The following is a 576,716-nucleotide window of genomic DNA, read 5'->3' on the forward strand; positions in this document are numbered from 1 at the left end:
AGTGTGTTTATATTCCAGTTTTCTGTGATTCTTGTCACTTCCTCCATATATTTATAAGCACTATTGCATGATATTAACTTTTTGTCTTTTTTGTGTTTTGTCCTCTGGAGATATTTCTGGCTCTGGAGCTGTACAGGTTTGATCTGTAGCTACTGATTCCCCCAGTCTGTTCAGTATTTATGGCCTCTTGTTTGGCATTTGCTTCTCTGCTTTCCTTTTCTTCTTCTTTCTTCTTTACCCCGAACCATCAGCCCAAACAGCAGATCTTCTCCTGTTAAACAGGAGTTTTTCCTCCGGATCGTCACCAATAATGAGCTCATATATAATCTCTGGATTCATTGAAGTCTCCATGCATGAATTTGTAAAGTCTTAGCCTGTTAGATGAGTTGGTCAATATTGTTAGCCCATATAGTACCAGTAAATATATATATATATATATATATATATATATATATATATATATATAGTAGATTCTTAACCATAACATCTAAGTTAGTCAGGTTCATTTGTACTTAGGATAGTATTGTAGGAGCTTTAACCTTAGCATTTAAATAAGTCCAGTATATTTGCATAACTAAGATGATTGCCTGGCTTTCATCAAGACATTTAAATGAGTAAATTTGTATTTTATATACTACTTTAGGGTTTGCAGGTCTTAACCATAACAATTAAGTAAGTATAACAACATTGTAGCGTTTTTTAAATCAATATTGACCCTTTTTAGGTAAATTCATAACACCAATCTTATTTCTCAGCTCGAAAGCACTTTGGCTCAACAGCTATTGTTTTAAATATGCTTTTTTTTTTTAAGTTGACTTTATTAATCATATGTGTTTACTTTAATTATTCCACTTCTATTCATTAATATCGTCATTTTCTAAATTTGCATCTGTAGTTTTTTTTGCTTGTTTTAATCTCATTTTAGTTGTTATGTTGCCTTCTGGGCATCCTGCGTTTGCTTTGTCTGTCAGATCCCCTTAAAATCCTTGATTACATAATATATACTACATTAATACAGTTATTGTTATAAGGGTTTACTTAGTGATGGAGATGATCAGATTAACAATGATCATATAGTCTGATCTAATCTCTGGCATTATTCACAACATTTATCAAGTGTTTAGTTCTACAGAAATAATCTATAAAGGCAGAGCCGTTGTGTTTAATTATTGTGCTGGACCTGATTAGTGCAGACAGTGTTTTCTTCCTATTTATCTAAAGCATCAGTTGACATGAGCTTGTGTTAGCCGATCTGAAGCCAACGTGTTGACTGTCACAACTCACATGACCGCGGCTCAGGCACATCCATCAGCTGATTACATCTTCTTGTGACAAATCAGAGTGACTCATATCGGGGTGGGTGCAGAAGATAAGGCATTCAAGCATATCAGATTCACATTTTAGGTCAGCTGGCCTCCCAGCTAACGGTAGCCTTCATGCGCATAATGGCGATAGCTAACAGGCTAGCTAACAGACTAAGGCTAGCTGCTACTTTCTATATTTCTATCTAACCCACAGCACATTTAATCTGGTTTTAATGTGGTATTACTAAACCAGTTACATACCAATAATCATCTGTAGAGTGAAACCAGAGGCGGGAGAAGAAAAATGTTATATCATCAGTTATATTTCTGCGTTGTTGCTACGCTGCTAGCTAGCTACTTCATTCACAAGCTAGTTAGCCTGAGCGCCAATGCAACTAGCTGAACTTAACATTCATTTTGTCCACTCACCATGTAAACCACGTTCAGGGAACAAAGCGCATTTTTGGAGCAGGTGAAGCCGCCACAGACCATATTCGAAAAACCTTTTTTCGGCGGAGTCTGGATGAAGAAAAAGGTCGAGAAGAGACTCTGTTGGCCAGCTGTGAGCGGCGATGATGTCTGGACACAAACAGCGGAGAGGGCGTTCCGCTGACGTCAGCTGACGTCCGGGAGGCCGCATACGTCATTGGTGTGAGGTCTCAGAATGTCTGCTGTTGTTTGTTAAGACACAGATATGAAGTTACATGTAATTAACAACAATAAATCTGGTGTTACGGCAAAAAGTGATCACCACTCAGTTTACATCCACCTACAGCTGCTTAAAAACTTCAGAACATCCCAATTTTTCTGGCTTTATAGAAATTAAAATAGTTCAAATCCAATGAATAGCTTGAAATGTTACAAAGGTAAGTGATGAACTGCCAGAGGTTCAGAAAAAAGGCAAGGTTACCCTAAACTGAAAAATAATGTACATTTCAGAATTATCAGGGAACAAGAATTGGGTGAACAACTTAAAGCTGTTCTGCAGCAATGCAGGTTGATCAAGACTTGAAAGTTGGTGCTACCAAATTGTACAGGTGTCCCAACTTTTCTTGATGACGTGCAGCTTCCTCTGTTTGCATGAAAATATTGTTGGAACACACCGTGGCAACATACCATAATGCGGAAAGTAGTGTGTTGCTATTAAAATGGTGAGGAAAAGGTAATTGACAACAGAAGAGAAACAGACCTTCATAACACTTGTGATGAAAGTCTTTCCTACAGAGAAACTGCAAAGAAAATCAAAGTGTCAATGAGTACAGTTTTCTTCATGATCAAAAGGCACTCAGAAACTGGAGGAAACTCTGGCAGGAAGAGGTCTGGAAGACCAAAAGGTCGAGTTGCCACTGGTCTAATGTCCATTCCTTGTGTTTCTTGGCGCAAACAAATCTCTTCTGCTTGTTGATTTTCCTCAGTAGTGGCTTCTTAGCAGCTGTTTGACCATAAAGGCCTGATTGGTCAGTCTCCTCTGAACAGTCGATGTACAGATGTGTCTGCTACTAGAACTCTGTGGCATTTACCTGAGCTATATTCTGAGGTCCTGTTACCTTGTGATTTCTAAGGGTGGTGACTCAGATGAACTTCTCCTCAGCAGCAGAGGTGACTCTTGGTCTTCCTGTCCTGGGGCGGTCCTCATGTGAGCCAATTTCATCGTAGCACTTGATGCTTTTTATGACTGCATTTGGGGATAAGTTTTTGCAGTTTACTGAACTGACTGACCTTCAGTTCTTAAAGTAATGATAGACTGTTGTTTCTCTTTACTTAGCTGATTGGTTCTTGCCATAATATGGATTCTAACAGTTGTCAAATTGGGCTGTTAACTGTGAAACAACCTGACTTCTGCACAACACAACTGAAGATCTCAACCCCATTAAGACGGCAAGAAATTCCGCAAACTAACCTTGACGAGGCACACCTGTGAAGTGAAAACCATTTCAGGTGACTACCTCATGAAGCTCATCCAGAGAAAGCCAAAAGTGTGTGAAGCAGTAATCAAAGCAAAGGGTGGCTATTCTGAAGAATCTAAAATATAAAACATATTTCGAGTTATTTCCCAGTTGCTTGTTTGCTACATAATTCCATATATCTTGCTTCACCATTTTGATGTCTTCAGTTTGTATCTACAATGTAGAAAGTAATAAAAATAAGAATAATAAAGAAGAAAAAACATTGAATGAGAAGGTGTGTCCAACCTTTTGACTGGTCATGTACACTCTAGTTTTATTTCACTTCACTTTACTTTTGCTTTGTTGTGACTTTTTTCTTTATTTCTACCTTGTAAAAGAAATGATGGATTGCAATAATGAAAGTGACATATTTTCTTTATTTTCTCAAGATTGTATATATTATTTATTGATATTTCTGTTGTTTCTCTCCAAACAATTATGCACATTTGTATGTGTACACGGGTACACTGAGTGATTGCTTTATGAGGTACATGTGGGAAATGAAATGCAGCCAAATAAAGCAGCTCTGTGCATGAATTCTACTTTTATTAAGCTTCTGCATTATCAGTTTTTGTTAATGCTGCAGAAGCCTCAATTTTGGGTCACAAAATGTAAAATACACTCATATTATTCTTTTAAATAATGTTTTCTTAGGTGTATTTGGAAAACTTTTGAAACTTCAGGACTTCATTCTGCTACAGACAATCTACCAATCGTTTTGTTTTTGTGGTAGAACTGGTCAAACCTGCTCAATCAGTTATGAAATTTCAATGAAAAAAAGGTGTTAATTTTTCCTGTTTATGACCAAATATGTCATATGTTAAAGAATGTTATATCTTTAGTTCTGTATTAGTGTGGCATGCAGCTACACGTGGTTCAGAAAATATCACGAGTTGACTTCTGTATTGTCAGTGTTTATGTTATTATGAGCTCAATGATGGGATTTTTCATGAGGGATGCACTTTTTTCATATTTTAACTCAGCCAAAATCAGATTTGATCTACTTGTCCAATAATGAAGATTCTGAATCAATGACATGATGAGAAAAAACAGAGAAGATTTCCTTTTTATTATCTCAAATACTTTGTGAGACATCAAAGTTCAGTGTGAGAAAAAACCTGCTGAAAATGGATCATGGGGTAAATTTAAAAAGATGAATCCCATTGATATGTGAAGCTAGAATTTCAAAAATATCTTCATAAATACCTGTGTTTATGCTATCAAATTTTATTCAAATGAAAGCTAGTTGAGTAGAAACTGTTCTAAAGATCTGAATGATCCTGTTGGTTGTTGACATCAAGCAGGTGCTGAAGATATGACTGGCAGATGACTGTAGTTTTCTTATTTGTCAAGTCGCAGCAGGATTTAATGATATCAACATATAGTGTTGACTGAACCCCAGACTTGAGAACTTGCGGCTTCAGAGGACCCAACAGGTTTATGTGAAATCTACTGTGTTTATTAATAAAAGGTCAAAATATTATTTATCATGAAGCTTCCATTAATTTTGGCACAAACATGGAAACATGGATCGTGATTAGAATAGAATAGAATAGAATAGAATAGAATAGAATAGAATAGAAAGCCTTTATTGTCATTGTATAACAAGTATACAATGAAATTGGGAGCGCTGCTCCATTTGATGCTTAGAAAATATATACAATAAAAAATACAATACAATAAAGAATAATTAAAAATAGAATAAAATACAGTAAAAATACAATAAAATCCAATGGGAAAGAGCGGCAATTGTAGAAAAACAAGAGCATTTAGATTGCACATACATGATAAAGTCACTTTAAGAGATTCCCATACATGATTAAGTGGTCATTGCAGATACTTTATGCATCAAACAACAACAGCAGTAGTAATATTACACACTGCTTTGTTGGACTGCCTTTAGCTTTGAGTATGGCACACATTCACTGTGGCAAGCTTCTGTAATGTCACAGCATTTCTTTCTGTCCTGAGTTGGATTCATTTTCTACCAAGATCTTATATTGATAATGGGAGAATCTGACCGCTGCACAAAGTCTTCACCAGAACATCTCAAAGATTCTCAGTGGGGCTGAGCTCTGGACTCTGTGGAGGACAATCCAGGTATGAAAATGATGTCTCATGCTCCCTGATCCACTCATTCACAATGTGACCCCATGAATCCTGGCATCTTCATCTTAGAACATCCCCATGCCATCAGGGAAGAAAAACTCCACTGATGGAAAGACCTGATAATTCAGCATATTCGTTATTTGGAAACATAACGTTGCTGAACCTGACCAACCCCAGATCATAACCCTAACCCCCACAGGCTGGTAGGCACTAGCCATGATGAGTTCATCACTTCATTCGTCTCTCTTCTTACTCTTATGCCGCTATCACTTTGAAACAGGGCATTGTTTATGTGGAAATACTCTTACTTTCACTATTAAACATAGCCATGAGTTCTACTGTTGATTTCCTACCATCATCTCAGAGTTTGTTCCTCAAAGATGGTGGTTGTCCACTATCCTTCAGGTTTTAACAATGTGTAGGATGGTTCTTAACCCGACTTTAGTAGTTTCAGAAATCTCCTTAGTTGTTTTCTTTGCTTGATACAGGCCAATAATTTCACCTTTCTGAGACTGATTAACATCATTTCTATGACAACAGGATATTTTTCCGACATGGTTGTTTAATAAATGAGAAGCTGCTCACTGCATCAGCTAGGGTTAAATAAGTTGTTGCAGCTGAAACATATTCATCACTGCAGTAATTATCCAGTGGAAGAATCTTATCTATTTGCTTAGTTAAATCCAAGTGGTGACTTTTTTTTTGGCCATTCAGTGTAAAACATCTGCACAAAAAAACAAAGATTAGACCCTAAAACTACAACACAAAACACAAAAACTGTGTCTCATAATGTGATGTTTTTGTAAATTCTGCAGCCTCAGACATCTTTCCAGAGCTGTTACACCTCAACACTCAGAGCTGCCTGATAGTGAAAAGTTGGTTTGAAATGAGGAAGTGAGTTCGGCTCAGTTCAAAACTGCAGAGGAAACTGAGACGCACATTGCCGTGATGTGACTTTTGTGGTCTGGAGAGCGACAGAGAGAAAGAGACACCCTGAGCTGCTGTCGCTTCTGTTTCTGCTACATCTTCGCATTATAAGTCCGACTTCTTCCAGTGGAACCAAACGGTTGAGAGTTCAAATGGGCTGAAGCGACTCTCTGCTTCGGTTCACCATCGATTCCAGGATGAACAGCAACAAATCGGTGAGCTCGGCTGCAATAAAAGCGGAGATCAAGCGGCACGGTTCTCTCCAGAGTACCATCAACAGACTGTACAAGCAGTTTGAAAGAGTGGAGGACCAGCAACTGCGATCAGGCCTCAAAGTTTACCTGCACAGCATCCAAGGTCAGAACCTCTTTATTCAGACGTACTTCTGCTTGTTGCACAGATGGAAGTTAAATATTACCTGAAGGGCAAACAGGTTGCCATTTTAACACTTTAATGCACCTGTTTTTATGACAAACAGTAGAAATCTTGTGCAAACCGAAGCTCATCACCTTGCTGAGGTTCAGTTTTGGGGTGTGGAGGAACTAGACGGTGGAGATGATTGTATCTTCCTCTGTGCTTCCTGTGTTTTTTCCGGGAAGATGTGTTCATTTTTTTCATTTCTAAACCTCCCATCCTGGCGGCCCATACGCTGGTGGCATTTATTTATCAGTTGGCCTCGTGGACACTGAGGCCGACCAATGGCGACGTCCTTCAATAGCCATCGCCATGGTAGCAGGATGAGACCTGCTGAGCGGCCTACTTCCTGGCTGCCAATCTGCAACTGCCCTCAAAGCCACTTCCTCTCAGACAAACAGGCTCTTTACTTGTGAAGTCGATCACTTTTACATCATTTCCTCATATCTTCACTTCCCACCTTTTCTTGTTAATGTGACACAACGTGTAATACCGTCAAACACGTCAGGTTTCTTTTCATCTTGTTGCAACACTGATATACAGATTGGTGACACGTTTTTAACACAAGATCAGAAAAAGAAAACTCCTTTGTTGAAATAGATTTTTTTGAAGGAGAATATTTATAAATTTGTATTGTATTTTGTCCTTTAGCTTGAAGTAGTGAATGACTCTAGGTGGCTGTTTTTATAAACACTACCGTTCAAAAGGTTGGAGTCACTTAGAAATATGCTTATTTTTGAAGAAAGGCAGTTTTTTCAATGAAGATAACAATAAATGAATGATAAATCCAGTCTAGACATTGTTAATGTGGTAAATGACTATTCCAGCTGAAAACAGCTGATTTTTAATGGAATATCTCCATAGGGGTACAGAGGAACATTTCCAGCAACCATCACTCCTGTGTTCTAATGCTACATTGTGTTAGCTGATGATGTTGAAAGGCTAATTGACGATTGGAAAACCCTTGTGCAGTTATGTTAGCACATGAGTAAAATTGTGAGTTTTCATGAAAAACATGAAATTGTCTGGATGACCTCAAACTTTTGAACGGTAGTGTATGTCAAATGTTGAGTCAGAAATTTCATCTATGTGAACTGTTTATCCATTAGTTATACCTTGTTAAACAGTTTATACGTTACTTTTAACAAGTTAAAGTGTTTATTTATTTCTGTTTAGACTTGCAGCTAACCGTTCCTTTTAGTTAAGAACTAACCAAGCTGTTTATTCTTTTGCTAACTCCTTCAGATGTTAATTTTAGCTATTCGAACTGTTTTCAAGATACATAAAATTACTACAAAGAAACACAAAATAAATATAAATAGACATAAAATGAATGCAAGAATGCTTACAATGGTTCTTTCCAGGCATTACTGTGATATGCAGATATATAATGGTAGTAAAAGTAAAAAAAATCTGATCAACAAATACATTTGATGTAATATTATAGACAAAAAAGTTAACTTTATTTATCCTTGAGGGAAGATTTGCAAGATAGCCAGTAGATAATATAATCACCTTTACTAGCTTTGTGAAAGTAGCAAAAGTGATGAAGGCCCTTTAAAAGCACGGGTTCCACAATGTGAAAACACTTTATTATATGCAAAAGTCCTGATTTCAACTTTTGTTTTATCACTAAAATGCACTTACACTAACAAAAATAAAACTCCTTACTGTTCAAAATGGTGTAAAAATGTTTCAGTGTGTTTACATAGGTGCTACATTCAGCCGCTTACTGGACTATATTCATTTTTCCAGTTCAATGTATTGTTATTTTTTAATTGTTAAGTCTGAATTTGTTGGAAGGGCCAGGTAGATTCTCATTAAAATTGCTAAATTACGGATAGCTCACATTGGAATTTTGACAAAATGACACTGCAGATGCCTGCAGTTATGTCAGTTTACTTGAAACACATCTGCCACTGAAACCACAAACATGACGAGTAGTTTTACCATCTCGTCCGAGCAGCTTGAACAGGAAGTTCAAGGGAATTTCAACCACAAATCTCTGATGAACAAAGCTCTCATTCTCCATAAACTCTTCACTGATGAACTCCTGTTATTTTACAGCATTTCTTGCAATCGTATCACCCACAACGGCTGCCATTACGTCTGCTAACACTTTTAAAATGCTTAGGTTTGCTGCCAGTATACAATAACAAACCTCAAATGAGCACCATAATTCAGATGAGTCAAAATGACTCATCTGTAAGTATTTATTTTGACTGAGTAAAACTGAATTACAGAGTTTCTAACTGTCAGTGTAAGCGGTCAGGATGATATAGACGTCTGAAATAAAAATTCAGACTAATTGGGGTAACTACAATGAGTCAAAATGATGATTTTTGCAATTTTAATTCTCCAACAAAGTTAAACTAAACTTTATTGTTAGCAGAATGCTGATTCTCATCTTTTCATAGTGTACAGAAAGAATAATATAAATGTACAATACAAACACAAAGGATGAATACAGTGCCAACAGTATTTTCATTTACTAAATGTTAAAGAAGCTGAACATTTGTTTGGGATTTTGTAGGTCACTTGGGGTCTAGCTTTACATAAAGCTGATACAAAAGATTAATGTAACCACACAATGGTGTCGTGGACCATTGTTTTGAAGCCTCCAGTTTGGAATATGGCCGTCGCCACCTTGTTTTCATGCAGTTAAAAGTGATATGCGACTATTTTGATCTATATGTTACCATAATTTACAAACTAAACACCATGTTGTATTGAAAAAGACTTGTAGCTAGCAGCTGAGAGCAACATTTACATTTAAAAAATGATATGTACGCTTATTGTTTCTTAGAAACAAATGATTAGTAACTTCTAGCTGTTTCGCTAACTGGTTACCTACTATTTTTTTCCATTCAAATTGCCTGCTAGCATGCTTTAGCATCGGGTAATTAATAAAGTTATCCATCAAAACATGAACTTACCTTGTGAAAAAACTACAAATGTCCCTCTGAATGTGAGTGATTACAACATCGGACAGTTGTCAGACATCTCCATACGACTTTTTTTTATAGCATCAATCAACTTATCAGTGATCAGAAAAAAACTTTAAAAAGGGATTTACTTCAATTTTTATATACAAAGATTATATTGTTGTTTTAAGATTAAAATTAATTGTTAGTAACTACTGGCTATAGTGCTAGCTAGTTAGCTACTACTTGTTCCCACTCAAAATGGCTGTTAGCCTGCATTAGCATCAACTTACTAAATAAGTCAGCCTTTAAAGCACCTTAATTTGCATAAAAGACTGGAAAGGTGCCTTAAAATGTCAGTTATTAGAACATCAGACAATATTGAACAGACATCTCCATAAAAAGTGATTAGAAAAGTCTAGAATCCAGCCATTTTCTGTTTTTGAACTCGGAGGTGACATGATTTTTCTCTAAATTTGGCCATCATCTATCTATCCATTCTCTATTCACTGCTTTATCCTCACTATGGTCGCGGGGGGTGCTGGAGCCTATCCCAGCTGACTTGGGTGAAGCCAGGGGACACTCTGGACAGGTCACCAGTCTGTCACAGGGCTACATATACAGACAAACAGTCACACTCACATTCACACTTACGGACAATTTAGAGTCATCAATTAACCTCAGCATATTTTTGGACTGTGGGAGGAAGCTGGAGTTAAAATTGGCCATAATTTCCAAAATAAACACCATGTTGTAATAAAAAGATTTAAAATTATCAGTTGATCATATGTTTTACTTTTTTAAAAACTATACGCTTATTGTTCTCTGATTCATGATTAGAAACTGCTAGCTCTCTTTTTACCTACTTATCTACATTTTTTCCTGTTCAAACTGACAGTGTTATGAGCTAGCATTAGCTTTAAAATGACTAATTAAGTTAGCTTTCAAAACACAACCTTAATTTGTGTATAAAAAAACACTGCAAAGGTATCTTAAAGTGTCAGTTATTACATCACTGGACAGCTGTTTCACAGATGTCTCCATATGCCCTTTTTATGGCATTTAATAGCTAATAATTAACAAAGTGATTAGAAAAGTCTGAAGTCTGTAATTCAATCATCTTGTCGTTTGAACTCGGACGTGACATGAAATAGTTTTCCTCTAAAGTTGACCATAATTTTTAAAATAAATGCCACGTTGTATTGAAAAGGCTTGAAACTAGCAGTTGAGACCGTCTTTTATTTTTAAAAAAGTACGCTTATTGTTCTCTGCATAAAACAGGATTAGTAACTAGATATCTGGCTGCTGAAAAGTCCAAAATTCATGTACAAATGAAAGGAAATGGTTCCACGCTGTTACTGTCTAGCAAAGGATGTGTATAAACTTAGAAGCACCTAGCTGCAATGGGAACACGCTCTTGTGGTGTTTCCCGAAGAAAGGAACGAAGGAAAGAAAGGTGAATTTGTGTTCAAAATAAGGCTGGCGGCTGAACGTAAATAAAGGCTTTGTGAAACATCGGGAGCTTCAGAACTGTCTGGTGGGTTTGCTGCATTGCGTGACCTAAATATACACACGTGGACAAAATTGTTGGTACCCCTCAGTTAAAGAAGGAAAAACCCACAATTCTCACTGAAATCACTTGAAACTCACAAAAGTAACAATAAATAAAAATTTATTGAAAATTAAATAATCAAAAACAGCCATTACTTTTGAATTGTTGATTAACATAATTATTTAAAAAAACAAACTAATGAAACAGGCCTGGACAAAAATGATGGTACCTCTATAAAAGATTGAAAACTATTTGACCAGAGTGACATGATTAACTCAGGTGTGTCATTTAATTGACATCACAGGTGTTTCCAAACTCATAATCAGTCAGTCTGCCTATTTAAAGGGAGACAAGTAGTCACCCTGCTGTTTGGTGAAAAGGTGTGTACCACACTGAACATGGACAACAGAAAGCGAAGGAGAGAATTGTCCCAGGACATCCGAAAAAAAATGATAGACAAACATCTTAAAGGTAAAGGCTATAAGACCATCTCTAAACAGCTTGAAGTTCCTGTGACAACAGTGGCTCATATTATTCAGAAGTTCAAGACCCACGGGACAGTAGCCAACCTCCCTGGACGTGGCCGCAAGAGGAAAATTGATGACAAATTGAAGAGACGGATCGTTGGAATTGTATCCAAAGAGCCCAGAGCAACCTCCAAAGAAATTAAAGGTGAACTCCAAGGCCAAGGTACATCAGTGTCAGATCGCACCATTCGTCGTTGTTTGAGCCAAAGTGGACTTCATGGGAGACGACCAAGGAGGACACCACTGCTGAAAAAAACTCATAAAAAAGCCAGACTGGAATTTGCAAAAATGCATGTTGACAAGCCACAAAGCTTCTGGGAGAATGTCCTTTGGACAGATGAGACCAAACTGGAGCTTTTTGGTAAGGCACATCAACTCTATGTTCATAGACTCAAAAACCAAGCATACGAAGAAAAGAACACTGTCCCTACGGTGAAACATGGAGGAGGCTCAGTAATGTTTTGGGGCTGCTTTGCTGCATCTGGCACAGGGTGTCTTGAAAGTGTGCAAGGTACGATGAAATCTGAAGACTATCGAGGCATTCTGGAGAGAAATGTGCTGCCTAGTGTCAGAAAGCTTGGTCTCAGTCGCAGGTCATGGGTCTTCCAACAGGACAACGATCCAAAACACACAGCCAAAAACACCCAAGAATGGCTGAGAGAAAAGCGTTGGACTATTCTAAAGTGGCCTTCTATGAGCCCAGATCTGAATCCCATTGAACATATGTGGAAGGAGCTGAAACATGCCATTTGGAGAAGACACCCATCAAACCTGAGACAACTGGAGCTGTTTGCTCATGAGGAGTGGGCCAAAATACCTGTTGACAGCTGCAGAACGCTCATTGACAAATACAGAAATGGTTTAATTGCAGTGATTGCCTCAAAAGGTTGTGCAACAAAATATTAAGTTATGGGTACCATCATTTTTGTCCAGCCCTATTTCATTAGTTTGTTTTTTTAAATAATTATGTTAATCAACAATTCAAAAGTGATGGCTGATTTTGATTATTTAATTTTCAATAAATTTTTATTTATTGTTACTTTTGTGAGTTTCAAGTGATTTCAGTGAGAATTGTGGGTTTTCCCTTCTTTAACTGAGGGGTACCAACAATTTTGTCCACGTGTGTATATGTAGCAGGTGGCAGGAATTGATGGGACTCAGAAACACCCCACAGTTTAATCATTTGTTCGTTGTTTGATTTCCAACTGATAAATAATGGTCATTTTGTAGTAGGATCGCAATAGTGATCATCAGCAGGTAACTGACACAGTGTTCATGTCATAGTTACAGCGAAGCCTTGCCGGCAGCTATATCTAGCAATGGGAAATCCTAAACAAAGCCATCAATCCAGACTATAAGCCATATCACTGTGAAAATTGAATGGGGTGGTCCTTGTGTCATTTCTGATTTCCCCTGAAAATTTCATCCAAATCCGTTAATCCGTTTTTGAGTAATGTTTCACACGGACAGACAGACAGACGGATACACAGATTCACAGAGAAACGTACACCAATCTTCACATAACTCCACTGTTCCTTGGCAGAGCATTGACAAAGTGATCAAACAAATGTGATAAGAAGAACCTAATATGAGAGAAACCACATTTCTGTTTTTTAGGTGACCAGTTCAAAAAAAAAAAGTACAAGAGGTCATTAATTCCATTCCTACAGCACAACGTAACTTGATTTTTGCCGTTGTACAACCTGCAAATGCAAACAAAGCCTTCTTATATACATATTTGTCCGTTCAGATCACCAACTGGTTGTAGCGCCAAATTTGTTTTAACGTCGCAAATGTCATATGGAAGAATGATAACACAAAACTTTCTTAATAAATTCATGGGAGACCACAAAACGCTGTAAGTAGAGGACGTCGTAAACCGAGGACCTACCAACTTCCCACCGCTGCTGAGGTCTAAACAAGCATCTCACCTCTTAATGCATCAGTTTATTTGTTAATCTGTTGCCCTGTTTGTCTGTGAACTGAAGGTCAGTCGGCTCCCTGGTGGATTTGGGCGAATTTTCGAGGTCTTTTTATGCCCCGGCAGCTTCTGACACACTCTGAGAGGCTTCCCCAACGTGTAAAAACATTCAGCTGAATAATTTTCTTTCATATAATTAGGCTTGTGGGGTGTAGTGGTGAGGATCAAAGCCAGAGAATCCTCACAGGAGGCCTGGATCAGTGAGTGTAGAGTTCAGTGGTGCTAAAAAGAGAGCCACCGCTCTGTTTGGACTTAATAAGGTGGTGGAGGCTGCAGAAATGGAGCTCCTGGGAGTTGAATGAAGACATTTAAATGTGAATCTGACGGTGGTGATCGCTGCAGCGTGGCGGCAGAGGAGGAGGAAGATAGCGAGGGCAGCTCACGGTGAAGGAGAAATGAAAAATCACCCAGCATGACCACTGCCCTTGGCCAGCGTCCATCTGACAGCACCTGACAGCCTGTGTGTTGCTTTGTCTGTATATGAATGCGCATGGACGCCTGCATGCGTCTGATTTTCTGTCATACGTGGGTGTTAATGACATTCACCGTGCAGCACTGCAATCTGCTGCAACCTTACGTGCACTTTAACTCACACAGCCGCCGCTTTACAAATGGATTCTTGACGCTCCAGAGTGTGTTTTGGTTTTTAAAAAGGAGCCAGTCTGAGGTTTCACCGGCGTCGGAGGCTGCAGCTCACAGGTCGAACGTTTTCCCCTTGAGCCAACTCCGGTTTTGTCGGAGGGTCTTTGGTATTCAGTGCGAGTAGTTGTTGGCCTCTCGCTGACTGAGAATGGGAGGAGGGAGCAGGCCGAGCAGGTGGACAGTCACATCCTGGATGATGGAGGCTGCTGCACCGAGGGGGAAAACACACTCTCTGATTCCACATCATCAAGGCTTTTCTGGGATCAATTAACATGAAATTACACCCGGTAATAACTGGATGTGTAATCATGTTTACTGCAGTGCTGCAAACAGCATCATAGTAGAATTCCTCCTCTGACTTTGGGTGTACTTTCAGCTTACAACATAAAAAAATGTGTGTGTTTTTTTTCACTCATTCATTAGAAAATCTATTTTTCTCATCTTGCATTGCAGTAAAGTGAGTTTTAAATAAGTAATGCGACTGAATGTAAAAACAAATGAGGAAATTGAGATGCATCTCTGGTTAATCCATATTCTCTCTCTGTCTCTCTCTCGCTCTCTCTCTTTCTCTGTTATTTTTTTTTATCAGAGATTAATTAACATGAAATTAAACCTGGTAATAACTGGATGTGTAATCATGTTTTCTGCAGTGCTGCAAACAGCATCATAGCAGAATTCTTCTTGTGCTTCTGGGTTTATTATCAGTTTGGAACATAAAATTTGGGTATTTTGAAGAACATCCCACGAGAGATTTCATTCCCCTCATCTGGCATAGCAGTAAAGTGAGTTCTGAACAACAGGCTGGGCTTAATATGACTATGAGTGAGGAAATAGTGATGCATTTACTGGTATTGCACACAGAATAATTGCAGCAGTTCCTCTTGTGTTTCTAGGGGTATTATCAGCTTAGAACGTAAAAATTCTGTATTTTTAGGATAATTTCATGAGAAAATCAATTTTTATTGTCTTGCATTCCAGTAAAGTGTATTGAACTATTAATTAAACTAATTGTGACCATAAATGAGTAAATTGTGATGCTTTTTAATTTTTTTTAGCAATATAAAATACATAGATATATAATATCATTACTATTGGGCTACAGTCAGCATAATAGCAGAATTTCTCTAGTGCTTTTGGGTATAATAATCAGTTTAGAACTTGAAAAATGTATTTTTTGGCTCATTTCATTGGAGATTTTGGTTTCCTTGTCGTGTATTGCAATAAAATGAGTTTTAACTATTTGTTGGTATAAATATAAGAATAAATGAGGAAACTATGATGTATTTTTGGTACACATTTCCTCTGTCGCTTTCTCTCTCTCTCTTTTCTAAATCAGAGAGTGATTGGTAAATGGTCTGTATTTATATAGCGCTTTTCCACCTACAAGGTACCCAAAGCACTTTACATGATACGTCACATTCACACACTGATGGCGGAAGCTGCCATGCAAGGCGCTAACCACAACCCATCAGGAGCAGTTAGGGGTTAGGTGTCTTGCTCAGGGACACCTCGACATGAGCATGACGGGCTGAGGATCAAACCGGCAACCCTCTGGTTGCAAGACGGCCACTCTACCCACTGAGCCATGCCGCTAACACTAAACTACACCCGGTAATAAGCGAATGTGTAATCATGTTTGCTGCAGTGTTTCTGGTGTTGCACAGAGAATAACTGTAGCAGTTCCCTGTGTGCTTTTGGTGTATTATCAATTTAGAACAGGAAATTTATTTTATTTTTAGGCACATTTCATGAGAGATTTTATTTCCCTCATCTGGGATTACAGTGAAGTGAGTTTTGAACTATTAATGGGACTAAATATGGCAATAAATGAGGAAATTGTGATGCATTTTCGGTTAATGCCCTCATCCATTTTCTCTCTCTCTCTCTCTCTCTCTCTTTTAAAATCAGAGATTAATTAACACTAAATTACACCCAGTACCAACTGGATGTGTAATCATGTCTGCTGCAGTGTTTCTGGTGTTGCACACAGAATAATTGCACCAGTTCCCTTTGTGCTTTCGGGTGTTTTATAGGTTTAGAACAGGAAAACTGATTTGCTTTGAGGAACATTTGCTGAGAGAATTTATTTTCCTCGTCTTGCATTGCAGTAAAGTGAATTTTAACTAGTAATTGGACTAAATATAACAATAAATGAGGAAATTAGGATGCATTTTTCGACTATTTTTAGTTTGTACACTCGTCCATTTTTAGTTTTCAGTTTCTGGTGTTGCACAAAGCATAAATGCAGCGGTGCATTTGTGTTTTTGGGTGAATTATCAGTTTGGAACCAGAAAATTCATTTCTTTTGAGGAACATTTCATGAGAGAATTTCAGTTCCACGTCTCATTTTGCAGCAAAGTGAGATTAGAACGATGAGCTAGTGTACTTATGACAAGAAATGAGGAAACTGTGATGCATTTTAAAAAAAAAACAGTTCTCAGTTTGCTGCAGTGTTTCTGGTGCAGCACTGAGAATAGTCTTCAGTTTGTTTTGAGGAACATTTCATGAGAGAACTTCTTTTCCTCATCTTCCATTGCAGTAAAGTGAATTTTGAATAGAACAGAATTCCTTCAGCGATCCAGTCACGCAATCAGACATTTTTAAAAGTGCACTAAGAAATGCACGAGTACTTAATATAACACAAAAATAGTATGTGCAAGTGTATCTATGAAAACTGTTGGATTTAAATTAGATTAAAGATTAATTATAAAGAATTAATTGAGCTCAATATCCCTCTGGGCAAGGACACTGTGGTGCATTTTTCACACTTTTGAGTTAATATTCACAAATAATCATTGAAACATACAATATAGCAACGTTTTGTGTTAAATTCTGACTTTTTTACACTCTGTGGCCCAGATATTGATGAAGGCTCATGCTGTGACCCCACTTCTGTTAATGAACACATGCCGTAGAAGCCAATGGACTGCGGATCGATACACTCCCAGGGAATCTCTTTCACTCACATGTACAACACACACACAGAAACACCATTTTGATATCCTGGGAGCGATACAGAATGTACCAAAGGCAGAGGAGGAGGAGGAGGAGGAGGAGGAAGGACATGGAGGAGATGATGATGGTGCCATCAGAGCCAGGAAGATTGTAACACCTTAGCAACAAACAAGCCAAACCTCCCACTGAGGAGGAGCCACACAACCAGAACACACTCCTGCAGGAGGCTGATGAAACTAATCTGGCTGCTGCCCTGATAACAAATCTGGAAATCACACCCAGTCTGATGCATGCATCTGTCTTTTTTTTTGTTTTTTTTGTATTGTAATCTGCAAACATTTAGCAGCTCATGTGTGCTGCTGCTGTTTCACCAGCATCCCCCACCTCCTGCTCTAGAGGAAGATGGATGGGAGGGGACGAGCAGTAAAAAGCAGCAGAGACCCCGCACAGGCTGAGAGGAAATAAAAAAGAGCTTCTGCATTGTATGGATCTGCTATCGGAGCGAGGAGGGGCCTGTGGAGGGAGGAGATTCCTATCAGTGTGTGCGAGGGCGTGTGCGTGTGCTCGGACTCGCTGAACCTGCGTCTGTCGGGAGGCTTCGGAGCCGCCTGATGCGCTCGGAGGACGCGGCGCGGCCCAGGAGACGGAGAGAGGGGCGGGATGGCCGGACGCGCCCTCGCTCGGTCGTGCGTCTGCAGATATCCGCCCGGCTCGGCTTGTGTCGGCTCCTCCAGCCCCTCGGCGGTGTCCTTCCTGCGAGGCTGCCCGAACGGATGCTGCTGTCAGCGCACATGTGAGGCTTTTTGCGGTGATCCGGAGCGGAGCGCAGAGCCACGCTGCTTCACGGTGACACTGATGCATTTTTAAACACTTTCACCTTTTGCTGCCGATGACGTCTGATGCGGGCCAGTTGTTATTCTGAGGAAGGACTGAGCAACATGTAAGGTGATGCTGCTGTTGCTGCTGCTGCAAAAAACAGCTAAATAAGGTCAAGTAAATAATTACCACCAGGAATGAGGCACCAGACTCCACAATGAAGATCTATTTGCCTCAGCAGCTGCACACATATGCAGTGGACAGAATTTAATTGGGTGTTTTCGAGGAACAAAAGAGCGGGTCGGACTGTGAAGGGTTGTCGGAAAGAGTGGATTTAGTGTGAAAATTATAGTGTGAGTGGAATTAAAATCAGAAACAAAGACAAATAGGGATTTTGGGGGATGGATGAAAGCGGCAGACGCTCTGCTGTTGTGTCTTCCGAGGAGAAAGTTAATCTCCCTCCATGTAAGTTTTTTGTCTCCGTCACGCCGTCAGATTCTTCCACATCCCAGCAAACTGGCAAACTGTCAGTTGTTCATGTCGCTCCGTCTGGTTTCCTTCGTGTGCCGAGTGTCCACTGAAGCCTGACCTCATGAGCGGAGGCGGCGCCCTGCAGCAGCGCACCACCTACCTCATTTCCCTCACCCTGGTCAAGGTAGAGGCCGTGGAGGAGAATGGAGGGGAGGCCAAGACCGGTGCGCAGGGGAAGGAAGTGGAGGCCGAAGGTGGAGCTCCTGCACGGGCTGAAAATGGAGCCAGGGTGGTTTTGGGGCAACCACAAAGAGTCGAGGACGGTGGCGTCATTGGGAAAGGAGGCGGTGATGAACTCAAGGATGGAGAGAGGAAGAACCTGAGTCCCCTGACGGACAAACTTCCCCCCAGTGGGAATGAAAAGCCACCGTGCAACCTCTCGATCCCGCTTCCTGCTGAGAGAATCCAGAAGTCTTTAGTTGAGCAGACCACACCAGAGGCGAAGCAATGCAGGTCTCCAACGCTGACAACGACAGAGGCGGTGGAGCCGAGCCGCACCCCGACCAGGACCAGCCTCCCCATCCGGCCGGCAGGTCAGCGACCAGTGAGTCTGCTGAAGTCTCACAGCTCTGTGGCCACCCGAGGTCGAGACTCCAGGGAGGGCCGAGAGCGAAGCCCGACATCAGCCCAGAGCCTCGACCGCAAGGACTGCCGGGTGGTAACACGCTCGCCGGGCCCCTGCAGAGCCTCCTGGGCTGAGGCGAGCCGGCCTGAAGGGTGGAGGGACCTCCGGGACGAGGGTCAGGGTGGGATACCGCTGGAGATCGGAGGTGGCATGGCTGCAGTGATGAGGGACATACCCAGGAAGGAGAGGCTAAAGTCAGGGTCGACCTCCCTGCCTGCACCTCCCAGCCAGGCTGCGAAACCGGCACGAAAGGGCAAAAGCCGAACGCTGGATAACAGCGACCTGAACAGCCTGTCTGAAGATCTGGGTCTGGCCAGAGAAGCCCAGCAGGCTCAGCAGGGCCAACGAGGCTCCGCAAAGGACCGGAAGATGCTAAAGTTCATCAGTGGCATCTTCACCAAGAGCAGTTCGGGGGCGGCGGGGTCATCGTCCACGGCACCTCCGGTTTACATCCAGAGAGACTCCAGTGAGGAGGAAGGTAGGAAACACAACATCTTCAACCATAGAGGCGGCTGAGGTTCAATGCCAGTCCTTCTGCATGCTGGAGTGTCTTTGGGCAAGACCCTGAACCTCAAGTTGTAGCTGGTGACAGGCAGCATCTTGCATGGAAGTTTCTTTGCTGTTGTTGTGTTAATGTATGAGAAACAGAAAGTGCTTTGAGTACCACTAAGGTAGAAAGGAACCATAGAAGTGCAGACCATTTACCATTTAAGCCAAATTTTCATCTACATCCAGACGGAAACCTTCATCTGTGCAGAGGCATTTAGAACCAGTCTACCCGGGGTTGGGTGGGGTTGATCTCATTAAAGAACCCAACACAGAACACATTTACAGGCGATAAATCGGTCACGTGTCGAGGAACGTTCCTCCCTGAAGCCAAACTGACGATAGATGAAGTTCTTTGATCTGAGGACTGACAATGGAAGCGTCTTGGACAGTTTTAATCTAATTCCCCTCAGAGCTCGGCCCGATTTCACACCGCTGGAGGGGTAATCTGCACACTGACACTCAACCCCACACAGACACACTTAAGCAGCGTTTCCCAGCACGGCTTTAAATCTCATAATGAAGCCAAAGGGGAGACGGAACCAGTGGCGGGATCACAGATGGATTGCACCGCTCCAGCTGATTTCTGCTTTTTTTTCTTTCTTTTTTTATCCACAAAGCTGGAATGGCTGCAAATTGGTGGTGGTGAGGGGGCAGCAGAAGACATGATATGTGTTCACCCACGTCAAAAAAAAAAAAGGGGAAGTGAGGATCCATCCACAGCCAATCAAGAACATTTCTAATCCTGTCTTTTATATTCCACCCACTGCATGTTCTACCGGCGTTTTTTCCCTCCAAGCTCACCGTCTTTGTTTCGTTTTAGATTAAATCCTGAAGTGTACATGCGGCGCTTTAAGATGCAGGATTTCTGGCTCGTGTGGGATGCCTCTTTTTTTTCTTTCTCTTCTTCAACAGTGCGTCTCTTTCACAAACGTGTTTGCTCAACGACAGTGAGTGTGTTTGTGTGTGTTTTCTGCATCCATTCATTCATTGTGCATTCACACTGTTAATACATGCACACTGTGGATTCACTCAAGTAGTGAGACAAGCCCTGCCGACCACACAACACACACACACACACACACACACACACACACACATACATTCATGCGCACACACACACACACACACACACACACTCAGGGCAGGAGGAAGTGTTGCCATGGCAACCGGCAGGACTGCTGCTTCTTCTGCTGCTGCTGCCTGATGAAACCGAGGGGTGGAGGATGATGATGGAGGATGGAGGAGGAGGTGGTGTTTTAGTGCATCAGTGAGGATTCTGACAGGGGAAAAAGAAAATGCTAAAAACAGAATTAAGTTATGAATTTGGCACCCTGGATGTCAGCTACAGGCTACGAACCGGGCGGCTGCACCTGATTGGTTTGGAGCCGGCGCTGTGGATAATTGGCTTTTCCATTTACTGTGTGTGTGTGTGTGTGTGTGTGTGTGTGTGTGTGTGTGTGTGTGTGTGTGTGTGTGTGTGTGTGTGTGTGTGTGGAAGCAGCAGAAGGGTCGCGCTGTCTGATCACTTTTGGCGGCGGCAGAAGGGCCATAAAGAAAAGCTTTGAGTCACAAGGACACACAAAGACAAAGTCAGTGTGTCTCCGTCGCTGCAACTCGTACGTTAAAAACCCCTTTTTGTTTCCTCCGTCGGCACTGCCGGCTGCATCTGGGCGATGACGACGGCCTGCGTAGATTCAGAGCCAGGCTCGAGTTTAATCGTCATCTGCTTTTGAAGGACACATCACAGGTCCACGTCGACTGCCAAAAACCTTCCTCTGATTTATTTGTTCCCTCATATTTGTGTTTTGTGATAACGGCTTATTATTTAACACAAACAGGGACAGAACTCTCGCCGGGTGGCTTTTGGATGGAGCCGGAAACATGGCACCGTGGGACAAGTTACAGATAAATTCAAAGGCATTTATTGGTATTAAAATTTAAAAAGCAAATATGGCCACAAATCTAAATACAGCATCTCACATTGGCAGCAATTGAGCATTAAGATTGATAAACATTAATTATTCATGTTCGGTACATCATCTGCATGTGTTTACTGAGTGTACGTCCACACTAAATCCATTCTAAAGCACATAGATTCTCCTAAAACATAGACTTTTAACCCTGTTCCAGTCTAAAAACTCCAACTTATGTGTTCTGGATGAGCAGAAACCGAGACTTTAGGAAACTGTAGCACAGACAGATTCACTTCCTGGTTGGGTTTTGTCATCAATTGCTGTTTCCTGATTTGTCAAACGAGTTCTGGAAACAAGCACCAGAAGTTTAATTTAACATGTATCATGAATTATAAGTGTTGCTGAGCTTGTTTGCAGCTGTTGTGTACTTAGTTTTTGCCATTGCCATTCCAATGACCAATACCAAAACTCATCTGACTACTCAATTGGTGGTTGGAATAATAGCCCTGGTCACACCTCACAGAGGTTTAAAAGCTGAGGCAACACCAACCACCACCAGAACTGAAGAAGCCTCTTGGATGAGAGGTGAAACGTCTTCAAGGAACTTTCTTAAAGTCCAGTGGATTGATTTAAACTACTTTGGATAACCATGACCTGGATGAATGAGAACCTACACAGATATGGCTCCTGGATGTTAAATCTTAAAGACTCTCGTATTACACTTATTTGGGGTTTTAAGTTAAAATTTATTAGTTATGATTATTTTGTGTAAAATTTCACAGATTTTTCAGATTTTTCCTTTAGCCCGTCATCAGGTTAACATTTAAATTTGTCCATGACTTAGTTTTACAACCTGCAAAACTGAAAATATCCTCACACTTTCTGATTAAAACTAATTAAGGCTAATTAAAGCTACTAGAGGCTAATGTAGCAGTTCATCAGTTCTTGTTTGGCGATAATGAGGCGCAACTGAAGGACTGTAGTGTTGGACTTAGCCAAGTGTACTTAAAAAACTGTCTTTTTCTGACTCTTCTGTAGCTCTTGCTATTGTGTATTTTCTGTCTTGTTGCTCTGAAACTGCAGCTGGATGTCTGATGTGAACATCACACCACATTAGGGGCAGATTCCTCTTTAGCCCAGCAGGGATGTTGGCTCAGCTGTGTGCAAACTGCAACCTCGCAAGCTACACATATTTTACAGTAAAATGGCACTGGCAGCTGTGGCTCCAAGTATTTTACTGTATTTTAATCAAACAGTTAATTAGAGATGAACATTGCAGTAGATTATGAGGTTAATATTGTTTAATATAGGAACTAGACTTTTCAGTAATAAACTGTTTTTATAGTGTGTGAACTGTAGTTGACTATAAACTACAACATTTTATTCTTTTGAAATAGATAAACTGTGAATTGCAGAGTTGTGCTCATAAATTTACACACCCTTGTAGAATTTGTAAAATATTCTTTGATGAAAGCATGAATGAAGAGAGCAAATACAATTGTGTGACAATAAATGACTTTCTCTGGCCACTAACCATAAATGAAAGAAAATTTTTTCCATAATCACACATATTTTCTGAAAAATAAAAGAATTCAAATGAGGTGTTTTCCTTTGCATTTTGCATGCACATAATGGCTATATAACACACCAAAGCAGAGGGGAAAAACCAAAAAGTGCAACACCACTGATGGCCACTAGATGCTGGCTCAAAAACTCCAGCCTCCAATTGACTCCTATTCAAAAAACACCAACTTCTCTCTAAAAATACTAAGTTAATAGCTGTATTTAATGAGTCATGAAGCTGTAAACGGCTTGCTCTAGTGGTTATTTTGGATATTATTGCTCCATTAATTAGACTTGAAGGTTTACAGAAGGACTTCACATCTGTTTGGGAGTTCTGTTCTTTGAGAATAAACTGGAATTTTCATTTTAAGTTACATTACTGTATGATCAAACATTTTCTGGAAAAAATGGACAATATTTCACAAATTTTGCCAAGAAATGTAGACTTATGTGCTCAACTGTATCCCAAAAATCGCCATCAGTGCCTTTAATCATTAACATACAGAATTAAGATCTACTAACTCTGATTAACATTTAAAAATGCATGTAGCACAATAAAGGATAAATAATGAGGCAAATTATATTTTTATGGATTGGGAACATTGATTCAAATCAGCAATGCATGACAAATTGTATTCTAATAATCATATTTTAGAAAGCAAGCCAAAATTTAAGATAAATTTGTTAAAATAGCCGTCAATGTAAAGTTGTTAATAATATTTTGAGCTGTGTGTCTAAACAGCACTTTGTGTAAAATGTTACGCCTGCTGTTCGTGGTCATTTTACAGGTTTTAAAAATAAAATCAGTAGACTATTGTTAGAATTGAACTGTATTTTACTCATTTATTACACTTTAGTTAAGGTTCATGGACTTTCAGCTGTGTAACATTGAGAAAACACCCTAACATTTGATGCAGGAACATTTTTACCTGTTATTTTAATATTATTTTATTTGAAGATCATGACAAATAAAAAATAATGCGGAAAAGCAGCAGAAAAAATGGGGTTATACTGTAAAAACCTAATTGTGCATGAAGCGTAAAGAACCTTTCTCACATAGTGGAACCCTGTAAATAAGTTAAGAACTGCTAAAGTAGAGATTTCTGACTCAGATTATGAAGCAAAAAATGAATTTGAGAGGGAAAAGTATTGTATTTTAAATCTACACAAAAAAATACAAATTTAAATGTCTAAATGTTTATGTTGGATGTTTTCTGCTTGTCTGAAAAAGATGTTTCATAGATGCAGAAAATCCCAAAATAGTTAAATTGAGATGGATAAAACTGTTTTAAAAACTGTTTGGAATCCTTTTACTTATTGAAATGTAGAGAGACAGATTAATATATTTAATATTTTAGTGAATATGTAAATGTGACAACACCAGCTTATTTCAACTTCAAATGTCATATTTCCCGTCATTTTTCTTGCTGTTTGTTGTTCACTTTGTGTTTTATTGAACCTCTGGAGCTCCAGTTACCAAATTAATAATATCATTATCAAAAATAAAACCAGTTTACCAGCCCTTCAGACATAAATGGAGGTCTCAGTAGGTCGTTTCCAGTGAAGCCAACTGGATAATGAACATGTGGCTGCAGCTGGTCGGAGCCCCGCAGTGACTGAAAGGTTACGTTCATTAAAAGCCTTGTGTGATTTATCGGCTTGCTGCAGGACGTTAAGATGGCTGCCACCGTTTATTTATTATGCGTGATGAATCTGACTTTTTGTCTGTTTGTCTGCAGTGAACATCGCCAACAGCCAGGAGTGGACGTTGAGCAGAACCATCCCAGAGCTCAGACTGGTGAGATTTACTACATTTGCTCACCATTATTTAAATTTCATTAACAATTCTTCTGCAAGACGACAACAGATTTAACACGTTTTAAGTTGCATAGAGGTGGTGAGGAAGCTGAGATGTTTTCACTTTCAAGCAAATTATTATTTAAATATACCGTTCAATTAAATTCAGTTTTCTTTACATAGCACCAATTTACAACATATGTCATCTCAAAGCACTTCACATTGTGAGAAGGTGAAGATTTTATGAATGCTAAAGAACAAAGAACTTAACAATAGTCAAATACTTTTACATGTAGTGGAGCATTTTTACTTTTATCTTGTTGAAATATTTTGGGCACAGTATTGTTTGGGTGTTTGCAGCCTGAAAGACAAGACTCAGGGCCAGAAAGATCCTTGTGCACCCCCTCCCATCTTCTCTCCAATTCACTGTAAATATTTTAGTAAGATAAAGATATGGTTTGGCCATGGTTTGTCTGGTTCTGTCACAAGTTTTTTTTTGTCCTCCCCGTTGTTTTTTTTTTTTTTTTACGTGGAAATTTGAATCAAAGAACAGAGAACCCAACAATCCAAAATTGCCTTTGGATTCCCTATGAGCGAGCAGCTGGAAATTTTTGATGCAATATTTTTACTTGTAGTGGATTTTTACTTTTATCATATTCAAATGTTTAGGACACAGTCTTGTTTTGGTGTTTGCAGCCTCAAAGACAAGACTCAGGGCTGAGATAGCTCCTAATTGTGCCCCACCCCAACTAGTCAGTGCAGATTGCTGCCTTCCTTGACCTGCTTCTCCAAATTCTTTTTTTATCTCCCATCTTCGCTGACTGCTTGCTGGTTAAAATTCGGACATACAATATCTATCTATCTATCTATCTATCTATCTATCTATCTATCTATCTATCTATCTATCTATCTATCTATCTAAAAACAAAACATATAACCAGGCCAGGCGTGAACTAACCGTGACCCGTTGGTTTCAACGCCGAGAAAATGAAGCCCGGATTTTGGTACTTCCTGGTCTCCGTTTTGGATTTTTTGGAGCCAGTGACGTAAAAAGCGTCATCAAACAGACTGGACCGGAGAGCAACTAGGGGCATGATTGGCTGAGGACTCTCTTATCCCGCCCACATTTTACTGCAGAGGCTTCTGTTGCTGTCAATCAAGTATAGCCACGACCCCTGGCTCCGCCAACTTTAACGATTTATTTAAAATTCAGTATTGATTTATTTTAAGATCGGCCACCTGATCTCTCATTTTGACCATGAAAACTAACGGGAAAAAAATCCTGAGCTGTAGAAAATCAGTCTATCTAATTTTATTTTTTCCAAAAATGAATTGGGGTCTATGGAGCAAAAGCTTTTTGGAGCCAACCCTAGCGGATGGCATGATATTGCAAGTTTTTGACACTTCTGGGTGGGCTTTAAATTTGGAGCCAGATGCTACAGTGCCTTGCGAAAGTATTCGGCCCCCTTGAACTTTTCAACCTTTCGCCACATTTCAGGCTTCAAACATAAAGATATAAAATTTTAATTTTTTGTCAAGAATCAACAACAAGTGGGACACAATCGTGAAGTGGAATGAAATTTATTGGATATTTTATACTTTTTTAACAAATAAAAAACTGAAAAGTGGGGTGTGCAATATTATTCGGCCCCTTTACTTTCAGTGCAGCAAACTCACTCCAGAAGTTCAGTGAGGATCTCTGAATGATCCAGTGTTGTCCTAAATGACTGATGATGATAAATAGAATCCACCTGTGTGTAATCAAGTCTCCGTATAAATGCACCTGCTCTGTGATAGTCTCAGGGCTCTGTTTAAAGTGCAGAGAGCATCATGAAGACCAAGGAACACACCAGGCAGGTCCCAGATACTGTTGTGGAGAAGTTTAAAGCCAGATTTGGATACAAAAAGATTTTCCAAGCTTTAAACATCTCAAGGAGCACTGTGCAAGCAATCATATTGAAATGGAAGGAGTATCAGACCACTGCAAATCTACCAAGACCCGGCCATCCCTCTAAACTTTCACCTGGAACAAGGAGAAGACTGATCAGAGATGCAGCCAAGAGGCCCATGATCACTCTGGATGAACTGCAGAGATCTACAGCTGAGGTGGGAGAGTCTGTCCATAGGACAACAATCAGTCGTACACTGCACAAATCTGGCCTTCATGGAAGAGTGGCAAGAAGAAAGCCATTTCTCAAAGATATCCATAAAAAGTCTCGTTTAAAGTTTGCCACAAGCCACCTGGGAGACACACCAAACATGTGGAAGAAGGTGCTCTGGTCAGACGAAACCAAAATCGAACTTTTTGGCCACAATGCAAAATGATACGTTTGGCGTAAAAGCAACACAGCTCGTCACCCTGAACACACCATCCCCACTGTCAAACATGGTGGTGGCAGCCTCATGGTTTGGGCCTGCTTTTCTTCAGCAGGGACAGGGAAGATGGTTAAAATTGATGGGAAGACGAATGGAGCCAAATACAGGAGCATTCTGGAAGAAAACCTGTTGGAGTCTGCAAAAGACCTGAGACTGGGACGGAGATTTACCTTCCAACAGGACAATGATCCAAAACGTAAAGCCAAATCTACAATGGAATGGTTCACCAATAAACGTATCCAGGTGTTAGAATGGCCAAGTCAAAGTCCAGACCTGAATCCAATCGAGAATCTGTGGGCAGAGCTGAAGACTGCTGTTCACAAACGCTCTCCATCCAACCTCACTGAGCTCCAGCTGTTTTGCAAGGAAGAATGGGCAAGAATTTCAGTCTCTCGATGTGCAAAACTGATAGAGACATACCCCAAGCGACTTGCAGCTGTAATTGCAGCAAAAGGTGGCGCTACAAAGTATTAATGCAAGGGGGCCGAATAATATTGCACGCCCCACTTTTCAGGTTTTTATTTGTTAAAAAAGTTTAAAATATCCAATAAATTTCATTCCACTTCACGATTGTGTCCCACTTGTTGTTGATTCTTGACAAAAAATTAAAATTTTATATCTTTATGTTTGAAGCCTGAAATGTGGCGAAAGGTTGAAAAGTTCAAGGGGGCCGAATACTTTCACAAGGCACTGTACGTCCATCTTTATATACAGTCTATGAACCAGGCTCAGGGAAGGCGGCCATCTGCCTTCATAGATATATATATCTGTGTCTGCCTTGACTGGTTGGGGTGGGGTGTAGAGGGAAGCTTTTTCAGCCCAGAGCATTGTCTTTCAGGCTGCAAACACCCAAACAAGACTATGTTTTAAATATTTTAATAAGAAAAAATTATAGTTTGCCCATGGCTCACCAGGTTCAGTCGAAGGCTTTTTGTCCTCCCTGTTAAAGTTTTTTTCTTTTTTTACGTGCACATTTTAACAGAGAACCCAACAATCCAAAGTTGCCTTTGGATTCCCTATGAGCAAGCAGTCGGCAACTTTTGATGCAAAACTTTTACTTGTAATGAGGCACTTATATTTTTATGTTATTCAAATATTTAGGACACAGCCTTGTTTTGGTGTTTGCAGCCTAAAAGACAAGACTCTGGGCTGAAAAAGCTCCTAACTACACCTCTCCCCAACTAGTTGATGCAGATTCCCACCTTCCCTGAGCCTGGTCCTGTCAGAGTTTTTTTTTTTTTTTTTTTTTTAACGTCCGAATTTTAAACAGCAAGCAGTCAGCAAAGAAAGGAGGGGGGGAAAAAACATTTTTATGATGCAAAGTGTCACAAAAAAAGTAAATTCCTGAAATCCAGCTTTTTATACTCGGTTATACACAAGCATTGCCTGTATGTAGCCTGAAAGGTGAAACACAGGACAAAAAAGCCCCAGAAAGCTCCTTCATCACTCACTGCTGCTTTTTGCTGGTTACTTTAAGCCAAAGAAAGAAATCAAATCAACTCAGATGTGTTTATTCAACACTTATATCCCTTACAACTTTCTTTTTTGTGCATTATTGTGGCTGCACAGTCAGAGGATACTGAAACTAGATACCCCTAGAGCCACAAAAGTTCTAAAATGTGGTGTTTTTTATATTTTGCATGAACAAAGTATCTGATTTATGTGCATAGTGAAAGTAATTTGGCTGGATTGAGTGAAAAATATTGTGTTTTTTTTTGGGTGCAAAATGCTTTAAGTGACAGAAAACAAGACAAGGGTTTTGTTTGGTACTGCTCTCTGTTGTGGTATCATTTTAAATGCAGTATTTTTGTGCCCTTTCATAGTTAAACTACTTCCTTTTTTCACCTCTAACTGAACATTTGCAACAACAGATGACACATATTCGATGTCAGACAGGTTAAGCAGACTACATGGAACCAAAACGTATTGAATGGAGGAACTGAGAGTCTGTGTGGGATTTATTTTCATTTAGTGTCAGAGTTATATTCAATACATGACAGTAGATACCCTGTGAATGAACTCGTCATGCTTCCTTCCCTCTTCTCTCAGGGCGTTCTGGGAAGTCTGAAGAGTGGCAAATCGGCGCTGGTGAACAAATACATCACGGGCAGTTATGCCGCTCTGGAGAAGCCCGATGGTGGGAAACAGTCACACAAACACTGTTGAACAAAACAGTTTTGTATTTAATTCATGATTCAATCACTGAGCTGTCTGAGCACCCTCAGTAGAGCCTGAGTAACCGGTCTCTTCCCTGTCAGGTGGTCGCTATAAGAAGGAGGTTCTGGTGGATGGTCAGAGCCACTTACTGCTGATCCGAGAGGAGCCCGGACCTCCTGATGCTCAGGTGAGCGGTCAGGATGTAAAAGTGTTCACACCTGCAGGTTTTCCTCCTCAGACAGCTGACGTCTCCCTTCCTTTTCCAGTTCAGCAGCTGGGTCGATGCGGTGATTCTGGTCTTCAGTCTGGAGAACGAGGCCAGTTTCCAGGAGCTTTATCAGCTGTACAGTCAGCTCAGCTCGCACCGGTCGGACATCCCGGTTATCGTGGTCGGAACCCAAGGTCAGACACAGATCATATGGAAATTAGTGATGGGGCACGTTTAAAAAAAAGTCGAATTGATTAGAAGCGTTGTGATAAATTAATCACATTTTTGTTGAATATAAATATTTGGCACAATATGTAAAGTTCTTCAATTAAAATAAATTTTGGTTGGCGACTGAATGGATGAATAGAAAAATACGTGAAGATAAACAACAAAAATGTTTGTTTCATTTATGTTTATCTGCATTTTTCATCTGTCTACTACATTCATGGGTTACTGTGAACTCAGAGTCCATTTATAGTGATTATATTCAACATTTTAAGAGTTTTTTTAAACTCAGGCACTTTCAATGTCTTGAAAAGTGGTCTGTTATGGGATGGCTACACCGTTTGTCTGTACCAGGACTGTTGTTGTTTCCACAGATTCTGTCAATTTCTCACATCCCATTCATTATCTATGTGGAACGCACCACATTGCATGCTGGTTGCGTTGCGACACCTTTTGAGCTGCGTTCCAGTGTGTCATTTACATAAAGCAGTTTGACTTCTACTTTTTGTAAATGAGGTGTGGGGAGTGGAGGTCCAATGCACTGAGTAACTTTGGTCAAACATCTAAACTGGCCGTCATTTAACTAAAATAAAGATGGATTCAGCAGCTTATTTCTTGCCTCAAATGCTTTCGGAAATAGTTTTTGCTAAACTGTTTTCATAATGAAAGAGAAAGCTTGCAAACCAGCCACCATTTTGGTCCGATGCATCTACTGGACTGAAGGTCTGAAGGGCTGTCATGTCATCACCTGGTGGTCAGGAAGTGACCCGCCCACCCAGTAGTGATGCGACGTGTTTCCGTGCGAGAATAAATGGCTCTGTGGATACGTAGCTTTCGCTCTGGTGTCTGTGCTCGCAGCAATATGTTTTGTATTGAGTTGATACCGTTGGCTTAAAGTGCTGCAGTGATAAGAAAATTTATTGTTGCACAATTTGCACACAACCACGCTTTTATCCAAGCTGACATCGGGACGGTTTTTAAGAGAAAATTTTCCGCCCAACAAGCTCAATGCGGTCTTGTCTTCCTTCACTGTTCACCAAACTTTCTTGTGGGCTGACATCACTCAGTGCGTCCTGTGGATCTTCTTCACAGCTGGAAAACAGACTTTAGGCTCATTACCGCCACCTACTGGGCTGGAGCGTGCATCAGTGTTACCAGTGTGCCAGAAATTAGGAAACTGAGAAAAATGCAATTAAATGTGTTTTTTTTTCCCAATGTGTTGTTTGTTCTGTACTTAATCAAAATAAGCACTTTGAAGTCCCAGCTCTAACAAAAATCTAAGTTTCTCTACTGCCTTATAGATGCAATGAATGGTTTAAGATCTTTCTCTGTTCATCAAACAAACTTTCACATGTTTTTACAGTTTACGAGTCTCTTCTTCAATTGAACTACTAAAGCCACTCTATACCACATTTAGTGTAAATACAACATGCAATACTGCTTCTCGCCACCTTTACCTCACTACTAATCATCACGGTGCAGCAGAAGACTGTTAACCTGCTGATTTTTCTTTATGCACCTTAAATGTAATGATTTAAATCAACTTTCACATGTTAAACTAAGTAATGTATATATAACATGGCTTCAGCTTCAGAGCAGTGGTTCTGTCAGACTGTTTCTGTCTGATGCATACGTAAAAGAAGCTTTTTAGAGTTTTTTTTTGTCCAAAGATGAAGTGATTTTTGATTGACTATTGCTAAAAATGAAGGAAAATGGAGCCAAGAGATTAGAGTACAGATGCTGGAAAATATTCTCAAGAATTCTAAAATACGTTATTGATCCCTGAGGAGAAATTGCTTACGTTACAGTTGCTGTCATTCAGACTCTTAGAAATATAAAACGCAAAACATATATAGATACACATATGTAGAAAAATGTCTTAAAAATAAAAGCATAACTAGAAAATATTTGCTAAAAATATAAAGATAAGTAGAAAAAATTACAACAAATACTAAGATAAATAGAAAAATATTTGCTAAAAATTTAAACATAAATAGAAAAATACATCTATGCTTTATTTACTTGCATACATAAATGTGTAATTTACTATTATTAGTAGTAGTAGTATTAGTATTAGTAGTAGTGTTAGTACGTACTTACTTATTATTACTTTCAACCTTGTCTTTATAGTTTTGTCCTCGATTTTTTATTTTAGCTATTGGTTCATTTTATTCCCTTTCACTCTTTATTTATTTACATATAAATTTCATTTATTTTTATTATTGTTATTAATTTTATTATTACTTTAAGCATTTTATTTATGGTTTTATCTTATATTTTAACATATTTTTTATTATGTTTTTAATTTATTTCTATGTATTCTCTTTTAGCCTTTATACATTTACTTCTTCATCTTCTTTATATTATTATTAATATTATTATTTATTTTTTAGCATGGTGTTTCTCTTTATTTTCTACTTTTCGACTTGTTCTTTTTCCTTACTTTGATATGGGATTTGCCCTTTTTTCTGTCTTTATTTTACTGGCGTCATCATGTTGATTTATTATGAAAATCTTTTACTATGTTTAACTACATTTCTCCACTTTTACCTCTGTTTTATTCCTTCGTTGCTTAGTGTGTTTTCTGAGTTTGTTTTTTTTGCCCTGTTTGTTAAGTTATTATTGTCATTATCATTATTATTATTATAATAACTCTGGCAGCACAGTTTCATCATAATTTACAGTTTTCTCCTCAATGTTCTTGTTTGTTTACTAGATAAAATCAGCAGCACCAACCCCCGTGTGATCGAGGACCAGCGAGCCCGACAGCTGTGCATCGACGTCCGCCACTCGCTGTTTTACGAGACCTGTGCCACCTACGGCTTCAACGTGGACCGAGTGTTTTCAGAGGGTGAGTCCAAGAGAAAGGCGTTAAAGACGGGACTCGCCAAGAAAATTACACAAAACACCTTCAGCCACAGAAAAGCTCTAAAAACAGAATCTGTTTTGTTTTTCCAGCTGCTCAGAAGATCGTGGCTCAGAAGAAGCAGGCGGCGCTTCAGGCCTGCAAATCTCTGCCCAACTCACCGAGTCACTCCGGAGGCTCCACACCTGGATCGGCTTCGTTCCCTGGACAGGTAGAGCCTCCTTTTATTACTGATAGACATCTGGCCGACACCAGAGGGCTGAACTACGAAGAGAAATTAGTGGGTTAGAAGGTATGTGGAGCCTAAAGTCAGAGTTTTCACTATCAAGGGTGCTAGATCTGATGCTGTAGAGCTATATCTCCATGGTGACTGATGCTACGGTGCTAGATCTGATGCTGTGGAGCTAGATCTCCATGGTAACTGATGCTGTGGTGCTAGATCTCCATTGTAACTGATGCTGTGGTGCTAGATCTCCATAGTAACTAATGCTGTGGCGCTAGATCTCCATGGTAACTGATGCTACGGTGCTAGATCTGATGCTGTGGAGCTCGATCTCCATGGTAACTGATGCTGCGGTGCCAGATCTCCATGGTAACTGATGCTGTGGTGCTAGATCTGATGCCGTGGAGCTAGATTTCCGAGGTAACTGATGCTTTAGTCCTAGATTTCCATGGTTACTGATGCTGTGGTGCTAGATCTCCATGGTAACTGATGCTATGGTGCTAGATCTCCATGGTAACTAATGCTGTGATGCTAGATCTCCATGGTAACTAATGCTGTGGTGCTAGATCTGATGCTGTGGAGCTAGATCTCCATGGTAACTGATGCTATGGTGCTAGATCTCCATGGTAATTGATGCCGTGAAGCTGGATTACCACAGTAACCGATGCTGTGGAGCTAACCCGGTCAGGTTCTGTTCAGAGTGTCGACTATAAGCGTCTCCCTTTCACAAAAATGTTTCGTGATGATTATATATGAGTGATACAGATTCACAGCTGAGGGAATAAGTTTTGTTTGCAAACACCTTGATCTGTACTTAACTTAAAAATCACTGAATGAAGCCATGTAGCTCCAGTATCACACACTGTATGCATCGCGTTGCCATGAGAGCCTACATGTGTTCAGCTGGTGATGCAGAAATCTTATGAACATCTTAAGTTTAATCCAGATTTGCTGCCAAGACCGTTTACACTGCAGCTGATAGAACACTGATTAGACCATTGAATGTTCTACTGGTTTTATTACAGAGAATATTCAATAACTAACATTAGTTTCTCTTTGATTTGGTGACTAATTAAACTGATTTCTTTCATTATGAGACAGTGTCAGACCTCAATACACTTCAGTGCAATATCATGTTTAAATATAGGAAGTTTAACAGCTTTAATAACTTTGTTGTGCAGCTGCATCGATAGAATCGATAAAATAAATACATTAACACTCATTTCACATTTTTTTTACCAGCATTCCTGTATACTACATTATTTCCAGTAGCAATTTTTCACCGTCAAACATTTTATATTCCTCCTTGTTCTCTATTAAAACAACCTGTTGACAGGTTGCACATGATTGATTGATTTTGAGTCTCCTTTGATGTTTGAAGAAGAAAGTCTGAATTAACAAAGAAAGCTGAGAACCACCTTCAAGATACCCGTTAGCTCTGACTGAGGTTTTAGTTTTTTTCAAGCCGACTTACACAAAGAAAGTCTGGATATGTTGAACTGGCTTCATAGTTCAGCCCCCTGGGATGATACAAGACACAAAAGCAGAAGAAGATGAGTCCCAGTCGCATCTGCACAACGTTTTGTACTTTCATTTGATCTGCTGGGTCAGTTTTTATTTAAAAAAAACAATGAAAGGTGTCGTGTGGGAATTTCCGCTATAGAAGACAATAGTAAACGAAACGAAACTCATTTTCATTGATCAGATCCGCTTTTCATTTTCAGACTGACTCAGTAGCAGACTGTCATGTTTCCCCACAAACTGTCTTCATGAAGAGTTTCCTCTCTTTGAGACGTTGAAACTAAAGAAAACGTTAACTTTTTAAATGCTGTTTTGACCAGAACTTCCTGGAAAGAGAAATACATAAATAAATGAATTGGTGGGTTATGTGATATTTTTCAGTTGACCAAACCATTTACATTAAAGTTTTACCTGAAAATCCAGCGATGCACATTAGCTTGGAGGACTTTTAAACATCTCAGAAGAAAAAACACGTGGATTAGAAGTTAAATTGAAGCTAGAATCTGGTAGATTAAACTCAGCTGTTGGTATGTGAACAATAATCTGTCAAAGTCTGACTTTTACAAGTGGAAGGGTATCATCACACAAGTCTGAGGATGTCAGAAAAAGACCATTTTTGCTGCTCATTGTGCAGAATGGAAATTACAAACCATCTCAGTTGGTGACTGTAGGTGTTAGTATACAGATCTGCAGGTACAAATGGCTAAAGTAATAAGAAATAAGTTCTACAAGCTGATTGAAAATGAGCAAAATGGTGCTAGCTTTCATATCTGGTGTTCCTGGATTGTTTTGAGACATCAGTGAAGCTCGTTTAAAGTTGTCACCCTCAAAATATGTTGGTTTTAAAAGCTCATTGTTGCTGCATTTTTTTTTTAAATTCTTGTGGATGCAGGTGAACAAGATTTAGTAAACTGCTCTTAATGTTTTATAAATTCCTCTGAAACCTAAAATAATCCCTAAAGGTAGAATTGACAGTTCATTTTTAGGACTTGAAGCGAATGTGAAGCTACTTGTAGGGCACATATGAGACGTTTTAAGTGCGTATATAACAACTACTGCTACTACTACTACTACTACTACTAACTATAGTAGTAATAGTACTACTTTACTACTTTACTACTATTGCTATACTACTCTTTGTATTGCTACTACTTTTACTGTTACTGCTCTTCCTGTTAGTATATTATTATTATTATTAGTAGTAGTAGTAGAATTATTATTATTATTATTATTATTATCATTATAATTATTATTATTCCCTTTCCTTGTTAGAACTCCAACTACGACCTTTGTTCCAGCTGAAATTTCCAACTGCTTTGACATTTAAATGCAACGCACTTTTACAACCGCTAACATCAGTATTAGCATTGTGAGCTTGTTAGCATGCTCAAATAATCAAATCAGCACATAGGACACCAAAGAAAAGAACATGACAGTAAATTCCGTCAACACTCAAATGCCAGTTTAGCTTTTAGCTCAAATTGTGACTGTAAATGTAATTGGCTTCAGCTGGTTTCTGTTGTGTGCATTAATTTTAGCTGGTGTATCAAATGACCTGGCAACAGTGCATATAATCAAAAAAGAATGAAATATATTCTGCATAAAAATATTAAACAATAAAATATATTTTAGAAAACATGACATAAGCAGTGGTGGAATGTAACTGTACATTTAGTCAAGTTAAAAAAAAATTATTCTGCAACAATTCAAGGAAAAATATTATTTTTACTCCACCACATTATTCTGACAGCTGCACTTACTTGAGTAATTAAAACATTTGGAAAGCACATAAAATAGGATGTAATGTATATGATATGACATATCTGACTTCACTTATTGTGGATTTAACCACAAATTTAGCCCAGAATTGAAAAACAAACAAACAAAGAAAACAAAAAAACGCTCTGAAACTGAGTAGCTAAACTTTCCAGTAATAAAGTCCCCGTCGACATTTCCAGGTTATTTTGTCATTTAAACCTCAACATTATTTCTAAAATGAATTTTAATGCATCTTTTGTTTACTGTTGGCCAAAAATTGCACAGACGCTGGATTTTCATAATAAAAGTAAGAATGTAGAGCTCTGTGGTGTTGAAACATGCATTTTAAAGTGACGTCTAACTGTCAAACACCATCTCTGAGACGGTTCATCACCTCCTCTGCATCCATCGCCTTCGATCATGATGATCGACGATTCACGCTGTCGATCATCGCCTTGTTTCTGTAAACCAGCTTCATCTGTCAGCCCATCCTCACTGTCTCCACCTCCATCTTTTCCCCTCTGCATCCCGACCTCCTGACCTCCTTCCAGGCCGTTAATGGCCCCGGGAGCGGCTACGCCTACTCCCTTCCCTCCACCCCAGTGGTGGCTCACCGGGAGCTCCGGGTGGCTCAGGGCGAAGGGGGAGGTAGCATCAACGCTCGCTCCCTGAAAGGCATCCCCAGACGGCCATCACTCTTTAAGGTCAGTGGTCACCTTCCCGTCATTTCACCGTCATTTCACCTCATCCACCCCTCTGCGACCCTCTAATGATCTCTTGTAAATCCTCTAAATGTCTCCCTACTGCTGGATCTGTTTCAGAACCGAGAGTCGGATAAAAAGGCTGGTGATGCTAAAGGAGACCTGAGCGGTGTGCGAGGCGTTCCAATCAAACAGGTCTGATTTTTATTACAACATAACCCCAAAAATGTTCAATAAAATGAACTATTTAACTTTTGCTGGGGTTCCAGACTGTGGTCAGGTGTAGCCTGTTTGCTGTTAATAGTCTTGAGATGTGTCTAGAACTTGACTGAAGTTCTCCTGTGGCAAACTGAACATAATATATATATTTTTAAGGCGTCCTTGAGGATTCCCAACAGCATTTGTGAAATGAAAGATCATTTTGAAATGGAAGAAGTCGGAAAACACTAGGGCTCTTCCTTTAGTTAGTAACTGAGTAATAGGGCAAGAAGAACTTTGGGTAGTTACCAGACCCAACAGTCACCTCCTCTAGAGCTTCAGAGGTCCTCAGCACAAATTAGAGAACCTGCAGGAAGGATGACCATCCCAGCAGCACCTCAGCAACGAGGAATTATTTTAAGAAGAATTTTTAAGTAAAAGATGCTGTCGTATCTGCTCTCAGATGTACTTCGCTTTGGATAAAAGCATCTGCTAAATGAAATTGTAGAATTGTACAACTGTTTAAATGCTACAGTTCCCCTGCTAGGTGGGAACAAAAGTGCACTATTTATTTCGCCTTACATAAGCTGTACAAAAAACTGTTGTTTCATCCTTTTTCAACCTTTCTCAAGGGTGTTCTATTAATATAAACGCTCCCAGCTATTGTTGTCGAACTCTTTCTGTTCTGCTGCTGCACTTTCTGGTGTCGACGCTAAATTTAGGAGGATACATGGCATCGTTTTGTGACCTTGGTTTGCTGTTTTCCACAGAGCATCCTGTGGAAGAGAAGTGGCAGCTCTCTGAATAAGGAGTGGAAGAAGAAATACGTCACCCTGTCCAACAATGGCACGCTGTCGTACCACTCCAGCTCCAGTGTAAGAAAACACCGCAACGACGATCAATATGGCAGTAAAACAGCAAACAGCCAGCAGAGGAGAGAATATCTGCAGCTTTTTAGACTTAACTGCACTTTAAGATTCATTGTGTGGCTCAGCTGTAGTTCTCTGCCACCTGATGGATTTTGTTTTTTACTGTAGTCTTCAATCATGATGAATTTATTTGATTACTGTGGCAACAAAATACATTACATGAGCCATCAGATGCTGCTGCAGCTTAAAATGTGTTCAATGCATTGAAACTTACAGTAGTTGGAGATCCTGTCTTTCTTTACATTCCCTTTTTCAATCCTAATTTTTTTAGCAAGCCATAATAACATTCAATTCAATTTAATATCATTTCTATACAATGATATAAGTTTAATTTACAGTTTAAAAACACAAACATGAAAGTTTATATTTTTCATTGTCATACTAACACGGTCTCACGGGGATTCGTGAAACTGTCACGTCAGTTTTTGTTTCGGTTTCGTGCGCACCAACACGATGTCGTCATGTTTTTCGTGCCGCTCACCACGAGCGAAACCCGCTGTGGTAATCACATCTGAAAGTGGTTTATACCGGCGGATTCATGACGATCTAAGCTGTCCATCGGCGTTTGCGGTGGCCGCTGCGGCCGCCGGACATTCTTTAAATCCCTATGCAAATTCGGCGGATTCATGACGATTTAAGCTGTCCATCGGCGTTTGCGGCCGCCGCCGCCGCCGCCGCCATTGCGGCTGCCAGACATCTGGCCGCAGCGGCGGCCGCAAACGCCGATGGACAGCTTAGATCGTCATGAATCCGCCGAGTTTGCATAGGAATTTAAAGAATGTCCGGCGGCGGCGGCGGCGGCCGCAAACGCCGATGGACAGCTTAAATCGTCATGAATCCGCCGAATTTGCATAGGGATTTAAAGAATGTCCGGCGGCCGCAGCGGCCACCGCAAACGCCGATGGACAGCTTAGATCGTCATGAATCCGCCGGTATAAACCACTTTCAGATGTGATTACCACAGCGGGTTTCGCTCGTGGTGAGCGGCACGAAAAACATGACGACATCGTGTTGGTGCGCACGAAACCGAAACAAAAACTGACGTGACAGTTTCACGAATCCCCGTGAGACCGGGCTGACTTTTAACCCAGTAAGAGTTGGTGTTTTCAACCAACTATGTTGCTAACATTATCTTGACGGTAGCCTCTGTGCTTCTATTGTTAGCCTAATAAGCTAGCTAGCTACAGATTTTTATTTTAACCGACAAAAGTTGTCATTGTTGGCTATAAATAGGAAATTATGGTTCTTGTCAATTGAAAAATGATACTAAAACCTTAGATTTTCAATGTTTTAGCTTTTGTCATTGTAAACTACTTTGTGTGTTGCATCATAACTAACAGTTTGAGCAGGGACAATGCTAAATGCTAAAAGTAAATTTTAGCACAAATACAGAGTAATAAACTGACTCAGTGACATATAAGTAACACAGTGACTTTGTCATAAGTCTGTTAGTATTAGCCACCAGCTAAAGAGGCAGGACAAGAGTGGGACAAGGCAGAAAGCTAAAGCTAAATTTTAGCATAGATACAGTACAGTGAAAAACTGACTTGGTGATCTGTCAGTAATAGAATAACTTTGTTTGAAAATTACTAACGTTAGCTAGCCAACAGCTAAATGCTGTTGCAAGCGCTACCTTTTATTTCTCAAACTTTACCCTTTCCAAGATAATCAATGTCAGTGCTAAACATGTTCCCAACTTTGTCATTTACAGGACTACACACAGAATATCCATGGAAAGGAAATTGACCTGCTGCGTGTGACAGTTAAAGTTCCTGGGAAACGTCCTCCAAGAGCTGTTGCACCTGCAGGCCCCTCGCCTGTTCCCCCCAGCTCCACACCTGGAGTCAACGGGCTGAGCAAAGAGCCAGCCGCCGCTGATAGTACCAGCACAGGTATGTGCAAACACGGAAACAGAGTATGCATACTTGTTACTGTGCATTAAAGTGCACAATGAGTAAGGTGATTTTACTGTGTTTACACTTCTCATTAACAAAGACCAATAATACTTTCTGACTTCATACTGCTTTCTGTTGCTGCCAGACCAAAAAAACCTTCAACCGATTTTCTATTAAAGATTTAAATCTTTAAAAAATAAAATAAAAACTGTAAAATATATACACTACTGTTCAGAAATTTGGGCTCACACAGACAATTTCATGTTTTCCATGAAAACTCACTTTTATTCATGTGCTAACATAACTGCACAAGAGTTTTCTAATCATCAATTAGCCTTTCAACACCATTAGCTAACACAATGTAGCATTAGAACACAGGAGTGATGGTTGCTGGAAATGTTCCTCTGTACCCGTATGTAGATATTCCATTAAAAATAAGTTGTTTCCAGCTAGCATAGTCATTTACCACATTAACAATGTCTAGACTGCATTTCTGATTTTAAAAAAAAATTCTTTCAAAACTATGGACATTTCTAAACAACCCCAAACTTTTAAACTGTAGTGTAGTTTAACTCATTATAAAGACTCAACTTCTTGCAATATTGCACATGCATACATTGCAATGTCAGGGCGGAATTATCAACATCCTGCAACAAACTGATAAGATAAGACTGCTATTTTGGGGACAAAAGTGCAGAACTTCACATTTTACAGCTCTGTACAGCGACAGACAACATGATAACAAAGTCATAAACACACAGCTATGAAGCCCCACATATATCTTCTCTTCTCTTCTCTTCTCTTCTCTTCTCTTCTCTTCTCTTCTCTTCTCTTCTCTTCTCTTCTCTTCTCTTCTCTTCTCTTCTCTTACATTATCTTCTCTTACATCATCTTCTCTTATCTCATTTTCTCTTCTCTCATCTTATCTTATCTTATCTCATCTCATCTCATCTCATCTCATCTCATCTCATCTCATCTTTTCTTCTCTTCTCTTATCTCATCTCCTCTCATCTTCTCTTCTCTTAATTTATTTTATCTCTTCTCATTGTCTCCTATCTTTCTTTATCTCATCTCATCTCATCTTCTCTTAACTTAACTTGTCTTGTCTTAAAAAGACAAAGTATATCATTTGGAAGTTTGTGCTTTATGTGATCATGGCTCCTTTTGTTTTGCACATCATGAAAATATGATCTACTGCATATATAACCCCTTCACTTTCACTCTTGTCATCAGTTCCCCAGCTATGTCCAGCCACCCTGTCTGTGGTGGATGATCGGTCCGGTGGTTTGTCTCCACAAGGAGGTGAGAGAGGACTTCAACGCTGCCCCTCCTCACTGTCCACTAAAGCACAAAGTGTCGGTACGTATAGAGAAAAGCTAAACCTCTTAGTCTGTGCACCCACATCAAAAACACTGTAGCTCCCTTACGACTGCACAGATTATTTAATATTTTTGCCCCAAATGTCAGATGCCCTCGAAGGGACGGCCAGTCCTTTTGCTGGAAAAGACCCCGGCCAGTCGTCTCCTATGAGCGACAGGAAGAAGAACAGGAGGAAGAAGAGCATGAATCAGAAAGGAGACGCAGCCGTCGGACAGGCTGAAGGTAAAATAGATTCTACTGAGCAAACTGTTTCTGCATGACGTCAATCTGGTGCTGCAAGGAGTAGCATTAAAGTAGACTTTTTTGCTGTGTAAATAAACACACAGGAAGTATTTAGATATACGATGAGCAAGCAGGAAAATAACGCATTAGTTTGTTTTGGGGGCTTTATTCCTGCTGTCATCAGTTGTTACAATGAACAGCTTGAACATTTTAAAAAATATGCTTGTATCATTGTTTTTCCTGGCTCAGAATGCCTCTGGGGGGTGGTTATGCACGACAGTAAGCATGATAAAGCATAATTTGCTGAACAAAAATGTCTAGTATGCCTTACCACACACATACACGCATATATAGTTTTAAAAAATCGTCATTTCTTATCTTACTATAATTGTTATTAAAATTTCATTAGTACTTTTTTAGAAGGAATGACAAGCTGACTGTAAAATTTCAGTAATACAGTAACTCTGAAGTTTGCTAACAATAGCTAACATTAGCCAGCAGCTAATGAAGCAGAACAAGATGCTAAAACAAAATTTAGCACAATTACAGGGCAGACACACCCAACTGAATGAGTAGTAAGTTAGTAACACAGTAGGTCTGTGTAAAGTTCGCTAACATTAGCCACCAGGTAATGAAGCAGTGTACAGGTGGGACAGCGCTAAATGCTAAAACTAAATTTTAGCACAGATACAGAAGAATGACAAACTGACTCGGTATTATGTCAGTAACACAGAACCTTTTTCTAAAGTTCATCAACAACAAACATTAGCCACTAGCTAATGAAGCAGCTAATGAATACTGAGGAATAACAAACTGACTAAGAGATATATTAGTAACAGTAACTCAGTGTGAAGTTTGCTAGCATTAGCTAACATTAGCCACCAGCTAATAAAACAGGGAAAGAGTGCTAAATGTGGAAACTAAATGGTAGCACAGATACAGTAAGTGATAAACTGTGTAGGTAATATGTCAGTAAAACAGCCTTATCTGTCTAAAGTTTGATACATTAGCTAGTATTAGCCACCAGCTAATGAAGCAGAGCAAGGGCGGAACAACACTAAATGCTAAAACAAAATTTTAGTACATATAGTTGCACATCGAATGAATAGACCCTTTATTTGTTTACAAACATTGTGACGTTTTTTGTGGGCGGGGCTTATGCTGGAGGCAAAAGCGGAGCGAGAAGTCAAGCAGGACTGGGAGTATTTAGTTTGCGCTGGGAGTTTGCGCTGCAAACTCGAGCATTTTTAACCCGTTATACAAACAAATTAGTAAGTGTACCGCCGGCGGTACACTTACTAATTTGCATAGGAATTTAAAGAATGTCCGAAGGTTGCAAACGCGATTATATAAACACTATATGCCGATGGAAAGCTTAGATTCTCATGAATCCGCCGGTATAAACCACTTTCAGATGTGATTACCACAGCGGGTAATATAAACACATTTGTCCAACAAACAACGAATATCCATCCATCCTTTCTCTGTACGCGGCTTTAACGTACACAGCGCGACTGACATTTCTGGGTTCATTATTACACACAGATGAAAATATTCCACAAAAACGGCCATAAGCTAACCTTGGTCATCCAGACAACACAAACCAGTAAACTATTTTGTCCAAAACATGTCTTTAAGTCGGTATATAATCCACGAATCGGACGTTTTCAAGGAAATGCACCTCGCGATGCGCGTCCAATATTCCCTGTATTTCTCGTCATATTTAACGGGTTATTGTTTTTGATTGTATTTTTTTCTGTGTCTTGTTGTGTCCTTGTTCTTATGGTGTGTGTATTTGGACCCAGTGTCTGGAATAAAGCTGAATTGAATTGAATTGAATATTTTTTTATTTACAAATAGAATATTAGCGATTTATTGTACTGAAAATGGCTGGAATTGACTGCAGCTGATCGTCTCTGTCCATTCTTTTCGCCTCAGTGAATTTAACCACAACTGTCTTCGTTCCCTCTGAGCACGAGTGTTCGGTGGAATCCTATAAAACTTTAATTTGCGTTCGCCAATGTCATTCCTCCTATTCTGGCATCCAAAAACACAGCAGGACGACATTTTAGAAAAGTTGATAGAGCCTAGTCCCTCAGTCTTTCGCCTTGCTTCCTCTTTTGCCTCCAGCTAAAGCTGTGACGTCATTCGTGACGTGGGTCATTAAAGGGTCTATAAGCAGCAAATTTTTCTATTGGTACATTTACATTTAAGTATGTTTTTGGGTCTTCTTGAAGAAGAGAAGCACTTATTTTCTGATATCTTCACTTGTTACTATGAACAGCTTGAACATTTTAATATATTCTCATATATCTGGGATTTTACTGTCTTGGAACACCACTGGGGGGTGACTGCACTACAGTAAGCATGATGAAGCATAATTTGATGAACAAAAATGGCTGTTATGCTTAAAAAATATTCTCAATTCTTATCATTTTGACTCTGGGGATTTTCCTGAAACCTCTTTGTAGGTTGTACCAAAACTAATTGTTTAAGCAGCAAAAGGCCCTCATTCTGACAGTTTCCTATTTTCTATCTTCCTCCTGGGTATCTTCTGTGTGAATACAGATTAGTGAATTTGTTTCTCTTAATATTTCACAGCAGCTTTTCTCTTAACACTTGTCTCCTTATGTTTCTCTTTTTCCTTTTCCTGTGCTTATCTCTTGCTCTGCAGCCAAACGCAAAATGTGGAAATTAAAGAGCTTTGGTAGCTTGAGAAACATTAATAAGACAGGTAACATGCGAGGCTGATGGATTTACACACGACATGCATGCTTCTCTCCGATTGTTTTGCTTTTCCGTGTGTCTGACTCCCATTATTTATATCCCAAAGTTCATTTGACTTGTTTCCAGTTTAACAACCCAAAGATTTCTCCGTTCTCACCTTCCATCAAGCAGCTGTTTTGTCCTGGTTTGCATTTTTTTTTTTTTTTATTCACTGACTGAATGCTCCGTAGATTAATCCGCCGTAAATCTGTCGCACACCTGCAGATCTCACTGGACTTTCTTCTGCTTTTATTTTCCTTGCAGAGGAAGAGAATGCCGACTTCATTGTTGTGTCGTTTACCGGGCAGACGTGGCACTTCGAGGCCCCAAGTCTGGAGGAAAGAGACTCGTGGGTGTCAGCTATAGAGAGTCAGATCCTGGCCAGTCTGCAGTCCTGTGAGAGTGGCAGGAACAAGGTAAGAAAAAGTCAGAAAACACATTTTCTCGAGTCGTTTATTACAGTTAATATTCGGTCTTGGTTATCTCTGTTTAACCTATGAGAAAGAAGTACATTGTTGACTTGTGCAGACACATAATTTCTTGGAATTTAAACAGACTTTATGGCAAAATCTGCTACCACACTGTGTCTTTAAACATCTACCTGAAGGTTTGATTGATTGGAAATACACCAGTCAGCCACAACATAAATCCTACTGCTGGAAACAGTGAATGAACTAGACTCTGGAGTAGACTGTCATGCAGAGACGGAGGAAGATTTAACCTATAGTTTCTGATTTGTAAAACGGCTGTTCTGAATTGGAGATTTCACTGTTCTTTTTTTGCATCTAGACCACATTAAACCAGGGCCATATCTAAAATGAGGTCCTTAGTCATCTCTGGAATAGATTGTCGTACAAAGGTTAAAGACTCTTTAAAAAATGCATATTGATATGGAAAACCAGATAAAAAAAACAGTGAGCTTAGGTGGGTCAAACCTTGAATTGATTTTCGCACAAAGGCCAAAGACTCTTTAAACAAAAATATATGATGTGTAATCCATGGATACTTTTTGAGGTCAATATATAAAGAATAAATTGACATAATCAGTATTCAGGCACTAAATTAAAAGTGTCCTATATAGTATACACAACATGAGCTAATTAGCATGCTAATTCACACGTTAGCATATCGTTGCTAAGTTCTTTTTAGGTCACAGAGCCTTTTTCTGTCCTCAGTGAAACTCTTTCTTTGAGTGAAATGATGTTCAGTCCCAAGAATAAAATGCCTACAGTGCTTTTTAAAGGTGGCTCAGAGAAAAGAAAACAGAAAGAAACTCAGAAAAATGTCTTACTGAGTAGCGTTAGCATCCGTTTGTTTGCGGCTAGCCACACAATTACAGTGTGCCTCTTTGTTTCTTTAGTCATAAATATTTAATGGTAAAAAAATTTAAATTTAAAAACAGATTTGTAATATCTTTAAATATCGTCTGTAGATTATCCAGCTCTTTTTTAAAAATGTATTCGCTACACACATGAGACTGTTCAATCAATCAATCAATCAATCAATCAATCAATCAAACAATGTTTTACTTTCCATGCAAATGAAACATAACACAGTGATTTATCGATGAAAGGAATAAATATGCAGCAAAACTATTCACACAATGAGAAAATACCAGATGAAATAAAAATAATGAAAAGAACTAAAATAAGATATAATATCTATAAATAAAATATAAATAAATATATGGGTAATTGGAAAAAATAGAAACCAAAATTCCAAAAAACAGAAGAAGAAAATATTTTTTGAGTAAAAGAAAAAAAACAATTCAGTGAATTAATAAAATATGTTAATATCTGCAGATGTAGAAAAAACAATTGATAAAATTTGTTTTTGAAAGAGTGATAAATACAGTCCAATAAATCGATACTAATCAATACATGTTACTGTTCAATACATCCACATAGAGACAGAGGTGGATTTAAACAGAAGTATTTAAAACTTTAAATACATCCAGTCTGTCATGTCTGTATTGTAGTTTTTAAATGTAATTATTATTTTAATTTCTGAAGGCATCCTATTAATTTATTTGTCCTTTTTATTTTTCATGAAGTTATTTTTCTTATTTATAAAATTATTTAAAGTTTTCAAAATATTATTATTATTTCTATTTATTGTATTATCATTTATTGTTAAATTATTTTATTGTTATTAATTATTTAATTTTCGTAAATTCTTAACATTAAATAGGCTACACCCACATACATATGGCACATGTATAATATAGTTTTTGAATGTTCAGTTAAACAATTTTAATTACTGACAGGATCGTTTTAATTTTATTTATCCTTTATATTCTCATTTACTTTAAGATTTTTGTTCATTTATTTTCATTCCATTTAATTTATAGTCATTCTAATGTCATTATGTTATCTTGTGTGATGTGTAACTATTTGACGTTATGAAATATTAGCTCCAGAGGTTTTATAATACTGTCAAGTATTTGTATACTAGTTACAGACTCTTATAATTGAAATTGGTGATAAATATATTAATAAACACCTGCTTACAACTACATTATTTATTTAAGTGAGTTAAACGTTGTTGTTGCTCTTCTGTGTGCAGAGATGGAATAAAAACACGGTGTGTTTATGAAACACAGTGTGGATGTAAATAAATGATGTTTTGTGTTTGTTCAGGCCCGGAGGAGCAGCCAGAGTGAAGCTGTAGCGCTGCAGGCCATCAGGAACGCCAAAGGCAACGGTCTGTGTGTGGACTGTGAAGCACCGAGTGAGTTTCTAAATGTCATCGTGTTTCCTCAGGTTCTGTGAAACCAAATGAGATTAGTGGTTTTAGCAAATATCTTGAGTCGAAATCAGAGTTTTTAATGTCACAAATCTGCTGGATTTCTATGGTAACTGATGGAGCTAAACTGGTCCGGAGCAGGTTCTGACCAGAGCTTAAATCTGCTGGAAGAAGCGTCTCCATATAAACAAATCATCTCCTGATGATTTAATGAGCAATACAGATTCACTGAGAACTGTAGCTATGTTCTTTGAGTCAGAAACTGTCTAAAATGCTTGGAAATGGTTTTAAAATTGCTTAAAAACTGTACCCTAGGACCCAGAATTTCCAAAATTATTTGAAACCTGTCCACATCGAGTTGCAAACTATTTAAAAGCTTTGGAAAATGTCCAAAATTACAAAAAAAATGTCTAAAAGAACCCAAACCTGTCCAAATGGACTTGAAACTCAACCTAAATTTGTTAAAAATGATCAGAAATGTTTTAAAATGTGTCCAAAATGACTTCAAATGTTTCTAAATGAATCAAAATTTATCTAAAATGTCTTAAGACATGTCTAAAATGATTTCAAACTTGTCCAAAAGGACTGAAATCCAGTTCAAAATGACTAAAACCTGTCCGAATAGACTTGAAACTCTACCTAAGTTAGTTAAAAAATGCTTTGAAACGAGTCCAATAGGACTCAAAAATTGTACAAAAGGACTCAAAATGGTGGAAAAATGACTGGAATTATGTCCAAAATGGGTTCAGCCTGTTTAAAATGTTTTGAAAATTGACACAAAATTGTGCAAAATGACTCAAAACTTGTCCAAAATGTCTTAAAATATGTCTAAAATGAATTAAATGTTGTCCGAAAGGACTCAATATTGACCCAAAATGACTAGATTCCTGTTCAAAAGGTTTAAAACAGTTTTTTTTTTTTGGGACGGGCAGTGTACAGCAATCAGTCAAATTGAAGATGGTCAGACGTTATCAGGTTTACCTCCAGTAACCGGTTCTCCTCCTTTGCCCTCAGATCCCACCTGGGCCAGCCTGAACCTGGGAGCTCTGATCTGCATCGAGTGTTCAGGGATCCACAGGAACTTGGGGACCCACCTGTCTCGTGTCCGGTCCCTGGACCTGGATGACTGGCCAGGAGAGCTGACCCAGGTCCTGGCCGCCATCGGGAACCACATGGCCAACAGCATCTGGGAGAGCTGCACCCAGGGCCGGACCAAACCGACCCCGAACGCCACACGGTAGGTTCAAACAGAACATCTAATTATTTTAATCCACGCTCCAACAGAAACAGGCCTCTAGTTGCTGTTACACTGATCAGTTTATTTACCAGCACAAATATTTCCTTTTAAACAAAAGAAGTAAACAATGCAATTAATGAACTAAAATATGTAAATGCATAATTAAATAGAGAAATCAATAACAGTAAGTGTAATAAATAAATGAAAACAACACTTTCTTATCAGTCATTACTAATCAATGTTTTGCTATAAAACTTTAATACACCCAGTCTGTCACATGTATATTTTAGTATTTAGATGTATATTCCATTTATTTTCATCCCCATTAACTTAACTGTTTTAATTACTAATGAGGTACAGTTCATTTTGTTTTTTATTTGCTTTTTTATTTACTTTTAGTCCAGGTATTTTTACTTTTGTTTTATTTAATTTAATCTGGTTTTATTTTAATTTATTCAATTTAATCTAATTTAGTATTTTGTCTATTCTATTATAATTTATAGCTAATTTATTATTTACATTATATTATCTTGTGTGATGTAAAATTATTTAACTTATTATGAAAAAATAATAATGATAAATATAAATAAATAAATACATAAACTATTAAATTAATTTATAGGGATTATATCAAACTTTAAATACACCTTATATGTCATATGTATGTTTAGGTATTTTAAATGTATTTTTAACATTGATTTAATTATTTAACATGCTATTTTATTTACAATTTAATATTTGACTTAATTCAATAACACATTAAATGTTGTGATATTCTGTTGTCATTATATTATTTCTGTAATAATAATAATAATAAGAAGAAGAACAAAAATAATAATAATGTAAATATAAGAAATAGCTTTTTGTCAAGCTATTGTCATTGTATTATTTTGTGTGATGTAAAATTCTTTGACTTATTTGATGATGAAATAGTAATTATGATAAATAAAAGTTTTTCAAAAATTAAGAAAAAGGATAGATTTAATATTAGCTACAGCTGTTTTATGATACCATCAAGTGTTTTTTCCACTAGTTACCAACTGTAATAATTCAAATTTGGAAAAAAATAAATCTAATATTAGACATTTAAAATTGTCCTTATACCTGCTTACAATACCATTATGAACCATTTATTACAACATGAAGTCAAAAGTGTTGCAGAAAAGCTGTTGGTGCTTGTAGGACACAAATTTCATATGAAGTATTTCTTACACATACAGATATATTAATTCACTTGTTTATGTTTATCATTAAATCAACTAAATCACACAAGATAAAGGAGCTGTGAGATTAAAACTTGCAGTGATACAGACTTCAAATTTAATCTAAATTACATAAAAATCTGACTATAAAACACCCATCAAGTTAGATTTTACACCTTGACATCCTATTTTTATTCTCCTCTGTGTGATTCTGTTCCATCAGAGAGGAACGGGAGTCGTGGATTCGAGCGAAGTACGAGCAGCGAGCCTTCGTGTCTCCTCTGCAGCCTCCGTCAGGACCGAACCCTCCAGATGACAACATGCCGGTCTGGTTGCTGTCGGCCGTGACTGACAGAGATCTTCCCCGACTGCTGCTGCTTCTGGCCCACAGCACCAAGGACCAGATCAACGCTCCGCCGGCCGGATCGACCTCGACTCGGTCAGCTCTGCACGCCGCCTGTCAGCTGGGAGACGTGGTGATGACCCAGCTGCTGGTCTGGGTGGGTTTGCTTTCATTTTTTACCCAGAAAACATTCACTGATTCATCCAAAATTCACTGATACCTGCTTCTTTACAAGGAAAATTGGCCAATTTTTGTAATTTTATATGACAAGAAACTAGGCATATTTAGATTTTTCACTGTTAGTCGGATAAAAACAAAATTGAAGGTGCATCCATATTCAGATTGACAGAAATTTTTTGGCAATAATTAGCCATTTTTTAACCACACATTCACTGATACCTGCTTCTTCACGAGGCAGATTTGCTCATTTTTATGGTTTTTGTATGACAATAAACTCAACATCTTTTAGTTTTGTCACTGTTGTGTTTTTTTCCACATGTAAAAGAAAGAAACAAAAAAATAAAAATAAAAAAAATAAATATCCACAAATCCCAAATTCAGATTGCCAGAAACATTTCGGCACTAATTACTCATTTTTTTAAGTACAAATTCACCAATAGTAGAAATTACATAAAACTCGGTTTGGATTTTTTTGTGGGTTTGACTCTTCTAACTCCCTCACTTCAGCTGCATTGTTAGCTGCTTTCTATGATTTTGGTTGTGTACTTAGCTTATGCCTGTGTCTTTAAGTATGTCGTTAGCATTTTTTTTAAGTTTAACTTTTTCAGTTACTTTAGCTGTGTAGTTAGCTTCTTTCTATTAGTTTAGCTGTGGAGTTAGCTTCCGCCTTTAGCTGCAGCTGTGTAATTACCTGTTTTTCTATTACTTTATCTTTGTTGTTGGCTTCTTTCTATGACTTTAGCTGCAATGCTAGCTTCTACCTATAACTTTGGCTATGTAATTAGCTTCTTTCTATTAGTTACGCTGTGTTGTTAGCTTCTGTCTATAACGTCAGCTGTGTAATTACCAGTTTTTCAGTTACTTTAGCTGTGCTGTTAGCTTCTTTCTATTAGTTTAGCTGTGTATTTAGATTCTGCCTATAACTTCAGCTGTGTAAGTGCCTGTTTTTCTATTACTTTAGCTGTGTTGTTAGCTTCTTTCTATGACTTTAGCTGCAATGCTAGCTTCAGGCCATGACTATGGCTATGTAGTTAGCTTCTTTCTATTAGTTACGCTTTGTTGTTAGCTTCTGTCTATAACTTCAGCTGTGTAATTACCTGTTTTTCAGTTACTTTAGCTGTGCTGTTAGCTTCTCTGTATGACTTTGGTTTTGTAGTTAGCTTTCTTCTATAACTTTAGCTGTGTAGTTAGCTTCTGTCTATAACTTCAGCTTTATGCTTAGCTGTTTTCAGTTACTTTAGCTGTGATGTTAGCTTCTGTCTATGACTTTAGCTGCATTGTTAGCTTCTGTCTATGGCTTTGGCTATGTAGTTAGCTTCTTCTATTATTTTAGCTGTGTAGCTAGCTTCTCTATTACTTAGCCACATTGTTACCTTCTTTAATGACTTAAGCTGTGTAGTTAGTTGTTTTTCTGTAACTTGAAGTGTTTGGAAGCAGAGTGGTCAAACCCACTTTCTATAATTTTTGAGAAAAATGGGTTCAAAGTTTTGTGTTTTCAAGAATGGTCTAATATTCGAAGTTTAACATTTTATTTGGGTTGTGGGTTAGACCACTAAAATCTAGACCATAAAATATTACGGAAATTATAAACTCAGTTATGATTTTTTGTGGGTTAGACCACTCTGCCCCTTCAAAATACACCAACTGTCTTCAGTTTCAGCTGTAAACATAGCTGCATTTCTCTGTTCACTGTCCTGCCCTGTTATCAATACATAATCGATATACATGAAATAAATAAATATCCCTGTTCTGGCTCTGTCTGCTCCTCTGCAGTACGGCATCGACGTGAGGGCAAAGGACAACCAAGGCCAGACCGCCATGATGATGGCCAGGAAGACAGGGAGCAAAGGCTGCATGGACATCCTGCTCCAACATGGCTGCCCCAATGACACGTCACCCACCGCCGCCGCCACGCCCATCCTCGCCCGCCGCTCCAGCACCGCCAGCCTGGGCCGAACCAGCTCCAGGAAGCGGGTGTCGTAGCCTGGACCGGACCGGACCACATCTAGTGTAATGATAGTACGAAGGATTAAAAACATGTTTTTCCTCAAGACTGAACAACATATCAAACAACTTATAAGCAATATCCATTCAGTTTGTTGATGACAGACATATTGCTGAAATACTGTGTTGTGGTTGACCTTATCTCAAAGCGACTCCAGTAGAACTGTAGCTGTCTTCTGTAACTGTAGAGCAGAAAAACTCCAACCTGCTTCTGTTCCACTTCCTCCAAAAGAAGTGCAATAATCCGGCTACGATGACGAAAAGCAACAAGTTTTAGTGTCGAGCGACTGCGCTGACAGACGTGGAGAGGTTGATGCTTTTATTCAGATTTTTGTGACTGGACCAAAACTGCTTTTTGTTTTCTTTCTTTTTTCTCTTTTCTTTGGCTTTACAAATAAAACCTACAATATGTCATGTTGTTAGTTCTGTGTCGGTTCGACCAATATAAACTGTTTTTCAGCGACGAATCCGCTGAGATAATTCTGCTTAGACTAGAAAAATGAATGGTTTGGAATATGAAATATGTCAGTGTTACAATCACAGGTCCAACATATGCCGTTTTAATATACTGTAAATGTATCTATACTACATACTTAATGTTAAACTGTATGAAAGACACAACTGAAAAACCAGACTCGATTTTTGTAAATGATTTCTTACTGGTAGTTTTAAACGATACGTTGCTTGATTTTTCATTGTCTTTTATAATTTCTTATTCTCCTACATGTCATAAAATAAGATGGTTTTGCATATGTGGCTATTTGTTAAAAGTTTTATTTGGGATTTAGCCGAGAGACTTTACATGGAGACATTATTCACATTCATATTACTGTTGTGTAGGTTCGATCCCATGAGTTTACAGTGAAGTACGAAGAGGTTACAGGTGTTCTTCTGTGAATCCCTCATGAGCTAAAACAAATGGTTACAGGAATAAAATAAACATTTTTTAATTAGCATTAATATGATCAGTCTTTGTGCTTTATTTTGTGATTGTATGTGGGCCCAAATTACAATTGAAATTGGCTTCCTGTGTCAGTATTCCTCTAAATGATCAAAACATTTGTTTTTTACTAAAAGAAACATTTAAAGATTTACTACTTAAAATTAGCATAAAATTTGTGTTTTAGTAAGTCAGCTGGCAGGATTTGTTAAAGACAAAAATTACAGTTAAATGACACGAGCTTTAAAATGGACTCTTCTTTATCATCTATTTTACTGTAAATGGAACCATAAAATACAAAAACAGCATCATGCTGGATTAAAGGAGACTTAAAACTACTGATTGAGACATAAACACATCCAAAAAAGTGTTTACTGAGGTAGTAAATCAAGTGAGAAGTAGGTTAACTCTCTCATCAACATCTATACAACTGGAGGTCTCGCCCTCTGCTGGCTACTGGAAAAAATGCATGGTCCAAAATATGTTTAAAATTTGCTTCCCGTGTCAATATACCTCTGGAAAGTCAAAGTTTTCTTTTATTAAGAGAAACATTTTAAAATTTACCTTAAAATTGGCACAAGATCTTCAGTAAGTGAACTGACAACTGCTGATTGAGACAGTAAATTTGTTACAAAAATGTTTCCTGAGGTAGTAAATCAAATGAGAAGTTGATGATTTTCTTATAGACTTCTATACAATTGGAATCTAATCGTAACAAGAGAAGTCACCCCCTGCTGGCTGCTGGGAAAACTATATTTAGCTAGCAGCCAGTTTGCATCCATTTTCCCTGAAAAGATACAGAAAAGCAAAAAATAAAAGTACATAGCATACACATAAAACAATACACAACTTAAAAGTCCAGCGTGAGATGAAAAATAGAATTAGTAACTTCAATAAATAAAAGGTAATCATTGGTGTTGACTTCAGCCAAACCTTTCGACTACTAAAATTTCAACAACAGAGTGAAAGATAAAATTTACTCCACTGAGCAAATTGTGTTTTTTGTTTTTTAGGATATTGCTGTAATGATGAACTTTTGTCTTTTTGTCTAATACTTTAAGGATTCCTGCGCGCTATTTAAAGGGTCACCTACATTGCTTAAAAATGAAAATGTTAAAAATACAAATTAGCATTAGTTATCTATAAGAAAACAACATCTCACTCCAGTTAGTAGCTAAAATTTAGTAATTCTGGTCCAGCTTCATGTTTATTTTAGCCACAACTTCTACATATGATTAGATCTGTAAATCATTAGTAATACACCTAATTATATTTCTTCTTATTGTGAAGGAAACATTACTCTCTTTCCCTTTACTAAGATATTTCCTTGCAGCTGTTAGCTTAATATCATGCAGGCTGCATCTGTCAACTACAGTCACCTTCAATCATCCTGTACATCCAAGAGGTCACCTCAGATTATCCTAATGTGAACCTGTGAGCAGGTTTGGGCCTATTCTGCCTCTGATGTGACCCTGAGAAAGGCAGATGCTGAAGAAGAACATACATGAGAGAGACACCTGCTGTAGGAGGAAGATATGTCAGGACTCTAAGACCTGGTCAAGGTTAGATATTGTCTAGTCTCACGTACCTGAGCAGATATTTGTCCCCATGCTAGGCTGTGATCTAAATATGACATTCCTCCTAACCTAATATATATCTGAAGGTCGAAGAGAATCCTCAGAATTGATGCTGGCAATGTTCACATGAATGTTATATCACTTTTCCTGAGTTTAGTAAACCTTATTCTCAACTTAAGCCATCTGAGTCTCCAGAATGTCTCTGTGTCTGCCTCCTCATCCTCTCTCAACATCACAGAAATTAATTACAATAATATAATAAAAGACTTATCATACTATATTATTATGATTTGTAATATCCCAGTTTGCAAACAAGCCCTGTGACAGACGACCTGTCCAGGGTGTCCCCTGCCTTCGCCTGAGTCAGCTGGGATAGACTCCAGCACCCCCATGACCCTAGTGAGGATAAAGCGGGGTATAGAGAATGGATGGATGGATAGTTTGCAAACAGTTTGAGAATCACTGGCAAAACCATCCTGCACTCAATATGATATTAGTGTGGACTAAGCACATGAATCAGAGTAGGCTTTAATGGCCCAATATGTACACAAGTAGGAATAAGGAAAGAAAATAAACAAAAAAAATATATAGAATGAAGAACAGGGAAAAAATAGTAGTAGCAAAAATAAATATAACACCATATATACAGATATTTATAAGCTAGAAAGGAATATATAAATACAGTAGCACAAAAGGATAATTGCTAGACTGCCATACAGTGCAAAAAGCAGAATGCTGTTCTTATTGCAAAAGTACTGTAGATATCCATTGGAATACTGTATATTGTCCAGGTGTGGAGGAATTGCTCAGCTGTTTATTAGCAGTGGGGTAGAAGCTGCTCTTGTGTCTGGTGGTTTTTGTGAACATGACTCTGTAGCGCCTGCCGGATATGGTGCAATAGGAGTGCCAAATCAAAATATAAATAAATAAATAATTAAATAAATAAATGTGGAAATATAAAGAGAAATAAATAAATAAATAAATAAATAAATGTGGAAATATAAAGAGAAATAAATAAATAAATAAATAAATGTGGAAATATAAAGAGAAATAAATAAATAAATAAATAAATAAATGTGGAAATATAAAGAGAAATAAATAAATAAATAAATAAAAAGGAAAATTTTGTCTTTGCTTTTACCTTTTCTGTTTTTTCCTTTTATTTATTTATTTATTTATTTCTCTTTATATTTCCACATTTATTTATTTAATTATTTATTTCTCTTTATATTTCCACATTTATTTATTTAATTATTTATTTATTTATTTCCCTTTATATTTCCTCAGTCCACCAAGAAAAGGAAAAATGCAAATCAGTTTGCTCTGGGCGGGGATTCTGAACACAGGAGTCCTGCCTGACACCAGCTCCCAGCACGGCTGAAGTGAAGCCATGTCACCGTTGAGCTTCGGCTTATTCTGCCACTGATAAGAAAATAAACATTAATTTACCGAATTAGCAGCCTCCTTTCAGTGTCTGATGGCAGAATCAGCCGAAGTTCCACGGTGACACGGCTTCACTTCAGCCGTGATCGGAGCTGGCGTCAGGAAAGAAGCCTGTGTGCGGGTACGACTCCCCACCCTGAAAAGGAAGCCCCGCCCAGAGCAAACTGATTTGCATTTTTCTATTTCATGGTGTCAGGCATTATGAAATAACCACCAAGAAATAAAATGCAAATCAGTTTGCTTTCACTTGGTGGACTGAGCTGTCAATCAAATGGCTCTAGGCGGGGCTTCCTCGTCGTTCCTGATCACAGGTCGCTGAGAGGGGCGTGTCGTGTCTACTCTTCATATGCCTGTGATCAGGAACGATGAGGAAGCCCCGCCTAGAGCCATTTGATTGACAGCTCAGTCCACCAAGTGAAAGCAAACTGATTTGCATTTTATTTCTTGGTGGTTATTTCATAATGCCTGACACCATGAAATAGAAAAATGCAAATCAGTTTGCTCTGGGCGGGGCTTCCTTTTCAGGGTGGGGAGTCGTACCCGCACACAGGCTTCTTTCCTGACGCCAGCTCCGATCACGGCTGAAGTGAAGCCGTGTCACCGTGGAGCTTCGGCTGATTCTGCCATCAGACACTGAAAGGACGCAGCTAATTCGGTAAATTAATGTTTATTTTCTTATCAGTGGCAGAATCAGCCGAAGCTCAACGGTGACATGGCTTCACTTCAGCCGTGCTGGGAGCTGGTGTCAGGCAGGACTCCTGTGTTCAGAATCCCCGCCCAGAGCAAACTGATTTGCATTTTTCCTTTTCTTGGTGGACTGAGGAAATATAAAGGGAAATAAATAAATAAATAATTAAATAAATAAATGTGGAAATATAAAGAGAAATAAATAATTAAATAAATAAATGTGGAAATATAAAGAGAAATAAATAAATAAATAAATAAAAGGAAAAAACAGAAAAGGTAAAAGCAAAGACAAAATTTTCCTTTTTATTTATTTATTTATTTATTTCTCTTTATATTTCCACATTTATTTATTTATTTATTTATTTCTCTTTATATTTCCACATTTATTTATTTATTTATTTATTTATTTCTCTTTATATTTCCACATTTATTTATTTATTTAATTATTTATTTCTCTTTATATTTCCACATTTATTTATTTAATTATTTATTTCTCTTTATATTTCCACATTTATTTATTTATTTATTTATATTTTGATTTGGCACTCCTATTGCTCCATAGCCGGAGGGGAGGGGGTAAGCAGTTTATATCCAGGGTGAGTGAAGTCTCATGATGTTCCCTGCCCTCTTCCTGCAGACAGTGGGATGACCTAACTTTACCTTGAATTTTATTTTGAGACAAATTTAATTTTCTTACAACTAATCAATGAAAATTTTCCATATAAATATTGTTTATGTTGGGAAACAGCCCTTAACTAAAATCCAAATAAAGATATAAGTAAAGGTTGTGCTGAACCTGTTCGCTCCACTTCCGCCTCCAGCCTGCAGGGGGAGACGTCACGCCTCTTTGTTGACATACGTCACCAACGTGCGACGGACAATGAAAAAAGCCTGTAATTGTAAAATGTAGGAGCTGTGGAAAACCACCGGAGTCCGAGTGAAAACTAAAGAAGAGAGACGATTTTTCTCCGTCTACACACGATTATAAATGGGTGAGGGATAATAACGATTTAAACTAAGCGTCTGCATTTAAAATGGGATAATTATTTGAAGGAATAAATGTGTAAAATGTGTGTTTTAGCTGCTGGTGAACAGAGTTGCTGTGATGTCTGGACTGTCTGGGACAAAAACTGTCTGCTGTCTGAGCGCAGATATCTTATTAAAACTGTTGCAAAAAGCGGATAATTAAATGTAAATTTAGATTTTGAAACTACAAACAGGTTCAAATGAAATATAAATGTTTGATAGTTACCGAGTCTGTAGTTGGTTTATTTTATGTTCATGAAAAATAGGATCTTTTTTTAAATCAAGTATTTGTCTCAAGTGTTAAAAAAACAAAAGTTTTAAATACTGAATCCTTAATTGTTAAGTCGAGTTGACAATTAAAATACCTAAATAAATATAAATGATCTGAACAGCAACCTAAAACTGGTGTTAGAGCTATAACTACCAGTTAATTAATTAAGTTAACAAATCATAATTTTGGTTCCAGTTTCTCAAATTTCCTACGTTTATCTGTTCCATATCAGTTAACTGAATGTTTTAGTGTTTTAGTCTCTAGGTAATCTGTTTGAAAACATCTTGTGGGGTTCTGTAAAATAATACAGGATTTTTAATGTTTACTTAAGTGAACACTTAATAAAGAAAAATGCAACAGATTAATTGATAATGACAACAATCTTTGTAAGAATCTTTGCTATATATCAATAAACCCAATATTTTTAACATTTAGACTGTGGATTGGACAATGTTGATGATATTAAGAGCTCAGTTTGGGACTCTGGAAAATAGCACTGTTTTAACTAATTTGTATTTAACTGGCCAATTGATTAAAAAAAAAATATGAACAGAAAGTTCAATAATGGTAAAAATAATTCATAATAGCTTTATTTGCATGAGATTTTTCCCTGATTTATCAGAACTAATGCATAACAGTTATATAAGGGATGTTTGTGACAACGCAGTCGATTGACTGTAACACACTCATTTACATTAGGACTTAGCCGTTTTTGGCATAACAAACTCATATAAGCTTTTGCACTACAGTATATCTCAACAAACTGCTACAATATAATAGCATACACTATTAATAAAAGATAATCCCTTATTGCTCCCACGCCAGGGGAATTTTTTTATTGTTACAGCAGCAAACATATTTACATCAGCAAATAAACATAGCAATCACTTCAATAAGCTGTACGGCACGGCCACCAGTGCATGGGCTGATTTTTATATATTTTATTTATTTTCCTCTATTTTATTTTTTATATTGTATTTTATCCTCTTTTAAATGTATGGCCCTGATACAAAGTTGACTTTTAGTTCCTGTGTGTGTCCCGGATATATATATACAGTGCCTTGTGAAAGTATTCGGCCCCCTTGAACTTTTCAACCTTTCGCCACATTTCAGGCTTCAAACATAAAGATATAAAATTTTAATTTTTTGTCAAGAATCAACAACAAGTGGGACACAATCGTGAAGTGGAATGAAATTTATTGGATATTTTAAACTTTTTTAACAAATAAAAAACTGAAAAGTGGGGTGTGCAATATTATTCGGCCCCTTTACTTTCAGTGCAGCAAACTCACTCCAAGTTCAGTGAGGATCTCTGAATGATCCAATGTTGTCTTAAATGACTGATGATGATAAATAGAATCCACCTGTGTGTAATCAAGTCTCCGTATAAATGCACCTGCTCTGTGATAGTCTCAGGGTTCTGTTTAAAGTGCAGAGAGCATCATGAAGACCAAGGAACACACCAGGCAGGTCCCAGATACTGTTGTGGAGAAGTTTAAAGCCGGATTTGGATACAAAAAGATTTCCCAAGCTTTAAACATCTCAAGGAGCACTGTGCAAGCAATCATATTGAAATGGAAGGAGTATCAGACCACTGCAAATCTACCAAGACCCGGCCGTCCCTCTAAACTTTCACCTGGAACAAGGAGAAGACTGATCAGAGCTGCAGCCAAGAGGCCCATGATCACTCTGGATGAACTGCAGAGATCTACAGCTGAGGTGGGAGAGTCTGTCCATAGGACAACAATCAGTCGTACACTGCACAAATCTGGCCTTTATGGAAGAGTGGCAAGAAGAAAGCCATTTCTCAAAGATATCCATAAAAAGTCTCGTTTGAAGTTTGCCACAAGCCACCTGGGAGACACACCAAACATGTGGAAGAAGGTGCTCTGGTCAGATGAAACCAAAATGAAACTTTTTGGCCACAATGCAAAACGATATGTTGGCGTAAAAGCAACACAGCTCATCACCCTGAACACACCATCCCCACTGTCAAACATGGCGGTGGCAGCCTCATGGTTTGGGCCTGCTTTTCTTCAGCAGGGACAGGGAAGATGGTTAAAATTGATGGGAAGATGAATGGAGCCAAATACAGGAGCATTCTGGAAGAAAACCTGTTGGAGTCTGCAAAAGACCTGAGACTGGGACGGAGATTTATCTTCCAACAGGACAATGATCCAAAACATAAAGCCAAATCTACAATGGAATGGTTCACAAATAAACGTATCCAGGTGTTAGAATGGCCAAGTCAAAGTCCAGACCTGAATCCAATGGAGAATCTGTGTAACCTTGCCAGCAAGTTGATTTCTCGCGATATTTGTGAGTTCACAAATCTCTCAAGAAACCATCTTGCTCCGCTCCCGCATTCACTGTTCGTACAGAACCAAGTTGGTTCGGGCCAATCACGCAGCAGTATTCGTGTGTGGGGCGGGATAATGTACGGGATATCCGGGTGTGACGACAACACCAAGCGCCAGTAGATCAAAACAAACATGGCAACGGAGGACAACGATCGCAGTGTTTCCCCTGGGTTGAAATGGCTGTGAGGCGGTGGGGTGTAGGCAAGGGCCAACGTGGGGGGTGTGCGTGCTTGCGTGGTTTGTCCCGGGCAGACGAGCGGCGGCAGGTGTTAGCCGACCAGCTAGCGAGGGAGACCGGGGGAGAGCAGCCGGCGGACCCGCACAGTTAAAAATGACAGCTCCGGTGGCTTGGTGCTTTCCGTTTGTTTTTTTTTTGGGCGCGGACCAGTGAGGTGGCAATTTCGGCAAAATTGTAGTGAGGCGGTGGCCTATACCAGCGAGGCGGCCCGCCTCGTCGGTCATATAGGAGGGGAAACACTGCGATGGTGTAGATGCTGCTATTAAGTCAGTTTTACTTTGACCACACCATAGCACCTGCACGCAACCCGATCACGACATATTAAAGTTTGCCGCGATTGGCTAAAAACAAACCTGTCAGAGGCGGGACATACTGTTGCATTGTCCAATCCGTGCCTCTTTCCTCCGAACGGATTTACATTGAGCGGTCCCAGACTGATATTGTGGAGTACTATCAAATACTACACAATTATTAATCTGGCTATTGCCAGGTTAGAATCTGTGGGCAGAGCTGAAGACTGCTGTTCACAAACGCTCTCCATCCAACCTCACTGAGCTCGAGCTGTTTTGCAAGGAAGAATGGGCAAGAATTTCAGTCTCTCGATGTGCAAAACTGATAGACATACCCCAAGCGACTTGCAGCTGTAATTGCAGCAAAAGGTGGCGCTACAAAGTATTAATGCAAGGGGGCCGAATAATATTGCACGCCCCACTTTTCAGTTTTTTATTTGTTAAAAAAAGTTTAAAATATCCAATAAATTTCGTTCCACTTCACGATTGTGTCCCACTTGTTGTTGATTCTTGACAAAAAATTAAAATTTTATATCTTTATGTTTGAAGCCTGAAATGTGGTGAAAGGTTGAAAAGTTCAAGGGGGCCGAATACTTTCACAAGGCACTGTATATATATATATATATAGAGAGAGAGAAACTGACAATAAAAATATTCTATTCTATCCTATATTAATTGAACTTTTGAACTGCAGAAAATGAATCTAGAAATAATTTGTGAAATAAAACTGTCAACTTTCTTTATTTCATTTCATTGTGTTCTGTTGACTGGAAAAAACAGGCGTTTTAAAGATGTCACCATATTTTTTGGAACTTGTTGATGATGGATGTTTTCTAGACAATAGATGGATCAGTACTGAAAACAACAAATAGAAACTGTATTTTCGAAGTTTACAAAGTGTGTTTATTATTTCCACATGTATACACTACTGTTCAAAAGTTTGGGGTCACTTAGAAATGTTGGTATTTTTGAAAGAAAAGCATTTTTTTTCAAGGAAGATAACATTAAATTAGTCAGAAATCCAGTCTAGACATTGTTAATGTGGTAAATGTTTATTCCAGTTGGAAACGGCTGATTTTTAATGGAATATCTCCATAGTGGTACAGAGGAACATTTCCAGCAACCATCACTCCTGTGTTCTAATGCTACATTGCGTTAGCTAATGGTGTTGAAAGGCTCATTGATGATTAGAAAACCTTTGTGCAGTTATGTTAGTGCATGAATAAAAGCGGGAGTTTTCATGGAAAACGTGAAATTGCTTCTGTGACCCCAAACTTTTGAATGGTAATGTACATAAATATGTGATTCTCGTGTTGTCTGATCCTGCAGTTGGACTTCAGTGAGCCGGAGCTGCAGCAGCAGGGATGAGGATCCGGCTGCAGGGTCCCGGTCACGCTGCCAGCCTTCTCGCTGAGCTCAACCGCTGCCGTCAGAACCGTCAGTACTGTGATGTTTTCCTTCAAGTTGGGAACCGGACGTTTGCCGCCCACCGTGCGGTGCTCGCCTGCGCTGGGACGTACTTCCGTAACCTCTTCACCAGAACTCCGGCCTCGTCCACCGCCGCCTTCTCTCTGGAGTTCATCTCTCCGGCCAACTTCGAGAAGGTGCTGACGTTCGTCTACACGGGGGAGATCCTGACCGACCTGATCGACGTCGGGGTTCTGTATGAGCTGGCTGAGATGCTCGGCGTCAGGGAGCTGGTCAGGGCTTGTCACGCCACCTTCCCCGACCTGCAGGCTTCTGTCACTGCCAAGTGTAAATCCAACAGTCCTGGAGATCTCAGTCTGGACTCCAGCATGGTGACTGCAGCGTCCAGAGTGGCTGCAGCCTTCGTTCCTGCCTCCTCCATGTGTTCGTCGGCCACCTCCTGCTCCTCTCTGTCCTCATCAGCCGGTCCGTCTGCTGCTCCGACCCCTGCTGCTCCTCCTTCGCCGGTCTTCCAGCCCAGGGCAGCCGCAACGGGCCGAGAAACACAGACTGGAGCTCTGATTCTAGACCTGAAGGCAGAAGACGTCCAGTCTCACATCGGCTATGGTCAGATGACAGATCATCAGCTCCCAGGTCTGTTGACCGGTCAGAGTGAAGGGATGCTGCCTCCGGCTCCGGTGCTGCAGCTGAAGACCGAGCAGGTCCTGGAGGTCCGGGAGGCCGGAGGCAGCTGTGAGGACGCAGATGGTCAGACGGTTTCTGAGAGTGTCGGCGTCAGTAATCCGGCACCGTCCTCCTCCTGCTCCCTACCGGACTCCTCAGCTCAGCTCGGAGCGGATTCCTGCGCCCCGACGTCGTCCTCAGGCGAAGCTCTCGGCGGCCTGCAGGTGGCGCCGGTGGAGGATGTCCAGAGAGACGGCAGGCTGATGTTTGGGGAGGTGGAGGAACGCGAGGCTGAGGAGGAGAGGGAGGCTAACGGGGCGATGGAGACGGAGGAGGACGAGCAGTGGAGGCAGCTGGCCGGAGAAATCATCGAGCTGAGCGACGACGAGAACTTCATGGAGGAGGCAGAGGAGGAGGACGATGAAGACGACCTGGTGTGTGTGGAGAACGGAGGAAACACCAGCAGCCAGGTAACGTTGGACTGCTGTCAGAGCTGAAAGTAGCAGCTAATGAACTGATTTATTAATATAACTAAATATCATTCTGGTTCCACTTTCTCAAATATCCCAGATGTATCCGTTTGACATCAGTAAACTGAATGTTTTTACACAATGAAGAAAATTACAGCAGATGAAATGATATCGACAATAATCTTTGTTAAAGGCTTACTTGGTCAGTTCACAAAATATTGTCATTTTTGTCAGTCTGTAGATTTAAAATAAAACAAACATTTGTCCCAAAGGTCTCAAATACTTGATTTGATAGTTGAGTCACAAAGGCAATTAAAATACCCAAATTAATGCCCATTTTACAATATCCAAAGAGTGGCTTAAAACTAGCAGCCACTAACGGATTAATTAAGTCAACAAGTAATAATTCTGGTTATAGCTTATCAAATTTATAATAATGGATTAGATTTATGTAGCGCTTTTCTGGCCACTCAAAGCGCTTCACAATGGAGCCATTATTCACTCACTTACACATTCTCACTCTGGTGGTGGTAAGCTACATTTATAGCCACAGCTGATCTGGGGCAGACTGATGGAAGCATGGCTGCTAATCCGCACCCCACAACCACCGCCAACATTCACACACCAGAGTGAGAGCAGCACTGGAGGCAAGGCGGGTAAAGTGTCTTGCCCGAGACCATGAACATGACTAGGTCAGAGTGGGAATCGAACCGCCGACCCTTTTGATCATTGGACGACCCGCTCTACACCTGATCCACAGCTGCTATTTACCAAATTTATCTGTTTGACATCAATAAACTAAATGTTTTTAAACTAATTTGTATTAAACTGATTAAACAGTTAAGAACATTATATCAGATTAATTGATAATGACAATAATCTTTGTTCAAAGTCTTATTTTTGACTTTAAAATCACGTCAAAATAAAACATTTGTCACTACATTTTTACATACATTTGTCCCAAAGTTCTAAAATCAGTCGTTTTGTTTTCGCTGTACTTACATCAGGCAAGTAAATTTGTATTTTGTTTATTTTAAACATTATTTTAGGGCATTAACCTTAATATTTAAATTAGTATTTTATATATCATATAGACTACTGCAGGGTTTTCACAATAATATTTAAATTGGCCAAGTCAATTGAAATTTTAAACAATATTATAGGGACTTGACTTAGTCAGATAAATTTGTATTTTATTTATTTTATGTATCCTTCAGGTTTTAATGATGCGTAGGACGGTTCTTAACCTGATTTTAGTAGTTTCAGAAATCTCCTTAGTTGATTTCTTTGCTTGGTGCAGGTCAATAATTTGACCCTTCTGAAACAGATTAACATCCTTTCTATGACCACAGGATATGTCTTCTGACATGGTTGTTTAAGGAAGGAGCAGCTCCTCCCTGCATCAGCTACGGTGAAAGACGTTGTTGCAGCTGAAAAATATTCATCACTGCAGTAATTATCCAATGGAAGGCTCTTACCTGTTTGCTTTGTTAAATCCAGGTGGCGACTTTTTTAAATTATTATTTTTTGGACAGACAGTGTGTCTTCCTGCTAAATGTGACTTTAACGTTCTTCTCTCCTCCAGGTTCCAGGGTCCATGCTGTCCTGTAAATCCTGTGCGGCTCCTCTACTTGCCGACCCGGCCGCCATCAGGAGACACTCTGAGACCCACCTGACCGAGCTGGGCCTCTGCAGACTCTGTGGAGCTTCGTTTCAGGACCGAGCCGCCGGCCTCTCCCACTGCCTCTCGCATGTTGGGGTGCAGCTGTTCACCTGCGACATGTGTCAGCTGCAGTTCTGCAGCCAGAGCAAGCTGCTGCGACACCACCGACACTCGGCCTCCAGCTACAGCCTCCCACAGGGGGCGCTGACGAGCAGCAGCCCCGGTTCTGAGCTGCAGTGCTCCGTGTGCACCAAGACCCTCAGCAAGGACTTCCAGGTCAGTTTAAGAAGGGATTCTGGACTGAATCAGACGCTTTTAAAGACATTTTCAGATCAGTTTGATGCATAAGTTCCTCTGGATGTTGGAATCTGTGGTGCACTGAGGTGGAGCTTCAGTAGAAAGCAGCTGGACTTCTGGTTCTGACGTCTGCAGACACCTCCAAGAAAAGTCCAGTTGCTTTTCACTGAAACTGCTATGATTAAAATGACCTGTAGGATGGAGAATCTATCATTTGAACACATGTGCATATATATATATATATATATATATCACAGTATATTTTTAAAGTTTTTTTTAACAATATTTAAATTAGTACGGTATAGTTAAATTATATATAAAATTTGGATTTTTTTTCAATATTTATATTAGTCAGATATATTAAGTTATATATAAAATTGTGTGGCATATTTACAACATTTAAATTAATCAGGTATATTAAATTATATATAAAATGATAGTTTTATTTAACAATATTTAAATGAGTCAGGTAAATTTAAATTATACATAAAATTGTAGTTTTTTTCTCAGTAATTAAATTAGGCAAGTCAGTTTATATTTTATATAATACTATAGGGCTTTAACCTTAATGTTTAAATTAGTCATTTTATAGACTATAAATTAATGGAAATTCAAGGTGTCCAGTAGCTTTCATGGTACATTTAAGAAAAAATTGAAAAATCACGTGCAGATGATGCTGGGAAAAGAATAAGATGCACAATCCTGCTGGTATTTATCAATAAAAAGAGTTTTAAAAAGCCTAAATACAGTTTAACAATAGATTAATAATAATAAGCATGCAGCATCACTTAATACATTTTAGGACGCAGTGCTTTTGTTTTGAAAATGGTGGTTCTAGTGCTAACCCTCTGATGTTTCCTTCCTGTCCCTCAGAGCGTCAGGAACCACCTGCTGGGTCACGTCTGTCCTCAGAGCCTCACCTGTTCGGTGTGCCACCTCCCCCAGCCCTCCCTCTGCTCCCTGCTGTACCACGCCCTCACCCACCTGTCCTTGCCCGTCTTCACCTGCCCCCACTGCGCCCGCTGCTTCGTTGAGCGCCCCCTGCTGGACCGGCACATGGTCGTGCACGCCGAGGAGGCGGCAGCAAAGGAAAGGGAGCGCTGGACGCTGAGGGCCTTCAGAGTCGGGTCGGACGGAGGCGGAGGCGAGGTGGAAGAGCTGCACTGCTTCCTGTGTCCGCAGACGTTCAGGTCATCCTCGGCCTTCCAGTACCACCTCAGCCTGCACTCCGCCGAGTCGCCGAGTTCTGGAGGCGCCATCGGAGGCGTCGGGGGTCAGGGTTGGTCGGGGAAGCGTAAAGCCGAGCAGCCTCTGGAGGGACCGACGCCCCCCTCGCCTCCGCGGGACGTCGTCAGAATGAGCAGTCTGGGTTTAGGAAGCTTCAGCTTACCGGAGAAGTTCTTCCAGGGCCCGCCTCCCAACCTGTTCTCTGGGGTCCGAACCAACGGGACCTCCGGACCTGACGGGGCGGCCGGGCCGGCTGGGGTCCGGGTGAAGTGGTACCGGTGTCGCTACTGCGGGAAACATTTCGCCCACTCGGGGGAGTTCACCTACCACCTCCGCATCCACACCGGGGAGAAACCCTACCAGTGCAAAGTGTGTCTGCGCTTCTTTCGAGGCCGGTCCACCATGATCTGCCACCTGAAGACGCACGCCGGCGCCCTCATGTACCGCTGCACCGTCTGCGGACTTTTCTTCTCCACGCTGAAGCTGGTGTCATCCCACATGGAGCTGCACAAAGACCACCTGCCTCCGGACTTCAACATCGAGCAGACCTTCATGTACAACGACCACTCCAAGGAGCCGCTGGCCGCCGTGGACGCCTGAGGACCTCAGACTGATCAAAGGAGACCTGGACTGCAGCTACACATAAATTATTAGTGATAAGATTTTTACTGGTCATTTAGTTTTTAAATTGTCAGAAAAATTATTTAAAATTTGAAAATGGCATCTCCAAGTTGCTGCCAAAACTATCTGAAAATTCTCACCTGAACCCTAACCCTTTATTTAATCTTTTTTTTTAAATTTTCAGAAAAAATGAAATGAAATGAATATATATCCAATGTTGCATCTTCAAATTACTTCCACAACACAAAAATCTGAAAATTCTAACATTTTATAAGCTGCAAAATACTTTCTTGTTTCTTACAATTTAAAAAAAAAAGGGGTTTTGACAGCCTCAAGTTGCTTTTAAACGAAAGACAGCAAACCTTTCCTTTCAGTTTAAAGGCTGGAACCAGAGAATGTTTGGCATTTTTGCAAATTAATTTTAGACTTTTTATTTTCAGAAATAAAAAAACTAAATAAATAAAATATATATCCAACGTTGCATCTTCAAATTACTTCCAAAACACAAAAATTGACAATTTCTCATGTTGGCCGAAACCAGAGAGAGATTTGGCATTTTTGCAAAATAATTTCTGACCATTATTATTGATTTTATGTTTATTATGTTTTTACACTTTTAGAAAATGTTAGAAGATGCGTTCAAAGGGGCTTCTCCAAATTGCTTCTAAAACAATGAAAATATAAAAATTCTTGCATTTTATAAGCTGGAATCGGGGAATAATCGGGGAATAATCGGGGAATAATCGGCCTTTTTGCAAAACACTTTTTAGATTATTTTTGTCATTTGTTTTTTATTTAAGAAGTAACAAACACATATATAAGTCCACAATTTATTGCATTTTAAAAGCTGGAAACATAATTTATTTGGCAATTTTGTATGTCGTCGAAATTGGGTCAAAAGTCACATGCGCGTAACACGTACCGCACGCAAGCGGAAAAAAGTCTCCACGGGCGCAAAAAACACTCTGCGCGCGTGGCAATGTCTCCGCGTGTGCAGACCAAGTTCCATGCGTCCAGTGTCTCACGAAACTGTCCTCCTGCGTGCGTGGAGCTCTGATCTACGCACGCAGGGAGAAGACTTTTGACCCTTTGTGGGCAGATACCAGTGCTCACCACAACCTCCCTATGATTGAAGAACTCACCCCCCCCCCCACGTGGGATGCCACTGTATACAAGAGAGGAAATGACACAGTCCACTGGAGCCCCTTTGATGCTGCTGCCACTGTTCTGCTGTGCTCATGGACTGCAGCTCCGCCGAGCACACAGAACCGAGCCCGGATCTCCAACTGCCGGTGGGTGAGTGTCTCCACGTATTTCTGGCTCTAAACGGGAGGTCTCAGTGCTCCATTGTGGGGCTGTCAGCCTTTAGTACAGCGATTAGACGTTAGTTAGCTCCATTGCTAACAGCAGTTACCCAGGTGGACTGACCAGAATCGGCCCAGAAGCCCAGCGTGTCTACTCCAGTGATTCTGACAGGGAGTTTAAGAGTGATTCTATAATTAGGGGTACATTTCAAGTCCATGAGGTGTAGACACGCTGGGCTTCTGGGCCGATTCTGGTCAGTCCACCTGGGTAACTGCTGTTAGCAATGGAGCTAACTAACGTCTAGTGGCAGCAGCATCAAAGGGGCTCCAGTGGACTGTGTCATTTCCTCTCTTGTATACAGTGGCATCCCACGTGGGGGGGGTGAGTTCTTCAATCATAGGGAGGTTGTGGCGAGCACTGGTATCTGCCCACAAAGTGTCAAAAGTCTTCTCCCCGCGCGTGTAGTTCAGAGCTCCACGCACGCAGGAGGACAGTTTCGTGAGACACTGGACGCATGGAACTTGGTCTGCACACGCGGAGACATTGCCACGCGCGCAGAGTGTTTTTTGCGCCCTTGGAGACTTTTTTCCGCTCGCGCGGGGTACGTGTTACGCGCATGTGACTTTTGACCCAATTTTGACGCCATAATTTTGCAAAAAAAAAAGACTAAACATTTTATTTATTGATTATATTTTATTTTATTGTTAAATCTTTAAAATGTACAGAATTCCCCCAAAATTAAAAAAAAAACAACATTCACTTTGCACGATCTAAAACACTCACAAATGCTCAGATTTTTAGAAGCTGGAACAAAGAATATTTGGCAATTTTGCAAATATAATTTCTGAGTAAAGCTTATGTTTTATTTATTATTTTGGATTAATTAGTTTTAAATTGTTTTATTTCAAAGTGTAAATATCCATTAACAGCTTCCAAAACACGAAAATAAAACAATTTGTATTTTCAAAGCCTGAACCACAGAATTTTATATTTTTCAAAATCATTTCTGACAAAACTTCATGATTACATTTTTAATTAACTGTTAAGTTTTTAAATTTTCTTTCTTTTTTAAAAAAAAATATATCCCAAGTGCCAACTACAAAATGCTTCCAAAACACACAAAAAAATCTACAAATTCTCAGTTTAGAAGCTGCAACCGACAATATTTGGCATTTTTGCAAAACCATTTTCTAACCAAAGCATATTTTTGTTATATTTTTTGATTATTTAGTTTTAAATTGTCAGATTTTTTCTTTATATATCTAAAGTAGCCTCCACTAATTGCTTCCAAAACACAAAAATTAAAAACTGCATTTTCAAAGCCGGAATCGGAGAATATTTGCATTTCTGCAAAAAAAAAAAAAAAAAAAAATTTGATTATACTGTTAATTAACTGTTTAATTTTATATCTATCTCACGAGTTTCGACTACAAACTGCTTCCAAAACACAAAAAATCTACAAACTCTCACATTTTGGAAGAATATTTACCGTTTTTGCAAAAATAATTTCTGATGAGAGATAATTAAAGATGATTGATTATGCTTGCCAAAGACTCTTAAAGTTTGTTTGCCAAACATTAATATTCGTGTTACACAAAATAAAACCAATATCTGCAAACTCTCTTATTTTAGAAGCTACAATCAATCATTAATCAATTTACTTCCACAGTTATACTGATTATCAGACTTAAAATTACATTTATTACTATTTTTTGATTATTTTTTGATTAGAGTTTTAAATTGTCTGATTTTTTCTTTAAATATCTAAAGTAGCATCCACTAATTGCTTCCAAAACAGAAATAAAACAGTTTGCATTTCCAAAGCCTGAATCAGAGAATATTTGGCATTTCTGCATATTACCCAAAGTGGCGTCAACAAACTACTTTTAAAAAACAAAAAAATCTACTAATTCTCACACTTTAGAAGTTGAAATCAGTTATTAATCAATTTACTTCAAAAGTTTGTTTTTGTTTCTGACTTAAGATAACGTTCATTACTATTTTTTCATTGTTTAGTCTGTAAAATACCAAAAAGTGTCCAAAGTCTCGTTTTTAAATTGGTTGTTTTGTTCAAAAGACACAAATATTAACTTTACAATCATACAAAAATCTACTTCAGTGACTGTACTGATTGTAGAAAGCGTTCCTGGTGAGTTTTCTGTTGATCTGGCAGCCCTGCGTTCGGTTTAGACGTTAGAATGTAGCGGAGCTTTTATCTGCTGAGAGGAATCCAGTCAGCGGCAGCGTTTCCTGACAGAAGGGAAGCAGTTATTATCTGAGTCTGTATCTTTATATATCAGGATAGTTTCAGTGCTCGATATTTACACTGTTATTAATGTAGCACCTCATTGTAGCATAAAGATTATTTTCTTATATTTGCAGTCACTTTTTTCACACTAGTTTTTTATGTGTCCTTGAAGTTTCATGAATTTCACTTGTCCCTGAGACATAAAAACAAGTTTAGCAGCCTTTAAAAAGACGCCCGTTCAGATGCCGTGTTGTAGAAACGTGATGTTGAAGTGCCCATCTCCACATTTATGTCTTACCTCATATTTATGACGAGTATTTATTATTGTTTTTGTGCCTTTATACGTGTCATTATCTGTTTCTGAAGCTATCCGTGAATGTTTTTATAAGAACTGTTTTTGAAAAGTACAAAATAAAAGCCTGGAGGAAGACTGTTATCACCCCTGGGTTATTTTTTAAGACACAAAACTCATCTCTCATCAGAATTTCAGTGATGAACTTGCAGAAATCTGCTTCCAGGCCTCGTGACCTTTAACCTTCCAGAGCCTCGACTCTTCCTGCTATTGTGCCATCTGTGCACCGAAAGCCAAGTTTTTTTCCCCCCACTTTTTCTTTTTTTCCTCTGCCTTCTTATCACGTAAACTGTTGAACACATTCCAGAAATGGAAGCGAATGGGACAAAACTCAGCAGCAGGGAGATAGCCGAGTGCAAGGGCAGCAGAGTGGCTCAGAAAATAAACACCAAGCTTCCAAATCTGTGCGTTTTTCTCTGCGCTACCTTTCCACGATGATAACGGCACAAAATTCAAGTCAGCTTTTCCAGCCTGGGATGCAGAGAAACAGTGATGGAGGCAGTTTTATTGAACAAACAGAGACAGATACATAAGCACTGAGTAGTGTGAGGAAAACCGTTAAATTTTCACATTTGCATGATGTTTATATGGATTTGACTCCGCAGCACATTTGTTTACACACATTCCTGGTTGTTGTGAAGCATGGCGATATGAGATCCCAGAATCAGCCACAAAGGGGAGACTCTGACAGAACAACAGCTAAATAAGGGAACATTGTGATATTATAACCTGTGATTTAGGATCAGATTATGCCATAACCTAATGAATGAGTGTGAACTAACCAAGTGTCTATTCTTACATTCTTTAATGTTGAAACAGTGTAGAGGTCAGAACAGCAGCTCACTGTGAAAAGTGATGTTTTTGACAGATTTGACTAAAAAGAGGAACTTATGCTTTATGAAATGGGAATGCTTTTAACAGTTTTGATTACTATGAAACTGAGGTGTTTTAGAAAGAGTTTTGACTACTGTTATGAGGTGAGAAGTCACGACTAAAGTGAACTCAGAATAGATTGGGATTTTTTAATAAGTCTGTACACATTGTCCAAAAGATTGCACAATGGGATGCCAACGACAGTTAGAGGCTGACATCCGCTTTTCCATTTCCTGATCAGGAACCTGTGCTGAGTTGCAGACAGGAGAGATCAGGGGGGGCAAGATGGGCTGTCTGGACAGTCCAAAACAGACAGTTTCAGTTCCTTAAAAGTGGGGGTGATCATGCGGTCAGTGTATGGGGCAAGTGTGTGAGTTGGGAGGGGGTAGAGATGAAGTTATTGCTCAAGTTAATTTAGTATGAGATCATGGAGTCATGGCATATGCATAAGGTTCAGTAAACTATAAATTGCATCTGATCGAGATGCAAGTTGGGAGATTGTTGCGGGTATCTGCCTGGGTGCAATCCAGACGTCAGTCTGAGCACAGGGGATGATTACCACGTAACTCGGACAGGGAATTCAACATGATCTGCAAAGGAATAACTGTTCTGATGGAATTATGGACCAAAGTACTGCGTTTCCTGCAGTGTTGGAGGATTACTGAACTGTGATCTGGAAATAATGCTGTCTGAAGGAACATTACTGAACTCTATTTTCCATGTGAGGAATACTGGACCAAACAACAAAAATGGATATATGCAGATCTAAATCTGGTCCGGATCCCCGTCCACTTCCCCCTGGGCCCCGGCGGGTCTCAAACACTTGTCGGGTCTCAGGTGAGCAGCCGGGTGTGGCCACACCGAGCTGCTCTCCCTCCAAATTATGTAATCTGGGTGAATATTACTTCTCTTTTATGAAAGCATAGTTCCACTAATGAGTCGTGTTAAACAATTGAAAGAATAGTGATGTTTGATTAACTGTCTGATGATTTATTGGCTATGCTTTTGCCCTGCTAAAACTATATTAATAAAGCATTATTCTGCAATTAAAGACAACAAATTGCAAGTGCTATTTTTATCCCTGAATGAATACTTATACATCTAGCTCTGGATGTAAAAAGTCAGATTACTGCGTGCATAACAATAGCAAAGGTTCTGAAAGGTTACCTAGTCATAGGGGTCAGGTTGGCCCAGTATAAACATATCCTAGAGGTTGTCTATATGTCCATAATCTCTGAATTAAACCTAGCAACTTACCAAGTGCCAGATCTATGAGAGGAAAAGCTGCCGTTAACAGGTGTGTCTGGTGGTTAAATTTAACTATACCGAAGTGGCTACTCGGTTAAATTAATTATCAGAGGAAGCAGGGATAGGCGTCTGGATGAAGGCAGTGAGACAGCTAGGCGAATTTTCCTCGTCAACCAGCTTAACAGTCCTGCAGCATCCCTCTGAGTAAGACCTCAGGGGGCAGTAGGACCGGACCCGAAGGATGGAGAGCTGGTCCGGTGATTCCCTGACAGCTGAATAAGTTAATCAGGGGGTCACTGGCCCTGAGGATCGACATGGTGCGGCACAATTCTTGGCCAGATTTCAGATGATGCCACGGGTTCCGGTGGGATTTGAGCAGCTTTGTGGAAAATCATCAAACATTTCCTGCCCTCGTCCATTTGAAACAGCCATCAGATACATGCTTTTAAAAAACGGGAAGAGGATTATGAGGGGAAGGTGTCCCAGTCGATGCTCTGAAGGCTTCACTCAGTTCTGTCAAATTTTCACTTTAAAACAAAAAATACCCTAAAACCTCCAGAAGCCAACTGAATTCTGAGCTTCTTCCTTACGATCCGACGTCGGACTGGCTGGTGCTGGCGTCGCTGATCTTGCGCTGCTTCTCCGGATTTCCTCCTCCGTTGGGACCGTTGGCTTTGGAGGCCGCTCCCTCCGGCGCCGCCTCTCTGGGGATGTAGTTCACCACGGTGTTGATCAGGTTGTTCCTGAAGCTCTTGCTGAGGAAGTTGTAGAGGAACGGGTTGGCGACGCAGTGGAACAGAGAGAGGCTCTGGACCACGCTGAAGGAGAAGTAAAGCACCTCCACGGTGTTGCAGCTGAAGATGTAGGGGTCCAGGTCGTCGATGATCATCAGGAACATGACCATGTGGTAAGGCAGCCAGCACACCACGAACACCAGCGAGTAGACGTGGACCAGCCAGACGTCCCGGCGGCCCTGGATGTCCGGCGCCGTCTGAGCCGCCCGGGCGATCAGGACGTTGCAGGTGATGATGATGGCGGCGGGTCCGAGGAACTGGAAGAGCAGGCAGAGGAAGGCCACCGACACGAACCACTCGGTGAAGTGGTGCTCGGGCAGCATGTAGCAGCCCGGTTCCTCCCACTCCAGCAGGTCCACGTGGACGTTCTCCATCAGCGCCAGGAACAATGACAGAAGCCACAGGCCTCCGCAGAGAACCCAGCGCTGCCGACCCGCCACCGGGAAGAAGGCCGGAGACGACGGCCGGCTCAGCGCTAGGTAGCGCTCCAGCGTCATGAAGGCCAGGAAGAAGGAGCTGCTGTAGAAGTTGACCACGTAGATGAGGTTGGTGACCTTGCAGAGGAAGCGGCCCCACAGCCACACCTTGTCCATGGTCACCTCCATCATGAAGAAGGGCAGGATCACGATCACCATCAGGTCCGACAGGCTCACGTTGATGATGCAGAACAGGACGCCGTTGGCCGAGTGGCGCCGGCGCCAGTTGACCCAGACGACCAGCAGGTTCTCCAGCAGCCCCACCACGAAGATGAACAGGTAGATGAGGAAGAGGGCGATGCGGCGGTAGTTGGCGTCCAGCTGGATGGTGCACTCGAAGACGAACCATGGCGTCCCGTTCAGGAAGTCCAGCGAGTGGTTGTGCAGGTCGGCGCTCATGTTCTGGAGCGAGAAGCAAAAGGAAAGCGTTTGATATTTGGACGGAGTTTAGATTTACTTTGGGGTTAATCTGATTATGTTTTCAGACATTGCATAACAGCAGCAGGAGGAGGAGGAGGAGGAGGAGGAGGAGGAGGAAGAGGGCGGCAGACATGCTGGGCCCAACGTTACTCAAACGTTGTGGAGAGGTGGATGCTTAAACTGCAGAAAATCCATTTCACAACCTGCAGCAGCGAGGAATTCAGAACCGTTTGAGGTGCTGAGTTCAGGCCTGGAGTAGTTTAAAGTCAAGCTGCAAACTTTTTAACACTTTTCATTAATTGTCTCATTTAACTTTGCAGTCCAATAACATTGTTGGACTCAGTGGTTTCTTCAAAAAATAAAAAATAAAATTTAAACTGATGCAGCAGAACCAGTTGGGGAGAGTTTTATTCTATGCATTCTGATGAGAAAATCTCCCACTGAAGGGTTGGGCAGAGATTCAGGTGTGTTTTACCAAAAAAAAAAAAAAAATATATATATATATATATATATATAAAATTAAGATTTTAAATTTAAGACAAAGTGAAATTTTAAATAAAAACAAAATTTGAAAAAAGGTAATATGATGTAATCAAACCTGAATGAAGACATCAAAAAAGAAAAAAATGGCATTTTAACAAAAACTGAGACTTTAAGATTAAGATAAGCTGAATTTTAAACTTGAAAAAATTGTCAAAGCAAACTTAAAATGGAGTCTGTACATAATCCTCATGATCACAGAAAGGTTGGTATGAGATTCAGGTGTGTTAGCAGATTAAAAAATGTCATGAAAAAAGTTAAATTTAACTCATAAAATCTATTTTGAAAGAGAAAAAATTGCTTTTGACAAAAAAAGAATTTAAAATTATGATTAAATTTTAAATTAACTAAAACTTTTAATTAAAAAGAAATAAACCTCGAAAAAAAATATTAAATCAAACTTAAAGTAAAGTCCCTACATAATCCACGTGACTGCTGAAAGGCTGATAAGAGATTTCAATGAAAAAATGTAAATACAATAAAATTTAAATTTTGAAAAATATATCAAAGAAAAAAGCCGAGTTGCTTTTAACAAAAAAGATAATTAAAATGAAGATTTTAACTGTAAAATAAACTGAATTTTCTGAATAAAAAATACAAATTTACAACATTTTCAAATCAAAAATAAAAAGAGAAAGTTCCTGCATCATCCACATGACCAGTGAAAGGTTGGATAAATACATGTTATACTGGCAGCTTGAATACAATTAAATTAAAAAATTATATTTAATTAAAATAAAATCTAAATAAAAAATCTGTTTTGATTTAAACTATTATGCAAACTCAAATGTTAAATAAAAAAGAATAAACCTTCAAAAATGCAAAATTTAAAATATCTAATTGTAAAAATTAAAATATTAATATTTAAAATACTAAAAAATAAATTTTAAAAGAATAATAATACATTTAATGTCTAAAACAACAAATAGGACTTTATATTTAAGATAACCTGTAATTTTGAATAAAAATAAACTGTGCCAAAATGCAAAATTTAAAATATGTAATTAGAAAAGTTTAAAAAAAGTATTAAAATTTAAAAATACTAAATTAATAAAATATAAACAAAAAAATAATATGCTTAAAGTATAAAACATTTTTCAAAATGAAAAATAGACTAACAAAAAATATTAAAAATGTAAATTAACAACCTTAGTATAAAATTAAATAAAAAATCTAAATAAATTTAAAAAATGAACCATTACATAATAAAATGAACAGTTTTAAACATGATATTAATAAAAAACCTAATATTTAACAAAGAAAGAGCAGGTCTGAAAAACTTTTTTCTTACTAATGCACCAGAGACAGTGGAGCTTGTTGTGTAAACTACAAGGACATTTATCAGATTTATCAGATTTCATGCAGTTTTATGTGGAGCCACAAAAACCTTCATGCAAACTGTTTTCACTCATGCAATCATACTTTTAACATGTATAGACAGAAATCCACATTGAAGCCAAACTCAGGTTTTAACACATTCAGAAACACAGAATACAGGATGTTTTCGTACCTCGCTATGTTCTGACTGCTGCAGGTGAAGAGAGCAGGTCTGAGGCCTCGCTGTCTTCTGGACAGTTCTCAGTTTTCAGCAGACAGATTATGAATCCTTCCAGCTCTGCTTCTCAAGACTATCTCAGGATCACCAGCCTCCAGTTTCTACTCTCCCACTTCCTAGAACTCAGATGGATCCAACAGGACGTCCTCAGAGGACTGGGAGTGGAGCTCAGTCCAGAGACATCCCACTCAGCTACAGAGGATGTATAACTGCAGTAAATATCCTAAAAGCTGGGATTTTATATCTAATGACTCCAAGCTAAATACCATTGTACTGTTTTACCCAATGTCAGCTGGAATTAGCTCCAGCCTCCTGCAACCCAAAATATGCACAGACTGACATTAATGAATGTTTAATTTAATTACAATGTCTTAATTAATTCTGTATTTTGCTGGTAATATGTTGCTGCAAAAAAAAAAAAAACCTGCCTTTTTAATTTAACCAAGCGTCTTGTATCTTTCCTATATTTCTGGGATTTGTAACAAACCAAACAGTTAGCGTTTAAATCCACCCTGGCAGGCTAACGGAGAGCTAACATCCACAGTTAGCTAAATGTGATGTAAAGTTATGCTAACACATGAGCAGTGAGCTAAATGTTAGAATCTCGCGATGAGCTGCTATATATTAAAGTAATGCTATTATTCTCACTAAATGTTAATGTCATGCTAATGAATTAACAGAGTGCTAAATGTTAAAGTTATGCTAACACTCACGGTGAGGTAAATATTTAAGTTGAGCGAACATATTCACAAAGGGCTAAACATTTAACTCATACTTACAAACTCACAGTACGCTAAATGCTAAAGTTATGCAATCAGACTTGCTGTAAGCTGCTACATATTAGTCATGCTAACACACTAAGAGTGAGCTAAATTCTAAAGTAATGCTTACACACTCACGGTATGCTATCTGTTAACATCATGCTGACACACAAACAGGAAGCTACATGTTAGTCATGTTCATATACTCAATGTAGGCTAAAGGATAAAGTCATGCTAACATTCATGGTGAGCTAAATATTATAATCACGCTAATACATAAGCTGTGAGCTAAGTGACTGTAACAGAGAGTATTAAACATTCAGAGAGGGATCAAAACATAAAGACATGCTAACACCCTCAGAATGAGCTAAACATTAAACTTATGCTAACAAAGTAACAGTGAGCTAAACTCTAAAGCCATGCTAACACACTAGTAGTGTACTGAATGTTAAAATCATGCAAACATACTCCTGATAAGCAGCTAAATGTTGAATTCATGCTAACAGTTATACTGAGCTAAATGCTACATTCATGCTAACAAACTCACAGACATTTAAATTGCAAAATCATGCAACACACTCACAATGTGCTAAATGTTAAAGTCATACTAACACATTGGCAGCAAGCTAAATGTTTGTCATATTAGCATACTTGCTGTGGGGTAAACCTTAAAGTCCTTTTAATACAGGCACAATGAGCTAAATGCTAGAGTCATGCTAACGTTCTTACGATGAGCTAATATTAATGCCATGCTAACACACTCGGAGTGAGCTAAATACTTAAGTCATGCTAACATAAAGCTAAATGTCACATAAACAGGCTTGTTGTGAGCGAATTAACACACTCACAGTAAGAAAATGCTAATGTCTTGCTAATGCGTTAAAAGGACACTGCTAACATGTTAATATTAGCCAAATGTAATGTTTACAATTTAACCATCTTTATTTGGCTACTTTGGGACGACTACTGAACAAAACTAACTTTTGGCTTAACTGCAGTTTTGAGGTCATAGTTACTTAAGAATTTTGTTTGCATTGTACTTTTACTCAATTACTTCTCAGAGATTTTTTTTTTTTAAGTTTTTACTTCATCATAATCATTTCATGATACCTTTTTGTACTTTACAAAAATGTACATTTTTTTCAAACCAAATATACTGAATTACCAAATAGTGAGAGCACGGCTAACAAGATTAGTCATTTGACAGTAAAGAAAACTTCTTAGTTTATACATGAGTAATAATCTAATATTATGCAATATACAACAGGATATCTATGACAGAAACCCTTTTTTCCTGCATCTACCCGATTATACTTACATATTTTTTTTACAATGCAGGACTTCTAATGGAGCATTTTTACAGTGTAGTATCAGTACTTCTACTTCACCAAAAGGATCTGAAAACTTCCTCTGCTGCATCCCTAAAGCCATGTGACAAATGCCGGTAAAAAAAAAAAAAAATCATTCGTGTTTGCTTTCCTCACAGTAACATCATCCACCTGTACTGGATCCCAGGTAGTTTCGGTTTCACTGGAAAAACAAGCATGTTTGTAGTTTACCTCCACTCTGAGATGTGAGCTGCTTTTTGTGAATGACTTTATGTGATCCTGCATGTGTTCAGCTGGTAGGATTGGTATGAAAGCAGTAAAAGAATAGGCCCCACATAGCTGAGAACAATGCTAGGAAGCCCCCCCTCTGAGCCGTGAAGGGTATAGTTGAAGGTGGGAGGCCTGTGGCACATCAAATCCACTGAGGAAGAGGGCTCTTTACCACGGACATCCTCATCATCACATAATCTCAACGTTCTCCAAACGTGAGCAAATAAGTGGCGTTTTATTTGAGACTTGAGGACAGGTGCATCACAAGTAGCAAGTGCATCCGTCGGATAAAATGATGCTATTGGGGAAGCTGCAGCAGCTGACTGAGCCCAGATGTATCCTTGCTTCAGGGACATGTGAGGTTAAAACCGAGGTCAGCGTCACATGGAGGGAACACAGGAACGTTTGTGTTGGCTGCGATTCACCCTGATTAATGGGATCTGCTCTCTGGACCTGGTGTTCCTACGGCTTCTCTGGACCGTCAGCAGTTTGTCGCTCGCTGACCCTTTCAACTGCTCCCTCCTCGTCTTGCTGCTCATCCTGTCTGAACACTATTGTCTGAGTAGCCTCAGTTTTCTGGTTAACATGGAGGAACCGGTCAGCAAATCTGGTCCCCACTGATGAAACAGGAAGGAACCGGTCAGCAGAAACTCATCTTTGGGGATGAGTGAGACAAAAAGCAGCCCCTGACCCTCAACATGTGAGCTAAGAGCAGCTATAATGTCCGAACCTGCAGTTTACCTGATGTTCTGACCTGTAAAATTCCATTTGGCACCTCTAAAGTTATCATTTATTAGCCCTGTTTTATGTGGAGAAACCTCAGGGATGTCAATTTGCAAAACCAACCAGTTCCCAAAGCGTATGAAAAGTAACCAAAAGACTCTTTCATGTCAAAGTAAAAACAGATTTTAGGTCAATAAAAGTATGAAATGTAAAATCAGTGACTGACTCACCTAATTCAACACAATTGCAGCCAACTGATGACTAAATTAGTGAAATGGAGATCATCTGAGTGCAGTGAAAGTGTCTCAGTGATTGTAGTATAAAGACTCCTGTATCTGGAAGGTCCAATCACTGACGGATCAATACTCCTGAATAGAATGACACCATGAAGCCTGAAGAACACTTCAAAAAACTCTGAGAAAAAGTTAATGGAAAGCATCAGTCAGAAGACCAACTTAAATTCATCATTAAGAAATAGAAGGAATATAAAATGTGTAAATCTGCCTCAAAAAATTTACAACTGGGCAACTAAAGACTAATGATGGAGGCCACCAAGACACCTATGACTCCTCTGCAGGAGTTCCAAGCTTCAGCAGCTGAGATGGTAGAGTCTGTTCATGCAACAACCGTTTACTTTTCTTCACCGGTCAAAGTTTTATGGAGACAAAGAGAAAGATACTGTTGGAAAAACCTAATATTAAATCTGGACTAGAGTTCACCAGAAGACATGTGGAGACTCTGAAGCCAACTGGAAGAAGGTTTTAAAATTGAGCTTTTTGGTCATCAGAGTAGACGCTTCTTTGATGGACAACAAATACTGCAAATCATCACAAAACAACTTCATGATTCGAAGCATGGTGGTGGCAGCATCATGATGTGAAGCATGGCGGTGGCAGCATCATGATGTGAAGCACGGCGGTGGCAGCATCATGATGTAAAGCATGGTGGTGGCAGCATCATGATGTAAAGCATGGTGGTGGCAGCATCATGATGTAAAGCATGGTGGTGGCAGCATCATGATGTAAAGCATGGTGGTGGCAGCATCATGATGTGAAGCACGGCGGTGGCAGCATCATGATGTAAAGCATGGTGGTGGCAGCATCATGATGTAAAGCACGGCGGTGGCAGCATCATGATGTAAAGCATGATAGTAGCAGCATCATGATGTAAAGCATGGTGGTGGCAGCATCATGATGTGAAGCACGGCGGTGGCAGCATCATGATGTAAAGCATGGTGGTGGCAGCATCATGATGTAAAGCACGGCGGTGGCAGCATCATGATGTAAAGCACGGCGGTGGCAGCATCATGATGTAAAGCATGATAGTAGCAGCATCATGATGTAAAGCATGGTGGTGGCAGCATCATGATCGGATTGTGATTTATTATGTATGTTTGTCTTTTTGTTCTTTATGACTCCTGTTTGGATAGTTTATATAAAAAGTTACTGATAGATAAGTTTGTGTTGCCAGACCTACTAGCTGTGCAAAAATAAATAAAAATAATATATGAGGACACCACTCGCAGCTGTATCTGGTTTATCTCCAGATTAAATCATTTCACACCCCCACACAGTCATTTACCCAAGAAGAAAAACACTTTCCCAGAAATTGTTTGTAAAATATATTTTGGTCCAAAAGCTGATTTGCAAAAATACAACATGTGCAATCATTGAAGAGGTGAGTGTTTCTGCTGCGTCATCTCACGGCGTTAAGGCTAAGCTACTGAAATGTAGAGTTACTGTCAGAGATATCTACCACTGTTATCGCTAAATCTAACAACACGCACACTGTAGTTCCCGCTGCTAATGTTTCTACGTCCTAACCTACCACAATGATCCACATATCAGCCGGTCTAACACACAAAACACTACGAAAGGAGTCGAATGGATAGGAGGTATACAGGCTAAATGACTCAATATGTTTATCTATTTTTGTACAACTTAAATTGTGATTTGGCTGTTCTGCATGTTTATAAGGAAATGTAGCAGAAAGTTTGGTAGAAAACATTATAATCCATGAAATTGGGTTTTGTTGAACTGCTCTGCCAAAAAAGTCGAATTAACTGCGTGCAAAGTGCAAATCTGGCTTCAATTAAAGCTTTGATAAACACATGTTTGGCACCAAGCATTCAAGTGGCCCCGCTTCTATCGACAAATAACATTATCTTCCAAGTGTACCATCTAGACTAGCATTATATTCTAATCCTCATTAAATAAGAGTTGAAGGAAAAGCTTTTAGGGAAATGTGCTGCTTCCTTGCAGAGAGTTCGATGAGTCATATTTGTACAGTGAATATGAAGCCACGGCTAGCATCTGTTAGCTTAGCTTACCTGTGTCCACAGGAAAAGAGAATAAAAACAGCTCAAAAGTTCACTAACTTAACAACTTGTAAAATCAAAATGGAGAGTTTTATCTGGGTTCTGTCCAGCCCTGACAATTCACATAATTGACAAAAATGTTCACATTCTCTTCTATTCACCTTCAATTATTAAGTGATATTTTATCCCTTCTTCAGTCCTGAACGTTGCTGCAGCTCCCAATAATACTTACAGAAAAATTAATAATGCCAAAAAATATTACAAAGTTTGAACAAAAAATGTAATAAAAACCCAATAATCTACTAAAATATCCTCATCAATACTGTCCACAATATGTTTTTCTGGTCACATAACACCTTTTTTGAGGGCTATATTTGATGCAATAATTCTGACGGATGATGTAAAAATAAGTGACCTTTTATTCTTGTAAATGTAAAGTTTCATTAAGCAGCATTTTGGTGAAGTCAAGAGGAACGTTTAGGGATCAGTTATTTGGTTTTTCCATGCTGCATTTTGGATTCTTACATAGTGGGTCAGCGTCTAATCAGAAAGACCAAAATGCGTGTCTGCACTTTAATTTAACTGTGATTATTATATTCAAAATCCAATGTATGTAGAATAAACTAAATCCTTCAAACACAGTTTAGACTGAAAAAACAAAAGGATTACAATATTTGTAAAAAGTCTTAGTGAATAAAATGACCAGTCTTCAAGGTATTACTCGTAAATGTGTTACTAGAATATCAGTAAAGACATTTTATAACATTTTTGATCAAGTTAAAAAACAAATCTTACTACATTTATAGTCAATTATTAGATTATTGTTGCTATTGGAGGTTGTTGGATGAAACCTGAAGGCATCATGGACATCTTTCAAAGTAAAAGTCCATGTTTTTTTAAACAAAAAATTAAATATTTTTAGTTGAGAAAAAAACCCATAATCAAACCACAGAACCTCTTAATATAACTGGTACAAATTTGGAGTAATTATGTATTTTTATTTGCAAAAGACTTAAACATAACATACAACTTCACCTACTATCTTCCACAGTATCTCTTCTTTTTATTTTAATTATGCTGCAATTGTTATGAAAAGGATGTATTCAGATCTTAACTGTATTTACACATTTATTTATTTTTTTTAGATATACACCATCAGTTGGGCTCAGCAGCTCAAGTTCCTCCATAATTTTTAGAGTTCAAGGCAAATACAAGAAAATAGAGCCTAGAACCCACAAAGCTCAGGATAATTAATGGGTTTTAATACATTTTTGATCAAGAGCAACTTTTACTGCATTTTCAGTAAATGACATTATTGGTGCTACTGGAGGTTGTTAAAGTTAAAGTACTTCGTCTTGTCTGCATGTTTTTGTAGATTATTAAAAAAAAAATCGGTATGAATTTGTATTTTAGTTTAAAAGAAAAGCTTAATTAAACCACAGAACCTCTTAATATAACTTCACCTAAAGGTGCTAGCAGGCCGGGTTTGTTTGTTTGGCTCAGGCTTCATGCTAAGCTAACTGTCTTCTATATTAACACTGTACAGACATGAACCTCTGTTTTCATCTGACTCTCTGTAAAAAGCAAAAAAATATAAACAAATTCTTTCAGTTAATGCCTGGAAAAACCAGAGCCAAGTGGAAAAAAGACAATGTTTGATGTAGTTTAACACTTTCAACACTGATCAACAGCAGTTTGCTTCCAGAGTTATTCTGTTAAGAGTGTTTAATATCTATAGAAATACATCTTAAATCTTAAAAATAAATATATGCATCAGAAGTAGTACATGATATTGCTACAACGTAAAGTCTCGCCTCAGATCACCACATTTCAAATAATGATCCGTGTGTGCACTCTAAGTTTTGGTTCTAAGACTTTTAGCTCCCGGCTGGAAATATTCCAGCTTCACGCGAAGATGTTGGAGATGAAGTCACGGAATCGTTTGGCGTACTGCTCGGGGTGGACTGTGGAGATTTCAGCTCCGGCCTGCATCAGAAACAGAAGAGACAAGAGACAAAGAGCAAAGAAAAGGTCATTGTTTTGTTTTATAGATGAGAAGGAACAGAGGGCTGAACTAAGAAGTGAGATTAGTGGATTATTAGGCATGCTGAGATTAAATCTGAGTTTTTAGTGTCACAAAGACTTTTAACCTGCTAGATCTCCATGGTAACTGATGCTGTGGAGCTAGATCTCCATGGTAACTGATACTGTGGAGCTAGATCTCCATGGTAACTGATACTGTGGAGCTAGATCTCCATGGTAACTGATACTGTGGAGCTAGATCTCCATGGTAACCGATGCTGTGGAGCTAGATCTCCATGGTAACTGATACTGTGGAGCTAGATCTCCATGGTAACCGATGCTGTGGAGCTAGATCTCCATGGTAACTGATGCTGTAGAGTTAGATCTTCTTCTTCGTTGATCTGTACATTACTAAAAACCACTGAATGATGCCGTGCAATTATTATTGCCTCTTGCTGCCATGGTAACCTACATGTACTTAGTTGGTGATGCAGAAATCGTTTGTGTTTTTATGTTCGGTCTGTTTACTCTGCTGGTACTGCAGCTAGAAGACAGATTATTAAAGAGAATAGTCAATCAGTAACATTAGTTTCACTTTGATTTGGCCACTAATTCCAGTGATTTCCTGCATTATGGGACAGTGTCAGACCTACATGCACTTCAAATATATGAAGTCTAACAGCTCTAATGTGCAGCTGCAAACACTCATTTTTATGTGAGTTTGAAGGAGAAAGTCTGATGAACTTAAAAAACACCTTCATGATACCCGTTTACTCTGACTGAGGTTTTAGTTTTCGTCGAGTCATCTCACACAAAGAAAGTCTGACTACATCTAACCTGCTCCCTCAGGTGGGAGCTTTAAACCGGCAGCAGCTACTCACCCCATGTTTGACGGTTTTTGCTGCATGAGCTGCTTTCTTCTTCGTGTCGTACTGAGTGAGGACGTCGATCAGGCCCATGAAGTAAACCTCCCTTTGAGGGGCTCCTGGAGGCACAACAACTGGGTTAATTTACTGGATCACAGGTCTCATATGGTAAAAAACAAGGAAAAGACTTCAGGGAAAAAAAGCTTTGGATGTACAGTTAGCTAAATGGAGCACATTGAGGCTGTAGAAAGCACTATATAGCATAAATCTGCTGATCATTCTCTCAATTAATTCTAGTTTTTGTCAATTAAACATCTCCATTTCACCTTTTCTGCACTTCATACATTCACCCAAGTTTAACAGTTTGTTCTCAGTAGAACAATGTGGTTTCAGACTTTTTCTATGCTAATATGTGATTTACTCCAACTTCAGGTGCAATATCTCATGATAATGTACACTGTGATATTACTCTAATACCTCAGTATCATTGTCAGTATTACTTTCTATTCTATATCCTCATGGTGGCTTAATTATAGTATTTTCAGTCATGTGTCACATCTTACACTTATTATTGCTTTTCTACCATTAGGAAATATTTATGCTGTATTTTGTTGCGGCACTGCAGCTTCATATGAAAAGCGAAACTCTGCTCCAAGCACCAGTTTAGAAAGAAAAAACCTCATTCAGCAAAACACAGTGAGTACAATGTCATTTTAATGTCATCGTCTCCCGTGTTGATGTGCTGGTTTTCCACTCAGGAGTCAAAATTTTGTCAATCTAACCGCTGCCTAAATTAATAAAAGCCAAACGTGTGAAAAGAGCCTATAACAGAAGAAAAAGTAAATACAAATGTAGCAACAAAAACTAGTGGTAGAACACGATTCAAATATTCAATCACAATTAATCCCATTGCTATGCGTAAAATTAAATAATGAATTTAAGGTAGTGTATTGCATACTTTTATTTTGAAAGTACTGCTATATGAAGAAAAATGCATTACCATTTGGTCTGCAAACACTTCAAAGTGCATTTTAACAGCAGCATTCTCTTTACACAACAGCTGTTAATACATTTCTAGTCAATGTCAACTTAAACATTAATATAATCAAACTAGTGGAGGGACTTGATTAAAAAATGTATCTTATTAATTAGAGGCTTTGTAATTAATCACGATTCATCACATTTTGTCAAATTGCAATATTCAACACAAAAAGCAAAGTTTTTCAATTAAATTTTGGTTTACGACTGAATTGATGAATACAGATATATGCGAACTTCAGCAACAAGAATGTTTGCTTCATTTCTATTTAACCTTATTTTTCATCTGTCTGCTACCTTCACAGATCACTGCAAACTCAAAGTGCAATTCTAAAGATTATACTTGACATTTTAAGACTTTTTGTAAACTCGAGCACTTTCTATGTCCTGAAAAATGGTCTATTATGGGATGGCTACACTGTTAGCCGGTAGCAGGACTGTCGTAGCTAACCTTAGCTCTGATGCTAACAGCAACGTGTTTTACACTGAAGTGATGACGTCGGCTTGAAGTGCTGCAGTGATCAGAAAACTCTTTGTTGTATAATTTGCACACGACCACGCTTTTATTCAAGCTGACATCGAGAAGATTTTTAAAAGAAAACTTTCTGCTCCACAGGCTCAATGTGGTCGTGTCTTCCTTCACTGTTCACCAAACTTTCTTGTGCGCTAACATCACTCAGTGCATCTTTTTTCAGCAGGCAAACAGACTGTAGGCTCATCTCCGCCACCTGCTGGGCTGGAGTGATCATCAGTGTTACCAGTGTGGCAGAAATTAGGGAACTGAGAAAGATGCAATTAAATGCGTTATATTTTTTTTTTACGCGTTATTTTTTTTCTGTTATTTTAATTAATAGAAATGAACACGTTAAAGTCCCAGCCCTAAAATAAAGTCATTTTATTTGTTTAGGAGACTTTTTAAAAAAATATTCATTTTGTGCGTGATGACCAATCTGTAGAAAACTGTCTGACTTGAAATCGGTCTGTGTTGTAAAAAAGCTTGGAGGATCTTGTGGATTCCTATTTATTATCTGGAGAGTCAGAATGAAAGTGTGGTTTTCACCTGGGCAGCTCCCGACAGCGTACACGTCCACGTAGGGGTCGAACTCTCCGGGTCCCAGCGGTTTGTAGGACGACATGTAGCCGGCGATTCCCTCCGGAGACGTTCCGTAAGAACCCACCGTGGCCCCCGCCAGGCCGTTCTCTGCCTCCGGCTCCTCCTCGTTGGACACCTCCTCCACCTCCTCATCCTCACGCTCCGCCCGGCCGATGTCGTGGATGCCAAGCAGCAGGCTGTAGTCCATGATCTTCAGCCTCACCAGGAACTGATGGACAGAGAAGTTAGCGGCTTAACGAGAATACTGAACATCTATACTGAATAGCTTTATCCACATTTTTAACTGTTTTCTGACATTTTAGAGACCAAGCAGCTGATCCATTCATCCACAAATAAACAATAACTAAACTAATCATTAGCTGCAGCAGTAACATTCATAAAACAGCAAAAAACAGGAAATAAATGTAACTGTTTGCAGCTTTAAGCACATTTTAGGTCACTTTTCTTATTATTGAATTACTATCCACAAATTTAGTGAACAAATATTTGAGCATCAAGTCACTCTTGAAGCAAAAATTACTTGATTTTCTGCTTGTTTCTTGAGAATTATCATTATTTAAAGTCATAAAATTAACACGACAAACGAAACATGATGTGGCAATTATTTTCTGTAATCCTTGTTTTATAAATAAATACAAGCAAACATATCCTGCAGCCCACAAAAATGAGCTAATTAATGCGTATTAATACATTTTTCATCAAGTTAAAAGCAAATTATATTATATTTTTGGGAAACATTACATTATTGGAGGTTGTTAAATGGACACTTTTTCAAAGTATTTTATCTTTGTTGCATTTTTTTCATATTTTGATTAATTTAAACTTGCTATTCTAAACAATACTTCCATTTTTGAAATTTTGTTTTGCTATTTGGTAAAGGATTTCTTTATTTTCAATTAATTTAGACATTTATTTTTTAGATATTTACACTCTGTAGGGCCTCAGTAGCACAAGTCTCTATTTAATTATTTTTGTCAAATGTAAGAATTTGTTTCTTTTCCTGAGAATAATCATGATTTAAAGTAAAAAAAAATCTTTCAATTGAAACATGCTGTGATTTATATGAAAGGCTGCGAAAATTATTTAACTAATAAACACAAGTAAGTAGATCCTGTAGCCCATAAAAACAGGTTTAATTACATTATTGATCAAATTAAAAGTAAATTTTACTACAGTTTAAATAAATTATTACAATATTGGTGTTACAGGAGATTGCTGAAAGGACACCTTTTCAAAATAAAAGCATTTCATCTACTTTGCATGTCTTTTAGGTACAAAAAATGTGGATTAATTTGCATTTTTCCATAACAAAAAATGTAATTGAACCACAGAACTTGTTAATACAATTTCACCTACTATCCTACATAGTGTTTGTACTTTTTATTTTTGCTATACTACCATCATTAAAAGGATTTATTTATTTCCAGGTAAAGGCAAATGTAAGAATGTGATACTTTTCCTGAAAATAATCATTATTAAAAGTAAAAAAAAAAATGTAGATGTTAAATGAAACATGCTGTGATTTTTGTAAAAGGCTGTGGCAATTATTTACTGAGTGTTTTACTAATAAATAAAGTGCATAAAGTAAATAGATCCTGCAGCTCACAAAAATTGTTTTATATACATATTTAATCAAGTTAAAAGCAAATTTGACTACGTTTTCAGTAAATTATTGGTGCTACTGGAGGTTGGACCGTGTTGGATGGAGCCTTTCACAGAAAGAAAAGTATCTGCATGTTAGTTGGATTAGGTTCATTTTGTCGTTATATACTATACAATACTGTTACTTATTTAAAACCGACAATTCAGAAAGAGTTGTGTTACCTTGACATGTTTCAACAGCCTCTGCTGTCTTCATCAGAGCGTCATCTGACATCAGCAAACGTCAGATGACGCTCTGAAGAAGACAGCAGAGGCTGTTGAAACATGTCAGCAAGGTCTGCATCTGTATGTTTTTTTAGATATTAAAAAAAATTGAAATAATTTGCATTTTTTTAGTTGCAAAAAAATGAATTAAACCACAGAACTTTTTAACTTCACTTCCTACCTTGCATAATATTCTATCTTCCCTTTATGTTTTATCACCTACACAATGTGTTGGTTTGTGTCTCGTTTTTGCCTTTTTGTTTCATTTTTTTGTTTTGTGTCTCATTTTTGTCATTTTGTGTCTTGTTTGTGTCGTTTCATGTCTTGTTTCTCATATGGAAAGGATATAATATTGAAAATTTATTTCCATGTGTAATTTTTTAGATATACAATCTTTGGTTGTCTCATTCTTTTCTTTCTTTAGAGGTTCTTTCTTTAGAGAAAAGTATTTGATACTTTTCTTGAATTAATTTCTATTATGTAAGAGGCTGCAACAATTATTAGATGTAATTTGAGTTTTCCAAATAAATACAAGCAAATAAATCCTCCAAAAATGAGACATTTACAACAGGACCAGCTTCTCAACCAAATATCCAGATAGCAGATTATTCTTCTCATCTATGCTGGTCTGAATATCTAAGCTTCCCTCTTCACTGGTAAACTATTCCACATCCATCCCAGTGCTGGTGTGTCTTGGTGTGTCTCAGTGTGCTGATGCTGCCGCTGTGTGGTGAAGCCGAGCAACAACAGCAGCAACGCTTTAAAAACGTCTCACAAACCTCCACATCTCTGTTCAGCTTCTCCATGAACTTCTCCTTCTGCTCCTCCGTCACGTAAACCTTCTGCATGTTGTTTCTGAAGTCCATGTCCTTGAAGGTGGGGAGCTCTTTTTCCTTCAGGATTAAAAAAACATAAAGCTTGATTACAGGACAAGGCAGGCACAAAATAATGAGATGTAATACACTAAGAGGTCCAAAGTTTGGACACACCTTCTCATTTAATGGTCTCTCTTTATTTTCCGGACTATTTACATTGTAGACTCTCACTAAAGACATCAAAACTATGAATGAATACATATGAAATTATGCAGTAAACAAAAAACATGTCAAAATAAGTCAAAACATGTTTTATATTTCAGATTCTTCAAAATAGCCACCCTATGCTTTGATCACTGCTTCATGCATTCTTGACATTCTCTCCATGAGCTTCTTGAGGTAGTCACCTGAAATGGTTTTCACTTCATGTGTGTGCCCTTCAAGGTTCATTTGTGGAGTTTCTTGCCTTCTTAAAGGCATTAGAGGAGATTTAATTTCCTACGACTTTGAACGTAGCATACGCATGCACACATACAACCTCTCCCTCACCCCCCTCTAACCTCTCCCCTCTTAACATTTACGAAGAAACGCCCCCCTCCAGAAACTTGCGTAGGACTCGTGAAGTTGTCTTTTACGGCTGGGTCCCCCTGGATCTTTATCTGCCATTATGTAAAAAAAGATGAGCAAAACAAGTCGCCAGCTAACTACGAAGCTATACCAAAGCAACACATACAGAAAACACTTAAGTCCAAGGCGTACGTAATCTACGTAACTAGGCCTGAGCCGGAAGATTTTTGATTGACAGGAAAGGGAGCAAACCAAACGCCTCAGTCCGAGCGCAATGATTGGCTGATGTTTTTCAGGTCCTGCCATGTCCACAGTTATTTTTTTTTTTTTTTTAGAAACCATACATACAAGTCCACTAAAGGCCAGTATATTCATTTTATGTGAATCCGACAAATTAAACAAACAAAAAAAAGCTTTTAATGGGGTTGGGACCTTCAGTTGTGTTGTGCAGAAGTCAGAATGGTCCACAGTTGACAGCTCTATTTGACAACTGTTAAAATCCATATTATGGCAAGAACCAATCAGCTAAATAAAGAGAAACAACAGTCCATCATTACTTTAAGAACTGAAGGTCAGTCAGTCTGGAAAATTGCAAAGACTTTGAATGTATCTCCATGTGCAGTCACAAAAAACATCAAGTGCTACGACCAAACTGGCTCACATGAGGACCGCCCCAGGAAAGGAAGACCAAGAGTCACCTCTGCTGCTGCTGAGAAGTTCATCTGAGTCAACAGCCTCAGAAATGCAAAGTTAACAGCAGATCAAATTAGAGCCCAGATAAATGCCACAGAGTTCTAGTAGAAGACACATCTGTACATCAACTGCTCAGAGGAGACTGACCAATCAGGCCTTTATGGTCAAACAGCTGCTAAGAAGCCACTACTAAGGAAAATCAACAAGCAGAAGAGATTTGTTTGGGCCAAGAAACACAAGGAATGGACATTAGACCAGTGGAGATCTGTGCTTTGATCTGAAGAGCCCAAATTTGAGATCTTTGGTTCTACCCGCTGTGTCTTTGTGCGACGCAGAAAAGATGAACGGATGGTCTCTACCTACCGTGAAGCATGGAGGAGGAGGTGTGATGGTGTGGGGGTGCTTTGCTGGTGACACTGTTGGGGATTTATTGAAAACTGAAGCCACACTAAACCAGCATGGCTTCCACAGCGACATGCCATCCATCTGGTTTGCATTTAGTTGGACCATCATTTATTTTCCAACAGGACGATGGCCCCAAACACACCTCCAGGCTGTGGAAGGATTATCTGACCAAGAAGGAGATGATGGAGTGCTGCTTAGGTCAGATGATCTGACCTCCACAGTCACCTGACCTGAACCCAATCCAGATGGTTTGGGATGAGATGGAACGCAGAGTGAAGGAAAAAGGACCAACAAAGTGCTCAGCATCTCTGGGAACTCCTTCCAGACTGTTGGAAAACCATTTCAGGTTCTACCTCATGAAGCTCATCCAGAGAATTACAAGAGTGTGCAAAGCAGTAATCAAAGCAAAGGGTTACTATTTTGAAGAATCTGAAATCTGAAACATGTTTTGATTTATTTCTCACTTTTTTGTTTACTCCATAATTCCATCCGTGTACATTCATAATTCTGATGCTTTCAGTGAGAATCTACAGTGTAAATGGTCATGAAAATAAAGAAAAAATATTCACTGAGAAGGTGTGTCCAAATTTTTTTGACTGGTAGTGTACGTAAGAGGGCGAGAAATTTTCAGGGTTTTTTTTTTTTTTTTACCCTTTCTTTGTCGCTTGCTTCACGAGCCACCAGAGAGCCCTGCAAAGAAGAAATATTCTGAATATTATCATATATATTAAACAAGAAGAGTCTGGAAAAGCAGAAAACATGAATGAGGGTGGCAACCAAAAATATTAACATTAGCAATTAATCTAGTGTTTGAAAATACTAAAAAATGGACATTTAAAATATGACAAAATAGTGTAAAATGTCAAATAAGCAGGTCCAGCAGCCCACAAAAATTCAGCTTTAACAAATTTTTGATCAAAAATTTACATAACTGATGCTACTGGAGATTGGAGGATGTTGAATGGACACTTTTCAAAGTAAGAAAAGAATTTTATCTTCTCTCCATGCTGTACAATTGTATTTTAAGTTAAAAAAAATTTCATTAAGCCACAGAAATTCCTATTATAACTTCACCTACTACCTTTCACATTATTTCTACTTTTTTTTGTTTTGAAAATGTAGGAAATGGACGATTTTCTTGAAAATAACCATTATTTAAAGTCATAAAATTGCCTTGATAAAGGAAATACGTACACTGTGGTTTATTTTAAAGCTACAACAACTACTTACTGTAAACACGGTTTTATGACTAAATACAAGTAAATAGATCCTGCAGCTGTCAAATATTAGGTTAATTAATGGGTATTAATCCATTTTTGATCAAGTAAAAAGCAAATTTTACAGCATTTTTAGCAAATCATTAAATAACTGACGCTACTGGAGGTTGTTGTATAGACACCTTTCAAAATAAAAGTACTTCCTCTTCTCTGCATGTCATTATAGATTAAAAAAAGGAATAATTTGTTTTTTCGTTACAAAAAACAGAATTTGATCACATAAATTGTTAATAGAATTTCACCAACTATTTTTACATTATTACATCATATTTCTACTTTTTGTTTTAGCTTTACTACCATTCTTATGGAAAGAATGTAATTATTTTACATTTATTTGAGAAAATAGTTCATCAAAAATAATCTGTTTTAGGATGTCTTCTTTCCTGTATCTTAAAGTGCAGGGCCATTAATAAAAAATAAAACAAAGCTTCTTTATAGAAAAACCTTAGATTTAAATAAACAAAAAAAGTAACAAATTACCAAAATAGTTTGAAAAATCAACAGTGTCAGGTTGCTTTCTTTCTTGCATCTCAAAATGTAATGTCACATTATAAAAAATAAAAACAAGCTTGCTTATAAAGAATTCCCATATTTAAGTTTTTATGTATATTTTTGTAGTGTTGAAGCTTTAAATTAGTCAGAATTAATAATCTCAGCTTTAATATCTTTATTAATTGGGTTAATGTCTGTAATTTATGATAATGTAGGGTCTTAGCTATCTTATTTTATGATTAAAATTTATAAAAAATAATTTCGGTAAATAATAATGCTGTAGGATATTAGCCTTAATATGCATTATATTTAATTAAACTGCTGTTTTATTTATTTTGTGAGTTTTTTTTAAAGCTAAAATGTAAATCAATAAGGCAAAACAACACCATAAATGACATTATAAGATCTTAAACCCAACAATAAACCTGTTAGGTTAACTTTTTAACCTCAAACTTCTTTGATTTTTTTTTTTTTTTTTAGTTAAAAGTGTTTTGATGCAAGAACTGTTGCTGTATAAAAACACTGACTTCACTGCTTTGTTTATATTGCATGTTTGACATCCTATTTGTTTGAATATTCTTTAATTATTTCTCTAATTTAACTTATTTTTATTGTAAAGCAGTTTCTATTTTTTTGTTTAAAAGGTGCCGTGCAAATGAAGTTCTTCTTTTCATTATTGTTGCGTTGGAAAAACCTGATATCTGCATGACTTCCTCCCCGTTTTGAGAAGTGGGATTATGTGAATAAAGGTCGGACTGTTGGCCGCCGTGTTACTTCCTCCTCACCTTCAGGTCGTACTTCCTGTGCACCACCAGTCTGTGGCTGAACATGTTCCTCATGACGATCAGGTAGGTCTCCTCGCTGTCCACGGTCACCCGGTACATTCCCAGGAACTGAGGCAGCAGCGTGCTGCCGTGACACTTCACAATGTGCTGCAGGGAGGAAATCAACTGTCAATTTGCATGGAAGCTGCAGGAAGAGCTTTATTGTGAAGGGCAGAAAAACATTCTCAGAGACCAACTGTAGCAGTTAGTACTGGGTGACACAATAACAGCAGTACGTAGGAGAAAGAACAATGTCTACTATCTTTGAATATATATATATATTTGATGTCAATATAATATGTGCAGAACAAGCATTTAGATTTAATTAAATAAACCAGACTGCAGCGTTGTTATTATAAAAGTAAATGTGAAATCTTTGAAACGTGGTAATTTAACCTCACAAGTCACTTTGATCAATACAAACTTGTTGTTCATGTAAAAAAAAAGAACTATAATCTCTTTAACTGTAACATGAACATTACATAACATACAAAAATTATTTCTAATTTTTCTTTTTAAATGGTTTTATTATTATGAATTAATTTACAACTGAGTGACCTACAGGACAAAAGTTAAAACTATATTGTATTATCATGGATATTTCAGTTCATGACATTAAAAAAAATACAAAATCAGCAGAAATGTTTGACTGAAACGAGCAAAGAATTCAAGCTACAGCTAGCTGGTGATAAAGCACGGTAATATAGCATAACATTACTATTTTAACATAAAGTCAGCTAGCTAGTTAATGCTACAGCAAGCTAATATAGCATAATATTATTAGCTGAACATAAAGTCACCTAGTTAGCTACTACAACAGCAAGCTAACATAGCACTGAATTATTAGCTTAATATGAAGTCAGCTACAGCAAGCTAATATAGCATTATACTATTACTTTAACATACAGTTAGCTAGTTGGCTAGTGCTACAGCAAGCTAATATAGCATAGCTTATTAGTTTAACATACAGTTAGCTAGTTGGTTAGTGCTACAGCAAGCTAATATAGCATTATATTATTAGTTGAACATACAGTTGGCTAGTTGGTTAGTGCTACAACAAGCTAATATAGCATAACACAACTGTCTTAAACTACAGTCAGCTGGTTAGCCCATTAGATAACTATTTTTCTACTAAATTAATTAATCATAAATTGAAAATTAACAACATATATTTTTTTTAATTTTTAAAACAACATTAATGTCCATGGGGATGTGTTCTCTCAAAAGTCCTGTGCAGATATTGTCGCTCACTACAGAAAAGGTTTTCAATATTTTTGCTCAAATTAAAGGAAAATCCTCCACATGACTCTCACGGTAACACTACAGAAAAGTTTGCTTATATGTAATTGAGCTACAGATGGTAAATGTCCATCCATCCATCCATTCTCTATACACCGCTTTATCCTCACTAGGGTCGCGGGCGTTGCTGGAGCCTATCTCAGCTGAATCAGGGCGAAGGCAGGGGACACCCTGGACAGGTCGCCAGTCTGTCTCAGAGCTACATATACAGACAAACAACCACACTCACATTCACACCCACGGACAATTTAGAATAGTCAATTAACCTCAGCATATTTTTGGACTGTGGGAGGAAGCCGGAGTACCCGGAGGAAACGAACGCATGCACAGGGAGAACATGCAAACTCCATGCAGAAAGATCCCAGGCCCACCAGATGGTAAATGTATTTTCTGTAATTAAAGAATGAAATCTGAAGCCATACGGATAGTAAAAACATTTCCTAAAATTACGGTCTGCTATGGATTAAATTTTTCCAGTTTATATTTGTGAACATTTATAACTTCACTCAGGGTTTGTTTTTCCTCAGAATTGGCCTTTAAGAAGCGACTACTCATGACAGTCAGCATGATTGGTTCACTTATAGTAAAACAATGAGCCTGTGTTGCTTATTTAATAGAAACCTGCACATTTTTCTGTCATTTCTCACCAGGGCAGGAAAATACACAAAAGTGTCTATTGTGCTCAAGTAAATGAAATCTCAAGTTTCAAAACTGGTGAAAAAAAAAAATCGGTTTTATCTAGATTTTCATCATTTTGCTGCTGGTGTTTTTCCTTCAGAGCTGGAAAAAAACCTCAGTGGGAGCTGCAAAAGGTCCTCTATACAGGAACAACCCACCAACAGTCTGACGTTACTGAAGCACCAAACTCCAGCAACAACAAACAAGACCAGCTGACAACACATACTGAAATAACTCCGGTGCAGCAGGTAGTGATAATACACCCCACTCCTATCTTTTTCAGTCCTTTATACTTGGAAAATGATAGCACATGAATTTCTGCTTTAACCAAACATTTGACAGTTGATCAGCTTAGTTGTACTTCAAGGACAGTGGGGTAAGACGAGTTTATGGTGTTAGTTGAGGCACCTTTGTTTCTAGAGAAAACTGAAGGGTTTTGGAGTGGTCAAACCCACTTTCTGTAGTTTTTGAGAAAAATGGGCTCAGAGTTTTGTGTTTTGAAGAATGGTCTAACATTTACTGTCAGACTATATTTGGGTTGTGGGTTAGATCACTAAAATGCAACGGAAAGCTTAAGAATTATTTTTTTGGGTAAGACTATTCTACTTCTAACTCCAAAATCAGTCATGTGACCAAATTTTTCTGAAGAGGTATCCAAGGGTTTGGAGAGAGCTGAAGCAGAAGTATAGAATGGAAAGTCCATACGTCAGGTGGCAGAGGAAGATCTACAGAATGACTTTGAAAAGATTCATGGGCTAAAAAAATAAATTAAAAAATTGATAAGTAACCGCAGGGTTCAAGAGAACAGGATCTGCCCACCAGGTCTTTGATGAACAAATGAAGACAGATCTTGCATTACATGAGGTATAAAATTTTCTGTTTTACTTCAACATGATTGATGTCACAATTTACTCTGACATCATAGGAGCTTTAGTGGAAACCAACTGGACTTCTCTTGTAGGTTTTTGAACCTACAAGAGAAGTCCAGTTGGTTTCTACTGAAGCTCCTACAATTACCATGACCTGGATGACTGAGAATCTACAGAAATATTACCCCGACATATTTTCTCCAAAGGCTCAATTTACCCTTGCTGAGAGCAAGAGAAGACGAGAAAACCTTTTTTTTTTTTGGAAAGCCTTATTTCAAAAACTGTTTATTACTCCACCAAGGAGCACGGTGGAGGTATGTGATGATCGGCGTATTTTTGTCGTCTGTTAGCAACATTACTCAAAAACAAACAAACGGATTTGGATGACATTTTCAGTGAAGATCAGAAATGACACACGGACCAAGTGATTAGATTTTGGCAGTGATGCGGCTTATAGTCTGGATCCACAGATTTGTTCAAGATTTCAGTATCACTGCCAGCAAGCAGCACAGCATCACTGTAACTATGACAACATGTGAACACTACATCAGCTGTCTGATGACGATCACGTGATTGTGATCCTACTACAAATCCACCGCTGCAGACTTATCGGGACTTATTCATCATAAATGCTACAAGGAACAACTGATTAAATTGTGGGGGTGTTTCCGAGTCCCATTAATTCCTGCTGTCCACTACATATTTAGGTCATGTGATTCAGTATCTGTACATAACGTAAACATGCATAACGCACACCTCTATTTGCACTTGTTTGTGGGTGCATCTGTATTAAATGGCCACATTCTATGTTGCTGTGATTTCTGATCATCAGTAACTAATAAACAAATGCTGCATTTCTGACAATGCCACATAGAGGAATGAACAGCCTTGGCAGAGTACTGCGCTTTCTGAGTGCTTTTCTGGTTTTAGATCCAAACCAATTATTCCCAGGGATGCCCCACATCCTGAAATATATGTATATGTTTTATTTTCAGACATCACTGCCCTGCCTTCACTGTAACAACACCTCAAGTAAAAATTGGACCATTTCACCCCACTCTACCCTACAGGACAAATGAAGCTCCAAAGTCAACGCTGGCTCCTTAATTTTCAACAAACCGACAATCGTTTGGAATCGACAAAGAGTTCTGAGAGTCAGACTTGATTTAAATCACGAGATCGCCAAAGGTCCACATCCCTGACATCGCATCTCAAAGGTCGCTTTGAAGGCGAACCAATTACTTTGTGAATCCAGGTCAGGCTTTTAGCTGTGCTCAGCAACTCCCCCGTAGCAGTTCGTTAAAATAGACGCGTCCGACTGACCTCGTTCAGTGTCCCCTGATAAACACTGGATGAGCAGAATGTTAAAAAGACATCATTCCTAATAGCCAAACTCTGCTTTTGTACGCTATTTTTTTTCAGTTCAACCTGACGGGCACCAGTGCAAACAACTGAACACCATGAATTCATCCAGGAGACCTCGAAAAACAACCAGAAACATCAGGAAGTTGATCAATCAACATGTCCTCACTAAAAGAAACATCCATATTAGTTGGATGTGGCATCAAAATATGTTTTTGGGTTTGGAAATGTGCTTCATGCAGCTGTTGAGGTTCTTCTCTGAGAATTTAAAGCTGTATCATGATAGTCAGGCCCCGTCTAGACATAACGAGCATCAAACTCATTTTCGTTCAGGGGCCACATGAAGCCCAGTTTGATCTCAAGTGGACCGGAGCAGTAAAATCAGAGCATAACAACCTATAAAGAACCACAGCTACAATTTTTTCCTCTTTGTTCAAGTGCAATGAAGTACATTCTGAAAATGTTCACATTTAATGAACAATTATTTTTACAAAACATTATGAACCTGAAATTTCTTTTAAAAAACACACACACACACTTTGCAAAGTCATCTGCATGTCTGATGTTGAATTGGACATTCAGAAATATATATATATATATATATATATATATATATATATATACACACACACACACACATACACATATAGTTGTATAGTTCATCTAAAGTCAGCTATTTACCCTTAATGTGAGATATTAGTTATATTTTTGTTCTAATCAAAGCGAAATTAATGTTTTTCACTGCATATTCTCCGTAATAAATACCAACAGAATGATCCATTTTATAATCTGCATGCTGCAACACAAGTAGTGTGAAACGAACTTGACAGCAAATCAGATGCAAAAACATATTTACGCTTTTTGTGCATCACCAGCTGAATTCATGTTAGTTCTCATGGCAACACAATTTGTTTTGCCATGAGACAAACAGTACTGCAACTTAACACAGAATCTGTATTGCTCATGAGAATCCTCACTAACAAATCATGTTAATGGAAAACACTTTTTACAGTGTGACAAGCATGCATCTCAGAAACCGAATATCACACACTGCAACTTCCAAACTGTCCCGATCTCTGAGAGAAGCTGCACTGCATGAGCTCTGATAAACAAGGAGTTCATTCAGGGCCAAGCGAATTAAAAAAAAAAAAAAAAAAACACTGAGACAGAGCTGCCATTTTCCTCATCTCCCTCCCGGTTTTATGTAGGCTGCCTAACCACAGGCTACACATTCCACCAAAGGCTCAAAGCAGCCAAAATTTTGCTCAGCGGCTCGTTTAGCCTGAAGTGAGACCCAGTTTCTGAAGTGATTCAGCCAGCAAATTGAGAAATAAGAAACAAACAAACCAGAGGTGAAAGTGTTGCTCTTATCTGCCCTACAAATGTGCTCTACTGTTTACATGATGTGTTGATATGAATATTTGAATATCTTTAATAAACCAACAGTCATGAAGGTGTTCTGTCCTCTGAAACAGAAAACTAACCTCGGCTAACCTTGGTGATTAGAAATGCTGCTTCGTTTCCTCTGCAGAAGGATTTCATCTCCCAGGTTACACAGAAGCACCTTAAATTTCAGGTCTTGATCAAGGACAATTCAAGGCAACATGCAGCCGTTTTCCGAATAACTGCACCACTCTGCTGCCAAATCTATAAATAGTCATATTTGGGTCGACTTCCCTAACCTGGTGCAAACATTGTTTCTAATGCCCCACAGGGAGTGCTCATTACATGGACTCCACGACAAATGCTTGTAGGTTTTTTTTTAGCTAAAAAAAAACCCCACGTCCTAACAATTGTTACATCAAAAAATACTATAAGTAGGACACATGCTGTGAAGGTGAACTTGCAGTTCAGAAAAGCAGACAACAGATCATAGAGGGTATAAAAAAAATGGATGTAGCCACCGGTGGTTTGTGGATTACCATTTTGAAGCCATCTAGCTTTGTTTTTTGGAGTCTGGAATGGTTATATTTGGAGATAAATGTGGATCTACAGTGCTTATTTACATTGGAGAATGTTTCAGTAGGATAAAGAAGCACTATCCTAGTTTATCAGCTCAATTCAACACTTGTATGTATGCCTGAGGTTAGTCAGCCCCAAGAGAACTCTCCATCACAGTGCTCCTTTACTAGCTTCACTCAGAGAAGTCTTTATCATAGTGCTCCTTTACTAGCTAAACTCAGAAGTCTCCATCACAGTGCTCCTTCATTGGCTAAACTCAGAGACGTCTTTGGCACAGTGCTCCTTTACTAGCCTTACTCAAAAAAGTCTCCATCACAGTGTTGCTTTACTGGATTCCCTCAGAAGTCTCTACAACAGTGCTTGTTTACTAGCCAAAATCAGAGAAGCCTTTAGTGCCCCTTTACTTGCTTCAATCTGAAAAATTTCTATCAGGGTGCACCTTTAAAAGTCATGTGCCATGGCTGCACATTGTTAGCATCTATCCTAAATGGCCTGGGTACTGTGGTAGTAACTTCTCAGTTATAAAGCAGCTTCACTCTAAAACACATCCTGCTTTGTCGTCTATTTTCCTCTAAATTGGAACGTAATTTACAAATTAAAATACCGTGCTGGATTGAAGGAGACCAAAAACTAGCAATTGAGACCATAAACTCATTAGGAAAATGATCACTGGCGGAACAAATAGAGTGAGAGTGTAGTTAGACCCTCCAGAAAAACGCGATTACGCAATCGCATGAATTCCCGCATTAATCACCAAAATGCCGCTGATTATGCGGGGGTCAATTATTCCCCAAAAGGCTGCATAATCCCCGCAAAACAGCGCATAATTCCTGCAAGAATCTCACATTGCCACGGAAAAAAAAAAAAAAAAAGAGAAATATGCGGGTCCCGCTTGATTTCACAATTCCCGCATAAAATGACAAAACTATAAACAATATAAATGGAGTTGTGAGTGAGTTTTTATGTGACGCCCGGCCTGACGTCATCAGTTCGCGCATTCACACAAACACTAGAAGCACAAGCTGATGCGGAGTGCGGCGCTCAGAGACGAAAAACAAGAATGGCAAATACTCAAAGATCACATTTACCTACAAATATTTCAGCCAGAGACCGGGCAAAACAGTACCCAGATTTACTGCACGAAAGTGGGGGGAAACTTTTTTGCACCCCGTGCAACATCCTTCTGGAGCACCGAAGAAAATCAACCGTGTTGCAGCACCTCTCCACGACTTCTCCAGGGAGTGTGCTGTGTGAGTGCGCTGTGTGGGTGTGTGTGTGTGTGTGTGTGTGTGAGGGAAGGAGCACACCGGGGTGTGTATGCGTGTGTGTGGTTAAACCCCAATTACAATTTCTTAAAAAATGAATAGGAAAGTGTTTTAACCTCAGTAAGGGATGTGTGTGTGTCCTAGTAACATGATATAGGAGAAGAATCACCTTTTTTTCCCCCAATTCTTACATATTTCGCATCTTTTTGCATATTTCACAACTATTCGCATACTTTGCAACTTTCTGCAATTTCCCCGTATAAAATGGCATAAAACCCCGCATATTTATTCGCATAATCAAAGATTTTAGCCCGCGGAATCAAGGATTTTTGCTCGCGTTTTTCTGGAGGGTCTATGTAGTGTAATTTTCTTGTACACTTCTATATAATCAGATTTCTGAGGAGTTGCCCCCCTGCTGGCCACCATGAAGAATACAAGTTTAGGTCACCTCAGATTTCAGACTTGGAGGCGACGTCTGTCCATTACATTCAGTCTGTGGGAGACAAACTCTGGATGGATGACTCACTGAAGTCAGACAAGGAGAAAAAGGACCGAAGATGCTCGTGGGGACATTTATTTATAGCCAGAGCTTCACTGCAGGATTAAACAGGAGCGACTGGGAATTACTCCAAATTTCATGTCACCTATTTATTACACCGCTTTTCCTGCAGCTCTGAGCAGGCATGCGTCAAAATTGTGATTTAACCAATTGGTGCATTGCGATGTGAGAGGTTTGAAAGTTACCGCAAGGTCCTATAAAATGTCAAAAACCTATGAACTGATCAAACTCACACGTGAACTTTAAAACCTGATAGATATGTTTACACTTTACACGCTGCATTGTTTTGTATGCTGCTGTAACGGAGAGAATTAGCAAACAAAGTTTCTTTGTATAGAAATATACAATGACAGCAGAATAATCTATCCATCTATCTATCATCTATCCATCTCTCCACCTATGTTAGCAGGATGCTAATTCAAACATAAAGCCCACTTAGCAGTCAGTTGCTCTTAGATTTACAGTAAGGAGTGTCTAAAAGAAGCTAATGTCACTCTGGAAGGATCATCTTGATTTCTGATGAGGTCGGTCATCAGAAATCTCTGACCGACCTCTGATGAGGTCGGTCAGTTCTTCCCTGTTTTATTCTTAAAACAGGGTGTGGATCATCTGTATTTGTGCTACTTCCATTCTGTTGGAATTTACACAGAGTTCAGATGCACCAACATTATGATATTCAGCTTAAGAATAACAGCCAATAATATAAATAACTGAGCTTGAGGTATTTTTAAAGCTGCTACACCTTGTATGTCAACTGTCACCTCTTGCCATCACAAAATGCTAATAAGTATGATACAATCTAGTGACATCTCGCTACTTTTCAAACAGGTTTTAGCTGCTTTTCATTGCAAATAGTGGGAGCCAGAAGAGACAAACGAACATATTGTTGCTGTTTTAATGACAGCAAGAAAACTGCTTTCAGGGTCCAGATGTTACCTGGTGATACTCCGACAGGATGTTGTGCATGTCGGCAACATCCTCGCTGGAGATCTGCTTGACGACCAGCGCTCGGTCGTAGGAGTTGAGGAGCAAACCTTCACCCTGATCATCGACGCTCCTCATCGGGGAGCTGCGAGTCAGTGACACCTGGAGACGGTCGTAATATAATCAGATTAATAAAAACCAAACAAACAAAAGAAATAAGGTTCAGATTCCAGCCAAAAAAAAATCTGATTATTATCAACACACACCTGATAATCCAGATCCTCGATACCAAAACGTTCCCTCAGGTTTCTGAAGACCTGAGGACAATATTCTTTGAACTTGAAATGCCCCGGGAGGTTTTCTCTGTGAAAGGAGACGACGCAGGAAAATTATTTCTCGAGCTAAAACACACACAAACAAATCATTTATCTTTGACCAAACCTACAGTCCACCAGACTTCAGGAGTTTGTCACTGATTAATATTCTATGTGACACTTTTTTATGTGGAGAAGTTTCATGAAAAGCCAAGAAGTTACATATTTACAGGTGTCATATGTGTTTATTTATATACTCGTGTGTGGTTCTCACTTGTTGAAGAGGTGGTTGTTGACTTTGATCTTAGTGTTGGCTTTGAAGTCGTCGGGCAGCAGCATGACGGGAACGGGCACCTGGTTGAGATCATTGATCTGCAGAGAAGAGAATCAAACAGCCTTTAATAAAGTCAGAAAATGAGCTGCAGCTGGTGATTATTGTCATTTTTAATTACAGAGACAAAACATGACAAACTAGAAAAGCACTCGGAGAGCGCAGACCTCCGCCAGGCCATCTGTTTGTCTGTCTGTTAACAGCATAACCCAAAAAGTTATGGATGGATATTCACCAAATTTTTACAGAATGTCCGGAAGAGCAAAAGTAACAATCGATTAGATTTTGGAGGTGATCTGGATCACCGTCTGGATCCAGGATTTTTTTGAAGGACTCTGTACAATTGAGAGATGGGGTACAGAGTCCTTCAAAAAAAATTCCTGGATCCAGACAGTGATCCAGATCACCTCCAAAATCTAATCGATTGTTACTTTTGCTCTTCCGGACATTCTGTAAAAATTTGGTGAAAATCCGTCCATAACTTTTTGAGTTATGCTGTTAACAGACAAACAGACAAACTCCGATGATTACATAACCTCCTGGCGGAGGTAATAATGACTGAGACTGTTCATTTTGTTTTTTGCTGTTCTTCTCTATTTTTTTAATATTTCACTGCTTTATCACTTTCATTGTCCACTGAGGTCCAAATCTTAAATTAATTACAGTTTTCCAGATTCTGTTTCAGGTAAACCTTTGTGCTGCCTTCCATCAGCACAGCTCTAGCCACTGTGAGAGAAGCTAATGTCCTGGTTTTTGTTTCTTGATCAGTCTTTGCAGGTTGTGCCTCTACTAAAGAGACAAATCTGTCAGTTTTAGCAGATTCATAAAGTTAATTTTACTTTAGGAAGATTCTACGCTGCTCCAGACAGGCTAAGAGGAGCAGGAAACCTCATAGCAAAAGCATTAGCCTAGGCTTAAATAGCAATAATCACAAACAAGTAAAATATCGGCCTCAAATTCTACTTAAAATGACAAATATCAACCTCGTGGCTGCTGTTCTTCACTGTTTTATCACTTTTATTGTCCACTGAGCTCCACATCTTGAATTAATTATTGTTTTCCAGACTCTGTTTGAGGTTAATATGTGGCTTAGCATAGCATTAGCCACTGCGACAGAAGCGACTTTCCTGATTTGCGTTTCTTGTTCAGTTATTGCAGGTTGTGCCTCTACTAAAGAGACGTGTCTGCGAGTTAGAGCAGATTGTTAAAATTAATCGTATTTCAGGAAGACGTTACGGCTATCCAGTCAGGCTAAGAGGAAAAGCAAGCCTTCTAGTGAAAGAGTTAGCCTAGGCTTAAATGGCAATAATTGGAAAAAAGGTCGAGTCAAATATCGGCCTTGATCGCTACTTAAACTACAAATATCAAACTTGTGACTGCCATTCTGTCACTTTTCTTGTCTACGCAGGTCCAGATTTTTTCCATGATAGTCATGAAAATAAAGAAAAAAACATTAAATGAGAAGGTGTGTCCAATCTTTTGACTGGTAGTGTACATGTTTTAGATAACACTACTCTTGCTAGGCGGCATTCTTTCTCCTTTCAGATTCAATGAAATGATAAGAAGAGTTTTACTTTTCCTTTGTTGGACAGTCGAATACAAAGACAGACAGGAAATACAGGACGAGAACGGGAAACGGCACGCAACACGGCTCCTCAGCTGTAAATAAACATTAGATATACCCATTCAGTGCTCCTACTGTGCTACTAAATAAGGGGAGTCCAAGGTATATTAGTGAAGCTTTCGTGTGAAACATAATGTTCAAATGTGATCATGTCTAATAGGGAGTTAAATTAGTACTTTACAATTAAACCATCCAGCATAGATGAAATGGAAAGTAGATGCAAGAACCTAATGACATTTTATATATTTATATCCCCCACTGTATATTTTTGTCAGTACCAAGAATGTGCTAAGCTGTCATCAAAGCAAAAGGAAGAATCTGAAACATAAAACATATTCTGGTTTAACACTTTTTGTTTACGACATAATTCCATATGTGTTCTTTCATAGTTCTGATGTCTTCAGTATTAATCCACAATGTAGAAAATAACTAAAATAAACAAAAACCATTGAATGAGAAGGTGTCCAAACTTTTGACTGGCACTGTGCTATAATTTGAGGTCAATTCATCCATTAGCCGCACAAACCATTTTCATAATCGACTATTCATTGTTCAAGTAAACATTTAACGATTCCAGCTTCTCTAATGTGAGAATTTGTCCTCTTATCTTGTACTACATCATGGTAGGTTGAATATTTGAGGATGTTTCTGACATTCAAAGGCGTCTGAAGTGGTGTCGAACATTTTTTTTAATGTTTCTCCAATTATGCCACTTGACTTAACGACTAACTGATAATAAAAAGAATCATTAACTCCAGCCCTGATAACTATATTTACTTATATTTTTCAGAGTTTAATCATTAAACAATACCTGGATCTGGATAAGTGGTAGAAAATATATGGACGACAACATAGAAACAATCAGAAATATAACTAAATATGTAAATGCTGGTTGTCAATGATCAAATAAATCAACTATTTTACTAGAATGGTTAACTAGTTTGGTTTTGTGAAATAAAGTGTAAATTTCAGCTTCTTAAATGTATTTGTCTGGTTTCTTTTCTATCTTATGACAGTAAACTGAACATCTTTGGGGTGGTGGATAAAACAATTTCTCATCTTGGATTTTAGGAAACACTGGCTTATATTTATATTTTGCACTTTTTTTTTTTTTTTTTACATTTCATTGACCAAACAACTAATCGAGGTAATAATCAGCAAACTATTCAACAATGAAAATAATCATTAGATGCCGCCTTATTAAATGCTGGTTCATTCATGGATTTTCACGCAAGTTCAGAGGTTTAGGAAAACTTAACTGGGAATTTATCAGACAGTTTTTATTGGGAATTATTTTTGCAATAGTGTTATTCTAATATTGCTGGCTACAGCAGGCCAGAAATAATATTTTATGCCTTTATATATCAAAGATAAGACTTCTCAAAATGTGCAGATACCATGTGTGCAGCAGGAACAGGTAGCAGATGTGTGTAAATATGTATTAGGCTACTAAACACAGATGTACAATACACCTCTACTACACTATATATGTACTATACCCCTGTACTACTTTATATACACACACAATACTCCTGTACTATATTGTATATGTACTATACCCTTGCATATCCTATATATGTACAATACCCCGGTACTATACTATATATTTACAATATCCCTGTTCTACACTACATATGAACAATACCCCTTCCTCTTTCGATGCTGTAACTCCAAGCACAGAATCTCATTATTCGATTAATCGCCAGAATAATCGATAGAATACTTGATTACGAGAATAGTCAATAGCCGCAGCCCTAGCACAGACTTCAAATGTGGATTTTGCAGAATTCAAAGATTAACCATTAGCGTATTTTTAAAGACGTGTATAGACAGAGAGAATGAACTGCATCTGTGTTTTTTATATGTCAATTAAAAATCAGTTTGTACAAGTTTTTATGACATCAAGTGTGTATGATTTAGGTTTAGCTGAAGCTCTCATACAAACTGTTTCAGACTGTAGGGAGGAAACCTTATTTGAAGAGCTCTGGAAACAACAACAAACAATGAAAGATGGAACCAGAACGTGCAGCCAAAAGACAAAACTAAAGGACGGATGGACTCAGATACAGCAGGGGTGTAATTAGCAGAATAAGGACACTTTCTCTACAAGAGCCTTACTGAGGCTGAGAAACAAAAACCACAGCAACATGTACCAGCAACAGACACTTCATCAGCAGCAATAAGAAAACCGCTCGACAGAACAATTAACTAGAATGCATTAGATGTAAACCGCTGTGAAAACACTCAAGAAAAACACAGACTTCAGTTGCAGATCTCCTCAAGCATCATAGTCAAAAGAGACCCACCACCTCACACTCTTTATTTAAAGCACACCAAGGTGAGATCAGTCCTTTTTTCCTTGTTTAATATACTTTATGTATGGATTCATGTATTTGTGAATCTTTTTCATGACTGTGTTGACTTTTAAAGGCCCCATGTTGCGTTACTCTTCAGTAAAAGTAAACTTGTCTTCTAGGTTTTCAGTTCAAAATACAGCAAAGATGATAATCATTAAACAAGACCTGGATCTGAGTAGAAAACAGACAGATGAATAAATAGAGACAATTCAAAAATATAATGAAATAGGTAAATATCAAGGCAGCAGCAACTGTTTGTTAACTTTTAATAACTGTTTAACTAGATCAGTTAACTGCTTGGTTTTGTGAAATAAAATCTAAATTGACATGATTGATAACTGACACGTCCTTGTTTAGTTCTGGTCTAAACAGACTGTTTTGCTTTGAAAAGCAACTAAAAATGGACAACTATAGGTTAGTCAGGTGTTGTTAAGGTGCTCCTGGGCCAAATCATTACTGGCTTGTAGGGATGGAAGGTCAAATAGTTGTGGGGAAGGTCTGAGGAAAGGCAGGAGTGGAAGACTGAGGTTATCAAAGCATTTACCTACATCATTCAGTCCCTCATCAAAACAAAAATAAACCAGAAATCTAATGTTTTTATTCTCCTAATCTTGTTATTGTCAATTAAAAGTTCTGAAGGAGCATATTAAGAAAAACTAGAATATTCCTTCACAGTTGGTCCTTAGGCCTAACTTCATTATACCTACCTGTATATTCACATATGATTTATGGCCCAGAATTACCAGTTACTGTGCCGCATTCTTACATAATCTTTGCAGATATTCTGAGTCATATTTACAAAACGCCCAGCACTTAATGGCCTGATTGATATCTGTAACATTTAAACGGTCACTTTTGCATTGTTTCTCGATGATCAATGTAGAACATCAGGGGTGTCAAGTTCACTTTAGTTCAGGGCCACATACAGACCAATTTGATCTCAAGTGAGCTGGACCAGTAAAATCAGAGCTTAATAATCTCTAAATAACAACTTCAAATTTTCCCCTTTGTTTTTGAGCAAATACATCTTGAAAATGTTTTTACAAAACATTATGAAGAACCTGAAATTTCTTAAGAGAATAAGTGCAATTTCAACAGTAATATGCCTCAGTTTAACATTTACACACTACAGCTTACAGAGGGTCTACAAAGGCGCAAAACATTTAGTCACAGGTATCTGGAACTGAACAATATAGTATTTTACTTTATGATCAAAACTAATTGTCTAGATCTACAAATTGTTTAAATAGTGTCTTCTATGTAATTCTTATCCTTTGCAAAGTCATCCCGTGGGCCGGACTGGACACTATGGTGGCCAGTTTTGACCCACGATCCGTATGTTTGACAATCCTGTACCATATATACAACAAGTGCACTTAAGTAAAGAAATTTTGAGAATAATTAAATCATATCAGACAACAGCTTTCTTATTATAAAACTAAATGGAAAATCGTTTAAATACTAAAAAGGGAGCAACTTAACCTCCCAACTCACTTTGATCAATACAAATTTGTTACTGATTCTTAAAATTAATTATATTATTAAATTAAATATTGTTCTGTATTTAACAGCAACATAAATAACAGATAACGGTAAAAAAAAAAATCTATTTAAAATTGCTTGATTAAATTATGTACAGCCTACAGGTCAAAACTAATAACTTCACTATCATTCATAAATATTAGGGACATAAAAGCAACATCAAATCAAGAGGGATGTTTAGCCAACCGTAGCAAAGAATTCAAGCTAGCCAGCTAAAGCTACAGCAAGATAATATAACATAGCATAACATTTTGAGTTTAATATAAAGTCAGCTAGTTAGCTAATATTACAGCAGGCTAATGTAGCACAACATTCTTAGTCTAACACTAAGTCAGCAGATACTACAGCAAGATAATATAGCATAACATTATGAAATTTAAACAAAGTCAGCTGGTTAGCTAGTGCAACAGAAAGATAATATAGCATAGCATTAGCAGCTTAACATAGTTAACTAGGTAGGTAATGCTACAGCAAGCTAATAAAATATAACATATTAGTAAACCCTTCAGTCAGCTATTTAGTCTTTTAGACAGTGAATAACACAGTTGTTTTGTTTTTTGTTTTTTTTTTTACTGCTGGTTACCCTGTATGTTGCTGTATGAGATGAGAGATTATAAATGCAACATTAGCAAGGCTGGAATTTTGAAAATCAGTGATGTCAAGGGGGTGAGGGGGTGGGGGTGGGGGCTTCTCCCATCAAAGGTCATGCTTTGACATTTTCACATATTACTGAAACCATATTTGTTAATTTTTGTTCAAACTAATGAGTAATCTTCTACATGGCTATCAAGATTTTTTTTATATGTATATTACTACAAAAACAACACAGAAGCCTATTTTCTTGAGTCAAAATACTGCATCATCTGACCTCAAAACCACCTATTCTGATTTCCTCAGTGAAGTAAAATGAGTTAAATACCATTTACAGATTTATATTACAGTCAACTGAGAAAAGCCCTGAAAATACTCTGCTGGCTAAATCGAGCAATCGGGAGGGAAATATATACATATCATGTATATCTTTAATTTCTGAACATGTTAAAAAAAACATAACTTTAGCAATTGTTCCATATTTTTAATCAAGTCCATGGCATAAATTGACCTAATTATACATATGAGCTGTGATGTCCTTCTACGTGAGTTTTTTCTGCATAAACAAATTATAAAACTGTGTGGCCAATAAACTGACTGCGATGAGCTACATAATGAGCATTAAAGAGATATTATATCACCCTGCAGTGGTCCCAACCTGCTCCGTCTGCTAACACCCTCCTCACCTTTAGCCGCTAACGATGCTAGGTGAGCAGCTAATCATTAGCATTTACCGAAACGTTAGCTCCCATCGACTCACCGAGTGATTGACACCCCACATGAAGACGCTCAGGACCGGTTCGCTGGCTCGGAACACCTTCACCTTCTGCTGCACGAAATGCTTCTTTTTCGTCTTGGTCTTGGGCGCCAGGATCACCATGGGGCTGGAGGTGGCAGCCATGGCCGCGGACTGTCTCCCCTCGTCCCCCTGTGCGGAGAGCTGAAGCGGCAGTGACACTTCTTCTCCCTGACGGCGGCCGTTTCTCTGGCGGCTCGATCACACCGACGACCGCAGCCAAAGTTCACCGGCCCGCTCCGGTTTCTGCTACACTGACGCAGTTTCTCCGGAGCACGATTTAACGAACAACCCGGCGGGATGAATCATTACTTCCTAACTTCAGCCGGGCGTGAAGTCCTGTCTCTGGATAACAGTCCTCCACCGCCCCCTCCAGCCCGCATATGTTATCATCAACCACGAGGGCATCTTATGAGTGACATCCGGCAGCAGCCAATCAGTATCCAGACCGTGGTGTCAAGTGACCTCATTGTGGGCGGGAACATCCTGGTCACGTGGTGTATTCAGTCGTCGACAGTTGGAATTATAAGAATCAGAATCAGAAATACTTTATCAATCCCAGACGGTATATTGATTATAATAGTATTAATTATTACATTGCACATTTTTAACAATGATAACATTGTATTAGAAATTTAAGCAGCAGGAAAAATAGAACATAAACATGAGTATAAAAATATCTCATAAAAATATAAACATAAGTGGAAGATCATAAACATAAAATATATAAATGTACATTGTACTAGGAAATAAAAACAGCAAGTGTACAGTGTAATAATAATAATAATAATAATAATAATAATAATGTTATATGTATACAGTGTAATAAATAGCAATTAAGTTATAAACATACAGACTAATAAATAATTAAGATGTTATAAGAATACAGCGGTGTTAGTGATGTTTTTTATGACACAAAATGAAGCATTTTAAGAAGGAATCGAGCAATATGGTTCTTTTTCATGGCCAAAAACTATTATTGGTAATCAAGAAAAATCAATCACTGATATTTGTATACATTAAATATTCCATATTAAAAGTATTATTGTACTAGGTTTCTTCATTATTTAAGCTTACTATAGCTGAATATGTACGATAGCAATAGAAGTGTCTATTAAATTAATTGGATTAATTGGTTAATTGATTTGGTGAAATGAAGCCTAGATCCTAATTTAAGTTTCTTAACTTTTAATACTGAAGAACAATAAATACTGAGCAAACTGCTGGACAATGCAGGACAAGTCTTACTAAGAATGGGCAATAAAACAATAGCAAAACATACCAGTAATGGCACTTTGGATAGTTTAATTTGTTAAAATGTGTTAAATGTATTAAAGGTACAATGAAAATTCAAAACAAGAACATAAAATCTCTGTTGTGTCCGTCAGAATTCAGGAAATGTGTAGCTACACAATCCAAGATTCAGTTCAGTTTTTATTCAAAACTACCTGAGAGCCAAAGAAAAAGATAAATTTAGATTTCATTCATCTGCAGAGAGAAAATCCCAAAGAGCCAAGCTAACCATCTCTGTTGGTCTTAATGTCCAGTTTCCTTCAGTTTCTCCTCCTCGTAGCAGTTTGGGCTGAGATGTGACAGAACATGAATCAACATGTATTCTCAGATTTAGATGAATAAACTTTAGCTCACATCCTGCTGCTCTTCATCCACGTCAACACTTGTTTGTTTTCTTACGCACCTGCATGAATCACAGAGTTTGCTTTGTTTCAGGGAATCTGATGGCGTCACCTTCAGGGACATCAGCAACTTCCAGAGAAACTGATTCAGGTTTTAACAAGACGTGAAGGAAGTCCATAACAGAAACATGTTTTTTTTCCCATCTAAAATATCCCCTGATTCAGTTATAAACCTACTTTGGACAACCTATCAAAGTCAAATTTAATGTCAATTCTGCCATTTGTGTGGGTTGTTTGTCTCAGACCCAAACATGCAAGGCATTGTAGAAAAAAACAGAAAAGACAGTGACATTAAGAGGGTCATTCCAGAATTGGAGGACATTTGGTCTTCAAAATTTTTGAAAAATAAACCTTCTCGTTACATATTCATCAATAATAGGTAATAAACTATTAAAGGCTTGATTAGCTCAGCTTATACATCAGTGGTACCATTTAATTAGTCTTTTACTGATAATATGAGGTAGAGTGAGACATTCATTGAAGGCTGACAATGTTATGAAAATATGAAAAATAGAAGAGAGGACATAGCTTTGCTCTACCCATTCTTTAGGAAAACTGTCTGATGATGTTAATTCCGGTGTATCATGTGATTCACTATTTCAAAAAAAAGTTTTTTTTGAAACTGTTTTATCTGAGATCCAATCTGGTTATCAAAGGGATGGGACAAGAGAAAAATGCAATTTTATGTCGAACTCTGCAGTTATTGTGAATATTGTGCAAGTAGATATTTTCAGATTTAAAAGCTTTGCAATGTAGTGTAATTAGTGCAGAATAAGATGCAGCTGATGACACAGCAGGACAAGTAGTGGAGCCAGCCGATGTGTTAGCTGTAAAAAGGCAACAATCAGAACATAACATTTGGTTCATCAAGACGACATGGAAACAAATTGTGACTTTGCACACATTATAATATAATATAATATAATATATAAAAAAATTGCACAGCAATTTTTGTCTCCTATCAATGAATCTACTTTAGTGTTTTAAAGAAAAATATACTAAAGTACAAAATGCACAATGAAGTGTAAAATATACTATGAACAAAACATCACTGCCATATGTAAAGAATGTACAAATGTTGAAATGCATGAGGAAATAATTGAATTTCATGTGCTTAATTTTGCGTGATTTCACTCAAAATATCTGCCATGTCTCCTTTCCGGTTTATGAATCAAGGTGTTTGCAAAAATTTGCACTTTATTACATTGTTTTGCAGTGAATTTGTTTGTGACACTGATCCCTACATTTCTAGTTTTCATATAGTAACATTTTTAACCTGTAGATGGCAGAAAAGTCTACAGAAACAACCTGCTGTACAGCAACCGGCACAGTTTTAGATTAAAGGGATGCTGCAGAGGGTTGGATGTTGCACTTTTATAAAACTGTGGGAAAGTGGTTAAAGAAAGAGAAATGTGTGAAGCTGAGTTTGACACTTTTAGTCTTTAATATGCGCTGAAATCCATAAAACCACTGGGTTTTAATATAAACACTTGAATGTTCCTGTTGCATCTTGGAAACTCCACATTAGAATTAAATCTGTGTGAAATGCATTAAAAACCAGCTTAACAAATAATCTGCATGAATAAATGGACGTTTTCTGAACTTTAAACCCTCCAGAAATGAGTCGGATCCATCTGCAGACGTGCTCTCTGTTCAGACAGAAGTAGGACATGTGATGCTACAAAGGATCATGTTTCATGCTTCATTTTCTGCAAGACCTTCACAAGTCATATTATGCATTTTACAGATGGGATGTTCTATGCTGTTACCTTGGAAACAGGCATGTATCTGGTCCCCGAGTGGAGAAGCGGGAGAAAATTATCCTTTATGCGCCGACTAATGGCTTAAAAGCAGCATGACTCTAATGTGCTCTAATGTGGGATTTCGGTTTGACTGCAGAAGGGGATTCTCGCTCACTGAGAACAGAAATCTGAGCTCAGTACAAGTACACGGCAGCCTGAGGATATGCAGGTGGATACAGTACATGTAACCTCAGTACAACCTCATGCAAATAGGACAGGATTCTCTATTTTCTGTGTTTTTTTAGCATTAGACTGGAGAGTTGGTTGCAAAAATCACAGCCACTTTAGTACAAATCAACTTCTTTTTTTATTTCTGTGGTGCAGACAAGGAAGATGCTGGGTTGCTAATGAAGTCATAATGTTAGGGATAAACTCATTTTTGGTAGTTTGGTTGATATTTGTGCAACACGTCTGTCACAGAAATAAGAAATACTCTGTTAAGATGTGTTTTTATGTTGATTTTTGTTTTTGCAAAGAGTTACTTTTGTACTGTTGAATGCAATCTCTTTTTTTTTAAATTGTCATATAAACTAAGAGGTCAAAAGTTTGAAAACACCTTCTCATTTAATGGTCTTTCTTTATTTTCGTGACTATTTGCATTGTAAATTCTCACTAAAGACATCAAAACTATGAACGAAAACATATTGAATTATGAAGTAAACAAAAAAATGTGAAGTCAAAACACGTTTTATATTTTTGATTCTTCAAAATAGCCACCCTTTGCTTTGATCACTGCTTCATGCATTCTTGACATTCTCTCCATGAGCTTCATGGAGAGAATGTCATGAGCTTCATGGAGCGAACCTGAAATGGTTTTCACTTCATGTGTGTGCCCTTCAAGGTTCATTTGTGGAATTTCTTGCCTTCTTAATGGGGTTGGGACCTTCAGTTGTGTTGTGCAGAAGTCAGAATGGTCCACAGTTGACAGCTCTATTTGACAATTGTTAAAATCCATATTATAGCAAGAACCAATCAGCTAAATAAAGAGAAACAACAGTCCATCATTACTTTAAGAACTGAAGGTCAGTCAGTCTGGAAAATTGCAAAAACTTTGAATGTATCTCCATGTGCAGTCACAAAAAACATCAAGTGCTACGACCAAACTGGCTCACATGAGGACCGCCCCAGGAAAGGAAGACCAAGAGTCACCTCTGCTGCTGCTGAGAAGTTCATCTGAGTCAACAGCCTCAGAAATGCAAAGTTAACAGCAGATCAAATTAGAGCCCAGATAAATGCCACAGAGTTCTAGTAGAAGACGTATCTCTACATCAACTGCTCAGAGGAGACTGACCAATCAGGCCTTTATGGTGAAACAGCTGCTATGAATCCATTAATAAGGAAAAGCAACAAGCAGAAGAGATTTGTTTGGGCCAAGAAACACAAGAAATAGACAGTAGACCAGTGCAGATCTGTGCTTTGGTCTGAAGAGTCCAAATTTGAGATCTTTGGTTCCACCTGTCATGTCTTTGTGCGACGCAGAAAAGATGAACGGATGGTCTCTACCTACCGTGAAACATTAAGGAGGAGGTGTGATGGTGTGGGAGTGCTTTGCTGGTGACACTGTTGGGGATTTATTGAAAACTGAAGCCACACTGAACCAGCATGGCTTCCACAGCATCCTGCAGCGACTTACCATCCATCTGTTTTGCATTTAGTTGGACCATCATTTATTTTCCAACAGGACAATGGCCCCGAACACAGTCTTTGTAAGGGCTATTTGGCCAAGAAGGAGATGATGGAGTGCTGCTTAGGTCAGATGATCTGACCTCCACAGTCACCTGACCTAAACCCAATCCAGATGGTTTGGATGAGATGGAACGCAGAGTGAAGGAAAAAGGAACAACGTGACAAAGTGCTCAGCATCTCTGGGAACTCCTTCCAGACTGTTGGAAAACCATTTCAGGTTCTACCTCATGAAGCTCATGGAGAGAATGTCAAGAGTGAGCAAATCAGTCATTAAAGCAAAGGGTTACTATTTTGAAGAATCTGAAATATGAAACATGTTTTGATTTATTTCACATTTTTTGTTTACTACATGATTCCATATGTGTTCATTCATAATTTTGATGCATTCAGTGAAAATCTAGAGGATAAATAAGTATGACAATAAAGAGAGACCATTAAATCATTAAATGAGAAGATGTGTCCAAACTTTTGACTGGTAGTGTACATGTTCATGTGATTCCTTTTTTATTTTTTTTTCCTGTGGAAGATTCCACAGTCAGCTTGTAGGTGGGACTTCCTGCATCATTTGTCTTTTGCAGAATTAGTTTCTGGTTTTAAATCCAATATTACAACTTCCTGTTGTGCATCACAGAATAGTTTTATCGTGTTTGAGTTGTTGGGTGAGCTGGTGTGCTCGAGTCTGTGAAGTTATGAGGCCTGGTAATGATCTAAAAAGGAGAAAAATGGTGGACCATCTCCAATTTTACGTTTTTTATTTATCATCAGATATGTATATGTAAAGTAGCCTCTGCAAAATTTTAGCTTGATATATTAAAACAGTTTCTGAGATTTTTTTTTTTCCAAAACTACCCGTTGACCCACTTTCAGCAGGTATTTTCTCACATTGAAATTTGAAAGTGTTTGAACTACAATATCTCAGAAACTATTAAAGATAAAAGCCTGGAATTTTTACTCTTATTTCTCATCATGTCATTGATTCAGAATCTGTAATAGTGGACAAATAATTTTAACAGTCTCTAAATGTAAGTGAGAAAGATGTGAAAGAAATGAAGCCATCACTAAAGGTCCAATTTTTAAGCACATTAGCAATAAAACCAATAACACAGAAGTCAACTAGAACTAGTATTTGATGTATCAAGCTAAGATTTCGCAAATAGCTTTAGAGATATTGATAGTTTATGATAAAAAAAAGGCAAATCAGAGATGGCTGACTGGAAATTATTCAAAAAATGTGATAGTTAGCGATGGAAAGACTATATATCTAATTGTATATTGCATTTTTGACATTTATCTTCTGCAAAAATAACTTGCTTTTTTGTAAATGTAGTAAAGTTGTAGTGCAAGCACCTCAAAAATCATGTTTTATGTCCAATATTTAAGTGGATATACTTTGCTCCTGTCTGTTCTTTGCAACTGTAACTATTTTTTCTTTGAATATTTTGACCAGGAAAGCCTTGAAAGTTGCTCTCATTGAGGCTCTCATGGCTTACGTGACTCGACCAAGCTGCTTTACAAGCAACATATTGTCTTTCTAATAAAAGTGAATTTGGCAGATTGATCAGATTGATCTGTGTCAGAAAAGCATCTGTAAATCCTATGTTTGACTGAAAACACAAATAACACTACAATAAATGACCACAACAGAGAGCACAAAGGTGCAGATAAACCTCCTTCTTTATTTCATTTTTGCATCCAAGCTTGATCTGTGTACATTTTAATAGGCTGAAGGACAATTTTGTTTAGAAGTTTTCTGCTCTGAAATATTGGGACGTTCCCCAGGAAGGTCTGCAGATGCAGACTTCTAGAAAGAAATGCACAGTGGCAAAGAAAGGTCAGAGTCTGGATGTATTTAATTTGACATTAAGACAACTCTGAGCTCTCATGCAACTAGCAGGAATGCACAAAACTTTATGAAAATATAGACTGACATAAAAAATATAGACTCTTGTCCCACCTCACTGATGACCCAATTCAATCTCAAATAAAACAGTTAAAAATTGAAATCTTCTTCTTTATTTTGATATCTCTAGTAATTGTTTGGGGGCTGCACGGTACTGTAGTGGTTAGCGCTTTTGCCTTGCAGCAAGAAGATCCCCGGTTCAAATCCCGGCCTGGGCCTGGGATCCTTCTTCCTGTGGGTTTTCTCCGGGTACTCCGGCTTCCTCCCACAGTCCAAAAATATGCTGAGGTTAATTGATTACTCTAAATTGTCCGTAGGTGTGAATGTGAGTGTGACTGTCTGTATATGTAGCCCTGTGACAGACTGGTGACCTGTCCAGAGTGTCCCCTGCCTTGCCCTGAGTCAGCTGGGATAGGCTCCAGCACCCCCCCCCCGCGACCCTAATGAAGATAAAGCGATGTATAGAGAATGGATGGATAGTAATTGTTTGGACATTTTATTTAATCGACATAATATTTTAAATAATAAAAACCCTGTTAGCGTAACAGAAGAAGAACAAAACAGCGAATCCCATGATATGCTGGAATTAACATCATCAAAGAGTTTTCCTAAAGAATGGGTAGAGCAAAGCTATGTCCTCTCTTCTGTTTTTCATATTTTTATAACATTGTCAGCCTTAAATGTCTCACTCTACCTCATATTATCAGGACCAGACTAATTCTTTTTACTGTTTTCCATCTTGGTCAGCAGTAACAGCTAGCTAAATATCTAGCTTCTACTCGTGAGAAAAAGCTAACATTAGCATGGATTAGCAACCCTGTTACTGTGATTAGAGTAGGGTTAGCAAACAACAAATAAAACATGGAATAAAAAGGGTTCTATTGATGTGTAAGCTGAGCCAATCAAGCCTTTGATAGTTTATCACCTATTATTGATGAATATGGAGCAGAAAATTGTAAAAGGGAAGGTTTGTTTTTCAAAAATGTTGAAGACCAAATGTCCTCCAATTCTGGAACGACCCTTAAGCATTTTGATAGGGTTAAAAAAAAAAAAAGAAAACAAAAGGATTTTCAACAGAAAAAGTCTTCAAAATTCTTCATTTCATGCAAGGAACACACTCAACACCAGCTGTTATATTAATATATGTTTTATTCTTCTCCATTTTTATTATCATTATGTTTTATTTTCATATTTGCAAATCTTACAGGTCCTCTGTGCATGGACCTTTCAACACGGCACACACATTATTGGCACAACAAGATTGGTTCAGAAATAGATAAATTCTAATCACACTTTTAATAGCACACAATTTCATGACTTTTGCAAGGACTCGGAAAAGACAGACAAGAACAAGAACAAATTTGACCACATTTTTTTCCTGCTTTTAAATCAAGAATTTATAGTTATGATGTGAGGAAAATAAAACATAATAGTAACATGGACATTCTCGATTCTCAAACAAACGAAGCATAAATAATAATTTTTTTAAAAAAAGGAACTTAAAAACATGAGATATAACCATAAGATGTACAGCAGTTGAATAGAGCTCTGATGAATGTGATGATTTTTGCCATAAAGGCGCCTTTAAAGCACAACACTTCCCCTAACATGAAATAAAATAATCTCTGTCTTTAAATAAGAAACTGCTGACAATATAAAAATACATGGCATTGTACTGTAGTTCATTAAATAAACCAACAATTCATATATAAAATATTATATTGACGTGTATAAAAATATGCCTTACAACTTTTTGAAAAGGGTAACAGCCGTAAGCTTTTTGTCTGCCACTTCAGAACACACAGTCGACCACAAAATTCCAACATATGTACAAACAATCAACTAATAAGCAGTCAGAACGCTAAATAAAATGAACAGAAGCATCCAGGATCATATTCTAGGTTTTTTTTTTTCTGACTTGACATTTATATAAGATACTGTGAGATTCAAGCAGTACTTGATGGAAATACAGACTCAAAAATAAATTAATAGAAAAAGAAATATTCTGTCAATTAGTTGATATCAGTGTATCTTTGGAGAGAGGGAGAGAGGACGGTGAGGGAGACACATTTTTGCTTTTTTTTGTGTGTTTTTTTTTGTATGTGTCGCATCACCTGCGTAACAGTATTTCAGCCCACTGAGATCAGAACAAACACAGGCAGTGTCAGCTATCCTAAAGTGGAAAAAAGGAACAAAGTAAAATCTACCAGAAAAGCCGGGACAAGAGCCAGGGGATAACAGAGATCATTGGGAGCGATCACCGAGGCTGGATGCGAGCATGCAGCACGCCGCCGGACGACGCAGAGGACTGCAACTGTTGAACATTCAGGCAGATGTTGCTGCTGCTGCTGCTGCTGCTGCTGCTGCTGGACTGTGAGAGTGTGTGAACTGGTGTGTGTTTTCCATAGGAAGTGGTTTATCCCTGCTACCTCCTGTCCAGGCAGTGTCTAGCACATGCTAAAGCCACCCCCTCTCCCTGTGCTCCTGCTCCTCCACCTCCTCCTCCTCCTCCAGGCTCAGAGCAAAAGGACGGACTCATCCCTCACTCCCCATCGCATGGTAAAGTGCCATCCTCGCTGGCATGTGAAGGGACGGGCGTGCCGAGCTCGTCCACGCACCAGCAGTGGCCACGCTGCATGCCCTTGGAGGAGCGGCACTGTGTGAAATTACAGGAAAGAGAGGGAGATTTTGGAGGTGGAGAGGAGGAGAGAGGCAGAGAGAGAAAATGATATGTCATCATAGCGCAGCAGTGATTCTCACAGAGCAGGAAGGTGTCAGTTATTCTCAGCCCCTGTGGTCAGACCTCTGGATGCTGCAGTGTGTTCACGTTTTCACAGCAGCTCCAACAAAGTTCCACTATCATGTTTCACCGGCGGCTCAGACTCTACCTGCTTTTTCCTGTAGAAGCCGCGGGTGTCACAGTTGGGTATATAGATGTCGCGGTCGGACTGGAAGATCGTCAGCTCCAGACCCCTCAGGACGCTGTTGAGCAGCTTGCGACAGGGAGCCTGAAAGCAGCAGCAGCAGCAGAGTGAGACTTGAGGCATCACCAGAGGAACCTAGTGAAGAAGAGCTGCTCCCCCCCTCAGGTGACTGACTGTGGTGGCAATAATCCTCTTTGATCACTACACATGTCGATGCAAATCACCAAGGATTAGCCACAGTGATGCAGCATTACAGCCACAGGCACACAATACGTATATTTATATACATATCAGATGCCACATATTGTATAACATTATATAACCGTTTTGTTACACAATGCTTTGGCTTTTCAGGTCACTGGATGGTTTGAAGTGACTGTGCGTTTTTTTTGTGTCACTTTCTCAGATTAAACTGATCATTTAGGGGACTGTTGCTGCTGTTTCCATGAATTAGCTGAAATGATGCAGATGAAGCCGAGTCGCCAAGTGAGGAATCTGTAGCAGCAGCGGCCGACTCCAAACTTTCCTGATTCACATCATGCTCAATTAGTTCTGCCGCATAGCAGCACACACATCATGCACCATAATGCATGGCTCTGAAGCCGAGTGTGTACATGCCACTGCAACACCCCAAACAGCACAGCATCTATAGTAAAAACTGTCCGTATGTGGCCGTGTACATCACAGACAGGGAGGAACAACACAGATTCATCAAGCATCAGCGCCATCTGATCGGCTTCACTCATCAAAGGTGGTAAAATAAGAGCGTGAACTTACTTTTTCAATGTCACCACTGTGCGAGGGATGTGGACCTGAGAGGAAAAGACACAGCAGCGTGAGAATGTGACATTAAAGCATCGATTCTGTCAACAACATCCAGCGTCAGATCACACCGCACGTCGCGGATTCACACTTTAGTTGTATATCTCGGAATGCATCTTACGTGAGGCTGGGGAGACCTAATTTCCACCAGTACATTTCCTTTTTCCACACAGTTAATCGCAGTATCTCGGTTTGAACAGTAGATGGAGATCACTGCAATAAAAAGCAGCTCCACCAGGATGTAGGTGACACTGTGACAGTTTCACATTCAGCCTAAATTCTCCACAGTGACTTGTAGGACACATCATTGTCATGCAGCCTGTCATTGAAATGCTGCATAAATCACATAAACGCAGGGTTCACTTACACGCCGATGCAACAACGCTCCCTCAGTGCATTCCCACATCATATTTTCGGTGCTTTTTTTTCTTTTCTCTCCCATCATTTACCAAGAGCAGGACTAGTAAAGACAATTGACATTTTTAACAAACAGTGCCGCGGAGGAGTATCGGATGCTGGAATTCATTTGCGGTGCACGAAACGCAGCCAGGCTTAAATGCCACGCACTAATTGGCCTTTCTTTTTGATGGTAAGTGACACAGCATCACATGCAATTTACAGCAGCACCGAGGAGGGGAGGCGGGGGGTGGGGGGACGACTCACTGTATAAAACACTGTACACGAACCTGCATGCAAGAGTCTGTGGATGTGTGATTTCATGCACGTGTGTGTGTGTGAGTGTGTCTTACCTGTGGGGTGGGGCCTCTCGGTGGGACTAGTCCTGCTGTGCTTGGCGCAAATGCCCCTTCCCTGCAACAGAGCCTGGAGGGGGCTGTGCTCCCTGGGTGGGGGGACACAGCGGAGCCCCTTGGCACAGCTCAGGGTGTAAACGCCACAGGGCTCCCCGGAAGCCAACACCGACGTGCTGCCGGCAGCGTTGTGGTCCCTCGGGGGCCGACCTGCCCCCAGTGGATCCCTGCAGGAGGGACAGACCTTGAAGGGGCCCAAGCGGTTCGCCCCGGTCCACGATCCGCAGTGAGCAATCAGCAACAAAACAACGGTTGTTAAGTTAGAAAGGATAGGCATTTTGTGTCCAGGTCTCAGGTTCTCCACACTGTCACTCTCTGTCAGTTTAAATGTGGCTGATGCTATTTCTGGATGTATATTTCTCTCTCTCTCTCTCTCTCTCTCTCTCTCTCTCTCTACCTCTGTCTCTCTTCCCCCCTTCTTTTTTTCCTCCTTCTTCCTATACAGTAGCTTCTCCTTTGGTGCTTTGCCGGTTGAGTCCCCTGCAGTGCCAGAGGAGACAAATGGAGATCGAGAGAGACACAGCAAAGCACCAGCTTTTAAAGATCTGAAAGGCGGTGATAGAGAGTGAGAGAGAGAGGCAGGGAGAGGGAGAGAGAGAGCACAGTTATGACACCTTCAGGGGCTGGGACTCAGAGAGAGAAAAGGCAGAGAGAGAGAGGGAGGTGGCAGGGAGGCAGAGAGAGAGCAAGTGGGGGGTGGATTATGTTCCTTTTCAGAAATTATCAAAATCTCCCCACCCTTTCCTGTTAAATACTAAAACCTCCATCCAGCCCTTCTTCTTCCTCTTCCTCTTCTTCTTCTTTCATACACTTAAGCTCAACATTACACGTGCACAAACACTTTTCTTTCCAGTGTCAGAGACCTTTCTGGAACAATATTTGCCATGGTAACAAATACATGTATATGTGCTTCCATCAGCGTCACCACTGCGGCGTGTTTTCTGCTGCCTTTTTTCCTCTTTCTTTTTTCTTTCCTGTAGAAACATGTAAAAACCTCCAGCTGAGCTCCACACCTGCAAACCTTGAACGTATCAAAGTTTACAGAATGTTGATTTAATGAAGCTGAAAAGAAATCAAGCGAGTTGTCGTCTTGCGTGAAGTTTAATCGCACCGCTGCTGGGATCTAATCCAGTCTTTAATAAAGCCGGTCAACTTCTAGATTACGTTTCATCTGATGTTAAAGCGGCGGCGGAGCTGCTGTTGCTCGCCAGCTGTTTGAATTGGAAGAGTAATCATCTGGATAATTAGCAAGAGGAGGAGGAGGAGGATTCCGTTTTGCAGGAATGCACATCAACCAGCCCGAGCCGAATTACTAATAATGCAATCCATCGCTCCACTCAGCCAGTTAGGATTTTCTACATGGGTGCCATCTTCAAATGATCACAGTGATCCCTTCAGACTTCTTTTCAATGTGCAAAACTAAACTAAAATATTCTGATGGATACAGATTATTTAATGGATTTAAATCACTTTAGGCTCACAGCTCAAGACGGATGTATAAAGAAACTTTGCAGCACACTTCAGTAGGAACTTTAAGCCTCCTGTTTTCTGTAAAATCTGCAGTGTTATGTAACTATTTTATCTTTTATTTGAATAATTTTGAGGATGTATTATTTCATAACCATGGGAACTTTGGGGTGGCAACAAATCTATCTGAGCAAAACATTTTAAAGATGTGCTACCATCCCTGCAACAAATAATATCAATGGAAACAAGAAATACTCACACAGAAGTTCAAATAGAAAGAGAAATTGAAAGCAAAGTGGAGTTTCGGCACAAGAAAATCACTTGTTGTGGTTGGGTCTGTTGTCCTAAAATGTAAAACGTTTGCACAAAGATGCAATGTAAAACCAAAAAACTTGAACAGTAACATAATTTGACTCATCATTGCTTTTTAAACACGTTTACATGCAGCACACATGACCTTAAAGTGTTAGGGTACAAAACGTGATTCTGCCACTCGCAGTACAGACACGACAGACAAACTCACTGGCCTTCCACTCACAGGAATTCAGGGCTACATGAGGCCAAAATCTGCCTCGCCATCAGCGGCATGTTGTTCTGATTAATCCTGGCAAGGAGGGCAAAAATCACCTGCCGTCTTGTGTTCCCATCAGCCACAGCACTCGTCTGTTTCCACACATCAGGAGAATGTTCCAACACACTCGCCAGACCAACAGGGGCTCGTTCTTTTCCACGCTGCCCTGGATTACTCATTTCTCCTCCACCATGTCAGCCCTCTCTGCTCCCCCTAAAGTTCAGAAACTCTTTCTGCTGCCACCTTTGCTGTCAAACCAACCCTCTGACCTTCTGCTGAGCTGACCATGACTCATATCAACTGTTATATCAACAAAGGATAAAGAGACAGCCTGTCGAGAGGAGGAAAACTGTAATGTGGGGCTCACCAGACAACGCACGTAGTAAAACAAGCTACTCAATAAAGTGTGATGGAGGATGCATCAAAATAAGACCATCATCAATCGTATTTATCTTCTTCTTCAAAACACTGAATTGGTGCATTACTGCCACCAGCTAGTATGGGAGGTTGGTCAGACTACTCATAACATTTGTTTAACAAAATTCCTATTCGTCTAACATACTGAAATATGATTTACTATTTGTTTTTGTTTGTTTGTTTGTTTGTTCTTGCAGAATATCTGTTATATTAAATAGCACTTTTAACTTTCTGAGGTTTTGGATCAGATGTCTTTTTTCTGACGACATTATTTATTTATGTATACATATCTTCCTATTATGTTTAACTACTTGAATCTGATTCCTGATTTTACTCCCTCGTCTCTCTTGCCTCTTCTTGCATATTTCATATTTCTTTCTGTCACTTAAAGTCTGTATAACCATCATTCTTTCCTTTCTTTTACCACTTTTCTTTCAGTGTCTGCTTAATAAAACTCTTCATTTCTCTTAATTCCTGGTGGTACAAACTGCCAAATCTGGAATTAGTTTTTACGGTTTCTTTTGCAACTTTAACATTCAATCAATTTCTGTATAATATATCAATATATGCCAGTACACACAAAGACAGTTACGTAAGACTTACCGTTTGAATTCTGCATGTTTTGCTGTATTTCTGTCAGATTATCTGCTCTTCAATCTGAATAACAGGATTGTAAACGGGTTAAGTCTGGAAATATAATTACTCTCTTGTATTCTCTATCATTGCTAATAATATTGTAGCATTTCTCCGGTTGAAACTAATAATCCCCCAGAATATCAGTTTAAATACATGCGACTTTACCATGACGCACACATGCATCCGGGAGACGTGATTGGCTGAGCGCTTGTCACCGTTTCTGAAACCTCGCTGTGATTGGTTGTTTAAGAACCGACGGTGTGGCGTCACTGGGAAGCGCCGAACTCTAGTTTCCAAAGTTTTCTGTCTGGAGCTATGGATAGCTGATGGCCAAAAGTGAGTTTCTGCCTCATTGACCGCCTAATTAACAGGTAAGCGACTGACCTGCCGATAAACGTACCTATGATGAAGCCGAGTTCCGTTTTTCATTTATAGACACACAGCCTCTTGTTATCCTCCTGCTAAGCAGCGAACCTGCAGAGAAGCTAACACGTTAGCCGCTATGCATGCTAACCCCTGTTTGTCTTCGGGACTAAACTGACCCCTTGTGATCATCTAATGAGCAGATAGTTATCATCTTGTAGTGTTATTTAATTAACACAAACATGTGTGCAGCTTTCAGTTAACTGTTTGGACATACATGCTATTTTAAAATGAACTAGCTATGTAGTTAGCATGGTGGCTGGAGGCACGCTAGCTTGCAACCCTTGACAGCGTTAGATGTAAACATTGGCACGCCCCCTTCCCTTCGTCGTGGAAATGTTCCACTTTAACTGGAGTTTCACGTGAAATGGTGACACGGATGTGCATGAGACACATGTTTTGCTGGTGTGATTCGTGTGTACATAATGTTCTCTGCTATTTTTGCAATGTGTTTTTAATATATTCTCATATTGCCTTTATACACTTGTCTTTTGAACTGCTGCAACGGTGAACTTTCCTTACTGTGGGATCAATGTAGTTGATCTTATCTTACATTATTGTATTTGTAAGGACCCATGTCAACTACCTGTGTTATTTTGTTGCAAAATTACATTTCTGCCCATCTTGCAAAGTACAACATCACAACAGTCTACTGTTGTGTTCATTGTGGTCTATTAGGGCTGGGCATCCATCCATCTTCATTTGGGCTGTAGAGGGGCTAGAGTCTATCCCAGCTGAGTTAGGCCAAGGCAGGGGACACTCTGGACAAGTCACCAGTCTATCACAGGGCCACATAGAGAGACAAACCAACACTTTTGCATTCACATCAATGGACAGTTTAGTGTTACCAATTAACCCAAGCATATTTTTGGACTGTGGGAGGAAGCTGAAGCACCTGGAGAAAACCCACGCATGCACAGGGAGAACATGCAAACTCCATACAGAAAGATCCCAGGAAGGTGGGGACATGAACCGGAGATTTTCTAGCGGCAAGGTGAGGTGTGCAAGATCAAGGACTTCCTGACTAACAGACCCCCGCATGTCAGAATGGGCTCCTCCACATCCTTCACCATCGTCCTCAATACTGGTGTTCCTCAGGGCTGCATGCTGAGTTCAGTCTTATACACACTGTACACTTATGTCTGTATTGCTACTCATGGCTGCAACACAGCCATCATACAACTGTTGTGGGCTTCATCAGCATCGGTTATGAGACACCATACAGGGAGGAGGTCCAAGCACTGGCGGTCTGGTGCAGTGACAGCCACCTCAACCTCAACACCAAGAAGACAAAAGAGGTCATTATTGACTTCTGGAAGTCGAGGACCACACCGCACTCAGGCCTGAGCTTCAGTGGGGAGGAAGTGGAACGGGTCACCAGCTTTAAGTTTCTTGGCCTGCGCAACTTGAAGGACCTGGGCTGGACTGTGAACACCACCCACATCATCAAAAAGGCCCAGCAGTGTTGCTTCTTTCTGAGAACACTGAGGAGGAACACACTCCTTCTTCTACCACTGCACAATAGAGAACGTCCTCACCTATGGCTGTACGGTGTGGTGCTGCACTGCATCTGAAAAGAAACAACTGCAGCGGGTCATCAAGACGGCTCAGTGGATCATCGGCTCCCCACTTCCACACCTAGAGGAGATCTATTCCAGCTGTCTCCTCTGACGGGCCACAAAGATCCGGAATGACCCTGCCTATCCAGGACACACTGTTCACCAGCCTTCCCTCTGGCAGACTCAGAGTCATGAGAGCCCACACCAACAGACTGAGACACAGCTTCTTCCCCATGAAGCTGCCGAACGGAATTTCATTGTTCCTTTGCAATGACAATAAAGCTTCCTATCTTACCAAGCCACTTTTCAGCCCAGCGCTGTTCAGTATAGCTGAAATTTTAGAATGTTAAAATGGATAGCTCAACTGGTTGAGTGGGTGACCCATGAACAGGGGCTGTAGTCCCCAATGCAGTGGCTTGGGTTCGAGTCCAGCTCAGGGCCCTTTACTGCATGTCTTCCCCCTATTATTTTCCCTATTTTCCTGTCTGCCTCTCATCTATACCTGTCTAATAAAGCCATATATATATATATATATATATATATATATATATCTCAAGTCAATAGCCATAATTATGGTTAATTTTTATGCCTTACTTTTAGGTTGAATTCACTTTACTTTGAATTAAGCTCTTTAACCTATTTATCAAGATACACAGGTTAAAAATGTAATGTCAATACGGTACAATGTTGGAAAGCACACATACATAATATGTTACATATAGACAAAGTAAATAAGGATAAAGGAACGATTTCACCATCATATACTTTGAATAACGAAAGCAGATAAACCTGGAGGGGCAGAGAGTGACCATGACAAAGATGATGAGTTAAAGTTTCCTAGTGACCGACAAGGACCAGGTGTCTTTGGATCTTAAGTCCATCCACTTTCGCCTCGCCAGGGTAACTGCTGGTCTCCACCAACCATACACCAGGGGTGACGGGAGGCTCAGGTAGCTGCAGAGTAGACTGCCTCAGGAGGCCTATGAATCAAGGAGGGAGCACACTTGAGGGTTAGTCAAGCAACCAATTGTTGTGTTTCCATTATGTGCTTGAACGGCTGTTTGTTTGTGATGCATTTAAGTGAAATTGCTGAGCATTCTGTTGAACAATTTTCTTATTGCTGTTGATGTCTGTTGCCAGTACATATCTCTATTGTTTTATTTTCTATGGTCTAGACAAAAATACAAGGTGTTTAAAATACTCATTTTAAACATCATTCCTTGTCTGGTCACATGAAAGAGAGAAACTAAATGTGCATAATTCAACCACTGAGGTGTTCACTGATGACTTTAAATGCATGCTGCTAAGAAATCAAGATAATATATTATAATTAGGGTTGGACCTGAATATCCTGAATATCCGAATATTCGTTCACTACGGCACTATCTGGATATTAATTTGGCATCCGAATTCGGCCCTCCCCCGCCGTCGGACGTCACCGGGCAGAAAGAATATGCAGCTACTGTCTTCCCTCCGCCTTCTGCCCACATCGGCTCATCTCGTCCTGTGATCACATAAACATATATGTCTATAACATGTACACATATGTCGATGTGATAACGCTTCACTTCGTTGCATAAACACACGACAAGATGCTGAAGACCGGTGTTTGGGAATTCTTCAGTTTAACTAAAGACTAAACAAGGGCAAAATGTGGACCCGGGAGACCAGACGAACGGATCCGAATATTCGGGCCGTCCCCCCCCCCCCCCCCCCCAGTCGGACGTTACGGGGCGGAACGAATATCCGGATATTTGTCTTTAATAGGGCCCGAATATTCGGAGGCCAGAAACCACTATTTGGGTCAGGCCTAATTATAATGGTCACAGTGTTCAGTTTATTCTAACAGAATTACTAAACTATGCTTAGTAATGAAGACATGCTTCAAAAAGCCTTGTGTAAATGCCATGTTAGGTTGAATTTTGATATTACTACACTGACATACAGTACTGTCAATTTTAAAGCTTGTACTTGGTGTTAAACATCAGCAAAAATCTAATCTAATGCACCCCTAGAGAATATCAACAATGGTGAGACAGCAAGCAATGTGATTACAACACCTTCATTTTACGAAATTTTTTGTTCTGAAGTTAAATGGAAAGTATAAATTAATTTATGAACTGGTTAATGGAGATATGACAGCTGAGACAACAAACTTGGCACAGACCTTGTATTAAAGTGTTTATTTATTAATTGTTATCTTTACTCAGATGGATGACATCAATGTGCTACACCACAGATGCCTCCTGAATTTGAGGCGTCGAATCAGAGATATTGGGGATGGGCGGCCAGCACAGGAGCGATACATGAGGCTGCAGAAGGACGGAGACACACTCAGGTCAGCCTGGTCTTCAACTCGACGTGTCGGGAAATTCATCTGAAGTGATAGCGTGGCTTGTTGGATGAAAACAAGTAATTTCTATCAAAGGATCATTTTTTTTCTATAATATATTCCCTGCATCTTAGCAGCCATTTGTATTCAGGGATGCAGAGTATATCAGGTACAGTTTATTCTTTAATTTCACTGTAAAGTTTCCAGTGACAGTCATTGCTGGTTGTTACTGTAGTCTGGTATCAGTGTGATACTCTCTGTTGGTACATGGCACAACAAATACTTAAATCACAGTGTTTTGATTTACAGTGACTAGCAAAATCTGCTTTGTGTCTTTGTAACATGTTTGAAATGTGTTTCTTGTGATTTTGAGAAGAGAATGTAGTCATTGTCTTGTGTAGTGTAATGAGCTGCAGCTTTTAATACATTCAAAAGAGAAATATTGTTCAGACGCTATAAATAATTGTCTACAATAACTTTTGTCTAGCTCAGCAAAACGTTATAGGTGCCCTAAAATGAAAAATAACATCTTCATTGAATATACACTCAACAAAAATATAAACGCAACACTTTTGTTTTTGCTCCCATTTTTTATGAGATGAACTCAAAGATCTAAAACTTTTTCCACATACACAATATTACCATTTCTCTCAAATATTGTTCACAAATCTGTCTAAATCTGTGATAGTGAGCACTTCTCCTTTGCTGAGATAATCCATCCCACCTCACAGGTGTGTCATATCAAGATGCTGATTAGTGCACAGGTGTGCCTTAGACTGTTGAGCGTACTTCTATTAAACATAGGAATCACCCACATCAAAACATTTAAGCACATGGAGTAATAATGTCATTTAAAATGTAACTATAAATCATGTTTTTTAATAAAGTGCCATTAAAATGGCCTGATTGACTTTAATAAAGCCTGTCTGGACCTGAAGACTATTTCACAACATGGTACCAAATCTTCTGACAGTATTATTTGCTTGAGGTGTTTTGCACAAATACACACTTTCATATATAATAGTCGTGCTCACTACTTCTAAACGACATACAGAAAAATTGTGATTAGTTACATGCATGCTCTGAGATGAGTCCCAATTTTAACCTGAGTGGTAGTTTATACAGTTTTCTATTGAAACAAATGTAATACAGATGATGTATTTATTTATTTTTTCCTTTGGTCTGTAACAAAAAAGCATGTTCCTGTACGTAGTTGCACCTCACAAAATTTGGATATTGCTCAAGACCTTATTGCGATTTTGAAGTGTTTTTTTTTTTTTTTTTGTCTTTTGGTGGCTTTGTTAGACAGGTTAGTGGAGGCAGACAGGAAAGTAGGAAGAAGAATGGGGGGGAAGAACCCATGCCGATGCGTTGGGGATTATAGCCCCTGTTTGTGGGTCTCTCACTCAACCATTAGAGCTATCTGGGTGCCCAACTTAATCGCGATTTTGTTAATATGTTGATAAATTGGTGACCGTCAATGATACTGTATATATGATATAGCTTCTGTTGTTCTGAATTCCTTCCACCAACATTGGCTAAGGGAGATGCAATTAATTAGGGCTACAACCAAAACTTATGTCCATTGATGAATTAATCTGTCAGCAATTTTCTTGATTAATCAGTTAGTTGTTTGATCTATAAAATGTCAAAAAATGGTCATCAGTGTTTCCATCTCTGAAGATGATGTCCTTGTTTTGTCTACAGCCCAAAGATACTCGCTTTCCTGTCATAGATATACGAACAAATCAGAAAGTATGTAAATATTACAAGCTGGAGTTGGATAAGTTAATCATATTGTTGGCAATTAATTTAATAGTTGACATCTAAATGATCAGTTGTTGGTGCTCTCCTTTTTTTTTAATAAGTATTGATAATGTTATTCACATATATTTAGATTAATCTGCTGTTCATTATTTTTTTTTAAATTTAGTTGTCAGATTAATGTTCCAAACAGAAACAAACACAGCTTTGTTTTGTGAAACAGGAATGTGCACATATTACAAGTTTGACAGGCCGGTGTGTGGCCGAATATTAGATCCTTAAATATGAGACACTTGTCTGAGATGTAGTTTCAGCTGTAATGTAAAAGGCTTCCAACTTATTGCTTAGTTGCTGACTTGGTTTAACCCAAGTATGTTGATATCTGCCTCCATCAGTCATGAATCTGCTTTCCCTGTCTTCGTTGTTAATGCTGTCCTTTGTATTCTCTCGTTTCTGTTGCACATGTCGATGCACGTCCTCCTGATCAAACGAGGAGTTTCTGAGACATGAGATGTGTATTAGAACTCACCTATTGTTAACCTGTAATTTCTTCTCTTTAGTTACCAAGGGAACTCTGAGGAAGTGGGTTGCTATGTGGCTGGCCATCCTCTGTCAAAAGGAAACTGCTACTTTGAGGTGAGACGCACTGATAGAGGTTCTGTAATTTGCTGTATTGTACCTGAGTTGTGACTAAGCTGCACCGCCTGAACGTTTGCTCTCCAGTGATTTTTCTGTCTATTATGAATCAACGCGATTGCTAAAAACTACATTGCTGTGTCTGCTGTTGCTTTTCCTCGAGTGTGAATCCGACACAAGGGAGGTGATCATTAGAAACTAAGTGTAGTTTTAGTCTTTTGGACAATTATTTAGAAATGTTGGAAGGAGGAGTTATTCATAATATGATAGGCCACATACCACATACCATCGTCCCTGGTTGTGCCCAAGATTGCTTTTCCATCCAGCCGGCAATTTTATCCCCTGGAATCCCATTGCTGACAATTTTCTCAACTTCATATTAAATTCTGAGTGCCCCCCTACAGTCCCAGTTCACCAGTGCAAAACCACTACCTCAAAAATGTCCTAGCTGCATTGGAATGAGGGATGGGGTGTGGGTTAGGTGGTATCTCCGAGTGCAAAGATTAGTCTAACACACAGTGTTTTCCAGCAGGCCGACTGGCAGGAGGAGAAAATATTATACATTTATTTAGCGAAGCCGACGCGCCAGTCTGTTCTAATAGTCCTCATCCTTACAGAGGCGAGCGAGGAAGAAGAACCTCGCTGATTTAACACAGGAAAGTTGCAAGAGTTCAGTCATAAATTGGGCTCTGAGGGCAGCAGTGTGTTATTTATGAGCCGGCTTACTTGGTGTATGTCGGAGCAGACTTTGTGACACGTGATCAAGAGGCAGCAGGTGATGCAGGGAAGCTTCCTTGACTTGGTTTTGAAGCTTTGGGAAGAAACTGTAGGCTGTATGTTGTCCAGTGAACCAGCGTCATTCTGCTGCAAATCAGAACACCAGAGCTATACTAAGCCCTCCTGATTTGTGCCCTCAGCTTTGTTTTATCGAAACTGAAGTCATGTTTTCAGACATATGTTGAAGTAGACCTGGGGAATAAAACTAAACCGATGTGTGATGGCAGGGCTCTGGACTGTGACCAAAATGGCTGCATTTGCAACCTTTTTTGGAGTGTGTGCAAGTTAAAATTTCCAGTGGTCACGTTGTGTTCGTGCATGATGATCATTAAAGCTGTTTGCCATTGTGAGATGGACTTGATGTAGCCGCTTGTGCTGAGGCTGGTACTGGTGTAACAGGCCAGATAAAGCCCCCGGCCAACGTATACCCCAGGCTCTGGAATAGCCTAACCCAGAATATACCTTTCCAGGCCAAAATATACCACATGTAAGGCAAGATTACATCACATATTTAGGCAAAAATACAAAGACGTATTACGCTGATATAAGGATTAACTTATGGAGCACAGATCAAAGATAATACAAAGAGATGATATACTGAAATCTGTTACACAGAAACAGTTGAAAGTATCAACAGCCAGTGTCGATGTTCTTTGATAATGTTTTGCTTACAGCGTTAATTTTTCAGTTTTTCCTTTGATTTCAAATGTTTCAATTGTTCTTTCATAATGATTTGCTTGCTGAGCATACGTCTTTGTCAAAATACACCTAAATAACTTCACAATTAATATGCTTAATCTTTACGTGTTAACAGGTATAAACAGGCCTTGGCCAAAGTATACCGGGGTATAGTATATATTCTCACTGTTTCGGATGCCCTAGGCCGGTTTATGCCCCGGGGTATACTTTGGCCAAGGGGTTAATCTGGCCTATAACAACAGATCTTGTGTGGATATATCTGGTCTGCTTCATCCACGTAAATCCTTAACGTCAGTGAGCTGTGCTGGTTTCACCCTGGTTGCCCTTCAGTTTTTATTTGCTTCCTCTGTTGAATGTGTTGGGTCCTTCCATTATCCTTTATATCTGTATTTATGTGTGAATTGTTGTGGTAACACTTAAATTCAAACTAAATGTGTTTAATTCTGACTTTTATTAAAATAGGTGATTAAAAGTCATCACTAATTACCAATATTAGCTGAAATGAAGTGTTTTGTTGTGATTCAGATTTTCAGTTGTGTTGCCCGGCTCTATGATGAAGCATTTTAGATCTACGCCACTAAAACTCTTTACAGGTTGATGCTGTGCTTTCAGATTATTTATTGTTGCTGTGTGCTGATGATGTTAAACTCTCATCTCACCACCAACTCTCTCTCTCTCTCCCCCCGGTCAGAAAATCTGCGGGATAATATTGTTTATATTTAAATGAGACTCGCATTTGGAGCCCGGTGGGTCTGTTTTGACATTTAAACTGACAGATTTTACTGTGGTCATTACCCAGAGGTTTACGCTGCATTATTCTCCGCTCCGTGACGCACGCGCTGTCAGTTTCCCAGATATCTCGAAAGTTTGTGAGCATTTATTCTGATAAAGGTCAGGCTTCTGTCGACGTCTGCGTCACTGCTCTGCTCGTGTTTCTCCTTGTTCTGCTTTCATTGGGAATCCATCTCACCTCTGTTGTCTGCGCCGCTGCACTTTCTCCTCTTTTCATCAGCTCTCCTGCTCAGGTCCAGCCAAACATCTGCAGCATTCCACTTGTTTTAATAGATTTATCTGAAAAAGCCGTACCATCATAACTTAACGGCACATCAGGAGCACATTCCAGCTCTTTCCCAGTTGAAGCCATCTCATATTTTAATTTTTTTATATATAATATGCACACACAAATGGTATTTCAACTGTATGAAAGGCTAAAAATTCTTCAAACAAAGCAGCGGTGTGAAGTATTGTCCTTCGAGTGCTGATATTGAGCAGAAATCTTTAGTAAGTTTGGTTTTACATGCACATAGCAGAAGGAGTGATCTGAAGCATCTGTGATGAAGAGGGAGGCGAGTATTTAGAGATGCAGGTGAGGGCAGAAGAGGGAAAAACTATGTGAATAATGCCAAAAATTTAGCAAGGTGAGAAATAACTTGGAGAGGTCATAGGTCAAATAACCCATCAAATGCAGACACACACCGGATGGGGCTATTTCCCTTTATGTGGCTGCATTACCTTTCACCTAATTCTGCCTGGAAGTGTGTGTTGTTGTGCTGTTATTGGGTTTTTAGCCCGCGGGCAGGCGTCATGTTTGAGTGGAGGAAGTGATTGTGGATGTATTTTCTGCTGCCTCATCTGGATGTGTTGGTATAACATTTTCATATAATCTCATATATCCGATAACCTTTTATTAATCCCACAGTGGCGAAATTTGCTTCGTTACAGCAGCAAAAGGCATAGTGCATACATTTAAAGAACGCCAGTAGAAGGAAAAAGCCCCAAAACATTAGGGTTTTCCATGAGGATATGGAGTAGCCAGCTGTTTGTGGCATAAGTGGGACCTGTACAGTATTATGCATGTGGTTTTCATGTTACAGCTGATGCGTGTTTATTCAGTGAAAACAAACAAGGCTATCTAAGAGGGAAGATGTCTTATCTGGCTATGTATTGGTTTCAGTTCAGTTCATTTTCAGTAAACCCCTTAAGCTTCAGTGTACCGCCGGCGGTACACTTACTAATTTGCATAGGAATTTCAAGAATGTCCGACGGCTGCAAACACGATTATACAAACACTATACACCGATGGAAAGCTTAGATTCTCATGAATCCGCCGGTATAAACCACTTTCAGATGTGATTACCACAGCGGGTGAGAAAAACACATTTGTCCGACAAAAACGAATATTCATCCATCCGTTCTCTATACACGGCTTCAACGCACACAGCGCGACTCACATTTCCGGGTTTATTATTACACACAAAAAAAAAGATTCCACAAAAAACGACCATAATCCAACCTTTTACATCCAGATGACACAAGCCAGTAAACTATTTTATCCAAAACATGTCCTGAAGTCGGTATAAAATCCCCGAATCGGTCATTTTCAAGGAAATGCACCTCGCGATGCCCGTCCAATATTCCCTGTATTTTTCGTAATTTTTTTTATTTAAAAATAGAATATTAGCGATTTTTTGTACTGAAAACGGCTGGAATTGACTGAAGCTTAAAGGGTTAAACATATGCCATAAATGACAAAGCTAAACCCGAAATGTGAACCCGCTGATGTAACTCAGCTTCTGGTCATCTTGTAAAAAAAACACAATATACATGAAGTCAATTCATTCATTTAAAACATAAACATCTTTGTAGTGTATTCAGACTAAGAATGAGACATTTGGGGGCATGATCAGTTTATGTACAGTAAAGTCTGAGTCACCTTATTCAAAAGAAACCTGCACATTTTACCAGTATGTCTGAGTATTTGTTAAATTAAACTACAAATAACAAAACCATTTACAAAAGTTATTCTTGGTTTCCAGACTTTCTTTTTGGTGCTGGCAAAGCCTCTATGGTGGTTCCGCTATGCATGAAAAAATTGTAGTATATGGATAATACAGTGTTTTTGGGGAATTTTTAGTACTTTCTGCACCAATGTTTTCCAAAGAAGCGCACCTAATGAGGATGTCCTTAGTCTCTTTGCAATCAGTGGATTTCCTAATGTGTTCTGTCATCAGTTAATTTGCTAATATTTTTCAAACTCTGAAGATGAGTGTTTGCTCTCTGCCTTTTTAGATATGTTGGGGTTACGACTGATCCAGACAAATAGCCACGTCTATCAGCATGCTTGCTGTTGTTTTGAAACAGAACCTTATGGTCATGAAGCGTATACACACAGTGAATTGGATTTTTTCAATCAAAGCTGTTTAATTAAAATCTATAGTTAATATAACAAGTAGTCAGTTGTTGGTTGTCAGCAGATGTTTATGGAAATTTAACTTGAAATACTACTATTAATGCTAAATATAGTAAAAAATCTTTTGCCATAGTTACTATGGATTCAAGTAGTGGACTGTATTGGACACTGCAAGTTAACAAAAACACCTTTAAGGTAGGTATGTCAATGATTTAATGGCAATGCGATACAATTACTTGTGCTGATTAACAATATATTAACCGATGAGGCACAAGACGAAGGACATGCATGTCAGAAAATGTATTGTAGATCGGCTGTAGTACCTGTTTGCACCACCAGGTGGACTCTCTTACTGTTTAATACTGAAGAGACCGGAGGATGTGTCATTTGGACTAAAGGTACTGTAGTTCCATGCTGGCAAATAGAGAGCATTGTGAGGGTTTAGCCTAGCCTAGCCACGCTAGACCCATTCTCTGAAGACGCAAGGGTCTAGGCACGCTCGACAGGGAGGGAGGCGGGCTAAAAGGTTGTCTATCAAATCCCTCTGCAGCAATTGGGTAGGTATACAACCAATCAGCGCAACGAATAGGCTCCTAGAGCGCTGGAAATCAGAGGATGCGGTAGTTCGGTGAAGCCTTATTTATACAGTCAATGGGTGAAGCTCAAGTATATTACAGACATGTTAACAGAAAGATTATTCAGAGTCGGTGCTAATGGAGCTCAACGACTGTTGTCGTTTTTGTTGTCGACCCTGGCAGAGAATTAAATTAGTTGCCGTGGGTTGTCTAGCACGGCTAGGCTAGTTGTTTCCGGTTGTTTCTGTCAGAATTGTCACGCCTCTGTCGTCACTTAGTTATGCCTACCTTCTGACTCTACACTTCATGGTGATTCGTCCGGCCAGTTTTAGGAGCATCCAGCCTTGAGCCTTATGGAGGGTAACTAGACCCACCCTGGCAGAGAATTAAATTTGTTGCCGTGGGTTGTCTAGCGCGGCCAGGCTAGGTTTAGCCAGCAGTGTGCACCATGACAAAGGCTTCTTTGATGCTTAATGGACTCCGGCCAGAACTCATGTGTTTAAGACATGAGATCAGCTGAACTTATAACCCACTAGCACAGAATTATGTATGGGGTTTAGTTAGTAAAGTGCAGCCATGACAAAGTCCCATGTGACACTTAATGCCTACCAACCAGAGCTCTAATATTGTTTGCGAGCTAAAATGTGCTATGACAATGGTGCTTATATCGGATGGTTTGTTTCTATGCCAGATTAGCAGCATGTGGAATATGCTAAGGATGCTGCACAAGCCACGTGATAGTTATCGCATCCAATGGTGTCTTCTGAGTTCAGTTCCTGCTACTGATTAGTCGACTGATGACTGAAAAGGTTACAGAATATTGATTAAAGAAATTGTTCAAAATCTGCATCCCTACATCTAACAAAAGTTTGAAATTTAAGACCGCTGACTGGAAATGATTTCAAAAGCATCTCTGCATCTTCGTACATGTTGATTCCTTTTGTGTGTTAATAGCTGTGAGTTGTTAGACTTTGTGAATGGAATCTACAGACTTAACTGATGCAAGGCGCCTCCATCAGCTGTTGTGGGATAATGTTTGCCACATTGTTATTGTTTTAATTGCAGGCATAATAGTCTTTTGTTATAATGCTCCAATTAAACCTAATAAACAATGCACACATGCCCACCCAAGTTAGATTGAGGACTGTATTAGTTGAATTTGGCCCAGAAGGGACACTTTTCCATCTAGCACAGATGGAACACCATAACCATCTTATTTGAGTTGTTTTTCTGGCCACCTACAAATGTAAATCCAACATCCATTCTCCTTTTCTGTTTGCCTCTTTCTGCTCTGTTTAAGACTCCAAAGAAGGGGAAAAAACAAATGTCTTTAGCTGCTAAATGTTAAATTGTTTGCCAACTACTTTCTTTGTTTGGTTGGGATATTTAAGGTCTATTTTGGGGGTTTATGAAGCGACCCGGCAGTCAATAAGACTTTGTGTTGTGCAAGAACATTACAATAAGTACTTCCTGATGGGTGTGATTGTGCTGTGTTCACAACCACCTTGGAAAACTGTATTTACGGTAATAGAAAGTGTAAACTAGGTTACTGGCACAAAGGGGAAGCTGTTTTGACATTTAAAAGCTGGACTGATTATATATTGCAGGGGGAAAAACTCTTCCTAGTCAAAAAGGACATTGCAAATTTCCACAGTGGCATTGTTCTAACTATCTTCTCAGATTTCCACATCATCATTCTGTCTGGGACAAATGAAATCACCTTTTATATTCAGGTTAATTGGGTTTCTCATGGTAGATATCCGCAGCTAAATTATGACTAGTCAGAATTTGCTTTTAGCTCTCTGAAACTGAAATTAATATAATTCAACAAGTAGATTAAAATATCTAATTTGCATCAATTCCAAGATTTCTACATTGTCCTTTTGATATCTTAAACTAATATTTAATTAGTCAAAATGATGAAATAGATATCTCAAATTTGACTTCTGCCAAGTTAAATAGCAACTACAGATAACCTGAGGCAGAAGTCTGTCTTTGGCAAAATGATGTTGCAGCTACATCAGAAGCTACAACAAGCAGTTTTCACAAATACTATGGGTCAAGAACTCTACATTTTCATCAACTGTTATTGCAGAACAGAAGATCAGAACCCCTTAAATATTTAAAGATGGTCTCAAATATACAAAGCTCTTACTCTCTCACAGACTCCTTATTGACAAGCTCCCTTTGTTTTCACTGTTCATAATGTTTTTATACTTTGTACGTCCTCCACGTCTTATCCATTGTTCATACTGTTTATAGTGTTCATACTGTATACATATACTGCATATTTGTCATTGCACCAATGCAGTTTGCCCTGTTCATACCGGTCATACCACTACCTGCATATTTAGATAATCTGCTTTATGTTGGGGTCGCTTATAAATGTCCTTATTAGTGAAAGAAAAGCTTTTTTTTTCAATGAAGATAGTATTATATTGATCAGAAATACAGTCCAGACATTGTTAATGTGGTAAATGACTATTCTAGCTGGAAACAGCTGATTTTTAATGGAATATCTCCATAGGGGTACAGAGGAACATTTCCAGCAACCATCACTCCTGTGTTCTAATGCTACATTGTGTTAGCTAATGGTGTTGAAAGGCTAACTGATGATTAGAAAACCCTTGTGCAGTTATGCTAGCACATGAATAAAAGTGTGAGTTTTTATGGAAAATATGAACTTGTCTGGGTGACCCCAAACTTTTGAACAATAGTGTTTATAGTCATGTATTGATATGTTCATACTGCTGGCTTCGTACTGTTCATTGTGTTTATACTGTAAATACTGTACATAATGCTCTTTGCTGCTTAGATGCTAAGTTGCATTTCGTTGTTAATACTCTGTGTAGTGACAAAAACGTTCATTCTATTCTGATATTTTACAGCATATTTAATTGGTCTTAATTACAGCAGCTGCCATTACTTCTGCTAATACTGTTCATCCTTTGTTAGATCAATATTTAGAGGGAAGTGATGCATCAGCAACATTGTGGAAAAAAAATAGACTAGTCATTGTGACTTTTGAAATATCTGCAACAATTTTTCTGACCAGTCTGAATTGAATTACAGATCTTTGACAGTCATTTTGACCTGTCAGTATTCTGCTGTTGATGTAGATAATGTTAATATGGACAGTGAAATCAAGCCAATGCTAAATGTAGGCGCATTACTACACTAGACGGCTGTATGACTGTACTAGACCTCAGTACTGGGGGTTTCCCCAAACTCCCACACCAACAGTGGTCTGTGAAATGGGAGGCTTCCTCTCTGATGTTGAGTTTTCCATTGAAGGTGCAGCTCAGTGAAATTTCTCAGTGAGATTTAAGACCTGTGTCTTGATTTTGGTTCTCAGCTGTAAATTCATGCTGTTATTTTTAAAAATACCTTCTTAATTTCACCCACTTAAGTAAAAGTAAAAGTCATGTGGCAGTTGGAGTAAATGAGCTGTAGCTGGTGTAGTGACACTGTTGTATGTTTTTAAATGTGTGTGTTTGTAGGTGACAATAGTGGACACAGGGGTGAGAGGGACCATTGCTGTGGGCCTGGTGCCTAAATTCTACAGGCTGGACCACCAGCCTGGCTGGCTGCCATACTCTGTAGCTTACCACGCTGACAACGGCAAGTAAGTCAAACCACAAGTCGACTATACACTACAGTGCAGTTTGGTTTCTTGCGCGGTTTGGGGAAGATTGATTGTGGCCTCTTGCTGCTGCATCCACACATTACTACACCAGTAATTCCCAACATCATTCTCCTTTACGCTTCTCAGTTTTTTTTTTTTGCTTTTTTTTCACCAGCATAAAATACACTTGATACAGAAATAGAATTTCTGGCACTGTTGATATAAACCCTGTAATATTTGTAGGGTTTCAATTAACAGTGGTTTTTCGCTATAAATTCATAGGAGGAGAAATAGTGATAGTTTCTCAGAGCTTAGTGCCGAAATGTCCAAAACCCAGATAATGAGTTTGAAATAACATGGTTTTTAACAGTCCAGTGTCATGCTCTTTGGCCTTTTTTTTAAATCCCATTTCCTTTAGTGTGCTATATAGTATAGCTTCAACTCTTATGTGCATGTAAAAGCTCTGTAAATTTACTAAACCCAATGTCCACAGCAAAGGGAGTTTTTCTTTCTCGCAGAAAACTCTGCTCCTTATCTGCCTAAAATGCCTCAATAGAAGTCCATGTTTTTCTTCTGTTTCTTTTTTTTAACATCACCGTGTAACACATTTGCATAACACCTGAATAGCAACTACTTTGGCTTCCGCTCAAACAAAGAATAGGCAGTCAGCATTTACAGCCTTACTAGAGCCACATCTGCTACAGCTACATCCCTATACTCAGACATCTGCAGTTACTGTACATAACCCACTACACCTCACTTTTGTCAGGTCAGCTGACCAATCAGAGCAGACGAGGCTTTTAGGGAGAGGTCCTTTAAAGATGCAAGAGCTAATATGAAGCATGTCAGACAGCGAGAAAAGCTGTCTGCAATAGGAGAAAATAATGTATTGTTTTTTAACAGTAAAGCATGTAAACGTATTCCATTAGACCTCCAAAATAACATTTTAATCTGCAAATGTGCTGAGTAGGAGCTCTTTAAAAAGCAGAAAAACAGCAACTCCTTGTGCAAGAGGAGCTTAAACAAAAGACAACTGCTTTTTTGCTTGAGAAATGATTTCCACTAGAAATTTCTGTCTTCATCTTTAATGCTGGATTTATACATCTGGGTCACAGTGCACGGCAGTCCCACCACCTTAGGAAGTGTTGCATATTTCATCATCCGATTTCACCTGATGATATGATAATTGCAGCTCCAAACGGTACATTACCAGGCCATAATGAGCTGTAATTATATACCTCGGAGTAATTGTGTTTACATATTTTGATACCTTTTGTCATTAAGGGAGATAATGGGAAGTGGTGCCTTGTCTGGCTAACATTGCTGAATGGGAGGCTACTGCGGTGCAATCATTGGTTGCAAAATTAATCTTGTTTACATTCTTTTACCCATTTTGTGGTAGAGAGTGACAGTTGTGGCAAGCAGGAGGTTTGCAGGGGAAAAGGATGTGCGAGATTGCAAAGTAAGACAAATGAGAAAAGGATGTAATTATCAAATTTTTTATCTACCTGATTGACTGTGTTGTCTTCGCATTGAACTGTGGTCGCTCCACAGCCCCAATAAGCCTTATGCTTTGTTGCTTTAATGTTACCCACAAGCTAAAGTAGGAATTAAAATCTCACTCCAGTCCCAAACCATTGTTTTTATCTTGTGTTTCCTTTCAGGTTATACAACGGTAACCCTGTGGGGCAGCAGTTTGGGCCAAAATGTGCTCGTGGTGACCGCATCGGCTGTGGAATACACTCTGAAAATATAGAAGCAGGTTTTACAACTGTCTTTTTCACCAAAAATGGCAAAGAGGTGAGTGTTTTCAAGCTGGTGTCTGGTGTCATCTTTGTTGATGTCGGTTCACTTACTGCTGCATTTACGTCCGTCTCCTGTCCAGGTGGGCTCAGTAGAGGTTCCTGTTTTGGCCGAGGGTCTGTTCCCCGCCGTGGGGATGCACTCGATGGGGGAGGAGGTGAAGGTCGACCTGCAGGCTGAGTGGTTCCTGGAGGAGGATGACAGTATGATGATGGTCGACAGCCATGAAGATGACTGGGGACGCCTTTATGACGTTAGAGTGAGTGGCACGGTAAGAAACAGGAAAACTCTATTTTTTACTTTTTCTTTTGGGTGTTTGTTTAAAGGAATGATCTGCCATTTCCAGTGCATTGGCATTATTTGCATTCAGAGACACTAGCTTAGTAGAAAGATGGCATGTACACTACCATTCAAAAGTTTGGGGTCACCCAGGCAAGTTCATGTTTTCCATGAAAGCTTGCACTTTTATTCATGTGCTAACAAATGCACAAGGGTTTTCTAATCATCAATGAGCCTTTCAACACCATTAGCTAACACAATGTAGCATTAGAACACAGGAGTGATGGTTGCTGGAAATGTTCCTGTGGAGATATTCCATTAAAATCAGCTGTTTTCAGCTAGAATAGCCATTTCCCACATTGACAATGTCTGGACTGTATTTCTGATTCATTTAATGTTTTCTTCACTAAAAAAAACTAGCCTAGCCGCACTAGACAACCCACGGCAACGGATTTAATTCTCTGCCAGGGTGGGTCTAGTTACCCTCCATAAGGCTCGAGGCGGGATTCTCCTAAAACTGGCCGGACGAATCACCATGAAGTGTAGAGTCAGAAGGCGGGCGTAACTAAGTGACGACAGAGGCGCAACAATTCTGACAGAAACAACCAGAAACAACTAGCCTAGCCATGCTAGGCTAGGCTACCCACAGCAACGAATTTAATTCTCTGCCAGGGTCGACAACAAAAACGACAACAGTCGTTGAGCTCCATTAGCACCGACTCTGAATAATCTTTCTGTTAACATGTCTGTAATATACTTGAGCTTCACCCATTGACTGTATAAATAAGGCTTCACCGAACTACCGCATCCTCTGATTTCCGGCGCTCTAGGAGCCTATTCGTTGCGCTGATTGGTTGTATACCTACCCAATTGCTGCAGAGTGATTTGATAGACAACCTTTTAGCCCGCCTCCCTCCCTGTCGAGCGTGCCTAGACCCTTGTGCCTTCAGAACATGGGTCTAGCAGGGCTAGGCTACTAAAAAACTGCTTTTCTTTTAAAAATAAGGCCATTTCTAAGTGACCCCAAATTTTTGAATGGTAGTATATGTCAAAGTATATAACTTGTGTTAATTACCCAACTTAGCAGCTACAGTACCATGTAAAGGTACGTATCCACAGGATTCGCCAATTTCTCACGTTCCATTCATTGTCTATGTGAAATGCACTGCTTTGCATTCTGGTTACGTTGTGGTTCATTGCCCCAGAGCTACCTGCTGCTCATGTGCATAAAGTAGACTTCACTTCTATCCATCCATTATTTATATGTCGCTTAATCTCATTCGAGGGGGTGCTGGAGTCCATCCCAGCTGACTGAGGGTGAAATCAGGGCACATTCTGGACAGGGCACGAAAGTCTATCACAAGGCTCCACATAGAGACAAACAAGCACACTCGGATTCAAACCTACAGACAATTTAGAGTTACCAATTAACTTCAGCATGTTTTTGGACTTTGGGAGGAAGCCGGAGAACCCGGAGAAAACCGATGCATGCACAGGGAGAACATGCAAATTCCATGTAGAAAGATCCCGGGAAAACCGGAACACAAATCAGGGATCTTCTAGCTGCAAGTGCTAACCACCAAGCTACAGTGCATACTTGACTTCTACTCTAAGCAAATTCGATGTGGGGAGCGGAGGTCCGACACATTGCAAAACTTTTATGAAAGCATCTATACCAACACTGAACTAAAACAAGGACAGATTCAGCAGCTTATTTCTTGCCTCAAATGCTTTCAGAGATACTTTTTGCTGAACTGTTTTCATAATAAACTTTGCATCCGAGCCGACGTGTTGGTCCGATGCTTCTACCAGACTGAAGATCTGACTGTCATGTGACCACATAGTGGCCCGCTAATGCACCCCCCCAAGCGGGCAATATTCAGATGTATTCTCATTTGACAACAACATCCCTGTGGACACGTACCATAAGTTTTCAGTTGCAGATGAGAGCTGGTTGATGGACGTACGGAGTTCTAAGTTGGACTATAAGAAACGGTTATAATAATCGTTTATTAAAGGTGGAGTCTGCAGTTCTGGAGAAAAATTGTTTACATCTAGCAAGGTAGCATATTTGGATAGTTGGGATTTGCTAGATTTTCTGTTTCTCAAAATATGCTGGATTCATGTTGTGTGCATTGGTCTTAAATTGACAGAATGTGTTTTGGATTTAAAACATATATTCCACCTTTAATCAGCTAGGACTGGCCCCTAAATATCACTGATCAACTTGGAGCTCCTTGAGTCAAATCAGGTTTTTGTGAAATTATTACATTTTCTACAAGATGAAACGTTCTCTTTAAACAACTTGTCTACAGCACTAACCACAGCAGCTACTGATAGGGAGATGAGCAGTTGGCTTCCTCAGCTCTGCTCGTAAAGGTTGGTGAAGTTAACTGAACTGTTTTTGTAACCAGATATTTACAATTAGCTTGTCTTTTGGCTTTTTAGTTGACATAATTTTTAGTAGCCAACCGGATGAGGCGCTTCTTTTTGTGCAAGAATTTTGTTATGGCTGAACTAATCAATCTGAAATCAAAATCACAATATTAAAATGCGATTAGCAAATCACAAACAAATACTTTATTGACAGAAAATGAATAATGCGGATGAATTAATTGTTTCAAAGTAAAAATCCCAATTACAACTTGAGTATATAAGTCAATAATTTTTGATCTAAAAATTAGGAATGGCTCGATATCACTTTTTCACATCCGATACCGATATCAATACTGCAGCCTTCAGGATCGGCCGATACCGATCCGATACCGATATGATTCTTTTTGTCATTCTAAAAGTTGTTAATAATACATGGATGTAATTTGCTTGATACTGACATCTAAAAACACCACATTCATTGTACAACAACTGTTCTGGTCCCCTAAAGAAAGAAGGAAAACATGTGACAACAAGTTATGTGTAACTGCTGTGGCTTTATTAAAACTTAAAGCTCACATCGCTTTTAACAGCGTTTGTAAACACAACAGACCCAGCTGCACCATTCAAATGTTTGAAATAAAACTGCAACTTGGTGCACATATTTAAATTAAACTAAATAATCCCAGTGTATAAACAGAAAAGTCACATTACACCTCAATGGCATTGCAAGGCTGCAATAAATAATTTTTGAATTAACATAAAATAATAGCTTCTCTACTAGAACAATGTAGGTAGTACTCAGTAAGTTGCACATGGCTTCTCAAGACACACAATCAAAACAATAAAAATCTAGGTTATACACCTGATTTGCTGCACCCAAACAAAATCAGAAAAACACGGGTAAACAGTGATAGTGCAATCTAGTGTCTTTCTTCTTTTGCATGCAGCCGCTGATGTTGTACTGTATGTAAAACACAGTGAACAATTATTTTATTGACACGTGTACAACACTGATGGAATATAAATAATATCTGGCGATTAAACCTTGGCTTGTCCTAACGTTCTTATGCGAGTGAAGCTGAGAGCATCGTAGGATCTCCCCTGATGCCATTTAGACACCGGTGGGGTGGACGTGCGGATGAGAAGAGGAGAGACCTGTCACCTAATCATATTTAACATGAAAACATGTCCACAGTTCGCTACTTAATCACATTTAACCCAAAAACAGTAGAAAAGAACAACAAAAAACAGTAAACGTACAACAGAAAAGCCGTCAAGTGGTCACAGAGGGAAACGTAAGGCGCACACGTTCATGTGAAAATACTACAACAATCCACATTTTCCACCACACAAGGTGGTTGGTCATCCAGAAAAATGAACTCGACAGTTTTCTCTGTTATATTTTGGCGTTGGAGTGAGTTTTGTACTCTTCTGTAGTGCTTCCTGCAACGATGGTTGCCGCGGGTCACTTTTTGTTTTGCACTCGCCTGTAAAAAGTCTCCGTACTGCTTTCCATGATGCTTCTGCAGATGCTTTATTAAGTTCGTTGTGTTAAAATGTCCGGTTTTGCTGCCACCCATTGAGACACTCATTTTGCAAACGTTGCACTCAGCTATTTTACTTTTCTCTTCCGTTCGCATATAATAATTCCACACGGAAGAGATGACCACAGCTTTCCAGGCATACAGAGCTTCTGTTCACTCTCTGCTCACATGACGAAAACACGGGCACATGGCAACAGCTCGTCCGTGTTGTGGCATGTCGTGAAAAGTGAAGATGAGGATATATGAGACAGATTGGGCTTATGGATCGGATCGAACGAGTTCTAATATAAAACGCCGATGCTCGATCCAGTCATTTTGGCCTGGATCGAACTCGACATCGATCCAGCGGATCGGATCGAACCATCCCTACTAAAAGTATGAAAATACATTTATCAGATGTCTAATAATTTATTTCATTTAAATATTGTCATTAGATTTGTCACTTTCTATCAACAAGTGATAGTTGCTTGTACACGGTGAAGTCCACCCACTACTCAGAGCTGGATTGTAGAATCTTGATTGCTTGATTCGCACTACAGTGGTTGGTTAGATGCTTACACAAAAAAGACAGGATTTTTCCTTCAAAGAGAAATAACTGATACCCCTAAAGCCAGCATCTAAAAATAAATAAATAAATAAATAAAAACTGTGTTTTGACCAGTGTTGTTAATTTGGGTTTCATATATTCAAACCTAACAGACATTGCTGTATATGAAATAGTCAGAAATGACATGAAAATGCAAATATATCTGTTAGATAAGGTTGCACAACTCATTGTCTTCATTGTATGCAGACTGATCATGCTTAGTTACCCCCCAATCCTGGAAAACCCCTGGAAGGGTGGGACTTAACAGAAACCATTGTGGCAGATAGTGTTTCAAAATTTATCCACCAAACATGAAGGATCCCCATATTTGCTGCTTGGCAAGTGTTAATTTCGGACCCTAATGGTGTTCTTTACTAGTATATCAGTGCTTGAAATAATTCCAAACTAGTTTTTCTGTGTTCCTGGGGGATGTGAAAATAGACAGATTGCTTATGTTAAGGGTGTTTTTCTTCCATATGTCTCTTGAATGAGACGGATTACAGTGTGGCTTTTCTGTAGCTTGTACTTCTGTGCGGTTGTTGCCGTTTGCCTGTGTTTGTTTTGTGCTCGTACAAGATCCTTCAACTGCCTGTTCTTCCACAAATCTCTCTTTGTTGACAGCTATGCTTAATGTTCTCCAAAAATTCAGGGAAATATCTGAATTTGAGTTATTTTGTCTCACCCGTTGTGGGATCTTTCCCTGACTGGATTTGGGTCACCTCTGGAGTGTTTTCGCAGCTTGCTTTGTGACATCAGTTCAGGGATTTTCCTCCGAGTTCTTCAGACATCATTTTCAGTAACAAGATAAACAGCTGACTCACAGTGATGGCTGGGGTCTGTTGTCTTTCATTGCCTCTCTACTGCATCAGAGTCTGGGATTACGCAACAATTTGGCAAATCTACCCTCAAAGCTTAGGCACACAAGCAGGGTATTACACTAACTTTATGTGCAGATAAAACTATCAAGACGGGATCTTCCTCCAAGACCTCCCGTCAGGTCCTGCTTGCCGGTTGTGGAAGAACGGTTGCCACATACTAATCATTTTAATTGCCATCATAATCTGCAGACAAAATTGTCTGGCCTTATTATACTTCAATTAAGCTAACTCAATTATAATTAAAGCGAGTTCTCATGATGCGTTGCTTTTGGTTTTCTTATTCTGTCACGCAAACGTACAGTCTCACCAACGAAAATTAAGGCTGCGTTATTTTGGCCAGGATGGGACAGAAATTCTCCAGAAGTGGCTGATGGACTCAAATCTGATATTTCACCTCACAAAGCTGTTATGATAAATCTGGACTGTCTCCTGAGGGTGTTTTACTTGTTAGATCTTTGACTTTTCACCAGCGAAGCTCTAACTTTGTCAGTCTGCATTAAATTTTGCCAGCTGCAGCTGTAAACAAGGTTTCAAAAATGCAGAGCTATAAGAGAATTAATATAACGAGACTAAAGTTAGATTTATGGTTGTGCGTTGGTGTCCATTTGCACAGCTCCCCACATACGCTGAGTGAAGGATTATGGGAATGTGAGGACATGTGCTATGTCCGCCCACTGTGCTTGACATGCCTCATTAATAATGACATTGACACAGTGCTACAGTCCAATCTGTAACTCATTGCTATAGCCTGTAAAAAGTGCAAAGTCACGGCCTTTTCGAAACTTTAACGTGAATCCCGTGTTTATTCTTTGTTCAATATGAGGGGAAATGCAACTGTCTGCAGTAGCCTAACGCATAGCTGTTGTAGTATGAACAAAACCTGTCTGATACGGATGGTATAGCCAGGTGAAGTGGAGGTTTTGGGTTGTATAGTCACAAATTTGTGTGCATTTCACTATGTATCTTTACTCTCCAGACAGAATTTAGATCTCACATAGAGAGTATTCATTTAGATTTCCATTTAAATGTTAAAGTCTGCATACTCATTTTAGGTAGGAAGCTTACACTAGGGATTGCAGCTATAACTGGTGATTTACCAGTTGCTCTAGCTCACCTGTCAGGATGTGATGACACATGATATGCTCAAGGTATTGACCGAACAAGTGAGGCCGCAGAAACAAGCGGCTGAAATGAGTTTCCTCACTAGGCCAATTTCTTTTTACATTAGAGGAGCTCAAATTTGAATCAGTGCTCCTTTGCTTCACAAGGATCCATCTGAGGTGGTTCGGCATTTGGTTAGGATGCTTCCCGGGTTTCTGTGTTTGGTGGTTTTCAGGGTATGTCCAGCCGGGACAAGACCCAAGAGTTGCTGGAGGGATTACATATCTTATCTCTGGATTCCCCTGTAGGAACTAGAAAACGTTACTGAGGAGGAAAATGTCTCGAAGACCCTCCTTAGTCTGCTGCCACCACAATCTATTGAAGATGGACAGATGGAAGTTGTGCTTACATTATTAGATGATATGGCATGTTGGTTTTCGAGCTGTGATGTGCTAAACGCTGTTTGTGAAGTTTAATTCAATTAAATTTTACTTATACAGCACTGTTTCACAACATGTCATCTCTTAGTACTTCACATTATAAGAAACAACCCATCGAATCCAAAGGTCCCTTAGGATTCCCTTTTAGCATGCACTTGGCAGAAGCAGTGAACCAGAACAACCCTTCCTTTTACACTGTACTTTTTGGCTGTTTGTTTAAACAAAATGGAGCCACTCCAATGATTTATTTGATAGGGACAGGATGTCTATTAGTTTCTTTCTAAATAAACGTCTAGTAAACATTACCAATGAAAGGATGTGAAGAAGTCCTTGACCTCACCAGAGAACATCACAGTAGATTACATTATTCTTCGACACGGCCTCCTTTAACTGCAATTCATTGGGCACACCGATGTTCAAGATTCACCATCCCTTCCAGAAGAAGATCATATCTTGAGCCTCCTCAACAGCAGAGACAACTTCAGCAGCACTCTGAAAATGGCGACACGCTACAAGGATTTCAGTTTTGAAACAGCAATATCAGGCTTTATAGCATTCAGTTATGTCCCAAAGTAGGAGTTACGCCTTTTGTTGCTAGCTGAGACCAAGAACTTTTTAAAGTAACCTCGTAAACATTGAATACCATTGAGTCAACCTTAGCCATCTGTGTGATGTCAGGCAAGTTGTGAAAACACAGAGGTGTTCACAGGAGGCCTCTTGCTTCTGCTGCCGAAATAATGGATTATTCAAAGTAGGAGATTGATGTAGCTCCTTTCTCCTCATTACATTAACAGCAATGATTGTTCAGCCAGTGCGAATTTGTTCGGAAATGAGCATATCTTTCAACCGATTGACCATTTGACCTGGACACTCCAGCACCTACAATCCATCCATAAAACTTGGCTGATTCTTTCTGGCATGGTTTATGACTTTAGCTAGGGGAAGACGGTTAGGGTGTTTCTAATTTCAGATCCTTTGAAGCTAATTGAAGGCCGTAGTAAACGGATCAAGCGCTTCAATAACACCTGCATGTTGCTCATATCTCCCTTTTCCCAGGTAGAGTTCAGGTTCAGGTGTTATCTTAGACGTGGACGAGATTATGATTCAGCAGTTGGTGTTGGACGCTTGAATGGAGCTCATTGTTGGCAACAACGGTGTCATCAGAGGCGTCACAGAGCTTTACAGTAGTGATCTGTAACACCTTTGTTCTGTGTTGGGGTGTGAGCTCCATCTAGCCTCTTATCCAGCTTCAAAAACTAACCACAAGACTACAGGCAGGTCTCTGATCGACTCAAGAAAGACAACTGACTGTGTGGGTCCTGTGGCTGCATGATAAACGTGTCTATATGCAGTCGAAACGCACACAGACACACAATCCCATCATCTTTTCTGAAAGCAGACAGAGGTCATAAAAGCACAGTGCTGTGATTCAACCACCAGTCCTGCTCGCTGTCTCTCCTTTCTGTTTTTCTGGACCAAGGAGTGGCAATGGCATGAAATGTGTTGATGGAGCCAAGTGCCTGGCAGCCCACCAGGTTGTAAAAATTCAATAAGTGGAGTAACGGGACTCTAAGGAATCTTTTACTCTTTCTCATGTGGTTGGAGGTTTTCACAGCTGGGGTGCCCTGGCTTCATGGTCCGCTCAGCAGTCCGGCACTCATTTCTCTCTCTTTTTTTTCCCCACTCCCCCTTCTTTTCAGTTTTCTCTCATGACTAAGCAACCATTAACCTTTAAATCCATTATGTGGTCACCATTGTAAGCGAGTGCTAATGCTTACACTGATAAGACTGTCGGGTTCTGACACATACAAGGATTTTTAAAAATAGGAGAAAGTTTGATTTGAAGCACAGCAAAAGAAAAATTTGGCAGAGGAAATGAAACGCTAGGAGGAGAAGCAAAGAGTTTCGTCTTAAACGTTATAGATGTTTGAATAGTAGGACTAGAGGCACAACGTTATGTCAGCCACAAGGTGGTCTCACTTAATCTTTTTGTTGGTTTTTACTTTTAATTCTCTGTGTGGCTTCAACCAGCACTGAAGCTGTCTCAGTTTTCATCAACTTCTCCAAATGTATCTGGATGGACAACACTCTCGCCTTTTTATTCTGGTCTAGTCTGATGTAGTCTAGTCCAGTCCAGTCATCTTTTCTTTCTCTTCCCCCTCTTAAGCTTTTATTATAATCCCTTACAAATCTGTCCAGCTAAAGACGCAATGGACATTAAGCTTTTGTCATTGTGAGACTACTTGTTAGTCCACTAACAATAGCAACTCACTGACAAGGTTTTGATTATTGGTAAACAAGAAGGGCTCATAACCAATGTTTGGAACCGATGTACATCACATTTTATACATTATCAGCATGTGATAGCAAGAACCTTGTCATTCATGACTGAGCTTCTTTATTGAGAACGATTACTTTTATTGAATTTATACATCTATACCAGTGTTTCCTCTAGGGTCTTTTTCAGCAGCGGCGGCAGGCTCTCCAAGAGCCATAAATAAATGGCACTTGACTACGGATTTTACTTGTATAACCTATTTATTAAATGCTCAGTTGAAAATATCTTTTTAAAGACTGAATGTAAAAATAAAAACCAAAGTAATGACTAAATGTTTAAACAAGTTCATCTGAAAATGTAGTAAGCAGTTACATCATGGTGTGTAGATATTAGCTTAATGCTATCAAGTAGTTTACTCACATTAGCGACACTGAGTTGGCACCGGGCCGAATTAACTCAAGCTACCGATATGTTACGTATCGTTACCTGGTCATCAACATTTTGTGAATGTCTATTTAACTTGTAAAATCTGTTCTGAGTTATCTTGAGCGAATACTTTTTCTCTGGTAAATTGCTGCTCTATTTTCCGAGATACATTCCTCTGACTCTGATCTGGTGCCTGAGTGCTTGACGTGGTGCCGCTTTGAGGGACGGGCTCTCGCGACTAATTAATGTCGTATTAATCTGATGTATAAAAGAGTAGATACTCGGCAAGATAGTTATTTGTAGTTGACCTTAGTACTCATGAGTACCCGGTACAGTGCAAGGCTCTGCTGTGAAGGTGGAGACATGCGGCGGTGGTGTATTTGTGACAATAAAAAAAAAAAAAAGAAATTTAAAGGAGCAGTTCCTATTATTTAGGAATGGCGGCCCGCCACTCCTAAATGAATGTAGAGGAAACACTCTATACATTTACACAACATTACATACTTGCATGCTATTTGTTAAGAGAATGTTATAGCGGGAAACCTGTCATTCTTACCAGTGATACTACATAAATAAGGATTACAATAGTGAAATATGTGCAGTAGAAACAGGAATGAAGATGTCAGGGTGTCATGTGATGCTACATTGCTCTCCTCAGATTAATTGTTTAAGAGTGATCAGTTTAGTCTCCTGCAGTTATCTTTGCTGTTTTCCTGAACTTCCACTGCTCTATCACTTTAATTTCCCACTAAGATCGATATCTTAAAGCATTATTAGTTATTGTCTTCCAGACACTGTACAGGTTAATCTGTTGTTGCCTTCTAACTTAGCCGCTAGCTGTTAACATAGCCTTAACATCCTATCAGCACTTAAGAATAAAAGTCTCTTTTAATTAAAAATCATCCAAAACATAATCAAAGGTAGTTCAGTTTCATGTTGGACATACTGTTACTCTTAATTTTCTTTCCTAAAGACTTTCCTATTTACTGCAAATGCTCCTCTACACCAGATATCAGTTATCGTCTCGATTACTCCTTGTTTACTCTTGTGTACCCTTGCATAGTATAAAATTGCCTGGAGCAGCGTCTACAAATTAAGCGATTCACTTGTCTCTCATCATGTTGTAGCTGACAGATAGTACATTCCAGACTCTGGATGCCGATGTAAACATGTTGTATGTTTCCCAACTCAGATACTTCCGAGTGAAACTGGCTAGACTATGCTTCAACTGTGAGACTTCATCTGCTTTTCTTTTACTTCACACATCTGCATTTAAGTAAACACCAGTAAACAAATCAATAGTTTCCCAACAGTTTCAGGAACAGGCCTTTCCTGCATCCTTCTTCACGCTTGTTGACACATCTTTACACATTATCACATTAAATATTGGTCGCGGTGTTCTTGAGTTGAAATTCTGGCTTAAGTAGAGTTTTATTCAGAGCAAATTATAGAGTTATGTATGCTGTAAACAAATCTGTTATGCATAGTGACAGTTTTGTGACTCTTCCAAGCGCCTGATATGTCTAAAAAGTTGCTTTCAAGTTTTCTGATATGTGTGGCCGATACATTTATAGCCATGAAAAAAATGTCTGATAATGTTTAGTTGTTTCATTTAAATGTAATACATGCAAGCCTGCTGCGAACATGCAAGTAAGGAAAATGCAGAGTTTGGTTTCATGAACAAACTTCTGGTGTGCACTTTCTTCTTGTGGCTTTCCCCTCTTCACCTGTTTTCTCTCTTCTATACTTGTTTCTACTCGTATGCACCTTTGTATGAGGGTACTTCAAAAATTTCTCAGCCTCACCTGGAAACAAAAGGGTGTAACTCCTATTTTGGGGAATAACTCTATACTGTAAAACCTTATATCACTGTCCACAAAAACTTAAATGTTTGTCATCATTCACTTCGAGATCAGAAGTTTAAGAGAATGGAAATGTTGGCGACATTTTTGGCTCATTTTCAGGCTGATCAACCGTATTTTTCAGGAGATCTATGACTCAGGATGAGATTTGGGTTCACCACTTTGATCCCAAATCAAAGAAACAATGTAAACAGTGGAATTAAGACCGGTTCTCTGTCTCCCAAAAAGTTCAAGCAAGTAGCATCTGTCGGCAAGGTGATAGCTTCTTTGTTCTGGGACAGTGAGGGATTAAACCATCTGTGCTGTTGAGAAGTATTTGGAGGATATTTAGGAGACAATGTTGAAAAATATTGCAAAAACAACCTTTCTCCTGTGATGTTTTCTGGTGAGACCAAGAACTTTTTGAAGTACCTTCATAGGTAGAGTGGTTTTTAACATTGTTCAGTACTAGTAGATCAATTTGGTACTTAAAACATTCAGCCACAACGTCAAAACCATCAGCCTACTATTGTGCAGGCCCTTTTTGTTCCACCAAAACAGATCCTTTAAGTCATGGAACTTGTTGGGTGAGGAGTTCATGGATAGGACTTTTTTTTCCCAACAGATTTGGGGAATTTTGAGACAAAGTCAACACCTTAAACCTTTAGTCAGGTTCCTCAAACCACTCTGAGTGATGTTTACAAGATGGCAGTGAGCATTCACCAGCTGAAAGAGGCCATCGTGGAATATGATTCCATAAAGGAATGTACACACGTGGACAAAATTGTTGGTACCCCTCAGTTAAAGAAGGAAAAACCCACAATTCTCACTGAAATCACTTGAAACTCACAAAAGTAACAATAAATAAAAATTTATTGAAAATTAAATAATCAAAAACAGCCATTACTTTTGAATTGTTGATTAACATAATTATTTAAAAAAACAAACTAATGAAACAGGCCTGGACAAAAATGATGGTACCTCTATAAAAGATTGAAAACTATTTGACCAGAGTGACATGATTAACTCAGGTGTGTCATTTAATTGACATCACAGGTGTTTCCAAACTCATAATCAGTCAGTCTGCCTATTTAAAGGGAGACAAGTAGTCACCCTGCTGTTTGGTGAAAAGGTGTGTACCACACTGAACATGGACAACAGAGAGCGAAGGAGAGAATTGTCCCAGGACATCCGAAAAAAAATTATAGACAAACATCTTAAAGGTAAAGGCTATAAGACCATCTCTAAACAGCTTGAAGTTCCTGTGACAACAGTGGCTCATATTATTCAGAAGTTCAAGACCCACGGGACAGTAGCCAACCTCCCTGGACGTGGCCGCAAGAGGAAAATTGATGACAAATTGAAGAGACGGATCGTTGGAATTGTATCCAAAGAGCCCAGAGCAACCTCCAAAGAAATTAAAGGTGAACTCCAAGGCCAAGGTACATCAGTGTCAGATCGCACCATTCGTCGTTGTTTGAGCCAAAGTGGACTTCATGGGAGACGACCAAGGAGGACACCACTGCCGAAAAAAACTCATAAAAAAGCGAGACTGGAATTTGCAAAAATGCATGTTGACAAGCCACAAAGCTTCTGGGAGAATGTCCTTTGGACAGATGAGACCAAACTGGAGCTTTTTGGTAAGGCACATCAACTCTATGTTCATAGACTCAAAAACCAAGCATACGAAGAAAAGAACACTGTCCCTACGGTGAAACATGGAGGAGGCTCAGTAATGTTTTGGGGCTGCTTTGCTGCATCTGGCACAGGGTGTCTTGAAAGTGTGCAAGGTACGATGAAATCTGAAGACTATCAAGGCATTCTGGAGAGAAATGTGCTGCCTAGTGTCAGAAAGCTTGGTCTCAGTCGCAGGTCATGGGTCTTCCAACAGGACAACGATCCAAAACACACAGCCAAAAACACCCAAGAATGGCTGAGAGAAAAGCGTTGGACTATTCTAAAGTGGTCTTCTATGAGCCCAGATCTGAATCCCATTGAACATATGTGGAAGGAGCTGAAACATGCCATTTGGAGAAGACACCCATCAAACCTGAGACAACTGGAGCTGTTTGCTCATGAGGAGTGGGCCAAAATACCTGTTGACAGCTGCAGAACGCTCATTGACAAATACAGAAATCGTTTAATTGCAGTGATTGCCTCAAAAGGTTGTGCAACTAAATATTAAGTTATGGGTACCATCATTTTTGTCCAGCCCTATTTCATTAGTTTGTTTTTTTAAATAATTATGTTAATCAACAATTCAAAAGTGATGGCTGATTTTGATTATTTAATTTTCAATAAATTTTTATTTATTGTTACTTTTGTGAGTTTCAAGTGATTTCAGTGAGAATTGTGGGTTTTTCCTTCTTTAACTGAGGGGTACCAACAATTTTGTCCACGTGTGTATATGTGGTCTGTTCAATGTTTAGGTGACCAAAGATGGGACCTTCTTCCAAGAAGGTATAGTGAAACTTGGACATTGGTGGATACTGAAGGTAAAGGAGACTAAAGAACAACCTCTCTCCTGCAGTGTTTTTTGGTGACAACTTTTTGAAATACCTCTGTCCTTGTTCTCCTTCCTCATCCTCCTCTCATCCTGTTCTATCTCAGTTTACCCTTTTCTCTACAATCCTGTTTCACCTCCAGCCTGGTTTCTTCTCCTCACTTCCTGTCCTGTCTTCTTTCTTCTTTAAAGCTCTCCTGTATCCTTGTCTCCTCTCCATATGTCTTCCCTTGTCCTCTTTCCTTTATGCTTGTTTCTTCTATTGTTTGTTTAACTCCTCGTCTTCTCCTTTTTTTTTATCCTGGTTTCTTTCTTTTTTTTACACATCCCCCATGTCTCCTCTCATCTATCCTTATTCTCTTTCCTCTCCCATCCTTGTCTCCTTTCCTTCTAACTTCTCTTCTCTCTTCTCTATTTTTGTTGCTCCCTTTGTCTCGTTTCTAATTGCTTTCTTTTCATATATCCCCTTGTCTCCTCATCTCCCCTCTGTCCTTAATCTACACTTTTGATTTTTCTCTTTTTCCTTTTCATCCTTTCTTTCTCACTTCATCTCTACTCTATTGTTATTTCTTTTACATCATTAGCCACACTCCATAAATGTCTTCTATCATTATTTCTTGTCATATACTGTCATACTCCCTTGCCCCCTTATTTCTTTCAATTCCTTTTCTGTCCTTTTTCCCTTTCTTTCCTTTCCAACCCCTTGTTTCCTTTCCTTGTCTCTTTATTTCCGCATTTAGTTCCTTCTATGTCTTGTCCTCTTCATCTTCTCCTGTTTCATCTCTTCTGTCTTCTTTTCATCCTTGTTTCCTTCTCTTCTTTCTTCTCTCCTCTGTCCTTTATTGTTTGCTTATCCTCTCTTATACTTTGTTTTTTTTTTTTACCTTGTGTTTACTCTCCACTCTCCTCCTATTTGCTCCATCTATACAAAGCTAATGTAAGATTACAGTAACATTTTTTTGTCCTAAGCTGGAAGGTGTCTTCTAAGGAGCATGGAAATATTTTTCACGTGTGGCTACACAACAGATATTTCCAGTCCGTCTGTGGTTTCCAGTGACTTACGGATCCATCGTTTGGTTGCCATAGATGAATTACACCTCTCGGGCTTCTCGGTGGTTCACCCAGCAGCACCTCGCTAACGTTTGGTCAAAACAACGGGGTGTTTTTTGCATGTTGCTATTTGATAAGTGTTGGATAATCGCTGTTCCGGATGATAGCTGTCCTTGCTGATTGTTAAGGTGGGGGCCGGACAGGGTGACGGAAAAGATTGCTCCAAGATAAATGAGTTTTCTGACTGGTATGCTTTTGATGAGGCGGTACCGAGAAGCGCAAAGCCGCAGAACTCACAGAACACAATGGTGATGGTAGTGACTTGTCTGCAGCTAAGTCTTTGCCTTTGTGAACTGTTTACATTACAGCAGGGGGGGATGGCCACTCCTGTTTAGATAGGTGGGTATCTGATCCTAGATTTCTGCCCACTATCATCATGCCTACCTTGCCAAGTATTTCCCCCTCTGCTCTGTTTTATCTATTCTGACTCTCTCATATTTCTCGTCGCTTAATGTTGCACTTGCATCACTTATCTCAGTTGTCCTTGAAACGCCTCTGATAAAACTTCAAAAAATATGAAGATCCTTTTTAAGGAAGGTTTTCGCTCTGACCTCCTTTCTATTTTGATAAGCCTTTATTTTGCTTCAGTCTTTGTTTCTTTTTAACTTTATAATCACTCGTCTGAAGGCCATTTGTTCAGGGTAAAGAATAATCTCCATGTACGGTTCTGTTTGAATTTAAAACTTGAGTAAAAAGGAGTGAATTCTCGTTTAATGGCTGAGCCCTTGTTGGATTTATCTATAAAGACATTCATGGGAAGCTTCATATGTGATGAAAATAGCTTTGTAATTAGAATGGAAACATGAACTTGCTGCTGATATCCTCACCCTCCTAACACAGGGCTTCAGTTTAACTTCTTTCATTAGTTGTACTAATAAACTTAGTTTTATTACATCTAGGTGTACCCTAAATTTTTCACCGCAGTGTAATCTGTGTTCTTGTGAAGAGGATGTCATGACACACCATCATCTCTTCGATGTGACCTTCATTCATGCTGACAACGCCAAATAAAAAAGAAAAAGCACCATTTAATAAGCTACCTGCTCCAGCTCCCCTCCCACGAGAAGATAGTACAAAAGGTCTGAGAATGTGCATGGACAATGGCTGTGGAGCTTACAGCAGGGATAGGTTTATTACTGACTGGTCATCAGTGTAATTCGTAGTTACTGGACGGGGCTGGTCCCAGTTGAAACAATCTGCTGGCTCTTCCCTCAACCAAATGTGACTTTTTCTCAGACATGATTTCAGCATTAACAGGGGTTGCAACTGGAATATCAGTTGACATTAAATAATTATGTGTGGCAAAGTGTCTTCTGACACTCTTTATGCACTTCCTTGGTTTTATCATATCATGGTAATGCTGTTCACTTGTGTTTAATAACTTCAGTGCTCTTGGAATTTGGCCTAATTTCATTGTTTAACTGTTGCCCCTACGTGACTGTGAAGATGTAAACTGTAGCTGGCTGCCAGTATACGAAGTAGGGATATTTCAGTCAAGTTTTTTTTTCCTTTGCTCCAGTCCAAGACATTTAATAATTGTCTGCCAGTACCAATATCAGTTTCTCAGATAATACACACTTGAAGTTATTAATAGCAATCCAGTATATATGGTTGACAACTGAATACATTAAGAAAAAAAAAGGTTTTGGATCAAGTTGTTCCTTATTGGTACGGAGGTGGTCATGAGCCTTGTTATAATGCTCTAGTAGGGCTCTTCCTCAAATGTAGTGTTGAGAGGGTAGGGTGTTCTGTGGCTCCACGAGGTCCAAAAGCTGGAGAAAGCGAGAATATTTCTGACATGCATGTCAGAAAATGTATTGTTGATCCGCTGTAGTACCTGGTTGTTCCACCAAGTGGAGACTCTTACCGTTTAATACTGTAGAGACCAGAGGAAGCGTCACTTAAACTATAGTTAGTTCACGTAGGGAAGCAGAGAGCATTGAGAGGGTTTGGCTGGCAACGGGCAACACAACAAAGACTTCTGTGACACTTAATGAAAAACTCGTATTTGAGATGCAAGATTGAAAGGACTTTGTTCCTGCACTGCCAGTCAAAGGTTTTAGAACACCCCAATTTTTTAAATTTTTGATTGGAAATTATGCAGTTTGTTTGATTGTACTCTGAAATGAAAGCATTGAACAAATAACCAAATTAAGTTTATAAAATATCAGTTTAGAGACCAACATGTATTCTGAACCTTTGACTCATCAAAATAGCCATCTTTTGGCAGATAGAACAGTTGAACACACTTGTGGCATTATTTTCAAAATGGAAATTAAACATTTTGAAGAAAGTTCCTCCCAACTTTGTTGCAGAAGTTCCCATAAATGTGTGGCACTTGTAGGTTGCTTTGCTTTCAACTCTTCTGTCCAGTTCATACCAAACCAGCTCTATGCGGTTTAAGTCTGGAGACTGTGCTGCCATCCATGTTTTCAGGCTCACTATGTTATTCTTTTTGTGTAATGTAGTTCTGGCAGAGCTTGGACTGATGTTTTGGGTCATTATCTCGCTTTAGGATGAACCCCTGACCAACTAGGAACATACCAGAGGGTACTGCATGGTGCTGCAGAATGCTGTGGTAGTTTTGGTTTTGGTACCTCTCACTCTCAAAACGGCCCCAGACCATCATACTTCCTCCTCCATGTTTAACAGTTGATGTCACACACTGAGGAATCCTCCTTTCACCAAGTTGATGGCAAAAATCTTGCATTAGGAACCAGAGATTTAAAATTTTGATTCATCAGTCCATAATACCTTCTTCTAGTCGTCAGCAGTCCATTGGCGGTGTTTCATGGCCCAGACCAGCCTCTTTTTCTTATTCTGACATCTTAGCAATGGCTTTCTTGCTTGCACCTGTCCAACCTGCAACTCCAAGTCTTCTCTTCATTGAAACTGAGACTTCTATGGGGACTCAGACTAGATCTCACTTGTATTTCAACTTACTAAACTGTGCTTGTTTAATTAATCATGCTATAGATGAAGCTGAAAGCTTATGATTAAAATTACTGTTTTATCTTGGAATTCACAGGGTCTTAATTCCCCTCAGAAACGAATAAGTACATTAGAACAACTGTCTAGGAAAGATATACCCTTTGCATTTATACAGGAGACTCATTTTCTGTAGACTGATGTACATACATTTCAGAATAAACACTATCATGTTATTGCTTCCTCTTGCTTTGATTAAAAAAAAAAAAGCAAAGGCGTCCTTATAGCTGCTAAACGTAATTTAAATTATAGTATTCTGGGAACAGGAGGCAGTGACGACGGGAGAATCACTTTTTGTAAAATTATTTATGATGGTGTGAAAATTGCTCTGATCTGTGCCTATGCTCCGAACTGCTTTGATCAGTATTCCTATGATTCATTAATATCAATATTACTAGACCTGCCTGAGTTTGAGCTTTTGATAGGAGGCGACTTGAATGCAGTGTGGCTGCATGAGATAGATCCAACAGGAGTAACAGAGAGTAGAGATCAACAGCTGTCCTCTAAAGCACTACGAGAACTGGCTGCCGATCATGGACTAGTGGATATTTGGCGTGTGATGAACCCTTCCAGTCGGGACTCTACCTTTTATTCTGTTTGTCACAAGAGTTTCTCAAGAATTGATTATATTTTTGCCTCCAAAACTCTTCTTACTAATATTGATAGTACTGTCCTGTGTCCAACACCATTGTCTGATCACAGAATGGTGCTTTGCACTTTTTCAATAAGAGCAGGCCAACCTAGAGCTCCTCGTTTGCATTTTAATACTAGTTTATTTCAAAATGATGTGTTCATAACAGAACTTGAGGCAGAATTAAAAGACTTTATATATATATATATATATATATATAAACAGTGCATCTGTCGATGACCCACGAGTGCTATGGGAAGCAATCAAAGGTTGTATCAGGAAAAAAAACCGTGTCATTCGCATCAAATCTTAATAAGAACAGGAAGCGCAGAATTGAATTTCTACAGACTGAAATTGTAGCAATAGAACAAAGTATGTTAAATGATATGTCACCTGAAAACATGAACAAGCGCCTGAAGTTATTGGACGAATTTAGTCGTTTACTGAGACAAAAAACAGAATTCATTATGCATCGTACAAGACAAAACCATTATATGAATAGTGCCCTACCTAGCTGTCTTCTTGCACTCAAGTTAAGAGCAAATAATCAATTAGCAAATATTGCAGCAATTAGAACTGAAGAAGGAAGTCTAGCCTCTGACCTGGTAAAGATCAACCATACATATATAGCATTTTTTGAAAAATTATATACATCAGAGGTGGGTTATGAGGAAAAAACCTGTAATGAATTTGTGAACTCGCTATCTTTATCAAAATTGCCCCCAGATGCCGTATCCTCATTGGAGGCACCCATCACTCTAGAAGAGCTAGGTCAAGTTGTCAAATCAATGAATAAAGGCTGATCACCAGGCATCGATGGTTTACCCCCGGAGTTATATTTGGCTTTTTGGCCTCAACTCGGCCCTTATTTGTTGGATATGATATATACTTCTATTTGTAGAGGATCTTTTTCTGCAAGTTCTAATATAGCTATAATTTCTCTTCTATTGAAGAAGGATAAGCCTCCTGTTGATTGCTCATCTTACAGGCCTCTAAGTCTCATTAACTCTGAAATCAAACTCTATGCAAAGGTTTTGGCATCCAGATTAGAGCGCTATATGCCCCATCTTGTTCACCATGATCAGACCAGGTTCATTAAATCAAGACTAGCCTCGAATAATGTCCGCTGCCTACTCCATATTATAAACTCCAGTTCAGAAAATAACAGCTCTATTCTCTCTTTGGATGCGGAGAAAGCTTTTTATCGGCTGGAGTGGTGCTACTTGTGGTGTGTGCTCCGACATATGGGCTTTAGTGACAACTTTATTTTCATGATCAGACTGTTATATGTTAACCCCTCTGCTGTAGTGATAACTGGTAATATCTGTTCTTCGAGGTTCCCAGTTTCTAGAGCTTCCCGCCAGGGATGCCCGTTATCCCTGCTTTTATTTTCACTGTCATTAGAGCCAGTAGCTCAGGCAATAATGCAGTCCAAAATATCACATCTCCCATATTTCATAATTTTGGTCTTCTAATAGACAGGAAACTAATTTCTTTCCCCCACAGGAGTGATAGAGCAATAAACATTCTTCAAGACATTACAGGGAAATGAGGTCTCCTTGAATTACGAAGTTTTAACCTTCCGGGCACTTCCTTTTTCTTTTATTTACAGTTACGTGCAGCAATGCGTGCTCAAGGTGTTCCATGGGACTCTGAATTGGAAGATCATCCTTTCCATATCAAATTAAGTAATAAAGATAAAAAAAAATGATATTGTCTCCGAGCTGTACAAACTGATAGCCGAGGCTTCTTATAAAACTTTGCCTTTAAACAAACTTTGGAAAAGTGATATTGATGCTCCTTCAGAACTAAACTGGAAATCTATTTGGTCTAATATTGCTATTTCATCTAGAAATCCAAATCATCAAATGATCCACTATAAATATATTCATCAGTCCTATTTTACACCTCAAAGACTTCATCAAATGAAACCCAAAAATAATCCATTTTGTGATTTATGTCCAAGCAATACCATTGGTACATTTATTCATTTAGTTTGGCAGTGTCCGGAAGTTAGCAGTTTATGGAAGAACATTTCAAGTATATTATCTGATGTAAAGGAGAGAGCTATTCCCTCTATCACTGTCTCTACTATTACTTAATGATATTTCTTCTCTGAAATTAACAATAAATAAAAGCCGTCTTCTGTTGGCTGGACTAACAGCAGCCAAAAGGATGATAGCTTGCCGCTGGAAAACCCCACATATACTGTCAACCAATGAGTGGCTTTCTTCTTACAAGGACATCGCACAGCTAGAGCTGACCACCGCACGATTACATTCAGCTAAGGCACAAAATATTAACTGTTGGTCAAACTTGAGAAAATTGAGCGCTTATTATAAGAACTATATTTTAATTCTAATTTCTAGCTGTGCAATGAATTATATGCTTATCTTTTTTTGAATTTGTTACCTGTACAAGAATTCGCATGTGTGTTTGCATGAATTGATACATCGTTATGTACACAGTGATACTGAGATTTCTGGGCTCGGGTAGAATGAGTGAGTGAATGAATGAGGTATGAGTGTTTGAGGGTTTTTTGTTGTTTTTTTCTCTGCCTCTTCATTGTGTAGGCTTGTATTCTGTATTTTATTTTATTTTATTTTTATTTATTTTTGTTTGTTTGTTGCTTGAACAATTTTGTGCATTTCATATGCTAACCAGGAGTAGGGTGGGGGGAAGGGGGTTAATGGGGTGAAAACAAAGACAACAAAGGCAGTAACCTACTATGCTAACCCTATCGATGGGTTTATTCTCTTTTCTTCCCATTTCCTTTTTTATCTGTCTTAACTGCTGCCTGTTAAAAATCAATAAACATTTGATCACAAAAAAGAAACTGAGGCTTCTTACTATGGCCACTATTAAGCTTGTCTTGAAGCTGTTGTCCTGTGAGCTGCCTATCACTAAGCTGTTGACTCTCAGAAACTTGTCTTCTGATTCTGTTGTGGCTTTGGGTCTTCCAGACCTCTTCCTGTCAGTTTCCCCCAGTTTCTGAGTGCCTTGACACCTTGACTTTCTCTGTAGGAAAGACCTCAATTTTAAAGTGTTTTGATGGTCTGTCTCTCTTCTATTGTTAACTGCCTTTTCCTCTCCATTTTTATAGCAGCACACTACCTTCTGCAGTACAATATAGTTCAAATAATGCTCTGGAGGGTATGGTGCCACGGTGTGTTCGAACACTGCTTTCATGCAGAGTGGCTTGGAAGTCATTAAGAAAAGTTGGAACATCTTTAGAATTTGGTAGCACCAACTTTCAAGGCTTGATCAACCTGCATTAACCTTCCTTTTTTTAGCCTCTGGCAGTTCAAAGTTCACTTACCTTTGTGGCATTTCAAGCTATTCATTGGACTTGAACTACTTGAATTTTACTAAAAAAAACTGAAAATTGGGGCGTTTTGAAACTTTTGACCAATAGTGTATATCTAAATAAAACATGTAAAAACATTTTCGGCCTCAATCTTGTGACCGTGAGTGTAGAACAAATTGCCACACTGCTGAATCTGTGCTTTGAAGTAATTTATTATTAGAAAAGAAAGTTGTGCATCCCTGATGTCCTGCTCCAGATTGTGCTCTCCCTTTATGACATCTGTGTGACAGCTGATGTAAACAAAGGATTGTGCTTGAATTCATGCTGATAAAAAATATATTAATCCACAACTCAAACATAGCATTACAGTGGTGCTTTCGAATGTTAGACCATTCTTGAAAACACAAAAATTTGAACCCATTTTTCTCAAAAACTACAGAAAGTTTGTTAGACCACTCTACTTTCAAGCCCTTCAAATGTGTGAGCTACTGGATGCCTTGAACTTTCCTCAAGGAGATGAATAAAGTATGTAAAACAACAACAACAAAACAGTAGACTGGTTAAAGCTGCTGTCCGGAGTTTCTGTTTGTTTTCAGTTTATGTATCATTTTTTAACAAAGCTTAAATGTGTTAGTCTAGTTCGATACTATAATATAAAGTTAGTATAACGCGATATGAAAATTTATTCCTGAGCTCCGCCTTCCTCTCATAGACCCCCATGTTATTCCAAAAAGCGCCGGTTGCTGCCGACCAATCAAGTTCGAGCTTCAGCTTTGTCATGCTGTCAATCAACGGTTACGCGCACAGCAAGCAAGCCCATGCAGAGGTGGGCGAGCTACGCACTACGCAACCGCGCGCACATTTGTTTTGCTTGTGGAGGAGAGAGCATCAGGGCTCAGCAACTTCCAGAAAAGTTACCAATCCCACGGCTTGTCAGGCCAAGAGACTGCAGGACGTTTTTTGGCTCGGGGTGCTCGCGTCGCTCCCCGACCACGGCCTCCATAGCCTGGCTGACGCCTTCGTTTAGATGCCGTGGTCGGGGTGCTCGCCTCGCTCCCCGACCACGGTCTCCATAGCCCACCTGACGGCTTCGTTTAGATGCCCGACCTCTGGAGGAAGATGTTGAGGCGTCTGGGACATACTCTTCGTCAGAGGAGTCATGCAATTCTGAACTCTAGATAGAAATAAATAAACAATGTAACACATATACACGCGTAAATGCACTAAGTTTGATAAACAACGTCATCGAGAGGGATACACAAGTGTAATCACATATTGAAACTTTACTCGTTCGTCCTAGCAGATTCATGTTATTTTGGTATTAGGACAAGTTAGACTCAATACAGCATTCTAACGTAATTCCTTTATTATTTACTAAATGTAGAAGAGGGGAAAACAGCAAAACAGGCGAGATGCTGCAGCACTCCGGGCACTTCTCTCATGTACTGCGCGTGTGCACAAATAAAGGGGCGAAATCAGAGGGAGGAAGGGTGGGACCAACAGTGTTTTGGGAGACGCTGCGATTCAAACTCCGGACAGCAGCTTTAAAGAGTAGATACATTTTCAGTTAACCAGGATTCCCTTTAGCTGCCTACAGCTGTAAATTATTGTAACGATAATAGGCCAAAATTGTGTCAAAGGCAGACATTAGTCAGTTAGTGCTACTTTTTCCTCTACCACCACTTTAGCACCTACCTCAACTGTAAAACATGTATGCTTTGGGGTTAAATGTGAACCAGTTTAGTGCCCTTTTAAAGATAGCTTGACTTGATCTCGATACGATTACAAACCTACATGGGCATGCATTTTTTCTACCTTTTGTCTCGACTGTCAGCGGAAGGTGTCTTACGCAAACATGACATGTTCGATAGCGATCCACATGAATGATTATTTATTTTTGCTTGCCACCATGCTCCTGCTCTGTTTTTCTTGAGAGGAGGCATTTGGCTGCCTTTCCGCTGCGTACGTGCGGCTCAGTGCGAACACGAGCCTCCAATCCTCAGCCTCCTGTTGTCACAGCAGTCGCTTTGCCCACCAACTTAATCCCCTCAGCTGCGGATGAGCGGGCCAACAAGTAAAGTGGACAGCACCTGAATCTATGGTTATCAGTTTTCCCAAGTGTGCCGTCGCTTCCTCGCAGCCCATATCTCCCTCCACTGCTCCCCTACGTGCGGAGATTATTATAAACCATCTTCCACATGTATGGATCATTTGTGTCATAGAGATGCATCAAAGTTTGAGCCTTTTTTCAGTAAAACCTGGCAGCATCCTCACCAGATCATCGCCTCAATGCAAAGTTTATGTGAATATGAACTAGGGATAAACCGATTATCCACTGGGCAGCTTATGGTGGCTGATATTTGTGATTTTCCTGATTATTGGTATCTGTATTGATAAATTAAATGTGCTACTTCAGGTCTGATGCAGCACCTCTCTCTGTCTGTAGTAGGGATTGACCAGTATGACTTTTTGGATGCTGTTTATTGGTAATCAAGAAAAGCCATTAACCGATATTTGGAACGAATATACATTAAACGTAATGTTTTAACAGCATGCAATGGGAAGGTCAGAAATGACACAAGGACCCAGTGATTAGATTTTGGCAATGATGCAGCTTATAGTCGGGATTTGTTAAGGATTTCCCATTACTAGATATAGCTGCTGGCACAGCTTCGCTGTAACCATGACATGAACACTGTGTAAGTTACCTGCTGACAATCACATGATTGCGATCCTACAACAAAGTGACGATGATTTATCAGTTGGAAATCATACAAGGAACAAATGTTTAAACTATGGGGTGTTTCTCAGTCCCATCAATTCCTACCACACGCTACATATTTAGGTCACGCAATCGAACAAACCCCAGCCCCAGCCAGAATAAAGATTTTAGTTTCTTCACTCCTGGATCGGTTTTGGTATTTTTACCGACAGCTTGAGGTAGAGGAACCGATAAAACCTAAAGAAAGCAGATCAAGCCAGGTAACAGTCAGAGAGTTCGGGTAAGAAAAGTCTCCAGAGCTTCATCAGTACCAGGGAACTCCATGGTTCTCGGTGTTTCCTGTCAGAGATTTTCAAAGTGTCCAACCAGAACATTTCACCCAGAGCATCGTCACATTTGTTGCCACATTTGGTTTGTTGACCAGCGTTTGACTGGTGAAGCTCCTGATGTTTCACAAAGCCTTTATTTACATTCAGCCATCAGCCTTATTGTGAACACAAATTCACCTTTCTGTCCTTCATTCATTTCTTCACCGTCAGAGCTTGTTCCCATTGCAGCTAGGTGCTTATAAGTTTATACACTTCGTTTGCTAGATAGCAACAGCGTGGAAACATTTTCTTTCATCTTTTATGTGAATTTTTGTCAGTGTCTCCATCATGTCAAGAAACCACTTCTTAGATTAACACTTCCCATGCCGCTGGAATGGTGACAAAATAAAAGCCTGTAACATTTAACATATGCCTTCAGAATAAAAGCATGAAGAGAACGATTATTTTACCACTACCAAAAGTGATGAACTGATCAACAGACCTTTATAAGAGTAATTTTCACGCAATTCGGTATCCATACATAACATGCACATGCAAAACACATACCTGTCCTCAGCGCAAGGTCATTTTTCATTAAAGATATCATCCGTCGGAAATGATACGTCAACTGAGCAGCCTTGGCGGAGTGCTGAGCTCTCTGAGTGCTTTTCTAGTTTGCAGATAAGATAATCGGAACAATGCCAAATATCGCCTACACTATATGGCCAAGCCGATAATCGATCTATGCCTAGTCTGTAGTCACTCTGTTGTCTCAGAAATGTCTCAAAAACTGAACAAGAAACACAAACCAAGAATTTTTCTTACAGTGGCTAATACTATGCTACTAGCTAGTGGCTAAGTTAAAAGGCAGCCACACGTTAACCTGAACCCGTGTGTGGAAACCAATAACTAATAATGCTTTAAGATTTGGACCTTAGTCAGCAATACAAGTAACAGAACTGGGAAAGATTAAGAAAATGGGAGAAGAACAGCGGGAGACAAACTGATCAATCTCAGTCACAAAAAAAGAGCAGAAAATTTAGTCACTCCTATTTCTATTTTATATATTCACACACAGTCATCTTTATTAGTTTAGAAACCTAGTTATGAAGGACAGGTTCTCTGCTATCACATGCTGTTAAAACATTACATTTAATTGATATTGGTTTCAAATATCAGCCTTTCCTGATCACCAGTGATCGACTACAGTATCGACCCTTAATAAACCCCCCCCCCCCCCCCCATTATTTCCCAAATCCTAAGGCTCAGTCATCAGTTCTCATGATTTGTCTCTGTAATTAAGAATGGCAGTAATCACTAGTTGCAGCTCAGTTTCTGACTTTATTAAAGGCTGTTTGATTCTCTTCTCTGCAGATCAATGAGCTCAATCAAGTGCCATTACTGGTTATCAGTCTTTCTTGACCAATAATTGGCATAGATAATGACCCAAAAAAGAAAACAAAAAAACCCATACCGGTCGATCCCTAATATGAACCACAGCGGCGTCCATCGTTGCTCTGTTCCTTGTTGTACCTTTTCCAATTGACAGAGCCAGCTGTAATACCAACGCCCCTCTAAGGTTGCCTGCTTCCTTCCTTCCTTCCTCTGGGAACAATAGTCATGGATCCCAACATGACACTGCTCCTGGATGAAAGTTCACAGCGTTCCCATCAAGTTGTTGTGGCTGCAGCCTCTCAGGCCTTAATGGTGCCACCATCACGACTGCCTCCAAGTCTTTGAACTGAGCAGCGTGAGAAAAGAGGAAATTAGGAATTACTTAATCCAGGGAAAGTTTGTCAGACTTGTGGAGGCCGGCTGGCTGGAGCTGATTCATACTAGATGACCGGGATAAAGCTACCCCACGGGGTTTATGGAAGTCCTGCTGTAGATAACTAGAGAGATAGGAGGTGACTTGTAGTTAAGTGTCAGCTCAGTGGACAGGCTGTTTTGTGCCATTTCCTATCTTGTTATTGACTTTGTGTTGTAACAATGCCCTAAATACATCAGTGGTACTTGACGGGACTGCCAATAACAACTATTTTTCTATCGATTAATGTATTTTACAGTTTAGTCTATTAACTCTAAAAATAAAATTGAGTATATACTGTATAAGCAATCAGTCTTCCAATAAAAAAGCTAAATGACCACTTTCATGAAAATAAATTTATGTTGACACGCTGTATGTCAATATGTATCGTAGCAGAGTTCAAAATGTTATCAAAAGTTTACATATTTAAGTGTAAAACTGGAAATTCCAACATGATAAATATAAATGTAATCTCTCACTTCTCTGACTTTAGTAGTAACTTTGAATTCTTTGTAAATACAGTTGAATTACCATCACAGCCGTTGTTTTGAACTGTGTGTGTTTGATGAGCTTGTCAAGTGATGTTGCTGTTTTAAAATCCAGATTTTAGCATTACAGAGCAGCTGGTTAAGCTGTGTTTCAGTCACTGTTTTAATACTTATGACAATAGAATTAGAGAAATATGTGAATGAGAAAATCTTCATTGGAAGTTCGACTCTATTAAAATTCAGTATTTGTGAGCACAGAGTGGAGGAAAGAAGCAAATGAGTGTAAAGTGCCTCCATACCAAAAAGCACCTGTGTGTTTTCTCTTTGGATTGGCACTGGAGATTGATGTTGCTCTACCTCATTGTCAGCCTGCTATGAGGGTATAATGTTCTGCTGTGTTTGTATTTCTTTAAACCAGTCAGTCATCTTGGGTGATGCTAATCCCAGGATGTTGCAACTGTAATGGTTTTGGTGAAACATTTGCATGCAGGGAGGTGGGCATTAAAATCAAGAAAAGCGTTCAGAGAACACAGTAGCCAAGCAGCCAAGGCTGCTCAGTCATTGTATCATTTCTAACTGATGAAATCTTGAAACAATTTTTGGCAAAAATCACGGTACCATAGAATTTGGCCATTTAAGATTGATGTATGCACAAACAAAATGACCTTGCGTTGAGCACAGGCGTGTGTTATGCATGTGTACATTATGTATGGATACTGAATCGCGTGACCTAAATATGTAGTGGACAGCAGGAATTGATAGGACTTGAAAACACCCTCACAATTTAATCCAACCCGGTCTCACGGGGATTCGTGAAACTGTGACGCAAGTTTTTGTTTCGGTTTCGTGCGCACCAACACGATTTCGTCATGTTTTGCGTGCAGCTCACCACGAACGAAACCCGCTGTGGTAATCACATCTGAAAGTGGTTTATACCGGCGGATTCATGGCGATCTAAGCTGTCCATCGGCGTTTGCGGCCACTGCCACGGCCGCCGCGGCCGCCGGACATTCTTTAAATTCCTATGCAAATTCGTTGGATTCATGACGATCTAAGCTGTCCATCGGCGTTTGCGGCCGCCGCCGCCGCCGCGGCCGGATGTCCGGCGGCGGCGGCGGCAGCGGCCGCAAACACCGATGGACAGCTTAGATCGTCATGAATCCGACGAATTTGCATAGGAATTTAAAGAATGTCCGGCGGCAAACGCCGATGGACAGCTTAGATCGTCATGAATCCGACGAATTTGCATAGGAATTTAAAGAATGTCCGGCGGCGGCGGCGGCAAACGCCGATGGACAGCTTAGATCGTCATGAATCCGCCGGTATAAACCACTTTCAGATGTGAAAAACATGACGAAATCGTGTTGGTGCGCACGAAACCGAAACAAAAACTTACGTCACAGTTTCACGAATCCCCGTGAGACCGGGTTGTTTAATCAGTTGTTCCTTGTATGATTTCCGATGGCTAAGTCCTGATAAGTCCGCAGCGGTCGATTTGTAGTCGAATCGCAATCATGTGATCGTCAGAAGGCAGCTGATGTAGTGTTCACTTGCTGTCATAGTTACAGTGATGATAGGGAAATGTTTAAGAGATCCATGGACGTAGTGTTCACTTGTAGTCACCGCTACGGTGACGTTCTGCTAACTCACAATGATACAGAAATCTTTAACAAATCTGTGGATCCAGACTATAAGCCGCATCGCTGCCAAAATCTACTCACTTGGTCTTTGTGTCATTTCTGACCTTCCCTGAAAATTTCATCCAAATCCATCAGTCCGTTTTTGCGTAATGTTGCGAACAGACAGACAAACGTACGCCATAACTTCGCCACATTCCTTGGTGGAGTAAATAGGGGTAATCTAAAGACAACAACCACCAGGGCTTCCTTACAGCATGGTCCAAATCATCAACAAAGTCTGAAATTTTTAGCGAGTGCTTGACTCATTGTGCTCCTGGAGTTGCATTATATTCACATAACCTGCTGTTAGGTTACTAGGTCGATTTGCACCAGATGTAAATATAGGAACTTTTGAAATCCTTTAATTTTTGAGCTTCACGCAGGTTCAGTAGTCTTTATTGTCAGTTCATCAGATAAATCCTACCTGTAAGTTGTGCTTATTTGCCTCCCCCTCAATTCCAAAATGTGAGCCAGTCCCAGGATCTGACTACAACTTAAGCTGCTGCCTTTGATAAATGCTCACAGACTTCAGGTGCAGATTTGACCTGTATATTCATGTTAGTAGATCTGGCCTTCTGCAATTATTGTGACTTTGGCTTAGATAGAACCTTTTTCAAGGTGTAGTCTTTGGACAATAGCGTTGACTTGGATCCTACTCCTGTTATAAAACACCTTCTTCATCACCCTGAATTGTGTGCTTGTTTAAACCAGCACGCGCATACAGCAGCAGTTTGGAAGCGGGAACTATAATAACTGTGAATTTATTATTCTAAACCTATATGTGCTGCCATCTTTTCATGGCATCCTCTCTCTGGTACTATTTAGTTCTTACCCAAGAGTAATGTTGTGTTTTTCCGGCAGTGGCAACCATCCTGTAAAACTGTAACTTTTTACGACTTTGTCCAAATAAATCAGCACTGGTGGCAATACCTGCTGGCACTGGAGCCGCAAGTTAATTTGGGCAACATCTTCCCAGCAGTAGTAATGGTGATAATAAATGGAGTGTATTAAAAGGTGATGAAAAGCTCCACATGGCCAGTGAGTGATGAGGTGTCGGTGAAGGGCAACAACGTGGGTCTTTGGCTCGCAACAGTTCCAATGGAATTTTCACAGGGACGATTGATTGATTAAACCTGTAAAGTTGCTGCATACATCTATTGTTTTCGTTCTTTATTTCATGAAATAACTTGCGGCTGTTGCGCAGTGTTACTGCCAGTATTTGATCTGATGTGTGAATTCATGTGGATCAATGCAGTCTTTCACTCTCTTGCAGAATTTTAAACAAGCCAGTGGCGAGGTTGCCGTGAGGCATGCTTCATACATCCAGGCAACTATCATCTTGCCCTCTGACAGTAAATACTTGTTCACCTGACTCTCTTGCCATGTCAATTTTGAGGTAATTATGGGTTGCGTTTTGATTTTGCATAATGTTTGGGTACTAAGTGCTTCTTTAAACTTCCTTACTCAGTTATAAAAAGTCTGTCCTACAATAAGCACTTGTGATATCAAATGACGTGTTCCACAGGCCCAAACAAGAAAGTTGTTCAAACTTCGTAATGACAGATTTATTTTGGTTGTAATGTTTGAAAATTACCCTAATGTGTTCCGCACGCATGCAAATAAAATTTCAGATTTAGCTGGAAACCTGGCCTTTGAACATGTGACAATGTGGTAGTGAGTCGTAGAAATTTTTTAAACAATTTGTAATGTGGTGTGTTGGACTGAAACGTAAATAAAGCCACAACATGGTTTTATAAGGCGACCTCAAAAGGTTTTCGACCTCACCTGGAAAGGAGGGGCATAACTTCCATTTTGGGTCGTAACTGTGTACGATAAAGGCTTATAGCCTGTCACTCAAATATTTGAAGCAATCAAAGTAATAATGAGAGGAAGGCTTGGACCTGGTGTGACTGTGAACTGTTGCCCCATGAACCTCACTCACCTGACCTGCACCGTCGGACTTCTATCTATTTCCCAAACTTGCGTGGTGTGATCATGAAGTTGTGCATGCTTTTGAGGAGAATCTAGAGGTTCAAGATCGTCCATGAAGAAATAGTGAAGCTTCAACATCAGTACCAAGTGCATTGAAGTTCAAGGAGACTGTCGAAAAATAATGCAAGAACAAAGAACTTTTTAAAGGACCCTTGTAGGTGGAGTGATTTTAACACTGTTCAGTACTAGTGGATGCATTTAGCACATAAAATGCTCATTGACAGCATATTCCTACTTTTATGGAGGTCCTTCCTGTGCCACCAGAACAAATCCTTTAAGTCCTGGAAGCTGTTAGGTGGGGGGGTGGGGGTGGGGGGTGTCCACAGATAGGGCTTGTTTTTCCAACAGATGCTTGATTGGATTGAGATTTGGGGAATGTGTCTCTTTGTCACATTCCTCAAACCACTCCAGAACAATGTTTACATGTTGTCAGGGAGCATAGTTCTGCTGAAAGAGGCCATCAGTGAATATCATCAGCATTGAGGGGTGTATGTGTGGTCTGTAAGAATACCTAGACAGGTGGTATCTGTCGTAGTAACATCCAAGACGCAACGTTTCCCAGCAGAATATTGTCCAGAGAACACACCACTGTTGGCTTGAATTCTTCCCATAATGCATCCTGCTGCCATCTCCTCCCCAGATAATCAACACACATGCCGTGGCTGTAATGTTGTGGCTGATCCGTATTTAATCTGTTAGCTGGTAGCCCATTAAAAAAGCAGCAATGACAGAGTGGCTGTGACCAGCTGTGGCATTACGGCGATGGTTTTCAGTCCATCAGGATATTCATCTTGGATGCCTTATGCACAAAAAAGTGACTGATGGACAAGTCAGATTTAGCTACTGGAGGCCATCCAACCCAAGTGAGAGATGAATCAGAGCAGGGAATCACAGCCTCTGTTCCAAGGACAAGGCCAGCTCATATATTTTCCAAACCAGAGTGCCACATTTGGCCTACATCATTCGCTTTTTATGTCCATATTTTAGTTTTCAAGCATGCAAACTGTAAGGATTTATTTCAAGAAACGGTGCTTTCCAGAAATGAAAAAAACTGTGGACAAAAATAGACTTTTACAAGGTCTGCAATGGAAAACAATTAGGAATACACGAAGAAACAAAGACCAGAAAAAACAAGCTCTAATGGATGGATAGTTAGATAGATAGCTAATTAATCCTGAGGGAAATTCAAGAATAATAGTATAAATGCAGTAAGTAGCTGAGTTATTTGGGCTCAGTCACTGCTGCAGGGCTGTTTTGACATTGCAAATGGTGTGCGATGTTTGATCACTTGAGAGTTTGATTGACGATTGCGAAGAGCATAATAAGAAGAGGGCTCCTAATTTCAGTTTCACCTTTCTTTTGATTTCTCTGTCAGTTGTGACAGGAAACTGGCAGGACCACTCTCTGGGCGTTACATCTGTTTCCCAGGCAGCAGCTCAACAAAACATGGCCTTGCACAGCACCATCACCATTCTCAGCACTTACAATTATAGGAGCGAGATAGCGAGAGAGAAAGATTGTCAGCTATCTCAGTGAGGCATGCTTCGCTCAAGGCTACGTCTCTTTTTCTGCCCTGTTGTCTCTCTCCTCCTTGCATTACTCAGCAGCAAGAAGTGGCTAAAAAAAAAAAAAAAGGTGTGACTGAGTGCTCATCACACCGAAACTCTTTCCTTCTTTCCAAAAAAAAAAAAAAAAAAAAAAACAGCACAGTTGTCCAGGCATGAAAGTACAGCAGGTTAAGGAGACAACAGCGCACACAAAAGGGCAGTCTGCCGCCAGAAAGGTGGAGGCTAATGTGGAAACATGTTATCCATGTGAACAATTAATCAGCAGAGCATTATAAAGAAGAGACTCCTGTATAAAGACGTGGTTTTGGCTTTTCAGCTTTCCCTATATTCATACAACAAACACAGGGAGTTCTCACATGCCATCCTGGTTGTTGTTTACATCCTTCCCTACACTAACCCAGCAACCATGTGGCGTCATCCACTCAGTTACCGTAAGACTATAAACCTCAGGGCTTTCCTGCATTTCTTAATGTCAATGTATTTTTTGTTGTTAAATGGTTTAAAACTTCCACAAACCTGAACAACTGTTTCAAAAGAATCTGCCCGTAAAGTTTCTTTTCCAATTCTGATTGCAGAATGTTCCTAATTATATCTCAAGCTGTTGGTCTACTGGAAATTTGACAGTACAAAACAAATCGATAGAAATAATGCAACTTTATAGCATTACGAAAAGGCTAGCTAAATGTTAAAATCGGAGCATGTGAATTTGTAGGAACAGCAAGATTTTGAAAGCATTCAATCCAAAAATCAAAAACTCCCTTCATGTCTTCCGCCAAAGTATGGATAGATTGATTAACGAGGTTGATGTTTGGGAATTATTTGTATCGATATCTGTATTGACCGATTATTGCTGAATACATTAAATGTGCTACCTGTGCTCTGATGCAGCCTCTCTTCTCTCTGTAGTCGCTCTGTAGTCAATGTTTGATTATCTGATTGGTTAAAGGTGATGAGTAGCAGCCGATCACTGAAAGCTGTTGTTTACACAGAGAGACAGACGACCACATTTGCAGAGTGGAACAGTTCTGATGAGTTAGTGGAGCTGTGTTGGAAAGTGAGGTAGAAGATATTGCTGAACTTTTTAGTCTCTGTAGTCTTTTACAAGCATTCCTAGTTTCCCTTTTGCACAGAAAATTGCACAGTAGTTCAGTAACTGGTGTGAGTGCAGCTGGAACTTATTTTGCTGATGGTGCTAGGCTAATGGTACGTGTCCACAGAATTTGTCAATTTTTCGCATCCCATTCAGTGTCTCTGTGAAATGCACAGTATTGCATGCTGGTTGCATTGCAGCTTGTTTCGAGCAGTGTTCCAGTGTGTCGCCCCAGAGCTTTTTCATAGTTTCACTAATACTTTATGCAAATGAGGCATGACAAACAAATGTGCAACGCATCGCAAAACTTTCGTTAAAGGTCTAGCTGTCGTTGAACTCGAACAAAAACAGATTCAGTCGCTTTTTTTCTCGCCTCAAATGCTTTCAAAAATACTTCTTGCTGAACTATTTTGGGAATAAAAGTTTGCAACTGAGCTGCCATGTTGGTCTGATGTTTCTACCGGACTGAAGGGATGAAGGGCAGTCATGTGACCACCTAGTGGCCCGCAAGTGACACGCCCACCAAGCAGTTGATGTTCAGATGCGGCGAATTTCCATGCGAGAAAAAACAGCCCTGTGGAAACGTAGGTTAAGAGATTAGCCTGCTGCTATTGCTATCTGTAGCACTGTAACATCTTTCTATGGTCACATTAACTTTAATTAACTGTCTGTTCGACCTGATAGACGTGGATCGCTAGCAGAGATACAGTCCGCAAAAACGGAACATGTAGCAGAGCCAACTCTATAGCTATTTTTGCAGTTTTCAAAACTATGCTAATGACCAGGAGCTAAGTTAGGAGGTGGCGACAGATTACCCTGAGACAATGTCTGGAAAAGAAAAACTACTAATAATGAAGAATGTAGGGCTGCACAGTGGAGTCGTGGTTAGCACTTTCGCCTTGCAGCAAGAAGATCCCTGGTTCAAATCCCGGGGTGGGCCTGGGATCTTTCTGCATGGAGTTTGCATGTTCTCCCTGTGCATGTGTGGGTTTTCTCTGGGCACTCCGGCTTCCTCCCACAGTCCAAAAATATGCTGAGATTAATTGATTACTCTAAATTGCATGTAGGTGTGAATGTGAGTGTGATTGTTTGTCTGTATATGTAGCCCTGTGACAGACTAGCGACCCATCCAGGGTGTCCCCTGCCTTCGCCCGAGTCAGCTGGGATAGAGTCCAGCACCCCCGTGACCCTAGTGAGGATAAAGCGGTGTATAGAGAATGGATGGATGGATGAAGAATGTAATGATAAAGAAGCCTGGTCATGAATGACAGGTTACCTACCATCACTTACTGTTCATATGTAACAATTAATGTAAATCAGTTCCAAATAAAGGTCATCAGCCTTCTTGATTGGCAAGAATTAATATTGCCATTTGCCCAGGAAAAACCGTATCAGTCAATCCCAACTCCGAAGCTACTACTCCAGAACATATTAACGTACATTTAGTAGCTGTAAGACTGCTGGTGAGGAGAATAGTGCAGCACATTCAATCTATTTACTGTCTGAAGACACACAAATAGGCTGTATCCCACATTTGCATTACTTCCTGTTCAAAGCTAATATAGACTAACACTAGATAAATACAACTACACTTGTTTATACTGCAATGCACACAGCTGGTAGCTGCTGAAAGAAAAATATACAAAAAATGAATCTGATCATCTGGAAGGTTTAGCAGCGTAAGATTTGCACTGCTGAGGTTTGCGTGGTTTACATTAAACTGTAAAATGTGGCTGCACTATACCTGCCACTCTGGATAGCACTAGCAATATGTTCGCCCAACCTTGAGGTAGACTGAAAATGACTTGCTGAAGTTGTGCAAGTATGCCATTCAGATTACCTCATGTGGACTAAATGAAGTGATTCGATGGGCTTTGTGACTGCCACAAATAACGGTTTTCTTCTTGTTATCAGAGCCCCTAATGTCTAGAGACTTTCAAGTAATACAATAAAAAAGACTTCTAAAATAAATTCCATATTCTACTTTTAATTATTTGCTACTTAGGTCTAACCCGCATTTCTATTCCTTTTGTACTTCTCACACATTGGCTTTGACCGTAGAATACTGTCAGAATATTTCTGCAGCTTTATGCAACCAGACTGACAACTGGTAGCTGATGGAATTATGTAACTGTAGCCACAGGCATCAGTTTAATAATCCTGTAAGGCCAAGTTGCTCCTCGAGTGAATACTCCCTCAGAAACATTCACCAGAACTGCAGTTTGATACCAGCAAAGTTATACTGCTCTCCCATGATCAGTTTGTCCTAATCAACTGTATTGTGTGGAATTTTTGTCGACTGAAAGTGCAGTGGCACAATTATTTATTTTTTTACTGTTTTGGCTCCCTAATTTGATCAAAAGTAGCTTGTGGAAAACATACTCCAGAAAAGATATGAAAGAAGAGGACTGCAAATTAAAAAGCTTGGATTTAAATGATGCATAGGGCTAGATGATTATGGCACAAAGGATCATGATTATTAATTTACCTTCAGGACAAAATATGTTGTTCTTTTATGTTTAATTAATTAGAGCTCTGCTTTCACTTCCATGTGGTGCTGCACTTTGGTTTGCATCACAATAAGACTTGCGTTAACACTCTTCTTCACCTGAATTCAGTGCGTCTCCTAAAATATCCAAAACATTTTACCGGGAATGCCTCACTGACTGAACACTTCTTTATCTGCTGTTTACCGATGTTCTAAACCAAAATTCAGGCAAAAGTAGAAACTAACCAGGTGGCTGTGCACAGAGAAGCCTTTAGTCTCTACTCAGTTACTGCAATACAACAGCTCAGAAAGAACAAAAATTACTTTAAACAGAGTGACATACCCAAGTGTTCTCTGGGCTGAGCATGCATTTCAAAGGTCAGTAATGCAGCCAGTCATGTTAATTTACTTCTAGGAAGCCAAAAGCATTGGTTAATATTCAGTTCATTGAGCAGCCCTACGAATGGAGGCTGTAAAATTTTGAATTGCAAAAATCAGCTTTAAAAAATACATTTTTAGTGTGTTTCTTTTTTAAGATCTCAATGATGCACTCAATGCATTTTACTGAGAAACACTGACTATGAACAGAACTGTTAAAATGAAATTATGTAAAACTTAAAAATGAATGTAGCTGAGATTCTTCTCAGAAGGCATCCTTTTGATGACAAGGCTTCATTACATTTAAACAACCTGGAATTAAATGTATGCAATTGTGTTTTTATGGTATTTTTTTAAAGTTTTAGAATGTTTTATGTCGTATTATTGGTGCAGCTCTTTGAATAGTAAACCTAGAATTTGATGGTGCTTGTTTTGTTTAGTGCTACCAGCCCCTTGCTGTATATAATATTTTAAGATTATTGTATTGGTTGTGTTTTTCTTAAGGGCAGCATAATTTAAATTCTGTGCACATTTACAAGCAACCTTTTGATTTTATGTCTGTAATTTACCCAAGGTTGTCAATAACCAGCTTTGTAAATATATAGCTACAGAGGAACGTTTGTTGTTTTTTTTTTACTGCCTCAGCTTCATTTCTGAATTATTTCCAGTTTGACGGATCACTAAGCAACAGGCAATAACAAAAAGGGAAAATGGTAATAACTTAATTGAGACACTTCATGTTGTTTGACATAGAGGCTGAATAGCTTTTCCCACCAGGTGTGTCCTTTAAGTGGCTGGCTAGTGAAACACAGCGCACACACACACACACACACACACACACACACACACACACACACACACACACACACACACACACACACACACACACACACACACGAAGGCTTAATACTGAAGTAATTTTGTCCACCCCCACCTTGTCTGTCATCCTAGCCTTTCAAACTGCACATGCTCACACATTCACACACATGCACTCACAAGGCATGGAAACACTGCTCAGCCTAAAGGCTTTGTGGTTGCCTAGCTGCCCACCTACTCACCTGTACCCACCCATCTTCACCTGTTTAGATGCTTAAGACCAAAATAGACTTGAAACTAATTGCATTATCGCCGTGCTTTGTATGTGCCGTCTCGAGAGGCTGTTGGTACTTGCAGGAGAGTCGCCGTGGGCGGTTCACGGAGGGTTTGGAAGTGTCAATCCATCATGGTGCCCACTCACTTAGGACACATTTGCAAAAGCCGGTTGCGTGGTTAAGTCCCTCGCCTCTATAAAAACACCGGGGCAAAGATCCTGCCCAAGCTTGATCAGCTGTGTTTCCCTTCCACCCTGCCCTCATCGGAAGAGGTGAGACACTTTTAGACAGCGTCGCCTCAAAGGCATTCAAGGTGAAAGCGGTTGTCTGCAGCCGTGTTGTTGCCTTTGGAAGGCTAGACAAACAGATGCTTTTAACTAATGTAGATTCGCTCAAAATGACAATTCTCACAGGTTGTTAGCAGGTTTAATCTTTACCGCTGTTCACCGTTATGCATAGTTAAGTGTGTCAGCATGCGAGTAGAGGGTGGAGGGAAAGATCAGGAGCTCGAAAGACCAAAATATGCATCCTCTGGAAACTTTGTCAGCACTACATATTGTGCTGATCAATGCTGTTGATATTTACCAGAATGGGGAACTTTGAATTTAGTGCCACCTGCAAAACACATGCATATCAGCTGGCTTTACCCTATCTGTACCCAATGTCACGACAAATCATCCAATACTTGTCAGAGGTTTTTGGATTCTAAAGTCAAAAAATGTAAATCAGCGAATCAACAGTCTGCAGGCTTCATCACAACAGAACTGTGGATGTTTGCCCAAACTTTTCTAAACTTATGTTGTATTTTTGTTTTTGTCTTTCCGTAAATGGGTTTATTGTACATGTCAAAGGTCTGCAAACGTACAAATCCCAAAGTCCACACCAAAAGGACTTATTCTCTCCGATGCTAAGTCCAGGTTTTTCTGTGGTTATTTATTTACATTGGCATGTAACATATTTGCATAATACAGGGGTCGGCAACCCGCGGCTCCGGAGCCGCATGCGGCTCTTTCAGCCCTCTGTCGTGGCTCCCTGTAACTTTGGAAAATACATTATTCTGCCTTTCAGGTGCGTTTCAATGCATTTTATTATAGAGAATTTTATTGTGAAATTACCGCTCTTACTTTGACGTGTCACTCCACCGGATGTGCTGTGCCTGTGCATGAGAGCGCAAAGAGAACACGGAGCTTCCGATTCCCACACGTTTCATGCCTTTTTTAAAATTTTACTCCTGGAGAAGCAACGCCTGTAGTTTCACATCGTTTTGTACTCAAGAATGGCAAGCCTGTATATTAAAGCTCCACTGCAAGAAAGACACGTCTTTGAGTCAAAAGTACTCATGATAGGGTAATACACGTTACTCGCAAGAACAGGGCTCGATGTCACTTCCAGGCAGCAGGTCAGAGTCAGAGGAGTGTCGTCTTGGAAAAATAGGTCAGCGACTTACCGGAGAAAAGTTATTAGCTTAAGATAAATAGATTTTACAAGTTAAATAGACATTCGCAAAATATTGATTTCCAGCTAACATTATGTAACATATGAGGTCCAGGAGCAAAAATGACATTAACCAAGTAAGATACATATTAGTGGAAGGACACAATTAAAAATGGATCTATCTAATTAGAGGCTTTGTAATTAAGTAATCGCGACTGATTAACAAGGGCATGGAGGTAAGAAAAAAAACGATGTATGCAGCGTTGTCTTCATTTTAAATGCCAAAAGGATTTTGCGGCTCCCGGTGTTTTCTTTTCTGTGGGAAACGGGTCGAAATGGCTCTTTGAGTGTTAAAGGTTGCCGACCCCTGGCATAATACCTGACTAGCACCTTAAACAAAGAATTGACTGCTTCAGTCCACCATTATTTCTTCACTGGAGCTGCTTCTGCCTTTGACACAAACATAAACTGTTAGATCTTAGGTTATGGTACATTTCCAACGCTACCTCATGTTTATTAGGTCTGCTGATCAGTCAGAGCACATTGATCCTTTTTACCTTTTTGTATCACCTGTCTTAAGTGATTCCTCATCTTGTGGCTCGTCAGCTGTGGTTGCAGCACTTTAACAAGTTACTATAAGTTTCCAAATGGAACCGGTGGGCTTCCGGTATTCATTGCTGTTATATGAAATGTCTGACTACGGTTTCTAATGTAATGTTGAACCACAGCCAAATATTTTTCCTAAATTGCTTCATTTTGCCATTGCACCAAAACAAAACAAAAAAAACCCCTCACACCTTAAATAACATTATTTGCAAAGCACAGCCAGTCATTTTTTAGTGTGGAGCCCTGCAAGCATTCAGCTGGTAATGCAAGTCTGTTGTTTATTTCTTTACATTTTGACCCCCATCCCCTTTCCTCTTTCTCCCCTCTCTTTATCCCCCTTCTCAGCTCTTGGAGTACGTTGGCAAAGGAAAGAGCATTATGGATGTGGGTTTGGCCCAGGCCCGCCAGCCACTCACCACCCGCTGCCATTACTATGAAGTGGAGATCGTCGATGCTGGGGAGAAGTGCTACATTGCCCTGGGCCTGGCGAGAAGGGTGAGCTTTCTAAGAAAAGAATGGCTTTGGACAACATCACACACACCTACACTCAACAGAGCAGAGAGTTTTTTGAGTTTTGTATTTGCCGTTTGGCCTCTACCCCTATTTTTCCACATTGTCGTATATCAGGAAGTGTAGCTCAATGAATTTAAGGGATGTGGACTGCATGAAAAAGTCTCCCACTGGCTTACTCTTGCATTCTGCTTTTTTAGACTTTGCCCTCTTGGTCCCCACAGTTCAACAAGTGGCTGAGCTAAAAACATGCTAATGATGGAAAACTTTGACAAAAACCTGAATTGGGAATTAGGTAGATAATTACCATGTGCAAAATGTTCCTCAGACCATGTCTTGGGAATGTTGTAATCTTGGCCCAGTGAAAGAGCAGCAGCACTCCTGTCCTTTTATAAATCCTTCCATGTACATGCAAATCTCTGTGCATGGAGAAAATATGATGAGTGGCTAAGCCAGTAAAGCCCTTTTCAGATGACAAAGACTGTGTGGAATAGACTCTCATAGTAAACACAAGGGTACAGTCATAAGCCTGATTTTCATTCCCATTATCCAGCAGCTTAGCCATTCTCTTTGTATCTAATGGCCTACTTTGGGGAGATGAAACGCCTCCAAGAGGAAAATACAATTAGAGAAATTTTAACACTCTCATTTGAGCCCTTATTTCTTTTTCCAAAGAATGCACATGTGGTTCCCATTTCAGCATTAGCACCACAACTTGTAGACAGACAGACTTGTAGATGTTTTGAAGGGGAGTAAGACTAATGGACATTTAAGGTCCCATTTGGTGGAAATCTGTATTTAATATGATTTGTATGTTTTATCAACTTGAAGGTGCAAAAATGAAAGCTGCGAGACTATGAGGTTGTTTATTTCTACCTTTCCTGCAGCCCTCCCCCACAACAGTATAGGCTCCCAGCTTTACAAGACAGTAGGAATTACATCAAGTGTCCACGCAGAACCAGAGCAGCTGCCTTGTATTTCACCAGGTTTATTTACCTTCTTTGGCTGCTTCTGCTAACTCTCAAACGTCTCAGCCACAAACAAAACACACCAAATGCCCTACTGTTGGCTGCAAGAGTTACACAAATGTTTTCATGCACTCCCAGCATCTACAGAACTGAACACGCACTGGATTCATTGTATTTTTCATCGTAATGTCACCACAACAATATAAAAATTCTTTGTTGTTAGCTTGTTGCGTGACTAATATGGCTAAAGTTACCACTAGCTTTGATTTTAATGTCCACAGATCAGTGTTCTGTGTAAAATGTAAAGCTGACAGATTATTTTTCAGAGACGGAAACCCAATAATCAAGAATTGGATTGGTTACTGTGTTTTAGTGCTGTCTCTTGTGTGTCAATTCAACCTAAACTCAGTTACTGTTTACATCTGTTAGCTTCTCTCCTGCTGTCTGTGCTCACATAAATTCATTTTGAATACAGACAAATTCGCAATAAGGTTGCTTTCATTTACATATATTCTCGTTTATGTTGTTGTACAACAGAATGAGCAAAAACTACAGACTACTACATTAAGAACAAGAAAAGCACTCAGAGTGCGTGGTACTCTGCCCAAGCAATATGGCATTGTCAGAAATACAGCATTTGTTTTTTAGTTATTGATGATTAGAAATCATGGCAACATAGAATTTAATATAGATGTAACCACAAACAAAATGACGTTGCGCTGAGCACAGGTGTGTGTTATACATGTGTACGTTATGTATGGATACGGAATCGTGTGAGCTAAATATGTAGCAGGCAGCGAGAATTGATGGGACTCGGAAACACCTCACAAATTTAATCAGTTTTTCCTTGTATCATTTCCGAAGATAAGTCCCAGTAAGTCCGCAACAGTCGATTTGTAGCAGGATGGCAATCATGTGATCGTCAGCAGGCAGCTGATGTAATATTTACTTGTAATCAAAGTTAAAGTGACACCGTGCTGCTATCTGGCAATGACACAGAAATCTTTAACAAATCTATGGATCCAGACTATAAGCTGCATCACTGCCTAAATCGAATCACTTGGTCCTTGTGTCATTTCTGACCTTCCCTAAAAATTTCATCCTACTGAAATTTTAGCTTAGAAACTTAGCCCCTCTCCTGCTCTCTGTGCTCACATATACGGTATTTTAACACAGTCGAATTAAAAATAGCACTCTTGAAATTTACATATTTTTCTGTTTCTGATGCCAGAAAATAGAACAAAGATACAATAGTGACTGAAAGCTGATGCTCTGCACTGCTAAACTGCTAATTTTATAACCGCAGTGTCATCTGCCAAAGTAAATAACCAAGTTAAGGACGCAGGCTGTGAATTCAGTTTTACACGTTAAATGATGGCTTTACAGACAAATTTAGAAGCAACAAAAAGAAAAGAGCAGAAACAGAGATAATCTTCTTTCTGAAGGGGACATAGACTGCATTAGGTTAGCTACATTTAAAGCTGCAGGCACTGGAACAACCCAGATCTGGACTACAAGCAGTGATTTTAAGAGATAACTGAGAGGGAGTAGAACAAGGGTTTATATGTTTCAATACACATCTGCAAAGCCTTAAAATACAAGCAGTAATAATTTAGTCATGGGCTTACTAAGCTTATGAGGGACAGGATGAAACTTGTATAAATGTGTGCTTCTAATATTCTGACGCAGGAACTACATCTTTGACAGTATGGCTTCATGATTTGTGAGTTTTTTACATCCTGTAAGTGCAGCCTTGAAAGTGTTATGAATGTGAAATATTAGCGACTGCCAAAGCCAAGGCCTATGGAGAGCTGCCAACATTGTCTCTCCCAGGGTCAAAACTGCTGCTCCTTTTAATAACAAAAATAAAAGATGAAACTTGTACCACATCCTTCAAGGTTTCAGAGGCAATTTATTTAAAATAGGAGCACAGGGATGCTTAAGTCGCTGGATGACATTAAGACAAAGACCGCTATAGATGCGTACGGAGTAGGGAAGCTGTCAGAAGAAATGGACGTGCACAGTACAGTATGTGTGTGGTCCACATTCAAGCCATGTAATTCTTGGAAATTGGAAAATGATTAAAATTTGAGAATGGTTTTAGTCCCGCAAGGGTTGTTGGGTTTTCTAGACTTGCTGCTGTCTATCTGCAGGCAGTGAAACAAAACGACACAGCTATAGACTGTATGTAAGAATGGACAAAGCCTCAGATGAACCAGCTAATCATGGGATTCTGGTGAGTTAATGTCAAAGTTTTCCTCCTGTGTAGTAGTGAACTTAGACATTAGCTACAGAGATGAAAACATTTTTTGGAGCAGGCTGTAATAGCTATTTATAACTATAGGATTAGTTGGCATTTTGTTCAAACAGATGGCCAAAAAGTCAAGTATAAATGATGTATCATCTAAAACGGTGGCTAATTTGTCGGCATTGGAGTCCTCAATAGTTCTTGTGCTGGCATTACCAGATAATATGGTTCTTATTTTAGAAATCAAATGAATTCTTGTCTCATTACACTCAGTGAACCAGTCACCTGGTTTAAGAGCAGGTATCACTTCAGTTCACTACAGCCCCAGATATAAACCAAGTAAATCACAATACCTACATTGTGAGTTGGTTCTAAAAATTCATACTCCCTCTGAAGAGCACTAATGACAAACCTGATGAAATGTCTAAGTTTGCAGCGTTTTAGCAATTACATTTCTGACCAAAGAAGTACACAAAACACGCAACATGAATTTTGAACAATCACAATGTGTAACCAGTCTTCGTCTGTCATATTAACTGAATAGTTTTCTGTAGAAATGGACATAAAAAACACTAAAATATCCTGTGATGGAGCTATAAATGGGTCCATATGCACACACATGCTCCTAGTTAAATGCAAGCAGACGCTGCTCCCACGGGTGAGGAAGAGGTTGAGTGGTGATAACTCCAGTCCCATTATCTCCTCACAGTCCCCTCTTTTCCTTTATTGTGCTGTGCAACTTTTCTCTCTGCATCTGGGTTTCATTATAAAGACATTAAGCTTAAGTCCAGGAGAGGTGATAGAGCAGCTAATTGAAGGGCTCGGGGTAATGACTGTTTACTCAACAGCAGTTGCACGTTTTGCTTGTCGGCCTTTTTCGCGTAGCACCTTGTGGTAGGAGAGCAGGCCTGAATATAAACACAGATTCACTCATTAATGCTGCACAGACTGCCAGAGGCTGAATGCCTGCCTCTCTTTCTTTATGTTTGCTGAAGTTGCCGACAACTTTGTCTGGCTCAGTCACAGACTTTCTCTTTTATTCCGAAGACAGTTCAGCTAAAAGCATTTCTGAAAGCATTGAGGTGAGAAATAAGCGACTGAATCGGTCCTCGTTTTAGTTCAACGATGGCTAGTTTAGAGGTTTAACAAAGTTTTGCGATGCGTCAGATGTCGGCTCTCCTCGCTGCATTTGCATAAAGTAAGAATGGAACTACTTTATGTAAATGAACTCAAATGAACGCACTGGAACGCACCATGAAATGCACCGCAAGTCAACCAGCATGTGATGCGATGCGTTTCACATGGACAATGAACTGGCTGCGAGAAATTGGTGAATCCTGTGTACATATACCTTCAGTCTCTGTTTATTTTTGACATTTTATTATCCCTTATTAGTCTTACAAGGGGCAATTTGCGGTTTTCGCATATCCCCCTAATTGTGGGGGTCAGAGCGCAAGGTCAGCCACGGTACGACGCCTTTGGAGCAGGAAGGGTTAAGGGCCTTGCTTAAGGGCCCGACAGTGGCCGCATTGGGGTTTCAACCTCTGACCTTCTGATTAGCAGTCCAGAGACTTAACCGTTGCACCACCACTGCCCTAAAACAGATCTGCTAAAATCAAGATGGTGAACATTGTAAACTAGGGCTGGGGGATATAGCTGAAAAAATTAGCACGGAAAAAGATTTAATTTATGTCAGTATCTATAGTTATGTACACCACATGCATGGACAAAACCCAGTCACCACCAGTTACAGCCTCCATCAGTGGAGGTCTGTAGCTGCAGAGTAGTTCACCTTAGAAGACTTGCATGAAAGTCACAGGATGAGCAATGAAGGCCAAACAGGCTCCATTACTGAGAGATATGACAGGCTGTGTCGGGAGGGAGCACACTTCAAGTTTGCTCATGCAACTGAATTGAGTGTTTTCATTGCCTGTTTTCATATTTTGCATCTGATTCATTTAAGTAAAACAAAGTTTTCTCGTTGCTATCGATGACGTGTCTGTCGCCACTACACATTGCTATCGTTTTATCGCCCGGGCCTGTGGCAAACATTAAATTGCTGAACAGTAACATGTTAGCTTGATTGTTGAAAGGTATTTGCATGTCCGTACACTCCTGTTTTCAGTCATGCTCTGTCACACATGTCTGGCGGAAAAGTGGTCATGTCACAGTTCATATTTTGCTTTTGACATACACCTAGAAACACAAGCTTAAGTTTATTTTTACACAGTAAGTGTACTTTTCTGTAACATGTGAGAGTGCAGTGATTGTGTGTTGGTTTCTAAGTGTTTCTAAATCCTCAAACAGCTCAAAATTCACTTTGTGAATAGTAGTGAACAGAGAAATTAGCTACAGCGAGCAGAACATTTTTTGTAGCAGGCTGCAATTTTAGCGTGCCATTCTATAGGGTTCTATCTGGAATTAGCATTTTATTCAAACAGATGGAAAAAGTTGATTTTAGAAGAAGTATCATTTAAAACTGTGGCTTATTTGTCTGTGTTGGGAGTCCTCAATAGTTCTTGTGCTGGGATCACTGGGTGATGTGGTTCTTATTTTAGAAATCGTATGAATTCTTGTCTTGTTGCACTCAGTGAACCAGTCATTTGGTTTAAAGGCAGGTATCATTTCAATTGACCAAGATGTTATTTCGCTCTCTACAGCCCCAGATATTACATCAAATAAATCACAGTACCAACATTGTGAGTTGATTCCAAAAAAATCATGCCTCTCTGGAGAGCGCTAATGAAAAACATGATGAAATGTCTAATTTTAAAATGTTTTGGTAATTACGTTTTTGACCAAAGAAGTACACGAAACACATGGGATGAATTATCACCAATCACAATGTATAACCAGTCTTCATCTGACATATTACCTGAATTGTTCCTGTCGAAATAGACGTGAAAACCATTAAAACATCCTGCGACGGAGCTAAAAACGGATCCGTATGCACACACATGCTCCTAGTTGAGTGTTGAATGTTTCGAACTTATCTTACAGTTTAATATCACACTTGAACGCATCATGTGTAGGCTGCCGCTGGTGCTCTGCTAACTTACTGCTCATGCTCAAACACCGTGTCAGGCTTGTTTACATGTTGCACGGCTCATCAGTCCCATTTCGCTGCACTTTGTTTTGGGTCTGATCAGAATTCCAATGCTCTGATGCAAATGACGTTGAGGCTTATCGTGTTAAAAGCAAAGCATTTTATTAACCAAAAACAAAAAGATGGAAGTAAATTTTTGAATCCCCCAAGCCACTGTTGCCAGTTTCCCGTCCACTGAGGAAGTCTGAGGAATTTGTGCAATGTGAGAAGTTTTGAATTCTTTGTGTGTAAGGCAAAAGCGTTGTTTTGTGTGTTTGTAATCTGAGATCTGTTTTTGACCCTAGACCTGGCATGACCCCTCGCTTTCTCCCTCATTCCTCTGAAGATAAGGGTCCCTGTGAATGTACAGCATGCATACGCTTGGTAGAGCGGTTGTTTTTCATCCGGTACACACTCCTGTTGCTAGGCTGTGGGACAAAGGGAGATCTAGGATTAGTTATGGGGTGGAAGAGCGTTGAGAGGGGAGGAGGGTGGCAAGGTAAAAAGTTTGGGAGTTATAAAAATCAAGGGAAGCAGTTGAAAATCTGGAAACCAAAGGAACAATCAGGAACACCCTCATGTCCTGAAAAACAAACCCCTAAAATCCTACAAAAAAACAAAACAAAAATGTGGACAGTAAAGTGAAGAGGCAGGTAGGGGAAATTTGAGATGGCTGTGACGGTAGGTAGTTTCGTCAGTAAAGTAAAGACCTCATGTTTTTAATGACTGTATTGAGTCACTGCTAATGTACATTAGCACAGTAATAAAGGCACGCACACATACCACAGCAGACCCACTTTACACACAAACAAGAAATTAAACTGCTCAGGAGACTGGAATGGCCTTGTTTCCTCTGTCCTGGTTTGCCCCGGGACCAGGTCCTGGGAACAGAGCTCTTCCTCTTCCTCCTGTGATGCAGCAGTCCTACTAACTGGGCTGCTGGGCTCAACGTGTTTATTCTAACAGGGGTTGATTTAGGATAAAACAAGGTGCAGGTACTGTGCCAAGGAAAACACACAGCACCAGCAGTACAACAACACTGTCCGAGGTATATTGTGAGGTTTAACCCTCTGAACCCCGAGCAGCCTGTTTTGCTTCTGTTATATTTTTATTCACTGTGGGCTCTTTTTTTTCCCTATTGTAACATAAAGTTCCTGCCACATCTTTTAAAGTAGAGAGAACTCAAAAAGTCTTCTCTGCAGTATGACGCAATTAGAGTGCCATGAATAACAAGAAAAACACTCCAAAAGTGCAGTACTCCACCAAGATTGATCAGTCGTATGATTATCAATGGATAAGTTCCGATAAATCCGCAGCGGTCAATTTGTAGTGGCATCGCAATCATGTGATCGTCAGCAGGCAGCTGACATAGCGTTCACTTGTTGTCATAGTTACAGTGACGCCGTGCCGCTATCTCGCACTGATACAAAAATCTTTAACAAATCTCTGGATCCAGACTATAAGCCGCATCACTGGCAAAATCTAATCACTCGGTCTTCGTGTCTTTCCCGACCTTTCCTGAAATTTTCATTCAAATCTATTATTCCGTTTCTGAGTAATGTGGCTAACAGACAAACAGACGGACAAACGTATGCTGATCGTCACATCACTTCCTTGGCAGAGTATTAAAAAAACACAATATGTGGAATATGTACAACAATTTTCAAAGTGCTCACAGATGTTAGCAATACTGGAACTACTGCTAAAGATGGAGGCTCTACATATGATAGATGTTTATTACCCACATTTTTTAATTTGTTTCCATTAGAATTGTGATTTTAACAGATTAATTACAAAAAAACACTAAGATCTTATATGATAATTAAACTAAAACAATTGCTATTTCCAGCTGCTAAAATTTGACTATACAAGTTGTCTTGTCAATGTCTTTGGGTTTTGGATTGTTGTCAGATGACAAAAGGTAATTTTAAGATGTCAACTTTGGTTGTAATGAATTCCACACCAAGCATTTTCTACTATTTTCTGACATTCCGTAGACAAAACGACTGATTAATGAGTGGGATAAGTGATTAGTGCATTACTAGACAATGAAAATGAACATTAGCTGTAGCATTATATTGTTGCGGAATTCTGCTCTCTGTGACAGGTAAGCTCATCCCTAGAATTAGACCAAAATTCCTGCAGTTAAGATGCACACGTTATTTTGTGCTCTATGCTAAAAGATTTCCACAAGTAGATAAAATTAATGATTTTGTGAAGTGAAGTTTTGTTTGCTCATGAAATAATGACACTGCTGAGCTAAACGTCCTGCATGCACTCTGTCCTACAAAGTCTTCTCGCTGCCGTCTGTCTAGATCTTCCATGTACACTTGCATCTATAAAAACTCTTGAACATGCCCAAACAAATGCACACAGATAGTTTGTTCTCCAATCCCCAGACAAATCATCAGCTAATGTCAGTTGCTGTTATCGTGTGGGGAGCTCGAGGTTTTAGCCCGATGACATGGGGTTAAACAAACAGACCTGCATTCGTTCCCTATGCAGTCTTTGCCCAACCCCTATAGGTGAGGCACGTACAAACAGACACACAACTTTCCCTCCCTGCAAACTGTACCTTCAACACACACATGCACACATGGCTTTCGTTATATTTTTAGACGGCTCCGTGATATGTCGGTTTGATAGCCGCAGTAGATGATGGGTATCTCCTTTTACATGGTTTTCCTCTCTGCCCGCACCTTCCCACCGCCTTGTTTACTCTGCCACAGTGTGGAAATGCAGGCTGCTCCAATGACACCGGTGTATAGCAGCTGTGGATCTGATATTGCAGGTCTTTGCTGCGCCGTGCTGCGGACACAACCCCAGTGTTTGTTGTTCTTTGAAGAAGCAGCTCGCATTTCTTTGCACTTCTGTAGGTAAACAGGAGCAGCAACCGTGTTTGGACAGTTTAGAGTGTGTGACGGCTGTTTGACATGGTGTTATCTCTTCAAATTGTTGATAGAGATGCAATGTAGGTGTGATTCAATAGCATCATCACTGACTGAACAACAAAGTTTGGAGATTAACTGCTATAGTTTTCATACATTATTGAGTATTTGCTGAAAAAACAGGTTTTGACTTCTAAGATTATTGTGCATAAGTAACATGAGGAGGTTTTTTTTCAAAAATAATGCCTTGAGCAGCTAATTTGTTATCTTCATACAAAATGAGGTACCATAGGACCAGTTCTCTTAGGTTTGTTTGCACAGATTTTCTCGTACTGACTCCATGATGTTGAGATCAAACTTCTTTTTATGTCAGACCGTCTGCTGCAGGACTCTTTGTTTTTACACCACCGTTCAACAGTTTGGGGTCACCTCGACAATTTCTTTTTTTTTTCCATTAAACCTCACTTTTATTTATGTGCTTACATAATTGCACACGAGTCAATTACCCTTTCAACACCATTGGCTAACTCAGCTAGAACACATGAGTGATGGTTGCTGGAAATGTTCCTCTGTGCCCCTATGTAGAAATTCCATTAAAAATCAGTAGTTTCAGCTAGAATAATCATTTACCACATTAACAATGTTTGAAGTGGATTTCTGATTACTTTAATGTCATCTTCACTGAAGAAAACTCCTTTATCTCCAAGATAAAGACATTTCGAAGTGAAATTTATAAACAATAGTATGTTATTTAATCAGCCTTTATTTAGCCACTTAAATCCTAGCCTGTTATTTTAAAGGAGACTTGACCTGTAAGGCAGCATTATAAGTTTCAGACAAATCAGTTACATAACTAAAATGAATCTAAAAATGAGGTCACAATGTGGAGCAAAGAAAACTGAATATCAAAAATGTTAAAATGTTTCAGTGAGTTTAATTTAGTCTGGTAGTCACTATTGTAAGGAGCTGTGTTCAACCAAAGGAAAAGAAAAATCTTGGTTGACTGAAATCGTACAAACTTTTCTGCTTATCTATTTTCTCTAAATTTACTAATTTGGCCCCAGTGCACTCTAGCCCCATTATTCTAAATGAATTCAAAGTAAACTTACAAACCAAGTATTTGCAGCATACAAAATCATTTCAACCTGGTTATTTTATACACTACCGTTCAAAAGTTTGGGGTCACTTAGAAATGTCCTTATTTTTGAAAGAAAAGCAGTTTTTTTTCAACTAAGACAACATTAAATTAATCAGAAATACAGTCTAAACATTGTTAAGATGATAAACGACTAATCTAGCCAGAAACAGCAGATTTGTAATAGAATATCTCCATAGGGGTACAGAGGAACATTTCCAGCAACCATCACTCCTGTGTTCTAATGCTACATTGTGTTAGCTAATGGTGTTGAAAGGCTCATTGATGATTAGAAAACCCTTGTGCTACATACGAATAAAAAAGTGAGTTTTCATGGAAAACTTGTTCTGGGTGACCATGAACTTTTGAATTGTAGTGTGCTTTTCCTGAAACTAGCACTATATTAACTGGTGATTTCACCACAAAAGCTACTGAAGAATAAAACAGAGACAAGTTTGCCAAACATATTTAGATGATCTGCCATGTTGGTTGTTGAGCTGCCACATGGATAGCATAAGGTCAGTGAGTTTGGACCCAAACCAGAATAAACGTTTAGGAAATATAATAAAAGTTGGACTCTGCAGTCTTCATTAATCTGGGCAAGTTCAAAATTGTGAAAATGTAGGGATGTTCACAGGAAATTTGTCAGAAAAAGTAATGGATTAGTCCTGGAAGTCTGTTCATGTGGCTCTTTTCTCCTTAGAAAAGTGACATCAGTGATTGTCTGATCAATGACAATTTGGACGGATGTTGACATTTTGACTGACCAGTCAACCTGGAAATGCCCCAATTTCATATAAATGAAGAAGAAAATATTAAAAGTCTGTAGTGTTTCTGTCTTTAAGATGAGAGCAAAAATGTGTCTTGTGTGCTGCGATTGAGATGGTTTTACGCCTCAAGAGTTGACACAATGCCGAAAGGTACATCTCTCTTTATTTGTATCTGCAGTAAACCAGAGTTTTAAATCTAAAATCTGAAGTAGCATTTCTGCACTGGTCTAGTATGAATTTTACATCAAACAACAATAACTAGTTTATCAAAGCTAAGGCGCCGCTGCAGTAACAAAAACTACGAGGGTGTTTTAAAAAGTTCTGAGCCTTAACTGGAAACAGTTGACATGACTCCCATTATGATGCATAACTGTTTACTATAAAGCCTGATATCACTATCTACCAAAACTGAAGCAATCAAATAACAAAAGGAAAACTCCACAGTCTGACTTCTGTTTCCTAAACTATAATCTTTCCGGCATAGGCACCATTTTTAGACTAATGATGAGGTCGTGCATGCTGTTAAGGAGTTTCTGGACTTCTCAAGACTTGACCTTCTTCTGCCAGAGTAGTGAAGCGTCAACATCAGTGAACCAAGTCCAATGAAGTTAAAGGAGACTATGTTTAAAAAAAAAAGGACGTTTTCTTGTGAGGCAGAGAACTTTTTGAAGAACTTTCATGGGAGTTTCGTGAAGTCAAAGGAGAAAAAGCTGAGGTCGGATCCGTAAGAAGTTTCTGATGATCATGATAAAAAAAAAGAAGCTCTGTGTTATGAGGGCACATCGACAGTGTTTGTGTAAATACTCTTATTTCCAGATGGGGGAGACAAACTTTTTGCAGGTTTAAATTTGCACTTGATATCTACATGCGTGACATCATTGTTAAATATAAGGCTGAAGTTGGATGCCCTGAACAAAACATGAACATTCTTGGATAAATGAGAAACAGCTGAACAGTTTTGTTCATTTAGCGACTAATTTTAGACAATTTTAAAAGTAGTTGTTTATCGTTTTGTTTTGAAGTTACATGAGAAAAGCCCTCCAGGATCAGAACACTATCCTGGGTTGTATTAATTGAAGTGTGTGTATGTGTATGTGGGCGTAAATTATCCCATATTTTGGAGATTTTTGGTCCTAACCAAAGTACTGGACAGATTGCAATTTTGACCCAAAGAATGTAGAGATATTTTATTCTGAAACTTCTTTGGGTGGCACGACAGCATTTATCATCAAAGTTCTTCATCCCCTGGGGATCATGAATGCTAACCCAGCCGTTGTTTCTCACTAGATAGGAGCTCCTGTAATTACTGTGTTGTTGTAAGATTGTATTCTTGGTGTGTAGAGAAGAGAAGGCTGCTTCAGGTTTTCTCACTACATATATCTAAACATATTTATTTGATGGATCGAGCACGCTGAGGAGATGTTTTGAATTACAGATGATGGACGCAACAATTACCGAGAAGACAGCTATGAAAACAGGCGTTTAACAGTTGATCCATTTATCAGACACAAGTCTGCGGTTTACATTAAAACGCCATAAATCCACCCCCGTTATTTGTTTAGCCGTTCCTCATGTCGTCTTATTGTAGAGCGTTTGTCCAAATCGCTGATCAGATCAGTGTCTGAGGCTCATCAATCAGACTTTCCTCCCCTCCTGGTGGAGATGCAGTCCACATGCCAGTCAGCCGGAGGAATCCTCGAGCTTGTGGTCGAGACGAAGAGGGGAAGAGGAGCAGACTTGGCGAATCAGGAGGGTTTTCAGGGTTTGGAGCGGTAGCTGCATTCCTCCATGTCTCCTTGTCTTCCTCCGCTGATGTCTCACTCTGTCCTGCTCTCACTTTCCCCCCATCCATCTCCATTTCCTGTTCCTCCAACTCCCAGCGGGGTTGTCAGACAGGACCACTGATGTTTCCCTGATGTCGTGGCCTCAGACGCTCCCCGGCCGTCTGTCCTGTTCCTCCACACAGGTGCTGATGGTAATAATTTCATCTGCACTGGTTCGCTCTTTTGCCTGCATCAGTCATCAGTGGCTGTTTGGATAAAAGCAGTGACTGACTTTTTGGACTTCTTCCTGGTCATATTTCTTTGACTTGGTTGGCTTTTGTGACTGTTAATATTAGCTAAAAGATGTAGCCCCCTGAGAGATGAAAGTAGACCATAATGTCATTGCCCTCTTCTTCTTTTCTCTTGCTCAGTAGTGTGTCTCTACAATAACGGAGGTGCAGCCCAGAAAGGCAGATAAAAATCTCTGGTAATTACCTGTGAGTCATTGCTCTGATCTTATCCGAAAGTTGGCCCGATGGTTATTTCTGTTGGCATGGTGAAACCTGGAGAGAGTCGCTCATACTGTACATGCAGACAGATGGAGAGACAACACATCCACAGCTCCGAGAGCAGCAGCAGACTGACAGGTATCCAAAACAGACGGCGACTCGGAAAGGACTCCTCATTAACGTGTTAACGTGGGTTCAGGAATTTAAAAATAAGCAATGCTTACAGCACTGGAAACACTGTGCAACAGAGTTTGTCGTGTTAAATCGAGTTACTGATGCAACTATGAATCTGAGAATTGACTTTTTGTAAGTTTTTCCTGGCTCAGAACGGGTCTTTGGAGGTGTGACTCACTACAAAAGTGCGATCTCTGCACAGACAATAAAGCCAAAGAATCTGCATTATCTCATTAGACAGACATTTATGCATTTTAATGTTATTTCTGACCACTTGACCATCAAAAATGTCTGTTTTTCTTGAGTAAAAACAACCCAAATTAGCAGAGCTGGATTGAAAAAATCCTGATTCTTAAAAATGTCCTGAATTCCTGTCATTTGGGCGCTGGCGATTTTCCTTTGGGTGATGCCCAAAGTCCAAATTAAATCTGAGTTCCGATTAAAACTTGTGTGTTAAAAACAAAAATCTCACTTTGTATCTTCACAAATAATAACTCCAACTTTTTTAGTTCTTAAGTTTAATGACTTAAAGGGGAACTTCGTTTTTTTTCAACCTGGGTTCTGTTTTCATATGTCATTTCATACATGTGAGTGATGGAGAAATGAATTTTCGACATAGCTCCAGTATTTAGCCAGGCAGGCAGCTTAGCAGCTCAGCTAGCAGCTCAGCTAGCGACAAGTATGGAGTAACTTGCCCCCGCGCGTCAAAGTCCACCCTAACGTGCTTTTTTCCCCACACTGACCGGCTCGGATAGTCTCAATGAGATAGCTCGCGCCAAAACCAGTGTTTTGGCGCGAGCTATCGCGCGCTTTCGGAACGAGATTTGCTTTCTAGTGTCCTGAGATTTGGATACAGACCACAACAAAGGTAATGTGGAGGTTTTCGTTCACTTCTCATCTCTAGTATATTGTGGGACACTCATTGAGACTATCCGAGCCGGTCAGTGTGGGGATAAAAGCACGTTAGGGCGGACTTTGACGCGGGGGGGCCTCTTGCCCCATACTTTTCACTAGCTGAGCTGCTAGCTGAGCTGCTAAGCTGCCTGCCTGGCTAAATACTTGAGCTATGTCGAAAATTCATTTCTCCATCACTCACATGTATGAAATGATATATGAAAACAGACCCCAGGTTGAAAAAAACCGAAGTTCACCTTTAAGTATAAGAAGTCTGTTAGTTAAAAGTGAAAAATATTGCATTAAAAGTCAAAATTGTGAGTTATAAAGTTAAATGTATGAATAAGAAGTACTTGATTATCAAAATTTTGGGCAATTAATTTACAAAACTGACAAATAATCAATTAACCATTGCAGTTTTTCAATTTTTTTATTGCATTTGTGTCTTTGTCCTGCATTAGCCCCTTAAACTTCAGTGTACCGCCGGCGGTACACCTACTAATTTGCATAGGAATTTCAAGAATGTCCGACGGCTGCCAACGCGATTATACAAACACTATACGCTGATGGAAAGCTTAGATTCTCATGAATCCGCCGGTATAAATCACTTTCAGATGCGATTACCACAGCGGGTGAGAAAAACACATTTGTCCGACAGAAACGAATATTCATCCATCCGTTCTCTATACACGGCTTCAACGCACACAGCGCGACTCACATTTCCGGGTTCATTGTCCAAAACATGTCCTGAAGTCGGTATAAAATCCACGAATCGGTCGTTTTCAAGGAAATGCACCTCGCGATGCGTGTCCAATATTCCCTGTATTTTTCATCATTTTTTTTATTTAAAAATAGAATATTAGCGATTTTTTTTGTACTGAAAATGGCTGGAATTGACTGCAGCTTAAAGGGTTAATTGGATTTTTTTCTTATTTAATAGAATAAGATAAAACTGACCACTTGACATGCAGAAATGTTTCTGTTTTGCTTGAGTACATTGAACACTGATCAACAAAGCTGGATTTGAACAAAAATATTTCTTTAAATTATTATTTTGTTGCTGGTGATTTTGCTTTAGGTGGCGCCAAATATTGCAGTAACATATTTGCTGTTGTCAAGTCCTTGCTGGGTCCAATCTTCACTTAGCAACAGTAAGCACATTAGGCATTTGGTTCTTCCACATGATGAGGCACTTTAGTAAAAGCAAGACTTCAGTTGTTCGGTGCATCTGCCAAATAGCCCCAGAACTATTACAGACGCATTGAAGACCTTCATTGTTTCACTGGGTTCAGTTATTCCTTCATCACCATAAACATGGACTCCGTTATCTCTGACATCTTAGATTTTACATCTTCACTTTCATTTTGGTGCATTTAACATTTTATGTGCTCACTCACCGCCGAGGCATCACGCCATCGACAAAGAAAGAGCTGATTTTATTCAACTGTGTGGGTCTGATGAGATTATTTACATTTATGAGAAGCAGGAAATGCAACCACAGTGCATTGCAGATTGGCTCACATAGACAATGAATGGAATCATTGAAGTGTTGCATAGAATTAAATAGGATCCATTTTGTTGTCATTGCACATTTTGCAACAGGGGCGGCTGGTCAATAGAGTGCGCTAGGGCGCCGCCCCCTCTGTCTCACATCATGTAGAGTCACAGCCCTTCGTTTAATAAAATGTTTTTAAAATTACATTTACATGTATATCCTATGTTTTTAACAAGCAAAATAGATAATAGAGCCTGTAGAGAGTTACTAAAATGTATAATTTGTAATAAAAAGTCAGATTAGAAACATTCAGCGTTGTCTACAATTACTAATAGTGGACATTAGGGATGGGAATTTCGACTAATTTCCGAACCGACTAGTTGCTAATTTTATTGGCGACTAGTCGGTTCAGAAAACCTGCAATTTAACCCTTTAAGCGCCAAAGTCGCAATATTGCGACAAGCAACATTGCTGAACATAACAAGCCATAGCTTCAAATATACTGCCTTATGTACTGTACACCAGGAGATGGCGGACATCTGGAACTTCAATCTGAGCATCAGTTGTGGGCGTGTTTTCGTTCAAAGTTTTGGAGTTTACAGAGTTTGAAAACCGAGGAGATGAGACTCGCCGTCGGAGCGTATCAGAGCGCAAGACGGCACATTTTAGAGTGAGAAAACTCACCAAACCGAGAGGTCTGGTCAATGCTGACAAAGTACTTTGTCAAGTAATTGCTTACTCATATTCTGAAGAGGAATATTCACCCTCTGATGAAGATGTTCAGTCGTCCACTGAGACAGAAAGTGCCGCTGCGTCTGTGCATAACGGCAGCGGGTCGGTGTGCCATGACAGTCCATGAGCAGCACATACTGGAGCCGATGCTTTGCTTCGGGGTGGCAGGAAGGGACGTGGTGGTGTAGCTGGAGTGGTCAAAACACCGCTAATGATGAGGGGGATAGCAGGGTTTGAAAAAGAGACAAGCATATGCTACTGGCAGGATCAACCAGGTAGCCCAGACGGGACGAGCGTGCGGCACACGCCCGAGCGTAGAGCTGCATGGCGGCGCCCGGTCAGGGTGGGGGGCACACCAGCGTTTAACCGACTAGTAAAATACTAAAACGTTTAATAAATGAGTAGGTGGTTAAATGATTAAACGACTAGTCCCGCACATCCCTAGTGGACATATATGGCCGGGGTGCACTCATCTTTCCCCACTGACTCTCGTTATAGCTTTGACATGCGCAGTTCGTTCCTCTTCAGTACAAGAGATCCTATCCTATCTTCATGAGCAACAATCTTCAGGACACCTTCTCAGAGACTGTGGCTGTGTCCGAAATCGCATACTAACGTACTACATACTACATTCTCAATGAGTATATACTGTATACTACGTACTATAAGTATGATTAGAATGCCGACCGTTCACACTGTAGTATACTACTCCGTTTCCCATAATGCATTTCAAACCTCCGACGACAAAAACCGGAAGTACGGCTATCAAATATCTCGGCTGAATGCCGGCTTCAGGTTGATTTTACGCTAACAAACAGTCGCATAATTAATGTGGCAATTTCAAGCCGGCACTCCTCATGCAGTTATTAGCCAGATTATGCGAATCGTTTCAGTTGTAGCTGCAGGTTACTCGAGGTAGCTGCTACTTGTTCTGTATGCAAAGCGAGCTGCTGCAACTAGCTGCGAGCATTCAGTAGCACGTTGTGAGGCGTCTGACAAATTTAAAACGTTGGTCAGAAAACGCCTATTTCTCAAATCTGTGGGGTGATTAGGATGACTACTTAACCACATAAAATAAAATAAAAATCGCCGCGGTCCGGCCACATATCCCGCGGAGGTTTGCATTTCGGTGGATAGCTCGCAAAGCATTATGGGGCGGTTGAGTATGACTAGTGTGGTCACCGCGCATACTTAAAATTTTTCCGGATATAGTATACATCCGGGTATTTCTCGCGTACTCAATGTATTCATACTATCCAATGTGAACGCACTACATACTTATTTTGACGTCACATTTAGTATGAGTAGTACGTTTGTATGCGATTTCGGACACAGCCTGTGTCTCTCCTGAAGATCCTCATCACGACTCCAATGACGACAGCTGAATCTGAGAGGTGCTCAGGGGCGGATTGAACGTTATTTCATTCGGTCGTTTGACCGAAGGGCTGGTCCACATGTGGGCCGGTGCGCTGGTATTTATTAAATAATTTTGTTTCTCGGGTGCCCGACGTCCGTATAGCTCATCGGGTGAAGCAGGCAACCCATGTACAGGGGCTGGTCTCCGACGCAGCGGCCTGGGTTCGATTCCTGCCCACGGCCCTTGGCTGCATGTCTTCCTCCTACTTTCCCCCCCATTTCCTGTCACTCTTCACTGCGACTATCACAATAAAAAGGCAAAAAATAAAAAATTTTGTTTATTTATCCATATGTGGCTGAATAGGATGAGCGTCCAACTATTCATCAGCCCTGTACAGGCACGCAGGCCCACATGCGTCTCACACACACACACACGCACACGCACACGCACACGCGCCCAGCCCCACACGGACCCTGGAGGTGCTTCTCAACACTAAAAAGAATCAAGACCTTCCTCAGGAACACGATGTCGCAGGATCGTCTTAATGCACTGGCCATGCTCTCTGTGGAAAAGAAACTTGTCAGGGAGACCCCAGATTTTAACCATAGAGTCATTGAGAAATTTGCATGTGTCAAAGACAGAAGAGCAAAACTTGCATACAAAAAATAACACAGATGTAGAGGTGCTGGCTTTAATCTCTAAAATGTGAGGATTTACTTTTTGTCATTTCATAATGTAAATAGTATTTTCTATAATATTTGTTTATAATATTTCATTGTAAATATTTAATGTTAGTTGACAGAAGCACTTTGGCCTCAAAGCCTAAGATAAGATGTGCACATGCACAGTTATACATAGTATAATGCCTAATGGTTTCACTATTTTTTTTTCAGACAAAGTGTCAAATTTTTATTGCTTTGATCTTAAATATGCAGATTTGCTGTTTTCTCATTGTCATGTAAGGTAAAAGTTAGCTCACAGAAGCACTGTCTGCTTTAAGCCTTATAGTTAGGGTTTTTTTTAACAAAATGTCCAATGTTTGTTGGTTTCACAGGTATGGATTTGTTTTTGTTTTTGTTTGAGTATGTAAATATAAATATGTTGTTCCAAAGATTTTGCTGGACAGAAGAAGCACTTGGCACTCTTTGAAGCTGGAAAAATGAATTGTTTCTTTTTTACTTTTGAAGTTAAAAATAGATTTGCATATTTATACATTCTTAATTTGTTTAATTATAGAAAAGGACATTTCAAGGGTTTGTGTGTACCAATTACACCTTATCTGGAGCAAATCATATCAAACACTGGGGAGATCAATTCAAATTCACTAGCTGGTAACATTTACATGCATTTAATTGTCTGTTTGACTAGGTGTACCCTCCTAGTGGTGCATAGTAATAGCACATCAAATGGCTGTGAACATAATTTACATCAATTCTTGTATTCCGGTGTTGCCGACTCTGCTATTTGGTTTGGTAAATTAAGTGCACTCCCCCAAGAGAAAATTCACCAGCCGCCACTGTTTTGCAATGGAATTAACGTACGTTAACTAACTCTGTCTGTGTAGATTCTCAGTTGGGTGCAATCGTAGGAGCTTCAGTAGAAATCAGCCAGGTTCTTGAAGATGTTTCAGGTGAAAATGACAGTTGTTATCCCATTAATGCTCCTTGCTGGCCACGGACTAGCATTGGAATGCTTTGGCTAGCCTAGAAATTCCAGTTGTTAGCCTATGAAGGCTAGCTATTAGCCTAAAATACCATTTGCTTCTCTTGTAGGTTCGATGTTTCAGGTGAAACGTTTTCATCAACCTACAAGAGAAGTCCAGGTGATTTCTAATGCACCTTCTATGAATAACTAAATTAGACATTTTTTAACAGTAAAATTAGAAATACAAGTATGAAACATATCATCTAGGCCTGGGGTGTCAAACTCATTTTAGTTCAGGGGCCACACACAGCCCAGTTTGAAGTGGGCCGGACCAGCAAAATCAGAACATCGCACCTCAAACTTTTTTAATAGCGTATACCCAACAGCAAATTGAGGAAAATGGTGCATATCAATGAAAGCAAAGTCTGATCATGCAGTAAATGCATCCCAGAATCAATAGAATTCATACTGTTTTTTAAGAAAGACATTGTGAACAGAAACTTGATGTTGCTTCCAAATGTTTGGCCCGTATCGTAATATAAATGAATAAATACATAAATCTTATGGATATGTACAACAAGAAACCAATTCTGTGAACTAGAAGATGAAATTTCATCATTTTTATTCTTCAGAATCACCTTCTGGTTTGACCAGTTACACCTGAATTACTTCAATATGGCATCTAACCAGAGTGGTTTGAGCAGAATCACAGGTGATCACGTGTAAACCGCTTCTAAATATGCAAATTTGACACACGAGTTTTTCAGGGTTTAATCAACGACCAGAGAAGGATTTTCAAGGTGTGTTAAAGATTAGCTCCTCATCTCTGGTGTCTAATGACATAACCAGAGGGCTGAACTACGTAGTGAGGTTAATGGGTTAGCAGACGTGTTTAACCGAAAATCAGAGTTTTTAGTATCACAAAGGTGGCTCTCTTTTTACCTGGCTAGATCTCCATGGTAACTGTTGCTGCGGTGCTGGATCTCCATGGTAACCGATGCTGTGGAGCTAGATCTCCATGGTAACCGATGCTGTGGAGCTAGATCTCCATGGTAACTGATGCTGTGGAGCTAGATCTCCATGGTAACCAATGCTGTGGAGCTAGATCTCCATGGTAACTGATGCTGTGGAGCTAGATCTCCATGGTAACCAATGCTACGGTGCTAGATTTCCATGGTAACTGATGCTGTTGAGCAAACCTGGTCAGGTTTTGTTCAGAGTTTAAGATTTACATCAGCTGGAAGAAGTGTCTCCCTTTAACCAAATCGTTTCCTGATGATTATTTGAGTAATTCAGATTTTCAGCTGATGAAAAAATGTTTTATCTGCAAACATGTTGATCTGCACATTCCTAAAACCACTGAAGGAAGCCGTGTAGTTACAATATCACACACTGTGTGCATCGTGTTGCCATAGGAACCTCCATGCATTCAGTTGGTCATGCTGAAATGGTATAAACATGTTAAGTTTGATCCTGATTTGCTCCCAAGATCATTTACACTTCAGCTGATAGAACACTGATTAGACCATTGGTTATTCTACTGGTTTTATTACAGTGGATATTCAATCAGTAACATTAATTTCTCTTCGATTTGGCCGCTAATTATATTGATTTCCTGCATTATGGAACAGACCTACATAGACTTAAATACAATATCCTGTTTAAATAAATGAAGTGCAATAACTTTAATAATGTGTAACTGTTAGTTATCATTAATCAGCTGCATTAATCTGCAAAATAAATGCATTACACACGTTTAACACTTTTCTACCAGCATTCCTGCCTTGCATCATTTGCAGTTGCAGCTTTCTACTGTCATGCATGTTTATTTCCTCTTTATTCTCCATGAAAACAACCAACTTGACTGAAGCAGCTGAACAGGATCATTTTATTTTGTGCAGAAGAAGAGTCACACGATGCGTTAAATGCCCTCTTTTATGTGAACAGAGTTTGAAGCAGATAGTTTGAGTTGACAAAGCAAGTTGAAAGCCACCTTCTTGATCCCTGTTAACTCTTACTGCAACTTCAGTTTTTGTCAAGCCAAACTGCACAAAGAAAGTCTGGATATGTTGAACTCTGGTGTATATTTTTAATGTTTTGTTTGTTTTTCCTGCAGGATTACCCCAAGAACAGACACCCAGGATGGAGCCGGGGGTCAGTGGCCTACCATGCAGGTGAGATTTCCCGCTTTTCTTTTAATTCTTGTTCAGTCTCTTGAATTTTCTGAGAAAGAAAGTTATTTTATTTGTGCTCGTGGAGTTCCCCCTTCAATCTCATTCCAGTGAAGTGCACAAAATCAGTTCCAGTAAAGCTGCAATCATCACAGGGCACCGACTCAGCGGGACGTCAAGGTGCCGAACACAAACAGAGATCAAACAGATGGCATCAGAAATCTCTTTTCTTTCTAGTTTGGTTCTCTGTCAAAGTGATGAACTAGTGAAAGAAGACACAAAAAAGCCCTCTGAGGTTTAGTCAAAGTTATCTCTATCTCCCTGCACTCCCACACACAGTCTTGGTTGTTTGCGACGACAAGCCCGTGAACATTATCTGCACCGGCATCTGCACAAAACCCCCACAGCACCCCTCGCTATCAGCGCTAAGAGATTAGCTATCAAACGCTGCTGCCGTGATACGAGAGTAGCGGCAGCAGCTAGGTAGGTGGCTGTTACTACTTGTGGAAGCTACTGTGGGCAGCTTTATCTGGCAATCCGATGTCACAGCCAAGATCTTGTTAGTCGTTATCTGATCGAAGCAGTTATGAGCTAGCTGCCTTTTATCTGCTTCATTTTGGGTTTTTTTGTTTCTCATAGCCGCTCTCGCTCCCACTGATCGACCAAAACACGCCATAAATGTCACTTTCTGTCTCGTTTTTCCACCGGGATGTGTGTGATTTTTATTTTTAGTGGGAATGTTTATACACTGTCTTCCATTTGACCTCCAAATCAGCTATCAAAACACATTTTCTTGTTCACTCCGCACATTCCACTCATGTTTTGAGTTAATGTTTACAGTCGTAAATCCCCTGTATCCCTTTGCAGATTCCATTTATACTTAGGATACATTAATGATAATAATAACGGTTGATGCTGTGCGTCCTGCAGATGACGCCTCATTGCTGAGTGACAGACGAGGCCAGTCATTCACGGAGGCTCGCCATGCCAGCCCCAGAGGTCTTGCACTGCGGTCCGTCTGGTTTGGCTGCTGTGCTTCGGACACCACAGAAATGTGCACGCCCCAGCAAAGCTCCCATTAATCTTATTTGTTAGAGACTAAAATGATGTATGTGGTTTTCCACGCTGTGCATGTGAGGTTTGCCTTCCCATGCTTGGGTTAAGGTGTAGGCTCTGATCCAGCTCCTCAAAATCAACAGTCAAGGCCTCTTCTTTGTGTCTCTCCACGCATCCCATATTTTCACCGGGAACCTCAAGAATTGCACGCAGAAGCGCTCTGGCAGCGTGACAAAAAACTTAATGTATACGCAGTGTTATATACACCAGGTCATATAACCGCAGCAGAATTGCTTAAATAAGGACTGACTTTAGCTTTGTTTCTTGGTTTTCCTGCTCGATGCGAGCCAAGAAAGCTGTAAAGAAGTGTTTCTGTGACACGTGGTACCTCTGTTTATTAACTTTTATGGTTAGTTTTTGCATTTAATCTCTGAAAGGGCAAATGTCTGCCAGGATATTCTTGGCAGGTCTTGGGTTCATATAGACTCATTGTTATATTTTTATCGCCGGACTCTGGGTGAATGTCATTAACTGGAAAACAGTAGCACAGAGGATGGATTTTCAGCAGTTTCATACAGCCTGCAGGCTAATGCATAAATTGCATAATCGCTCAGGGCAGCATTCTTCCTTTTATTTATATTTTGCACATACAGTTTGACTCCTGAGTTGTATTTCAATCCCAGTGATTGATGGTGCGTTGTATTGGGCACGCGACCAGTGTTGACCTGGATCACGTGTGATGTGCATTATTGACTTTCTATGTTTTTATTTTTGTCCAGATACATTCCAGTTATACACACAGACGCCTTCCAACCATGTCGCTGCTCTTTTGTATGACTTGTATAAGTTGAGAGTTCTTTGGCCGGCCGAGGGTTTGTATTGGGAGTCAGCCCAGCGTGGACCTCCATCCTGTGCGTTGGCTCCGCAAGTTAATGGGCCATGGGGCTCTGTGGGCCCCTGGGGGTCCTATCAGGAGCAACCAGCCATCCAACCAGTTAGTGCTCCTCAGCAGGCCTCATTAACCCTGTCACCCCCCTGAAAACCCCCCCATCAGTGACTCACACGTGCTATGACTCAACACCCGCAGATGGAGGTTGCGTCCCGCCACCAGATTATCAGGCTTTGGTCTAACCTGTGCATCAACGACGGGGTCTAATCTGATCCCAGCTCAGGTTCTGCAAAAACAATTATCCAATAGCAACATGTCATGTAGGATGGAGGGGATCATATCACCTTCTTGCCTGATTCGGATGACATCACCTCTGTGACACTTGGAGGCACAAAGAGAGTCTTGCTAACACACTTTATCTGGATCAAAGCTGTGCATCCAGATTTCATCACGTGCGGGAATTTAATTGAAATTATTTGCATATAAGCCCCTTTTCTTCCAGTTTTGAAAGTAGAAGAAAACGAGTAGGGATCAACCGATGTGGTTTTGCAGGATGAGACAGAATTTGATTCCAACATGGGCTTTTCCTTGTCCTGGTTAAAGCAACTGACAATTCTATTCTCAATTTTTGTCATTTTGATGCTAGCCTAACTTGAAACATACATAGAAAGACATCGTTTTTTATAAAAATGTGTCATTTTAGGATGAGTTAGTGAGTAAAGCCTTTAAATTTGCAGGATGAGAGAATTTGGTTTCTTAGTTCTTGTTGCCCTGTTTTGCGAGGACCTCCAAATGTGATCACACTCTGATCCCAACATGACTTTTCCTTAGTCTGATTAAAAAATATCTCATTTTTATTCTCAGTTTTCATCATTTTGGTGCTACCTTGCACCTGAAACATGGTAGAGAGACAGCATTTTTTATGAAAGTGTGTTATTTTGGGATAGATTTGTGTGGAGGAACCCAGAGCAAAGCCTTTTTTTTTTTTTTTTCCAGTTTTAAAGGTGGACTTGCAGGGTGAGACAGACTTTGATCCCAGCATGGGCTTTTCCTTGTCCTGGTTAAAACAAAATTTCTCTTCTCAGTTTTGATCATTTTGGTGCTAGCTTACACCTGAAACATGCTAGAAAGACAGCAATTTTCATGAAAATGTGTCATTTATGATGAGTTTATGCGACTAAAGAGATAGAAACAGCGATAATCTTGTTGCACTGTTTCTGAGCATCTCCAAATGCGGTCACACTCTGATTCCAACATTGCTTTTCGTGTTCCTGGTTAAAACATTGACATTTTTATTCTCAGTGTTTATCATTTTGATGCTAACTTAAGACTGAAATATAGAAAGTTTTTTTTTATAGAAGTGTGTTATTTTTGGGATGAATCTGTTTGGAGAAAGCCAGAGTGAAGCACTGATGTGTGCTTTTCTTCAGTTTGAAGGGGAATTTTGAGGATGAGACAGTTATTTGACCTTTTAACTTGCAGAGCAGATTACGATTACTTATTTCTTGTTGCACTGTTTTGCGAGCACTTCCAAATGTGGTCACACTCTGATCCCAACATGACTTTTCCATGTCATGATTACAAAAAATGATTTATATTCTCAATTTTTAGCATTTCGGTGCGAGCTTGCACCCAAAACATACTATAAAGACAACAATTTTTGTAAAAGTGTGTTATTTTGGGATGGATTTGTGTGGAGGAACCCAGAGTAAAGCCTTTTTTTTCTTCCAGTTTTGAAGGTGAAGTTGCAGGATGAGACAGAGTTTGGTTTCATATTTCTTGTTGCACTGCTTTTGAGCATCTCCAAATGTGGTCACACTCTGATTCCAACTTTTTTTTTCCTCCTCCTGGTTAAACATTGACATTTTTATTCTCAATTTTTATAATTTTGGTGTGAGCTTACACCCACAACATGCTAGAAAGTCAGTTTTTGTAAAAATGTGTTGTTTTTTTCAGGCTTTGGTCTAACCTGTGCATCAGCGACGGGGTCTAATCTGATCCCAGCTCAGGTTCTGCAAAAACAGTTATCCAATAGCAACATGTCATGTAGGATGGAGGGGATCATATCACCTTTTTACCTGATTCGGATGACGTCACCTCTGTGACACTTGGAGGCACAAAGAGAGTCTTGTCAACACACTTTATCTGGATCAAAGCTGGATTTCATCACATGAGGGAATTTATTTGAAGTGATTTGCACCATCAAATGATCTCACTAGGGATCGACCGATATGGGTTTCAGGGCCGATGTGGATTTATTGGAGAGCTGGTATGCATTAGATGTAATGTTTTAACAGCGTGTGATAGCAGAGCACCTGTCATTCATAATTAGACTTCTTCATTAAAAGACACAACTTTAACTGAATACGTGAAATAGAAAAAGGAGTCATTAAATTATCTCCTCTGTTTTTTCCTTGAAAACTCATGCTTTTATTGATGTGCTAACATAACTTTACAAGGGTTTTCTAATCATCAATTAGCCTTTCAACCCCATTAGCTAACACAATGTAGCATTAGAACACAGGAGTGATGGTTGCTGGACATGTTCCTCTGTACCCCTATGGAGATATTCCATGAAAAATCAACCATTTCCAGCTAGAATAGAATAGTCATTTACCACATTAACAATGTCTAGACTGCATTTCCGATTCATTTAATCTTATCGTCATTGAAAAAAAACTGCTTTTCTTTCAAAAATAAGGACATTTCTAAGTGACCCCAAACTTTTGAATGGGAGTGTATGTTTCAGCTGGAGATTATACATCACCTTTCTAATATTTGGTTGATGATGAAGTCACACGGCGTCTCTGCAAACAGAATTTGTCGTAAGTTATTAGCAGCATGTGCAAACCTCTGTGTGTGGAATCATGTTAAGTGTATAAATATTTAGTTTGAATTTTTCATGTTTTAGGAGTCTGTAAAGTCACTGTTGCCTGGGCAGGGAAGCCCAGTCTTTTCCAGACGAACTCTCATGTTACGAGAAAGTCTGCTTTCCTGTTTCCAGCTGGTGTCGGTCCTCGGCCAGGTTCTGCTAACAGAGCTGCCCTCTCCTCCTGTGGGCCCGAGTCCAAACCCTGAGCCCGGATCCAGCTTCTGCCCTCCATAAATACAGCACCTGGTGGCGACGACAGCTACCGTTAGCCAAAGTCTCTCATCCCGGCTTTAACTCTAACGCCGGCTCTGCGCTCTCCCCTTTGTCAACACCTCTGTGCTAATTTTAACTTCTCTTGTCTCCGATGCAAATTTTAACATTTTCCGCCTCAGCCTCGTGCCAGTGTCTGCTTCCTATGAATTGATTTCCAAACCTTTTCAGCACTGTAGCTCGCTGGAGGAAAAACACAGCAGAACGTACTATTTTCAGCTCAAAAATTACAAACAAATCTCTAGCAACTTCGCTGCACTACAGAAAAAGTCTCTTTTTTTAAAATCACAATAATGAAATTATGACTTTTTCAAACACTTGTAAAGTTACAGCTGCAGTTTATTTTATTTTCATTATCCGTCAAATAATTGTCCATAGATTTAGGGGTGCTGCTCAATCCGTAAAAACTTTAACATTTGTTTAAAATCTTCAATATTTTTTAATGAAAATGTGTTATTTGTGTGGCTAAAGCCACAGTGAAGCCTTTAAACTTGCAGGATGAGACAGAATTAGTTGACCTTTCAATGCACAGAGCAGATTTGTCCTGGTTATTTACAATTTTTACCATTTTGAGACAAGCTTAAACCTGAAAATACAGCAGATTCTTCAAAGTGTGATATTTTGAGATGAGTTTGTGTGGAGAAAGCTTTTTTTCCTGGAGGTTTTTTTCTCCAATTTTGAAGTTAAATTTGCAGGATGAGACAGATTTTGATCCTAACATGGGCTTTTCCTTGTCCTGATTAAAATATTGACATTTTCATTCTCAGTTTTTATCATTTTGGAATTAGCCTAAACCTGAAACATGCTGCAGAGACAGCAGTTTTTATGTAAATCTGTTATTCTGGCATGTATTTGTGTGGCTATAGTCAGAGTGAAGCCTTTAAATTTGCAGGCAGAATTTGGTTTCTTATTTCTGGTTGCTTGTTTTGCGAGGACCTCCACACTCCGATCCCAACATGAGCTTTTCCTCATCTGTGATTTTTTTCCAAGTTAGGATGTGTTGGCATGCTGTGCTGCAGCTTTTTTTCTCTGTTATTTTCTATTTCTTGTGACTTTTAAGGAAGTGTAGTACTAAATCTACAAACTGCCAGTAAGCTGTACGCGGATCTGTAATTTGCTGTAGCAAACATCCCTCCAGCCACAGTCCCTTGATGCTCCGCCAGGCTCTTCCTACCTTTCCTGTCCCAGTCAGCGAGCTCCATCCTTCAGGCCCAGAGCTGCTGTACCTCCAGAACCTCCAGCGCCAGTCCCTGTCACTCTCCACAAACGTCTATTTTTAGCTGCCTGTGCCGGCGTGGCTGCACTGTTTGCCTGGTGTGTGGTGTTGTGACAAGGGCCCGCATGGGAGCCGTAATGATACAGTGTGAGTGTCTGCCTCCCGGTGCTCAGATAGAGATTGTTTAAACAGTATCCTGAGCCGGGGACGGGTCCCATGACAACTCCATAAATATTTACCGGCTGCAGCCACGCCGCTCCGCTTCAGGAGAGCTCGTCTGCAGGCTACCTCTGCAATGTTTTTCTTTTTTTTTTATTTTCCATTGTCTCTGTGTTGTTTTGAGGATTTCTTTTGGATGTTGTTGATGCCGTTTTTTCAGTAGACAAGTGTTTTTACTAGCATTGCTTTACACGTCATCCTCTGCCTGGAATGTCAGGATGTCCTGTATGTCAGTGCTTCATACACGTCGCCCTCAGCGGTAAACACCTTAAACCAGGCCGCCGTCGAGTCGAGGCTCTTGCGACGACTCAACCGTAAAAATTGGAGAAAGAAGAAAGCCGTGTGGTTTTAAATCTAATTTACATAAATCTCAAATGTTTGTTCTTGTGCACAGTAATGTTTTTGTGTGTGATTGCAGGCGTTAAACATCCATTTCACATCAAATAAATACCAAAGTCAACCTCTCACCACTTTAAAAGCAATGCGAGGATCAGAGACTTTATGTCAAAACATGCTTTTGACAATTTTAGAACGTGCTTTTATCTCTGGCAGCCTGAACTCCTGCAGCGGACTGATCACAGGTCAGAGTTTAGGTTGATCCAGAATGCTGCAGCCTCAGTTTTAACAAAGATCTAAACTCCGCTACCCGATCCTCATAGAAACAAAATTCTCTTCGTTGTCCCTAAATCACTTGATAGACTCCTCTTTTATCTACTCTGACCTCTCAAGTTGTTTGATTATGGATATTTTACTGTTTCTAGAGGTAAAATTAAATGTGGTAAAACAGCTTTTAGCTTTGAACTTTCCAATTCAAGCTCAAGATGTACTTTTTCATCTTTGTTTTTAATTAATTAATCCAACAAGGAACACAGCAGAGTTATGTGACAATCAGCCTACGTCTGTCTGTCTGTCTGTTAGAAACATTACTCAAAAATGGACTTATAGATTTGGATGAAATTTTCAAGGAAGGTCAGAAATGACTCAAGGACCAAGTGATTATAGTGTGGGAGTGGTGCGGCTTATAGTCTGGATCCACAGATTTGTTAAAGATTTCTTTATTATTGTGAAATAACGGCACGGCATCACGTCAGATTAATATTTTTTAGTTGTTTCATGTCAGCTACGCAAGTTCAGGTCATGTTGTTTTGTTAAATACTGCTGGGAAAACGGACAAAACACAAATATGAAAAATGATTGAAACATCATTAAAGCGTTAATGTGCAGGGGCTTTTGAGGTTGGAAAATCATTAGAATATTTACAGTGCTGGAAAATGTTATACGTATTGACTTTTTTTTTTTTTCATTATTTGTAAAAAATAAATATTCAAAGAAAGGTAACTTTTGTTTATTAGCCATGATTGCGCTCTATTTAGTGCAACCAAAAGGTCAAGATTTAATCAACTGACAAAAATTCTGTGACCATTCAGCTGAACTGCAGGCAGTGTACACACAGAGCAGAGAGGAAACGAGTATGGAAACAAATTAGAGACACTGAGAGGGAAAGAAAACCTATTTGACCAAAGGATCAAATGTGTTTTAAGTGTGGCAAGGCTCAAAAACGGTAAATAGACGAGCGAGTTGTTGGAAGATGCATTCATCATGGTAAAACATCTTTCTAGAATGAAAAATGTGCAGCTTATAGAGGTTGTAAAAATGCAAATTAGGTAATTTTGAGATTTTTTGGGGGGGCAATTGGGGAAAATGTTGCGTATGTTGATCCCAGTTTTTTCCGTTCTTGTAAGATGCATATTAAAAGAAATGCAACTTTTCTTTTTATGATTTATGACTGAGTGGAAAACAGAACATATTTGACCTACTAAATAAGTGTGTTTTAAGTGAAGCATGGCTCAATAATAGTACTTGGAAAACTGTTGTATTTGCTAATTTTAGTTAATTTAAATTTTCGTAACGTAAATAATCACAGAAGTCCAGGTTTCGTTTTTATAATTGTTCTGTGATTTATGGCATTCTAACTGTTCATACTGCATAAAAGACATGCGAATTCCCGGACGATCCCTTGTTCATTTCTTGCTCTTCCCCTTTGACAGATGACGGGAAGATCTTTCATGGCAGTGGGGTTGGAGATGCTTTTGGTCCTCGCTGCTTCAAAGGTGACATCATGGGCTGCGGCATCATGTTCCCACGAGACTACATCCTGGACAGGGAAGGTGAGGCCTCGTTAAATGGGTTAGTTTCGCTCTTAAACCAGCTTTTTGCGGTTTAAAGCAGTCAACATTTGGGACATTAACGTGTTTGCAGATGGCCTCAGACAGCAGCGAATGTTACCTAACCTTAGAGGAGGCGGCCAACAAACAAAACATCTCCGGTTGTGGTATTAATGAACATGTTTGGCGTCTCGCTGCGTTACCTGATCTGACATTTCATCAGCGAGCGGTCGCGTGGCACGGCGACAACTCCAGCACAGTCTGCTCTTTCAGGTGAAAGCCTTTCCTCAGCGCTGCCGTGCTGTGCTTTGTCCTCAGGCGACGTGGACGACTGGGAACGGCTGGAGGTCCGCCCGGCTCACGCAGCCGTCCAGAATGTTCTGTACCTCAACGACGAAGAGGAGGAGGAGGAGGAAGAGGAGGATGGAGAAGAGGTAGAGCAGGAACAGGAGGGCAGGAAGGTCACGGTGAGGAAGACTTTCAAACACAGCACACACGTTTGAAACCAGAGGTTTACGTGGGTCATTCCAGAGTTGAGGACGTTTTCCGCCCCACCCATCAAATTTCAAATAATTCATGTACAAAATACTAAAGCATGCAGTTCTTGTGTAAATTTGCTTGTCCTGGAAAAAAAAACTAGGAGAAAAGAATGTTGGAAAACATTTTTTAAAAATAGCAAGTAAGTCTTTAGTTCCCCCTAAAATGCCATTTTTCTCCTGTCCCTCCCTGCTGATGACCATATTCAATCTCAAATAAAACAGTTAAAATAGAATCTAAGCCTCCTTTTTCTGGAATTATTTTTTGTTGATGTCTTTTGTAATTGTGGGAACACCTTCTGTAATCAACATATTTTAAATAATAATAATTTTTATGCATGGAACGTGTGTCCCACAACAACCCTGTTAGCAAAACCTTTTTAGCTGCTAGAAGAAGAACAAAACAGTGAATCACATGAAACGCTGGAATTAGCATCATCAAACAGTTTTCCAAAAGAACGAGTAGAGCAAAGCTATGTCCTCTCTTTTATTTTTCATATTTTCATAACATTGTCAGCCTTGATTGAATGTCTCACTCTACCTCATATTATCAGGATCAGACTAATTCTTTTTACTGTTTTCCATCAGTCAGTTTGTCCTCTTGGTCAGCAGTAACAGCTAGCTAAACATCTAGCTTCTACTCCTGAGAAAAAGCTAGCATTAGCATGGATTAGCAACCCTGTTACTGTGATTAGAGTAGGGTTAAGAAACAACACATAAAACATGGAATAAAAATGCTACCATTGATGTGTAAGCTGAGCCAATCAAGCCTTTGATGATTTGTTATCTATTGTTGATGAATATGAAGTAGAAAATATCAAGAGAGAAGGTTTGTTTTCCAAAAATTGTGACGCTCAGATGTCCTCCAATTCTGAAATGACCCTAATACCAAAAAAAGGAGATTTACATTTAATTTTAACTGTTTTATTTGTGATTCAATTTGGTCATCAGGGAGGTGGGACAAGACAAAAATGGCATTTTAGGGGAAATCCAGACTTATTTAATATTTTAGAAAGTATTTTTAAACATTCTTTTCTCCTAGTTTTTCTAGATTTGGTCTCAGGACAAATACATTTACACAGCAACTGCATGTTTTAGTATTTTGTACATGGATTAGTTGAAATTTGATGGGCGGGACGTAAAACGTCCTCCAGTTCTTGAATGACCCACATTGACTGTATAATATAGTATAAAGACACATAACCTTTTTTTTTTCTCACCGTCTGACTTTGAATCAGACTAAACTTTTCCTGTTTTAGGTCAGTTAGGAGTACAAGAGTTATTTCTATTTGCTTAAAAGCCTGAATAAGAAGATATATTTTTTAATTACTTTCTTCAAAGTCAGAATTTTACATGCATTAAGATTACTGTGTCTTCAAACTATCTGGGAAAGCCCAGATGATGATAATGATGTCATGGCTTTGAAAGATTTTGATAGGTTAATTGGAGGAACACTGGAAACACACCGCTTCCATGATGTGACATCATTTAAAGTGACATTGATTTAAATGCAGCACTCAAAATTAAAAAATGGGATACAGAGGAGCAACTTGCTGGTAGATACATTCAGCATGGTGAAACATCTTTCCAGAGTTAAAAAAACGTGTAGCTTGTGCAGATTCTAAAAATGAAAATAGGTAAATATTTTTGATATTTGGAGCCTTCATTTTCCTCCCAACATTGATAACATCTGTGGGCACTTGGAAAACTGTTGTACTTGGTAATTCCAGTTTGTTTTTCGTGTTGTGAAGCCGCATGACATGAGACGATCATAATAATAAATACAGTAGACTCTCAGGTACCATATATGACACACAGGTCCACACTAATAGATGTTTACCTGTTGTTGAAGGGAAATGAGAAAAAAATTTCACACTTGAAATCAAGGGAAACGACTACAAGTAAGACATGTAACTACAACAATAAATGAATGCACAAATATAGCCCATGTACAGAACAAGATGTTTTTTTTTGTTTCATTCTCACTGGAATTATGTATTGAATTGAAAGATCTTTCGTAAAAAGTTATAAAATAAGTAAGCATTCTTTCCCTTTGAGCAGGCATAGAAAAATTAGAAGAAATCAAACTTCCACAAGACTGGTTCAGTCTTAAAATTAAAAAAAAAAAAATGCTCTCTCATTATTCATAAACCATTGGGTAATCTTGACTGACCTAAAACAAGAAAAAGTTAGTCTGATTTAATGTCACACAGTGAGAAAAAAAATGGTTATGTGTCTTTTTACAGTGTATGTAAACTTTTGGTTTCAACTGTAAGCAGACCTGTAGATCAATCCGCATGTCATGACTTAAATCTGCTTTGATTGATTTTTAACTTTGGCACTTGGAGGCAGCAAAACAAGTTGTCCAGACTAGTTGTCACCTTATGGAGGATGTTTTGTTAACATTTAGTTTGTAATTCACTCGCATATAGAACAAAAGGTAAACTTGAGCTCCGTTTTTAGCCTCGACTAACAAGATTCTTTTGCACTTCATCATGGTTACCAACTTCTTCATCTCTGTGCCATTTGATTCTGGGCAAGTGTTGTAGAGTGCGCCAACAGTGGGACTTTTTAGCTGCTTGAAACACCAAACTTATGAAGATGACAGATGAGCTTCAGTGTTAAAGCTTATCCTTGTTCCTGTGACTTTTGGAGCAGCCAGTCGTGCTTCTACCCATAAATACCAATGCTTCGATATCGTCCACTTGTCAGAAAGAATATCAGGAGCAAATATACTAATCCTAACTCTATCATTGTGTTCTATCATGAGTTTGTAGTTGTAGTTTCAAGCTAATATCGATTATTGGTAATTACAAAAGGCCGATAACCCGCATTTGAATGCATACATTAAACATTATATATTAACAGCTTGTGATAGCGGTCATTCATAACTATAATTCTTAAAAAGGATAACTACAACTGAATATGTGTAATCGAGACAGAAATGATGATATTAGTGTCATGTGACTCTACAACACTCTTGACCGATTGAGATCAATAAGTTTGTCTCCTGTAGTTTATGCCCGCTGCTCTTCTCTATTTTTTCATTTTTCATTGCCCATTTTATTATCCATTGAGGCCCAGGTCTTATAGCGTTATTTGGCTTTGTTTTCCAGACACTGTTTCAGGGTGATCTGTGTCTGCTTGCTGACTAGATGCTAACTGTTAGCTTGGCTTTAGTATCATTATTCAGTTTTTACATGTTGTGTCTCTGTATAAAGAGACGTGTCTGTCAGTTAGAGCAGATTGTTAACTATAATCTGACTTAAGAAAGATGTTAGAGTGCTTCAGATAGTGTTAGCTACCGATGGGGAAAAAAAATAACAAACCTCATAGCCTTAGCCTAGCACCATCAGCAAAATGAGTGAATTATTGGGGTCTTTTTAGTGCGACAAGAAAACGGGACATGTTTGTGGAAGATTATGACGTTTGTTATAACTTGGGCATTATCTGAGCTTGGGCTACCTGAGCTTCCAAACACAGCACTGCTACAGTCTCTAAATGTGCTCATCTGTCTCTCTGTGTAAACAATCCCTCTCATTGATTGGCCGTTGCTTGTTACAAGTAACCAATCACATGGAGGTGTGGGCGGAATTTTGCTTGAGACCACAGAGAGAGAGGATTCTGCATCAGAGTAATGTGTGTAATTCATTTTATTGTTAAGTAATGATAGTTAATAAAATAACAATACAGATGATCTTAAAAATTGCCCACTGTCAGCCTCAGTAATCGCTTTGGCTGATGATCAGTCGATTCCTGTAGTTTACTGCATTTTGTGTGACGTAAACTAATAAATAACATTTCTTGGCTCTACCTCTGGAAACATCCTTGCTATACTTTTTAAATGTTTGCATCGGCTATACATATGAACATGGACAGGTACGTTATTATCCCCCGCCTCCACGAAGTGGAAAGGGGGGATATAGGTTTGGCGTCCGTCCGTCATGAAGGGGACAGCTTTTCTCGGAAACTATTACAGCTAGGATTACGAAATTTAGCGTGTAGCTTCACACCATGGACACCTTGATCAAGTTCGAAAATGAGACCTGTGCGATAATATTTAACAGAGTTATGGCCCTTGATCACTATTTTGGATATAGACTCATAGACATCACATGTGGCGGGGGATATTGATGACCATGTCGTCTTGTTTAAGGTTGACATTTGGAGCTACATCAAAGAGCAACATTAAAACAGTCAACAGCTTTGAATGTATTTGGACTGTTAGCTAACTTGACGTTTTTTTCAGCTTCCTATGTGTTGGAGCTGTGGATTAACTCATCTGTTGTGTTTAACTTCATGCTGATTACTACTCCGGCATGTAATGCGGTAAACTTATGTGACAATCTGTGTACATTTGCCTGTCTGTCTGTCTGATAGCAAATATTCTCAAAAACGGACTTACGGATCTGGATGAACTTTTCAGGAAGGTCAGAAATTACACAAAGACCAAGTGATTAGATTTTGACAATGATGCGACTTAGTCTGGATCCACAGATTTGTTAAATATTTCTGTATCATGGGCTGCACAGTGGATGGTGGGTAGTACTTTCACCTTGCAGCAAGAAGATCCCTGGTTTGCGTCCCGGCCTGGGCCTGGGATCTTTCTGCATGGAGTTTGCATGTTCTCCCTGTGCATGCGTGGGTTTTCTCCGGGCACTCTGGCTTCCTCCCACAGTCCAAAAATATGCTGAGGTTTATTGGTTACTCTAAATTCCCCATAGGTGTGAATGTGAGTGTGATTGTCTGTCTGTATATGTAGCCCTGTGACAGACTGGCGACCTGTCCAGGGTGTCCCCTGCCTTCGCCCGAGTCAGCTGGGATACTCTCCAGCCCCCCCACGACCCTAATGAGGATAAAGCGGTATATAGAGAATGAATGGATGAATGGATTCCTGTATCATTGCGAGATGGCGTCACTGTAACTATGACAAGTCACTCACCTGGTGTACTGATGAATCAGGTAGACAGAATTTTTTTTTCCTCATTCACCGTCTCCTCCCTTAACCCGCAACATAGTCTTGAACTACTGCTTTAGCTTCCTTCCTGCTTAAACAGTTCATTCACTATGTTTCCTCATATCAGATGGTCTTTTCTCTAACCCTCTCTTGAACTTTGTACATTTTCTCTTACTGTCAGTAGGGCCGTGGAATGCACATGCCACAGAGAGCCATATCATCTGCCCATCTGTCTGCTTTGTATAAGTTCAGGTCTTTTATGCATTTGTTCTTCATTTTACCTTGCTACCTGCTCTTGAGTAGTCATGTGTAGTGCTTGTAGTGCTTCCCAAATTCTTCAAATTTTGCCCTCCTCAAAAGGGAAACTGGAGAAAAGAGAGTTTAATTCTCATTTTGAATGAAATCTGTCCAAATGAACATATATACTTTGCCTAACTTCTCAGCTAAAAAAATCCTCTAAAAAAAAAAATATATATATATATATATATATATATATATATATATATATATATACACACACACACCAAATATACTGTGTGTGTGTGTGTGTAAAGACCTCTGAGTTTGAATTGTGATAAAGGAGTGGGGAATAAGAGAAAGTATGCACTGGATCGTCAGCTGCCTGCTGATGATCACATGATTGTGATCCTGCTACAAATCGACCGCTGCAGACTTATCAGGATTTACCCAACGGAAATGATATTAGGAACAATTGATTTAATTGTGGGGTTTTTTCCAAGACCCATCAATTCCCGCGGCCTGCTACATATTTAGGTCACATAATGGACTTATGCATAGCACATGCATGTATTCAAAAGGTCATTTTGTTTGTGGGGACATCTGAATTAAATGGCCACATTCTATGTTGCCGTGATTTCTGATCATCAGTAACTAATAGACAAATGCTGCATTTCTAAAAAAAAAATAAAAAAAAAGAAGTGCTACATTTCTGACAATGCCATATGGAGGAACGAACAGCCTTGCTGAAGAACTGCACTCTGAGTGCTTTTCTAGTTATTGTAGTGACTTGAGAAACAAATGGACTATGGGCAGTCCAGAGTTTTTTTGGGAACAAGGAGCTCCAAGACTTCTGTGACGTTTAATGTCTTCTGGTCAGAGCTCTTGCACTTAAGACAAGATGTTGCCATATGGTCGACTGAGCAGCCTGGACAGAGTACTGCGCTCTCTGACTGCTTTTCTTGTTTTTTCTGTCACTGTTTTAATTGCTGCCAGTTTCCACTCTGTCCTGACCTTCAGGGTTAACTCACCTTCTGCGGTTTTGGTGTCCGAAGGGTCACCGAGCGGGTGTGAGCGAGCAAAACCCAAGTGGGTGAGAACAGAAACCGGGCGGGAAATAATCCGGGGATTTGTCAATATTTACTCAGCAGGATGCATTAGTCTCAACGCGCCGCTCCTCGACGTTCCAGCGCTCGGCCACTCAGCACTCGTGTAATTAAATAGGTTAAGTCTTTCTTTCTGGAGTGGGTGGTACGGTAAATGTTTGATATGTGACTCAGCCTGATTTATTGAAGACGCACACTCAACAGTACTCGACTTGTTGTTTTAGTGTGTCGGTATTTGCTCTCAGACTTGGAACGAAGCCCTCGGTATTAGCATTGAAAAGCTTGTTGATGTTCTTTTGAGAACAGCTGGATAATGTTTGATCACTGGCTGATTTAGTAGAGACATGTACTGTAAACATTGACTTTCTTCCCCCTGCAGAACACAGACGCTGCACCGGAGCCCATTTGTTTAACGATATTTCTTAACGGCACATAATTTCTGACTTGCTGATGAAGTTTGTATCGGTCTTTATGAGAAGACTTTCCTTTCGCAGCTGATCGCTCTGATGCTCCATCATTTAGAGGCTCCTCTGTGGGTGTTTTAACCAGGGATAGACCGATTATTGTGGCCGATATTTGGCTTTTTTCTGCTAAAAAATTCATGAGTAATTATTGATGAATTAAATCCTCTACTTCAGGTCTAAACAGCCTCCTCTCTCTGTCTGTCATCACTCTGTGGTTTCAGAAATGTCTGGACAAGAAACACAAACCAGGACATTAGCTTCTCTCACAGTGGATAAGGTTATGCTAACAACTAGCGGCTAAGTTAGAAGTCAGTAAATTAGCTTCTCTCACAGTGTATAAAAACCCAGTCTACTCTGACTGGACCGTTTGTTCGGCGAAACCAAGGTCATGTTGCTTATGTACCTGAATTCCGCATCTCTAATTACAGGATGTAGCTTTTTCAGAAGTGCCTCTAACAAGGAAATAATTCTTTGTTTGAGGACCAAATTTTACCATGATGATGTAGATAAGTAAAGGAAGAAAGCCTTGCCTTTAAACGAGACGTTTGAGGCACGTAAAGAGCAGATTTTTCTGTGGAAATAAATCATTTACTTTAGTGTCAACTTTGAGCTTTGGAAGTTTGCATCTTATATAATAAAAAGAAATAATGAAACCCAAAAAGCAAGGTATAAGCTCTTTAATTGTACTTCAATGCATTTTTAATGTGTGTCTGATTTTTTTTAAAATACAATTCAATTCAATTCAATTCAATTCAATTTTATTTATATAGCGTCAATTACAGTCAACTCGTCTCAAGACGCTTTACAGAACCCAAATACCTGACCCCCAGAGCAAGCCCAAAGGCGACAGTGGCAAGGAAAAACACCCTTTTAACAGGGAAGAAACCTCGAGCAGAACCCGGCTCTATATAGGGGGGACCCATCTGCCTGCTGGCCGGGCGGGTTGAGAAGGACAGAAGAGGGCAAGGGGGAGGGATGGGAGAAGAGGGAGGGGTGGGAAAGCAAGGAAAACACAACACACATTTGGATACATGCATGACAGGATATGTGGCACAGACAAAGTATAAGCTAACGTTGAAAACTGACTCATAATTTACTCTTATGATGTACAGCTCTGACATTAAACATACTCCATATATAGCTAGCAGTAAAATTCAAACAGTATGTAAGTTAGCATAACAGTATAGTGAAGGCAATGCAGAGTTGACTGGTGGAAAAAGGGAGTTGGAAGCAGAGGGCTGGAGGAAGGTCAGCAGCAGCATCCCACAGTGGACATGGTGGAGACTGGACCAGCTGGTGGAACATCAACCGCAGATCTGAAGCATCCAGCTCTGGGACCAGGGACACTCGGAGAAATAGCACAGGGGGAAACAGAGTGAATGTACTGCAATAACGGTATACATATTAAATGTAAAGGTAGATAGAGAAGGGCTCAGTGCGTCAAGAAAAGTCCCCCAGCAGCCTTGGCCTATAGCAGCATGACAAGAGGCAGAACGAAGGGACGTCCAAGAAGGAGTCAGCTGTGCAAATGAAGACACAAGCCGAACCCCTGTGGGTCACCCAGTCAGCCCCAACTATAAGATTTGTCAAAAAGGAACGTTTTAAGCCTGGTCTTAAAAATAGAGAGGGTGTCTGCCTCCCGAACCCAAACTGGGAGCAGGTTCCACAGGAGAGGCGCCTGATACACACGTGGACAAAATTGTTGGTACCCCTCAGTTAAAGAAGGAAAAACCCACAATTCTCACTGAAATCACTTGAAACTCACAAAAGTAACAATAAATAAAAATTTATTGAAAATTAAATAATCAAAATCAGCCATCACTTTTGAATTGTTGATTAACATAATTATTTAAAAAAACAAACTAATGAAATAGGGCTGGACAAAAATGATGGTACCCATAACTTAATATTTTGTTGCACAACCTTTTGAGGCAATCACTGCAATTAAACCATTTCTGTATTTGTCAATGAGCGTTCTGCAGCTGTCAACAGGTATTTTGGCCCACTCCTCATGAGCAAACAGCTCCAGTTGTCTCAGGTTTGATGGGTGTCTTCTCCAAATGGCATGTTTCAGCTCCTTCCACATATGTTCAATGGGATTCAGATCTGGGCTCATAGAAGGCCACTTTAGAATAGTCCAACGCTTTTCTCTCAGCCATTCTTGGGTGTTTTTGGCTGTGTGTTTTGGATCGTTGTCCTGTTGGAAGACCCATGACCTGCGACTGAGACCAAGCTTTCTGACACGAGGCAGCACATTTCTCTCCAGAATGCCTTGATAGTCTTCAGATTTCATCGTACCTTGCACACTTTCAAGACACCCTGTGCCAGATGCAGCAAAGCAGCCCCAAAACATTACTGAGCCTCCTCCATGTTTCACCGTAGGGACAGTGTTCTTTTCTTCGTATGCTTGGTTTTTGAGTCTATGAACATAGAGTTGATGTGCCTTACCAAAAAGCTCCAGTTTGGTCTCATCTGTCCAAAGGACATTCTCCCAGAAGCTTTGTGGCTTGTCAACATGCATTTTTGCAAATTCCAGTCTGGCTTTTTTATGAGTTTTTTTCAGCAGTGGTGTCCTCCTTGGTCGTCTCCCATGAAGTCCACTTTGGCTCAAACAACGACGAATGGTGCGATCTGACACTGATGTACCTTGGCCTTGGAGTTCACCTTTAATTTCTTTGGAGGTTGCTCTGGGCTCTTTGGATACAATTCCAACGATCCGTCTCTTCAATTTGTCATCAATTTTCCTCTTGCGGCCACGTCCAGGGAGGTTGGCTACTGTCCCGTGGGTCTTGAACTTCTGAATAATATGAGCCACTGTTGTCACAGGAACTTCAAGCTGTTTAGAGATGGTCTTATAGCCTTTACCTTTAAGATGTTTGTCTATCATTTTTTTTCGGATGTCCTGGGACAATTCTCTCCTTCGCTTTCTGTTGTCCATGTTCAGTGTGGTACACACCTTTTCACCAAACAGCAGGGTGACTACTTGTCTCCCTTTAAATAGGCAGACTGACTGATTATGAGTTTGGAAACACCTGTGATGTCAATTAAATGACACACCTGAGTTAATCATGTCACTCTGGTCAAATAGTTTTCAATCTTTTATAGAGGTACCATCATTTTTGTCCAGGCCTGTTTCATTAGTTTGTTTTTTTAAATAATTATGTTAATCAACAATTCAAAAGTAATGGCTGTTTTTGATTATTTAATTTTCAATAAATTTTTATTTATTGTTACTTTTGTGAGTTTCAAGTGATTTCAGTGAGAATTGTGGGTTTTTCCTTCTTTAACTGAGGGGTACCAACAATTTTGTCCACGTGTGTAACTGAAGGCTCTGCCTCCCATTCTACTTTTAGAAATTCTAGGAACAACAAGTAAGCCTGCAGCTTGAGAGTGAAGAGTTCTACTAGGATAATAAGGTACTATCAGATCTTTAAGATATGATGGAGATTGGTTATTAAGAGCTTTATATGTCAGAAGAAGGATTTTAAATTCTATTCTGGATTTAACAGGAAGCCAGTGAAGAGAAGCAAGTATAGGGGAAATATGATCTCTTTTGCTAACTCCTGTCAGAACTCTCGCAGCAGCGTTTTGGATCAACTGTAGATGTTTGAGAGAACTATTTGGACAACCCGATAATAAGGAATTGCAATAGTCAAGCCTGGAAGTAACAAAAGCATGAACTAATTTTTCTGCATCACTCTGAGACAGGATGTTCCTGATTTTTACAATATTACGCAGGTGAAAAAAGGAAGTCCTACAGACTTGCTTTATGTGTGAGTTAAAGGACATGTCCTGGTCAAAAATAACTCCAAGATTCCTCACAGTAGTACTGGAGGCCAATGTGATGCCATCCAGAGTAACTATTTGCTTTGAAAGCGAGTTTCTAAGATGTTTGGGGCCAAATACAATGACTTCAGTTTTGTCTGAATTTAGCAGTAGGAAGTTAAAAGTCATCCAGGTTTTAATGTCCTTAAGACAATCTTGCAGTCTAGCTAACTGATCAGTTTCATCTGGCTTCATAGATAAATACAATTGTGTGTCATCTGCATAACAATGGAAGTTAATACAATGCTTCCTAATAATATTGCCTAAAGGAAGCATGTATAATGTGAAAAGTATCGGTCCTAAGACAGAACCCTGAGGAACTCCATGATTAACTTTAGTATGCTCAGAAGAGTTATTGTTGACATGCACAAACTGGAACCTATCTGATAAGTAGGATTTAAACCAGTCCAGTGCTGTCCCTTTAATGCCAATTGAATGTTCTAGACGCTGTAATAAAATGTTGTGGTCGATTGTGTCAAACGCTGCACTAAGATCTAACAAAACAAGTATAGAGACTAGTCCATTATCTGATGCTATGAGAAGGTCATTAGTAACTTTCACTAGAGCTGTTTCTGTGCTATGATGCACTCTGAAGCCTGACTGAAACATTTCAAACAAATTATTCCTTTGTAAGTGTTCACATAATTGATTTGCAACTGTTCTTTCCAGAATTTTAGAGAGAAATGGTAGGTTGGATATCGGTCTATAGTTAGCTAACACATCTGGATCTAAAGTGGGCTTTTTAAGCAAAGGTTTGATGACAGCAACCTTAAAAGCCTGTGGTACATAGCCTGTTATTAGAGAGAGATTAATCAGATCTAACATTGAAGAATTAATTAAAGGTAAAATCTCCTTGAAGAGTCTAGTTGGGATAGGATCTAAAAGACATGTTGATGGTTTGGATGTAGAAACTGTTGAAATTAGTTCAGAGAGACATATAGGAGTGAAGAATTCTAAAGATTCATCAGGTCTAACAGCCAATTCAAAAGCATCTGTGACATTTGTAGGAAGGGCCAGATTAATTTTATCTCTAATCATAACTATTTTATGTGTAAAGAAGCTCATGAAGTCGTTACTGGTTAAAGCTAAAGGAATACAAGGTTCAACAGAGCTCTGACTCTTTGTCAGCCTGGCTACAGTGCTAAAGAGAAACCTAAGGTTGTTCTTGTTCTCATCTATTAAAGATGAATAATAAGTTGTCCTGGCATTACGAAGAGCTTTTTTATAGATTACTAGACTATTTTTTCCAAGCCACATACACTTCCTCTGAATTAGTGGAATACCACTTTCTTTCCAGCTTTCGGGATGCCTGCTTTAAAGTCCGCAGCTGGGAATTATACCAAGGAGCAAGTCTTCTCTGAGATATAACTTTCTTTTTTACAGGTGCAACACTATCAAGAGTTGTACGCAGTGAGGCTGAAGCATTATTAACATAATAATCCACTTCTGTGGGGGTAAAATAATAATATTTGCCTTCTGATTTATCAGTAAATGTTGCTGAAGTAAACAGTGAGGGTATTATTTCCTTAAATTTAGATACTGAATTGTCAGACAAACACCTACTGTAATGATATTTGTTCTGAGCTGCTAAACAATCCTTTACTTTAAATTGAAATGTTATCATAAAATGGTCAGAAAGAAGAGGGTTCTGGGGAAATACTGTTAACTCTTCAATTTCTATGCCATAAGTCAGGACAAGGTCAAGAGTGTGATTAAAACTATGGGTTGGTTTATTTACATGTTGAGAAAACCCAATTGAGTCTAATAATGAATTAAAAGCTGTTGTAAGGCTGTCGCTGTCTATGTCAACATGAATGTTAAAGTCACCCACAATAATAACTTTGTCTGAACTGAGCACTAATTCAGATAAAAAGTCTGAGAATTGAGATAAAAACTCAGAATAAGGAGCAGGAGGACGATATATAACAACAAATAAAACTGGTTTCTGAGCTTTCAAATTTGGATGAGAGAGACTAAGAGTGAGATTTTCAAATGAGCTGTAATCAGGTTTAGGCCTCTGGTTCAATTTTAAACTAGAATGGTAGAAATACAAATAATTGAATTGTCAGATCACTAGCTGTCTGTGCAACATTTGATTTTAATTTCCACCCCCCCACCCCTGCATTCAATGCTGTGCAACAAAACTCCAAATCACATGAAAATATATTTGGCAAAAAATTTGATTCTGATTGGACTGCAGTAGATTTACCTAAAAAAAAGTGGCAGATTTCTTGCCAACAATGAAAATTTCTTTTGACATTCAGTGAAATTTGCAAAGAAAAGCTTTCTGTTTTTATCCATGAGACCAAATAATCATGCATTTTCTTCCTCCTAAAACATTCGCAGAGCCTTTTTTTTTTTAATTTTTCAGTTTGAAACCTGCACTGATTTTACTGATGTTCTTCTATTTTTGGCACATTTGCATACTGCATTTCTTGTTGTCTTAATCCTTTCTTTCCCCAAAAGATTATATTTTTGGGCTCCCCCCCCTTTTTTGTCATAGTGGTGGTGGAGAATCAGTGAATAATTGTCCTCCACCGGGAATCAAACTGGAGACTCGTTGCTCAGGAACTTTTTTGTTTTTTTATGTCGTGTTGCCAAATAATTTTTGTTGAATTTTATAAAATTTAGATCAATTAAGTGCTCTATTTTGGGTCTAATCAGCCTCCTCTCTGTCTGCCGTCATTCTGTGGTCTCTCACAGTGGCTATTGCTATGCTAACAGCTAGCGGCTAAGCTGGAAGGCAGCCACAAATGAGTCTGGAAAACAATAATTAATTTAAGATCTGGACCTTAGTGGGCAATAAAAGTGGCAGAACATCAACCACGAGGTTGGTATTTGGGGTTTTAAGTATAGATTGAGGCTGATATTTGACTTTTTTCGATTATTGCTATTTAAGCCCAGAATAACGCTATCACAGATTGCTCTCCTGTTCCTCTTAGCCTGTCTGGAGCATCATAACATCTTCCTGAAATACGATTAACTTCAGCAATCTGCTCTAACAGACGCATCTCTTTAGTAGAGCCACAGCCTGCAAAAACTGACCAAGAAGCACAAACTGTGGCTAAAGCTATGCTAACAGACAGCAGCTGTGTTAGAAGAAATGAATCTAAATGGGAAATAAAACAGAGACATACTAAGAAAATGGAGAACAGCAGGAGACAAACTGATCAATATCAGTTAATCAAACATAAACACAGGAGAGCATTTAATCACTCCTGTTTGTATTTAGTTTTAGTCACGTTTATTAATGAAGAAGCCTTGCTTTGAATTGTGGTTAAAACACTACATCTAATGTACACTACCATTCATTCAAATGTTTGGGGTCATCCAGACAGTTTCATGTTTTCCATGAAAACTCACACTTTTATCCATGTGCTAACATAACTGCACAAGGGTTTTCTAATCATCAATTAGCCTTTCAACACCATTAGCTAACACAATGTAGCATTAGAACACAGGAGTGATGGTTGCTGGAAATGTTCCTCTGTACCCCTATGGAGATATTCCATTAAAAATCAGCTGTTTCCAGCTACAATAGTCATTTAGCACATTAACAATGTCTGGACTGGATTTCTGATTAATGTTTTCTACATTGACAAAAAACTGCTTTTCTTTCAAAAATAAGGACCTTTCTAAGTGACCCCAAACTTTTGAATGGTAGTATACATATCGGCTACAAATATCAGTTATCTGCCTCTATTGATTACCAATAATCGTTATCAGACCTAAAAATCTCACATCCCTGGTTTTAACTCACTGTCGCCCCCCTGTGGTCCTGCAGGTGTTTTTCACCAGGAACGGGAAGCTGATGGGCCGCAGGGAGATGGCCGTCCCCCCGGAGGCCTCTACCCCACGGTGGGGATGCTGAGCAGCGGTGAGAAGGTGAAGGTGGACCTGCATCCTCTGAGCGGATGACCTGAGGCCGGACTGGATCCGTGACGCCCTGCGACCAGCTGGCTGCGCTGTAGAGCTCGCCCACGGTAGCCTAGCATGCTGCTCACACTCGCCAGAACACGCTCACTCCCGGCCGTGCATGTCGTCTTCCCTCCTCACAGCTTTTTATTTATAAGACTCTGTACATGTCACATCTGTTTGGTTGTTGAACAGACGGACGCTCCTGAAGGTTACAAAGCTGCTAAAAGGCTCCTGGGAGACGTTTAAACCGTTAATTCTATGCAATCTGCACCGTCGTCCCGTCTAACCTCCTCCTGCATGCAGCGTGGCTCTGGAGCTCCGAGCTGTGAATCGCTCTCATGAGGTCTGGCACACTCGGTTTATTTCATTTGTCACAACCCCAAGCAAAGCAGAGCAAAGAGGCCAACAGTTGTGCCGAGTCAGAGCTGGTTTAAGTTTCAGGGAACAGACTCCCCCCTTCCTCCCTCTAGTCTCCCTCCTCGTCCTCTCTCTGGGTGATGGCGCCCTCCTCTGACCGATCAGGGTTCTGCCGTCGCTCCGCCTCCATCGCTGCTCTCCTGGAAGTCAGCAGTGGATCGATATTTCAGAAACGCATCAGTAAACAACCAAACTGGAGGCGGCTTCACGTCAGAGCTTTCCTAAGAGAGTGTGAACAGATTTGTGAGGATGTCATAGCCGGATTCCAAACGTCAGGTATATTTCTACGAGCAATCTGTGAAATGAAACTTATCTTTCTGCGTCAGGAAGTTCAGGGAACGTGTTTTTGTTTTTGCACTTTGAAAACTCGAGGTAGTTTGGTGAAGAGTCCAGTTTAAAGGAAAACGTGGGTGGACAAAATAACAGAAATATCTTCCAGTATAACGCAGTCCGATACAACAGACGTCAGCCATAACAAAAACCATCATCTGAAAGTGAAGTGACACATCACAGACCTCACATCTAGATTGGATTGCCTTATACTGAACTATAATGTGATATTAGTGCACGTTTGAAGGTTTATTTCTCACCATTTCTAACCTTAAAGATTGAAAAAGAGGGTGAAACGCTCAGCTTTATTTCTCGGTTTTCTAGTCGAACAGTAACTATCTGTGATGTAGAATTAACTGCTGGATGTTTGAAGACAATGAAGTTTAGTTTCTGTGTTTTAAGCTGTTTGTGTGCAGCAAACAGCAGCAGTACCTGAAGTCTGGATCACAAAGTCACATCAGTTTTTGGGTTTTCCAGCAGTTTCTGGGTTTAACTTGAATTTTCGAGTCCGAAATTTGACTATTGACCGATCAAATCGCTGACATCTGCATCAGTGGAGTTACAAATAGGGCTGCCAAAGTAAAAACCACAATTATTTAGATTAATAGTGAGATCTTGATTATTTGTCACAATTAGGGATGAACATTTTATGTACATTTTTCTGTGCTGCAGTATCGTTGTCGTCTGATTATTAAATATTGATATTTAGCATTTTTCCCTTTTACCGGCATCGCTAATCTTTGATTAATTAGAAATGTGCAGCTTTGGTTGTGCTGCTACAGGAACTGAATTCATTAATTAGCATCACAGTCCTTAAACGTTGTACTACAGAATGTCCCTAAAGTCTGGACACACAGGATGTATCAACAGATAGCAGATGAATTTAATGCACGTCATCCACGGAGGGTTCCACTGGGCTTTTCCACGTTGGCGAAGGTGGTTAAAAGAGTTTAAAGAAACAGGCAGTGTCATGGACGAACCTCGTTCTGGACGACCAAATGCATCATCCTAAAGGATTGGTCATGGCGAAAAGTCATGCTAGCCCTATCCCTGACTTTCTATATGTCCATCCCTCACATCCGCTGAGAAGTACCAGTTCAACTATTTCTTCTTGTGACAAAGCCATATTTAATCTTTGGAGGCAAGATTTCCTGCGTGTCCAGACTTTAGGGACACCCCTGTACATGCGAGGACAGATTTTAAAAGAACATCCAAATTAGTGCAGCACAACCAGAGATTCTTTTTTTCAAATTGTAGTAATTTTTCACATATTGTTCTGCAGTCGCTGTGTTTCCATACCATGTTTTCATGTTCATTTTGAAGCGCTGCATTAGCAAAAGTTCATTGAAATGGCAAAGAATCATGTTTTTACACTCACTTGATGCTGTTTTGTGTTTGTTCCATTGGAGCTGATTACAGCTTTTGTGAACAGGCGACGCAAAAGTTTTCACACAAACATGGACGACATCAGCTGACATGTCAAAATAACTTCACCTTTCCAGGTTTGAGAACAATTCCTGAAGACTTCTTTTCATTTCCATTTTTTTAGTGGTTGGCAAACAACTAGTTCTTGTTTACTTCTTCTACTCTGCTTACAACAGCTATGTGGAATAAATCCTACAGCGCCACCTACTGATGCTAGTGGAAAACAAGCCTAATTTACATTTTACTCGTTTATTTTTGGCAAAATTTGAAACGCTTGCTTCAAATTCATGTCACAGTTCCATAAAGACGTGGATTCTGCCGACAGTTCACTGATAGATTTGTTACACGAGTGGAGGCTAAAGTAGAAGTTAGTGCTTTAGATGTCTGGTCAGATCACCTTTTCTGACATTTTAAGCCCAAATTTTGTTTCATTTTCACATTTGCAGTCTTCAGACTATCTTTTAGTTCATGATCTGGACTTCAGTGGACAATAAAAGTGAAGAACAGAAGCCACGAGGTTGATATGTGTGGTTTTAAGTAGGGATTGAGGCCGATATTTGACTTTTTTCAATTATTGCTGTTGAAACCTCGGCTAACGCTATCGTTAACAAGTTTCTTTTTCCTCTTAGCCTGTCTGGAGCTTTGTAACATCATCCTGAAGTACGATTAACTTTAGTAATCTGCTCTGACAGACACACCTCTGTAGTAGAGCCACAACTTGCAAAAACTGACCAAGAAACACAAACCAGGAAATTATCTTCTCTCACAGTTGCTAACAGCTTAGTTAGAAGAAAGCCACAGATTAACCTCAGCTTTTGTTTCATTTTCACATTGGATGTCTTCAGACTAACTAACTTTTAGGAGTTTATCAAATTTCATGCAAGTCCAGAGCCACAAGTGTTCCATCAGCTCGTAAACAGACTTTTACGTTTGGTTTCATTATTAAACATCTGGAATCACTGCTGTCAGCGACCCAGAGAGATCCAGAACTGAGTTAAGGTTGACTTTGTGATGCAGACTCCAGAGCTAAAACAATCTGTGCAGACGGATAAGAAATATTTTGTCAATCGGAGCTGGTTTCCACTCAAATTATTCAAATTTACGATTAAAGGGAGTCAAGTAACCGTCATTATACTGTACCGGCTAAATCAGATAACCGACATCTTCACCTTCCTTCATGTGTATCTGCCCATTAGAACATCCTGTAAAATAAACTATAATGTACATTCCTCTGCACCTTCCAGACAGTAGGAGTCTGAGACGGAAACGCTACACTTAGAATGTGATGTAAAACTACTACACAGGGTTAACTTTGAAATCACATCTGCTGGAGAATGTATGTTTGGGATATTTTCGCTGTTATGTGTTTTGTTTTTTGAGCCAATGATGTAAAAAAAGAAACAAAAAAAACATATATTATGTGAATCCATTTGTTTTTCCTCTCCTGCAGGGCTGGATAGAGACTTAAGTCCAGGTTTTGACAGCCTGAACCGTAAAGCTAGACAGCGCAAAGATACAAAACGAGATGCTGATGTGGAAATAAATGAGCCGCATCTCAGTTCAGGGTATTAAAGTCGCTTGTTTTAAAAGTTTACTCAGAATCTCAGTTTACAAAATGATCCACAGTTCAACCAAATTAGAGCTAAATGCGGTTTAAAGTTTTGTAGCGTCTCCAAACATACTCACCAAGAACTCCTGTAATAATGATAATTCTTTGCCTTGTTGAATTGCACTATAATGGCCTTGTTCAGTAAATGTATTATCATAAATAAAGGTTTCAGTGATGGGATACACTCATGGATTGTTTTGGTCTGTACTTACTGAAAAACAGTTTGGATTTGGTGCCTTTTTCTGGTAAGTCATCCTTTATTCATCTTTAACTAGTTACCATTTATTCATGGCTAATGCTTTTTTAGCTAAAATCTTAAGACATTTAAGTAGAACAAGTTTGGGTTGGGAAGTTGTGAAGAGTTGCTGGTTTTGGTGTTTGTTGCTTATGTTGTATTTTCAGAAGTGCTGGTAATCTCTTAATACTTTCATGACTCATATCAAAGTGTAAACAGACACAATAGAAGTATGTGGAGCCTCTGTTTTAGTGGCATTTTTGAAAGTTTGTCATTTTATGTCTTGGTGTAGTTTTTACATCTTTTGTCATTTTCCCACCTTTTAATGTTATTTTTCCGTCTTTTACTGTCGTTTTGGGGTCTTTCGGTTGAATTTTTTTGTTATTTTTGCAACGTTTTGTGTATGTTTGTCTCTTTGTGTCATTCTAACTATGCAGCAAAGAGAGAGACATGCAAGAGAACTGAGTTTGCAAATGTTTGTTTTCCAGCAAGACCACCGTGCTTGACATCATGATGCTGCCACCACCGTGCTTCACAGTGGGGATGGTGTGAGGGTTGTGAATGAATTGTCCAGCTACAAATTCTCAGTTGGATTGAGGGCTGGGCTCTGACCTGGCCACTCCACAACATTCACTTTGTTGTCTTTTAACCATTTCTGTGTAGTTTTGGCGATTTGCTGGAAAACAAATCTTATGTTCTCTGCAGACTGCACCAGGTTGTCCTTCAGGATTTCTCTAGACTTTGCTGCATTGATTTCACCTTCTGCCTTTATAAGCCTGCCAGGACCTGCTGCTGAAAAGCATCATAATAATGTCCTAAAAACTCAATTTTGGATGCATGAGACCAAATAACTTTCTTCCAGCTGACCTTAGAGTCTCCCACATGCCTTCTGTTGAACTCTAGTCTAAAAATCCTTTGACAGTAGCCAGAACTACTGATCTACCACTAACTAGACATTGGATATACAGGTGTCTTTATACTACAGTCACTGTACTCAGATGATCTACATTGTGTGAGCACTAATTAGCTGTACATGTGTTGAATTAGGTGTTCTATAACTTATATTAAAGTGAAACTGGATTTGTTCAGAGTTTTGATAGTTGGTGTCACTTTGACACGCAAGAGTCTTGTTGTAAATCCTGGTTAAAAAAACAAACTGTACTTTTTCTAGGCACTGAATATTACTGTGTTTTATCATCCGTTTTTGTTTCCCCACATTTATCTTTTTTTTGGTTCATTTTTATTTAAAGGACTTGTAACTTTAAGAGCAATCTCAATACAGGCGTTAAAAATAAAATCAGTGTTCAGTGTAATAAGTCACAGTTTTCATCAAATGTTAAACTCTGAATGAGCTGCTCAGATGAGAAGGTTTGTGTACAAGAATTTATTTAAACAGTAGCAGTTGAAGATATTTGGTCCCCTGGTTTAAAAACAGTATTCATGTCCAGTTTTACCCTGTCAAAATTACAAAAGAAAAATCAAAAGTGTATGTTTTCAGCTTGCACGTGTAGGATTGCCGTCCTACAGCACAAAACTAACCAAACCCATTATTTAAACGCGTAACAGTGAAGTGCTGGATTTAGTTGGTTTCAGATCAGGAAGCTCCAATGGAAATAAAAAATACAAAAGGCATGTGCTCAAAAATAAAATGTCTGTTCTGTGAATCATAACCTTTGGACTTCAGTTTTAAAAAATATTTAACGGGGTTTTTATTGTAAATAGTGTACATTTTAAAAAAAACATCCTGTCGTTTTTTCAGACGGCTTGTAAAAATTATTTTTGCAGGAATGGCTTTAAGTGTTTCAGACTGTTTGAAGAGGCACAGATCAAGAGTTCAGTAGAGTTCACACTAAACACGGCAGCAACTTTCTTTTAAGAAGAAGATGAAGAAAGCGTCTAAAAAAGAAGGAATGGCAAGAAGAAGTTCAGAGGCTGTTCAGAGTCGTCCATGGCTGACGACTAGTTGGCCAAGAATTCAGTTTAAACGTCCTCTTCCTCCTCTTCGTCATCGTAGTGTCGGTTCCGTTTGATCATCTCCTCCACCGTCAGCGCCTCCTGCTCCTCCTCTTTATCATCCACCTCCTCGCTGTCCCAGAAGCCGACGTCCTGAGACGCCCGGCTGGCGTCCACCTCCTCCTCTGGGGAGGAGACGGCCGTCGGCTCCTGAAGTTTCATCTCCTCCTCCAGCAGACCTCCATCTTCCTCCTCCATCTGCTCCTCCTCAGCTGCTCCTCCTGCAGCGTCATCTCCCTCTGTGGTGAGATGATCTTCTGCCGCCTCCTCGCTCTTCATCTCCTCCTCTCCTGAGCTGGTGTGAACGTCCACACAGCTGTCCTCGGTGGGGGTTTGGCTGCTGGACGACGGCTCGCTGTGCTGCAGCTCCATGCTGGAGGCTTCAGGACTGAGCTGCTGGTCGACCACAGCAGGAGGTGAAGGAGGAGGACTCTGTTTTCTGGCCTCAGCAGGAGGGCCGCTGGGCTGAGCTGCCAGGGTGAAGGCCAGGCTGCGCTCCTTCAGGGAGGAGCTCCGGCGGAGGCAGGGGGAGCCTCTGGTCTGCTCTGGAGGTGAAGATGGAGATTCATCCTCTGGGGGCCACTTGGCTCTGATGGGCTTCCCTGCAGAGCCTCCATCTGTGGTTGGTGTTGCTCCACTGCTGGATGTTTCCTCCGGCTCTGTCCGTGGAGGCCAGGAGATCTTCAGCCGGCGGGTCTCTGCAGGTCTGTCTGCCTTCTCTGGTGATCCTTGACCCAGAGCCTCCATGGTGGCCATCAGGACGTTGACTTTAGCCAGAGGAGAGTCCTCCACACTGGGGCTCTCCAGGTCTGAGGCTGGGCTCTGGATCTTTGGTTTGGTCGGGGGGTTGGATGAAGGCGAAGTGTCACTGCTGTCGCCTTTACCCTCCCACAGCTCTTTGTGAGGCCGGTGGCCGAAGCCCTCGTCGTAGTTCCCTTTGGCCTTGAAGAGCTGGCAGAAGTGTGGCTTGCAGTAGACGTTGTTGTGCAGGGAGGCGTAGTTCGCCAAACTGGACGAGAAGATAGATAATTAGAAAAGTGACATACAGAGATTCTTTTCTTTGACACAATCACACATTAAAAGCTCCTTCTTGTGTCTTCTCTTTAGTGTTTGATTTCATTTTTGCAGAATGATGTTGAAAACTTCTGATGACCGTTTCTACCTTCAATCTTAGTTTCACATGTCTACATACAGGTGCAGCTCGAACTTAGATTAGCAATAAAAGAAATCACTCAAAAAGGTAAACTTTCATATGTGTTCAGAAATGTCTGACTTCTAACTAAATGTGTTTATTTAAACACTGCACTTGGTTGTGCAAATTATTGCAGCATAGCATGGAGGTGATCGTCTGCATTAAAGTTCACCTTTTTGAATGAAACTATGTGGAAAAAAACAACATGTTTTGGGATATTCTAACTTTTTGAGCTGCACGAAGGACACAGGAGGACAGAAATGTTGTGTTCAGCAGCTAAAATAAATTAACTTGTTAGAGGCAGAAGGAAAAGGCAAATGTAATTTTTATAGTTTTTCCCAAAGGTTAATGGAGGTTTTTCTTCTTGGCCTCTCTGCTGATTATATTTCTGACCTTTTAGTACCATTTGAGCCTGCAGCTAGTTTAGATCCTTGGGGCAGATGTCTTATTGTATTTACTGCAGAGGCTGATTAAAAGAGGAGACGTTGCCTCAAGAAATCAGGTTGGTTGAGTCAGTGATGTCCTTTAAATCTTTTCTTAAACTTTTCCAAAGAGCTTCTGATGCATTTTTACCTCTGCCAGGAGGTTATGTAATCACCGGAGTTTGTTTGTCTGTCCGTCTGTGTGTGTGTGTGTCTGTCTATTAACAGCATAACTCAAAAAGTCATGGACGGATTTTCACCAAATTTTTACAGGATGTCCGGAAGAGCAAGAGTAAGAATCAATTAGATTTTGGAGGTGATCCGAATCACCGTCTGGATCCAGGAATTTTTTGAAGGTCGAAGGACAATTGAGAGATGGTCGCCAGGCCATCTCTCAATTGGACAGAGAGCTCTTGCTCTTCCGGACATCCTGTAAAAATTTGGTGAAAATCCGTCCATGACTTTTTGAGTTATGCTGTTAACAGACAGACAGACAAACGGCATGGCGGAGGTATGCGCTCTCCGAGTGCTTTTCTAGTTTTTAGCTTTTTTTCCTCATTTCAATTCAACATTTCAAAGGCAAAAGCTCTGTTATGTTTTGTATTGTTTGCAATAAAACTGATACATAATTTTGCCTGTATTACCATCTTTTAGTGTTTTTCAAAGGTTGATATCTTACTTGTGGTGCTGGATGTGCAGACTTATAATTTAAAGACGTTTCCATAACACATCACATGCATCAGCTGAAGCTAGCTAGGCAGCTGTGCACAAAGAAGCTTCTAGTCCTCACTGAGTTACTGCATCAAAACTCAGACAGGTATGCAAGGAAAGAATTGTTGGAAAAGAGTGAAATAATTATTATTATTGACCAAAAATGGTCATAACCCAGAGTTAAAGTCAGTTTACCTGGTGTGGCTTCAAGGTTAGCATTGAGGTTAAACCACATTTGAATAATGTGTTAAGCTCCCAAATTGATAATAATTGTGTCTTTTAGTACACTCTCCAACAGTTACCAATTTTGTTTGGAAGTGTGATGTTAATGTTAGGTTAATGCATTTTACCCGGTGCATGTGAAGCCTCCAGTCCCCACTTAGTTACAACATCACAACTCTTGACAGATGTGTGGCCAAAAATGAAATTAAAAAGAGTAAAACAAGTCACTTTAATGACCAAGAATGGTCCCAATCCAGAGCCCTGAGTTCCAGGCAGTTTGTGGGGTGTAACTGAGGCTAAACTCAAAGGCTGTGCACAGACAAGCCTCTAGTCCCCACTCACTTACTGCTTCACATCTCAGACAGATGTGAAGCAACCAAAAAACAAAACAAATACTGAAATATGATGTTTAAATGACCAAAATGGTCCCAATCCAGAGCCCTGATTTCCAGGCAGTTTATCTGGTATGACTGAGCTTAAACTACCTTGAAAGCTTCCAAAGTTGAAACAATGTGTTTTTTTTGTTTGTTTGTTTTACATTAGTTCTGCAGGCATTTCTGGGATGCCTCAAATTCCTCACCTGAGTTTGGTGTTGCAGTGCGAACAGCGGAAGCAGGAGGTGTGGTAAACATGCTGGTTGGCCACCAGCCTCTCCAGAGGATAAACTGTCTTCAGACACGACACACAAGTTTCCCTCACCGGCAGACGGAAACTCTGCAAGCAACCCAACGTAAATTCATTAGAGACGCCAGTATCATCACGATTATGTTTCAAATGAAAAATAAAATGACGTGGGACACTCTGAAGTCAGCTGGAAGAAGGTTCTTTGGTCTGTTTAGACTGAATTATATTTTTTTTCCATCAGATTCCGATTCAACACTACAAATACAACATCCCCGTTGTGAAGCATGGTGGTGGCAGCATCATGTTAACTAAATCTGAAAAAGGCATCTCGTATATGTAAGTTGAAGTACTTTGTCCAGTGTATGTGTACATTTGAAAGGCTTAGCTGCAGATGCCAGCTATCACAATAAGAGGAATGTATTTTAATGTGTAAAGAAAAACAGAAAGAGTTTAAAATGGCAACAATCTACCATCGTGCATCTCCAAAGTACATTATTTGACACTCACTCTGGGAGTCTTGGCCTGAGGAGAGTCTTTCTGAGTGGAGGAAGCAGCAGCACCAGGACCAGAGCCTGTGGTTAATTAAAAAAGAAAAAAAAAAAAAAGTGTTAGAAAATGCAGTGATGCCGTGTAAACACTAGAGGGAGCCATTCCCACATTTAATAAAAGCAGAGTTTCATTTTAATGGAAATACTCAGTAATCCAAAATAGAGGAGTGAATAGAGGTTCGAAATTAAAAGAAACACCTACTTTTTATAAATAACTATTAGTACAGAATAAATATGTATAAAGGACGGAATCTTTGTATTTTGTTTAAACTAAAGAACTTCAGCTGTTCTAATGTCAACTCCACCTGCCAGTTTCACATTACAGGATAAAGAACTCTAATTTTAAGTCATTTGAAGACAGAAATACATTTACCGTTGCTCTCAGAGGTAAAAACTCTCCTGCCGTTCTGCTCGGACTCTGGACTCTGAAACAGTGAGGTCATAACATCACAAATGAACCGTGCAGCAAAACATCCATCATGAGAGTAATTTATGATCTCACAGATGAACAGAAACCACCGCTGTGTTAATATGGGGAAGTGTTTTCAGTGAAAACCTCACCATGTCCAGGTTAAACGGAGGAACATTCTCCTTCTGCTTCCCACAGAAAGTGTCCAGCTGATCGGTCTGAGAAACGCACAAGAAACAAGACAGGAGGTTGATTAAATACTAGACGTGTAATTTATACTTTAATTCTCAAACATTCGACCGTCTGAGGCCTCTCAGTGCCTCACACTCCCATGTAAGTTTATTTTTGTGCAACTGCATTTCACTATTACGCAAAAGAATCACTCCTTCTGAACACGTTGGTACCAGACAGATGTCAGCTGCAATGATTATTTATCATACTATTGGTCATTTAGCAGAATAGTTTCAATCCACCTTCAGGAAATCAGATCAGTAAAACAAACAGAAATGCCTCGATCACACTGGGATCCTTAACGTCTAATATTCATCTGACTGCATCTCAGCAAGCATCTGCTGACTTTAACCTTGTGGATTTAGTTGCAGAGTTAAACAGAAATGAAGGAAAGTTAACTGACTTGGAGATTTCTTAAATTTGCAGCAGAAAGAGGCTTTCATTGACGGTAATGTCATTAATCTAAAACTAACAGAGGCATAAAATAAAATTATTTGTATTTTGATTGTGACAGAAGTGGTGCATAAAGATAAAGAAACTTCCATTCCAATTTCAGACATCGTTAAATATTTGTGTTTTTGTCTCATTGGTTTCTTTCAGTGTCATTTATTCTATGAGTTAGAAGTTCTATACGTTTAATTTCTTGCGCTGTGGTAAAAATAAAGTCCTACTCTGCCCAGACAATGTTAGGTTAAAAAAGGTGAATTATTTCAACTTAGTATGAAGCTTGCATTCAGATTTTGAAAAAAGTGATAAAAATTGACGCAGCCAAGGCTGAGATGGTAATAATTTAGATGCAAATAGCAATACATAGTCCTACGATTCCCATCATGCAACATGATAGCACCATCTGTAGTCAGATTTGGTGTTAAGAATTTAGAGTCTTGTGGCCGGAACGGCAAACATAAATAAAAACAGAAATAGGAAAAACAAGATCCAGGACGTGTCGCTCCATTTTAAATGATGCAGAAAATCCCAAGAGAAAAACAATGCGCTGTGTTTTCAAGCAGTCCATTCCTCACATTACAGCTGCAGATGTTCCCAACATGGCAGGAGCACTGGGAGCAGAGCATCGCTGCACCAGAAGGCTACTTTGGAAGGGCTGGTGGACAAATTTAAATCAGGTTTTTACGTTTTATAGGCAGTCCTGGAACTTCTTGATCGTACCTTGGTAAGGTGCAAAATGCAAATTATCTAGGGTCAAGCTGAGAAAATGTTTTCACAGGCCAGTTGTCCCTTTAATGCTGTTGTAGATCAGTGCTGCAGGAGCACTAGGAGCCAAGCATCGCTGCACAAAACTATTTATGATTCAGGTTTTTACTATTTATCGGCACAGTCCTGGAACTTCTGGATCGCACCTTGCTAAGGTTTAACCCTTTAAGCTGCAGTCAATTCCAGCCGTTTTCAGTACAAAAAAATCGCTAATATTCTATTTTTAAATAAAAAAAATTACAAAAAATACGGGGAATATTGGAGGCGCATCGCGAGGTGCATTTCCTTGAAAACGACCGATTCGGGGATTTTATACCGACTTCAGGACATGTTTTGGATAAAATAGTTTACTGGCTTGTGTCATCTGGATGTAAAAGGTTGGATTATGGCCGTTTTTTGTGGAATCTTTTTTTTTGTGTATAATAATGAACTCGGAAATGTGAGTCGCACTGTGTGCGTTGAAGCCGTGTATAGAGAACGGATGGATGAATATTCGTTTTTGTCGGACAAATGTGTTTTTCTCACCCGCTGTGGTAATCACATCTGAAAGTGGTTTATACCGGCGGATTCATGAGAATCTAAGCTTTCCATCGGCGTATAGTGTTTGTATAATCGCGTTTGCAGCCATCGGACATTCTTGAAATTCCTATGCAAATTAGTAGGTGTACCGCCGGCGGTACACTGAAGTTTAAGGGGTTAAAAAGCGACTTGATCATATTGAGAAAGTGTTCTCACAGGCCGATTCCCCTTTAGCAACTTAGAAGATCAAATGTGAAGGAATTCAAGCACTGACCATGAATTGCAACATTGCCTGTAGTTTTGAAATAAAAAGGTATAAAAATGCCACTCAAGATACTCACAGAGGTGGGCGGGACTTCCTGTTTGGAGATGGCCGCTTGGTAGAGGGCCATCCTGTCTCGCAGAGGAGTTGACTCTGCAAGACTTCCATCTGGAAAAAAACACAAAATATACAGAGAAGTTGGCAAATGATAGATGTAAAGATCCATTTTAAAGCGTTTTAACTGCAACCCAACAGTTTTTCTTGTTTAAAGAAGAATTTTAAATGAGTCAGTAAAAGTTCTTCTGCTTGCTGCAGCTTGAAAACTCACAATTGCATCATTGGTTCAGTTCATGTTTTTGTTCTCGTACAGTTCATTAAATGTTGGGAAAGTTCACTGCATGACAAGACAAGCTGGGGATTTTTTTTTCTTCCGTGCCAGTTCACTCTGAGTGCAGAGCGGCTGGTTGGCCATGAAGGCTGCTGACGGGAACTGGAGGTCAGGAGTCGTGAGTCGGTCTCTTCCGGTGTTGTGCTGACTAAACATTTACTGAGCAGCCGCTGGCGTCACTTCTGAGTTTCCCACTTCTGGGAAGGATGTAATCCATCCAGGGGAAGGCAGGACACGAGTTTTGTTTGTGAAAAGTGTCAGAGAACGAGGCTGGAGGTGCAGATAAACCGACTGGAACAAAGACTCTGTAGATGTGATGTGTCTTTGTGTTTGGTTTTACAGTGGCTATAATCCATTTTTTCATCTTATCAACTCATGTTATGTTCTTCATGTCTCATAATGTGTCAGATGTTGGTTCACTTTTAAAGAAAAGGTCTTAAAAAAGTTCAGCTATGTCAGCTAGATGCCAGATATTTCCCTCAGGAGCCGACACAACAAAGCAAAAACAAAAAAAACAAAAAAAAGACTCAGTACTGGACTTTCACTCACCAGGTGACCAGAAACTGACTCCAAATGAAAGTTAATGTAACATAAATAAGATGGTGATTTATTAATGAATCTACAGCTTGTTTCTGCTGCCCTCAAGTGGCCAATAAAATAGTATGAATTAGGTTTAAGGTACCAAATATGTGAACAGATGCACTTTATAACATGTACTTTTTACTGAAGTCGACATCGTTTCCCCTCGGAACTCCAAAACCGACAAGCGGGCTTGAAAAGAATGTCGTATTTACAAAAAAAAATTGCCACTATTTATCAGAGCCAGTAACTACAAAAACAGAAAGAACCTTTGGGTTTTAAGCTTTCCTATGACCCTTGAATGTCTCAAGTGTTAGTTCCACGAGGAAAATTGGCCAAAAATAAGCCTAAAATCACTTGATTCTATCTCTCTTGTTTTAAAAAAATCTCCAAAAATAAATCATTTACACTATCCCTCAAAAAACTAGAAATTCTTCACACCTCAGTGCAATCGAGAATTTGTTAGTGGTCAACAACTGTGTGATGTAATTTTTCCAGCAGAAATTAAACAGAATATGAGCCTGAAATTGGGACATTTTATCAAAATCACAAAAAAAAAAACCTAGAAATTCTGCACTTGTCAATGAAACTGAAAACACATTATTGACTCAGCTGCGAGACATTTTTAGCGTGCTGGGTTGAACTGCAGGCAGTGTTTCCACAGAGCAGAGAGCGACAACACGGCAACAAATTAGAGAGATTTAGAGCACAACAGAACAAACTTGATCACTAAAATAAATCCTGCATGGCTTGTAAACAGTCTACAGAAGAGCAACTTGGTGGAAGACACATTCTGCTAGGAGAAACATCACTTAAGCTTGATGTTCAGAGTAGTTTATAGAGGTAGGAAATGTAGTAATATAGCAATAAAATGGGGGGCGATTTTCTCTCCAAAACTGTTAACATCTGTGGAGTCCAGATTTTTTTCTTATGCAATTTTTGTGAAATAAAGAAAAAGAAAGAAAAATTACTTTATTTATGATTTATGGCATAATTAAGATGTTCCACAATAATGAGGGAAGTCGGGTAATAACACCTCTCACATTGCACACATTTATTTATTCCACTGAAGACAAAAATATTGATAGTAAGAGAATTTAAATTAAAATACTGGAATAAGATGGTCAAGTATTTTCCTGACTGACAATGAATAAATGGTGCATTACAGTAGTTTTCCTCTCAGCAAGAACACAATTTCTGCACAAACAAGAGCTACTACACAGCTGTGGTTCAGGTGAAGTTGAAGTTTGTGGCATCTAGTTGCCCAAATTTCTCTTCTCATTTCTCACTTCACTCTCACGAAAATATAAAATCCAGAAAAAGCACATTCAGAATAAACGTAATGGACATACCTCCTAGTATCTGCTCCATGTTGTTCCCGTTGTTACTCGTCGCCTGCAAGGAAAAAAAAAAACACTGTTAGAAATGTAGAAAACAAATGTATACGAGTTTGTAGTTTGCAGTTATTTGATGCTCACGTGTTTCAGAGCAAACAGGCTGGAAGTTACAGCGTCCATGACGTAGATCAAAGCGTAAAGCAATGAGTGGAGGATACGAGAGGTGAACTGTGCGAGTGTTTGTCCTGCGAAAACCATTTAATCCTCTAATGAGCTCAGAGACCGAGACAGACCGTCTGTCAGCAGCTGATAGAAAACAAATCACTACTATACCGTAGACCAACGCTAAAATCTTCAATTTACAGACGTAAAAACTGCAAAACAAGGATTATTCAAGCAGGATTCCTTCATTAAAGTCAAACCTGACGAGGCCGAAATAGATAACCAGAGCTTTAATCTTGCAGGAAGAGAGCACCTGCCCACAGCAACAAGATGTGGATTCTCAGTTAAACCACTCCTACTACATTCCTGCCAGCTTCTTTACAACATGAGAACGCTTAATGTACAGATTACACAACAGGTCAAACAGTGTCCACATTTAGCCTTCGGTATGCACGTGCTCAGTAGATTTATTTCTACAGATATTCAACCCTCCTGGAAGTTTTGTCCTTTTATTGCTTTTCTATGTTGAATTATGCTTCCCATCATGATGCTGCCCCCACCGTGCTTCCCATCATGATGCTGCCCCCACCGTGCTTCCCATCGTGATGCTGCCCCCATCGCGCTTCACATCGTGATGCTGCCACCACCGCGCTTCACATCGTGATGCTGCCACCACCGCGCTTCACATCGTGATGCTGCCACCACCGCGCTTCACATCGTGATGCTGCCCCCATCGCGCTTCACATCGTGATGCTGCCCCCATCGCGCTTCACATCGTGATGCTGCCACCACCGCGCTTCACATCGTGATGCTGCCCCCATCGCGCTTCCCATCGTGATGCTGCCCCCATCGCGCTTCCCATCGTGATGCTGCCCCCATCGCGCTTCCCATCGTGATGCTGCCCCCATCGCGCTTCCCATCGTGATGCTGCCCCCATCGCGCTTCCCATCGTGATGCTGCCCCCATCGCGCTTCCCATCGTGATGCTGCCCCCATCGCGCTTCCCATCGTGATGCTGCCCCCATCGCGCTTCACATCGTGATGCTGCCACCACCGCGCTTCACATCGTGATGCTGCCCCCATCGCGCTTCACATCGTGATGCTGCCACCACCGTGCTTCCCATCGTGATGCTGCCCCCATCGCGCTTCCCATCGTGATGCTGCCCCCATCGCGCTTCACATCGTGATGCTGCCCCCATCGCGCTTCACATTGTGATGCTGCCCCCATCGCGCTTCACATCGTGATGCTGCCACCACCGCGCTTCACATCGTGATGCTGCCACCACCGCGCTTCCCATCGTGATGCTGCCACCACCGTGCTTCCCATCGTGATGCTGCCCCCATCGCGCTTCCCATCGTGATGCTGCCCCCATCGCGCTTCCCATCGTGATGCTGCCACCACCGTGCTTCACATCGTGATGCTGCCACCACCGTGCTTCCCATCGTGATGCTGCCACCACCGTGCTTCACATCGTGATGCTGCCACCACCGTGCTTCACATCGTGATGCTGCCACCACCGTGCTTCACATCGTGATGCTGCCCCCATCGCGCTTCCCATCGTGATGCTGCCCCCATCGCGCTTCCCATCGTGATGCTGCCACCACCGTGCTTCACATCGTGATGCTGCCACCACCGTGCTTCACATCGTGATGCTGCCACCACCGTGCTTCACATCGTGATGCTGCCCCCATCGCGCTTCCCATCGTGATGCTGCCACCACCATGCTTCCCATCGTGATGCTGCCACCACCGTGCTTCACATCGTGATGCTGCCACCACCGTGCTTCCCATCGTGATGCTGCCACCACCGTGCTTCACATCGTGATGCTGCCACCACCGCGCTTCACATCGTGATGCTGCCACCACCGTGCTTCACATCATGATGCTGCTACCACCATGCTTCACATCATGATGCTGCCACCACCGTGCTTCACATCATGATGCTGCCACCACCATGCCTCACAGTGGTCATGGTAGTGATGTCAGTAAAACTCAATTTTGGTCTAATCCAACCAAATAACATTCTTCCTTCTTCCATCAGAAAGATGGAGACTAAGTGAAGCTTCTAACACCAACTCTCGGCATCTGTGTTAAATTAGCTGAGTCACTTTAAAAGGAGTCAATGTAATCGCTCATTTTACATTTTTAATGAATTGACATTGTGTAGAAACCCGTTTTCACTTTAACATGAAAGAGCCATCTTTTGAAAATTCTTGTCAACGACCGTGGCTGACCATGATCACAATAAAAGTCTTTCAAGGGGAGTGAAAACTTTTTATAGCCGCTGTATTTCTCGTAATCTCTTCAGACTGAGCCGTTTCTGGCTCGTACACCTAATGAGGATTTTGGCTTCGGTTGAGCTTCCTGCTGAGTCCTGACAGGCTCAGAGCGTCTGCAGGCTTCAGCAAGTCGAGCCGGGAGAGATTTCACAACAGAAAACAAAGCCAAGGTGAACACAGGTCTGATTTACTGAAACACGGTGTGAAAGTACGGCTCAGACAAGTTAAAGCTCATCTGTGAATCATGCTTCAGCACTTCAGCTCTGGGAAGAGTCTCAAGCAAAACATAACGTTCCTCTCGCTTGTTTTTGTGATTTAAAATGACAAGAGATGTGATATTTTCAGTATTGTTATCAAATCCCATCAAAGGAGAAAAACCAGCAGAGAACTGATCTGATTAACAAGAATTATCTGTGTATCCAAAGCCTGACTCACCTTATTTACAGAGGTTAAATCAAGCTTAGCCTCGGCAAATTAAATCTTTGGTGTCTTCAGCCTGACTAGAATACTATCAATTCTTGGTTTTAATAATTCAATCAATGATTAAAATATGTTACCCTTACATCCAAATAACTCTAGACTGTAGTTACTGGCAAGTATCAGATGTTTTTACAAGGTTTCTCCAATAAATATCAGACAAAATAAAAACCTGCAGCAGTTAGATCCATGAGCATTTCCAAAATGAAGGAATTAAATGTACTTACACATGTAGAACAGCAGCAGTAACTTTCATAATTACTTTATGTTTTTATATACAAATTATCCCCGACATGGAGACAGGATTGGTCAGGTAACGGCTTCAGTTAAATAATTGATGTCTGGACATTATTTTACTGTAAGAGGTCAAAATATTTTCTGTTTTATCACAGATGTGTCCATTTCACAGTCTTAAAGCAGTGAGATTACTGTGGCAATAATGTTTTAATTAGTCTAATCACTGAAGTAACAACCAAAATATGGCAACAGGAAGCTGAGTTATATTTATGTTGCTGTACACATGAATATTTTTAATATTTACGAAGTATTAAAATAGTTCAATGTTGTTTTCAGCTGCACAGTCAGGATGATTATTGTTATTATTATTATTATTATTATTATTGTATTTTTGATCTTCATTGGTGGATTTTTTCCATTTAAACCAAAACGGCATCTTCTACTGACTTTTTATTGCTAGAAACTGCAGCCATTTTAAGAGTTTAAAAATAAGTGTAAGATATTGGGGATACATTATAAAGATTGAAATAAGAAAAAAAGACAAATTGGTGACGTGGGAAAGTACTGAGAGACAGACTAAGACGTTGGTAATTTATTGGTAATCTGAAGTTTGTTGACATTAAGAAAAACAGGTTTAAGGCCAAATGTCTTATCTTGTAAACCACAACCAACACATTACTTAATCCCTCTGTGCACTGGATCCATAAAACCTGGAGCCTCTGTTGATTAGTTCTAGTAATTTGTAATAATTCCACAGATCATCTGTGATCCTAATCCTCCGCCAATCTGCCATATTTCTGTAAACCAAACACAAATTACCTCACGTTTTGACAAAAACAGAGGTCTGATGATAGCTTTAGGTTGTAGTATTTTCAGTTTTTTTTGTTTCCTCTACACCAGGGCTGTCAAACATGTGGTCCGTGCGCCAAAACCGGCCCACCAGAAGTGTGACACAACTTTGTAAAGTGTAAAATTCATAGATGGCATTAACTGCAGATTGTAAATTTGAAAAATTATAAACTGAAAATAACTTCTAGACCTTGACAAGATATTTTGATCATGAAGTAAAATACTACATGGCTCATTATTCTTTTGTCATTTTGTGTCTGACTTGTCGTTTGTCTCATGTTTTTGGTGGTTTTGTTTCTCATTTTTGTTGTTTTGTGTTTTCTTTTAGTCTCACTTGCGTTTGTCTTAGTTTTTTTCATTCTCGTTTGTGTCGTTTTTTTGTCTTTTTGTCTCACTTGTGACATTTGTCCATTTTTTGTTGTTTTATGTCGTTTTTGTCGTTTTGTTGTCTGACTTTTGAAAAGTAAAATACTATATTATTCAGTTCCAGATACCTGTGACTAAATGTTTTATTCCTTTGTAGACAAACTGTGATCTAGTCGTAATATATAAATGATAAACTTCGTATTACGAAGCTGTAACTTCAGTTGGCAGCTGCTCAACCCAGGTTAGGAGTTCCTTGTCATCCTGTGTGTTAGTATGTGCTTTGAGGTACTTGTTTGTTTAGTTTCTTTTGTTGGTTGTGGGTGTTGCTGGCATTTAAATTTGGCTAAGGACTTAGTTGTTTTGTTTCTGTTTAGCTAACTTTATGACTCTGTTAGCCTTCATTTGGCTTTATTTGGTTGTTTGATTTAGCAGAGCCCACCAGCCCTGCTTTCTTTGTGCTGTCATTGTTCTTCTGTAAGCAATAAACTGCTTAACCAAATCAATTACCTAAGTTTTTTTGGGTTGCACCCAGCTGACACTAGAACAGAATTATGGAGGCTGCATTGCCGACTATAAAAGGAGGTTTGAGAAACATTTTGGGTGCAAATTCAGGACTTATGTCGCTACACAGCATTTAGACCAGTTCCAGAAAGAACAAAGCCATCATATGGGTGAAATCTCAAAAAATGATGAGATCGATGATGTACTTTGCTGTCTCTCAACAGTTATGAGGCAGGATATTAATGGTAATATTAGGGCTACAGTACGACCACACCACATGCTGAACATTGCAAAGTTTACATGCACAAGAGTCTCATTACATAAAACACAATATGAAGTGACACAAATGAACTTGAATACATGTGCCTCAAATTAAAACTCACATTTTTCCCTTTTTCTTCTACAAGATTCAGTTGAAAAAAGGAACGCAAAGTCAGCTGTAGAGAAATAATTCAGCTATACAAAGAATAATGTTGACCAAAATTAAGTGTTACCACCATAACAGGAAACAACTAATTACTAAATTTGACTAACTAAATTTGACCATTAAAATCTGTACCACAAACATCTGTAGGACATGCAAAAGAAAAATATTTTCAATGCCTTTGTCAGCAGTGCACCAAATAAAAAAGTTTCAAACTCATTTTTTAATGTCTATCAAAAGGCAGATGTTCAGAAAGTGAGCAGTTCTGGCGTATAATTGTAACAATATGATGCATTTTTTTTTGGTTATTTTGAATATTTTATCATTTTCCCTCTACAAGATACACTAAATTCAAACAAGAAGCATTTTTTTAAGTATTATTTTGATGCACAGACTTGCAAACAAAATATTTCTGTAAAATATTGAAAATAGTCGCTTTTATAACTTTTATGTTACAGCGTTAATGAACACCAACGTGCTGAACATTAACATTGACTTTGAATTCATGCCCACACTATCAACAAGTCTAATTTGACCTTTATTAGGCCTGTTTTTCTAACCCTTTCTTTAGGAATATGACTATTTAGCTGCTAAATGCTCCATTATGTTCACCAGCTCATTGCTAAACGTGTCTTTTTGCAGTTTGATGCCAAGCGGGTCGAGTACAGTTGGCTTTTAGAGCATTTCACTCACTTCTGTGGCTGCAAACAACATACTAAAAGTGGTGAGAGTGAACCAACATGGTTAAATTAAAGGCTGTAAAACCAAACCAATGACACTGTTAACATGTACACAGTCACGAGATTCTTTGTTAATATAAAAATAAAGATCATAGCAGCGTAAAAATCCAGCATCTCCAAATATTGCCACTGAAAACTTAAACTTCCATCCTTTAATAAGGCAAGAACCAGACTATAATAGGTGACGTAATTGTGCCAAGCGTACGGGACAGCAATCATTAATTATACACAACATCCTAAATCATCATCTGTTCATCAGCAGCAGGCAGGAAAAGAAACTCTGGTTGGAAGTGGTTTTAAAGAACAAGGAGACGAATCCCAACAAAAGAAAGAGCGGCTCTATTCCCAGAAGGGTGGATTATCCTCCGGGGAGCAGCTTTGTCGGGTGGAGGCTGGTCTGTACACGAGGAGGGGGTGTAAACATGTGGGGGGGTCGGCACGATGTAAACAAGCACATGAGGCCCGGCTGAGTCTCCGGAGACTGGATCAGTGGAGCAGCCAGACAAAGAATCTGCTTCTAATCCTGATTCTGTTAAAGCTTCCGCACAGACAAAACAGACACTTTAGTGTCTAAGACAACACCCTGTTTTTACATTAACTAAACAAAGAGGGGAAAAAAGCACCTCTAGACGCTTTAACACACCCTCACAATAACGCCGGTTAAAGTGGGCCGACACCGTCACAAAGAGCCTCTGATGAAGTCTATGAAGTGGTCTGTGAGAAGCTGTTTTCGCTGCAGGTACTTGTTTTTTCAGTTAAAAAGGCTTCATTCAGACAACAAAACCAGGCAGAGAAAGAAATACTGACAATTAAACGTCATATCTACCTCTGGGTGAAGAAGAGCGGAGTGTGAAAGATATAAAAAGCCACAGTGGATGAAGAACAGCTTCAGTTTGATGTCTGGAAGCAGCTCCGGAGGACAGACTGAGGCGGCTTAGAGCCTCCGGAGGTGGTTTTAGGGAGGAGGAGGGATGACCGGGGGAGGCGACAGGGAGCAGGTGGTCCTGGGGGGTAAAGTGTGCCGGGGCGCTACAGACGGGGAAGGGGGAGGATATTAGGGGAGGGGTTTCAGATTTTTTACTGTGTCATGGAGCCACCAAGCTTCTCTGCAGGAGAACAGGGAGTGACGGAGGGGGAGGAGGCACAGCTGGTGTAGGGAGGAAGGAGGGATGATGGAGGGAGGGAGGATGAAGGCAGGAAGGATGGAGGAAGAAAGGAGGATGGAGGGAGGAAGAAGGGAGGGAGGATAGAAGGCGATGGAGGGAAGATAGAGGGAGGATTAAGGCAGAAAGGAGTGGGGATGGAAGGAGGATGAAGGGAGGAAGAAGTGAGGATGGAGGGAAGATGGAAGGATGAAGGCAGGAAGAAGGAAGGAAGGAGAAAAGATGGAAGGAGGCAGGAGTGGGGACAGAAGGAGGATGAAGGGAGGAAGGAAGAAGGAAAGATGGAGGGAGGAAGAAGTGAGGATGGAGGGAAGATAGAAGGATGAAGGGAGGAAGGACACAGGATAAAGGGAGTATGGAGGGAGAAAGAAGGAAAAACGGAGGGAGAAAGGATGGAGAGAGGAAGGAGGGCAGACGGAGGGAGGGAGGATGGAGGGAAGGTGAAGGATGAATGGAGGTTGCAGGGTGAAGGGAGGGAGGATAAGAGAGGAAGGAAGGAGGATAGAGGGAGGAAGGAGGAAAGACAGGGTGGAAGGAGAGAGGAAGGAGGAGGAAGGGAAGATGGAAGGAGGAAGAACAGAGTGAGGAAGGAAGGTGGAGAGTGGAGGGAGGATGAAGGGAAAAAGGAGGGAGGAAGAAGGAGGGACGAAGGAGGGAAGACAGAGTGGAGGCAGGATGAAGGGAGGGAGGATGAAGGGAGGCATTTGCTGATGTGTGAGAGAAAACATGGTGGATGGGCTGAAGGGGTGAGGAGCAGATGGAGGACAACAGGGATGATTGATGAGGTGGGGAGGGGGAGGAGGGCCTGAGGGAGTTTCAGATCAGCTGTCTGCAGTGATGAGCCCAAGAGGCTGAACTGTGACATCATCTGAACCCGACAAAGAGGCTGGAGGTCGTCCTGGTCTCTACAGTGGAGGTTATTGTACGAGGCCCGACGCTGTGTCTGCTGGCCTCCATAGATCTGTTGTTACTGCTCCAGGATTTCCCCCAAACAATCCCTGCTTTGGTAGGAGAAATATGCAATAAAAGACTCCCCTGACTCCCCCGCAGAGCTGCTTCATCCCACTGGTAAAAACCGCAAACAGGAGGTCAGTGTGTGGCAAGTTTCTCACTTTAATGGCCATAAAACAGTCGTTTCTTGGGAAACATAAGTCTGTAAAAGACCAAAATCACCAGTATTTTCTGTGAATGTGATGCCAGATTCATTATTGCTGCTCAAACTCCTTCAGAAAGGAATAACATACTTTTTATGCTATTTCACAACACATCTCTCAGATTTTTAAATAGAGACATCAGAAATGCACATTTACATGTTGCTTATAATGGCCTCAATGTGACATTTTATAAATTAATAAAAAATAAATAAAAACACATTTAACAGGAAAAACACTGCGTTTCTGGCAATGCCATATGGGGAAATGAACAGCCTTTGTGGAGCACTGCATTGTTTTATGGTGTTTTTAATACATTTCTGTCATATTTATGATCCACATATGGAAGAACCAGCACTTACATGCATGCTTTTTATTTTATTGTTATTTTTCTACTAATATTAATGAACAATTACACTATCCCCTGAAAATTCCCCCACTGTGGGATCAATAAAGGCTCATTTCATCCTTCAGTGTCCAGTGATTTGAAAGATATTTTTTAGTACTTCAAAGGTGCACATTTTAACTTTGTTTAAAATAGAGTAGGTTGAGTTTCTGCTGATTGTGGCTGTTCAAACTGCTTCTTAGAGCCTCATAATGGCTTTTAACGTTCTCCTGCCGTTCTAAAAGCTTCCCTGTGTCGAAGAAACTCAGCGGACGTCGCTGCACCTCCAGCACTTCTACAGATTCACTCGCCTCCAGCTGACACAAAGTTAAATTCCTCCACTTTTATGCTCCGCAAGAAACAATTAGCTGCCTGAGGAGCATGAAGCAGAACTCAGAGATATTTCCTGCAAGTCAGCTGAGAGTGTGTGTGAGTGTGTGTGTGTTGCACCATGTGACTCTCAGCATGACAGCACTGCAGGGATTCCACCTCTTTGAGAACAAGACACTTTTTTTAACTGTCTTTGCCTCAAACTAGTGAGAGTCTTTAAGTCGTCTTGTTGGCGATTAAACTAAAGACAGACTAAACTTTCACTACACCCATTTTAAAACAAGTCAAGGAGCGCTGACCAGCAGAAATCATCCACACAAGTTGGTTAGTTGGATGAATAGACATATCATTGGAAAAAAATAAGGTACTCAGTAGTCAATACAGGTTACATTTGAAGAAAAATAATATGGGCATAAATCGTGCTGGGAAATAAACAGAGGGAGAAACTAAAAAAAAAAAAAAACTATAAAGAACCTACAAAAAAAATATAGAAACTAATAAAAACCTATGTACAAACTAATAAAAAACTACATAGAAGTTAATCAAAACTATATAGAAACTAATAAAAACTTAAATAAAATTAATAAAAACATATAAATACTGAATAAAACCTACATAAAAATTTAAAAAATATAGAGAAACTGAGAAAAAAGTATTAAAACTAATCAATAAATATATCAATATTAAGAGAAATCAAAATAAAAATTAATAAAAAAAAATCTTTATAGTGTTCTCTGTGGTTGCTCCATTTTTTTATGGAATAACTTGTCTTTACACTTTAGACAGAACCCGCTACTGTCCATTTTTAAAACTCATCTCAAACACAATTTTATTCCCTGGCTTTCCATCCAGCATGAGACTTTGATTTTATTTGTTTGTAGTGCCTTTATTGTGCATTTCTGATTTTATTTGTTTTACTGTTTTTATTGTATTGTATTGCCTTGTTTTGGATGTACAGCACTTTGTTTCAACTGTGGTTGTTTAAAGTGCTGCATAAATAAAGTTGTATTGGATTGGATTTAATAAAAACCAATAAATATCTATATAGAAAACTAATGAAAACCTATATAAAAACTCATAAAACACCATATAAAAAATAAAAACCTATATAAAAATCAATGAAAACTTATATAAATATTGCTTCTATCTTAGCTAACTCTATAGGTTTTGTTTTTAAGTTTACTGTATTTATCTGTATTTTTAAAGATGCTCCAGTGCCTTCATGTCTTTGTCCTTGGTGCCGACTTCTTATTTCACACAGGATATGTCAAGGTAAAAAGAAGGATTTCCATGAATTGATTTCCATTTAAATGCATGAAACAGTGACATCTGTCTGAGCTTGTTCCTGTTCTTAGCTTTCCTCCATCTAAAAGCATGTTTTTCTTTTAAATATTTACATTTATTTATCTGTATTTTTAAAAGCTACTGCAGTGACACGTCTTTGTCCTTGATGCAGACTTCTTATTTCACTCATGATGTGTCTTCCAGCTCATAAATACCTCCATGTAGACATGTTGGGGGGGGGGGGGGTATTTTTTACAGCAGGGTTCTTCAATCTTGCAGCTGGTGGAGCTAAATTTAACTGCTTTATATACTGTTGGACTCAAAAACCAATGACAAAGCATCACAGTTTATAAATTTAAAAACTTAATCTGAAAAGGAATATGGATAAATGTTGTTTTTTTGTTTGTGAATCCAGTGTTTGATTTCATGTGTACGGTGAAATATCAGGAAAAGCTGCTTCCCCATCACAGAGAAGATGAGCAGGACTCACCTGGTTCTCCAGGTTCTCTCCTCTTTCAAACATCATCTTGAGGCTGTTCAGAGGAACGCTAGGCTTCTCACAGTCAGGAACTTCAGCTGATCCGGTTCCCTCCTGAACCTCCGACTCTCTGCTGGGCTTCGCTTCCATATCCGACAGATCCTGAGCCGAGCGGCTGGTTTCACAGGGAATCTGGTTCTCCGACTGTGTAGTGGGATCAGATATGTTCTTGATCTGTGATGCTGCCGTAGGTTTGGCTCCTGCTGACAGATCGATGTGGTTCTGAAGGTTGTTGGAGCTGCAGGATGAAGCCTGAGGTTCGGTTCTGAGGCTGGGCGGTTGTTGTTGTTGCTCCCAACGCTTCTTTAAATCGCTCAAGTTTCCGCTGCGTAGCGACGAAGGCAAAGGATCCACAACCTGCAGAGAAAAGACAGATAAAACACATAAAACTGGTCAAAACCTTCTACATTCTACAGTTCTATTAACTCAAAAAAAAGTCTCACGCAGTCACACTGGATCCCACTGAAGACAATCTTTTAAAACAGCTCAGAAATATACATACAGAGGTGTAAAAATTCTAATAAATTCCATAAAACAGCTGCTCACTGCAGCTTTCAGCAATTATTACTCAAAAAAGTACAAGCAAGACATTTGTTATGGACATTTTAAAAGGTAGATTAATAAAACTTTGATTTTCTGGTGAGTATTTAGAGCTCTGGACAATTTATGTGGGGCTAAATTGAAAAAAAAAAAGTACAAAAACTATTAAAAAGCACATCACTGCTGCACTAAAACCTAAAGGAAGAAGTTACACAATGTTCTTGACACACATAACTTAAAATTGTGACAATAAAGTGATTTCCCAAATACAGATGTGACCTTTGGGTTATTTTTTAATTCTGAGGTAAAACTGAATCAATGTGAAAATAAAATAAACATGAAATAAATGTGAAAACAAGTAGGATGATATTTTTGCCTACTCATGTTTACTTTATTGTAGGTCAATTATATTTTATTTTAATTGAATTTAAATTCTATTTTAAATTATTGTTATTTTAATTTATATTCTCTGCTTTTTATTTCAGACATGTCATAATACCACAAAGGCAAAAGAAGAAAAAAATAAATCACACAAAATGAAAAGGAAACCATAAACTAATGTCTGAAAACAAGAAGGATGATATTTTTTGCATACTTACTAGTTTAGTTTACTGTAGTTAAGTTAGATTTTCTTTATTGTAATTGAATTTAAATTATATTTTGAAATCTATTTTACTTTTTATTAAATTGTTACTTTAATCTAAATTTCACACAAAATGAAAAGAAAATGAAAACCTTAAACGAATACCTGAAAACAAAGTAGGATGAAGTCCAGCATATTAACTCCTACCAGTCTGAACATCTCATATCTTACTGTTGAGGAGCCATAATAAAGCAACCAAGGTGCAACAATATTTATATTAAAAGAAGACAAAACAATTTACTGAAGTGTTTGTCCTTCATACGTTAAAGTCTGAGCTTTTCTCATGAAGATAACAGGAAGTTTGCAGCCGAAATAATGAAGATAAAACAGAGTTCAGTCAAAACCAAACGACTGCAGCAGATGCACCAAGGTAGAGATAAATTCTGCTATAAAATACATTTTAAGAAACCTAAAGAACACTTTTACTGTTGTACATTATTATGTCTTAGAAGCAGAAATTTTCTAAAATATAGTGAATCATTAGGTGTCTTCTTTAGTCTGACAAGGGGACAAAATCAAAGTCATAGAGGGAAAAGAAAGACAGAAAATTGTCACATTATAGAGAGACTAAAATAACGTCCACCAACCTGTAAAGTTTACATCTATCTGTTCTTGACTTATAATGTTGAATAACAGCCAGAAAAGTGTTTCTGCTGAACATTATGTGAACCTGACTCTTGAAATTGTGGATATAAAATCTGATCGCCTTATCATTTTATCATATGATCACACTAATTATGACAGTAGTTCCCACAAATCTCCACCAGGATTCAAGACTGATGCATAAAAACCCCTAAATCGTGCTTCCTGTTAGACATATGTGGGATTTTTGTCACAAGCAGATTATTGAGTTATGGTGAAAAATGTGTTTTGTGAGGCAACGGTGACCTTTAACCAACTAAACATGATCAATTTTTTGTTAAGTTCAACTGGATGTTTGTGTGCAACTCTTCAACTGACACTGAATTGAACTTAAGGAGTCGATATTCTGCACATTTACAGGTCAATAATGTGTAGGATCTACCAGCCATTATCAACAGTGGAACAGGACAAGAACAGATTTCCCACCTTCACAGCCATAGTGGAGACGAGGCTTGCTTTGATCACCAAGACACTGCAAACAAAGACACTTTCCACATCTGGCCCGAAGACGCAAGGTATCAAATCAGGAGGAGAGCATGAGACCAGGCGATACAGGATTTCCCCACACAGACCCCCACTCACTATCAGGACCAAATGGCCACCAATACGCATTCTGACTGATTCCTGAGCCATTGAAGGGGAGCTCAGAACCTACATGACAACTTCAAAGACATTCCACTCATTGACAAGGAACTCTGAACTCAAGACAACAACAAAGACAATCGTCCATAATTATGGACAAAACTGCTTTTATGTACATCCATTTTACCGAACAAGTGAACTTTCCAATAACTTCATGGTCAATCTATATCTTGCCTTCTCTTTAATCCTGTGTTAAATTTGTTTTAGTACCAATGTCATTATATTAACATGCCCGCCAATCACATATGATCATGTTTGGTATCATTTTAATCAGCTATCTATCAGTAATGCATCCAGATAAACCATGTTCACCAAATTTCAGTATTTTGGAAAGTTACAAAAATTACCTGAAAATGTAACTCTGAGGGACATCTGGACATCAGCCCTCCCTGACGGAGGATGTACCAGACCCCTGCTAGGTTAATGATATGCAAAGGCCCACTTTATAAGACCACATCTGAAAGTACCATGAGGAGTCTGTTTACCATGTAGAGTCACTTTTCACCACCTGAGAGTCCATGAGGAGCCTGTTTTACCATTGGGAGTCACTTTTCCCATGTAACATCAGGAGTCCACCCGGAGGAGTCTGTTTTATCACTTGGAGTCTCTTTTCCTACTTGGAGCCCCCTTTCACCATCACAGTCAAGAGTCCTCCTGCACCATCAGAATCCTCTGTTCAAAGAAAGAACTTTCCTTTATTATCAGAGGCTTCCAACCCAAGAGTTCTCCAGACTCCAAGGCTCCACTCTGTCCACTGTTGTTCTGACCCACATCAACAAAGGCCGACTGGACCATCCACCGAGGCAGCAGCAGCATCCTCATCATCATCACGGCACGCAAGTACCTTTCAGTCACTGGAACTTGTTGCAACTTTTTCAAATTATCTTTCCAAAGACAATATTCAAAGGCTAACAAAATTAGCCTACTACCAAATTGACGGCTGCTTTCAGGTGTGGTCTATTTATACCTTTTCCCTCAGAACATCATATCTCAAGTGTAATGTTAATCCCAGTGTTAAATTAAAATATTGTGTTCTCTTCCTTCCTTTTCCCATCTCACCATCTTATTTGTTTTGTGTTGTTGTTGTTCGTCTTAATGTGCGTTATTGTTGTTATTGTTTAGTTTAATAAATGTACACAAATATAAGTTCAGTGCTTCAATTGTTTTGTTGTTCACATTTTGGTCCCTAACTTGTGTAGATTCCAGCTACTTCAATTTTATACATAACCTCTCAAGCTAAATAATTCCCCTTATAATCCCCGAAGCTCTTCTTGACGGCCCAACAAGAAGTGTTTCATAGGCTAATTATTATATCTGTCTAATCTAAATACTGCGCTGGTCAAATATCAGGTAGACTGTATAATAATTCTGTATAAAACCCTTAACCCCATTTAAGCAAACATTAACCCTACATTAATATTGGTGGAGAAACATTATTATAATCGTACGGTTATAATTGGTGGAGAAAACCCTTACAAACGTATATCAAGAAATCCTACAAATGATATTTATGAGGCTGAATTGAACATAAAGAGTTACTATTCTGCACATTTACAGAAAAGTAAATTAATTAATAGATCACAAAGGTTTACTAATTTCTTAATTATTCATCTAGAAAATGTCACAACAACTAGAAAACGTCCCTTACAACATGCCTGCTGGGCCTTTTTTGTTCAAATCAAACTGTAGAGTCTGCAACTGTTTTCGAATCAGTACCAAGTTTTCATTTCAGATTTGAATAAAAATATTAACTTACACACAAAAGTACATTAATTTACCCATCGTCCGTTTATAAAACAACACAAAAACTAGAAAACGTAAATTCAAATACTGCTGCTGGACTTGTTTTGTCCAAATCAAACTGGGGATGTAAAAGAAGACAAGAAACTTCAAGTAACTTTAATTTTCTGTCAGTCAGGGTCATTTTGAGGGTTTTAGCATTGAATAAAACATTAGTGTAAGTAAAAAAGCACAAGGGCGTATTAATTTACTAATTATTTGTCTATTAAATGTCACAAAAACTAGAAAATGTCCATCCCTGTTTTGTCCAAATCAAACTTTCACTGTTTTCAAATCAGTGTTAAGTTTTGGTTTAGGATTTGAATTAAAACATTAACTTAGGCACAAAAGTCAATTAATGTACCCATTGTCTGTCTGTAAAACCTCACAAAAACTAGAAAATGTACATTTGAATACTGCTCTTGGACGAGCTTTGTCCAATTCAAACTGCAGAAGCAAAAGTAGAAGAATTCAAGGAAAAACATTTTGCAGATTAATCGCTTACTCATCCAATACTCTCTCGTCTTGTGTCCACCAAACTGTGAAGTCTCTCGTGCAGATCTAAAACCTACGAGCAGATAACACTCTTTTCCACTGCCAGCCACACAAACAGTCACAACAAACTGCGATGACTCACAGTTTCTAAGACGTTGGCAGCTAAGGCAGAGGGATGCTGGCTGTTTCTCAATCTGTTCTCAGTTTGCTCAATAAATTCCATCAATGTTGGACTCGTGCCGACTGATTCTCAAACTGCTGAATGAAGCTAAAACTGAACATGAACACGAGTCCAGACAAGTTAAAGGAGCAGCTTTGGAGGTAAAAGTTTCAGCTGAGTAAGAAGAGAAAAGAAGACATGAGAAAGGAAACTTGTGAAACAAAAGACAATGAAGCTGTGTCAGCGAATCATCGTGCATATCTGGAAAAACAAAGCCAAGAGTTAAAAACCTGGGATCAGATGAGTCGCCGTCCGGGTTTTAAACGTGTGTCGAAACGCTATGAGCTGCAACCAGATGTGAAGAAATGATCAGAATGAAGCAGCATGAAGTCAAGCAGCAGCAGCTCAACCCCCTACAGCAGCGAGGGGAGGAAACCGAGTGAAGGGTGAGGGGCGGAGAGGAGAGAAAATCAGAAACAGAGCCGGTCAGTGAGGGAAAGGAAGGAAAATAAGTCCAGGAAATGAGGAAAAAGGTAAAAGGAGAGAGCGGGAGGGAGGCGAAAAACTTCCCCCAAAGAGCTGAACACGGACTAAACCTGCAGAAATGAGCAACTTCTGATAAACCTTCAATGATATCTACATATAAAAGTTTATTTAGTCAGTATGGAATGTCTTTATCTAAATGTAAAATATTGCAAAACATTCAGTTAAAATTTCAAAAATAACATGGCTGTCCTAAATGAGCCATTATCAATCTAAAATGGCTCAAATGTTGCTCAAAATGACTCAAAATGTACAAAATGATTTTAAATTTGCTTATATCGAAAATATTAATTCAATTATGAGTCAAAATATCCTAAATGACAGAAAAATCAAAATGTCTTGAAAACTAAAAAAAATATTAATCAGAAGTGAGAGACGACCTAACTAAAATGAAATTTGTTGAAAACATCAAATTTTTTTCCAAAATGATTCAAAAATGACCAAAACTAAGATAAAATTGTCCTGAATGACCCATAATTTGTCCAAAACAAATCAAATTTTGTCCTTAATGACCTCAAAATATGTTCATAACTCGAACTGTCCAAAATGACAGAAAATCATTCAAAATATTTTAAAAACTTAAAAAAAAAAAATTACTCAAAAGTGTCCACAGTGACAGAAGATCTGTCTAAAATTATTTAAAATTTGTTGAAAATATCTAAATCTTTTCCAAAATGGCAAAATAATGTGAAACATAAGATAAAAACTGTCCTGGAAGACTCCAAAATAAATCAAATTTTGTCCAAAGGAGTCAGTATATGTCAAAACGGATCCAAACTTTTCAAAATCTATTCTAAAACAACTCAAAGCATGTCCAAAAAATAACCTACAATTGCAATAAATTGCCCATAATCTTTTATAAAAAAAGACCTAATGACTTAGAAATATGTTTATAAAGGCTTGAAATGTCCAAAATAAAAGAAAATCATTCAAAATGTCTTAAACTGGAATAGATTACTCAAAATTGTTTTAAAAGACCCATAAAATAAATCAAAATTTTTCCAAAGGAGTCAATATATGCAAAAGTAATTCAAACTTTTCAAACTATTTTCCAAAATGACTCAAAAAAAATTTAAAAATAAATATAATGTCAAAAATAGCCCAAAATTGCCATAAATCACCCATAGTCCACATAAAATAGTTTAATACTTTGCCCAAAGTAACTCAAAATGTGTTCATAATGACTGGAAATGTCCAAAATGACAGAAAACTATTCAATAATGTTCTATTTGCTGTTGTACACTGTAAATTTCCCCGCTGTGGAATTAATAAAGGTTTGTTCTATCTATCTAAAATCTCTTGAAACTGGGGGAAAAAAAAAAAGTCCAAAGTAAGAGAAGATCTGTCTAAAATGAGATGAAATTTGTTGAAAATACCTAAATCTTTTTCAAAACAACTCAAAAAAGTCCAAAAAAGGTCAAATTGGAGGAATAATTTGTCCAAAATAAGTCAAATTTTGTCCTAAAAGACTTCAAAGTATGTTCATAATGACAACAGAAAATAATTCAAAATGTGTCAAAAATTCTGAAAAATATATTCAAGTGTCCAAAGTGAGTTAAGATCTGTCCAAAATAATTTGATATTTGTTAAAAATATCAAACCCTTTTCCAAAATGACTCAAAAAAGTCCAAAAATAAGATAAAAATTGTCGTAAAAGACCAATAGTATGTCCAAAATGAATAAAATTGTGTCCTAAATGACTTCAAAGTATCTTCATAATGACTCAAAATGTTCAAAGTGGCAGAAAACCAGGATTGTCCTTTGAATTATAGAAAATTAGGAGGTCTAGGAGTCACTGGAAACTGAAGACTGCCATGATAAACATGACAAGTGGATGTAAACTTTAGTTCACGACTGTAAATGACGATCGAATATTCAAGTGTAACTTCACAACAAAGTCCCAGTTGTATGCAGACTTTATGTACTAGTAAAGCAAAAAGGCAGAGGATGAAATGTGGAATGCAGTCGAAACAATCTGACATAAATAAAAATGAATCCCTTAAGCAGAAATCACTGACTGCTGTTGAAGCTCCATTTGAAACCTATTTTGTGGATGCTATAGAGGCTGACTGACTCCAACAGACAAACAAACGCTCTATAGAAATATAAGAGGCTGTTTGCTGTTATTCAAACAAAGGAGTCACAAGGTCGACAGAAACCAAGCCGTAAAACTCTGATAATGAGGTCTGAGAGGATCATATGCTAATCATCTGTCCGCTCCGTCATGCTGCTTCTTCACACCACTAATGTTCTGTTCTGCACACATGACTTTTACTGAATGAGCCTCCAGGAACATTAACACAGGAAATCCCCTTTGATGCTGCTTTTTCTCTTTATTCTTATCTGAACCGAGGGTCTAAAGATAAAGGAGGTCTCATTGCACAGAAAATAAAGCTGCTGAGGCAAATTTGTGTGTGTCGAAGTTGGGGTCACAGAAATGTCCTTATTTTTGAAAGAACAGCACGGTATTTTTTAGATGAAGGCAACATTAAATTGATCAGAAATACAGCCTAGAAATTGTTAATGTGGTAAATGACTATTCTAGCTGGAAACGGCTGATTTTTAAGGAATATCTCCATAGGGGTACAGAGGAACATTTCCAGCAACCATCACTCCTGTGTTCTAATGCTACATTGTGTTAGATAATGCTGTTGAAAGGATCATTGATGATTAGAAAACCCTTGTGCAGTTATGTTAGCACATGAATAAAAGCGTGAGTTTTCATGAAAAACATGAAATTGCCTGAGTGACCCCAAACTGTTGAACAGTAGTGTGTGTATATACTTGCATTCCAGAACAGAAAACTATGTTCTAGTGGTTGTACGTTATTCTTGATTAATCTTTGACTTCTGGCTCAAATTTAGGCCTAAAAACATGAACACAGTTTTAAATTCCTCACTCCTGTTCAGCTTGGTGAAGTGTAGGGAACTCAATGAGAAAGGCAGAGTCTGAATTAAAGCACTTCATGATATTGGATGGTCTTTGAGAGAAAGTGTTCTCACAGTGTGGTAAAGCATGCCTTGGACTTGGTTGCAGAGACTGGTACTTAGAAAATACATGAAGAAAACGGCTGAAAACAAAAGCTTACTGAAGCAGATGTGTCCAGATTTGAAGTACTAGAGACAGAAGGAAGAACCACAGCTGAATTTCAGGTAGAGATTAATGATTCTAGATCAGAATCTGAGAAAGTCTCCAGAATGACCATGAGCAGACGACTGAAGGAACAAGGCTTAAAAGGAAGAACAGCTGCTAGGAAGCCATTATTGAGGCCAGCAAACACCCAAACACACCTAAAATGTGCCACAAACACTGGACTGTAGATGACTGGAAGAAGGTTCTCTGAACGAACGAGTCCAAGTTTGAACTCTTCGGTCAGCACTAACGTGTTCATGTCTGCAGAAAAGCTGGAGAATGTTTTGATGCTAGATTCATCACAGTGAAACACAGATGCCATTATGGTATGGGGTCCCATTTGTGGAAACGACATGGACAAATTAGTTAAAACTGATGGTATCATGAACAAGAAGGTCTACCACAACACCTTGGTGCATCATAGAATCCGATTGGTCGAGGGTTCATATAGCAAGAAGATGATGACCCCAAGCAGACTTCAAAGCTGTGCAAAGATGACTGAACCAAGAAAAAGAAATCTGGAAAACTGGAAGTGATGGACTGGCCAAAGTCCAGACTTGAATCCTAGTGAACAGATCTGAGATTTATTGAATTAAAGAATAAATTGAACAAAAGTTTCATTCAGTGTAAGTCTCTGGGAACAGCTAGAAACTATTTGTGAAGAGACCGTCAAAGTTCATAAAAACAACGGCAGCAAGAATACAAGCTGCTATCAGGGTCAAAGGAGGTCAAACAAAATATTAAGATTTTAGGTGAACGTATGTGAATAAGGGCTATTTAGTTGTTCCAGTTTGTTATTTGCCTAATAAATGACAATACATTTTTAATTTGAAAGTAGTTATTGACAGATTTGTAAAATATTTGTATTTTATCATTTTGATGATAGGAGGTCGGATAAATTTGTTAATAACCGCATGTATATAATCAAATATCCTCATTTAAATAGAAAACCTGGATCAGAGACTGTTGGGAGAGCTTAAAACACAACAAGTCTCTTTGTCGCCATCATGAGGTCAGTTTAAGATCTGAAAAACTCCAAGAATTCCAATGTTTACATCACTTGGGTTATTCCCAACCTTCTAACAGAGTCTTTAAACCTTGATGTTGTTCAAACTGTCCTAAAAAACTCAACTAATCAATTCTCCCACGTTTGATGAATAATAAAAATAAAGCCTTAGAAATACTTCATACTACATCTATTTTAGTCTTAGTAGTAACAGGGGGCTTTTTATTCAATGTGCCACAGCTGGTAATGATAAGACATAATCTGGTCTCTGGGGTTAAATATTTTTTCTCTTTGGACTGTAGGAGGTTATTTAATTGTATCAAAGTATGAAAACACTGAAAATGACTGAATCCGTGTGTGAATGATCCCTACTCAACAGGAAACGTACCGTTTTCTTCCTCTCTGCATTTCCCTCCTCTGCTGCCAGCTGGTACCTGACAAGGAAGAGAAAGAATCAAGGGATGGAAAACAACGACAAACAAAGAAAGACATTCAAGCAGCTGCTCCTTCTGAACACACCCAGGAAATTAATACGAATCGTCCAAAAACAGCAGATGATTTCATGAGATACTGTGAATCTGGATGGAAAATCTTCAGCCCACGAAGGTCAAACGGTCAACTCAAAACAGTGACGTTCTGTGTGAAATAGCAGCTAAAACTCCTGCAGGTGGACTGGTTATACAGTATTTATTTCCCCCATTATCCCAACTTTAATGCAGATTCTTTGTGCTTCTTTAACTGTGCACTTCCCCCCAAAATTCAACCCGATTTATTTAGTATTTACATATTAAAATTCTGTGATTTTGGACACCTTTTTAAACAAATCATCAAATTAAAAACAACGTAAAGATTTTAATTGGCCAATTGTTTTGTAAATTTGTTGATTTACGCCTATATAGTCACAAAAAGTTATCAAAAAGCACATTATTATTGATCGGAGCACAGACAAACTATTATTAAAATATTCAGCTTCCTTTCACATGACAACAAAAATACAGGGTGACCCAAAAGTTTGGAAACAAAGTTTAACTGCAGTGTCTATTTCAGTTGGGGGTGCATGAATTCACTCTTATTTTACCCATTTTTGTTATAGCATGATAAAATAACTTAAAAACATAGTATTTGCAGAGTGCAATAACTAGGAAGAAAATTAATAGAACCATAAGGTACAGGCATGCTGGAGCATAACTTCAAAATGCAGGCCATCAGTGTCAGATTTCAAAACTCTTGATGGTAAAGTATCTGACAGTTTTAATTTTTTTAAACATCCAAAAGTACTATGAGGCAACATTTACTGGCCAGTTTGAGGAACCTTCATAAGCATGAATGAAGATACATTCCAGTGTAACCAGTTGGTGGAAACGTTCACAACTTTGTATAAGAAATAAACATGAACATGTTGAAATATGTTTGTTTTACACTAATCTGTTACTCTTCTGAATATATCTGTGGTACTGATTTATTGAAAAAACATATTATTTGGATTATAGGCTTTTCATTTGTTTCCAAACTTTTGGGTCACCCTGTAAATGTTCATCATTTTTGCTTTCAAAAAAATGGCAGTTGTAGTTTGTGTTTCTATTGATTGATCAATTTGAATATACACTAAATCTACTCCTGCTGGTCGGATGCAGTAAATACAGGAAACAATCCTCCGTTCAGCCACTTCCTCATTTCACAAATGAGTAACTTGATCTGTGGTAAAGGGGAACAAGCTCCCTGTGGTAAAGAATCCACTTCAGCTCAGTAAAGTCAGTAAACCAGATAAAAGGCTCCAGATAAACTGGTTTAACTGGTTTTCTGGCTGATGCTGAGGTAGTTTCTACAGAAAAACTGGAAACTGGAAATAGCTGAATGGTGAGAAAGAAGCTGTGAGGAAACCTGGTGACCTGAATTCAGATCACAGTGGAGGTGAGGTGAATTATTTAACTCGACTCACTTGGAGAAGCGCTCGGCGATGGCGTTGTTTTTGCCCCGGGCTGAGACGATGGACAGCTCCTTGGCGGTGACCCTCAGTGACTGAGACGCCCACTGACGGCGGCTGAACGGGGCGACGGAGGCCATGTTGGACGTCTGATCGATTATTCTGCTGCAGGATTTCCAGGAACACACTATAGGAGAAGAGAAAAAACATTTAATATCTGCACAAAATCAGAGGAGTGTCAAACTTCAGCTGCGTTCTACAAGGATTTCTATTGGTGATGTTTAAAGAAAATACACAAACATGTTTACATTCACGCCACATTCTGCCGATGACGTATTTCACATTTAATCCAACAAGAAAGATGCATCAAAATAATAATTCTACTAAGCTTTAAAACATCTCTGACTCAAGAAAATCAAAGAAAACCTATATTTACTCATTTAGTTTGCATTTTATCTATCTCCGATTTTCTCCACGATTGTGCAGCACTTGGGTCAATTTAGCATTATTTTAAATGTGTACTATTTATAGAGCACAAGAAAGACAAACCAGGAAACAAACTTCTCTACAGCTAGCAGCTAAATTAGAACACAGCCACAGATTAACATGAAACAGAGTCTGCAAAACAATAACTAACTGAAGATCTGGACCTGAGTGGCCAATAAAAGTAATAAAACCGTAAAATATGAAGAAAATAGAGAAGAACAGCAGGAGATAAATTAATGAGTTGATTCACATAAATAGAGGAGATCATTTACGGTCATCAGTCTTGTTTCTATTTTACATGTTCAGTTATAGTCACCCTTATTAATGAAGAAGCCTCGTTATGAATGGCAGGTTCTCTGCTATCACACGTCGTTAAAACATTACATTTAATGTATTATCGGCTACAAATATATGCCTTTCTTGATGACCATCAATCAGTTGATCCCAACTTATTTACCAGAAGCAGCTAGCAACAGATAACAGACATTATAATAGACATTCTGTTCATACATCATAATGTGTCTGAACAACCATCCAAAACATGTTAAACTCCCAATAATTTAACAGAAAAAAGCAAATTCTCACATGTGACAATTGAGTTTCCTATTAAATCATTGGGAATTTAACATGTTTTGTCTGAACAACCATCCAAAAGTGTTAAATTCACAAGAACCTAACAGATAACAATTCTAACAACAGATAATAGACATGATCAGCCGTGTCTGCATTTAAACCTCAGACTGCAGACAGCTTAGTTAACATTTAAACCAACAATGAAGTTGCCTCAAAGACTCAGACAAACAAACACTAAACAAAAAGAAGATTCCTTTTGTGTCCTCTTCTACTCAAATAAGAACCCGATGCTTTTTCTTTCAAAAAAATAAATCATCCTTCCTGGGCGTTCAAACTTCAAAAACATCCTCACAGCTGAATAAAAGTCATACTCACATGTTTTCCTCTGTGGTTAAACATCACAGGAGCCAGTCAGCTCCTCACATCAGTACAGAACCTCACTGAGGAGTCAATACTTTTAGTGACACGACACATTTCACTGAGTCATAAAGTCAATAGAGCGTCACGCAGCCATTGACCATCTGTTCCCCGTTTCTCTGATGGAGCCCCGAGGGCGAAAACCAGCAACCAGACAACCGATACGTCGGCATCACACAAAAACCCTCCTGTTCACACACTTCTACCTGCTCGCTGATTCTGCAGCCTGGAGGCGGCAGACATGCAGCCGCATGCAGCAGCAGCGCCGTCACTGCATAACTGTCATCTCTGAGTTATTCACGCTCCGGATGGATTCAACAATGAGGCCTGCAGCGGCTCGACTCATCGGCTCGACGTCACCCAGCAGGTGGAACGATGTGGGACGTTTCCTAATTAGGACTGACTCATTAATTACGACAACACTGTCCCCTTTGTGTGCTGCTAAAACAGCATTCCAGGAAAGGCAAGATATGTGAAAAAAACTCCATTAAACCCTCTTCTGTAGAGGTCAGATGATTATTTTCACTATTTATTAATGCACTGATTATTATCCATGTCTATACAATTCCAAGAAATAGTGAAAAATCATCTTTATGTCATGTTTTGTCAGAACAACCATCCAAAATATGTTAAGTTCAGAATAATTTAAGAGAAAAAGCACATTTGGATGGTTGATCAGACAAAACATGATGTATGAAGATGATTTTTCACATGCGTTAATTTACGTTTTCTATTAAATTTTGGGGAATTTACTATGTTTTGCGTGGTAAATTCACAATAATTTAATAGAAATAGCATTTTAACACACACGAGAATTACCTTTTCTATTAAATTATTGAGAATTTACCATGTTTTGTCTAAACAACCATCCAAAACATAGGAAATTCACAGTAATTTAATGGAAAAAGCATTTTCTCACACATGAGAATTGCTTTTTCTATTAAATCACTGGGAATTTAGCATGTTTTGTCTGAACAACCACTCAAAACACGTGAAAAGTCACAATAACTTAACAGAAAATGTAAATTCTCACATGTGAGAAGCTCTGAATTATTATTGCACAATACATTCAGTGACTAAGTGATGATCACATACTGCAGGAAGTTGCTTAATTTGAACTGTCTGATCCATGTCTCCAACTACGAGAACATGAGAAATGTCAAATGCCAAATATAGGGCATTATTGGTTTAACTTCACTTTTTACTGCATTGTAAAAAATTCCCTTTCACAGAGTCCAATTCAGGTGTTTTTAAAAGTCTTAGTGAGTCAAAAACCATAATATTGATGAAGCAACAAAGAAAAAAACAGAAAAATGTGAGAAAATGTCACATTTAGCAAGCTAAAACCATCCTATATTCTGCAATATTTTACTGAGTAGCAAAAAAGCCCACCATATAGTCCACTTAAATCATTTCCCAAGGTCCTAAATAGTCAAAAAGTTAACATACTGGGTAAAAAACAACCAAAAAAAGCAGAGAAACACCAGAAAACTGTCACATTTGACAAGCTAAAACTATCACAAGTTTGACATTATTATCCAAAAAAATTGCCTTAAATGACAAACAGCTCATCACCTGTAGGGAAATTAGAACAAACTGATTCATTTCTACAACCATGAGAAAGTGAGAACTGTCCTATCCGATGATTTAACACCAAATGTAGGATGTTATAACTTCATCTGTTGATATTTTTTGACTGGATGGTAAAAACACTGATCAACTTATTCAGTTTCAGTGGTCTTAGTGTGTCAAAAACATGAAATACTCATGGAAAACTAACAAAAAAGCAGGAAATTGTCACATTTGGCAAGCTAAAACCATCAAATGTTGGACACTATCATCACCAAATGCTTTAATAGACTTACTGCTGATCACCTGTTGGAGAATTAAAACCAGCTTATTCATTTCTACAACCATGAGAAAGTGAGCACTGTCCAATCTGATGATTAAAGACTAACGTAGGGCGCAATCACTTGATTATTTTTGACTTAACAGAAAAAACACTGATAAAGGAGTCCAATTTAGTCATTTTTAAAGACCTTAGTGAGTCAAAAACTCTAAATTAAAAGGGCAAAACCAACAATAAAGCATACAAATGTGACATTTGACTGGCTAAAGCCATCAAATGTTTGGAACCATTATCAAAAAATACCCTGAACTGAATAATAAATATTCACCTGGAGGTGAAATGGGACCAGCTTGTTAATTTCTACACCTGTGAGAATCTCAGAACTGTCCTATGTGATGACTAATGTAGGGCATTATCACTTCATTTGTTGATTATTTTTTGACTTAACAGGAAAAAACACTGATGACAGAGTCCAGATTATTCATTTTTAAAGGACTTGAGGAGTCACATACTCAAAATATTAAATAAAAACAACTAAAAAAGCAGAGAAATGCAAGAAACTGTCACATTGGACACCATTATTGAAAAGCTTACTAAGAATAATCACCTATCGGGGACTTAGGACTGACTCATTCATTTCTACAACCATGAGAACTGTCTGATCTGATGCTTCAAAGCCAAATGTCAGCTGCTACCACTTCATCTGTTTATCATTTTAACGATCAAATCGTACAAAAAGTCAGGTCCCGTGTCCAGCATTCAAAGACAATCAAAAACTTAGCAAACTCTCACATCTGAGAGGTTCTAAGCATCAAATGTTTAAACTCCAATCAAGTCCTCCTGCAGTCAAATTCTGCAGTCACTTCATGTGATCAAAGGTGAAACGCAAATGAAGGATTATAAAGAGTCCAGAACAACTCAGGCCACTGGAGTTGGCAGGAGATAACAAACAAAGCAGCATGTAAAGCTTATGCAAAGTTTTCACATTCTGTCTGGAAGACTACAACTAAAGAAAAACCTTCTAGGTTAAAGAAAGTATCACAAAGTTCAAACACAGCAGCTATTTTACAGATGAAATAAAACACACATATGCTTGCTTTTAAGCTTTTAAAGATACACACATGTGAAATCTGCCACTTTTCTCAAGAATTATTAAAGAATAACTTAAAAATCACCAAACAGGGGCTTCTATTTGTTTAAATCTCCACCTACCTGCAACTGTCTCACTCTGTTTCAGAATCAGTGGACTTCTGTATTGTCCTTCTCGTTTTACTCCTCAGCTGCTTCCACCAGCGCTTTTAGAGCAGACAGGAAGTGGGAGGAGCAACACCACTCCCATTCAACTCCTCTCAGCCAATGAGGAAGCAGCTTCTGCCTTCACCTGGCAGGTACGAGCTTCGACCAACAAACCGGCAGCAGCTCTGAGGGGTAGCAGAAAAGAAACCAGCCTGGCGGAAGGAGGATAATGGGGGAGGTTAGGGGGAATCCCACGGTGGATTCCTGGAAGTGACTCCTGGCTGCCCACTTTATCACCAGGTCAAGACTTCAGAGGATGTGACTCACAACACCAGCTGAATGCAGTGAAAGAGGAGGTTCTATTTTGTTTGACTACCAATCCAAAACCAAAAGATTCAATTTATTGTATTTTAAAGAAAGTGAAATGAATGAAAGCTGCTGAAAATATCAAATATTCTTCAGATGGCTTGAAAAAATAACCTAAACAACAACAGCATAACACAATAGTTGACCATTACCTCATTATTCCATTAATAATAACATAATAAGCTTTATCATTGTTTTTGTTGAAACACTTGTAAAAACAATTCTACTTTATGTTTGCACATTTCTTACTTTTGTCGGATTTTGTGAGCACACTGACAGGACTGCTACTTGATTTCGCTTTCCACTGTGCAAAGACAATAAATTATATTCTAAAGAACAGATTTATGTTAATTTTCTGCTCTTTTCACCACCATGTTGGAGGTTTGAACGTCATATCGAGGCCCTCTGGGATGATAAAACTGCAGCTCTGAGCGACCATAAAGACTTTCAGCTCCATCAGCGTCACATCTTTAACGGCGAGTCTTAATCTCAAACACATGACGGCTGAGATTCTTTGGTTCGCCTCGTCTCACTTCAGAAATCCCCGACAACTCCTTCACAGAGGATTCCTGAGAATTTCACAGCAAAGTTCGTTTCATTTTCACCTACTATGCAGAACTAACGACAACCTAAACTTGACCTGGTGTCACTTTTCTTTCACTTTTGCTCTCAAATAGCAGCACTTTCATAAGAGAAGAACAGATTTAAGAACTGAATCTGAATATTTCTTACCCCACGCTGCAGTAAGAGTAATAGTACAACACTGCTCTGATTAGTATTTCCCAACTGATATCCACACTGATGCTGCCAATCTAACTCCTTCACAGGATGACTTGAAGCTCCACGGTTTATTTATAAGAATGAAAACTGTCAAGAAATAGCAACCTTTACATGGAAATTTGTGTTTTCTCAGTTGTACAAATGGAGAAAAGTGACAAATCTGTCCATTAGTAACTATGTCTTTCCACTTTGGTGACCTGACGCAGTAATATTTAAATTTAGTGTGAAATATTTAATTTTTTGGGCGCAACATTTCAATTTTATGTGCAATATTACTTTTTTCTGAGGCAATATTTCAATTTAATACACAACATTTCATTGTTCACGTGCAATATTTACATTTTATGTGCAATATTTCTTTTTGTAGGTGCAAAATTTCGTTTTTTGGGTGCAATATTTTGACATTAATGTGCAATACTTAATTTCAAATTATTGCACAATATTTAATTTTTCGGGTGAAATATTTCAATATAATGTGTGATATTACTTTACTATTTCACTATCATTGCCAGTAATAGTTGTAACTTTTCCATTATTATTTTCTATCATTTCTCTGATTATTTTTCTACATTTTAGCCACTACATTTCTTATATTATGTAATAAGTTTTCTGAGCAATTTCTGGCAAAAGAATTTAATTCAAGATTAACTGTATCTATACAGTTAATCTTGAATTAAATTCTTTTGCCAGAGCCCAGCGTTGCACAGCACTATGATTGCATATTCACGTTTGATTGATGGTAGTTGTGAAACCAGACAAGAGAGATCAATCATTATTTTTGCACATAAAATCTGGGTGTTAGATTAACATGTCACACAGTCACCGTGTCTCTCAGTGCTTTTTTGTTGCAGTGATGGGTTTGTAAAAATACACAATAAGGCACACATAACAAAAATCTATATAAATGAGACCACAGGATGTTTTTTTTTTTTTTTTTTTAAATTTGAGGGATACAGCTTTGCAATTTCTGTATTTTGAAATATATGAGAAAAAAACTAAAATGATTTTCTTTTTTTAGGTTTATTGCTTTTTTTAAGCAATTTATTATAGTAGTGAAGACATAAGTCAATATGTATTGTTAAAATTTGGGATATAAGGGTTATATTGATGTGAAGCAAATGTAAAACAAATAATAAAAAAAAAAAACTCCAAACAATTGCACTACAGTATGTAAAAATGTAAGAATGTGTCCCGGTGGGCTTGCACAATAATGGGTGTTAAAGGGTTAATAAAGCCTTATCTTAGCTCATGAATAAAATAGAATTAGAACACATGAGATTTTTTTGCATTTGGTCTTTCAAACTTCAAAAATTAACAAAATATGAGTCAGACGTGACGTTGTGTTGTCTTATTTTGTCACACTATCAGTCCAAAACCAAAAGATTCAATCTACTATATTAGAATCAAAGTTGAATAAATGACAGTTGTTGAAAACAAATGCATAATGAATTTTCTTCTGTTCCAACTCAACATTTTTCTTTAATAAGAACACATAAGATGTTTCTGCAGGAAAGACATACTTTGGTTCCGCCTTCTCTTATGTGAGATTTTTCAGTTTTATTTCATTTCCTGATAAAAGAATCTGCAGATGAATAAATATTGGAAATAATACAGTGCCTGTAAATCTCTCACTGTGACTCGTAGTACATAAAGCCCTTCGCATCGTCATTCAGCCTCCAGATAAAATCATCAGACTGAAATATGAGCTCATCAGCTTCGATCAGTTGTGACTCAGTGTCATTAGGAGAAAGGATGAGTCCTCTTATATTCATAAACACCGCAGCTGTCTCCTCAAGCACAGAAACTGGTTTAGTTACTTTGAATCAGACTTCCGACATCGACCCACACAGACGCAGGTGATTTATCAACCTGCTTCTCTTAGTTTATTCTGATTCTTATCTCTTATCAGACAGCTTCCTTCTGCTTCAGTAAAATCTACTGTTGAAGATGAAACGGTTTAGACAGAAGTAGAAGCAAACAGACTCAAACACAGACAGACTTTGATCATATTGATAGATTTATGAACACCGTGTCCATGTTGTAATATCTACAGTCAACATATGACTTAGAGGAAGTCTCCTATAATTATTAGGAAACAGATTATGCAACAGGCGCAGAGGTTCCAGGAGTCAGGAAGCAACCAGTTTTATCCAAGAATTATAACTTGTATGCCAGAGAGAGATGTGAAAAAACCAAAATGAGACAGAACAAGAGATGTAAATGCCCATAAAGAGACAGAGAATGGCTACAACGAGATGCAAGATAATCATGATGTGACACAAGACAGCCACAAAACAGTGACATGGTCAAATATGACACAAAACAGACCTAAAACAACCAAAATGAAACACAAAATAGGACAAAATCTCCAACCATGAAGACATGCAAAATGACCATAGACAGTTAATAACAGGAGATATAAAATGATCAAAACCAGACAATGGGTGACCATGCAAAAGTTAGGAAAATATGACACAAAACAGCCACACAAAAAATAAGAAATGGCCAAAATGTGATCGAACAGATGTAAAAATGAGACAAAAATCACAAAAAATAAATATAAACAAGGCAAAAACTACAACCATTAACACATGCAAAATGACTTTAAACAACAATAACAATGTGAGACAGAAAAACGGACAAAAAAATTACAACAAATGACCACAAAGCTACAAAACAACCCAAAAAATACCATAAATAAATGAAAAGAGACCAAAATGAGACACATGCTGAGCAAATTAGGACAAAAACTACGAGACGCACAACGATCACAGACACAAACTCGATGAGCCCTCAGTAGACGGCAGAACCACGCCCTCTGCTGGCGAAAACCCTGTCCTCCCTATACAACTGAGCAGGGGACCTTAGACTGATCTTATGTACCAAGTTTGATTATCCTGACTCCAGCGGTTGCAGAGATATCGGACGGACGGACGGACGTAAAATTACTGAAACAATGCCATAAAGAGATACATGAAGACCAAAGTTAAACATAAACAGCCTTAAAAAATGTGGAATGAAAGGCAAAAAAATAGGCAAAAACAGATGAAAAGTGACTACAGAGAGCCGCAAAATGACTGAAAATAACCACAAACTGATGCAACATTACCAAAAAAAGCAAGCTGACCAAAGTGTGACACAATATAGCCACAAAAAAAATAAAAATTTCCAAAATGTGATAAAACAAAATGTTCAAAATGAGAGAGAATAATAATAAAAGGACAAACTAAACACATATGAAGAAACGTAGAGTAACTAAATAAGCGTAAAAAAAAAATACAACAAAGCACTGCAGAGAGCCACAAAATGTCCAAAAATAACCACAAATGAAAGCAAAATTACAATAAACACAAGATTAATAATATTACATTTAAAACAGGTTCAAAGATCACCACAAAATGACCAGAAGCTACCACAAAATGAAGCAAAATTACCCCAAATCAACAATACTAAAAGGCAGAATAGGATGAAAGATGACAAAAGTCCACAAAATGACCAAAAACTACCATAAATTAATGCAAAATATCCATAAATAGATGCAAAATGGACACAAAAAGACCAGAAAATTAATGCTACAATCTACAGCCATGAAGGGATGTGAAATAGCCACAGACACTATAACAATAGGAGATGCAAAATGACCAAAATGGGCCAATAATTACCACAAATGGACACAAATTGCTCAAAAAAATTACACAGTGAGATGCAAAATTACAAAAATGCAACACAAAGCAGATACAAAATATGTGGAAAGCAAAATGACAACACACACATAATTGACAATATAAACAGGACTAAATAAACAAATTTGAACAAATGCAAAAATGGCCCAAAAAATTACAACAAATGGTTGCAAGGAACCACAAAACGACCAAAAATATCCACAAATAATCGAAGAAAAATTACCAAAAACACAAAATTAACAATATTAGAAGCAAATTAGGACCAAAGATGCCACAAAGAGCCAGAAAATGGCCAAAAACCACAATGAATTAATGCTAAATATGGACAAACAAATGCAAAACGGACACAAAATTACCAAAAAAATACCATAAGCGAGGCAAAATTACCATAAAGACAAAATCAACAACAATAAAGTCAGAACAGCACTAAAGACAAAATGGCCAAAAACTAACAAAAACGTATGTTAAATATCCATACATAGATGCAAAGTGACCAAAATGTGACAGACATATCCATTGAGAGATACAAAATTATGGAATCACAGGAGTGCCAAAATAAATAGGAAATAAATGTGGAAATGTAAAGAGAATCAATAAAAGAATCAATAATAAAAATAAACAAATGTAGTAATATTCTTTTTCCATTTTGCTTTTGCTTATTCCATTTTGTCTTTGCCTTTTCTGTTTTGTCTTTGCTTTTTCCGTTTTGTCTTTGCTTTTTCCATTTGCCTTTGCTTTTGCTTTTTCCATTTTGTCTTTGCTTTTCTCACTTTGCCTTTGTCTTTTCCATTTGCGTTTTGCCTTAGCTTGAGCCATGAAGTAAAGGCAAAGGCAAAACGCAAATGGAAAAGACAAAGGCAAAAGGAGAGAGACCCGCCTACAGCCATTTGATTGACAGCTTGAGCCATGAAGTAAAGGCAGTCAATCAAATGGCTGTAGGCGGGTCTCTCTCCTTTTGCCTTTGTCTTTTCCATTTGCGTTTTGCCTTTGCCTTTACTTCATGGCTCAAGCTGTCAATCAAATGGCTGTGGGCGGGTCTTCCTGTCCAGGATGACTAGTCCATACCTGATCACACGATTCCTGCTGGACAGTGGTAGCTCTGTATACATGCTAGCTCTTAGCGCGGGCGACAGGAAGCAGTGTCACGGACAGGAAGGAACGTCTCTTTCGCGCCGTTAATCAGAAACGTCCCGCGAACGTCCGAAGAGGTACAATGGAGTCCGAGTCCTCAATTTCTAAACTCTTGAGAGAAGCGGCTGACAGGCTGGATGAGCTGGACTCATCAAATTCGGCAAGACAGCCAGCTGTAGCGACTGCGCCACCAAGGGATCCCGTTGATGGTAAGTAGTTTTCAGTTCCTTTGTAAACTATTCAGAAAATGCACTGTGAGTGGGGGTCATGTTCAAGACGGCGACCGAGGCAGACGCAAGTCTTCGTGACTCAGCAATATTTTGGATTTCTGTCCCTAACCTTCATCCTCTGACTCTTAATATGTTGCGCTGAGTACCTAAAATACCGGTCCTTCACTTAATACTGAATTTAATTGCCCTTTTTGCCAACCGAAATGCACGAGCACAGCTAGGCTAAAAATATATATAAAAGTTATAATATATAAAGAAGTTCTGGTCAAATAGCCTGATTGTTCTAAATTACTGCGCTGGCTCAAACGCTAGTTGGTAACCGTGGCAACAGCAACTTCACTGAACTTTCTGAACTATTTGAGGACAAATGAAGAACTGCACAAAATCATGAAAACAGTTTTTCTGCTCTGCTTCAAATTTAGATGGTCTTATATTTCAAAAAAAGAAAAGTGTATACAACTAGAAACTATTAGTAAAACTTTATTTCATGTTTCCCATAGCTGAGGTGACAAGAATGTTCCTGCCCTATCAGAGCACATCTAGGTCTCTGATCCCACGTCGCAGGCCAATACGCCACAACCCTGGGCCCAGAGGAACTGTGGCTCCCACGTACTCGCACACCTTCTGCTGTTTAAGCAGAAAAAATACCACAATGGCACCAAATCGCTCGCAGAAGCTTGAGCTGGCGAATGCAGGTTTGGGCGAGAGACGAATTACTTTTCAAGGTAAGCCTATGCTAAGGTCAATGATAACGCATACATAACACTCTGCAATTAAAAAAAAATAATATATATATATATATATATATATATATATATATATATATATATATATATATATATATAATTATACCATGGTCTGGGTGAATACTTGATTCTGATTGTCTGGAGGGGTCCGTTAAAAAGTGTTATAGGACACCTATAAAGAAGTTCAAACACCCTGATTGTTCTAAATCATTGCGCTGGCTCACAGTGGCAAGACAGTAGACACAACATGAGTGATTTTATAGTTTCCACCTATGTGGTGTGTTATTGTGACCTGCTTCTACATTTGGTTCAGAACAGCTGCAGGGTCTGTGGCCAGAGCCAGTTACCTTGGCAACATGTCACAACAAGATATATTAAATGGAATAAAACTCTTTTGAAGAACTCTTTGGGAGCCAGCATGGCTCTGGTTCCAGGACACAGGGATTAACAATTAACAATCTTATTTATGTTTTTAATATGCTTCATCTGAAATGTATTATGTGCCAATTTTATTCACAAACTGTATTTACTGTTATTTTTAATGTATCTTCTTTTGTAGGCAGAGAGTCCTGCCCCCAGTATTTTAAACAGTGTTTATTGGATGCCTTCCGGAAGCTGAGTGAAGCTGGGGGATATGAGCTTCTCAGGATCCGGGGCTCAACACGAAGCCGGGAGTTGTCTCTAATTTCCTGCCCAAATACAGGATACTGTGTCAAATATCTGAAGTCGCCACAAGCAATGATTGGGCATGCAGTGGTTTACATTCGGCCACTTCAGAGAAACTTGAACATGGACAAAGTGAGTAGAAAGGCAAAAAAACACACAATATGAGTACCTGTTCCAGCATGTTTACACAGATGTTTATCCAAGGGTATTTTTTTTAAATTTTGTAAATATCTTTTGTCACCTTTCTTTTCTTTTCTTTTTTTAACCACAGGAAGATGGCGAGTCCACAGACGCATCTGGACCCCTGATTGCATGTCTGTCTTGTGGAGTTGAGTTCCACTTTGATTCAATTAAGGCACACAGTGAGATGTGTAATAGGTAGGTTGTTTTTAAGAAGCTTCTAAATTATCATAAGCTCTTAATGGGCCATCAAAAACCATTCATTTATTTAAATATTTCTTTATAGACACTAGACACAACATTATTTCATTTGCAGTCTTCATAGCTGCCATACTTTATTTGTGTATAATATTTTACATCACTTATTTTATGTAGTGTTTATATTGACAGATGCACAAGTTTTACAAATTTCAACTTGCATTAAATGGCATTTTAGTCATTTCAAAATTTTATATTACCAATTAGTTGTACTTGAGTAACTTGTGTAGCTTAAAGTGCTTCTTCTATTTCAGAGTTAAATGAGCTCAGTAAATACTTTTTCCCTTTCAGACATTTACATTATTGACATTATTCAAATTGAGGCTCAAGTCATGAAATACTAAAGTTACTCTTCAGGAAATTATGGGAGTGATGACATAAAAGAGCTCAAACTTTAATAAATATCTTGATAAAACAAAATCTGTTTTACACACTGAAGCAGGGCAGAAAGTGAGACAGCTGTGGTGCAGGCAGGGTCATCTTCCTTGTGTGAGGCCATTACAGTCCCACTGACATCCAGGCCAGGGTCATCAGTGCCTTTGACTGAGAATGTAGATTTGGTGGATTCAGGAGAAGGCTGTTCATACACAGAGTCAGGCAACGGTTTGTGTCCATGTTTTATTAATTTATAAATGTGTGATCTAAAATTATTAATATAACAGTAACACTAAAACTTGTTTTTTTATTATTATTATTTCAGATTGGAGGACTGTTAGTGATCCCCTTGAGGCCGTGAAGCTCTTCAGACAAAATGTCATGAAGAATTCGGGTGAGGAGCTTCACTTCAGGATGGACCTCGGAGATTCTATTGAAGCCAGGGAACAATCGATGATCAGCTTTTACAAAAGGCAAAGAGTGGACTGGACGGCTCCCCTAACCTGTACACTTGAAGGTACAGCAAGTAATATAAGAAGGCCTTCATTGGTTTAATAACTGGAATCATTTTATATTCTACATTTTGTTGTGCTCCAAAAACAGGCGATGCAGCGATAGGGGACGGTGTGAAACGGCATTGTCTTTCCAGTGTGATGTCCAAATTACAATTTGGATTTGAATGGAAAATTGGTATGTATGTTGTATACTTTGCATTTGTACAGAGACAGAGAGATGAAAATTAACCCCTAATAGTCCATGAGCCAGACCACCAATCACAATAGAAAAGGCGGGCAGATTCTTGTTGCTATTTTCTTTTTCCTATATACGTCTACATTTTTTATTGGTATGATCTCAAATCTCAGATAAATCTTACCTTTCACCAGGTACCAGATTTATGGATTTACCCCTTGTAATTTTGGAGATATACTCATTTTTACCTTCGCAAAGCGGAGGTTATGTTTTTGCCAGCGTTTGTCCATTTGTTTGTTAGCAAGATAACTTGAAAAGTTCTGAACGGATGTGAGTTGTGCCTGAGCCTGCTCCTTTAAGCGTGGTGGCTTATGGGTAATGTTGTAGTAGCACTTTCCAAGTACTTTTCGAGTTATGTGTATGTGTTCAGGTGGAATGTCCATAAAACATGAAAAGCTTATTTATATCAAGATCCCTATTCCTATGGTAATAATAAACATATGATTCACCTGCAAGTTCATGTTTCTGAATTTAACAAAAATGATAACATACTCATTAAACAAATCAACACTTTTAACTTTTGAAGCAATCATTTGAACAAATAACTAGAAAAATAGATTATGTATGATTATGTCACAGAATGTGGAGCACACAAGTACAGTATTTCAAGTCCATACTCAAGATCAGTCGTCACTTTCTGAGTCAGTCAGGCCTGCATCTGTGGTCATCATGTCAAGGTCATCCTCTTGGGGCTGATTGTCACATGTTTGCAACTTGCACAAGTTGGTACATTTCAAGCCATTGCTCATGCACTGGCATTCTGGAAGCTTGCATCTACAGCTGCAGTTGCAGGATAGCAGCTGCATCACTGCCTCAGGGGCTGGAGTTTCCTGAATCCATTCAAGTCTTCCCAGAAGAGTTGAGGTGTTATAGGCTGTTATTATAACAATCCACATATTCAATGTATGATAACCATCACTAAGCTACCAGTCTGCAATGGCTATCACGCCAAATTGTGAACTAGAGATGTGCACCAAGTCAAAAAATCAAACTAGAAATTGCAATTAACCAATTTTATTGTCGTAGGTCAATTTTGGGGTCTTGGCTCAAGGACTATAAAGGGAAGTTAGGTCCACAAGTCCATTTATGTTCTTGTGTAATTCTTTCAGGTGCTGGAAAGACCCTGTTGTTCGAGGGTGAAAAGGATCACCTTGTTCCGGCTGCATCGCAAGTCTTCGTCGACAGTGACCTTTTTGTGGTAGCTGGCCGAATGATCGGACATTCCTTCCTTCACAATGGCCCTTGTTTGACTGGTCTAAGCCAAGCCGTTATCCATGTGTTGGGTGGTGGAATGCCTGAAATGGCTTCCATTGACATTGAAGACTGTTGTGATACAGATGTCAGGGAGGCAGTTGAACTGGTATAGACATATTAACAAAAAATGCACATTGACTGATTTTATTTCTGTTTGCTGAGATTTTGCTTCTTTTTAAACAGTTGAAAGGGTCCGCTGAGCTGACAGCAGATCAGAAGAGGTCCATACAGAGCTTGGCAAGTGGATGGGATCTTCCAGGAGTCACAGAAGAAAACCGGAGATGGCTGACTGAAAAAATTCTTTTTCATGCTGTAAATAATATATTTTTCTACTGTTAAATGAATTCCCCCCAAAATAAATAACAATAAATAATACATAAGTAATTCAACATAGAAATAGTAATGTGCATGTGAAGTAAAACATAAAAAATATGAAATGGCACAAAAATTAAATCTTACCATAATTATTTAATATTATTTCTTTTTACAGGTTCTTTCCAGGTCAAAAGGTCAAGTCAAACAGCTCCGCAAAGGACTAAAAGAGACGCAGGTTTTGGATCTGGTGACCAAAAGACCAGACACCCTGCCGTTGTTGTTTCCAAGAAGCTGTGCTGTGTTATACTCACCACAGGTATGTATATGACTACTAATTTCTTTAACTGTTTATAAGCTAACGTTTGTTAATTTGCACACAGACTATATTGCATAACAATGTGATTATATTTATAATTGTACAGTTACTTCTGGAACGCATCATTTGGCCAGCGGAGTCCGATAGTGGTGATGAGACTGATGACACGAGTCTGGAGGAAAAGTGCCGTATCTCTGGATTTCTCAGAGAATACATTGAAAATGGTAAGTTTTCAAACAGTACTTTTTCTATTTGTGGGGACCAACCCTCAACCCTTTAACTTCAGTTTGGCTCTGCAGATAAAAAATGACTAGCTTCAAAGTAAGCTTAATTTTTCAAAAGATGTAGCTTTGTTACCATCAGTTGAACACTCTCGCGAGAATGAGCACACAACACTGGTTACTGTACTGTTGATGTGTTTTAATCTCGTCACTGATTTCAATGGGTTTTATGCAACATTATGTAATTCCACTTTCACTTTTGTTTTACTTGGATATACAATTGCACAGATGCGAGAAAATGAGCCTGACATATGTACTTTAACTTACAATGTCCCAAATGCTTTGATAGCCTCCTCACAGTGTCTCCAGGAACTTCTGAAGTTCTGGCATGGATGGGAAGTTCCCCCAAAAGAGCTGTATGTGGAAGTTGTACATGGACTAATGCCACGATCCAGCACTTGCATGGAGACTCTACGGCTGCCATCACACTATATCTCTTATGATGCTTTTCGTGAGGCTCTGAATGCAGCAATCAGTTCTGTTCCAACAGGTTTTGGACTTGTTTAAGGTCTTAGGGCAGGGGTGCATGCCTCTGTTAACGTACCAATTGAAATGCAAATTTGGGCCAAGTTTTTGAAAAAAATTATGTTTTGACAACATTTAGGTCCTGTGTGGTGAAAATCAAATTTATTGTGTTTTATGGTTGGTATGAACTTGGAGGTGTAAAGTAAAAGCTGTTGGGATATGATATTCCTCAAGCCCTTCTACAATTAGGTAGCCTCCCAGCTTTACAAGCAAGTAAGAATTTTACTAAACTGCTTCCAGGTGAGCCGTTCTGAATGAGCAGCTGCCTTGCAGACCGCCTGTACCCAGTGAATTACTTTTATTTTTGATGGCAATGTCCCCAAAACAACAGGGAAATCCTTAATATTAGCATTCAGCTTACTTTTCTTTTATCTCAGGCAATTAGTAGTTTGTTAAAGTTTTAAATACCTTGTTGACAGTTTCGGTGGAGATCCCTTCCATAGCTGTTGTGCTTCAGTTTGTCCAATGTTTACATCTGTTTGCTTCTGTGCTCGCATATACTGTATTTTAATGCAGCCGAATTCCCAACAAAGCTCTTCTCATTCACATATTTTTCTGTTTCTGTTGAGTATGAAATTGTGACTGAAATACAGCGAAGTTAAGACTACATGTTAATCAGCTGTCACTTCCACCTGTCTTAGGGGTTAGTGTTAGTTTAGAGTTTAGACCAGGGGTAGTCAATCCTGGTCCTCAAGGGCCCCTATGCAGCATGTTTTAGATGTCCCCCTCTTCCAACACACCTGATTCAAATGATCAGGATCGTTATCAGGCTTCTGCAGAGCTTGATGATGAGATGATCATTTGAATCAGGTGTGCTGGAAGAGGGGGACATCTAAAACATGCTGCATAGGGGCCTTCGAGGACCAGGATTGTGCACCCCTGGCTTAGAGTTAAAAGTAAAAATTTTAAAGGAGAGGATTTTTAATCCTATTGTGTTTTTTATTGTCAAACAATTTGTTAATGCTTTTAAGAATCTCACAGTGTTAAAGTGCAATAAAAATAGTTCTACATCCCTTTGCTATGTCTTCATTTCAAACTAAATTTTTATAGTGCATATTTACAACACATCATCACATAGCACTTATAAGGATGAAGAAAACCCAACAATCCAAAATCGCTTTTGGGTTGGCAGTATAGCAAGGGGTTCAGGTCAGCGGCTGCAGAACAGGGACGTTGAGCTCCAGATCCAGAGACAAGTTTTGCTAGGCTTTTATTATAAATCCACAAGTTGTCATAGTCACCAAACATTTCAAGTGGTTTTTGCAATGTTTATGTCCTTTTAAAGGTCTTGTTTATAATGTTATGATTATGGTACAGTCAACTGGTATACGCTTAGATTTGCTGAAAAATGTCCTTAATAATATTCACTGTATCCATGTATGCCTGTAGTGCAGCAGAAAAAGGAACCTCCGGATCGGGTAATGATGCAACTTCAGCCTGTGTAAGCTGCCGGGGTAGTTGTGCATCAGGTACAGTGACACCCTCTGGGTATGTGTTGTGAGGTCCTGTCCAGTCTACACCGTAACCATCATCAACCTGAAGAGAAATCATAATTTGAAAAGTTATTTTAGGAGAAGTGTGTATTCCTTAAAAGTGAATTAAACAGCTTGACCACAACCTCTCATGTTGTGGTGACTGTTTAAACTGTGACTGAATCCAAACATTTAATGGTCAATTCATGGATTCATTCAAGGATCTTGTGATTTTTACAGTTAACCACCTTGTTAGAGAACAGCACGTTATTCAATATGCACCAGAACTTTCAACAGTTGCCATTCAAAGGTTTAAAGGTCAAATTAAGTTCACCTGTAAATGCTATGGTGCAATTTAGGTATATTCTGAAATTTCATCCAAAAGCAGAATGTCCCTAACTTTGTGTGAGTAGTGGACCTTTTTTCATTGGAGCCCTAACAAAGTATACTGTATATATGAATTAAGTTACTAAACAAAGTATGTATTTAAAATCTAGGTTCTCCTAGCAGTGTGTGAGAATATGGTTCTAGATGGTATTAGTTAAATATGCTTAGACACGTTCAATGAATTCTGAAATAGAAATATACATTTTCTCAACTGCAAAAAGTTTTATTGGCATGTGAGCTCACACACACAAGGAAGTTTTTTTTCCCCACACACAAGTACTCCAAGTACTACAGGGGACTTGTACCTGAAGTGGATCAGCATTATTTCCCTCACGTGGCTGACTAAGCCACAGTTGCATGGGGGACTGGCCTCTCTCTGTCCTCAAGCTGTGGTGATTCCAGGCTTCCTTGAATGCCTGAAGGTGCTGCTGAAGCTGTGGAACATAGATCCACTGGAGAGCAAACAACTCCAGTTCATTGTCAGGATTTAGAAACCCTTCCAATTCCAAATTGTGAAAGACTGTATGGAACAAGTCGAGGACATTTCCATACACATCTCTCCACAATCTTTCGATTCTGTTGATTGACCAAAAAACACAATTGGTTCAAATTTTGCAAATGAATGTATACAGAAGGAATTTACTTTTCACCATTTCAAAATATATCTGATAAGCATGACAGCAATTAGTTCCACAGTCGTACATTACCTTTGGTTATGCACACTGCGTCCAGTGATGTGGGAATGCCGGCCTGTTCCTCGATGGCTCACCATGTAATGTGCAACGGCAACATTTTCCCCACCCTTCAGGGAATTAGTATATAATTAGGTAAAACAAATGCAAAATGCTGTTTTTTCTGTTTTATTTTAGTCATGTCAATGCAGAAGATTAATTCTTTATTAATGCAATACTTCTTTTTACCTTATCAGATCTTACACGAGATGGCAAGCCGTACTGAGAAACAGCCGACATGAAACTGTCCAGTACAGTCGTGGATTTGTTGTTTGTAGCTGCATCTATATAAACAATAAGCCTGCTGAATCCATCCACTCCTGCATGTATCACAATCCGCTGTCTATAAAAGACATTGAACTTATAAATATATATTTAGAATTATACAGTGATATAGAACAAAGACAAAATATTTTCATAAATGCGACAAAGAACAAAAGAAATGCAAAGACAACCTGCCTTATTAGTTTGTGGTTTCCATCAATGTGCCATAAACTGTTTGGAGCAGGGACACTATACTGCCTGCGCCTCAATACATGCATGGATATTTGCCGTGCTAGGGTACCCTCAGGATCCACTCTTCGCAAAGAGTTTTGCACACGATAGGCTGCATAACACACACAAAAAAATACAAGTTAAACTGAAAACAAAATATTTATCCAGTAACAATAAGTATCAGTTTATTATTGACAAAAGTTATATCATTCTTGCCAATGACATAACCATAAATGTTGCTCCTCATTCCAAGTTTTTTATTCCTGTATATGCAGAAACACAAGATGTGAGGAGCAATTATAAAAGGATCTATAACTTTTATTACCATGCTACCACATGCTTCGGGACAGACAGATCTTCAGGCCCTGATGTTGTCCTTATAGCTCTAAACACTATGATGACTACCAGGGCCTAGGAACGTGTCTGCTAAGGAGATCTTTATTAACAGCATTTTAAAGTATTTCAAAGACAATATTGAAATATTTAATTGATGGCATCGCCTGCTGTTTTTATTTCCATTCTGTTAATTGTATACTTGGTACATTTTCAATTGTGACTTTGATCTGGAAAAATCAAGCATCTGTACTTACTTTGCACATGTGTACCCTGTGATTTAAGAAGACCATGGATCATCCTAATCCCTGCTCTGGGATTATGCCTGTGGATGTCTGCTACAATGCCATCAAGTTCATCATCAGTCAGTGGAGTGTACAAATCTGACAACCTGCCAAAAGATTATACAACAGACAGATGTAAAAACTGAACATCTATTTATCCATTTATTCATTTTAGATGACTACGTTACTAGTGAATTCATTCTTATTGTGTAAACAATATTGACTATAAAATTAAGAACTATAAAATAGTTACTTCAATCCATGGGATGCCATTCTCCTTCTGATGGTTCTAGTTGACACTCCAAACAGTTCAGCTATTTTGGCAGCTGGTAATCCCAGAAGAATGTATGACTCCATAATGTCCACCGGTATTTCTAGTCTAGGTCGTCCAGGTCCTGACTGCCTAGCTTCAACACATAGTTGCATGCGTACCTAGGAAACCACAGACATGACCTCCGGATAAGAATTACGTATGATATGGTGTATAACATATTTATGTTTATACCATGGTCTGGGTGAATACTCGATTCTGATTAGCTGCAGGGTGTCCTTTATAGGTGTCCATTATCACTGTTTAACGAAGTTCAAACAGCCTGATTGTTCTAAATCATTGCGCTGGCTCAAATGCTAGTTGGTAACCGTGGCAACAGAAACTCAGAACACACGTTAACAGAATCAGAATCAGAAATACTTTATTTATCCCCTAGGGGAAATCTTGGTGTTCATTTTCTCCACATCTCTTCAGGGATGTCTGTAGATCTGGCCATCATGCCGACCAGTCTCAGAGCGATCAGCTGATCTCTCGTGTAAACAAAAAGTGCATCCATGCAGTTGTTCAGCTCAGCAGGATGAAAAAGGACCAAAAATCACTCCACCAGATATGTTTGGAGAGAGAATTGCTTAATAACTGCTAGCAACAAAAATAATAACGTTAAATAATAAGATAAAGTGCGAAAAAAGTAGTATATGGTCAGGAGCTACTGTAACAGGCTGCATACATGGTGGCGCAACATACGTTATTTCAGTTTATTTATCACAACGGCAAGACAGTAGACAAAACATGAGTGGTTTTATAGTGTCCTTTAACCTATGTGGTGTATTATTGTGACATGCTACTACATATGGTTCAGAACAGCTGCAGGGTCTGTGGCCAGAGCTGGTTACCTTGGCAACACGTCAAAACAAGTGATATTAAATAGTCCCCTCAGCCGCTACTTGTGAAAAACTTACGATTTTAACGGTAAAAAAAACAACATTTACGTATTAATAATTGATTTAATATTTATTTATTTCGCAAGTGACCATGGTATAAGCGGGATAATGCCCTTCGCGGAGTTCATTATCAGAAATTAATGAAAACTTCGCGGAAGCAACCGGTTCACGCCTCGTCGGGTATTATCCCTTACATAATATCTTTTCTGAATCTATCATTGAATGTAGAGCTGATACAGGCTACCGCTGGAGAGTTTCATAATGTATTCCTATAACTACAACAAGACTGACAGACCAGAGAGTGTGTGCACGCTAACACAAAAACTTGCTGAATGAAACTGTGTACCAACAACTTTTCACCTCAGCAGACTGTGTGGTTCGACTCTAATCTGTCCATTTGGGTGAGCTGAGCCCAGCCCTGCCGGCAGCTGGTGCTAACTTCAGCCGTGGCTGCTAATTAGTGTATTGTGAATGTCTAATATGTGAACCAGTCATGGTGTAGCGGTTGTCCCTCTTAAAACTTGTGAGCAAAGCTGACCGATAATATGACAGGATCGTATTTTACACTAGGTAAGGCGCTTACCTCCTCCAGATTGCGCCACACAGCTTCGTCGATGTCTGCATTCATCAACGCAGATATTTCTCCAAGACTTTCCATGGCATCTTCCACCAACCTTAAAATGTAGTCTGTTGGAAAATTTTCCTCCACATACCGAGCAATTGCCAATAGTTCTTGTTGAACTCCTCTTCTCAATTCGTCCACCTCTGCCATATTTCCCTGTTTTGCCCGTGACACTGCTTCCTGTCGCCCGCGCTAAGAGCTAGCATGTATACAGAGCTACCACTGTCCAGCAGGAATCGTGTGATCAGGTATGGACTAGTCATCCTGGACAGGAAGACCCGCCCACAGCCATTTGATTGACAGCTTGAGCCATGAAGTAAAGGCAAAGGCAAAACGCAAATGGAAAAGACAAAGGCAAAAGGAGAGAGACCCGCCTACAGCCATTTGATTGACTGCCTTTACTTCATGGCTCAAGCTGTCAATCAAATGGCTGTAGGCGGGTCTCTCTCCTTTTGCCTTTGTCTTTTCCATTTGCGTTTTGCCTTTGCCTTTACTTCATGGCTCAAGCTAAGGCAAAACGCAAATGGAAAAGACAAAGGCAAAGTGAGAAAAGCAAAGACAAAATGGAAAAAGCAAAAGCAAAGGCAAATGGAAAAAGCAAAGACAAAACGGAAAAAGCAAAGACAAAACAGAAAAGGCAAAGACAAAATGGAATAAGCAAAAGCAAAATGGAAAAAGAATATTACTACATTTGTTTATTTTTATTATTGATTCTTTTATTGATTCTCTTTACATTTCCACATTTATTTCCTATTTATTTTGGCACTCCTGTGATTCCATACAAAATGACCACCGACACATAATTAATACTATGCTCTGGCAGTAGTGAGCTAGCTTCATGACAGACTGAGCTGTCTGTGAACATGTGAGCTCAGGTAAACACAGACTCACAGTTTGGTTGTAACTTCGCAGTAAGCTGCTTCTTTTCTGTCTGAGGTATTCTTCGGTGTTTTCTTCGCTCACCTGAGCACTGACCGGCTGATTTTCACTGTTTCATCACCTGAGTCTCGTTCAGGTAACAGGAGGCGCAGCCATATCTGAGTTACCTCGGTCTTATCAACAGCGCTGACTGGCGGTATCCTTCCGCCAGTCAGCGCACTAGTTCCTGACCTCAGCTGCTCTGCCGTCAGAGGCTGGGGATTTTTATTAATTTGTTTATTTTACGGGTGCTTTAAATGTGATCACTTTAGGTGAGAAATTATATTTTCAAAAATATAAATTCTAATTGAATAGTAATGAGAAAATCCTCAATGGGCAAATAAATAGTTCCAGCAGAGCAAGACATAATGGAGCGGTATAATTAACTAAATATAACATAAATAGACATTACAAGCATTTTTTTACATTACAAAACACTGTAATTTAAAGCATTTTTGTAGCTTTAACACCTTTTAAAGTCTTAATGGAGTCAAAATATATCTTCAATTTTAGTTTAAATAGATCATTCCAGAATTGGAATGATCCCACCCACCAAATTTCCAACAACCCAAGTGCAAAATACTAAAACATGCATGTAACTACTCCGGTCTGATGTATAGAAGGCCACACATCATACAGATGTCTCATAACATTTATTTCTCTCTCCAGTCAGCCGACACTGTGAAAACTATGAAAATAAATGACAAACAAACATGTCAGCAACACAAAGTTTCAAAAAAATGTAGCTAATTAGATAGATTCCAACAGGTTTTTCAAGCTAGTAATCTGTCTTAAGACAGGTCCCACATGCTAGCTTGTGACACTACTGTATCAATTGTCCATACAACACACTTCAATAAATAATGGCAACAATTATGAAACAAAATGAAACTCATAAGTCACAGTTACCGTGTGTGCCTCTCAGACTTGCAGAATAGTCAGGTTTTTTTTATCTGTGTGTTGCGAGATTTAGAAGGGATCTTTATACTTAATCAGACCAACTATGGTTTCGACAACGCCAACCTGGGGCTAGCACCCAGTAAATCTAGCTCAGGTGAGTTTCCAGTCACTAGGCCAACTCAGATCACACAAGTTCCATAACACAGGAGGGGCGAGACATGTCCAATTTAACAATGTTTATTAACAAATTGTCTAAAAAAAGAAAATAACACACACCAGTTAACATATAACTAAAAGGAAGAATGGGCAGCAAGGAATTAAAACCTGGGCTGAGGCTTCAGCTGGCATTTCAACGTTTATTCAACACTGAACCAACGTCATGGATCATGGCTGAATCACTGTTGGATTATGTTTTGATTTTGAAAGATGAATCAACATTAAAACTGCGACCTTGTTTCAACATATTACTTTTCACCACTTATTTCATTTTAATACTTTAAAGTTACAGGGCCAGTGCTAGCCTAGCCGCGCTAGACAACCCACGGCAACGAATTTAATTCTCTGCCAGGGTGGGTCTAGTTACCCTCCATAAGGCTCGAGGCTGGATTCTCCTAAAACTGGCCGGATCAATCACCATGAAGTGTAGAGTCAGAAGGCGGGCGTAACAAAGTGACGACAGAGGCGTGACGATTCTGACATAAACAACCAGCGCACAATAAACAGTTATCTTTCGACTCGGCTTTGGCCACAGCCCTTAAAGATTTGAAGCTAAAATTCAACTTGAAAGATAAACAAAGGACGGCACTGAAGTGTTTCATTGAGAAGAAAGACGTATTTGGACTTATGCCGACGGGATATGGCAAATCCTTAATATACCAGTTGGCTCCGCTGGTTGGGAAGCTAATGGGACTTAGCCACAATCCGCCGGTGCTCTCGGAACTACGTCAGCCTATTCGTTGCGTTGATTGGTTGTATACCTACCCAATTGCTGCAGAGGGATTTGATAGACAACCTTTTAGCCCGCCTCCCTCCCTGTCGAGCTTCCCTAGACCCTTGTGCCGTCAGAAACATGGGTGTAGCATGGCTAGGCTAGGCCAGTGCACTAGTGATGGGACAATACTGGAATTTCATATAGATGCTTTGAAAAATATCGCTGTTCAATGACATTTTGATGTAATGAAAAAATGCTTGAATTGCATACACAAAATTCAAATTTATTGAAACATTTTACAATTGGATCAGCATGACAAGTCTGACTCAGATTTTCCTGTACATTTACAGAGACATCTTTGAACACTGAATGCAATCAATTGAGTTTCCGTGGAAAAAGATGTCACCCTCCTGAACAATAGGTGGGAAAGGAGTTGTTACAATTTATCTTACAAAGAAGGAACAGTGTTCTGTCACACTGTGTATACATTTTATTCAACAAATTAAAATAAAACACATTTATACAGTAAAACTGCAACAACAGTGGCCTCTCTGCTCAGTATCTGCACTGTCAACAGCGACATTTCCAGTTCTGTCAGCTCTCCAAATCAGCCTGTGTTTCAGCTGATCAATAATCAGTATAATCATTACCTGATGACAGCCAACACACCTCCAGTTTGGAGGATCAGTGGGGAACAAAGGACCAAACTTAAGGCATGTAATGTTTCAGATGCAAACAGTATAATATTTACCGTATATATCAACTGCAGAACATACATATTCCTCTGCATAAAGGGCACCTCAGAGTGTGTGTGAAGTCAAGGAGAGGCGCTGTCCTCCAGTGTCCATACCTCAGAGTGTGTGTGTGTGTGTGTGTGTGTGTGTGTGTGTGTGTGTGTGTGTGTTGGGGTAGGGGTGGTGGTTGTGGGGGGTTGTTTAGGAGTCAGGGTTCTTTTTGCGGCCACCACCACCCATCCTCTCTGGGGCATATTTCAAGAATTTACTTATGGTGTCCATTACTTTTGACTGTGTAGTATTGAATGTGGCACAGGCAGCATCTAAAGTGGAAAAACAAGCCACAGGTTAGATCATATTCAAAACTGCAACACTACATTCACAAAAGGATCCTTCCTTCTTAAATAATAACATATCATCCCCAATATAAGATGGAAATAATTTGGCTATATATTGATCCTAAAGCTTCATACCAATTTTAACAATGTGCAATAAACACTAATGGCAGAGCGCTAACATATAAACATACACAACAATACTGTTGTCATGATACCAACATTTTGACATTGATATCAATACTGTTTAGAAGTTACAATATTCAGGAGCCTATCACAGCTGACATCGGGTGAGAGCCAGAATACACCCTGGACAGTGCTAACCACTGTACCGCCTGTTATATATTTTTTGATTTACTAGTGTTAATATGGCGGTTGTGCAGTCCAGACAAAAAGATTTCAACTTGCAAAAAGAAAAGGTTTTACTCAGAGTTGAGAGACTTAATGTTGTGGAATTTGTGAATGTGAGGGCAAAAAACACCGTTCAAAGAAATGATGCTTTGAGCACATAAAAGTGGCAACTAGTAGTAATTAATGAGCTTCGATGTGTGCTTTGATACGGAGCATGTTCACGTGCTGCCTTTCTCGTGCTTGTCCCAAGTAGTCTCTATGCTGGATGTCACACCCAAAAGAGCCTGGTAGGTTCCCAGTGGTTCACCAGGCTTAAAATCTAACGCTCCTCTGGTTGTGTACAGTTTTTCACTTAAAACCGGTATTGCCGAGACAGAGGCATAAGGGAAAACTATGAAATCAGTTTCAGCAAACAGACTGTTTGCAGCTGAACTGAACGGGCATGGCCATTGAGATACTCCTGGCCTTATAAGCTTGTCTGTTGTGAAGAGCTTATAAACAGCCACGTTGCATCTGAAACTAAAAAAAAAAACAAAACTGTCTTACTTTGCTGTTGACCGTGCACAGCTGTTGACATCATGCCGTTGTTGCTGATGTCCTTATGAATAGGGTTAATCCTAACCCTCCCCCACCACTGCTGAACAGGCCTTCACCAGTTTATCTGAAATGTATTACTATAAAATATGTTAGGTGTCCAAATTGCACTGAATTCACCCTGCACTTAGGTGGGTCCTCACGGACACACTTGCTAAATGTGAAGTAGATTAGACGAGCGGTTCTCAAAATATGTAACACAACTGGAGAGAAAGACAAACATTCTTTGCTTTTATAAAGATCACTGTAAATAAATAATAATAAAAACAAAGCCTTGGGATCTGTCACAAACTTACCACAGATTATCTGGCAAAGCAAAGACTGAGAAAATGGCAGCTTCCCACATTTCCCTTTTAAACTCATCTGAGCCATCATGGCATTTGAGAGAGTCCTGAAAACACAAGTATATACATTTAAAATGTTGAATGTAATGTTTTTGTAGGAAAGTCTACTGTTCTAGTTGTTGTGTCAATGCAGGACTTTAAGTTTGTGGGTTTTGTTTAGTGCACTTTAAGAAACGTGATGATGTCATCACTTCCTGCACGTACAAGATGTCCATTCAGTACATGATTCATGGGTGCATTGTAGCCGATTCCAGTTGTGTGCGTTCATGCCCGAACTTGAGTTGAACTTTGTCAGATAAAAATCAGATGTTAGCTACAAAATCATATAAGAATGTTTATGTTCATCATCTGCATGTGTTATGAAAATTTTTCTTCACCGTGGTCCAGGACGTATGGACCATTTGACAGTCGACTTACTTTATGTTGTTCATTAAGACTCTTTTCCTACTGTTGTAACTTTAAGTCACATTTGTTTATTTTTTGGTGACATAATTTAATTTACATGATTGATTAAAAGCTTTAATTTCAGGATTATTTACAGCTAAAAACAGAGTTAAAAACCGTTAAAATGAATGAATTCATGATGCAGTTAATTGGTATTGATCCATTTACTTGAACTGAAATTTATTTGTATTTTGTATTGCCTACAGCACGTCTCTAAGAGAACTTCGTGTCCCATACGGCTTTGTGTGTGTACACGGAAGGTAGCAACTGAAAGAATGGGAGACACTGTTATGGTCACACCGGTTAGTTAGTGAACGTTTATGCTGCAAGATATTTCTGTAACTTTGTACCACCACCTTTTTCTTATAGAAACTTAAGTTTATTTTCCATATTCTGACGTCGCATCAAGTCATATTTTGATTGTAGTTAAACTACTACACCTACCTTAAATGCATGACAAATGTTTCCGTTAAGTACCAATCATTCTGAGTCTTGTGTATCAACTCATTTGTTTAATACGATCGAAACAAGTCTACATGTGTCTGTTGTAATGTTGTAGTTGTGCCATTTTGTCACAAGATGGCTAGGTTGACCACGGGACTGTTTATTCTTGCCAAAACTGATCTAGAGTTTATTTTGAGTAGCCTAGCCGCGCTAGACAATCCACGGCAACGAATTTAATTTTCTGCCAGGGTGGGTCTAGTTACCCTCCACAAGGCTCGAGGCTGGATTCTCCTAAAACTGGCCGGACGAATCACCATGAAGTGTAGAGTCAGAAGGCGGGCGTAACGAAGTGACGACGGAGGTGCGACGATTCTGACAGAAACAACCTGCGCACAATAAACAGTTATTTTTCGACTCTGCTTTGGCCACAGCCCTTAAAGATTTGAAGCTAAAATTCAACTTGAAAGATAAACAAAGGACGGCACTGAAGTGTTTCATTGAGAAGAAAGACGTATTTGGACTTATGCCGACGGGATATGGCAAATCCTTAATATACCAGTTGGCTCCGCTGGTTGGGAAGCTAATGGGACTTAGCCACAATCCGCCGGTGCTCTCGGAACTACGTCAGCCTATTCGTTGCGTTGATTGGTTGTATACCTACCCAATTGCTGCAGAGGGATTTGAAAGACAACCTTTTAGCCCGCCTCCCTCCCTGTCGAGCGTGCCTAGACCCTTGTGCCTTCAGAAACATGGGTCTAGCGCGGCTAGGCTATATTTTGAGAGTATTAAATGGATAAAACTATGCATAAACCAGAATCGTAATATTCTTGATGTTATTTATTTTATATAATTGTTTTGGATCAACATTAATGTTACAATACAAGTAGGGAAATATGTTATTGAGAACTTATACTGTAAAAGTCATTCTGTTTCTTTAGAATCACACCTACTTAACCACTTGTCAGTCCTCCCTGTCAACGTGTTCATCTCTGACCTGTAAATGTCAAACCTATGGTCATTAAAGTTTTTTGGATGAAACTCTCCTGCTCTCTGATCGGAGCCCCTGTCTGTAAAGGAGCCATCAAGCCAGTATTCCAGAGTCACTAACTCTATCACAGTTTTGGTAAGAAAATAGTTGTAGCCAAATTACATTGACTTATAAACTGCTGAAAACTACTGTATGTAAAGATGTATGCAGTTTTTTGCAACTGATTCAATTCCTTAATCAGAATACCATGTAATTTATGCAATTACATTAAACAAAAAAAAAAAAACAAAAAAAAGATTTACGTCCCCCAACCGGAGGGTCAGTGGTTCGATCCCCGGCTCCGCTGGCTGCATGCTGAAGTTTCCTTGGGCAAGATTCTGAACCCCAAATTGCCTACCAGTGACTGTTCCACTGGTGTATGAATGTATACTGACTGATGTTGCAGGTTGATTAGCAACCTGCAAATTAGTGTATGAATGTGTGTGTGTCTGGGTGAATGGGAACAACTGTTGTAAAGCACTTTGAGTACTCTGATGAGTAGAAAAGCGCTATATAAGAGCAAGTCCATTTACCATAACTGACAACGACAGTTGCTTGATGCATCAATGTAGGAGACAGATCGATGTGATTTCATGGCACTTATATTTCTGTTGAATAATGGAACAATGTATGCTGAAAAAAATACTTACGCAGCCATTGACTTTACCATGTCCACGTCATCTACACCACCCAGTCTTTTCAAATGTGCTCGCTGAAAAGGAGTAATTCATTGTAAGGAGTGTTCATTGTAAACTGAAGATTTTAAAAAGGCTTAACAAAAGACACTTCATTTCTGCTGCCATCCCACTGGCTTGACGCATACCAGTGGAATGTCTTTATACGTTTTGGTCTGAAGGTGGTGCTTGTGGAAAAGTCATCAAAACTTAATTGTTCACCTACTGAGGAGGATCTTAGCTTGGCTAATACTAAAATTAAACAAGCAAAGACCAAAGCCATCTGTGTACTGTGTCATCATTTCGAACCTACCAAGCTTGCACCCTCATTGGCATCCTTCAGCCGACCCTCCAGTTCATGGAATTCAGTTCGTGTAGTTGCTGGTTTTATTTGCATTGGTGCCCCATCAGTAGATCCAGTAGCAATCTTTACTGAATCTCTTATTTCGATGAGGAGCTGAAGGACTTTCTTCTGAAATTCTAGGATAAAGGGAAGAGAGTACAGATGTTACATGGTAACAGACAAATTTATTTAACCCAATAACCACTGTGGTTTTGTTAAACATTTAAGTTACGTTAAAGGGGAACTTCGCTTTCCAGATAGCTCCAGTATTTAGACGGGCAGGCAGCCTAGCAGCTCAGCTAACGAAAAGTATGGGGGAACTCCCTCCCGCCCCCAATGTCAAAGTTTGCCCTAACGTGCTTTTTTTGGGACACAGACCACAACAAATAGCGATGGCCAGGTAATGTAGAGACTTTCATTCATGTCTCCTCTCTAGTATGTTGTCAGACACTCGAGACTATCCGAGCCCGTCAGTGTGTGAAAAAAAAAAGCATGTTAGGGCGAACTTTGACGCGGGGGCCAGTTGCCTCATACTTTTCGTTAGCTGAGCTGCTAGGCTGCCTGCCCGACTAAATACTGGAGCTATCTGGAAAATTCCTTTCTCCATCACTCACATGTATCAAAGGACATATGAAAACTGACCGCAGGTTGAAAAAAAGCGAAGTTCCCCTTTAAGTTACGCCTGTTATAAGTAGCATTTGGGGTTATGAACACGCTTGTATCCGGATAAGAAAACCCAGAGTTACATCAGCTGACAACCAGCTTCTCAGTACACGTAAACCAAAGATGGCCAATGTTAGGTTCAGTGAAAACAGATAACCTGGGTATGTTGAGCTTGCTTCATAGTACAAGTGTAAGAGAAGGCTCAGTGAAATGCAACATAAACACCACCTGCATTATTACAAATCAGTAGAGAGTCTACTTACTTTCCTCAGACAGAGGAAAGCTTAATGGCCTCAGTTTTTGAGTTGAGGTTTGCGGGCACACTTGAGCAGTCTCAGATCTTTCCCTGGCCTCATTGGGTTGGTATGGCACACCCTGTCTTTTTCCCCTCACTTCACAGTTTTGTAATCGAAGACCTTGCTCCCTTCTTGGCAGACTTGGGTGGGTGACTATTCAGATGCTGCCTTCTCTCTAAACTCCTTGGTCATAACTAATGGGATGAAAACATCATTAACAACATTAACACCTGTTTTTCAATAGGTCATGATCTAAAGAACTTAAAGCAGATTGTTAAAAGGTTCACTGAATTAATGGCTTAGATCAGGGTATTCAATGCTCTATAGCAGCGATGTCAAACTCATTCCACTAAGCGCCGGCGTGGCTACAGGTTTTTGTTCCAACTAAGCAGCATCACACCAGACCTGACTCATTTAATCAACTGATCTCAGTCTCCAAACAGGTCATTGGTCAGACTGTGTGCTCTAGGCTACAGCATTTAGTTCCAACATATCTACAGCACACAGTCTGACCAATCACCTGTCTGGAGACTGACATCGGACAAACTGGGACTCCTCCTCCTCTGGCTGTGTGAGAGGGACTCCTCAATGAGGCTTCCGCTTTGGCTTGTATCTCCATTTTCTGCTAATGAAAAGAATAGATTACACATGCCATATTAAGTACAGTCGAAGTTTATCTGTCCACTGTACTTCAAATAAAAACAATTTATATGTAGCAGCATGCATCTTAAAGGGGAACTTTTTTTTTTTCAACCTGGGGTCTGTTTTCATATGTCATTTCATACATGTGAGTGATGGAGAAAGGAATTTTCGAGATCCCTCCAGTATTTAGCCGGGCAGGCAGCCTAGCAGCTCAGCTAACGACAAGGACGGGGCAACTACCCCCGCGTCAAAGTTTGCCCTAACGTGCTTTTTTCCCCACACTGACGTGCTTGGATAGTCTCAACGAGTGTCTGACAACATACTAGAGAGGAGACATGAATGAAAGTCTCTACATTACCTGGCCATCGCTATTTGTAAAAAAAAAAAAAACACATGAGGGTGAACTTTGACACGGGGGGGAGAGTTGCCCCATACTTTTCGTTAGCTGAGCTGCTAGGCTGCCTCCCTGGCTAAATACTGGAGCCATCTTGAAAATCCCTTTTGCCATCACTCACAAGTATGAAAAGAGATAGGAAAGATCCCAGGTCGAAAAAAAATGAAGTTACCCTTTAAGCACACTCAATAGGTTTGGAGATATTTTACATGTGGAACAACATTGGATTAATGAAGAAAAATTATAGACTAAATACCAACACCATTTTTGCAAAATGTAAGTAAAAGACAGTAAGCAAATCTGCACTAGCGTTTATGAACAACTCCCTAACACTTAAAGTTGAGTTAACAAGAAAATTTATGTTTAGCAGCAAAAATAGACCACCACCTACCAGACTGCACCTTCTTTTGAACTTTTTCAGGTACACAGGGCAAAGGATAGAGATCATCTATGGAACAAACAGCAGCCATTATTAATTCACAAAACGTAACTTTAACTATAATAAATGCCTAGTTTTACAAGTGACAAAGTGCCATTTAAACATAAAATGCTTAGTGGATCAATGGGCCAACACAAGCTTCCCAAACAGCTGTAATACATCATAGTATAGTTTTCGCAAGTTTCTGGAACTTGACTTAGGATGAACACTAGAGTGCCAACTTAGCTTTTTCAGCGACTGTACCAACAATTTAAGTTACGTTTCCTCTTAAAGAAAGCACAACTATGCTCATAATAGCCACATTATACAAAGCTTCCTCATAGAGCATACTGTTTATACTACTTTTTAAAAAAAAATCACTGTTACATACCTGTATGCCTCATGTTTGGAGGCCAGCATCAGCCACTCTATCCACATCACTGGCCGGAAGATCATCTGCAATAAGTTATACAATATATTTTTTAAGCTAGATTCAATGGTTCTCAACCCTGTTCCTCAGAACCCACTGTCCTGCATGTTTTAGATGCGTCCCTGCTCCAACACACCTGACTCAAATGATCAGCTAGTTATCAGGCTTCTGCAGAGGCTTGATGACGAGCTGATCATTTGAATCAGGTGTGCTGGAGCAGGACACATCTAAAACATGCAGGACAGTGGGTCCTGAGGAACAGAGTTGAGAACCAGAAGAGAGGTTTTAGAGTGTGAAGTCAGTGACGACATGCATATTCATAAATCAATGAGAGAGGACTCAGGGGTACATGTGACAAGCCATTTTAAATTTTCTATATCCAAATTTAATATGATATGTTGGGACAGAGGTGAGTTTAAAGGTTTAATTAATGCCTGCAGTGGGACAATGTTTTTGCCTACCCATTTGGTAGTCAGGATAGAGCTTTTTCTTTGGCTTTCTCTTTTCAGGAATCTTTGACAGCTCCTCTTCTGAACAGCTCAGTTCAGCAGTGGTTGTGAAATCATATTTTTCACATTCTTTTGGTTATCTGAAAGACATTATTATAAACAGGTATTATAGAATTTATGATAAAAAGTACAGATTTTATAAGACTGAGATAGTGTAGGATAACTTGCCCAGGAAGTCAAAAATAAACAAATAGCAAACTCTGCGTGTCCCAGAAACCAGATGGATTCTTATTACAGGTGTGCAATTTACATCATGTAAACAAAATTTCTAATTACATACCTGATTGAATTTTTACTTTCACCAGAGGAAATGTCATCCATCCATCTTCAGGATTTTTGCAGGTTTTCAAGGCCCTTTTCAATCCTTGATTTGGCCAAAATACCCAACCATTGTTAAGCCAACAGGATGGTATGACTTCCTCCATCTCAGCATCACCTTCTCTCCATACAGCTCTGGCCCACATTGTTCTTGCGCTACTAGTATCTTACACTATACAACAGACACACAAAAATAAACACAATGTGAAAGCTACCATGAAAATAAATATTGCTAATGTGTGGTAAAGAGATATTTTCAGTATCACATCTTATATCAATATATTACTGCAGTAATAACAAACACATTAGAAATGGATCAAGTATTACAAATTGTACCTAAGATAACTTCAATGGTTAATCAATTCATTATTAATCACTAACTATTTTGATAATTGATTACTCATTTTGGGTCATTTACAATTGTAAATACAATGCAATTTTAAGAAAAAAAGTCAATCAAAATTAGTATCTTTGGGTTGTGAGTAAAACAAAAAATTTGGGGACGACATCCTGGCAAACAGTGATTGACATTTTTCATTTTTTCTGATATTTAAAAACAAACAAATATTAATCACTTAGTCAAGAAAATAATTGGCCGATTAATTGACTATGAAAATAATCATTAGTTGCAGCCCAAGTGCTTATATTGCTAAGGATGTACATATACTACATACACTATGAGTATAAAAATTTCCACAGAGCGAGGTCTATGTTCAAAATGACAAGTTTGTTTGTTATAGTCTAACGCTAATACTTACACATCACTGTCCTGTCCCTCAATATCCATTCTGTGTCTGTGAGTGTCAGAGTGGGGGTGGTCCCATGGGGGTGACTGGGGCAAGGTGCTATCCAGTGTGGCACATCCAGTATTCGCAGAAAGTTCTTAATACCTCTCACCACCATGAAGCATTGATATAAGAACGAAGCCATTTCCATATGGAAGACATACAGCTTTCTTCCTCAAATCCCTCTGCTCAATGAGCTTTTGTTTTCCATTTCATTTTTTCATCCCTTAGAAGGGCTATGTTGACAAGTTTGGAGTCGCACGGAGTGTCAAAGAAACTCTCTAAACAGTCAAGGCGGTACACATCACACACACACATTTGATCTGTCCTTTTTTCCTTCACAAAGGCATAGCCATCTCCAACAAGGAAACAGGAGTCCTTCTTTTTGGTTGACACCAATGTCCGCTGTGGTGCTGGTGTTGTGCTAACTTTGGCATTATCCATTTCAGCTATCCTCTTAGCAAGCTGTGAAATGGGGCTCTTTGCATTTCGAACACATTTCGTCAGTTTGTGCAAATGGTTCTCAAAGGGAAATGCACAGATCTCATTTAAAGAAGTTCCAAAATTCCTAACATCTTCTGCTAAGTGGGTAAGAGAGTGGACATTGTACGAAGCGAAGATGGGACTGTAGAGCTTAGTTGATGTTTTGTAAAAATATATGAGTAACTCTTCTGCATAGGTAATGCATGCCTTTCTTGTGTCATCATCAGAGTTCAAAAGAATGGACATGGCAACAGTCAGTGTCAGAAAGTGGTTGTAGAAGCTCTCATGCAGCACAGCACGGAGAGCAACAGGTCCGGTGTACAGTAAAAACTGTCGGAATTCAGTTGCTTTCCATCTGTAACAAAACAGCAAGACTTCATGGTTGTCTGGCAAATTCCCTCGGCAGTTTCCCATTGAGAGACAAGTGTGGATGAAATTTCACTAATTTGTCTCTGGGACAGTTTACACTGTCTTGGACTCTGTTTGAGGAAGACCAGTATGCATCTAACCACTCCTAGGCAGACCAGATGCATGTAGTCCAACACAAATGACTGTATGGCCTGCAAGTCTGCATCTACCAGAGGTGAGCGTCCACTCTGGTGGGAAGCGTAGTACTGCCTGTTGAATTCCTCATCCGTCCTTGGGGAAATCTTCTCTTGTGGTTGGAAATTGTACACAACCCTGTGGTTCACATATTGTCCTTCAACAGTGCATCGCTCACAACTGAAGTATGGATTGTGTCCCTTAAGGCATTTCAAAAAAGCTCTAGCTGGGGCATCACAAATGAAGGCATTGACTTTTACCTTTAGCTTTCCACCTTGGAATGAAATGTTGTCGTGTTGCAGCCTGGTAAGTTCATGAAGAAACTCTGACATGAAATCACTTACAGAATTTGGTTTCTCACTGCCACAATATATGGCTACAATAAATGACTGAAACCTTTTCACGCTGCAAAGAATTGGCCAAATCTGGACATTCGATGACTTGAACAATGGCAAACCATCTATGTTGAAATTTAGCACGACATCACTTTCTGCGGGAAACTCATCCGGAGACTGTGAACATATTTTCGAAATTCCAGACTCAAGACCAAAATAGAAATATTGACCACCGCACAATTCCCATGCTTCTACTTGGCGAGGAGTTTTTAACAGTGTTCTTGCATCTTTGGGCAGCTGATGTCCATGTTTTCTCAATACAGACAGCAGCTCATCAACAGATGCGCATGGTGCTTTGTTCTTAACAGCCCATTTGGCCAAATCAGTAGTCAAATCACTGGATTCATCTGATGAGGAGATGCCCCTTTCTGAACCATTACCGTCACTATCAGACTGCTGGTCATCACACACAATATTTTCATCCTCAATGTCTGTATCATTAATGTCTGCATCATCCAGCTCTTCTCCTAAACCTTGACTGACTGCATCAACAGTACAACGATCATCTTCCTCACCGCTCAGTGCCACTGCATGCAATTCAGCATTCCGCCGCCTCCATTTCTTTAGGTACGCCATCTATTAAATACCAAAAGATAAAAGACATTTATCGTGGCGTATTAACACGACACAACAAATCGATAATTTTTAATATTAATGTTTTTTTTTATCGATTCGTTGTTGTAGTAGTTGTTTTAAAAATGTCAGAAAAGATGAAAAATGTCTGTCAGTGTTTCCCAAAGTCCAAGATGACATCCCCAAGTGTTTTACTCACAACTCAACTCCTATGGAGCAGAGCAACAGGAAATGTCTGGACATTGTTTGGGCACGCCCTCATTTTGAAGTTAAGGCGGAATAAAACTTATAGAATGCGTGGTGACTGAAATGTCTAGTCAAAAGAACTGCATGAAATTAATAAAAAGTTGGTCTAATATGGACACCTGTCCAAAATATATGCCGGGTTATTTCTGCAGTTGAAGCAAATAAAAGCACGGGCTTCTCTTTGAGAATGTAGGACTTACTCTGGTCGCATACTCCAGTGTTTTCTGTGATGCTAGTAGCTCATGATCCAACCCGGTCTCACGGGGATTCGTGAAACTGTCACGTAAGTTTTAGTTTCGGTTTCATGCGCACCAACACGATTTCGTCATGTTTTTCGTGCCGCTCACCACGAAATGTTTTTCGCTGTGGTAATCACATCTGAAAGTGGTTTATACCGGCGGATTCATGACGATCTAAGCTGTCCATCGGCGTATACTGCTTGTGTGATCGCGTTTGCGGCCACCGGCCGCTGGACATTCTTGAAATTCCTATGCAAATTGGTAAGTGTACCACCGGCTTATGGTTAGGTTATGGTTAGGTTATGGTTAGGATTATGGTTAGGGTTATGTTTAGGGACGATGTCATGCAAAATATAGCGTTGGATTCGCCGCGGTTTTACATTAAAAATATAATATACACATTCTTTTGAAATACGTTCTGAGTGGCACGAAAAGTCCGCCGTTTAAAATACATTGGTGTGCATTTCGTGGTGAGCGGCACGAAAAACATGACGAAATCGTGTTGGTGCGCACGAAGCCGAAACAAAAATTTACGTGACAGTTTCACGAATCCTCGTGAGATCGGGCTGCATGATCATGATCCAGTCGTAAAAGAAAAACTTCCGGGGAATGCCGACGGTTGTAGCAGAAGTGTTTTTTTCATTAGTGGTTGTGTTAAGATTGACCCAGATACAGTAGTGCTTCTGCTTCTGATTGGCTACACCATAGTCAATCAGAAACAAAAGCACTACTGTATCTGGGTGACTACAACATATTGGCAATCTGATTGGCTGCACCATAGCCAATGCCCACAGAGCTAGCGAACATTAGCACCGACGGTGTTAACTAATGTTAGGCTAACTAATGTTAGTTACCACTAACGGCGTCGTAGCGCCGTTAGTGGTAACTAATGATAGTGACAAGGGCTAGTTGGCCGTCGAGTTGTCGACAACTACATTTATCCACCGGTACTAATTCATTTTAGCGACTGCGGCGACATTTAGCCACCGATGCTATCACCAGCGGCTACATTTAGCTGCAGAAAGATCCCAGGTCAAGGTCGGGACATGAACCCAGGATTCCATTGGGGTCAACATGTTTTATTCCATTTAAGTGTCGCATCTTATGATGTAAACATTCAGCACTGACTTCCTGATGAGCTTGTTGGACTGAATCTTGTTTTATGAGACAATTCCAATCAAACTCTTGGTAAAGTTTGTAGTGAAAATGCTGGTTTAGCAGAGGATGGTTTCGATCCATCGACCTCTGGGTTATGGGCCCAGCACGCTTCCGCTGCGCCACTCTGCTCCAGTCAGAGATCTCCTGATGAGGTCGGTGGTGGATCAGAGAGGAGCATCTTCTCTTTATCAAGCGGATTCGCACAAGGGAGGTGAGTGTGTGTTCCACTTTGCGCACTGCTTTCTCTGGAAACACTGTAAAGAGGATGTGCAAGGTCGGTAGGAAGTATGCAGCGGTTGAGGTGCAAATGGAAGTTTTTATATAATGACGGAGATGCAGAGCACTTCGGTAAGACAACTGTATGCAGGACGGTCAGAAAAGTGTTCCTGGCCCTGAAACGGCTTTTACTCATTGTGGTTTTCCCTGGACATAAACCTGTCAGAGCCTCAAGGAGGAGTTCCACACGATTGCAGGTGAATGATGTAGAGATCTGTTAAATTCGTTTTAAATCATATTCTGTTAATATCATTGTGCTGCAACCTCAGACTGGGATTAGTCATTTTAATTTCTTTTAGGATTTCCCAGTGTGATTGGCTGCATAGATGCACACACATCCCCATCACAGCTGCCTCACATCATGAAAAGGAAGTCCAATCACAGCATAAATGTGCAGGTAGGCTACAAGTAGACTGACTACGGTTTCTAAATGTTAAAGACTGCATCATAGTTCCACATCTGTCATTCTCTGCACTGTCAGATCATATCTGATTCTTCATACATCATTTCTAATGTGGAGGCCACGTGGCCTGGGTCTGTACATGATTCCAGGATTTATGGAGAGTCTAACCTGAGCAACAGACTGCAGCGTGGTCAGCAGCCTAAAGATTTTCACAATAGAATTCACTTGTCTCCCTCCTTTAATATACTCTAATGTATCCACTATACATTACAGGAGAGTCTGATGGCCTTCTGCTGGGTGACAGGGGTTACCATGCCAACCCAGGCTGATGACCTCATGCCCTGACCCTGAACCAGGCCCCCAGCAGTACTTCAACCGGGCTCATTGCAGGACCAGAGCCCGGGTGGAGATGACCATAGGCCTGTTGAAAGCCCGTTTCCAGCGCCTACATCTTTTCATGGTGACCCCTGAGAGGGCCTGTGATATTACTGTGGCATGTGTTGTTCTTCATAATATTACCACTATTAGAGGAGAGCAACACCCTGCCCTACAAACTGAAGACCAAGATGATGACCCCGTCCACCTGCAGCTATCCAGGACAGCAGAGCAGTCAGAGAAACCATATGCAATAATCACTTTAGAGTTTAAGTCACCATCATCACCACCACAGCAAATAAAGACATGATACACAATTCATTTGGTCTTCTTTATTTCCTACAAATAAAAGAAATCGTTCAGTTAATGTTCCAATAGTTAACATAATTCACCTGTGACCATCACCCACCTCTAACTTGTGCTCCAGTATTTCAATTTCCAGATCTGCCCTCCTAACCTTTTTATTTTTATTTTTATCAGCAAATGCAGTTTGTAAATCCGTTTTACTGAAAATACATAGAGGACATTAAATTATACAGTTGCACATGAATTCCATGGAATGAACCTCTGGTGTTTCCTGAACATTCATCTCACTGTGTCAATCTGTGCAGTGGAAGTTGAGGAACCACCCTGCTGCTGTCCAGCCATGCTGTTAAAAAAAGATGAGAATGTGCAATACTTCAGTGTAGGCGAAATGTCACACTCTATATTCCACCCTAAATGTGAATGGGAAGAGAACTATCAGTAACATACCTCTATATGCCTTTCTTGAGCCCCCTCTGTAAAGGCAGCAGTCACAGTTTCATCCTCTTCATCCTAGATCAGTGACATGTTTCAGCACACTTAAACTACCATTTGGATAAATCTTTGGAGTATTGTCTACTTACAGTTACAAGGTCTGTTGTGGTGTGAAGGGGCCAAAAGACAAAAAAAGACACAAGAGAGAGCTAAATTATATATATATGTATATATATATATATATATATATATATATATATATATATATATATCATGGTAGAGACTGCGATTTGGTAGAACTGGAGTTTCTACCAGTAGAGATTGCGATCGCAATCTCTACTGGTAGAAACTCCAATTCTACCAGTAGAGATTTTTCAGGGCTAAGGTTAGACTTTTAAGGTTAGGATCAGGGGTCAGGGCAGGGGTTAGATTAAAAGGTCAGGGTCAGTTAAGGTTAGGGTCAGGGGTCAGGGCAGGGGTCAGATTTAAAGGTCAAGGTCAGTTAAGGTTAGGGTCAGGGGTCAGATTTAAAGTTCCATCTCTACTGGTAGAGATTACAATCGCAAACTCTACTGGTAGAGACTCCAATCGCAATCTCTACTGGTAGAGACTCCAATCGGACTCCAGTAGAGATTACGATTGGAGTCTCTACCAGTAGATACTGCGATCGCAATCTCTACCAGTAGAAACTCCAATCCTACTGGTAGAGGTTGCGATCGCAATCTCTACTGGTAGAGACTCCAATCTCCAGTAGAGATTTGTCAAGGCTAAGGTTAGACTTTTAAGGTTAGGGTCAAGGGTCAGGGCAGGGGTCAGATTTAAAGGTCAGGGTTAGTTAAGGTTAGGGTCAGGGGTCAGATTTAAAGTTCCATCTCTACTGGTAGGATTGGAGTTTCTACTGGTAGAGATTACAATCGCAAACTCTACTGGTAGAGACTCCAGTCGCAATCTCTACTGGTAGAAACTCCAATTCTACTGGTAGAGACTCCAACTCTACCAAATCGCAGTCTCTACCCTGACATATGCATCCATGACCTTTTATACCACCTGATTTACAGGCATCTACTTTCTTTCTGTTGGCTGAGCAGAAGTCTGTGTTAGTTTAAATAAGCTTAATTATTTAACAGAACATGATATGGATGCAGACATTTAGGCTAGGTGTGGATAAAACAACTGCACAGTCAAACAGCCACTTAATATTTAGGCTACTTCACAATGTAAAACATGATCAACATGAAGTACCTCCATGAAATAATGCCGAGGTCTGACCTGTTTGAACGACGTTTCTATATTTCATCTTAAGCTGCTGCCACGTGCGCTTCTCCCCCTCAGGATTTCACCTATATGAAATAACTTAGTATTCTACCATTCAAACGGTTTTTCCCTGTAATATTATTACGATTACAAAGGACTACATTTAAACTTAGGCATTGACCTGGGCAGCAGTGTTCTCCACACCGTCTCCCTGTCTTTTGCAGCTGCAGCAGTGTTGCCCTTCTTTCTAAAAACGTGTTCAAACTCGCCATATCATGGCTCTATTGATGCTGTCTTTTCAAAGTTGTGGTGCACACGCTTAACTCCGAGTGAAACTACTCTGAGTTGATTAAACCAACTCAAATCAGCCGTTGTGAAACCGAAAACTCAGAATTTCCTATCTCAGAGTAGATCAACTCAGAGTTGAGGATTAAATTCAGAGTTTGTTAAACCTGCTTCGTGAAACAGGCCCCTGATGAGCTTGTTGGACTGCGTCTTGTTTTATGAGACAATTCCAGTCAAACTCTTGGTGCAGAGTTTGTAGTGAAGATGTTGGTGTAGCAGAGGATGGTTTCGATCCATCGACCTCTGGGTTATGGGCCCAACAAGCTTTCACTGCTCCTCTGTCTGGGGTTCTGGAATGTCCGGATTCCAACTCCCAGTGTTCCAAGATATCCGGGTTCTGGAATGTACTTCTGCAGTTTTATTCTTAACATCTTCACCTTAAAGGATAAACTCATTCTCTGCGAGCAGGGTTCGAACCTGCGTGGGGAAACCCCATTGGATTTCAAGTCCAACGCCTTAACCACTCGGCCATCACAGCTTGTTATTTGGTTGTCTGTCTCTCTCTGTGGCCCTGTGATGGACTGTTACGTGTCCAGGTGAAGTCTGCCTTCACCCTAAGCTGAGATAGACTCCAGCCCATAGATATACTAGATGCCTCGCCGGCCAATGAGAGATGCGTCAGTGCGCCGCCATCTTGGAATGGGAGCAAGCGGGAGTAAACAAACCAGCGATAAGCGTGTTTATCACACACCGATTGCCAAAAAGCTCAAAATGCCACAGTCTTGTGCGGCCTGGGGCTGCACAATACATCCATCCTCTATACACCGCTTTATCCTCATTAGGGTCGCAGGGGGTGCTGGAGCCTATCTCAGCTGACTCGGGCGAAGGTAGGGGACACCCAGGACAAGTTGCCAGTCTGTCGCAGGGCTACATATACAGACATACAAGCACACTCACATTTACACCTACGGGCAATTTAGAGTAATCAATTAACCTCAGCATATTTTTGGACTGTGGGAGGAAGCCAGAGTGCCCGGAGAAAACCCACACATGCACAGGGAGAACATGCAAACTCCACGCAGAAAGATCCCAGGCCCACCCTGGGATTTGAACCAGGGATCTTCTTGCTGCAAGGCGAAAGTGCTAACCACTACGCCACTGAGCAGCCCCTGCACAATACAACGCAACCCAAACACAAGGGCACAAGGAATCACATTCCACAAGTGAGTATGCCCTTTCCATGGAACTTTTCACAGATTTCACCAGATATTGTAGCAGAAACCCATGGTATGATACCAAGATGTTGTCAGTCTGTGGCTATATCTTTGGAGAAGTGCACACAGAGATGACAAATTGGGTTTCAGAAATAAACTCATACTGAACTTAGAAAAGGATATATTGTTTTTGATGAGCAGTTAATGAAATCAATATTATATCTAGCTTTTTTTCATGCAGGCATGGAACACAAGTAAATTGAAGAATTTAGGCATGGTTCCAACTTTGTGCTAGCTATGTGCTGTTATTGTTGTTCCCTTTTTTCTCAGAGTGAGGAAAATCTATGCCTGTGAGTACTGAATTACTTACCCGTTTGTGTTATTGAATTGAGCAAGTACGATGCCGTTGAGTTTGATCTTGTACTATTTTCCGCGACCGCAGTGCTAACCGTTAGCATATCAATGGGTTTTCCCATAGGAATTAGCATCAAGCTAGCGGACTTTGTTTATACGCGTATAATTGTTCAAAGATGTTAATTCCATATGGAAATGCGGCACAAAAAATGAATAATCAGTAGACTAAATAAATAAAACTTAGAAGCTGCTTATCACGGTGATCAGAGAAACCTGACATCACAACAGGTCAACACAACAAACAGTTGCAGGAAAAGGGTCCCTAAAACTTGTTGTACTGATTGACACCATCTCTTTGGGAGTGTAATCAAAAGACGACCTCGTAAGCTTTCAAGTGAGCCATACCATGTCGAAATCTATGCATTACAAGGAAAGTTATGAGCGGAAAACTGTGTCTGTGTAATGGTCTCGCATATGGGAGACGCCAGCGTGTCGTCATTTGCTATGGTCACGTGGTACAAGACTGTTACTGGTTGGCAAGAACTGGCAGTAACATAACGGCTTGCTACGAGAACGGTATCGGGTTTGAAACAAATACGTACCGTTATCGCTTTTCATGAATGAAATTGCACATGTATTTACCACAATGGTAATAGCGTGTGTAGTTGTTGGTTGTATGAAGCGTTTTGAGAAGGGATCAAGCTTGGAATTTCACCGAATACCGATGTCAGGAGAGAGAAGATGGCGGTGGCTTCAGCCATCAACAGGAAAAATTGTACCCCAGTAAGCAGCAGAGATTGTGTTTGTGGCTCCCACTTTTCTTCAGGTAAACTATTCAATAGTTTAGCATGTTTAGTATGTCCAACTTTGAGCTTATTTACCAAAAGATATTGATTTAGTGTCGCATCCTTCGCGTGAAGCGATCTCTACACTTTCGGTTTGGTTCAGTGTTGTCATGTGTTACCGATCGCTTTTTAGGCGATGAAACTATACTAAAGTCGAATGAAGCATATTCAGTAACATCTCCTTAAGCCAGCAGCCTCCTATTTATAACCATATGTGTTTCTGTATGCGTCGAGCGATCGTTTTTTTAGAATTGTCCTATTTTCGATCACCAGTGCTGTGGGTCTGTTACTGTTACATAGAAGCCATACTGCAGACAAAAAATACAGCAACTTCTTGACGTTTCTTTGACATCTTGTTGAAGATTAACAGAAGATATATTATTTTTAATTCATAATTATATATTTTTGGGTGGGTGAACTGCCCAGCGGTGTCAATCAAGTAAAAATAAATGTCGGTGAAGGAAATGAAGGATCGTCAACCCACCCAGTCTTCAAATTGTAGGGATCTGGCAAGGTTTTACCGTTTCCCTGATATCTCAGCTTACTCATGTATATTTGTCGGGCCTCAGGTGATAAGGATTGAGCATAATCGGACAATTTCACGGAAGGATAGTTCGCATCAGCCATTGTTCCTCTGGTTCCTTTTGCCAACCAGCGCAGTAATCACGTGACTTCGTGACGTCACTGTTTGTAAACACTGGCGTCTCCCATACCAGACGTTGGTTGTTTACAACTTCACTCCCGTTCCAAGATGGCGGCGCACTGACGCATCGCCAGCCTATGCTGGACAGTGGTGTGAGGCATCTAGTATATCTATGCTCCAGCCACCCACAGACCTACAGAGGGTAAAATGGTGTACAGATGGATGGATTTTATTCATACGTTTATAGGACCTTTTTGGACATTGTCTTGTTTAATGTGACAATTCCAAGCAAACTCCTTGTGCAGTTTGTAGTGAAAATGCTGGTCCAACAGAGGATGGTTTCGAACCTTCTACCTCTGAATTACGTGCCCAGCATGCTTCCATTGCACCACTCTGCTCTTTTTCGTTCTGTTTTGTAGCACACTGCTCTGATGAGGCAGTTGGTGTTTTCTCTGAACAACAGAGTCAAGCTATGCTTGTTTTGTAGTGAGAAAGTTGACTAAGCATGGGACTCATTTTTGACCAAATCAAAGTAAATTTACTGCTATTGATTATCTTTGTAGATTCTTAGTCATCCAGATCTCGGTAATTGTAGAAGCGTCAGTAAATTCAGCTGCGCTCTTCTGCGCTAAAATACCTCCTTCTAGCCCAGTATATCAGGAAAAGAAGGCAGTAGCATCACCAGGCAGAGACAAGAGTATGACCATTGACTTTAAGGAGGAATAAGTCAAAAACATTGACTTGATGTCTGAGGTTTGGACTTTCTGTTATTTTGTAGCATTTTTTTTCTTTCTTTTTCGATGAAAGTAAATTATTCCTGATTCCTTCAGTCTCCTGTTTTTTCTGTCTCCTGTTTATTGTCTTCATCAGTGCTGAAAATAGTCTGCAGTGGAAAAAGCAACAAGAAGCAGCATGAAGGTGTGACAACAACTAACAAGGTAAGTTCCTTCATACAGGTGTGAGGGCTGACAGAGCAGAATGCTAATGGGGGATGACAAAATGACAACAAGAATACCAGAAAACTCTAAATGACAACATACAACAAAAATGTACAGAATAAACACCAAAGTTGTGTGTAGATCATAAATCAGATTGTTAAGTCGTTGTTGGAAGGTGGAAACTTTAGAAGAGTTCATGACTTTGAGGGATACAAGAGGAATAATCAATCAAACTTTGTTTGTATAGCACTTTTCATGCAGTAAAAGCAACACAAAGTACTTTACAACATTTAAAAACCATTATAAACAAGAAAGCTCATTCCTCCCTCCATTTATACATATATACACACACACACACACACACACACACACACACACACACACACACACACACTCATCACTGATCATAGGGTGATATGGCATGGCACTGAGGATGGTGGAAAATGCCTCCATTGGGGTCCATCCATCCGCTTTATCCTCACTGGGGTCGCGGGCGGTGCTAGACTCTACCCCAGCTGACTCGGGTGAAGGCAGGGGACACCCTGGACAGGTCACCAGTCTGTCACAGGGCTACATATACAGACAAACAATCACACTCACAGCTACAGACAATTTAGAGTAATCAATTGACCTCAGCATATTTTTGGACTGTGGCAGGAAGCTGGAGTACCCGGCGAAAACCCATAAATGAACAGGAAGAACATGCAAAAAGAGTTCAGACATGTTTTATTATATTTTAGTGTAACATCCTATGACATAAGCACTCACCTCCTGATGAGCTTGTTGGACTGAGTCTTGTTTCATGAGACAATTCCAATCAAATTCCTGATGCAGAGTTCGTAGGGGAAATATTGGTCTAGCAGAGGATGGTTTCGATCCATCGACCTCTGGGTTATGGGCCCAGCACGCTTCCACTGCGCCACTCTGCTCCTCGGTACTCTGGATGGGACTCCAATCAGAGAGATCAGATCATGTTTGAAGGAGTTGTTCTATCACTGATACAAACATTCAGTTAGAGAAAGAGTGAAAATTAAGTGAAACTGTTTGTCTGCAGCCTCCAAATCACAAAATCCTCTCTGCTCTGTAAAGAGGGCAGATTTGTAGATTTCTGCTGTTTAGCGAAGAAATGAGCTCCAAGTTCAGCAGTCAAACTGGTCCTTTCTCTGTCTGAATGTGATCAACTTTTGCTGAATGATTTGACAGATTGTAGGTGTTTCTGCTCTCACATGTAAATGACTTGTTACTTCTGCAGTTTTATTCTTTTTTTTTTGGTCAACACAATTTATTGAGCTTTTTCAAAAATACATTTTAACAAGAACATGCAAAAAGAGAACAACAGCAAGAAATTTAAAAAAAAAAAAGGGTAAATCCCCCCACCCTTCAAAATTTCCCTCCTGGCCCAGCTGAGTATCATCCCCTACAACATTGCATCTATTCACATATTAATTTTACAACAACTGTAAAGGCAAAAAAAAAGGTGAGAGAGAGAGAGCGAAAGAGAGAGAGAGAGAGAGAGAGAGAGAGAAAATACTTTGCAAGGTACATGCAGTCCAAAGCTTACTTAATCGTCAGCAGAGAAAGACGTCATTGTCTTGAAGTACTGAAGTAAAGGGTTCCAATGCTGATAAAAATTTCCAGAGGTGTCTCTTAATGAAAATGCAACTTTTTCTAGTTTCAGATAGGACATAGTGTCTCGTAACCAAGATGTTATGGAGGGTGGTGCATTACTTTTCCATAATAACAATATTTTACGTCGAGCTATGAGTGAAGTAAAAGATATTATATTTCTTTGTTTTTTTGATAATTTAATCCCAGGTCCAGGTACACCAAATATGGCAATAAAAGGACTAATTTCAATTTGATGTCCCAATATTTCTGAAATAATTTTAAAGTACGACTTCCAGTCGTTTACTAGCTTTGGACAAGACCAAAACATGTGTGTGTGATTGCAAGGAGTCTGGGAACATCTATCGCAAATATCAGTAGAATTTGGATATATCTTTGCCAGTTTGGTTTAGCTGTAATGTGCTCTATGAACCACTTTAAATTGTATGACTTGAAATTTTACACAGGAAGAGCAGAATTTTATTTCTTTAAGCGCCGCTGACCACCACTCTTCATTAAAAGAAATACCTAGTTCAGCCTCCCACTCTGTTTTTATCTTGGCCAAGGCAGGTGATGAGTCTGATATGAGTAAGTTATAAAGAAAAGAAATATGACGCTTGGATTTTATCACAAGAGGGTAGAGAAGATCTATACCCGAGAGAGGAGGCAAGACAGGGAACGAAGGAGTATTGGATTTGAGAAAATGACGAATTTGAAAATATCTGAGTAAGTCGGGGCTGCTCAGCGGCGTAGTGGTTAGCACTTTCGCCTTGCAGCAAGAAGATCCCTGGTTCGAATCCCAGGGTGGGCCTGGGATCTTTCTGCATGGAGTTTGCATGTTCTCCCTGTGTATGCGTGGGTTTTCTCCGGGCACTCTGGCTTCCTCCCACAGTCCAAAAACATGCTGAGGTTAATTGATTACTCTAAATTGCCCGTAGGTGTGAATGCGAGTGTGATTGTTCGTCTATGTATGTAGCCCTGTGACAGACTGGCGACCTGTCCAGGGTGTCCCCTGCCTTCGCCCGAGTCAGCTGGGATAGGCTCCAGTGACCCTAGTGAGGATAAAGCGGTGTATAGAGAATGGATGGATGAATGGATAAATAAGTCGGGTGGCTTAAGGTTAAATTTAGAACGTAAATCTTCAAAACTGGAAAAAATTCCTTCTATGTAAAAATCCCCAACTGCTTTTAAACCCTGCCTGTCCCAGACAGCAAATCTGGTGTCCGTCTGAGCAGGTTTAAATAAGATGTTGCGAACAGGGGTATGACAAGGGAGTGTCTCCCACTTATAATTATGTTTAATTTGCTGCCAAATTTTCAAAGTCGCAGATACAATCGGGTTATCTGTATAATCTTTGGATTTTAATTTTCCTGGATGACACAACAAAGCTATCAATGAGAAATAACAAGAGTCAGACTCCAACTGACTCCACTGTGTTTCAGGATAAAATGTCCAATACAATATTTTGTGCATGTTACATGCCCAGTAGTAATGCTGAAAGTCAGGTAATCCCATACCACCGTCCACTCTGGCCCTTTGCAGTAATGACTTTTGAAGTCTCAGAGGTTTATTGTTCCATATAAATGATGAGATCAGGCTGTTAATGATGTTGAAAAATGATTTGGGTATGTATAGAGGAAGGCACTGAAATAAATACAGAAAACGAGGGACAGTGTTCATCTTTACACTGTGTATTCTTCCAGCTAAGGTTATTTGAAGTTTATCCCATTTCTGAAGTTCCTCCTTAACTTTATCAAGGAGTAGAGCAAAATTATCATCAAAAAGACTTTTCATGCTTCGTGAGATGTTGATGCCTAAATATTTAAACTTGGTAGTAGAAAACGCAAAAGGTATATTGGTTGAGGGAATATTCTTTGCTGATTCATTGATTGGGAAAAAGTCACTTTTTTCTAAATTGAGTTTATATCCTGAGAAGCTTACAAAATTCTTTAGTGTATCCAAGACATGAGGGATAGTATTGACCGGATCAGAAATGTAGAGAAAGAGGTCGTCGGCGTACAAAGAGACCTTGTGTTCAACTCCTCCCCTCCTTATGCCTGGAATAAGATGGTCACTTTTCAAAGCTATAGAGAGGGGCTCAATTGCCAAGGCAGAGAGGAGGGGGGAAAGTGGACACCCCTGCCGAGTTCCTCGTGTTAGAGGAAAGAAAGCAGATCTAAAAGCATTAGTGCATACACTAGCCTGAGGTGCTGTATAAAGCAATTGAATCCATGAAGTGAAGTGGTCGCTGAAGCCAAATTTTTGAAGTTTGACAAACAAGTAGGACCACTCCACCCGGTCGAAAGCCTTTTCAGCGTCCAGCGCGACTACAGCTTCTGGAACTGGCACTGGAGATGGAGATAGCACAATATTAATAAGTCAACGAACATTGGTAAAAGAGTGTCTGTTTGTTATGAAACCCGTTTGCTCTTCTGAGATAATATTGGGTATAACAGTTTCAAGGCGGCATGCAAAGATTTTAGCTAATATTTGTACATCTACATTTAAAAGCGAAATGGGTCGATAAGACGAGCAACTGTCTGGATCTTTACCCTGTTTACGTATTAGTGAAATAGTAGCTTGTCTGAGTGTTGGGGGTAGAATTCCTTGTTTAACCCTTAGGGCCCTAGGGGGGTTTAGGTCCATTTTTGACAAATTCTGAATTTACCTTTATATTTCACCTTAAAAGCTGTTGATCTTGCTTTGCTTGGTATCTTTTTTTTCAGCACAACCTCACCTGTGTGATTCTATAATTATTTAGACATTTTGATATAATGTATGGACACACTTGACCTAAAATAGCAGAAAAAATACAAAATCTGAGTAGAAAAAAGTTAGATTTTTTTGCTGTGGACACCATAAACATGTGTAATGAATATTTTTCAGAGCTTATAATGTAAATATAAATTGTTTGTCATAAAATAATGTACAAATTTAGCAGTTAACACAGTTATATACCACTATTTGCACTAAAATGGAGGAATTTTTTTAGGCGTTTTAGCACAACTATTTACAAAATCACGAGGAGTCACAATAAAATTTTACATAAATGAATTTGTACCATTCCAAAAAGCTTTTTCTGTCCACCACAATCTCTACAATGACAACAACAATAGAAACAGTCTTTAGGACCACAGGGAGAATCCAGAGTCCTGGTGTTCTCCATTGCTAGAATATGTTTATTATGAATATTATTATTATTATTGTTGTTTTATTATTATTATTTTATTTTATTATAATTATTGTTATTATTATTTTATTATTATTATTATTATTAGTAGTAGCAGTAATATATTACATCTGAAACAAAATCTTCATTTTCTGTGCATCTTTGGTGTCTAGCAGAGAGTGATCTGTGGCCAAAGCCAGTGAAGGACGTGCTGCTCTCCCAAAGAGTTATAACTATCACCTGACTAAAAAAAAATTTAAAAAATGATAGAAAGTTCCAAATCCGCACTTTGGCCATCTCTCCTCTGTGTATTTCTAGAATATTCCACTCTCTTACTATGAACACACAGACTGGGGGCGTGTCTGTGCGGCCGCTCCCCGTCAGAGCGTCTCTGTCACTCAGCTCCAAGTTTCTCAGTCACTTTTGGGGAAATCCAGTTTGCGTTTTTACTCCAGAGAACGCCAGGTTTGTGAAAATCTGGTCCACATTTTCCTTCCTACACCAAGCATAACTCCAATGGTCTGTGTTTCTCACCAGATGCTTTCAGCCAGCCCAATCTCACGAGGATTCGTGAAACTGTCACATAAATTGTTGTTTCGGTTCGTGCGCACCAACACGATTTCGTCATGTTTTTCGTGCCGCTCACCACGAAATGCACACCGATGTATTTTAAACGGCAGACTTTTCGTGCCACTCAGAACGTATTTCAAACGAACAGGTATATTATATTTTTAATGTAAAACCGTGGCGAATCCAACGCTATATTTTGCATGACATTGTCCCTAACCATAACCCTAACCATAACCTAACCATAACCCTAACCCTAACCCGGTGGTACACTTACCAATTTGCATAGGAATTCAAAGAATGTCCGACGGCCGCAAACGCGATCACACAAGCAGTATACGCCGATGGACAGCTTAGATCGTCATGAATCCGCCGGTATAAACCACTTTCAGATGTGATTACCACAGCGGGTTTCGTTGTGAGCAACACGAAAAACATTTCGTGGTGAGCGGCACGAAAAACATGACGAAATCGTGTTGGTGCGCACGAAACCGAAACAAAAAATTACGTGACAGTTTCACGAATCCCCGTGAGACCGGTTTGTTTCAGCAGAGAGGACTCTCCGCTGAGTCCAAAGTTCAAAATTTCGCCGCGCATAAAAGACGCTGGAAATAGCTCCGGTGAAGTTCGGTAAAAAATGTGGCATTTATTATTGATCATATCTCTGGTTTTACTTGGCCGATCAACATGATTCAAAAACTGGTAGAAAGTTCAAAATCTGTACTTTCAGCACACGTTTAAAGGGAGACTCGCCGACGCTTCATTTTCCTGCTTTGTTTTGATTACCACGGCGCAACAAGAAAACGCTCCAGAGCGTCTTTCGGGTGGCAAGGGTTAAAAGAGTCATTATACATATTCAGTAACAAGGGAGCTAGTTTTGTGGAAAACTGTTTACAAAATTTGACTAAAAAGCCATCAGGCCCAGGTGATTTCCCACTGTTCATTGACTTAATAGCTCTGCAAACTTCATTCAGGGTAATAGGAGCATCTAGAGCAGCTCTCTCCTCAATTGACAACTTTAGCATTTCAATGTTGTTAAAAAATGTAGCATAGATGAATCATTTAAACCGTCTGACTTGTATAATTGAGAGTAAAAAGTCATAAAAGTATTGTTTATTTCATGGGGATCTAATGTAATTTGGTTTGCTGTATTTCTAACTTGAACAATTTGTTGAGCAGCTCTTCGGCCTTTCAAATAATTTGCAAGTAAACGACCAGCCTTTTCACCGTGTTCGTATAAAACCCCTCGTGCTGTACGTAATCATTTAGTGTTTCTCTTTATATATGCGGAAGATGAGATGATCTCACCCCTAAGAACGGCTTCGAGAGCTTCCCAGAGTAAACTTGGATTTGTGGTATTAGATTGATTAGCCTCAAGATAGTTGTCTTTAGCTTGATTCATACGTAAGATTAGATTTTCATCAGATAATAGTGTGGGGTCAAGTCTCCAGGAACGAAATTCTCTGGGGCCAGAGGCAAACTGCAACTCTAGTGTCAAAGGAGAATGGTCAGAGATTACCCTTGCCTGATATTCAGAAGTAGTTACCAAGGGCAGCAAAGTTTTATGGATTACAAAGGAGTCTATACGAGAGTGCGTTTTGTGTACATGGGAATAGAATGAGAACTGTTTGTCTACTGGATGTAAATGTCGCCATATATCAACAAGACCATATTGGGACATGAATTGTAAGAGAGCCTGTGCCATCGTAGGAGGAGTGGGATCCTTAGGGTCGGATTTGTCTAAGCTTGGGTTTAGGATTGTGTTCAAATCCCCGCCCAAAATCAGATAATGTGAACGTAGTTTTGGTATTGAAGAAACTAGTCTTTTTTTTATGAAGTTTTCATCATCATAATTTGGTCCATACACACTTACCAATATGACTGGTTGTTGGCACAAAGTCCCTACTACAATAATATATTCATTCATTTCATTTCATTTATTTATTTAGTTGTCAGGGAGTGTACATTAATGAACATTTCTGTCAATGCACCAGAATTAGCCAAAAGGCAATTTTTCATCCGTAGTCCCAGGACAGATGTAAAATAGTCAATATCTTCCATTGTTGTCATATATAGTTTCTGACACGTCAAAGGGAACATTTTTTTTAATGAGTATAGCTGCACCTCTTGTTTTATTATTATATCTAGAATGAAAAATTGAATGTCTCCAAGATTGGTTCAGTCTTTTCTGATCAATATTACGCAAGTGTGTTTCTTGGAGAAAAATCACATCTGCTTTAAGATCTTTAACGTGAGAGAGAACTTTGGTTCTTTTGGTGGCACCATTAATACCACCCCACATTCCAAGACAATATTTGCACTATGCGTCCATTGCAATTACCTGTTTCTCTGCCTGCCATGAACTAGTTGCATAAAATCAGCTAAATTCTTATACTGCAAATAGAGCAAGAATAGAGGAAAAAGAGAAAACATAAGAAAAGGAAAAAAGACATTAAAATATAAAAGTACCCCCCCACACACACACACACACCCCACACACACACACACACCCATCACCAGGCAATCCACACATTTAAGGGAGTAAACTTACAAATATCAAGGAACCTATAGTACACTTAAAAAAAAGGAGTCGAACACAAAAAAAGGAGAAGAAAAGAAAGAATAATAAATGCATAAATAAATAGAAAATAAATAGAAAAAGTACTACTACTGATAATGATTGAATAATTAAAAAATGGATAAATAAAAAGTAAGAACATAAATTGATAAAATAATAAAATGTATTGCTTCTTATGTGTTTCCTATCATTCTAATTTAAACTAAAATGCATTTATGAATAGTTTTATAACAGTCGCAATAGAAGAAAGAAGAAGTTAAAAAAAAAAGTTAATATACCTGTGAATTGTCTTATAGTGTTTCCAGCGTCCCTTCTTTCAGAGTCCAGTCCGTATTGAATTTGAAAGGGTCATATCTAACTCCAGATGAACTCACAGTGACGGTAAAGTGCATTAACAGGAAGGGGAGTTTTTCAAGCCATCAAATCTAAAGGGATGAAGTGTTGAATGAGTTGTCGGGTATCCGGGGGGAGGGGGCAGTTCAGCATACGCACCGCAGAACCAGGATTAAACAAAATCAAGTTTACGAACCATTCTTGGCTTTATCGATGCGCTGAAGTCCTTAGCGGTCTCTGGACAGTTGTTGATTGTAGAAATCCTCAGCATCGTCCACCGTCTCGAACTTGTAATCCTTTTGCTGGTAAGTGACGCAGAGGGATAACGCAGGAAAAACTTGACTCCCTTCTCGTACAGTTTTGCCTTGACCGGATTGAAAGCGGCTCTCCTCTTGGCGAGGTCAGGGCTGAGATCTGGAAAGATGAAGATCTTCCGACCATTAAAAAACAGCTGCCCTTTCCTCTTCGCAATGGCGAGAACCTGCTCCTTCACCGGGTATCGCAGAGAGCGAACATACATCTGTCTGGGACGCTCCTCGTCGGACGTTCTTGCCCTCAAAGCCCTGTGCGTCCTTTCTGTCTCGTCTTGGAGTACCTCAACAAGGAACCGGGACATGAATGCCGAAGCTCCAATGCCACTCTCCACACCTTCAGGTAAGCCAATGCTGCATAAATTCTTTCTGCGCGAGCAGTTCTCAAGGTCCTCTGTCGTGGTCAGCAACTCTCTTTTTTCCTTCTCCAATATGTCCACCCGTCTCTCAAGATTTTCAAGTCTGTCACTGTGGTCAGATAAGCTCGTTTCCATCCCAATAAGACGCGGCTCAAATGCATCTAATTTTTTTGTGGACATCACCCAGAGATGCATTTAGTGGTAAAAGCGAGGCATTAAGTTCCTTGAGGGTTGCGGCTCCGTTCTTCTCCAGCTCCGCTTGTAACGCGGACATGGGCACTGAGAGCTCGGCTACCGCATGTTCTTCTTCGCTAGCATTAGCTTGCTTGCTAGACACTTTTTGCGATAATGTCTTCTGTTTGCCAGACATTTTCGTGCGTGTTCTTCTTCCTGCGACACTTGTTGCTGATTCTGAAATAGTTTTACAGTAGTTTGTAACTGTCATTTGAAAGTACTTGCTCCAGGGACTCTCAGCACGTCTGCTCGAGCCCGCTACCGTACCGGAAGTCTCTGCGGTTTTGTTCTTAACATCTTCACCTTAAAGGTTAAACTCATTCGCTGCGAGCAGGGTTCGAACCTGCGCGGGGAAACCCCATTGGATTTCAAGTCCAACGCCTTAACCACTCAGCCATCGCAGCTTGGTATTTAGTTGTCTGTCTCTCTGTGTGGCGCTGTGATAGACTGGTTACCTGTCCAGGTGAACTCCGCCTTCACCCTAAGCTGAGATAGATTCCAGCCACCCACAGACCTACAGAGGATAAAATGGTGTATAGATGATGGATGGATTTTATTCATATATTTCAAGAGACAGTTGCGTAAAAGCTGTTCCTTAAAATTTGATATGAGATTGAATGACCCGACTGTGTTTTAATGTCGGAGCGACAAAATCAATCAATCAATCAATGGATGGATGGATGGATTTTATTCATATGTTTCTGTGACAGATGACAAGTTAATTCACTCTACAGACTTTGATCAAAGTTTAGGGTAGGTTTCTCTTTTGGCAATCTGCATGTTAACTTTTTGAAGACAGAAGGCCTGAGAGAGGAGTGGAGGAAGCCACATATACTCCTGAGACCCGGCAATTCATTTTTGTGCACTGTAGTGCACATTCATTTCTTGTTCATTTCTCCAATACTATTGATGTCAGACTTTTAAGTCGTTATGTTCCTTAAAGGTGACAAACTTAGCTTGAACATGACATCACGTGTGGGGGTGTGTCTTGCCAACTCCCTTTGTGGATCTTTGTGGATATACAGACAAACAATCACACTCACATTCACACCTACGAGCAATTTAGAGTCATCAATTAACCTCAACATATTTTTGGACTGTGGGAGGAAGCCGGAGTACCCGGAGAAAACCCATGGATGCACAGGGAGAACATGCAAACTCCATGCAGAAAGATCCCAGGTCAAGGTCGGGACATGAACCAGGGATTCCATTGGCATCAACATGCTTTATTCTATTAAAGTGTCACATTCTATGATGTAAACATTCAGCACTGACCTCCCGATGAGCTTGTTGGACTGAGTCTTGTTTTATGAGACAATTCCAATCAAACACCTGGTAAAGTTTGTAGTGAAAATGTTGGTTTAGCAGAGGATGGTTTCGATCCATCGACCTCTGGGTTATGGGCCCAGCACGCTTCCGCTGCGCCACTCTGCTCCTCTGGACTCTGGATAGGACTCCAATCAGAGATCTCCTTATGAGGTCGGTGGTGGATCAGAGAGGAGCATCTTCTCTTTATCCAGTGGATTCGCACAAGGGATCAGTTCAGTTGACCCTGCCCCTGCGGCGGAGGCGCCCTCCTGCTTCGGGCTGCTTCGGGCCCCGCCGCAGGGGCAGGGTCAACTGAACCGGATCCTCAACGTCCATGTGAGCAGGTTTGAGACGGTCTGTGGCAGACCAGGGTGTTGGTCCCTATTTTCAAAAAGGGGGACCGGAGAGTGTGTGATAACTATCGCGGTATCACGCTTCTCAGCTTCCCTGGGAAAGTTTACTCGAGGGTGCTGGAAGGGGCCTATATAAACCACTTTCAGATGTGATTACCACAGTGGGTAATATAAACACATTTGTCCGACAAACAACGAATATCCATCCATCCGTTCTCTATACACGGCTTCAACGTACACAGAGCGACTCACATTTCCGGGTTCATTATTACACACAGACGAAAATATTCCACAAAAAACGGCCATAATCCAACCTTGGACATCCAGACGAAACAAGCCAGTAACATATTTTGTCCAAAACATGTCTTGAAGTCGGTATATATTCCACGAATAGGTCGTTTTCAAGGAAATGCACCTCGCGATACGCGTCCAATATTCCCTGTATTTCTCGTCACATTTTTATTTACAAATAGAATATTAGCAATTTTTTGTACTGAAAATGGCTGGAATTCACTGCAGCTTAAAGGGTTAACAGATCTCTACATCATTCACCTGCAATCCTGTGGAACTCCTTCTTGAGGCTCTGACAGGTTTATGTCCAGGGAAAACCACAATGAGTAAAAGCCGTTTCAGGGCCAGGAACACTTTTCTGACCGTCCTGCATACAGTTGTCTTATCGAAGTGCTCTGCATCTCCGACATTATATAAAAACTTCCATTTGCAAAGAACCGCAGCGCAACACACAATATCTGCTGGATGTGAGATGTGAGAGCATGACTGGTTGGTAATGTAAATGTAAGGACGGATTAGGTTGTTTATGTAGATGATGGACTTGAAACGATTACAAAACGGTACCGCTCAAACAGATAATTGTCCGGAAATGCGAGAACATTTATGCTCGGTCTGATAACAATCTACAGACGAATATTCAATTATCTGTGCAGTAATGCTGATCCTTTATCCACTGGGTCGTTAATAAAAGCTGTTCTACGCCAAAACTCGCTCGCTTACTGACTGAATGAATGAGGAAATCAAAGAGCGTGTGTGGCTGAAAGAGGGTGGAGACAGAAAGAAACTCGAGGTTTTCTCAGATAAACCTGCTGGCGACCAGGTTAGAGTGATAGAGTCTGTTACTGCGGTAACTGACCAAGAGTTTAAGTTACCCCTCTTTGTGAAACAGGCTAGAGTTACCCCGCATTCCCTGGTTAGTTACCTCGCTTCGTGAAACGGAAAACTCTGAGTTTCCCTCATTTCAGGGTTAACAAACTCAGAGTTTTCACTAAACCTGCTTCGTGAAACAGGTCCATGATGTTGGCTTCCCAGAACTTGTTGTGAGGGCACTCCTTAGAGTTCTTCCGACAGCTCCTCCAGGGATCCCTGGCGCGTCATGGACTGCTGCTCCAGTTTCCCACACAGTTCTTTGTGGAGCAAAAAGCTGTTTGTCAATGAAATGATGCAGCACTGTCAGGTACCATTTCTTGCTCTTCCTCCATGAAGAAAACTGGTCGGACAGATCAACTCCTCCCATGTAGCTGTTGTAATCCTTCACAGCCGCTGGCACTGGCACCTCAACCGCTGCATACTTCCTACCGACCTTGCAGATCCTCTTTACAGTGTTCCCAGAGAAAGCAGTGCGCAGAGTGGAACACACGCTCACCTCCCTTGTGCGAATCCACTGGATAAAGAGAAGATGCTCCTCTCTGATCCACCACCGACCTCATAAGGAGATCTCTGATTGGAGTCCTATCCAGAGTCCAGAGGAGCAGAGTGGCGCAGCGGAAGCGTGCTGGGCCCATAACCCAGAGGTCGATGGATCGAAACCATCCTCTGCTAAACCAACATTTTCACTACAAACTTTACCAGGCGTTTGATTGGAATTGTCTCATAAAACAAGACTCAGTCCAACAAGCTCATCAGGAGGTCAGTGCGGAATGTTTACATCATAGAATGTGACACTTTAATAGAATAAAGCATGTTGATGCCAATGGAATCCCTGGTTCATGTCCCGACCTTGACCTGGGATCTTTCTGCATGGAGTTTGCATGTTCTCCCTGTGCATCCATGGGTTTTCTCCGGGTACTCCGGCTTCCTCCCACAGTCCAAAAATATGTTGAGGTTAATTGATGACTCTAAATTGCTCGTAGGTGTGAATGTGAGTGTGATTGTTTGTCTGTATATCCACAAAGATCCACAAAGGGAGTTGGCAAGACACACCCCCACACGTGATGTCATGTTCAAGCTAAGTTTGTCACCTTTAAGGAACATAACGACTTAAAAGTCTGACATCAATAGTATTGGAGAAATGAACAAGAAATGAATGTGCACTACAGTGCACAAAAATGAATTGCCGGGTCTCAGGAGTATATGTGGCTTCCTCCACTCCTCTCTCAGGCCTTCTGTCTTCAAAAAGTTAACATGCAGATTGCCAAAAGAGAAACCTACCCTAAACTTTGATCAAAGTCTGTAGAGTGAATTAACTTGTCATCTGTCACAGAAACATATGAATAAAATCCATCCATCCATCCATTGATTGATTGATTGATTTTGTCGCTCCGACATTAAAACACAGTCGGGTCATTCAATCTCATATCATCAAATTTTAAGGAACAGCTTTTACGCAACTGTCTCTTGAAATATATGAATAAAATCCATCCATCATCTATACACCATTTTATCCTCTGTAGGTCTGTGGGTGGCTGGAATCTATCTCAGCTTAGGGTGAAGGCGGAGTTCACCTGGACAGGTAACCAGTCTATCACAGCGCCACACAGAGAGACAGACAACTAAATACCAAGCTGCGATGGCTGAGTGGTTAAGGCGTTGGACTTGAAATCCAATGGGGTTTCCCCGCGCAGGTTCGAACCCTGCTCGCAGCGAATGAGTTTAACCTTTAAGGTGAAGATGTTAAGAACAAAACCGCAGAGACTTCCGGTACGGTAGCGGGCTCGAGCAGACGTGCTGAGAGTCCCTGGAGCAAGTACTTTCAAATGACAGTTACAAACTACTGTAAAACTATTTCAGAATCAGCAACAAGTGTCGCAGGAAGAAGAACACGCACGAAAATGTCTGGCAAACAGAAGACATTATCGCAAAAAGTGTCTAGCAAGCAAGCTAATGCTAGCGAAGAAGAACATGCGGTAGCCGAGCTCTCAGTGCCCATGTCCGCGTTACAAGCGGAGCTGGAGAAGAACGGAGCCGCAACCCTCAAGGAACTTAATGCCTCGCTTTTACCACTAAATGCATCTCTGGGTGATGTCCACAAAAAAATTAGATGCATTTGAGCCGCGTCTTATTGGGATGGAAACGAGCTTATCTGACCACAGTGACAGACTTGAAAATCTTGAGAGACGGGTGGACATATTGGAGAAGGAAAAAAGAGAGTTGCTGACCACGACAGAGGACCTTGAGAACTGCTCGCGCAGAAAGAATTTATGCAGCATTGGCTTACCTGAAGGTGTGGAGAGTGGCATTGGAGCTTCGGCATTCATGTCCCGGTTCCTTGTTGAGGTACTCCAAGACGAGACAGAAAGGACGCACAGGGCTTTGAGGGCAAGAACGTCCGACGAGGAGCGTCCCAGACAGATGTATGTTCGCTCTCTGCGATACCCGGTGAAGGAGCAGGTTCTCGCCATTGCGAAGAGGAAAGGGCAGCTGTTTTTTAATGGTCGGAAGATCTTCATCTTTCCAGATCTCAGCCCTGACCTCGCCAAGAGGAGAGCCGCTTTCAATCCGGTCAAGGCAAAACTGTACGAGAAGGGAGTCAAGTTTTTCCTGCGTTATCCCTCTGCGTCACTTACCAGCAAAAGGATTACAAGTTCGAGACGGTGGACGATGCTGAGGATTTCTACAATCAACAACTGTCCAGAGACCGCTAAGGACTTCAGCGCATCGATAAAGCCAAGAATGGTTCGTAAACTTGATTTTGTTTAATCCTGGTTCTGCGGTGCGTATGCTGAACTGCCCCCTCCCCCCGGATACCCGACAACTCATTCAACACTTCATCCCTTTAGATTTGATGGCTTGAAAAACTCCCCTTCCTGTTAATGCACTTTACCGTCACTGTGAGTTCATCTGGAGTTAGATATGACCCTTTCAAATTCAATACGGACTGGACTCTGAAAGAAGGGACGCTGGAAACACTATAAGACAATTCACAGGTATATTAACTTTTTTTTAACTTCTTCTTTCTTCTATTGCGACTGTTATAAAACTATTCATAAATGCATTTTAGTTTAAATTAGAATGATAGGAAACACATAAGAAGCAATACATTTTATTATTTTATCAATTTATGTTCTTACTTTTTATTTATCCATTTTTTAATTATTCAATCATTATCAGTAGTAGTACTTTTTCTATTTATTTTCTATTTATTTATGCATTTATTATTCTTTCTTTTCTTCTCCTTTTTTTGTGTTCGACTCCTTTTTTTTAAGTGTACTATAGGTTCCTTGATATTTGTAAGTTTACTCCCTTAAATGTGTGGATTGCCTGGTGATGGGTGTGTGTGTGTGTGTGGGGTGTGTGTGTGTGTGTGGGGGGGGTACTTTTATATTTTAATGTCTTTTTTCCTTTTCTTATGTTTTCTCTTTTTCCTCTATTCTTGCTCTATTTGCAGTATAAGAATTTAGCTGATTTTATGCAACTAGTTCATGGCAGGCAGAGAAACAGGTAATTGCAATGGACGCATAGTGCAAATATTGTCTTGGAATGTGGGGTGGTATTAATGGTGCCACCAAAAGAACCAAAGTTCTCTCTCACGTTAAAGATCTTAAAGCAGATGTGATTTTTCTCCAAGAAACACACTTGCGTAATATTGATCAGAAAAGACTGAACCAATCTTGGAGACATTCAATTTTTCATTCTAGATATAATAATAAAACAAGAGGTGCAGCTATACTCATTAAAAAAAATGTTCCCTTTGACGTGTCAGAAACTATATATGACAACAATGGAAGATATTGACTATTTTACATCTGTCCTGGGACTACGGATGAAAAATTGCCTTTTGGCTAATTCTGGTGCATTGACAGAAATGTTCATTAATGTACACTCCCTGACAACTAAATAAATAAATGAAATGAAATGAATGAATATATTATTGTAGTAGGGACTTTGTGCCAACAACCAGTCATATTGGTAAGTGTGTATGGACCAAATTATGATGATGAAAACTTCATAAAAAAAAGACTAGTTTCTTCAATACCAAAACTACGTTCACATTATCTGATTTTGGGCGGGGATTTGAACACAATCCTAAACCCAAGCTTAGACAAATCCGACCCTAAGGATCCCACTCCTCCTACGATGGCACAGGCTCTCTTACAATTCATGTCCCAATATGGTCTTGTTGATATATGGCGACATTTACATCCAGTAGACAAACAGTTCTCATTCTATTCCCATGTACACAAAACGCACTCTCGTATAGACTCCTTTGTAATCCATAAAACTTTGCTGCCCTTGGTAACTACTTCTGAATATCAGGCAAGGGTAATCTCTGACCATTCTCCTTTGACACTAGAGTTGCAGTTTGCCTCTGGCCCCAGAGAATTTCGTTCCTGGAGACTTGACCCCACACTATTATCTGATGAAAATCTAATCTTACGTATGAATCAAGCTAAAGACAACTATCTTGAGGCTAATCAATCTAATACCACAAATCCAAGTTTACTCTGGGAAGCTCTCGAAGCCGTTCTTAGGGGTGAGATCATCTCATCTTCCGCATATATAAAGAGAAACACTAAATGATTACGTACAGCACGAGGGGTTTTATACGAACACGGTGAAAAGGCTGGTCGTTTACTTGCAAATTATTTGAAAGGCCGAAGAGCTGCTCAACAAATTGTTCAAGTTAGAAATACAGCAAACCAAATTACATTAGATCCCCATGAAATAAACAATACTTTTATGACTTTTTACTCTCAATTATACAAGTCAGACGGTTTAAATGATTCATCTATGCTACATTTTTTAACAACATTGAAATGCTAAAGTTGTCAATTGAGGAGAGAGCTGCTCTAGATGCTCCTATTACCCTGAATGAAGTTTGCAGAGCTATTAAGTCAATGAACAGTGGGAAATCACCTGGGCCTGATGGCTTTTTAGTCAAATTTTGTAAACAGTTTTCCACAAAACTAGCTCCCTTGTTACTGAATATGTATAATGACTCTTTTAACCCTTGCCACCCGAAAGACGCTCTGGAGCGTTTTCTTGTTGCGCCGTGGTAATCAAAACAAAGCAGGAAAATGAAGCGTCGGCGAGTCTCCCTTTAAACGTGTGCTGAAAGTACAGATTTTGAACTTTCTACCAGTTTTTGAATCATGTTGATCGGCCAAGTAAAACCAGAGATATGATCAATAATAAATGCCACATTTTTTACCGAACTTCACCGGAGCTATTTCCAGCGTCTTTTATGCGCGGCGAAATTTTGAACTTTGGACTCAGCGGAGAGTCCTCTCTGCTGAAACAAACCGGTCTCACGGGGATTCGTGAAACTGTCACGTAATTTTTTGTTTCGGTTTCGTGCGCACCAACACGATTTCGTCATGTTTTTCGTGCCGCTCACCACGAAATGTTTTTCGTGTTGCTCACAACGAAACCCGCTGTGGTAATCACATCTGAAAGTGGTTTATACCGGCGGATTCATGACGATCTAAGCTGTCCATCGGCGTATACTGCTTGTGTGATCGCGTTTGCGGCCGTCGGACATTCTTTGAATTCCTATGCAAATTGGTAAGTGTACCACCGGGTTAGGGTTAGGGTTATGGTTAGGTTATGGTTAGGGTTATGGTTAGGGACAATGTCATGCAAAATATAGCGTTGGATTCGCCACGGTTTTACATTAAAAATATAATATACCTGTTCGTTTGAAATACGTTCTGAGTGGCACGAAAAGTCTGCCGTTTAAAATACATCGGTGTGCATTTCGTGGTGAGCGGCACGAAAAACATGACGAAATCGTGTTGGTGCGCACGAACCGAAACAACAATTTATGTGACAGTTTCACGAATCCTCGTGAGATTGGGCTGGCTGAAAGCATCTGGTGAGAAACACAGACCATTGGAGTTATGCTTGGTGTAGGAAGGAAAATGTGGACCAGATTTTCACAAACCTGGCGTTCTCTGGAGTAAAAACGCAAACTGGATTTCCCCAAAAGTGACTGAGAAACTTGGAGCTGAGTGACAGAGACGCTCTGACGGGGAGCGGCCGCACAGACACGCCCCCAGTCTGTGTGTTCATAGTAAGAGAGTGGAATATTCTAGAAATACACAGAGGAGAGATGGCCAAAGTGCGGATTTGGAACTTTCTATCATTTTTTAAATTTTTTTTTAGTCAGGTGATAGTTATAACTCTTTGGGAGAGCAGCACGTCCTTCACTGGCTTTGGCCACAGATCACTCTCTGCTAGACACCAAAGATGCACAGAAAATGAAGATTTTGTTTCAGATGTAATATATTACTGCTACTACTACTAATAATAATAATAATAAAATAATAATAACAATAATTATAATAAAATAAAATAATAATAATAAAACAACAATAATAATAATAATATTCATAATAAACATATTCTAGCAATGGAGAACACCAGGACTCTGGATTCTCCCTGTGGTCCTAAAGACTGTTTCTATTGTTGTTGTCATTGTAGAGATTGTGGTGGACAGAAAAAGCTTTTTGGAATGGTACAAATTCATTTATGTAAAATTTTATTGTGACTCCTCGTGATTTTGTAAATAGTTGTGCTAAAACGCCTAAAAAAATTCCTCCATTTTAGTGCAAATAGTGGTATATAACTGTGTTAACTGCTAAATTTGTACATTATTTTATGACAAACAATTTATATTTACATTATAAGCTCTGAAAAATATTCATTACACATGTTTATGGTGTCCACAGCAAAAAAATCTAACTTTTTTCTACTCAGATTTTGTATTTTTTCTGCTATTTTAGGTCAAGTGTGTCCATACATTATATCAAAATGTCTAAATAATTATAGAATCACACAGGTGAGGTTGTGCTGAAAAAAAAGATACCAAGCAAAGCAAGATCAACAGCTTTTAAGGTGAAATATAAAGGTAAATTCAGAATTTGTCAAAAATGGACCTAAACCCCCCTAGGGCCCTAAGGGTTAAACAAGGAATTCTACCCCCAACACTCAGACAAGCTACTATTTCACTAATACGTAAACAGGGTAAAGATCCAGACAGTTGCTCGTCTTATCGACCCATTTCGCTTTTAAATGTAGATGTACAAATATTAGCTAAAATCTTTGCATGCCGCCTTGAAACTGTTATACCCAATATTATCTCAGAAGAGCAAACGGGTTTCATAACAAACAGACACTCTTTTACCAATGTTCGTTGACTTATTAATATTGTGCTATCTCCATCTCCAGTGCCAGTTCCAGAAGCTGTAGTCGCGCTGGACGCTGAAAAGGCTTTCGACCGGGTGGAGTGGTCCTACTTGTTCGTCAAACTTCAAAAATTTGGCTTCAGCGACCACTTCACTTCATGGATTCAATTGCTTTATACAGCACCTCAGGCTAGTGTATGCACTAATGCTTTTAGATCTGCTTTCTTTCCTCTAACACGAGGAACTCGGCAGGGGTGTCCACTTTCCCCCCTCCTCTCTGCCTTGGCAATTGAGCCCCTCTCTATAGCTTTGAAAAGTGACCATCTTATTCCAGGCATAAGGAGGGGAGGAGTTGAACACAAGGTCTCTTTGTACGCCGACGACCTCTTTCTCTACATTTCTGATCCGGTCAATACAATCCCTCATGTCTTGGAAACACTAAAGAATTTTGTAAGCTTCTCAGGATATAAACTCAATTTAGAAAAAAGTGACTTTTTCCCAATCAATGAATCAGCAAAGAATATTCCCTCAACCAATATACCTTTTGCGTTTTCTACTACCAAGTTTAAATATTTAGGCATCAACATCTCACGAAGCATGAAAAGTCTTTTTGATGATAATTTTGCTCTACTCCTTGATAAAGTTAAGGAGGAACTTCAGAAATGGGATAAACTTCAAATAACCTTAGCTGGAAGAATACACAGTGTAAAGATGAACACTGTCCCTCGTTTTCTGTATTTATTTCAGTGCCTTCCTCTATACATACCCAAATCATTTTTCAACATCATTAACAGTCTGATCTCATCATTTATATGGAACAATAAACCTCTGAGACTTCAAAAGTCATTACTGCAAAGGGCCAGAGTGGACGGTGGTATGGGATTACCTGACTTTCAGCATTACTACTGGGCATGTAACATGCACAAAATATTGTATTGGACATTTTATCCTGAAACACAGTGGAGTCAGTTGGAGTCTGACTCTTGTTATTTCTCATTGATAGCTTTGTTGTGTCATCCAGGAAAATTAAAATCCAAAGATTATACAGATAACCCGATTGTATCTGCGACTTTGAAAATTTGGCAGCAAATTAAACATAATTATAAGTGGGAGACACCCCCTTGTCATACCCCTGTTCGCAACATCTTATTTAAACCTGCTCAGACGGACACCAGATTTGCTGTCTGGGACAGGCAGGGTTTAAAAGCAGTTGGGGATTTTTACATAGAAGGAATTTTTTCCAGTTTTGAAGATTTACGTTCTAAATTTAACCTTAAGCCACCCGACTTATTTATCCATTCATCCATCCATTCTCTATACACCGCTTTATCCTCACTAGGGTCACTGGAGCCTATCCCAGCTGACTCGGGCGAAGGCAGGGGACACCCTGGACAGGTCGCCAGTCTGTCTCAGGGCTACATACATAGACGAACAATCACACTCGCATTCACACCTACGGGCAATTTAGAGTAATCAATTAACCTCAGCATGTTTTTGGACTGTGGGAGGAAGCCAGAGTGCCCGGAGAAAACCCACGCATGCACAGGGAGAACATGCAAACTCCATGCAGAAAGATCCCAGGCCCACCCTGGGATTCGAACCAGGGATCTTCTTGCTGCAAGGCGAAAGTGCTAACCACTACGCCGCTGAGCAGCCCCGACTTACTCAGATATTTTCAAATTCGTCATTTTCTCAAATCCAATACTCCTTCGTTCCCTGTCTTGCCTCCTCTCTCGGGTATAGATCTTCTCTACCCTCTTGTGATAAAATCCAAGCGTCATATTTCTTTTCTTTATAACTTACTCATATCAGACTCATCACCTGCATTGGCCAAGATAAAAACAGAGTGGGAGGCTGAACTAGGTATTTCTTTTAATGAAGACTGGTGGTCAGCGGCGCTTAAAGAAATAAAATTCTGCTCTTCCTGTGTAAAATTTCAAGTCATACAATTTAAAGTGGTTCATAGAGCACATTACAGCAAAACCAAACTGGCAAAGATATATCCAAATTCTACTGATATTTGCGATAGATGTTCCCAGACTCCTTGCAATCACACACACATGTTTTGGTCTTGTCCAAAGCTAGTAAACTACTGGAAGTCGTACTTTAAAATTATTTCAGAAATATTGGGACATGAAATTGCAATTAGTCCTTTTATTTCCATATTTGGTGTACCTGGACCTGGGATTAAATTATCAAAAAAACAAAGAAATATAATATCTTTTACTTCACTCATAGCTCAACGTAAAATGTTGTTATTGTGGAAAAGTAATGCACCACCCTCCATAACATCTTGGTTACGAGACACTATGTCCTATCTGAAACTAGCAAAAGTTGAATTTTCATTAAGAGGCACCTCTGGAATATTTTATCAGCATTGGAACCCTTTACTTCAAGACAATGATGTCTTTCTCTGCTGATGAGTAAGTCAGCTTTGGACTGCATGTACCTTGCAAAGTATTTTCTCTCTCTTACATCCATCCTCTATACATCACTTTATCCTCATTCGGGTCGCCGGAGCATATCCCAGCTGACTTGAGCAAAGGCATGGGACACCCTGGACAGGTCACCAGTCTGTCACAGGGCTACACATACAGACAGACAAGCACACTCACATTCACACCTACGGGCAATTTTGAGTGATCAATTAACCTCGGCATATTCTTGTACTGTGGGAGGAAGCCAGAGTACCCAGAGAAAACCTACCTACTCATGCTCAGGAAGAACATGCAAACTCCATGCAGAACGATCCCAGGCCCACCCCAGGATTCGAACCGGGACCTTCTCACTGCAAGGCGAAAGTGCTAACCACTACGCCGCTGTGCAGTCTTTGCTGTTACAGTTGTTGTAAAATTAATATGTGAATAGATGCAATGTTGTAGGGGATGACACTCAGCTGGGCCGGGAGGGAAATTTTGAAGGGTGGGGGGATTTACCCTTGTTGTTCTCTTTTTGCATGTTCTTGTTAAAATGTATTTTTGAAAAAGCTCAATAAATTGTGTTGACCAAAAAAAAAAGAATAAAACTGCAGAAGTAACAAGTCATTTACATGTGAGAGCAGAAACACCTACAATCTGTCAAAACATTCAGCAAAAGTTGATCACATTCAGACAGAGAAAGGAACAGTTTGACTGCTGAACTTGGAGCTCATTTCTTTGCTAAACAGCAGAAATCTACAAATCTGCCCTCTTTACAGAGCAGAGAGGATTTAGTGATTTGGAGACTGCAGACAAACAGTTTCACTTCATTTTCACTCTTTCTCTAACTGAATGTTGGTATCTGCGATAGAACAACTACTTCAAACATGATCTGATCTCTCTGATTGGAGTCCCATCCAGAGTCCAGAGGAGCAGAGTGGCGCGGACAAGGTACGTTTTATCACTTTGATTCCTGGCTATAAAAGACACAAGCAGAAACAAAAAATCAAGCCGTTTTTTCGTTTTTTCGTTTTGAGCAAAAAACAAAAAAACAGGAAACGGTTCGTTTTTTCGTTTTTTCGTTTTCACCCCCAAAATGAAAATATGACTCAATATTCCGTTTCATTGGTGGGCGGGGCTTCGGAGCCCACCGGTGCACAATAAAGCTCCTGCCCATCACAATAAAGCTCTTGCGCTGGCATTCATAGACAGACTGACTTTCATTGTATTGCCTGCCCCCACTGCACTTCCCCTAACTCTAAATCAAAGCAAGTCGTGTACACAGTAATGACAGTCATAACCAGTGGTGTAGTCTAGTTTTTTCTACTGGATATACTCCAACCTCATAAACCAAAGCCAGGTCAGGTTCTCATATATGTGCGCGTGCACTCACATGTCCACGCGTACACACACACACACACACACACAGCAGCAGCTCCTTTATTTCAAACTACCAATTAGATATTTATAGACATTATAGCGTCAGCAGCTCCTCCTCCTGCCATCAGGTAGAGCTGATGTTTCCTCTTCATCAGGCTCCCTTTCCTAAACGTTAACCTTAGCTCCAGCTGTAGTGTTCCCTAAAGCGGCAGTATTCACAGGACAAGCAACAGGCTTATTAAAACACTGAAATGGTTTCATTTAGCTTTGCTTTCTTTTTCTTATTTTTTCTCCACTGACTGATGTTGGGTCATTAGAAGTTCCGAATTTCCATATAACCACTTAAAAATGCGCAAACACATGTATTAGTATGTTTTTTTGACATAACGTTCATTTTTCTCTGTGTCAGGAAGCGGTGAAGCTGTATGGGACAGGGGAAGATGTCTGGCTGAGAACAGGGCTCACTAAAGGCCGACCGCGGTCCGGATCCGGACCCAGACGCCGTCTATACGGGTGTAAATTTGACAGGTCGCTTCTATTTTACCGGTGCAGCTTTCCAGTGTTTATCATTGGTCTATCGGCTCAGAAACGCACAGACCAATTATGTAGGAGTTCAGGCATCCCACGTGACGCTACTCAGCCAATGACGTTGCTGAATCGCATCGCAGCTCTGCCTTCAAAAAGCAGCTGAGAGATGAGGGACAGAGAGGACAGTAGTGATGGGAGTTCAGCTCTTTTCAGAGAGCTTTTGGCACTGCTTCCAAAGAAAAGCCGGTTCTTTCGGCTCCCAAATGACTCCTAATTTATTATTCTTTGTAGCCTCATGTTTTTGCCGAAACCTGGCAAATATGAATCGTTTGTGTTTTGACAAACTCTTTTTCATTCAGTGTTTTTATGAGAAGCCTTATAATTGACTCATTTTGTACATTTGCTCTGTTACAAAAACAGGTATTCTTGCTTTTGTTTATTATTTCAACCAAACTTTTTTGCAACAAAAAATAAATGAACAAAACTCTGCACATGAACCCACAGAACCAGAACAGAACCAGAACCAGACTCAGTATTCAAACAGTATAAATGTCCTCAGAGCAGGCTGACATTCAGAAAAATCAGATGGCTGAGCTTGGATGGGCTGATACATTTCTTCTTTCAGTGAATATCTGCCGTGTTTTTGAGAAGATTCTCTCAGATGGAAGAAGTTGTCTCTCCTCCATCACCTTCACCAGGTGGGGCAGACTGAGGCCTTGTCCTGCTCCAGCTCAGTGGGTCGTCTGCTGGTTGGATGAGGGCTTCCTCTAGATATGATCCTCCATTACCACATCAGCTGTAGGATTTCTCCTGAATCATCTCCTGTAGCTCTTCCATCAAAGAGCCTCCACACAGCAGAAGTTTGAGATTCCTCCTCCACTTGGTCCTCTAATGGTGGAGGTGTCAGGCTGCTGCTCATATTCTCTGAAGTGTCTCATCAACAGCTCTGTTGTCACTGAAGGCAAGCTTCTTTAATCTAGGATCCAGTAACATGTTTTCTGCTAGGACAGTGTTAAACTCCATACTCCATTAAATACGTTAGGAGTCGGCTCTTCAGATTCACTACAAAGCATCGGCTCTGAGAGTCGTATCTTTTGTGCCTTATACATCTCTAGAGGACAGACTGTGGTCACATGCTGACCATGTTTGGCTCAGCAAACAGCTGTAAGGCAGCTTTCTCAACTATGAACATAATCAAAATACGTTTTGAGAATGGCTCAAACAAGCAGCAGCTCAGCTCTCCCATTAAGCTGCAGAGATATTAGGGGAGTGATATGAGACAAAAATGTAAAAGTGTTCAAATGTTTACATTTATGAGATTTAATTATTGTAAAAGATGTATAGAAGTTGATTCAGGTTGTTCAGTCATGCTTTTTTATGTTCTGCACTTTATTTTATGATATACAGTTACATATAAGTTATTTATTAATAAATGTCAAAATGTTTTTGAACCGTACTGAATTTATTTGACGGTCAGTTTTTGATTACAGGCAGACTCTAATAAAACTACCAGGTTACATCAGCATATATCACAGTAACTCAAGTTAGACATTATGATGTTCTGGACCTTTGCTGACTGGACCGCTCTGGATTTTAGCTGAATACCCCTGGCTTAGAAGAAGAGGGACATGAGTCTAGAACTTCTAATGACCCAACATCAGTCAGTGGAGAAAAAATAAGAAAAAGAAAGCAAAGCTAAATGAAACCATTTCATAAGCCTGTTGCTTGTCCTGTGAATACTGCCACTTTAGGGAGCACTACAGCTGGAGCTAAGGTTAACATTTAGGAAAGGGAGCCTGATGAAGAGGAAACATCAGGTCTACCCGATGAAGAGGAAACATCAGGTCTACCTGATGAAGAGGAAACATCAGGTCTACCCGATGAAGAGGAAACATCAGCTCTGCCTGATGAAGAGGAAACATCAGGTCTACCCGATGAAGAGGAAACATCAGGTCTACCCGATGAAGAGGAAACATCAGGTCTACCTGATGAAGAGGAAACATCAGGTCTACCCGATGAAGAGGAAACATCAGCTCTACCCGATGAAGAGGAAACATCAGGTCTACCCGATGAAGAGGAAACATCAGGTCTACCTGATGAAGAGGAAACATCAGGTCTACCTGATGAAGAGGAAACATCAGGTCTACCTGATGAAGAGGAAACATCAGCTCTACCTGATGGCAGGCTGAGGAGCTGCTGACGCTATAATGTCTATAAGTATCTATTTGGTAGTTTGAAATAAAGGAGCTGCTGCTGTGTGTGTGTGTGTGTGTGTGTGTGTGTTCTTGTACTTGCTACATGGTGAGTACCATTTTCTGCATTTAACTATCAAAGTGAGGACATTTTTACAAAGTGAGGACATTTTGGCCGGTCCTCACTTTGAAACAGCCATGTTTGAGGGTGAAGACTTGTTTTTAGAGAACAGGTATGAATTGAGGTTTGGTTAGGGTTAGGGTAAGGATTAGGGTTAGGCAATCAGTTGTGATGGTTAAGGTTAGGGTAAGGCTCTAGGAAATGCATTACGCCTATGGATGTCCTCACTAAGATAGAAGTACAAACGTGTGTGTGTGTGTGTGTGTGTGTGTGTGTGTGTGTGTGTGTGTGTGTGTGTGTGTGTGTGTGTGTGTGTTTGTGTGCGCGCGCGCGTGGACATGTGAGTGCACGCGCACATATATGAGAACCTGACCTGGCTTTGGTTTATGAGGTTGGAGTATATCCAGTAGAAAAAACTAGACTACACCACTGGTTATGACTGTCATTACTGTGTACACGACTTGCTTTGATTTAGAGTTAGGGGAAGTGCAGTGGGGGCAGGCAATACAATGAAAGTCAGTCTGTCTATGAATGCCAGCGCAAGAGCTTTATTGTGATGGGCAGGAACTTTATTGTGCACTGGCAGGCTCCGAAGCCCCGCCCACCAATGAAACGGAATATGGAGTCGTATTTTCATTTTGGGGGTGAAAACGAAAAAACGAAAAAACGAACCGTTTCCTGTTTTTTTTGTTTTTTTGTTCAAAACGAAAAAACGAACCGTTTCCTGTTTTTTTTTGTTTTTTGCTCAAAACGAAAAAACGAAAGAACGGCTTGATTTTTTGTTTCTGCTTGTGTCTTTTACAGCCAGGAAACAAACGGATAAAACGTACCTTGTCCCACAGCGTACCACCATCAAATCATTTCCTAGTTTTATATCATTACTAACATTATTTTGAATGAAAACAAACTGTTTTAATGAGGCAGAAAAAGTAAAAAGCACAGCACGAAACAACTGATTTTAAAAAATATTGTAGTCAACAGTTATTTATGTCTTTCACCGTAAAAAAGTAAAACCATTATATAATTCAGAGTATGGCAATCTGCAATATAAAGAACATATCAGTTCACTGAGCTTTAATTTAATCCATTTTTTATGTTCATTAACAAGTTCAGTTTACAGTTGTGCCTGTAAATGAAGACAGGTTAATACATCTCAAATTAGGAGGTTAAATGAAAGCAAAAATCTATTTTTGAGTGAAAACTGCTATTTTTTTTAGCATATCTGGTTCACTTTAAGACACCTAAGCTTGATAATCCTGGTAAAATATAGCTTAAAATAATTTTCCCCAGCTAATTTTAAGATCTCAGTGTTCAAAATATCATATCTTATTTCAAGAAATCTTACCAAGCCATTTTTCACTTGTTCTATTGGCAGATTTTTCACTTATTTCAAGGTAAGAGTTTCGTGAAATAAGTTTTTTTTTCTGGTTTTGGGAGGGGCATTTTTTCCAGTGTGATCTCAACCTCAACTAAAATCTACATTCTGGAATTGTACAAGATCTTATTTCAAAAACAAATATGTGTAAAATTACAGAGCCAATACCTAATTTTCTGTTACTTTTGACTCATTGGATCTCATTTTACAAATATATTTTCAGTATCAAATTTAAATGGATCAGTTTCACTTTATAAAAAAATATAAAAAAAATTGTGAAATTCTACATTCACGAAAGCATTTTAACTGCTGTTTGTGTGATTTTATTTTCACCTAAAATTTCATGGGCATTGAAAATTACAGGTTTTAAACATTATTTTCCCTTAGACACTGAAATATACAGAAAATTTGCATAATTTTTATCAATATTTTGATGACTTCAAAAGTAAATTCTGATGAAAATTTCCAAAAAGACACAGATCTTTACTCGAGTTGATGACTGTTATATTAAAAATAAACTAAATCTCAACCTGTTCAATGTGAACTGATGATGTGTGTTCTAACTGATGATAGTTATTGTACAAGCAGCTGTAATGTGGCTTGATATTCTATCTCTGCCAGTGTCTGTTGAGGTGGATGGAAATCATCCAGGAGTCTCCTCTTTGGCTCTTCTGAAAGCTGCGACAGGCTGCTTCTGAAAGCTCCTCTATGTCTGGGCTGTTTTCTCGCTTTCTTTTCTCTGATTTTCAGAGCTGGTCTTCCTTTTTGGTCTCTTAGTCCTGCTTCCTACAAGAAAAATACAAAAGAACATTATGTTTTGGTGAATTGTAGTTACTCACTGAATAAAATATCTGTTTTATCCTCTTAACTTCAATAGAAACCTTATCAGAGCAATTAAAATATTTAAAAAGTCTCTTGGTACTGGATTAGCTCTGACTCTACCTGAGTCATTTGGATCATAAACATGAGTGACTGTTGGTTTTTTTTATCAGGATTTCTCTCTTACTTTGATGTTTGTCTTCTATTATGGTGATTTCTAGGATGTTTCACGTACAATAACTGTGGCAACAAGTGAAAGTTGCTGCAGCTTGTGGTGTGTCGATGAGTTTTCTAGTGAGTTCTGAAGTTAGATTTAAGCAGCTCAGAATGTGGTGCATTGTGCATCACAATGGGGTGTTCCAAAAAGAATTGTGTTTACATTTAAATTCAATGGCAAACTTGGATTTATACATATATATATATATATATATATATACACTGCTCAAAAAAATTAAGGGAACACTTTTAAAAAACATCATATTTCAATGTGGGGGAAAAACGAACTGGATATTAGCATTGATATGGACTGGATAATGTGTTAGGAATGAAAAGTGCCACATTGTTTGATGGAAATGAAAATTATCAACCCCCCAGGAGGGCTAATTTCAAGACACCCCAAAATCAAAGTGAAAAACTGATGTGGCAGGCTGGTCCATCTTGCTGAAATTCCTTGGCAGCAACTCAAAATGGTCTTCAGTAGTTTGTATGGCCTCCATGTGCTTGTATGCATGACTGACGATGCCGGGACAAGCTCTGAATGAGACGACAGATGGTGTCCTGAGGTATCTCCTCCCAGAACTGGACCAGGGCATCACTGAGCTCCTGGACAGTCTGAGGAGCAACCTGATGATGTCGGGTGGAACAAAGCATAATGTTCCAAAGGTGTTCTATTGGATTCAGGTCAGGTGAGCATGGGAGCCAGCTAATGGTATCAGTTCCTTTATCCTCCAGGAACTGCATGAGTTCTCTTACCACATAACCCATATGGAAAAGTCTTAGTAAAATTGCACATAAATTTGATTTGTTTTAACTGAATTATATGTTGATCCTATATGGTATGGGACCTCCATATAAAAACTGTACTAATTTGATGTATTTTAACAATCATGAGTCTCATATATGTTCCACACAATACCAAAGTTGCATATTGTAATTGTATATTTCCTATAATGTTATTATATGGCTGTTTCATATACTTTGCATGTGCAAAAATACCTTATATGAAGAGTATAAATTCAGAGGTTCCCAAATGACTGTCAGCGAATTTTTCTGTCTCCCCCTTGACTGTCACGAAGGCAGTACAATTTTCGCTTTGGCATTTTTAGCAAATGAAGTGACTTGCAGCTTTTCACACAAGCTCGAAGCACAAGTCAACTTGGCTCGACATCATCCGTACGTGAGCGTGATTGGTGGATTTGAAGAGAACCTCCTGCGCGGGTTGTTATGTAAGCGCGCGAGAGGCTCGCTGTTGCTGGTGACTATGTGCAGAACTGCAACTTCCAGACAGACTTCGAGTGGTGGTGGAAGGACTAAAACAAGAAATATATGACTACACATATTTCCTCCGGTTTTCCATCAAGGTACACGTTTAAGCGTGTAAAGAAGACATAGTTCTATCTAGCTTTATTATTTACCATATGGTTTCATTGATCGATGGTATTGTTTTAGCAAACGCTAGCCGCTGGCATTAGCTTGCAAGCATGTGCTCTTCTCCCTCGAAGTAGCTCCATTCAACTTGAATATATATAAATTGTTTGTGTGTACATTAATTTTACATATTTATCAGCGTGCCTTGTGTTTGCGTGCGCTCCTCAGTTGACAGTGTGGTGTTCCATGAGAAGAGCTGAATTGTGGAGAAGGGCTGAAAGCTCTGGCCGCCCGCTTAGGCGAGTTTGCTCACACGGAGCTAGCTAACCCTAACCTTAACCGCAAAGAGGCTCGCTATAGGGGACAACAGAATTAGCTGTTGGAAGGAGCAGTTAACTTTGCCAGCGCAGTGGCTTCAACACAAACTACATAGATAAATCACTGCACAAACTAGCTCAATTTAAAGTGGTTGAGAATGTTGTAGATATCATTTTCTAGTACTGGTATGGGGAGCTGTACCTCAGCCTTTGAATATTTGATACTTGTATGTTGTACTGAAGTTATTAATCGGTTCTTACTGTTGTGATACAGTAAAAATGTATTAAAAATATGCATTTTGTGGAATATTTCACAATATAACTAATTTGATATGTTACTAGTTATATTAGGAAATGCAACTAATTTGTTATACATTTTAATAATTATTTAGCAATGAGCAAAAAGTGTAGATATTGTATTATTCGTTTTGCACACTACAGAGAAACAAGTGGACATGGGTTTTATTCAGGAAAAATACTTCCCTCACAGATCATTCACATAGAAATGTGTAGTTTTGTGAACTTATGCTGTGCCTTTGGTAACCTCTTTTTTGGTTGTGATTGTAGCATGACAAGAAAATTTGCTGTGGTGGAGTGGTGTAATGGAGAGGATGCTGGGAAATACAGTGAGGTGAAGTCTGAGGCTATACGTGCTTATGATGACTCCAACTTTGATGAGAATGGCTTCCCTCAATCTGACTACTTTTCCATCGTGGAATGGCAGAAAGGAAAAAAACCCAAACATGGCTGGCCAGTCTACAGGGCATCTGTCAAGTTTGTCAGCAGTAAGTGAACTTTAAAAAGTCTCTTTGTTAGGTTGAATGTCATACATGAGTAAATGATTTCATGTGCTATATTGCCATGACAGGTAACCGGTTTCAGACAAGTGCAAAAATTAGAGAATACTTGTCAGTCAACAAAGATGAGCCTCTCCCTCCGAAGAGGCCTTCTGTGCCACCATCTAGATATTCAGAATCAGACTCTGAAATGGATATAGAGGATCTACCACGGGTAGGTGAAATTTAAAGCTTTTTTTTTTCATAATTATACAGCCATGGCCATAAGTTTGGACACAAGTACCATGACGCTTGTGAATCTTAGAAAATACCACAAAATTGTCACGTACAATACAGTACACAACTCCTGAGAACTATATTAAGTTTCATATTTAAAAAAAACATCAAAAGAGTTTGGTGTCATTTTGTTATTCTTACCAAATTCGGTTGTGAAAGTACTGCATTTTTTTGTTATTTTCTTCTAATGTTATGTTTTGGGAACAAAGTTGTTCCAATTGTTGGAATTTATTGATAGTATTATATCCCTTGTTGATTTGTTGACTAATTAAACTGGTGCTGTCAAAAAATATTAGTTATGTTCTGTAATAGACATCAAAACAGACATAGTAAGTCATGCTGTGTCCAAACTTATGGCCATGGCTGTAGTTATTAAAGTTTCACAATGTACAGTTTTCATTGCATTAACAAAGAAAAAAAAACAGTTATTTAACCTTGTCATTTCCTCAGTATTTGTCATCCAAACCACTGATGAAACAGTTTTATTTTAACATAAACGTGTTCTTCTTTTGCAGACACAAAGTAAAAGGCCGACAACTACAAGATCACAGAATGTAGCCAAAAAAGTTGTGGATAAATATCAAGTCAGCCTAACACAATCTCAGAAACTTGATCAATTGGAGGAAGAAAATACAAGATTAAGAACTGAAAATGAAAAACTGAAAAGCATGTTAATGAGAGGTAAGATATAGAGAAAACCTTTTTAACATTATTCATTCCAGTGTAGCTCTGCGATTTGTCCTGAAGAATTATTGTTTGACCTAACTATATTTTAATTGTATTTACAGAGATACCAGGTATGATTGCTGAGGTGAAGACAGCCCTCAAGTCTTCAGGGTCGACGTCCTCTAGCTCTGACTTGGAACAAGGCCAGCTTTCATCTTCAAGGATTCCAAAGCCATCTCCACCTGTTGCCCAGGCCTGTCCCAAGACTTCCACAGACCAGGTACTCTTTTTTATTATGTTGAAAGAATCATTCATTTCCTTTGAGTTATCTCTCAGTTCCACAGTAGTTATTCAAGGTTATAATTTTGGTTTGCCATATACACTGACTTTCTTTAGAACTGACATTTGTTTCTCATCTCTAAAAGCTTTATCTAAAAAGCTTTGGGCTGCTTGTTGGATGAGAACTCAGTTGAGCACACACACGACAGAATCATGAATAAACTTTTGCTCTAGTTTATTGGCCCTAGAATTTTATGAACATTTAAATTTCAGGAACAGAAAAATGATGTCAGCAAAACTATTCAAATTACCACATGTTGTTATATTACTGGAGTTAGTTAATCGTTTGAGCATTGATGTGTCCAACGTCTACAGTCGCATATTTGTGTTTACCGCAGTCTTCAGTGTGAAAAGATTTGGTAATAACCTTTTTTATTCTTTTAACAGGTTGAGATTGTTCCTGGCTCCAAGGTGTTCATAGACAGGCTGGCTTGGGCTGTGGCTCAGAATGCTAATTCGGCGTCATGCTTTATCCGGACAGTCCTCACGTCCATCTTTCCAATGGATGTGCTGCTCGTAAGCAGCCTACGTGGAACGTCCAGGGACTCTTCTGGTCAACAAAAGCAGCCTCTGGACAAAAAGAAACTGGATGCCATCTATAGTAAGCATAATACTTGACCTTTTGTGTGACAAAGGTGCTAAATTGCACCAAGGTATTTCACCTGCAAAACAACTGATTAATCCCACAACTTCCTGTTACATCACCAAAATGACGTGAATATTTTGCAGATGAAATCACTTGTTGCATTTTAGTTATTCTAAAAATTAAAAGTGTATTGTTTCCAATGTACCGTGACTAGATGCAACAGATAGAAAATGTAATACGGCATTTATTGTTAAAGTACTTTATTTTGTCACCATACACAATTGTACAGCGAAATTTGTCCTCTGCATTTTACCGATCTTTCGCTGCCACTGAGTCACTCTGAATGAGCAGTTAGCAGTCGCGGTGCAGTGTGTGTTATGTCAAAGTGAATGGAAAATTTACATGGCTTTTGTTTTTATTTTTCAGGGGCGACACGAGACAAATGGCCTCACACCATCCCGTCACACATTGGGGCCGTCATCCACTCAGAACTCACCGAAATTAGGGGAAAAAACAAACTTAAAAATCCGGATCTGGAAACACTGATGTTGTTTGATGACAACACTCAGGAGTAAATGTAAGACTCTAGAGTCATGTGAGGTTAGGTTTTTAAAATGTTAGCCTAAATTTTTATAGTTTGTTTGTTGAGTTTAAATTTGCCTTTGCAAATTTTACATGTTTTCAAATAAAACATAAATAAAACATATTTTTGTCAGAAAATTTGTATAAGTATTTTTATTCCATGTATACTTCATATTAGAGATCTTATATGTAAAATGTAGTAATTATATAACATACTTACAAATGATCATATTAAATCCTTGTAAAATATTTGAAAGCTGGCACACTCCTTACCTACAAAATACATACCAAAATAGTCTAAGAGATATAGAAAAAATATACAATATAATGATGTTAAATGTGAGTGTTTTTCTATATGAATACTTATATGCACATATAAGATTTGTGTATTCTTTTACTAAATTAATGATCTGTAACATATATCTAAAATATTAACTTTCATATAAAAAACACATGTCTTAGGTTATATTATCCACATAAGTATTTGAAAAACCCACATGTGATTTATATGTTGTTTCTGATATGAAAGGGGCCATAATCGGTTTGATATTTTACATGACATATAAGACTGATTTTATCCTAAGAATACAAGAAAGACATGAAGCTTCCTGTATACAAACCATACAGGAATTTTTCATATGGGAAGACTGGGCATTGTTGTGCACCAGAAGGAATCCAGGACCACTGCACCAATGTAGGGTCTGACAATGGGTCAAAGGATTTCATCCTGATACCTAAAGGCAGTCAGAATGCCATTGTCCAGCCTGTAGAGGTCTGTGCGTCCCTCCATGGATATGCCTCCCCACACCATCACTGACCCACCACCAAACCAGTCATGCTGAACAATGTCACAGGCAGCATAACATTCTCCATGGCTTCTCCAGACCCTTTCATGCCTGTCACATGCGCTCAGGGTGAACCTGTGAAAAGCACAGGGCACCAGTGGTGGACTTGCAAATTCCTGTGTTCTATGGCAAATGCCAGCTGAGCTCCATGGTGCTGGTCAGCGAGCACAGCGGGCACTAGAGGATGCTGGGCCCTCAGACCACTCTCATTACATCTCTTTCTGATTGTTTGATCAGAGACATTCACACCAGTGGTCTGCTGGAGGTCATTTTGTAGAGCTATTGCAGTGCTGTTCCTTCTTGCACAAAGGAGCAGATACCTGTCCTGCTGATCGGTTAAGGACCTTCGACAGCCCTGTCAAGCTCTCCCAGACTAACTGCCTGTCTCCTGGAATCTCCTCCATGCGCTTGAGAATGTGCTGGGAGACGCAGCAAACCTTCTGGCAATGGCACGCATTGATGTGCCATCCTGGAGGAGTTGGACTGTCTGTGGAACCTCTGTAGGGTCCAGGTATCGCCTCATGCTACCAGAAGTGACTCTGACCCCAGCCAAAAGCAAAACTAGTGAAAAACAGTCAGAAAAGATTAGGAAGGAAATAAAGTGTCAGTGGCCTTCACCTGTAAACTCATTCCTGTTTTGCGGGTTTTCTCATTGTTACCCCTCTAGTGCATCTGTTGTTAATTTTATAAACACCAAAGCAGCTGAAACTGACTAAAAACCTCCTCTGTTACTTACTTGACCAGATCAGTATCCCACATTTGACTGACTTGATGCAGTACTTAGATTAAAAAGTGTTCCTTTATTTTTTTAGAGCAGTGTATATATATATATATATATATATATATATATATATATATATACACACGTGGACAAAATTGTTGGTACCCCTCAGTTAAAGAAGGAAAAACCCACAATTCTCACTGAAATCACTTGAAACTCACAAAAGTAACAATAAATAAAAATTTATTGAAAATTAAATAATCAAAAACAGCCATTACTTTTGAATTGTTGATTAACATAATTATTTAAAAAAACAAACTAATGAAACAGGCCTGGACAAAAATGATGGTACCTCTATAAAAGATTGAAAACTATTTGACCAGAGTGACATGATTAACTCAGGTGTGTCATTTAATTGACATCACAGGTGTTTCCAAACTCATAATCAGTCAGTCTGCCTATTTAAAGGGAGACAAGTAGTCACCCTGCTGTTTGGTGAAAAGGTGTGTACCACACTGAACATGGACAACAGAAAGCGAAGGAGAGAATTGTCCCAGGACATCCGAAAAAAAATTATAGACAAACATCTTAAAGGTAAAGGCTACAAGACCATCTCTAAACAGCTTGAAGTTCCTGTGACAACAGTGGCTCATATTATTCAGAAGTTCAAGACCCACGGGACAGTAGCCAACCTCCCTGGACGTGGCCGCAAGAGGAAAACTGATGACAAATTGAAGAGACGGATCGTTGGAATTGTATCCAAAGAGCCCAGAGCAACCTCCAAAGAAATTAAAGGTGAACTCCAAGGCCAAGGTACATCAGTGTCAGATCGCACCATTCGTCGTTGTTTGAGCCAAAGTGGACTTCATGGGAGACGACCAAGGAGGACACCACTGCTGAAAAAAACTCATAAAAAAGCCAGACTGGAATTTGCAAAAATGCATGTTGACAAGCCACAAAGCTTCTGGGAGAATGTCCTTTGGACAGATGAGACCAAACTGGAGCTTTTTGGTAAGGCACATCAACTCTATGTTCATAGACTCAAAAACCAAGCATACGAAGAAAAGAACACTGTCCCTACGGTGAAACATGGAGGAGGCTCAGTAATGTTTTGGGGCTGCTTTGCTGCATCTGGCACAGGGTGTCTTGAAAGTGTGCAAGGTACGATGAAATCTGAAGACTATCAAGGCATTCTGGAGAGAAATGTGCTGCCTAGTGTCAGAAAGCTTGGTCTCAGTCGCAGGTCATGGGTCTTCCAACAGGACAACCATCCAAAACACACAGCCAAAAACACCCAAGAATGGCTGAGAGAAAAGCGTTGGACTATTCTAAAGTGGCCTTCTATGAGCCCAGATCTGAATCCCATTGAACATATGTGGAAGGAGCTGAAACATGCCATTTGGAGAAGACACCCATCAAACCTGAGACAACTGGAGCTGTTTGCTCATGAGGAGTGGGCCAAAATACCTGTTGACAGCTGCAGAACGCTCATTGACAAATACAGAAATCGTTTAATTGCAGTGATTGCCTCAAAAGGTTGTGCAACAAAATATTAAGTTATGGGTACCATCATTTTTGTCCAGCCCTATTTCATTAGTTTGTTTTTTTAAATAATTATGTTAATCAACAATTCAAAAGTGATGGCTGATTTTGATTATTTAATTTTCAATAAATTTTTATTTATTGTTACTTTTGTGAGTTTCAAGTGATTTCAGTGAGAATTGTGGGTTTTTCCTTCTTTAACTGAGGGGTACCAACAATTTTGTCCACGTGTGTATATATATTGCACAAAGCTCTGAAGATTGAAAAACAGGGAAGCTGAAAAAAGTAGAATTATTTAGATACTGACTTGATCTACATGCTGATAAGATTCTGCAGCCACATCTGGTTTTAACCAGGAATCAGAACGATGCATCAGATGACCTGTCTGCCACAAAACAAAACCCTGAGCCCAACCAAAGTGGTCTGGAAGAAATCGGAGCTTAGAGTGAAGAAACAGCAGACAAGTGGCTTACAGGAAGTTTTTTGTCTTCATTTGTCCTTGTAGGGGGGGCCAGTTGCCCCACTACGTAAGATCTATGTTTAACCTGATCACTCTATGTATTAACACTTGTAATTTAATTCTAAGTTCTAGGTCTGAAAATATCTAAGTCTCACCATAGAATCATCAAAGGAATCCAGGAGCCAAGTCTTCAGATGCCAAAAGTGTTTATTCTGTTTAATACAGGTCAAAACACTGAGAGAGGTTCCGGAAGCCCTCTGAACTTACTGTCAGATAATACAATCTTTTATACCCTCTGAGCTGGGGTCAGTTCATGCCCTTAACCCATCCCTCTTTTTGCCACTGCCAGCTGCCAGTATTGCACAATTTAAGGAAAGAGCGAATCTTTACTCCCTAATAATTTTAATTGGAAACTCGTGGGCGGCCGGCACTTTTCCCCATGGGAGGCAGCCTCCCCCAAGTTTTCTCACCCGAACACCTGCACCCTTATCTCCAAACAATAATTTTTTGATACTGGCAGTTATCCTAGAGGAAACAACCTACAGGCTATCTGTAAACCATTTCAGTCAGAAGGCAAAGGGCCTGCTGTCAGATACACACACAGACATAGATTTATTACAGCAGTGGATTAATTTTTCCACAACATCCTCAACTGCAGTCTGAGAGTGAAGTTCTCTGTTAGGATGATATGGTACACTAAGGTCTTTAAGATACGATGGAGCTTGGTCATTAAGAGTTTTATATGTCAGAAGCAGGATTCTAAATTCTATCCTGGATTTTACAGGAATCCAACATGATAGAAATATGATCTCTGTTACTGGTTCCTGTCAGAGGTCTGGCTGCAGCATTTTGTATCAGCTCAAGATTTTTCATAAAGTTATTGGGACATCCTGATAATATGGAGTTACAATATAAGGTTTTGGTCATGTGTAATATATCAAACTTCAGCTACAGTCTCTATCTGTGATCTCAGTGACAGTGAATGTTGTGTCCAGCTGTTACATCAGTGAATGTGACTGGCTGGTTACTGGGTTGCCAGTGGTGCACAGTAAAAAGGTCAAACCACCACTCGTGTATCAGCTGCTGTTTGACTACAATAACTTGGGGTTTTGCTTTGACTCCTATCAGCAGACATGCAGTTTTATCTGTTTTTTTTTATCCTCCAGACTTTGTCCTGACAGTCAAAGATGCCTTTAACTCATTTATTAATTTATATATTATATACCATACACTGTCTATAAAGTATGTTTTCTATTTAATTTCTGTTAGACAATTTTAAAACACAAATTCATAATTGTATATTACATATTAAACCATGGGCTGCACAGTGGTATAGTGGTTAGCACTATGGCCTTGCAGTAAGAAGATCCCTGGTTTGAGTCCAAAAAATGCTGAGGTTAACTGATTACTCTAAATTGCCCGTAGGTGTGAATGTGAGTGTGATTGTTTGTCTGTATATGTAGCCCTGTGACAGACTGGCGACCTGTCCAGGGTGTCCCCTGCCTTCGCCCGAGTTAGCTGGGATAGACTCCAGCACCCCCTGCAACCCTAATGAGGATAAAGTGGTGTATAGAGAATGGACGGATGGATATTAAACCACACAACTTATGTAAACTAATTTTGTATTTCATTTATTAATACCATTTTAATCCAGCTGTATATTATATACCATACATTGTCTATATAATATTTTTCTATTTTATTGTCTTTTAAATGCCATTTTAAAATACTAATTTATAATAGTGCATGTGTTCACTTTGTTAGATACAGTTGAATAAATAATATTTATAATATTAATTCAGCTTTTTTTGCAGTGTACCATTAATAAAATAAAAGATGTAGGCAAACAAATATAAAACTTGGACAACAATACAATATAAAAGGCAAAGTTAGTAAAACAGTTACAAAAACAAATGAGCCAACTAAACCAGAGCAGCAAAACAAGAAATTTAATTACAGTTTTTCTCGATTGCTAAGACACATGTCTGGAAAGCTGCTCTCCTTTTCCCTAAACTGTGAACACAAAACCCAATTTTCAAGCTACATTCACAAAACCTCTGACTCTTTTTGCAAAACCAAACTTTCACCCCAAAACAGTTCAATCTGTGCTCAAAACTGAACTTTGCTGTCAAATCATGCCTCAAGTCAATCAAAATTAAATACTCTACTGAGCAGTCACTAAACACTACATAGAAAAAAGGAAAACACAATGCTCAGGACACGAAGCAGTAGAAATAAATGGTTATTTAGGCTAAATGCATGTTGCAAAACAAAATACCTGGGCATTAGTAACACTTGTACATAGAAAAAAGATTTTGCAAAAAAACAGAAATCCTGTGCATTTACATGCAGCACTTGTACATAAAAATAAAGCACAAAAATATACAAATGAAGTCCAAAGAAAAGAAGTGCATTACTCTGCCACAGCATCATTTCTCTGTACTGGGTCAGGCCACAGGACTTCATCTACATCACAGGCCACATTTTCTCTGGAAAGAAGGACCTAGTGTGTCTGATCCAGCCCTAACATGCATCAACAGAAACATCACCACATGTCAAGACCATTGATGGCAAAAGATTTTCCCAAACTATGGCTGCTGCTCATAAACCTTCCACCTCCATGTAGAGAAGAATTCTATAGGATTCAGAAAGGGAGAATATGGAGGCAGAAAAATCTCAATACCTTGAGGGTTCATATTGAACCATTCCCAAATCAATAGTCCTCTATGAAAACTAACATTGCCCCAGGTGTATCATCAGAATCCAACTGAAAAACTCTCTGGAACAAACACACACAAAACAGAGGGAAAAGTCAGTCATGTACACTTTCTGTAATTTTACCAGCACTTGTGAAGCAGAATTTTCTCTGGCCAGGCAACGGGGGAAAAAAAACCTGGCCTGCCGTATCCATGCTCCTCTTCTTAGATTTCTATCCATTGTAGTGCCTCACAAACCAGTGCTTGGGCTTATGTGTACCCTCACATCATTAGCCGCAAGTGTGATCAATTTTGAGTTGTTGTGTTCAACCAGTGACACCTGAGCTTTAACTGTGTTTGACTTTTGCCATCTGTGCTCACCATTATGCAACACAGGTGCATCACAATGACAATGTGTTGACAAGATGTGTCTAAACAGGTGAAAAGGGTTTACGGTTATGCTGAAAGAGTGACTGATTCAATAAGTGGGTTCAGGCAACTGAGAATTTGGTTCAGACAATAGAGTTTAGTGTTTTAGCAATTGAGAAAAACTGTAATAAATTAGCACTCCATCTTGACAGAAAAAAACAGAAATGTAGAAATTTTTGCAAATTTATTTCAAAAGAAAAACTGAAATATCACATGGTCATAAGTATTCAGACCCTGTGCTCAGTATTGAGTAGAAGCACCCTTTTCAGCTAGTACAGCCATGAGTCTTCTTGGGAATGACGCAACAAGTTTTTCCACACCTGGATTTGGGGATCCTCTGCCATTCTTCCTTGCAGATCCTCTCCAGTTCTGTCAGGTTGGATGGTGAACGTTGGTGGACAGCCATTTTGAGGTCTCTGCAGAGATGCTCAATTGGGTTTAGGTCAGGGCTCTGGCTGGGCCAGTCAAGAACGGTCACAGAGTTGTTCTGAAGCCACTCCTTTGTTATTTTAGCTGTGTGCTTTGGGTCATTGTCCTGTTGAAAGGTGAACCTTCGGCCCAGTCTGAGGTCCTGAGCACTCTGGAAGAAGTTTTCCTCCAGGATATCTCTGTACTTGGCCGCATTCATCCTTCCTTCAATTGCAACCAGTCGTCCTGTCCCTGCAGCTGAAAAACACCCCCACAACATGATACTCCCACCACCATGTTTCACTGTAGGGATTGTATTGGGCAGGTGATGAGCAGTGCCTGCCTTTCTCCACACATACGGCTTAGAATTAACACAAAAGTTCAATCTTGGTCTCATCAGACCAGAGAATCTTATTTCTCATAGTCTGGGAGTCCTTCATGTGTTTTTTGGCAAACTCTACAGCCATGGCCATAAGTTTGGACACAGCATGACTTACTATGTCTGTTTTGATGTCTATTACAGAACATAACTAATATTTTTTGATAGCACCAGTTTAATTAGTCAAGAAATCAACAAGGGATATAATATTATCAATAAATTCCAACAACTGGAACAACTTTGTTCCCAAAACATAATATTAGAAGAAAATAACAAAAAAATGCAGTACTTTCACAACCGAATTTGGTAAGAATAACAAAATGACACCAAACTCTTTTGATGTTTTTTTTAAATATGAAACTTAATATAGTTCTCAGGAGTTGTGTACTGTATTGTAAGTGACAATTTTGTGGTATTTTCTAAGATTCACAAGCGTCATGGTACTTGTGTCCAAACTAATGGCCATGGCTGTATGTGGGCTTTCATGTGTCTTGCACTGAGGAGAGGCTTCCGTCGGGCCACTCTGCCATAAAACCCCGACTGGTGGAGGGCTGCAGTGATAGTTGACTTTGTGGAACTTTCTCCGAGCTCCTGACTGCATCTCTGGAGCTCAGCCACAGTGATCTTTGGCTTCTTCTTTACCTCTCTCACCAAGGCTCTTCTCCCACCATTGCTCAGTTTGACTGGACGGCCAGGTCTAGGAAGAGTTGTGGTCGTCCCAAACTTCTTCCATTTGAGGATTATGGAGGCCACTGTGCTCTGAGGAACCTTGAGTGCTGCAGAAATTCTTTTGTAACCTTGGCCAGATCTGTGCCTTGCCACAATTCTGTCTCTGAGCTCCTTGGGCAGTTCCTTCCACCTCATGATTCTCATTTGCTCTGACATGCACTGTGAACTGTAAGGTCTTATATAGACAGGTGTGTGCCTTTCCTAATCAAGTCCAATCAGTTTAATTAAACACAGCTGGACTCCAGTAAAGAAGCAGAACCATCTCGAGGAGGATCAGAAGAAATGGACAGCATGTGAGTTAAATATGAATGTCGCTGCAAAGGGTCTGAATACTTCTGACCATGTGATAGTTCAGTTTTTCTTTTTAATAAATTTGAAAAAATATCTACATGTCTGTTTTTTTCTGTCAAGATGGGGTGCTGAGTGCACATTAATAAGAAATAAAATGAACTTTTTTGATTTTGGCAAATGGCTGCAATGACACACAGAGTGAAAAATTTAAAGGGGTCTGAATACTTTCTGTACCACTGTAGGTAGGTAGGTAGGTAGGTAGGTAGGTAGGTAGGTAGATAGATAGATAGATAGATAGATCCTTTATTGATCCCGCAGAGGTGAAATTTTCAGTGTTACAGCAGCAAGGAAAAGAATAATGCAAGAAAAGAAAAAGCTGCAGGAAAGTCTCCAGTAGTCAATGATGCATTACACGTCTAACTGTATCACATCTGGTGACACTGATGGTTGGAAATAAGTTTGCTAGACTTTTCTTATTACCAGATCTACTGTGGAGAGACAAACTAACAAGAAATCAGTCAATGATCCTTAAAATAACCGTGTGTCCAAATCTGGGATATACACCTCTATTCAGTCCCTCCAGGATTTTGAAGGTGTTTTTGGAGCTTGTTTTGGTCTAAAATGCCTGAATTCCCAGCAGCTTTTCTAAAAAATTGCGATGTGAGTTGTGATGTTTTATGTGTATTTGTTGCGATGAAATTGCAGGAGACAGTGACAATTGCTGAAAAGAGGCATTTTCAGGTTTCAGCTTTTAGAACATGTTTCAACATTTTAATTGACGATATTTATCCATCCATCCATTCTCTGTACACCGCTTTATCCTCACTAGGGTCGCGGGGGGTGCTGGAGCCTATCCCAGCTGAACCGGGCGAAGGCAGGGGACACCCTGGACAGGTCGCCAGTCTGTTGCAGGGCGACAATATTTATGCTAAAACTAATTCTTTAAGACGCTCCAACACATTTACACAAACGCTGGAATACAATGGTGGGAAATTAAAAGCAGCCAGATACTGGTTTATCATGACGTGGTTGGTAGATTTAAGGCATAAAATGATAATTTACTATTGAATGAATCACATTCGGACATATCCGTCAGTGGCAATTTCATATCGTAGCACACTGGTATTCACACACACAGTCACGGGTTGTCATGTCAATTACAGTTTTTTTCAATTGCTAACACGCATTGGTCGAAGAAGTCACATGTTCAAAACTCTTAGCACGGTCTGCAAAACAGAAGCCCATGTGGACCGAACTGCAAATCACTTTCCATTGCTTTAACACAAAATACATTCAGTGACCACATTCACCAAAATTCATGAACTTTTTTCTGAGTTTCAAGTTCATCACCTGCAAAACACTAGACCTTTACAGCACATTTTTCAAATGCTTAACACACTGTGTTCAAAACAGTTAAAACCACAATCAAAACAGAATGATGGGGGAAAAAAACACGGGGAATTTCTGCTGCAGCCACTTTGAAATCTATTGAAAATCATTTCAAAATATTGAAAATTAAAATAAATGAAAAGATTAGGTAATTACACACAACTGAGTGTACAGTGCCTATAATAAGTATTCACCCCCTTTGATGGTTTACCCTTTTATTGCTTTCATAAATCAATCGTGGTCAATAAAATTTAGCTTTTTTAACAAAAAAATTATTGGAAAAAACTCTTTAATGTCAAAGTGAACACAGATTTCTATAATGTAATGTTAATTGAAGAAAATTATATAAATGAAAATAATTGTTTGCATAATTATTCACCCCCTTCAAGTCAGTATTTAATAGATGCACCTTTGGCTGCAATCACAGCAGTGAGTCTGTGTGGATACAGCCATGGCCATAAGTTTGGACACAAGTACCATGACGCTTGTGAATCTCAGAAAATACCACAAAATTGTCACTTACAATACAGTACACAACTCCTGAGAACTATATTAAGTTTCATATTTAAAAAAAACATCAAACGAGTTTGGTGTCATTTTGTTATTCTTACCAAATTCGGTTGTGATAGTACTGCATTTTTTTTGTTATTTTCTTCTAATATTATGTTTTGGGAACAAAGTTGTTCCAATTGTTGGAATTTATTGATAGTATTATATCCCTTGTTGATTTGTTGACTAATTAAACTGGTGCTGTCAAAAAAATATTAGTTATGTTCTGTAATAGACATCAAAACAGACATAGTAAGTCATGCTGTGTCCAAACTTATGGCCATGGCTGTAGATCTCAATCAGTGTTACACATCTGTCCACTGCAATTTTGCTCCATTCTTCTTTGCAAAACTGCACAAGCTCTGTCAGGTTGCGTGGGTATCGGGCATGAACAGCCCTTTTCAAGTCCAGCCACAAATTCTCTATAGGATTGAGGTCTGGGCTTTGACTTGGCCACTCCAGAACATTTACCTGGTTCTTTTTAACCATTCCTGTGTAGCTTTTGCAGTATGTTTTGGATCATTGTCTTGCTGGAAAATATATCTTCTCCCAAGACGTAGTTCTCTTGCAGACTGAAAAAGATTGTACCCCAGAATTTCAGTGTATTTTGCAGCATTCATTCTGCCCTCTATCTTTACAAGCCTTCCAGGTCCAGTTGCTGAGAAACCTCCCTACAGCATGATGCTGCCACCACCATGCTTCACAGTGGGGATGGTGTGTTTTTGGTGATGTGCAGTGTTTGGTTTCCGCCAAACATGACGTCCTGTCTGATGGCCAAAAAGCTCAATTTTGGTCTCATCAGACCAAAGAATCTTCTTCCACTTGACCATGGAGTCTTCCACGTGCTTTTTGGCAAACTCTAGTCGAGATCTAATATGACTTTTCTTCAACAGTGGCTTTCACATTGCCACTCTCCCATAAAGCTTTGACCGGTGAAGAACCCGGGCAGCAGTTGCTACATGCACAGTCTCTCCCATCTCAGCAGCTGAAGCTTGTATCTCCTTCAGAGTAATTGTAGGGGTCTTGGTGGTTTCTCTCACGAGCAATGGCGTGCTGGGTAATCGGGAACACCGCGGATATCCCCGGTGGGCCGCTTTATTGTTGGGCCGCTCCAGTCATAAAATAATAATAATAATAATAATAATAATAATAATGCTTTAAATCATGGGTCTCAAACTCGCGGCCCGCGGGCCAACTGCGGCCCGTGGGATGATATTTTGTGGCCCTCTACTTGAGATCAAAGTTTAGCATTGGTGCTGCACGCCTGCTTTTCTCATATGCTTCTGTGTCGTTAGTAAGACAGCACTTTGAGAAAATGTCGAAGAACGGCGGCAAAATGCCACAAGCTGCGCTCAAACTCACAACCACCGCACCAAAGGCAGAGGCTCAATCTGTTGAGCTATCAGCACATGTGGGGTCTGTAGGCCGTTATAGTACTATTTCCCCCGGGCTGAAATGTTGCCCCTGCACGCCTCTGCTCATTAGTCTCCTACTTGCACGGTCACTCAGTTTACGAGGGCGGCCTGATCTAGGCACATTCACACAAGTGCCATATTCCTTCCATTTCTTGATAATTGATTTCACTGAACTCTGGGGGATGTTCAGTGCCTTGGAAATCTTTTTGTAACCATCCCCTGAGTTGTACTTCTCAATAACCCTTTCCCTGAGTTGCTTAGAGTGTTCTTCTGTCTTCATGGTGTAATGGTAGCCAGGAATACTGATCAACCACTCTCTGGACCCTTCAGACACAGGTGTTTTACAACTCAATCACTTGAAACACACCCACACCACTCAGGTGATCTTCATTTCACTAATTGTGAGACTGTTGGCAACAATTTGATGGGCCTCTATTGAATTAGACCATTAAATTAAAAAGGGGGTGAATAATTATGCAAACAATTATTTTCATTTATAAAATTTTCTTTCATTACAGTTTTTTTTCCGATTGCTATCACGCATTGGTTGAAACTGAAGTCACATGTTCAAAACTCTTAACACAGCCTGCAAAACAGAAGTCCATGTGGACTGAACTGTGAATCATTTTCCATTGCTTTCACACAAAATGCATTCAGTGACCACAGTCACCAAAATTCATGAACTCTTTTCTCAGTTACTAGTTCATCACCTGCAAAACACTAGACCTTTACAGCACATTGTTCAAATGCTAACACACTGTGTTCAAAACAGTTAAAACCACAATCAAAACAGAATGATGGGGAGAAAAACATGGGGAATTTCTGCTGCAGTCACACTGAAATCTATTGAAAATCATTTCAAAATATTGAAAATTAAAATAAATGAAAAGATTAGGTAATTACACTCAGCTGAGTGCAGTTGTCAGCTGAAACCTGATTCAGGTAATCTGTGTTTGGCCTCATCAGAAACCATAAAAAGGAGACATTATTTTTTCTAAGGTCCCAAAGTACCGATGCAAAGGCACAGAGAAAATACGTCAATGTTGTTGAAGTAAACTACTACATTCCCAATTCATTCTTGTTGCAATATATTACAGCCATGGCCATAAGTTTGGACACAAGTACCATGACGCTTGTGAATCTTAGAAAATACCACAAAATTGTCACTTACAATACAGTACACAACTCCTGAGAACTATATTAAGTTTCATATTTTAAAAAAAACATCAAAAGAGTTTGGTGTCATTTTATTATTCTTACCAAATTCTGTTGTGAAAGTACTGCATTTTTTGTTATTTTCTTCTAATACTATGTTTTGGGAACAAAGTTGTTCCAATTGTTGGAATTTATTGATAATATTATATCCCTTGTTGATTTGTTGACTAATTAAACTGGTGCTATCAAAAAATATTAGTTATGTTCTGTAATAGACATCAAAACAGACATAGTAAGTCATGCTGTGTCCAAACTTATGGCCATGGCTGTACAATAATTTAGAACACTCAAATGCAAAGATCTTATTTTATGATAAAATACTGATTTATCTAAAAAGAAATCATTCAAACTTGAAAGATCACAATTAATTTCATGTAATGCTCTCTGTTGTTAGTATTTTGTAATTCAGCGTGCGAAGAGTGACAGGATTTGTTTCCAAAGTGAGACTATTTTCTAGTGTTGTGGTTGGATGAGCTTATTTTAAATCATGTATGAAGTGTTTTGTTGATGAGAAACAGTTTGGGGATGAGATTCACTGTTTAGCTGAGATGCATGATGGAAATGCAGGCTGTGTTAAGAGTTTTCAAATCAAATCAAATCAAATCAAACTTTATAAAGCACTTTTCATACAATAAAAGCAGCTCAAAGTGCTGTACAACATTTAAAAACATTTAAAATAAGAATACCCATCCCGCCCTCCCTCCTTATAGGTACACAACTGCACGCACACACACACACACACACACACACACACACACACACACACACAGTCACCAATGGCTATAGGAAGACATGGCGTGGCACTGACAATTGTGGAAAACGCCTCCATTGGGGCCGTCCACACTGGGAGGAGCTCCAGGCCGTGCCCGCCGGAGGCGCCGGCACCCAGACTCCCCGACCACGACAGACACAGGGACCCCACACCGAGGAAGGGAGCCCCTCAACTAGCCGAGCCGAGGAGACCCGAGGACAACACCCCCAGCAGCAGACCAGACACAGCCCCCAGTGTGGAGGACCCCCCTGAGGAAACACTGGAGTTGAAAGAATAAAATAAACAAATAAATAAATGTGCTAATAACTAAATAATGGGAAGTAAAAAACCTTAAAATACATAAGATGATAAATAAGGAATGATAAGAACAACAGAATATAAGAAGGCTAAAAAGATCAGTTAAAAGCGGTGTAATTAAGAGTCCGCTGCCAGAGGACCTCAGGGTCCGCGAGGGTTGGTATGTTAAAAGGAGATTGGACAAATAAGAAGGCGCAAGGCCATTAAGACATTTAAAAACTAATAAAAGGACCTTAAAATCGATCCTGAAACGGACGGGGAGCCAATGCAGCGACTTTAAAACTGGTGTAATATGCTCCCGCCCCCTGGTCCTTGTCAGCACGCGTGCGGCTGAGTTTTGTAAAAGCTGAAGATTAAAAATACTCTTTTTGGGAAGACCAGAGAGCAGGGCATTACAATAGTCTAAACGAGAAGAGATAAAAGCATGCATTAGCACCTCCATGCTGGCCTGAGAGAGAAATGGGCGGACTCTGGCTATATTCTTAAGATGATAAAAACCTATCTTTGTTATGTTTTTAATATGTGGGATAAAATTCAGCTCAGAGTCAAAAATAACGCCCAGGTTTTTTACAAATTCTGCTGGTTTAAAAACTTGTAATTTAAGTAAAAGTTTCTCTCTCTGACCTTCAGGACCTATAACTAAAACCTCAGTTTTGTCCTGGTTGAGCTGTAGGAAGTTCGCTGCCATCCATGACTTAATGTCTAAAATACACATTAAAAGAGTATCAATTGGCCCTGTGTCATCAGGAGACACGGCAATGTACAGCTGTGTATCATCAGCGTAGCTATGGAAACTGATGCCGTGTCTCCTGATGACGTCCCCAAGAGGAAGCATATAAAGATTAAAAAGAATGGGACCTAAAATTGACCCTTGGGGAACCCCACACCTAATTTCATGGGTTCCTGAGGAACACGTATCCATACTTACATAAAAACATCGGTCTGAAAGATAAGAGTTGAACCAGTTAAGCACAGTACCAGAGAGGCCAACCAGGTGTCTGTCTGTTTAATAAGATATGATGGTCTAGTGTATCAAAAGCGGCACTGAGATCCAGTAGAACCAACACTGTTAGTTTTTTATTATCTAAATTCCACCTGATATCATTTAAAATCTTTAAAAGTGCTGTCTCTGTACTGTGGTTCATCCTGAAACCAGACTGATATGTTTCTAAAATGTTAATTCTGTTTAAAAAGTCACTGACTTGGTTAAGAACCAGTTTTTCTAAAATTTTACTTAAGAACGGTAAGTTGGATACAGGACGGTAGTTATTAAGAACATTAGGGTCTAGACTGCTCTTCTTCAGGTGGGGCTTCACCACCGCCGTTTTAAAGGCAGTGGGGAAGACACCTGTCTGAAGAGAGCAGTTCATTATGTTTAAAAATTGTTCCTCAAAGAATCCATAAAATGATTTTAAGAGTGGTGTGGGAATAGGATCTAAAAGGCAGGTTGTTGGGTTTACTTGGGAGAAAGCTCGACCAAGTGTCCTTGCATCAACCAGGGCATAACTCTCCAGGGTTTCCTCAGCCAAGGACAGCAGATCCGATGTGTTAACAAGTAAAACTTGGTGGGATAAAAGGCTGGATCTGATGTCCTTGATCTTGGTTCTGAAGTGGTCTGCAAAGTTCTCACAAAGAGTGTCTGATGGTGTTGTAGCGGTACTACGTTATGATTTATTGCTCTCGTTATTAATAATTGGGGCACCACCCTAGATCTCTAGGGAAAAATATTAATTTTAATAAAAAAAATTAATATTCATAAAAATTTTGATCAATCTCATATCAAAAAGTCTTGAATCCTCGTTTAAATTGACCACATTCTACACAAAGAAACACAAGACTGTAATTTGGTCTATAATGAGGTATTTATTAACTATTCTATGAAAATAATGACAAGTGAACTATGTACAATGTAGATATGGTGTGTGTGTGTGTGTGTGTGCAGGACTACGTGTGTGCGTGGAATGTGGGAGTGTGTGTGTGGTGTGTGCATGTGTGAGAGATGTGGAAGTAGGTGTGAGAGAGAAGGAAATATGGTGAGGATTAGCCAGAGCTAACCTGACGAGGTAACCGGTAATTTGGATTAAGAATTCTAATGATTTGTAAAAGAATAAATTGATGAAGTGAATTAAATGACCAAGCGGTTAGTACATCACCCATAGAATGGAATCAGAGCAAACTCAGCTGGAGTTATTGAAGTGAACCGTCATGGGGCTGGGACTTGCGAGGCCTTCAGATTCGCAGCACACGGTCTGGACCTGCGGGTTCGGAGCGGTGCATCGTCGTTGTGGTGGCCTAGATGTCCTGCCGCGGGTTGATCGGTTCTAAGCAAAGACCTGGTCCAGCAGATCTCTGGAGTTCTCAGCTGAGTGCTTAAAAATGATGGTTCTCAGGCTTTAGCCAAGAAAAATGGGTGTTGATGAAAAACGGTCAAAATTAAGTGTTATGTGTTATGCCTGTGTACATTTGAAAGTAAAGTTTAAAAGTTATGTACGGCTACCCAATCATGTGACTGAATATGTAGCAGGAGCGCGAATTGATGGGACTCAGAAACCCCCCCACAATTTAATCAGTTGTTTCTTGTATCATTGTCGATACATCCACAGTGGAGGATTTGTAGTAGGATCACAACGATGTGATCATCAGCAGGTCACTGAAGGAGTGTTCACTTGCTGTCACTTTGCCACTACCTCAATGGGAAATCCTTAACAAATTTGTGGATCCACACTAGAAGCCGCATCACTGCAAAAATGTAATCACTTGGTCCTTGTGTCATTTCTGCCCTTTCTTTAAAATTTCATCCAAATCTGTTGGTCCACTTTTGGGTAATGTTGCTAACAGAGGAAGGATTCACGTGTTCCGATCGTCACATAACTCCACCGTGTTCTTTGGTGGAATAATTAATCTAACAATTGCATTCTTTCATTCATTCATTCTTCATTCTTTCAGTGCTCACAACAGATTTGGATGCAACAGTCATGGTGATTTGTCTGGTTTGTGGTCCGCTCATTTCAGCCATTCTCCTCATATGTTTCGCGGTAGAGAAGTGTTTGTCATCAGTCAATGATTTTTTTTTTCTGTATTCCACCACAATATTGTATGGGTGTAAAACAGTTTACCTCCGCTTTCCTGAAGAACATCAGGGATTTTTTTCATGGTCTTCAGCAGTAGTTTTTGTTGGTGAATGAGAGACATTAGAATCACACATGCCTGGATGTTCAAACCATAAACAAAGAAGTGAATTCGGTGACGTACGTGCATTACATTTGCGCTGGGGACTGCTATGATTGGTGGAAGCCATGGTAGGCTGGCCAAAATTTGGAAAAGATGCAGTGATTGGACAAAATTGCAAAGTCGCACAGACTTTGCGAGAGTTGAATTTGCATGAATTGGTGTGATCGCAACATCGCAGATTCCTGGAGGGACTGTCTGTTGTTATTCATATTTACTATTAGATCATTGCAGATATTTTCTATAGTTTGAGTACATATTTAATATTTTCTTTTTTATTTGTCATTTGTTTAGTTTGGAAGACTTTTTGAGAGTAGTTTAGCAAATAAATGTATGCACTAAGAATTCAAACAAACACAGTGTCAGGCTGTACAACATCTTTTTACTCACCTTTTGACTTTCTTTGTCTTCTTTGAAAAAAAAAAAAACTATACTGCCAGTATAATCTGTGTGCAAATGTTCTCTCGTCTGATAATTTTTCCACCAAGTGGATTCATAAATTGAAATTAAATTGCTTTTATTAAATAATTCATTTTAAGTCACTGGGCCTTGAAATGTGTGAATACTGTATATTGACTTTTAATATATTTAGTATTTCTATAGATTTTAAAATTAGAAGTGTTTTGTTTATAGTATTGTACAGCAAGTTTTTTAGAGTGTATACTAACCTTTAATGTTAATGTTAATCTTGGTACTAACCTGCCTGTTTTGTCTTTTTGGTTTGTTATTGTTGTATGTAAGCTGCTGAACACTTAAATTTCCCTCTGGCTTACTAAAGTATCTATCTATCTATCTAATAGCTGATGAGTATTTTTGTGACTTGATGCAACATTCAGTTCAGCCACTAGAGGTCAGCCTTGTACATTTTTTTTTTAAAAAGCGCCATTTTAAAGAAGAGAGGAGCAGCTCCTCCCTTCAGTCAGGTCTGTACACTTTCACTTTTATTTTTCACACATTTTTTATAGCTGCTTTGTTTGTTTTAAAAGTGTTGGTTTTCATACCAAAATACTCTCCTTTGCTACATTTTACCATCTTTTGTAGACAGTCACAGTAATTCTAATAAGATATTTAAGATGTACAGTAGAGGTATTTCATTTCTTACAATAAGAATAATCCTCTTGTATCCTCCTGCATTGTAGAATGGATTCTATTATATACTTTCGTTTTAGAGAAGAAGCAGCTAAAGACTTAATTTAAAGAAAACAAAATTACAATCAGCACTTTAGGTCAGAGGTTTCATACAACTTTGTCAACGTCCATACGTCAGCTTTAATTACGTTTCTTCTAAAAGCTTTCCTTATAGATTTATTATACATGAACCAATCGCAGAGTTTTGCACACAGTTTTAAAATGTAAAGGACAGGGAGTGAAATTTTTTTTAAAAACCCTTTGATACTGATTTGATCTGCATGCCGATAAAATTCTGCAACCACATCAAATTTTAACCAAGAATCAGAACGATGCATCAGATGACCTGCTTACCTCAAAGCAAAACCTTGATTCAAACCAAGGTGGTCTGGAAGAAGTCGGAGCACAGAGTGAATGAACAGTAGAAAACAAGTAGCATACAGGAAGTTTTCTGTCCTCGTTTTTGGTGTTTTTTTTCCGATCTAAAACAAGTTGTGGGAAGAATTCGAGCGGCCAAGTTGCCAGATGCAGCGACTATTTGAGGAAACCTCGCGCTCCTGTTGGTGCATCATTGTGGTGAGTTATAAACAGGCTCTTTGCTGGTGTGTTAATCAGTGTTTATCTGTGATTTTACTTGTTACGCCTGCAGCTCCTGTGTTTAACCGTCCTTGTTGTGTTTCGGTTCTTATGTTTGGTCTCCTGAGAGGTTTCTAGCTTGACAACAGATGAGGCTGTTAAAAACAGATGGACAGATGGCTGGCAAACATCACATCATGACTGTAATGGAAACGTGCTTCATTGGTACTAAGGTACTTACCATTACCTTGAGACTGAGTGAACACACACTCAGCATTTCTATTTCTAGTGCTCCTAAGAGCTGGTCTGACTCTGTTATCTTTCAGTGAGGTGGGTGTAGTGAGGGTTCATTTTTATTTATGGTTTCTTCTAAGAATGGTTAGTCGCAACATAAGGTTCTTTTATGGTTATACAGCCATGGCCATAAGTTTGGACACAAGTACCATGACGCTTGTGAATCTTAGAAAATACCACAAAATTGTCACGTACAATACAGTACACAACTCCTGAGAACTATATTAAGTTTCATATTTAAAAAATCATCAAAAGAGTTTGGTGTCATTTTGTTATTCTTACCAAATTCGGTTGTGAAAGTACTGCATTTTTTTGTTATTCTCTTCTAATATTATGTTTTGGGAACAAAGTTGTTCCAGTTGTTGGAATTTATTGATAATATTATATCCCTTGTTGATTTGTTGACTAATTAAACTGGTGCTGTCAAAAAATATTAGTTATGTTCTGTAATAGACATCAAAACAGACATAGTAAGTCATGCTGTGTCCAAATTTATGGCCATGGCTGTATTTATCTCTTTGATTTAAAAATACAATACAATACAATGCAATACAATTAAAAAGAAGTAAAAAAAAAAAGAGCACATATATGTGTTTTTTTCTCTTGCAATTTGCCTCAAGTGGCTTTGGTTTTTGTCAGCTGTCTCTGTTTTACTAAAAAGCATCTGGGTTAGCTTCCTTGGATATCCTTTACTCCATTAAGCTGGTTCATAACATGCATCATTCAAAACTATCACTAATAATGGCATTAATAATTAAAGCTGATTACTAGATATTACCAGTATTTGGAACAATAACTTGTGGGAAAAAACAGGATTGAAAAGATCAATAGGCTTTGTCAGATACATATATAGTAATTATTTAATTACATAGTTTTTTTTTAGTTCTGTCATTTAGTCATTGTGTTTTCTTTTTTTTTTAGTTTGTAACTCCTGCTGCTTTCAAATGTGTTTTAAAAACAAATGTGACTTTGACTTTGAATACATTTATGCTAAAGAAGACTGGTGTCCTTCTTCTGTGACGTATCCAGTTCTGTTTGATTCAGAGATTAGAGAGTCCTCGCTTTCAGATTTGTTGTCAGATCTTTTGCAGCAATTTATATTCCCTAAATATCAGCAGAAACGTGCTATCTTTGTGTAGGTGGCTTCCTTTCTTGTGAGTTTCAGTCTTTTTACTGTCGTTTGGGTCTTCAGTTTATCAAAAGCATCCATAGAAGTCCTTCTCCAACTAACCAATGTGTGCGAATGAGTCTTATTCAGGATAATTCAATTCAGTGTTATTGATATAGAGCCCCCTGCGACAGACTGGCGACCTGCCCAGGGTGTCCCCTGCCTTTGCCCGAGTCAGCTGGGATAGGCTCCAGCACCCCCCGTGACCCTACTGACCCCCCCCCCCCCCCCCCCCCCCCGGTGTTTTTGATTTTTCATTTTTAAAGTAAATATTTTTTAAAATAAACAACAATCAGTTATTTTTATTTTTAGCACCATGCGTGTTTAAATTCGCAATTACATGTCATGTACAAAATATTAAATAGAATTTTCGGGGAAAATAGTTTCCTGCTCATCTCTGCTGAGCTGCTGGGGCAGGGGAGAAACTGCCCCTCTAGTGCGGCAGAGCAGACATAGCAACAGAAATTTATCCAATCAGCGTCGTCGAATCTGATGCCCAGAGGGGCGATATCGATATCGCCCCAAGCCAAGTGAGCATGCGTGAGTGTGGTGGATAACTGTGACACTGTCACCATAGACATAATAAAGAGTAGACCCAGCATCAGCCGCTACCACGACTGGGCGCTGTCGAGAAATGCGGCCGCCATCTTGGTCCGGTCGCCCGCCTCACTCTACACCGCTGTTTAACCGGCGCAATGAAGTCTCAGCGCATTAAATGAATCATAGTTCGCTCAATACTACGCAATTTTTTTATCTGCAAACGTCATTCAAAGAGGCATGATAGAGGCCACAATTTTTGGCGTTTTCAAATACTTATAACAAATAAAATAATATTTTAGAAGATGCCGGCAGCGGCTGTAGATGCCGTAGTATAATAATTAATCAAGGATATATCTTGGTTTAGAGCTAGGTTCCTCCTATTTCTCAATGATTATTAATAACTGGCAGTTTTAATCGGCTAATTTAATATATATTTTGATTATATTTTATTTAGTTTAATTTTATATATCTATTTATCTATTTATATACACGTCATAATAAATATAATGTCATATAGAAGGAGACTGTCTATTTTAATAATTGGAAAAATGAAGAAATACACACAAATATATTGCCTACATATCAAAAAATTTCACACTTTCAAGTTAAACACAAGAACAGATGAGATGATATTCAATTTGTTGTCATATACACTGTGAACAAACAAGTACTGTAACGCCAAAACTATTATTTTTGTACATGACACAATCAGCACCTAAACTACATATTTACATCCATTTGCTCAGGCCCTAAAAGCCTTGAAAGAGGACAGTTTTGGTGTTTTTTTCCTTGTGCTCCCTTTCTGCAGCTCCAGAGAGGTGAGTTTTGCCTTGTGCTGCAGCCTTATCTTCAGAAACACAGACACAACTAATGACAACAGTGTAAAATGGTGGTTGTCGATGCCAAACTGTTGCTCCTCAATGTGTTCCCTAAGATGAAAAACGTCCTCTGTTCCAACCTCCTCCCGGACAATGTAGGTGACTGTTGACAACTTTGGTGCCTGCCTTGTTGATGCTTGCCGGATGACCCTCTCTGCAGCTCTCAACACCTTCATAGTACCTTGTGATGGAATCACAAGGCCACCACGGTTTTTCAGTGTCAGCAGGTGGTAGTTTTCATCAAATGATGACAGTACAGCATCTCTGACCAAGCTAGCATGGCATATATCGCAGGACAGCTTTTGCAGAATCTGCCGGACCACAAATCCTGCGATGTAGACAAGGGCATTTTCTACCAGCTCCCCGAACCGAGTGGGCAGGTAACTGTGATCTGTCACAACGGCCGAAATGTTTGCAAATGGAGATGGATGTTCTTCAGCTGTTTCTGGAGAGGACATCTCTACTGCAGCTAGGGACACAGTCTGATCTTGGGCTGCAACATTGCCAGTCTCACTGGGTGACACACCACATCGAACCATCAAGCGGCGGAAAATGGCCTGGAACTGGCTCGCAGAGGGGTTATTATTCCAGCCACCTTGCATGTAAAACAGGCAGACAATACATGCATTACTCACATGACATAAAATATAAAGATTCGTTAAGTAAATTTTCTGAATTAATTTCATTAAAAGAGCCTACCCGATGCTCTGATGGAATTAAACAGGAGCTCCAAGTGATCGTGGCTAAATCTGTATGTTAGAACATACCGCTGAACTTGGAGGAGCTCTGGAATCATTACCATCAATGTGTCGATGTTAATGACAAATTCAATGGCAGACAAAAAGTTGCATTTCTTGGGTGCAAACTCAGAGAAGGAAAAGCAGCTACCAGAGCAGATAAAAACTTGAGAACAAGAACACATGCACGAACACATGCAATACTTACCATTTTGACTTACATGTACATGATGTTGTGTAATACATACCCATTTAGAAGCATCTAGGACCTGCAACACACTTAATACAAGACAATTCAGATGAAAACAAAACTGCAGATTTAAATTTTAACCAGAACAGAATTTTTTTTTTTTTGACCAGAGTCAGCTGAGGTGGCCCTGGCATCTGGTCAGGATGCCTTCTGGATACCTCCTGTTAGAGGTGTTCCAGACATGTCCGACCGGGAGGAGGCCTCTTGGCCGATCCAGGACCAGGTGGAGAGATTATATCTCTCGCCTGGCTTGGGAACACGAGATCTGGGCCTTCTTCCTGAAGCTGCTGGCCCTGCGACCCGGACCAGGATAAGCGGCAGAAAACAACAACATCCCTCCTACATGCAAGCTCTCTTTCTGACACAGACAAATCTTAATGTTGGGGGGAAAAAATTGATATATATGCATCTGGGACCTGAAAAACACTGAATACACGTTAATTTTGACAAATACAGCTGGACACAGAAAAACATTGTAATTAAAGAGCGTCATGTTGGCAGACAAAACAAAAAGAAAATGCACTGTATCATATGAACCTGATAGAGAATGAGGCATCTTATGAACTTGATGCATGGAACAAAAACTGGAACTGTTTCAATGAACTCATGCAGTAACTTTCTCGAACTTTCAACTTTAATGCTCTTTTTTAATACACTTCTTTGAGCGGTGGAGGGGTGTTCCATTTTTTGTCGCCAAAGTGAGCAAGTGCTCTCTGGCTCTTGACAAAAATGCTTTCCTCTCTATCAAATTCAAAGCACCGAAAGGAGCTTTGAAATCTTTGGCACGAGGATTGCGTCCATTCATAATATCAAAGAGACTGTCAATCATCTATAAAAAAAATAGTGGCATATAAATGTCATGTCAGTTAAATATCGAAAAACCTTATGTTTATGAAAAAAACCTATGATGCAATCAGAATTATTAGGGAATTACCTCGATGAAATCTGCTGTTGCCTCACAGTCTCTTAATTGAGAGTACCCAAGATCTCGCATTGTGCGGAGAGCCACTGACACTGAGCGACTCAGTGTTTGTGCGGCTAGGGAAACCTTCATCTTCTGGTTCTCAAAGTGGACATGCTTGTCTGTAATTTTATTTGCAGCATGCAGTCCATCTTTTTTTTGCACATCATTGAGCTGATCAATGTATCTCCAATTTATCTGTCCACAGGTAGAGGCAATCGGACTGTATGACTGCAGAGAAAGAATTGGTCACTGCTCAAACAAGTACAAACAGCACAATTTTGATCTTCACATCCAGTAATAAATGTGCACACAAAAATAACATAACTTGTACAAATAGGTATACAACAATAATAATTTACCTACAACATATTACGTGCCAACTTCAGCATGTGGCATGCGTCCATCATTATAAATACTTGGTCACCAGTCGACGGATGTGGGAAACTGGTTTTAAGTGGTTCTTGTGGGTTACCCCTCAGCTCATAACCAAGTTGATTGCACATGCTGATGTTTGTAGCATGGCCATCCATTGTGACACATACCGCCTGAATACCCCATGCATGCAGCTCCTCCAAAGCATGAGTGAGAAGGACCCTTTGTGTGTCTGGAGACAGAGTCTTCGTCAGGTAATATGCAATGGGAGCCTTCCAATGTCCTTGAAGGCCAACCACCAGGAACACAAGCGCCTCAGTAGCAACATCAGTCTCATTGTTTCCATCACCCAAGTCTACAAAACCAGACATTGACTGGTTGTGCGGATTATATTGCACATGTTTTCTTATGGCCATGGAATCTAACATGACTGCAACATGCCCATATTTAGCCTGGTCATCCTTCCATCTTTTCTCCGGCATTTCCAGCATCATTTTTTTCAGGCCAGGCTTGTCATCCACAGAACAAAGCCACCTGTACAAAAAATATTGAGAAATAGCAGTTATATATATATATATATATATATATATATATATATATTATATATAAACTTTATTACAGACACAGTGGTCCAGATAAGAGCAAAAACAGTACATAAAAAATAAAACAACATATACACAATGAACAATTAAAAAAACAAAAAGTCAATTACCTAAGAGCAGATTACTATACCAATGCTTCCATATCTTGGACAGATAGCGTGTAGTGCTAAATTTGATGTTAGTCAATGCCATAATTATGCTGTTCTCTGAGTTATTCAGTCGACATATAAACTTATACATAGAATTCCTCAGTGTGGCATGCAGCGTATTAACACCTGCAGCCACAAACATCTCGCTGGCGCTACACCATCGTGGTCTTCTCAGCAGCATTCTCATGGCATCATTATAAGCAACCTGGAGTTTACGCAGGCTTGCTTTGCTGTAATTAGACAACAAGTGGGCAGTATAGAGAGGAGTGCAGTGAGCTCTGAACAAAGCCACCTTCACTGTTTCTGTATATGCCCGAAACTTGCGAAGCAAACTATTTACTTGAGCATATAAAGCTCAGCATTGCCTGTAAATGTCTTGGTCATCCTGCAGCTGGTCGGTAATGAAATGCCCAAGATACTTAGCTTTGCTCACAACTCTCAAATTATTACCTGCCAATTTGAAAGTAGGAAACATTAGACATTTGTCCTCCTTAGTTCTACAAATACAGAATATGCTACTGTATTTAACTTCCTGAAACTGAATTTGATAACATTATGACTACCTTTGTAATGTATGTGGATGGGGGAGGGAAAAATTCAGTGTCTCTGAGGTATTTGTATGCCTTAGGACTAGGGATGGGAATTTCGACTAATTTCCGAACAGACTAGTCGCCAATAAAATTAACGACTAGTCGGTTCGGAAATTAGTATTGAACTTGCAATTTAACCCTTTAAGCGCCAAAGTCGCAATATTGCCACAAGCAACATTGCTGAACATAACAAGCCATAGCTTCAAATATACTGCTTCGTGTGCCTCATGTACTGTACACCAGGAGATGGCGGACATCTGGAACTTCAATCTGAGCATCAGTTGCGGGCGTGTTTTCATGCAAAGTTTTGGAGTTTACAGAGTTTGAAAACCGAGGAGACGAGACTCGCCGTCGGAGCGTATCAGAGCGCAAGACGGCACATTTTAGAGTGAGAAAACTCACCGTACCGAGAGGTCTGGTCAATGCTGACAAAGTACTTTGTCAAGTAATGGCTTACTCATATTCTGAAGAGGAATATTCACCCTCTGATGAAGATGTTCAGTTGTCCACTGAGACAGAAATGCCGCTGCATCTGTGCGTAACGGCAGCGGGTCAGTGCGCCATGACAGTCCACGAGCAGCACATACTGGAGCCGATGCTTTGCTTCGGGGTGGCAGGAAGGGACGTGGTGGGTGTAGCTGGAGTGAAACAAAACACCGCTAATGATGAGGGGGATAGCGGGGATTGAAAAAAGAGACAAGCATATGCTACTGGCAGGATCAACCAGGTAGCCTAGACGGGACGAGTGTGCGGCGCACGGCTGAGCGTAAAGCTGCGTGGTGGCGCACGGTCGGGACCTGGGGGGGCACACTAGCGTTTAACCGACTAGTAAAATACTAACCGTTTAATAAATGAGTCGACAATTAACCGATTAAACGACTAGTCCGCACATCCCTACTTAGGACTATGAAGATGGAGTGTCAGGACGAATTCTCTGTGCTCCTTTGAGTACTCATGACCCTGCCTGGCCATGAAGTCTAGTTTAAGATCTGAAATAGTATGAGGCAAAATTCACAAGTCACCTTCAATTATGACTAAACGTTTTAGCTAATAAATACATTTCACAGTGGTAATTTCATCTTAGCTGAGTAGAACTTAAGTCTGTCTTTGAGCTCTTCATTAATGATGTTCTTTTCACTTATTTGTGCTAGAAGACTCTTTATGTTGGTCTTTGCCATCTTTTCACGTGCCGTGGCATTCTTTTTTTCTCGCTCCAATATATCAACTCTTTCCAAAGCTCCGGTGAGTCTGGCCTTTAAAGCAGTTAGGGAGGAAGGCATTATATAGCTGTGATCCTAGGATAAGGAGAGATGAACATTGTTCGAGTTATGTTTTACTAGCTGTATCACACATGACACAGGGCTCACATTATTTCTAAAAGTCATCAGCTGTCAAATCCGCTACCAGTCTCTAAAACCATTATGACATGCTTATATGTAAAATTGAAATACTTACATCTTTAGGCCGAGGTTCTGAATGTGAGGTTGAGGCCACCGGGCCATCCTGAGGAGTCTCAGACAGGCTCTCCTCAGATCTTCTGGAGGCAGATGTGTTCCTGTTTTTTCTGGCTAAAATGAAGACAAGACACAAAGACATAGATAGATAGATAGATAGATAGATAGATAGATAGATAGATAGATAGATAGATAGATAGAAAATCACAATGATAAGTAATTTATGCCCTGTAATCAATAGAATATTTCCCTTCAACAATGCTAACAGCCTTATTGTGATGCACCTACTCTTTGGAGGTGATCTGGAAACTTAAAAATGAATGGAATTACGCCATCTCTAAAGCGGACAACCTGTCCTGTCCTGTCGAAATCCTGCTCTCTGAAGTGTTCACTACACAGCACAGATGAGTCACTTGCTGTGAATTTATCCCTCCTTAGAGCGATCTCCCACTTCTTCCTCACATTTCTGTCTTTAGGAAATCTTCAAAATGAAACAGCACATCACCACAAAACAATCTTTAAAAAGAGCTCACTTTCTTCCTTCTTTCTATTTTATTCCTTAAAGTTTCTTAGAACCTCTCCCAAACAAAAGTTTGCAAAATGCAAAATGCATCTGTTGCTAATACACCAAAGTTGCCATAATTGTGAATAAGCGAGCTGTTTGCAAATGACTCTACAGTCAGGTGTAATGTTGAAAAAATGTTTAATCCTACCTGTGAAAAGTTATTCCTTGAGCCCTGCTCGCTACCGTCCGCCTATTGGCACAGGAATACACCGCACAGTGCTCCGGCATCGCTGAATCACCATACGAATGACTGGAGTGTATGGGAAGCTCGACCGGACCAAGATGGCGGCCGTATTTCTCGCTGCGCAGGACCCTGACCGGCGTCTACTCTTTATTAACTGTCACAGTCACAGTGACAAGAGGAAGGCTTGGCTAGCTGGATCTAGTCATGCAAATGCTTTATATTGCTTCCCGTGTTTGCTCTATAAAACGGCTGGGACAGACACGGCATGGACTGTTTCAGGAGTAAGAGATATGAAACATTTATCCAGGAAAATAAAGAAACGAGAGTAGGAGGGCACATATGGAGAACACTGTTAAGCTAACGATGCTAGGCAAGGCTAACAACACAGCTAGATGAAGAGATGAAGAGTGACACACAGTTACACACTGAACTGTTCTGAAGTGGCCTCCAATGAGCCCTGATCTGAATTCTACTGAACATCTGTGGAAGGAGCTGAAACATGCAGTCTGGAGAAGGACAGCCTTCACACCTGAGACAGCTGGAGCAGTTTGCTCACCAGGAGTCCACACGTGCAGAAGTCTCACTGAGAGTTACAGAAATCACCAGACTGCAGTGACTGGTTTAAAAGGTTGTACAACAAAATATTAAGTTAATGGTACCATCATTTTTGTCCAGGCCTGTTTCATATTCATGCAAAGTAATCTTTAACAGAAGAGTACTGTCTGTCTGTATACACACACACATTTTTTCCCTTGACCAGATTTTTCTTTGTATAAAGTTGACTTTAGCACATCATCCAGCAATGTATTGCACTGAGTAATTTTTAAAAAAAAATATTTTGTCTAAATAGTATGTGTTTGCTTATGTAATCTGCTCATCATTTTCTGGCTTGTTCACTGAAATGTTGAAATCATCAAAATTGTTGCAGATTGTATTTTTCTTTGTCTGCTAATTGAAAAATCACTTAATTGTTGCAGTTCTGATCAGTTAGTAACATTTAGCTTTATCATAAATTACTGTACAGTATTTTTCTGTTCTAGTATTAATTTCTTAATATACTTAACACTTAACATAATACTTGAGTCGTCAGTTCAACACTAATGCACTGTTTCATGTGCTCAGCTGTATAGATAATTTATTGCCAAAATTGTGGTTACACAATATGTTGTTCATGTCTTGTGCAAAAATGCCTCAAGTTATTAATATTGGCATTAAATAATTATTATTTCACAGAGCACTGATATCCTGCTGTTTCTGTTCAGTTTCATCGGGATGGCTACTGAAACTGACTTGATATGGCACAGCCCCACCTAGAATATTTTTCACCAGCTGCCACTGCTAAAGCGGTGTATAGAGAATGGATGGATGGATGGATGATATAGAGCCAATTTATAACATATGTATAACATATGTCATCTTAAAGCACTACAAATAGTAATGTGAAGATCTACAAAAAAATTATAGGGACAAAAAAAAAACAAATCCAAACAATTGTCTTTATCAGTAGTGGGGGAAAAAACTCACCTTTAACAGGAAGAAACCTCCAACCCAACCAGCTGAAGCCTGGTTGGGTTGGAGGTAAAAAGGAAAGAAAAATGAAAGCATGTAGAAAGTACAGATAAACTGATAACAATAAACTCTGTGGAGGCTTGGTGAGGTCAATGACTGCACATCAGAAATGTTTGGCTCCAGATTCAGAGATAACAGCAGAGACAACAAACCCCAAAGTACTGTAGAGAAATGAGAAGAAGTTAGTCACATGCAACTGCAGCATTACCAGTGCAGCAACATTTCTTTTTCATTCATTATGAATTGCTTTGTAACACTATTTTTCTTCAAGTTTGAAAACATCGTGTGACACTGTTCATTTCTGTACAGCTCTCCCAGTGCAACAAGAAAATGTAACACAGCCTTTTCTCTTTATAACTCTTCTAGCTCAATGACCAACGTCTGGAAACTCTGAGAACCAAAAGTAAGCCTGCAGTCTGTTAGCAAAGTTCTCTATTGGGATAATGTGGCACAATAGTACAATAAGATCTGATAAAATAGAGCTTGGGCATGAAGGGCTTTGTTGGATCAGGTTTTTCAGAATTGTTGGGACATTCTGATTACAATAAAAACTTAGCAATGGCTAATGTTTCGGCATCATTCTTGTTTTTAACTCACCATTTAAAGTCAGGCTTGGCAAACATTTGCATACAATTTGGTTATGTAAATAACATGAAGGAACTTAAATGTTGTGGGCAGCTGCTATAATAGTGAATGTGACTGACTGGTTACTGTTCTCTTTCCTGTAAATGCAGCACAATGACTCCATTGATGTAGATGCAGTGATACGTTCAGAAATTCCTCATATCACTGAACAGATCTGGGGAGGACATTTAGTGAGCAGTCACAAACTTGCAAAAGAAAATTTGCTTTGGGAAACTTATCTTGTAACTCTGAGTTAATATTTGTTAATTATGAGAGTTTCAGGCTATTATTCCTAAAACAGAAGTGAAGAAGAAGTGAAATTAAATCACCATTATTCATGTAACCCATTTAAAGCAACAGATGAACAAAGTTATGGTGGTTTTCGGTCAAGACTATTTAAGAAGCCAGACACATAATGTTGCTGTATGATTCATTTTATGTTCTACATTCAATTTATAAAGCTCTAAAATATAACATGAGTAATCTAACTCAGAGATTACTACAGTATTACAAGGCCAGGTAGGCCGTCTAGTAAGGAATATGAGCCTCAATATCAATATAAGAGTAAACTATAGTGCAAAAAGTATACGGACATCTGCCTTTACACTAGAGACTGACATTTTTTCGAGATTCCTGTGGGTCACGGGATTCCCGTGGGATTCCCGTGGGATGGGAGTCAGCTTTACTATTGATCACGTGATTGGGACGGAACAGGATAAAAAGTTAACGGGAGCAGACGGGAGCGGGAACCAATCAATAAGACAAAATATAATTTATGACATGCGCCGCCATTTTGTAGTTTTTTTGCCAGTAAGCCTACACTGTAATGGAAGTGAAAAGAACGACACGGCCCAGAAGCCAACAGTGCTTCCGGCCACTGCTCTCCGCCGTAATTCAAAGAAGAAGAACAGCAATGGAGGGAGTTAACACTGGCGTAGAATCTGATGTGCTAAAAACTGATTTGCAACGCAAAGTAAGAAGTAAGGACCTATCTATTAAGCTGACAGAATTGGCAGGGAAGTCGGAAATATTGCTCAGCTTCACGAGAGTCGAGTGTGACGGCGTTAACACGCTGTATGCCGCTTGCAAAACGTGTTTAACCATAGTTAAGTACAGCTAGAGGAAGGGGGGAAAAAAGGGAGCGGTACAGAAGTGAGAGTCATTCTGAATGGGAGTGGGACGGGAGTGGGAGCCATTTTACCAGGAGTGGGATGGGACAGGATTTTTTTTTTTACTCTGGCCTAGGATTGGGACGGGACAAGATTTTTTTCTGTGGGAGTGGGATGGGACAGGAGTGAAAATCCACTCCTGTGTCACTCTCTACTTTACACACACATAAACAGGAGGAGCAGCTCCTTTTCACATACCATTCTTCATATGGTTTATTTCATTACTTTGATATAGAGTTGTTTCAACCTTTGCAGCTGTAACAGCCTCAATTCTTATGGGAAGGCTTTCCACAAGGCTTAGGACTGTTTCCAGGAATTTCTGACCATTCTTCCAGAAGTGCATTTGTGAGGTCACACACTGATGTTGGATGTAAGGCCTGGCTCTCAGTCTCCTCTAATTCATCCCAAAGGTGTTCTATCGGGTGGAGGTCAGAACTCTGTGCAGGCCAGTCAAGTTCCTCCACTTCAAACTCACTTATTCATGTCTTTACTGACCTTGCTTTGTGCACTGGTGTCAGTCATGTTGGAATAGGGTCATCCCCAAACTGTTCCCACAAAGCTGGGAGCATGGAATGGTCCAAAACATCTTCATTTGCTGTAGGGCTGGACCCCAATATCCGAATATTTGTTCGTTGTTGTGGTATCCAAATATTAATTTTGAGATCCGAATACTTTGATTTATTATTATAGAATTACCACCTGCATTCATTTATCTGGAAGGGTGTCCTAATCCTGTAATAATGTCACATAAAAAGACCTGGACGCCTTCCATCCTCACATTCTCATTTTGTCACGTTCTTGAGGGGATAGGTTGACGGAGTTGAGTTGCTCAGCAAAAAAATGGATTTGATAAAGTTAAAAACTGTTAAAATATGTAGAAAAAGACTGCTTCAGATTGAGGGTTTAGATATTTTGTTGTTCTAAATATTCAAGCATTTATTGTGTATTGTTGGAACAGTTTACACTCAATTATCAACTTATTAGGTGCAACTACTGAAAACTAACATTTTATTAGAAATAAGAAGGTGGCACAGTGGTAAAGTTGTTAGGACTGTTGGTTCTGGGTTGGAAACTGTTGGTTGGCTGAAATCGTTCAGTTTGGAGTTTGTATGTTCTTCCTGGGGCTGCACAGTGGAGTCGTGGTTAGCACTTTTGCCTTGCAGCAAGAAAATCCCCGGTTCACGTCCCGGTCTAGGCCTGGGATCTTTCTGCATGGAGTTTGCATGTTCTCCTTGTGCATGCGTGGGTTTTCTCCGGGTACTCCGGCTTCCTCCCACAGTCCAAAAACATGCTGAGGTTAATTGATTATTCTAAATTGTCCGTAGGTGTGAATGTGAGTGTGATTGTATGTCTGTATATGTAGCCCTGCGACAGACTGGTGACCTGTCCAGGGTGTCCCCTGCCTTTGCCCGAGTCAGCTGGGATTGGCTCCAGCACCCCCCATGACCCTAATGAGGATAAAGCGGTGTATAGAGGATGGGTGGATGGATGGATGGATGTTCTTCGTGAGACCATGCTGGTTTTCTCTGGATGCTGTGGTTTAATCCAACAGTCCAAATATATTCATGTTAAGTGGTGACTGTGGACAGCCATGGGATGCTTTGGCTTCAGCTTTGGTATGGTAAGTAACTCTGACAAAACAACAGTAACAATAACAATCAAATAAATAATCAGTACAAAGAAAAGCCATTCCCTTAAACACATGTAAATGCAGCACTGAGCCAGTACAGCTTGTTCTTTGTGGAGTCTTAGTGATTAAAGTTTGATTTAATCACTCAATGCAAGACAATGTAAGCTCATTCTAAAATAAAACTAATTAGGAACCTTTAAAACATCAGTAAAACTAAAGGAGATGTGGGACAAATCTGTAATTTTGCACAATTGATCAAGACATGAGAGTAATTCAAGTGTAATCCTGCTGCTGAATAACAGGATTATGTTAAATCTAATGATCTAATTAATTTCTTTGTGACGCTCTAAATGATGAGTGAGAACAGTGATTGTTCACAGGTTATAATGACATAAATCTTCCTCCTGTGGACTGATGGTGATATTTTCACTTGTTGCTGTTATGATCCCTGCTCCAGCCCCTGTCCTTCTTCCTCCTCCCATGGATCTCCATCTGTTCATCTGTTTTGACTTGTCTGTCTCTTTGGCTCCCTCTGTCATCTCTCCTTCCTGTCTGTCTCGCTCCCTGTTCACTCGCCCTCTTGCTCTCCATGCTTCACCTGCTGATTGCTGCAATGAGTGTCAGCTGCAGTAATCAGCTCACTCAGGACACCTGCATCCCTGGTTTTGAAAGTACTCTGTTTCATTGCCTGCTTCAGTTTATCCCTGTTTGGTTTTTGTAATTTAGCTGTGTGGTTCTGTAGGTTTTATAGTGTGACTTATTTTAGAATAGATTTAGTTTAGTTTCCCCTCTGTTTGGTCTTCCCTTTTCTGTATTGGTTTAGGTCCTGTTTTGTTTAAATTAAAACCTATTTCCCATTTACCCTCTGTCTGCCACTATCTGTGCCTGCGCCTGAGTTCTCTGACCCCTCCCGTAACAGTTGCGTCATTTGGAAACTGAAACTCAAATAACAACATTTACATTGCTGTGGAAAATGTCCCTTACATGTGTTTGTGTTTCCAGATACACATAAATCTGTATTCATATATCGATGTGTCTAGAAGCTGTTGTCTATTCTTGGTGAATTTATTCATATAATCATCTACAGTTATCCATGTGGCCGTATGTATTTCTTTATAGATGTGTTACATAATCAGACACATGACCTCATTAGATAATGCTTTATCCTCGAGTGTCACATTGGATCTTTTTTTTTCTCTGCTGATGGAAAGTACCGAAAATTCTCCAGCACCCGACTGACCCGAGATTTTGGCAGTTTGACAGGGGCAGGCAGAAAAAAAACAGATTCTAATTTGTAGGCGTATGCAGAAAGGGAGGACTTTGAAAGAGAAATGACACACTTGCAACATTATACAAACTTATGTGCGCGATAAAAATTCAATCTCCTCTCTGCAGAGAAGGATATTTTGTGTAATAAAAGGTCTTATTCTTGTAACCTCTTCCTTCAACTCAAATAAATTTTATTTATATAGCACAGATTGACAACACATGCCATCTCAAGGTGCTAAGCATTGTGAGGTGCAGACCTTATGAATTACAGAGAATGGAGAAAACCCAACAATCCAAAGTTGCCTTAAGCAGCAGTGGGATGGGAGGGCAAATAAAACCTCTGACAGAACCAGGCTCGGGAAGGAAGCCATCTGTCTTGACCAGATGGGCAAAAGTGGGGATGAGTGGGGGGGATAGCAGGAGGTGATGGGGTGAGGTTTTACTACAATATGTTACATACACCAATAAAAGAGCACCATTTTTACAGCAATTCACAGGAAAAAGCAGTAAGCATTATTGAGTCTGTGCACCCTGTTGGAGGTGAGTTGCTGCCCCAGAAACAAAGACGCTTATGTATCTCAGGATCTTGTTCATGAGTGATGCTAAAATGGAAGAAGGTTTGATGCAACGTCAGCAGTAATGCAGATGTTGTATCAGACTTTGGTGGTGAAGAAGGAGCTCATCCAGAAAGAGAAGCTCTTCATTCCAACCCTAACCTATGGCCATGAGCTCTGGTGGTGACAGAAAGAAAAAGGTTGCAGGTGCAATCAGCTGACATAAGCTTCCTCCAATGAGGTGGCTGGGCTCAGCTTTAGAGAAAGGATAAGAAATGCTGGGTAGATAAGCTGCTCCTTCATGTCAAAAGGAGTCAGTTGATGTGCCTCAGACCTCCTGGGTGTCTTACTTTGGAGGTTTTCTTGGCATGTCCATCTGGTGGTAGAACCCAGACCTCACTGTAGGGATGACTTACTCCTATCAGGCACAACATTAAGACCACCTGCCTAATATTGTGTTGGTCCCTTTTATGCTGCTAAAACAACTCTGACCCAGTGAGGCATGGACACAGGACCCGTGGGGATGTCCTGTGGCTCGGGATGGTGGCAGTGAATTCTGTGGGTTCTGTGGGTTGCAGGGTGGGACCTTACTAGATCAAGCTTATGCTGGCACATCCCATGGATGTCAGTAAGATTTGGATCTGCGGATCTGTAACCCGGGTGAACACTTTAGCTCTGTTGTGTTCCCCGTGCCACTCCTGATCAGTTTTTGTGGTGTGTCGGGGTGCATTGTCCTGCTAAGGGTGACAACAGGCATCAAGGACTGCTCTTGCCATGGAGGAGTGAGGAGGTGAGGGGTTGCTTGACCTGCAATGTTTAGGTGGGTGGTCCATATCAAACATCTACATGAATGTCAGGACTCAAGGTTTCCCAGCAGAACGTTGCATCAAAACAAGATGATTGATGTTATTCACGTCACCTGTCAGTGATCATAATGTTGTGGCTGGTCGGTGTACATCATCTAGCCTTGGAACATCTCAGGATATTCCAGAAAGAGTTGGAATACGTTGCTGAGTAGAGGAACATCTGGAATGACCTGCTATTCTGCAAGCACTAAAATAGATGGAAGGATGGACAAAGTTCATTTAAGAGAGAAGCACTGATATAGTTTATCCAGTAATTACTTGATAATAAATACTTTATTTATCAGCTGAAATGCTCTTTGTTGTCAGTTCGACTCGCTGTGTTTGGAGAGAGAAGAATGCTTACAATAACCCCAAGAACACTATCCCCACAGTCAAGCATGGAGGTGGAACTATGATGCTTTGGGTGTGTTTTTCTGCCAGGGGTACAGGATGACTGCAATGAATGGGGCCATGAACAGAAAAATCTGAAGCAAGAACCTCCTTCCCTCAGCCAGAGCACTTACAATGGGTCATGGGAGGATCTTTCAGCAAGATAATGACCCAAAGCATGCAGTCATGCAACAAAGGAGAGGTTTCAGAAGAAGCACATTAAGGTGTGGTCACATGGAGTGGTTTAGCCAGTCTCCAGATCTTAATCCTATCGAGAACTGATGGAGGTAGCTGAAGCTTTGTATTTCTACGCCTTAGCCTTGGAACTTTAAGTATCTGGAGAGAATTCACAAAGAATAGAGGTTTAAAATACCTCCTGACATGTGTGCAAACCCGGTGACTGACTACAACGAACGTCTGTGGTTGTGAACAAGAGTTACTCCACCAAGTACTAAATCATGTTTATCTCAGCTTATCTTCCTTGATCAACTGGAAATTAACTTATAAATGATGTGTTTTTCTGGATTTCTTGTGGACATTCTGTCTCTTACAGTTAAAATAAACTTACTACTAAAATTAAAGACTGATCGTGTGGCCAAAATCCTGACATGTGTAAGGGTTCAAATACAATATTTTCTTCACTGTAGCTACAATCCTCTGTACAGTCTTTGTGTCAAACCTGCCAAAGATTACAAAAACGGTTGAGACATGCTTGGGTTCTCAGAGTTGCCTGGTTTGCAGATTAATGGATCAGGCCACACCAGGAAGGCGTCTAATCAGCCTGAATTAATCCTGCAGCAGGTAGACAGTCCCAGACATGCAGCCAGAAACAAAAAGAACTATCTGCAGAAAGTCCTGATCTCAGTATCAGGAAGAATATGGGACCTTTTACATTATTAACATTGCATTCATGAAATCAAAAGATGCAATCAAAAATCAAAACACAGACTCAAAAAATGCAAAATTGCATAAATTCATTTTTACAGAGCTGGAAGCTTGTCTAAAAATGTCATGGTTTGTCAGGATGGAATCGTGTATATTTACTAAAACTGACTCAGCACAGATTTTTTAAAAGTCGTTTTGATAAAGTTCTGACTGATGCCCAATGCTTTATTACATGGCTAAAAGTGTCTTAGAGTGATAAAAAATCAGGAAAGCCTTCATCTTGTAACAATGGAAAAAACACACTGCAGAGACAAAAGACTATTTGTAGAGGTGTGTAACTGAACTATAAAACCAAGTAAATACATTAAACAAATGAACAAGTTTTCTTTTGTCAGTTATTCTCTGTCCTTGCCCAGTATTCAAAATAAGGGAGATATTTATATATGATTGGCCTTTAGTGGACAGCTGTCATGCAGTGTTTAATATATTTAAGCAAATTAGTCAGTGATGCAGAACAGGCACTAACTTCTTGTCGGTATCTCAACAAATGTTAGTGAGAAAAGCATCACAAAAAAGAGGTTGAAACTGCCACATAGAGCGTCGTTGTTCAGGCTTCATTTGTTGAACTTTATTTTCATTTCAGAGCATCTGTGCAGAAGAAAAGTGAAAGACTTCTTTGTTCCAAAATTTCCACTGGGAACTCATTTGAGTAGAAAACAGAAAGCAAGTGATGAAAAAATGATTCAAAATAAATGTACATGGGAATAAATCTAGGTTTTAAAATAAGTAGCAGGACCACAGAGGACATCACATTTTGCAAGTTAAGCTTGTGCTAGTGTTATGAAAATGGCCGTAATTTTCAAGAATAAATTGGTGATATTTTGAGAAGAGAGTGGTATCGTTTCACAAGGGAAAGGCCTAATTTTACGAAAGTAAGTCACAATTTATTTCAAGAGCAGTCATGTGACTTAAGAAAGAAATAAAAAAGAAGACTCTGCTGCCTGCCTCCTCACCCACTTCCACTCCTGTGAACACATCATCCCTGACCTACTAAACCTCCACTGTCTCCCTATCACACAATGCATCCAGTTCAAAGTTCAAGCACAGAACCAGGGGGACAGAGCCTGATATCTGCCCCACATTCTGGAACTCCCTGCCACAACACATCCGCAACTGCACAGACCTGGGGGGTATTCCACGAAGCTGGCTAAAACAGGCTGGACTTACGCTGGTAAGCGTGGCTTGAATAAGCGGCAACTTTAATCTCAGCTGCAAGTCGAACGAGGCTCAGCTGTTTTTCAGAGACGCTTATTCAAGCCAGGCTGATCCAAGCTGCGACTGAGCGCGCGTCCGGGGGAGATAAAAAGCCCCGACGTGTCGATCGTCGAAATGATGATATTATGTCTAAAAACAGAGCGGAGACTTTCTCTTCGGCGGAGCAGAAAATTCTCACGGAGTTGTACGAGGACTACAGGGAGATTATCACAAGAAAAGGAAACACGGTTGCGATAAATAAAGCTCGAGACGCTGCGTGGCAAAGCATTGCCGACCGTTTAAATGCATAAGTGTTTATTTTCTTTTTAATGAAGCACTTAGTCTGAGCGTACACACGCACACCTCTGAAAATTAAATTTTCAAGTTTTTGACACCGATTAGGGATAACCCACAACTGCAGTGGTTGATGACTTTTTTTTCCTCATCCTGAAGTTTGTCACACTACTGTGGCCCAGAGGAGATCAATCTTGATGAAATAAAGCTTTTCAAAACCTATTGAAGACATTTTTTTATGTGTGTATAAACACATACACACACACACACACACACACACACACACACACACACACACACACACACACACACACACACACACACACACACACATATATATTTATATATATATAAATATATACATACACACACACACATATATGAGAGAAAGAGGCTACAACATAGCCTGGTTTTGTATAATGTGATGGTGGTTTTCACTTTTTACTCTGGTAGGCCTAATTCATGGTCTTGATTTGACAAATATATATCCACCATAGATGAATAAAGCAGCAGGTAACACCTAAAACCAAAGTAGGAATACTTTGGGAAAAAAGGGGCAACTTCATGTGGAGATGTTTCATCAAACATTCAAACTTTGAATGAAAAAGCAGAAAAAAACATGTAGGCCTATAGAGGAGATGTCATTTTTATTAGAGATGATAGTGCTACTGTGCCCTACATTTAAATAAGGGAGAAGACACAAATGAGAGCTTGTACACAAAATAGTTATCTCATCATTTGGCATCACCTTTGGATTATCATCATGATCAGATTGGACCGCTGGTAAAAGGAAGGTATTCTTTATGGAAAACTGTGGCTGTTGTGTCCTGCTTATTTTAAGACAATCTGTGCCTATTCCTGTTTCGTGTTGACTGCACTTTGAGGGTGAAAGAAGAAAGAAAATCAGATATTTCCAAGTATTTACCACTGGTGGATTCGAACCCATGGCGCAATGAAAAGTAAAACCACATTTAGTCTGCTTAACTATGCTCTAACCACTGAGCCACAGTTGCACACTGTGATAAAAAGTGTAGGGTAATATGATATAGTTTGATTCACGGTTATTCCGGCATTATTTAAAAAAGGTCTCAATGTATGTCACCGAACAAGAACATCATTGATTACAGATCAAGATGAATTTAATGTGTAACATGCGGTTCACAGGCGTCTTTCTGTCGCCAAACAAGGAATGAAGTTATGAGACTTTACAAGTAAAAAAGTGTTGAAATTTTTGCATATGCAGGAACTACTTTGTGTTTTTAAAGGCTGGATTTAAAAAAAAAGTGCATTAGCATTTGTATGCATCATAAAAGTGTTTACAGTACAGTTAACATCTGAAATACTGGTGCTTGGACTGTAAACATTAGTCTTTGTTGTGCCAGTATCCAGCTGCAGACTGTCAACTCTGAATGTGACATGAACACGACACCGACAGTTTTTAGATTCAGTCCACTGAGCTTTCTAACTTTACTGATTCCAGAAAAATCTGTTATAATCGCTTTGGCTTAAATATTATCTAGACCCTTCTTCAAAACATGTTAAATTACAGACTGAAACATTTTTTATGTGGCTGGTTTAATGACAGTATCCTACAATCTATGATAACACTGTATGTTTTGTTCACATTTAACACAGACGAGCTGCTCTCATTCTGTTAAATCTAAAAATATTTTGACCACATTCTTGTAACATTTACATTTTATTTTCTACATATTACAACTTTCTTCTTCTTTTACATGTTATAATCGTTCAGCTTCATTCATTTAAAGGTGAACTGAAGCTGCTGACTGCTTAATTTTGTCTTGTTTGGTGATCTGAAGGACTACGAGGCCCTCAGTGGATGGTGAGGATTTGATGTGTTGAAGACGTAATTTTCAGACACTATTCTTCAAAAGCTCGTCTTTTTAGAGTAATTCTGTAATAAAAAATGTCCTACATTGTCTGAGCTCAGCAGTTTACACCATCCTGTGAAAACATCCTGGCTGACATTCTTCAGTCACTGTGTCATTTCTGCTGCTTCCGAAAAGAAACAGACAAAACCTCATATGAACAATCCATCCTCTATCCCACTCAGAAAACAACTGAAATAAAATGTTTTTTTAGTGTGGTTCCTTTCGGCTCTGACCAGGTGCACAGTGTGAATGCTTCTGTGCCAAACTACATCCTCTATCAACTGATAAATTTTAGCAGAAACATCAGTTTAAAACATCACGAACATGAAGTAAAGAGCCGTGGACTAAAAAGAACATATTATTGTCATTATTTTACATTTAATCAGAGACTTCTTTGTTAAATATTGGAAAATGACAAAACATCTATCTGTACCTGAGTCACATGAAGTTCAGAGGAAGCACCTTTTCCAGGCCACTGGTTAGTTGGTGAAAGTCCCAGTTTCACAGGCTCTGCACCGACTCTGGTGTCTCTTTAAACAACTTTACCTGTTCAACACAGCAGAACATTGGAGTCAATAAAACTCAGATAAAACCCTGTAACATTGATGCTAACTGGTGAGGTTATCCAGTCATCTCCTTGCACAAACTATCACAAAGCTGGCTCACCACTAACTTATCATTTTCTGCACAAAGAAAATAACAGCTGCATCTGAAGTGTGCAAAGTTGACTTCATTCACATCAGATTCCTGACAGCACCGATGCTTTTACAGTCGTATTCAGTCCTTACAGTTAAGATCAGCGCTGTAGCATGAATGATTTTCTTTCATTCTTAATTAATCTGCAGATTATTTTTAACAAACCCTTTTCACTCCAACACCTGCTGACTGTCAGGTTTGAAAGGCATGTTTTATGTTTGTTTATTTTAAATTACCCAAATATCTCACACTTGCAATGTTAAGAAACTGTAAAAACTTTGAGAATATATATAACCAATGCTAAGCTTAAAATCACTTGATTCTACATGTCTTATTTGAAATTTTTGTCAAATATAAACTGTGTGAACTCACCACATTCTGTAAAAAATAAAAATTTGACGTTCTTCAGAACAACAGAGAGGTCATTGGTAACTCAGTGACAACAGTTCTGGGATTTTTGAGCTGAACTGTTTTTACACAGAGCAGATAGAGGACAAGTATGGAAACAAGTTAAAACGTAAAACATCCACTCCAGGCTTCATTTTATGCCAGTATTGGTGGCACCTGTGGGTATTTGAGAAAATGTTGCACACGTTGATGATGTTGCATGTTTGTTTTTTTTATACCTATGCCATACTGCACATGGGGCATTTCTGAGTTCTCTCTCATTCTAGCCATGGTTGTTCTGTTTCCATAGAGGTACAAGACTTTAGATTTTAGTGAAAAATGTGTGCAGGATGACTAAAAATGTGACAGTACCAAAAAAAAAAAAAAAAAAACCAAATCTGAGAAACTGCTTGAGGTTCAGAAGGGGTAACTTAAGATTATTAAAATGTGAAAAATATCCGGTATAAGTTCTCAAACGCTGAGGTGACATTTTCAAATGTTCTGTCTGACCTACTTCCAAATAACCTGAATGCAGTTTCAGTCAACATTGAATCATCCTGTGGTTTGTGGTCTGTAATAGCCAATAATGAGAGTCTTTTGTTCTTGGTCCCACAGGGTGCAGACAACATGATGAGTTAGTTTATGTTTCCAAAGCAGAGGAAAGGTAAGTACTGAATTTTTCTTCTTTGATTTCTTCTAATTTTAAATAGCTTTTTACCATGTAGACCCGTGTCTCTGGGATACCTGAAGAGCAGCATGTAAAGTGCAGACTTTATTGGCAGAGAAAATAAACAGACATATGTTTACTTTTTAACACTGAATTACAGCATCAGTCTTCTTATTTATTGCTACATCTGTACACAAACAGCACTTTATGCGTTCCAGTGATGTTAATCTGCAGAGTATCTATGTCAGCAGAGATAACTACTGCTGCAGCGTCAGTCTGACACGTTTAGTATGAAAACCCACAACTTCACATGTTTGCTGAGTCACCAAATTCATATAAACGAATGAATCGGCAGATGCAAAGGTAAAAGACCTGAAAGATCTTCACCATTCTTTAGCCTCTCCGCGACTCTGTGGACGGTCATCCGGCTGATGTTCAGCACAAAGGAGAGCAGATATCTCAACTCTTTTGACTTCCATCTTGATACAACTTCACCGGAGAAAAAAATTGTATTAAGGACACCTGCCTATAAGGTAGAACTTTCAGTTTATTTAATGGAATTTTTCACTCCGACATGTAAACATCTCTAAAGATCATGAAACCGAGTGTAACAGAACTTTTGCAAAGCCCGGTATACAGTATATATACATACAGACAAGCAAAAATCCACAATCACCCCCAAACAAAACAAAAAGAAAAAAACTGAACAAATCAAAAGAGAAAACCACCAATGTAGGAGCAGAATATTATAACGATTAGTACTACTACCAGGATTTACCAGTGAGAGTGAGGATATTCAACGGGGATCAATATTGAAATTTTGAAGTACACGGTTTGTTCTGACAGCTTTCTTATTTTTACAGTCTTTAATTGTAGCAACGTATTGTTGCAATTCCAAAACAAAGAAAATCCGGGCTTTATTTTCTCGGCGTTGAAACCAATGGGTGACGTCACGGTTAGTTCACGCCTGGAAGAAAGTGACGTCACATGTAACTGTAATGAGTCTCACCACTTCGAAGATCTCGATTTTCTCAAACAATACCATAACACGATCTATAAAATAACCTTATATTGGACGATAAATACTAAGTTAAAATACAAATTTGTAATTGCATATTATACACTGTCTATGAAATATTTATATTTATTATTATATATATATTTATAAAATGTCATTTTAAAATACATATTCATAATGTATATTATACACCATACACTGCATATATAATAATTTTCTATTTTATTTTCAACTGTAAAATATACATTTATAATTCTACATTACACTGAAATAATTTTGTATCTTTTTTCTATTAGTTTTTATATACATATTCATAATGTATATTATACACTGTATACTGCATGTAAAATCATTTTCTATTTTATTTTCAATTGTAAAATATACATTTATAATTCTACATTACACTGAAATATATTTGTATCTTTTTTCTATTAAACAGTTTATATACATAATCATAATGTATATTACACACCATGCACTGTATATAAAATCATTTTCTATTTTGTTTTCTAATAAATACAATTTTAAAATTCAAATTTGTCATTGTATATTATATACCATTCACTATCAGTAAAATGTTTTTATATTTTACTTTTAAATTAATCATGTATAGTTATACATTACACTGTCTAGTAAATAATTTTCTATTTTATTTTCTATTAATACCATTTTAAAGTACAAATTTATAGTTAGATATTATATACTATACACTGTCTATATATAATTTTTCTATTTTAATTTCTGTTAAATAGAATTAAAAAAAACAAATTCATAATCGTATATTATATATTTTACCATACACTCTATGTAAACTAATTTTCTATTAAATACAATTTTAATCTACAAATTTATAGTTGTACATTATATACCATACATTGCCTATATAATATTTATCTATTTCATTTTCTATTAAATACCATTTTTAAAATACTAATTTATAATAGTGTGTGTGTTCACTTTGTTAGGTATAATTGAATAAATATTATTTTAAATTTTCATTAGGCCTTTTTTTTTTTAAAGTGTACCACAGCAATGAAATTAAAGAAGTAGGCAAGCAAATATAAAACTTGGACAACAATGACATAAAAGGAATCTTCAGTAAAACAGTTACAAAAACAAATGAACCAACGAAACCAGAGCAGCAAAACAAGAAATGAAATTAAAACTGACTGGCTGTAACCATGACAATGATGCTGCAGAAGCTTTAGGTTGCTTTCCGTCTTATTCTAATTGTTGGTGCAGTGAGTAGAACTGGATGTTCCAGTTTTAGTAAAAACAACCACCGCCTGCAATGTGATCCAAACATTAGAGCATGTTAGGGAGGAGCCCTCATCACTGTTGGTTTCCTCTGGTCTAGTTACCATAGGTGTGACTCACAAGGTTCAAGTTCCATCTTAGGCCTTCAGCAGCTTGTTAAACTAGAACGAAAGCAACAACAGCAGAAAAACCAACAATCATACTAGAAAGTAAAAACCAAACCACAAAGCTCACTGCAGCAGAACTGAGAATCACAGGAATGTAAACCTCCCACGGTCTGTCTGAATGTGGGCTGAATACTGTTAAAGCTACACTGACTGCAGAGGCGCCACACCAAATAAAGCGTCTCTCTCATGTTTCTACTTTTATTTGAAGCTGTATCTGAGCTGTGAAGTTCACTGTGAACGTCAGATATTACAGGAGATATTTACATATTAGAGCAGCTGGAAACAAATGAGACAAGAAATGCAAAAGTATATTAAAGCTAAAAATAAAGATCCTATACAGGCTGCTTTCACTTTCACATGTACAGATGTGGCATGATAGATAAGAGACTCAGCTAAAGGACACACACAGGCTGAAGATCCACTCTGTAACTTGTAGTTTTCTAGTTTTACTGCAGATAAAGTAAAAGGACTGTGAGCATGAACCAGCAAACTCTGAATATTACACTGAAAAATGGTGACTATTTGGATGATTAGATAAAAGGTTATTAACTAATACTAGGCTACCTGCTGTCATATCTTCGTAGCTAATTTGATAAAAGACATCACACTACATATACTCAATAAATGTTAAATCATCCAGTCATACAAAAATAGCACTAAAATATATTTACATCTTCAGTATGCAGATTAGACCTTTTTCTAACAGTAAATTAAAACATCCTGACAGTCGTGTGATCTTGGGAGGTCTGTGTTCACCACCAACAGTCAAAGATACATAAACTGTAATTTTTATTTTCAGTGATGTTCGTGGATCAATGTTGGTGCTGAAATGTGGAAAAATCCAGATGTTCAGACTTGAACCTGTGTGCAGAGAAAAAAAATTTGAACCTATTTTTTGTGTGTGTTTTTCATAATTGAGGAGTGTTTCCTCTTATTGGAATCGTTTTGAACAGGGTGAGACTGAAGGAAGTTTTTCAGACCAAAACCATGAGACTCCAGTCAGGCTGGTCTTCATCGTTCCTTTCAGTTGATTTTTGGGAAGTGAAACATCGTCTCCAGGATTTTAACCAGAACCACTCATCTTTAGCTGTAGATTCACAGCAGAAGTTACTCTCCTCTTTGGACAAATGGAGATTTTCCAAATCTGGCATCAGCAGGTTTCCTCCTCAGTTGGAAGCAGAGCAGTAAATGCAGGACAACACCTATTTCCTGACATATTTCTGCCTCCATCCTCCAAGTGTCGTCTTCTGTGCTGCTTTAGTTTCTTATTTGTGAACTCCTCTTGCAATAAACTAAAATGATCCATGACTGTCCTCATAATGGTCCACAGTTGATCCATCACTGCATTTAGCTGCAGAACTTCCAGAAGATCATCCCCACATATGTAAACAAACTGACATTCATGGATGAAAATGCAAGAATCCAAGGACAGAGATCCTTACTGGAGTTTTAAAAATGTAGCTCCAAGCAGCAAATTTATGTTCCCTTTTAATCTGACAAAAAAAAATAAAATTAAATGAAATTAAACATAAAATGATTCATATAAGAATCATGTTGTGTGTATATCCTCGTTTTCCTGCATTAGAGGTGGAGAGAACAGAGTTAGCATGACTCATAGAGCCACAATAGGAACATTAATATGAATTATTACAGGTGGAAATAAACTTGAATGATCATTTAGGGACAGTGTTAACATCAAATCTGGAAATATCAAGACACATTTCAGCTTTATCATTTGCTCTGACTCTGTGGCCTCTGACTCAAAATGTTTCTGCCTGAAATATTTGTAAAAAATAAATAAATAAATAAAAAGTGTACAAAAGCAGATTGGCTCATATAAATCTTTTTTAAAAAGGGACCATATACAATATTAAACATAAATGTTTCCATTTGATGCATTGCTCCACAGTTAGCTTTAAGCTAATTTCCATCTGCAGATGGAAATCTGTACAATATTTACAGAAAAAAGCAAACTGAATGTATACTCAATTGGAAAGAGAAACTGACAGCATGAAACTGAGGAACAGAAACTGAAAAAACATGAAAAAAAAAAAGATTGCAACTGCAGTGCTGTTGACCACAAACTGGTTTAAATTTACAACCTGTGCAGCTTCATAAAACAGTCAGTTGTTCAGAAAATCTTCCCCTTCATGGCAGCCATTAGTCCATCCTGCTGCAGAAAAGGACACATTATCTTCTGTTCCAGCAGTTTGTCCTCATTTAGAGTCCAGCTTCAGTCTGAAGTTGCTGCAACTGTGAGCAGAAGATCAATGGAGTCAGTGAGTCGATAAATTTATCTTCCATCTGTTCTTTTCCAGAGAAACTTTTCTGTAGTCAGACAAAGATCCAGCAGGAAGCAGGGAACTCAGCTCACTGTTGTTTTACTTCAGTAAACTGCAAAGACGATGTGTCAGCATCCAGATGGATTAAAACTGGACTCTGAAGCACATTTACTCTGCAGGACACTGAGTCCAACTTGTTGTCCTGCAGATGGTTTTAGTCTGAGGACAGAAAAACTGTCATTTAGAGCAGAAACTTCATTGACCTCATAAATATTTCAGAGAACAACACATTGCTGTCCTACCTGGTGATATTCTCATAGGAACAATCTCTGATGGTGATAGTTCTCCATTTTCTAACGAATGCTGAAAAAACAATAAGGACATAATTCAATTTAATTGACAAACCAAGTGCTGTCAGTAGTGAACACACAAGACAGAAATAAACTTACTTGACTGAAAATGACTGGATTTTTGTTTCTTTCTTCTATGAAACAAAACCAAGAAAAACATCTTAATCAGCAGAGTCATGACTTGGCAGAAATATTCTCATCCAGCAAAACCATGTCAACATTTCCATTGTCCTGCCATCCTCACCTTCTCTGAAAGACATTTTCTTCTTTCTGAAGCAAAACCAAAAAACTACTGCAGCAATTATTAATAAAATAAATAAAACACAGACAATAGCCACAATTGCTGCGACATTTGAACGTTTTTCTCCACATTCAGCATCAGTAGAAGAAGTTCCTGGTTTTATCAGTTCAAGGTCTGATTCACATCTGTAAAGACAGAAGGACATTTTTACAGGAACATGTTCAGATCCAACAGATTCTCTGCTGTTGTTAAAAGTCAGGAGTCTCCATGTGTGATTTAAAGCTTCACTTACTGAGTATGTGGCTGACAAGATGTAAATGTTCCATTTGAAAATGTTCCAGCGCTGCAGTCAGAGCACACAGTGTCTGTGAAGGCTGTTCCTGCACAAACATTAATCATAGATGTGTAGAAACCACTTCAGAATCACATTATGAAGGACTCAAAGTGTTACATGATGAATGATGAGCAGACAGAACAACAATCCAACAGATTTAATCAGTTAATCATTCTGCTGAGGAGAAGATCAGACTGGAATCAGCAGAAGAAAATATTAAAGGACAAATCAGCAAACATTCATTAATAAAGTCTAGTTTTAGCTGCAAGAACCACAAAGAATCTTTGGTTAAACTGTGTTTTGTGGTTAATTTGAAGACATGGTTGAGGCTGGTTCAAGACAAAAAGAGAAAGAAAAGATCAGGTGTGTAGACGATGTAGTTTTACCAGCTGTTGGTCAGATCAGATCATTATTTTATCTTTCTTTTATCTAATTCTGGTGCTTCTTTACCTAAATCACACCTTAATGAAACTATAATAAGGTCAGACTCCCTGAATTTTTGCTGTTCTTATTTAACATTTTATTGGAAATACCTACCTGCTTGGTTGATGTATTGTCCTGGCTGACAGATTCTGTGTTTCTGTGCTTCTACACAGTTGTTCCCTATTGGATCAATACAGTAGAATCCCTCCAGTGGTTCACAAACTGCATCTGATGTTGTTGTACATGATGTCTTTACCTTCAGACCCAAACCTGTCAGGAAAGATCGAAGATACACAGAGAACTTCAGAAAATGGATCATCTGGATTTGATTTAAAGTAACTTTACATATCAACAAGTGGACATTTGATTTCAGAGGGAGAAGGAAGGTTTGGTCTGTCATTCCAGTAACTAACAGCAGCTCATCATTGTTTCATAGAAATACTGAAAGAATCTGAATCTGGTCCTACAGTCTTTTCATGACTTTGTTTCTGCACAGTCTATAATTTTTTTTATCAATCATGTGTAATAAACTGATCAAACTGAGTCTCTGCACCTCTGTGATGACTCTGTTACATCAATATTCAGCTGCCTCAGTTATTATGAAGCAATAACAGAGGAACAAGCAGCCAAGTTTCCACCAGAACATCTCTAACAAATCAACAAACCTTCATCATAGTTAGCGCAGTCGAAACATTTTTTCTGCCCAGTGGGTTTATCCACGTACGTTCCTTCAAGGCAGGGCAGACATGATGTTGGCCTGAACTCTGTACAATCAGTTTTAACTCGACTTCCTGGTGAAAATAAAATGAACAAGTCAGTTTAACACAGTACTGCTTCCTTTTAACTAAACTCTCATACAGTTCATGTTGCCTGTCTCACTGTTATCCCAAATAGATAAAGCCACACTGTAAAAAAAAAAAAATCCTAATTTTATGAAAATAACTCTCTTTACTGACACTTGCAGCAGTTTTCTTTGTTTTAATTGTATAGCCAGGTCTGTAAAATTAGACATTATCTGTAAATTAAGAATAAAACAGCTATTAAATGACAGTAATAATCTGTAATTAACTTAAATGCAGCTCTTGCTATAAAGGTTCATGCTCATTCTATTAATTTAATGCTTTTCCTCATCATTTTAAGCTAAATTGTATTAGTTTTATAATTTTCTGTACTTTCATATTTAAACTCTCTTGTATTTTCAAAATGAACAAACTTTGTTTTTATTATATTGAATGCATTGGTTGATATTGTACATTTAATCTGAATAAACTGAAATAAAGTGTTTTACTTTCTTTGTCTTTCAAAATAAGACAGTTTTGAGCTTCTGTTATGTTTGATCGTGATAATTTAGGTCAAAACAGAAATTAAAATTGTTTGACTGTAGATTTTAATTACATTTTTTGGAAGTGTTTGATTGTAATATTTGAGGGAAAAGGCTGTAAAATAATAGTGTTTTGCACTTAATTTAATATATTTTACTGTTTTGTTAACTGTCATTTGACTATTTTAATGTGTGTTTTTTACAATGCAAAGTTCACAAAATAAACATTAATAAATATACAGTCTGTTTACTTTTGTTAAATCATTTTTTTATTTGTCAGATGCATGTTGTAGGACAGGACATCACATGTGATGACCAAAACATCCAGTTGGATCTTACCTGCAGGACACATTGGACAGCATTCATTCCCTATCTGATATTCTCCTGGATGACATGTCAGAGCGTGACCAGTGAAGACCTTCATCACAATGATCTGTGGAGATAAGAAAAGGTTTTTCTATGTCAGTGAAGCCTCAGTTAAAAATGAGACAAAGAAGAAGACCTGAGGTGAGGTGATGATGGTACAGGAAGGTACGTGATATCAGACAGAAATGCCAACTTGTTACAGTCTTTTTCCATTTTTCCTCACTTTAACTGATCAACTGATCCACCTGAATTAAGCAATATTTAAAGGATAAATCCAGTATTTTTTAAACCTTGGCCTCATTTCTCAACCTTCCCAAGTGTAAAATGATTAAAGGGGAAAAAATGTTTGGGATCAGTCATTTTGTCTGGCAGCTACTGAACAGCCACAATGTAATCTCATGGGTTATTATGTTTGTGTCAAAGTTGAAGTGCTTGTTTTTGCCATCGACAGGCTCAGATTGAGATTATAAAAATATTACAGATTTGGTTTTCTACACAGACAAATGTGTGTCTAATATGTGACAGAAGTCTCGTTCTAAAATTTTGTGCAAAGAGAGAGTTGATTCATCCAGAGTGCAGAAAGTGCAGCATGATGTCTGTTAAAAGATGAAAAATATCAATGAACTGTTTATACCCTTTTAACATTGGGGCAATAAAATTACTTTGGGAAGCTTTCACAGACTACTTCAGGGGTGGGACACTGAAACTGTGGTTAGCTGTGCAACAAACATATGAAAACTCTGCTGTCCATACAGAGACCATCATGTTTGCAGAGAGAATGACTGTAATGATGTCAGAAAGTTGTTCTGGTATCAGTGCACATGAAAGTATGACAGGATAACAGCAGAAACAATCACTCAGTGAGCCAGTAATGTTTAAAAGTGTCCCAGACTGGATTGCAAGTGTTTGGCATTTATCTGTCCATTTATTTCTACCTCCATGAATTATTTACACCTAAAAACATGATCCAATAGAGGACATGTTAAGAAACACTGGTGTTATCCTTTAAGTCAACACAGACACACAGCGAGGCCAACATAGTGGATTTACTGAGGTGAAATCAATTGATATTTAGAATACATGTTGTCTTCAGTCAGTCTGCTGGATTCAGCTGTCTGGACCCTGAAAACTCCTCCTTGGTTCAATCACAACAGCTTGACATCATCATTAACCCACCAGTGGTTCTGATTAAACAAACTGTATTCGTCTTGCAGCACGAATTGGAGCTTTTTGTTTTATTGAGAAACTGCTGTTTATCGTCATGATTAGAGACAAAACAACTCAATCAAGTGGATGAACCCAAAGGTAACAAAATAAATAAATGTTTCTTTTTCATTTTACAAGTTATAAGTTTAATAATTGCTCTGTCTAACACCAGCTCTTCTCTTCTATACAGCAAAGTTGTAATTATAGTCGTGCATAAACCAGCAGCAAATCCACAGTGCAACAAGTCTACCATATTATAGATACATGCTTGTTTAAAAAGGTATATATATAAACAGTATATATAGTATACAGTATACATATATATATATATATATATATGGAGAGAGAGAGAGAGAGAGAGAGAGAGAGAGAGAGAGAGAACAATATAGAACAAACATAAACCGCCTGAAGTATGAAGAGTGTCTGCAACACATCTGTACTGCTGTCTTCCTGTTTGTGTTTAAATCTAAGATACATGATGATGATCTCTAACTACAGCTGAATTATGCAGGTTTTAAATATGCAACAACTGCTCACACATACAGCCATGGCCATAAGTTTGGACACAAGTACCATGACGCTTGTGAATCTTAGAAAATACCACAAAATTGTCACTTACAATACAGTACACAACTCCTGAGAACTATATTAAGTTTCATATTTAAAAAAACATCAAAAGAGTTTGGTGTCATTTTGTTATTCTTACCAAATTCGGTTGTGAAAGTACTGCATTTTTTTGTTATTTTCTTCTAATATTATGTTTTGGGAACAAAGTTGTTCCAATTGTTGGAATTTATTGATAATATTATATCCCTTGTTGATTTGTTGACTAATTAAACTGGTGCTGTCAAAAAATATTAGTTATGTTCTGTAATAGACATCAAAACAGACATAGTAAGTCATGCTGTGTCCAAACTTATGGCCATGGCTGTAAGTTATACTTCATAGGAGGAGTTACAGAATGAAAATGTATAAATCAATACGTACATTTAATTGTTTGCAATGACACTGTTGAGATTCAGGAACTATTTCTAGAATGTTTAAAGGCGTTTACTACAAAGTATATAGCATGAACCAATACCATTCAGACCACATTTAATGATGACTTATAGAAACACCAGCAACAAGTCAAACACAGTCTGATTCATTCAGTCATATGAACGTTGTTGAGGTCACATTTGTGTGACAGTTGTCAGTGTGGCTCTGTTAGAGTGGAGTGATACCAAAGTTCACAATACACTGAACTGATCTGAACCTCAAAGGTCAAACAGGTTAAAGTCAGACATCCTCCTACTTTACTGCACTGCCAGAGATATTTCTGGACCTCAGTCTAACATCACCTTCACCAAACTGTCTCCTCCCACCTCACATGATGAACACAACAGCAGCTTCAGTTTCTGATTTGATTCATGTAAGTAGAAAATGTAATTACTGCATCAAAGTGACAGAGTCAGAAAGAAAAAGTCAGAAAATGAAGTAAGTTTACAGAAACGTTGGAGATCAGATGAAACTTGATGAATAAATGACTGATTGTCAAATACAAACTTGTTTTACCAAAAACGTTGCAGGCGTCAAAAGTTTTCTTCTCCAAATCATTTCATAAGGAGGAAAGTTGTAGTTTTTTTTTGATCTGAAGACACCATGCACTGAGAATTGGGATTTGTTGAGTTGTAGCTGCAGGAAAACTTCTGGAAGCAGAAAGAAAACAGATCAAAAGTGTTCTAACCAGCAGTGAAACCTGTTTACTGTGGATAACAGAATCATTCTTAAGCTGCTTAGTATCAGATTTGTGCAGAAAAAGACAGTTTAAAGTGTCAACATGCAGCTGCAGAGCTGTTAAGAAGCAGCTTAATGTTCACTTCTCTTTAGTGAGGAAATAACAGATCATTGAATCATGATGAGCAGCTCAAAGTTCACTTTATTTTAACTTCATCTGTTTGTTTCCTCTCAAAGTTCCTTTTCTAACACTGATGGATGTTCAGATGAGCCTGATTCAGGAATAAATCTGAATGTTTCAGGTCACAGAGCAGCGTGTGTTTATTAGACTGATCTCTGGACACAAACTGTTTTTATCAGCTCAGACTTCTGATCTTATAATGGCAGGTTTTACAACTCTGAAGGATCAGAGGTCACAAGAGAAGTTAATCTGATTACAGTTTAACAGAAGGTGAACTTCTTTCCAGTCTTCCTCCTCAACTGAACAAACCTGTTTTACAGCAATAACAGTCTATTATTTAGAAAACTCTGAAACAACTGGTGCCAGTGTTCAAGGTTACCAGTGTGATACATTCACTGAGTCCCTGCTGTCACTGGAATAATCTCAGGATTGTTCTGCTTCATTTCTGTGACACAAGAAGTATTGGAAACAGTCCTGGACTCTCTTTAGACCTCAGTCTGTTCTGCTGATGGAGACACAGAAATATTATAAATTCTCTCTGATGTCTCTGATCTATAAAGTTGTTCAGTTTTCAAGTTACAGGCCTCAGCTGAGTCACATGTCGACAGTAGACGTGTCCTGGGAGACAGGAGACAACAGGTGTGATTACTCAGCAGGCCACAGCCTCCAGGTCTGCAGACACATAGTATTGCTGCCATAACCATAGACTGTGTAATATATGACTTAATATACAGTCTGTCAATACAACCCCTGCTCGCCTCAGTACTCTCCCCCTTGTGGTGAAACTAGGAAATTGCGCCTTAGTGACATAAACTGTGGCAACGTCATTTTAAAATGTACCCTTTCTCAGGGAAAAAGTGGAAGTGGGGGTATCTGATTACAAGGACAAGCTATGGCAGTAAGATTCATAAAATACTTACGTAATTGTGACAATACATTTATAGGTGTCACAGACACAAGAGGTAGACTATTGGATCAGATTTTTCACAGTTGTGTAGCTGTTGCTCACTGAATCTGATCTTTTTCACATTCTAAACTAACCTTACACTTGAGGGGTTAATCAAACTAGTATGGTATATATATATAATAACACAACAGACATCTCAACTGGAGCCTAACAGTTGGAGTCTCAGATCAGGGTGGGGTTTCTCTGTCTACCGTCATTCACTGTTTATTTCTGTTTAAAGATTCTTTTCTTGGTTCTTTGCTGTCTTAAAATCAGCTCCACTATGCAGGTTACAGAGTAAAACAGTCAGATGCTGCAGTTTTCTTAAGTTTTTCTACAGAAACATGTGAACAGCTGCTGCGTTTCAAGAAATAATTTCTACACTAAAGTCTGAACACAGGAAATAAGTAAAACCACATTCTGCTGCAGTTTTCTGCACAAACGGAAACACCGAGAAGTTCTACCGACATTATAACAACATACAAAATACTGATTATAGATGCGTTAACAAAGAACATTCGGACAAATTCAGGACTCTTACCGTCGATGAAACAAAACATCGTAATGTGGCCGTGAGTAGTTCAAGGGCCATCGGGAATTCTTACATTAAATTTGAAATAAGAAAATAGCCTCTATGACAGTTTGACAACATATTCAAATAGGAGCAATGGTTGAACTGAAAGGCTGGAAATCCCCGCCCTGTCTACATTCCAACCACTGATTGTGAAACCACCCACACAAGAGGACTGTCTCAACGTTATGTAAAGAAAAAGAAAGCATCATACTCTTCATATATATTTGCTGAGACTTTAAAAAAAGACCTTTGACAATTGCATTCAAAATTACAACAGTTTGCATCAGCGTCTTTGAGGGTTGACAACTTCTAATGAAGTTATGGTCAACCAGGCCCAGGGTGGCTAATCAGGAGGACTGGGGCAATGGAGGCGAGGTTCAGTGTTCACTATTTATCTTTTTTTTTTTTTTTTTTGGAACGTGTTTACTCTACGGTGTTAAGCTGCTACTACTGTCCCTGGACCGCCTCCGCCTCCACTGGCAGCTCTTCTTTTTATTTTTATTTATTTATTTTTTTACCAACAAATGAGAACGATGAAACGGTTACATTAATTGTCAAATCTATGAATTGTGTGGCATTGTAACATAACATTTTATCTTTTAAATAATAGTATGATGTGACGCCACATAACTGGGAAACTCTGTCTTGTGAACATTAATATTATTTGATAGTGGGAAAAATTACATTCTGATGTTGTAAAGAATAGTGCTGCAGATTTACCCTTTAACTGATGTTCTCATATTTATGAAATCTAAGTTGTGATGGAAGTGTTTCCTTGCAGAGGAAAAAGACATGATAGTGTTATTAAAAAGTTATTAGAAAGTGCAAATTTTATTTCATCTTTTAAATTTAATATTGGTATTTTCTTATTTCATTTTTAAGGTTTGGACATCTGAACACTTATTTGAACAGAATACAGATTCTGATATTGTTGAAAAGGATGTGTTCAAAGAATAATGTTGGAGATGTGCACTCATGTAGAAATAAATCCAAATTGTGAAGCAACCATTACTTGCACTGAACTGGAAGTATTTTAGAAAAATACACTGAATTACAAGGCTTTACAGAAAAATGTGCTATTGTAGACTTAACATGTGAGCTTATTATTACGATTTTAATAATAGGTTGTGATCTAAAGTGGGTCAGTCTGAGGCATGAAGCTCCAGGGCTGAAAATGAGTCCCACTCTGGCCCTGTGTTCAACCAATAAACTTCATGAAGTTACAGGAATTAACTTTATATCGACAATCAAATTTGAAACTGTCCAGGTTTGTTCAGATAAAGGAGGAGGCTTGAAATCCTGAAGTCAAAGTGAAGAGAAATGAAGTTTTGGAGCCAGTTTATTAAGTTACTACAACTTGAATTAGGTTTGAAATCACAGCAGTTTTAATTTAAATATTAAAGCTGCAAGCAGCGATGGACGGGTCCTCGCATCCACGCTGGTCGGCGAATCCATGCACGTTCACCAGGTGGCACTGTGACTGAGAGTGTGTGTCGGCCTCTGAATCACATCTGGACCAGAGTTTAATCACACGTAAAATTTCAGCCAGATTGGAGCATGTTCAGACTAGTTATACAGCATTTCCTGCCCATCCACCACCAGGTGGCGCTGTAACTCAGAGTGTATTTCAAACAGTGGATGTGATGAGGGCTGGACTCTGATCACTCATGAAAAGTTTCAGGCTGATTTGATCATGTAGAGGCCAGTTATACAGCATTAATTGTCCCTCCAACAGGTGGCGCTGCAACTGAGAGTGTCTGTTGGCCTGTAGATGTGATCAGGATTGGATTGTGATCACACATGGAAAGTTTGAGGCAGATTGGAGCATGCAGAGGAGAGTTATACAGCAGTTGTTGTTTCATGGCGAAGCATCAAAACTCTAATGGTCGCCATGGCCACGCCATTTGGCTTCTGGTTAAACTTTTGATAACTTTTCCAAACCAAGTCCTGCTGTGTGGACTGACAAAATTTCAGGTCTCCTGGAATTATCCCCTAGGAGGTATTAACTCTCAAAAATGAGAAAAATCATCAAAAATCTCACAATTAATCCAAGATGGCCGACTTCCTGTTGGGTTTAGGACATGGCTCCAAGAGGCTTTTTTGTGCGTCCTGATGTGCTCTATAAGCCTCCCAAATTTCATGGATGTAGGTGAAACGTGCTGGGGGGGCTGTTTGTTAAAAATACTGTAGGGGGCGCTATAGCATGTGCAGTGCCGAGATGCATACGGTGTTGTTCCTTGGGTCAATGGTGATGTGTGTGGTAATTTTTGTGAGCATTGGAGTATTCCTAACCTGTCAGAAAGGGCTTTGTTTTTCATGGCGATATTTGGTTGCTACGGCAACAGCGTTGCATGAAATGTCACACCCTTCACAGTGTGTGATTGTCAAGAGGTGAAGACTCGACTGACCAATTTCCAGCATGATATCACCAAGTTTGGGGCCATTGTACCTGAAAATATAAGGCCTTAAACTTACTATTACCAACAGGTGGCGCTATGACTTTTTCAAAATTTATGAGTGTGGATGTGTTCAGACTGGACCTGGTATCCAGCATGTGAAGTCTGAGGCAGATAGGATGTTGTTCAGCTGAGATATGAATCGTTAAATTTTCATGGCGAAACATCGAAATTGGTTTGGCCGCCACAGACACGCCCTTTGATGACAAGTCACCATTTTCACTGGGATGCATCATCAATGTGTTTAGGCTGTTGTCACTGCATTTGAAGTGAATATGATCAACCGGGTAACAATAGGGCATGAAAGTGTAAAATATGTCTATTTCCTGAAATCACAAGGTGGCGCTATGACTGTCAATGAATATCCCTATGTGGATGACATCAGGACAGGACTGTCATCATACATGTAAAGTTTCAGGCAGATTGGAGCATGTTGAGAAGAATTAGACACCAATTCCTGTTTCATGGCGAAGGATCAGTTGTTTGAGGCTCCGCCATGGCCACACCTTTTGGCTTCTGGTTGAGTTTTTGATAACTTTTCATCAGAAAGGTCTGGTGAATGTACTGGCCAAATTTCAGTTCTCTCAGACTTATCCACTAGGAGCTATAAATTTTGACAAATGTACAGCAAATTCAAGATGGCCGACTTCCTGTTGGGTTTAGGGTGTGGCTGTGATTGACTTTTTGGTGTGTCCTGATGTGGTGCATATGCCCACCAAATATTGTAGCTGTAAATAAAACATTGTGGAAGTTGGCCTAATGACCACTTTTTCAATTTTGCAGGTGGCGCTATAGAGCCATTTTTCCACACATATGCGCAACTCCCATAAAATATCAAATTTTTCGCCAGTCCTGATGTGCACGCCAAATTTCACGCGTTTTGGTTCATGATAAGGCCGCCAAAAAGGCAAGTCATTTCCCGAGGAGCGATTAAGTTTGAAAAATTTACAGCAAATTGAAGATGGCCGACTTCCTGTTGGGTTTAGGGCGTGGCTGTAATTGACTTTTTGGTGTGTCCAGATGTTCTGCATATGCCCACCAAATATTGTAGCTGTACATGAAACATTGTGGCAGTTGGCCTAATGACTACTTTTTCAAGTTTGCAGGTGGCGCTATAGAGCCATTTTGCCACGCACATGCGCAACTCCCATAAAATATCAAATTTTTCGCCAGTCCTGATGTGCATGCCAAATTTCATGCGTTTTGGAGTATGATAAGGCCGCCAAAAAGCCAATTTACTTTACGGGAGAAAAAAATAAATAAAAAAAAAAAAATAATAATAATAATAATTAAAGCTGCAAGCAGCGATGGACGGGTCCTCGCATCCACGCTGGTCGTGAATCCACGCACGTCCACCAGGTGGCGCTGTGACTGAGAGTGTATGTCGGCCTCTGAATCGCATCTGGACCAGAGTCCAATCATACATTTAAAATTTCAGCCAGACTGTAGCATGTTCAGAGCAGTTATAGAGCATTTCCTGTCTATCCACCAGGTGGCGCTGTAACTCAGAGTGTATTTCACACAGTGGATGTGATGAGGGTTGGACTCTGATCACTCATGAAAAGTTTCAGGCTGATTTGATCATGTAGAGGCCAGTTATACAGCATTTACTGTCCCTCCATCAGGTGGCGCTGCGACTGAGAGTGTCTGTTGGCCTGTAGATGTGATCAGGATTGGATTGTGATCACACATGGAAAGTTTGAGGCAGATTGGAGCATGCAGAGGAGAGTTATACAGCAGTTGATGTTTCATGGCGAAGCATCAAAACGCTGATGGTCGCCATGGCCACGCCATTTGGCTTCTGGTTAAACTTTTGATAACTTTTCATCACCAAGTCCTGCTGTGTGGACTGACAAAATTTCAGGTCTCCTGGAATTATCCCCTAGGAGGTATTAACTCTCAAAAATGAGAAAAATCATCAAAAATCTCACAATTAATCCAAGATGGCCGACTTCCTGTTGGGTTTAGGACATGGCTCCAAGAGGCTTTTTTGTGCGTCCTGATGTGCTCTATAAGCCTCCCAAATTTCATGGATGTAGGTGAAACGTGCTGGGGGGGCTGTTTGTTAAAAATACTGTAGGGGGCGCTATAGCATGTGCAGTGCCGAGATGCATACAGTGTTGTTCCTTGGGTCAATGGTGATGTGTGTGGTAATTTTTGTGAGCATTGGAGTATTCCTAACCTGTCAGAAAGGGCTTTGTTTTTCATGGCGATATTTGGTTGCTACGGCAACAGCGTTACATGAAATGTCACACCCTTCACAGTGTGTGATTGTCAAGAGGTGAAGACTCGACTGACCAATTTCCAGCATGATATCACCAAGTTTGGGGCCATTGTACCTGAAAATATAAGGCCTTAAACTTACTATTACCAACAGGTGGCGCTATGACTTTTTCAAAATTTATGAGTGTGGATGTGTTCAGACTGGACCTGGTATCCAGCATGTGAAGTCTGAGGCAGATAGGATGTTGTTCAGCTGAGATATGAATCGTTAAATTTTCATGGCGAAACATCGAAATTGGTTTGGCCGCCACAGACACGCCCTTTGATGACAAGTCACCATTTTCACTGGGATGCATCATCAATGTGTTTAGGCTGTTGTCACTGCATTTGAAGTGAATATGATCAACCGGGTAACAATAGGGCATGAAAGTGTAAAAGATGTCTATTTCCTGAAACCACAAGGTGGCGCTATGACTGTCAATGAATATCCCTATGTGGATGACATCAGGACAGGACTGTCATCATACATGTAAAGTTTCAGGCAGATTGGAGCATGTTGAGAAGAATTAGACACCACTTCCTGTTTCATGGCGAAGGATCAGTTGTTTGAGGCTCCGCCATGGCCACACCTTTTGGCTTCTGGTTGAGTTTTTGATAACTTTTCATCAGAAAGGTCTGGTGCATGTACTGGCCAAATTTCAGTTCTCTCAGACTTATCCACTAGGAGCTATAAATTTTGACAAATGTACAGCAAATTCAAGATGGCCGACTTCCTGTTGGGTTTAGGGTGTGGCTGTGATTGACTTTTTGGTGTGTCCTGATGTGGTGCATATGCCCACCAAATATTGTAGCTGTAAATAAAACATTGTGGAAGTTGGCCTAATGACCACTGTTTCAATTTTGCAGGTGGCGCTATAGAGCCATTTTTTCACACATATGCGCAACTCCCATAAAATATCAAATTTTTCGCCAGTCCTGATGTGCACGCCAAATTGCACGCGTTTTGGTTCATGATAAGGCCGCCAAAAAGGCAAGTCATTTCCCGAGGAGCGATTAAGTTTGAAAAATTTACAGCAAATTGAAGGTGGCCGACTTCCTGTTGGGTTTAGGGCGTGGCTGTAATTGACTTTTTGGTGTGTCCAGATGTTCTGCATATGCCCACCAAATATTGTAGCTGTACATGAAACATTGTGGCAGTTGGCCTAATGACTACTTTTTCAAGTTTGCAGGTGGCGCTATAGAGCCATTTTGCCATGCACATGCGCAACTCCCATAAAATATCAAATTTTTCGCCAGTCCTGATGTGCATGCCAAATTTCACGCGTTTTGGAGTATGATAAGGCCGCCAAAAAGCCAATTTACTTTACGGGAGAAAAAAAAAAAAAATAATAATAATAATAATAATAATAATTAAAGCTGCGAGCAGCGTTGAACGGGTCCTCGCATACTTCCTGGTCGGCGACCCCAAGCATCTTCACCAGGCAAAGCTACGACTGAGAGTGTATTTAGGCCCATGAATGTCACAAAGGCTGGATTCTGAGCACACAGGTCAAATTTCAGGCAGATTTGAGCATGTACAGGCTATTTATGCAGCACTTTGTGTCCATCCACCAGGTGGCGCTATCTCTTTGACTGTATGTTGGTCTATGAAACTCATCAGGACTGGACTCTGATCAAACATGTCAAGTTTGAGGCGGATTGCAGCGTGTACAGGGGATTTACACAAGACGTCCTGCTTCATGGCGTAACATTAAACTTCAGTTGGCCGCCATGGCCATGCCCTTTGAGTTTTGTGAACAATTTTCGCAAATATGCAACCTGAAGGCGTTTCTTATATATTTTCCCAAATTCAGGTGTTTTGGAGTTATTGCCAGTGACAAATGAATTGTTGAAAATGACCAAAAACACCAAAAATCTGACATTTAATTCAAAATGGCTGACTTTCTGTTGTGTTTAGAGAATGACTCCAAGAGACTTTTTTGCTTGCACTGATGTGCTACATATGCATGCCAAATTTCATAGTCATAGGTGAAAGTCTGTGTGGAGGCTATTTTTTAAATTCTTTTAGGGGGCGCTATGACACATACTGTGGATGTATTTTGGCCTGTAAATGTGATCAGGACAGGACTGTGTTTAATCATGTGAGGTCTGAGGTAGATTGGAGCATGCAGAGGATAGTTAGGTCGCACTTGATGTTTCATGGCGAACCATCAAAATTCTGGAGGTCGCCATGTCCACACCCTTTGACTCTGCAAGAATCCTTTGATAACTTTTGATCGTAACATCGTGTTGTATATCCTGGCAAAATTTCAGCTCTCGAGACCTTAACCCCTCGGAGGAGTTCGCTCTCAAAAATTAAAAAAATAGAGAAAATTTATCCACATAATTCAAAATGGCGGACTTCCTGTTGAGTTTAGGGGATGGCTCCAAGAGGCTTTTTTGTGCATCGTGATGTGCTCTATAGGCCTCCCAAATTTTGTGGATGTAGGTGAAACATGCTGCCGGGGCTGTTTATTAAACATACTGTAGGGGGCGCTATAGCACATGCCCTGCAGAGATGCATACAGTGTTATTCCTTGAGGGGACAGTGATGTGTGTGTAAATTTTAGTGAGCTGTTGAGCATTCTAAGCCTGTCAAAAAGTACTTTGTTTGTCACAAAAACAACGCGTTGGCACGGCAACAGCATTTCATCAAATATCAAAATCTTCACACTGTGGTATTGTCTGGGGGTGAAGAATCAGCTGACCAATTTTCAGAATGATATGACAAAGTTTGGAGCAATGATGTGTGCAAATGTAATTTCTAAACTGCTTGTTACCAAGAGGTGGCGCTATGACTTTTTCTAAATTTTTCAGTATGGATGTCCTCAAAGTGGTTCTGGTGTCCCGCACATGAAGTTTGGGGCAGATAGGATCCTTTGCAGCTGAGATATGAACACTTCAATTTTCATGGCGAAACATCAAACTTTGCCGTCCCGCCACAGACACGCCTTTTCAACACACGTCACCATTTTTTCTGTGCTTCATCATCAATGTGTTCAGGCTTATGTCACCACATCTGAGGTGAATCTGAGCAACAGGCTAAGAATAGTACATGAAAGTGTAAAAAATGTCAAATTCTTGATACCACAAGGTGGCGCTGTGACTGTGAATGAATCTTGCTATTTGAATGTCATCGTGGCAGGTCTGTGATCATACATGTAAAGTTTCATTCATATTGGAGCATGTTCAGGAGAGTTAGACAGCATTTCCTGTTTCATGGCGAAGGATCAAATTTCGACAGGCCGCCACGACCACACCCTTTAACTATGGAGGAAGATTTTGATAAGTTTTTCTCAGGAAGGTCTGCTGTATGTACTGGCAAAATTTCAGATCGCTCAGACTTTTCCCCTAGGAGGAGTTCATCATAGATTTTGTACAGTTAACGCATGATGGCGCACTTCCTGTTGGGTGTAGAGCATGGCTGTGATTGACTTTTTTGTGTTTCCTGATGTGCTGCATATGCCTCCCAAATTTTGTAGGTCTAGATCAAATTCCCTCTGAGTTGGCCTAATACCACTTTTTAAAATTTTGTAGGGGGCGCTATGGAGCCATTTTTAACACACACCTCCACATGCCCTACAAAATATGAAAATTTTCGCCAGTTTTGATGTGTGTGCAAATTTTCATGACTTTTTGAGCATGTTTAGGCCCTCAAAAATGCAGTTGTTCTGAGAGACAAATAATAATAATAATAATAATAATAATAAACTGTAGGGTTTCAATACGGTCCTACGGCACCGTTGGTGCCTTGGACAGCCGGTGCCCTTGCACCGCCTGTCCTCGGCACCTCGGTGCTCGGACCCTAATAATTAAAGCTGCGAGCAGCATTGAACGGGTCCTCGCATCCTTGCTGGTCGGCGACCCCAAGCCTTTCCACCAGGCAATACTACGACTGAGAGTGTATGTAGGCCCATGAATGTCACAAAGGCTGGATTCTTAGCACACAGGTCAAATTTCAGGCAGATTGGAGCATGTACAGGCTATTTATGCAGCACTTTCTGTCCATCCACCAGGTGGCGCTATCTCTGTGTCTGTATAGTGGTCTATGAAACTCATCAGGACTGGACTCTGATCAAACATGTAAAGTTTGAGGTAGATTACAGCATGTACAGGGGATTTACACAAGACGTCCTGCTTCATGGCGTAACATTAAAGTTCAGTTGGCCGCCATGGCCATGCCCTTTGAGTTTTGTGAACAATTTTCGCAAATATGCAACCTGAAGGCGTTTCTTATATATTTTCCCAAATTCAGGTGTTTTGGAGTTATTGCCAGTGACAAATGAATTGTTGAAAATGACCAAAAACACCAAAAATCTGACATTTAATTCAGAATGGCTGACTTTCTGTTGTGTTTAGAGAATGACTCCAAGAGACTTTTTTGCTTGCACTGATGTGCTACATATGCATGCCAAATTTCATAGTCATAGGTGAAAGTCTGTGTGGAGGCTATTTTTTAAATTCTTTTAGGGGGCGCTATGGTAGATGCTGTGGATGTATTTTAGCCAATAAATGTGATCAGGACAGGACTGTGTTTAATCATGTGAGGTCTGAGGTAGATTGGAGCATGCAGAGGATAGTTAGGTAGCACTCGATGTTTCATGGCGAACCATCAAAATTCTGGAGGTCGCCATGTCCACACCCTTTGACTCTGCAAGAATCCTTTGATAACTTTTGATCATAACATCGTGTTGTATATCCTGGCAAAATTTCAGCTCTCTAGACCTTAACCCCGAGGAGGAGTTCGCTCTCAAAAATGAAAAAAATAGAGAAAATTTGTCCACTTAATTCAAAATGACGGACTTCCTGTTGAGTTTAGGGGATGGCTCCAAGAGGCTTTTTTGTGCGTTCTGATGTGCTCTATGTGTCTCCCAAATTTTGAGGATGTAGGTGAAACGTGCTGCCGGGGCTGTTTATTAAACATACTGTAGGGGGCGCAATAGCACATGCCCTGTGGAGATGTATACATTCTTATTCCTGGAGACGACAGTGATGTGTGTGTAAATTTTGGTGAGCTGTTGAGCATTCTAAGCCTGTCAAAAAGTACTTTGTTTGTCACAAAAACAACGCGTTGCCATGGCAACAGCATTTCATCAAATATCAAAATCTTCACACTGTGGTATTGTCTGGGGGTGAAGAATCAGCTGACCAATTTTCAGAATGATATGAAAAAGTTTGGAGCAATGGTGTGTGCAAATGTAATTTCTAAACTTCTTGTTACCAATAGGTGGCGCTATGACTTTTTCCAAAATTTTCACCGTGGATGACCTCACACTGGGAATGGTGTCCAGCACATGAAGTTTGGGGCAGATACGATTAGGATTTGCTGAGATATAAACATTTTAGTCGTCATGGCGAGACATCTAAATTCGCCGTGCCGCCACAGACACACCTTTTTATGACACATCACCATTTTCACTGTGAATAATCATCAACATGTTAAGGTTTATTTCACCACATTTGAGGTGAATCTGAGCAAGAGACAAAGAATAATACATCAAAGTGTAAAAAATGACATTTTCTGTTGCCAGCAGGTGGCGCTCTGACTGTGAATGGATTTCATCATATGGATGTGATCAGGGCAGGAATCTGATCATGCATATAAAGTTTCAGGCAGATTGGAGCATGTTCAGGGCATTTACACACAACTTGAAATTTCATGGCGAAGGATCAAAATTCCACAGACCGCCACGGACACGCCCTTTGACTTTTGAAAAAGATTTTGATAACTTTTGCTCATTAAGGCCTCCTGTATGTACTGGTTGAATTTGAGGCGAATTGGAGTTTCCCCCTGGGAGGAGTTCGCTCTGGAAAAAAATGAAAAATGGGCAAAATCTCACATTCAACTTAAAATAGCTCACTTCCTGTTGGGTTTGGAATATGGCTGTCACTGACTTTTTTGTTCAGTCTGATGTGCTGCATATGTGTACCAAATTTGGTAGCTGTAGGTGAAACATGATGGCCGTGGGAAAGTGTAGGGGGCGCTATGGAACCATTTTGCCACACACCTCTACAATTCCTTTAAAATATGAAATTTTTCACCAGTCCTGATGTGTGTACAAATTTTCATGAGTTTTTGAGCATGTTTAGATCCTCAAAAATGCAATTGTTCTGAGAGACAAATAATAATAATAATTAAAGCTGCGAGCAGCGTTGAACGGGTCCTCGCATCCTTGCTGGTCGGCGACCCCAAGCATGTCCACCAGGCAATGCTACGATTGAGAGTATATTTAGGCCCACGAATGTCACAAAGGCTGGATTCTGAGCACACAGGTCAAATTTCAGGCAGATTGGAGCATGTACAGGCTATTTATGCAGCACTTTGTGTCCATCCACCAGGTGGCGCTATCTCTGTGACTGTATGTTGGTCTATGAAACTCATAAGGACCGGTCTCTGATCAAACATGTAAAGTTTCAGGCAAATTGGAGCATTTACAGGGGATTTACATAAGATTTCCTGCTTCATGGCGTAACATTGTAGTTCAGTTGGCCGCCATGGTCACGCCCTTTGAGTTTTGTGAACAATTTTCACAAATACTCAACCTGAAGGCGTGTAGTATATATTGTCCCAATTTCAGGTGTTTTGGAGCTATTGCCTGTGAGAAATCAATTGTTGAAAATGATCAAAAACACCAAAAATCTGACATTTAATTCAAAATGGCTGACTTCCTATTGGGTTTAGAGAATGACTCCAAGAGACTTTATTGTTTGCAATGAAGTGCTACATATGCATGCCAAATTTCATAGTCATAGGTGAAAGTCTGTGTGGAGGCTATTTTTTAAATTCTTTTAGGGGGCGCTATGGTAGATGCTGTGAATGTATTTTGGCCAATAAATGTGATCAGGACAGGACTGTGTTTAATCATGTGAGGTCTGAGGTAGATTGGAGCATGAAGAGGATAGTTAGGTAGCACTTGATGTTTCATGGCGAACCATCAAAATTCTGGAGGTCGCCATGTCCACACCCTTTGACTCTGCAAGAATCTTTGAATAACTTTTGATCATGACATCGTGTTGTATATCCTGGCAAAATTTCAGCTCTCCAGACCTTAACCCCGAGGAGGAGTTCGCTCTCAAAAATGAAAAAAATACAGAAATTTTATCCACTTAATTCAAAATGGCGGACTTCCTGTTGAGTTTAGGGGATGGCTCCAAGTGGCTTTTTTGTGTGTCCTGGTGTGCTCTATCGGCCTCCCAAATTTTGTGGATGTAGGTGAAACATGCTGCCGGGGCTGTTTATTAAACATACTGCAGGGGGCGCTATAGCACATGCCCTGCAGAGATGCATACAGTGTTATTCCTTGAGACGACTGTGATGTGTGTGTAAATTTTGGTGCGCTGTTGAACATTCTAAGCCTGTCAAAAAGTACTTTGTTTGTCACAAAAACAACGCGTTGCCACGGCAACAGCATTTCATCAAATATCAAAATCTTCACACTGTGGTATTGTCTGGAGGTGAAGAATTAGCTGACCAATTTTCAGAATGATATGACAAAGTTTGGAGCAATGATGTGTGCAAATGTAATTTCTAAACTGCTTGTTACCAAGAGGTGGCGCTATGACTTTTTCTAAATTTTTCAGTGTGGATGTCCTCAAACTGGTTCTGGTGTCCAGCACATGAAGTTTGGGGCAGATAGGATCCTTTGCAGCTGAGATATGAACACTTCAATTTTCATGGCGAAACATCAAACTTTGCCGTCCCGCCACAGACACGCCTTTTCATCACACGTCACCATTTTTTCTGTGCTTCATCATCAATGTGGTCAGGCTTATGTCACAACATCTGAGGTGAATCTGAGCAACAGGCTAAGAATAGTACATGAAAGTGTAAAAAATGTCAAATTCTTGATACCATTAGGTGGCGCTGTGACTGTGAATGAATCTTGCTGTATGGATGTCATCGAGCCAGGTCTGTGATCATACATGTAAAGTTTCATTCATATTGGAGCATGTTCAGGAGAGTTAGACAGCATTTCCTGTTTCATGGCGAAGGATCAAATTTCGACAGGCCGCCACGACCACACCCTTTAACTATGGAGGAAGATTTTGATAACTTTTTCTCAGGAAGGTCTGCTGTATGTACTGGCAAAATTTCAGATCGCTCAGACTTTTCCCCTAGGAGGAGTTCATCATAGATTTTGTACAGTTAACGCATGATGGCGCACTTCCTGTTGGGTGTAGAGCATGGCTGTAATTGACTTTTTTGTGTTTCCTGATGTGCTGCATATGCCTCCCAAATTTTTTAGCTCTCGGCCAAATTCCCTCCGAGTTGGCCTAATACCACTTTTTAAAATTTTGTAGGGGGCGCTATGGAGCCATTTTGTCATACACTACCACAATTCCTTTAGAATATAAAATTTTTCACCAGTTCTGGTGTGTGTACAAATTTTCATGACTTTTTGAGCATGTTTAGGCCCTCAAAAATGCAGTTGTTCTGAGAGACAAATAATAATAATAATAATAATTAAAGCTGCGAGCAGCATTGAACGGGTCCTCGCATCCTTGCTGGTCGGCGACCCCAGGCATGTCCACCAGGCAATGCTGCGACAAAGTGTATTTAGGCTCATGGATGTAACGAGGACTGGATTCTGAGCACTCAGGTCAAATTTCAGACAGATTGGAGCATGTACAGACTATTTTTGCAGCACTTTCTGTCCATCCACCAGGTGGCACTATGTCTGTGACTGTATAGTGGTCTATGAAACTCATCAGGACTGGACTCTGATCAAACATGTAAAGTTTGAGGTAGATTACAGCATGTACAGGGGATTTACACAAGACGTCCTGCTTCATGGCGTAACATTAAAGTTCAGTTGGCCGCCATGGCCATGCCCTTTGAGTTTTGTGAACAATTTTCGCAAATATGCAACCTGAAGGCGTTTCTTCTATATTTTCCCAAATTCAGGTGTTTTGGAGTTATTGCCAGTGACAAATGAATTGTTGAAAATGACCAAAAACACCAAAAATCTGACATTTAATTCAAAATGGCTGACTTTCTGTTGTGTTTAGAGAATGACTCCAAGAGACTTTTTTGCTTGCACTGATGTGCTACATATGCATGCCAAATTTCATCGTCATAGGTGAAAGTCTGTGTGGAGGCTATTTTTTAAATTCTTTTAGGGGGCGCTATGGTAGATGCTGTGAATGTATTTTGGCCAATAAATGTGATCAGGACAGGACTGTGTTTAATCATGTGAGGTCTGAGGTAGATTGGAGCATGCAGAGGATAGTTAGGTAGCACTTGATGTTTCATGGCGAACCATCAAAATTCTGGAGGTCGCCATGTCCACACCCTTTGACTCTGCAAGAATCTTTTAATAACTTTTGATCATAACATCGTGTTGTATATCCTGGCAAAATTTCAGCTCTCCAGACCTTAACCCCGAGGAGGAGTTCGCTCTCAAAAATGAAAAAAATACAGAAATTTTATCCACTTAATTCAAAATGGCGGACTTCCTGTTGAGTTTAGGGGATGGCTCCAAGAGGCTTTTTTGTGTGTCCTGGTGTGCTCTATAGGCCTCCCAAATTTTGTGGATGTAGGTGAAACATGCTGCCGGGGCTGTTTATTAAACATACTGTAGGGGGCGCTATAGCACATGCCCTGCAGAGATGCATACAGTGTTATTCCTTGAGACGACTGTGATGTGTGTGTAAATTTTGGTGAGCTGTTGAACATTCTAAGCCTGTCAAAAAGTACTTTGTTTGTCACAAAAACAACGCGTTGCCACGGCAACAGCATTTCATCAAATATCAAAATCTTCACACTGTGGTATTGTCTGGGGGTGAAGAATTAGCTGACCAATTTTCAGAATGATATGACAAAGTTTGGAGCAATGATGTGTGCAAATGTAATTTCTAAACTGCTTGTTACCAAGAGGTGGCGCTATGACTTTTTCTAAATTTTTCAGTGTGGATGTCCTCAAACTGGTTCTGGTGTCCAGCACATGAAGTTTGGGGCAGATAGGATCCTTTGCAGCTGAGATATGAACACTTCAATTTTCATGGCGAAACATGAAAGTTTGCCGTCCCGCCACAGACACGCCTTTTCATCACACGTCACCATTTTTTCTGTGCTTCATCATCAATGTGTTCAGGCTTATGTCACAACATCTGAGGTGAATCTGAGCAACAGGCTAAGAATAGTACATGAAAGTCTAAAAAATGTCAAATTCTTGATACCACAAGGTGGCGCTGTGACTGTGAATGAATCTTGCTGTATGGATGTCATTGAGGCAGGTCTGTGATCATACATGTAAAGTTTCATTCAGATCGGAGCATGTTCAGGAGAGTTAGACAGCATTTCCTGTTTCATGGCGAAGGATCAAATTTCGACAGGCCGCCACGACCACACCCTTTAACTATGGAGGAAGATTTTGATAACTTTTTCTCAGGAAGGTCTGCTGTATGTACTGGCAAAATTTCAGATCGGTCAGACTTTTCCCCAAGGAGGAGTTCATCATAGATTTTGTACAGTTAACGCATGATGGCGCACTTCCTGTTGGGTGTAGAACATGGCTGTGATTGACTTTTTTGTGTTTCCTGATGTGCTGCATATGCCTCCCAAATTTTTTAGCTCTCGGGCAAATTCCCTCCGAGTTGGCCTAATACCACTTTTTAAAATTTTGTAGGGGGCGCTATGGAGCCATTTTGTCATACACTACCACAATTCCTTTAGAATATAAAATTTTTCACCAGTTCTGGTGTGTTTACAAATTTTCATGAGTTTTTGAGCATGTTTAGGCCCTCAAAAATGCAGTTGTTCTGAGAGACAAATAATAATAATAATAATAATAATAATAATAATAATAATAATAATAATAATAAACCGTAGGGTTCCAATAGGGTCCTACGGCACCGTTGGTGCCTTGGACAGCCGGTGCCCTTGCACCGCCTGTCCTCGGCACCTCGGTGCTTGGACCCTAATAATAATAATTAAAGCTGCGAGCAGCGTTGAACGGGTCCTCGCATACTTCCTGGTCGGCGACTCCAAGCATCTCCACCAGGCAAAGCTACGACTGAGAGTGTATTTAGGCCCATGAATGTCACAAAGGCTGGATTCTGAGCACACAGGTCAAATTTCAGGCAGATTGGAGCATGTACAGGCTATTTATGCAGCACTTTGTGTCCATCCACCAGGTGGCGCTATCTCTGTGACTGTATGTTGGTCTATGAAACTCATCAGGACTGGACTCTGATCAAACATGTAAAGTTTGAGGCGGATTGCAGCGTGTACAGGGGATTTACACAAGACGTCCTGCTTCATGGCGTAACATTAAACTTCAGCTGCCCGCCATGGCCACGCCCTTTGAGTTTTATGAACAATTTTCGCAAATATGCAACCTGAAGACATGTATTATATATTTTCCCAAATTCAGATGTTTTGGAGTTATTGCCTGTGAGAAATGAATTTTTGAAAATGACCAAAAACACCAAAAATCTGACATTTAATTCAAAATGGCCGACTTTCTGTTGGGTTTAGAGAATGACTCCAAGAGACTTTTTTGTTTGCACTGACATGCTACATTTGCATGCCAAATTTCATAGTCCTAGCTGAAAGTCTCTGTGGAGGCTATTTTTTAAATTCTTTTAGGGGGCGCTATGGTAGATGCTGTGAATGTATTTTGGCCTATAAATGTGATCAGGACAGGACTGTGTTTAATCATGTGAGGTCTGAGGTAGATTGGCGCATGCAGAGGATAGTTAGGCAGCACTTGATGTTTCATGGCGAACCATCAAAATTCTGGAGGTCGCCATGTCCACACCCTTTGACTCTGCAAGAATCCTTTGATAACTTTTGATCATAACATCGTGTTGTATATCCTGGCAAAATTTCAGCTCTCTAGACCTTAACCCCGAGGAGGAGTTCGCTCTCAAAAATGAAAAAAATACAGAAATTTTATCCACTTAATTCAAAATGGCGGACTTCCTGTTGAGTTTAGGGGATGGCTCCAAGAGGCTTTTTTGTGTGTCCTGGTGTGCTCTATAGGCCTCCCAAATTTTGTGGATGTAGGTGAAACATGCTGCAGGGGCTGTTTATTAAACATACTGCAGGGGGCGCTATAGCACATGCCCTGTAGAGATGCATACAGTGTTATTCCTTGAGACGACTGTGATGTGTGTGTAAATTTTGGTGAGCTGTTGAACATTCTAAGCCTGTCAAAAAGTACTTTGTTTGTCACAAAAACAACGCGTTGCCACGGCAACAGCATTTCATCAAATATCAAAATCTTCACACTGTGGTATTGTCTGGGGGTGAAGAATTAGCTGACCAATTTTCAGAATGATATGACAAAGTTTGGAGCAATGATGTGTGCAAATGTAATTTCTAAACTGCTTGTTACCAAGAGGTGGCGCTATGACTTTTTCCAAAATTTTCACCGTGGATGACCTCACACTGGGAATGGTGTCCAGCACATGAAGTTTGGGGCAGATACGATTAGGATTTGCTGAGATATAAACATTTTAGTCGTCATGGCGAGACATCTAAATTCGCCGCGCCGCCACAGACACACCTTTTTATGACACGTCACCATTTTCACTGTGAATAATCATCAACATGTTAAGGTTTATTTCACCACATTTGAGGTGAATCTGAGCAAGAGACAAAGAATAATACATCAAAGTGTAAAAAATGACATTTTCTGTTGCCAGCAGGTGGCGCTCTGACTGTGAATGGATTTCATCATATGGATGTGATCAGGGCAGGAATCTGATCATACATATAAAGTTTCAGGCAGATTGGAGCATGTTCAGGGCATTTACACACAACTTGAAATTTCATGGCGAAGGATCAAAATTCCACAGACCGCCACGGACACGCCCTTTGACTTTTGAAAAAGATTTTAATAACTTTTGCTCATTAAGGCCTCCTGTATGTACTGGTTGAATTTGAGGCGAATTGGAGTTTCCCCCTGGGAGGAGTTCGCTCTGGAAAAAAATGAAAAATGGGCAAAATCTGACATTCAACTTAAAATAGCTCACTTCCTGTTGGGTTTGGAATATGGCTGTCACTGACTTTTTTGTTCAGTCTGATGTGCTGCATATGTGTACCAAATTTGGTAGCTGTAGGTGAAACATGATGGCCGTGGGAAAGTGTAGGGGGCGCTATGGAGCCATTTTGCCACACACCTCTACAATTCCTTTAAAATATGAAATTTTTCACCAGTCCTGATGTGTGTACAAATTTTCATGAGTTTTTGAGCATGTTTAGGCCCTCAAAAATGCAATTGTTCTGAGAGACAAATAATAATAATAATTAAAGCTGCGAGCAGCGTTGAACGGGTCCTCGCATCCTTGCTGGTCGGCGACCCCAAGCATGTCCACCAGGCAATGCTGCGACAAAGTGTATTTCGGCTCATGGATGTAACGAGGACTGGATTCTGAGCACTCAGGTCAAATTTCAGACAGATTGGAGCATGTACAGACTATTTTGCAGCACTTTGTGTCCATCCACCAGGTGGCACTATGTCTGTGACTGTATAGTGGTCTATGAAACTCATCAGGCCTGGACTCTGATCAAACATGTAAAGTTTGAGGTAGATTACAGCATGTACAGGGGATTTACACAAGACGTCCTGCTTCATGGCGTAACATTAAAGTTCAGTTGGCCGCCATGGCCATGCCCTTTGAGTTTTGTGCACAATTTTCCCAAATATGCAACCTGAAGGCGTTTCTTATATATTGTCCCAATTTCAGATGTTTTGGAGCTATTGCCTGTGAGAAATGAATTGTTGAAAATGACCAAAAACACCAAAAATCTGACATTTAATTCAAAATAGCGGACTTCCTGTTGGGTTTAGAGAATGACTCCAAGAGACTTTTTTGTTTGCACTGACGTGCTACATATGCATGCCAAATTTCATAGTCCTAGGTGAAAGTCTGTGTGGAGGCTATTTTTAAAATTCTGTAGGGGGCGCTATGACACATACTGTGGATGTATTTTGGCCTATAAATGTGATCAGGACAGGACTGTGTTTAATCATGTGAGGTCTGAGGTAGATTGGAGCATGCAGAGGATAGTTAGGTAGCACTTGATGTTTCATGGCGAACCATCAAAATTCTGGAGGTCGCCATGTCCACACCCTTTGACTCTGCAAGAATCCTTTGATAACTTTTGATCATAACATCGTGTTGTATATCCTGGCAAAATTTCAGCTCTCTAGACCTTAACCCCGAGGAGGAGTTCGCTCTCAAAAATGAAAAAAATACAGAAATTTTATCCACTTAATTCAAAATGGCGGACTTCCTGTTGAGTTTAGGGGATGGCTCCAAGAGGCTTTTTTGTGTGTCCTGGTGTGCTCTATAGGCCTCCCAAATTTTGTGGATGTAGGTGAAACATGCTGCCGGGGCTGTTTATTAAACATACTGCAGGGGGCGCTATAGCACATGCCCTGCAGAGATGCATACAGTGTTATTCCTTGAGACGACTGTGATGTGTGTGTAAATTTTGGTGAGCTGTTGAACATTCTAAGCCTGTCAAAAAGTACTTTGTTTGTCACAAAAACAACGCGTTGCCACGGCAACAGCATTTCATCAAATATCAAAATCTTCACACTGTGGTATTGTCTGGGGGTGAAGAATTAGCTGACCAATTTTCAGAATGATATGACAAAGTTTGGAGCAATGATGTGTGCAAATGTAATTTCTAAACTGCTTGTTACCAAGAGGTGGCGCTATGACTTTTTCTAAATTTTTCAGTGTGGATGTCCTCAAACTGGTTCTGGTGTCCAGCACATGAAGTTTGGGGCAGATAGGATCCTTTGCAGCTGAGATATGAACACTTCAATTTTCATGGCGAAACATCAAACTTTGCCGTCCCGCCACAGACACGCCTTTTCATCACACGTCACCATTTTTTCTGTGCTTCATCATCAATGTGTTCAGGCTTATGTCACAACATCTGAGGTGAATCTGAGCAACAGGCTAAGAATAGTACATGAAAGTGTAAAAAATGTCAAATTCTTGATACCACAAGGTGGCGCTGTGACTGTGAATGAATCTTGCTGTATGGATGTCATCGAGGCAGGTCTGTGATCATACATGTAAAGTTTCATTCAGATCGGAGCATGTTCAGGAGAGTTAGACAGCATTTCCTGTTTCATGGCGAAGGATCAAATTTCGACAGGCCGCCACGACCACACCCTTTAACTATGGAGGAAGATTTTGATAACTTTTTCTCAGGAAGGTCTGCTGTATGTACTGGCAAAATTTCAGATCGCTCAGACTTTTCCCCTAGGAGGAGTTCATCATAGATTTTGTACAGTTAACGCATGATGGCGCACTTCCTGTTGGGTGTAGAGCATGGCTGTGATTGACTTTTTTGTGTTTCCTGATGTGCTGCATATGCCTCCCAAATTTTTTAGCTCTCGGCCAAATTCCCTCCGAGTTGGCCTAATACCACTTTTTAAAATTTTGTAGGGGGCGCTATGGAGCCATTTTGTCATACACTACCACAATTCCTTTAGAATATAAAATTTTTCACCAGTTCTGGTGTGTGTACAAATTTTCATGAGTTTTTGAGCATGTTTAGGCCCTCAAAAATGCAGTTGTTCTGAGAGACAAATAATAATAATAATAATAATAATTAAAGCTGCGAGCAGCGTTGAACGGGTCCTCGCATCCTTGCTGGTCGGCGACCCCAAGCATGTCCACCAGGCAATGCTACGACTGAGAGTGTATTTAGGCCCATGGATGTCACAAAGGCTGGATTCTGAGCACACAGGTCAAATTTCAGGCAGATTGGAGCATGTACAGGCTATTTATGCTGCACTTTCTGTCCATCCACAAGGTGGCGCTATCTCTGTGACTGTATAGTGGTCTATGAAACTCATAAGGACCGGTCTCTGATCAAACATGTAAAGTTTGAGGCAATTGCAGCATTTACAGGGGATTTACATAAGATGTCCTGCTTCATGGCGTAACATTGTAGTTCAGTTGGCTGCCATGGCCACGCCCTTTGAGTTTTGTGAACAATTTTCACAAATACTCAACCTGAAGGCGTGTAGTATATATTGTCCCAATTTCAGGTGTTTTGGAGCTATTGCCTGTGAGAAATCAATTGTTGAAAATGATCAAAAACACCAAAAATCTGACATTTAATTCAAAATAGCGGACTTCCTATTGAGTTTAGAGAATGACTCCAAGAGACTTTTTTGTTTGCAATGAAGTGCTACATATGCATGCCAAATTTCATAGTCATAGGTGAAAGTCTCTGTGGAGGCTATTCTTAAAAATGCTGTAGGGGGCGCTACGGAACATGCTGTGAATGTATTTTGGCCAATAAATGTGATCAGGACAGGACTGTGTTTAATCATGTGAGGTCTGAGGTAGATTGGAGCATGCAGAGGATAGTTAGGTAGCACTTGATGTTTCATGGCAAACCATCAACATTGAGGAGGTCGCCATGTCCACACCGTTTGACTCTGCAAGAATCCTTTGATAACTTTTGATCAGAACATCGTGTTGTATATCCTGGCAAAATTTCAGCTCTCTAGACCTTAACCCCGAGGAGGAGTTCGCTCTCAAAAATGAAAAAATACAGAAATTTTATCCACTTAATTCAAAATGGCGGACTTCCTGTTGAGTTTAGGGGATGGCTCCAAGAGGCTTTTTTGTGTGTCCTGGTGTGCTCTATAGGCCTCCCAAATTTTGTGGATGTAGGTGAAACATGCTGCCGGGGCTGTTTATTAAACATACTGCAGGGGGCGCTATAGCACATGCCCTGCAGAGATGCATACAGTGTTATTCCTTGAGACGACTGTGATGTGTGTGTAAATTTTGGTGAGCTGTTGAACATTCTAAGCCTGTCAAAAAGTACTTTGTTTGTCACAAAAACAACGCGTTGCCACGGCAACAGCATTTCATCAAATATCAAAATCTTCACACTGTGGTATTGTCTGGGGGTGAAGAATCAGCTGACCAATTTTCAGAATGATATGAAAAAGTTTGGAGCAATGGTGTGTGCAAATGTAATTTCTAAACTTCTTGTTACCAATAGGTGGCGCTATGATTTTTTCCAAAATTTTCACCGTGGATGACCTCACACTGGGAATGGTGTCCAGCACATGAAGTTTGGGGCAGATACGATTAGGATTTGCTGAGATATAAACATTTTAGTCGTCATGGCGAGACATCTAAATTCGCCGCGCCGCCACAGACACACCTTTTTATGACACGTCACCATTTTCACTGTGAATAATCATCAACATGTTAAGGTTTATTTCACCACATTTGAGGTGAATCTGAGCAAGAGACAAAGAATAATACATCAAAGTGTAAAAAATGACATTTTCTGTTGCCAGCAGGTGGCGCTCTGACTGTGAATGGATTTCATCATATGGATGTGATCAGGGCAGGAATCTGATCATACATATAAAGTTTCAGGCAGATTGGAGCATGTTCAGGGCATTTACACACAACTTGAAATTTCATGGCGAAGGATCAAAATTCCACAGACCGCCACGGACACGCCCTTTGACTTTTGAAAAAGATTTTGATAACTTTTGCTCATTAAGGCCTCCTGTATGTACTGGTTGAATTTGAGGCGAATTGGAGTTTCCCCCTGGGAGGAGTTCGCTCTGGAAAAAAATGAAAAATGGGCAAAATCTCACATTCAACTTAAAATAGCTCACTTCCTGTTGGGTTTGGAATATGGCTGTCACTGACTTTTTTGTTCAGTCTGATGTGCTGCATATGTGTACCAAATTTGGTAGCTGTAGGTGAAACATGATGGGCGTGGGAAAGTGTAGGGGGCGCTATGGAGCCATTTTGCCACACACCTCTACAATTCCTTTAAAATATGAAATTTTTCACCAGTCCTGATGTGTGTACAAATTTTAATGAGTTTTTGAGCATGTTTAGGCCCTCAAAAATGCAATTGTTCTGAGAGACAAATAATAATAATAATTAAAGCTGCGAGCAGCGTTGGACGGGTCCTCGCATCCTTGCTGGTCGGCGACCCCAGGCATGTCCACCAGGCAATGCTGCAACAAAGTGTATTTCGGCTCATGGATGTAACGAGGACTGGATTCTGAGCACTCAGGTCAAATTTCAGACAGATTGGAGCATGTACAGACTGTTTTGCAGCACCTTGTGTCCATCCACCAGGTGGCACTATGTCTGTGACTGTATAGTGGTCTATGAAACTCATCAGGCCTGGACTCTGATCAAACATGTAAAGTTTGAGGTAGATTACAGCATGTACAGGGGATTTACACAAGACGTCCTGCTTCATGGCGTAACATTAAAGTTCAGTTGGCCGCCATGGCCATGCCCTTTGAGTTTTGTGCACAATTTTCCCAAATATGCAACCTGAAGGCGTTTCTTATATATTGTCCCAATTTCAGATGTTTTGGAGCTATTTCCTGTGAGAAATGAATTGTTGAAAATGATCAAAAACACCAAAAATCTGACATTTAATTCAAAATAGCGGACTTCCTGCTGGGTTTAGAGAATGACTCCAAGAGACTTTTTGTTTGCACTGACGTGTTACATATGCATGCCAAATTTCATAGTCCTCGGTGAAAGTCTGTGTGGAGGCTATTTTTAAAATTCTGTAGGGGGCGCTATGACACATACTGTGGATGTATTTTGGCCAATAAATGTGATCAGGACAGGACTGTGTTTAATCATGTGAGGTCTGAGGTAGATTGGAGCATGCAGAGGATAGTTAGGTAGCACTTGATGTTTCATGGCGAACCATCAAAATTCTGGAGGTCGCCATGTCCACACCCTTTGACTCTGCAAGAAGCCTTTGATAACTTTTGATCATAACATCGTGTTGTATATCCTGGCAAAATTTCAGCTCTCTAGACCTTAACCCCGAGGAGGAGTTCGCTCTCAAAAATGAAAAAAATACAGAAATTTTATCCACTTAATTCAAAATGGCGGACTTCCTGTTGAGTTTAGGGGATGGCTCCAAGAGGCTTTTTTGTGTGTCCTGGTGTGCTCTATCGGCCTCCCAAATTTTGAGGATGCAGGTCAAACATGCTGCCGGGGCTGTTTATTAAACATACTGCAGGGGGCGCTATAGCACATGCCCTGCAGAGATGCATACAGTGTTATTCCTTGAGACGACTGTGATGTGTGTGTAAATTTTGGTGAGCTGTTGAACATTCTAAGCCTGTCAAAAAGTACTTTGTTTGTCACAAAAACAACGTGTTGCCACGGCAACAGCATTTCATCAAAAATCAAAATCTTCACACTGTGGTATTGTCTGGGGGTGAAGAATTAGCTGACCAATTTTCAGAATGATATGACAAAGTTTGGAGCAATGATGTGTGCAAATGTAATTTCTAAACTGCTTGTTACCAAGAGGTGGCGCTATGACTTTTTCTAAATTTTTCAGTGTGGATGTCCTCAAACTGGTTCTGGTGTCCAGCACATGAAGTTTGGGGCAGATAGGATCCTTTGCAGCTGAGATATGAACACTTCAATTTTCATGGCGAAACATGAAAGTTTGCCGTCCCGCCACAGACACGCCTTTTCATCACACGTCACCATTTTTTCTGTGCTTCATCATCAATGTGTTCAGGCTTATGTCACAACATCTGAGGTGAATCTGAGCAACAGGCTAAGAATAGTACATGAAAGTGTAAAAAATGTCAAATTCTTGATACCACAAGGTGGCGCTGTGACTGTGAATGAATCTTGCTGTATGGATGTCATCGAGGCAGGTCTGTGATCATACATGTAAAGTTTCATTCAGATCGGAGCATGTTCAGGAGAGTTAGACAGCATTTCCTGTTTCATGGCGAAGGATCACATTTCGACAGGCCGCCACGACCACACCCTTTAACTATGGAGGAAGATTTTGATAACTTTTTCTCAGGAAGGTCTGCTGTATGTACTGGCAAAATTTCAGATCGCTCAGACTTTTCCCCTAGGAGGAGTTCATCATAGATTTTGTACAGTTAACGCATGATGGCGCACTTCCTGTTGGGTGTAGAGCATGGCTGTGATTGACTTTTTTGTGTTTCCTGATGTGCTGCATATGTCTCCCAAATTTTTTAGCTCTCGGCCAAATTCCCTCCGAGTTGGCCTAATACCACTTTTTAAAATTTTGTAGGGGGCGCTATGGAGCCATTTTGTCATACACTACCACAATTCCTTTAGAATATAAAATTTTTCACCAGTTCTGGTGTGTGTAAAAATTTTCATGAGTTTTTGAGCATGTTTAGGCCCTCAAAAATGCAGTTGTTCTGAGAGACAAATAATAATAATAATTAAAGCTGCGAGCAGCGTTGAACGGGTCCTCGCATCCTTGCTGGTCGGCGACCCCAAGCATCTCCACCAGGCAATGCTACGACTGAGAGTATATTTAGGCCCATGAATGTCACAAAGGCTGGATTCTGAGCACACAGGTCAAATTTCAGGCAGATTTGAGCATGTACAGTCTATTTATGCAGCACTTTGTGTCCATCCACCAGGTGGCACTATGTCTGTGACTGTATAGTGGTCTATGAAACTCATCAGGACTGGACTCTGATCAAACATGTAAAGTTTGAGGCGGATTGCAGCGTGTACAGGGGATTTACACAAGACGTCCTGCTTCATGGCGTAACATTAAACTTCAGCTGCCCGCCATGGCCACGCCCTTTGAGTTTTATGAACAATTTTCGCAAATATGCAACCTGAAGACATGTCTTATATATTTTCCCAAATTCAGATGTTTTGGACTTATTGCCTGTGAGAAATCAATTGTTGAAAATGACCAAAAACACCAAAAATCTGACATTTAATTAAAAATGGCCGACTTCCTGTTGGTTTTAGAGAATGATTCCAAGAGATTTTTTGTTTGCACTGACATGCTACATTTGCATGCCAAATTTCATAGTCCTGGGTGAAAGTCTCTGTGGAGGCTATTTTTTAAATGCTGTAGGGGGCGCTATGGCTCATGCTGTGAATGTATTTTAGTCTATAAATGTAATCAGGACAGGACTGTGTTCAATCATGTGAGGTCTGAGGTAGACTGGAGCATGCAGAGGATAGTTAGATAGCACTTGATGTTTCATGGCAAACCATCAAAATTCTGGAGGTCGCCATGTCCACACCCTTTAACTCTGGAAGAATCTTTTAATAACTTTTGATCATAACATTGTGTTGTATATCCTGGCAAAATTTCAGGTCTCTAGCAGTTAAACCCTAGGAGGAGTTCGCTCTCAAAATTAAAAAAATAGAGAAAATTTGTCCACTTAATTCAAAATGGCGGACTTCCTGTTGAGTTTAGGGGATGACTCCAAGAGGCTTTTTTGTGCGTTCTGATGTGCTCTGTATGTCTCCCAAATTTTGTGGATGTAGGTGAAACGTGCTGCCGGGGCTGTTTATTAAACATACTGCAGGGGACGCTATAGCACATGCCCTGTTGAGATGCATACAGTGTTATTCCTTGAGACGACTGTGATGTGTGTGTAAATTTTGGTGAGCTGTTGAACATTCTAAGCCTGTCAAAAAGTACTTTGTTTGTCACAAAAACAACGCGTTGCCACGGCAACAGCATTTTATCAAATGCTAAAATTTTCACACTGTGGTATTGTCTGGGGGTGAAGAATCAGCTGACCAATTTTCAGAATGATATGAAAAAGTTTGGAGCAATGGTGTGTGCAAATGTAATTTCTAAACTTCTTGTTACCAATAGGTGGCGCTATGAGTTTTTCCAAAATTTTCACCGTGGATGACCTCACACTGGGCCTGGTGTCCAGCACATGAAGTTTGGGGCAGATACGATTAGGATTTGCTGAGATATAAACATTTTAGTCGTCATGGCGAGACATCTAAATTCGCCGCGCCGCCACAGTCACACCTTTTTATGACACGTCACCATTTTCACTGTGAATCATCATCAACATGTTAAGGTTTATTTCACCACATTTGAGGTGAATCTGAGCAAGAGACAAAGAATAATAAATCAAAGTGTAAAAAATGACATAGCCTGTTGACAGCAGGTGGCGCTCTGACTGTGAATGGATTTCATCATATGGATGTGATCAGGGCAGGACTCTGATGATACATGTAAAGTTTCAGGCTGATTGAAATATGTTCAGGGCATTTACACTGCATTTGAAATTTCATGGCGAAGGATCAAAATTCCAGAGGCCGCCACGGACACGCCCTTTGACTTTTGAAAAAGATTTTAATAACTTTTACTCATTAAGGCCTGCTGTATGTACTGTTCGAATTTGAAGTGAATTGGAGTTTCCCCCTCGGACGAGTTCGCTCTAGAAAAAAACAAAAAATGTTCAAAATCTGGAATTCAACGCAAAATAGCTCACTTCCTGTTGGGTTTAGAAAATCGCCACCACTGACTTTTTTGTTCACCCTGATGTGCTGCATATGTGTACCAAATTTGGTAGCTGTAAGTGAAACATGCTGCCCGTAGGAAAGTGTAGGGGGCGCTATGGAGCCATTTTGTCATACACTTCCACAATTCCTTCAGAATATAAAATTTTTCACCAGTTCTGGTGTGTGTGCAAATTTTCATGAGTTTTTGAGTATGTTTAGGCCCTGAAAAATGCAGTTGTTCTGAGAGACAAATAATAATAATAATAATTAAAGCTGCGAGCAGCGTTGGACGGGTCCTCGCATCCTTGCTGGTCGGCGACCCCAGGCATGTCCACCAGGCAATGCTGCGACAAAGTGTATTTAGGCTCATGGATGTAACGAGGACTGGATTCTGAGCACTCAGGTCAAATTTCAGACAGATTGGAGCATGTACAGACTATTGTTGCAGCACTTTGTGTCCATCCACCAGGTGGCACTATGTCTGTGACTGTATAGTGGTCTATGAAACTCATCAGGACTGGACTCTGATCAAACATGTAAAGTTTGAGGTAGATAACAGCATGTACAGGCGATTTACACAAGACGTCGTGCTTCATGGCGTAACATTAAAGTTCAGTTGGCCGCCATGGCCATGCCCTTTGAGTTTTGTGAACAATTTTCGCAAATATGCAACCTGAAGGCGTTTCTTATATATTTTCCCAAATTCAGGTGTTTTGGAGTTATTGCCAGTGACAAATGAATTGTTGAAAATGATCAAAAACACCAAAAATCTGACATTTAATTCAAAATGGCTGACTTTCTGTTGTGTTTAGAGAATGACTCCAAGAGACTTTTTTGCTTGCACTGATGTGCTACATATGCATGCCAAATTTCATAGTCATTGGTGAAAGTCTCTGTGGAGGCTATTCTTAAAAATGCTGTAGGGGGCGCTATGGTAGATGCTGTGAATGTATTTTGGCCAATAAATGTGATCAGGACAGGACTGTGTTTAATCATGTGAGTTCTGAGGTAGATTGGAGCATGCAGAGGATAGTTAGGTAGCACTTATGTTTCATGGCGAACCATCAAAATTCTGGAGGTCGCCATGTCCACACCCTTTGACTCTGCAAGAATCTTTTAATAACTTTTGATCATAACTTTGTGTTGTATATCCTGGCAAAATTTCAGCTCTCTGGACCTTAACCCCGAGGAGGAGTTCGCTCTCAAAAATTAAAAAAATACAGAAATTTTATCCACTTAATTCAAAATGGCGGACTTCCTGTTGAGTTTAGGGGATGGCTCCAAGAGGCTTTTTTGTGTGTCCTGGTGTGCTCTATAGGCCTCCCAAATTTTGTGGATGTCGGTGAAACATTCTGCCGGGGCTGTTTATTAAACATACTGCAGGGGGCGCTATAGCACATGCCCTGTCGAGATGCATACAGTGTTATTCCTTGAGACGACTGTGATGTGTGTGTAAATTTTGGTGAGCTGTTGAACATTCTAAGCCTGTCAAAAAGTACTTTGTTTGTCACAAAAACAACGCGTTGCCACGGCAACAGCATTTTATCAAATATCAAAATCTTCACACTGTGGTATTGTCTGGGGGTGAAGAATCAGCTGACCAATTTTCAGAATGATATGACAAAGTTTGGAGCAATGATGTGTGCAAATGTAATTTCTAAACTGCTTGTTACCAAGAGGTGGCGCTATGACTTTTTCTAAATTTTTCAGTGTGGATGTCCTCAAACTGGTTCTGGTGTCCAGCACATGAAGTTTGGGGCAGATAGGATCCTTTGCAGCTGAGATATGAACACTTCAATTTTCATGGCGAAACATCAAACTTTGCCGTCCCGCCACAGACACGCCTTTTCATCACACGTCACCATTTTTTCTGTGCTTCATCATCAATGTGTTCAGGCTTATGTCACAACATCTGAGGTGAATCTGAGCAACAGGCTAAGAATAGTACATGAAAGTGTAAAAAATGTCAAATTCTTGATACCACAAGGTGGCGCTGTGACTGTGAATGAATCTTGCTGTATGGATGTCATCGAGGCAGGTCTGTGATCATACATGTAAAGTTTCATTCAGATCGGAGCATGTTCAGGAGAGTTAGACAGCATTTCCTGTTTCATGGCGAAGGATCAAATTTCGACAGGCCGCCACGACCACACCCTTTGACTATGGAGGAAGATTTTAATAACTTTTTCTCAGGAAGGCCGGCTGTATGTACTGGCAAAATTTCAGATCGCTAAGACTTTCCCCCTAGGAGGAGTTCATGACAGATTTTGTACAGTTAACGCATGATGGCGCACTTCCTGTTGGGTGTAGAGCATGGCTGTGATTGACTTTTTTGTGTTTCCTGATGTGCTGCATATGCCTCCCAAATTTTTTAGCTCTCGGCCAAATTCCCTCTGAGTTGGCCTAATACCACTTTTTAAAATTTTGTAGGGGGCGCTATGGAGCCATTTTGCCACACACCTCCACATGCCCTAAAAAATAAGAAATTTTTCGCCAGTTCTGATGTGTGTGCAAATTTTCATGACTTTTCGAGCATGTTCAGGCCCTGAAAAATGCAGTTGTTTTGGCAGAATAATAATAATAATAATAATAATAATAATAATAAAAAACCCTAAGGTTCCAATAGGGTCCTTCGGCACCGTTGGTGCTCGGACCCTAATAAACCGTAGGGTTTCAATAGGGTCCTACGGCACCGTTGGTGCCTTGGACAGCCGGTGCCCTTGCACCGCCTGTCCTCGGCACCTCGGTGCTCGGACCCTAATAATAAACCGTAGGGTTCCAATAGGGTCCTACGGCACCGTTGGTGCCTTGGACAGCCGGTGCCCTTGCACCGCCTGTCCTCGGCACCTCGGTGCTCGGACCCTAATAATAAACCGTAGGGTTTCAATAGGGTCCTACGGCACCGTTGGTGCCTTGGACAGCCGGTGCCCTTGCACCGCCTGTCCTCGGCACCTCGGTGCTCGGACCCTAATAATAATAATAAACCCTAGGGTTTCAATAGGGTCCTTGGCACCGCTGGTGCCTTGGACAGTCGGTGCCCTGGCACCGCCTGTCCTTCGCACCCTCGGTGCTCGGACCCTAATAATAATAATAATAATAATAATAATAATAAACCCTAGGGTTTCAATAGGGTCCTTGGCACCGCTGGTGCCTTGGACAGTCGGTGCCCTGGCACCGCCTGTCCTTCGCACCCTCGGTGCTCGGACCCTAATTAAGTTGATGCAATCACCAACTTTACTGTGTGAATTCAGCTCATCAAAAATAATGTTTACAGCCTAGAAGGGTGTATTACTTTTTGTTGATCTCCCCACCATGTAGTTAAGTAGACTGCAGAAAGAGATACATTTATTTCTGTTACAGACTGCATAAACCACACACCAAAAGACTTTGGATCTGAGTTTAAAGGTATTTTACTGTCACGTTAATTCTTACTCATTATAAAAGCAGTTTCTGTCTTCAGTGAAATTCAGTCTTCTCTGACTAACAGCTCAAAGTGTCTGCTGTCAATTACAGAACACATTTGTGCACATTGATGATGCTGAATTCAGAACTTCACGGGTTGCTGTTAAAGTGTCCAGTGTGTCTCACATGTGATGTAAAAAAATAAAGAAAACATTTCCTATGAATTTCTTTGTAATGTCCCAAATATGTATAAATGTTTCAGAATAGAATATATACTTCATTGATCCTTACTAGGAAATTATTTGTAACAGCAGTATTTGACACACAGACAACACACAACAACAACAACAACACATACCTTGTGAGTCACACCTATGCTAACTAGACCAGAGGAAACCAACAGTGATGAGGGCTCCTCCCTATGCTCTAATGTTTGGATCACATTGCAGGCGGTGGTTGTTTTTACTAAAACTGGAACATCCAGGGGGGTATTCCACGAAGCTGGCTTAGGTCTAAGCCTGGTTTATTTCGGTCAACTTCGCTAACTTTAGTGAGAGTTTAGTTCCACCAACAAGGCTTAGGGCTAGCCTGGCTTGGTAACCATGGTAACTCAGCCACAGCGACAAGCCTGGTCCGGGGCAGGCTAACAGTCAAGCTTATTTTAGCCCCATGTCAGAGAAGGTTCTGACGAGCTTCAGAAAGACGCCTGTGAACCGCATGTTACACATTGAATTCATCTTGATCTGTAATCACTGATGTTCTTGTTCGGTGACATACATTGAGACCTTTTTTAAATAACGCCCGAATAACTGTGAATCAAACTATATCATATTACACTACACATTGTGTCACAGTGTGCAACTGTGGCTCAGTGGTTAGAGTGTAATTAAGTAGATTAAATGTGGTTTCACTTTTCATTGCGCCATGGGTTCGAATCCACCAGCGGTAAATACTTGGAAATATCTGATTTTCTTTCTTCTTTCACCCTCAAAGTGCAGTCAACACGAAACAGGAATAGGCACAGATTGTCTTAAAATAAGCAGGACACAACAGCCACAGTTTTCCATAAAGAATACCTTCCTTTTACCAGCGGTCCAATCTGATCATGATGATAATCCAAAGGTGATGCCAAATGATGAGATAACTATTTTGTGTACAAGCTCATTTGTGTCTTCTCCCTCATTTAAATGTAGGGCACAGTAGCACTATCATCTCTAATAAAAATGACATCTCCTCTATAGGCCTACATGTTTTTTTCTGCTTTTTCATTCAAAGTTTGAATGCTTGATGAAACATCCCCTTTTTTCCAAAGTATTCCTACTTTGGTTTTAGGTGTTACCTGCTGCTTTATTCATCTATGGTGGATATATATTTGTCAAATCAAGAACATGAATTAGGCCTACCAGAGTAAAAAGTGAAAACCACCATCACATTATACAAAACCAGGCTATGTTGTAGCCTCTTTCTCTCATATATATATTTATATATATATATATATATATATATGTATATATGTATATATATATATGTTTATACACACATAAAAAATGTCTTCAGTGGGTTTTGAAAAGCTTTATTTCATCAAGATTGATCTCCTCTGGGCCACAGTAGTGTGACAAACTTCAGGGTGAGGAAAAGAAAAAGTCATCAACCACTGCAGTTGTGGGTTATCCCTAATCGGTGTCAAAAACTTGCCCTCTGAAAATTACATTTTCAGACGTGTGCGTGTGTACGCTCAGACTAAGTGCTTCATTAAAAAGAAAATAAACACGCATTTAAACGGTCGGCAATGCTTTGCCAGGCAGCGTCTCGAGCTTTACTTATCACAACCGTGTTGCCTTTTCTTGTGATAATCTCCCTGTAGTCCTCGTACAACTCCGTGAGAAGTTTCTACTCCGCCGAAGAGAAATTCTCCGCTCTGTTTTTAGACATAATGGCTGAATCCCAAACCGCCCCCTACACACTATCCCAACACACTACCCCTCCGTTTGCGCGTTCCCGTGGAGGGTCCTCCATATTAAGGGCCATCCCAAAACGCGTAGTGCGGAGGGGGAGTGGACTGTTCAGCCCTTAAATAGCGAGTCTGCATCGATGCTCACTCTGGACAACTTTTTCAGGAAGTGCAACGTCGAAATGGAGGAGGAAACAAACATATCGATGTGAGTTCCACATGCGTCCTTTATTTCTCCCACGCCTTTTTCACACTGACAGAACATCACAAAAAGAGTGGTGTAAAAAGATAAATCAAAAGAAACAAATCTTCTTCTCTGCTGACGTTTGATTTAATTGTGCACCCCCTGACACCTTAAAATTTGAACACAACTGACAGAATTCATTTATTCAGTCATTCATTTGCTGGATTTGAAATGCCAGATAATAGGATTGGAAAAAATGCGAGTGAAAAAAGTGGGACACTTTCGTCTTCTGGAAGCAGCAGCAATCCTTGTTAGTTGCAACCTGTGCCACAGTGCTACAGCCATGCACAGTAGGCATCTTTGTGTTACCATGGCGATGACGTCTTCCGTTTTCCGGTGAGGCGACAGGGCATCCCATTCCTGACGATCGTATTTATACCCTCCCCCTTCAATAATAGGTGCCCTCCACAGCTGCGAGTGTGACTTCTTTTGGAGTGACACTCGGTAGTGGAGGGGGAGTGTGTAGGGGGCGGTTTGGGATTCAGCCTAAATCATCATTTCGACGATCGACACCTCTGGGCTTTTTATCTCCCCCGGACGCGCGCTCAGCCTGGCTTGGATCAGCCTGGCTTGAATAAGCGTCTCTGAAAAACAGCTGAGCCTCGTTCGTGGAACTACTTGCAGCTGAGATTAAAGTTGCCGCTTGTTCAAGCCACGCTTACCGGCGTAAGCCCAGCCTGTTTTAGCCAGCTTCGTGGAATACCCCCCAGTTCTACTCACTGTGCACCAACGATTAGAATAAGATGCAAGGCAACCTAAAAGCTTCTGCAGCATCATTGTCATGGTTACAGCCAGTCAAAGTTTTAATATCATTTCTTGTTTTACTGCTCTGGTTTAGTTTGTTCATTTGTTTTTGTAACTGTTTTACCATCTTTGCTTTTTATATTGTTATTGTTGTCCAAGTTTTGTATTTGTTTGAGTACATCTTTAATTTCATTGCTGTGGTACACTTTTAAAAAAAGGCCTAATAAACATTTTAAATAATATTTATTTAAATATACCTAACAAAATGAACACACACACACTATTATAAATTAGTATTTTAAAATGGTATTAATAGAAAATAAAATAGAAAATTATTTATTAGACAGTGTAATGTACAATTGTAAATGTTTACTTTAAAATGGAAACTAAAATAGAAAAATATTTTACTGAACTAACGGGTTTAAACATAGACATAATAAAGAATAGACGCCGCATTGACCGCTACTGCCTATTGGGGCTGACGAGACGTGGGGCCGCCATCTTGGTCCGGTCACCCGCTCCACTCAGTGCTGTTTGACCGCGCATTTAATCCATCTTAACTCTGAATATTAAACTGATTTTCACTTGTTTTTATTTTTATTTTTTGCTGCAAACGTCATACATGTAGCTATGATACAGGACAAATGGTTTGGCGTATTTTAATATCCATAGCGGGAATAATAGATTATGCACTGTCTGCAAAATACCTGTCTACAGTCGAGCTTAATATCAGAATATTCTATTACCTATTATTATTATTATTAGCATCATCATCATCTATTATTTCCGCTATGAATATTAAAATACGCCGAACCATTTGTCCTGTATCATAGCTACATGTATGACGTTTGCGGCAAAAAATAAAAATAAAAAACGAGTGAAAATCAGTTTAATATTCAGAGTTAAGATGGATTAAATGCGCGGTCAAACAGCACTGAGTGGAGCGGATGACCGGACCAAGATGGCGGCCGCATTTCTCGCTGCACAGCACCCGAGCGGTGTCTACTCTTTATTATGTCTATGGGTTTAAACGTCCCTCAGACACTGTATTAGACGGTGGTGGTGTGTTTTTCACACAGCTCCTCCTTGGTAAGCTCCACACAGCAGCTACCACAGTTCTAACCTATGGTTCCACCTCCATTCTGTCACGAACGTCTTGTTGTTTTTTGACAAAGCCACTCCCATCATGCTTGAAAGGAAAGCCGTTATGAAACACAAACATGTCTGCTGGAAACAAACTACGTATGCAGACAGACAGTTCTGGCAGTAATGAATGCTTCTTGGTAGACGAATATGTCATAAAAAAGCACAGGAGAACTCCTTCCATTTCAATATGATTGCTTGCACAGTGCTCCTTGAGATGTTTAAAGCTTGGGAAATCTTTTTGTATCCAAATCCGGCTTTAAACTTCTCCACTACAGTATCTCAGACCTGCCTGGTGTGTTCCTTGGTCTTCATGATGCTCTCTGCACTTTAAACAGAACCCTGACACTATCACAGAGCAGGTGCGTTTATACGGAGACTTGATTACACACAGGTGGATTCTATTTATCATCATCAGTCATTTAGGACAACATTGGATCATTCAGAGATCCTCACTGAACTTCTGGAGTGAGTTTGCTGCACTGAAAGTAAAGGGGCCGAATAATATTGCACACCCCACTTTTCAGTTTTTTATTTGTTAAAAAAGTATAAAATATCCAATAAATTTCATTCCACTTCAAGATTGTGTCCCAATTGTTGTTGATTCTTGACAAAAAATTAAAATTTTATATCTTTATGTTTGAAGCCTGAAATGTGGCGAAAGGTTGAAAAGTTCAAGGGGGCCGAATACTTTCACAAGGCACTGTAAATAGTCTAATAATGACCTAACTCATAGTCACATATCTATATGTTAGAAAAAATATAAAAAAATTCAAAAACACTTGCACAGCATATACCTCATAAGTTTAAATATTAATTAATAAGAATTACTCAGAATTGAAAAGCCTGATCGCAGCTGCTAGGAAGGACTTCCTGCTGCGGTCATACCGACACCAAAGGGGAATTTGTCTGAGGATGAAGGCGCTGTCTCTAAATGCCTCCAGACTGTGTAGTGTGTGAGAAGCATTGTTCATAATAGAGTTCAGTTTCCTGAACATTCTCACTTCAGCCACCTGTTGGGCTAATTCCAGCTCAACGCCAGTTGTGGAGTTCACCTTCCTGATCAGCTTATTCTGCTGGTTTCTGTCCCTGGAGTGAGCCCCCTCCCCCCAACACACAACCCCAAAGAACAAAGCACTGGCCACTACAGTCTGGTAAAATGAGACACATGAGTACATAGAAGAGGCCTGCTGATGTTAAAAGACCTTAACCTTTACAGGAAGTGAAGTCTGCTTTGGTCCTTCTTGTACACTGCCTCCATGTGTCTGGACCAGTCCATCTTATCATCCAGCTGCACTCTCAGGTACCTACAGCTGGAGACAACCTCCACCTCCTTGCCAACAATGGTAACCAGTTCCAGTGTGGACTTCTTCCTCCTGAGGTCAATCATCATTTCCTTGGTTTTAGAGATGTTCAGTAGAAGGTGGCTGAGGTTGCACCAGTCAATAGAGTCCCTGATCATGTCCTTGTATTCCTCCTCATGTCCTCCTCTGATACAACCAACAACCGCAGAGTTGTCAGAATATTTCTGAAGAAAGCAGCTGTCTGAGTTGTACCAGAGGTCAGATGTATGTAATGTGATGATGAAAGGGGACAGGAACGTTCCTTGTGGGGCCCCTGTGCTGTAGAGGGTTTTTTGGACCCACAGTTCTGTAGTTGTACATACTGTGATCTGCAGATCAGATAGTACATGACCAAGGAGACCAGTGCTGACTCCACCTGCATCATCCTCATCTTCTCACCAAGCAGCACCGGCTCGATAGTACTGATGGCACTTGAAAAATAAAAAACATGATCCTCACAGTCGCATGAACAGTCTCATTTTATTACGTCAAATAACTCTAGTGGACATTTGAATTTTGTGAATTTACCATTAGTAGAATTTTCACAACAGTTAACGCATGCTGTAGATTGTTTTGGGGAAAAACTGTCTCATTACATTTATTTACTCTTTAAAAAAATCCAAAAGTTCATGCGCTATGTTGGATGTAAGGAAAGCAGTTAAGTTTGAATTTAAAAAATGCATAAATATAAAACTAAATAAATACACCTTTAAATTATAAGAAAATTTGTTAAATGAATATTATGGACATAGACTTTTATATAAAGAGCTGTACGTTTAATTACAGATAGTTGTTACCATTTTACCTAAATTTGTTCAGAAGTTAACGAAACAGGGAAAATATATTATGTAAATAAAGTATTATATTTTCTGTCAAAAATAAACAATATATATTTTAAAAATAGAAATGAATGTATTTTGGGAATTTTGTAATAACACAAAAATTATTTGTTGAATTGTTAATTTATAGTTAATGTCTATCATTTTACAGACATTTCTTGGCAATTGTAAAAAAAAAAAACAGAAAACAATTGTAAAATTCTGAATTATTTTTCATAAAAGTATATACATAAATATATTTGTCATGATGGCGTATGGGCTGCACAGTGGTATAGTGGTTAGCATTTTCACCTTACAGTGAGAAAATCCCTGGTTCACATCCTGGCTTTCCCACGATCTTTCTGCATGGAGTTTGCATGTTCTCCCTGTCTATGTGTGGGTTTTCTCTGGGTATTCACAGTCTAAAAATATACTGAGGTTAACTGATTTTTCTAAATTGCCCATAGGTGTGACTGCGAGTGTGATTCTCTGTGTATGTATTGATACAATGTGACAGACTGTCCAGAGTGTCCTCTGCCTTCACCTTAAGTCCCCCCCCCCCCCCCCCCCCCCCCCCCCCGCGCGCGCGCGACCCTAATGGGGATTAAGTGGTGTATAGATAATGGATGGATGGATAATGAAGTATGCCATGTTCTTCTAAATCATGCAACATCTGTGATCTTCTTCTATCCATGAGGTTTATATTAGTACCGATTGTTTATAGTTGTAGCACATACAGACTAAATATTGTTTTGTATATCGTTTGTTCAAAATCCAATAAAATACCTGCATTGCTTGTTCTGTTAGCATGAACATCTTAATAACATTTACTATCAGTGATACATTAAAATAATCTTTGTGTGGGATAATTGGTAACTTTTAGTTAATTCAGTCAATGTGTTTGAATAAATAAGTTGAATACATATAAAGAAATACTTCCACAGTAATAAAATTCTGACTAAGATTTTTTAAACCTGCTGAGTATGAATATGTGGGTTTCTTTGTTCTTTATTTTGACATAAATGACCAAATTATATTTTATTTCCTTATTTTCCTTTACTAACTAATGTTAAAACGTGCACCAAGCTGTGCCCAAATCCAAAATGATGTTTATAGTCAGTGAAAACAGATGATGTCAACTGATGTGGTTTTGGTTGCTATGGCAACTATGTAAATGATATAGCTTAAAATAAATGTAGATAGCTTCAGAAGAAGAACAAAATTTACTTATAACACATTAGCCATGGTAAAGGAAAGAGGAGTTATTTCCGTGTTTCCTTGTTATTTCTTTTTTTTCTTCTCTTATTTCTGACTCTGGATGACTACTTTCCCTTTAACTCTGATAGACTCAACAATTTGGGGAACTGCAGCCCACAAGACGGAACATGAGATCTGTTTCAGTTCATAAAGCGTTGAAATAATAAAGAGAAGTTGGTGACTCAACACATTCCAACATGTGACTTTAAACCAAACCACATTAGTTTAGCTTTGTAACCCTGCAACATGTGTTTTTATTTCATGAAGTCTTCTGGTCAAACTCATCCTCTACATCACCCACAATGCACTGCAACCACCAACACTTCAGTCAGAGGTTTAGTTGTGTTTACTAGAAGCAGCCGATGGAGCCATAAGAGGAAAGTTCACGTCTTACTCAGTAAACCACCAACATTTTTACATTTTCAAACTGTTTTGTCTTCAGACAAAATTGCTGCTGACTCAAGTGGCTAAAATTCAGTTTTCCATCTGCAGTGTGTAAAACTGGAAGAGTTCCCCTTAAATATGAATCATGTTCTAAGTCTTTGTTTGACCTTTTATTACATCAACAAAACAGCAAAACAAAAACAACAGCAAAACCACACTAACCACTGTGTGCTGAGGTTTTGACCCTTAGTATCATGTGAGAACTGAGGAACTGAAAATTGCAAACCAGTATCACTTTGAAAAAAAAAAACTTTACATCAGCTCTCATTTCTTCATCTGACCAGCTCCCTGAAACTAGCTGCTCTTTCTGAAACCTCAAAATCAATCAAGTTCTTCACTGCATTCTGAGCTCCAGATTAACAACATGTGGATGACAGTGTGTTCATCTTGTAGGATCGACCAATCATCATTATCAACAGTGGAACATGACAAGAACAGATTTAACACCTTCACAGCCACAGCGGAGACGAGGCTCCCCTTTTGATCAGTGAAGCAAGAGGGACACCAGGACACCACACCAGATGTGGGACATGTCTGGCATGGGGGCGCGAAGCATCAAGTCAGCAGGAAGCGAGGCCGAGAGCCGACTTTAAAGGATTCCCCCCGATACAGACCTCCAGGATGTGTATTGGACCTGTCTTAGCAAGAGACTGGCTCAAAACACCCAAGTACCACCAAGCCTTCAAAGGAACCAAATTGAGGGCAATAAAATTCTGACTGATTCCTGAATGACAGAAGAGGGGAAGCTCAGAAACCCAGAGAAACACTTCAAAGACATTCCATTCACAAACAAAGGAACTCTGGACTCACCTCAAAGCTAACAAAGACAATCATCTCCCCATTCTGGACAAAACTCCGTTTATGCACATCCATTTCAACAAACAAGTGAACTTTTCAATGACTTTGTGATTAATCTACCTCTTGTCTTATCTTTAATATTTTATTCCTCCTGATTAGTATCAATGTAATAATTTTTAACATGTCTGCCGATCACATATGAGCATGATTAGTACCATTTTAATCAGCTATCTATCAGTAATGCATCCAGATAAACCATGTTCACCAGATTTCAATATTTTTGGAAGTTACAGAAATTTCCTGAAAATGTAACTCTGTGGGACATCTGGACATCAGCCCCCACTGACAGGGGATGCACCAGACCGCTGCTAGGTTAATGATATGCAAAGGCACCCCTTTAAAAGACCACATCTGAAACCACCATTTTGAGTCCTCTTGAATTTTGTGAGTCCTCCTGAATTTTGTGAGTTCTCCTGAAAGCACCACTCTGAGTTCTTCTGAGTTCTCCTGAAATTTGAAGTCGATTTGCTATCCATCACTCTGAGGCTCCACTCTGTCCACCGTTGTTCTGAAACCACATCAACCAAGGCCGACCGGACCATCCACCAAGGCAGCATCGTCATCATCATCACGGCACGCAAGTACCTTTCAGTCACTGGAACTTGGTGCAACTTTCTCAAATGATCTTTTCAAAGATAATATTTACAGGCTAACAAATTAGCCAACTATCAAACTGACGGCTGCTTTCAGGTGTGGTCTATTTATACCTTTTCCCTCAGAACCTCATATTTTAAGTGTAATATTAATCCCAGTGTTACATTGAAATATTGTGTTCTCTTCCTTCCTTTTTCCCACCATTCACATCTCACCATCTTATTCGTTTTGTGTTGTTGTTGTTCGTCTTAATGTGTGTTATTGTTGTTATTGTTTAGCTGAGTTTAATAAATGTACATAAATATAAGTTCAGTGCCTCAATTGTTTTGTTGTTCACATTTTGGTCCCTAACTTGTATAGATTCCAGCTACCTCCATTTTATACCTAACCTCTCAAGCTAAATAATTCCCCTTATGATTCCTGAAGCTCTTCTTGACAGCGCAACAAAAAATGTTTCATAGGCTAATTGTTATATCTGTCTCATCTAAATACTTCGCTGGTCGAATATCAGGTAGACTATATAATAATTCTGTATGAAACTCTTAACCCTATTTGAGCAAACATTATCCCTACATTAATATTGGTGGAGAAACATTATTATAATCTTACGATTATAATTGGTGGAGAAAACCCTTACAAACAATTTAAACACACATATCAACATATATCAGAAATCCTACAATCTGCTTATCTGTATCCTGGTTATGATCAGATTTTACTGCATCAACTGCTGCTAAAACACATGACTTCTGTGTTTCTGTGTTGTAAAGTCTTAGATTACTGTAGAAAGTCTCTGAGATAACTGATGTTATGGTTTGGCTCTATATAAATACACTTTAACTGAATTTCACTGAGCTTGTATACAGGGATATGGACAACCAGGTTTCACATGTTCCATGTTTTTACCATGTTATGAATGTGATCAAAGCCACATTACTCCGTGTGCATGTGATGACCCTAACAGGGCTTCAATAGAATTCATTTCAATTAACGTAGCATGGAAGAAGATCAGACCATCTTGTGTTCTCAGGGAACAACCTTCAGAGTTCTTCTCTATTATTGTAGTTTATTGTGTAAACAGAATGAGGGAAACAGCATCTGATGACCTACAGTTTAACAGAAGTCTGCAATTTGGTACAAACTAGCTGCCAAACACACATGTACAATGATTATAAAAAAGTATTCACTCCTTTCAGACGTTAAGGTGAAAACAAATTTCAACAAAGTAATATCAATTAATTCAAAATAATAAAAAAAGTAAAATAACTGAATGAGTTAGTATTTACCTTCTTCAAAGTGACTCATCTGATTCAACAAGGTGCAGCCAATCAGTGCTGAAAGTCAAACAATTAATGAAACTGAGAACATCTGAGTGCAGTGAATGTGTCTCATAGACTTTAATATAAAGACAGCTGTATCTGGATGATCTGGTAACTGGTGAGTCAGTACTCCTGGACAGAACTACACCAAGAAGACAAAAGAACAGCTGAAGCAACTCCATGAAAGGGCTAATAAAACACATCAGTCAGGGGATGGAAACATGAAAACCTCCAAGTCATTAAATATTCATGCAATATGCAGCTGATCTAAGAAGGTTGTTAGATCGTTCATTTTGACTAAGAAGTAGGAGAATCTTCTCAAACATTAAAAATCACCACATGCCCAGATAAAATAAAGCTGTAAAACGTGTAATACGAGGAGTAACAAGCAATTAGACAAATGTAGTGGAGTAAAAACTACAAAACCTTTGTCATGCAGGGGAGCAGAAGTATAAAAGCTGCATAAAATAAAAATACTAAAGCAAAAGAAAAGTACTGCAAATTTATACTTAAATCCAGTACTTGAGTAAATGGTCATTAGCATGAGTCTGCTGAGTAGTTCTTTCGGGGAGTTTTGAAAGGACCTGATTGTAAATTGGCAAAAGATGATGTCGCAGACCACCCCCCCTGTTCAGAGATGGCTTCCATCAGCACGCAAATACCTTTCAATCACTGAATTCCTCTAAATTCTTAGATTTCCTAAAATCATTAATTTGGCAAACTTTCACATTGGCATTTCCCAAAAGTTACAGCTGCTTTCAGGTGTGGTCTTCTAATTCCTTCCTCTCAGAGCACCATATTACAATGTAGTATTCTCTAGTAGACTACTTAATAATTCTGCACAAAGTAATCTAAACCCCATTTACCATAACATTTCATTATTTGGTGGAGAAAACAATTTAAAAGGTAAATGGACTTGCTCTTATATAGCACTTTTCTACTCATCAGAGTACTCAAAGCACTTTTACAACAATTGCTCCCATTCACCCAGACACACACACTAATGTGCAGGTTGCTAATCAGCCTGCAACATCAGTCAGTATGCATTCATACACCAGTGGAATAGGAGCAGGAATCGAACCGCCGACCCTTCGATCATTGGTTGACCCGCACTACCACCTGATCCACAGCCACTTTACAGACACATATTAAGAAATCCTACAACTGGTAGAAAATAAAATTACATGCTGTCTGTGATATAGAGAAAGTCAACCCACATGAGGAAAAAGCACATGAAAGGAGTTTATGGTACACTGACACATTTCATGCTTCCCTTCATACCGTAGGAGTTTTGTCTGCATTTGAAGCTTCAGAGGGGATTCACTGTGTGTGGAGGTGATTCAATGCCTTGTAGTTTTCCTACATGTCTCTACACGTTGATAGGTGTCACTAACAACATTCAGATCACATGCTAAACCGGTTAAAACCAGCATGAAGCATCAAAGATTCTCAATTGTTTTTTACCTCAAAGAAGCATAACTAAAACATAATTTTGTCAAATACTCATTTATGATTCTAGACATGATTCATCCCCGATGTCTGGTGGCTGCTGCTGTAAGACGGAAATTCATGTGGTGTTTTACACCTCATGTCTCTTCCTGTTATTTAGTAAGACACACCCAGACACGCCCAGTAAGAATAAAACTGAAAGAGAGCAGCAACAGTGATGAGAAAGTTTCTAGTTTGCTGGTTATGAGTAGAGAAACTTCTATTGAAGATAACCTGGAAGGAACCAAAAGCAGTGTATGAGAAATAAAGCAAATGTGATTGAATTAAGAAGCCACAACTTTTATAGGAACCACAATAGAACACTGTGACAGTGAACACATCACTGAGTACACATTTCGTTCCATAAGAAAGAATTATTTTTAATTATATTTACGTACACACAGAACAATACAAGTTAAGATAAAATAAACTTCATCTGGAAAACATACATGTTACAGCAGCTGGATACAGAAGAAGCATGAAAGAAGTGAAATAAGAAAATAAAAGTACAATAAGGCTAAAAATAAAGACAAAGACAATGCACAAGGCACGATGAATTTACATTTGATAGGTACACATATGACATAATGAATGGATTATGCAATTTCTATTATTGCAGTCAAAATGTCACTGAAAGTAAAGATCAGTGTTTAAAGGTGTAATTACACAAAACATTCATGCATGAAAGTTACAATGATGTTTGGATTTTCTGTCTGTTGATCTAAGTGTGCCTGGATTGACTATGTAGAGAAGTTTCCTTGGGCAAGATTCTGAACCCCGAATTGCCTACCAGTGACTGTTCCACTGGTGTGTGAATGTATACTGACTGATGTTGCAGGTTGATTAGCAACCTGCACATTAGTGTGTGAATGTGTGTGTGTCTGGGTGAATGGGAGCAATTGTTGTAAAAGCGCTTTGAGTACTCTGATGAGTAGAAAAGCGCTATATAAGAGCAAGTCCATTTACCATTTACCATTTACCAAAACTTTCTTTTATCCCTGTGGCGGTGCTTTAGTCCTTGTACACTGTAAAAAGAATTTAGTTGAACCAACTTAAAAAAGTGTTTCAATTGATAACAACTAATATAATAAGTATTTTTAACTTATTTCTTTTGGTTGAACCAAACTTATATTTTTAGTCAGATTAAAGCAAAAATTTCAGTCATTATTTTCTTTTATATTACTTTATTTTAACTTAAAAAGATATATAAAACCTACTTAATAATTTCAGAAAATTACACTTAAAACTCAATTGTATTCTAAAGTAAAATTTTACACAAAAACAACTTATTTTTTTGTTCTTTTTTCTCTCAAAACCATTGTACATTCTAATGCACATTTTTTACTTTAGTTCAAGTTAAAAAATTTTAATTTCACCACTATAAATATTTTCACATCTCAATTCAAACTTTTACATTAGATCCCCTATTTTCCAAGTTTGTCTTCCAATTATATAATACATATGTTTATGTTATTTCATTTTAAAGAATGGTAGTTAAAGAAAATAGGCATCAACAGTTCTCTAAACCAGTGGTGCTCAAACTGTGACTACACTGGTGGTACTTGGGCTTTTTCAGGTGGTACTTAATCATTTCCATTTTTGACCTTTACTTTGATAGTTTTGGGCATTTTATTTTGATCTAGCACAGAAAAAAAACACTTGGCAGAACATGGTTTGAACCAGAGACATTCTAACAGTATAAACATCTACACACGTGGACAAAATTGTTGGTACCCCTCAGTTAAAGAAGGAAAAACCCACAATTCTCACTGAAATCACTTGAAACTCACAAAAGTAACAATAAATAAAAATTTATTGAAAATTAAATAATCAAAATCAGCCATCACTTTTGAATTGTTGATTAACATAATTATTTAAAAAAACAAACTAATGAAATAGGGCTGGACAAAAATGATGGTACCCATAACTTAATATTTTGTTGCACAACCTTTTGAGGCAATCACTGCAATTAAACGATTTCTGTATTTGTCAATGAGCGTTCTGCAGCTGTCAACAGGTATTTTGGCCCACTCCTCATGAGCAAACAGCTCCAGTTGTCTCAGGTTTGATGGGTGTCTTCTCCAAATGGCATGTTTCAGCTCCTTCCACATATGTTCAATGGGATTCAGATCTGGGCTCATAGAAGGCCACTTTAGAATAGTCCAACGCTTTTCTCTCAGCCATTCTTGGGTGTTTTTGGCTGTGTGTTTTGGATCGTTGTCCTGTTGGAAGACCCATGACCTGCGACTGAGACCAAGCTTTCTGACACGAGGCAGCACATTTCTCTCCAGAATGCCTTGATAGTCTTCAGATTTCATCGTACCTTGCACACTTTCAAGACACCCTGTGCCAGATGCAGCAAAGCAGCCCCAAAACATTACTGAGCCTCCTCCATGTTTCACCGTAGGGACAGTGTTCTTTTCTTCGTATGCTTGGTTTTTGAGTCTATGAACATAGAGTTGATGTGCCTTACCAAAAAGCTCCAGTTTGGTCTCATCTGTCCAAAGGACATTCTCCCAGAAGCTTTGTGGCTTGTCAACATGCATTTTTGCAAATTCCAGTCTCGCTTTTTTATGAGTTTTTTCAGCAGTGGTGTCCTCCTTGGTCGTCTCCCATGAAGTCCACTTTGGCTCAAACAACGACGAATGGTGCGATCTGACACTGATGTACCTTGGCCTTGGAGTTCACCTTTAATTTCTTTGGAGGTTGCTCTGGGCTCTTTGGATACAATTCCAACGATCCGTCTCTTCAATTTGTCATCAATTTTCCTCTTGCGGCCACGTCCAGGGAGGTTGGCTACTGTCCCGTGGGTCTTGAACTTCTGAATAATATGAGCCACTGTTGTCACAGGAACTTCAAGCTGTTTAGAGATAGTCTTATAGCCTTTACCTTTAAGATGTTTGTCTATCATTTTTTTTCGGATGTCCTGGGACAATTCTCTCCTTCGCTTTCTGTTGTCCATGTTCAGTGTGGTACACACCTTTTCACCAAACAGCAGGGTGACTACTTGTCTCCCTTTAAATAGGCAGACTGACTGATTATGAGTTTGGAAACACCTGTGATGTCAATTAAATGACACACCTGAGTTAATCATGTCACTCTGGTCAAATAGTTTTCAATCTTTTATAGAGGTACCATCATTTTTGTCCAGGCCTGTTTCATTAGTTTGTTTTTTTAAATAATTATGTTAATCAACAATTCAAAAGTAATGGCTGTTTTTGATTATTTAATTTTCAATCAATTTTTATTTATTGTTACTTATGTGAGTTTCAAGTGATTTCAGTGAGAATTGTGGGTTTTTCCTGCTTTAACTGAGGGGTACCAACAATTTTGTCCACGTGTGTATATGTTAGAGAAGCAGATAATGGCAGTAAAGCCAATTATTTTAATAATTTGAAGGGATTAAAGCCCGGGATCTTTCTGCATGGAGTTTGCATGTTCTCCCTGTGCATGCGTGGGTTTTCTCCGGGCACTCCGGCTTCCTCCCACAGTCCAAAAATATGCTGAGGTTAATTGGTTACTCTAAATTGTCCGTAGGTGTGAATGTGAGTGTGATTGTGTGTCTGTATATGTAGCCCTGTGACAGACTGGTGACCTGTCCAGGGTGTCTCCTGCCTTCGCTCGAGTCAGCTGGGATAGGCTCCAGCACCCCCCGCGACCCTAATGAGGATGAAGCGGTGTATAGAGAATGGATGGATGGATGGATATCAGAAAATGATTATATATATATATATATATATATAATATGGCATGCCGTTTAGGAAATTATATATATAATGAAAGTCGATATATATATAATGAAAGTTGATATATATATATATAATGAAAGTTGATATATACATATAATGAAAGTTGATATATATATATATATATATATATATATATATAGTCCAAAAAAGGTGGGTTAGAGAACCATCAGCAGATCTGCACCGGTCACACAGAGAGGAGATCGTAGGATAAATTCTATTTAATTTAACTTTTGAGTAATATAGTCTGCATCACCTTAAATTGAATCAACTGGTGCCTAGCATTAATGGAACAGGAGCGTATTCTGCTGAGGCTCTCCTCCCAGACATCCTTATCATCAATCTGCAACCCCAACTCTTTCTTCCAGGCCAACCTCAAAGATGGTGTACTAAAGTTAACATGTTCATGAAATATTTTGACAAAGTTTTAGACCAAACCTTTGGAGTCAGGCGGTCCCAGTAAGAAAGAGTAAACCCTTTTTTCCTCAGGGGGGTTTTCAAAATTAGGCAAACATTAGCGGGCATAATTTCTGATTTTTAAATATCTAAAAAAGTATGTTGATGGGAGAGAGAACTTGTCTTTTAGCTGGGCAAAGGAGGCAAATTTTTTATTAATGTACAGGTCTTTTAAAGTGACTATGCCTTTTAACCTCCAGCTGTCAAAAGCTGCATCTGAAAGTGATGGAGGGAATGCATGATTGTGGTGAATGGAGGTGCCAGACAACTTACAATACTTTTTAATTTGTGACCAGATTCTGAAACAATTTGAAATTATCTGGTTGTTCACCTTTGTGCCTGTGGGCAAACTGGATGTTTAGAAAAGGAGTGGACGCGGTGAACTATTAATAATGCATTTCTTTTCAATTACAACCCAAGCTGGAATATCTGCTGAAACTTCCAGGTTATAATCTTCCTGCCAGTAAACAAGAGCCCTTAGATTTGCAGCCCAGTAATAATGTTGGAAACAAGGTAGCCCTAATCCTCCCATCTCTTTAGGTTTGTATAAGTGAGTTTTTGATATTCTATGGGCTTTAAAGCCCCAGATGTTTAATCTGATTCTTAATCATATTCTATATGAACGGTATGATCTGTGTACATTTTTTTCTCCTCTGATCATTTTGTTGACAGGGGGATTCATAAATTGAAATTAATGTCATAAATGATGAGTACTTTTGTGACTGGATACTGAGTTCAGCCACTAGAGGTCAGCCTTGTACAGTTTTAAAATATACCCGCCATATTAAAACAGGAGAAGCAGGAGGTCTGTACACTTCTGCTTTAATTTTTCACAGATTTTTTAGGGGCTTTGCTGGTTACAAATGCCAGATGTGTAGCCCTGGTACAAGATCATTGTATTAAAATTTTTTAAAGTGTTGGTTTTCATACAGAAATACTCTTCTTTGCTATGTTTTACTGTCGTTTGTAGACAGTAACAGTTATTCTAGTATAATATTAAATATGCCGTTTAGAGGTATTTAATTTCTTACAATTAGAATAATCCTCTTGTATCCTCCTGGATTGTAGAATGGATTCTATTCTATACTTTAGTTTTAGTTGGAAGAATTGATAAAAAGATAACACAATTACATTAAGCATTTAAATTCAGGGAGTTGTCAGCCTTCATACGCCAACTCTCAGAGCTTTGCACACAGTTTTGAAGACAACAGAACAAGGAAGTCGGAAAAAAATAGAATTATTTTGAGAGCAAAGGAACAGCATACAACAAACGGTGGTCATTTTGTGTGTTTTTAAGTGTGTTTTTGTTTCAAATTGTTCATCTTGTTAGTTCCTTTTGCTCATTTTCTGTCTCATTTTCTTAATGTTGCACCTGTTTAGGGTTTTTTTTGTTCAATTTTTGGACACTTTTGTGTCAAATTTTTGCCACTCCTGTCTCATTTTACATTTCTTTATTGTTGTTACAAGTTTGTGCTTCATCTTGGTCATTTTACATCTCTTTATGGACACTTTGTGCTCAGTTTGTTTTGGATTTTTGTTTTGTTTTGTCTTCAAGGCTGTTTTTGGTCCCATTTTGGCCATTTTTGTCTCATTGCTATCATTTTATAGATTAGATTAGATTCAATTTTACTGTCATTGCACAGAGTACAAGTACTAAGACAGTAAATGTTTTTTTTTTTTTAAAAAAGTCCATTGTGATGTCAGCCAGAAGAGCTAACAACTGTTAGCACATTCCATATTGTGAAGAAAAACATTTGGAGACTTGAGAAAGTCAGTTTAACACACAAACCTTGGAGATATTCCAGAGTTGTGGTCAAGTGTGAAACTTGTGAAGATATTATGAGCAAAGACTGTGACAGAAAAATGAAGCCTCCTCAGCCAGATAGGAAACATTCAGGTAAGACACAAGTCCAGACAAGGAGCTGCAACTCAGCTCTAAATATCAAAGTACAGACTGACATGTTAGATTGACGCTTTCACAACACTGACAAGCTAACATTTGCTCATTTTCTGCCATTATTGTCACCATTTTCTGCTTCATTTTACTCATTTTCTGCCTTTATTTTGACCATTTTCTGCTTCATTTTGCTTATTTTCTGCTTTTTTTCACCATGTTCTGCTTCATTTGGCTCATTTTCTGCCTTTATTTTGACCATTTTCTGCTTCATTTTACTCATTTTCTGCCTTTATTTTCACCATTTTCTGCTTCATTTTGCTCATTTTCTGCCTTTATTTTCACCATTTTCTGCTCCATCTTGCTCATTTGGTGTATTTTTCACTGTGTTTTTCTTGAAAATTGTTCATCTTGTTAGTTCTTTTGCCCATTTCACATGTCTGTTTTTCTATTCTGTGACTTATTGGCCGTTTCTGCTTCAGTTTTCATCTCTTTTTTCTTCTGTTTTGCTTATTTTATCTCTCATTTTAACAATTTTGCACCACTTTAATGTTGTTTTTCTTCAATTTTGGTCATTTTCCATCTTATTTGGATCATTTTGGACATTTCAGTGTGTTCAGGGGAAAAAAGTTGTATAAATCAGATTGTAAATGATATATGAACAAAGTTCTGTGTAAAAACCTTCAGAATATTGAATAAAATCAGTCAGGATAGTTTGGTGACTGAAGATTTCCCATTATTTTGTGTCTCATTTGTGTTATTATGTGTTTAATTTGGTCAGTTTGTGTCTTTCTGTCTGTCTTTAAACATTTTGCATCTTTTCATGTTATTTTGTGTTCCATTCTGTTCATTTTCTGCCTTAATTTTGAGCATTTTGTGATTGATTTTGCTCATTTTGTGTGTTTTTGACTTTGTTTTGTTTTGTTTAAAATTGTTCATCGTCTTAGTTGATTTTGCTGAATTTCTGTCTCATTTTCTTAATGTTGCACCTGTTTAGGGTTGTTTTTGTTCAATTTTTGGACATTTTTGTGTCAGATTTTTGCCACTCCTGTCTCATTTTGCATTTCTTTATTGTTGTTACAAGTTTGTGCTACATCTTGGTCACTTTACATCTCTTTATGGACACTTTGTGCACCAATTTGCGTTTTGGGTCTCACGCTGGGTCAAAAGGCTCAAGTGCGGGAAATGAACAATCAGATCTGTAAAAGCAATGCTTTTACTCCACCAAAACTCAAATTGAACTACAATTCTCAGGCGGAAAACTACAACAGGAAGTATCCACAAACGGAGGCGGTTGCAAACTCTCTCAGGGAATACTTTAGCGACTACTAAAACAGCAATAAACTCAATTTATTTGGTGAAACATTTTTACACTTAAAAAAAATTGAGCAAATTTTGAAGCTGTGAAATTGATTACATAGAATTTAGGAATTTGAGTAAATATGATTAAAAATTCAAGTAGCTCTGTGCGACTACATTTAGTAGCATTACATAAAAAATGAAGTAGATAAATTAAAAGCCTAAGTTAATGTAACAGCAACCCTAAGTCAAAACCACTGAAAAGACTGAGTAAATACAATTGGAATGCTCAGTCAATATGACTGAAAATTAGGTTTTTATTTCACAAAACTAATGTGATCCGTGTACTAAATGTCTTAAATGAATTTCTATATTTGATATATACTATATTAACTATTTAACTGTATTTACTCTTTACTTGAATGACACCAAATAATATACAAAAACAATCACACATGTTAACAGTAAAACCACTGTAAATCTTTATTTGTTCAGAACTGACTACTGTAACACATGAAATAGCATCTATAGTCAACCTGGTTTGCTTTCCACATCACATGTAACAGTATCCACAGTATGAAAACAGTGCACTGAAAACTAATACGAGCCAGCAGCATCTAAAACATACGGAAGAGTATTAGGGCTACCCGTGAGAAAAAAAATGAGAGGGGGTAGAATTTTTTTTTCAGCATGAATTTTGAGAAAAAAGTCGAAATGTCGAGAATAAAGTCAAAATACAATGTCGAGAATAAAGTTGAAATATAATGTCGAGAATAAAGTTGAAATGTCGAGAATAAAGTGGAAATATAATGTCGAGAATGAAGTTGAAATAGGATGTCGAGAATAAAGTCAAAATGTCGAGAATAAAGTCAAAATATAATGTCGAGAATAAAGTTGAATTAGGATGTCGAGAATAAAGTCTACCTTTTGGAGGTCTGCAGCCAACTGCTCTCGCCTTTTGAAACTAACAACCAGCGCACTGCTTCTACAAAATGCCGTTCAGTCAGTTAGATGAACTAGTGAAATTATACTTCAGACTCGGCTTTAGTAATAAAGAAATACTTTCTCTTTTAGCCCACAGACATACTGTGGTGATAAGTGTTAGAACTTTGAAGAGACTTTTCCGAAAACTGCGACTGTTCCGAAGGATAAACCACACACGGTTGGAAGAGGTGGCCTCATTCGTGCAAGCTGAAATAGCGGGTAATGGACAAATGCAAGGCTACCGATGGCTGCATCTGCGCGCAGTTCAGAGGGGATATGTTGTATCACAAGATACAATAAGACAGCTAATCAAGTTCTTTGATCCTGAAGGTGTGGAGCTCAGGCGGGCGTGCCGTTTGATAGATAGATAGATAGATACTTTATTAATCTCCAAAGAGAAATTCACAAAATGTTACAACTGGGTTTCAAACCAGCGCCACCCACACCACAAGCAACAGCTCAATGCGCTGAGCTATGAGAGACACAGCCATTATTGCAACAAAGGTCCCAACGTGCTGTGGAACATGGACTCGTATGATAAATTGAAGCCATATGGAATTGCCATTAATGGCTGTATTGACGGTTTTAGTCGCTATGTCGTATGGATGGAGGCATACAGAACAAACAATGACCCCAAAGTGATAGCCAATTACTTCATCACATCAATTTCTTCAAAGTTCTAACACTTATCACTACAGTATGTCTGTGGGCTAAAAGAGAAAGTATTTCTTTATTACTAAAGCCGAGTCTGAAGTATAATTTCACTAGTTCATCTAACTGACTGAACGGCATTTTGTAGAAGCAGTGCGCTGGTTGTTAGTCTCAAAAGGCGAGAGCAGTTGGCTGCAGACCTCCAAAAGGTAGACTTTATTCTCGACATCCTAATTCAACTTTATTCTCGACATTATATTTCGACTTTATTCTCGACATTGTATGTTGATTTTTTTCTCGACATTTCGACTTTATTCTCGACATCCTATTTCAACTTTATTCTTGACATTATATTTCCACTTTATTCTCGACATTTCAACTTTATTCTCGACATTTCAACTTTATTCTCGACATTATATTTCAACTTTATTCTCGACATTATGTTTCAACTTTATTCTCGACATTTCAACTTTATTCTCGACATTATATTTTGACTTTATTCTCGACATTTCAACTTTATTCTCGACATTATATTTTGACTTTATTCTCGACATTTCGACTTTTTTCTCAAAATTCATGCTGAAAAAAAAATTCTACCCCCTCTCATTTTTTTTTCTCATGGGTAAGTAAGTAAGTAAGTAAGTAAAATTTATTTATATAGCACCTTTCACAGACAAATACAGTCACAAAGTGCTTCACAAAAAACAGCATAAAAGAAAAGAAAACACAATAGAAAACTCAAATAACAAGTATAACTTAAAACAATAAGAATGGTGATCATAAACAGTCACATATCAGGTGAGTCTAAAATGCTTGGAGAAACAGGTGGGTTTTAAGATTACGCTTAAAAGCCTCCACGGAATCAAGACAACGCAAGGATAGTGGAAGAGCATTCCAGAGCTGTGGAGCAACAGCCTGGAAAGAACGACCACCGCGAGTTTTAAACTTGGTTCGAGGAGCCGCAATAAGAATTTGATCAGATGATCTCAGCGTCCGGGAGGGAACGTAAGGACGCACAAGATCTCTGATATAGACAGGAGCCTGACCATGGAGGGCTCTAAAAGTTAACACCAAAATTTTAAAATAAACGCGATACTGGATTGGATGGGTGGCCCTAATACTCTTCCGTAAAAACATGAGTAAAACACTCACTTACTGTTTCCAAAGTGCCAGTAAAAAAATGCTTTTGGTTCAGGAGCAACAGGCTGAAATGAGCTCTGCACATGGCAAAAATACATTAAGTGACATTTAGCATCAACAATAAGTACCTCTATTGCTAACTACCAGTTATTGCCCCATGGTGATAATAACTGGGCAGGCCTATACCAGTTCAGATTAGCGTGACTTTGTTAGCACTGTAGCATTAATGATTTTCTTTTCTTAATTAATCTGAAGATTTTAATGAACCCTTTTGACTCCAACACCTGCTGACTGGCGGGTTTGAAAGGCATGTTTTATGGTTTTAAAATAATTACCCAAATTACAGGCTGTAGCCTATCTCAGCTGACTCGGGTGAAGGCAGGGGACACCCTGGACAGGTCGCCAGTCTTCAAATACAAACAGTTTGAACTCATTATACTCTGTAAAAAACTAAAAATGTGATGTTCTGCAGAACAACCGTGAAGTCATTTGTAACTCAGCTGTGGCCAAAAGTCACATGACAACAAATTTGGGATTTTTGAGCGGAACTGTAAGCTGTTTTTATACAGAACAGAGACAAGTATGGAAACAAGTTAAAACATAAAACATCCACTCAAGGCTTCATTTTCTGCCAGTATTGGTGGCACCTGTGGGTATTTGAGAAAATGTTGCACACGTTGATGATGTTGCACATTTGTTTTTTTATGAAATTGTTTTTTTATACCTATGCCATACTACACACGGGGCATTTCTGAGTTCTCTCTCCTTCTAGCCATGGTTGTTCTGTTTCCATAGAGTTACAGGACTTTAGATTATAGTGAAAAATGAGCCCATGGTGACTAAAAATGTGACAGTACAAAAAAACAAATCTGAGAAACTGCTTGAGGTTCAGAAGGGGTAACTGAAGATCATTTTGTCTAAAATAACAATATATTGTGAAAAATATCTGGTATAAGTTGTCAAACGCTGAGGTGACATTTTCAAATGTTCTGTCTGACCTACTTCTAAATAACTTGAATGCACTTTCAGTCAACATTGAATCATCCTGTGGTTTGTGGTCTGTAATAGCCAATAATGAGAGTCTTTTGTTCTTGGTCCCACAGGGGGCAGACGGCATGATGAGTTAGTTTATGTTTCACAAAGCAGAGGAAAAGTAAGTACTGAATTTTTCTTCTTAGATTTCTTCTAATTTGAAATAGATTTTCACCATGTAGACCCGTGTCTCTGGGATACCAGAAGATAAATAAAGTCTGTCAATAAAGTGGCAGACTTTATTGGCAGAGAAAATAAACAGACGTATGTTTACTTTTTAACACTGAATTACAGCATCAGTCTTCTTATTTATTGCTACATCTGTACTCAAACGGCACTTTATGCGTTCCAGTGATGTTAATCTGCAGAGTATCTGTGTCAGCAGAGTTAACCACTGCTGCAGCGTCAGTCTGACACATGTTTAATATGAAAAACCCACAACTTCACGTTTGCCGAGTCACTGAATTCATACAAATGAATGAATCGGCAGATGCAAAGGTAATTCTAGCGATCTGTGATGAGTTTTGAAGTGAAATGCAGAGGAAATTTCTCAATCTATTACAAAAGAAAGAGTTTCACATCAGTTCAGTGAGGATGTTTGACTGATATTATGATGATGTAAATTCAACGTGCTCCTCTTTTATTTTTTTCATATATATATATATTTGCTTGTCATGTCCGCTTAGTTTGACGCCACTTCCGCCACGAACTATTAGTGCTCGGACCGCATGCTCATGCCACACGTGCTGGATGACTACTTAGCAACAAAACGCTTGTTTAATATTTAATATGGTTTAACCGTGGTTTCAATGTGGTTTTAACTCGAAGTGGATGCTGTACAGTAAGGTAAGGAACTATAAGGTGTGTCTTTGAATGTGTTTGCCCACAGCTTTTGTGTGTGGTTTATGACATATTCATCTACCAAGAAGCATTCATTACCAGAACTGTCTGTCTGCAGACGTAGTTTGTTTCCAGCAGGCATGTTTGTGTTTCATACCGGCTTTCCTTTCAAACATGAAGGGAATGGCTTGTCAAAAAACAAGAAGATGTTTGGTGACAAAATGGGGGCGGAGCCGTACTTTTTTTTTTTTTGCTCTGTTCAGTTTTGTTCATACCTTCAGGACACATCGAGGAGCGTTGTCCATCAGGTGTGGCACAATACTTGTTCACAACACAACAACAATACCATACACAGTCTAGAAAAAAAACTTTATGTTGGAGAATAAATACTAATTTAACATATAAATTCATAATCGCATATTATACACTGTCTATAATTTTTTTCTATTAAATACTATTTTAAATTACATATTCATATTGTATATGATACACCATACACTGCATATTAAATCATTTTATACTTTATTTTCAATTTTAAAATATACATATATAATTGTACATTACACTGTCAATGAAATAATTTTATCTCATTTTCCATCAAATCCACTATAAATACATTTTCATAACGTATATTAAACACCATGTACTGTATATAAAAAGATTTTGTTGTTTTACAATAAATACAATTTTAAAATACAAATTTATCATTATGTATTATATACATTCACTGTCAGTAAAATATTTTTATATTGTTTTCAATTTTAAAGTACACATTTTCAATTGTATGTTACACTGTCTATAAAACAATTTTGTATTTGATTTTCTATTTATACCATTTTAAAATACTAAGTTATATTTATATATTATATACCATGCACTGTCTGTAGAACATTTTTTTATTTTTTCTGTTAAATGCAATTTTAAAACACAAATTCCTCATCATATATTACATATTATAATATACACTGTAATTTAAATCTACAAATATATACACCCCCTGTCAATTGTACATTATATACCATACATAATGTTTTTCTATTTTATTTTCAGTTAAATGCCATTAAAATACTAATTCATAATTGTGTGTGTGTGTGTGTGTGTGTGTGTGTGTATGTTCATTTTGTAAGGTATAATTGAATAAATATTATTTTAAATGTTTATTAGGCCTTTTTTTACATACAAGATGCAGACAAACAAATGCAAAAATTGGACAACATTAACAATATAAAAGGCAAAGTTAGTAAAATAGTTACAAAAACAAATGAACCAACTAAACCAGAGCAGCAAAGCAAGAAATAAAATTAAAACTCTGACTGGCTGTAACCATGACAACGATGCTGCAGAAGCTTTAGGTTGCTTTCCATCTTATTCTAGTTGTTGGTGCAGTGAGTAGAACTGGATGTTCCAGTTTTAGTAAAAACAACCACCGCCTGCAATGTGATCCAAATATTAGAGCATGTTAGGGAGGAGCCTTCATCACTGTTGGTTTCCTCTGGTCTAGTTACCATAGGTGTGACTCACAAGGTTCAAGTTCCATTTTAGGCCTTCAGCAGCCTGTGACACTAAAACGAAAGCAACAACAGAAAAAACAACAATCATACTAGTAAGTAAAAACCACAGCACAAAGCTCACTGCAGCAGAACTGAGAATCACAGGAATGTAAACCTCCCACGGTCTGTCTGAATGTGGGCTGAATACTGTTAAAGCTACACTGACTGCAGAGGCTCCAAACCAAATAAAGCGTCTCTCTCATGTTTCTACTTTTATTTGAAGCTGCATCTGAGCTGTGAAGTTCACTGTGAACGTCAGATATTACAGGAGATATTTACATATTAGAGCAGCTGGAAACAAATGAGGCAAGAAATGCAAAAGTATATTAAAGCTAAAAATAAAGATCCTATACAGACTGCTTTCACTTTCACATGTACAGATGTGGAATGATAGATAAGAGACTCAGCTGAAGGACACACACAGGTTGAAGATCCACTCTCAAACTTGTAGTTTTCTAGTTTTACAGATAAAGTAAAAGGAATGTGAGCATGAACCAGTAAACTCTGAATATTACACTGAAAAATGGTGACTGTCTGGATGATTAGAGAAAAGGTTATTAACTAATACTAGGCTACCAGCTGTCATATAGAGATTTTCCAAATCTGGCGTAAATGCAGGACAACACCAGTTTCCTGACATCTTTCTGCCTCCATCCTTTAAGTGGCGTCTTCAATTTTGCTTTAGTGTCTTATTTGTGAACTCCTCTTGCAATAAACTAAAATGATCCATGACTTTCCTCATAATGGTCCACAGTTGATCCATCACTGCATTTAGCTGCAGAACTTCCAGAAGATCATCCTCACATATGTAAACAAACCGACATTCATGGATGAAAATGCAAGAATCCAAGGACAGAGATCCTTACTGGAGTTTTAAAAATGTAGCTCCAAGCAGCAAATTTATGTTTCATTTTAATCTGACAAAAAATAAAATGAAATTAAACATAAAATGATTCATATAAAAACCAGGTTTTGTGTGAATCCTCGTTTTCCTGCTACATTAGAGGTGGAGAGAACAGAGTTAGTATGATTCATAGAGCCACAATAGGAACATTAATGGGAAACACAACAGGTGGAAATAAACTAGAATTATCCTTTAGGGACAGTGTCAACATCAAATCTGTAAATATTAAGACACATTTCAGCTTTATTATCTGCTCTGACTCTCTGTGGCCTCTGACTCAAAATGTTTCTGCCTTAAATATTTAAAAAAAAAAAAAAAGGGTGTATAAAAGCAGATTGGCTCATGTAAATCTTTTTATTATTATCAGTTTATTTAAAAAGGGACCATGTACAATATTAAACATAAATGTTTCCATTTGATGCATTGCTCCACAGTTAGCTTTAAGCTAATTTCCATCTGCAGATGGAAATCTGTACAATATTTACACAAAAAAGCAAACTGAATGTATACTCAATTGGAAAGAGAAACTGACAGCATGAAACTGAGGAACAGAAACTGCAAAAACATGAAAAAAAAACCCAAATGATTGCAACTGTAGTGCTGTTGACCACAAACTGGTTTAAATTTACAACCTGTGCAGCTTCATAAAACAGTCAGTTGTTCAGAAAATCTTCCACCTCATGGCAGCCATTAGTCCATCATGCTTCAGAAAAAGTCACATTATCTTCTGTTCCAGCAGTTTGTCCTCATTTAAAGTCCAGCTTCAGTCTGAAGTTGCTCCAACTGTGAGCAGAAGATCAATGGAGTCAGTGAGTCTATAAATTTATTTTCCATCTGTTGTATTCCAGAGGGGCTGCACAGCGGCATAGTGGTTAGCACTTTCGCCTTGCAGCAAGAAGATCCCCAGTTTGAATCCCGGGGTGGGCCTGGGATCTTTCTGCATGGAGTTTGCATGTTCTCCCTGTGCATGTGTGGGTTTTCTCCGGGCACTCCGGCTTCCTCCCACAGTCCAAAAATATGCTGAGATTAATTGATAATTCTAAATTGTCTGTAGGTGTGAATGTGAGTGTGATTGTGTGTCTGTATATGTAGCCCTGAGACAGACTGGTGACCTGTCCAGGGTGTCCTCTGCCTTTACTCGAGTCAGCTGGGATAGGCTCCAGCACCCCCTGCGACACTAGTGAGGATAAAGCGGTGTATAGAGAATGGATGGATGTATTCCAGAGAAACTTTGTTTTCTGTAGTCAGACAAAGATCCAGCAGGAAGCAGGAAACTCAGCTCACTGTTGTTTTACTTCAGTAAACTGCAAAGACGATGTGTCAGCATCCAGATGGATTAAAACTGGACTCTGAAGTACTTTTACTCTGCAGGACTCTGAGTCCTACCTGTTGTCCTGCAGATGGTTTTAGTCTGAGGAGAGAAAAACTGTCATTTAAAGCAGAAACTTCATTGACCTCATGAACATTTCAGAGAACAACACACTGCTGTCCTACCTGGTGATATTCTCATAGGAACAGTCTCTGATGGTGATAGTTCTCCATTTTCTAACGAAGGCTGAAAAAACAATAAGGACATGATTCAATTTAACTGACAAACAAAGTGTTGTAAACAGTGAACACACAAGACAGAAACAAACTTACTTGACTGAAAATGACTGGATTTGTGTTTTTTTCTTCTATGAAACAAAACCAAGAAAAACATCTTAATCAGCAGAGTCATGACTTGGCAGAAATATTCTCATCCAGAAAAACCATGTTAACATTTTCATTGTTCTGTCATCCTCACCTGGTCTGTAACACATTTTCTTCTTTCTGAAGCAAAACCAATAAACTACTGCAGCAATTATTAATAAAATAAATAAAACACAGACAATAGCCACAATTGCTGCGACATTTGAACGTTTTTCTCCACATTCAGCATCAGTAGAAGAAGTTCCTGGTTTTATCACTTGAAGGTTTGATTCACATCTGTAAAGACAGAAGGACAATTTTACAGGACCATGTTCAGATCCAACAGATTCTCTGCTGTTGTTAAAAGTCAGGTGTCTCCATGTGTGATTTAAAGCTTCACTTACTGAAAATGTGGCTGACAAGATGTAAATGTTCCATCTGAAAATGTTCCAGCGCTGCAGTCAGAGCACACAGTGTCTGTGAAGGCTGTTCCTGCACAAACACAAATCATAGATGTGTAGAAACCACTTCAGAATGACATTATGAAGGACTCAAAGTGTTACATGATGAATGATGAGCAGACAGAACAACAATCCAACAGATTTAATCAGTTAATCATTCTGCTGAGGAGAAGATCAGACTGGAATCAGCAGAAGAAAATATTAAAGGACAAATCAGCAAACATTCATTAATAAAGTCTAGTTTTAGCTGCAAGAACCACAAAGAATCTTTGGTAAAACTGTGTTTTGTGATTAATTTGAAGACATGGTTGAGGCTGGTTCAAGACAAAAGAGAAAGAAAAGATCAAATGTGTAGACGATGTAGTTTTACCAGCTGTTGGTCAGATCAGATCATTATTTTATCTTCCTTTTGTCTAATTCTGGTGCTTCTTTACTCAAATCACAACTAAATGAAACTATAATAAGGTCAGACTCCCTGAATTTATGCTGTTCTCATTTAAAACTTTGCCAGAAATACCAACCTTTTTGGTTGATGTATTGTCCTGGATGACAGATTGTGTGTTTCTGTGCTGCTACACAGTTGTTCCCTCTTGGATCAATACAGTAGAATCCCTCCAGTGGTTCACAAACTGTATTTGATGTTGTTGTACATGATGTCTTTACCTTCAGACCCAAACCTGTCAGGAAAGTTTGTAGATGCACAGAGAACTTGAGAAAATAGATCATTTGGATTTGATTTCAAGTAACTTTACATATCAACATGTGAACATTTGATTTTTGGGAGTTTGGTCTGTCATTCCAGCAACTAACACAGCATCTCATCATTGTTTCATAGAAATACTGAATCTGATTCATGACTTTGTTTCTGCACAGAGTCTGTCATTTCGGTCAATAATGTGTAATAAACTCATCAAACTGAGTCTCTGTGATGACTCTGTTACATCAATATTCAGCAGCTGCCTCAGTTATTATAGAGCAATAACAGAGGAACAAGCAGTAACCAGACAAGTTTAAACCAGAACATCTCTAAAAAAAAAAAAAAATCAACAAACCTTCATCACAGTTGGTGCAGTCGAAACAATTTTTCCGCCCAGTGGGTTTTTCCACATATGTTCCATCGAGGCAGGGCAGACATGATGTCGTTCTGAACTCTGTACAATCAGTTTTAACTCGACTTCCTGGTGAAAATAAAATTATCAAGTTAGTTTAACACAGTCCTGCTTCCTTTTAACTAAACTCTCATACAGTTCATGTTTCCTGCTACACTGTTATCCCAAATAGATGAAGCTACACTGTAAAAAAAATCTTAATTTTACAGAAAATAACTCTCTTAGAACAGCTATTAAATGACAATAATAATCTCTAACTTAAATGCAGCTCTTGCTGTAAAGGTTAATGCTCATTCTATCAATTTAAAGCTTTTCCTGATCATTTTAAGCTAAATTTTATTCGTTTTATAATTTTCTGTACTTTCATATTTAAACTGTTATTCTGCTTTCAAAATAAACAAACTTTGTTTTTATTATGTTGAATGCATTTATTGATATTCTACATTCAATCTGAATAAACTGAAATAAAGTGTTTTAATTCAACAGCTTACTTTCTGTGTCTTTCAAAATAAGACAGTTTTGAGCCTCTGACACTTATTTAAAGATGTTTAATGATAATTTAAGTCAAAACTGTCAAATTAAAAGTTTGACTGCAGATTTTAATTACATTTCTTGAAAATGTTTGATTGTAATATTTGAAGGAAAATACTGTAATAGTGTTTTTTTTTCCAAAATATATAATAAAAATGTCTACAAATGAATTGGTTTTACGCTTAATTTAAATTAATATATTTTACTGTTTTGTTAACTGTCATTTGACTATTTTAATGTGTGTTTGTTACAATGCAAAGTTCACAAAATAAATATTAATTAAAAAAATAGTTTACTTTTATTTAATCATTTTTTTATTTGTCAGATGCATGTTGTAGGACAGGACGTCACATGTGATGACCAAAACATCCAGTTGGATCTTACCTGCAGGACACATTGGACAGCATTCATTCCCTATCTGATATTCTGCTGGATGACATGTTAGAGTGTGACCAGTGAAGACTTTCATCACAATGATCTGTGGAGATAAGAAAAGGTTTTTCTATGTCAGAGAAGCCTCAGTTAAAAATGAGACAGAGAAGAAGACCTGAGGTGAGGTGATGATGGTACAGGAAGTTACCTGTTATCAGACAGAAATGCCAACTTGTTACAATCTTTTTCCATTTTTCCTCACTTTAACTGATTTACGCAGGAGAGAGGATTTAATTTTAATTTTGGCCAAATTTTCCCTCGACAATACCTCGAGACCAACATATCCGCCTGACTTAAACGACATTTAAAGGATAAATCTAGTATTTTTTAACTTTGGCATCATTTCTCTGCTTTCTCAAGTGTAAAATGATTCGAGGAAAAAATGTTTGGGATTGGTCAAGTATTAAAAAAGAACATTTTGTCCGACAGCTGCCAAACAGCTGCAATGTAATCTCATGGGTCATTATGTTTGTATTATGTTTGAGTCAAAGTTGAAACGCTTGTTTTTGCCATCGGCAGGCTCAGATTGTGATTACAAGAACATTACAGATTTGGTTTCCTTTACAGTCAAATGTGTGTCTAATGTGTCACAGAAGAAGAGTTGGATTCATCCAGAGTCCAGAAAGTGCATCATGATACCCCCTAAAACATGAAAAATATCAATGAACTGTTTGTACCCTTTTAAAATTGGGGCAATAAAATGACTTTGTGAAGCTTTCACTGACTACTTCAGGGGTGGGACACTGAAACTGTGGTTAGTTGTTCTACAAACACATGAAAACTCTTCTGTCCATACAGAGACCATCATGTTTGCAGAGAGAATGACTGTAATGATGTCAGAAAGTTGTTCTGGTATCAGTGCACATGAAAGCATGGCAGGATAACAGCAGAAACTATCACTCAGTGAACCAGTAGTATTAAAAAATGTCCTAGACTGGATTGTAGCTGTTTGGCTTTTATCTGTTCATTTATTTCTACCTCCATTTACACCCAAGAACATGATCCAATAGAGGACAAGTTAGGAAACACTGGTGTTATCCTTTAAGTCACCACAGACACACAGCGAGGCCAACATAGTGGATTTACTGAGGGGAAATCAAATGATATTTAGAATACATGTTGTCTTTAGTCAGTCTGGTGGATTCTGCTGTCTGGACCCTGAAAACTCCTCCTTGGTTCAGTCACAACAGCTTGACATCATCATTAATCCACTAATAGAGCTGATTAAACAACAAGTATTGCTCTTCTAGCAGCACTCATTGGAGCTTTTTTTATTGAGAAACTGCTGTTTATTGTCACGATTAGAGACAAAACAACTCAATCAAGTGGATGAACCCAAAGGTCAGAAAATAAATATATGTTTCTTTTCCATTTTACGAGTTTTAAGTTAAATAATTGCTCTGTCTAACACCAGCTCTACTCTGCTATTCAGCAAAGGTGTAATTATAGTCGTGTATAAACCAGCAGCAAATGCACAGTGCAACAAGTCTACCAGACTATAGATACATGTTTGTCTAAAAAGGTATAAATTCATGTGTACTAAAAGAAAGATTATTTATATATATATATATATATATATATATAGGACATTGCAGAGTTTGTTCAAGCTGACACTTCCCCAGTGTAGTTTTTGAGGTGTTGCAACGATACTGAGCCCTCTAGAATATAGAACAAACATAAACTGCCTGAAGTGTCGAAAAAGCATCTGCAGGTGAGAAATACAGTCTCTGCAACACATCTGTACTGCTGTCTTCCTGTTAAAACCATAAACACATGTGATGATGACCTCTAACTACAGCTGAATTATGCAGGTATTGAACATGCAACAACTGCTCACATGTAAGTTATACTTCATATGAGGAGTTATAGAATGAAACTGTATAAATCAATACGTACATTTGTTTGCAATAATACTGTTGAGATTCATGAACTATTTCTAGAATGTTCATAGGAATTTACTATAAAGTATATAGCATGAACCAAAACCACATTCAGACCACATTTAATGATCACTTATAGAAACACCAGCACCAAGTCAAACACAGTCTGATTCACTCAGTCATATAAGTGTTGTTGAGGTCACATTTGTGTGACAGTTGTCAGTGTGGCTTTGTTAGGGGGGAGTGATGCTGAAGTTCACAATACACTGAACTCATCTGAACCTCAAAGGTCTAACAGGGTAAAGTCAGACGTCCTCCTACTTTACTGCACTGCCAGAGATATTTCTGGACCTCAGTCTAACATCACCTTCACCAAACTGTCTCCTCCCACCTCACATGATGAACACAACAGCAGCTTCAGTTTCTGATTTGATTCATGTATGTGGAAAATCAGAAAGAACAACGTCAGAAAATGAAGCAAGAGTACAGAAACGTTGGAGAGGAGATGAAACCTGATGAATAAATGACTGATTGTCAAATACAAACTTGTTTTACCAAAAACATTGCAGGCGTCAAAAGTTTTCTTCTCCAAATCATTTTGTCAGGCTGAAAGTTGTAGTTTTTCTTGATCTGAAGACACCACCTCACTGAGAATTGAGATTTGTTGAGTTGTAGCTGCAGGAAAACTTCTGGAAGCAGAAAGAAACCAGATCAAAACTGTTCTAACCAGCACTGAAACCTGTTTACTGTGGGGAACAGAATCATTGTTAACCTGCTTAGCACCAGATTTGTGCAGGAAAAGAGTTTAAAGTGTCAACATGCAGCTGCAGAGCTGTTTAGAAGCAGCTTAATGTTTACTTCTCTTTAGTCAGAAATAACAGATCATTGAACCATGACGAGCTGCTCAAAGTTCACTTTATTTCAACTTCATCTGTTTGTTTCCTTTCAAAATTCCTTTTATAACACTGACAGATGTTCAGAGGAGCCTGATTCAGGAATAAATCTGAATGTTTCTGGTCTCAGAGCAGCATGTTAGGGCGGACTTTGACGCGGGGAGGGGGCCAGCTGCCCCATACTTTTCGCTAGCCGAGCTGCTCGCTGAGCTGCTAAGCTGCCTGCCTGGCTAAATACCGGAGCTATGTCGAAAATTCATTTCTCCATCACTCACATGTATGAAATTACATATGGAAACAGACCACTGCGGTCAAGCCAGCCGCTCCTACATTTTCAGTGCGCTCTTACCGTCAGCTTACGGTAAATGCACCACCGCGCAGCAACTATTTCCGGTTTAAAAAATAAAGCGCTGCATTCGCAGATGTATTATACAGCGATGTTTTAAGTAACTGACTCAGCTTAACTGCTAACCATCGAATTGTACGGCTAATATTTACACTAAATAAATAACTTGAAGTATAAGAAGCTGAAAACTTGTTTATCTATCTGTCTGTCTGTCTGTCTTAAAAATGGTGAATTCAAATAAAAAGTGATGTGTGTCATCCCGGTGATCTATTAGTGTGATAATAAAATAAACCTGAGTCGAAAAGTCACATGATCTGGACCGTAATGAGAAGACATGCTGATATTTACATTAAAAAATGTTTAATTTTTTGCTTTAAAATCTTTTAAGCCAAACTATTTCTTCTTCTTTGGCGTATGCTGACCAGGTAAGGTAGGATTGTGATTCTGCATTAGTTTGGGGTCAATACGTCACATTACCTAAGAGCTATTGAGCAAAAAAGCTAATATTTACTGTATAAAAAAAAAACTGTTAAAAATCAATAATGACCTAAAATCAAATATAAATTGGCGTATGTTGACCATCTTTAGTAGCACTATCATTCTGCATTAGTTTGGGGTCAATAAGTCACATGACCTGAGAGCTATTGAACAAAAAGGCTAATATTTACTGTAAAAAAACTGTTAAAAATCAATAATGTCCTGAAATCAAATATAAATTGGCGTATGTTGACCATCCTTAGTAGCACTATCATTCTGCACTGGTTTGGGGTCAATAAGTCACATGACCTGAGAGCTATTGAGCTAAAATGCTAATACTGACTGTAAACAATTAATAATAAATTGATTAAGTTTCCAAATGGAATAAAAAATGCTGTGTCTTGATCAGTCTGTGTCATACTATAATCCCAAATAGATTTGGAGTCTCTGGGTCACATGACCTGGTAGCTATTGAGCTAAAATGCTAATACGTACTGTAAAAAATTAATAATAAATTCATGAAGCATTCAAATGTAATAAAACCTGGTGTGTCTTGATCACCTTTTACAGTCCTGTCAATCCTTATTGATTTGGAGTCTCTAGGTCGCATGACCTGGGAGCTATTGAGCCAAAATGCTAATATTTACAGTTAAATATCAATATAAAATATGCAAAGTATCCAGATGGAATAAAAAGTGCTGTGTCTTGATCACTCTATGAGATGCTCTAATCCTGCATAGATTTGGTGTCTGTAGGTCACATGACTTGGGAGCTATTGAGCTAAAATACTAATATTTACATTTTGAAATGAATTAAAAACTCACTAAAAAAATATTAATAGTCTCCAAAAGCAATAATAAAGTCTGTGTAATAAACCAGGCCTAAATCTATTTAGCCCAAAGATCACATGACCTGGGACTTATAGAGCTGTAATGCTCATAATTACAGTATAAAATACATGAAAAATTCACAAAACATTAATTGTGTCCAAATGTTCATTCAATGTTTCTAAGTGTGACAAAGAACCTATGAACTACAAATCCCTATATTTGAGTGCCGTATCATAACATAATGTAACATACGTCACGTCAGGTCTTTGCTCTTCTTTTTTCTGCCTCACGTAAGTTAACCTTTAATTTTCAATTAAATAAGTATCCAATGGACTGAGCCCGTAACACACGTGCTGCTCAATATCCAGAACACCATTTGGAGTCAGAGTTGTGCGATGGGTCGTTTGAAAAAAGGCAGAAAAAATGTTTCTATTTTTTATCTATATTTTGGGAAGAAAAAACAGTGAAAAGCAGGCTAAGAACATTCTTATTTAACTATCTATCCATTATTCATTTCACACAACCCATACGTTCGTTCTGTTCTTACTAATAATATTTGCTTAAGATTGGAGAGTTTTTGTTTGTGGCTAGACATCATTGAGATGCATAAGGTCACAAAATCTGCCGAGAGCTATTTAACTCATTATTACAAACATGCTATATGTCCTCAAATAAAAAAGGTTAATATCACCTAAGCTACATTCAGTTTGTGCATATTTAACTAAACAGATGTTCTGAGTAGAATATGGGACAAATCCCTATGGCTTGATCTTTGATTCTTTTCCTTTCAAAATAAAATCCAGCAAACTAAACAGCTGTTTCCTTTTTTCCTTTTGCCGTTGTAAAACATAGAAAATGTTTAAAGATTAAGAAATCAAACAAAATCAACACCTTCTGTTTTTGTTACTTTTTAAAATTCAATACCTAAGCCCGTTTGTTTTTATTTTGTGGCGAAATCATGGGGACTGTGGGGCGTGCACGCGCATCGCCATTGACGCACTTACGCCAATGGGGCGAGTCAACGCACCGCGGCTCAGGGATCGCGGCAGCGGCTGCTCTCTTTGTTAATCAGCAGAGACACATCCTCTCTCCTCTGTCACACAAAGTCTGAGCAAACTTTAGTATCTGCGTCTTTGGGCTAAACACAAGCTCCAACGCTATTGACCAGTGATCAGCTGCTCGATTCTTCACCGCACCACTCACAGATTGGAGCTCCGTGCGCTCTGGAGAGACCAGGCAGCCACAGGGCTGGGACACATATGGAATGGGTATACAGTCCAAGCAGAAATAAAATAATTTGCAATATATATATCAATGTGTTTCCAGTAATTCCCTTTAAATATAATTACAAAAAACACCAACAAATATTGCAAATTTGGATTTTGTTTGTGGGATACTGTTATTTCTTATCAGCGGCTCAGCAGCACTGACGATGCCGAACCAAGAGGGCGCAGCATATCGTGCACCCAGCAGTCGATGCGCACTCGCAGTTAGAAAACTGTAATTGGATAAAAGTTCTATCAGAAAGTCGCATGCCTGGACAGAAGGTGTATATTTTTTAATGTAGGATTTGGAGTTTGATTGATTAAAGCGGAGCAACTGAATGCACAATGACGCACATGCTTGGAGCCTTCGGGACGGAGATGGATGAAATTTTTTAAATGGTACACTTCCATGCGCCGGAAATCCGGCGCGGCGCCGGAAAACTTTAAGCCCTGTATTTATTTAGTGTAAATATTAGCCGTACAATTCGATAGTTAACAGTTAAGCTGAGTCAGTTACTTAAAACATCGCTGTATAATACATCTGCGAATGCAGCGCTTTATTTTTTTAAACCGGAAATAGTTGCTGCGCGGTGGTGCATTTACCGTAACCTGACGGTAAGAGCGCACTGAAAATGTAGGAGCGGCTGGCTTGACGACGGAGAAACGAGAGGCGGCTGGCTTGACCGCAGTGTGTGGAGGCGAGGCAACGTATCGACGATCAGTCCAGCAGCTACGGAGTTGCACTGCTGCTTTAGCTCCCCACTTACAGATTCAACCACTGACTGTCGAGGTGTAGTCAGAAAACAGTGTGATTTCTGTTTAAAGATTACTTTCTTGGTTCTTTCCTGCATTAAAATCAACTCCACTCTGCAGGTTACACAGTAAACAGGCAGACGCTGCAGTTTTCTCAGGTTCTTTTCTACAGAAACGCGTTTTGAGCTAATGCTACTGCCCCGAAGGAAATCAGTTCTCGCCTACAGTCTGGACACAGAGTAAATAAAACCAGATTCTGCTGCAGTTTTCTGCACAAACTGGAACATTGAGAAGTTCAACCGGTATGCTAACAATATACAGTACATAATATACAATGTACTGATGAGAGATACTTTAACAAATAACAGTCAGACATAAATTCAGGACTCTTACCGTCGATGTGATGATTAATCTCTTTCGCAATAGGGCAAGCAGAAAAAATAATTTCAATTTGAAATACACCTAAAAATAAGATCTTGTGCGTTAACACGACAAGCACCTCTTCAGAAGGGAAAAAGCCGGAAAAGAAAGGTTCAGGTGAAAGCTGCTGAACTTACCTGCGCAGCCCCTCCCATGTATCCCACAGCCTATCAGGACGAGTTCTTTCTTTCTTTCGTTCTTTTTATTGGCGGTTGGCAACCAACTTTTAGGTGCATTTACCGCCACCTACTGGACTGGAGTGTGAGTCAAGAGATGGTCAGAAAAAACAAAACAAAAACAAAAACAAAACCTATATCCTATTTCCTAACCCCGTTACCGTCAAATAATTCATTAGAACACCTAATCCTTTCTGTAATGCACTCCCTAAAAGACTACCTAAAGTTAACTCCTGTTTTTCTCTCTGCAACATTTGCCTCACCCTCTTTCGCTCCTCCTTATACTTACTGCACTCCAGTAATACATGCTGAACTGTTTATAACCGTGAACACTCTGAGCACAGGCCTGTCGGATGCTTCCCTATTTTATGTAACGTTTGGTTAAGCCCTGCATGCCCTATCCTGAGTCGTGTTATGATAATTTCTTCTCTTCTATTCCTGCCCCGTGTTTCACTCTTTTTGATTTGTGGTTGTATGTTATATAAATGTCTCCCTGTGATTGTGATGGCCCAGTTTTCCTGCCATATTTTGTACATATGTTTCTTAATGATAGATTTTACTTCATCCTTACTTAGTGGTATTTCAATATTTACTGCAATGGATTTTATTGATTGTTTGGCCAAAATATCTGCTGCTTCATTTCCTTCTATTCCTGCATGTGCCGGAACCCAAAGAAAAGAAACATCCACTTTATTGTTATGTAGTCTATACAGTTGGTGAAATATTTCCAATAAAAGATTTGCCTGCATGATTTTCCTGACTGAATACTTTGAAGCGCTGAGATGCTGTCTGTTGCTACAATTACATTCTGTTGACTGTTGTCCTCCACCCACTAAAAAGCTAATATTATCCCCATCATTTCTACTGTGTATATTGACAAATGACCCAACAACCTCTTTTTAATGGCTTTTTCATATTGTGGAATAAAAACTGCTGCCCCTTTGCATCCTGTTTCTGGATCTTTTGAGCCGTCTGTAAAAAAGAACACTTTTCCCACATACTTTGATTAATATACTTTTGTACTATCGCCCACACTGGTATTTTTTGCGGTTGTTTTTGACAGATACCAATAACTGAGTATCAACTGTTATATTGATGAAGTTCCAAGGGGGCATGATTGATATAGGAACCGTTTTACTGATGTTTAACCCTGTTAATCCTAATTTTTGTGCTAGTTCTTTGCTTTTCCACCCAAAACTTTTACTTTTACTTTTCCTATGTTCCCAACTCTCCTGCAACACTGCTTTAGTTGGATGTATTGAACTCTGCCCCTCCAAATTAACCCAATATGTCAGCATGATCTTATTTCTCCTTATTTCCAGAGGCATTTCACCCACCTCTTCTTGCAATGGTGAGATTGGGGATGTCTTAAATGCTCCAGTGCAGATACGAATGGCTTCATTTTGTACTATGTCAAGTTTCTCTAAATTTGTTTCAGATGCAGACATATAGGGTAAACATCCATAGTCAAATGTTGATCTCATGAGTGTTCTGTAAATATTTAAAAGTGATCTTCTATTAGCTCTCCAGTCTTGGCCTGAAAGACATCTCAACAAGTTATTGACCTTTTTACATTTATTTCTTATTTTCTCAATATGCTGTCCCCATGTGAGTTTTTCATCAAATATTAATCCCAAAAATTTAACTTCCTTTACTTGTTCTAGTGCCTGACCATATAACTTCAATGATATTTCTTTATGTCGTTTTGCAAAACATATTACTTGAGATTTGGACACTGAAAGTTTAAAACCCCATTTAACAGTCCATTCCTCTACCTTTCCTATTGCTTTTAGTATTTTCTTTTCTACATACTTAAAATTTCTTCCCCTTACCCAAAGGGCTCCATCATCTGCATGTAAAGACTTCCCTACTGTATTTTCTACTTCATCAAAAATATCATTTATCATAATATTAAACAATATTGGACTGCACACACTTCCTTGTGGAGTTCCATTTTCAATATTATTTATACTGGAGGGCTCAACACCTACCCTTACCTGTATTTGTCTCTCTGCCAAGAATGCTGACACCCAATTAAACATTTTACCTCCTACTCCCATCTTATCTAGCTTAATGCGCAGCCCCTCTTTCCACAACATATCATATGCCTTTTCCACATCAAAAAAGACAGCTATCACAATTTCTTTGTTTGCTTGTGCTTTCCTAATTTCAGATTTCAGACAAAGCACAGAATCCGCTGTGTTTCTTCCTTTTCTAAACCCACTTTGGTTTGCAGATATTAAGTTTCTGCTTTCTACATAGTATGTTAGCCTCTGCGTAACCATTTTTTCCATTGTTTTACCAAGCTGAGATGTTAAAGCTATGGGTTTGTAACTTGCTGGGTCTGATGGATCCTTACCAGCTTTAAGTAGTGGTACTATAACTGACTGTTTCCATGTAAAAGGTATATTTCCTGAGTCCCATATTACATTAAATAACTTAAGTATTGTTAGAAGTGAACTATCTGTCATATGTGCCAGCATTTTATAACATATTCCATCTTTTCCTGGTGCTGTTTGTTTTCTTTTTAGTTCTAACAAGGAAAATGGTACATCCAAATTATATCCTGTGATATTATGCCTTTCTGTCACTCCTGGATATTGTTAGAGGGTGTTATTTCTACATTGCCTTGCTATTGCTGATATGTTATCAGAACTATGGACCTTCACAAAAGTATTTACCAAAAGTTCTGCCTTTTCTATGTTGCTGATTGCAATATTGTTTGCACTACATAAGACTGGTATCCCAAACTTGCTCTTGACTCCATTCATTTTCCGTACTGTTCTCCAAACCACTGACAACAGTGTTTTTCTTCCTATTTTATTACAGTATCCCCTCCAATATGAACGTTTTGCTATTTTAATTGTTTTTCGAACCATTGCTACAGCTCTTTTATACTGAATAAGGGATTCTAAATTATGTTGCATTTTCAGTTTTTTAAAAGCTTTGTTCCTTCTCTTGATAGCCATTTCACAATTGCTATCCGGCTGTACATTTTTCTTTTTACTCTTTCCTGAACTTTTTGGTATTGTTTTCTCGGCTGCTTGAATGATATGTTCAACTATTTTTTGATTTACCTCATGTATATCTACTCTTCTTTCTTTAAAAATATCCTCACATTTGATCTCACTCTTAGCTGCAAATGCTTCCCAGTCAGCTTTTTCTAGTTTCCACCTTGGAATCCTCTGCTCTTTTCAGGTGTACATCTATTCCAACTCTGGTTTCTATTGGGTAATGATCACTACCGAGTGGAGAACTGTTCAGCACTTTCCAAATACTTATACCTGAAATACCATTAGACACCAATGTTAGATCAATTGCACTTTCAGTATTATTCAAAATGTTATATCTTGTACCTTTACCATCATTAATAGAAACTAAATCATTGTCCTCAATAAATTCTTCGACTGCCAACCCATTAACATCTGTATTTTTGCTTCCCCAAAGTGTATTATGAGCATTAAAGTCCCCACACCATACAATGTTGTCTTGCATCTGCCCAGCTATGTTATTTAATGAAGCCAATGTTAATTTATTGCACGGGTTGTAGTAGTTAACTATTGTTACATTATCATTTCCAGTCCAGGTTTTAATAGTTAGTTTCTTGTTCCTTACCAATGCTGATACTATAGCTTATTCCATTTTGTATAAACGTAGCAACTCCTCCTCCTTGACCCATTTCTCTGTCTTTCCTTATTGTAGTATATCCAAGTATAATAAAGTTCAGTTGAGGTTTTAACCATGTTTCCTGTATACATATTACATGAGGTTTATTATGTAATTGATTAACATATTGCTTGAATTCCTGTCCATTAGCTATAAGGCTTCTAGCATTATACTGCAGAATAATTATGAACATGTAGAACCACCAACCCATGTCTGCAAGTTAGGAGGATAGCCATTAAGCATTTCTTCCACACCCTCCCAGTGCAACCCTTTCATCCCAAGATATTTCTCTGCTGATTTTACTATGATTTTTATTTTTTCTGTTTTCCTTTCAGTTTGTGCTGAGCAATTTATTACATCAACCATAAAAAGAATAAACTCCCTTTTCCTCATGATCAATGTGTCTTCTTTAATTTTCTGACATCCTTTACATGACTCCACTTGCTTGTTTTCTGTACTTACTTTTGTTTCTTTGACTGATACCTTTCTGGCTGCTTCGGCATATGTTACCCCTTGAGAAATTTTGACCCACTGTACCTCTGTTGCTCTTTTGCTGGCTTCACACCCCCGATAAGCTGAACTATGTTCACCTCCACAGTTACAGCATTTAAGTTTCGCTCCTGCTTCACATTTGCCATATTCGTGTTCTCCTGCACATCTTCCACATCTTTGCTTTCCTTTACAGACTGCTGCTACATGGCCATATTTCTGACATTTAAAGCATCTCAGTGGAGGCGGAACATAGGGCCTGACTACATAGCTGATGTATCCTATGAGTACTCTCTCTGGCAACACTGTTTCATCCATTTTAATCATTACAGACAGACTGTTACATTTTTCTCCATACCTGGTTGTTTGCAGACGTTTTGCTTCAATAACTTTGGCTCCTGTTACATTATCTATGACTTGTTGTTCCGTCACATTTCTCGGGACTCCTTTAATAACCCCTCGCACAAACTTTTTATCCTCAATTATTGAGCATTGTACTGTCTTTCCGTCTATCTTACTTATTCTGATTGCCTTGCCTTGTTGTGCACTATCCCTACAAATTACTAATAGAGATCCATTACGCAATATTTTGACACTTTTAATTTCACCCAGCATCCTGTTTAAAATCTTTGTTAACTGGATTGGATTCCACTCACCAAACGAAGCACCATCTTGGGTAAGTTTAATGATCACTTTGTACAAATCTTTCTGTCTTTCCACTGTCACAACTCTTTGATCACTTTCATTGTCCTCTGACATGGAGGCGTCTCTGCATTTTAATTGCTTTTTGCGTTTACGTCTGTTATGACACGATTCTACTGTGTTCCAGGACTTGTCTTTCCCACCACCAGATTCAATTCCTATCTCACTTCCTGATCCTTCACTACATTCTGCCATCTCTTGCCCATTCTCAGATCAGTCATGCCAACTGCCACCACCGCCTTCATCAGCCTTTCTCCTCGCCAGTAACGTACGTGCCGCCACAGACGCCATCCTCCCTGACTCCCACCACCGTCATCAGGACGAGTTCCATCTCAGGTGATGTTATAAGTTATTACGTTGTTACACAGTCCTGCGCATGCTGAGCTTAAGTGGAGCTTTACCCACAAATAATCATTCTTCATATATATTTGAGAACATTTTAGACATAAATGGCCCTTAATAAAAGCACTAAAACGAACAAGAAACTGCTAAAATTGTTGAGGTTTGACAATTTCTAATGAAATGATGTTCAACCAACAAACTACATTAAGTTAGTAATGAACTTTTCCTCTAAGATCAAATGCATTTTCTGTTTCCTAATTACCTGACATTGTCCAGGTTTGTTCAAATGAAGGAGGAAACTTGAAATCCTGAAGTCAAAGTGAAGAGAAATGAAGTTTTGGGGCCAGTTTCATTAAGTTACTACAACTTGAATTAAGTTTGAAATCACAACAGCTTGAATTTACATTGTAAAGAACACTAAGAAAATTTTTTAAATTGATATTATGGACATACACTTGTATTTAAAAAGTACAAGTTTAATTACAGATAATTATTGTCATTTTGCCTAAATTTGTACAGAAGCTAAGATAGCAGGAGGAAATACTGTGTCAATAAAGAAGTATATTTTCTGAGAAAAATATTTTTGCGTTGTTAATTTCTAGATAATGACACATGATAATCACAGACTTTTCTTTGCAAAAAAACAAACAAACAAAAAAAACAATTTTAAAATTCAGAATTATTTTTCAGAAAACTATATTTCTTTTGTCACAATGATGTATGCCATGTTTTTCTATATCATGGAAACATCTATGATCTTCTTTTGTCCATATGAGGTTTATATTAGTACTGATTGTTTTCATGTAGTTGCTGTCTTTTCTCCAGCACATAGAGACTAAATACAAATAATTGTCTTTAATGCTGCTAAGTACAGTGACGCAGGTTTTATGGTTTGACAATCGTGTTACGCAGCTCAAATTTGAGTTAAAAGCCCAAACAAGCATGACAGTTTAAAACTTTAAGGAAGCTCTATACATGTCTAATACAAATGTGTGTCATCATCAAATAAATAAATCAAATGTGACTGAATTAAGAAGTCAGAACTGTTCTATGAACCACAGTAGAACACTGTGATAGTGAACACTCAGTGAGTACAGATCTCATTCCATAATAAAGAATTCTTTTTATTATATTTACACTCAGAACAATAAAAGTTAAGATAAAACAAACCTCATTGAAGGGTTAACAAAAGTATATGTTACAGCAGCTGGATAAAGATGAAGCATGAAAGAAGTGAAATAAGAAAACAAAAGTGCAATAAGGCTAAAAATAAAGACATAATTGAGACAATGTACAAGGCACGATGAATTTACATTTGATAGGTACACATGAGGAAATGAATTATGTACCTCTCTATTATTGCAGTCAAAAACATTACTGAGATAAAAGACCAGTGTTACAAGATGTAATTACACAAAGCATTTCAGTTTAAATTACAATATTAAGTTGATGCAACATTATCATATCAACTCAGTGCATCAAAATAATGTTCGCAACTTATTTATCTAGATCCTACAATTAGATTTTTTTTCTTTATCTTGCAGCCACATATTTATTTAAATGGCGGGAACAAATTGTTTGAATGGTTAGAGTGTAGATTTATCAACACACTAATGTTGAAAACTGTGTCAGTATCAGAGTTAATAATTTACAAACTGATATGGTTTAGTAAAGGTTAATAATGATCTGATTAATTGAGGTTCAGTTCAAAATGTTTTGGTTATCAGGGAGAAAACTGTTAAAAAATAGTCCAGGGGAAGAGATACTGCAGAGAATCTGAGGAGAGAAAGTTCACCTACGGGCAAAACATTTCTGCTTTATGTATTAAACATTAAAGTTATGTCAATGTGTGTAAATAATCTAACTAGAGCAACTAATGTGACAATAAAATTCATTGCCGCTTTAATTGCCACATTTTGGTAGTCACTTAAATAATTAGGTCTTTAACCCTGAAGCGACCAAGCTATTTTAGCGACTAAAATGACCGACTGGGGTCATTTATGATCCCACTATATTTTACACAGGAATATGTCTACTTTAGTGCCTCTTTTTGTGCATTCTTACCTATTCCACTCCACTGCATTTTAAGATGGATATTTTAAAATAACCTTCTTTTATTATTCATGGATTTTAATCATTTTTGACTCAGAGCTAAAGTAAAACCATATGAACAATATGATGCATTGTAAGAACGCAATAACATTTATTCAGACACACTTTGTCAGGGCTCCCTCCTCACCCCTGTCCTTCCCCACCTGACATCCCAAATACCCCTTTTCCCATCTGCTCCTCTCTCCCTCTCCTGTTCCTCTCCCACTCATGCTCCCCTCTCTTTCTCTGTCCCTTGGTTTCGGTCTCTGTGTCTCCCTTCGGTCTCCCGTCCGCTCCTCTGCCCCTGTCTCTCCCTCTGTCTCCCATCCGCTCCTCTGCCCCTGTCTCTCCCTCTGTCTCCCATCCGCTCCTCTGCCCCTGTCTCTCCCTTCGGTCTCCCATCCACTCCTCTGCCCCTGTCTCTCCCTCTGTCTCCCATCCACTCCTCTGCCCCTGTCTCTCCCTCTGTCTCCCATCCACTCCTCTGCCCCTGTCTCTCCCTCTGTCTCCCATCCGCTCCTCTACCCCTGTCTCCCCCTGCAGCTCGGCGCCTGAGTGGAGTTCAACTTCCCAGCTGACTCCACTCAGGCAATCAACCACCTCTACGGCTCCCGGACAGCTGAAGGACATCGACCTGATTACACTCCACTGCAATAAGAACCGGCTCATCCTTCCACTCCCTGCCAGATTGTTGAACAAGACTCTTCAGTCAGTTTGCTCTCTAGCCTGCAGAAGTCTGTTGGGTTTTTGTGGCTATTTTAACCCTGTTTCTCCTCTGTTTTCATCCAGACCCAGCTGTCCAGGACTCCCTCTGCCCTGATCCCTCGTCTGTCCTCCCGAAACCGTTCGGCACCGGTTATTCCCTTCCTGGATCCCCCATTCTGCCCGAACCCCCCTCCTTGGAACCCTGACCAGCTCCACTCTCGCCGACCCAGAGAACCGCAGCAGCAAGCCGGCTGCTTGTCGCCTCCTGGTGACCTCTGAAGTCCTCCCTACTTCGGCTCCGGAACCATCAGGCCTAAACCCCGACTCCACCAGCCACTCCCCCTACACACCGGCTCCTCTCACCCTCTGCCATCACTCACTTCCCTGACAATAAAACTCATTCTCATTTCCACCCGGCCTTGGTAGTGTGGCTGTCTGCTCAGGTCCAGCCCTCTAGATTCGTGACACACTTTGTCTGCCACTTCTTTTAAAACTTTACTCCTTTTGTTTCCTCAATAGTAAATCAAAAGTACATAAAAACAAAATCGACACAAACATCTTGTCTGTATGTGTGCAATGTAACATGCAGAGAAGTATTTAGATTAGGGGCGGCTGTGGCTCAAGTGGCAAAGCCGTTCATCCAATGCAAGACACTTTACCCACCTTACCTCCAGTGCTGCCACTTACACTGGTGTATGAATGTGTGTGCTGTGTAATGTTGGTGGTGGTCAGAGGGGTTGTAGGAGTGGATTGGCAGCCAGTCAGTCTGCCCCAGGGCAGCTGTGGCTAAAAATGTAGGTCTGCCAGCTATAGTGCACTGCAAAACACTGAAATATAGCGATTAGAGGTAAAATAAATAAATAAACTAAGGCATACAATAGTGAAAAACCTTTACATCTTTCTGGGGTCATAAGTGACCCCAGACAAGTTTCCATTATCCTTGTCACACCAGTTGGCCGATCTCTACAAAAAACTATAAGCAGCTGTAAGACAAGTAGATTGACAAATTCAGGGTCGTCACTTACTGTTTTTTTTCACACAAAATCACCACCAAAACACACCACAAATTCCGTCAGTGATTCACTTCCATATTAATAATTGAATCAGATACTAAAGCAATGACTCTGGCTATCAACAGTGTGGATAATCATTACTAAACACTGTCGCAGACCAAGTTCACTCTGATGGCAGTGACCTCTTTCAGCAGGATCATGAACCCTCTCACACTTTGTTCAGGAATCATTTGAGGAACATGACGATGAGTTCTATGGAGTAATAGGAGTGCCAAATCAAAATATAAATAAATAAATAATTAAATAAATAAATGTGGAAATATAAAGAGAAATAAATAAATAAATAAATAAATGTGGAAATATAAAGAGAAATAAATAATTAAATAAATAAAAAGGAAAATTATTTATTTCTCTTTATATTTCCACATTTATTTATTTATTTAATTATTTATTTATTTCCCTTTATATTTCCTCAGTCCACCAAGAAAAGGAAAAATGCAAATCAGTTTGCTCTGGGCGGGGATTCTGAACACAGGAGTCCTGCCTGACACCAGCTCCCAAGCACGGCTGAAGTGAAGCCATGTCACCGTTGAGCTTCGGCTTATTCTGCCACTGATAAGAAAATAAACATTAATTTACCGAATTAGCAGCGTCCTTTCAGTGTCTGATGGCAGAATCAGCCGAAGCTCCACGGTGACACGGCTTCACTTCAGCCGTGGTCGGAGCTGGCGTCAGGACAGAAGCCTGTGTGCGGGTACGACTCCCCACCCTGAAAAGGAAGCCCCGCCCAGAGCAAACTGATTTGCATTTTTCTATTTCATGGTGTCAGGCCATTATGAAATAACCACCAAGAAATAAAATGCAAATCAGTTTGCTTTCACTTGGTGGACTGAGCTGTCAATCAAATGGCTCTAGTTCCACACTACATCGGACGATCAAGACAAGGAAACTTGGAATAACTTTCCACAGGTAAGAATAGTTTTGGGCTCGTTTTTTATTATAGACCTTTTCGCAGTGACGTCAGAGTCGGGGACACGTGACCATACCTTCCTCAGCAACGCACGCCGCCATTTTAAGAGGGGGCAACAAAGTCATTAGCAACCATGATTTGACCGCCGAAACCACGCGGTTTTGACCCGGAGAAAAACGTCTGGTGATTATTTCGGAAATCTTGAGCCAAAAGCCAAGCTACGGTATTAAAAAAATAGAACTGGTTGGTTTGCAGTCATGTCCGTACCAAATTCCTCTGGTTTCATGGGAAAACGACCCTACTACGTGTCCAGATCTTCATTGGCACTCCATTTACGAGTACCTTATCAACAGCCCAGGCATCCACACAATGGAGAAGATGAAGACTTATAAAAGCCTGGACTCATACGTTTTCTTTGAGGTATGCTTATATTTATACGTTTTTGTGCATACAGGTCAATGTCAGAATGATAAATGCCTTGTAAGATACGGCTACACCAGCTCCGCTATGCTAAGCTAATGTTAAGCTAACGGGGTGAGCCATTACACCTTTTAATTTCAAGTGGAAGTAGTGTATGTATATTAGTTAGATGTGCATTATCAAAACTAAGAGTCAGATACCTGTAAATGAGCTCTACCCACCCTAGGCCCAAGGGTATGAGGTGCTAACAATAATGAGGACAATGCTGCCGATTACAGCATAGTAGTTAGCAGAACGAAAGGGAGGAGAGAAGGTTTAAAAATAGCAGTGTGAGTAGAAAGACCCCTGACTTTTTGTGGGAAGCACAGCTAGCACTAGCCTAAGTTAAGTAGCTAGCCCTCAACATTTCAGATAATTATAGACATCATAAGCTGCAGTCAATTCCAGCCACTTTCAGTACAAAAAAATCGGTAATATTCTATTTGTAAATAAAAATATGACGAGAAATACAGGAAATATTGGACGTGCATCGCGAGGTGCATTTCCTTGAAAACGACCTATTCGTGGATTATATACCGACTTAAAGATATGTTTTGGACAAAATATGTTACTGGCTTGTTTCGTCTGGATGTCCAAAGTTGGATTATGGCCGTTTTTTGTGGAATATTTTCATCTGTGTGTAATAATGAATCCGGAAATGTGAGTCGCGCTGTGTATGTTGAAGCCGTGTATAGAGAACAGATGGATGGATATTCGTTGTTTGTCGGACACATGTGGTTATATTACCCGCTGTGGTAATCACATCTGAAAGTGGTTTATATCGGCGGATTCATGAGAATCTAAGCTTTCCATCGGCGTATAGTGTTTGTATAATCGCGTTTGCAGTTTCAGACATTTAGCAAATTGCTTATGCAGATTTCAAAGTGTACCGCGGGCGGGACACTGAAGCGCAACGGGTTAAGCTTATTAATTAATAATTTCAGAAAATCAGTTAAGGGGTAATAATTGCATGAAACACAACATACCATTGACGAAATGCTGACTGCAAACATAGGACCATTTTGACTGTGGGCTCCATGTGGTTCCATTATTGTTAATCCGCCTCAATGCTTTGAGCCATAAACTCCTTTTCTGGCCCTTTTCAGTCGGAATCCTGTAAAAGGAAATGTTCTTGTTGCTCCATGACTGAGAACTACAGCCAAAAACAGCGCAGGTTTTGGGCATATCTGCTTTTGGTCGTTCAAATCGGGAGGGAAACGTGGGAAACTAATGGTCGTCAAGGCAAAGCATACCCCTCTTAAAATGGCGGAATCGCGTTGCTAGGGCCGGTGACCGGCGGTGACGTTCGATGATGACGTTTCGGAAAAAGGTCTATTAAATCTTTTGAGGGTCTATGAGAGCTAACTAGTTAGCCATTAGCAAAACATTAACACGAGCTAACAGCTGGACAACCAAATACCAGACGATTAATAGTAGCTGTAGTATAGCTGTACAAGCAGTAATACGAAAAGTACAAGCAGCAGTAGTAGTATAAGTAGCTGTTAGAGTCGTAGACGTAGTATCAGCATGTGTAATAGCATTACAAGTTGTAGTAGCAGTGATAGTATCAGGAGCAGTAGTTGGTGTATTACCACTAGTAGTAGCATTACTATTAATACCACCAATACTACCAATTGTAGTTATAAAGCCTAACTCATATGTATCCAGATTAGCATCTATGTTCTTCCTCCAAACCCATTTTATGATTGTTATTACAGCCAATTGTTTAGGACTGCTTTCAAATAATTGAAATGTTACCCAACAATGCTATACTTATCAAATTAAATAGCTTTGGTCTACAGTATATTGGCTAATTCAGTTCTTTGTACTTAATTTATTAGCATGATTTCTTTATAAATATGTTGTTGTGTACATACTTATTTACTTCTCTGTCTACTTTTCCTTTACTCCATGTAGGCTTCCCAAAGACTATGGATTGAGGAAGAAGTGGAAGCAGCTCTGAGGAGAGAGGGGTTTGCTGCAAGTATATAACAGCCTAGAGAGAGAGATAAATAAATATTATTATTAATAATAATTCTGTTGTTTATTGTAATTGTGGTTGTCTTTACGTTGCATTTATTGAGATAATTTGTCCTTGTTCCTTATTACTGTATAGCATTGCTGTAACTACCTATAATTATAAATTTCTATTCATATTTTCACTGTGACTTTTATAGACGGCGAATCGTGATCCATGCAGGAGTGGATGGATTTAGCAGGCTCATAGTTTACATAGGAGCAGCTACAAACAACAAATCCACCACTGTTCAGGTCAGCTGTTGCTCAGTATGGCTTACCATCTCGTATGTTGTGTGAGAGTCCAAATAATGCTACCAAAACACATAAAATGTTAAAACAGATATGTGTAGTTGTTTTGACAATTGTTCTGATGTGGTGTAAGCTTGTGAGGCTAATACATGCTTCAGAAGAAGGTTCACAACAGTTCTTGTTTTTGCTGCTGTCAGGCTCAAATTGTTGTGACATTTAACATGTAGCAGAAATGTGGCGGCCTGTGAGTTGTCGCAAGAAGACAGTTTAAAGGTGAGAGTTGAGAGAGTGAATTAATGAAATAGCTTATTTTTATGTGAAAGATTCAAAAACGATGGTTCAGGTTTGTGCATTTCTGCGACAACAAAATGTTTCCACACTTGTGGAAGACTGTCTTTGGAGAACAGTTGTAATATAAATGTTTGGAAGTTAAAGAAAATAATTGTCAGTTCTATTAAAAAATCTTTTTATTGGCACATTGTTCTAATGCTTTTAAAAGCTGTCAAACTATTCAGCATGCAATAAAAGCAGTTTTATATCCCTTTGCTGTGTCTTTGCACATTGTGGTTTTCAAAGGCATTTATTTGAAATTCACAACTGGTCATAAAATTATGCACCAAAAATTTGCAGCATTCTTTTGAGTCTTGTTCGTTTCTTTCTGATTCTGTTAAGGTGAGTTGTGATATGTCTAGGTTTGTTGAAAAATGTCCTTAAGAATATACACTGTATCCATGTATGCCCGTAGTGCAGCAGAAAAAGGGACGGCCGGATCAGGCAATGATGTAACTTCAGCCTGTATAAGCTGTTGGGGTAGTTGTGCATCAGGTACAGTGATGCCTTCTGGGTATGGGGTGTGAGGTCCTGTCCAGTCTATCCCATAATCAGCAGCAACCTGAAAGGAAAGCATAATTTGGAAGCAAGCTCTTTTATTAAGAAATGCACACTCCTCAAAAAATAAAAAAAGTAAAGTAGATTAGGGACTACATGGTATGGCAAAACTTGATTTCAAATGTGGGTAGGACAACAAGATGTGCAAGGAGTAAATTCATGAACTATAAAATTGTATAGATACACACGTGGACAAAATTGTTGGTACCCCTCAGTTAAAGAAGGAAAAACCCACAATTCTCACTGAAATCACTTGAAACTCACAAAAGTAACAATAAATAAAAATTTATTGAAAATTAAATAATCAAAAACAGCCATCACTTTTGAATTGTTGATTAACATAATTATTTAAAAAAACAAACTAATGAAATAGGGCTGGACAAAAATGATGGTACCTCTATAAAAGATTGAAAACTATTTGACCAGAGTGACATGATTAACTCAGGTGTGTCATTTAATTGACATCACAGGTGTTTCCAAACTCATAATCAGTCAGTCTGCCTATTTAAAGGGAGACAAGTAGTCACCCTGCTGTTTGGTGAAAAGGTGTGTACCACACTGAACATGGACAACAGAAAGCGAAGGAGAGAATTGTCCCAGGACATCCGAAAAAAAATGATAGACAAACATCTTAAAGGTAAAGGCTATAAGACCATCTCTAAACAGCTTGAAGTTCCTGTGACAACAGTGGCTCATATTATTCAGAAGTTCAAGACCCCCGGGACAGTAGCCAACCTCCCTGGACGTGGCCGCAAGAGGAAAATTGATGACAAATTGAAGAGACGGATCGTTGGAATTGTATCCAAAGAGCCCAGAGCAACCTCCAAAGAAATTAAAGGTGAACTCCAAGGCCAAGGTACATCAGTGTCAGATCGCACCATTCGTCGTTGTTTGAGCCAAAGTGGACTTCATGGGAGACGACCAAGGAGGACACCACTGCTGAAAAAAACTCATAAAAAAGCCAGACTGGAATTTGCAAAAATGCATGTTGACAAGCCACAAAGCTTCTGGGAGAATGTCCTTTGGACAGATGAGACCAAACTGGAGCTTTTTGGTAAGGCACATCAACTCTATGTTCATAGACTCAAAAACCAAGCATACGAAGAAAAGAACACTGTCCCTACGGTGAAACATGGAGGAGGCTCAGTAATGTTTTGGGGCTGCTTTGCTGCATCTGGCACAGGGTGTCTTGAAAGTGTGCAAGGTACGATGAAATCTGAAGACTATCAAGGCATTCTGGAGAGAAATGTGCTGCCTAGTGTCAGAAAGCTTGGTCTCAGTCGCAGGTCATGGGTCTTCCAACAGGACAACGATCCAAAACACACAGCCAAAAACACCCAAGAATGGCTGAGAGAAAAGCGTTGGACTATTCTAAAGTGGCCTTCTATGAGCCCAGATCTGAATCCCATTGAACATATGTGGAAGGAGCTGAAACATGCCATTTGGAGAAGACACCCATCAAACCTGAGACAACTGGAGCTGTTTGCTCATGAGGAGTGGGCCAAAATACCTGTTGACAGCTGCAGAACGCTCATTGACAAATACAGAAATCGTTTAATTGCAGTGATTGCCTCAAAAGGTTGTGCAACAAAATATTAAGTTATGGGTACCATCATTTTTGTCCAGCCCTATTTCATTAGTTTGTTTTTTTTAAATAATTATGTTAATCAACAATTCAAAAGTGATGGCTGATTTTGATTATTTAATTTTCAATAAATTTTTATTTATTGTTACTTTTGTGAGTTTCAAGTGATTTCAGTGAGAATTGTGGGTTTTTCCTTCTTTAACTGAGGGGTACCAACAATTTTGTCCATGTGTGTATTATAGATATTATTTTACACCATTGAAATATCTATGCATATGTTTATATGTTAAAATTTAAAAATACCAAGTACAGAAACAGGACCTGTCACAGTTCTATAAAGAATAGATATTATTGTGCTACTAAACCAAGTATAGCATTTTTGAAATGTCCAGGTTCTCCTAGCAGTGTTAGACAGCATACATCTACACTGTGTTTGTTAAATATGCTTTGGTAATTTAAATTTGTTAAGAAATCAAATCTGGACTCTGAATCAGAAAGTGAGATCACACGCATTAGATTTTTTTCTCTGTCAAGTGAACCATCCAGTACCAAAGTAGAAATAATAAAGTTAACATAAACAAATATAAAGGAAGACAGGAAGGTAAAGGTACAAGAGGGGATTCATACCTCTCTGTCCTCAAACTATGGTGAGTCCAGGCTTCCTTGAATGCCTGAAGATGCTGCTGCAGCTGTGGGACGTAGGTCCAGTGGAGAGTGAATAACTCCAGTTCATTTTCAGGGTTTAGAAACCCTTCCACTTCCAAATTGAGAAATAGTGTGTGGAACAAATCAAGGACATTTCCATACACATCTCGCCATAATCTTTTAATTCTGTAGATGAAAAAAACAAACAAAAATAATACATAATTACTCTAAATTTTACAACTGCATGTATATAACAGGAATTTCCTTTCCAGTATTTTAAAAATATATCTGATACTCATGATCGTAATTAGTTACATAACCATGGATCACCTTTGATTATGTACACTGCGTCCAGTGATGTGGGAATGTCGGCCTGTTCCTCTCTGGCTCACCATGTAATGGGCCACAGCAACATTTTCCCCACCCTTGAGGAAGTTAATATACAAACAGACAAAAAGAAAAAAAGGAACACTATTTTTCAAAAGTTCTGTTCTTTGGTACTTTTGTTGTTTCAATGCAGGAGGGAGTATTGTTGTTAATGCAACATTTCACTTTACCTTATCAGATCTCACAAGAGAATACTAGTGGTAGTATTGGTGGTATTAATAGTAATGCTACTACTAGTGGTAATACACCAACTACTGCTGCTGATACTGTCACTGCTACTACAACTTGTAATGCTATTACACATGCTGATACTACGTCTACGACTCTAACAGCTACTTATACTACTACTGCTGCTTGTACTTTTCGTATTACTGCTTGTACAGCTATACTACAGCTACTATTAATCGTCTGGTATTTGGTTGTCCAGCTGTTAGCTCGTGTTAATGTTTTGCTAATGGCTAACTAGTTAGCTCTCATAGACCCTCAAAAGATTTAATAATAAAAAACGAGCCCAAAACTATTCTTACCTGTGGAAAGTTATTCCAAGTTTCCTTGTCTTGATCGTCCGATGTAGTGTGGAACTGTATGCCGCACAATGAGCCGGCATTCTTCTTGTTTTAATTTTCGTGCCGTACACATCAATGGAAAACACTGAAACTTTGCCCCCGCTAGCTTAGCGTCTCCGTAGGCACGCCGCTCAGAGGGGCGTGTCGTATCTACTCTTCATATGCCTGTGATCAAGAACGACGAGGAAGCCCCGCCTAGAGCCATTTGATTGACAGCTCAGTCCACCAAGTGAAAGCAAACTGATTTGCATTTTATTTCTTGGTGGTTATTTCATAATGGCCTGACACCATGAAATAGAAAAATGCAAATCAGTTTGCTCTGGGCGGGGCTTCCTTTTCAGGGTGGGGAGTCGTACCCGCACACAGGCTTCTGTCCTGACGCCAGCTCCGACCACGGCTGAAGTGAAGCCGTGTCACCGTGGAGCTTCGGCTGATTCTGCCATCAGACACTGAAAGGACGCTGCTAATTCGGTAAATTAATGTTTATTTTCTTATCAGTGGCAGAATAAGCCGAAGCTCAACGGTGACATGGCTTCACTTCAGCCGTGCTTGGGAGCTGGTGTCAGGCAGGACTCCTGTGTTCAGAATCCCCGCCCAGAGCAAACTGATTTGCATTTTTCCTTTTCTTGGTGGACTGAGGAAATATAAAGGGAAATAAATAAATAATTAAATAAATAAATAAATGTGGAAATATAAAGAGAAATAAATAAATAAATAAATAAATGTGGAAATATAAAGAGAAATAAATAATTAAATAAATAAATGTGGAAATATAAAGAGAAATAAATAAATAAATAAATAAAAGGAAAAAACAGAAAAGGTAAAAGCAAAGACAAAATTTTCCTTTTTATTTATTTATTTCTCTTTATATTTCCACATTTATTTATTTATTTATTTATTTATTTCTCTTTATATTTCCACATTTATTTATTTATTTATTTCTCTTTATATTTCCACATTTATTTATTTAATTATTTATTTATTTATATTTTGATTTGGCACTCCTATTACTCCATAGCTTAGATGCTGTTTTGTTGGCAAAAGGAGGTTATACAAAATATTAAAATCAGGGGTGCTAATAATTGTGGCACACATGATTTGATGTAAAAGAATTATTTCTTTATGTGTGATTTTTTTCCACCACATTTTTTCCTCTTTTTTTCATTGTGGTCCTATATTATTTATAAGCTAAAGAACACATCTTAACTAGGGGTACCAATAATTATGGAGGGTGCTGTATATACTTGCCAGTTGATGGTTCAGGAGATGCACCTTTGAGCAATTTCAGAAAACCCTAACCCTTCACACATTTTCCTTCGTTAGAGAAAGTCAACATTCAACTGGGAACAGTTTACCAATTCAGGACAGATTTAGAAAAAAAAAGTCTAGTGGAAATTTATAGAAACATCCTTGACATATTCTGACAACTTGTTCAACCATTTTGCATCTAAAGACTTAAGCGATGAATTAATGCCTAAATGTTGTAGAGGGTGAGACTATTCAACAGAGACTCATGATAATACATTTTGATCAACAGGACATGAGCAACTGATGTATAATGTAGGAAACAGCAGAGAGTTGTACAGAATCATTTGCATGGATGTACCAAAGCATTTGCAACTTGTTCAAAGAAATGAGAAACTGCTTTTTGATGTGCACAAGTGACACAGTGATGTGAAGATTGAACAACTAGCTTGGAGAATTTAAATTCTGATCTGAGAAATGTACCAAAGTATGGAGCTATAATGCTGACAGTAAGTTTTGGCATTGAAAAATGTTGAATTGAACGTAAATTGAAAGTGAAAATACAAACATTGAAGTTTCAATCTTACTGGCAGTGTTTTCACGGAGCCATAATGCTGACAGTAAGTTTTGGCATTGAAAAAGGTTGTTGCTAGAGGTACGGACCCGTACCCGTAGCCTGTGGACTACGGATACGGCACTTGCCATTTGCCAATCAGATACGCGAGATCTGGTCACGTGACTCCCGGTAGACGCTAGCTGTACGGACCCGTAGCATCGGTACGACAGGTACGGACCCTAAACCTGACCCTAACACTAACCCTAACCTTAACCTTTGCTTACCTTTCAACAGTTTGTAGTGGTTAGCAGCTTCTTGACTCGCGAGACTCGCGTACGGGTCCGTATCTGTCTGGCAAATGGAAAGTGCCGTACCCGTAGCCTGTGGGCTACGGATACGGACCCGTATCCGTAGACACTACCATTGAAAAATGTTGAATTGAAAGCGAAAATACAAACATTGAAGTTTCAATCTTACTGACAGTGTTTTCACGTGAGGGGCGGGGGCTGGGGGCGGGGCTTAAAGCGAGAGAACATGCTTCTTGGTTTTGAGGAAAGGGGACAGATTTGCCCTGTGCTGGCTAACGCCAGTAAGACTGTTTGACCAAGCATGGAAGAGAGTTCACCTGGACCTGGGACTTCGAAAACGCCAGTAAGTCTGTTTCTCTTTGTACATATTAGTATATAATATTTTTCCACACAGAACCTTGTGGCGTTAAAACCACTTTAGGCTTCATATTATGCTAATTTAGCAAACGTGCTAACGTTCTCTAAGCTAGCTAATGCATAATCAAGGATTTAGCCCGCAGAATCAAAGATTTTTACCTGCGTTTTTTCTGGAGGGGCTAAGTTGTGGTGAAATAATATTTAAGTTATTTAACCCGTTGCGCTTCAGTTGCGCTTCAGTGTTCCGCCGCGGTACACTTTGAGATCTGCATAAGCAATTTGCTAAATGTCTGAACTGCAAACGCGATTATACAAACACTATACGCCGATGGAAAGCTTAGATTCTCACGAATCCGCCGGTATAAACCACTTTCAGATGTGATTACCACAGCGGGTAATATAAACACATTTGTCCGACAAACAACGAATATCCATCCATCCGTTCTCTATACACGGCTTCAACGTACACAGCGCGACTCATATTTCCGGGTTCATTATTACACACAGATGAAAATATTTCACAAAAAACGGCCATAATCCAACCTTGGACATCCAGACGAAACAAGGCAGTAAAATATTTTGTCCAAAACATGTCTTGAAGACGGTATATGATCCACGAATAGGTTGTTTTCGAGGAAATGCACCTCGCGATGCGCATCCAATATTCCCTGTATTTCTCGTCATATTTTTATTTACAAATAGAATATTAGCCATTTTTTGTACTGAAAATGGCTGGAATTGACTACAGCTTAAAGGGGTTATTTAATAAATAACACTGAATACTAATATTAATATTTAAGTTGATGAAAAATCCCTCCTGTAAGTGGAAATGTGTGTGTAGAAACGAGTCAAAGCCCTTTTACATTAGCTAGCTTAGAGAACGTTAGCACGTTTGCTAAATTAGCATAATATGAAGCCTAAAGTGGTTTTAACGCCACGAGGTTCTGTGTGGAAAAATATTATATACCAATACGTACAAAGAGAAACAGACTTACTGGCGTTTTCGAAGTCCCAGGGCCGGGATTGGGAGTCAAATTCGGCCCGGGACTTTTGGGACCAGACCAGCCCACCTGTGCAATCGACTCGAATGTGGACCGGCCCTTCGGTCAAACGACCGAATGACATAACGTTCAATCCGCCCCTGAGGTGAACTCTCATCCATGCTTGGTCAAATGAAAATGGCATTAGCCAGCACAGGGCAATCTGTTCCTGTCCCCTTTCCTCAAAACCAAGAAGCGCGTTCTCGCGCTTTAAGCCACGCCCCCAGCCCCCGCCCCTCACGCGAAAACACTGCCAGTAAGATTGAAACTTCAATGTTTGTATTTTCGCTTTCAATTCAACATTTTTCAATGCCAAAACTTACTGTCAGCATTATGGCTCCGTGAAAACACTGCCAGTAAGACTGAAACTTCAGTGTTTGTATTTTCACTTTCAATTTACTTGCAATTCAACATTTTTCAATGCCAAAACTTACTGTCAGCATTATAGCGCCATACCAAAGCGACTGAGAAAAACAAAACTGATGAGTATTTTGGTGACTGGATGCAACACTGACTTCAGCCACTAGAGGTCAGTCTTGTACAGTTTTAAATAGAGCCCCTATATTGTATAATATAGGGACTCTAGTTTTAAAATAAAGGTGAGATATTACAGTCCAAGATCATTGTATTAATTTTTTGAAAAGTGTTGGAAAGACTCTCCTTTGCTACCTTTTACCATTTTTGTAGACAGTAACAGTTATTCTAATATATTTACGGTGCCATTTAGAGGTATTTAATTTCTTACAGTTAGAATAATCCTATTGCATCCTCCTGCACTGAAGAATGGATTCTATTGTATACTTTGGTTTTAGTTGGATAAAATGTTTACTAAAAAGAAAACATAATTACAACAAGCACTTAAGTTCAGAGGTTTTTCAGCCTTCGTACGTCACTTCTCAGAGCTTTGCACAAAGTTTTGAAGATTAAAAAACAGGGAAGCTGAAAAAAGTAGAATTATTTAGATACTGACTTGATCTACATGCTGATAAGATTCTGCAGCCACTTCTGGTTTTAACCAAGAATCAGAACGATGCATCAGATGACCTGCCTGCCACAAAACAAAACCCTGAGCCCAACCAAAGTGGTCTGGAAGAAGTCAGTGTTCAGAGTGAAGGAACAGCAGACAAGTGGCTTACAGGAAGTTTTTTGTCCTCATTTGTCCTCAACTGCAGTCTGAGTGTGAAGTTCTCTGTTTGGATGATATGATACACTAAGGTCTTTAACAGTATTCAGCCCGCATTCAGTGAGAACGTGGGGGGTTTACATTCCTGTGATTCTCAGTTCTGCTGCAGTCAACTTTGTGGTTTGGTTTTTAGTCTCTGGTATACTTGTTGGTTTTCTGCTGTTGTTGTTTTCGTTCTAGTTTAACAAGCTGCTGAAGGCCTAAGATGGAACTTGAACCTTATGAGTCACACCTATGGTAACTAGACCAGAGGAAACCAACAGTGATGAGGGCTCCTCCCTAACATGCTCTAATGTTTGGATCACATTGCAGGCGGTGGTTCTTTTTACTAAAACGGGAACATCCAGTTCTACTCACTGTGCAGCATCATTGTCATGGTTCCAGCCAGTCAGAGTTTTAATTTAATTTCTTGTTTTGCTGCTCTGGTTTAGTTGGTTCATTTGTTTTTGAAACTGTTTTACTAACTTTGACTTTTATATTCTTATTGTTGTCCAAGTTTTATATTTGTTTGCCTACATCTTTTATTTTATTAGTGGTACACTGTAAAAAAAAAATATTATAAATATATGTATTCAACTATCTAATAAAGTGAACACACACAATACTATAAATTAGTATTTTAAAATGGCATTTAAAAAATAAAATAGAAAAATATTATATCGACAGTGTATGTATTATTAGAAAATGAAATACAAAATTAGTTTACATAGATTGTATGTTTTAATATGTAATACACAATTATGAATTTGTGTTTTACAATTCTCTAACAGAAATTAAACAGAAAAATATTTTATAGACAGTGTATGGTATATAATATATAAATTAATGAGTTAAAGGCATCCTTGACTGTCAGGACAAAGTCTGGCGGATCAAAACAGATAAAACTGCATGTCTGCTGATAGGAGTCAAAGCAAAACCCCAAGTTATTATAGTCAAGCAGCAGCTGATACACGAGTGGTGGTTTCACCATTTTACTGTGCAGCTCTGATGGACACATCATAATGTAATGCTGAAAACAGCAACCAGCCAGTCACATTCACTGATAAAGCAGCTGGACACAACATTCATTCTCACTGAGATCACAGATAGAGACTGTAGCTGAAGTTTGACCTTCTTTGGTATATTACACATCACCAAAACCTTATATTGTAACTCCATATTATCAGGATGTCCCAATGACTTTATGAAAAATCTTGAGCTGATACAAAATGCTGCAGCCAGACTTCTGACAGGAACCAGTAACACAGATCATATTTCTCTCATGCTGGATTCCTGTAAAATCCAGGATATAATTTAATAACCTGCTTCTAACATATAAAACTCTTAATATCCTGTGGAACCTGCTCCCAGTTTGGGTTCGGGAGGCAGACACCCTCTCTATTTTTAAGACCAGGCTTAAAGCGTTCCTTTTTGACAAATCTTATAGTTGGGGCTGACTGGGTGACCCACAGAGGTTCGGCTTGTGTCTTCATTGTACAGCTGACTCCCTCTTGGACGTCCCTTCGTTCTGCCCCTAGTCATGCTGCTATAGGCCTAGGCTGCTGGGGGACTTTTCTTGACGCACTGAGCCCTTCTCTATCTACCTTTACATTTAATATGTATACCGTTATTGCAGTACATTCACTCTGTTTCCCCCTGTGCTATTTCTCCGAGTGTCCCTGGTCCCAGAGCTGGATGCTTCAGATCTGCGGTCGATGTTCCACCAGCTGGTCCAGTCTCCACCATGTCCACTGTGGGATGCTGCTACTGACCTTCCTCCAGCCCTCTGCTTCCAATTCCCTTTTTCCACCAGTCAACTCTGCATTGCCTTCAATATACTGTTATGCTAACTTACATACTGTTTGAATTTTACTGCTAGCTATATAAGGAGTATGTTTAATGTCAGAGCCGTACATCATAAGAGTAAACTATGAGTCAGTTTTCAATGTTAGCTTATACTTTGTCTGTGTCACATATCCTGTCATGCATGTATTCAAATGTGTGTTGTGTTTTCCTTGCTTTCTCACCCCTCCCTCTTCTCCCATCCCTCCCCCTTGCCCTCTTCTGTCCTTCTCAACCCGCCCGGCCAGCAGGCAGATGGGTCCCCCCTATTTAGAGCCGGGTTCTGCTCGAGGTTTCTTCCCTGTTAAAAGGGTGTTTTTCCTTGCCACTGTCGCCTTTGGGCTTGCTCTGGGGGTCAGGCATTTGGGTTCTGTAAAGCGTCTTGAGACGATTTGACTGTAATTGACGCTATATAAATAAAATTGAATTGAATTGAATTGAATTGAATTGAATTAATGACCAAGCTCCATCGTATGTTAAAGCTACACTGACTGCAGAGGCTCCAAACTAAAGCATCTCCCTCATATTTCTACTTTTATTTGAAGTTGCATCTGAGCTGTGAAGTTCCACTGTGAACGTCAGATATTACAGGGGATATTTACATATTAGAGCAGCTGGACACAAATGAGGCAAGAAATGCAAAAGTCATTAAAGCTAAAAATAAAGATCCTATACAGGCTGCTTTCACTTTCACATGTACAGATGTGGCATGATAGATAAGACACTCAGCTGAAGGACACACACAGGCTGAAGATCCACTCTCTAACTTCTAGTTTTACTACATATAAAGTAAAAGGAATGTGAACATGAACCAGCAAACTCTGAATACTACACTGAAAAATGGTAACTACCCGGATTAGATGAAAGCTCATTGACTAATACTAGGGTACCTGCTGTCATATCTTCATAGCTAATTTAATGATAAAAGACGTCACATTCTACATAAACGCAAAGTATGTAAAAACATCCAGTCATACAAAAATAGCACTAAAATATATTTAAATCTTCATTATACAGATTAGACCTTTGTCTAACAGTAAATTAAAATAAGCAGACAGTTTTGTGATCTTGGGAGGTCTGTGTTCACCACCAACAGTCAAAAATACACAAGTGTTTTCTGTGATGTTCACGGATCAATGTTGGTGCTGAAATGTGGAAAAATCCAGATGTTCAGACTTTGTCCTGTGTGTAGAGAAAAACTTCTTAAACCTCTTTTTTTTTTAAGTTTTTCATAAAGAAGGAACTTTGGTGCTTGCTCTTACTGGAATCGTTTTGAACAGGATGAGACTAAAGGAAGCTTTTCAGACCAAAACCATGAGACTCCAGTCAGGCTGGTCTTCATCGTTCCTTTCAGTCGATTTTTGGGAAGTGAAACATCGTCTCCAGGATGTTTAACAGAACCACACATTTTTAGCTGTAGCTTCACAGCAGAAATTAATCTCCTCTTTGGACAAATGGAGATTTTCCAAATCTGGCATCAGCAGGTTTCCTCCTCAGTTATAAGCAGAGCAGTAAATGCAGGACAACAGTTTCCTGACATATTTCTGCCTCCATCCTCCAAGTATCATCTTCAGTTTTGCTTTAGTTTCTTATCTGTGAACTCCTCTTGCAAAAAACTAAAATGATCCATGACTGTCCTCATAATGGTCCACAGTTGATCCATCACTGCATTTAGCTGCAGAGCTTCCAGAAGATCATCCCCACATATGTAAACAAACCGGCGTTATTTAAAAAAGTGCAACAGTGCAATGAGGTGCAGTGTCTGCTTTAAAGTGTTTGACGTGAGTTAAAAAAAAGCTGTTCCTCAGCCTTGTAGTCCATGTTTTGATGATACGGTACCTCCTCCCCGACAGCAGCGGGACAGTGAGTTATATTTAAAATAGTTTAAAGACTCTCAACATAAAATCACTACATGGTTGAAAACATACAAGTGTGTTTGAAAAAATAAACTATTCCGCTTGTGTTAGCAGTCCCAGATGAAAAAAGTAAAAATATAACATGTAGTTGTCCTTTCATACAAATTTTCCACAGAAAAATGTCAAATTCAGGACTGCATCTGTTCAGATTTACAACCTGCAGCTTCACAAACACTAGAACACATATTAAAAGGAAGCAGGAAACTCAGCTCACTGTTGTTTTACTTCAGTAAACTGCAAAGATGATGTGTCAGCATCCAGATGGATTAAAACTGGACTCTGAAGCACATTTACTCTGCAGGACACTGAGTCCTACTTGTTGTCCTGCAGGTGGTTTTAGTCTGAGGACAGAAAAACTTTCATTTAGAGCAGAAACTTCACTGACCTCATAAATATTTCATTGAATAACACACTGCTGTCCTACCTGGTGATATTCTCAAAGGAACTGCCTCTGGTGATAGTTCTCCATTGTCTGACAAAAGCTGAAAAAATATTTAACAACATGATTCAGTTTCATTGTAAAACCAATTGTTGTCAACAGTGAACACACAAGACAGAAACAAACTTACTTGACTGAGAATGACTGGATTTGTGTTTCTTTCTTCTATGAAACAAAACCAAGAAAAACATCTTAATCATCAGAGTCATGACTTGGCAGAAATATTCTCATCCAGCAAAACCATGTTAACATTTTCATTGTTCTCTGTCATCCTCACCTTCTCTGGAAGACATTTTCTTCTTTCTGGTGTAAAACCAAAAAACTAATCCAGCACTTATGAAAAAAACAATAAAAATAAAGCACAGATGATGACAGCTACTGCAACATTTGAACTTTTTTCTCCACATTTAGCATCAGTAGAAGAAGTGGCTGGATTTGTCACTTGAAGGTTTACTGATTCACATCTGTAAAGACAGAAGGACATTTTTACAGGAAAATGTTCAGATACAACAGATTCTCTGCTGTTGTTAGAAGTCAGGAGTCTCCATGTGTGATTTAAATCTTCACTTACTGAAAATGTGGCCGACAAGATGTAAATGTTCCATCTGAAAATGTTCCAGCGCTGCAGTCAGAGCACACAGTGTCTGTGAAGGCTGTTCCTGCACAAACACAAATCATAGATCTGTAGAAACCACTTCAGAATCACATTATGAAGGACTCAAAGTGTTACATGATGAATGATGAGCAGACAGAACAATCCAACAGATTTAATCAGTTAATCATTCTGCTGAGGAGAAGATCAGACTGGAAGCAGCAGAAGAAAATATTAAAGGACAAATCAGCAAACACTCATTAATAAAGTCTAGTTTTAGCTTCAAGAACCCCAAAGAATCTTTGGTTAAACTGTGTTTTGTGGTTAATGTGAAGACATGGTTGAAGCTGGTTCAAGACAAAAAGAGAAAGAAAAGATCAGGTGTGTAGACGATGTAGTTTTACCAGCTGTTGGTCAGATCAGATCATTATTTTATCTTTCTTTTATCTAATTCTGGTGCTTCTTTACTCAAATCACAACTTAATGAAACTATAATAAGGTCAGACTCCCTGATTTTTGTTGTTCTCATTTAAAACTTTACCAAAAATACCAACCTTTTTGGTTGATGTATTGTCCTGGCTGACAGATTCTGTGTTTCTGTGCTGCTACACAGTTGTTCCCTATTGGGTCAGTGCAGTAGAATCCCTCCAGTGGTTCACAAACTGTGTCTGATGTCGTTGTACATGATGTCTTTCCCTTCAGACCCAAACCTGTCAACAAGTGGACAAGATATTGATCTCCTGTTTAATGAAATACTTTTATGCAAGGACTCTGTGACAACATCTGTCTCAGTTGTTTTACAGCATTAAAAAGAAAATATTATTACACTTTGGCACATGGAAAGTCAGATATTTCAGGCAGGTAAGGAGCTGTGTTTTCTTTGAGAGAGAAGAAAACATCATGATGTAGACTTAAGACTTCGTAAGTTTTTAGACTAACAAAGCCATATCATGCACTAAGAGAAAGGAAAACCCAAAAAGCAAAAATACTGCCTCAATTATCAGTTGGACATGCAGTAACAAGTCTCATTACCAACTATAAATCTGAGAGACATTTCTACTAAAGCCACAGAAATATGAACAGAAATCTACCTGCATCACAGTTTGTACAGGGATAGCACTCTTTACGTCCAGTTGGTTTATCCATGAAGGTTCCATTTCTGCAACGCCAGCAGGAAGTAATTGTTTCCTTGAAGCAATCTCTTTCAACATGCCTTCCTGTTGGAAAGAAAATCAACAATATACTTTCATGTGATCTTGTTCATATCAAATAAAAATGTAATATAATTTTGATAGTAAAGTCCATGATGTGAGCAAAATGACATGTACTGCTGTCATTCCTTTTACTACCTAATAACACACATTATTTTTATTTCTATGGAATAAAACTCCAGTTAGATGCTGGTTCTTGACCAGTTTGTATTTGTGAACATAAACAGCAGCAGGCTTAAGAGAGAGAAGTGAAGTTGTGCAGTAATTATCATCGATGTTTTCAGTGTCATAAATGAACAATTAAAGAGAAATAACCCATTAAAATTCAGTTGGCACTTACCAGGAAGACACATTGGACAGCATTCATTCCCTGTCTGATATTCTGTTGGATGACATGTGAGGGTTTGACCGCTGAAGACGTTCATCATAAAGATCTGTGGAGGTCAGAAAAGGTTCTCTGTCTCAGTGAAGCGTCAGTTATAATCATTATGTTGCTGAAACCAGGTTAAAAAATTCCACACTTCAACCAGAGAATGATAAAATTGAAGATGATCAGCAGGAGGTGAAAAAGAAGAAACACAGGAATAAAATATCCAACAACAGCAACCAGAGGAGCAGGAAATGTGAGTGGAGGATAATGATGGAGGCAGTAAGACAGAAAGAGGTCTGATCTAAGGAGATGATGCTACAGGAAGTTATGTGATATCAGATAGAAATGTCAACTTGTTACACGTCTTTTCTATTTTTCTTCACTTTAAATTATTGCATTAATAAATGCAGACAGTTGTCAGTGTGGCTCTGTTAAGGTGGAGTGATCCCAAAGTTCACAATACACTGAACTCATCTGAACCTCAAAGATCAAACAGGTTAAAGTCAGACGTCCTCCTACTTTACTGCACTGCCAGAGATATTTCTGGACCTCAGTCTAACATCACCTTCACCAAACTGTCTCCTCCCATCTCACATGATGAGGGAGGAGGAGAAACAAGAAGGAGGTCACAGCAGCTTCAGTTTCTTATTTGATTCATCCATCCATCCATCCATCCATCCATCCATTCTCTATACACCGCTTTATCCTCACTAGGATAGCGGGGGGTGCTGGAGTCTAGCCCAGCTGACTCGGGCGAAGGCAGGGGACATCCTGGACAGGTCGCCAGTCTGTCTCAGGGCTACATATACAGACAAACAATCACATTCACATTCACACCTACGGGCAATTTGAAGTAACCAATTAACCTCAGCATATTTTTGGACTGTGGGAGGAAGCCAGAGTACCCAGAGAAAACCCACTCATGCACAGGGAGAACATGCAAACTCCATGCAGAAAGATCCCAGGCCGGGATTTGAACCGGGGATCTTCTTGCTGCAAGGCGAAAGTGCTAACCACTACGTCACTGTGCAGCCCTTATTTGATTCATGTATGTGGAAAATGAAGCTACTGCATCAAAGTGACAGAGTCAGAAAGAAAAAGTCAGAAAATGAAGTAAGTTTACAGAAACGTTGGAGAGGAGATGAAACTTTATGAATAAATGACTGTCAAATGCAAACTTGTTTTACCAAAAATGTTGCAGGCGTCAAAAGTTTTCTTCCCCACATCATTTTATCAGGAGGAAAGTTGTAGTTTTTCTTGATCTGAAGACACCACCTCACTGAGAATTGGGATTTGTTGAGTTGTAGCTGCAGGAAAACTTCTGGAAGCAGAAAGAAACCAGATCAAAATTGTTCTAACAAATCTGGGTACTGTGGGGGAATCATTCTTCAGCTGCTTCGTACCAGATTTGTGCAGGAAAAGAGTTTAAAGTGTCAACATGCAGCTGCAGAGCTGTTAAGAAGCAGCTTAATGTTCACTTCTCCTTAGAGAGCAATAACAGATCATTGAATCATGATGAGCTGCTCAAAGTTCACTTTATTTTAACTTCATCTGTTTGTTTCCTTTCAAAGTTCCTTTTATAACACTGATAGATGTTCAGATGAGCCTGATTCAGGAAAAAGTCTGAATGTTTGTGGTCACAGAGCAGCATGTGATTATTAGACTGATCTCTGGACACAAACTGTTTTTATCAGCTCAGACTTCTGATCTTATGATGGCAGGTTTTACAACTCTGAAGGATCAGAGGTCACAAGAGAAGTTAATCTGATTACAGTTTAACAGAAGGTGAACTTCTTTCCAGTCTTCCTCAACTGAACAAACACGTTTTCTACCATTAACAGTCTTTCTATTGCTTAGAAAACTCTGAAACAACTGCTGCCAGTGTTAAAGGTTACCAGTGTGATACATTCACTGAATCCCTGCTGTCACTAGAATATCTCAGTACTGTTCTGCTTCATTCCTGTGACACAAGAGGTATTGGAAACAGTCCTGGACTCTCTTTAGACCTCAGTCTGTTCTGAAGATGGAGACACAGAAACTGATCATATTTATAAATTCTCTCTGATGTCTCTGATCTATAAAGTTGTTCAGTTTTCATGTTACAGGCCTCAGCCAAGTTATGCGTCGACACAAGACGTGTCCTAGGAGACAGGAGACAACAGGTGTGATTACTCAGCAGGCCGCAGACACATGGTATTGCTGCCATAACCATAGACTGTATAATATATGACCTTATATGACTTAATATACAGTCTATCACTTTAACACAACCTGGGCTCACCTCAGTACTCTCCCCTTGTGGTGAAAGTAGGGAAAGTGCATCCTAGTGGCAACTTCACATTAAAATGTACCCTTTCTCAAGGAAAAAAGGTAAGTTGGAGTACCTGATTAGGTTGAAAGGCTATGGCAGTAAGATACATGAAATACTTATGCAATTGTGGCAATATATTTATCGGCGTCACAAGCACAAGAGGTATTGGATCAGTTTTCACTCGCAGTTGTGCAGCTGTTTCTCACTGAGTCTGATGTTTTTCAGTTCCTAAACTAGTCTTGGACATAAGGGGTTAATCAAACCAGTATAGTATGTATATAATAATACAACAGATATCTCAACTGGAACTAAACAGTTGGAGTCTCAGATCAGGGTGTGGTTTCTTTGTCTACCATCATTCACTGTTTATTTCTGTTTAAAGATTCTTTTCTTGGTTCTTTGCTGTATTAAAATCAGCTCCACTCTGCAGGTTACAGAGTACAACAGTCAGATGCTGCAGATTTCTGAAGTTTATCGATAGAAACACGTTAACAGCTGCCGCGTATCAGGAAATCATTTCTACACTGAAGTCTGAACACAGTAAATAAATAAAACCACATTCTGCTGCAGTTTTCTGCACAAACTGGAACACTGAGAAGTTATACCGACATTATAACAATATACAGAATATACAATATACTGATTATAAATACTTTAACAAATGGTCTTACCGTCGATGACATAAAACATTTCCGTCACGGCGCTATGAGTAGTTCATGGACCATTGGAAATACGACCTCCATCCATCCATTATCTACACCGCTTAATAACAGCACACATTTATACACTTTGATGATGTTGAATTCAGAATTTTCACAGTTTGCTGTTAAATGGAGATCAAATTTTAGCTGAGTATCGGGAGCACCTCAGTCATCTATCCCGTCAACATCAAAAATACTATACTTCCCACTAGTGATGTTACGCTCGAGCCAGTTTGCTCGACACAGTGCCGAGCTTTTGAAGCGAAAGTGTTTCGAGGAGCTCAGTGAAGCTGACCCCCCACCCACAGAAAAAAATCCAAGCAAACAGGCTGAGTGGTTAGTGCCTCGTTTGTGCTGATTTGTGCCGTTAAAATTTTCGTTTGTGCTGCTATCGTTTTTAAGATATTAAAGATTATTTTTTAGATCATTCAGAGGTCATCATCCCCCCCAGCTTGCTCCAAAATGAACTAGAGTTGTCTACTTTTTTAGTGCTTCGTTTGTGCTGATTTGTGCCGTTAAAATTTTCGTTTGTGCTGCTGTAGTTTTTGAGATATTACAAGTTTTATTTACAGATGATCACATGACCCGAATTGATGACGTCTGTGGTCTGCCACATTTATAATGTCTTATTGTATATAATGTGTATAGAACTACTGTCATAACATCTGAGGATGTTCAACCTGTGTTATTGCTGGAAAATGTCTCTTTGAACTGACTTTGTGTCTTTGTGTGTACATTTGTTCAATAAAATTTGGTTAAATAAACGTAGAATGTATGTTTATGTTACTAATTTACATTTTTAATGAAGTGTGCTTTATATTACTTTGCCAATCACATTTCTGTCATAAGACAATAAATGAAATCGCTTCAAGGTTTATTTAGGAGCATGAAGCATTTAAAAAAAAACAACATTCAGCACTCCCCACTAAGAACTACACAAAATAGCAGTCTTTCACAGCCATTCAACAAGACACACACATTGGATGACCTTTTCACAATTTTACCATTTCAGTGGTATTTTTACAACCTTCAGACAAATCTGATTTCTAGACACGGTAAGTGCACTTGTAAAATACCCACGTTTTAGTTAAAACGAAGCACTAAAAAAGTAGACAAGTCTGGTTCATTTTGGAGCAAGCTGGGGGGATGATGACCTCTGAATGACCTAAAAAAATAATCTTTAATATCTCAAAAACGATAGCAGCACAAACGAAAATTTTAACGGCACAAATCAGCACAAATGAGGCACTAACCACTCAGCCTGTTTGCTTGGATTTTTTCTGTGGGTGGGGGGTCAGCTTCACTGAGCTTTTGAAAGATGGAAGATAAAAAAGAGCAAGAGTGGAGGGGAGAAGGCAAGAATAAAAAAGAATGACAAATGAAATGACAATGAAAGATGCTGAACTTTACAAACCACCGTTTAAGTTAATGAATTATCAAGTCAAATTGTATGAATTGTGTGGCGTTGTAACATAACGTTATATCATTTTAATAATAGTATGATGCAATGCCACATAACTGGGAAACTTTGTCTTATGAACACTAATTTGCTTGCTATTTGAAATTGCAAAAAATAACATTGTAATGTAAAGAATAGTACTGGAAATTTGCCTTTTAACTGATGTTCTCATATTTGTGAAATCTAAGTTGTGATGGAACTGTTTCCTTGCAGAGGAAAAAGAGATGATAGTGTTCTTAGAAAGTGTTAATTCTTTTAAATTTAATATTGGTATTTATTCTTATTTAATTTTAAAGGTTTGGACATTGTCAACTCAACTAGAGTTTGGCCACTAAAACTTTAGATTTTATAGTTTAAAGTTTTATACTTTATAGTTTAAAGAACTAGCCTAGTTGGTCCCCTGGTATTGTACTGTGGCTGTTAGGGATTATGTGGTTCTTTAGCCACTAAGGACGGTGCAATTAAATGTAAGAGAATGATAAATCGCTCTGAAAAATTTGTCCCCCCTCACTTCTGAGATGGTGGTTACGCCCATGCCTGTCTTTATTCCAATAAAACATAAATCATCATGGTAACATATCAATTTAAACTAGCTTATTAGAAAACTATACGGGAAAAATACAGGAAAGAAAAAATAAACCAGCAGTCAGTTGGTGACTCCATGCTTCGTGCGTAAGTTAGGCTACTGTGACACCACGGCACCGTTTCAAACTTGATCGATTACACTGGTCTGGAGAAGCCACAGATGGAAAAGCAGTAGCACTAGAGATGGCATCATGGCTTCAAAAAGAAAGTTCAGGAGTGGGCTGAATATTTGCTGTTAATCATGTGTATGTGTGTTTTAACCCAATTACAAGCTGTGCACGTGATTTGGTAGTTGCCCTGTGCATGTTTTGGGGCCACAAAAAAAATCTTGCTTAGGGCCACCAAAGTCCTAGGGCCGGCCCTGTATACAGCATTACAGTACACTGCCTATTGTCAGATTACATACCTGTTCTCTTGATGAAAAATCTGAATGATTGAAGACACAGTTGCTCTCCCAACATTTGGCTGCACCCTTCGACCAGCCTCGGCCATTGTTAGCCCATGATTGAGAGCGTGATCTACTAGTGTGGCTCTTATCTCATCAGGAACACACAGATGTCCTCATCCTCTTCTGCCTCTTCCTCTGTTTGGCCTCTCAACTCCTCCACCACACAGCCTCACTGCTCTTCCTCTTCTTCTTCTCTCTGGCTGCTGATCCTGTCCAATTCCTCGTCCTTCCATTGTCAGACAGTGTAACATTGTGTTGTGCTCCAGCTATATAGATACTTGCCAGGTGATGGTTCATGAGATGTACCTTTGAGCAATTTCAGAAAACCCAAACCCTTCACACATTTTAGAGAAAGTCAAGATTCATCTGGGAGCAATTTACCATTTCAGGACAGATTTAGAAAAATTGTCTAGTCAAAATGTATAGAAACATCCTTGACATATTATGACAACTTGTTCAACCATTTTGCATGTAAAGACTTATGCGATGAATTAATGCCTAAACGTAGTAGAGGGTGAGACTATTCAACAGAGACCCATGATAATACATTTTGATCAACATGACAAAAGCAACTGATAATGTAGGAAACAGCAGAGAATTGTACAGAATCATTTGTATGGATGTACCAAAGCATTTGCAACTTGTTCAAAGAAATGAGAAACTGCTTTTTGATGTGCACAAGTGACACAATGATGTGAAGATTGAACAAGTAGTTTGGAGAATTTCAGTTCTGATCTGAGAAATGTACCAAAGTGACTGAGTAAAACTGTAACAAAACTGATGAGTGTTTTGGTGACTGGATGCAACACTGAGTTCAGCCACTAGAGGTCAGTCTTGTACAGTTTTAAAATAAAGGCGACATTTACAGTAAAAGACCATTGTATTCATTTTTTGAAAAGTGTTGGTTTTCATCCCAAAAGACTCTTCTTTGCTACCCTTTACCATCTTTTGTAGACAGTAACAGTTATTCTAATATATTTAAGATGCTGTTTAGAGGTATTTAATTTCTTGCAGTTAGAATAATCCTATTGTATCCTCCTGCATTGTAGAATGGATTCTATTGTATACTTTGGTTTTAGTTGGAAGAAATATTTAATAAAAAGAAAACAAAATTACAACAAGCACTTAAGTTCAGAGGTTTTTCAGCCTTCGTACGTCACTTCTCAGAGCTTTGCACCAAATTTTGAAAACTAAAAAACACAGAAACTGAAAAAAGTAGAATTATTTTGATCCTGACTTGATCTACATGCTGATAAGATTCTGCAGCCACATCTATTTTTGACCAGGAATCAGAATGATGCATCAGATGACCTGCCTGCCACAAAACAAAACCCTGAGCCCAACCAAAGTGACCTGGAAGAAATCGGAGCTCAGAGCGAAGAAACAGCAGACAAGTGGCTTACAGGAAGTTTTTTGTCCTCATTTGTCCTCACCTGCAGTCTGAGTGTGAAGTTCTCTGTTTGGATGATATGATACAATAAGGTCTTTAAGATACGATGGAGCTTGGTCATTAAGAATTTTTTTTATATTAGAAGCAGGATTTAAAATTTTTATTTAAATTATAAATATCCTGGATTTTACAGGGAGCCAATATGAGAGAAATATGATCTCTGTTACTGGTTCCTGTCAGAAGTCTGGCTGCAGCATTTTGTATCAGCTCAAGATTTTTCATAAAGTTATTGGGACATCCTGATAATATGGAGTTACAATATAAGGTTTTGGTGATGTGTAGTACACAAAAGAAGGTTAAACATCAGCTACAGTTTCTATCTGTGATCTCAGTGAGAGTGAATGTTGTCTCTGTTGTTATATCAGTGAATGTGACTGACTGGCTACTGTTTTCAGCTTTACATTATGACGTGTCAGTGATCCAGATTGTCCATCAGAGCTGCACAGTAAAATGGTGAAAACACCACTAGTGTATCAGCTGCTGCTTGACTATAATAACTTGGGGTTTTGCTTTGACTCCTATTAGCAGACATGCAGTTTTATCTGCTTTTTGATCCTCCAGTCCTCGTCCTCACAGCCAAGGATGCCTTTAACTCATTTATTAATTTATATATGATATACCATACACTGTCTATAGAATATGGGATGCACAGTGAGTAGTGGTTAGCACTTTCGCCTTGCAGCAAGAAGATCCCCGGTTCAAATCCCAGCCTGGGCCTGGGATCTTTCTGCATGGAGTTTGCATGTTCTCCATGAGCATGCGTGGGTATTTTCCGGGTACTCCAGCTTCCTCCCACAATCCAAAAATATGCTGAGGTTAATTGATGACTCTAAATTGCCTGTAGGTGTGAATGTGATTGGTTGTCTGTATATGTCTTGTTTTGTGGACCTAAACTACATTAAACTGACTATTAGGTACTAACTCACAACTATTTATTTGGAAGACTGCACATATCAGAAGGCCAACCAATCACAACATCCCAGGGATGCTGCATTGAAGATCATTAGCACTGGTCGTTAATGTGCAAACTGAATCATCAGTGAATATTACATCCCCCTTTTTCTGAAAAACGCTACAACATCGAGTAAACAGAATCCAACAGTCTGAACCTTTATGTCATGTAGCCCATTAGGTGGCTAAATACTGCAGCTTGTTAAACTCAACGCTGTAGATGCACTTGAACATGACATTCTCAGAATATTCGGTAGCGAATATAACAACCAGACATTGTAACATTTACCATTATAGTTTCTAAACATTGTTAACATTCCAGTTAAAGGTCCATAACTGTTCGGGGTCTGACTTCCCGTCCTGAACGGGTTCTGTATGGGGTTGTATGAGGTCTGTTCTCTGTTGGACTGCCCAGTGTCTGAGTGTGTTGCTGAATGTCGGTGTATTTTGTGTCCCTTCAGTATCCATCAGGTGTTGTCTGTTGCGGCGATACTCGCAACCATCTTCTGTGCACACGTGGTATGACCTCTCTGTGTCAGCAGGTTTTATGACGACTGCAGGTTTCCAGCGGCCATATTCCTGTATTCTCACATTCTGTCCTGCACGTAGCTGCTTCAATGGCTTGGATGTTCTGTCGTAGTATCTTTTTTGGGACTGCTGCTGTAGGACTCGGTGTTAGTGTATCATCTTGTGGTTGATAACTTCAGGCTGGAGTTGTTGGTGGGTGTTTGGGAGGATAGATCTTAATCTGCAACTCATTAGAAGCTGTGCTGGTGATCTGAAGTTGTCAACAGGTGTATTCCTGTACTCCAACAAAGACAAATAGAAGTCCTTTTGATCCTTCTTGCTCTTTTCCAGGAGCAGTTTTGCTATTTGCACGTATTTCTCAGCAAGACCATTGCTTCGTGGTCGTGGATAGTATGGGCTTGTAGTGGTGTGGGTGAAATCCCAGGTGCGTGCAAATGCTGAAAACTCTCCAGATGCATATTGGGGTCCATTATCTGAAACAAGAGTCTCTGGTATGCCGTGTCTGGGAAAGTTGCTTTCAGTTTCTGTTTGATGGCATGTGATGTTGTGCTACTGAGTTTGTCAATCTCGACATACCTGCTGTAGTAGTCAGCTGTCACCATGTAGTCTTCATGGTTCCAAGTGAATAGATCTGATGCGATGACTTGCCATGGCCTGTCTGGAATAGTGTGGTTTATCATAGGCTCTCTCGTGTTAGCAGGTTGTTGTTCGAGGCAGGTGGAGCATCTGTTTACCATGTCCTCGATTTGTTTGTTCATCCGAGGCCAGAACAGTATGTCGCAAGCTCTTTGTTTGCGTTTTTCCATGCTCATGTGTCCTGTATGAATGCGTGATAACATTTCTGTGCGTAGTGAAGCAGGAATGACGATCTTCTCACCTTTGAACACTATGCCATTTATCACAGACAGCTCGTCTCTGTGATTCCAGAAGTCTGTTATGTTGTGAGGACATTTTTTCCTCTCCTCAGGCCATCCATCTCGTATCACCTGTTGTAATGCTAAAAGCTGTGCATCCTTTCCAGTTTCCTCTTTGATTTCTGTGAGCCTAGTGTCACTGACTGGCAGGCTGCTGTATACAGTATGCACCTGAATGTCCATTCTCTCACTGAGGCTGTTATCCTGGTTTGATAGTGACTTTCTTGATAGTGTGTCTGTGACGGGAACTTCCTTACCAGGTTTGTGGGTGATGGTGAAACTGTATCTTTGGAGTTGCAGGATCATTCATTGGAGCCTTGGGGGTGCTGCTGCAAGCAGTTTTCTTCGTGTCTGGTGCCCTTCCGTTGTGGAGTGACCTGGTGCAATTCCGTTGTGGATTGAATTTGCAGTGTTTTTCTCATGATGCAATCACAGAAACGATGCAGAAGCAAAGACTTACAAAATCACAAAACAGATGCAAACGAAAAATGCTGCAAATATATAAAAACATACACAAAGCCCCAGAACAACCGCAAGAGAAAAACACTGCAAATTCAATTGCAGCATTTTTTTCTTGCATGTGTTTTATGTGTTTGTGAATTTTTGGTTTGGATCATTTCTGTGTTTGCAGCACTTTTGCTGTTTGCAGCGCGTTTGCACCTGTCGGCCACCGTACAGTTCAATGTGGGTGGCGGAACTCTGGTAATGTCCATGCTTTGTGTCGTGTTCGGCAAGGTTCGTTTATTCTGACACCATGTCTTGTTTTGTAGACCTAAACTACATTAAAATGAGTGACCATTAGGTACTAACGCACAACTATTTATTTGGAAGACTGCACATATCAGAATGCCAGCTTCGCACACCAAAACATTTCCCACAAGGCACTGTGGATAAACATGTGACGCAAACAACCAATCACAACATCCCAGGGATGCTACATTCAAGATCATTAGCACTGGTTGTTAATGTGCAAACTGAATCATCAGTGAATATTACAGTATATGCCCTGCGACAGACTGTCCAGACCTGTCCAGGGTGTCCCCTGCCTTCACCCGAGTCAGCTGGGATAGGCTCCAGCACCCCCCGCGACCCTAGTGAGGATAAAGTGGTGTATAGAGAATGGATGGATGGATGTCTATAAAATATTTTTCTTTTTAATTTTTGTTAAATAGAATTTTAAAACACAAATTCGTAATTGTATATTATATATCATACCATACACTTTATGTACACTCATTTTGTATTTCATTTTCTAGTTATATAATTTTAATCCAGTTGTACATTATGTACCATAAATTGTCTGTATGATATTTTTAAAGTACTACTTTATAATCATGCATGTGTTCACTTTGTTAGGTATAATTGAATAAATATTATTTATAATGTTTATTAGGCCTTTTTTTAAGTGTACCACAGTAATAAAATATAAGATGCAGGCAAACGAATACAAAACTTGGACAACATTAACAATATAAAAAGCAACATTAGCAAAATAGTTACAAACACAAATGAACCAACTACAGCAGAGCAGCTGTTCCACTGTGAACGTCAGATATTACAGGAGATATTTACATGTTAGAGCAGCTGGACACAAATGAGACAACAAATGCAAATGTACATTAAAGCTAAAAATAAAGATCCTGTACAGGCTGCTTTACTTTCCCATGTCCAGATGTGGCATGATAGATAAGACACTCAGCTGAAGGACACACACAGCCTGAAGATCCACTCTCTAACTTGTAGTTTTCTCGTTTTACTACAGATAAAGTAAAAGGAATGTGAGCATGAACCAGCAAATTCTGAATATTACACTGAAAAATGGTGACTGTCTGGATGATTAGATAAAAAGTCATTAACTAATAAGGATTTCTACTCTTTCCCTGAGGTCATTTTCCAAGACTTTTCCAAGACATTTTCAGCCGGTTTAGAGACACATTTTCATGTCATACACTAATACATTCCCGTCCCCCTCATTCTTTGGAAGTGTTCTTTACTGCAGTTGTAACGTGCATTTACCCAGATTGTTTCTATATTTATTACTCAGACATTTGATGTTCAGTCTATGGCTGTAATTTATCTATGAAAAATAAATATGACAAATACATAATAGAATAATGCAAGCACACCCACAGATTACAGCGTAGCACTTCACTAGCATGACAAATTGGAGTTACAGGGTTCCATTGGGTAATTCCCAACTCAACTTTCTCTTGTCTCTTACTTTCTCTGGTGCAATTCACTTAAAATATTTGTATATTTTCAATAAATCACTGAAAAACTATTTCCTTTGTTACATGTCAGTTTACTGGACAAATCCGATTTTTTACATATCTGGTACTTGCATTTCTCAAACATAATTAAAATCAAAATCACTGCCAAAATACTCAAGCAAATCTGTCCATTTTGTTGTTTAATCCACCTGTCAAGCCTGTTGAATTGCATTTGATTTGTTTAAAACTTACAAAATAAAGTCAAATTAACTGATTGATAGCTGCAATGTTAATTTAGCCATGTTAAATCACATTAATTTATGCTAACAACAGTGGAAATAAGAAATGCCAGTGGTCAGGGATGAATTTTAAATCTAAAGGTGTTCTAAGATACCACCCTGCCCACTGTCCGCTGCTGCTACTATTTCCCTATTTATGTATTTTTACTCCATTTGGACTGCATGAAATGCTTCTTTGACCAAAAATGTGTATATGTGTGTAAATTACATTAAGTTCGTGTTTTTTTCCACAACCTCTTAAGCCCATATAGAGCCACTGCTGCACCATCATATGGAGGCGGACAGTCCACTACAGAGACTTTATGTATCTGTGTTGACCCGCGTCATCGACTGAAAGTTTGATTCCAGACATGAAGCGCTCAGTTGCATCTCAACTGCTGTGGGAAGATGTAGTTTATGTGGACGCCACCACACACTCTCTAGAACTCTCCTCTGCCTGTCACTCCACGGAAGACAGAGAAGAGCTTGCGGTCGCCCATGGGAGAGAAAACCCTCACACTCGTGGACCAACACTTTTCAACTAACAGTCACTAGTTTTGTCTCTAGGTGATAAGTCCTTAACGGGGTCTGAAAAGTCGCTAAATGTAGCGACAAGAGGGAAAGCAAATTTGATTGGCTGGTAGCATCACGTGAGGCGCTGCGCCGGCTAAAAGCTGAGAAACGCTGGTGCCAACACAAACAGACATGCATGTCCAATACTTTTAACCCGTTTGCATTGACAGGGGGATGATACATATTTTTCCAGGATAAGTTAACCGTTTCCAGGATATTTGACCTTTTTCTCATTTTCCATATGTTTTCCATGACTGGAAAATTGGTCAATCATTTTCCAGGTTTTCCAGGACGCATGGGAACCCTGCTGTTTACTGAAAGATTGATGCTAGAGAGGCTACGCGTACGGGTCCGTATCTGTAGACACTACGTTACTGAAACCCCAAGGAGAAAGAAGACCTCTTAAAGCACTGTTAAGCGGATATTCAAACCAGTAAAGCTCACTGAACAGATGACAGCTTAGAATTCTGACAGCACTTGAATGGAGCACTTTTTTTTTTAAACGGAGACATTTTCTCGAGCTCGAAGCAAGACAGAACTGAGGTTTCCTGTGCTTTTTATGACCTATTCGTCTACCAAGAAGCATTCATCCGTAGCCCTACAGGTATGATAAAATCCACTTGGATCGTTTTGAGGTCTTAAAGGAATATAAATGCACTGTGACTCGTTCAATATTGTCCTGAGACGGCAGTGATTGGTGTAAAATGTGTCGCTCGTTGTGTGTCGCAGTTCTTGAAGACTGCGGATTGTTTACAGGAGCATCACGAAGTGTGTATAGCCGACACAAGCAATGCTATCACGGTAATGTGTGCTGAAAATGTAGTGGTGGAGGTCACCAGAGGGGAGCTGCAGGAAGAGTAGAGAGTCAATTATTAGTTCAGATGTGGGACACATCAGGTACATTGTTTTTGATCGCAGGCACTTGGAGTTTGGACATTTGATTGTTATTTTTTTAATCAAATAAATGGATTGGCATATCCAACCAAAGTAAGTGGCTTGCTGTATTGTTTGTGGAAGCAAAGAACTGAGAAGCATGCCAATGAAGCCGCGAGTACAAAAACTGGGACAGTGCGTCACCATATAGTTCCTGACAGACAGGTAGTGAGGGGAAAGGTTCATGTTTTTGCTGCTATGGAAATGCAGGTAATTTGCGCTGCCATGTTTATTTTGATCCGCAGAGTGACGCCAGTTTGACACTTCAAGATCTTCTTTTATTTATCTATCTATCAAAATGTATTTATAGAGCATGTTACATGAACATAATAAAAGAAAACCAAAGTGCCTTCCATCAGCATGATAAAGCAAAACAATGCAATTTGATTACCATAAAACCATGAAAAACATAAAACCATTTAACTAAAATGCAGCACAGATCAATCAGTAACATTTAAATTAGGCATTTTGGGACGACATGAAAAAGTAAAACAGTCCTAGGAGTCAAAGGCACGTCTGAATTTGTGGGTTTTCAGTCTGGACTTGAAAAGGTCGGCAAAAGAACCATCACCCCACTGCTTATACTGGGACCTGGGCACATCTAGCACCATCTGAGTGGACAACCAGAGGGCTCTGCTGGGGCGGTGGATGGTTAAAATCTCACATAAATGTAATGGAGCAAGACCATGAAGAGCTTTAAAAGCAAATGTTAAAATTTTAAACTCAATGCGATGATGGACCAGGAGCCAGTGGAGGGTGGAGAGGATGGGGGTGATGTGACTGTGTCTAAATGTGCAGGTTAGAAGATGGGCAGCTGCATTCTGAACCAGTTGTAATCGACGGAGCGATGTCTGTGTGATACCAAAATAAAGTGCTTTGCAATAGTCGATGTGAGAACTGATAAAAGCATGAATGGCCTTCTCCAGGTCGTGCTGGGAAAGAAAAGGCTTGATTTTAGTGAGATGACGTCCTTGAAAAATGCTCGCCTTGACAGCAAAAGTCTGTCAAATCTCAATTCACTGTCAAAAATGACTCCAAGGTTTTTTACTGTTTGACTGACAGGGATGCTCAGTGATGAACTGGAAAATACAGTGAGGTGCAAAGTTTAGCCAAAGTTTAATGTCTGAATGGCAGCTGTGTAGAGAGTCCAGAGCAGACGCAGCATTGGGGAGCACAGGCAGATAGAGCTGGAGGTCATCAAAATACAGGTGGAAAGACGGGTTATGCTTTGCAATGATTGCTCCAGCAGCATATATAATGAGAACAGAACTGGTCCAAGGATAAGGATGGACCTTTCTGGTACCCCAGATGACAGCAACACAGAGATGAATGATCATCAAGCATCACAGCAAAGGTCCTGTCTGTCAGGTAGGAGCTGAACCACTGGAGAACAGTGCCCTGTAGACCAACATGCTGAGCCAGATGAGAAATGAGTATGGAGGGGTCCACAGTTTCAAAAAGCTGCTATAAGATGTTGTTTGAGTCGTTTGGACAAAAACTAAACCCCAGTCAGAAATGCAGATATCATGAAGGTGGGTTTCAACTTTCTGTTTTATAACTCAGAGTTTCTGCTTCCAGCTCTGTGCGCAGTAAAGGGACATTTAGCAAGTCACATGACTCTTCTTCAGTCATCAGGTTGTATTAATGAAGAACAATGAGGAATACAAACATTTATGACGATAAAAAGCAAGACAGGAATACTGGTAGAAAACTGTTAAACTTGTGTTCATAGACAATATATATTTATACTTTACAATACTCTATTTTATTGTATTCTGTACTCTGATAACACTATATGATTGTAAACACCACAAATTTGCACCTTATTGTAAATAGCAGCATTTTAGAGAGCTTATTGTTATTTCTTTGACCAGCACAATTTGCACACCAATTTCATGTTCCCAATGGAATATCTATCTATCTATCTATCTTGATTAGTAATTAGTACAATATTACATGTTTTATTTCTAGAAGACCTCAGTGGAACCTATAAAAATAATGAAAATGAACTGCCTTAAGTCACATCTGGAGAGAAAAACTGCAAACTTGTACCTAACGAGTGGTGCAGGTTGTGCTATTTTCCATCTGATAGCTGCATGTAGAGCTGTTCAATTTTATATATTTAAACATGATATTGCATTAAAGTGCATGTAGGTCTGACACTATCCCATAATGCAGGAAGTCACTTCAATTTTTGGCCAATTCAAACTAAAATTGAATGTTCTCTGTAATAAATACCAGTAAAACAGTGAATTTTCTAATCTGTGTTCTTTCAGCTGCTGTACCAGCAGTGGAAACGGACTTCAGGACCAAACATAAAAACATATTGATGCATTTTTTTTCTGCATCACCGGCTGAGTACAGGTAGGTTTCTGTGGCAACGTGATTCATACAGTGTTTAAATCTGACACTCTGAACATAAATACATAGTTTGTGTATCTCTTGTGTTTCTTTACTCTGCTCTCAGTTATTGTAATGATATAATTAATTAAATCTCTAATGAACTCATAAACGTGAAAAGCATGAGAAGTTTGTTTTTGTTCTTTGTTCTTTCAAGTCCTAAATCTCTGTCACAAGACTCGGAGTAGTTCAAGGACCATCAGAAATATGACAGTCGGTTTGAAATGATTGTGAAAATTATGCACCGTTTGTTTAAATTCGCACAAAATATATCCCTTCCTGACCAGCAGACACAATAAGTTTTAATTTCACATCTTTTCCTGGATGACAATGTCCTTTACTAGCGTGAAAATAGATCTGGAGTCATTTAACCGAACTGAAGAAATCAATGGAAGTGTTTTTCAGAACAAAATCAGTCCTGCGGTTTTTGAATAGAACTACAAATACAAACTATTCTTTACTGTAAACATTAGAGTCATGTGGAGGATTATCCATTAGTTTGAACAAAAAATAACAAAAACATTTTTCTGTAATATGTGAAAATGTCAGACAATGATATTTGAGGAAAGACACCCTGGGTGGACATAAATGATTTTTAAAACTCTAATTGTGCAAATGTTTCTGATAAATATCAAATGTATTAGCTAGTTATTTAACTACATTGACTTTGTAATTTCAGTTCTCCAGTTTTGTATCTTGAAAATATAGTATTGTGTTATTTTGTTTAATATTACTGAATTGGTTAAAGTCTGATTTAATAGTTTTCTCAGTTTGCACTGTTTAATTCACTGCCATCGTTTCTTTGTGAAGTATTTTTACTTGCAGTTTTTATAATTGGAGTGAAAATAACTGCATTTATTTATTGTCAGAGGTTTATAATGAATCTAACCTCACAGAGAAAATGAATATTTAACATGCAGTGGTTCTGTTATTTCATTTTCTGCCTCTTCTTCAACAAAAATGTCAGATTTTATTTGGGAAAAAATCATGTTTGAATCCCAGTTTGACTGAGTCACATGTTCAAATGTCACGTTGTTGAAATTAATGCTCCAGATCCAGAACAAACAGGATTTTGCTGCTCAGCTGTGCCTGAAGGGAAACAGTTTCACACTGAACATTAAAGTCTGTGTTCAAATCTTCATTTCACGGTTTTGAAGGATTGAAGTGTTTTGACTGAGCTGTAAATAACTGAGGTGTTTGTGTAACTTTAATAATCGCTCAGTTTAAACTGAAACAGTGTCATGACTCAGGAATCAGGCAGGAAATAGAAAGTTTCCTGACAAACAGGCAAAAGGTCAAAACTGCAGAGGAAGACAGTTGAAATGAAGCAAATGTAAACTGTCAGATAGCCGAGGAACGCCTCCAGAAAATTAGGATGCAGTTTCTGGAAAAACATCACCAAATGTAGGAGTCTGTGGGTCCAGGTCAAAGTTCTGCGAATGATATTTACTCCACAGAAGCTGCTCTTACTGATCTTTACCAGCAGGTGTCTCCAGTGAACACATACTGAAACTCTGATGTCCAGGGTTCAGTGAATGCAGCTGTAGTGTCCACGTGACTGAATCAGTCAGATTCAAAAAATGCTTTTAGTTCACACACACAGACCTAAAAAACTATTAACAGGAGCTGAAGTCTAGTTTGTTGCTTCCAGCTGTTTGTAGGAGTCCAGTTTTAATCATTTACTAAAATTAAACATCACTGTAACAGCATATTTATTCATTTATTGTTTTATTTACTGCAGGATATTTACAACAGTTGCATTAATGTGCATAGGGATGCATTAAAGACCTAATTATTTAAGTAACTATGGCAATTAAAGCAGCAACGAAAAAAAACACATTTTATTGTCACATTAGTTGCAGCAGTTAGATTTTTTTCACACGCTGACATAACTTAAATGTTTAAAACATTAAATATTTTACCTCTAGGTGAACTTTCTCTCCTCACATTCTCTTCAGTATCTCTTCTCCTGGACTATTTTAACTGTTTTCACCCTGATAACCAAAACATTTTGAAATGAACCTCAATTAATCAGATCATTAGTGACCTTCACTAAACCATATCAGTTTATAAATTTTTAACTCCCATATTGACACAGTTTTCAACATTAGTGTGTTGATAAATCTATATTCTTAACATTTCAATAAACATGTTCCACCACTTAAAGTGGCTGCAAGATAAAAAAAACTATTCAACCTAATGATCTGGATCATAATGTTGCATTCGCTTAATATTGTTGGTAATTTAAACTCAAATTTCCACATTAGTTGATTATAAACTGTAGCAGCAATTTCAGCAAAACCCTTTAGTCTGCTGCTTGACGACTACTGATGCCTGAGTTGGATTCAGTCTTGACACGTGGAGCCATTTCAATTGGGAACCAGCAAGTGGTACTGTGACCTGGATACCTGTGTATTTAAAGGCCACACTAATTGCCACAGGTGTGGCACAAAACAGGAGGTAAATTGTTTTTGACCATGGCCTGTCGTGGTGGATTGTTGGAAAGACTTTGCTCTTTGTTAATTTTGTTGAACTCCTGAACGTAAATAAATTGATGATACATCCGTTCAGAATTGTGAGTTTGGACAATTATTTTTTTTGAAAAATAGACTATACTGGTGTTATTTTTGGACCACGCTGAAGTAGAAGAGTACGTCTGAGCAGCCACAAGCCACGCGTTCTTAGCGGAACAAAGTTTGCGTCATCAACATGCAAATAAAGATGAGGAGTGAATCCAGTTGGTCCCACTGACCATTTATTGTTGATGAATAAATTGAATGTAAGTTGAAATAAAATAATAAAGTTTTAAACTGAAATTTTTTTAAAAAAAAGAAGGCTTAGTTCCTTGATGCAGCCACATGGTCAAAAAACAGTTTGCCTTCCTCAGCCACACCCAGATGCTGTGGCAGCTGGTTTTTAAGCCTCCCCCTTGAGCTCCACTTACAACATCCTGAGCCAGGTGGAGTTAAACTTTCGGGTCTCCTCTAGATGGGGATTAACCCACCGATGGCCATACATTTTCCCAGAGGCACACATGCTCTCTCTCTCTCTCCCATTTACATCTAAATACTCATAAAAAGAAAGAATGTATGAAGATCAAATAAATCTCAATTTGGCTCCAACATGAACTAAATTCAAGTTGAAATAACTTAGTGAAATTTGCTTTTTAGTTCCATTTTTCATCATCTCTGAAGTCAAATTACTGAACTAGATCAACTTTTTATTTTTTACTTTTTTATTTTGTAATCTTAAAAACAAGAACAACTTCATTTTTATGAATAATCAACTTAAAAACTTGACGTATTTTTGGTACCAATCATTGGAAAAGCCAATTCCTCGAACTCAGTGCAGTTTGTTGGTTGAACATAATTTTATTATAATTCAGTTCAATTCAATTTAATTCAAACACTTTAGTTATCCCTGAGGGGCAATTGAACGGCATAAAGAGCAGCAGCAACAAAAACCAGGACAAGAACAAACAGAACATCAGACAATAAAACCGACACAAAGTTCTATAATTTAAAATTTAAATTTAGAATTTGTAAAAATTGCAGCGATTCTCCATGTCAATAAAGTGCTCTGTGCTTCACTCAAAGGTGCTATGTACACGTAGTTGTGGGGTTTGTGTAGTGTCTGGACAGGGAGTAGTCAGAGTTCAGAGGCTGGACTGCTGTGGAGACAAAGGTGGATTTCCTCCTTTGTGTTCTGCAGCGTGGACATCTTAGCCTACGGCCTGATGGGAGCTACTCAAACACTAAGTCTAGTGCGTGTGAGGGGTCATGTAGGATCCTGTGAGCAGTGGAGCAGGTTATTGGCTGGTCACAATATACAGAAAGGGCTCTAACAGTGTGTCCACTGATTTTAGAGCAAACTCTGGTGATTCTGAGTAAGCGTGTACGGTCCTGCAGATGAAGTGAATTAAACCACAAGATGAAAGTTGTCAGAACTCAAGAAGATGAAAAATGATTTCTTTAGAGTACTATAGAGCTGATGAGAAGTAAGCGGGGGTGTTTGATGGGAACAGAATGGTGGAAACCAAGGACAAATAGGTGTGGCAGGATGTTAAACAATAGAAGGATTAAAGCACCACCGCAGGGATAAAAGAAATGATTTTCTACAGATAAAGATCAACAGACAGAAAATACAAACATCATTGTAATTTTCATGCATGAATGTTTTGTGTAATTACACTTTTTAACACTGATCTTTTCTCTCATGTGAAATTTTGACTGCAATAATAGAAATTACATAATTCATTTATTATGTCATATCTGTGTACCTATCAAATGTAAAGTCGTTGTGGCTTGTACATTGTCTTTATTTTTTGCCTTATTGTACTTTTATTTTCTTATTTCACTTCTTTCATGCTTCTTCTGTATCCAGCTGCTGTAACATGTATGTTTTCCAGATGAAGTTTATTTTATCTTAACTTGTATTGTTCTGTGTGTACGTAAATATAATTAAAAATAATTCTTTCTTATGGAACGAAATGTGTACTCAGTGATGTGTTCACTATCACAGTGTTCTATTGTGGTTCCTATAAAAGTTGTGGCTTCTTAATTCAATCACATTTGCTTTATTTCTCATACACTGCTTTTGGTTCCTTCCAGGTTATCTTCAATAGAAGTTTCTCTACTCATAACCAGCAAACTAGAAACTTTCTCATCACTGTTGCTGCTCTCTTTCAATTGTATTCTTACTGGACATGGAAGAACAAGACTAAATAACAGGCAGAGAAATGAGGTGTAAAACATCACATGAATTCCCTGCTTACAGCAGCAGCCACCAGACATCGGGGATGATTCATGTCCTGAATCATAAATGAGTATTTGATAAAATTATGATTAAAGTTATGCTTCTTTGAGGGAAAAAACACTTGAGAATCTTCGATGCTCCACACCGGTTTAGCATGTGATCTGAATGTTGTTAGTGACACCTATCAACGTGTAGAGACATGTAAGAAAATCAAAGTCATTGAATCACCTCCACACACAGTGAATCCCCTCTGAAGCTTCAAATAGACCCAAAAACTCCTACGGTATGAAGGAAACAGAAAATGTGTCAGTGTACCGTAAATTCCCCCTTCATGTGCTTTTTCCTCATGTGGGTTGATTTTCCACATATCACAGACAGCATGTAGTTTTATTTTCTACCAGTTCATAACATAAGTCATGTCAGGCTTTTCAGATAACAAGATGAAGCTCTTGGAATATTATGTTATGACAAAAACTCAACAAATCCAAATGTTTTTCATGTGAGCATCTCTTTGCAGACACATGGGAGAATAAAAATCTCCCTTTAGCAGGAAGGAGAACCATCTAACTGGCAAGAAACGTTCTCACAACGTTGGATAACATGACCTACAAATTCTGATAATTTTTTAAAGAAACTGTTCATTTCCGCTAATGCTCCTATAAAGTTAATATGTTTCGGTGACAACATTTAGAGGATGTTGTCAGGAACATGGATGATGTTCCACTATGAGTAGTGAAGAAGTGAGAAGTGTAAATATAACTGAGTGTCATCCGTGTCAAAATTAAAGTGTATTTAGTGTTTCCTAATAGTACTGCCTAAGAGGACCATATACAAGCTTACACTTACACTTACAACGAATGAACAAACTGGAATGATCAGATAAATATGATGAAAACCAGACTAGTGGGATTAATATCAATGACATGTTCAGTCAAGTCCCTACTTGTCTTGTTCCAGTAAATACCAGCAGTGTTCAAGTGACTTAATCAGACCTCAGTTTAGCTGTAAGCACTGATACAATAAATAGTCTTTCTGTGAATTTAGATACTTGTATTTTTTCTGTTTCTCAAGAACAGATAAGACATTGTGTGACTGAATCATGTGTTCTACTGATAAAGTCTCATTCTTACCATTTTCTGCAGACGTTCTGAGCAGATAAAGCATTTGACTGTTTTCACCCTGAACCCAACCTGCTGTCAGTGATAGAGTGTAACTGAATACATTTACTCATGACTAGACTTAAGCATAAATTCGCAGTACTTTTCTTTTACTTTTGTATTTCTATTTCATACAACATTGTACTTCTGGTCCACTGCATGAGAAAGGTTTCATAGTTTTTACACCACTACATTAGTCCAATTGCTCGTTACTCCTCACATTACACATTTTACAACCTTCTTAGGTCACCTGGACATTGCAGGAATGTCACAAAGATGAAATCGGGCTGTTTTTCTACACTCATGATAAGTAAACTTAAATTTAATTTTTTTTTCCAACACAGATGCTACAACGAGCCTTCATTCTAAAAGCATTCTGAGAAATTTCCGTTTTCATTAGCTAGATTTTGTTTTAGTTCCTACATTGTTAAAGGTGGAATAATGTCTTTTGAAGACTTTAAAAAATGTTTAGCAATAGCACTGTCAGACCAATATTAACTTTCTTTATCATTCAACATTGTGGGAATGTTTTGTACATATACAGCGGGTATGAAAAGTATTCAGACCCCTTGAAATTTTTCACTCTGTGTGTCATTGCAGCCATTTGCCAAAATCGAAGAAGTTCATTTTATTTTTCATCAATGTAAACTCAGTACCCCCATCTTGACAGAAAAAAAAAAAACAGAAATGTAGAAATTTTTGCAAATTTATTAAAAAAGAAAAACTGAAATATCACATGGTCAGAAGTATTCAGGCCCTTTGCAGCGACATTCATATTTAACTCACATGCTGTCCATTTCTTCTGATCCTCCTCGAGATGGTTCTGCTTCTTTATTGGAGTCCAGCTGTGTTTAATTAAACTGATTGGAATTCATTAGGAAAGGCACACACCTGTCTATATAAGACCTTACAGCTCACAGTGCATGTCAGAGCAAATGAGAATCATGAGGTGGAAGGAACTGCCCAAGGAGCTCAGAGACAGAATTGTGACAAGGCACAGATCTGGCCAAGGTTACAAAAGAATTTCTGCAGCACTCATGGTTCCTAAGAGCACAGTGGCCTCCATAATCCTCAAATGGAAGAAGTTTGGGACGACCACAACTCTTTCTAGACCTGGCCGTCCAGTCAAACTGAGCAATGGTGGGAGAAGAGCTTTGGTGAGAGAGGTAAAGAAGAACCCAAAGATCACTGTGGCTGAGCTCCAGAGATGCAGTCAGGAGATAGGAGAAAGTTCCACAAAGTCAACTATCACTGCAGCCCTCCACCAGTCGGGGCTTTATGGCAGAGTGGCCCGACGGAAGCCTCTCCTCAGTGCAAGACACATGAAAGCCCGCATAGAGTTTGCCAAAAAACACATGAAGGACTCCCAGACTATGAGAAATAAGATTCTCTGGTCTGATGAGACCAAGATGGAACTTTCTGGTGTTAATTCTAAGCCGTATGTGTGGAGAAAACCAGGCACTGCTCATCACCTGCCCAATACAATCCCTACAGTGAAACATGGTGGGAGCATCATGCTGTGGGGGTGTTTTTCAGCTGCAGGGACAGGACGACTGGTTGCAATTGAAGGAAGGATGAATGCGGCCAAGTACAGAGATATCCTGGAGGAAAACCTCTTCCAGAGTGCTCAGGACCTCAGACTGGGCCGAAGGTTCACCTTTCAACAGGACAATGACCCTAAGCACTCAGCTAAAATAACAAAGGAGTGGCTTCAGAACAACTCTGTGACCGTTCTTGACTGGCCCAGCCAGAGCCCTGACCTAAACCCAACTGAGCATCTCTGGAGAGACCTCAAAATGGCTGTCCACCAACGTTCACCATCCAACCTGACAGAACTGGAGAGGATCTGCAAGGAAGAATGGCAGAGGATCCCCAAATCCACGTGTGAAAAACTTGTTGCGTCATTCCCAAGAAGACTCATGGCTGTACTAGCTGAAAAGGGTGCTTCTACTCAATACTGAGCACAATACTTCTGACCATATGATATTTCAGTTTTTCTTTTTTAATACATTTGCAAAAAATTCTACATTTGTTGTTTTTCTGTCAAGATGGGGTGCTGAGTGTACATTAATGAGAAATAAAATGAACTTTTTTGATTTTGGCAAATGGCTGCAATGACACAGAGTGAAAAATTTCAAGGGGTCTGAATACTTTCTGTACCAACTGTATAATGCGTTCCCTCAACAGCATCATCAGAACACTTCAATTATAATGTGCTATGTTTCACACATTACAGGAAAAATTTTTTTTAATAAAACAACCCTCTGTCATCTGAGGCCTCAATAACATCTTAAACTTTTTTAAAATATTGGTTTGTGAATATTTCCTCTTTTGTTATTTTGTAACATATTTAACATGTTAGGATGGAGGGTGGAGAACCCATGTGGAACAAAATGCTTATATAACAAAACTAAGCGGAGGTACTCACAAACTGGAGGTAACTAATCAAGGGAGCAAAACAGGCTGAGGTTAATCCAAACAGAGTCCAGGGGGGGGGGGGGGGGAAGCAGCAAAGTCCAAAAGCAGAAGTAGTCCATAGGTAGAAAATCTTGCAGGGGACAGAGGCTGTGGCAACATGTGACAAAAGCAACGATCCAGCAGAGACTGAGGGGAAGAACAGCCCTTATATAGCTGAGTGGGAACAGGTGAGTGCCTGCAGCTGACGCCCACAGCAGCAATCAGCTGGCAGAGTCAGAGGGCGAGCGACCGGGGGAGAGAGACAGGAGGGAAAGACAACAAACAGAGGGAGCCAGAGGAAAACAAGCCAAAACACACACAGAAGGGCAACAATGGGGAAAGGAAGGAAAAGGGCAGGAGCAGGAGCATGACCATAACACATCTTCCAAACATCCTCTAAATGATGAAATTTAAACAGCACATGTTAGTCAACTTTTAATCTTATTGGAGCATTATTTAAAATTCTAAACCTTCTTTAAGTATTGGATTTAACTTTTTCTGTAGCTTGCAAATATTGTTCACCACTTCATTTAAACTGTAGGTCATCAGCTGCTGTTTCCCCTCATTCTGTTTACACAATAAGCTATAATAATAGAGAAGAACTCTGAAGGTCTTCCCCGAGAACACCAGTTGTTCTGATCTTCTTCCATGCTACGTTAATTAAAATACATTCTATCGAAGCCCTTTTAGTTCCATCACATGCAAACACAGTAATGTGGTTTTAATCACATTCATAACATGGTAAAAACATGGAACATGAACAACCTGGTTGTCCATATCCCTGTATACAAGCTCAGTACAGTTCAGTTAAAGTGTATTTATATAGAGCCAAACCATAGCATCAGTTATCTCAGGGACTTTCTACAGTAATCTAAGACTTTACAACAGAGAAACACAGAAGTCATGTGTTTTAGCAGGAGTTGATGGAGTAAAATCTGATCATAACCAGGATAAAGATGAGCAGATGAACACACTGTCATCCACATGTTGTTAGTCTGGAGCTCAGAATGCAGTGAAGAACTTGATTCATTTTGAGATTCCAGAAACAGCAGCTTGTTTCAGGGAGCTGGTCAGATGAAGAAATGAAAGCTGATGTAAAGTTGTTTTTTTTCAAAGTGATACTGGTTTGCAATTTTCAGTTCCTCAGTTCTCACATGACACTTAGGGTCAAAAACAGTGGCCAGTCTTGTTTTGCTGTTTTGTTGATGTAATAAAAGGTCAAACAAAGACTAAGAACATGATTCATATTTAATGAGAACTCTTCCAGTTTTACACACTGCAGATGGAAAACTGAATTTTAGCCACTTGAGTCAGCAGCAATTTTGTCTGAAGTCAAAAAAGTTTGAAAATGTAAAAATGTTGGTGGTTTACTGAGTAAGACGTTAAATTTCCCTCTTATGGCTCCATCGGCTGCTTCTATTAAACACAACTAAACCTCTGACTGAAGTGTTGGAGGTTGCAGTGCATTGTGGGTGATGTAGAGGATGAGTTTGACCAGAAGACTTCATGAAATAAAAACACATGCTGCAGGGTTACAATGCTAAACTAATGTGGTTTGGTTTAAAGTCACATGTTGGAATGTGCTGAATCACCAACTTCTCTTTTTTTTTCAACGGTTTATGAACTGAAACAGATCTCATGTTCCGTCTTGTGGACTGTAGTTCCCCAAATTGTTGAGTCTATCAGAGTTAAAGGGGATGTGGCCATCCAGAGTCAGAAATGACAAGAGAAAAAAATAGAAATATGGAAATAACTCCTCTTTCCTTTACCATGGCTAATGTGTTATAAGTAAATTTGGTCTTCTTCTGAAGCTATCTACATTTATTTTAAGCTATATCATTTACATAGTTGCCATAGCAACCAAAACCGCATCAGTTGACATCATCTGTTTTCATTGACTATAAACACCATTTTGGATTTGGGCACAGCTTGGTGCACGTTTTAACATTAGTTAGTAAAGGAAAATAAGGAAATAAAATATAATTTGGTCATTTATGTCAAAATAAAGAACAAAGAAACCCACATATTCATACTCAGCAGGTTTAAAAAATCTTTGTCAGAATTTTATTGCTGTGGAAGTATTTCTTTATATGTATTCAACTTATTTATTCAAACACATTGACTGAATTAACTAAAAGTCACCAATTATCCCACACAAAGATTATTTTAATGTATCACTGATAGTAAATGTTATTAAGATGTTCATGCTAACAGAACAAGCAATGCAGGTATTTTATTGGATTTTGAACAAACGATATACTAAACAATATTTAGTCTGTATGTGCTACAACTATAAACAATCGGTACTAATATAAACCTCATGAATAGAAAAAGATCAAAGATTTTTGCATGATTTACAAGAACATGGCATACGTCATTATCCATCCATCCATTCTCCATACACCACTTAATCCTTGTTAGGGTTGTGGGGGGCTTTAGCCTATTCCAGCTGACTGGAAGGGCACTCTCTGGACAGTCTGTCACAGTGTATCACTACATACACAAACAATCACACTCGCAGTCACACCTATGGGCAATTTAGAATAATCAATTAACCTCAGTATATTTTTGGACTGTGAATACCCAGAGAAAACACCACGCATAGACAGGGAGAACATGCAAACTCCATGCAGAAAGATTGTGGGAAAGCCGGGATGTGAACCAGGGATTTTCTCGCTGCAAGGCAAAAGCACTAACCACTATACCACTGTGCAGCCCATACGTCATCATGACAAATATATTTATGTATATACTTTTATGAAAATAATTCAGAATTTTACAGTTGTTTTCTGTTATTTTTACAATTGCAAAGAAACGTCTGTAAAATTCCAGATATTATCTATCAATTAAAAATCCAACAACTAATTTTTGTGTTATTACAAAAATCCCAAAATACATTTATTTCTCTATTTTTGAAATTATATATATATGTATATATATATATATATATATATATATATATATATATATATATACATATACATATATATATATATATATATATATATATATAAAATTTATTTTGACAGAAAATATACTACTTTATTTACGCAATATATTTTCCGTTTTCTTAACTTCCGAACAAATTTAGGTAAAATGACAACAGTTATCTGTAATTAAACGTACAGCTCTTTATATAAAAGTCTATGCACATAATATTCATTTAACACTTTTTCTAATAATTTAAAGGTACATTTATTTAGTTTTATATTTATGTAATTTTTTTATTCAAACTTAACTGCTTTCCTTGCATCCAACATCATGCATGAACTTTTGGATTTTTTTAAAAGAGTAAATAAATGTAATAAGACAGTTTAATAAGACAGTTAGTGTAATAACATGAGACTCTACATGCGACTGTGAGGATCATGTTTTTTATTTTTCAAGTGCCATCAGTACTATTGAGCCGGTGCTGCTTGGTGAGAAGATGAGGATGATGCAGGTGGAGTCAGCACTGGTCTCCTGAGTCATGGACTATCTGACCTGCAGATCACAGTATGTTCAACTAACCAACTTTGAGTCCAACAAAACCCTCTACAGCACAGGGGCCCCACAAGGAACGTTCCTGTCCCCTTTCATCATCACATTACATACATCTGACCTCTGGTACAACTCAGACAGCTGCTTTCTTCAGAAATATTCTGACAACTCTGCGGTTATCGGCTGGATCAGAAGAGGACATGAGGAGGAATACAAGGACATGATCAGGGACTCTATTGACTGGTGCAACCTCAGCCACCTTCTACTGAACACCTCTAAAACCAAGGAAATGATGATTGACTTCAGGATGAAGAAATCTACACGGGAACTGCTCACCGTTGTTGGCATGGAGGTGGAGGTTGTCTCTGTAGGTACCTGGGAGTGCAGCTGGATGATAAGATGGACTGGTCCAGATACAGTGTACAAAAAGGACCAAAGCAGAATTTAAAGGTTAAGGTCTTTTAACATCAGCAGGCCTCTTCTATGTGCTCATGTGTCTCATTTTACCAGACTGTGGTGGTCAGTGCTTAGTTTTTTGGGGTTATGTGTTGGGGAAGGGGCTCGCTCCAGGGACAGAAACTGACAGAATAAGCTGATCAAGGAGGCCACCTCCACAACTGGTATTGAACTGGAATTAGCCCAACAGGTGGCTGGAGTGAGAATTTTCAGGAAACTGAAAACTCTATTATGAACAATGCTTCTCACACACTACACAGTCTGGAGGCATTTAGAGACAGCACCTTCATCCTCAGACAAATTCCCCTTGATGTCGGTATGACCACAGCAGGAAGTCCTTCCTACCAGCTGCGATCAGGCTTTCAATTCTCAGTAATTCTTATTAATTAATATTTAAACTTATGAGGTATATGCTGTGCAAATATTTTTGAATTTTTTATATTTTTTTCTAACATATAGATATATGACTATGAGTTAGGTCATTATTAGACTATTAATGTGTTGTTGTTGTGTGTTGTCTGTGTGTCAAATACTGCTGTTACAAATAATTTCCTAGTAAGGATCAATTCAATTCAATTCAATTCAATTTTATTTATATAGCGTCAATTACAGTCAACTCGTCTCAAGACGCTTTACAGAACCCATATGCCTGACCCCCAGAGCAAGCCCAAAGGCGACAGTGGCAAGGAAAAACACCCTTTTAACAGGGGAGAAACCTCGAGCAGAACCCGGCTCTCTATAGGGGGGACCCATCTGCCTGCTGGCCGGGCGGGTTGAGAAGGACAGAAGAGGGCAAGGGGGAGGGATGGGAGAAGAGGGAGGGGTGGGAAAGCAAGGAAAACACAACACACATTTGGATACATGCATGACAGGATATGTGACACAGACAAAGTATAAGCTAACATTGAAAACTGACTCATAGTTTACTCTTATGATGTACGGCTCTGACATTAAACATACTCCATATATAGCTAGCAGTAAAATTCAAACAGTATGTAAGTTAGCATAACAGTATAGTGAAGGCAATGCAGAGTTGACTGGTGGAAAAAGGGAGTTGGAAGCAGAGGGCTGGAGGAAGGTCAGCAACAGCATCCCACAGTGGACATGGTGGAGACTGGACCAGCTGGTGGAACATCAACCGCAGATCTGAAGCATCCAGCTCTGGGACCAGGGACACTCGGAGAAATAGCACAGGGGGAAACAGAGTGAATGTACTGCAATAACGGTATACATATTAAATGTAAAGGTAGATAGAGAAGGGCTCAGTGCGTCAAGAAAAGTCCCCCAGCAGCCTATAGGCCTATAGCAGCATGACTAGAGGCAGAACGAAGGGACGTCCAAGAAGGGGTCAGCTGTACAATGAAGACACAAGCCGAACCCCTGTGGGTCACCCAGTCAGCCCCAACTATAAGATTTGTCAAAAAGGAACGTTTTAAGCCTGGTCTTAAAAATAGAGAGGGTATCTGCCTCCCGAACCCAAACTGGGAGCAGGTTCCACAGGAGAGGCGCCTGATAACTGAAGGCTCTGCCTCCCATTCTACTTTTAGAAATTCTAGGAACAACAAGTAAGCCTGCAGCTTGAGAGCGAAGAGTTCTACTAGGATAATAAGGTACTATCAGATCTTTAAGATATGATGGAGATTGGTTATTAAGAGCTTTATATGTCAGAAGAAGGATTTTAAATTCTATTCTGGATTTAACAGGAAGCCAGTGAAGAGAGGCAAGTATAGGGGAAATATGATCTCTTTTGCTAACTCCTGTCAGTACTCTCGCAGCAGCGTTTTGGATCAACTGTAGATGTTTGAGAGAACTATTTGGACAACCCGATAATAAGGAATTGCAATAGTCAAGCCTGGAAGTAACAAAAGCATGAACTAATTTTTCTGCATCACTCTGAGACAGAATGTTCCTGATTTTTACAATATTACGCAGGTGAAAAAAGGAAGTCCTACAGACTTGCTTTATGTGTGAGTTAAAGGACATGTCCTGGTCAAAAATAACTCCAAGATTCCTCACAGTAGTACTGGAGGCCAATGTGATGCCATCCAGAGTAACTATTTGCTTTGAAAGCGAGTTTCTAAGATGTTTGGGGCCAAATACAATGACTTCAGTTTTGTCTGAATTTAGCAGTAGGAAGTTAAAAGTCATCCAGGTTTAATGTCCTTAAGACAATCTTGCAGTCTAGCTAACTGATCAGTTTCATCTGGCTTCATAGATAAATACAATTGTGTGTCATCTGCATAACAATGGAAGTTAATACAATGCTTCCTAATAATATTGCCTAAAGGAAGCATGTATAATGTGAAAAGTATCGGTCCTAAGACAGAACCCTGAGGAACTCCATGATTAACTTTAGTATGCTCAGAAGAGTTATTGTTGACATGCACAAACTGGAACCTATCTGATAAGTAGGATTTAAACCAGTCCAGTGCTGTCCCTTTAATGCCAATTGAATGTTCTAGACGCTGTAATAAAATGTTGTGGTCGATTGTGTCAAACGCTGCACTAAGATCTAACAAAACAAGTATAGAGACTAGTCCATTATCTGATGCTATGAGAAGGTCATTAGTAACTTTCACTAGAGCTGTTTCTGTGCTATGATGCACTCTGAAGCCTGACTGAAACATTTCAAACAAATTATTCCTTTGTAAGTGTTCACATAATTGATTTTCAACTGTTCTTTCCAGAATTTTAGAGAGAAATGGTAGGTTGGATATCGGTCTATAGTTAGCTAACACATCTGGATCTAAAGTGGGCTTTTTAAGCAAAGGTTTGATGACAGCAACCTTAAAAGCCTGTGGTACATAGCCTGTTACTAGAGAGAGATTAATCAGATCTAACATTGAAGAATTAATTAAAGGTAAACTCTCCTTGAAGAGTCTAGTTGGGATAGGATCTAAAAGACATGTTGATGGTTTGGATGTAGAAACTGTTGAAATTAGTTCAGGGAGACATATAGGAGTGAAGAATTCTAAAGATTCATCAGGTCTAACAGCCAATTCAGAAGCATCTGTGACATTTGTAGGAAGGGCCAGATTAATTTTATCTCTAATCATAACTATTTTCTGTGTAAAGAAGCTCATGAAGTCGTTACTGGTTAAAGCTAAAGGAATACAAGGTTCAACAGAGCTCTGACTCTTTGTCAGCCTGGCTACAGTGCTAAAGAGAAACCTAGGGTTGTTCTTGTTCTCATCTATTAAAGATGAATAATAAGTATAATAATAATAAGAATAATAACAAAGAAATTTATAGGAAATGTTTTCTTTATTTTTTTTACATCACATGTGAGACACACTGGACACTTTAACAGCAAACCGTGAAGTTCTGAATTCAGCATCATCAATGTGCACAAATGTGTTCTGTAATTGACAGCAGACACTTTGAGCTGTTAGTCAGAGAAGACTGAATTTCACTGAAGACAGAAACTGCTTTTATAATGAGTAAGAATTAACGTGACAGTAAAATACCTTTAAACTCAGATCCAAAGTCTGTTGGTGTGTGGTTTATGCAGTCTGTAACAGAAATAAATGTATCTCTTTCTGCAATCTACTTAAATACATGGTGGGGAGATCAACAAAAAGTAATTCACAGATTTCAACACACCCTTCTAGGTTGTAAACATTATTTTTGATGAGCTGAATTCACACAGTAAAGTTGGTGATTGCATCAACTTAATATTTAAATTAAAACTGCTGTGATTTCAAACCTAATTCAAGTTGTAGTAACTTAATAAACTGTCTCCAAAACTTCATTTCTCTTTGACTTCAGGATTTCAAGTCTCCTCCTTTGTCTGAACAAACCTGGACACTTTCAGATGGTTTAGAGAAGAAACAGAAACTAAATTTGATTGTAGATAAAAAGTTCATTCTTGTAACTTCATGTAGTTTATTGGTTGAACACAGGGCCAGAGTGGGACTCATTTTCATCCCTGGAGCTTCATGCCTCAGACTGACCCACTTTAGATCACAACCTATTATTAAAATCATAATAATAAGCTCACATGTTAAGTCTACAATAGTGCACTGTTCTGTAAAGCCTTGTAATTCAGTGTATTTTTCTAAAATACTTCCAGTTCAGTGCAAGTAATGGTTGCTTCAAAATGTGGATTTATTTCTACATGAGTGCACATCTCCAACATTACTCTTTAAACACATCCTTTTCAACAATATCAGAATCTGTATTCTGTTCAAATAAGTGTTCAGATGTCCAAACCTTAAAAATGAAATAAGAAAATACCAATATTAAATTTAAAAGATTAAATAAAATGTGCACTTTCTAATAACTTTTTAATAACACTATCATGTCTTTTTCCTCTGCAAGGAAACAGTTCCATCACAACTTAGATTTCATAAATATGAGAACATCAGTTAAAGGGTAAATCTGCAGCACTATTCTTTACAACATCAGAATGTAATTTTTCCCACTATCAAATAATATTAATGTTCACAAGACAGAGTTTCCCAGTTATGTGGCGTCACATCATACTATTATTTAAAAGATAAAATGTTATGTTACAATGCCACACAATTCATAGATTTGACAATTAATGTAACTGTTTCATCGTTCTCATTTGTTGGTAAAAAATAAACAAAAATAAAAATAAAAAGAAGAGCTGCCAGTGGAGGCGGAGGCGGTCCAGGGACAGTGGTAGCAGCTTAACACTGTAGAGTAAACACCGTTCAAAAAAAAAAAAAAAGAAAAGATAAATAGTGAACACTGAACCTCGCCTCCATTGCCCCGATCCTCCTGATTAGCCACTCTGGGCCTGGTTGACCATAACTTCATTAGAAGTTGTCAACCCTCAAAGACACTGATGCAAACTGTTGTAATTTTGAATGCAATTGTCAAAGGTAGGGTGACCATATTCTGTTTCTCTGAAAAGAGGACACACTTCCAGCTCGCGCGCGAAAAATTTTCACGGTTTCGGTTTCGCGTTATGTGGAATTTAGGGGATCAAAAACCCGGACATTTGAAGGACTTTATAAACCCCGGCCGGACAGGCCGGACAGCCTCTCAAAAGAGGACATGTCCAGGCAAAAGAGGACGTACACACGTGGACAAAATTGTTGGTACCCCTCAGTTAAAGAAGGAAAAACCCACAATTCTCACTGAAATCACTTGAAACTCACAAAAGTAACAATAAATAAAAATTGATTGAAAATTAAATAATCAAAAACAGCCATTACTTTTGAATTGTTGATTAACATAATTATTTAAAAAAACAAACTAATGAAACAGGCCTGGACAAAAATGATGGTACCTCTATAAAAGATTGAAAACTATTTGACCAGAGTGACATGATTAACTCAGGTGTGTCATTTAATTGACATCACAGGTGTTTCCAAACTCATAATCAGTCAGTCTGCCTATTTAAAGGGAGACAAGTAGTCACCCTGCTGTTTGGTGAAAAGGTGTGTACCACACTGAACATGGACAACAGAAAGCGAAGGAGAGAATTGTCCCAGGACATCCGAAAAAAAATGATAGACAAACATCTTAAAGGTAAAGGCTATAAGACCATCTCTAAACAGCTTGAAGTTCCTGTGACAACAGTGGCTCATATTATTCAGAAGTTCAAGACCCACGGGACAGTAGCCAACCTCCCTGGACGTGGCCGCAAGAGGAAAATTGATGACAAATTGAAGAGACGGATCGTTGGAATTGTATCCAAAGAGCCCAGAGCAACCTCCAAAGAAATTAAAGGTGAACTCCAAGGCCAAGGTACATCAGTGTCAGATCGCACCATTCGTCGTTGTTTGAGCCAAAGTGGACTTCATGGGAGACGACCAAGGAGGACACCGCTGCTGAAAAAAACTCATAAAAAAGCCAGACTGGAATTTGCAAAAATGCATGTTGACAAGCCACAAAGCTTCTGGGAGAATGTCCTTTGGACAGATGAGACCAAACTGGAGCTTTTTGGTAAGGCACATCAACTCTATGTTCATAGACTCAAAAACCAAGCATACGAAGAAAAGAACACTGTCCCTACGATGAAACATGGAGGAGGCTCAGTAATGTTTTGGGGCTGCTTTGCTGCATCTGGCACAGGGTGTCTTGAAAGTGTGCAAGGTAAGATGAAATCTGAAGACTATCAATGCATTCTGGAGAGAAATGTGCTGCCTAGTGTCAGAAAGCTTGGTCTCAGTCGCAGGTCATGGGTCTTCAACAGGACAATGATCCAAAACACACAGCCAAAAACACCCAAGAATGGCTGAGAGAAAAGCGTTGGCCTATTCTAAAGTGGACTTCTATGAGCCCAGATCTGAATCCCATTGAACATATGTGGAAGGAGCTGAAACATGCCATTTGGAGAAGACACCCATCAAACCTGAGACAACTGGAGCTGTTTGCTCATGAGGAGTGGGCCAAAATACCTGTTGACAGCTGCAGAACGCTCATTGACAAATACAGAAATCGTTTAATTGCAGTGATTGCCTCAAAAGGTTGTGCAACAAAATATTAAGTTATGGGTACCATCATTTTTGTCCAGCCCTATTTCATTAGTTTGTTTTTTTAAATAATTATGTTAATCAACAATTCAAAAGTGATGGCTGATTTTGATTATTTAATTTTCAATAAATTTTTATTTATTGTTACTTTTGTGAGTTTCAAGTGATTTCAGTGAGAATTGTGGGTTTTTCCTTCTTTAACTGAGGGGTACCAACAATTTTGTCCACGTGTGTATGGTCACCCTGGTCAAAGGTCTTTTTTTAAAAGTCTCAGCAAATATATATGAAGAGTATGATGCTTTCTTTTTCTTTACATAACGTTGAGACACTCCTCTTGTGTGGGTGGTTTCACAATGAGTGGTAGGAATGTAGACAGGGTGGGGATTTCCAGCCTTTCAGTTCAACCATTGCTCCTGTTTGAATATGTTGTCAAACTGTCATAGAGGCTATTTTCTTATTTCAAATTTAATGTAAGAATTTCCGATGGTCCTTGAACTACTCACAGCCACGTGACGATGTTTTGTTTCATCGACGGTAAGAGTCCTGAATTTGTCCGAATGTTCTTTGTTAACGCATCTATAATCAGTATTCTGTATATTGGTATAATGTCGGTAGAACTTCTCGGTGTTTCCGTTTGTGCAGAAAACTGCAGCAGAATGTGGTTTTACTTATTTCCTGTGTTCAGACTTTAGCGTAGAAATTATTTCCTGAAACGCAGCAGCTGTTCACATGTTTCTGTAGAAAAACTTAAGAAAACTGCAGCATCTGACTGTTTTACTCTGTAATCTGCATTGTGGAGCTGATTTTAAGACAGCAAAGAACCAAGAAAAGAATCTTTAAACAGAAATAAACAGTGAACGACGGTAGACAGAGAAACCCCACCCTGATCTGAGACTCAACTGTTCGGCTCCAGTTGAGATGTCTGTTGTGTTATTATATATATATACCATACTAGTTTGATTAACCCCTCAAGTGTAAGGTTAGTTTAGAAGGTGAAAAAGATCAGATTCAGTGAGCAACAGCTGCACAACTGTGAAAAATGTGATCCAATAGCCTACCTCTTGTGTCTGTGATACCTATAAATGTATTGTCACAATTGCATAAGTATTTTATGAATCTTACTGCCATAGCTTGTCCTTGTAATCAGATACCCCCACTGACCCTTTTTCCGTGAGAAAGGGTACATTTTAAAATGACGTTGCCGCAGTTTACCAGTCACTAAGGCACAATTTCCTAGTTTCACCACAAGAGGAGAGTACTGAGGTGAGCAGGGGTTGTGTTAAAGTGATAGACTGTATATTAAGTCAAATAAAGTCATATATTACACAGTCTATGGTTATGGCAGCAATACCATGTGATTGCAGACCTGGAGGCTGTGGCCTGCTGAGTAATCACACCTGGTGTCTCCTGTCTCCCAGGACACGTCGACTGTCGACATGTGGCTCAGCTGAGGCCTGTAACTTGAAAACTGAACAACTTTATAGATCAGAGACATCAGAGAGAATTTATAATATTTATGTGTCTCCATCAGCAGAACAGACTGAGGTCTAAAGAGAGTCCAGGACTGTTTCCAATACCTCTTGTGTCACAGAAATGAAGCAGAACAATCCTGAGATTATTCTAGTGACAGCAGGGATTCAGAGAATGTATCACACTGGTAACCTTGAACACTGGCACCAGTTGTTTCAGAGTTTTCTAAGCAATAGAAAGACTGTTAATGCTGGAAAGCAGGTTTGTTCAGTTCAGGAGGAAGGCTGGAAAGAAGTTCACCTTCTGTTAAACTGTAATCAGATTAACTTCTCTTGTGACCTCTGATCCTTCAGAGTTGTAAAACCTGCCATCATTAGATCAGAAGTCTGAGCTGATAAAAACAGTTTGTGTCCAGAGATCAGTCTAATAAACACACGCAGCTCTGTGACCTGAAACATTCAGATTTATTCCTGAATTAGGCTCGTCTGAACATCCATCAGTGTTAGAAAAGGAATTTTGAAAGGAAACAAACAGAAGAAGTTAAAATAAAGTGAACTTTGAGCAGCTCATCATGGTTCAATGATCTGTTATTGCTCTCTAAAGAGAAGTGAACATTAAGCTGCTTCTAAACAGCTCTGCAGCTGCATGTTGACACTTTAAACTCTTTTCCTGGACAAATCTGATACTACGCAGCTTAAGAATGATTCTGTTCCCTACAGTAACCAGGTTTCACTGCTGGTTAGAAAAGTTTTGATCTGGTTTCTTTCTGCTTCCAGAAGTTTTCCTGCAGCTACAACTCAACAGATCCCAATTCTCAGTGAGGTGGTGTCTTCAGATCAAGAAAAACTACAACTTTCAGTCTCATAAAATGATTTGGGAAAGAAAACTTTTGACGCCTGCAACGTTTTTGGTAAAACAAGATTGTATTTGACAATCAGTCATTTATTCATCAGGTTTCATCTCCTCTCCAATGTTTCTGTACTCTTACTTCATTTTCTGACTTTTTCTTTCTGATTTTCCACATACATAAATCAAATCAGAAACTGAAGCTGCTGTTGTGTTCATCATGTGAGGTGGGAGGAGACAGTTTGGTGAAGGTGATGTTAGACTGAGGTCCAGAAATATCTCTGGCAGTGCAGTAAAGTAGGAGGACGTCTGACTTTAACCTGTTTGACCTTTGAGGTTCAGATGAGTTCAGTGTATTGTGAACTTCAGCATCACTCCACCCTAACAGAGCCACACTGACAACTGTCACACAAATGTGACCTCAACAACACTTATATGACTGAGTGAATCAGACTGTGTGTGACTTGTTGCTGGTGTTTCTATAAGTGATCATTAAATTTGATCTGAATGTGGTTTTGGTTCATGCATTATACTTTTTAGTAAATTTCTTTAAACATTCTAGAAATAGTTCATGAATTTCAACAGTGTTATTGCAAACAATTAAATGTACATATGGATTTTTACAGTTTCATTCTGTAACTCCTCCTGTGAAGTATAACTTATATGTGAGCAGTTATTGCATGTTTAAAACTTGCATTATTCAGCTGTACTTATAGATCATCATCATGCATCTACATGAGTTTTAAACACATTAACAGGATGACAGCACTGCAGAGGTGTTGCATAGACTCTATTTATCATATGCAGGTGTTATGTACAAACGTTATTTTAAGTGGTTGATGTTTGTTCTCAAATACCACACTGGAGGAGTTTCAGTTTCAAACTCTGCAATGTTCCATATATCTATATCTCTATCTATGTCAATGTCTATCTATACATCTATCTATCTATACATCTATACATGTATGGATTCTATGTACACCCCTTGTCAAAAGTTTTGAGACGGGTTCTAATTTATTTGAATGAAGTGTTTCAAAACTTTTGACGGGGTTGTATATATAATCTTTCACATGCACAAACAGTTGCTAAAAACTAATAAACCTACTAAAGACATTTTTAAATAAACCTGTATGTATAATAAGGTAGACTTGTTGCATGTGTGCATTTGCAACTATAATTACAACTATGCTGTTTGGTTGAGTAGAGCTGGAGCAATTATGAAACTCAAAAAACCTGTGAAGTGGTGCCCAGATAGCTCATCAGGTTAAGCAGACAACCCATGTACAGGGGCTGGTCCACAACGCAGCGGCCTCGGTTCAGTTCATGCTCGCAGCCTTTTGCTGTATGTCTTCCCCGAACTCTTCTCCCTCCTTTCCTATATATCTCCACTGCACTGATCAATAAAGGTAAAAAGGCCAAAAAATAACTTTTAAAAAAACTCGGAAAATGGAAAAAAACAAACATTTGTTTTTGGTAATTTTATTTTAGTTTTCTAATCCTTGAGTTCATCCACTTGACTGAGGTGATTCGTCTCTAATCGTGACAAGAAACTGTTTCTGAATTAAAAAGCTCCAATTACTGCTGCAAGGAGAGCAACACTTATTTAATAAACACTATTAGTGGATTAATGATGATGTCAAGCTGTTGTGATTAAACCAAGGAGGAGTTTTCAGGTCCAGACAGCTGAATCCACCAGACTGACTGAAGACAACATGTATTTTAAATATCATTTGATTTCACCTCAGTAAATCCACTATGTTGGCCTCGCTGTGTATCTGTGTTGACATAAAGGATAACACCAGTGTTTCCTCACATGTCCTCTAGTGGATCATGTTTTTTGGTGTAAATTATTCATGGAGGTAGAAATAAATGGACAGATAAAAGCCAAACACTTGCAATCCAGTCTGGGGCATTTTAAACATTACTGGTTCACTGAGTGATAGTTTCTGCTGTTATCCTGCCATGCTTTCATGTGCACTGATACCAGAACAACTTTCTGACATCATTACAGTCATTCTCTCTGCAAACATGACGGTCTCTGTATGGACAGAAGAGTTTTCATGTGTTTGTAGAACAACTAACCACAGTTTCAGTGTCCCACCCCTGAAGTAGTCTGTGAAAGCTTCCCAAAGTCATTTTATTGCCCCAATTTTAAAAGGGCACAAACAGTTGATATTTTTTATCTTTTAAAAGACATCATGCTGCACTTTCTGCACCCTGGATGAATCCAACTCTCTCTTCCCAGGAGATTTCAGAACGAGACTTCTGTCACATTAAACACACATTTGTCTATGTTGAAAACCAAATCTGTAATGTTCTTATCAGTCTGAGCCTGTCGATGGCAAAAACAAGCATTTCAACTTTGACACAAAGAGAAAGACTCATGAGATTATATTGCAGCTGTTTGGCAGCTGTCGGACGCAATGTTGTTTCTTAATATTTGACCAATCCCAAACATTTTTTCCCCTTTAATCATTTTACACTTGGGAAGATGGAGAAATCAGGCTACGATTTAAAAAATACTGGATTTATCCTTGAAAATGTTTAATTCAGCCAGATATGTTGGTCTCGAGGTATCGTCAAGTGAAAATTAAATACTCTCTCCTGAGTAAATCAGTTAAAAGGAGGAAAAATGGAAAAATATTGTAACAGGTTGGCATTTCTGTCAGATATCAAGTAACTTCCTGTACCATCATCACCTCACCTCAGGTCTTCTTCTCTGTCTCATTTTTAACTGAGGCTTCTCTGACATAGAAAAACCTTTTCTTATCTCCACAGATCATCGTGATGAAAGTCTTCACTGGTCACACTCTAACATGTCATCCAGCAGAATATCAGATAGGGAATGAATGCTGTCCAATGTGTTCTGCAGGTAAGATCCAACTGGATGTTTTGGTCATCACATGTGACGTCCTGTCCTGGAACATGCATCTGACATATAAAAAAATAAACAAAAGTAAACAAACTATTTATTCTGTATTTTTGTCAACTTTGCATTGTAAAAAAAACATCAAAAATAGTCACATGGCAGTTAAAACAGTAAAATATCTTAAATTAAGTGCAAAACCAATTCATTTGTAGACATTTTTATTATATATTTTGCAAAAAAAAAACAGTTATTTTGCAGTTTTTCCCCCCAAATATTACAATCACACCTTTAATAAATGTAATTAAAATCTGCAGTAAAACTATTTTCATTTCACAGTTTTGACCTAAATTATTATTAAACACTTTTAATGAAGTGTTAACAGATGGTCAAAATTGTCTTGTTTTAAAGGACAAAGAAAGTACGCTATTGAATTAAAACACCTTATTTCAGTTTATTCAGATTAAATGTTCAATATCAACCAATGCATTCATCATAATAAAAACAAAGTTTGTTTATTTTGAAAATAGAATTACAGAGGCTGCACAGTGTCGTAGTGGTTAGCACTTTCGCCTTGCAGCAAGAAGATCCCTGGTTCAAATCCCGGCCTGGGCCTGGGATCTTTCTGCATGGAGTTTGCATGTTCTCCCTGTGCATGTGTGGGTTTTCTCTGGACACTCCGGCTTCCTCCCACAGTCCAAAAATATGCTGAGGTTAATTGGTTACTCTAAATTCCCCGTTGGTGTGAATGTGAGTGTGATTGTCTGTCTGTATATGTAGCCCTGAGACAGACTAGTGACCTGTCCAGGGTGTCCCCTGCCTTCGCCCGAGTCAGCTGGGATATACTCCAGCACCCCCTGTGACCCTAGTGAGGATAAAGCGGTGTATAGAGAATGGATGGATGGATGGAAGGAATTACAGAGTTTAAATACAAAAGTACAGAAAATTACAATTTAGCTTAAAATGATGAGGAAAAGTTTTAAATTGATAGAATGAGCATTAACCTTTATAGCAAGAGCTGCATTTAAATTAATTAGAGATTATTCTTGTCATTTAATAGCTGTTTCATTCTTAATTCACAGATAATGTCTAATTTTACAGACCTGGCTATACAATTTAAACAATGAAAACTGCTCCAAGTGTCAGTAAAGAGAGTTATTTTCTGTAAATTTGGATTATTATTATTTTTTACATTATGGCTTCATCTGTTTGGGATAACAGTGAGGCAGGCAACATGAAATATAGCACAGTTTAGTTAAAAGGAAGCAGGACCATGTTAAACTAACTTGTTAATTTTATTTTCACCAGGATATCGAGTTAAAACTCATTGTACGGAGTTCAGATCGACATCATGTCTGCCCTGCCTCGATGGAACCTTCGTGGATAAACCCACTGGGCTGACGGAGTGTTTCAACTGCATCAACTGTGATGAAGGTTTGTTGATATGTTAGAGATGTTCTGATGAAAACTTGGCTGGTTACTGCTTGTTCCTCTGTTATTGCTCTATACTAACTGAGGCAGCTGCAGAATATTGATCTAACAGAATCATTGCAGTGGTGCAGAGACGTTTGATTAGTTTCTTTTACGTTATTGATAAAAATTACAGACTGTGCAGAAACAAAGCCATGAAAAGACTGTAGGACCAGATTTTGATTCTTTAGGTATTTATGATATGCACTGATCAGGTATAACATTATGACCATCTGCCTAATATTGTGTTGGTCTCTTTTGCTGCCATAACAGTCCTGACCTGTCGAGGCATGGACTTCCCTAGACCCCTGAAGGTGTGCTGTGGTATCTGGCACGAAGATGTTAGCAGCAGATCCTTTAAGTCCTGTATGTTGCTAGGTCGAACCTCCATGGATCGGACTTGTTTGAGATCTGGGGAATTTGGAATTTGGACCTGACTGGTCTGCAGCTATGCAGCCACATATGCAATAACCTGATGTATTGTGTATTCTGACACCTTTCTATCAGAACCGACATTAAGTTTTTCAACAATCTGAGCAACAGTAGCTCATCTTTTGGATCGGACCACATGAGCCAGCCTTCCACTCCACGTGCATCAGTGAGCCTTGGTCGGCCATGACGCTGTCCCCGGTTCACCACTTTCCCTTCTTTGGACCACTTTTGATAGATACTGATCACTGCAGACCAGGAATACCCCACAAGAGCTGCAGTTTTGGAGTTTTGCTCTGAACAGTCGTCTAGCCATCACAGCTTGGCCCTTGTCAAACTCACTAAAATCCTTAGGCTTTCCCATTTTTCCTGCTTCTATCAACTCTGAGGATAAAATGTTCTCTTGGTGTCTAATATTTCCAACACACTAACAGGTGCAATGATGAAGAGATAATCAGTGTTTTTCACTTGGTGGTCAGACTGTTATGTCTGACCGGTGTATATTGTATCTTATCTGTCAGTGTAGCAATGATGAGCTGCTGTGTCAGTTGCAGTAACGACTGACCAACCTTTCCATCCCACCTCTGAAATCAAATATTCACTTGGCCATTTCTACAATTTCTTTAAATCAAATCCAGATGATCCATTTTCTGAAGTTCTCTGTGTATCTTCGATCTTTCCTGACAGATTTGGGTCTGAAGGTAAAGACATCATGTACAACAACATCAAATACAGTTTGTGAACCACTGGAGGGATTCTACTGTATTGACCAAATAGGGAACAACTGTGTGGCAGCACAGAAACACAGAATCTGTCATCCAGGACAATACATCATCCAAGCAGGTTGGTATTTTTGGTAAAGTTTTACATGAGAACAGCAAAAATTCAGGGAGTCTGACCTTATTATAGTTTCATTAAGTTGTTGATTTGAATAAAGAACCACCAGAATTAGATAAAATAATCATCTGATCTGACCAACAGCTGGTAAAACTACATCGTCTACACATCTGATCTTTTCTTTCTCTTTTTGTCTTGAACCAGCCTCAACCATGTCTTCAAATTAATCACAAAACACAGTTTTACCAAAGATTCTTTGTGGTTCTTGCAGCTAAAACTAGACTTTATTAATGAATGTTTGCTGATTTGTCCTTTAATATTTTCTTCTGCTGCTTCCAGTCTGATCTTCTCCTCAGCAGAATGATTAACTGATTAAATCTGTTGGATTGTTGTTCTGTCTGCTCATCATTCATCATGTAACACTTTGAGTCCTTCATAATGTGATTCTGAAGTGGTTTCTACAGATCTATGATTTGTGTTTGTGCAGGAACAGCCTTCAGAGACACTGTGTGCTCTGACTGCAGCGCTGGAACATTTTCAAATGGAACATTTACATCTTGTCAGTCACATACTCAGTAAGTGAAGCTTTAAATCACACATGGAGACTCCTGACTTCTAACAACAGCAGAGAATCTGTTGTATCTGAACACTTTCCTCTAAAATGTCCTTCTGTCTTTACAGATGTGAATCAAACCTTCAACTGATAAAAGCAGGAACTTCTTCTACTGATGCTGAATGTGGAGAAAAAAGTTCAAATGTCGCAGTACCTGTCACCATCATCTGTGTTTTACTTTTTTTATTAATACCTGCTGGATTAATTTATTGGTTTTACTTCAAAAAGAAAATGTGTTTCAGACCAGGTGAGGATGACAGAACAATGAAAATGTTAACATGGTTTTGCTGGATGAGAATATTTCTGCCAAGTCATGACTCTGCTGATTAAGATGTTTTTCTTGGTTTTGTTTCATAGAAGAAAGAAATGGAAATTTAAATGGTTTGAACGAGGTAAGTTTTTTCTGTCTTGTATGTTCACTGTTGACAACACTTGGTTTATCAGAGAAATTGAAATATGTCATTATGTCAAAAAAGGTAAACAAACATGGAGAAGAATCATCAGAGCCACTGAACATACCAGTACCATCAGGTAGGACAGCAGTGTATTGTTCACTGAAAGGTTCATGAGGTCAATAAATTTTCTGCTTTAAATGAAAGTTTTTCTCTCCTCAGACTAAAACCACCTGCAGGACAAAGGTCGGTCTCAGTGTCCTGCAGAGTAAATGTGTTTCAGAGTCCAGTTTAACTCTATCTGGATGCTGACACATCATCCTTGCAGTGTACTGAAGTAAAACAACAGTGGCCTGCTTCCTGCTGGATCTTTGTCTGATGGTACAGAAAACAAAGTTTCTCTGGAGTGCAACAGAGAAACTACAAATGTAAATGTAAATTTGCAGGTCCAAATTTAAAGACTCACTGACTCCGTTGATCTTTTGCTCAAAGTTGGAACAACTTCAGACTGAAACTGGACTTTAAATGAGGACAAACTGCTGGAACACAAGATAATGCCAGATTTGGAAAATCTCATTTGTCCAAAGAGGAGAGTAATTCCTGCTGTGAAGCTACAGCTAAAGATGAGTGGTTCTGGTAAACATTCTGGAGACGATGTTTCACTTCCCAGAAATCAACTGAAAGGAAAGACGAAGACCAGCCTGACTGGAGTCTCATAGTTTTGGTATGAAAAACTTCCTTTAGTCTCATCCTGCTCAAAATGATTCCAATAAGAGGAAGTGCTCCTTCCTTATTAAACACACACACCAAAAAAATGTTTAAGAAGTTTTTTCTCTGCACACAGGACCAAGTCTGAGCATCTGGATTATTCCACATTTCAGCACCAACATTGATCCATGAACATCACAGAAAACACAAAACACAGCTTGTGTATCTTTGGCTGTTGGTGGTGAACACAGACCTCCCAAGATCACACGACTGTCAGGATGTTTTTATTTACTGTTAGAAAAAGGTCTAATCTGCATACTGAAGATGTAAATATATTTTAGTGCTATTTTTGCATGACTGGATGTTTTTACATACTCTGAGTTTATGTAGAATGTGACGTCTTTTATCATTAAATTAGCTATGAAGATATAACAGCAGGTAGCCTAGTATTAGTCAATGAGCTTTAATCTAATCATCCAGATAGTCACCATTTTTCAGTGTCGTATTCAGAGTTTGCTGGTTCATGCTCACATTCCTTTTACTTTATCTGTAGTAAAACTAGAAAACTACAAGTTAGAGAGTGGATCTTCAGCCTGTGTGTGTCCTTCAGCTGAGTGTCTTTTCTATCATGCCACATCTGTTCATGTGAAAGTGAAAGCAGCCTGTATAGGATCTTTATTTTTAGCTTCAATGTACATTTGCATTTCTTGCCTCATTTGTTTCCAGCTGCTCTAATATTTAAATATCTCCTGTAATATCTGACGTTCACAGTGAAGTTCACAGCTCAGATACAGCTTCAAATAAAAGTAGAAACATGAGGGAGATACTTTAGTTTGGTTTGGAGCCTCTGCAGTCAGTGTAGCTTTAACAGTATTCAGCCCGCCTTCAGACAGACCGTGGGAGGTTTACATTCCTGTGGTTCTCAGTTCTGCTGCAGTGAACTTTGTGGTTTGTTTTTTACTCTCTGGTATGCTTGTTGGTTTTTCTGCTGTTATTGCTTTCGTTCTAGTTTAACAAGCTGCTGAAGGCCTAAGATGGAACTTGAACCTTGTGAGTCACACCTATGGTAACTAGACCAGAGGAAACCAACAGTGATGAGGGCTCCTCCCTAACATGCTCTAATGTTTGGATCACATTGCAGGCGGTGGTTGTTTTTACTAAAACTGTAACATCCAGTTCTACTCACTGCACCAACAATTAGAATAAGACGGAAAGCAACCTAAAGCTTCAGCGGCATCGTTGTCATGGTTACAGCCAGTCAGAGTTTTAATTTCATTTCTTGTTTTGCTGCTCTGGTTTCGTTGGTTCATTTGTTTTTGTAACTGTTTTACTGAAGATTCCTTTTATAATGTTATTGTTGTCCATGTTTTGTATTTGTTTGCCTACTTCTTTAATTTCATTGCTGTGGTACACTTTTTTAAAAAAAAAAAAAGGCCTAATGAAAATTTAAAATAATATTTATTCTATTATACCTAACAAAGTGAACACACACACTATTATAAATTAGTATTTTAAAATGGTATTTAACAGAAAATGAAATAGATAAATATTATATAGGCAATGTATGGTATATAATGTACAACTATAAATTTGTAGATTAAAATTGTATTTAATAGAAAATTAGTTTACATAGAGTGTATGGTAAAATATATAATATATGATTATGAATTTGTTTTTTAAAATTGTATTTAACAGAAATTAAAATAGAAAAAATATATATAGACAGTGTATAGTATATAATATCTAACTAAAAATTTGTACTTTAAAATGGTACTAATAGAAAATAAAATAGAAAATTATTTATTAGACAGTGTAATGTATAACTATACATGATTAATTTAAAAGTAAAATATAAAAACATTTTACTGATAGTGAATGGTATATAATATACAATGACAAATTTGAATTTTAAAATTGTATTTATTAGAAAACAAAATAGAAAATGATTTTATATACAGTGCATGGTGTATAATATACATTATGATTATGTATATAAATTATTTAATACAAAAAAGATACAAATATATTTCATAGGGCTGGCCCGAATAGTGGTTTCTGGCCTCCGAATATTCGGGCCCTATTAAAGACGAATATCTGGATATTCATTCCGCCCCGTAACGTCCGAGCGGTGGTGGAGACGGGCCGAATATTCGGATCCGTTCGTGCGATGGCGCATCCGAATATTCGGATACCTAAATTAATATCCAGATAGTGCCGTAGCAAACGAATATTCGGATATTCGGGATATTCGGGTCCAGCCCTAATATTTCAGTGTAATGTAGAATTATAAATGTATATTTTACAATTGAAAATAAAATACAAAATGATTTCATATGCAGTATATAGTGTATAATATACATTATGAATATGTATATAAAAACTAATAGAAAAAAGATACAAAATTATTTCAGTGTAATGTAGAATTATAAATGTATATTTTACAATTGAAAATAAAATAGAAAATGATTATATATGCAGTGTATGGTGTATAATATACATTATGAATATGTATTTTAAAATGACATTTTTTAAATATTATCTATATAATAAATATAAATATTTCATAGACAGTGTATAATATGCAATTACAAATTTGTATTTTAACTTAGTATTTATCGTCCAATATAAGGTTATTTTATAGATCGTGTTATGGTATTGTTTGAGAAAATCGAGATCTTCGAAGTGGTGAGACTCATTACAGTTACATGTGACGTCACTTTCTTCCAGGCGTGAACTAACCGTGACGTCACCCATTGGTTTCAACGCCGAGAAAATGAAGCCCGGATTTTCTTTGTTTTGGAATTGCAGCAATAGAGCTCCGGGAGATGACGTCACACAATCCCGGCATGCAACAGTCGAAATCAAAACACCGCCATATTGGCAGGAAGGCGCGCTGTTTAAACTACTGCCAGCTAACTCCTAAACGTTCTTCAGCGTCGACATCAGAGAGTTCCACCATATGGTGGACAGTTGTTGCGCCCCGGGATGCCAGAACAGCCGAGGACGAGCAAAGGGGAGAGCATTTTATCGGATTCCCAAAGATCCTGAAAGACGACAGAGGTGGATCACTGCCATAAAACGCGCAAGAAGCGAGCAGAAGAAAACGGAGCGGTGGGAACCCACAGGCAACGGATTCCGCTTATGTAGCGACCACTTTGTATCAGGTACAGAATCCGTTTCCTAAGCTTTATATCTAATCGCGTAATTTCTCTTACCCCTCAAGGCTTTTATACGCTGTTCCGCTTCAGTTGCGCTTCAGTGTCCCGCCCGCGGTACACTTTGAGATCTGCATAAGCAATTTGCTAAATGTCTGAAACACGATTATACAAACACTATACGCCGATGGAAAGCTTAGATTCTCATGTATCCGCCGGTGTAAACCACTTTCAGATGCGATTACCACAGCGGGTAATATAAACACATTTGTCCAACAAACAACGAATATCCATCCATCTGTTCTCTATACACGGCTTCAACGTACACAGCGCGACTCACATTTCCGGGTTCATTATTACACACAGATGAAAATATTCCACAAAAAACGGCCATAATCGGACCTTGGACATCCAGACGACACAAGCCTGTAAAATATTTTTTCCAAAACATGTCTTGAAGTCGGCATATTATCCACGAATAGGTCGTTTTCGAGGAAATGCACCTCGCCATGCGTCCAATATTCCCTGTATTTCTCGTCATATTTTTATTTACAAATAGAATATTAGCGATTTTTTTTGTACTGAAAATGGCTGGAATTGACTACAGCTTAAAGGGTTAAGAGATTCACCGGAGTAGGATGAAGGAAAATTTATCAGGTAATTGTAGATGTCAGGGTACCGCAGGTCCGGTAAAAGGTCCGCTCCGACCGTCTCAAGATTCTTAAATAAGATACCGGGGGCATGATATGGATCGGATAATGTTTAGTTTGTCCAGTTTGTTTGTATATTTTATAATATCGTCTGATTTAAAATGAAAAGTAAAATCAGACAGCGTAAATTTTCTACCAGCGCCATTCATTTTGAAGCGGAGTTTCCTGCCAACATGGCGGCGTAAACAAACGGAGTCACGGGACGTCCGGAACTCTATACGTTGCTACAATTAAAGACTGTAAAAATAAGAAAGCTGTCAGAACAAACCATGTACTTCAAAATTAATTTTCTCCAAAATTCTACAGTAAAATCAGGTGATATTCTGCATGGTGGTAGCTTGGATGACCCCTGTCAAAGCCACAGTGAGAGATCTTTGTCACCGCATTAGGATTTGGAGATATGGACAGTCAAAATCAGCAATTTCGGACATCGGTGATTGAAATTGCAGCATACTTTGACATTAATTTTCTCCAAAATTCTACAGTAAAATCAGGTGATATTGTACATGGTGGTAGCTGGGATGACCCCTGACAAAGCCACAGTGAGAGATCTTTGTCACCGCCTAAGGATTTCCAGATATGGACAGTCAAAATCTGTCTAACAGCATGTATTTGCAGCGGACGTCTCAGCCTGGCTGCTCAGCGCCTGTGATCGCATTACTGTATTACACAGAATAGCCGCGCAACGCCCAGAGTGCGGGCGGCTCACTTGACCGCAGTGCTCTGTGTGCTCTGGGAGTCGTCTAACCCTGGAACTGTTGTATTTATTTCAGCGGGGTGAGTCACTGCCTTCTCCGTACCGCAGTTGTGTTGTCGAGGAAAAGAGTACCTTACCACACCAGAGGGCCAACGCTCTCCGATGTGCCCAGAAGGTACGAACAAAACTGAACAGAGCAAAAACAAAACTACCGTCCCGCCCCCATTTTGTCACCGAACATGTTGGTTTTTGACATAAGCCACCCCCTTCATATTTGAAAGGAAAGCCGTTATGAAACACAAACATCCCTGCTGGAAACGAACTACATATGCAGATAGTGAGTTTTGGTATTAATGAATGCTTCTCGGTAGACGAATATGTCATAAAAGCACAAGGGACCTTAGTTGTCTCTGTTTTCGGTCTTGTTAAAATGTCTGCGCAATTTGATATCCACGTGACTGTGCTGCGTTTAAGTGCTGTCAGAATTCCAAACTTTGCTTTCGGTAACAGCTGTTTGTTCAGTGAGCTTTACTGGCTTGAATATCCGGTTAACGGTACTGCCACAGCATCCTACATGATCCAATTTTTAGGAAATCAGGTGGAAAAATGTAAAAAGTTTAAAAAAAAATCCTGGAGGCTTCAGTAAAAAGAAAGTTCTCTTTCAGGTTCTTGAAAGCGTTTTACATTTCATCTGAGAGATGTTTTTTTTAAGATCTAGCAGATGAAAAAATACAATTCTTTCAGTGGAATACAGATAATAAATAAGGTAAGAAGAACGGAACAATGCCAAAAAAGATTAGGAAAAACTTAAAATTTGTTGCTCCTGTGTGTCTCTGTGCCACGTGTCTAATAGATTATGTTTATCATGTTCATTCATGTTTTATTTAGGTATCGTCTCCAAACAGCATCTGTTGCTTTTCACTGTCATTTAGTGCTGATAAAGTTGGGATTTTTAAAAAATCTTCCTGTTCTATATCATTATATTCTCCACATTTTAAGATATCACCTGTGTTAGTGCTTCAAATCACTATCAGGATTAATGTAAGGACTGTTAATAAGTCATTATCTTTTCTCTATTCACTGTAGTGAGGGAGATAACCTGTTTTTTTCAATAACAGTCAAGTAAACCATGAGCTACAGTTTGAATCAAAGCACTCATTGAAGCTGGGAAACATCAAAAGCAAAATAAATAAAAGGAATAACAAACATGAGTCCACAAAATCCATTTAAATAGCATTTTCAAACCACATTTAAACTCGGTAAGAACACACAAAAGCTGTGGGCAAACACATTCAAAGACACACCTTGTAGTTCCTTACCTTACTGTACATCATCCATTTCGAGTTAAAACCACATTGAAACCACGGTTAAACCATATTAAATATTAAACAAGCATTTTGTTGCTCGCTAGTCATCTAGCACGTGTGGCATGACCATGTGGTCCGAGCACTAATAGTTCATGGCGGAAGTGGCGTCAAATAGCGGATATGACAAGCAAATACATATAAAAAATAAAAGAGCACGTTGAATTTACATCATCATAATATCAGTCAGTCAAACATCCTCACTGAACTGATGTGAAACTCTTTCTTTTGTAATAGACTGGGAAATTTCCTCTGCATTTCACTCCAAAACTCATCATAGATCCCTAGAATTACTTTTGCATCTGCCGATTCATTCATTTGTATGAATTCAGTGACTCGGCAAACGTGAAGTTGTGGGTTTTTCATATTAAACATGTGTCAGACTGACGCTGCAGCAGTGGTTAACTCTGCTGACACAGATACTCTGCAGATTAACATCACTGGAACGCATAAAGTGCCGTTTGAGTACAGATGTAGCAATAAATAAGAAGACTGATGCTGTAATTCAGCTTTAAAAAGTAAACATACGTCTGTTTATTTTCTCTGCCACTTTACATGCTGCTCTTCTGGTATCCCAGAGACACGGGTCTACATGGTGAAATGCTATTTAAAATTAGAAGAAATGAAAGAAGAAAAATTCAGCACTTACCTTTCCTCTGCTTTGTGAAACATAAACTACACACGTGGACAAAATTGTTGGTACCCCTCAGTTAAAGAAGGAAAAACCCACAATTCTCACTGAAATCACTTGAAACTCACAAAAGTAACAATAAATAAAAATGTATTGAAAATTAAATAATCAAAAACAGCCATTACTTTTGAATTGTTGATTAACATAATTATTTAAAAAAACAAACTAATGAAACAGGCCTGGACAAAAATGATGGTACCTCTATAAAAGATTGAAAACTATTTGACCAGAGTGACATGATTAACTCAGGTGTGTCATTTAATTGACATCACAGGTGTTTCCAAACTCATAATCAGTCAGTCTGCCTATTTAAAGGGAGACAAATAGTCACCCTGCTGTTTGGTGAAAAGGTGTGTACCACACTGAACATGGACAACAGAAAGCGAAGGAGAGAATTGTCCCAGGACATCCGAAAAAATATTATAGACAAACATCTTAAAGGTAAAGGCTATAAGACCATCTTTAAACAGCTTGAAGTTCCTGTGACAACAGTGGCTCATATTATTCAGAAGTTCAAGACCCACGGGACAGTAGCCAACCTCCCTGGACGTGGCCGCAAGAGGAAAATTGATGACAAATTGAAGAGACGGATCGTTGGAATTGTATCCAAAGAGCCCAGAGCAACCTCCAAAGAAATTAAAGGTGAACTCCAAGGCCAAGGTACATCAGTGTCAGATCGCACCATTCGTCGTTGTTTGAGCCAAAGTGGACTTCATGGGAGACGACCAAGGAGGACACCACTGCTGAAAAAAACTCATAAAAAAGCCAGACTGGAATTTGCAAAAATGCATGTTGACAAGCCACAAAGCTTCTGGGAGAATGTCCTTTGGACAGATGAGACCAAACTGGAGCTTTTTGGTAAGGCACATCAACTCTATGTTCATAGACTCAAAAACCAAGCATACGAAGAAAAGAACACTGTCCCTACGGTGAAACATGGAGGAGGCTCAGTAATGTTTTGGGGCTGCTTTGCTGCATCTGGCACAGGGTGTCTTGAAAGTGTGCAAGGTACGATGAAATCTGAAGACTATCAAGGCATTCTGGAGAGAAATGTGCTGCCTAGTGTCAGAAAGCTTGGTCTCAGTCGCAGGTCATGGGTCTTCCAACAGGACAACGATCCAAAACACACAGCCGAAAACACCCAAGAATGGCTGAGAGAAAAGCGTTGGCCTATTCTAAAGTGGCCTTCTATGAGCCCAGATCTGAATCCCATTGAACATATGTGGAAGGAGCTGAAACATGCCATTTGGAGAAGACACCCATCAAACCTGAGACAACTGGAGCTGTTTGCTCATGAGGAGTGGGCCAAAATACCTGTTGACAGCTGCAGAACGCTCATTGACAAATACAGAAATCGTTTAATTGCAGTGATTGCCTCAAAAGGTTGTGCAACAAAATATTAAGTTATGGGTACCATCATTTTTGTCCAGCCCTATTTCATTAGTTTGTTTTTTTTAAATAATTATGTTAATCAACAATTCAAAAGTGATGGCTGATTTTGATTATTTAATTTTCAATACATTTTTATTTATTGTTACTTTTGTGAGTTTCAAGTGATTTCAGTGAGAATTGTGGGGTTTTCCTTCTTTAACTGAGGGGTACCAACAATTTTGTCCACGTGTGTAACTCATCATGTTGTCTGCACCCTGTGGGACCAAGAATAAAAGACTCATTATTGGCTATTACAGACCACAAACCACAGGATGATTCAATGTTGACTGAAACTGCATTCAGGTTATTTGGAAGTAGGTCAGACATAACATTTGAAAATGTCACCTCAGCGTTTGAGAACTTATACCGGACATTTTTCACATTTTAATAATCTTAAGTTAACCCTTCTGAACCTCAAGCAGTTTCTCAGATTTTTTTTTTTTTGGTACGGTCACATTTTTAGTCATCCTGCGCACATTTTTCATTAAAATCTAAAGTCTTGTACCTTTATGGAAACAGAACAACCATGGCTAGAAGGTGAGAGAACTCAGAAATGCCCCATGTGCAGTATGGCATTGGTATAAAAAAACAATTTCATAAAAAAAACAAACATGCAACATCATTGACATGTGCAACATTTTCTCAAATACCCACAGGTGCCACCAATACTGGCATAAAATGAAGCCTGGAGTGGATGTTTTACTTTTTAACTTGTTTCCATACTTGTCCTCTATCTGCTCTGTGTAAAAACAGTTCAGCTCAAAAATCCCAGAACTGTTGTCACTGAGTTACCAATGACCTCACGGGCTGGGCGATATGACGATAGATATCGTCTGGAGGATAGAAAATGTCTATTGTTTTATGTGAAGATCCTATCGTTTATATCGCAGTGTCGCAAAACACGCTTTACGGTAGTATTTTACGTCACCGACGTGCCTTACGGCAAGCCCAGGCACACGGCAGTGTTGCCAACTTAGTGATTTTCTCGCTAAATCTAGCGAGAAAGTCGCAAACTGGGAAACATGCACACGAACAACCAGCTCAAATCGACGAGCTTCTACCTAAAAGGGGGAACTTCTGTCATATGGTGGTGGTTTGGATTTAGAAACACCGACAAGGATCAGACTACCGTACTTTGTAAGGTATGCCGCTGCCCGGTCCCATTCATTCATTGAATTTACCAAAAATATGCTATATCGTGATGCATATCGTATCGGGATATAAAATAAGCTATATCGGGATATAAAATTTTGGTCATATCGCCCAGCCCTAACCTCACGGTTGTTCTGAAGAACGTCAAATTTATTTATTTATTTATTTATTTTACAAAATACGGTGAGTTCAAACAGTTTATATTTTAAGAAACTTTTAAATAAGATATGTAGAATAAAGTGGCTTTAAGCTTAGAATTGGTTGTTTTGCCAGACAGAACTCACTCTCACATGGTTACTGAAGTATTCTCAAAGTTTTTACAGTTTCTTAACATTGTAAATGGTGCAATTTGGGTAGTTTTTCTTAAAAACATAAAACATCCCTTTCAAACCTGAAAGTCAGCAGGTGTTGGAGTGAAAAGGGTTCATTAAAAAATTATCTTCAGATTAATTAAAAAAGAAAGAAAATCATTCATGCTACAGTGCTTACAAAGTCATGCTAATCTTAACTGTAAGGACTGAATACGACTGTAAAAGCATCGGTGCTGTCAGGAATCTGCTGTGAATGAAGTCAACTTTGCACACTTCAGATGCAGCTGTTATTTTCTTTGTGCAGAAAATGATAAGTTAGTGGTGAGCCAGCTTTGTGATAGTTTGTGCAAGGAGATGACTGGATAACCTCACCAGTTAGCATCACTGTTACAGGGTTTTATCTGGGTTTTATTGACTCCAATGTTCTGCTGTGTTGAACAGGTAAAGCTGTTTAAGGAGACACCAGAGTTGGTGCAGACCCTGTGAAACTGGGACTTTCACCAACTAACCAGTGGCCTGAAAAAGTGCTTCCTCTGAACTTCATGTGACTCAGGTACAGATAGATGTTTTGTCATTTTCCAATATTTAACAAAGAAGTCTCTGAGTAAATGTAAAATAATGACAGTAATATGTTATTTCTAGTCCACGGCTCTTTACTTTATGTTTGTGATGTTTTAAACTGATGTTTCTGCTAAAGTTTATCAGTTGATAGAGGATGTAGTTTGGCACAGAAACATTCAAGCTGTGCACCTGGTCAGAGCCGAAAGGAACCACGTAAAAAAAAAACCCAAAACATTTTATTATGGATTGTTCATATGAGGTTTTGTCTGTTTCTTTTAGGAAGCAGCAGAAATGACACAGTGACTGAAGAATGTCAGCCAGGATGTTTTTCACAGGATGGTGTAAACTGCTGAGCTCAGACAATGTAGGACATTTTTAGGGGCTCGGGCTTCGACACGAGCCACTCTCCTCTCCATTGCAAAGCAATGGGAGGAGAGTGGCTCGTGGCGAAGCCACGAGCCACTATTGTTCTCCTGTGGCGTTTATTAGGGGCTCGGGCTTCGACACGAGCCACTCTCCTCTCCATTGCAAAGCAATGGGAGGAGAGTGGCTCGTGGCGAAGCCACGAGCCACTATTGTTCTCCTGCTGCGTTTATTAGGGGCTCGGGCTTCGACACGAGCCACTCTCCTCTCCATTGCAAAGCAATGGGAGGAGAGTGGCTCGTGGCGAAGCCACGAGCCACTATTGTTCTCCTGTGGCGTTTATTCTCTTTTATTCCTAACGTTTCCGCCGTTTTTCGATTCGCTTCTCCTCCTAGGGCTTTGAGAAAATCAAAGCAAATTATATATCAAAACGTGCGGCTTCATCGGGAATAGTGTGCTATGACTTTTCTAAGACATTCGTCATTTTTTCGCAGAATTATTCGCAAAAAACTGCGAAAAAAGTCCCATAGAAAATGAATGGGGAGCGAAAAAAATCGGCTCAAAAAATCCACTATTTTCAAAACGCCACTCCTTCGCCATACGTTCACCTAGAAACTTCATTTAACCATCAAAACGCAGTGATTTTCTTGTCTCCGCAGGAATGTAGTTTATGTCAGGCTGAGATTTACAGTTTTTGATCAGTGAGTCCTCAAAAAAGTGAAAATTCTCAAAATCTGCTCTGGTTAGAGTGCGGCATGTCAGTTGGTAGAGTGGAGGAGAGGTGAAAAATCCGCCTGAAAATTTGCCGATCGCATCGCCCTCACGACCAAACGATAAATGTCAGGGGAATGAAATTTGGTCAGATTGTAGACAAATTTCCTGGGGTTCAAATGAATCCAAGTTTGAAGACCTAGCTCTTTCTGAAGTGAAATGGCAGGCAGCAGTTTAGACCAAAGTCGCACCGTTCTCTCCATAGGAACCAATGTAAACTGAATCATCTGGCTCATGGAGGGACAGTGTTTTTTAAATCGCTGTAACTCGGTCATTTCTCACAATATTTGGAAAATAATTACATTTCTGGTTAGCCACAGCCTTCCTCTCGCTCACGGTCATTTTACTTTTCAGCTAGCACTCACGGTTAGCCCACAGTTAGCGCCAGAACGAGACGTTGCGCGCTGCTGCTGAGAAGCACTTTTCTGCTGTCTGTGGCAGGCACCGTTGCTATGGGGGCCCATAGCAACCGCCCTTACACACGCGCAGGCATGGTCGCACGCACACACACAGACTTATTGGAGTGCCACACCCACCTTCACACCCAATACCTCCACAGGAGCTGCATTTCTGCCTGAAAATCAGTTAAACCTCTCAGCTTCACACAGCCTTTAGAGCAGGGGTGTCAAACTCAGTTCCAACACACCTGATTCAAATGATCAGGCTCGTTATCAGGCTTCTGCTGCGCTTGATGATGAGGTGATTATTTGAATCAGGTGTGTTGGAAGAGGGAAACATCTAAAACATAGAGGATAGTGGACCTCCAGGAACTGAGTTTGACACCCCTGCTTTAGAGTAACTCCAATCCAAATTTTGACCAGGTGAGATCTTCCTGTCTTTCCCTTTCAAAATAAAAGCACAGCACAATTTCAAAATAAAAGCCTGTGATGGGCCTGAAAACACCAGTTAAACCTCTCAGCTTCACACAGCCTTTAGAGCAGGGGTGTCAAACTAAGTTCCAACACACCTGATACAAATGATCAGGCTCGTTATCAGGCTTCTGCTGAGCTTTATGATAGCCTATCATTTGGATCAGATGTGTTGTCAGAAGGAAACATCGAGAACATAGAGGATAGTGGTCCTCCAGGAACTGAATTTGACACCCCTGCTTTACAGTAACTCCAATCCAAATTTTGACCAGGTGAGATCTTCCTGTCTCTGCCTTTCAAAAGAAAAGCACAGCACAATTTCAAAATAAAAGCTGGTGACTGACCGGAAAACGCCAATTTAACCTCTCAGCTTCACACAGCCTTTAGAGGAACTCCAATTCAACTTTTGACCAGGTGAGATCTTCTTGTCTCTGCCTTTCAAAATAAAAGCACAGCACAATTTCAAAATAAAAGCCTGAGATGGGCCTGAAAACACCAGTTCAACCTCTCAGCTTCACACAGCCTTTACAATAACTCCAATCCAAATTTTGACCAGGTGAGATCTTCCTGTCTCTGTCTTTCAAAATAAAAGCACAGCACAATTTGCCAGTTAAACTTCTCAGTTTCACACAGCCTTGACAGTAACTCCAATCCAAATTTTGACCAGGTGAGATCTTCCTGTCTCTGCCTTTCAAAATAAAAGCACAGCAAAATTTCAAAATAAAAGCCTGCGATGAACCGGAAAACGCCAGTTTAACCTCTCAACTTCACACAGCCTTGCGAGTAACTCCAATCCAAATGTTGACCAGGTGAGATCTTCTTGTCTCTGCCTTTCAAAATAAACGCACAGCACAATTTCAAAATAAAAGCCTGCGACAGACTGGAAACACCAGTTAAACCTCTCACCTTCACACAGCCTTTAGAGTAAATATGCCTATCCCGCGCTGCTCCGGACATGCACACATCCCGAGCCCCTCCCACGATTTCCGCGTGCGGGAATTGTCTAGTTATATTTTATTAATCACGTTTCCGCCGTTTTTCGATTCGCTTCTCCTCCTAGGGCTTTGAGAAAATCAAAGCAAATTATATATCAAAACGTGCGGCTTCATCGGGAATAGTGTGCTATGACTTTTCTAAGACATTCGTCATTTTTTCGCAGAATTATTCGCAAAAAACTGCGAAAAAAGTCCCATAGAAAATGAATGGGGAGTGAAAAAATTCGGCTCAAAAAATCCACTTTTTTCCAAACGCCACTGCTTCGCCATACGTTCACCTAGAAACTTCATTTAACCATCAAAATGCAGTGATGTTTCTTGTCTTCGCAGGAATGTATTTTATGTCAGGCTGAGATTTACAGTTTTTCATCAGTGAGTCCTCAAAAAAGTGAAAATTCTCAAAATCTGCTCTGGTTAGAGTGCGGCATGTCAGTTGGTAGAGTGGAGGAGAGGAGAAAAATCCGCCTGAAAATTTCACGATCGCATCGCCCTCACGACCAAACGATAAATGTTAGGAGAATGAAATTTGGTCAGATTGTAGACAATTTTCCTGGGATTCAAATGAATCCAAGTTTGAAGACCTAGCTCTTTCTGAAGGGAAATGGCAGGCAGCAGTTTAGACCAAAGTCGCACCGTTCTCCCCATAAGAACCAATGTAAACTGAATCATCTGGCTCATGGAGGGACAGTGTTTTTTAAATCGCTGTAACTCGGTCATTTCTCTCAATATTTGGAAAATAATCATATCTATGGATAGCCACAGCCTTCCTCTCGCTCACGGTCATTTTAGTTTTCAGCTCGCATTAACGGTTCGCCCACAATTAGCGCCAGAACGAGACGTTGCGCGGTGCTGCTGAGAAGCACTTTTCTGCTGTCTGTGGCAGGCACCGTTGCTATGGGGGCCCATAGCAACCGCCCTTACACACGCGCAGGCATGCTCGCACGCACACACACAGACTCATTGGAGTGCCACACCCACCTTCACACCCAACACCTCCACAGGAGCTGCATTTCAACCAGAAAATCAGTTCAACCTCTCAGCTTCACACAGCCTTCATAGCAGGGGTGTCAAACTCAGTTCCAACACACCTGATTCAAATGATCAGGCTCGTTATCAGGCTTCTGCTGATTATTTGAATCAGGTGTGTTGGAAGAAGGAAAGATCTAGAACATAGAGGATAGTGGACCTCCAGGAACTGAGTTTCACACCCCTGCTTTACAGTAACTCCAATCCAAATGTTGACCAGGTGAGATCTTCCTGTCTTTGCCTTTCAAAATAAAAGCACAGCACAATTTCAAAATAAAAACCTGTGACGGACTGGAAACGCCAGTTAAACCTCTCAGCTTCACACAGCCTTCATAGCAGGGGTGTCAAACTCAGTTCCAACACACCTGATTCAAATGATCAGGCTCGTTATCAGGCTTCTGCTGAGCTTGATGATGAGCTGATTATTTGAAACAGGTGTGTTGGAAGAGGGAAACATCTAAAACATAGAGGATAGTGGACCTCCAGGAACTGAGTTTGACACCCCTGCTTTAGAGTAACTCCAATCCAAATGTTGACCAGGTGAGATCTTCCTGTCTTTCCCTTTCAAAATAAAAGCACAGCACAATTTCAAAATAAAAGGCTGCGATGGGCCTGAAAACACCAGTTAAACCTCTCAGTTTCACACATCCTTTACAATAACACCAATCCAAATTTTGACCAGGTGAGATCTTCCTGTCTCTGAGTTTCAAAATAAAAGCACAGCACAATTTCTAAATAAAAGCCTGCGACAGGCTGGAAACGCCAGTTAAACATCTCAGCTTCACACAGCCTTTAGAGTAACTCCAATCCAAATTTTGACCAGGTGAGATCTTCTTGTCTCTGCCTTTCAAAATAAAAGCACAGCACAATTTGAAAATAAAAGCCTGTGACGGACCAAAAAATACCCCTCTCCTGCCCAGCTCCGGACATGCACACATCCCGAGCCCCTCCCACGATTTCCGCGTGCGGGAATTGTCTAGTTAGGGGCTCGGGCTTCGACACGAGCCACTCTCCTCTCCATTGCAAAGCAATGGGAGGAGAGTGGCTCGTGGCGAAGCCACGAGCCACTATTGTTCTCCTGCTGCGTTTATTAGGGGCTCGGGGCTGCAGCATGCAGCCCGAGCCACTATTGTTCTCCTGTTGCGTTTATTAAACTTCTTCACGTTTCCGCCGTTTTTCGATTCGCTTCTCGTCCTAGGGCTTTGAGAAAACCCAAATAAATTATATATCAAAACGTGCGGCTTCATCGGGAATAGTGTGCTATGACTTTTCTAAGAAATTCGTCATTTTTTCGCAGAATTATTCGCAAAAAACTGCCAAAAAAGTCCCATAGAAAATGAATGGGGAGTGAAAAAAATCGGCTCAAAAAATCCACTTTTTTCCAAACGCCACTGCTTCTCCATACGTTCACCTAGAAACTTCATTTAACCATCAAAACGCAGTGATTTTTCTTGTCTTCGCAGGAATGTAGTTTATGTCAGGCTGAGATTTACAGTTTTTCATCAGTGAGTCCTCAAAAAAGTGAAAATTCTCAAAATCTGCTCTGGTTAGAGTGCGGCATGTCAGTTGGTAGAGTGGAGGAGAGGAGAAAAATCCGCCTGAAAATTTAACGATCGCATCGCCCTCACGACCAAACGATAAGAGATAGGAGAATGAAATTTGGTCAGATTGTAGACAAATTTCCTGGGATTCAAATGAATCCAAGTTTGAAGACCGAGCTCTTTCTGAAGTGAAATGGCAGGCAGCAGTTTAGACCAAAGTCGCACCGTTCTCTCCATAAGAACCAATGTAAACTGAATCATCTGCCTCATGGAGGGACAGTGTTTTTTAAATCGCTGTAACTCGGTCATTTCTCACAATATTTGGAAAATAATTACATTTCTGGTTTGCCACGGCCTTCCTCTCGCTCACGGTGATTTCGGTTTTCAGCTAGCATTAACGGTTAGCCCACAATTAGCGCCAGAACGAGACGTTGCGCGCTGCTGCTGAGAAGCACTTTTCTGCTGTCTGTGGCAGGCACCGTTGCTATGGGGGCCCATAGCAACCGCCCTTACACACGCGCAGGCATGCTCCCAAGCACACACACAGACTCATTGGAGTGCCACACCCACCTTCACACCCAATACCTCCACAGGAGCTGCATTTCAGCCTGAAAATCAGTTCAACCTCTCAGCTTCACACAGCCTTTAGAGCAGGGGTGTCAAACTATGTTCCAACACACCTGATTCAAATGATCAGGCTCGTTATCAGGCTTCTGCTGAGCTTAATGATGGCTAATCATTTGAATCAGGTGTGTTGTAAGAAGGAAACATCTAGAACATAGAGGATAGTGGTCCTCCAGAAACTGAGTTTGACACCCCTGCTTTACAGTAACTCCAATCCAAAGTTTGACCTGGTGAGATCTTCCTGTCTCTGCCTTTCAAAATAAAAGCACAGCACAATTTCAAAATAAAAGCCTGCGTCGGACTGGAAACGCCAGTTAAACCCCTCAGCTTCACACAGCCTTTACAGTAACTCCAATCCAAATGTTGACCAGGTGAGATCTTCCTGTCTGTGCCTTTCAAAATAAAAGCACAGCAAAATTTCAAAATAAAAGGCTGTGAAAGACTGGAAACGCCAGTTCAACCTCTCAGCTTCACACAGCCTTTAGAGTAACTCCAATCCAAATTTTGACCAGGTCTGATCTTCTTGTCTCTTCCTCTCAAAATAAAAGCACAGCACAATTTGCCTGTTAGAATTCTCAGCTTCACACAGCCTTTACAGTAACTCCAATCCAAATTTTGACCAGGTGAGATCTTCTTGCCTCTCGTGCGCTTCTCCGGACATGCACCCATCCCGAGCCCCTCCCACGATTTCCGCACCAGCGGGAATTGTCTAGTATTTCCATTACTACCCCAATATCATTTTTTCTTCACGTTTCCGCCGATTTTCGGTCGCTAACTCGTCCCAGGGCTTTGAGAAAACCAAAGCAAATTATATATGAAAACGTGCGGCTTCATCGGGAATAGTGTGCTATGACTTTTCTAAGAAATTCGTCATTTTTTCGCAGAATTATTCGCAAAAAACTGCGAAAAAAGTCCCATAGAAAATGAATGGGGAGTGAGAAAAATCGGCTCAAAAAATCCACTTTTTTCCAAATGCCACTGCTTCGCCATACGTTCACCTAGAAACTTCATTTAACCATCAAAACGCACTGATTTTTCTTGTCTTCGCAGGAATGTATTTTATGTTAGGCTGAAATTTACAGTTTATTATCAGTGAGTCCTCAAAAAAGTGAAAATTCTCAAAATCTGCTCTGGTTAGAGTGCAGCATGTCAGTTGGTAGAGTGGAGGAGAGGTGAAAAATCCGCCTGAAAATTTCACGATCGCATCGCCCTCACGACCAAACCATAAAAGTTAGGGGAATGAAATTTGGTCAGATTGTAAACAACTTTCCTGGGATTCAAATGAATCAAAGTTTGAAGACCTAGCTCTTTCTGAAGTGAAATGGCAGGCAGCAGTTTAGACCAAAGTTGCACCGTTCTCTCCATAGGAACCAATGTAAACTGAATCATCTGCCTCATGGAGGGACAGTGTTTTTTAAATCGCTGTAACTCGGTCATTTCTCACAATATTTGGAAAATAATTACATTCATGGAAAGCCACGGCCCTCCTCTCGCTCACGGTCATTTCGGTTTTCAGCTTGCATCCACGGTTAGCCCACAATTAGCGCCAGTACGGGACGTTGCGCGCTGCTGCTGAGAAGCACTTTTCTGCTGTCTGTGGAAGGCACCGTTGCTATGGGGCCCATAGCAACCGCCCTTACACACGCGCAGGCATGGTCCCACGCACACACACAGACTCATTGGTGTGCCACACCCACCTTCACACCCAATACCAACACAGGAGCTGCATTTCAGCCTGAAAATCAGTTCAACCTCTCAGCTTCACACAGCCTTTAGAGCAGGGGTGTCAAACTCAGTTCCAACACACCTGATTCAAATGATCAGGCTCGTTATCAGGCTTCTGCTGTGCTTGATGATGAGCTGATTATTTGAATCAGGTGTGGTGGAAGAAGGAAAGATCTAGAACATAGAGGATAGTGGACCTCCAGGAACAGAGTTTGACACCCCTGCTTTAGAGTCACTCCAATCCAAATTTTGACCAGGTCAGATCTTCTTGTCTCTGCCTTTCAAAATAAAAGCACAGCAAAATTTCTAAATAAAAGCCTGCGACGGACTGGAAACGCCAGTTAAACCTCTCAGCTTCACACGGCCTTTCCAGTAACTCCAATCCAAATGTTGACCAGGTGAGATCTTCCTGTCTTTGCCTTTCAAAATAAAAGCAGAGCATAATTTGCCAGTTAAACCTCTCAGCATCACACAGCCTTTACGGTAACTCCAATCAAAATGTTGACCAGGTGAGATCTTCCTGTCTCTGCCTTTCAAAATAAAAGCACAGCACAATTTCAAAATGAAAGCCTGCAACGGACTGGAAACGCCGGTTAAACCTCTCAGCTTCACACAGCCTTTAGAGTAACTCCAATGCAAATTTTGACCAGGTGAGATCTTCCTGTCTCTGCCTTTCAAATTAAAAGGACAGCACAATTTCAAAGTAAAAGCCTGCAAGGACCGGAAAACGCCGAAATACACCTCTCCTGTGCTGCTCCGGACATGCACCCATCCCGAGCCCCTCCCACGATTTCCGCACCAGCGGGAATTGTCTAGTCTTTTCTATTTTCTTCACGTTTCCGCCGTTTTTCGATTCGCTTCTCGTCCTAGGCCTTTGAGAAAACCAAAACAAATTATATATCAAAACGTGCGGCTTCATCGGGAATAGTGTGCTATGACTTTTCTAAGACATTCGTCATTTTTTCGCAGAATTATTCGCAAAAAACTGCGCAAAAAGTCCCATAGAAAATGAATGGGGAGTGAAAAAAATCGCCAGAAAAAATTCACTTTTTTCCAAACGCCACTGCTTCGTCATACGTTCACCCAGAAACTTCATTTAACCATCAAAACGCAGTGATTTTTCTCGTCTCCGCAGGGATGTATTTTATGTCAGGTTGACATTTACAGTTTTTCATCTGTGAGTCTTTAAAAAAGTGAAAATTCTCAAAATCTGCTCTGTTTAGAGTGCGGCATGTCAGTTGGTAGAGTGGAGGAGAGGTGAAAAATCCGCCTGAAAATTTCACGAACGAATCGCCATCACGACCAAACGATAAATGTTAGGGGAATGAAATTTGGTCAGATTGTAAACAATTTTCCTGGGATTCAAATGAATCCAAGTTTGAAGACCTAGCTCTTTCTGAAGTGAAATGGCAGGCAGCAGTTTAGACCAAAGTCGCACCGTTCTCTCCATAAGAACCAATGTAAACTGAATCATCTGGCTCATGGAGGGACAGTGTTTTTTAAATCGCTGTAACTCGGTCATTTCTCACAATATTTGGACAACAATTACATTTATGGAAAGCCACAGCCTTCCTCTCGCTCACGGTCATTTTAGTTTTCAGCTGGCATTCACGGTTAGCCCACAGTTAGCGCCAGAACGAGACGTTGCGCGCTGCTGCTGAGAAGCACTTTTCTGCTGTCTGTGGCAGGCACCGTTGCTATGGGGGCCCATAGCAACCGCCCTTACACACGCGCAGGCATGTTCGCACGCACACACACAGACTCATTGGTGTGCCACGCCCACCTTCACACCCAATACCTCCACAGGAGCTGCATTTCAGCCTGAAAATCACTGAAACCTCTCAGCTTCACACAGCCTTTAGAGCAGGGGTGTCAAACTCAGTTCCAACACACCTGATTCAAATGATCAGGCTCGTTATCAGGCTTCTGCTGAGCTTGATGATGAGCTCATTATTTGAAACAGGTGTGTTGGAAGAGGGAAACATGTAAAACATAGAGGATAGTGGACCTCCATGAACTGAGTTTGACACCCCTGCTTTAGAGTAACTCCAATCCAAATGTTGACCAGATGAGATCTTCCTGTCTTTCCCTTTCAAAATAAAAGCACAGCACAATTTCAAAATAAAAGCCTGCGATGGGCCTGAAAACACCAGTTAAACCTCTCAGCTTCACACAGCCTTTACAATAACTCCAATCCAAATTTTGACCAGGTGAGATCTTCCTGTCTCTGCCTTTCAAAATAAAAGCACAGCACAATTTGCCAGTTAAACCTCTCAGCTTCACACAGCCTTTAGAGTAACTCCAATTCAAATTTTGACCAGGTGAGATCTTCCTGTCTCTGCCTTTCAAAACAAAAGCACAGCAAAATTTCAAAATAAAAGCCTGCCATGAACTTCAAATGCCAGTTAAACCTCTCAGCTTCATACAGCCTGTCCAGTAACTCCAATCCAAATTTTGACTTGGTGAGATCTTCCTGTCTCTGCCTTTCAAAATAAAAGCACAACACAATTTCAAAATAAAAGCCTGCAATGGACTGGAAAACGCCGAAATACGCCTCTCCGGACATGCACACATCCCGAGCCCCTCCCACGATTTCCGCACCAGCGGGAATTGTCTAGTTCTCTTTTATTCCTAACGTTTCCGCCGTTTTTCGATTCGCTTCTCCTCCTAGGGCTTTGAGAAAACCAAAGCAAATTATATATCAAAACGTGCGGCTTCATCGGGAATAGTGTGCTATGACTTTTCTAAGAACTTCGTCATTTTTTCGCAGAATTATTCGCAAAAAACTGCGAAAAAAGTCCCATAGGAAATGAATGGGGACGGAAAAAAATCGGCTGAAAAAATCCACTTTTTTCCAAACGCCACTGCTTCACCATACGTTCACCTAGAAACTTCATTTAACCATCAAAACGCAGTGATTTTTCTTGTCTCCGCAGGAATGTATTTTATGTCTGGCTGAGATTTACAGTTTTTGATCAGTGAGTCCTCAAAAAAGTGAAAATTCTCAAAATCTGCTCTGGTTAGAGTGCGGCATGTCAGTTGGTAGAGTGGAGGAGAGGAGAGAAATCCGCCTGAAAATTTCCCAATCGCATCGCCCTCACGACCAAACCATAAAAGTTAGGGGAATGAAATTTGGTCAGATCGTAAACAATTTTCCTGGGATTCAAATGAATCCAAGTTTGAAGACCTACCTCTTTCTGAAGTGAAATGGCAGGCAGCAGTTTAGACCAAAGTCGCACCGTTCTCTCCATAAGAACCAATGTAAACTGAATCATCTGCCTCATGGAGGGACAGTGTTTTTTAAATCGCTGTAACTCGGTCATTTCTCACAATATTTGAAAAATAATTACATTTATGGAAAGCCACGGCCTTCCTCTCGCTCACGGTCATTTCGGTTTTCAGCTAGCATTCACGGTTAGCCCACAATTAGCGCCAGAACGAGACGTTGCGCGCTGCTGCTGAGAAGCACTTTTCTGCTGTCTGTGGCAGGCACCGTTGCTATGGTGGCCCATAGCAACCGCCCTTACACACGCGCAGGCATGCTCTCACGCACACACACAGACTCATTGGTGTGCCACACCCACCTTCACGCCCAATACCTACACAGAAGCTGAATTTCAGCCTGAAAATCAGTTCAACCTCTCAGCTTCACACAGCCTTTACAGCAGGGGTGTCAAACTCAGTTCCAACACACCTGATTCAAATGATCAGGCTCGTTATCAGGCTTCTGCTGAGCTTCATGATACGCTGATCATTTGAATCAGGTGTGTTGGAAGAGGTAAACATCTAAAACACAGAGGATAGTGGACCTCCAGGAACTGAGTTTGACACCCCTGCTTTGGGGTAACTTCAATCCAAATTTTGACTGGGTGAAATGTACATGTCTTTGCCTTTCAAAATAAAAGCACAGCACAATTTCAAAATAAAAGCCTTCCAAATGCCAGTTAAACCTCTCAGCTTCACACAGCCTTTACAGTAACTCCAATCCAAATTTTGACCAGGTCAGATCTTCCTGTCTTTTCCTTTCAAAATAAAAGCACAGCACAATTTCAAAATAAAAGCCTGCGATGGACTGGAAACGCCAGTTAAACCGCTCAGCTTCACACAGCCTTTTGAGTAACTCCAATCCAAATTTTGACCAGGTGAGATCTTCCTGTCTCTGCCTTTCAAAATTACTTTACAGCACAATTTGCCAGTTAAACCTCTCAGCTTCACACAGCCTTTAGAGTAACTCCAATCGAAATTTTGACCAGGTGAGATCTTCCTGTCTTTGACTTTTAAAATAAAAGCACAGCACAATTTGAAAATAAAAGCCTGTAACACACTGGAAACTCCAGTTAAACCGCTCAGCTTCACACAGCCTTCACAGTAACTCCAATTAAAATGTTGACCAGGTGAGATCTTCCTGTCTTTGCCTTTCAAAATAAAAGCACAGCACAATTTCAAAATAAAAGCCTGCGACGGACTAGAAACGCCAGTTCAACCTCTCAGCTTCACACAGCCTTTAGAGCAGGGGTGTCAAACTCAGTTCCAACACACCTGATTCAAATGATCGGGCTCGTTATCAGGCTTCTGCTGAGCTTCATGATAGCTAATCATTTGAATCAGGTGTGTTGTAAGAAGGAAACATCTAGAACACAGAGGATAGTGGTCCTCTGGGAACTGAGTTTGACACCCCTGCTTTACAGTAACTCCAATCCAAATTTTGACCAGGTCAGATCTTCCTGTCTTTGCCTTTCAAAATAAAGGCACAGCACAATTTCAAAATAAAAGCCTGCAACGGACTGGAAACACCAGTTAAACTTCTCAGCTTCACACAGCCTTTACAGTAACTCCAATCCAAATTTTGACCAGGAAAACGCCGAAATGCGCCTCTCCGAACATGCACACATCCCGAGCCCCTCCCACGATTTCCGCGAGCGGGAATTGTCTAGTTTTTATTACTACAGAAATACTCTAAAAAGACGAGCTTTTGAAGAACAGTGTCTGATAATTTTGTCTTCAACACATCAAATCCTCGCCATCCACTGAGGGCCTCGTAGTCCTTCAGATCACCAAACAAGACAAAATTAAGCAGTCAGCAGCTTCAGTTCACCTTTAAATGAATGAAGCTGAATGATAACATGTAAAAGAAGAAGAAAGTTGTAATATGTAGAAAATAAAATGTAAATGTTATAAGAATGTGGTCAAAATATTTTTAGATTTAACAGAATGAGAGCAGCTCGTCTGTGTTAAATTTGAACAAAACATACTGTGTTATCATAGATTGTAGGATACTGTCATTAAACCAGCCACATAAAAAATGTTTCAGTCTGTAACTTGTTTTGAAGAAGGGTCTGGATAATATTTGAGTCAAAGCGATTATAACAGATTTTTCTGGCAGCACTAAAGTTAGAAAGCTCAGTGGACTGAATCTAAAAACTGTCGGTGTCGTGTTCATGTCACATTCAGAGTTGACAGTCTGCAGCTGGATACTGGCACTACAAAGACTAATGTTTACAGTCCAAGCACCAGTATTTCAGATGTTAACTGTACTGTAAACACTTTTAATGACACAGACAACTGCTACTGCACTTTTTTTTTTAAAAATCCAGCCTTTAAAAACACAAAGTAGTTCCTGCATATGCAAAAATTTCAACACTTTTTTACTTGTAAAGTCTCATAACTTCATTTCTTGTTTGGCCTGTCAGCTGATTATTCCTCTGAATCTGTAAAACTTTTTTTAGAACTCAATAACTCTGGTCTCTGAGTGAGATGTGAAGAGAAGTCAAACTACAAAGCAGGGAAGGCTATAAAAAGAAACACTTCCAGCTTTAAAATTCCCCCTGATCTAAAATTTAACAGACGTGAGTTAATTGCATCGTTGACAGTCAGGACAAGGTCTGGAAGATTTTAAAAAAAAACAGACAGAACTGCATGTCTGCTGATAGGAGTCAAAGCAAAACCCCCAAAGTATTGTAGTCAAGCAGCAGGAAGGTTTAGTTGGCACTCTAGTGGTGGTTTCACCTTTTTACTGTGCAGCTCTGATGCACAAACTGGATCAGACTGACACGTCATAATGTCAAAACCTTTAACTTCAACCGCACGACAGACGTCTACGCTTGAACACCCACGTAAAACAGTGGTTTTGGAAACATGTGACGTTGATAGATCAGATTTAGATTATGTTTAGGTTGTGTGGAGAAAAACAGCAGGTGCAGCACGTGTGTGGAAAAAACATGCTAACAAAGATGGGGCTGGAAACATTGTGCTTTTGGGTTTAGTGGTTTATATTTGTACTGTCAGGTGAAAGTTGTAGATCTAATCCAGGATACCCAATCTAACTTTAAAGTATAACCTGTAATCTTGAAATATAGTAACAAATATCACTGTTGGTTTATTTGCTTTTCTTAATAATAATAATAAAAATAATAATAATAATAATACATTTTATTTGTATAGCGCTTTTCAAAACACTCAAAGACACTTTACATATAAAATCAGCAAACATTTAAAATAGAGGAGCATCACAAAACAAGTCATAAAATACATCATAAAAATAAGTTTGTATTATGTATTAAAAGCAGTTCTGAGGAGTGATTTGAAAGTGGTCAGGTCTGTGCAGTCGCGGATGTGTTGTGGCAGGGAGTTCCAGAGTGTGGGGCAGATATCAGGCTCTGTCCCCCTGGTTCTGTGCTTGAACTTTGAACTGGATGCATTGTGTGATAGGGAGACAGTGGAGGTTTAGTAGGTCAGGGATGATGTGTTCACAGGAGCGGAAGTGGGTGAGGAGGCAGGCAGCAGAGTCTTCTTTTTTATTTCTTTCTTAAGTCACATGACTGCTCTTGAAATAAATTGTGACTTACTTTCATAAAATTAGGACTTTCCCTTGTGAAACAATACCACTCTCTTCTCAAAATATCACCAATTTATTCTTGAAAATTACAGCCATTTTCATAACACTAGCACCAGCTTAACTTGCAAAATGTGATGTCCTCTGTGGTCCTGCTACTTATTTTAAAACCTAGATTTATTCCCATGTACATTTATTTTGAATCATTTTTTCATCACTTGCTTTCTGTTTTCTACTCAAATGAGTTCCCAGTGGAAATTTTGGAACAAAGAAGTATTTCACTTTTCTTCTGCACAGATGCTCTGAAATGAAAATAAAGTTCAACAAATGAAGCCTGAACAACGACGCTCTCTGTGGCAGTTTCAACCTCTTTTTTGTGATGCTTTTCTCACTAACATTTGTTGGGATACCGACAAGAAGTTAGTGCTTGTTCTGCATCACTGACTAATTTGCTTAAATATATTAAACACTGCATGACAGCTGTCCACTACAGGCCAATCATACACACGTGGACAAAATTGTTGGTACCCCTCAGTTAAAGAAGGAAAAACCCACAATTCTCACTGAAATCACTTGAAACTCACAAAAGTAACAATAAATAAAAATTTATTGAAAATTAAATAATCAAAAACAGCCATTACTTTTGAATTGTTGATTAACATAATTATTTAAAAAAACAAACTAATGAAACAGGCCTGGACAAAAATGATGGTACCTCTATAAAAGATTGAAAACTATTTGACCAGAGTGACATGATTAACTCAGGTGTGTCATTTAATTGACATCACAGGTGTTTCCAAACTCATAATCAGTCAGTCTGCCTATTTAAAGGGAGACAAGTAGTCACCCTGCTGTTTGGTGAAAAGGTGTGTACCACACTGAACATGGACAACAGAAAGCGAAGGAGAGAATTGTCCCAGGACATCCGAAAAAAAATTATAGACAAACATCTTAAAGGTAAAGGCTATAAGACCATCTCTAAACAGCTTGAAGTTCCTGTGACAACAGTGGCTCATATTATTCAGAAGTTCAAGACCCACGGGACAGTAGCCAACCTCCCTGGACGTGGCTGCAAGAGGAAAATTGATGACAAATTGAAGAGACGGATCGTTGGAATTGTATCCAAAGAGCCCAGAGCAACCTCCAAAGAAATTAAAGGTGAACTCCAAGGCCAAGGTACATCAGTGTCAGATCGCACCATTCGTCGTTGTTTGAGCCAAAGTGGACTTCATGGGAGACGACCAAGGAGGACACCACTGCTGAAAAAAACTCATAAAAAAGCCAGACTGGAATTTGCAAAAATGCATGTTGACAAGCCACAAAGCTTCTGGGAGAATGTCCTTTGGACAGATGAGACCAAACTGGAGCTTTTTGGTAAGGCACATCAACTCTATGTTCATAGACTCAAAAACCAAGCATACGAAGAAAAGAACACTGTCCCTACGGTGAAACATGGAGGAGGCTCAGTAATGTTTTGGGGCTGCTTTGCTGCATCTGGCACAGGGTGTCTTGAAAGTGTGCAAGGTACGATGAAATCTGAAGACTATCAAGGCATTCTGGAGAGAAATGTGCTGCCTAGTGTCAGAAAGCTTGGTCTCAGTCGCAGGTCATGGGTCTTCCAACAGGACAACGATCCAAAACACACAGCCAAAAACACCCAAGAATGGCTGAGAGAAAAGCGTTGGACTATTCTAAAGTGGCCTTCTATGAGCCCAGATCTGAATCCCATTGAACATATATGGAAGGAGCTGAAACATGCCATTTGGAGAAGACACCCATCAAACCTGAGACAACTGGAGCTGTTTGCTCATGAGGAGTGGGCCAAAATACCTGTTGACAGCTGCAGAACGCTCATTGACAAATACAGAAATCGTTTAATAGCAGTGATTGCCTCAAAAGGTTGTGCAACAAAATATTAAGTTATGGGTACCATCATTTTTGTCCAGCCCTATTTCATTAGTTTGTTTTTTAAAATAATTATGTTAATCAACAATTCAAAAGTGATGGCTGATTTTGATTATTTAATTTTCAATAAATTTTTATTTATTGTTACTTTTGTGAGTTTCAAGTGATTTCAGTGAGAATTGTGGGTTTTTCCTTCTTTAACTGAGGGGTACCAACAATTTTGTCCACGTGTGTATATAAAATATCTCCCTTATTTTGAATACTGGGCAAGGACAGAGAATAACTGACAAAGGAAAACTTGTTCATTTGTTTAATGTATTTACTCGGTTTTATAGTTCAGTTACACACCTCTACAAATAGTCTTTTGTCTCTGCAGTTTGTTTTTTCCCTTGTTACAAGATGAAGGCTTTCCTGATTTTTTTTATCACTCTAAGACATTTTTAGCCATGTAATAAAGCATTGGGCATCAGTCAGAACTTACTCAAAACAACTTTAAAAAATCTGTGCTGAGTCAGTTTTAGTAAATATACATGATTCCATCCTGACAAACCATGACATTTTTAGACAAGCTTCCAGCTCTGTAAAAATGAATTTATACATATTTGCGTTTTTTGAGACCGTGTTTTGATTTTTGATTGCATCTTTTGATTTCATGAATGCAATGTTAATAATGTAAAAGGTCCCATATTCTTCCTGATACTGAGATCAGGACTTTCTGCAGATAGTTCTTTTTGTTTCTGGCTGCATGTCTGGGCCTGTCGTCCTGCTGTAGGATTAATTCAGGCTGATTAGACGCCTTCCTGGTGTGGCCTGATCCATTAATCTGCAAACCAGGCAACTCTGAGAACCCAAGCATGTCTCAACCGTTTTTGTAATCTTTGGCAGGTTTGACACAAAGACTGTACAGAAGATTGTAGCTACAGTGAAGGAAATATTGTATTTGAACCCTTACACATTTCAGGATTTTGGCCACACGATCAGTCTGTAATTTTAGTAGTAAGTTTATTTTAACTGTAAGAGACAGAATGTCCACAAAAAATCCAGAAAAACACATCATTAAACAGTTATAAGTTAATTTCCAGTTGATCAAGGAAGATAAGGTGTGAGATAAACATGATTTAGTACTTGGTGGACTAACCTTTGTTCACAACCACAGATGTTTGTTGTAGTCAGTCACCGGGTTTGCACACATGTCAGGAGGTATTTTAAACCTCTATTCTTTGTGAATTCTCTCCAGATACTTAAAGTTCCAAGGCTAAGGCGTAGAAATACAAAGCTTCAGCTACCTCCATCAGTTCTCAATAGGATTAAGATCTGGAGACTGGCTAAACCACTCCATGTGACCACACCTTAATGTGCTTCTTCTGAAACCTCTCCTTTGTTGCATGACTGCATGCTTTGGGTCATTATCTTGCTGGAAGATCCTCCCATGACCCATTATAAGTGCTCTGGCTGAGGGAAGGAGGTTCTTGCTTCAGATTTTTCTGTTCATGGCCCCATTCATTGCAGTCATCCTGTACCCCTGGCAGAAAAACACACCCAAAGCATCATAGTTCCACCTCCATGCTTGACTGTGGGGATGGTGTTCTTGGGGTTATTGTAAGCATTCTTCTCTCTCCAAACACAGCGAGTCGAACTGACAACAAAGAGCATTTCAGCTGATAAAGTATTTATTATCAAGTAATTACTGGATAAACTATATCAGTGCTTCTCTCTTAAATGAACTTTGTCCATCCTTCCATCTATTTTAGTGCTTGCAGAATAGCAGGTCATTCCAGATGTTCCTCTACTCAGCAACGTATTCCAACTCTTTCTGGAATATCCTGAGATGTTCCAAGGCTAGATGATGTACACCGACCAGCCACAACATTATGATCACTGACAGGTGATGTGAATAACATCAATCATCTTGTTTTGATGCAACGTTCTGCTGGGAAACCTTGAGTCCTGACATTCATGTAGATGTTCGATATGGACCACCCACCTAAACATTGCAGGTCAAGCAACCCCTCACCTCCTCACTCCCCCATGGCAAGAGCAGTCCTTGATGCCTGTTGTCACCCTTAGCAGGACAATGCACCCCGACACACCACAAAAACTGCTCAGGAGTGGCACAGGGAACACAACAGAGCTAAAGTGTTCACCCGGGTTACAGATCCGCAGATCCAAATCTTACTGACATCCGTGGGATGTGCCAGCATAAGCTTGATCTAGTTAGGTCCCACCCTGCAACCCACAGGACCCACAGAATTCACTGCCACCATCCCGAGCCACAGGACATCCCCACAGGTCCTGTGTCCATGCCCCACTGGGTCAGAGTTGTTTTAGCAGCATAAAAGGGACCAACACAATATTAGGCAGTGGTCTTAATGTTGTGCCTGATAGGAGTATGTCATCCCTACAGTGAGGTCTGGGTTCTACCACCAGATGGACATGCCAAGAAAACCTCCAAAGTAAGACACCCAGGAGGTCTGAGGCACGTCAACTGACTCCTTTTGACATGAAGGAGCAGCTTATCTACCCAGCATTTCTTATCCTTTCTCTAAAGCTGAGCCCAGCCACCTCATTGGAGGAAGCTTATGTCAGCTGATTGCACCTGCAACCTTTTTCTTTCTGTCACCACCACAGCTCATGGCCATAGGTTAGGGTTGGCATGAAGAGCTTCTCTTTCTGGATGAGCTCCTTCTTCACCACCAAAGTCTGATACAACATCTGCATTACTGCTGACGTTGCATCAAACCTTCTTCCATTTTAGCATCACTCATGAACAAGATCCTGAGATACATAAACGTCCTTGTTTCTGGGGCAGCAACTCACCTCCAACAGGGTGCACAGACTCAATAATGCTTACTGCTTTTTCCTGTGAATTGCTGTAAAAATGGTGGTCTTTTATTGGTGTATGTAACATATTGTAGTAAAACCTCACCCCAACACCTCCTACTGTACCCCCCCACTCATCCCCACTTTCGCCCATCTGGTCAAGACAGATGGCTTCCTTCCCCGAGCCTGGTTCTGTCAGAGGTTTTATTTGCCCTCCCATCCCACTGCTGCTTAAGGCAACTTTGGATTGTTGGGTTTTCTCTGTTCTCTGTAATTCATAGGGACTGCACCTCACAATGCTTAGCACCTTGAGATGGCATGTGTTGTCAATCTGTGCTATATAAATAAAATTTGAGTTGAAGGCAGAGGTTACAAGAATAAGACCTTTTATTACACAAGATATCCTTCTCTGCAGAGAGGAAATTGAATTTTTATAGAACACATAAGTTTATATAATGTTGGAAATGTGTCATTTCTCTTTCAAAGTCCTCCCTTTCTGCATACGCCTACAAATTAGAATCTGTTTTTTTTATCTGCCTGCCCCTGTCAAACTGCCAAAATCTCGGGTCAGTCAAGTGCTGGAGAATTTTCGGTACTTTCCATCAGCAGAGAAAAAAAAAAAGATCCAATGTGACACTCGAGGATAAAGCATTATCTAATGAGGTCATGTGTCTGATTATGTAACACATCTATAAATAAATACATACGGCCACATGGATAACTGTAGATGATTATATGAATAAATTCACCAAGAATAGACAACAGCTTCTAAACACATGGATATATGAATACAGATTTATGTGTATCTGGAAACACAAACACATGTAAGGGACATTTTCCACAGCAATGTAAACGTTATTTGAGTTTCAGTTTCCAAATGACACAACTGTTACGGGAGGGGTCAGAGAACTCAGGCGCAGGCACAGATAGTGGCAGACAGAGGGTAAATGGGAAATAGGTTTTTATTTAAACAAAACAGGACCTAAACCAATACAGAAAAGGGAAGACCAAACAGAGGGGAAACTAAACTAAATCTATACTAAAATAAGTCACACTACAAAACCTATAGAAACACACAGCTAAACTACAAAAACCAAACAGGGACAAACTGAAGCAGGCAATGAAGCAGAGTACTCACAAAATCAGGGATGCAGGTGTCCTGAGTGAGCTGATTACTGCAGCTGACACTCATTGCAGCAATCAGCAGGTGAAGCATGGAGAGCAAGAGGGCGAGTGAACAGGGAGAGAGAGAGACAGGAAGGAGAGATGACAGAGGGAGCCAAAGAGACAGACAGGTTAAAACAGATGAACAGATGAGGATCCATGGGAGGAGGAAGAAGAAGGACAGGGGCTGGAGCAGGGATCATAACAGCAACAAGTGAAAACATCACCATCAGTCCACAGGAGGAAGATTTATGTCATAACCTGTGAACAATCACTGTTCTCACTCATTTAGAGAGTCGCAAAGAAATGAATTAGATCATTAGATTTAACATAATCCTGTTATTCAGCAGCAGGATTACACTTGAATTACTGTCATGTCTTGATCAATTGTGCAAAATTACAGATTTGTCCCACATCTCCTTTAGTTTTACTGATGTTTTAAAGTTTCCTAATTAGTTTTATTTTAGAATGGGCTTACATTGTCTTGCATTGAGTGATTCAATCAAACTTTAATCACTAAGACTCCACAAAGAACACAGCTGTATTGGCTCAGTGCTGCATTTACATGTGTTTAAGGGAATGACTTTTGTTTGTACTGATTATTTATTTGATTGTTATTGTTACTGTTGTTTTGTCAGAGTTACTTACCATACCATAGCTGAAGCCAAAGCAGCCTATGGCCGTCCACAGTCACCACTCTCAATCTGAAGCGGTCATTTACATATTTTAACAGTTTTTAACTTTATCAAATCCATTTTTTTGCTGAGTGACTCAACTCCATCAACCTATCCCCTCAAGAACGTGACAAAATGAGAATGTGAGGATGGAAGATGTGTATGATTTCAGTTTGAAGCTCTGGATCTGTTTGATGGCTGTTGCCGGGACTGTATCAGATGCAGGGTGGGTCAGTAACAGTTTTTGTTTCTGTATGACTCCAGATAACAAACCTCTGACCTTTAGGAAGCATCACTCCTCACTGATACTGTAAATAAAAGCATGTTTGGGTGTGAACAGTGAGTCACATTTTATTGAAATGTTCTGGATCAACATCAGTTCTCAGCAGTGTAGTAAAATGAAAGCTCATTATGTTGACCGCAGATAACAGTATGAGCCATTTTCCTGTAGTTTTAGCTTGCTTCCTTCAAAATTATGAGAAAACACCATAATCTATGCCAAATTCTTGGAACAGTATCAATTAGTTTACACACCAGGTCTTTTTATGTGACATTATTACAGTATTAGGACACCCTTCCAGATAAATGAATGCAGGTGGTAATTCTATAATAATAAATCTAAGTGTTCGGATCTCAAAATTAATATTTGGATACCACAACAACTAACAAATATTCGGATATTGGGGTCCAGCCCTACAGCAAATCAAGACGTTTTGGACCATTCCATGCGCCCAACTTTGTGGGAACAGTTTGGGAATGACCTTATTCCAACATGACTGACACCAGTGCACAAAGCAAGGTCAGTAAAGACATGAATAAGTGAGTTTGAAGTGGAGGAACTTGACTGGCCTGCACAGAATTCTGACCTCCACCCGACAGAACACCTTTGGGATGAATTAGAGGAGACTGAGAGCCACAAATGCACTTCTGGAAAAATGGTCCGAAATTCCTGGAAACAGTCCTAAGCCTTGTGGAAAGCCTTCCCATAAGAAGGCTGTTACAGCTGCAAAGGTTGAAACAACTCTATATCAAATTAATTAAATAAACCATATGAAGAATGGTATGTGAAAAGGAGCTGCTCCTCCTGTTTATGTGTGTGTAAAGGCAGATGTCCGTATATTTTTTGCACTACAGTTTACTCTTATATTGATATTGAGGCTCATATTCCTTACTAGACAGCCTACCTGGCCTTGTAATACTGTAGTAATCTCTGAGTTAGATTACTCGTGTTATGTTTTAGATCTTTGTAAATTGAATGTAGAACATAAAATGAATCATACAGCAACATTATGTGTCTGGCTTCTTAAATAGTCTTGACCGAAAACCACCATAACTTTGTTCATCGGTTGCTTTAAATGGGTTACATGAATAATGGTGACTTAATTTCACTTCTTCTTTTCTTCTGTTTTAGGAATAACAGCCTGAAAATCTAAGGATTTTTAAATATTAACTCAGAGTTACAAGAATTTTCTTTTGCAAACACAGTTGCTCCTGCAGTCCAGCAGTTTGTGACTGCTCACTAAATGTCCTCCCCAGATCTGATGTTCAGTGATATGAGGAATTTCTGAAGGATCACTGCATCTACATCAATGGCATCATTGCGCTGCATTTATAGGGAAGTTGAGCAACACTTAGCAACTGAGGTATGAACCTTAACTTTGCTTCTGAGACTGCATTTTTTCTGCTAAGTTGATGTTAAGTAAAGTTGTTCTGCACTTTTTCTGTCAATATGTAAGGTTTAGTATCCAGCTTTTGCAGACTCACTGAAAAATGACACTAAATAGGCTACAAGAGGATCCGACTCAAACATTGCTACTCTTCACATGAAGGCTGTAAGCTTTCATAGTGGAACGATTAAAATTAAACCTATGCAGTGAGGATCTGTTGCAGTCTAGATCTTACAGAAGTCAGTAGATCCTTTGGGAGTTTCTCTGACTTGGCTGAGTGTTGTTGTGAAGCTGTTCATGAACTCCTGTGGTGGATGTTAACACGTCTGTCCTCTGTGATGGAAGAACCAGGTTCAAATCCTGGCAGGAGTGTCTCGCTTTGCAACAATCTCTCAGTCAGCTGCTGAGAACAGTAACCAGTCAGTCACATTCACTATTATAGCAGCTGCACACAACATTCATTGTCAATGAGATCACATACAGTGGCTGTAACTTCTGTTGAAGTTTTACGCTCCTTCATGTTATTTACATAACCAAAGCCTATGCAAATGTTTGCCAGCCCGGCCTTTAGTGAGTTCACAAGAATTATGCAGTAACCTTCGGCATTGCTAAGTTTTTATTGTAATCAGAATGTCCAAACAATTCTGAAAAACCTGATCCAACATGCTGCAGCTCATATACAAAGCCCTTCATGCCCAAGCTGTATTTTATCTTAAAGACCTTATTGTGCTATCGTGCCATATTATCCCAATACAGAACTTCGCTCACAGACTGCAGGCTTACTTTTGGTTCTCAGAGTTTCCAGACGTAGAACAAGGGACAGATTCTTTAGTTATCAACTCCCAGTTTGGGTTGAAGAAGAAAAAACCCTCTCTGCTTCTAAATTTAAACTTCCTCTTTCCAGTTTGACAAAGTTTACAGTTAGATCTACTTGGGAAACTCTGAAACATCCGTAATTATCCTGCTATATTTCGTCATTGAGCTAGAAGAGTTATAAAGGAAAAAGGCCGTGTGACATTTTCTTGTTGCACTGGGAGAGCTGTACAGTACCAAACAGTGTTGCATGATGTTTGCAAACTCGAAGAAAAATAGTGTTCCATGGAATTTGGGGTTTGCTTAAAAAATGTCCTTATTTTTAAAAGAAAAGCATTTTTTTTCAATGAAGATCACATTAAATTCCTCAGAAATATAGTCTAGACATTGTTAATGTGGTAAATGACTATTCTAGCTGGAAACGGCTGATTTTTAATGGAATATCTCCATAGGGGTACAGAGGAACATTTCCAGCAACCATCACTCCTGTGTTCTAATGCTACATTGTGTTAGCTAATGGTGTTGAAAGGCTCATTGATAATTACAAAACCCTTGTGTAATTATGTTAGCACATGAATAAAAGTCTGAGTTTTCATGGAAAACATGAAATTTTCTGGGTGACCCCCAACTTTTGAACAGTACTGTATGATTTTTTTTTTTGCTGCTGTAAAAAATGTTGCTACTGCAACAATGTAAATTCCCCTTGGCGTGGGGAGCAATAAAGGATTGTCTTGTCTCGTCTTGTCTTGTCTTGTCTTGTCTTGTCTTACAAAGATGATGGTGCACTGGTAATGCTGTTGTTGCATGCCACTAACTTCGTCCCATTTCGCTACAGTACTTTGGTGTTTGTTGTCTCTGCTGTTATCTCTGAATGTGGAGCCACACATTTCTGATCTGCAGTCATTGACCTCACCAACCCTCCACAGTGTTTATCATTATCAGATTATCTGTTATTTCTACGTGCTTTCATTTTTTCTTTCCTTTTTACCTTCAACCCAACCAGTTGAGGCCTGGTTGGGTTGGAAGTTTCTTCCTGTTAAAGGTGAGTATTTTTCTCCTCACAGCTGGTAAAGACAATTGTTTGGATTTGTTTGTTTTGTCTCTATAATTGTTTTAGCTCTTCACATTATTATTTGTAGTGCTTTAAGATGACATATGTTATGAATTGGCTCTATATCAATAACACTGAATTGAATTATCCTGAATAAGACTCATTTGCACACATTGGTTAGTTGGAGAAGGACTTCTATGGATGTTTTGACTAATTGAAGACCTAGATGACAGTAAAAAGACTGAAACTAACGAGAAATGAAGCCACCTACAGAAAGATACCAAGTTTCTGATTATATTTATGGAATGTAAATTGCTGGCGTTCATCGAATGCAAAAGATCTGACAACAAATCAGAGAGCGAGGACTCTCTAATCTCTGACTCAAACAGAACTGGATACGTCACAGAAGAAGGACACCAGTCTTCTTCAGTATAAATGTATTTCCAGTCAAAGTCACATTTGTTTATAAAGCACATTTAAAGGCAACAGGAGCCAGAAAATTCAAAAAAGAAGAAAACACAATGACTAAAAGACAGAACTAAAAAAAAAAGCTATGTAATTAAATAAATAACATATATGTCTGACAGAGCCTATTTTTTTTTTTCAATCCTGCTTTTTCACAAAACATTGTTCCAAATACTGGTAATATCGAGTAATCAGCTTTAATTATTGATGTCACTATTAGTCATTGTCCGTGGTGCCTTTGAATGATGCATACTATGAACCAGCTTAATGGAGTAAAGGAAAACCAAGGAAGCCAAACTAGATGCTTTTTGGTAAAACAGAGTTACCTGATAATAACCAAGACCACTTGAGGCAAACTGGAAGAGAAAAAAAGGTGTATGTATGCTTTTTAAATCAAAGAGATAAATATAACCATAAGCAGAACCTTGGTGTTTGCCAGCCATCTGTCCATCTGTTTTTAACAGCCTCATCTGTTGTCAAGCTAGAAACCTCTCAGGAGACCAAACATAAGAACCGAAACACAACAAGGACGGTTAAACACAGGAGCTGCAGCCGTAACAAGTAAAATCACAGATAAACACTGATTAACAAACCAGCAAAGAGCCTATTTATCCTTTACTCACCACAATGATGCACCAACAGGAGCGCGAGGTTTCCTCAAATAGTCGCTGCATCTGGCAACTTTGTCGCTCGAATTCTTCCCACAACTTGTTTTAGATCGGAAAAAAACCCCACCAAAAACGAGGACAGAAAACTTCCTGTGTGCTACTTGTTTTCTACTGTTCATTCACTCTGTGCTCCGACTTCTTCCAGACCACCTTGGTTTGAATCAAGGTTTTGCTTTGAGGTAAGCAGGTCATCTGATGCATCATTCTGATTCTTGGTTAAAATTTGATGTATTTGCAGAATTTTATCGGCATGCAGATCAAATCAGTATCAAAGGGTTTTTTGTTTTTTTTAAAATTTCACTCCCTGTCCTTTACATTTTAAAACTGTGTGCAAAACTCTGCGATTGGTTCATGTATAATAAATCTATAAGGAAAGCTTTTAGAAGAAACGTAATTAAAGCTGACGTATGGAGGCTGACACAGTTGTATGAAGCCTCTGACCTAAAGTGCTTATTGTAATTTTGTTTTCTTTAAATTAAGTCTTTAGTTGCTTCTTCTCTAAAACGAAAGTATATAATAGAATCCATTCTACAATGCAGGAGGATACAAGAGGATTATTCTTATTGTAAGAAATGAAATACCTCTACTGTACATCTTAAATATCTTATTAGAATTACTGTGACTGTCTACAAAAGATGGTAAAATGTAGCAAAGGAGAGTATTTTGGTTTGAAAACCAACACTTTTAAAACAAACAAAGCAGCTATAAAAAATGTGTGAAAAATAAAAGTGAAAGTGTACAGACCTGACTGAAGGGAGGAGCTGCTCCTCTCTTCTTTAAAATGGCGCCTTTATTTTAAAACTGTACAAGGCTGACCTCTAGTGGCTGAACTGAATGTTGCATCAAGTCACAAAAATACTCATCAGCTATTACATTCATGGATAGATAGATAGATAGATAGATAGATAGATAGATAGATAGATAGATACTTTAGTAAGCCAGAGGGAAATTTAAGTGTTCAGCAGCTTACATACAACAATAACAAACCAAAAGACAAAACAGGCAGGTTAGTACCAAGATTAACATTAACATTAAAGGTTAGTATACACTCTAAAAAACTTGCTGTACAATACTATAAAAAAACAATTTTAAAATCTATAGAAATACTAAATATATTAAAAGTCAATATACAGTATTCACACATTTCAAGGCCCAGTGACTTAAAGTGAATTATTTAATAAAAGCAATTTAATTTCAATTTATGAATCCACTTGGTGGAAAAATTATCA

At 39.3% G+C, this 576,716-nt stretch overlaps 14 protein-coding genes, 6 long non-coding RNA genes and 7 other non-coding genes across 38 annotated transcripts in view; 9 read left to right on the plus strand and 18 right to left on the minus strand.

Moving 5' to 3' along the window:
- tspan31 (tetraspanin 31) overlaps positions 1-1,925 on the minus strand; it is a 14,032-nt gene extending 12,107 nt beyond the window's left edge. The window contains exon 1 of the mRNA XM_022202793.2: positions 1,734-1,925. Within this exon, the coding sequence (XP_022058485.1) occupies positions 1,734-1,796 (63 nt within the window). The 5' untranslated portion in view covers positions 1,797-1,925. The remainder of the gene's footprint in view (positions 1-1,733) is intronic.
- A 4,543-nt stretch (positions 1,926-6,468) lies between these two features.
- agap2 (ArfGAP with GTPase domain, ankyrin repeat and PH domain 2) lies at positions 6,469-53,171 on the plus strand. 6 transcript variants are annotated; one of them, XM_022202797.2, is made up of 19 exons: positions 6,469-6,643; positions 25,018-25,076; positions 29,501-29,588; positions 29,710-29,795; positions 29,875-30,010; positions 32,758-32,892; positions 33,000-33,118; positions 36,961-37,113; positions 37,231-37,305; positions 38,079-38,183; positions 39,949-40,129; positions 41,366-41,491; positions 41,600-41,734; positions 44,409-44,468; positions 44,765-44,916; positions 47,140-47,230; positions 48,260-48,482; positions 49,908-50,184; positions 51,981-53,171. In XM_022202797.2, exons 1-19 carry the CDS (start codon positions 6,484-6,486, stop codon positions 52,188-52,190), a joined length of 2,571 nt encoding a protein of 856 aa, XP_022058489.2. In that variant the 5' UTR covers positions 6,469-6,483; the 3' UTR covers positions 52,191-53,171. The 6 variants fall into 6 exon arrangements, with proteins under 6 accessions (XP_022058489.2, XP_022058491.2, XP_022058487.2 ...); XM_022202794.2 differs by lacking the exon at positions 6,469-6,643 and adding an exon at positions 17,461-19,731; XM_051949292.1 differs by lacking the exon at positions 6,469-6,643 and adding an exon at positions 21,669-21,729.
- Positions 53,172-57,728: 4,557 nt separating this feature from the next.
- LOC110956991 (zinc finger and BTB domain-containing protein 39) lies at positions 57,729-68,344 on the plus strand. Its single transcript, XM_022202800.2, has 4 exons — positions 57,729-57,850; positions 62,373-63,604; positions 65,190-65,543; positions 66,438-68,344. Exons 2-4 carry the CDS (start codon positions 62,408-62,410, stop codon positions 67,389-67,391), a joined length of 2,505 nt encoding a protein of 834 aa, XP_022058492.1. The 5' UTR covers positions 57,729-57,850; positions 62,373-62,407; the 3' UTR covers positions 67,392-68,344.
- Positions 68,345-71,794: 3,450 nt separating this feature from the next.
- On the minus strand, positions 71,795-81,813 carry gpr182 (G protein-coupled receptor 182). Its single transcript, XM_022202804.2, has 2 exons — positions 77,179-81,813; positions 71,795-75,110 (listed from the first exon to the last, which is right to left on the minus strand). Exon 2 carries the CDS (start codon positions 75,105-75,107, stop codon positions 74,025-74,027), a length of 1,083 nt encoding a protein of 360 aa, XP_022058496.1. The 5' UTR covers positions 75,108-75,110; positions 77,179-81,813; the 3' UTR covers positions 71,795-74,024.
- Positions 81,814-81,913: 100 nt separating this feature from the next.
- Positions 81,914-111,471, minus strand: pip4k2ca (phosphatidylinositol-5-phosphate 4-kinase, type II, gamma a). The gene is made up of 10 exons (XM_022202802.2): positions 111,039-111,471; positions 104,108-104,205; positions 103,786-103,882; positions 103,532-103,681; positions 94,563-94,709; positions 92,660-92,698; positions 90,308-90,421; positions 87,609-87,870; positions 85,526-85,629; positions 81,914-84,608 (listed from the first exon to the last, which is right to left on the minus strand). Exons 1-10 carry the CDS (start codon positions 111,177-111,179, stop codon positions 84,528-84,530), a joined length of 1,233 nt encoding a protein of 410 aa, XP_022058494.1. The 5' UTR covers positions 111,180-111,471; the 3' UTR covers positions 81,914-84,527.
- Positions 111,472-119,287: 7,816 nt separating this feature from the next.
- On the minus strand, positions 119,288-123,323 carry igfbp6b (insulin-like growth factor binding protein 6b). Its single transcript, XM_022202803.2, has 4 exons — positions 122,652-123,323; positions 121,858-121,892; positions 121,045-121,164; positions 119,288-120,812 (listed from the first exon to the last, which is right to left on the minus strand). Exons 1-4 carry the CDS (start codon positions 122,986-122,988, stop codon positions 120,699-120,701), a joined length of 606 nt encoding a protein of 201 aa, XP_022058495.1. The 5' UTR covers positions 122,989-123,323; the 3' UTR covers positions 119,288-120,698.
- A 2,713-nt stretch (positions 123,324-126,036) lies between these two features.
- spryd3 (SPRY domain containing 3) lies at positions 126,037-233,166 on the plus strand. 2 transcript variants are annotated; one of them, XM_051949300.1, is made up of 12 exons: positions 126,041-126,173; positions 128,684-128,794; positions 129,995-130,122; positions 132,441-132,516; positions 141,258-141,382; positions 143,047-143,182; positions 143,268-143,456; positions 183,470-183,619; positions 205,413-205,470; positions 214,038-214,157; positions 214,473-214,621; positions 229,064-233,166. In XM_051949300.1, the coding sequence occupies exons 3-12, from the start codon at positions 129,995-129,997 to the stop codon at positions 229,148-229,150; spliced, it is 1,218 nt and encodes a 405-aa protein (XP_051805260.1). In that variant the 5' UTR covers positions 126,041-126,173; positions 128,684-128,794; the 3' UTR covers positions 229,151-233,166. The 2 variants fall into 2 exon arrangements, with proteins under 2 accessions (XP_051805261.1, XP_051805260.1); XM_051949301.1 differs by lacking the exon at positions 128,684-128,794 and having other exon boundaries at positions 126,037-126,173.
- Positions 213,923-214,505, minus strand: LOC127534351 (uncharacterized). The gene is made up of 2 exons (XR_007942457.1): positions 214,358-214,505; positions 213,923-214,144 (listed from the first exon to the last, which is right to left on the minus strand). It is a non-coding gene; the product is annotated as an uncharacterized LOC127534351 (long non-coding RNA).
- On the minus strand, positions 222,117-229,143 carry LOC127534355 (uncharacterized). The gene is made up of 2 exons (XR_007942461.1): positions 229,040-229,143; positions 222,117-222,800 (listed from the first exon to the last, which is right to left on the minus strand). It is a non-coding gene; the product is annotated as an uncharacterized LOC127534355 (long non-coding RNA).
- Positions 233,167-234,578: 1,412 nt separating the features above from the next.
- On the minus strand, positions 234,579-270,893 carry lima1a (LIM domain and actin binding 1a). The gene is made up of 11 exons (XM_022220168.2): positions 270,811-270,893; positions 266,289-266,460; positions 264,738-264,783; positions 254,720-255,124; positions 243,898-243,940; positions 241,658-241,746; positions 239,507-239,572; positions 239,319-239,370; positions 238,905-238,969; positions 238,354-238,487; positions 234,579-236,235 (listed from the first exon to the last, which is right to left on the minus strand). Exons 2-11 carry the CDS (start codon positions 266,411-266,413, stop codon positions 235,194-235,196), a joined length of 2,067 nt encoding a protein of 688 aa, XP_022075860.1. The 5' UTR covers positions 266,414-266,460; positions 270,811-270,893; the 3' UTR covers positions 234,579-235,193.
- Positions 270,894-276,255: 5,362 nt separating this feature from the next.
- Positions 276,256-283,700, plus strand: LOC110963051 (uncharacterized). Of its 3 annotated transcripts, XM_022211233.2 has the most exons (11): positions 276,256-277,003; positions 277,525-277,749; positions 278,330-278,568; positions 278,708-278,814; positions 279,575-279,766; positions 279,853-279,939; positions 281,109-281,359; positions 281,437-281,565; positions 281,744-281,884; positions 281,991-282,108; positions 282,455-283,700. In XM_022211233.2, exons 5-11 carry the CDS (start codon positions 279,631-279,633, stop codon positions 282,670-282,672), a joined length of 1,080 nt encoding a protein of 359 aa, XP_022066925.1. In that variant the 5' UTR covers positions 276,256-277,003; positions 277,525-277,749; positions 278,330-278,568; positions 278,708-278,814; positions 279,575-279,630; the 3' UTR covers positions 282,673-283,700. The 3 variants fall into 3 exon arrangements, with proteins under 3 accessions (XP_022066925.1, XP_051805262.1, XP_051805263.1); XM_051949302.1 differs by having other exon boundaries at positions 276,256-277,749; XM_051949303.1 differs by lacking the exons at positions 276,256-277,003; positions 277,525-277,749 and having other exon boundaries at positions 277,923-278,568.
- A 218-nt stretch (positions 283,701-283,918) lies between these two features.
- LOC127534343 (uncharacterized) lies at positions 283,919-288,929 on the minus strand. The gene is made up of 8 exons (XM_051949299.1): positions 288,188-288,929; positions 286,646-286,824; positions 286,366-286,499; positions 285,736-285,887; positions 285,470-285,619; positions 285,257-285,351; positions 284,855-285,125; positions 283,919-284,226 (listed from the first exon to the last, which is right to left on the minus strand). The coding sequence occupies exons 1-8, from the start codon at positions 288,374-288,376 to the stop codon at positions 284,023-284,025; spliced, it is 1,374 nt and encodes a 457-aa protein (XP_051805259.1). The 5' UTR covers positions 288,377-288,929; the 3' UTR covers positions 283,919-284,022.
- Positions 288,930-304,414: 15,485 nt separating this feature from the next.
- On the minus strand, positions 304,415-304,486 carry trnam-cau (transfer RNA methionine (anticodon CAU)). Its single transcript has one exon. It is a non-coding gene; the product is annotated as a tRNA-Met (tRNA).
- A 3,658-nt stretch (positions 304,487-308,144) lies between these two features.
- Positions 308,145-308,226, minus strand: trnas-uga (transfer RNA serine (anticodon UGA)). Its single transcript has one exon. It is a non-coding gene; the product is annotated as a tRNA-Ser (tRNA).
- Positions 308,227-312,539: 4,313 nt separating this feature from the next.
- On the minus strand, positions 312,540-312,611 carry trnam-cau (transfer RNA methionine (anticodon CAU)). The gene has a single exon. It is a non-coding gene; the product is annotated as a tRNA-Met (tRNA).
- Positions 312,612-321,160: 8,549 nt separating this feature from the next.
- On the minus strand, positions 321,161-321,242 carry trnas-uga (transfer RNA serine (anticodon UGA)). The gene has a single exon. It is a non-coding gene; the product is annotated as a tRNA-Ser (tRNA).
- Positions 321,243-322,200: 958 nt separating this feature from the next.
- Positions 322,201-322,272, minus strand: trnam-cau (transfer RNA methionine (anticodon CAU)). The gene has a single exon. It is a non-coding gene; the product is annotated as a tRNA-Met (tRNA).
- Positions 322,273-324,260: 1,988 nt separating this feature from the next.
- trnam-cau (transfer RNA methionine (anticodon CAU)) lies at positions 324,261-324,332 on the plus strand. Its single transcript has one exon. It is a non-coding gene; the product is annotated as a tRNA-Met (tRNA).
- Positions 324,333-325,293: 961 nt separating this feature from the next.
- On the plus strand, positions 325,294-325,375 carry trnas-uga (transfer RNA serine (anticodon UGA)). Its single transcript has one exon. It is a non-coding gene; the product is annotated as a tRNA-Ser (tRNA).
- Positions 325,376-366,423: 41,048 nt separating this feature from the next.
- LOC127534344 (uncharacterized) lies at positions 366,424-369,638 on the minus strand. Its single transcript, XM_051949304.1, has 2 exons — positions 367,487-369,638; positions 366,424-367,382 (listed from the first exon to the last, which is right to left on the minus strand). Exons 1-2 carry the CDS (start codon positions 367,719-367,721, stop codon positions 366,652-366,654), a joined length of 966 nt encoding a protein of 321 aa, XP_051805264.1. The 5' UTR covers positions 367,722-369,638; the 3' UTR covers positions 366,424-366,651.
- A 925-nt stretch (positions 369,639-370,563) lies between these two features.
- Positions 370,564-372,956, minus strand: LOC127534353 (uncharacterized). Its single transcript, XR_007942459.1, has 3 exons — positions 372,619-372,956; positions 371,907-372,019; positions 370,564-371,089 (listed from the first exon to the last, which is right to left on the minus strand). It is a non-coding gene; the product is annotated as an uncharacterized LOC127534353 (long non-coding RNA).
- An 18,821-nt stretch (positions 372,957-391,777) lies between these two features.
- LOC127534346 (tumor necrosis factor receptor superfamily member 14-like) lies at positions 391,778-399,271 on the minus strand. Its single transcript, XM_051949309.1, has 8 exons — positions 399,129-399,271; positions 397,299-397,432; positions 394,512-394,605; positions 393,517-393,642; positions 392,966-393,121; positions 392,387-392,474; positions 391,953-392,279; positions 391,778-391,866 (listed from the first exon to the last, which is right to left on the minus strand). The coding sequence occupies exons 1-7, from the start codon at positions 399,145-399,147 to the stop codon at positions 392,015-392,017; spliced, it is 882 nt and encodes a 293-aa protein (XP_051805269.1). The 5' UTR covers positions 399,148-399,271; the 3' UTR covers positions 391,778-391,866; positions 391,953-392,014.
- Positions 399,272-456,607: 57,336 nt separating this feature from the next.
- On the minus strand, positions 456,608-498,635 carry LOC127534345 (tumor necrosis factor receptor superfamily member 14-like). Of its 4 annotated transcripts, XM_051949305.1 has the most exons (11): positions 498,299-498,635; positions 496,592-496,637; positions 462,898-462,985; positions 460,415-460,508; positions 459,443-459,568; positions 458,912-459,067; positions 458,334-458,421; positions 458,045-458,226; positions 457,900-457,934; positions 457,753-457,813; positions 456,608-457,669 (listed from the first exon to the last, which is right to left on the minus strand). In XM_051949305.1, the coding sequence occupies exons 1-11, from the start codon at positions 498,315-498,317 to the stop codon at positions 457,665-457,667; spliced, it is 900 nt and encodes a 299-aa protein (XP_051805265.1). In that variant the 5' UTR covers positions 498,318-498,635; the 3' UTR covers positions 456,608-457,664. The 4 variants fall into 4 exon arrangements, with proteins under 4 accessions (XP_051805265.1, XP_051805266.1, XP_051805268.1 ...); XM_051949306.1 differs by lacking the exon at positions 462,898-462,985 and having other exon boundaries at positions 496,504-496,637; XM_051949308.1 differs by lacking the exons at positions 496,592-496,637; positions 498,299-498,635 and adding an exon at positions 467,464-468,058 and having other exon boundaries at positions 462,898-463,031.
- Positions 480,657-484,413, minus strand: LOC127534348 (uncharacterized). The gene is made up of 4 exons (XR_007942454.1): positions 484,240-484,413; positions 483,656-483,750; positions 483,308-483,511; positions 480,657-481,099 (listed from the first exon to the last, which is right to left on the minus strand). It is a non-coding gene; the product is annotated as an uncharacterized LOC127534348 (long non-coding RNA).
- Positions 498,636-505,342: 6,707 nt separating the features above from the next.
- LOC127534350 (uncharacterized) lies at positions 505,343-512,198 on the plus strand. The gene is made up of 2 exons (XR_007942456.1): positions 505,343-508,328; positions 510,934-512,198. It is a non-coding gene; the product is annotated as an uncharacterized LOC127534350 (long non-coding RNA).
- A 17,901-nt stretch (positions 512,199-530,099) lies between these two features.
- LOC127534347 (tumor necrosis factor receptor superfamily member 14-like) lies at positions 530,100-538,702 on the plus strand. Its single transcript, XM_051949310.1, has 7 exons — positions 530,100-530,345; positions 532,058-532,191; positions 534,906-534,999; positions 536,302-536,427; positions 537,580-537,735; positions 538,217-538,304; positions 538,411-538,702. Exons 1-7 carry the CDS (start codon positions 530,327-530,329, stop codon positions 538,670-538,672), a joined length of 879 nt encoding a protein of 292 aa, XP_051805270.1. The 5' UTR covers positions 530,100-530,326; the 3' UTR covers positions 538,673-538,702.
- A 371-nt stretch (positions 538,703-539,073) lies between these two features.
- Positions 539,074-540,796, plus strand: LOC127534349 (uncharacterized). The gene is made up of 2 exons (XR_007942455.1): positions 539,074-539,458; positions 539,579-540,796. It is a non-coding gene; the product is annotated as an uncharacterized LOC127534349 (long non-coding RNA).
- The last annotated feature ends 35,920 nt before the right edge of the window (positions 540,797-576,716 follow it).

Source organism: Acanthochromis polyacanthus, chromosome 6 (assembly GCF_021347895.1).
Source record: "Acanthochromis polyacanthus isolate Apoly-LR-REF ecotype Palm Island chromosome 6, KAUST_Apoly_ChrSc, whole genome shotgun sequence".
Classification (NCBI taxonomy): Eukaryota; Metazoa; Chordata; class Actinopteri; family Pomacentridae; genus Acanthochromis; species Acanthochromis polyacanthus.

Bases quoted from the DNA above. Each gene is read 5' to 3' on its own strand.
- agap2 (XM_022202794.2), top strand. From the start codon at position 18,690: ATGAGCGGAGGCGGCGCCCTGCAGCAGCGCACCACCTACCTCATTTCC. The intron at 25,077-29,500 runs GTGAGATTTACT...CTCTTCTCTCAG, and splicing joins CCATCCCAGAGCTCAGACTG to GGCGTTCTGGGAAGTCTGAA. The intron at 40,130-41,365 runs GTATGTGCAAAC...TCTTGTCATCAG, and splicing joins CGCTGATAGTACCAGCACAG to TTCCCCAGCTATGTCCAGCC.
- LOC110956991 (XM_022202800.2), top strand. From the start codon at position 62,408: ATGAGGATCCGGCTGCAGGGTCCCGGTCACGCTGCCAGCCTTCTCGCT. The intron at 63,605-65,189 runs GTAACGTTGGAC...TCTCTCCTCCAG, and splicing joins GAGGAAACACCAGCAGCCAG to GTTCCAGGGTCCATGCTGTC. The intron at 65,544-66,437 runs GTCAGTTTAAGA...CCTGTCCCTCAG, and splicing joins CCCTCAGCAAGGACTTCCAG to AGCGTCAGGAACCACCTGCT.
- gpr182 (XM_022202804.2), bottom strand. From the start codon at position 75,107: ATGAGCGCCGACCTGCACAACCACTCGCTGGACTTCCTGAACGGGACG.
- pip4k2ca (XM_022202802.2), bottom strand. From the start codon at position 111,179: ATGGCTGCCACCTCCAGCCCCATGGTGATCCTGGCGCCCAAGACCAAG. The intron at 104,206-111,038 runs GTGAGTCGATGG...TCTTCTCTGCAG, and splicing joins TGTGGGGTGTCAATCACTCG to ATCAATGATCTCAACCAGGT. The intron at 85,630-87,608 runs GTGAAAACCACA...TTGTGCCTCCAG, and splicing joins CGCTGTCGGGAGCTGCCCAG to GAGCCCCTCAAAGGGAGGTT.
- igfbp6b (XM_022202803.2), bottom strand. From the start codon at position 122,988: ATGCCTATCCTTTCTAACTTAACAACCGTTGTTTTGTTGCTGATTGCT. The intron at 121,165-121,857 runs GTAAGTTCACGC...TGCTGCTTTCAG, and splicing joins ACAGTGGTGACATTGAAAAA to GCTCCCTGTCGCAAGCTGCT. The intron at 120,813-121,044 runs GTAGAGTCTGAG...AATTTCACACAG, and splicing joins GCTTCTACAGGAAAAAGCAG to TGCCGCTCCTCCAAGGGCAT.
- spryd3 (XM_051949301.1), top strand. From the start codon at position 129,995: ATGGATGACATCAATGTGCTACACCACAGATGCCTCCTGAATTTGAGG. The intron at 132,517-141,257 runs GTGAGACGCACT...GTGTGTTTGTAG, and splicing joins AAGGAAACTGCTACTTTGAG to GTGACAATAGTGGACACAGG. The intron at 143,457-183,469 runs GTAAGAAACAGG...CCCCCTTCTCAG, and splicing joins ACGTTAGAGTGAGTGGCACG to CTCTTGGAGTACGTTGGCAA.
- lima1a (XM_022220168.2), bottom strand. From the start codon at position 266,413: ATGGCCTCCGTCGCCCCGTTCAGCCGCCGTCAGTGGGCGTCTCAGTCA. The intron at 243,941-254,719 runs GTGAGTCCTGCT...TTTTCCTTGCAG, and splicing joins GAGAGAACCTGGAGAACCAG to GCGACGAGTAACAACGGGAA. The intron at 239,371-239,506 runs GTGAGGTTTTCA...TCACTGTTTCAG, and splicing joins CTCCGTTTAACCTGGACATG to AGTCCAGAGTCCGAGCAGAA.
- LOC110963051 (XM_051949302.1), top strand. From the start codon at position 279,631: ATGAAGAATTCGGGTGAGGAGCTTCACTTCAGGATGGACCTCGGAGAT. The intron at 279,940-281,108 runs GTATGTATGTTG...TAATTCTTTCAG, and splicing joins TGGATTTGAATGGAAAATTG to GTGCTGGAAAGACCCTGTTG. The intron at 282,109-282,454 runs GTAAGTTTTCAA...ATGCTTTGATAG, and splicing joins CAGAGAATACATTGAAAATG to CCTCCTCACAGTGTCTCCAG.
- LOC127534343 (XM_051949299.1), bottom strand. From the start codon at position 288,376: ATGGCAGAGGTGGACGAATTGAGAAGAGGAGTTCAACAAGAACTATTG. The intron at 285,888-286,365 runs GTAAGTACAGAT...TGTGTTATGCAG, and splicing joins ACAGGGTACACATGTGCAAA to CCTATCGTGTGCAAAACTCT. The intron at 284,227-284,854 runs GTACAAGTCCCC...ATTTCTCTTCAG, and splicing joins ATAATGCTGATCCACTTCAG to GTTGATGATGGTTACGGTGT.
- LOC127534344 (XM_051949304.1), bottom strand. From the start codon at position 367,721: ATGTGTTCGTGCATGTGTTCTTGTTCTCAAGTTTTTATCTGCTCTGGT. The intron at 367,383-367,486 runs GTAGGCTCTTTT...TTTACATGCAAG, and splicing joins TAATTCCATCAGAGCATCGG to GTGGCTGGAATAATAACCCC.
- LOC127534346 (XM_051949309.1), bottom strand. The intron at 393,643-394,511 runs GTAAGATCCAAC...TATTTTCACCAG, and splicing joins CTGTCCAATGTGTCCTGCAG to GAAGTCGAGTTAAAACTGAT. The intron at 393,122-393,516 runs GTTTGTTGATTT...CTTTCCTGACAG, and splicing joins CTGCGCTAACTATGATGAAG to GTTTGGGTCTGAAGGTAAAG.
- LOC127534345 (XM_051949305.1), bottom strand. The intron at 459,068-459,442 runs GTTTGTTGATTT...CTTTCCTGACAG, and splicing joins CTGCACCAACTGTGATGAAG to GTTTGGGTCTGAAGGTAAAG. The intron at 458,227-458,333 runs GTAAGTGAAGCT...CTGTCTTTACAG, and splicing joins TCTTGTCAGCCACATTTTCA to ATGTGAATCAAACCTTCAAG.
- LOC127534347 (XM_051949310.1), top strand. The intron at 532,192-534,905 runs GTAAAACAAGAT...TTATCTCCACAG, and splicing joins TGACGCCTGCAACGTTTTTG to ATCATCGTGATGAAAGTCTT. The intron at 536,428-537,579 runs GTTTGTTGATAT...CTTTCCTGACAG, and splicing joins CTGCATCAACTGTGATGAAG to ATTTGGGTCTGAAGGTAAAG.